At 38.7% G+C, this 431,879-nt stretch overlaps 20 protein-coding genes and 4 long non-coding RNA genes across 39 annotated transcripts in view; 15 read left to right on the top strand and 9 right to left on the bottom strand.

The window, feature by feature from the left end:
• Positions 1-4,472: 4,472 nt before the first annotated feature.
• tubgcp3 (tubulin, gamma complex associated protein 3) lies at positions 4,473-16,725 on the bottom strand. Its single transcript, XM_042405228.1, has 23 exons — positions 16,531-16,725; positions 15,342-15,449; positions 14,498-14,565; positions 14,192-14,269; positions 13,824-14,032; positions 12,620-12,798; positions 12,282-12,394; positions 10,881-11,006; positions 10,698-10,766; positions 10,373-10,505; positions 10,056-10,222; positions 8,523-8,633; positions 8,242-8,350; positions 7,352-7,541; positions 7,125-7,260; positions 6,907-6,975; positions 6,657-6,792; positions 6,377-6,465; positions 5,700-5,831; positions 5,470-5,610; positions 5,248-5,364; positions 5,030-5,124; positions 4,473-4,625 (listed from the first exon to the last, which is right to left on the bottom strand). The coding sequence occupies exons 1-23, from the start codon at positions 16,604-16,606 to the stop codon at positions 4,559-4,561; spliced, it is 2,718 nt and encodes a 905-aa protein (XP_042261162.1). The 5' UTR covers positions 16,607-16,725; the 3' UTR covers positions 4,473-4,558.
• A 2,100-nt stretch (positions 16,726-18,825) lies between these two features.
• atp11a (ATPase phospholipid transporting 11A) lies at positions 18,826-73,050 on the top strand. 3 transcript variants are annotated; one of them, XM_042405075.1, is made up of 31 exons: positions 18,826-19,253; positions 46,051-46,173; positions 47,029-47,118; positions 47,887-47,967; positions 48,118-48,225; positions 48,898-49,026; positions 49,192-49,295; positions 49,392-49,439; positions 49,738-49,802; positions 49,937-50,018; positions 51,396-51,546; positions 51,638-51,835; positions 52,082-52,195; positions 52,897-52,956; positions 53,077-53,243; positions 53,364-53,435; positions 54,000-54,073; positions 54,196-54,299; positions 55,216-55,397; positions 56,050-56,301; positions 56,596-56,773; positions 56,901-57,003; positions 57,441-57,586; positions 57,993-58,052; positions 58,174-58,301; positions 59,410-59,545; positions 63,347-63,412; positions 63,562-63,665; positions 63,762-63,927; positions 65,719-65,815; positions 67,455-67,538. In XM_042405075.1, the coding sequence occupies exons 1-30, from the start codon at positions 19,209-19,211 to the stop codon at positions 65,794-65,796; spliced, it is 3,414 nt and encodes a 1,137-aa protein (XP_042261009.1). In that variant the 5' UTR covers positions 18,826-19,208; the 3' UTR covers positions 65,797-65,815; positions 67,455-67,538. The 3 variants fall into 3 exon arrangements, with proteins under 3 accessions (XP_042261009.1, XP_042261008.1, XP_042261007.1); XM_042405074.1 differs by having other exon boundaries at positions 65,716-65,815; XM_042405073.1 differs by lacking the exon at positions 65,719-65,815 and having other exon boundaries at positions 67,455-73,050.
• Positions 73,051-76,796: 3,746 nt separating this feature from the next.
• On the top strand, positions 76,797-248,889 carry LOC121892084 (arachidonate 12-lipoxygenase, 12R-type-like). Its single transcript, XM_042404890.1, has 16 exons — positions 76,797-76,975; positions 77,050-77,194; positions 241,029-241,096; positions 241,408-241,612; positions 242,383-242,464; positions 242,617-242,739; positions 242,844-242,947; positions 243,359-243,525; positions 244,656-244,799; positions 246,020-246,223; positions 246,311-246,397; positions 246,499-246,668; positions 247,218-247,339; positions 247,437-247,537; positions 247,799-247,969; positions 248,146-248,889. The coding sequence occupies exons 2-16, from the start codon at positions 77,080-77,082 to the stop codon at positions 248,323-248,325; spliced, it is 2,043 nt and encodes a 680-aa protein (XP_042260824.1). The 5' UTR covers positions 76,797-76,975; positions 77,050-77,079; the 3' UTR covers positions 248,326-248,889.
• On the bottom strand, positions 119,435-121,310 carry sox1b (SRY-box transcription factor 1b). The gene has a single exon (XM_042404895.1). It carries the CDS (start codon positions 121,032-121,034, stop codon positions 119,982-119,984), a length of 1,053 nt encoding a protein of 350 aa, XP_042260829.1. The 5' UTR covers positions 121,035-121,310; the 3' UTR covers positions 119,435-119,981.
• LOC121892083 (myosin-7-like) lies at positions 135,326-138,409 on the bottom strand. The gene has a single exon (XM_042404889.1). It carries the CDS (start codon positions 138,202-138,204, stop codon positions 135,844-135,846), a length of 2,361 nt encoding a protein of 786 aa, XP_042260823.1. The 5' UTR covers positions 138,205-138,409; the 3' UTR covers positions 135,326-135,843.
• On the top strand, positions 152,903-155,455 carry LOC121892093. Its single transcript, XR_006094296.1, has 4 exons — positions 152,903-153,478; positions 153,976-154,015; positions 154,146-154,202; positions 154,351-155,455. It is a non-coding gene; the product is annotated as an uncharacterized LOC121892093 (long non-coding RNA).
• Positions 164,970-179,630, top strand: LOC121892091. Its single transcript, XR_006094295.1, has 4 exons — positions 164,970-165,205; positions 167,165-167,308; positions 167,419-167,774; positions 179,200-179,630. It is a non-coding gene; the product is annotated as an uncharacterized LOC121892091 (long non-coding RNA).
• A 7,815-nt stretch (positions 248,890-256,704) lies between the features above and the next one.
• Positions 256,705-264,980, top strand: LOC121892086 (hydroperoxide isomerase ALOXE3-like). The gene is made up of 15 exons (XM_042404892.1): positions 256,705-256,925; positions 257,935-258,133; positions 258,521-258,722; positions 258,862-258,943; positions 259,054-259,176; positions 259,268-259,371; positions 260,286-260,452; positions 260,683-260,826; positions 261,034-261,237; positions 261,489-261,575; positions 261,790-261,959; positions 262,097-262,218; positions 262,780-262,880; positions 263,531-263,701; positions 264,457-264,980. The coding sequence occupies exons 2-15, from the start codon at positions 257,954-257,956 to the stop codon at positions 264,634-264,636; spliced, it is 2,037 nt and encodes a 678-aa protein (XP_042260826.1). The 5' UTR covers positions 256,705-256,925; positions 257,935-257,953; the 3' UTR covers positions 264,637-264,980.
• Positions 264,981-273,183: 8,203 nt separating this feature from the next.
• LOC121892085 (hydroperoxide isomerase ALOXE3-like) lies at positions 273,184-281,553 on the top strand. The gene is made up of 15 exons (XM_042404891.1): positions 273,184-273,404; positions 274,414-274,612; positions 275,000-275,201; positions 275,341-275,422; positions 275,533-275,655; positions 275,747-275,850; positions 276,765-276,931; positions 277,162-277,305; positions 277,513-277,716; positions 277,968-278,054; positions 278,269-278,438; positions 278,576-278,697; positions 279,259-279,359; positions 280,010-280,180; positions 280,936-281,553. Exons 2-15 carry the CDS (start codon positions 274,433-274,435, stop codon positions 281,113-281,115), a joined length of 2,037 nt encoding a protein of 678 aa, XP_042260825.1. The 5' UTR covers positions 273,184-273,404; positions 274,414-274,432; the 3' UTR covers positions 281,116-281,553.
• Positions 281,554-289,034: 7,481 nt separating this feature from the next.
• Positions 289,035-289,656, top strand: LOC121892089 (hydroperoxide isomerase ALOXE3-like). The gene is made up of 3 exons (XM_042404896.1): positions 289,035-289,200; positions 289,341-289,422; positions 289,533-289,656. The coding sequence occupies exons 1-3, from the start codon at positions 289,047-289,049 to the stop codon at positions 289,654-289,656; spliced, it is 360 nt and encodes a 119-aa protein (XP_042260830.1). The 5' UTR covers positions 289,035-289,046.
• Positions 289,617-295,503, top strand: LOC121892087 (arachidonate 12-lipoxygenase, 12R-type-like). 2 transcript variants are annotated; one of them, XM_042404894.1, is made up of 10 exons: positions 289,617-289,846; positions 290,335-290,501; positions 290,746-290,889; positions 291,090-291,293; positions 291,545-291,631; positions 291,846-292,015; positions 292,897-293,018; positions 294,243-294,343; positions 294,592-294,762; positions 294,919-295,503. In XM_042404894.1, the coding sequence occupies exons 1-10, from the start codon at positions 289,798-289,800 to the stop codon at positions 295,096-295,098; spliced, it is 1,395 nt and encodes a 464-aa protein (XP_042260828.1). In that variant the 5' UTR covers positions 289,617-289,797; the 3' UTR covers positions 295,099-295,503. The 2 variants fall into 2 exon arrangements, with proteins under 2 accessions (XP_042260828.1, XP_042260827.1); XM_042404893.1 differs by lacking the exon at positions 289,617-289,846 and having other exon boundaries at positions 290,035-290,501.
• Positions 292,852-298,091, bottom strand: LOC121892090. Its single transcript, XR_006094294.1, has 3 exons — positions 297,923-298,091; positions 297,691-297,848; positions 292,852-293,024 (listed from the first exon to the last, which is right to left on the bottom strand). It is a non-coding gene; the product is annotated as an uncharacterized LOC121892090 (long non-coding RNA).
• Positions 298,092-298,831: 740 nt separating this feature from the next.
• On the bottom strand, positions 298,832-310,702 carry LOC121892171 (1-phosphatidylinositol 4,5-bisphosphate phosphodiesterase delta-1-like). The gene is made up of 16 exons (XM_042405045.1): positions 310,637-310,702; positions 306,189-306,337; positions 305,633-305,791; positions 304,747-304,975; positions 304,465-304,594; positions 303,895-304,104; positions 302,999-303,222; positions 302,414-302,558; positions 302,160-302,312; positions 301,897-302,049; positions 301,643-301,787; positions 300,865-300,981; positions 300,573-300,724; positions 300,311-300,443; positions 299,636-299,785; positions 298,832-299,444 (listed from the first exon to the last, which is right to left on the bottom strand). Exons 1-16 carry the CDS (start codon positions 310,642-310,644, stop codon positions 299,353-299,355), a joined length of 2,349 nt encoding a protein of 782 aa, XP_042260979.1. The 5' UTR covers positions 310,645-310,702; the 3' UTR covers positions 298,832-299,352.
• LOC121892170 (rho guanine nucleotide exchange factor 7-like) lies at positions 308,293-332,403 on the bottom strand. 3 transcript variants are annotated; one of them, XM_042405044.1, is made up of 22 exons: positions 331,991-332,403; positions 329,316-329,399; positions 324,777-324,861; positions 324,269-324,393; positions 323,792-323,996; positions 321,553-321,644; positions 319,103-319,197; positions 318,724-318,819; positions 317,719-317,841; positions 317,442-317,580; positions 317,161-317,220; positions 316,555-316,701; positions 316,272-316,358; positions 315,629-315,707; positions 314,964-315,100; positions 314,598-314,822; positions 314,360-314,453; positions 313,877-313,966; positions 313,190-313,348; positions 311,728-311,824; positions 311,468-311,522; positions 308,293-311,047 (listed from the first exon to the last, which is right to left on the bottom strand). In XM_042405044.1, the coding sequence occupies exons 1-22, from the start codon at positions 332,153-332,155 to the stop codon at positions 310,925-310,927; spliced, it is 2,562 nt and encodes an 853-aa protein (XP_042260978.1). In that variant the 5' UTR covers positions 332,156-332,403; the 3' UTR covers positions 308,293-310,924. The 3 variants fall into 3 exon arrangements, with proteins under 3 accessions (XP_042260978.1, XP_042260976.1, XP_042260977.1); XM_042405042.1 differs by lacking the exon at positions 313,190-313,348 and having other exon boundaries at positions 331,991-332,401; XM_042405043.1 differs by lacking the exons at positions 313,190-313,348; positions 329,316-329,399; positions 331,991-332,403 and adding an exon at positions 326,865-326,981.
• Positions 332,404-334,632: 2,229 nt separating this feature from the next.
• LOC121892329 (protein-tyrosine kinase 2-beta-like) lies at positions 334,633-352,508 on the bottom strand. 2 transcript variants are annotated; one of them, XM_042405332.1, is made up of 30 exons: positions 352,221-352,508; positions 351,773-352,124; positions 350,852-351,030; positions 350,413-350,500; positions 350,194-350,273; positions 349,993-350,055; positions 349,491-349,545; positions 349,216-349,356; positions 348,850-348,921; positions 348,605-348,706; positions 347,296-347,413; positions 347,027-347,069; positions 346,644-346,675; positions 346,430-346,477; positions 345,398-345,492; positions 345,183-345,264; positions 343,745-343,845; positions 343,411-343,526; positions 343,037-343,137; positions 342,776-342,865; positions 341,051-341,255; positions 340,385-340,484; positions 339,602-339,649; positions 338,832-338,957; positions 338,461-338,493; positions 338,037-338,061; positions 337,725-337,765; positions 337,472-337,606; positions 337,197-337,277; positions 334,633-336,568 (listed from the first exon to the last, which is right to left on the bottom strand). In XM_042405332.1, the coding sequence occupies exons 2-30, from the start codon at positions 351,974-351,976 to the stop codon at positions 336,341-336,343; spliced, it is 2,832 nt and encodes a 943-aa protein (XP_042261266.1). In that variant the 5' UTR covers positions 351,977-352,124; positions 352,221-352,508; the 3' UTR covers positions 334,633-336,340. The 2 variants fall into 2 exon arrangements, with proteins under 2 accessions (XP_042261266.1, XP_042261267.1); XM_042405333.1 differs by having other exon boundaries at positions 351,773-352,508.
• A 7,461-nt stretch (positions 352,509-359,969) lies between these two features.
• On the top strand, positions 359,970-364,133 carry LOC121892260 (inosine-uridine preferring nucleoside hydrolase-like). The gene is made up of 8 exons (XM_042405194.1): positions 359,970-360,064; positions 361,209-361,389; positions 361,637-361,816; positions 361,969-362,080; positions 362,167-362,303; positions 362,561-362,638; positions 363,123-363,239; positions 363,328-364,133. Exons 2-8 carry the CDS (start codon positions 361,210-361,212, stop codon positions 363,478-363,480), a joined length of 957 nt encoding a protein of 318 aa, XP_042261128.1. The 5' UTR covers positions 359,970-360,064; position 361,209; the 3' UTR covers positions 363,481-364,133.
• A 321-nt stretch (positions 364,134-364,454) lies between these two features.
• On the top strand, positions 364,455-368,405 carry LOC121892261 (inosine-uridine preferring nucleoside hydrolase-like). Its single transcript, XM_042405195.1, has 8 exons — positions 364,455-364,476; positions 365,657-365,837; positions 366,086-366,265; positions 366,418-366,529; positions 366,616-366,752; positions 367,010-367,087; positions 367,547-367,657; positions 367,744-368,405. Exons 2-8 carry the CDS (start codon positions 365,658-365,660, stop codon positions 367,894-367,896), a joined length of 951 nt encoding a protein of 316 aa, XP_042261129.1. The 5' UTR covers positions 364,455-364,476; position 365,657; the 3' UTR covers positions 367,897-368,405.
• On the top strand, positions 366,247-376,614 carry LOC121892259 (inosine-uridine preferring nucleoside hydrolase-like). Of its 4 annotated transcripts, none has more exons than XM_042405193.1 (8): positions 366,247-366,265; positions 372,217-372,401; positions 372,488-372,667; positions 374,546-374,657; positions 374,747-374,883; positions 375,074-375,151; positions 375,244-375,360; positions 375,587-376,614. In XM_042405193.1, the coding sequence occupies exons 2-8, from the start codon at positions 372,222-372,224 to the stop codon at positions 375,737-375,739; spliced, it is 957 nt and encodes a 318-aa protein (XP_042261127.1). In that variant the 5' UTR covers positions 366,247-366,265; positions 372,217-372,221; the 3' UTR covers positions 375,740-376,614. The 4 variants fall into 4 exon arrangements, with proteins under 4 accessions (XP_042261127.1, XP_042261126.1, XP_042261124.1 ...); XM_042405192.1 differs by lacking the exon at positions 366,247-366,265 and adding an exon at positions 370,499-370,581; XM_042405190.1 differs by lacking the exon at positions 366,247-366,265 and adding an exon at positions 370,674-371,334.
• Positions 368,528-370,383, top strand: LOC121892429 (inosine-uridine preferring nucleoside hydrolase-like). The gene is made up of 5 exons (XM_042405465.1): positions 368,528-368,543; positions 368,668-368,804; positions 369,046-369,123; positions 369,617-369,727; positions 369,814-370,383. Exons 1-5 carry the CDS (start codon positions 368,528-368,530, stop codon positions 369,964-369,966), a joined length of 495 nt encoding a protein of 164 aa, XP_042261399.1. The 3' UTR covers positions 369,967-370,383.
• Positions 376,536-380,743, bottom strand: unc50 (unc-50 homolog (C. elegans)). Of its 2 annotated transcripts, none has more exons than XM_042405197.1 (6): positions 380,625-380,743; positions 378,919-379,193; positions 378,570-378,690; positions 378,254-378,393; positions 377,560-377,667; positions 376,536-377,183 (listed from the first exon to the last, which is right to left on the bottom strand). In XM_042405197.1, exons 2-6 carry the CDS (start codon positions 379,184-379,186, stop codon positions 377,047-377,049), a joined length of 774 nt encoding a protein of 257 aa, XP_042261131.1. In that variant the 5' UTR covers positions 379,187-379,193; positions 380,625-380,743; the 3' UTR covers positions 376,536-377,046. The 2 variants fall into 2 exon arrangements, with proteins under 2 accessions (XP_042261131.1, XP_042261130.1); XM_042405196.1 differs by having other exon boundaries at positions 378,919-379,190; positions 380,621-380,742.
• Positions 380,744-381,193: 450 nt separating this feature from the next.
• On the top strand, positions 381,194-388,436 carry LOC121892063 (NADH-ubiquinone oxidoreductase 75 kDa subunit, mitochondrial-like). The gene is made up of 18 exons (XM_042404846.1): positions 381,194-381,299; positions 382,465-382,541; positions 383,057-383,148; positions 383,615-383,722; positions 383,884-383,960; positions 384,088-384,169; positions 384,407-384,537; positions 384,689-384,874; positions 385,085-385,219; positions 385,337-385,451; positions 385,565-385,710; positions 385,848-385,976; positions 386,103-386,232; positions 386,318-386,478; positions 386,590-386,920; positions 387,029-387,163; positions 387,881-387,953; positions 388,161-388,436. Exons 2-18 carry the CDS (start codon positions 382,469-382,471, stop codon positions 388,250-388,252), a joined length of 2,196 nt encoding a protein of 731 aa, XP_042260780.1. The 5' UTR covers positions 381,194-381,299; positions 382,465-382,468; the 3' UTR covers positions 388,253-388,436.
• A 1,083-nt stretch (positions 388,437-389,519) lies between these two features.
• On the top strand, positions 389,520-398,039 carry zgc:110699 (uncharacterized protein LOC325371 homolog). Of its 2 annotated transcripts, XM_042405214.1 has the most exons (9): positions 389,520-389,659; positions 389,775-389,888; positions 390,662-390,718; positions 390,861-390,934; positions 391,556-391,694; positions 392,170-392,263; positions 392,634-392,705; positions 393,210-393,340; positions 397,027-398,039. In XM_042405214.1, exons 2-8 carry the CDS (start codon positions 389,837-389,839, stop codon positions 393,316-393,318), a joined length of 597 nt encoding a protein of 198 aa, XP_042261148.1. In that variant the 5' UTR covers positions 389,520-389,659; positions 389,775-389,836; the 3' UTR covers positions 393,319-393,340; positions 397,027-398,039. The 2 variants fall into 2 exon arrangements, with proteins under 2 accessions (XP_042261148.1, XP_042261147.1); XM_042405213.1 differs by lacking the exons at positions 389,520-389,659; positions 389,775-389,888 and having other exon boundaries at positions 390,207-390,718.
• The window catches only part of creb3l1 (cAMP responsive element binding protein 3-like 1), a 43,789-nt gene continuing 8,965 nt past the window's right edge, over positions 397,056-431,879 (top strand). Inside the window, exons 1-9 of one of the 4 annotated variants that reach the window (XM_042405208.1) lie at positions 397,073-397,145; positions 399,045-403,458; positions 415,086-415,218; positions 417,107-417,193; positions 428,017-428,171; positions 428,290-428,371; positions 428,949-429,151; positions 429,716-429,862; positions 430,319-430,377. In XM_042405208.1, coding sequence (XP_042261142.1) covers positions 403,348-403,458; positions 415,086-415,218; positions 417,107-417,193; positions 428,017-428,171; positions 428,290-428,371; positions 428,949-429,151; positions 429,716-429,862; positions 430,319-430,377 — 977 coding nt within the window. In that variant the 5' untranslated portion in view covers positions 397,073-397,145; positions 399,045-403,347. Of the gene's footprint in view, positions 397,146-398,218; positions 403,459-415,085; positions 415,219-417,106; positions 417,194-428,016; positions 428,172-428,289; positions 428,372-428,948; positions 429,152-429,715; positions 429,863-430,318; positions 430,378-431,879 lie in introns of those variants that run through there. The other 3 variants (XM_042405210.1, XM_042405209.1, XM_042405207.1) reach the window with 3 other exon arrangements.
• LOC121892271 lies at positions 416,029-422,723 on the bottom strand. Of its 2 annotated transcripts, XR_006094362.1 has the most exons (5): positions 422,296-422,723; positions 422,118-422,197; positions 419,628-419,833; positions 419,287-419,499; positions 416,029-416,489 (listed from the first exon to the last, which is right to left on the bottom strand). It is a non-coding gene; the product is annotated as an uncharacterized LOC121892271 (long non-coding RNA). The 2 variants fall into 2 exon arrangements; XR_006094361.1 differs by having other exon boundaries at positions 422,118-422,723.

Below are 431,879 nucleotides of genomic sequence, written 5' to 3'. Positions count from 1 at the left end.
TACCAAACATATGACATATGACCCTGGCAGGAAGTCCTCTCCGTCACCTCTGTGACCATGAGCCCTGAGGCTGGAGAGAGTGCAGATGTGGCTGTCAGGGGCAGCTGGATCTGTTTCTCAGGTATTACTGAAGGGTCACTGCACAAGGGCACCGACACAGAGGACAGTTTAGAGTATCTGTTTAAATCATGTGCTTGTAGAGAGTCACATCAAGCAAAATTGAGATTTTTGGATTGCACTAATCACTTTTAAGTAAAATAATGAAAATGGTGTATGTGTTGAGAGCAAAAAAAAACATGAAAAGAACATGTCCGAGGCTACCAAACACTCAAGACCACTGACACACGCAGAATGAACTGATACCAGGTCAGTTTGTCAGCGAGGTATAGCTTAATATAAAGGTCAGCAGTGCAACTCTATTTCTGCTGAGGATAGAATGACATGAGGGGCGTTGGGAATACTGGGAGAAATGTCTGGAAAGATCAGAAACCATTTTGATGTCACGCTCTGTCAAACACCTCTGCACATAGAGACAGTATATCACATACAGACACGGTATAGAAAGGAAGGAAGGAAAGAAAGGGAGACAGAAAATGAAGATCCAGGCAGTGTATCTGTTCCAGCTCAGCAGTCAGGATTCTCAGCCTCTCGGCACTCTGGCTGCACAAATTGACAATTTTCTCAAAGTGTTATCCACAAAGACGAGAGGCTGTAGGTCTGAAGAGATGGCTCTCTGGACAAATAAACAGGTATTTACACATGTGCACACACATACACAATACACACATGTGCACAAACGACACTAAATCAAGCGAATGAATGAGTGAATTGTTGAAAGAATTGGTTTTCGAGACAGAAATGAAGCCAGACAGAACATATTTCTCTGGTACAAACGTGTCATGTGGTTACTGTGTGTGAGTGCGTAACAGTATTTCCACACTTTCCTCTCCTTCCTGCCTCTCTGTGTGTTAATATCTTGCTCCAACATCCAACAGCAGGCGAAGAAGAGGAACGTTTTTCATCTGCGACTGCACCTGAACTACAGAATCTCAACAGGACACTTGTAAAACAGTCGGTGCAGAAGACAAAAGAAATGATCTGGTTTTTGATTGCAAGTCGGAGGTCCTATGCATCAAAGAATCTAAAGCCAGGATGATGAAGTGTGTGTTAAGTGTGAGAGAGACAGAAAGACAGAAGGTGGAGAGAATGGAAGCTAGAAAGGAGAAGCTGTTACTCCCTCTAGTGGTTCATTTTTGTCTATAATTGAGTCTAAAGAACATACAATAAGATGAACACATGGATGTGACAGCAAAATACACTTCACTTAAGGCATGACACATCAGTAGAGAAACATGAGTATACATATAGTTATGTAAAAATACAAAAATATCACACAGACTTCATCCCATGTGCCAAATACAGCAGTACTGTGTTGCTGTCCTTGGTGCTGAACTTAACTAAAACATCAGACTCTATAGAAAATATTTGGGGATGGACATTTTTTTGAATACAACACAGTGCATAAGAATGTTGTCTTCTTAATTTGACTGATATATATATTATATATATATATATATATATATATATATATATATATATATATATAATATGACATATTTTATGAAATGAAATGGACGGAAAGAAAACAGTGTGGCAGTGGATCAGTTCTGGCTGCAGCAGCATGAAAAGCAACACTAAATGGTTAAAGTCGAGATTATTCAGCTCACTGATTTGAGAAGCAGCTCATTTTTATTTGATTAAAAGTCCGTCCTGTCTGCGTGCTGCCACCGCCGCTGCAGTTAGCTTGTGGTGTTTAGTTATTTATGAATCACTTTTTTAAATTGATCCATTTGAGGCAATTTGTCAGGGTTTTGTCTTTTAATATTTATTGCTCAATTAAAGAAGTTAAAAAGGGACACTCCACCGATTTCAAACATGAAGAGCAGATTAGTCGTCAGAAGGAGTGTGAAAACAGTTATATAATGTCTTGTGCTGAGAAAATAACCCCAATGTCGTGGTTACTTTGGAGTTTGGAGGCTACAAATTTATAACAGAAAGTCTGAATTATAAACTGGAGTCGTGGAGTTTAAAAGACTTCTGTAGCAGGCAGTGAGGGTTTAAAGAAAAGGCTTCTTTTCTTTATTTTTATTGAGGTGCATGGTGGGAAATGTAGGATCCAGCCTTCGCTGCTATTCATGATTTTTAATCTCTCACAAGTCTGCCAACTTTAAATAAATGTGATACTAAATTATAAGAGTGCCCCTTTAAATCAGTTAATTTAGAAATTAATAAAACGAAGTCTCACTATCTTTGCAGATAATCTTAAACCAATAAGAGTTAATGTTCAGCTCTGTGCAGATTATATTGTATTTATGTAAATTATGATATTGTAAAACAAAATGACGAGAATTAAAGATTCGGTAAAGATTAATGTGGAAAGTTAACCTCGAAATTATCAACCAACATTATCTTGGACTTCTTGACAGAAGGTGGCAGTAAGTCCACAAGCAGAGGCAGAGCTACTGCTGAAAGTAAAAACACATACTGGAACACATTTTAATGAAAAACATTATTTTATTAAAGATGAAGCGGGATGGTTTGTTTCCCTATAATCTATACATTATGTGCTATGCAACGCAGAGGACAGGACAGATGAGGAAAGAGGAAAGAACAGACAGAGACATACAGCAGAAACCAGACAGTGCAGGAGTGCTGATCCAGGTTCAGTTCGGTGTTTATACAGTAAGTGCGGTTTCTGATGTAACCCCATGTGTATGTGTGTGAAGGAATACGTTGTTAGAAACCTGTGAACTGGTCTAGTGACCATATGCAGCACCAATCTGTTTTATTGACCCAAAAAAGAAAAAACATCAAACCTGGAGCATCACTGCAAACACGGTCATGTGGACAGTTGGTGAATCTGTGAACAGTGAATCCAAACTTGTCAACAAACAACATGACTTTTTTTTTTTCCTTAACTAATAAAACTAAAGAGGAAAAATCCAGCAATTAAGACTTTGATGATTTGATTATCCATTTTTGAGCTGAAGCAAAGGTAAAACGTTCACTTCTGTGTTCAGATTTGGAGCATTACCGCATTAAAAAAAATACTAATTCTGTATTCGTTGCCAATTGCAAGTGTGTAAGTAAGAAATCCAATTAATTAGAAGAACAAAACAACTTTGGGAGTTGATAAAAAGACGAAGAACAGATGTTTGAGCTCTTAAAAATAATGACGATTATATGACATCCAGAAAACGCTGCTACTATTCTGAACCGAATCCATCTCGATACGCACACAGAGCAAGCCTCACTTAACAACACCACAAACAGCACTCTTGCTTTCTTTTATAACGCCGGAATATATTCCTTTCAGAAAATAAACTGTCCCGAGTTAACATTTCTAACCATTAAACTCTTAAAATGTGGATTTTCATTTAGAAATATTTACAATATTTAAAGGAACTGAAACATTTGAACATTTATAGCTCCTATTGTTTATGTCATGAGAAGAAGAAGTGAGGTTGTTGTGGTTGTTGTGAGGATTGTTTTTCTTTAACATGATCCGTAAGAGCACATACTGTGAACTAAGCAGGGAAACCACATTTAAATACTTAATAATAATAATAATAATAACATTCTTTACATCGTCGGTTCTCAGTCGAGGTGACGTCTTGAAAGTTAGAAGCCAGATTCTGTCTCCTATTTCTCAAATCTGATGACAAACCATTGCAAAACTATCAACTTATAATGATTTTAATATAACCTGTGGTGTAAACAAAGTAGGCAACAAAGCGGCTTTTTGTCTGTATGACCCAATTTGTCTTCATGTAACTCAAAATCCTCTGTATGATTGTGATTGGACAGCTAAACGGACACCTTAAAAAACCCTGAAATTTAAGGAGATTTGAGAACTAGGGTTAGACCGATATACCAGACAATATTAGAGCCTAATGTTGGTTTTTTCCCCACCTTAACAAGAACCAAATTCCAGCAGAAACACACTGAAAGTCTCTTCTGGAATAATTGTAATAAAAACAATCAGATTTAATAATTTTAATAACTGCTACAAATACAAAAATTGAAAAAATATCACTATCAGACCCATATCGGTCGAACCCTAGAGAAGATGATGCAGAGCCACAAGTGCTGACATGTAAAGATGCATATATACACATACATACATTTTTGCATAATACTCTATGTACATACATGTGTGTTGGGACTAGATTTGGCAACCGCGCAGAGAAAAAAAAAAAAAAAAAGGTTTTGTTTTCTTCTCATTAATAAGGCATGCCATGTAAGGTGGCCCTGTGTGACTCGGGGGGGGGAGCTCAGTCTGACAGCAGCTTTTCTTTTCCCTCATCGCTCGGTAACCGCCGCCGGTGCTGATTGTCCAGTGCAGCGCCGGATCGCTCCTCCAAGGCATGACATCGTCTCGACATGAAGCGCTTTAAAGCCTGCTGGTCGTCCCGTTTCTGTGATGTCACCACTTCCCGCTGTGATGTCGTACTCCACGCTCCAACGACTGGATTTGTTGTCGATTGCTGTCGACGTGTCAGATGTTTGACATCCGTCGCCCCCTCGTGGCGCCTAGTGAGGCTCGCAGCCTCGGCTCTCTGGCCCTGAGGAGTTAGAGAGGAAACGGTCGATTACATGATGATATTTTAATAAGATCTTACAAATTAAGTTATGCTCTGATAGACTGAATCATTGCTTCTTAAAGCACTGGACATGATGAAAGATACTGCTTCCATAGCAAACAACTGCTTCAAAGTGACTCAAACTGAGTCACAGTATGATTTTGCAATGTCCACATTTTCTTAAAAGTACATCTGGAGCAAACTAATAAACTTGAAGCCATCAAATAACTACAATCTAGTGCAGAATGACCTCCTCCTTGGGCTAAAGCAGATAGTTTTCAAGGTCTAACCTGGTAGGAGAGGGATTTAATGGGCTACCGTGTGCTACCGAGAGATTTTTTAGGTTGTTTTGTGTGCTGTGCTGACCTAGTTTTTAAAAGTCAAACCTGTAGTGTTCATTGAAGTCCAGTCTGAAGCTGAGGAAACGCAGACTCTCATCCGAACTGGTCATCAGCAACACCAGGAACTGCTGGACGATGCTCTGAGAGAAGAGAGGGGAGACGAAGACAGAAAAAAAGTAGAAAAATGAAAAAGTTGTTTGCGTTAAGGATACGCCAGAAGCAGATGACTGACAGCTGCTTGTGGAGGTGGCTCGAGCTGATACCTGGTAGAAGTGAGTGAGGATGCGGAGCTGGGAGCGCATCTTTGGTATGGTTTCCTGGAAGTCCTGAATCCTCTTCTTCTCCTCTGCTTCCTGTTCGGCCGTCACTCCCCACTGACCCTGAATCAGCAGACAAACATTTGCTTTTATGTTCTAATCATCCACTCCTCTACTCTTTTTGCTCTCTGTAGCTCCTCAGTAAGCTCTCTCTCCTCCCCTTCCTACCTCCTCCTCTCTCTGCTTCTTCTTCTCCTCATACTGCAGTCGGAGGGCGAGTTCTTCCAGTGCAGAGCGGTAGAGGGAGTCCTGGGCGCTCTGAAACTCGATGATCTGGTCGAATATGGCCCTCAGCTGGTTCAAAAGAGACTGGACGGACAAATAAAAACGGGGGAGTGGATAAACAGTACTTTTCACTCTGACAACCTATTGTTTTCCTGTGTGTGTGTGTGTGTTACCCTGCTGTTATTGTCCAACAGGCATCTAGAGATGATGGTATCCAGGAAGACATCATGGGCAGCGATGATGTGGTCGAGGTCTTGAGCTTGCTGCACTTTGTTCCACAGCTCATCCCAGGAGCACTCCAGCACCTACACACACACACACACTTTACCTAATGTATATGGGAATGGTATTGCCCTTTTCTTAAATATCAGATATGACGCAGTCAGTGTGGTTCACCTCTGACATGATGGTGGCGTCTCCCTGCCCACAGTCAATATGTTTATAGTATAATTCTTATAATTATTTTATCCACTGTCTGAGCAGAGAAGTCTTAACTTCACTTTTACTTGCTGACTTAACAGTAAAAGTTAGGACAGAGTTAGTGTCTCATGTTGGTCTAAATGCAGAAGCATCATTTAAATGATCTTTTTGATTACTTTTAAATTCCACCATTAAGTCCTTCAAGACATATTGATCACTGAACTGGCTTGCTGAGGAAGAAAAGAAAAGCTTGAGTTAACTTCAGTGACTTAACGCAGCTACTGTTGATCCTGTAAATCAGCTGCAACCTCATGTTATGCAGTGTTGCATTTAACAGACGCAGTAGATCGCCTCCTGGTGTAATTACTACTTTTTACTGTAATGTTTTATAGCCCGGGACTGATTTTAGCAGCCCTGCTAATGGTCTGACCTCGAAGGTGATGTAGTACTGCATCTGGTGGATGAAGTGGACCATCTCTGAGGCCAGGATGTGACACTGATGCAGTACGCCGGACAACTCTGGAGGGTAAAAAAAAAAAAAAAGCACAACAGCCTATAAGTCACAGACTTTTAAAAAGCCCTCTGAATGCCAGTCTCTGGAAAAACTAGCTTATCATGTTTTACATATTTATGTTAGGTAAGAACTCCAAAATTATATTCCTATAATGTGTATCAGTGAGTCTATTTATGTGTGTAGAGTTTTTATGTACCAGGCATAGTTTTGAGCAGCTTGGCATTACACATCTGGCCCTTCCAGATGTCAGTCAGCGTGTACTCCATCCTCTTGGCTCTCCACAGGAAGTTGAACACACGCAGGTAGTGGCCCATACATTCCCTCGTAAACACCTGAAGCACACACAGAAATTATAATACATGAACACAACAACAACGCCTGGACACAATTGTTCTGCAGCACTAATATTGGGAGACTGTGTATGTGTGTGTGCATGTGTGCGTTACCGTAGCAATGGGTCCATCTACATGGTAGTCCAGGCTAAACACATCCCAGCCTGTATCACCTGGAGACACCTAGAGGCAACAAAAGAGAAAAGTGAGGACATGCTGGAGTCAGACCTGCAGCACAGCGCCCCCTGGTGAAGCACAATAACCCTACACCTCATACAGGATCCAGTCTTCCATTAAAACGTAAGAGCGGAACATGTGGACACACACATTACCTCCAGCAGGCGTACATCCAGCCTCTTGAGGATCTCTGCGTTGTCATACTGGGCGTTGGTGGCTCTGACTGCTGTCTCTAAGATACCAGTCAAGTTGTGTTGGTACAAAGTGGTGGCAGGTCGTGCCAGCTCCGGTCTGGGATAAAGATGAAACATTACAATCAAATATCCTAATGCTATTGTATTATTATAAAAGAGAAGATGTGTTAAAAGTATGTGTTGCTAACTTGAGCAGGTCCATGAGGTGCCTGATGAAGTCTCCCTGGCCCAGCAGCAGGTATCTCCTCATGGCCTGTAGATGCTCCAGCAGCAGATAGTTACGGTTGAGAACGTCCAGCAGGTATTTGCTGGTGTCAAAGTAGGCGGCGTCGATCTTCTCCTGGAATGCTCCCTCCAGGTCCGACAGCAGCTCCGCAGCTACGAAAGAGTGGGGACGGAGCAGGTATATTAGTGGAAAAGAGGGTGTTGAAAACTAGACATTGATGTTTAAGTGTTTTTATACTAAAGCATGGATTAAGAAACCTACAAAAATGTGAAAGAAAGGCGAGAACTAACAACTAATTCTGAATAAAATCCATCGCTGCTGCTGGACAATAAGGGGAGAAAAGACTGTGATGCCCTTCAACAGTAAAAGCTACAGATCAAACTGGTGGGATGAAGTCCTGGATCAATAGAACATGGCTAAGTATACCTCTTTCCTCTTCATAGTCGAAAAGGAAAGGACAAGGCCAGTGAGCGGTAAGAGCATTGATCACTGCCAGTCCACCAGACGACTTCAATATAATAATAATTTAAAAAAAGCTTCTTATTGGTCAGTGCTGTCATTTGTACGCTTGATGCAACAATAACATTGCCAAAGAACAAAACAAAACACAATAAAGAATGCCAATAAAGCCAGAAATACCATTCCAACTTTTACATATTGCATGCACAGCATATTGTAGCATGCTTTTGCTTCTTCTTAATGTTATTCATGCTTTGGGCTGATATTTTCTAAAGATAACGCCCCTTTATGTGAACACTCTTAATCCTAATTATGCCCAGAAACAAAGTACAGATATAATTGTTTCCCTTTAAACAAGACAACAAGAGAAACAGGCGACGGATAGACTCCTACCGTCTTTGGGCGTGTCTGCAGACTTGGATGCCGATGTGATTTTGCCCGGCGGCGTTCTGTCATGACAAACCTGATGCAGGAAGTTGATGGATTTGCCGATCAGCAGGACCTGGGGGGCAGAGGATGAGAACGAGCTGATGTGACCCAAAGCAAAACAGCAGCTTGGAGATAATAGTTTGTTGTCTCGGTGGTCTATGGTGATGAATAAAAAAGATCTGTGTGTGTGTGTGTGTGTGTGTGTGTGTGTGTGTGTGTGTGTGTGTGTGTGTGTGTGTGTGCACCTTCCGGGCCTGGTCCATGGTGATGAATGAGGGGATCATTGACTTCCTGAGGGAGTACTTGTCGTGCCACAGGCGATCCGTCTTCACATTGGGATCTGACGCCACGAAGAACTGCACACACAAACATAAACATACATACAAGTTAAGGTTCAAACACTGAATAAATACTATTATTATTGGCACAGTGTACATACAGTCCATGATAGACACAGTTTCCACAGATGCTAGCCTACATCGTTTGTCACTGTCGGTTAGATTGTTCATCTACTACTTTCTAATGGGCATGCTGAAAGCTGTGTACTCTCCGCGTGCTGTCTGGTACATTTTTGAACTGATTCCAACTGTCAGATTCACATAAATCCACCTCTACAAAGCACTTTCACACAGCCTATTAGCTGAAATTAGAGTCTACAAAAAATGACACTATAAACAACACAAGGTTGCGTCATCTGTTTTGAATTTCAGTCTTGATATACTGTCGGAGACGAGAAAAGCGTTTGGCTGTGGTATAATTAAAGAATTAAATATAATTCAATCAGCTGTGTTCTACCTTTATAAAACCTAAAATCTGTAATTTGTGAGGAATTATCAAATTGGACAACAGCATTTTGCACATTTACCAACATGATATGATCATATATTATCATGATAAGATTCCTCTGAACGTCTACAAACTATAATACTGATTATTAGTGATATTCTTCAACTGTGTGTCTAGTGTGAGTAAAAGATGTGTATCTCAGATTCCTTTATGATCTGCTTGGTTAATAAAACTGATTCCTGATGGGTTTAATAGCTCATATTTCCCCCTGAGATGAAAATGGAAAAATCTTCCTTAAACACACCTTCATGTGCTTCAAAGTGTGACTGCAGAGTTGAAGAGTGCACATTGTCAAATCTGGAAAATGTCACCTCGCTTCCACTTTTCAGTTACATTTACCGCTGTGTCGTTTTACAACTGAACACATCTCATATTTATTTGGGTAGTTTTTTTTCTATAATTATGTGGCATGTGTTTTAACAGCCTGCGTGTGTGTGATCTCCTGGGTAATTGGCCTTCTGAGAGGTGTGATAACTTCCTCTGTGTTCTTAAAAATCAGCACTTAAGACCAAGAGCCTGGTGATAAGTAACGGTTACTGCTGGACACATAAATACTGTGTGTGTGGGAGAGAAACAGAGAGAGAGAGAAAGGGCAGGGGGAGGTAAAGGAGAAACATCCATCATGGGCTCTCCATTACACTCCTCTCATCAGTCCTCATTTAAGAAGCTGTCGTACCTCTCCTCTCTTTCTCTCCCTCTCTCATTGCAATAATGTGCTCTCTCATTAGGGTCAAACGTCAGAGTGGTTGAACAGAACAATGTTCCAGAAAAGACCAGTAAATGCGTGCTGGTTTCTCTATTAAAGGATTGATTATAATCACAGATTTTCTCATTTGACTGTTAAATGGTGACTGTTATGTGTGAGAAAAGTCCATTTTTGTCCAGAGATCTTCTCTGATTTGTCTACGGTTTAAAGAGAGGTGTGTGTGTACCTCGTGGTAGGTGTCTTCCAGCTCTCCGTCGTAGATCCACCTATAGAGAAAGTTAAGGATGGGGTGCGACACGAGGCTGAGGATGTGTTGAACCAGCGCTCTCATCTGTGGGTCTCCTGTTTTCCCGTAGGCGTGGACAGCTGAGGCCAGCTCGCCTCCCTTCCGACCTGATCGCACACACACACACACACACACAAAAGCACACCCATATATAAGACAAACCCTGAAGGCTCGTTCCTATTCACCTCTCGCTATAATACTCAATCACTACAAGACACAAAAGCAGCGCACACACATACACCACACATCCAGCTCACCTTGGCAGAAGTCGACGAGGGCGGCCAGTGTTTTGAGCCGGACTTTGGGGTCGTACATCCAGACCAGCAGCCTCCTGAGAGTCAAAGTGCTCTCCGTGCACACGGTCACACCCTGATCATCCTCTACCTGCAACTACAACACACACACACACACACACACAAACACAGAAATGTTAATTGAACCTTGAAATGATGTTTCCTTGTTGGTCAGGGGAGTGTTTATATATATATAGCAATTTCTTTTCCACCATGTTTTCTGTTATATAAACTTCTGAACAATCATCACTGTAAGCGTGAACGTGTCAGGCATTGTTCATTTTTGTACCTGGGAGTGGAGGACAGAGAGGAGTCTGTAGTACTCTTTCAGCTCCTGGTGGAGCGAGGAACAGAAGCTCTGAGGGGAGGAAGATAAAAGCAGAGAGAGGGACAGAAGGGTATGCATTAGTGAAGGATTAAATAAAAACAGAACAAAAGATAATTAATATATATAGCAGGCACACACACACACCTGTCCGACCAGTCCAAAGGCCCGGTCGAGGCTCCTGGCGTCGGTGTACTTCCTGACTTTGTTGTGGAGCCATCCGAGCTCAGCCAGTCTGCTGCTGGTGTCCCTCAGGGACTTGCACAACACCACCTAGTGGGGCCACAGCACACATTTATGCACATACACCCACATCCACTGCACCATCTGTTTGTGATAAACAGGAGTTGTATGATATTTATTTTTATTATATTTTAGCTTATTTTCTCCAAAATATAACAGATGCTCTCTATGTCGAGGGGCACCAGTTGAGGCAGGAAGCTTTGGACATGGGCTTGTATTCATATAACGTCAACCAAGTTACAATAACCTGTTACATTTATGATGTAATGGAATACCCTTTACCAGAACCAATTATCATAAAAAAAGGTGAACTACATGGATAAACTACATGCAAAGATTATGTAATGTGCACTTTATGGCGCAAACCCAAGTACAGGGAGTACGGAGGGCATCTCTGACAATTTATTTTTATGTTCATACAGATGGACACAAACCGCACTTTTAGCAAGCATAATCTGCCTCTAATTTCATTGTGAAAGCTCTGATGGAGTTACATCATGGAGATTACCGTAATTTACATCATGCACCCACTATAACTGGCAAGGCTTCCTCCTCGGATTGGTTTTCCGGCTGAGGGAAGAATTCACATTAAATGACGCATTAAATTTTCATTTGTTTAACAAAACCTCTTATCGGGGGGGGGGGCTTTACAGAGAGGTTAAGTGGCCAGAGGAGAGTCCAAAATATCTCCACCATTGACTAATTTATATCTGTGGCTCCTTCTCCATCTGGACGGTGACAGCGGATTGACCACAAGTCTATGTTTAGCCCCACTGAGAGACTATAGGACAGGTTACATCTGAGGCCTTCCTACTGATAATATGAGAGGGGTAAAAAACAAATTGACAGGAGAGAGAAAAGAAAAGACAGGTCGATGTGGCTCGGAGCCAAAGAGCTTCATATTGATCTGTTGAATCTTTCTTTTAAAGGTCCAATCAACAACAATTGGTTTCATATCATATCATCTACTCTGGATATATGGCGGGTGTTAAAAGGGAGATAGTGAAAAACAAGCATAATGTCTATTTTTAGAATGAAACAGATCAGGAGCTCCAAGTTTTAAAATGGTTTGATTACATAAATGTTTTTTCTTGATTTATGAAATTTGAAAACTGTAAAAAGGGGGAGAAAAAGTCAGTTTATCTTCATTTCTTATTTAGTCTGAAGACAAACAATTGTAGCGGTTATTCTGGGATGGGGACGACCTGAGACCTGCTCTGTTAGGTCGCTCTGGGTGATGTGTGCGACCTGCTGAGCTGATCGGTCTATTAAAAGCTTTACAAGGCGAGATGCGGGTTGGGATACCTTGCTGTCTATTTTGTAGCAGTTATCTTGGGCGCTCATCTTGATGAACTTGCCATCGATTCCCTGGAAGACGTAGAGGATGTCCCGCACCAGCAACGCCTCGCTCACCTCCCCTGCACCGGCAGAGGACGAGCAAATAAAAAGGACGAAGACAGAGGGTTTACATCTGGGACGCAGTTAATGCTCTCAGGTCCAAATGAACACATTACAAGGAAAGTTTATGCTGTAATACTATCTGCAATTCTCAGTAAGCAAATCAGTCTAAATAAGCTTTTTTTTGTAGCTACCTTGAATAAGATGAAACAAACGTTAACTCCAGCTTTATACGTGACACTCACCGGTTCCGTCGCCATCTCGGCGAGGACGGACAACTCTGGCGGAGGGAGCTGGAGGTCCGAGGAGTGGCCGGTTGGCGGGGGGGGCCAGGGCAGAGGAAGGGGAGGAACTTACAGGAAGAGCCCAGGCCAGACGAGAGCCCAGAGGCTGACCGCCTGCAGCTGCAGACGGAGGAGGTTGACTGAAACACACAAAAACACTTTTACTGTCGCTGTGAGGGTTTGACTAATGTGTGACACTCATACTGTCCCTCAGCTAATACTGTTGATATTGTACAACTTTTAGATGAGGGATATCATGCAGTTAGTCGCTTTTATATTTATCCTACACGAGTGGATGATGGTTGACAATGAGGAGTCCTGTTACATCTCATGATAAATGTCTAAAGTGAGAAAAAAGTGCACCTGGTGAGCGCTGGCAGTTCAGTACTTCTGAAAGGATTCTGTCTGATTCAAATAAGCTTCCTCTAGAACCAGATGTTCTCCAGATGTTAGACATGTTAACCCACATTTAGAGGTCATCTGTCTGGACTCCAGCTGATACATGAAAGGCCAATATTATCAGCTTATTTTAGCTCATCCCAGATATATCTGTATCTGTGTTTATGCCGGCAGAAAAGTAAGAAATCGCAGTACAGAAATGTTTTTATTCTGTCAAATATCAGTATCAGCCTAAAACTGCATCCTCTCATCATGAGCTGTTGCAACATGTCAGACATTACACTCAGAATAGCAATTACACACAGTCATTAAAAATTCACACCTAGACACGTCTTTGCATAATTAAAGCACCACTACAGTATAAATCACGTATCAATGCCATGAGACCTTTTTTTTTTTTTTTTTTATGTTTGGAGTGTGAATTTGCCCTTTCAGGACTAAAAGGTGAGCGCAGACAGCTCAATGTTCATTTGTAACTGAAGGACTCCTGCATTATTAATGAGGAGAAATGGAATTAAATGGTCTTCTGATGCTTCATAAAATAGACGAGAGGTCAGGCTGAGAGGCGAGTTCATTTTCTGGTGCTAATTGACGCTTCCTTTATCTGGCGCTGAGGGTTTTACTGGACACACATCAGATAAATAACTCTGTTCTCCGCACAGCCTTTCATCCAAAACTGCTTAAACACAGCTGACACATGTGAATCAGTCATCTAGATGTATGAATGATGACTTAATAATTAAAAAAAACTGTGTATGTTCCTCACCCAGCCAGCAGTGACTGTGGAGTCGGCGTGGGGCCGTTCAGTGTGTAGACTCCCAGACTGGAGATCCCGCTGGTCCCCACGCTGGCTGACAGGCCCGCGCTCCTTTCCCCGTAGCTCAGGGCCAGGCTCTGTGGCCGGGTGCAGTAGAACGGGGTGGAGTGGGCGTCCCTCTGGAGGGCCTGGGCAAACAACGCCCCGTAATTTCCAACCTGTGCAGGACAGGGACATAATATCACACATAGTGCTTGCAACAAATGGACAAGAATTAATTAATAACCAGAAAAACGTTAAAAGAAACTAAATCTAACTGCAAAAAAGTATACATTTAGGTGCTATTGACTGTGTGTGTGTGTGTGTGTGTCCCTCACCCTGCTGGATGGTTTGCGGGGGTCTTCAGAGAGGCTGAGCAGCAAGTAGAGAACAGACCAGCGATGCTTCAAAACACCCTGTCAAACAGGAAACACAACATCCCATCAACACAACATTATCATAATCTGTTGGGCACCCTACCATAGATATCTATAATGTGATATATGATTCAATACTACATCATCTATCTCTGAACTGATTTAAAGAGATATTTTGATCAGATTTCAAACAAGTGCATGGTGATTTTAGTGCTTGTTCTTCTGTGTTGGCAAGAACACAGTTACTAAAGAAACACAAATACCAACCTGTGTCTGAAGTTTTCTGTGCAGCTCGGAGAACAGAGCGGCGTCTGCTTCTCTCCGCTGCTTCAGCACTGCAACAAGATCAAGAACAAAATCCTTCAGACAGGGAAGTTTCTTTAAATCTCCAGCAGTACCAGCTCATTTCACAAAACAAGGTTAGAAATTTCCTGTCGTTCCCTGCAGGATTTATACAAGTTTTGATGATAAGATTGAATTTTTTTTGCGTCTCCTGTGAGCAATTAACAACCAATATTAAAAAAACAAAATGATGAAAGAAGGAGCGTTTCCACAAACAGCCTGTTTGGGATTTGGACACGATAAATGAAAGTGAGCTGTGACTTAAACTGCAGAGTAAGATGAAAGAAGGCAGGAAATGAAGCGCTGAGGCACATAAAGTCCATCTGTGCTTAGAAAAGCCAAAACTGCACAGCTCACTCTGTTCTGCAGCATTACACTATAACCTTAAATACTTTCACAAAGTTCCTGTAAGTCAACCTGAAGATCTGTGACAAATAAACATTTTTTTTACAGGAAGTGCTGTGCTATTTTTATTTTCTGCATCCTTGGATCAATGTTTTCCCACTAATGGTGCTACCTTGGCTACTATAAAGGTCTACTGGGATTGACTATCATGGTGCAATAAAGATTTTAAAAGGTAAAGTGCACACATGGGGGACATATACAATAAGCACATGACAGGAACAGAGACGGGCAGATTTGGCTAGTGGATGCGGGAAAATGCCACAATGACTGAACAGAGTAATGTTAGTTTCTCCCCTCTGTCCCAGCAGTCTGGTAACCTACAGTATGAGAGTATTGTCATTGGCGAATGGTATAAGTCACTTACATTCTTTCTTGATCTTCTCCGACACCAGGAACTCATCCCGTTCAATGCTGGGGGCGTAGTTACTGCCAATGACTCGCACTGCATACTGGAACTGGTGGGCGACTTCAGCTGGAGAAATAAATGAACAATAAAGACTAAAGGTTAAGACAAATAGGCAGAAGTAATATAGAAATCACCTAAGGTTGCGACCAGGATGACTTTCCTTGTTTTGCTCCTGTCACCCCACTATTTTGAAGCTTCAGAAGCACAGTAAACCATTTTAAACTTATATACTAGAGTGAGGTGGGTTATTGTTTAGAAATAGGTTATTAATTTATGAAAAAAATACATAACTGTCTAACACTCTTGCTTTAGATGGAAAAAATACAAATATTTCTGTAATAAAATAACAGGCTGCAAAGCTTTGGTGCCTTTAATTATGAAGTTAAAGCTGCAATCATATCAAAGTGACTGAAAAGTGGAGGATCAGACTATTTCATCATGCTAACCCACTATTGTGATGCCTGCATCCAGCAGGGGCCTGCAGCTAGCAAGACACAAGAGCATCCAATAACCAGACAAACAGTGTGGAGCTCAGCATGAGAGATAACTGGATGGCAAGCGTACAGATAGCTGAAGTGAACAGCTAATTACTCTACCACAGTAGTGTATTGTGTTTGTGTATGACAGCTTGAAGTATCATGAAACTATACAGCGGGATGTGCACCACTGGCTGACAGCTAACTAAGCGGACCTAGCCGGGCTACGAGCCGTCCTACACAGCTAAAATGATACCGGTCTCCATCAGTCTGATATCTAACATTTGGTGTGTGCTTTTTTACTCGTAAAGCAGTTAATAAATGAATAATTTGCTCTCTTGAGGTCGGCATTTCGCCTAAGCACCGAACAGCACGAATTTCAATCATATTTCAAACGTTTTCTACAACGTTCCGTCATAAAGACACACCGGGTTGAACCGACGCAAGCGGTATAAAAAGTTTAAATATTATTAAGATCTGTATTGCCTGGTGTGAAAATGATAAGCCGAATTTACCAAGAGACTATAGAGATTCAGTGTATGTCTTTATGTTGTGTTTAAAATGTGTATTTTTAATAATAGGTGGTGTAACAACAAAACTGCCGATTTTTTGAATGAGGTTCGGTTTAACGTCTGGACTAGCGCGGAGCATGCTAGCGTTCACTGGTGTACCTTCACTTTTCCCCGTGATTCTGCAGCAGAGGCTCTGGAGAAGCACGTTGGGTGATTTCTGATCCAGAGTCGCCATAGTGTCCGTGGCTAACGTCTCGTATGGTAGAATAACGGAATAAAATGCCACAGTGTGAATTAACTCTAGTCTCCCACTACGAGCAACGCCATTTTGACAAGATGAGTGAAGCTAACACGAAGCAGGAAGCGCCTTATTCCTTCAAAGTAAACGCATTGAAATTTTTACTCTTTTTACAACCGTCTCAATGGCTTTATAACTGTATGCATGGCTTTACAAAAGTCTGCATGTCTTTTACAACAGTCTGCATGGCTTTACAAAGTCTGCATGGCTGTACAAAAGTCTACATGGCCTTTACAAAAGTCTGCGTGACTTTTCCAAAAGTCTGCAGTCTGACAAAGTAAAATTATTCAGAAAAGTGCAATATTAAGAATATATCAATTTAAAATAATATTGATGGTTTAAAGACAAAAAACAAAATAACTGATGACTATTACTACATGATGAAGTGTGCAAAGTGAGAGTATAAATCAAAAAGCTGCAACTGTAGAGTAGAATAAAAGTATAATAAATGTGTATTGTCATTGCATATGTCCAGTGCAACAAAATGTGCTTTGCAGCCCTGGAACAGTAACAAATAAATCCATAAAAGGTAAAGTATAGGGGGAAAAATATATAAAAAAGTGTAAAAGTAATGGCACTTTTTTGAGTTTAAAATATTAGAATTTATTTAGAATTTAGATTTTTTTCCCAGTCTGCATATACAAATTCATTTTCATACATATATAAAAACACGGAAAAGAAATGAGACAGATCCTTAAATACAGCAGCTCAAAACAGCATAATGACCCAACTTAAAGTTTTTTCTGCAGTCTGAAAAAAAGGTGTTGGCTGAAGCTGCAGTTTATTATGCCTTCCCTTTGAACACACATTATATTGCACTTGTAATTTGTAAACAGCGCATATTGCACGTGGGTATGCAGGTAATTTCATCCATTTTTAATCCCTTTATGTATATTTGTGCAATACAAAGTTTAACCTCTTGAGTAAAGATTTTATTGTAAGAGTAATAACCGGATGTGATGATTGTTATTGTTGTGACTTTGACGTTGGTGTTTCAAACTGAACCCGCCGAAAAGCGTCTCCAGGAAACAGACGATGGACCGATGAATGAAAACATTTCCCTCCGGAAACTCAGCATATGGATTTTGGTTCTGACCCTTCTGACCTCATCAAACTGTGAATTTTCATACATATATGCTGCAATAATTTAAAAAAAGGTCTCTAAAATAAACAAAATAATAATTGCTGTGGTTACTGAAGAATCAGACGTCAGAGGAAAATGACTTTTTGAATTTTGAATTGAACTGAATTTTGAATTTTTACTTATCTAATAGGGATGATGCAATTTAACATAGTTCCAATACACAGCATGAAACTAATGTGCCACATAGAGACTTTATAGCTATTGATAATTCACAGCTCTTCTCCCTAGTTGGGCTTTTACACGTACAGTGTAATTAAAATATACAGCTTCCATCATCATAAAACCACAGTACACTACAGATATGGAAGTACAATAAAATACACATTCTAAAACACAATGATTGTTATTCTAATCTTTTCATTTAGTTGTAAGCCACAGGATCAGGAGGTTTAGTTTTCATAATAATTTTGTTTGCATGTTTCTAACAAATCCTGTCAAATATATATATTTACTTATATAAATATTGGAATTTAGTCATGTGGGGATAAAACTGAGTCCCATGAGATGTTTAACAGACACACACACACATTCTTGCTCAGTTTCATTAAAGTTATAGTTAATTTTGCATTTGCCACAAACAAAAATCTATATCCGATTTTTTTTAACAATAGTATAATATACAAACATTCAGGTAAACAGTAGCAGTACATATTAAAGTTCAAATAACATAAATACATATGAAGAACATAAAATGAAAATATGAAAAGACAATTACATGAAATTAAAAAAACACGTGTACACATATACACATATGTGTACATATAAATACATTCAGTTAGAGGTTTCAGGGAAAAAAGTTCCATCATGTTTCAATAGCTTATTACTTTTTTATTGTTTTAATAAACTGAGTGATTGAAGTAGAGAATTCAGTTCTAGGAGAAAATGTGAGATCTTATATAGTGATACAGAAAATGCCTCTTTGTGAATAAAAAAAACTTTTCGTATAGAAAAAAAAAAATCAATATCCTAATTAACTGAAACGTCCAATCAATTACGCACCATACACACTAGAGTGCGCATGCGTTCACTCCCAGTCGGCACTACATCACCTGGCTCCCTCGTGACGTAGACGAAGATTATTAGTAGGCAAGCAGATTATTAGTGCACGCGCACAGGAGAGGGAGCGACTGGCATGATCCCAGTCATGTGCGTGTCTGTGTGAACTGTCCTAAAACTGCACGCAGACAGCCGCTCCTCCCGGTAGGTGAGTGCAGGTTCACAACTGTCGGAACCGAGCCTTGTTTTCACATTCAGGAAGAAGAGAAGACAGAGAAAGTCATGGACAAAGGAGGAGATTTAAAAAGAAGCCGTCGCATACAGTAAAGTAACCTTTGAAGGGGGAAAAAACACGTCTGAGAGAGAAGAAGAAGTGTCCGGGGAGGGAAGAGCAACAAGATGGGGATGGATTTCAGCACTCTTCGCACCCTCATCAGCAGATATGTAAGTTTTGCTTTCTTTAACCGGCGCTTATGTCATCTATCTGTTCGCTTACTTTCGCTTATTTGTTCCCTGTAGACTGAAGCTCTTTACAATTTCAATAGATAAACAGAAAACGTGTGAGCTTTTATCACTATCGGTGTCAAATTCCGCCGAAGCAGCTACTCGTCCGGATTAAGTTTCACTCGTCAGAAAGGGAGTGGAGGGAAGAGCTCTATGGGAAATGATTGAGAAAGAACAATGAGTCTTTTATGGGAAGTTACACTGTTGTCTTTTTTTTTATTAATCACTATAATAATTATCACTATAATAACTCTGTATTTGGTTTTTAAACAATGGACAACTGTAGAAACAGAGAGAAGAATTTAAAAAATACATTAAAAAAGGGGCTTAAAGTAAATAATGACAAAAAAGAGGAATTATAATGGCAGCATGGGGGTTCAGAGACATAATCAATGTGTTAGGAAATACAAATAAATAGTAAATAGAAGGGCTGTTACGTCATTTTGAGAGGTTTCAATGGTTTTTAATGTGACTGAGATATCTGTTCCGCATCAGACTATATCTATATCAACCTCATTGTTCATTCTAAACAACAATTTCTCATAAGCTGCTATGATTAATATGTTGTTTATTGCCTCATAAAACAACTGTACTGAGTGAATAATCCCATAAATGACTCAAAAGTGCATCTGAACATAATAATTTGGATGAATTTACAACTTAAAATTGATTATATGTTCATTTTCACTTTTAACATACACCATGGTGGGTTGTAAACCTATTTAAAAACATGCTTTTATTAAAAAAAAGTGCTATTTGGTGAACTATTTATATAAAAATAAGAGTTTTAGATACTCTTGAGCGAATATTTAACAACCAAAAATGTATTAAAACGTCAGAATTTTGAATGGAATTTGGCGCACATCAGATTTTATCATCGTTATTTTAACTCTAGACATATTTCCTCTTATTATATTTGCCTCTGAGGATTATTTCAAGTTATGTAGCAAATTATAGCCCACACACACACACACACACACACACACACACACACACACACACTTTACAAATACATCAGCAGTCGCCTTCAGTCAACAAATCAGCATGTAATAAGCGAAAGGTGGAGTCGCTTATCATTATCACCTGTTGTAATGCAGCATACTGGAGAACAGGCTGCGTATCCAGTCATGACGGAACACGCCAAGAGATGCAGACTGACACCAGTTATCACTCATATTTTCATATTAACGAGCCATAGTCTCAAAATCAGTGAACAATTAAACGATTCACAAGAGGCGACTTCATACGTGTTAAAACTTTGCAGAATATTTATATCAGATAAAATGTTGTTTTTTTTGCTGTGCAGAAATGTTGAACTGGTTTATTTCCACTGGAGCCGCTTGTGTGCTATTCAATCTAATCTATTATGCTGCTTCTCCCAGTTCAGCGGCACTACAAATGGAACAGTCAGTCACATGAATTATGTAATCCAGTTGTTTCCTCCCCACCCACCCCCCCTTTTGCTAGTCAAATCGATGGGCAGCAGTGAAGCAGCCGGCCTATATGGCTGAGCGTTGCATTAGGCTCCACGCTAATGTGTCTGACAATAATCCAGACAGAGCAAACGCTGCTACACATGAGAGCCAGGGAGGTTTATACCCCGGCTTAGATCCGGCCCTCCCAACTGTTGCGAATGGCTGATTAAATAAAACCCCTGCTGTGTGGAGGGTGATATGGAGAAGCGTAGTAAGAAAACACGCAGAGGCAAGCCTGCGACTGGTGGGATGTGGGATGCTGATGAGGTCTGCTGCTGTAATTGATCTGGGTAACTGCTTCAGACAAATGGGTTATGGTTAAATTGATTTGTGTTGCTGGTGAAAAAAACCCCGGATGCAAAGAGACTGCTGAATACTTAAGATTAGGGTTAGGGACATTTATCTGTTTGTCAATACTGGGCTTTTATGAAATATCAGTCAATACTGAGAGTCAGCAATACGATGGAGGATTCTCCCTCCGACTACATCTATAAAACGGACAGGATTATAAATGCAGTCTTTATTTACAAGCATAATAAATCAGTCTTCTATGCTGTAAAGAATCTAGCATTTCAACATGTGATGAGAATGTGTTTCATGAGGCCAAGAGTGTAATAGTGTCACATCCATGGTATAATAGATTTGTAACGTAGAACTCTTTCCTAGAAAAGTCTTTTATAATGCAGCGTTAAGGAATCACACTGGAACCAGATAATATAGATCAGAGCATGCGCTAGTATCCATGATATCATTCCTTACAAATACATTTCCCTCTTCAGAGCTTTCTAACCATTCGTAGCATAATACTAATTTATTAGTGGCTTTTATCCAGGAACCAGTGCGCTTTGTGGGCTGACAACCATAAAAGCTTTGTGTTTTATCAGTAAACAGACAGCGGTTATAGATAGATAACAGATACAATTGCTGTGATTCACATGCTAACTGAACATGAAACTGAAAGTGGAGTTTGTTGAAGCATCTACTGGGACTTTTCAGCGTTTAAAGTTCATTTATGTCTAATAACCTCATTTTAAAGCACACTATGAATGAGAAAAGCTTTGTTTCCACTCATGTAGCAGTCAAATAATCATTACAGGCAGTGTGCTTTTTTGGGATGTTGCAAATATGGATCAAATACATAGATGCATACATGCAGAAATAATATTTTAGAGCTGCAATAAACAGTTATTTAATTATTAATTCATCTTTTCCAGATGAATTGATCTATCGGAGCCTATAAGACGACAAGGAAAAAGTGCAATGTACAGTGACGTTGCTGGCTATGATATGATGAGCTGATGGGAGTGGTGACGAGTGGGGGAGGCAGTAATGAGGAGCGAAGCCAGTGTTAAAGAGGAGAAGATTCAAACCAGCAGGTTGTCATGTGACATTAACAGCAGATCTCTCTAACAGGGGTGTCATTATAACCCAGCAGGGAGCCTCAACTCGTTATGTTTAAAGTTAGATTGATGTGTTGGATTTGCTAATTCTGGCCTTTACATAGAAATTGGATATCAGTGGGTTGTTGATATGCTGACATGATGTATATGATACAGTTGATCTGTTACATTTGTAATAAATTTATACTCTATTGTTTCTAGTCTCCAGTAGTGAAGAAAAATTTATGTCAAATTTTAAACTGTGGACAAGATTTTAATAAAAAAGCTCATTTTCACTGCACTGTTATAATTATAGACATATACTGTAAGTATATGATGTCATCCCTAAAGGTAACCCCTCCACCAGATATTTTTAAAGTGACTTTTTACAGAGCTGAAAAGATTTTGTGAATTTTGTGAATTTTGGACCACTCAATGAATTTACCGATCAAATAATCTATTATGAGAAATCAATGAATGAGCTGCAGCCTTAGCCTTTTACTGTTTAATATGCATGTAATAATATAAAATATTTCCTAGCTGTCCATTCAGTTAAAACACTTTAATTGAATGTGTTTTTACATCTGTGGAAGGAATGCAAAATGATTTTAATGTGATTACACACTCTGATTAAAATATGGGTGAAGTACATTTAACACATTACTCTAATTAAGTTAACACATTACAGTACTCTAATTAAGTTTAGCTGAGATCACGTTGTACCTCTTCAATACCAGTTTCCATGTTACAGTGTTATGGTCTCTCCAGTTGCTGCCATCTCTGATTAGGTAAAAGGCAGAGGATGTTATATAAGCTTATATCTATCTTTTAAAGTTGTAACATGTAGAATTGTAATCTCTGTGGCTGTCGCTCCTGTCCGGTCTGAGTGAGAACAAACTGTAATCACAGTGACATGCAGGAGCACTGAGACTAAGTGTTCTTACAGTGTTTTCACTCTGCTGCCTCGCTTCTTCTCTTTTGATACTTCTCAGCCTCTGAAAGTTTTAAAAGTACCATTTATGAATGTTCTAAATTGTAGACTCTGCAGTTTTCACACATAACACTCTTCTAAATGTTGCTTGTCCACTTCTCAGTATAGTCTGCATCCTAATTTACTCACAGTTTGCTCATTCATACCTATGTTGAATCAGAAGAGATGCTTCTTTTATCAGCTGTTTAGCTTTTGTACCCTTTGCCAGTTTCTTATTACAAAATCTATTTGACTGTAGTCAGATAGTTAGAAGTCGTTACTGTAGTTACCTATTAACCCCAAGAAGTAACACATTCATAAGTTCACCACATTGATGCACATACGGGCTATTTTAGAAGAAATGGAGCAGAAAGTAGGTGTCACGGGTTTCCTGATGGTTACACATGTATGTGTGTAAACGCATGTACATCACAATGCAGAATCTATGGTATATCCTTGTATCAAGAAGTCAATGGTCTTCAAGGCACAATGAACTCGGTGTTAACTATTCTGAATATAACCTTTGTGCATTGATTGGAAAAGTGATGTTTTGATCTCCTTTAAAAATTGTTATATTAAAATGGTCTTCTGTCTTAATCTGAATAGACTATTTGATACATAATCAATAGTTGCAGTTGTAGTTTGCAGCTGTGAATGAAACTAGTGATATCATGTTTGTGTGCAGAGGTGTGTTAAAGCAGCCGGGCAGCATTCCTCTGCCGCTGACTAATCTCTGGATTCCTGGACAGGAAGTGCCTCCTCTCTCTCTCTCTCTCTCTCTCTCTCTGCCTCTGTCTGGCTTCCTGCCTTCACATAGTGGATTAAAGGGTTACTGGTGTTCACTACCTTCACCCACTTAATCCAGTTTACAGCTATACTTTCAAGTCAATCACTGATCCCCTAAATGCCACCTGGTGTATTTTCTAAACAGTGCAAAGGTTTTCCTGCACTTTCAATACAATAGCAGGCTGTGCATGAAGCATGTGACTGATCTGTACATACTGCATGAGGGAGGAATAAATGTTTAGAGTGAGTGAATAGTGGCTTGTGAGCATATTGTTGTCTTTGTAGTGTTACTGCTACTCCATGCAGGATAGTAAGCGGGGAGGTGGAATAGAGTAGTAGCCAGGTGACGCAGAGGGCAGCGGATCACATGAACGCCTTGGCTCTGTCTAGTTGTCAATAATTCATAAAGCAGACTGGTTGACAATGTGTGGGTGACGTTTGTGTAGCTTGTTATGGAGTCTTCTTCAGCAGAGATGCTCGCCGTGGGGTCCAGGGACACCCAGAGTCGCCAGGGTGTCCCCAACCAAATGAGGAACAGATAAATGTTGACACTTACTTGAAATTATTTCACCTATAGAAAGCATGTGTGTATAATATCAGGTTTCAGTTTAGACACAGCCAAATACAATGTAGAGCAGTTTTACTATCAGTGATGCAATGGTGAGGTTTATCTGTGTGTATTTAAATGTCTTAGATCAGGTTTAGTTGAAAAGGTTGTCTTAGATTTTGAAGGACGGGCATGTTGTCGTGAAGTTGTATAATGGGTTTTGAGGCGTGCTCATGTGTATGCCAGCAACAGCAGGTTTCCTCTCAGCCTCATGCTAATCATTTAACACCGGCCCGTCCATACTGTCCACAATCCACAAAGTGCACCAGGGTTAACCTCTTTACCTACAGGATTTACAGGCTCTCACTAAGCCATTTGGTCTTTGGATTGTTTCACCGCTTGACTGGCTGCTACTTCACTTTTCAGTCACATTTAGCAGTCCCTTGTATTTGTTGACATTAAGATGCAAATATAAGTTTCTGCACTGACAAAAAAAACAAAAAAACTGTCCTCAAAGGGTTCTATCTAAGAAGAAAACAACTTACAGAGACAAAAATGCAAATGAGGCAGTGCAAAAATAAAACAGTAGCAACACTAAAATGTGGAAAAAGCAGAATCCTTGAATAAAACTTTTAACTCCTTACAACAATTCTCCCTTTGCACCAGAAACTGAAGACATCAGATAGCATTTGCAATGAGTGTTGTGATTTAGTGGTTGTGGGTGGTGAGAAGTAAATAATAATAAAGTACTGATTTAATAAATTAAATTTGATAGGTAAACCAGTATTTAGAATGTGATGAGAGTGTAGTTTGGCAAAAATCACATCTTCAAAAAGAACTGACACTGTTCTGTACATCTATAAATGCATATTAAGGTCACAGAGTATATTCTGAATCTATAAATCCACATTTGGCATAATTATATGATATGAAGGTTCCACGACTGGAGATAGAGGTGTGGCTGTACGGGGCATTTCCCTCTTACTACGAATGTTTTTCTTGTTAGGGTTGCAATTAATGATTATTTAATTAATTCTCACTTTGATTGATTGATTAATTGTTAGTCTTTGAAATGTGGAAAAAAATGTGCAAAAAACTCAGAGGACACTGTAATGTCTTCAGTTTGCTTGTCATTAAAGACAAAATTTCGGTGTCGTTGCTTTTCAAAACAGTTCAGCTCCACGTCACACATCCCGAACAGTACCTGCTGGAGAGTGTGAGCTCCATTAAAGGCCTGTACCAGTGTCGTTGCAGTAACATTAACAGTATATTACAGCCCATTGAACAAGGAGACAGATGATGGATAGCCCTGAGTTAATGGTGCATAGAGGCCTCTATCCAAAGAGAGAGAGAGCGAGAGAGAGAGAGAGAGAGTTGTTTGAACTCGGGTCATCATAATAACATTGTTCCGGGTTGCCAGTGAAAGTGCTGAGGGGGGCAGGTACACCTTAATGTTCTCCCTGTCTGCGGGAATGATTGCTGGCCCTAACTGTATATTCACACAGGAAGTGAAGCAAAATTTGCCTACTCGCAAGAAATGGATCGCTTTTGGTGGGTCTTCCTATAAGTCACATTAGTGGTTTAGCAGACATCTATCCATAATCATTTTAGATGTCAGTGGCAGGTAAGAAAGGACATTTTTCTGGTGTAAATACACCCATTGAGAATTTTCTTGGTAATCTTTGGAGTTAATGGGTACTTGCTTCACTGCATCAGGCAAACTTCTGGCTCAGGTTGAACAATATTAAGAGAGAATGCCTTTATGCCTCAGTTGGTGCTACCTAGAGTGAAGTTGTATCGATCTTGTGCCGTTTGCCTCCTTTTTCCTGACTCTGCATGCATTTGTACTGCCTGCGCTTTCTCTCTCTATGCATGTGTTCTTTCCTAATGTACAGAGATGTGATGAAATTACTTTATATCTATCAGCTCCTGTTAAATGCAGGACATAGAAACCTCTTACTCACTCAGTTGTGTTTTGGAACCACTTTTAGTTTGACTTGAGTGTCATGATTCTGCCCACAAGGCAAAGTTCAAACATTGCTTCCCTGCTTTTTCGCTGTTACAGGTTCTGCTTTCAACTGCAGCAAAGGAGATAAATCAATTCAGACATTTCTGTTTAACATGCCTGTTCAGACTTCTGTCAGGCCACAGATCAGTGTGCATGAAGAGAAGAGAAAGGCTTTCCACTTTGATTGTTTTCCATTGATAAGGGCATATTTCAGCATCTGCAAAGCACCACTTTCGTTTTTTACATGTAACAACAGTTTTGTACTGTGACATAATAGAAAACACTGAGCAGTTGTAGTTAAAACATAGACTTATTCTTATTCTTACTCTTATGTTTGTTTTTTGAGGATAATACTGATATTTGAGATGTGTTATTTACTACAACTAGATGATTTATAACAGAATATACTGTGGAGCTCCTGTAGTTTCTGCTGAGGCTGAGTTAAAAGCTTTTCATCCAAAGGGAGCCCTTGTGAAGCCACTTTTTGCAGCTCAAAGCCTTATAGGAAACTGTAGCACAACATCTTTCAAAAGTTCCAGTTGCTTTTTTCCTGAAGGTCATTTCTCGCCAAGCGATAAAATATATATTTATTGCCTGGAAGATCAGATGATACATGGCAGAGAATAGCATGCAAGCGTTCAGTATGCAGTTGAAACTACTGAGCACTCAAGTGATTTCCATATTTGAACAACAGTTGCACACGAAACATTGATTATTCTGTAACATTATCAATGCACTTTGGCAGCCACCATGAAGTAGACGACTGTGATCCACTCTAACCGCTCTGATTGTCAGGCTGTTAGTCTGCCAGAGCACCCAGAGATATTACTGAGCATACACATCACTGCACATGGAAATGTCTCTGATAGAACTGAGATGGCATGTTGTCACATTGAAGCTAAAATTGGCTTTTATGGATGTATGACTAGATGATGACAAGACTGCATTTATTCAAAGTTTGTGTCAAAGTTGTTTCATCTGGAAAATATCATTCTTTATGAGTACTAAACCTGAGAAGAGAAGCTCCTTTGTATTCCAGTAAGCAGCTGTTAAGTTGTGTCGGAATAGGTTCTCAAAACGACGCCTGAGAATCTGGTGGCAGAAACAGAGAAGAAGATGCAGCACAGGACTATACACAGACTGGGAGACATAACACAGGAGAACAATATAAATAATGGAACTAAGTGCAGCATTACTAAGAGTGAACCCAAATGGCAACACTAAATCGTTTAAAGGTGCTATGTGTAGCATTTTAACATGAATAAATGATCACTGCATTAATTTTTCATTGTAATTGCCACAAACAATAGAGGCTACCACTAAATTTGCAACGCAGCAGTACTTTTTACATCGTGTGCCACCAGCATGGATGAGGCACTAACTCTGCAGGATTGATTTACAGCATGAAGGGAGACAAAAATGTTTGGAACTCAGGTGATGGAGAGATGTTTTTGCATCAGAGAATAACTTCCATCTGATCTTCAGTATAGATAAGACATTTAAAGGAAAAAGCTAAAAGGCAAAAGGCAGCACTAGGTGTTTTTGGGAATTGTGAAGTTTTAAACACTGAAGCATCAAAAACAGCACTGGTATGAGATGGTGGCTACCAGTTGTCTCATTTGTTTCTGGCAGTTATTAGTTCATTTACTGTAATTATATATAGATAAGCTTCTGCTTGTAAATGTCTGTTCTTTACAGCATCATTTGCTGTGATAAAGCACACAGCAGTGCTGTAAAAGCCACCATACTTGGACTTTTTTTTCTATGTATTTATCTATTTAAGGAGGAGGACAGCATATCAGAACTTTTCTTGCAGTACACTAGATTTCCTGATGAGCTTTGAAGTGGTCTAGATTCATGTACAGTAGTCAACCACTCAGCTACAGCAGCATCTTGGAGATAGCACTGGTGGGAGGAGATGAGGGTATGCAGGGCTCGGTAGGCTGGCTCCTTTCCAGGATTTATGCATCAAACCAGCATGGTGTTCTGCCAACGCCGGGGGCAAAGTCCATTTGTGTATTTTTTTTAACTGTGTTCTGCTCAGTGAGTCATTTCACTTTGTTTCATGATCGATTATTTTGTCCTGTAGCTGCAGCTTTGTGAAACGCTAAGTGCATTTAGAAGCAGTGTAAATAAAATCTTGCAGTCAACGATATCATCGCATTACTGCAGCTGTAATTGTGACTATGCATGACAGCACCGCCACACTCGTACTTCTTTTAACTTTAAACAGCTGGAAAGGAAAGTGCAAGGATCTCATAACTTCTAGAAATCCATTTCCACTATGGTCCTCAGTCCCAGTCAGGTGACTGGTCCCATGAGGGCCACATGATGCCATTAGGTTCCCCTCACCCTCTGAATTGTCCTGTGATTTTTTTTTTTTACTCTCCTGTTGAGACGAGATTATTCCACTTGTTGGATGCAGTTTCAGGAATTCCCACGTAAAATGTTTTTTTTTTTTGTATCTCTTTTTGCAATAAGTGTGTCGTCCCACTTATTGACCGTGAAATTGCATAGCTCTCAATCATCCACTTTGACAGTGTTACACTGTGACACAAATAGAGTTGGTGGATAAAGAAGACATGGAGTATGATGAACAGTCACAGCTAGAAAAAGAGAATCAATGATAGATGAAAGAAAATGAAAAAAAGAAAGAAGGACAGATAGAAAGGACAATTTAGACATAATAGTGAGATAACAGAGTCAGTGGTAGAGAGAGAGACAGGGAGATTGTTAATCTCATGGTTGTCAAGGAGATAATGAGGAACAAACTGACCATATAGTAATTTTCTCCTTTCCTGCACCCTCTCTCACTCGCATTGAGTGTGTGTCTTCTTTGGTGACATGGAAGGGCAGCAGGATTCATGGGGACATGTGACAATGCAACACCATGAATAGGACAGAGCAGAACAGAGAGCAGTGAAGCTCGACTTGACAGAGAAGAGAAAATTAAACTGAACAGAACTCAGCTGAAAGGAAATGAAATGAAAAAACAGCACACAGCGAAAAACACATTAGTACAATAAAATAATATAAGAACAGAACACAGAGATGCACGTATTTCTCTAAGGGAGCTTTTAAACTGTTTTACGACTTTCTGTTGTAAAATAAGTAACGAGTCTGCGTTGTTGTTGGCATGTCTGTGGCTGAAACAAAAGTATCATGTAGCATGACGTATTGTCTGAGCAGAACCCACCAGAGAAAAGTAGAAAAGACCAGACTAGAGCAAAAGATAACAGGAAAGAACCACATACAGCAGGATATTGCATGAAATGTATAGATTCAATTAACATAGATTAAATACATAGATTTAACATACATTTAATAGATTTAATAACGTATCACAATGAGTGTGTTTACACGCACACAAGTAGCCTGGTTTTGATCGTTTTCAGGATATGACGTTTACATGGAACATGAGAAACCTGGTTATTAGTCTTCCTGTTTACATGATTCTTACAGTATCTTCCAGGTTTCTCAAAACCGGGATGTGATGTTTACATGCGCAACTCATAACTCCAAAAACCTGATTGTAAAGGATACTAATATGTATGTAAACACTCAATGTATCATACTGTCATCGTGTAACAACATTGATGCAACATACAGTAACATAACAGGTCAGACTACCAGAGGACAGGACAGTATTGACTCTACAGACACATGAATATTGTTAAAATAAGCCCAACATTTCAATATATTGTTTAGTTTTGATATTAATATGGAAGTAAAATCAATACGTAATCTTGAAAATGAACAACTAACTACTTATCATAACTAACTTGAGAACAATAAATTACAAAGACATTTTTCAGTTAGAAGAATAAAAAATAGCAGTTAAAGTAAAATATAAGGTTTATAGCTGATTGTCCAATGGTGCAACTAACTGGAAAGTGGTTTTAGACTTTATGCAATGTTCTACCTTATCTTCAGAATAAATTTCCACTAAAAGATACCCATTAGTTAGTGCTTTTTAAGTGAAGTTTTGGTCTCCAAGTTGAAGCAGGAAAGGAGAGTAAGATTAGCTGAAACATTGTCATTGTCTCGTGGACGTTACAGCCTGTTAGGAAACAGTAATAATTGAGTATCATCGTGTCGAAAGTTGCTTCAAACTTGAGTCTGAATGGAAACAGTGAGAGGGAGGCTCTAGAGGGAGACTCGAATTCGGATTTGACTGCAGTTCTTTATCAGTTGATCATCATGTGATCGATTCAGAGTCCTTGGAGCCTGGACCAGCTAGACCAACCAGGGAGAGCAGATCAGCTATTGAGGAGCCACCAGTCAGTACAACTGGCAAACGGACACAAAAGGATTGGAGCTGTAGAGACAGGGAAAGGTCAGATAGACAGAGTGAGGCCTCATTAATGCCTTTTCAGCTCCTGGTAGCATAACCCTAGACTACAACATGGCTACAGTTTCTATCTGACTGACAGAGAATGAATGGACTGTAAAGGCCAGTAAGAATGAAGAGACTGATTCAGGTAAAGCTTTAAATTCCCCAAATATTTCACTTCCTGTTTCTCACTTTTTCTGTTTCATTCAATCCCTCTTGGTGTTGTTGCATTCTTTATTTCACTTTGCACCACTGGTATATGTTTACAAGGATAGCAGTAGCCTAGGTGACGTCACTAAACTGCTCACAGCATGCTCGTGTTGATGTGTTGCTTCACATATTGTGGGAACAAAGTGAGGCTAATGATGTTCCTTTATGAGTCAGTTTGTCTTTAAATAGACAAGAAAAGGGCGTCATTTTTAAGTTTGGTCCTAATTCTTATTGGTTATGATAACATTTGACTCATTTGTCGCTATGTTGGAGACACAGCAGCACTAGCATACACAACTTTTACATATATTTTTTATATTTATTATATTTATAGTTTTTGTGTGTGTGTGTGTGTCTGTTTGTGATGTCTGGGAATGATTACCGGGAACACAAACCGTGTAATGAACACCATTAAGCAGCAGCGTCCCTGCAGGACAAACATTTGGGAACTCCACTAATGTGCAGGAGACTGACCGAGAGAATGAAAAGTTGGGAAATAAACACATTGGAGGAAGATAAAAAGGATTAAAAGCATTTTGGTACTTTTCTCTGAACTCCTGGGAGACAAGCAGATGGCCTTACATCACAGCAGGAAGTGAAAGCAATAAAACAGAGATACAACATGTGTAGACCAACAGCTAATGGTACTGCCACCCTAAGGAAAATAAAAATGCCTGATGAACAGAACAGACTTACATAAGGAAAGCTCTCAAACTGCAGGTTATACAAATGCATTAGGGCTTATACTGCAGATTCTCTCCAGGTGGATCAGGGAAGTTAAATTCATAAAAACAAGATAATCTAAATAGAACAGAAATATCTCCTGCTTCACATGTTAACACCTTAGTTCTGTGCAGGCATAGTATTGTAACAAATAAGGTAATTGCTATCTATTTGGCCATTACAGTTAAAAAATCGCTGTTACTTCCAGGTATGTGGCTGTACAGAGCTCAAGGCTCCAGTTGGTTGATGCATTTTCATTTTTGGCTGTGATTTGTGGTTCAGCTTGTACTGTATCTCCCTCATGCTGAGATCTGATGTTATCCATCATCTGAAAGTACACACTTCAACCTGTTATCTGTTTAGCTATTGTCTCCTCACTGTTAACCTGAGCGTTACACATATCCACATGACTGAACACACACAGAGCAAAAAGCTCAGCTACTCGGCACCTGATGATGACAGCAGAAGCCAGTTTTGCCAACTCTCAGGACAGAGCCACTTAACCTTTTAGAGCTACAACGATTGCTCGGTTAATCAATTAAAGTTGAACTATTTTGACAATCGAATAATCATTTTGAGTCATTTTATATATGATTTTCTCTCAAATTAGTTTGATTTGAGGCTCTTTTATTCCATGCAAACATTTGAAATAATGTTTTGACCTACAATGCAATTTAGAATGGTGTGGGCTTGACATGTTCGTGACTCTGTTGCACCAATCTGTTGCATCAATTTCTGTAACCTCAGCAAGTTCAACACTGCTCCACCCAACTTCAACCTGTACCGAGGTCTAATCAGTCAGAATAACTGGAAAAAATGATCGTCCATACCACATCCTGCACAAAAAGGATCACATTTTGTTTCATCCTCTCAATATTTGATGCCTCTTCAGCATACTTAATCAAAATGTTCCAGCAGGGTGCTACCCCTGCAAAAGCTGAGTGATGTTACCCACTCATAAGAGCCCGCCACCCTTCAACGGCAGCGCTTGAGTTATTTAAAGCCATCTGAGTGTCCACAGATCAATGCAGGCACTTAGTGTAACTTGTGTACTCACATACACACAAACACCAATAGACATATGTTTAACTGTAGAGTTTGCTGAGCCAAGGGGAACAGTCATGATGTTACAGATGCCATTAAATCTCTCTTCACCACTTCCTGAAGTGATTATTTGATAGTTTTTTTTACTGGAATTGGTTGGATTCAGTGAGAGCGTGTGTATATGTCTCCATTTTACTGTGTATGAAGATTTGTTATTTGGGAGTTTTAAACATGGAATCTGAAAATAGTATATGTTTATGTTAGGTGAGTTGTTTTTATACCAGAGATATAGAGAAAACCATGTTAAAGAATTGGTTATTTAGTGAGAATTACTCAACATTTGGCAGAAATATTTGCTGCTATTCTTGCAGAATTCTGTCTGATTGGTCATTTTGGACATTTTGTCCCTAATCTCAGACTCATGACACATCTTTGGATGTCTGACTAGTCATGTTTTCTGCGTGGTGTTTTGCGAGCAGAGGTGCATTCAGGGGCATTTAGTAATCTACTAACTGCTGAACAGTGAGAGACGGAGAACCAGGGTGAGAACAACTTCCTATGCATACAAACCTCCTACTTAAAAATACCGTTCAGCTGTATAAGAGACTGCTACTCGAGATGACACGACTGTCATCAGGTGATCAATAGCTGTTACAGTCCTGAAAGCTTCCAAGTTGTCAACGTTTACTCCCATGTGACTTGAACGCAGCATTAGGTCAAGTCATGGGGGATCATGTGACCATCAGCAGCACTCCCATCCAGCCCTTCTCTCTCACATACACTCACAGAGCAGACACAATGAAGCAAGTAGGAGCAGTGTGTACGTTTATTCCCTCCACATCCGAAGAATGACTGATTATCCACAGGAAATCCACAACAATGGTCTTCTATCCAGCTCTGAGGAGTAGTAGCACAGTGGTTGGCCTATTAGCTTGTCTGCCTCCTGCCTCGTATCTATCTTGCATTATCCTGCATCTACTTCATTGAATGTAATCACTGCTTAAAGCAGCTTATAGTCCACCTAAAGCAATACAGCTTGCAATGGAGGGATTAATGCTGCTATAGAGACTCTCTCACTCTGATGCAGATGGATATTTGTAATTATTTGGGTCATCAAAGTTGTGAAATTTGAATCTACAGTTAGAAGTCTTGCATGCACTGGGGTAAAACAGGCTTGTTATCCCAGTTTCCTACTGAGATTTGCTGTGTGGAAACCAGGCTAATGAATTTCTCTGTATAGCTGACAGAAGCACCGAGGTTACACCTCTCCTCTCCTCTTTATATCTCCTCCTCTCCTCGCTATATATCCTCTCCTCTCCTCTTTGTCATCTCTCTCTCACTGTTTCTATAGTTTATCAAAGAAGGGAAACTGATTCAGCAGGAAGGGTCGGCCTTGTTTGAGTGGTGTGAAATACAACTACCTCTCTGAAATAGTATAATAATGTATTCATGTATTCATATATGTATTTGTGTGAAATAAGATTAAGCCGGATTCATCCTTTTTAAAGAGATTATGTCATCACACCTAATTGTTAGGCCTACAATAGAGGCGACTGCAACCTCGTGTTACATAATCATACACAACAAGTGATTTCAGCTCGTTAATAGTGGATAATATCATTTATATAACTCCTTTCACAAAAACAAACTTACGCAGCGCTTCGAATCTTAAAACCACAAAACAAATCCGCACGCAGCCTGGCAGTGGTCTGCTGACCCACATAGGTAATAGAAGCAGGTGAACGTCTATTTCAGGTCATTTTATCTCAGTGATGGCTGATCTCCAGAGTGTTAGCAGCCCTGCAGTAAAACCCTTAGATACTTTTACCTGAGGCTTCAAATCTTTATAATATAAACCCTGTTTGGACTGGATTAGAATTCATTATTATCATTATTATGTCAGTGTAATTATTACTCATGTTATTACCAACAGCATCTGTGTTTTAGTCTTAAGTTTAAATCATTTTCACAAAACTTAGAACCCTTTCATCATTATCATTTTAATTCTGTGTGAAGATGACTTTAATGTAAATTTTCAAGTAAAAATCCCAGTGCAGCAGATCCATCACATTTTGATGAAGACTGCAATTTTATCCAAATATTTTCTGACTTCCTATTCTATACTTGTCCTGCATCTTCATGTCTTATCTGTCTTCCTACCTACTGCATGTTTTGCTGAAGGTGCCAGGTGATTGTAAGACCCTAATTTCATGCAAATGCAACTTAAATGCACAGTGGATGAATTCAGTGAATCTTGTTCTTAGCTTCAGGAATCCAGAGCAAATGATCTATTGTGCTTAATTGACTGTAAAGACTGAGGCCAGTAATGTAATATGACTCAGCCTTTTTCATTAAGACTTCATGTAACAAGTTATTAGTTCATATAATCTTGTGCTTTTCCCACTATTAATTGGTATTACCAAGCAAGTGCAAAACAAGTGACTGACATTAATGCCCTGTATCACTTCAGTCCACCAGCACCTGTAGTCATGTCACTTTGATTTATTTATCCAATAAAATCACACAAGCAATCAGACTGTACCAATCTGTACCACCATCACACTGGGTAGTGATTTTGTAGTGGTATGATCCAGGTGTGTGTGTGTGTGTGTGGTGTGTGTTTAACATTCCACAGTGAGGGTTGGATCATCCGCCCTTAGTCATAAATCAAAGAAGAAAGTGAATGGAAGCTCAGGAGGTTCACATCATTACTTGGGCAGTACATACAGGAAAACAAACATGCTAGTCATAACAGGAGGAGCAGTAGTTGCAGTATTGTTATGTTTATAGTGGTGGTAGCAGGAGGAGGAGTTATAAGCTGTAATAGCAAACGTATTACTAATAGTAGTAATCATAGCAGTCATTGTAGTAATGTGTCAAGTAGTAGTAGCCTAATACTACAGTAGTAATAGTGCAATAACAGCAGTAGTTGCAGTATTGGTAATAGAAGCTCAAATGACAGTAGAAGCTGAAATGCTATTTTGCAGTTAATTAGGTTTGTATTTTCATTCAGTGTTGTCAGTTCAAAGGTAGAGTACTTATTTAAATCTTTCATCAAACAAGCTGCTAGATTTTCTCCCTATATCATCCTTCCTTTGTTCTCTCTCTACTCTACTTTTCCTTTTTTTAACTATCTTCAGGTTCGAGGGCTTGTAAGGACATGCAGGTGTAGCGTTATCATGATGTCAGTTGGTGTTTCACACACACACACACACACACACACACACACACACACACACACACACACACACACAAACACACACGTTGCAGTACAAATGCTGAATCATAAAGTCCACTGACTCTGATTAATACCAGCAGTGCTCTCATGTGATCTTCAGTGTGTGTGTGTGTGTGTGTGTGTGTGGTTACAAAGCAGTAAGGACTAGAGGGGTCAGATCACTAAATCCCCCAGAGACAGACAGACACACACATACACACACACACGCACACACACACACAGACAGTTTGCTTTATAGACTGGCTTGGTTTTAACTGATTAGTATTCTGTCCTCTCATCTCTGGTAATGCCACAGTGGTTGTTGCTGTTTCACCTCCGCACACACAAAAGCAGCACAGTCACACTTTTTTTTTTAAAAAACATGAGTCAGTGATTTCTCTTTTTGTGGAATTGCATTGGCTTTTTGAAGCTCTTTTACTCTATTTGTTTTTCTCTCCGATATGGTCTGCGTGTGGAGATAAGATCACCAGTTCTTTGCACCTGCTAATGAGGAGCATCATTATAAAGGTGTAACATGCATGGAGGTTAATCTTATCCCTCCCAGATGTCAACCCCATTTGCTGGGATATATAACCAAGCCAGAGGTATCACTGCAGGGGATTTGTGTTGTTTTTCTTTCCCTTCCCCTCCCTGTTCTGATTACAAAATGATCACAGATTGCACATGATTGCATGTCTGTCTGTCCAGGGAGAGGACTCTTCCTGAAGTTTATTTTTTTCCTTATTTGAATCAAAGGTCTAAGGATAGAGGATGTGGTATTGCTGTAATGAGACAAATTTGTTATATTGGGTGATGCAGATAAAACTGACTTGACTTGTAATGCTTGAAAATTATAGAGGTGGACTTCAGAAAGTGGAAACAAAACTGTTCATCTGTTTAGAAAAGCAGTATTAACTACTCTTAAAGTGCTATGACATCAGTATGGATATTCGTTTCAGTCTGTGTTATAATGCTGTTTGGCTCTTTAAGCTACAAATTTAGAGTTTGCTCAGTTGTCATGTTGATATGTAATTATTAGCTGTTGTGATTTATTTCACAGCACTTTTAAGACTTCCTGTCCCTGTTGGCTCAAAGGTTAAGTATGAAAGTTCAGTCAAACATCCCAATTCAAGGTTCACTTTTTAGCTTTTTCCATAGCTTTTAATCATATCAGACGGTCTTCATCAGCTGAAAGAAGAACTTCAGCGAACAGGTGAACATTTCCATGTCACTACTTTAACCTGTAAACCATAGTAGTACAATCATAGTAACTGGATATCAAACACTTTTTACCTTTTTTCATGTTTCGCTCATAACCAGAACTAAAAATCTCAACTATTTGGAATCACAGAAATCTTATTGGCTGCCGATGGCTTTTATCTTTTGACATTTCCTGGAAGCTCACAGCTCTAAACACACAGACACATGCTGAGGGTTTTGTTCTGAGTGTGGACACGCAGTCACGGTTAAAGGTTAAAGGGTGGCGTTTGGGAGGATAGCGAGGATTTGTCATTATCTTATTTGGTCTGGCGGGTTGGCCCTGGTGAGGCAGAACAACACAGTGACAGATGGGGAGCACAGCTGGTATTTAATCTGTGACTCAGGTACAGTAACGTACACACCCAGGCTGTTACATGCAGATATCAGGACGTGTATCAGAGTATCACATACACACATAAAGATAAAAATAAACACACCAAATCTTTAATCCTCCACAATATTTGCATTGAGTATTTATTTTTTTTATCTCTTTATGCAATGTGGACTTTCTATACTGCAGCAGTTAATCACTTTATTGCCTCCCAGGCCTACCAGCTGACATACAGCACAAGGTCTCCACATGCATTGAAAACACAAGACAAGTTCATGTTCACTGCTATTTTTTAACTCGCTCCAGTGCCTTTTTTTAACTTCAAGTCCATCGGGAGCAGCCGTAAAGAAAGCTGTGACCTAGGAAAATGCTCAAACTCTCTCAGTTGTTGGGATTCACCCGATTTTCACATCTTTTAAATTTAAAAGTTGCTCTAAATACCTGAAATAAACCAGAGGACTGCTACGGTAGTTAGCATGAACATCTCTACAGTCCTGTACTTATTTATCCTTTTCACCCTATTAGCCAAAACATTTTCTACCTTATCTCAAGAGCAGTAGTCAACAGGCACACACTCACACACAATGTATGTCTGTATTTAATGTGATTTAGGGAAGGCTACAGGGTTTCTCTTATCTCCATAGCTCAGTGACAGAAGAGAGATAACCTGCATGTGTTCGATGATGTTTGCACATGCAACCTTGATATATGACACAGATGTGAAAGCGAGTGTGAAGGGTATGAGTGTGTGTGTGTCCGTCAGCCGTATCGCAGAGAGCAGGTTGTCGTCCGTAGCTTTTGTCGAGACTCATTTTCGGCGCTGCCTGTTGGAGCGGGAGATAAAATACTTTGGGATTGGTCATCAGTCGAAAACAACGGCTCAGCCTTTAAAGCCGCAAACAAACAGCAGTCATTTGTGTGCGTTGCAGTGATTCCTCTTTCCTGCTCGGAGCGTCCTGTAAATGTTATCTTTACTTTCCAGGCATCACACAGCACTAACTATAATATTACCTCGGAGACTGAATGCTCTGTTGATACTGTAGTTGTTTTCTAGAGTTTGTAAAGTAAACTTCTAACAATAGATCTGACGTTCACATTAAGCCAGATAAATTTTGTTAAGTCTTTTCACTGCCTTATGTGTAAAATACACAAAGCTGTCATTTTTTTCTCACATCAAAACGTAGCTTTTTTAGAAAACCGTGTCTACAGCGAATACATCTTAAAATGCCAACTGTTCCTTACGGTTGTCGACAAGTAAAAACAGAGCTTTTGGAAAACAATGATGTGAGCCTGATCAGGAGCTTTGTGGCGGTACAGTTCAAGATGTCTCAACCCTCTCTGTGATCACTCGTTTTAATACAGCCAATCTCACAGTACAGGTGTTGTCATTAAGCTATATTCATGTTGAGTTTGTCAGACTTCTCTCAGCCCAGCAACTGCTCATCTGGTTAATTCACAAATGACTATTTAATGCTTGTTCAGTAAATGTTAAGTACTAAATTTGTGAGTTTGGTTCTATTAAAACTCAGTCAGTGATGAAGGAGCACAAGGAGAACGACCAGTGTCTGTCACATTTTTTTTGTTGCAATAGGATGGAAAGGTACGACTTCTGCTACTGTTTATGTGTTTTTATGTGGTCTAAGATCTTTAGGACAATGACCTGAAAACATCAGTGTGGATGCATGTAGTTTTGAGATGTAATCAGCATTTTACATTTGATCATTTGAACTAAAAATGCATTGCAGTGAGACATTTGCTCTGGTATTGAGCTATACATTTCATTTTTCTGAATTTCTTAAACTAAGTGTCATTTCTTGGGCTCAAGTTTAGTGATTCCCTTTATTCTTTTTTTAACAGATGATTTATTTTTACATCTTTTTTGATGTATAAGTATACCAAAAAACTAAAAAACAGATCAAATAATCTTTTCAGCTTGTTATTTAGTGGTGATAATTATCTTCAACGTTTGGTCTATATTGCTTTGCTTACCCTCTGTGATGGTGTGTTGACATATCTAAATCATGTCAATCTGTAAGTCATGTTTAAGTCATGTGTTGGATTATTAATGGATTTTTTATGGATGTATCTGTGTTTTCCAGGCTGTGGAATTGAATTTACTCCTTGAGCACAAACATATAAGTATGTCTAATCTAATCCAAATGGCAAATTTTACAAGATATCTTCAAAAGTTTCTGTGCTTCTTTGATCAAAACGGCATCTCTGTTAGAAGGAATAATGTCAGCGAGATGAGATATCTGCTGCTTTTGGCTCCGCTATGTAACAAACAAACACAACAATACTCATCTTTTCTCTCTGAATCCATCTTTCAACTGCGGCTCTGGTGGTCCGGGTGCTATTGGGGGGGATGTAGGGACGGCGGCTGCTTGTTTAAGGAAGTGTGTGTCATCTGTGTGAGTGGGTGGGTTCAACTCTTCCTGTTTACAATATGGTCCTCTGTTCCTGATCACAGTGGGACTTCAGTTGCTGGGCTGTAATGTTGTGTTCAGGTTGTGTGGGAATTATATGTTGTCTGATTTTCAAAGCGCCGACTTGTTCGCACATTTCAGTGAGATTCAAGTCATTTTAACAGAGAAACTGAAGACATGAGAACTAGAATGAGGTTAAGAATTAAATACATGGGTGCAGTTCATTACATTAGAGTTAAGCACCATTACCTATATGTACTATTGAAGATGCTAGAAATAATAAAGCATTAACCAGCGTCTGTTTCCTAAGAGTAACAATCCTATTGCATCTAGTATTTTTCACATTTGTCTCAAAGGATGTAAGTCGTCTTTTCCATGAAGTATATATAGTTGACCATGTCTATGAAAAGGTCCGTAGTAGGGGGATTTCTCTGAAGTGAGCATGTGATAACTGCAGCCTTACTTACTTTACTTGCAGCCGTAAAGATCCTCAGAAGGTAGATGTCACAAATGTTTAAGCATATCTGCAAAACCAGACCAGGATTTTCTTTCTCCCACACTTTCTCCCAAAAAGGCTGAATAATGTCTGTGCACTTGCAACATTTAATGCAATTTCACGGAATGTTTTCCACACCATTTACTGATTAGACAAGAAAGAGTTATATGTTATGTTTTTACGAGGCATTTTTGACGAGCTGTTGTCAGTTTTTAGATCACATTCGAAGTGTTAGTTTCACTTCTTTTAAAATATACAAACACATGACTGCTCCATGTGTGTATCTTCAGGCTCCAGCACTTCCTTTAAACCGAACTAACATAAAATTCTAGCTCAAAAATAAATAAAACTATCCACAACTTAATGTTCTCACTCCGGAGACTTCCTCATCTTTCTGTGGTAGCAGTGAGAAAAACACACACACAAGTGACAGGAAGAATAGGAGAAGTGGAGCTTGTCTGCTCAGCTAAATATATCCTTCGGACCAGTGACTACAGAGGTAACACTGCCATTGTGTTATTGTGTGCCTGCACTCATACATGGTAGCAGTGATGTGTTTGCCTGCGTGTGTGTGTGTGTGTGTGTTCCCTAATAGGCTCCCGACACTTTCCTGTAACATGGCTTTAAGGAAAGTGGATGTGGGCGCTGAGTGAGGCAGACAGAAACAAAGCCTGCGAGCTCTCTCCATCCCTCTCGCCTGACCACAAATGTTTCCCTTCTGACTATAAATACACCCCTGAAACCTGCCGCGTCCTGAAACATGAAACGCCGCTAAAAGTGATTATCAAGGTCCAGAATAGCGTAAAGTCTCCAGTTACATTCATAGGCTAAAGGCCCGAGCTCATACTGAGCAGTTTTATTTTATAAGCCGAGATTTTATTTTATAAAGATTCTGTTTTATATGATTAGACACAGGCAGGCTTTCATGTAAAAAGCCTGAATGTGTATGAAAGCTAAGCATAATCGATAGGACAGAGATTGTCAGCTTAGAGGTCATCCGGGTTGCGGTGAGAGATGGAGAGGAAAGAAGTGAGAAAACCAGTAAAGCGGCATTTTGGACGAAATGGAAGAGATGACAGTAAGAGAGGAGACGTTTAAAAAATTACGATACCAGTACCAACACCAGTACCCTTTAAGTGATACCGATACCAATAGAGTACTTCGTTCAATACCCGTCATGTGAATGGAAGCGTTCAGTTGCATAAAATGCCACCAGTCCTCCCCATCCAAATGACTTTTATACAAATACATTTTGAAAGTGTTCAAATTATTGAAATACTTATTAAATAACTGTACATCACCACAGACTGTATGGGTTGTAGCTGCTGCAATAGTGGGCCAATCACACGTCACTTTAAATCAAAGAACTTGCGGTGATTGGCTGCGAGCAAAACCATGCAAATAGTTATTTTTTTCTAGAGTACTGGGTTATTTCGGTTGATATCTTAAAGGTATTGAGTACTGATACCCAGCCCTACTCACAGTCGAATACAGTGAATGGAGACAATACAGATCAACATGGATTCATGTAATAATCATCATTTTCATACACATTTATTTTGCAGCTCTTTACGTAACACAGTAGTGATTCAAGCTGCACACAGCGTACAGTAGTTTGAGGATTAGTGTCGTCCATCAAACAAGTGCAGGTTTTGTCATTTGATGAGCCTTCAGACAAACTCCTGTAACAGGATTTATTACTTACACTTGACTTCCTCAATTGTATTTCATCTTCTCACCGCCGCCTGAAACAACACGCCGCCACCAATGTCACTTTTTTTTTTTTTAACACAAGGTTGTTTTTAGTCTGGACACACAGTAAAGCAGACAGCCGGACCCTCAGCGGGTAGTATGATTAATATGTGCCACTTAAATACAAGAACAGCGGAAATAAAAAGGGCCTTTTGTCTTATTCTCTAACATTTACAGTAGATCAGGCCTTGTTGAGGTGCCCTGAGTCAAAATGTAGTTCACTGCAGATGCTGTTGAAGTTACTGCCTGGAGACCAATAATGAAACTTTGCAATCGTACGTTTTATTTATTCTTGTTTGCCTTTGCTGCATTCAGTTCACAGCACTGATGTAAGGTCAAGCTTACCAAATTATAAATAGCGGCTTTTTTCTGTACAACAATAAGCATTGTGCAACTCTCTACTGGTGATTGATTTAATACAGTAGTGACTGAGCATGAAGGCTTTTCTGTTTTGTGCTCTAAAAGCCAGGCGGTAGGTTTGCAGCAACAGACATTCATAAAAGTGAAATAAGAGTCCAGCTTTAATACTACTGTATCTACACAACTCCAATCAAAGACAACAAGCTATTAGTCTAGTTTCTAGTTTCATTTCTGCAGTGATTGAAATACAAAGAAGTGAAACAAAATGCCAATTCAGGCTATTTATGAGACTATGACGAGCTACCACCAGTTAGCAGCATCTCCATTATGAGCAGTATGTTTATATAACATGTTTGTAATGTGACACTTTATGATAGGCAGTGCTGTAGAACATCTCTTGATAACACAGTAAACCACATTAATTGCTCACTTTCTCATGTAGCAGCAGACAGAAACCAGCCACTACTTTTAATAAAAAATAGTGAAATTCAATTAGATATATATCTATATTTTCTAATCAATTTATGCTAGCATTAAGACCTCAGCCATTGTCCTGTGGCTCTTTTCCATATGCAGACAACAAACAGGAAGCGTGTAAGAAATGTGTTAGGTGAAGCAGACGGAGCAGGCAGGTGGGCGAGAAGAGGAGGAACAGTAACACTGTGTGGGCGACGGCGCTGGCAAGCTGTCCATGCTATCTGGTTTTCATCTCCTCATCAGATGTCAGCCTGTTAGTGAGGTCCTTCACTGATATGATGGATATGATGTTGATTTGGTGGCGTATTTATTTTAAAACTGGTTGTTTATTGGAAACGCGTAGCTCAAACTGATTGTAATAACGCTGAATGTCAGCTGTTTTAGCAGCTTCACTCTCAATGCAGCGTCAATACTCGTCTTCAGAAAGCTAAAGAAGAGAGGAAGCGTGATGAGAAATGGATATAATATACTGTGTATGTCTAGAAGACGTCCATTTTTATTTGTACGTCAATTTTCCTTCGCTTTCAGTTCTGCCTTCCTTTCCATTTCCATTCTTTTGCTCTCTCATTGATGACTGGAGGTCACAGGATATAAATAGCCCTCCATCTTTAACAAGGTAATCTTAGAGCACTGAGTTAACCAGTTACAGCATGTGTGTGTATGTGTGTGTACACAAGAGAGAGACAGAGAGTAATGGAAACTGGGCCATGCAGCTTCTTCACACTCGATCTCATTGACCGGCCACAGATTACTGTCACCTCTTGTTAGCCTGTGCGAACGTGTGTGTATGTTTGTAGACGGACTATTTAGCAACAAATTAAACGACTTAGACCGGGTTTATTCGCTGTGACTGACAGCTGCCATTGGAAATGTATATAGAGAGTGTTTCATGAGTGAGAGCGACACCAGAAAAAGTGAAGAGGATTAGGTGTGTTCAGAGCTCGGATGTCTCGTCCAGGCCTGCCCCTCATGCTGGTTGCCACCGTTCAAAATGAAAAGGTGCTTAATGATGGCTGTGACCTGCTATGACATGAACGCCCCCTGGACACAATTCAAACTAAAGAAAACCACGGTGGAAATGCCAAGAAAAAAAAGATGCTACCAACTATTACATGTCTGAGAGGTGTTGGAGGTGTATGTAACCCTGATGTCTCATGTTTCAGACCAGATGGATCAGAAAAGACAAATCAATTCCTAAAAAAAACAAGAGAAAGCACAGATGACATGTTAGGTGATGCATCAGTGTTATATAATCTTGCCATGTTCTCATGGTAGATTCACATATCATTTTGACAACATTTCATAAATTTGCTTAAAACTTGTGCAGCATATTTTTTGTAAATATAGCTGGTATTGCCACCAGAGCTTGGTTTTTACACTTAAAGTCTGAATTTGTGACATCCTCTTCTCGTGTGAGTTGGAAAAGTGAAATGGATGCCATGAACACTTTGCATAACAAATATGTAGTTGTGCAAACAATTTGCATTTTTTTGTTGAGGTTTTTTGTTTGGTAAATCTCTGGGATGTGGTGTTGTCATAGGATGAATGGAGTTTGAGCTGTAGGATGTGTTCCCCAAATCCAGCTGGTCATAAAGTGTGTTTCCCCATGCAAGCCCAGTCCTGCCTGAAATGCTTTAAAGCCCAAAGATCTGACTTGCATGTTTCAGGCTAGTCAGGAGTATTAGAATACCAACCACCAGTAGCCTTTCCAGTCTAATATTTGTTAGCTCTTGTTTATATAACTGTAGGACTTTAAGAGCTATTTTTGGATTAGTAGTTTTAAGTTATGTAATTTAAGTTTGTATGAGAAAAAAACAAACATGTCTGGATCCTTAATATTTTGAAGATACTTAAACAGGAGCAGAAAATGGATAAATGCAAGAAACTGCAAATAGGAGCTGAAAACTGGGTAAATACAGTAAGTCTTTCATTGGTATCATCATCACCTCTGCTGTTATATTGAATGTCAAGCTGATGCAAAGCATTAAATGCAGTTTCAGCCAGTAAAATAAAATGTGTCAATGGGTTTACTTTTGCAAAATGTCTTGATCAGACTTGTTCAGAAAAAAAATTGAGTTTTTAGTGCAAAAAGTTGAGAAGTCACTTAATATTTTATATGAAGTCTTAGCATGTTATTCTGTTATACTTTTATTTGACACACTGGATTTACAATAAACCAATCAGACATCACCATGAAGCAATTAAAGTCTTTACAGGCTTGTTGTTTATCACTGGTTGTACTTGGTGGCAAATGTGCTGGATGGCTTTATGGGGCAAAAAGGTAGTCGTTGTTTCAGAGCAGCGGAGCTAAACTTAGAGTTTCTGGCAAGTAGAGAAAGAATGAGTGACAGACTGAATGACTTCCAACGCGCTTATCCTCCTAAATCTATCTGGATTTATTTTATATCCTGAGGACAAGAAAAAAAAAACAACAAAGAACATCAAAAAAACAAAAGAGAAGCAACAACACAGGAAGACGTCTGCTTTCAGGTGTCTTATTAGTCTTGTGTATGTGTGTGTGTGGGAGTGGGAGTGGGCGTGGGAGTGTGTGTGTGCGCGCATGTATTCTGCATTCCAGTCTGAGTCACATGCAGGTCCGTGTATCCGTGGTAACAAAAGCTCTCATTCATTGAAGAGAAATTACTCATTCATTCTATCCATGTGTAAATGTCTGAGAATCTCTGTGTGTATCACGCAGTATTTTGTTTTTAGTGTGCAGGAGTGTGTTGATAGTGCATGTGTGACAGTATAAGATCGTCATACGTTTGTTTAGCTGTTAAAACCTTATCAAATATGAGAGTCTAATAAAAATGACATCAAGTTACAAATATTGGATGATTTATTCAGAAAATCTATTCAGATCTTGCCAGAACAAAGCTTCACCCACATGACATTACATGAAATATACAAACATGTGTCTTTTGTGTCTTATTTTCCCTGCAGTGTGCTGGTGAGGAGAACTGGGTGGACAGCAGGACGATTTACATCGGACACAAGGAGCCTCCTCCAGGAACCGAGGCCTTTATACAACAAAGATTCCCCGACAACAGAATAGTTTCCTCAAAGGTCAGTGAAAAAAACACACACACACACACGCAGATTTAAAATGCACTTTCAGATCTTTTTAAAAATACAGCAACAGTAATGAACTTCTGAACTGAGTTAGATAAGACGGTTTATTTTTTCCTGTTCAGAATCAATTATACATGGAGTAAGTAGGGTAAGAGAGCAGGGCGTAGATAATAGAACAAAAGGACATGACAGGGAAGAACAGCCAGCGCTGCTGCTGCACTATTCAAGCTTGTCTTTTGTTGTGTGGGTGACTTAGTTTCAGTAATAGGACACAGTGTTGAAAAGAGGCGTTTTGGGAAAGAAGAGCAGGTGATTATTAGGAGGAAGTGATATTTAACGATTTCAGTGATCTGTGCAGCTACTTGAGCTGGTGCTTTATTGATAATTTTGTTTCTCCATGTGCAGTTTTGTAAAATGTTTTTTTTTTATGGTTGTGGTTAATCACAGGTTTATATTTGTACTGTGATGATACTGTGTTATTAAACCTGAAAGTTCTTATGGAATTATTCAATCCCACTGATGGTGATGTGGATTAAAAAGCATCTATTCATTGATTTTTGTGTTTGCTGTAAAAACACAAACATTGAGGAGCATTGTGCTTCTTAAATAAATGTGATGTTATGTTTTCTTATGCTCTCCAAGGATAAATATTAGGCTGGAAACTATCTGCACTTGATTTTTGTCTCTTTTCCTGTATGTGTTTATGTCAGCCATTTATTTTCAGTTGTCTCCAAGTTGTGTCACCCTGAACCTGTGTGGATGTTTCCTCTGGATGTCTGACAGGAATATCTGTTGATAACACTTAAAGTGACTCTTCTGTGTGACTGAACTTATGTCTCATGTTTCCAGTACACATTTTGGAACTTCATCCCAAAGAATATGTTTGAGCAGTTCAGGAGAGTCGCCAACTTCTACTTTCTCATCATATTTCTGGTTCAGGTAAGAGCTGTTTCCCTTACGTTGATTTTTTTTTCTTCAGTTTTATAAGATCTTATTTGCCACTGCTTTTGTTCACTTCTATGCTGTAATTAAAACAATTCAATTGAGTTATTTTTATGTTGTTGTTTTTTTTATATAATTGACCTGTCAGACAATGTGGCAATAAACCATTATTTTGGAGAACAAAAGCAAGCACTGTTGCTACAGTTGAACTTCCTGTAGTCCCATATTAAAGGAGCATAATAGGATTGGTGAATGCAGCTATAAAGTTTCATCCAATGTAAACAAAGGAACTAATCTGTCTGGGTGTAGGAGGAGATAAGGTCCATCAATGTTTTTGTAATTGCTACTACATCCCTGTAGAGGCATGTAAAGGTCAGATCCTGTTTCTCTTTTTAAAGTCCTGATGAAACAGCATTTCAAGAGTATCTAACTTCCGTATCGTGACGTATTTCTGAGTGAAACAGGATAAACAGGCGGGATGTAACGTTCGGAGGAATTTAATTTGGACGCTAAAAGCTGAAGATTGATTGATGCGTGGACGTCATGCTATTATTGATTGAAATTGGTTGGTTCAAGCCTGCATAAGAACATGTCATATTTTGTTTTATAGGAGGAAAACATGATTGGATTTTGATATAATAATGTAAAGAAATAGATTTTTTTTGGCATATATTGTTAAATAGGTGGATGTGATCTAAAAAGGCTAAAAATGCATTTTTCATTTCAACTTTATTTCTTTATCTGTCTGTGTTTGTGTCACTTCAGTTGATCATTGACACTCCCACCAGTCCGATCACCAGTGGACTGCCGCTCTTCTTTGTCATCACAGTCACCGCCATTAAACAGGTGAGACCCGAAGCTTTTCATGAGCGATTAAGTTCTTAAGTTACTTTTTCTCTGTTGGTGTTCACAATAAATCCACCACTGACAAAACACACACACACACACACACTTCATCTCTTCACTTATACATGCCACTCTCTCTCTTTCTCTCAGGGTTATGAGGACTGGTTGAGACACAAAGCAGACAACGCCGTCAACCAGTGTCCTGTCCACGTGGTGCAGCATGGGAAAGTTGTCCGCAAACAAAGTCGCAAGCTCAGGGTGTGTTTATGTGTGTGTGTGTGTGTGACCAGATAAATCACTCTCACCCCATATAACATGAACAGAGCTTTGGTGCATTTGTTTTATAGGCTCATGTTGAGGGATTTTCATGTGATTAAGCTGTGAGTGTGCGTGTGTGTGTGTGTAAGCTTACATTTGAGAGCAATTCTTCTTTTAAAATCTGTTACATTATTGTTTTTTACCATTGGTTGAGTAAGAGAGAGTGAAATTGCAGCTAAAAAACAAATATAAAGGTTCTCTTACAGGATCAACAGTCTTGAGAACAGATGTAAGTGACTGTTGGCTGAACTTGAGAGGTCTACAGGTGGTAAAGCAGAAGGTTAGCTTGTTAGACAAACTGCATTAGCAATATTAACTAATAGGGATCAATGCCATGCCATCTTTAAAGATGCCACATGTAGGAGTTTGTTTCTTTCAGGCCTCATTGGAAAGTCAATAGATATGGTATATTTCATTTCAGCTTTTCACCAAAGCAAACAAAGGCAAGAGACAAATTTGACCATGTAGTCTAAGTGCAAATAAAGTTGATTGTGCAAATACTTGCAAATTATTGGTTTGAATCATCAAGTTGAATTGTATTGAAATTAGAAATTTAACAAGGAAAAAGGGTTCACTCCAGCTCTCTGTGCTCTATTTCTGTGTCCGTCTCAGGTCGGAGATGTCGTCTATGTGAAAGAAGATGAGACTTTTCCCTGCGATCTCATCCTCCTTTCCTCCTCTCGAGATGATGGGACCTGCTTTGTTACTACAGCTAGTCTGGACGGAGAGAGCAGCCATAAGGTGTGTGTGTGTTTAATGTGCGCTTAATTTCATTTAATTAAGCACTTAATTCACTTCCAATCTTATCTTTGTCTCACTTCTCTCCTCTGATGTTCCTCCTACCTCTGTCTTTCCCTTTATCCCTCATTGTCTGTCATGATTTACTATATTTTTCTCCCGTGTTAGACATACTATGCAGTTCAAGACACCAAAGCTTACAACACAGAGAAGGAGGTGGAATCTATCCACGCTACGATAGAATGTGAACAACCACAGCCAGACCTGTACAAGTCAGTACAACACACACACACACAGTTGAACAATGTTTTCTTATATATCTCTTAAATAAATGTTTGAAACATGTCTGTCACCTCTGTTTTACACAGATTTGTGGGGCGTATCAACGTCTACATGGACAGTGAGCCAGTTGCCAGGTAATCTAAAATCAATGCAGGAAACTCCTAACATATCAGAAATATTATCACTTTTCCCAGTAATTATTAATGTAATCACCACCAATTGGTTTCTTTCATATTCAGTCATTATGATATGATATGGTTAATTTATAGATTACAGACACAAAAACAAAATCCAAGGTATGATGTAATGTTACTGTCAGAAACACAAATTTTTTCTTGTTCAAACATGGCGTTTTGATATTAAGGGGTAGAGGTGTTCTGGGATAAATTTCTCACGATGAGTCAGTCTAATTGAGTAGTTTTCTGTTTTCAGGCCATTAGGATCAGAGAATCTGCTTCTCCGAGGAGCCACACTCAAGAACACTGAGTACATCTATGGTAATATCACATGAAATACACTAAAACGTTTAAAAATACAGTTCACCTCTGCTTTCACATATTAAAAACACATTTGTAGTGTTATCACCATTAAAAAAAACAATTAAAACACCTTTATCTCTTTCTTCCTTTAGCGGTTGCCATCTACACTGGTATGGAAACCAAGATGGCTCTCAACTACCAGTCCAAGTCACAGAAGCGGTCTGCAGTGGAAAAGTGAGCTCTCTGTCTCTCTCATTTCCATGTACTGTATGTGTAATAAATTGTGGAGGAGAACTTGTTAGCATTGATTGACATCCACACGCACGCTGTACAGTCTTTGGCAGAATAATTTTCTTCAATTAACACTGGCTTAGATAATCATTTTCATTTTTCTACCCATCCCTCCATCCATCTGTTCACTTTTCATTTCCTCATTTATTCATTGACTGAAGATCCTTGTGTTCTCTCACTCAGCACTCACTGGATCGTTTCTCTCCATCTGGCATTGACATGCATCTTGTATCTAGATTGGCTGTACTGTAGATATGACTGACTGTAGGTGGATTACATTTACACTTGGATACAGTGTGTCTGATTAACTCATTAGAATTTTATTTGTCTTTCTTTTGCCAAAATGGACTTGGCTTCGAGTCATCGACTTGTGTCAGCTGTTCTCTTTTTATTCAAGTATCTATTCTGATAAATACAGTGTGTTATTGTGCTTTTACATGTGGAACTGATCTACACTGTCTTCCTGAATCTATGCGCTTTACTTAGTTTCTATATGTGGATTGGATATATTTTTGTTAATGATGAATCTTCTGTTTATTTGCACCTGTTTGCATTTTTCTTTTTGTCCCTTTTTATTGTGTCCAGTGTGAGAATTAATACCAGGAAGTTTGAGTGTTACGTTGCTTTGCTACATACCTGATCCAGACCTCTAAACGTAAAGAAACTTTGCAGGTTTTTTTTTAAGTCTCAGGCACCTTTTAGGCCATAAAGGGATACAGGATGCTATCAGGTTGTGCTGGTATTGAGAGAAAGTAGAGTTAAATAAACGTATGCTTCATTTTCCTTCTAAACTATTTAGTTGTAGGCTACAAGAAAATACAGAGTGTTATACTTTCTTTACTGTGATAACTTGCTGCTTCTACTTTTGTGAATTTGTACCACTGTTGAAGGTCGTAATGGTTCTATCTCGATAGCGGCTACTTAAGCCACGTTTGCACTATGTCAGATGAAAGGGAAGGATCGGAAAGATTCCCATGTTAAGGACTTGCGAGCGTTCATGTCATCTGATAACTCAGAAAGGTTGTATGAAAACTGAGCTGGTCGTATGAGGGTTTAATATACTGTGCATTGACAAAATTACATTATGTCCATTAAACTTGGGTTTAATTACATTGAAGGACAGACTTGGGCTGACATGAGGCGTCCATGTTTGCTTGTTTTTTTTAAAGTGCCAACTCGGTCATATCAGAACCTTTTCTCTGTCAGGGAAAATTTACGTATCAAGTAGAATAATCATGCTCCACATACTGTCTGAAACAGGAGTATATAATATGATTGTGAACAAATGTTTCACTAGCTGCTTGTTGTCTCTCTCTGCAGGTCGATGAATGCCTACCTGGTGGTCTACTTGTGCATCCTTATCAGCAAAGCCCTCATCAACACGGTGATGAAATACGTGTGGCAGGCAGACCCCAACAGAGACGAGCCCTGGTACAACGAGAGAACTGAGACAGAGAGACAGAGACACATCGTAAGTCTTTTAATTGCATTCCTTCAAGCTGGGAAAAGAGGATTTCTTCATCCCCTGTTTACCGTCTCACACTCTTCGTCCTCCTCCTCAGGTCATCAGGGCGTTCACAGACTTCTTGGCCTTCATGGTTCTCTTCAACTACATCATTCCTGTCTCGATGTACGTCACCGTGGAGATGCAGAAGTTCCTGGGATCCTACTTCATCATGTGGGACGACGAGATGTTTGACGAACAGCTGGGGGAGAGAGCTGTGGTCAACACCTCAGACCTGAATGAGGAGCTGGGACAGGTGGATACACATGCAAACACATTTTATAGTCAAAACATGTGTTTCCCCACGATTTCTGTTGTCTTCAGTGATGTCATTCTGTAAACTTCATCTCTAGCTCGCATTTTCTGATACAGTGCATATGGATAACATACAAACAACTGCACTAGAGTAGTATGACACACTTGCATTACAAGTTTTTAAGAAACTAGATGTGGATTAAAAAAGCACACACATACACTAACACTTATCCTGCTCTCTTTCCAGGTGGAGTATGTGTTTACTGACAAGACGGGGACCCTGACAGAGAACAACATGGAGTTCATAGAGTGCTGTGTGGATGGACACGTTTATGTACCTCACGCTATCTGTAACGGACAGGTAAAGACCTGATAGATGGATGGATGCTCATGATTATTTGCTCTCATATCTTTATTTCTGGGGTTAAGCAGGGAACACACTTTAAGATTATTAAAAACCTAGAAAGCCACTCCACGCATAGCAACTGTTTCCACCAACAAACACTGTTTCTTTCTAGCTTTCAACCAAATCTCATAGTCTTCAGCAAATGTAACTTGTTGGTGAAGATTGTGTGACCACTTGTGATGTCAGTGGTCCAGATTCCAGTAGTAATTCTCAAATTCTGTTTATAAAAATTGTAACGAGAACAATCAGCAATGACTAGATCAGAAGACGAACAATTGGAAACCTTTAACAGCACACATTGTAAGATTTTATCTCCTGAGTGTCAGTGCCAGCTAACACACACAGGAACAGACTGGGTCCAACAGTCATCACGCCTAAATCATAATTATAATTAGCTCAACCATCATTATAAATGGACTGAATAAGACAAATGAAGACTTTCACTTACTTCCATTCGCATTCTTTGATTCACTGTTTTCTATTTGCACACCCTGAATATACATACTGTATATGTTTAGCTTTCTTTTATTCATATATCTTTACTAAATTAATTAGTAGTTGTAATTGTGGCTGTATCATATTTTAAAAAACCCATATTCACTCTATTCATGTTAATATCATCATATTTATATTTAATTTGTGTTTTGTATTTCTAGGTGATGCCCGGTGCAGCTAGCATGGACATGATAGACACGTCACCAGGTCCCGGGGCCAGGGTGAGCATAGCATCAGTTTGAATTTAATTATGTGTGTGTGTGTGTGTGTGTGTGTGTGTCTGTGTGTGTGTGTGTGTGTGTGTGCATGAGGGTAACACAGTGTTTCGTCGTCCTCCACAGGAGCACGAAGAGCTGTTTTTCCGGGCGCTGTGTTTGTGCCACACGGTGCAGGTGAAGGAGGAGGAGACAGTGGATGGGATCAAGCACGGCATCCACCAAGGCAAATCCACCTCCTTCTACATTTCCTCATCTCCGGACGAGGTGGCTCTGGTGGAGGGCATGAAGAGGTGAAGCACACACACACACACACACACACACACACATAAAATGCCAGTGATAGATTCAGATCCAGTTCATCCAGTTAACTCACTCAATTTCCAATAATGGTGCGTTGCTCTGTGCTTCAGGCTTGGCTTCACCTATTTGAGACTAAAGGACAGTCACATGGAGATCTTGAATAGGGAGGATGAGATTGAGAGGTGAGTGTGTCCCTTTGAAACCACGTTGTTTATCTCTTTAACCTGCGGCAACAATTCTCTTTAGAGAAAATAGTTTCATATCTACCAGCTTTTCATTCATTTTAGATGTTATTTATATCTTATATAATATATGATGATGTTTAATTTTGTCACCTCTGATTAGATTATCAATTTTGGTAATTTATCACTTGTTTATTGAATAAAAGATTATATGTATTCTTGTTTACAATTTCAGCATGTTACCATAGTTACATAATTTGGTTAGCAACCGATGTATGTCACTACCGCAGCAAGTATGAGCAGCTTAGTAACTGCCGAAACCAGCAACCCTGCGAGCTATAAATTTAGAACAGAGACGAACAGACATGATCTCAGATATTCTCCATCATATATAGGCATGTAAATTAGTGTTGGCTGAAAACAGAACTTTTCAGCATTTTCAAAACTAATATAAACCATCCGTTAAAATAGATTTTTAAATGTTTATATGAGGCTGAAATGCAGCTACAGTATAGGATGTTTTCACTGTTGTTTGTGTGATTTATATATTTTTTTTTTTTTCAGGTTTGAGCTGCTGGAAGTTTTGACATTTGACTCAGTCAGACGGAGGATGAGCGTCATTGTCAGAGCCAGCACTGGTAATACAAACCAAACTGTTAATATGGATGTATATGGTTAGGTTTACCGTATGTGTGTGGTTTCTCTCTTACACACATCCCCCTCTTCTTCTTTGCCTTTCTGTGTGTGTGTGTGTGAACAGGTGAGCTCTATCTGTTCTGTAAAGGTGCAGACTCCTCCATCTTCCCAAAGGTTATATCAGGCAAGGTGGATCAGGTCAAAGCTCGGGTGGAGCACAACGCAGTGGTGAGAACATACACACACACACACAAACTCTCTCATTCCCTTATACTATAGATCCATAAAATAACGGTATTTCTCACTTGGAACAGTTTTGACACTGTAGATTCACCTTGTGGGTGTATTTTAAAGGTTGTGTGACTTCGGTGGTTTCCACAGTTACATGACCACAGCAAGTTTCCATGGTTACAACAGGAAGTCGATCAGTGGAGCATGGCCCACTTCCATCAAACAGTCGTTCTGTATTTTTCCATAGAGAGCTCAGGGAGGTTTCTAGCTTGTAGTTTCATTGACATTGGAATTTATTAACAGCCACAAAATTCATTCATTCATTAACATATTATCATCTTTATTTACACTCATTTGATGTCCAAAGTTCTCCTGGGAATGTAGGAAATAACCAACTGAGGTAGTAGACAGGTTGAGTGGATGGACACATAATAAAACGGTTAACTGTGAAACCTCATCACAAAATAACTCTCAAAATGCAGAACTGAATATCACTGGATGGTTGTAGCAGTATAGGAGTATCTAAGATGTAGGAGTTTTTAGTTCAGTTTACCCATAAAGATGAACTAAAGGCAGTGAATTTAAGCGGTAGCAGAAACCAGGTCAGTAAAGCTTTGCTAGTTGCAGTTGCAGATAAAACATAGCTTTCCGTGGAAGCAAACAATTCTGTGGTGGGTGTTCTGGTGAGGTTCAAATAGAAAGTGCTGTTGCCGCCTAAAACCCACACACTCACATTCAGAACCCAAACGGAGCCAATATCTATATTTTGCTGTTTGTTTAGAATCTTGCAAACAAAATAAAGCACATTTCAGACACAAAATCTAAAAGGTTGATCAGAATAAGTTCTCTGTGAATAATTTCTCTATTGTTTCTTCCTTAATATATCAGTCTGACCCTGTTTGATTCTCTTTAGGAGGGTCTGAGGACACTTTGTGTTGCCTATCGACCTCTGAGTCCTGAACAGTACCAGGAAGTGTGCCACCTGCTGAACGGGGCCAAATTGGCACTACAGGACCGGGACAAACGTCTGGCCGAGGCCTACGACCTCATTGAGAAAGATCTGATACTGCTGGGAGCCACTGCTGTGGAGGACAGGTAGAGGATCTCTTTCAATGCATCCAGTCTTTCCTTTTGGTTTGTTCTTGCCACTTTCAGCCATAACCGACCTTCATTGTCATCGACACAAGTACAAATTTGTTATGTTGCTTATATCAATAAATGCAGTACAGCTTGTAATTCTGTACTGCAAAATAAGTACTGAAAATAAGTCACATTGCATTCTGGGATTTTAGTTTTATATTTTAGTATCTTTTAGCACTTTAAAGATTAAGGGATCTCCACCTCCCAGAATACACTTATGCACTCTTTGGATCTAAATGTCCAAATGTCCGCACCCCTAATAGCCCAAAGCGCTAACCTTTGATTCTGTGCGTGCTGCCATCCAGACAAGTGCTGCCCTAGTTCAGAGAGAACCAGACTGAGTGAGGGCATGTGGCAATTCAACCCTCTGATCACACACTCACTACTAAGGCAATTATAGTGCAAGCTGAAAAAGGATTGTTAACCCAGAGGGTTTTGCAAGTCAACTTGTCCTGTGCAGAGAGAGGCAGAGAGAAAATGATCCGAGTATTGTTAAACTGTATGAATCTGTTATTGTTGTTATTGATCAATAAATAATTTAGTGTGCCAACCACTGAAATTTCTCTCTTTTCTTTGTCTGTGTTTTTTCTACTTATCTCCATGACAGGCTCCAGGAAAAAGCAGCAGACACTATTGAGTCTCTCCACAAGGCAGGCATGAAGGTGTGGGTCCTGACTGGTGATAAGATGGAGACAGCGGCCGCTACCTGCTACGCCAGCAAGCTGTTTCGCCGCAACACCCAGATTCTGGAGCTTACCACCAAACGCACCGAGGAGCAGAGCCTTCACGATGTCCTGTTTGACCTGAGTAGGACCGTCCTGAGGCAGCATGGAGGCATGACCAGGGACACCTTCTCTGGGTATGTCTTTGTGTGTTTGTGAGAGACACTGTCAGATCTCCAACTTGCCAACCTTTTAGCAAATGTCTAGTAACATGAGCTGAACTAAAATAAAGTACTTGTCTTTAATCTGTTGCAATAAATCAACAACGGGGAGAAAATGTGTTGTAACTGACTATTTCCCACAATATTAATGTGGTTACAGTTAGAATGAATTAATACTGAGCATAAAATAGGATGACGGTAGTTGACTGAGTGCCATCATGCAGTTACTGTACAGAGTGTTATTTGACAAGTGTTCCTGTGTGCGTACAGTTTATCAAGTGACTGCACCGACTATGGTTTGATCATCGATGGAGCCACCCTCTCTGCAGTGATGAGGCCCGGCCAGGAGGACTCAAACTCAGGGAACTACAAAGAGATCTTCCTAGAAATCTGCCGCAACTGCAGCGCTGTGCTCTGCTGTCGAATGGCGCCTCTCCAGAAAGCGCAGGTACAAAAACATCAATATGGAGCTAAATTAAAAATCAAAGACCACATGCTTTAGTAATACTTTGTGCTGATGCATTAAGCTACAGTAAGAGTTCAAAGATGTCACTTTTTCTCTGTCGCCTTACTAGATCGTGAAGCTGATCAAAGCCTCCGAGGAGCACCCGATCACGCTGGCCATTGGAGATGGAGCTAATGATGTCAGCATGATCCTGGAGGCTCATGTTGGCATTGGTTAGTATTCTGGCAGTTTCACCCATCCTGCATTAAATTTAATAAAAGGCTACAGTCCTGTAAAGTGATCTTTGCACTCTACAACTGTCTGAAGTCTTGGACCCACAGACATCAGTGCCCAATCTTACTTGTTTTATGGGATTTTTGCCTTTTTATTCTGGTTTTCTTTCAAGTGAATGACCAGATGTGACTGACACAACCAGTCAAGTGCATCCACTTTGGTTATAAAAGACTAATTTGTTTCCTTGTCTGTTTAGGATTGTTTTTTGTACATTGTCCTTGGGGCCATGAGTCCTACACTATTCATCCAAACATTATTATAGCTGAAAGTCAGCACTTTCAAATCCAATGTGCTGTATCACTGTCATCACTGCCATAATACTCTTCACTATAAATGACTGTGTCAGTTTAATGACAAACATTGTGCGTCTCTACAGGTATCATGGGTAAGGAGGGTCGTCAGGCAGTGAGGAACAGTGACTACGCCATCCCGAAATTCAAACACCTCAAGAAGATGCTGCTTGTCCATGGACACTATTACTACATACGCATCTCTGAACTTGTGCAATACTTCTTCTACAAGGTAGTCCATTTGCCCATTGCATGTACAGTGGGTTATTGTGAGTTTTGTGGCTTTCTGAATATTTACTTTTAGTTTAGTATTTATTTTGTTTCTCATAGTGGTATTTGTGGAAGAGTTAGTATGTTTAAATGAATTTTAAGAAATGTTCAAGAGATTTTGAACTATACATGTAAGTTTTTTACTTTTGTTAATACTTACAATAGGCTTTAATCAAAAATCAGAAACCTTTTATATGTTGTCTCCAATAATTATAGTAAAATGAGTAAAAACACAGAACGTTTGTCACAGTTTAATCTCTTTTTAGCTTGTACAGAAAGAAAATTGATTCTTTCTATCAGACACTAATCACCAGTACAGTACAACTACTGACCCGCTGCCTGCTTTTCCTCTTCTTTTTTCTTCCCAGAATGTATGTTTCATCTTCCCCCAGTTCCTCTACCAGTTCTTCTGTGGCTTCTCACAACAGGTAGACAGACACATACACACACACACACACCTACCTAATTATACAAGTACACAAAATAAGCAACTTATCAAAGAATAAAATAAAAAATGACTTATTCTTTGCTCTCTGTCCTCATCCCTAGCCACTGTATGATACAGCCTACTTGACTCTGTACAACATCAGCTTCACCTCGCTGCCCATTCTGCTCTACAGTCTCATAGAGCAGCACATTAACATGGACATCCTGAAGAAGGACCCCTCTCTGTATAGGTCAGTGTTGATATCTGCCAGTCTACAAATACAAAATCCGCCTTGTCTGTATGTATATGATGTACGACGACGAGTACATGTGAGTATATTTTGCTTTGAGTGTCACTGACGAGTTGCCAGCAGCCCAGCAGGAGCAGGTAAGTGTGGTTCATGTCTCGCTCCTTCCAGATTAAATACTTGAGCAAATAAAATGCTTGTCATCTGGTAACAGCCAGATCCGCTGTCCTTCTTTCAGAATTTTTTAACTGTTCGTCACCAGGAAAACAAGCTCTCATGACACCAATTTTCAGGGTGTTTAAGTGATCCAATCCACTCGTAAACAACAGCACAGAATGAACTGCCTGTTTGCTGCTGAAGTCAGCTGATTCTTCCAGAGACGTTCTCCAACATGCACAGAGTTCATTTCAGCTTCATAAACAAGAAAAAAACACATGAATGTTTAACTTTTAGGTTATTTTATAGATATCAGTCATTTTCAGTCATAATACCCTCCATTCTGACTCTTTACTTACAATGCAATGGTGCAGAATCACTGATATAAAAATGCAGGCAAACAAGAAAAACAATATTTCCAAATGCAAAAACAGCACTTTAAAAAAAAATATCTGACTCTAATAAACTACCGGCACAAACATTATAGTATCTATTGATCTTACATTCATGCAAAGGAGACGTCTGCTTAATGCAGATCAGGCCTTATGGGGCAGAAACATTGTACTTAAACTTTGCTTGGGTTTAGTTTGTTCAAAGCTCAAACAAAGTGAAAATTCAAGGCGTCGCATGACTAGACGGAGCATTTTTCCTCTCAGACTGAAAAGTCAGAGAGGGAATGATAATTTGCGTGTTGAATAACATGGACAAAGGTTTTGATGCTGCAGAAGATGCATAAATTATACCAGGTCATATTGATGTTTTTATGATGCCTAGTTGAGTTATTCATGAATTAATGCATATAAATAATATACTAAATTAAATCAAAATATCCCATTACAGTCATTTCTGGTTAAGGTCCTCCCAAAGGCCGCTAGTATAGTATTGATCAATATATGTGTAGTAACTCATATTAGGGACGGGAACTCATACTGTTATCTTTTGTTTACCTCCACAGAGATATCGCTAAGAACTCTTTGCTGCGGTGGCCCATCTTCATATATTGGACTGTGCTGGGAGTATATGACGCAATTGTGATGTTCTTCGGTGCTTACTTCCTGTTTGACAACACCACCTTCACCAGCAACGGACAGGTAACACCTACGTGTCTATGGCAGCCGATTGTAATTCAGTCAATGAGATATTTTTAAAATGTTTTAACAAGATTTACATTATCCAAAGTAAAAATATCCACAGGCTGTTTATGAAGAAACATCTGCTGGCCATACATCCAGGTTTACATTTTTAAAATGTTTCTGCACCTCTGTGGTTTTTTTTTTCAAGTAGCACATTTTGTCATTGAAACTCATGGATGTTGGACGTTTATATTTATTTAAACTGAAGACTGCATACTTGAAGACAACACATTTGGCTTTTAATTTCCTCTTTCAGTTTGTCTGTGTGCATATTTTCAATATTTGTTGCTTGTCATTTCTGTCTGGGAGGTTTTATGTTTATTAATTAACACAGACCAGAAACTTTTTTTCTTTGTCACCTTTTCATCATCTTCTTTTTTTAACTCAATGTGTATTAACTGTAGCCTTTAGTGAATGATGCAGAGTTGCTTTGGTAGTGGATTTCCCAAAATGTAACATCTGATAGATTTATTTTTGGCTTTCAGCTATTTATTTTTTACTTTGATTGTAACTCAGTATTCAGCACAGTCTCACTTGTAGTTTGGCATATTCATTTAACAGTGAAAACTCTTTTATTCCTGTCTATAAATTGATTTCTCTAGACCACAATGTCTTGATGCTAACTATAAACTACTGTATAACACATCATATTATATATAGCTGAAGATTAGCAAGCATAAGTATTTTCTTGCAGTTAATTTGTCAAGTTGTAGCATGAAGTAACATAAAGGTGTGTTGTGTTAAGTAATGTAGCAGGAACCATATCCAAATACCAGCTAATCCTCAGCGTTCTTTAAATTATCTGGCAGCTTTTCTCATCTTAATTACCTTTTATATTTAATTAAACTTCACTAGTAATTACTTCTTACTACATGAATATACAGCATATGACATACCAGATACAGTATTTACCCTACTGTATGTTCTCCCATTCACATCCAAGACACGACAGCATGGCGGGTTTTCCACCATCTTCCTCTGTGTTCTCTATTCGTTCTCTTTCATTCTCAAACAGCGTTACTTTCCCAGAAACCTTTTGGACTGCTCTGAGTTGCTTGATTTAAGTTGTTTATGCATCTAATTTTTTTTTTTTTTTATTCTTCTCCAGCCACAAAACTGTTGTTCATTTTATTATGATTTTCTTCTTCTGGCCCTCTTCTTCTTCTTCTTCTTCTTCTTCTTCCTCTCCTCTTACCTTTGTGTTGCTTTTTCTTTTTGCTTCTCTTTCCTCCTCCCAGCTAATGACAACCAACACACAGATGGTAAGCCTGTCCCTGTCTCTCTTTCTGTCATCTCTCTAATTTCCCGTTTTGTCCCGTCACACAGTCTGATACCAAACCACCCAACATCCGCTCACCGTTCATCTCACATCTCTTAGTGCTTGCTGTAGACACATCAACTGTAGGCTTTTGTGTAGTGACCCGCCTTTTTCCCTACAACCATGTGTCCAGTAATGTAGTGATCACCTTAGCTTACATTGAGTGTGTGTGTGTGTGTGTGGCAGATAGCCGTGTGTTACAGCTTCAGTTAAAAGCAGGGAATGAATGAATATAGAAATGTAATTGCTCTACTGCTTCCATTACATGACATTTGAGACATTTAGCCATCTTTCTAATCTAATTCCTCTTCAGTTGATGGTGCCCCTTTTTAGAGTAGAAGAAGATTGTCACATTTGTGGTTCCTCTCTGGACCATCAGGACTATTTATAGGCTTATTTGTAAAGAAATGACAAAGGTGGAGGGCAAAGAGTGATGTTTTCATGCAACAGGAAGCAAATCTGATGCTTTTTAAGTGTTACAAAAAGTAAAAGAACAATAAAAAAAACAGTACATCAAGTAAAAATTAGTATTGTTAAAATTGTTCTGTGGTGCCAGGTGCTTTTGTCAGTGTTAATGGGCTCAGAACACTGAAATGTAGTTGGTCATATGCGAATCCATCAACTACAATATACATTATACATTAGAGAAAGTCTGTACAACAGTTTGGAGGGTCCTAGTTGATGATCTCATTTTCTAGTGTCACTCTTCATGTATTTACATATAAAATATTTGTTTGCATTCATCCTCTAGAAACATCTAAAGTAACCTTGTTTAAGAAAATCATTTCTTGCCTCACACAGTTGCTTTTTATCATATTGAGGATTTTTAAATGACTCTTTTCTCTCTCTGTTAGTCTTTATAATGCATAAAACCTAATTTGACAGAAAGTAATTGAGGAAGGATTTTATCAGGAGCCAACAAGTCAAAGTAACAGCCTGCTGGAATATGTTACCAGAGTAACCAAAATGATAAAGGGACACAATCAACACTTTGTTACAGTGCTGTCTTATTTCTCTCTTAATTTAACATTAAACACCTTTAGCAAAATCAGGCATTGCTCTGATTTGCACATAGACTCACATGGTTCGCTTTTGCTGTGTCAGCAAACTAGCTAACAAACAAGGTCACATTTAAATTGTCTCAGCCAATAGCTGCCTAGTGTTATTGATTTTTACTTAAGTTTATAGTCATAGAAAATAAGTATTTCAAACAAGCATCTCAAATCTTATTAAGCCTGCTTTAATAATAGCAGCTACCAAACACTTTGAAGCCACCAGGCCGGCCAGTCTTGGCATTTGTAATAGCTTTTATTGTAAATCCACAAGATCATCGTGTGTTAAAACTCATCGCTGTCATCATTTTATTTTTCATTACAACCACCACATATTCAGGTGGCCTTTGAAAGCATAAGTTGTATCTTTTCATGCTCCTCTGTATGTTCTTTTTAATTTTATTTATTCATATATCACATCTCTTACTCTTTCTCTTATATTCAACATGTAAGAAAGCGACAGCGTAAATAAAAATGACAAAGTTTTAATTTTTGGCAAAAAAATCTTGCTCTTGTCATCTTAATATTAAAAGACTATTATGGAAACCTTTTTTTATATACTGTAGTCTTTTCTACTAAGTAGAATCAACATGTGAAATGTGTTTAAGACATTAAATATTCTCCATATAGCTGTTAATATGACACCTTTGTAAAATTACTATCAATTGAGACCAGGATGAGTGGCAGCAATAGGATCTGTCTTTCAGTGGTATTGTGAGTTAGTGTTGTTCAAAATTAAAACTGCTCTGCTTCATGTTGGCAGCCTTTGTAATATGTTTACTTCATTGTTTGTTTCAAAACTACACAGCTAATAATAATTTATGAATGGTTCATGTAGCACATTTAAACATGCTTTCCCAGCAGGTTAGTTATATTTAAGTCACTTAAAAACGCTTCATATCACCTGTTTCCCATCCATCTGTCATCTGATGAACTATTTCTCACCTGAATGTTGCTATCCGAGCACCCTGCCATCTGTTTGATTGATTGATTCCTTATTGATTATGTGCACTTGCGTTTATCTCTGTATACCATATTAACAGCAGACCTGTTAATGTGGTCAGACTTTTCTAGAATGATCAGAGCATCAGCGAGTGCTCAGTGCATTTACATGTGAAGTTCTGCTGATTACAGTCATGTCAGCCATCATGCATGTTAATGCCAGGTGTACAGACGGTATTTTAGCAATCAGTACACTATATTTTCTATATTTACACAAACCAAAGAAGATTTAAATAAATTCTTGCTCAGAACTTGTTCTGTTTCCACATGGTTATTTCACTAATTTGACAGCACGTACGGCATTCAAAGACAACTTTTTTTGACATTAAACATCCTTACATTTGAAATGTGTCACTAACAGCTGCTGTTGTCATTTTGCCTCTGCAGATGTTTGGAAACTGGACGTTTGGGACACTGGTCTTCACTGTGCTAGTCTTCACTGTTACATTCAAGGTACACAACTCTCACACTCACCCAGACTATAAACAGCATCTGCACTCACAGACGCACTCAAGCGAGGCTGGATTAAGGCTTGCTGGTATCATGAAAGTGAGCTACAGTATGAAATTCAACATTTGACTGGTCTCATCTCTCTCTTGCAGCTGGCTCTAGATACACATTACTGGACCTGGATTAACCATTTTGTCATCTGGGGCTCGCTGATTTTCTTTGTGGTCTTCTCTCTGCTGTGGGGCGGAATCATCTGGTAGGCTTTTATGGTTTTATGAATTGCTTAAAGTTGCTGTAAAAAAGTTGTATTGAATTAATGAGAGAAACATTTTTGCTGTCTCCTCTCCTCCAGGCCCTTCCTCAACTACCAGAGGATGTACTATGTGTTCATGCAGATGTTGTCCAGCGGTCCGGCCTGGCTGAGCATAATCCTTCTGATTACAGCCAGTCTGTTGCCAGATGTTGTGAAGAAGGTCATCTGGAGGGCGCTGTGGCCCACCACTACTGAACGCATTCAGGTGGGTACAAACACATACATAGTTATGTATACATGTTGTACGTACGATATTTACATGAAAATTAAAGTCTTAATTGTCAATAAAGTTATCACCACCTTACACCTCTATTAGTGTTCCAGCATTAACGTAAAAAGTAATAAAAAATGCATCCCAAATTGTAGCATTTTCAGACCTAACTCCATTCTTTTCTAGTTATTAAAGGTATTTTTTTAAATAATTGCCATAATAAAAAGAAGCACTCTTTCTATATACTGAATATTAATAAAAATGCTAACAACTCTGAAGACGTAAGCTCAGTTTACACAGGCAGAGCAGCACTTCCTGCTTGTTTTGTCTATTTCACAGATTTACCTCTAACTACTGCTGTTTATCAAGAACAAGACATCTTTGAGTAACATTTGCCACTCTGAAAAGTGGTTTAAAGCATTTTGAATATCTGGTTTAAAGAAAAAACACAACATAATACTCTTTATTAATTATGATGATGCAGTGTATAAAATGTCTAACTGGTGACTGTGGGTCAGCAGATGTACGCTGGCTTTGGCTACGTCCCTGCTCTGTTCAATGTAAGTCAGTGTTTGTTTGTGTGCAGTGCTCTTTTACTTCTAATCCAGACCAGCTACATTAACAGTTAAAATATTTTATAAAAGGAGAATTAAATTGGAATACTGTAGAGATCTAAGTGTGCGGAAATCTCCTTTATCATTGATGCTGCCAGCACCTTGCAAAGATTTAGCCAGGTGGAGCGCTGGTCATCCTGCATGAAAGGAGAGTTATAAATACAACCAACCTCTATAACTGCTAAACAGAACCTGGGAGTGTCTGTTGTGCTATGAAAGAATTTATTTATACAGCGCTTTTCAAAACAGACGTTGGAAGAAAAATCAAAAGACAACATTTTTTCAAGATGTGAACTGATTTATTCCAGAGTTCCTGAGTTGAGTACACTAAAGACATCGATCATAAAACTAAATGATGATTTAGAGTAATGTTATTGAAGGATAAATCCGATCAGGAATCAACAAGACTTCTCGGCCACAGATGTTCAAACAGTGACATGTTGCTCAGAAATAATGAAGTCACAAGGCAGTCAGTATCTAGTACAAATACTGTACGCAAACAGCAAAAAACTGTAACACCAGCTGTCCCAGGCTATGAAATCCAGTCAGTTAATGAGACGATTAGTGCAGCACTGATGTTATTTTAGGATCTAATGTAATGTCACAGGGTGGGGGGACTAATATCCGGCACAGTATAGCTGATGACTTTCGAGCAGGCCTGGAGGATTATATTTGATAGCAGAGTGTGGTGATATCAGCCTTTCTTGGTTGCACTGAGAAAATCAAGAAAGTAGATGTATAACTTGCTGAATGTGTTTGTTTTCTAACTGTTTGCAGTGAGGTTTGAACATTTTTTACCTTTTACCTGAACGTTCATATATTTTCCATGTCCTAAACTTCTCCTTCCCCTTAACTGTCCTAAAAACTGTGGTTGTGGGGAGCTGATAACTAACCTACTTATCTGATCCTTTAAGACAAACTTGATGTTGTCATTTCTGTAAATGTCAGGACTTCCTTTATGAAAGCAGCCTCTCATAGGAAGCCTAACAAGAACTTCTGCTTTCAGCCTTAACAGCTGTATAATTTGATCATAAGGCATTTTGAAAGATCAGACAGATCTTCAGAGCCTTTGACTTCTTACCCTTCTTGTTTACTCCTCCCTCTAACCTCCTGACTCCTTCACTCCTCCTCCTCCTCCTCCTCTCCTCCCTGTGGCTCTCCTCTTCAGCAGACTAAGCGCCGGTGCCTTGCCTCAGAGCCCTCCACCATCTTTATGCTGTCTCAGACCTCCAGCAGAATCAGTTTCTAACCCAGCCCTCCTCCCTAAGGTGACCCCCATGCCTTTCCTCCTGTCTTTTAACTGTAGAATCCCTCCTTCTCTCTCCTTTCTCTATATCCTGTTACCTGCTTCCCTCCGCTGTTTTGCATGCAGTGTCTCTCTCTTGTCAACCAGTCTGATTGCATGCTACTGCATCTACATCTGGATTTAGACATGCAGAGCAACAAAACTCATATTGTTTTCCTCTGCCTGTAGTGTAAATGCAGCACATGATGTGTGATGTCTTACTGTGGTATGACCTTTGTTTTAGAAATCAATCTTCTTTTAACACTGAGTGTAGACTATGTGTATTTTTGGGTGTGCGTTGTACACACTAAATGTGTTCGTCTCTGTATGTATGTGTGTGTGTGTGTGTGTGTGTGTTCACAGTGTGTGAGGGATAATAGAGGTTTTGAGAGGGCCATGGCCTACCAGAGTTCTGACTCCTTACTAGATGGAGTAGCTGTCACAGAAGCCTAGAGGGCTTCAGCATGGTAAAATACACAACCTGCCGCTGCATGTGTGTGCGTGTGTGTGTGTGTGTGAGTGTGTGTGTGATGGCTTGTCTGGGTAATGGAGGGTAATGTTAACATCCTGCAGTGATGGGTTTACTTTGCCGTGGTGTGTGGTTTCACAGATTTGACCTTTGGGAGTTGTACCTGACTAACATGTGGGTTATAGTGTGTGTGTGTGTGTGTGTGAGTGTGTGTGTGTGAAGATTGTAAAGGTTTGAGGAGCCATGATTTCTCCAGGTATGGTAAAAGGTACTTGCACTTGGGTGTTTTGTCACATGGAGGTCTGGCGCCCTCTAGTGACAAACTGCAGCTTTACTGCAGAAACTATTTACTCACAGTGGGACTTAAGGTTCGTGCATGTTTATTTGTCATGTTTCCATCTGCATGTTTTGCTTCCATAAAAGTAAGCTCATGGTGTTGTATGATGTTAAATATTTATTTATTCACTCATGTTTTATGTACTTTATATGCTTGGGTTGTATTGCTTGTGTCTGAACAGAGGGGACAGGATATTATCATCACAGCTGGCTAATTAGATTAAAGACAATGAAATACTGTATTAATTAAATTATATATAAACAATTGAATTGTCTGGAAGGCAGAGTCACTCCTACTGCAGGTTCAGGTTACTGACAGAGGAAATTATCTTGACTGTAGCAGAAGCTCATTTGGTCTTTGTCCCTTTAGCTAAAGTGACAGCTATCGCCTCAACTCCAAAACATCTGAACTTCAGCTTAAGAAGCGTTGAAGTAGCCAGAAAATTAACTTGGTTTAGGAAATGCCAATGTTGTTAACTTGCAGCTGCTAGAAGCTAATAGCTAAATATTGAGTAAATAAAGAAGCATCTAAAAACATAAAGTGAGTCAGATTAATCAGCAACATCACCAACAAACAAATTCACCACCTCTGGCCATATAGTTTAACATCTTACAGTTTAAATGCTGGCCAGCTGGGATGACAATGTCTCCACCATGTATCTCTTCCACCTGCTCTCCCGAGAGCCTCCACAACATGTTTACATCTGTATTTTTTACTTGGCTTCTCCTTCTTCCTCCCTCTCCCTCTCTCTCTTTCTTTCTTAATATCTCTCCCTCTTTCCCCATATTTCTCTTTTCTTCTCTTACACTCATACAGAACGCTGATAAACTCTACAAGGGCCAGCTCTCTGAGTTCACTCCCTTGGCGTCTCTCCACGCTCCATCCAAGGCTGGCAGCCACCGCCGAGGCTCGGGCAACCAACGTAACGTCCCGAACCCTCGAAGGTCTGAACCTTTTACCAAGAAACTCATGTTCACACGCTGGCAAAGAAAGCCAGACTACTGCACCTTCACCCCCCTCCTCCGATTCGCCGATGGTGCCCGCCACACAAGGCAGGGACACACCTATGGCATGGCGGGGCCAGAGACCTCAGTCTAATTTATTTCTCTCTGGTGTTTCTCCGTTCTTATATTCTGATATCAAACACAATGGCATCCAGAAGCTGACCAGGTCGCTGCTCGCAGAGCTGGAAAGTAAAGTTACCCAAAAGTAACTGAAGCTAATTTATTTATATTACTGAGCTGGAGTCAAATAGCGGACTATGTTGCTAACAGCAGGTATCTGTAATCCATCTGTAAGAGATTACAATGAAAGTGACCTTCACAACTGTTCCCAAGTCAGCAGCTGAGTATGGCACAAAGCACTATGGGACGGCTCTGGAACAGACTCCATCCGCAGGGCCTCGTTCGCCGCCGCGACGTGCAAAGGGCTCAGTGTATTGATGTCACAACAAACCAACAAACTAACTAACAACCCGACTCAAGAGCTCCGATTTCTGAAACCTTGTTCTGTCACATTGAATATGTGAGCACTGGCCCTTTAAGTCTGCCTGTGTTTGACAGCAAGGCAGCTGAAGTGTACTTTACTCTAATTATTAAGATTTAGATGATTTTTTAAATGATGATAATCATAATGTATTGTGACTGGAATTGTGCTGCTGATGATGATGAAGACAGTGGTGATAAGCATGGGCTTTCTCTGACCAAACATTTTTCTTTTCTTCAATTCCTACCATCTCTCTCTTCCTCTCGTTCTCTTTGTCTGTCTGTCTGTCTGTCTGTTCTGCCTCCTTATAGGACTAACTGGTGTTGCCTGTGTGCAAACATATTATTCCGAAATACTCCGTAGGATCCTACAACACTGTAAGGAGGGCTATAGCACAAGGAGTAAAGCCTAAGTGTTGGAAAAGTTTCCCTTTTTTTCCTGTTTCATTAGTTCTTGTATATCATGATGTCTTAAACTTTAGCTTCACATCCAACACTTAAGCTTTTAAACTCACGTGTAGGTAGTCTAGAGTGTTTGCTGGGATAGATGTCAGAATAGAAACTAGAGTCGTCTTGCATGTATATGTGTTATATGTGCATCTGTGTGCTGATAACTAGAGGCTGTGTTAGTGTGTGTGTGTGTGTGTGTGTGTGTGTGTGTGTGTGTGTGTGTGTGTGTGTGTGCTATATTCATCTCTGCAGGATCTCCATCTCTCTTATCATCTTTAAAGCACTTTAACTGTCGACCTTCTTCTTATATTAATGCTGAGAGACTTATCTAAATGTCCTATAGCTTATTGTTACAGTGATAGAGTTCAGTAGAAATAGCTACAATATGTGACTGCTTCCTAGCTGTTTCTTATTGCCTTAATGTCACCTTGTAAATACTGCATCATTTTCCACAGAGATTATTTACCAAAGAAGCGACAATACGCCTCCTTTAGGCAACAACTGATAGATACACTGTAGGTTTATCTCATTAGATAAAGCATGTGGTCTGTACTGTGGGTCAATGTACTGTACACTCTATTCTCATGGTACTGTAAAACACTTTAATTGAAAGTGGCCAGCAGAGAGAATATAGAGGACATCTGTAGAGAAATATATAATGATAACGATATAATGAAAGATATAATGGGAGAAGAATGCAGCTCCTCCCTTGTCCTTATGTGTAAAACATGGGGTGCATGTCAATTCTGCTCTCCATGTAGCAAACTGTTTTTAGAGGTTTGATTTTTACTTTTTTTTCCCCAACTGTTTCCTCAAAGCATCTTTTTAAAAATGACCATACAAAACATCTTTGTCCTTGTTGAGATAATCATAGTGCAACAAAAGTATTCTGTCAAGTGCCCCAAAGAACTTGTTGCCTTAAATATTTACACCAATTTTCTGAGATCTGCTCATTGGTCATATATCCATTTATTGATGAAAACAGAGACATCTTTATTTATAATACAATAACACTATGTTGTGTGACAATAATGTCACAGCTCAATCTTCTCAATCTTTACAATGCATCGAGTTTCTTATTTGGAAACAAGGAAAACAGTTCCTTTTAAATGAATTATCATTTAGCTTTAAACTCAGTTTTGGCCTACTGTCACCCACCAGTCAGTCTAATTTCATCATGATTCATCGAATTTACAGTATTATTCTATCATATTGAAGCTCACACAAGGCTACACCTTCCTGTGGGTGCGTTCTCAAAGTTAGAAACTGTTTCATCACTTTACAAAAAAAAAAAAAAACTACAGTGAAGGACAGCCCAAGGTCTTTTTCATGAGTGGAGTTAGTTAATGTCAGTTCACATAGCTTGTGAAAATCATATTTCTGTCTTTGAATATAGGACTGATCCATGTCTTTATTGAAGCTTTTAATTTATGTGCTATATAATGATAAAGTTGGAGTTTTATACATTCAAATGCAGTTCAGGTGTCAGACCTTCATGCTGATTTCATGCCACAGATGTTTTTCCATCTGATGTCAACAGAATATACATTTGTGAGGAATTCTGGTTTGCAGGTCAGATTAATTATAGCATCTAATAGTCCAGTGCTCTTTAAAGCCTTATGATGGTGTAACAAGAGTCTCTACCTTGAAAATGGCCTTCGCAGCACAGTCTTTGAATTCTGTCTCACAGTTTCCTCTTCCAACATGTATCCTTTGTCTTTCTTTCTAGCTGTCTCTGTCTGTCTTTCTCTCATTCTCGCTCTGATGAAGTGATGTGGAAGTTTTCCTACCTCTCTGTGACAGCCACCTCCACCCCGTCTGATCATCGTCATCCTCTCTCGCCTGTCTCAGCCATTCTTCCATCCGTCCAGCCATCTATCCATCTATCCATCCATTGCGAGACAGAGTAGAGTAAAGAGCAGAAAAGATGATTTTTTTTGTACTCTGATTTTAATAGTACTTCTATGAACCAAAGCCTTGTTGCTGCTAGAGATACTTTTAGCTGCTTTACATTAGGTGCCTTGTGGTAGTTGAAATCTGTCTTTGCTTGCTATATGTTAAATTTACTGCTAATAATAGGCATTTGGATGGTACAAAAGCACTGCAGATGATGGATGTATGGATGCATGACTGAGGAGTGACTGGGAAAATGGATACGTGAATGAAAAGGTGAATGTAAAAACTGGTTATATGCAGATTTTTCACCCCAAGACTCATTCAAAACAACACAGCACTGAAATATCACAACTGATACAATTGATGAACAAATGAATCACTTATTGCACCAAAACATTCAATGACTTGTGTTTAATATCTGTTTTTTTATTGTTTTTATTTCAAATGTTTTATACATGTCCAGGAAGACTGTTATTTTTACTGTTTTCATTGATGTAAAATGTCGAGAATTACCCCCCACTACCATATTAAGAATGAGTGAAGTGGTCAGAGAACACTGGAGATATATCAGTCTGATGGTGTCTTTAATCTTTATTTAAAAAAAAAGAAAACTTGAAGTGAGTACCAGCTCTGCTCGATCGATCAACTGCAGTCGATCAATGTTACAAACTGGGAATTTTTCAAAAAAAAAAAATAAAAATAAATGTATGTTTCCTTCTAGACAACTGAAGACACTCACAGCTGTATTAATATTTATAACAGTAAAGTTAGGGGTTCTTATACTGTTCCTTTCAATTTATCTCCAAACTTAATTTTCTCTGGTTTTCTTATTAAAGGGTCACTTCACCCAAATTCCAAAAGAAGAAAAAGGCTTCTCACATACCTCTAGTGGTATCTGGCCATGCAGATCGGAACTACTGTCTATCAAATAAATAGTCCCCTTGGAAAACTTTTCACAATGAAGTCTGTGGATTATTCAGAGTCATAGGGACATTTTTTGAGCAATAGCAATCTGAGACACCGATGTCTCCAAACTTGGACAAATGAAGTTATCTGATTGGTTTGATACTACTAGAGCGAGAAAGTACTTTTATGTTCCATTTGTAATTTGGGTGAACTGGCCCTTTAATGTTCTCAGGACTCTGAATGTACACATGTAATCAAGGATCCTGTTCCACCTTCTGTATGTCTGAATTCACATTAGTTTCAGACAGATACCTGTTCTTCAAGGCAGACACAGATTAACTAAAATGACCAAAAGATGACACTTGCGCCCATCTTTTTTTTTTTAGCTTGTTTTGCCCCAGAATGAATGAGGAATAATTCATTTATTCAAGATATTGCTGACGAAAAACCTCCCCGACAAAAAAGAAACATAACTGAGGACAGAGACGAACCTCTGTCATGTCGGAAACTGTACAGAAACCAGTTTTTCTTAGCTAGTATGCATTTATTGATATAATCACTCAACAGATTTACTCAGAAAAGGTAACACAAGGATTACCCTACCTCAGCTTACATACTATTGCCTTGTATGTTAATAATCCATCTCAACAAATGTGGCCTCTAAGCTCTAATCATGTGGCGAGGGAAAAATTACTACAATCATCTCTCAATCTTAACGTCCTAGTCTTACAATCAAATGTCGTCCATCACAATCAAGAGTCAGTTATTTGAAATCTAATCTATTAGATGAAAATGAATTCTCCCCACAAATTAAAACTCAAAGAGACTCTTTTATTGTGTGTTAAAACAGAAGTATTTTGAATTGTCTGAGCATTTATTAGTTTTCCAATCAAACTTGACCCCCCCCACCCCCCCCACCCCCCGTCCTGTGTCATGTAATCCATCGTCAGAAAACTGTGGAATCCAAATGAATGAATTAAAAAAACTACAAAAAGTACCCAGAATACTATAGAGATTTTTGTATGTGCAGTATGTTAAAGATCATGTGAGGCTTTGTTACTTTTTTTTTTTTACTTTCTGGAGACAGTATTTGATGCGTGTCTTATTTTTGTAGAGGAGAATCCGAACAACCAAACAGAGTTGTGACAAAACAACACTGGACATGTTTGTTTGTATGTGTGTATGCATAGCTTTAAAGAGACAAAAAAAAGAGATTTCTGTGGTGTTAGCTGACGCTCAGACACACCCTTGCACTGAACCGTCTTGTCTGATGATTGACACTTTGCTGTAGAAACTTTCCAAGCCATTAAGGTGGATTTAAGGTCTTACTGTACCAATAACTCTTGTCCTAACTGTCCTGATCTTTCAAGACCACCTAAACTGACAGCCTTCGAACAGAATGTTATCTTTCTCTTTTACGATGTATTAATGTACAGTGTTCTATATTTCTCGTAACCTACAGTATCTATAAATAACTGTATACTCAGATACAGTATATATATATAAATATATATATACAATATAAATGTAGTTATGTTAATTGATGTACAGTTTTGGGGTCTTTTGTATACAGTTTTTAACAGAGTCATATCAAGATTTACTTGTGGATTTTTGCCAACCTTTCTGTAGCTATTGACGGCAAACAACTGTACATTTGCTTGAAAATAAAAGCCAGAAGTGGAAATATAAAAATAAGTATCATGTGTTTTTCCCTGAGTGATAGTCAAATCTGTTCAGATTTTAGTTGTTGCTGCACTTCATTCATCAGCCACAGGGATGCAGTAGAGTATTTCTGATGTGTCGGACCTTTCTGAGGCCATAAATCAAACACACCTGAAGAGTTTCTAAACATCTAAAGCTGATGAAATATAATCAAAAGGATGCTTCATGAGTAGAACATCTAACCAAGCTGTGTTCACATACTTCTGTGTTGAAAATGACACTTAGGAATTGGTAAAAATGACAATTTAAAGATTTGATGTGTTCCCCAAAGTTGCTTCAGGGCTGCTGTCTGCACCATCCGAAGACGTCAACAAGATTAGGATGGAGGTTTTGGATCGATTGGATTCCCTTCATCCTTTTCACTTCTCATCTGTGCTGATCTCCCCGTCCTCTCCTCCACAGCTGGCAGCCGATGAGACCTGCTAGTGTGTCTGACAAGGATGGAGAAATATCTAGGGCAAGGCTGTCAGAGGTGAAATGTTGGGAATAAGAAAAAAAAATTGCACATGTGAAAAGTAGATGGAGAAATGCACCATGTGCGTTTTTGTTGTTTAGTCTGCCTTCTCCAGGATTTTCAGAAGTTAAATTGTAATGACTCATTCAATCATTTTAAAAATGAGAGCAGAACGACCAAAGTCTTGATGTTTTACCACCTATTTCATCAACTTGAACACCACTAAACACTTGGACTATAAATATGTTGTATGTCTTCTACCTTTTAATTACATTTTATGGTGTGTTACTCAGTATAGATTCTAAAATATATAGAGAGGTGGGAGGTGATATTTAAGGTGTAACCAAGTCCTTTACAACCTCTTCACGCCCAGTTTAGGCTTCCTTCATCTTGAACTGCTTCAGGTTGGATTGCTTGAGGCACATTTAAGAGTTTGTGAGGGTTGTGACAAAGAATGTTGAATGTGTAATGAAATGCTAGAGACAGAAATGGGACTGGCAGAGAAATGTCTGGATGTAGCTTAGAGGCTAAATGCAACACCCCCAGTTAGACCCCCGCCAGGATTCAACATAGGCCACTCAGCTGAGATGAAGCTCTCCACTCTAGAAGAGTTGGGAGTCTCTCACTTTCATCCTACCTGACTGGTTGCTACCAGGTGACATTGAGACAGATCAGCTGTCTGAACCATGCTGCCAGTTTACAGGGGTTCCACAGGGCTCCGTCCTGGGCCCCCTCTTCTTCCTCTACACAAGGACCCTCGGTGCCGTCATGCTACTACTGTAGCTCCCTTTAGCAGCTCTCATCCAGTTCAAGACTCCCCATTACTGAATGTAATGTAGCCATTCTCCTCTTTTTTGTTATCAGAAGCCGACACAGTGTGAAGCTTTTTTCATCTTTTTGTCCTGAAAGTTTTCTGTCATGCAGCAATTTTCAGCCTGTACTGAAGTCAAATCTTGCTCACTTACATGTAGACCCTCAAGTACTTCCCCTCTATTCACAAAATGCTGTTTGGAGGAAAGAGCCGAAGTGTTTGTTCACAGCATCCGGGGCACAGATACATCCTACTGTGGGGGAGGGAAAGGAACATCTATATAGTATCAATAAAGATTATTTAATTTAGCCAAAAGCCTAATTTAGCCTTTTAATGCTCCTTCTAAGAGTCTTGGGTGATAAATGTAGCCACAAAAACATAGAACATAGAAACTTGAAAGAGACATTTCACATATCTTCAGCGTTTTCTAAAGGTTAAAAGTTTTTAGGGTTTTTTTTTGTAAATGTATACAATTAGCACTCTGGCTAAGTCGACAAGCTAAAGAATTGAAAGGAATCGATTTGTTTAGATTTTATTTAATATTTAATTAACAATCAGCTCTCATCTGCAGTTATTCCGACGCTTGTGTGTGTGTGTGTGTACATTTCTGTGCCCAGCAGCAGGTCTGACACTCAAACTAGCCTTAAACCATTAAACCTACGACCTCCACCCACCACACACACACACACACACACACACACACACACACACACACACACACAGTTTCGTGGTTGTAATGTCAGTGCGTGTCTCTATTCACAGCATTAAATGGAGGGAGGTGATGGAGGCATCCACACGTGAAATCTACGAATTAGCTGTGAAATTGCTGTTATTTGCCACCGATTGTTTATGACTCAGTACACATTGTTTTTTTTTTTTCTTCTTCTTCTTTTTGGACTCCTCTTTTGTCCATTCAAAGTGCTTTCTCATTGTTATGGCCTGGCTTTTAAAGGGAGATGTTTTGAGGATGAATGCAGACACACACACACCAACAGAAAAGCTCACAAACTGAGCTTGTGGGCACACATTGAAATATTTAAGCAAAATTTTAACATTTTTAATATCTATCCTGCCATTCGCCTCCTTCTCTCTCAGGCTCCTCTTTTAATTTTCTAGCAGTTCAGCCTCAGTCTCTTCTCTCAATGAGGGAAATGGTGCAGAAACTTTATTCCATCTGTCCTCCGATCTTGTCACGTCTTTGTCACTCTTGTCAATGTCCTGACACACAATACAATCAAATACAATACAATACCAGACAATCCGAGCCTTAAAGACATCTAGTTAGCTGAAAGCTGAGGGGGCTGTAGACGTCATCTGGAGTACACATGAACAATATACTGTACGCACACACAGTTTTCTCCCAAGGCCGCCACTGAATTCCTCGTCTCACACAGGCACTGCAATTTAATAAGCTTTACATTATGAGAAATAGGAACATACTACAGTATACAACAAAAATATCTCATTTAAACTAACACCATCGGATGGTTGCATGTCTAGGAACAAAAAAACCACACTTTTATTAAAAATTATTATTGTAGATTTGACACATGATAACTGCTATGCAATTAAAATACTCTTTCAGTTTTTTTCTGCTGTTTACTATACAATCATATGTTAATATATGTAAATACAGGGAAATAATGTATGTAAAAAGAGTGGATAAACATATGTAAATACTGTAAATTACCATTCAATTTCCAGCTGTGTTTCTTGAGCAAGAATAAAACTATGCGAGATGGTGCCGTATTGTCATGTATGTGGCTATTATGCTGGCACTAATGCCATCTCTGTTAATTTTCTTTATGTTAATAAGGTGTGTTTGAATATGACAGTATCTGGTACATTAATTGTTATCATGAGTGTTTTGTGGAGTTTTCCCTCATCTGAATCAAGCATCTTATTATAGAGGGTGTCATATGTTGTTCACATAGTTAAAAAAAAAAAAAAAAAGTGAAATAAATATGTGATTCTGCACTGTGTAAAATAAAATTGACTTGACTTGAGGGATCAAAGGCTGGTGTGAAACACATAATTTTCATATTGGACAATTCTTTACTAAATTTATGTCCAGTGACACTGCTCTGAGCCCATGTAAGAAGTAGTCAGGCATACATATAGCACAACGTTTAGAGATTGGAGAATTGTCCAATATCTGTTTGGTGAGTATCAGACAATTGGGATAAAACCAGTGTGACCCAAATTGAAAACGACCACTACCTGGACTCCCTTGTGGCCCCTTAAAATGCAGTAATTTTTTTTCAAGCATCAAGCAAGACAAGACTAATTCACTGTCCATGTCTTTGCAACACAAGAGACACTGAACAGTGAATAGTATATTCCCCCTTTTCATTGAGTTTTCCCAAATGAGTGAAACAGCGCCCCTCTGGGTTGTAACGGCTGTTGCATGTCAGCCAGTGTAAGCGGTCAAAAAGAGTATTGCATCCTTACCGACGCTTACAGAAAGGTAAACCAGGTGAAAGTTAACAACCTTTGATTAAAAATGAGCCAAGTATCAAACATTTCGATGCGGGCATTGTCATGGCACGACGACAACTGTGAATGGACACGTCTCTGGAAGAAGAAACGGAACTGTGAAACTTGAAACACTCTGGTAAGACGACAAACAATAGAAATTTAACTTAATTTAAACAGAAAACAAAGTTAAGCTAGCTTGTTTTCCACCAGCTCACCTGCCGTTTGACTGAAAGAGAGGACATGAAGGACGTCTGTCAACAAGCAAACAAAAAGACTGTCAACGCAACAAGTGCAGTGGGACATTCATTCATGAAACTTCATTTCTGTGAAAGACGAGAACATGGACTTCAAAAACGTGAGTCAAATACACCCTCTCTATCTTTGTGTCTGTATCTTTGTCTCTTCGCTCGCTTCGGTTTCTTTCCTGCTGGTTAAATGTCCCGCCGTGGCTCTCTGCGTGTATTTAACTCTTTGCTGTGTTGTTGTTGATGGTTTGGAGCTTGTTGTTTATTGTTTGTCTGGACGCTGAAGCTGTTGTGTTGTTGTTTATGGTTTGGAGCTTGTTGTTTATTGTTTGTCTGGACGCTGAAGCTGTTGTGTTGTTGTTGCTGCTGTCTGTGGAGCCCGCCGAGGCTTTGAATAAGTTGTGTTTGCTGGTTCTTAAATCACATGTTGCTGCTGCTGCTTGTCTGTGATTTGTGTTTGTTTGGGGCCTGTGCAGAAGCTCTGCTGGTTGGTCCTGAAAATGTCTTCATTCATGACTTGTTTTCAAGCTGTGTTGTATACATTTTAATAACTTTAGTAACTAACTATAGTATTGCAGGCCTTGAGGGATATTTTTTGCATGTCAAGCATAAATGAGGGTGTGTAAGTCATGTGTTTGATACATGCATTGATACTGTACTTTATGATGTCAGCGTAAGGTATCCGAGTATAAGCTTTGTTGGTCTGTATATATTTTGTATGCTACAAGTAAATAAGAGAATTGTGCAATAGCTTACATATGATATGTCGATTGTGTCTTTTTAATGTGAACATAAATCTGTAGTCTGGATGTTTTCTCAACCGCTCCACTACTAAAATGAGCACTTCTAGTTTCAAGGTTCATTTATCAGACCCCTTTTAAAAAGAACAGCTGGCCCTAGACTGGCCCCTGTGGTTCAAATGGGGCCACTGAAAAGAAGAGAAGTATGGCTTGTTTCATGTTGTGCAGAGGCGAAATAGGCTGTGGGACACAGGCTGAATCACACCGCTGACTGTCTCCTTTTTATAAGTGGAGAAACAAACTAATCTGATTAGCGTGCATCCCCCCTTTTTCAGTACTGAATGGAGTCCAAGTGCCAGTGGCAGGAAGCCAATGTTTTTCTACTGTTCTTCCAAACAGCTATGAACTTATTTCTTTTTTTCTCAACAATAACTAATATACGATTAGTGATTTTCAAGTGTTTGTAAACTACCACAGAGAAACGGTGTGTTCGTACTCTCTCGTACAGTCAGCACTTTCTCCTATCAAGCTCCCATCTCCTCCTTTTTTTTTCTTTTTTATATTTAGCTGCCTTTTTCTGCTCTATGACATCCACTCCAGCCCTCTGTACTCTCTTCCTCCTCCACTCTCAACCAATCAGGTTGATTGATTTTATGCCTCTTCTTATCAAGCAGAGCAGCCGTTGTCAATAAATGTCGCCTGCCCTCTCCCCCTGCTTTCACACAAACACACTCACACGTACGGCAGGGTGAACAGCAGAATTCAGTCATCTTGCTTTTCAGACTTCTCTAGTCGTCCATAATTTCCTTCGGATCATATTGCCTTTATCACCAATCGAACACAACTGAGCAGTGGTGAGGTGTAGTGATTAGAGACTATATATCTGTCAATCAGTTGATCAATAACATGTAACAAGTGTTCATGGAAAGACACTGAATGTAGCATCTCATAAGAAATTCCTTGAGTTTGCTTAATCATGTGGAACAATTTTTAAATCAATAATTTGGAGAAATTGTCAGATTTGAAGAAAGTCTATCAAAAACATTGATCTATACGTTTAGCAAAGTGGCTTTATGTTGTCCAGAATCATCTTCAAATTAATCACACACTGTGCAGTAGGTGTAGTTCTTCTTCTTCTTTTTTTTTTTAGCATAAACAGCATTTGCTTTAAATAATAATGTGAATAATAAATGATAATGTTTAAGTAAGTGTTGCTTAAGAAGTCTTGTCCTTAAATCTCGTGAGAGTTGAGTTGTCATGGCTGACTATTTAGCTAATTTCAACAACAACTCTCGTGAGATTTCAGAACGAGACTTCTCCTACAGCCAATCCAAACAGACTGGATCAAGCAGAAAAGTAAATTTAAAATGTTTTATTTCTCTGTATGGTCCTTCCCATAATGTTGTCAGACACTTATAATAACAATCTGAGCCTGTCAGTGGCAAAAACAAGCACTTTTAGTGGACGTACATTGACGGGGCGCTATTGCCCCGTTGGATTACGTTGCAGCCCATTTAGCAGCTGCCAGCTGTAGCACTCTCGTTCAATACTGGACTGTTTTGAAGAATTGTAGTCCCCATTAGCACACTGATGATGTCAGAGGGCTGTGATTGGTTCATCACAATGTTGATCCAGGACCGCAATGTGGATGTTGATCCAGGAACACGTTCTACTTGGCTAAATCACGTTGTGCTTAGTCACTTAGACACAAAAAGATTGGAAAACAGTGTCCAGGTTGAAAAAAAACAGAAGTTTCCCTTTTAAATTATAATTGTTAAGATTTTCATGAACTCAAACCCCATTTTTACATTATTTGTGGTAAACATTTTTGCTGCAATAGCCATTTAATATATTCACATTTAGCACTTATCTCCCTATATAGTAGTTTTTATTGTTTGTGGTGGAGTTCATGCTGGATTTAGATCGCCTACCTAAGCATGAGGGATTCACAGGAAAACACATGCCTGTATGTGTCCAGTGCAACTTTCTCATTGATAACAGCCTCACTATTCACTGTTTCTTCTCTTTACACCATATCAGAGGTGTATTGATTTTATTGCTAATGCAAACAGAACATCCCTCTGCCGCAGCTTCACATTAAAAGTGTTCTACTGGTGGAACATGGGGCGACTTTATTGTGAAGCAGCCACAGGAAATGCACTATGTTCGTCACTGTGGTTAGTGCTGACTGTGACCGTGTGCAGCATGAAATCAGATTGTGGTTGTATTTATTATTATTGACTGACTTCTTTATTGACATGTTGTGAGTTTGCTTGGTTGCGGTGTAAACAGATAAACCACCATACTGCTCTTCTGTTTTATTTCTGACAAAGTAGCTGCTCAAGGAGAATTGGCTTTAGTCTTAAACTGCACTCACGGTTACCATGGCAACACTGTCATAGCTAAATCAACCAGGACTGAAATCTAAAGGATTACAACTTTCTCCATTGTTGACCGTTAAATATATTAATCAATCTATGTTGCATTTGTCTCAGATGATATCAGTGTTAGTCATGACTTCTATTTGGTTCCATTAGCATTTTGCTAATCTACACACCCACCACCAGTGGCATCTTGTCTCACAAACTGTAGTTTATAAAACAGATGAATGTGCCTGTAAACATGTGAAGGGAGTAAACACTCATTAACCATCTTATAGTAACTGTAACCAAGCCAGAAACTGGGAATGATTGACGTAACATTTGGAAAACCCTACGTCTGTTCATTGTGTTCTGCAGCTTCTGTTGTCATGTGGTTCAAGGATGTTTCCACTCCAGTTTCTTTTAAAATGATTATGCTGCTACCAAACTGTCTGCTACCAAGACCCCTTTAGTTTGTCGGTAAAAAAATATAAACAACAAGATGTGGCCACACGCTGAGATAATGTTTTAAATCACCAAATAAATCCAGTTGCTGAATTTCACCTGAAGCTCTGCACACTGTCATTCAAATGAGTTCAGATATTTTACTATTTGAAAATGTGCCAATTGTTTCCCCTGCCAGGGTCTTTTCCTCAATTTCACACAACCACAGACAGAAAGAAAACATCATTTAGGTTTTTTTGTGGATTGCATTCCTGGTGGTAGCTTTTCAAAAGGTAAAACTACATTTTCAAAAAAAAAAATTGACAAAGAAGAGTAGCATGCTGAGAGTAAACCACCAAGCTGCAGAAAAACAAACAAAAGAACGCACTTGTTTGTGAGTGTGTTGGTTTATAAATTTCAAATGATTTCAGTAGAAAACCAAGTCAACACATTGTTACACACCCTCATCAGGGATCACAAAGGTTTTTAGCTGTAATGTGACATCGGCTTTTAAGCACAACTGCTCAACAAACCTCATGCTAACCTTAGCTACAGTGTCACCACACAGTTGCTGTCAAACATACCAATGATAAATAGACCAAGACACATGAGACACACTGTATCTCTATCCATGAGTACTCTGTCAGTCTCACTCTGTGTGTTTAAGTGTAGCTGCTATCGATCTCATATAATTGCTCTAACCCGCCTCACTGTTCAAAGGCCAGAGCTGTCACAAGGCCTGCTGATGGATGTTTGTGTGTGTGTTCTGGATTAAAATAGCTTGTACTTTAGCTACTAATATAACACAATGTACTCTGTTTTTATTTTTATTTAAGCCAAGTAATTATTTTATGAGTCAAATGTATTAAACATTTGCATAGGCAACAATACAATTTAATATTTTTATTGTGTCATTATCAGTATTAAAGGAAAGTCCTTTTGTTCGACATACCAAAATTAAGTGCCTTCATGCCTATGAAGTGCATACTTTAAATTCCAGTTTAGCTTAAAAAAACGTGATTCATTTCATTATCAATGAATCTGGACATTATTATTTTTTGATTAATCTATTAATTCTTTTATCTATGAAATGTCACAAGAGTCCCAGCTGATGTCCTCTAATGTAGAGCTGCAACAATTAGTTGATTATTTGCCAACTAGTAAATTAATTACCCACTATTTTGATAATCGATTCATTGTTTTGAGTCATTTTGTGACATAAAAAGTCAAAATGCTCTGATTCCAGCTTCTCAAATGTGAACATTTTCTGGTTTAATTAGCCTTCTATGACAGTAAACTGAATATCTTTGGGAAACGGTGATCAACATTCTTTCACTAGTTTCTTACATTTTATAGACCAAACAAGTAATCCATTAATCGAGAAAATCAATAATGAAAATAATCGTTAGTTGCAGCCCTACTATAATGTCTTGTTTTGTCTGACCAACAGTCCAAGACCCGAATATGTTAACCTCACAGTGACATAAAACAGAGGAAATGAATGAAAGTTACGCCATTTTTCACAATTTTTGCTTAAAATATGGCTTAAAAGATTATTCAGTTATCAAAACAGTTGCAAAATATTATGTCAATCAACTAATTGATTAATTTAGTTGGTGTTTCAGCTTTAAGCGAAAGTCTAAAGCCCTGATAACAGACCATAGAGGCTGCAAAGTTCAGTTTTCAGCTGACAATACAAAAAGTGGAAAGAACAAAATTTTTACTCTTTGTAGAGCTTCACTAAAAATATAACTGTGCAGTAGTGTACACGACAGGAAAAGACTCATATGTTCATTAGTATCGAAAGGGTTCATTAGATCATTGTTTGATCTACTGATTACATTATGAGTTGTATTGTTCAACATTTTGGCCTACAGGTGGAGCAACAGGAAAGGTCTTGAGGTCATGAAATGATTAACAATCATACTCGGGTGACCATGCATATTCACAATTTTCACAGAAGTTGTCAAGATATCTTGCTCTGGACCAAAGTCTGTGATGCATGAAACAAGTTGGAAAATACAGAACATTCTCATATATCTATCTACTAAAGGAAGGAATCTCTGTCTGTATGTTTGTATGTATGTCCTTTGCGTATCTCTTGAACTGTTCATCTGATTGACTCCACACTTGGCGGGTGCATTGCTGGGGACCCATGGGAGTGCAGTGTTGAATTTGGTGCAATTTGTGCACGTGATACATTTAATATGTATAAACTTTGAATAAACCAATGATCAGTGAGCCGCTCCACTCTGTGCAGGGGCAGGATGGAGCTTCAGGGCTCTGCCTACTGACTTCAGTACGTCAGGGAGACACCAGACACGAAGCGCGACACGAGTCAGAGAAAAGTGCTCTAAGAGCTTTTAGTCAAGAATGGACACTCTGACCCTGTGTCTTGACGGAAAATGCAGCGTTAGCAGCATGTTTAGCAGATCAGCAAGTGACTACACAGGTGGCGTTCAGGTACATTGTTGAGCGTAGGTCACCCGCGTTTTGGAAGCACTCAGAGCCCAATACACAATGACATGCCTAAAATGGAACAAATACTTCCAAAGGCAGTTCAAAACCAGTTTGTCTCATATGCTGCGAGACTTTGGCAATTGTGAAGCACCACTACAGACAAAACACAAATCTTTGGAGCAAACATACATAAATGAGAAAATGACATGTATTTACTAGTAGAGTACTATTAGAGCGTATTATTTCTATAATCTGTGTATAATAGAGGTAAGTTTCTTTCATGTGGTTGGTGTATAGACTTATTCACACCTCACATTGACTGTATTCATTTTTCTATGAGTTGAAGTAGCGGCCAGAGGCCAAACAGTCGGCATGTTTTGAACAGGCACTGCACTAGTTTACGTAGAGTGGGTTCTTTAGTAAAAGGTATTTCTGGTATTTCTTGACAAGAGAATTAGCGAAATTTCCCAACTCCTGAATACAGAAACAAGCAAGAGGCTCCTGAACCCAGACCTCATTCTTCAGTTTGGTTTATTGACAACATATCAGATTTGTTAAGGGATTGAACAATAAGTCCTGGGCTAACTTCTTGTCCTTGGTGTTTACAGTCAAGCAGCCTTCATCATGACGGTGACAAACATTCAGTGTCTCACATAAAGAAATATTAGAGAGTAGTATCTTAAAGAAATGAGAATTCTTTTTACAACAAGTGTACATTTTTTCAGGCAGCAGACATGGAGATAAAGTATCAAAGGAGCCAAAGTACCGAAGGTCTTGGCAGGAACAGCACATTTGTCTGTCGTATCACACTGCAGCTGTGACGCCGTTTCAAGGTATCAGGCCATTTATCTGGTCGTTCTCCATTTACTGAAGCATCATTGTCTGTTTTGGAAATGGTTTGTGGCATATGAAAGGACTTATGCACACATTAACTTTTTTTGGACAGACCGTACCGTTTCTATTCTATGATATTCTGTTCTAAAGGCCGCGTTGTTTCCACGTTGTGAATACAAGGCTGGGTCAAGTCTAATTAGTGGGTGAAATTCATTCCCTGCCGTCGCTTCTTTCAGCAGGAGGCTTTCTGGTCTTCTGTGGGAATGGGGAGGCCCAGTTTATTTGTGCGTGTGTGTGTGAGAGAGACAGAGGGAGATCCCCTTTCCCCCCAGGGTTATATCATTACATGGATAATTAGGCCAGGTCGACCAGAGAAAGAAGAAAGCAAGAGAGCAATTCAGTGAATTCAAGAGGACCTCTGTCTGAATCATACTGGTTTTGAAAAACGTCTATTGCACACACACACCAGTCATCAGTTCATGCCTCTAAACTCACTGATACCAAAACTATCGATCTGTTTAGTCACTCTTGGTCAACTTGTACAGTCGGACATTTTAAGTTGACCAGTTTTGGCAAGTTACATGATACTCGATGTTATGAGTCATGATGTCTTATGTCAACACATGATAGTAACTAAGGTAACTGCAAATCTACATTATTCATATACTTTCCATCTCTCAGTCATGTTCGTACGCAGATTTTATCTTAAACCTGCATTCACTGATTGTTTTGCCACTTGGGAGCAGTGGAAACAAGTTGTAAACACTGACAAATCATCACCTTATATCAAGTTGATATATTGAACAAACAGTTGCTTATTTCCACATCAGCAGTTACGGAGAAACATTATCATTCATTTGGAGTCATGTCTCTGTCCACCTGGTGAATATAAGTCCAATATTTACTATCTTCTAGCTCTGTTTTTGTTCTCTATCAACTCCTGAGGGAAATATCTGGCTTTTTAGGTGCTAAATGTTCCACTATTTTCACCAGCTAGTTTACAGCTAACTGTGTCTGTTCGCCGTTTGGTGCTGAGCAGGTAGTGCACAGTGGGTGTTTAGAGCTTTGTCTCTGAAAACAGCTGCCTGCTGTGGCTAAAAGTGATGCTATGAGAGCGCTGAGAGTGAACTGAAAGAGTAAAGTTGCAACCAGACAGCTAAACAATGAACTGAAACTCACCATAAAGCTCTGTAAAGAGAGGAGCTGCAGAGTTGCTTATAATTCTCTATAGATTAATCACTACGAGCCACATCTCTGACATTACACATTGTCATTTCATACATTCTTATTATTAAAAATATTGATTGTAGCCACTTAAACTTGCATGCACAAACAAATTAAGAGCTTTTTGATGTTTTTGGCAAAATGTGTTCAAGTACTTAGAGTATAAACTTCGCAGTTTGTTGGTAACTTAATTCTTGACGTGAAACTGGTATGTGCAGATTCTTATTGTGATTTGTGGTGGATCTTTTTCCAAAAATAAACTAGACTGGTTTCTTATTGAGCGTTAGATGAGAAGATCGATACCAATCTGGTTATGTTAGCATAAAGACTGGAAACAAGGGGAAACAGCTAGCCTGGCTCTGTCCAAAGGTAACACGAGTCATCTAAAGCTCAGTAATTAACACACTATATCTCATTGGTTACCTGTTGTTTACGAACTGTTTCCTGAAGTCCTGTTGTTACCAGGTGCAAAATGTAAAAATTGTAACAGCCTATGTAGTGATTAAGAGCAAAGAGTGACTTGTGGCTTTTTTACTAGATAAGATATGTTCATGTGACTGAACCTAAAGAATTGTTTGTCTCCTCCAAATCTGAAAAGATGATGACCACATTTCTTGGATGAGCCTTTAGAATGAGACAGCCTGTTGTGGTGTGTGTCGTCTTGACATTTGGACTTTGAAGACCTCGAGCTACAAAGTCACAAGTCGAACTCATAGGAGAAGAGCTTGAAGTAGGCTGTTTTCTGACATCAGAACATTAAGATTTAGATTTGAGAAGTAACTGTACTGCAGAGGACAGTTTTGTACTGCAAAAGCACCTAATTGATTGATAAATAACTTTTTTTTAATTGCTTTTTAAAGGACTTCAAAGGGGAAGAAATGAATATCAGCAGAATCTTTATTCACAATAATCCAAGACAGAAACATAGAAATGTGTGAAGGAGCAAGGACGCACAACCAGAGAACAGAGGATCTTGATATCATTGTTTTTCCTGTCTGTTTACCAGTCTGGCTATCTTAGATAATATGTCACTAACCTTGCATGTAATCAATTGGTTTGGACTTATATTGTTCATCCTCCCTCCATTTAACCGGGTTCACTTGAAGACAAAGACCACACTGACTGAATTCAAACTCCTACACTCTCTCTCTCACACTCACACACACACACATATACCATCTAACATGTTTACCTCTCTTCACAGTTCCTCGCTCACTGTTGAATTGATCCAATCTGAGCAGCCTTGGAAAACTGTATTCACTTTTGTTAGCATTCGTTCTCGTTTTCCTCCACTCTCTACCTCTCCAGCTCTGTTTTTTTTTTTTTTCTCTTCCAACCTTGGATGCTTCTCAAAGCCGCTTTTCTCAAGTGGAGCTGTTGACAATAGGACACGTCTGGGAACCTGTGGTACTTGGTAAAGTTTTCTAGCCTTCAGGGAGTTTTCAAGGATTGCAGAGTTGAATAGTGTGAACACAGGCTGAACTGATAATTAGAACCAATTGGTGTCATCCGCTTCTTTATCGCAGAGCTTCCTCTTTGACCACAGCACATAGTATGTTTACTTTTACCAAATGTATAGACATATAATGTAAGTTTAAAGTGACTACAATACAGGTGTGGGAAGTAATAAAGGCCTTAAATCATTTCATACAAGTTCTACGTCTTCCACCTTTTCCACTGTTGCACTGTAAGACTAAAGTTCAAATCAAGTTGATCACTAAATGTGTCATTTTATTATAATAATAATAATAATAATAATAATAATGTTTGAAGTAGGATTTTCTTACTTGCAAAGATATACTGTGTATGACATTTTGATAAAATTTTGATATTTAGGGCTACAACTAGCAATTATTTTCAATTTCATTTAATCGCACAATTATTTTCTCAATTAATCCGTTAATCATTTGGTTTATAAAATGTCAGAAAATGGTAAATGATGCCGGTTACAGTTTCCTAAAGCCTATGTTGATGTCTTCAAGTAGCTTGTTTTGTCTGAACAGCAGCCCATTACCACAAAATAATCGATTGTCAATCATGTAAGGTAAGAAAAAAAGAAGAAATCCTCGCTATTGAAAATGTTTGATGTTTTTGCTTGAAAAATGACTTAAACTACTGTATCAATTAACAATAGTTGCTGATTCATTTTCTGTCAAGTAGCTAATTACCCAATAGATTAATTGTTTCAGCTCTAATGGTATTTATGATGTATCTCTACATATATATCGAGGCAGACTTTACTCTGCGTTAGTGGTGGAAAGTGGCTGAGTACTGTACTTGAATAAGTTTTAGTTTTAAACTCTCCACTTGTTTTTCTTCCGCCTCTTCCCTTCCTGTCCTCGTCATTCATCCAATCATTGATTGTTTCCAAACATAGACTCCTCTCTATCCTTGAGCAGAAGTGAGCATTTGTATTTTTTTTTTTTTTATTGCACTTCTCGCCTGCAAGGACAACTCAATGCGCTTAAACGGTAGAAAACAAAATAATCTCCCTCGTTCCTTTCCCTCCGCCACAACTCCCTCCTCTCCTCTCAGCAGTCATCTGATAGGGGATGAAAGTTGCCTCTTTGATTTGGCATTCAGTCAGGCTCACTGGCAAAGACACACACACACACACACGGGTTCTGATGGATAGGGCAGTATTATGAGGACAATAAAGGTGAATAATTACAGCTTTAAACTCAGGACATTAATACGGCCCCACGCCCTGCCCTACATATACAGGTTGTAAGATGAGTTTAAGAGCCATCCTTGAACCATTCTTCAACCAATGTGCATTGTCTTGCTTTTGGCATAACTCCAGTGAAAATGAAACATGAAAATCTTTAAGTTTCTGAAGGTAAACCAAATTTGTGTCTGGGTTTTCTGTATTTTTGAACATTTGAATGTGGTCAAATGTCTCTGTGGTCTTGGTGTATTTGATTACATTTTCCAGGAACAAAATTACAATATCCACAATATTGCATGCAGCATGTAACACAGATGTTGTTCATTCATTATTTTTCATTTTATATGGACATAGAAGCAACTGAAAACTTTTGGATAGTGTTGACAAAAAGAGGATTTAACAGATGAGAGAAAAGGTAGTTGTTGTAGTCACTATGTGTTTGTACAGATCTATTGAATTGTGCTGCAACATTTTAGACTCATGAAAGATGAGAATATTTTATATCTGTTTAAATTCCAGTCTTGTCCAAAAAAGTAGTCTTGGTGGCAGATGATAGTTGGACAGTTGACTAACTCTCCATTTACCAGAAAAGATCCCCCAACATAGTGGGACATAGTGGAATAAAAGTCCCACTCTTGTTCTTCTGGATTTTCTTTTCATTTTGATAAACATTGCATTGGTGTCTTGTATTTGGATAACACATTTACATGCACTGTAATCATCTGGTTACCGTAAAATTTGCATAATTGCATTATGTTGGACTCACAGTATAGAGGCCTCTTAGAGTCTGTTTCTCTTCTAGTTGGATTATGAATTGAATTATTTTGAATAAGAGGATGCATTGCTACGTGTAATGATCCTCCTTTCCATTCCACCACGCTTTTGTCACAGCAGTAGCCCATTTCTGCCTGTAGTGCATGCACATGTGCAGCAATTCTTTCTTACACTGTTGTTGCCTATTTTCACTTCCTAAGTCCTCAAACTGAATACATAAGTCATTTATTGGTGTCGTTCCTTCCAAAAAGACCCATCTGACTCTTTCAAAAGTAACTTATTTGAGCTCTTAGTTAGGGGTGTGTGATATGACAATATTAGATCATGAACGTTTAAATGTCTCCACAATCTGCCTTTACAGAGAGATTGTTAGTATTGTGCTACAGTGCACATTGTATCAGTTCAGCTCAGTGACAGAGTGCAGTCTGCTAGCAGGAGGCTAACGGGTAACAGTACCGACATGGCGAGCACCTCACACCACATCTCCAATCTGCTGGAGAAAATGACCTCCAGCAACAAGGATTTCAGGTAAAAACAAACTCACAGCAGAGCAAACTATCTGCACGGTTCACATCAGGAGCCCAAACTATTTGTTTTTAATGGTAAATGCTGAGCATCTTCACGTCACCAGCTCACCAGTTAGATGCTTGGTTGTGTGTTTGTGAAATCTAGAGCAGTTTTAATGTCTTGCTAGGAAGCTCACTTGTTGCACATCATGTTAAACTGACAGCTGGGCTGCAGGTAAACACCACCGTTTAGCGGTTAGCTCGCCTGCTAACTGGCAGCACTAACTTCTGTCATGTGGCAAGCCAGTGTGATGTCAGCTCAGGTGTACTGTGTTGGTGTCTTTTTTTTAATGGTGCACATCCTGCTATCCGAACCGACACGCTAATGCCTCTACACAACATCAACTGTTTGCTTTTCAGCTGTGAAATTAGTTTGGTTGTACTGTTAGTTTGGTTTCTCACTGCAATATCCGTTTAAAACAGGGCCAAACAGACTGTCACTACTTTGAAATGCAGCTTTTTTAACGTCATTTTACGAGAGTCTTTCATGGGTGTATGTTTTTATGTTGTTTGTGAGCCCCTAACCCTAGACAAATTTCTATCATTATGGGATAGACAATAAAGTTTTTTTGAATCTTGAATGTTGAGTACTTTCAGTAACTTGCAAAATAGTCTTAAAAACCAACATGAAAAAGAATTGTGATAAGATTGTGGATCGTGATCCTGCCTGAAAAAAATTGTGATATATTTTTGCCATATTGCCCACCCCTACTTTTAGTGATCTGCCAGCCCCAGTGGTTACATTTTGGGAACTAAAGTTACTTGTTTAAGCTTTGGGAAAGATTGCCTTCATGGTTAGAATAAACATTGGACTGTTTGTAGGGGACAAGTTGGTAGGATGGAAACTACAGTTTCATACATACTTTTTGTGACATGAAAATTTCATTTTATTTCGGCCGTTGCAAGGTGAAAATCAGCAAATGTTTCAATGACTAATGCTATCATTTTTCGGCGGTTTTATCATCCCATCGACTTCTAGTCAACCTGAGCTCCTTGAAGTCAGAGCTTAGTAGTGTCGGTGGTTGATTCCACACACACACACACACATTGACTCACACACATACACACTCAGATCCCCAAGAGACTGAACTTGATCCCTGGCTCTACTGGCTCGTCAATCGCTTGTGGGATTGGCTTACGGATAATTGACAGTTGTTGGAGCCGGTCCCAGTGGCAGGTAAAGAACGCTGGAGGAGCTCGACAGGTGAGAGCTTGAGTGGGTGTGTTTGTGTGGACAAGTGAGTCCTGGGTACAGTGCAGGGCTGTGTTATCTGATAACAGTCAAACCTAGAGGTTAAGAGTGTTTCTATGAATGAGTAGGAAACACTTTAATCTACGGTACAGTAATTTTGTTTTAAGAGCACCTGAAGTGTTTACAAAAAGCACCTTTTCTGAAACGACATTCTGGGGAATATGCTCATTGGTTTTCTTGCTGTGAGTTAGATGGGAGGGCGGATAGCACTCCAATGTCAATACACTAAATATGAAGCTAGAGCTGGGAGACGTTTAGCTCTGTCAATCAGTTATTTTCATGCCAGTCATGAGTGCAAGAAGTCAGATGAATAAACCAGAGAGAGTTGAACTTTGATGCTGTACTGGCCCGAAAAACATGAAAGCCTAAAAAACTTTTTTTGGCAAATGTGCCTAATGAGCAGCTTTCATTGAAATAAATCTTGGAACAAAATATCCAAATCCATACGTCTGTGTCACCACGCTACATACATTGTTTCCTGTATTTTCCAAAAAAAGCCAAATATTATCTTGTTCCAGCTTCCTAAATAGAAATATTTATTGCTTTTCTTTGTAACAACAGCAACACCTTTATTTTCATTAATGATTAATCTGATGATTATTTTCTTGATAAGTTGATTAGTTGTTTGGTCTTTAAAACGTCAGAAAATGGTGAAAATTGTTAAAGCCCAAGGTGACGTCCTCAGATGTCTTCTTTTGTCTTGACTCCTGTCCAACTACAACCCAAAGATATTCAGTTTTCTGTCATAGAAGACCAAAGAAACAAGAAAATATTCACGTTTGAGAAGATGAAAACAGAGAACTTTGGCATTATTAAAAAAAGAAACCCTCAAAACTATTAACCAGTTATAAAAATAGTTGCGAATTAATTTTCTGTCAATTAACTAATCCACTAATCGTTGCAGCTCTAATGTCATTGTAGATAGAATATTTTTGTCAGACAATAATAAGACGTTGGAAGGTGACACCTTGAGCTTTTTTTTTTTTTTAACATTTCATAGACCAGATGATTAATCAATTAGTGGGGAAAATAATCAGATTAACCGATAATGAAAATAATCTTTCGTTGCAGCTTTATTGTGAATTTTCTCTTTTAAGATGCTTTTGGGAGACAGTCGTCAGAGCAGTAGGTGAAGTATTTATTTCTACTGATAGACTTAAAGTTGTGGAGGCTTTCTTTGTCACGCCAGCTTTCAGTGGCAGTACGGAGCGTTGCAGGTGTGACAGATAAATAGCTCTGCAGAAAACCATTTTGAGAGTGACAGAACAAGAAATGAGTGCAGTTCATAAACTTCTGATTTCTTTGCAAGAAACTACCTATTTAATGTGTGAGTGCTCCTTCTGCCACAACTTTGTATACAGTAAATCAGGGTCCAGACAAACCTGTGAGGGAAATATAAAACGGCTTATTTTTTGGAAATAAACCGTTCAGACATCTCAAAATCAAAGTATTCACACTACAAATAGTTCAAACTTCTAACATTGACAGAGGAAACAGCATCACATTGACGGGTGGAGAAGCAACATTAATCAGAAACACACAAAGATCTTTTCATTTACAGTTTACGACTAAATGTTTGGAAAAGTACATCAAGCACTTACCAGTCCCTCCAGAAATTTCCTGCAATTTCTCAGCATTAAATGTGCTACTAGGAAGGTTTTGACATCAATATATCATCGGAAATGTAATGTCCATACCTTGCGATGTGAATGAAAGACAATTGCAAGTCCAATATTGGCAGGCATTATGGCACAAATTAAGCCTTTCCAAACAAAACTTGCTTCATCAACAAAAATAACTCCTCATATACAGTTAGCAAGACTCTTCAACCTTTTCTCTCATCATCAAACAAACGCCACGACGGTGGACTGGAAAAAACAAAAATGGCAAAACAGGATGTGACAGGGTTTATGGGAATTGTGGTCTTATCATGGTTCTTTAAGTTCAGAAAATAAAAAAGATGAGAACTAAAATACTTCCAGCTATTTATGTGATATACAGTATGCTTATTATCATAGCAAGTGATTACATATGATGCTTTCTTCATTAGGTATTAGTTTAAAAAAAAGTCGTAATTTTTTTCCTCGACTTGCAATTTTTCCCATAAAACTGGAGAAAAGCCACTGCAAAATCAAGCATTTTTTGATTGCCACACTCATAAAAAAAACTCTGCGTAATTCTGACTTTCTGAGGGACTGACTTTCAAGGCAATCTATTCCTTTTCAAAGTCTTATATTATTTTCTCAAAGCCCACAAACCAGCAAGGTTGTTCAAACCCAGCAGGTCTTTACTGACCAACTCTTCATTATAACGGTTAATAACAAGGTTATGTAGAGTCTTTTATGCTCTATAGATTTGGAGGTCAGTGGAAATCTTGCAGATGTTTACCTCTTTACCTCTTGAACGCACAACTTTCTATAGTCTTCCTTTTCTTTTCTGGTAAATTCCCTTAAACCACAGTGCTCATCATTGCTCATGTTTGACCTACAGTGGATGAAGACAGTTAATGGCCTCCTATGAAACACATGAAGTCAGCAGCAGCTTTCTCTCACCGGTCAGTTAGGAATTTTACAGACGAGGAATGTAGCAACAGGAACATCATCACACTTGCAAACATTACCAGTTATGTTTAGATAGGGTGGAAGTGGGAATTGAACTGTCCCCTGTGCCCAATGTTAAGGGTTGATGTGGCTTATTCATGGTCTAAATATAGTTTAAATTGATTTCTTTTTATTTATTGTATTGTATGTAGTATTTCTGTCCTCCTTGAAATAAATGTTACTTTACTACCTCAAAAAGCTACAATTAGTAATTTAGAGGAGATAAGTTGCATCAGAGCTCTATGGTTATCTGAAAATAATGCATACCCTGCAGCCAAAAAAATCAGCTTGTATCCCCATCCTCAAGACCAGACCTGACTGAACCTGACTGGTAGTGTAGTAGGTTAAAATGTCAAACCCTGTAGTAAACTCTGGGGAGAGCTGGGGAATTTAAATGAGCAACGTTAGCCTGAATGGGTGAACTGATAAAAACTGTAGAAACATGTAGATGCAGGGCCAAAAATACACCATGTGCCATCACTACGTGTGTGCCAAAATTGAGAAAACCAAAAATCTGAACAACAGTCACCTCTGATATTGGAATACAAATGTACTATAGGTAACACTCCAACGTTGAATAAGGTCTTCAGCAAGGTATTTTAACTGAGAAGCTACAACTAAACATGTCAGTGCGGACTCTTGTTACTCTTCGGAGACTTTTTTTTTTTCTTTTTATTGATTGTTAGAAAGCACAGTGAGACTCTCACCCATTTCTCTTTCTTTTTCTCAGTCTCTCCCTCCTCCCTCCTACTCTATTGCTCAGCTATCTTCAAAGCAGCAGCATACATTAGTGTCAGTGTGTGAATGTTCCCAACAGCGTCTTGAAGAAACACTCAATGTGTGTATGTGTGTATGTGTGTGTGTGAGATGCAGCATGGAGAAATTTTCTTAAGAGCTTCGGTACACATATTATCTCACCCCAAATACACAACTGGAAATGTGTTCATCAACAAAATCAGTGCTAAGTGTTGTTGTTTTTGCTTTTCCTTGTGGGAATAACATTTGATTTTTCACCTCAGTAAACAATTAACAAGTAGGCTACATGTGTACTTATTTTAGGCTACAGCTACTCACTAATTAAATGGTTTAATCATAGAATATGATAAACTTGGTGGAGGAAACATCTCTCTGCTTCACAGTGTGCCTCCACTTCATCATTTATCTGCTTCTATTGGATCATTTTCTTGTGTTTTATCATATTTTTCAGATGTTTTGTGGTGGGCAAAAAGGCGCAGGTGACAGGTGTTTATTGCAGTCTGGACAAACCAGAAATCCTCAAAATGTGATTACAGTAAGCAATGTTTTATGCCATTCCTATCATGCCTAACAAACTGGCGCCAAGCCCACATCAGGGCTTCTGGCCATGTCAGCTCAGTGTAGAATACATGTGTGTATCTCAAAGTAATGGAAATTTGACGGTATAGCCTATATGGAGCTGTGGTTCTCAAAGCAAAACATTGGTACTGAATATTCTGGTTAAATGGTTTTGATTTTGGTTGGTCATGGCTCCTCACAGAGCCCTCAAAGATACCTCTGGTGCGAGTCACGAACAGCTAAAAAAGCAGCTTTTTGGCTATCGGTTGTAAACCAACTGGTTTCAGATGAGGAACCAGTGATGTCAGGGGCAGACAGAGCATCAAAGGTGTTGGTATGAGAGGACATGGACAAAACCTGAAGCTAAAATAATTAAGCAGATCATCAGCCAGAAAAGATATCCATAAATATGGAAATCTGAAAAGAATCTTTTCATCATTTTGGGACACTATCCGGTTTGCATTTTTTCAAGTCTGTCAATACTCTCACATGCCTGTATGTACATTGAAATAGTTTTTGGTGGCTGTCATCATTCCTCTTGTTCATACTGGCCTCTCTTTATGCAATTTTCTTGTAATTAAAAGGGGCTACAAAATCCACAGACCTTGTTCAGTGTAAAAAAAGCATTCTGAAGTTTGGCTGAAGCTAATATAAGGCTTCAGTAGTCTGAGTTACACAAAAAACGTGGGAATCTTTTTAAATTTGCAGTCTTTTTTAGTATCACATTCCCTCTCTTTTTTGTTCTGTCCCCCCTACTGCAGCTCACATAAACAGGAAATATGGTACTAAAAAGACTGTGAAAGATGTCCACTTGATTTATCTAACACAGACTTTGTGTCACTCTGGATGGCAGGGACCAAATTTTATGTCAACTGTGGATTTCGTCCCCCATCTCTTACATGAGAGTCATGTCAAGAATGGATCTCTTGATAGTCATTATGGAGAGGAGAAATGATGAGACATAAATCTCAAAATAACTGCAATAAACATAAATGCATGTGAGAATTGTATTTAGATAGACTTGAAAAATGTGAACCTAAAATTCATCAGTTACAACTAATCCTAGAATGTATTAAAACTTAAACAAAAGCACAGTCCATACAATGCCAAGGTTATTGTTTTACAATGCAGTTGTTTGTTGTGTTACATTTGGTTACATGTAAGAGTAAGCTCCACAGTACTTGCAGCAGAGCTGGTGCCAAATCAAGTTTGTTTAAAACTCCTAATATTGATTAAAATAGAGAACTTCCAACTCAAACTATTGTGTAAGTGTTTTCTTTAAGTATAAAGTTTCTGTGTACAGCCATCACTGTACAGCGGCTGCTACATGTAGAGGTTCTTTGTAGAAGTGTATGATTGTATAAACCTAAAGAAATATTTTTAGGCATTGTATAGAACTTGTGCTGCCCGTCGTTCACTTAAAGGTTGCCCTCCTCTATTCATCTTCCTCTAATCTTCCCTTTTTCCCTGTAGTTGTCCATCTCCCTCCGTCTCACCCCCCCCCCCCCTCATCTCTCTCTTCTCCTCCTTCAGTGACAGTAAACTGCCCTCCCGCTGCGTGGCTCCTATTACAGCCTCCATCCTGATTCCCGTCTTTCTTCCGTCCTTTCCCTCCTTTTTATCCCCTTTTCTCTCTAACCATCAGTTGCTCAGCCTAAAAGCTAAAGGCCCTCTCCAGACGCTGGCTAAAAAGATACAAGAGGTCCAGAACAATCAGCGGCCAAAAAGAGGAAAGTGACGACGAGGTCAGGATGATCAAGGGGACGACAACAGCAGTGATGATGATGATGATGATGATGATGAGGATGATAGTAAAGGTGCAGGTGATCATGACGATGGCAGTGGTGATAACGGCAGAAAGAAACCGCTGATGATGATGATGTTTATCATGATAAATGCAGCAATAATATAAAGATGAGTGATTTAAGTAGCACTAAAGCAGATCTTTTTATAAGCCACATGTTCCTAATGAAAAAACATGGATTTGGAATTTAAAAAACTGGTGATTGAAACTGATTTTGTTGCCATTTGTGTAACAAGTCCTCCTAAAATTTGGTCCTTGCCCTCCTGAACAACACATATAAGCATTTTCTGATGTGACACGACATCACCGTTTCAAATATAAAATCATTTTCTGATCTTAGACCACTGTGGTTAAGATTCAGGCACAAAAACAAACTGGTTAGAGTTAAGGCAAGGTATGGTTTGGGCTGAAATAACCACTTTGTTAGGGGACCTTTGTTGTCATGGTTACAATAATAAACACTTGGTGTAACAGCTATGAATGTCCACGGACCTGGTTAAAAGAAACCAACGTTTTCCATTGGTTTGAAATGGGAAAGGAACAGCAGTCCTTCTTTTTAGCTCGACAAACGCGTCCACATGTGATTTTGTGGAGAAATGAGAAATGTAAAAATCTGTCGTACAGTTAAATATACCAATAATTTAAAGATTATATTTCCATATGGACTATTTTAGGCAGCATGTGGACGTATTTGTCTCTCTGGCAAATATCAAAACAGATACCCATCTAGTCCACTGTGTTTGGTTCTGTAGCTATATGCGAACCTCACCTGGCTGTAACATTTAGATTAGGTGGCTGTAAATGGTCCTGCCTAGAAATTTATTACGACAAAGCCATTCCTGTACAGACTTAGTTCATCATTCTTCTTGACATCTGAATTGGTCCTCTGTATAACTGCTCACCTTGGATTACGCCACCATGATTTCCACATCAAATTCTGTGTATTAGGAAATGATTGATGGTTAACACTCCCTGTTCATTTTGCGCTGACTGGAATTGGAAACTGGAATTTTGGCAAAGGAAGAAAAGCTTTCCACAGAGCTGCAGTCTGCCTGAACCAACACAAAGATAATGTGTCCTGGATGCCTTTGCTACTGTATCGGTGTGCTGAACTAAACCATATTATAACAGCACAGGATGCTTCCATCCTTTTTTTTTTTAACCATGACTCTCTAATACAGCATCCTTGTATGTCTTATAGCGTCTCTTTCTAGGGATATTAATATTATCAAGGCAGCATTGAGAAGTTAGTAGCTAGTTTCTTCCAGCGTCTGCTGTCAGTTTGGATTCACAACAGTTGCAATAGATTTCAATGGAGACGTATCAAAACATATCAGTGTTCATAGAAACTTCTCAAACCACTCTTGCAACATTATCTTCTTCTCTTGTATAGGTCTATAACCTTCGCTTTGCTAATTAATCACTTATTCGGCCACTTTGGTTATTATTTTCAATATTAATTCATCAGTCTATAATATGTCAGATAGTATGAAAAATTCCCCTTGTAATTTTTCCACGGCCCAAGCTGATGTCTTCAAATGTCTTGTTTTTTTCTGACCAACAGCCCAAATCCCAACATTCAATAACAAATACTCAATTTACAATTATATTAAACACAGAAAAGCAGCAAATATTCACATTTAAGAAGCTGAAACCAGCAAATGTGTGGCATTTTTTCTTAAAGAATGACTGAATCAATTAAATGACTATTAGAATAGTAATTTTCTGTCAATTAAATGCCTAATGGTTGCAGCTTGACTTACTGTAGGTGAAGCTTTGGAGCTTTGAAGAGCGATAATGAGACATTAAAGTGTTTTAAGAAAAACCAACATTAAGTGTGTCAGTAAGGTGTTTCCAGGAGGGTTGAGGGTTAGAGCAACTGGACTTGTAGATTCTTGAGGATGTTTTAACTTCTTCAGACTGACTGGTGGGGAGTCCCAGGTTGAGGTGAAATGTTTTCAAGAATCTACAAGAAGTCCAGTTGCTCTTGACTCAACTGAGAATCTTTAGACACTTAGTAAGATGTCGTTCCTGTTTTGGAGCATCTACTTTTGTTATGTTTTTCCACTCATTTGTTCGGGTTTTTTCCTTGTAATTTGTTATCTGTCTGTTTTTACTGTGGAGAAACTCTTGAGTGTTTGGAACAAACTGAACAAACAAACAGCGGAGAAGCAGATCATACTGCAGGAGTTGTTCAAGAAGTCTTAATGAATGACACAGGAGCAAGCTACAAACTTTACAAACACCACTCAAGCCCAAAGGAGGGGGATTTCATACTTGTAAGACTGAAAACACTGAAACTGCAGGAAACAGTAATGAGCATCACATTATGGTGCTGATGAACAATGAAAATTCTGCCTTTTCTCCACCTCTGTCGTTTCCTGTTTTCCTCCTCCAAAGACTTACCAGTATGATGTTGATTAACTATTGATTGTGATCTCGAGCAATATTTGATGTTTATAGTAACACACAGATTCGGTTCTCATTTTTAAGTGTATTAGTTGTTCGATCTCACCTACTTTGACAAATTTACCACATACCAGGCGTGTGCATGTGTGTGTTTGTATGCATGTGCATATCAAAGCGTATGCAGTAGAAATGTAAAATGTGAGGCATTGCTCTTCAGAGGGGGAAAAAGTCAGAACTCTGTGAGGGAAAATTACTCTTAATTCTCCTCATCTCACACTCTGTGGGACTGGAAGACATCCTGCAGGGCTCATGTACACGCACGCACACACACACACACACACAGCACAACACAACACACGACCAGGTCAAAGCCCCGAAGCTTCTGTGGCAACTTGGAGGGCCAGAATAATGACTTCCATAATGTCTTCCTACAGCGAAGGAGAGAGAGAGAGATAGAGAGAGAGTTACTGAGGAAGAAGGTGAGGGAGAGAAGAGAGAGGGAGCACTTTCCTTTCCTTGGCTGTAGGAGTTCTATTGTCGCTCGCCCTGCGGGAGCTTTTAGTCCTCGGCTCCAACTTATCGGCTGTCCAACCATGTGGGGTGGGTGGCTGAGAGGGTCGCAGGAGCTGGGGGGCGATTGATACAGTAAAACGCCCTAGACTCGGAGGGCTCAGAGGCTTTTTTTTTTTTGAAGGGAGGGGGGTGTTGGCTTTGTGTGTGCCGAGAGGTCAAAGCTACAGTCGATCGCCTCCCTTCCTCTTTCTGCCTTTCTTTTCATCTCTTTTTTCTCTCTCTCCCATCGGCATGATTGATCTATTTTTCAGCTCTCTCACTGTCGCGTGTTGACTGAGGTTCAATATGTGATTTTTAATATCATAGGCACCTGTCAATTGAGCACTATGTTGACAAGACACAAACACATACCTCTTTAAGGTGCCAAAAATATATAAATAATTTGCTGTTTTTATGGCATGCATATAATGAAGAGGGAGATGAAGGATGATTTCACATAAGGCCTTTCAGTGCGAGACCACCAGAGAGCTGAAATACGTTCACCAATGTGTCTTTCTGTGTGTGTATGTGTATGTGTGTGTGTGTGTGTTAACTTTATTAATCATTTTGTGGGGATATAAGTCTGTTCACACAATCACATGATGCTTTTGGCACCATAAATCTTTAAAAATAAGTCACAAATGTATAGTTTCACTTTTAAATTGATTTCCTGAAACAGCTGGGCACTGTAGTGTTTAGCAAATGTTACTCAAACAGAAGTTAATAGTGCATATGTTGGGGACTATTTTTTCCGCTGTGGATCAATAATAGTGCTCAAGTGACTATTTACAACAGCAGGAAAGTTTATGTGGGATTGATTCATGCTGGCAAAAAAAAATGAACCAACAAACGTTTTCTGTTAATACTTTTGTTTGGTGTATATAGGGTCTGAATTGGTCCACACTGCTTCCTGAAAAATAGCTACAGCCACGCACTCTGAGTCTGACAATGAAAAAGCTCAAAATGGAAGCATAACCACCTTAAATGCTGTTACGAAGTCACTGAAGTACCGTGTGATAATGAGCAGCTGTATGCGCTCGCTGCTGAGATCATTCAGCAAACCTGTATATTTAACGCAACATGACTTAGCTGCTGGTGGTTCCAGCCCCCGTATTTACTGACCACTCACGACACTTCCTGTACGTGCAGAACTGTTACCTGTATGACGAAGGCTTCAGGGTTTGCCATATTTGTTTGAGTACTTGAGTCAGAAAGTAGACTCACTGCTTGTTTGCCTGTGGATATTATTTCTGGCTGCCAAGGAGTTTTGCAAGACTCAATGCGGCAGTTTGATCGATCGATTACCTGTAGTGTGTGTGTGTGTGTGTGTGTGATCGTGTTAATATTTGTTTTGTGTATTGATTCAACACATTCATTGCTACTGATACTGACATGATTCAACATACAAATTTGTTTTGTAGAGTTTTGTTGATTTACACAAGTAGAATCAACACAATATCAATTAAAATAAAATTAAAATACTCTATGATTTCTCTATGAAGTGGTCAGCCTGATGTAGCCGACAACTTAATGTTATGGAAGGAAAATGAGGCATAAGTTGTACTTGATACCTACACAACCTGTTTGCATTCCCTGCGCTCTTGTGGCCTAAAAGGTGCACCACGCATAATTCTTGAAAATGCCCAAAACTCTAAAGTTGAATATATTTAAAAGTCTGGACCCGGTTTATAATGAAGCAACATAACACTTGAACTTTGTGGCACTACTAGGATTGATTCAAAATAAACTACGGTGGCTGTTTTCATGGTAATGAAGAAACTTGTCATTCAACAGGTTTCATATCAAAGAAAAGACAAAAAACATTGCTGTTTTTTGTCTTTTCATGGGATTTCATAATAAAAAATTAAATGTATGTGTGTGTTGTGCTCTTTGCATACATTACATATAGAGAAGTTGTGTGTTGCGTGTGTGTGTTGCATTTTAATGTGTGCGTGTGTTTGTGTGCGTGCGTGTGTGTGTGTGTGTGTGTGTGTGCGCACGCCTGATTAGATGATTATTTCTAGACGAGATAAGTGGGTGAAACAGAGACTCTGTTGACTGTTGTTCAGGTAATCAACACACACACACACACACGCACACACACACAAGTCATGCCATGCCATGCCAGATTGCATTACCTGTCCCTTTTCATAGGCACATAATGAGATCATGGAAACCCTAAACGGATGGATGGATGGAAGGAGAAAGAAAGACAGAGCGCCATAGACATAGTGTGTGTGAGAGAGAGAGAGAGCAGAAATGACGAACAATTATGAAAGTTTTATATTACATTTATATTCTTGAATCCAGAAAAATAAAAGAGAAACAGGCACAATACCTATCAAACTGTAGAGCTAAACAAATATTTAAAATGTCTAAAAAATATGTTTCCATCATTAATTTTGTCCTCATCTCTTCACTGATAGAATATTTTTTTCCTCTTTTTATATGTACCTTTTCTGTTTTATAATCATCATAATAACATAGAGAGAAAGTGAGTGATGGGTAAACAGAAAAGGAGAGAGATGGAGATAAACAGAGAGGGAAATCTGGCTGCCTGTCAGCTCGGTTCACTGTGTCAATTTGTCCAAACAGAGGAGGCTCAGGTTGCAGCGGAGGGTCAGGTAACAGGAGATCTAACAGACCACACCTATGCAACAGGTATTAGCCTTATCCCCTTGCTTCACATGCACACACTTGCATATATACTGACTGTATAGACACCGGCTGGTTTATCTGTTTCATGAAGCTCAATAGACTTTAAAGAAATCAATGAAAAGTGAGTTTTATCTCCATTAACCTCGTCTGTGTGCGTCAGAAAAATAAAAACAGTTTCCCTTTATTTTGTACATTCCAGACAGTTCAAGATGTCAGATTGATAGTTGTTTGGTTTTTCTCAAGTGCATTTATGCGACTCTTGATATATTGAATTAGACAAGCTGAATGGGTGATGACATACATTAGATTTAGTTTGAGATGGGAAAAGCCCAAAAAAAAAACAGTTCTAAATGGAGATAGAAATGCATTTGCCTGATAAATAACAATGACCTCAGCTTGATTCAAGTATCTGTCTCTGCTTTTCACTTATTTCTCAGCCACTCGTCATAGTTGCACAGCCATTAGTCGGTATGTTACAGCAGGAAATATGGCCAATATTAGTTGAAATTAAAGAACAAATTTGCTGATCTACTCTTGAAAGAATTTTTAGAATTTATTGTCAATTAATTTTTTGACTCTAAAAAGCCAAACGAGTCACTAAAGCGATTCTCAGTGGACATTCAGGTACCACTTTCTGATAAGCCTTTATAGCTTTAAGTTAATAAATCATAAGTCATTAAGAAAAATAACTCCTCCAGCATCAAACTTGCTTTGTCCTTTTGACAATGTATAAAGCATCAGTCAGTTATTCATTAACCATAAAGAAAGTCTTTAATTAATGCTTATAAACTATAATATTGCAATGGTGAAATTTTCTGTGCCTTGTAACATTGTGGCCCTTGATTTTCATGTTTTACACACATATTCTACATGTTTTTGGCATTTCAAGGTTGCAAATGCACAGAAGGTCCAACCCTGAATAGTCCATAGCTTAATTTATAAAAATCTGACAGAGCAGTTAAACACCGAGTTGAAAAGAAAAATCTCCATCGCTGCCGGAGCCCCAAATCTGAGCCTCATGTCGTCAGTTTGCCGTCATTGTAAACAGAATCACACTAGATAACATCACAGCAGGCTACAAAGTTTTACAAAGGTAGTCTTGTCTCAAAGTCACCCAACTGCAAATCTAACTGTGATGTAAAGAAGGTGAAGAGTGATGGAAAAGTATTTAGTTTCTTTTAGCCGTGACCAGGATCTTTCCCAAACCTTCGCCATTGTTCCCTAACCACAAAGAGCTCTGACTGTCAGTACAGAGAGGGCTACAGACAGCAGCTTCAGTGTCAAATAAAAACAAAAGTATATCCGAAAAAAAGCATGAAAAAGCACATGAATAAAGAAGAAGCTGTTATATTTAATTTCTGCAACACCCTCATCTGGATGATTATCTGTTTTACTCCTTATTACTGATTGATCTGCTGTTTTTTTTTGTTTGTGTGCTTGGAGTTAACAAAAGAAAAATAGACGGTCCTCCCAAGAAATGCAAACTAGAGCTGCAACTAACAGTTGTTTTAATTATTTATTAATCAATCAATTCTTAGCAACCAATGTGACATCTTCAAATGTCTTGTTTTGTCCGACCAAAAGTCCAAAACCAAAAGATATTCAGTTTTATTTTCAAATATGACAAAAAGAAGTAGCAGATCTTGTCATTTGAGATGCTGGAACCTGAGATTGTGTTGCATGTTTTTTAAAAATATTTTAACTTGGGAAAATGACTGAAAAAACACATCGATTATCAAAAATAGTTGCTGATTATTTTTCTGTCAATCGACTGGTCGATTAATGGACTCATCATTGCATTAAAGAGATATGTTTATGTTCAAGTCGCTGTAGAAATGATCTCGTCTGTCTGGAGCAAACAAGGAGATAGTGTGACGTTGTTGACGGACGGGTCAACAAAAACATCTTCACGTCCCGCCAACAGTCGACGTTGGTTACTTAAACCCACACGCTGACCTTTCCTTAACCCTAACCTCGTCATCTTTGCGCATAAATCTAAAAAAAGAAAATCCAGGAGACGTCACACATCTGATTGACAGCTGATTTTCTGTCGAAGTGCAGCGCAGAAACATCACACCATAAATAAACCGGGATCTCGAAGATTAGCAGTTTCAGCCGCCTGTGCGTCTTTTTAATCTTCAGCGTCGTGTGAACCAGGATGCCAAAACCTGCCAGACTTGCTGCTCTGATAGATTTTTTTCAAACATCACACCAGAGGAGACAAGGTGGCTTCCTGGACACATTTCTACAGCTGCCTCCACGCTTCATTATACAGCTTATTCTCATCATATTGCCTTCGGTTAACAGGCTGACGCAACAGTCAGCAAGCTCACTCTTTCACTCCCTTCCTCTTCTTTCTTTCTTCTCACTCTTTCTTCCTCTGTTCCCTCCTTCTCTTTCTTTCCTCACTTCTGCTCCCTCGTTTTCCTCCTCTTTTAATAATCACCCCTTCCCCCCATCTCTCCTCTTGTTCCCACACTCATTGTTTCCCTTCTCTTGACTTTCTTGTCATTTTACCTCTCCTTCTTCCTCCCTTTTTTTTTCTTTCCTCGATCCTTCTGTCGCTTCTTTCCTCCCCTGCACTAATCAATTCCTTGCCCTTTTTTTCTAATTTTCAGGCCTCTTCCTTTTTCTTTTTTCCATCTTTCATTCCTTCTTTCCACGTTTCCTGTTGTCTTTTTTCCTCAGCCCTGCCCCATCTTTTTTTCTGCTCATTTTCTTCTTTCAGTTTTTCTTTCTTTATTCCCTCTTTCCGTCCTTCTTTTCTTCCCTTCGTCTATCCATTTTTTTTCAAGTCCTTCTTTCCTCCCTTTCATTATTTCTTTCTTTCTTCCTTCATTTTTCTGTTTTTTCGAGTCTCTCCTTCATTTTTCATCTTTCCACCTTTCTTTCATCTTTTGTTCTTTGTCTTCCTTCATTCATGTCTTTCTTGCTGTTTTTCCAGTCTTTCCTTCATTTCTTTTTCCAGTTTTCCCTTCATTTTTTTCGTGACTCTTTCCTTCCTTTTTTCATCTTTCTCGCTTTCTTCCTTTTATTTATTTCTGTCTATCTCTCTCTTTCTCCCTGTACTTTTTTTTTCTGTTATGGAATGTGTGATGAGCCTCCAGCTAATCCCATCCCTAAAGCACCTTAGCAACGCTCGCTAAGGGAATTTGGAGGGAGCTACAAAAAAAAAAGAAAAAAAAAAAAAGAAAAATTGCACACACACATACAAACAGACATGCACAAAGCCCAGTGAGCAGCCCCCTATTGGCAGCAAGTGGATTCAGGGATGCACTAATACATCTTCAAATGTGCTTTTTAAAGCATTTGGAAAGGCTCTGTCGTTGGGCGATAACTCCCCACCGGTTAAAGGATGGATGCTCCCGTTGTGTTTCAGCGCCGCTCTTTCCTCCCTCTGTTTTTTCTCATCCTTCCACATCCCTCGCCATCTCCTCTCCACCAACCAAGTTGTCTACTTTCAAAAAAACAAGAAAAAGTTTGTGTCTAAACAGCAACGGCATTGTGTAAAGTTTCCTCCCGAGGATGTTTGACATGAGTGCAGAGCCTGAAAAGTTGGGTTTGATCTGCCGCTTCTCTTCCGTGGCTTAAAATGAACACTGACATTTTACATCATGGTCTTTTAACACACAGCTGACTCATAACGGTGATCACATCCTGAAAGGGTTCAGTCGATGTTTGTTTTTAGAAGGATGTCTGTTGTGAATAATTTATGATATTCAGTATCTTTCAGTAAAATCGTTTCCAAGTTAAAAAGTTGAAGCTTGACTAATTAATATTTTTACATTAACAATGAATCAAATAACTACATGTCATGTCTCATCGCTCTTATTAATCTTGTTTCCAGCAGCAGCAGACAGCTGTTTTCATTGAAAAAGCTCTGATAAACTCGCTTTACATTACCTGCCCAGCACCAAACAGCGGACGACAGACAGACAAAGTTAGCGACTAGCAGGTGAACATTGTGGAGCATTTAGCTCCTAAAGAGCCAGATATTTCCCTCTGGAACAAAAACAGAACTAAAAGGACAGTGAATATTGGGCATTCACATCGATAGAAACACGGCTCCATGTTGCGAATAACTTTATAAGATAGATTTATAAGTATCATAACACATCAGTGTTGTGTTTTCAGCTTGTTTTGCTGCCCCCAGGTGTCCAAACAATAATACTGCATTATAGGATAATTCCATTTTATTACAACTCGTCTTGTTTTCACATTTCGTCATTTTTTCACATTATTTTTTATCAATAATAATAAGATGTTCAACTTAATGTAATAGCTGAGTTTGAATGTGGTGACATCTTCGTTAATATCTCTGCAACAATGGAGCGATCATGTAACAAAAGACAATATACTTAATTTTAAAGGTGTAGTGTGTAGAATTTAGTGGCATTTAGCAGAATGGACTTGCCAGAAATGGACTATAATATTCATGTGTTTTAATTAGTGTGTAATCACTTGAAAATAAGAATCGTTGTGTTTTCGTTAGCTTAGAATGAGCCCTTTGTATCTACAGAGGGAGCAAGTCCACAAGAGGCCGCCATATTGCACCGACATGTTTCTACAGTAGCCCAGAATGGACAAACCAAACACCGGCTCTAGACAGGGCCTTTTGCGTTTTTTTTTTTTGCAAGTTTCACAGCCATCATAGGTTCTCTTACACGCTTGGAAGGGGAGGGGGAGTCCTATACACTGCACCTTTTAAGAAGTGGCTGCGACACAAGTGACATAGTTCATACTTTATACTTGCCTGTGTACTGTGTATCCACTAGGGAACAGATCAGTGATGAATCATTCCTTGCCAACACGACTGTATTTTCCTTAAGATCTTTGGATTCTGCACATTAAAATAGCTAAACACGGTGACGTGTTGTTGTTTATATGTTGAGACGTCATATATATGTAAGAATAGAGGGCAAGCTCCATGAGATTATGATTAAAACTTTCCTCCGTTCCGTTTCCTTCCTCCTCCTCCAGTTTGTTCAGAGCCTGCTGCATACTGATATACCGTTGCCACCTTTCATGTACTTAGTTGCATCTTGCGGACCTGTAGTGATAATTTCTGAGGACGTGTACGACCAAAACTCAGAGGAAACACAGGATACGATGGGTAGCCATCTTGTGCCTGCAAATGCATAGCTAAGAGCAAGTGTATAAGCATTCGCAAGGCTCTAATATATTTCAAAACGGACACACAGTAGACATGCATGCAGTTCTGAACAGTGAAAGTATAATTTGAGTTTAAGAGTGAGATGAAAGACAAAAAAATTATATAATTGACAGAAACATTATGTATCAAATTGAGTAAGTAATTCCTATTTAATTATAAAAGCTGAAAGAAGAAGGACAAACTTATAAAAAGGTTCCTTCAGAAAGATTTGAGATGAGAGGTCAGATGAGGTGCACAAATTATGTGTTTGGAAGAAACAGGAATGTCATATGAAGTCATTTATTCATTGTTTTCTTGTTCAGGGCACTGGAGGACAGTAGAGTACAGACAGTAGACAGTAGAGTACATTGAACTTCAAGCAAAGAGACCTGGTTAAAAAAGTAAAAATATGTTACATTCAAATTCGGTCTAATCACGGTAAACAGATTAAGCTATATAGGTGATAAGATTAGTGTGTGTGTGTGTGTGTGTGTGTGTGTGTGTGTGTGCTCTCAGATTCTGAGGCTATAATGAGAATCTGTAAATACCCTCAGACTGAATCCCTCTTCATGTTTAATCTGAGTCCACAACTACTGGCTGCCAACACAGATCATCCTGCTGTACACACACACACACACACACACACACACACACACACACACACGTAGACACACACCTACACACACACACACACACCAAACACGGGGATATCAATATTCAATATGCAACATCCAAAAATGACACAGAAACAGGAAAAGCATGCATAGATGAAACCATATATCCCGACAGATCATACTCATTTACACACAAACACAAACACACACACACACACTAGCAGGCCTATATAAGTGGATCAGGGAGGTGGGTGTGTGTAGGAATCTTCAGCCAGGCTATCGCTAACAAGCATGCTCCTCTCTCTCTTCTTTATACAGCAAATCCCTCCACTCCACGCCGGAGATTAGCATATTGTTTTATCCAAACACACACACACACACACTCTCACACGCACACACACACACAATCTACTACACGAACACTTAAAGCTACATTTCCCAAATGAAAATTTGGAGTCTGTATGGTCACTGGTGGGAAATCTTCAGTCAGAAAAGGATGAATTAAAACTCCATCGAGTGAGCACTCTGTCCAGGAAAAAGCTGAACTCACCTGCATTCGATCTTTTCTTCTTCTTTCTGGGTAGCGAAGTTCTTGAACTTCAAGCAGTTTCCTCTCGCTGCCATTTGGAGGTGCTAACTTACAAAGTAAACAGCTTTAATTGAACAGTAATAGTTTTAAAAGGAAAATTTGGCCTTTGTTTTGTAGTTTTGCCCATAATTATCAGTTGCTGAGACATTCGCTTAAAAGCACGACGGGGCAAGAAACACCAGCAGAGATGCGATGAGGTTGTAAACAAACCAGGTTAGAGAAACGTACTTGAAACAGAAAATGAAGGTGAGCAGTGAAATTATTACCCAGACTACCCAAACATCCATCACAAGTTACAGACTGACTGTGACCCACTGTGCTTACCTTACTGGCACTGCGTGCAGACAGTTATCCTCGACGGGGAGGGATTTATCACTAACACTTCAGGTATACTCACTTTCAGTTTTACCTCCAAATGAAGTGAACTTTCCTGATGGTGCAGTAGCAGAGTCACTATGTTTCCAGATCTTAGCAAGTACTTTGGTGAGTACAATGTTATCATAACTGATGGAAATGACGGCCCAAACTACAATGGTTTCAGATCAGTCTGAAACAGTATATTTTCTCTTAGTTACAAGTAAAAGAATAGAAGAATTATCATCAAAAGTGACAAAAGTGAAAGTACTCAATGCAAAATATCCCCTTTATATAAATGTCATTATTGAATTATTAACAATACGGGTTAGGCAGCATTCTAAGTGTGGTTAGTTAAGTGTTGGTGAATATACTTAGTTACTTTCCACCACTGCCAAACTACCAAAGTAAGACCCAAGTCAAAATAAACTGGAATTGTCTTTTAGGGGAAAGCTAAAAGGCCATTTAGTGTTTTTTAAGTGACCAAACATGTCTAAGTTTAACAGTTGTAGCTGTAAACAGAGTAATATTTCATTGTAACATGTACAGAAAGGGAGCGATCATGTACTGTACTGCAAGATGGAAGTATTTAGGATGTTGTGATGTTTGCTGCAAAAAACAAGCTGTTTATTCATTCTGCCTCTCTCTTTCTTACTTCTCTCTTTTTCCTTCTGTGTAAAACACACACACACACACACACACACACACACACACACACACACACACACACACACACACACACATTCTTCTGCACTACACTGACAGACAGCTTAAGCAGTGTGACTAATGGCTCTCTGCCCTGTGCCTTGCTTTGGCTTCTCTTAGGATGAAAGTAGGTGACGCCATATTTGGTGCATCTATGGGGAGATACCCCAAGTATTACTGAGGAGGTATTTTCGAAAAGTGTGCCCCTTTACTTCAGCTAACTATGAAAACACACAAACAAAAACTTCTCTATATAGTAGCTTGCATTGTCATGCCATTTTTTTGCATGTGCATATGTTACATGAACCGAAAGAGTGGAACAGCTGGTTTAGGGCATTTTGAAGAGAATATTAAATAGACTAAAACATGCACAAAAAAAGTGTGGTTGTTTTAGAATCAGATATCAGTCTTGTCCACAATTCATGTGATAAATCTTCCTCCACAATCATAGCTGCAGACAATTTTCTTTATTGCCGTTACTAATTAATTTTTTGCTTGTTTCACTTGCTTGTAGAAAGTGCAACTCAAAATTCAACACTGTAGGTCCTTAGAAGCTGCTAATTTGCAGTCAATGAAACACTGAACACAGTCTATTTTTTATCATTTAAAACATCAGTTAAAGTCACTGGGTTATGGCTTTTTGAAATTTCAGCACAGAATATGTCCGCATTTCCTGTTTAAAAACTCAGATCCGTTAAATATAACAATGCACACACACACAGATCTCCCCATGTCAAACATCACTAAATAATTATTGCACCATTGCAGATGATTGGCACTAATTGACCAGTGTTTTTGGCGGCCAGACTAGTGGGAGGTTGGAAAGACGTGAACCAGATCTCACCTGCAATCTGCAAATGACAGAGTTCCCCTCCGCAGAGGTGAAAGGGAGCGAGCGGTTCGTTGGCCTCTGGGCTGGCAGGAGACCTTTTAACTCCAGTGATTACCTGAGCCTGAGCTACAGTTGTAATCATGTTAGTGTTTCCTGTTCTCTTCAGTTCCTTTCTCTTTTCTCTCCCTCTCTTTTCTTTCTTTATTTCTTCTCATAAGTGCCTTAACCCTCCTGGAAAAGTAGCATGTTGTTTGAGGTAATTGGTTTGAGGAGACCTCACTTTTGCTCCTGCATTTATAATTGGTTTAAATGCAGAAACATTGAAGCTTTTCTTGCTTTCCATTATCCAATATTATGTTTTCTCTTAGAACACTTGCTGGTACATTCATGTCCTTGAAATAGTTAATTTCCCACACTTTATGTTCAATTTGTCTACATTTCAGATTTTCATTGGGCATTAATAAATTTAAAATGAGATAAATATTCAGCTATCTCACTTTAGTGTCGGTTTTTCAGGATTGAATACTCTCTGAAACAGAATTGAGACCATCATGGCACATCGCACTGGATTTGTTATGTTATGATGGGTTCAAGAGTTTTTCATTCCTTGAAAATACTGACATTTTTTTTTAAAATTGAGGAACAGTGTCAATGAAAATGTTCATCCTTGAAACATGGTCTAAAGGTGGAGTAAATGACATTCTGTGAGATCCATGAGAACTTGTAGAAGTGGAAATATCATCTCAGCTTAACTTCTGGCATGTTGGAATTTGCTCATTTCAGCACCTGGACAGCTCCCAGTGAAAATGCCACAGGCTACATTCAGACCAAAAACAGCCCTGCGTTAAAACAGTGCTAGGGGCTGCATTGGTGGGGGCGTGTTTTGAGGTGCCGTTGAGACAATGTATTACAATCCAGGGTGTCGAGTTGGAGCTGCAGATTAATGTGTTTAAAGGTTTATCAAAAGCCAGAACACCGTTCAGCGGTTTGTAAAACTCAGACAGGATTTTACAACTCTGGAAAGTTATTGTGGTGGCGAGTATTTTATCTTTCATCGCAATGATTGCGAGGTAAGCAGTCAAAGACTCTGTTCACATTACAAAGTAATCCACCGGGAGTGTGTGCTTGCATGTATGTCACAACCCTGTGTTGCCAGATGACGTCACAACCCTGCGTTGTTTTGCTGAGCCGTCTGCGTTGGCAGCCCCGCTGCGTCAATGCACTGCCTCCATTCAAATGAATGAGAGGGCTGCGTTTTTTCACACAGAGCTGTCGATCTGAACGCTGCCTTAAGCTAGGCTCATGTTCTATGCAGTGTCCCCGGCGCGATGGTGCGTGCTCCAAAAATGATGTAATGGCGTCTTTTGCGTTGAGCATGAGGGCCCCACAAGTTGTTGTGGCACTTGGTCGTGCACCTCTCAATTTTATAACTAGGCGTGCGCTGCTAAAAAGGGACCTCCTAACGGAATAAAACAGACAGCTGCTCTTTTGTACATAGTTTTGATATTATTTTTTATTTATGTGTGTAAACACATCTGTGCGTGCTCGTAGCTTGCACGCTGTCTGCAGAGGCCCACGCCAGGGTGTCTCGTGCAAGTATAAACAAGAGTTTACACTGGCTAGAATATCTCAACTGTCAGCACTAATGCTACATTACAACGTGGATCTGGGAACATGGCAACATTGCTAAAACAACTCTGCCTGTGCAAGAAACGTGATAGATGCAAACCCAACATTGTAATTGTTTGATCGTAAGGTTTTAGAGGGTAGGGAGGACAAGAGAAGTGTGGTTGTACAAGAGCTGTTGAAATTTTGATTAATTTCTGCAGTGAAACACAACCTTGTATTGTACAATCACTGGCTGCACTGGCCACTCTTTCACACACACGCCCCTCCTAATCTCACCCATCCTCCCTGCCCTGAAGCCCTTTAGGGTTTCAGGCAGGTCTTTTTGGGTGGCTCCCCCTTTGTCCCGTGATCGGCTAAAGATGCCTTGGGTGAGATGGGCAGGCAGAGGGCTCAGCATAGAAACTTTATTCACAAAGCTGTGAAGTGGGTTAATACTGGAAGATAGTGATCATTTGTTAATCCTGGATGGAAGAACATGGAAATCTGTGGAGACAGGGTTGCTTAAAGATGGAAGTAATATCATTTATTTCAAGGAGGATTTTCCTTGGTTATGATTTGATGCTGCAAAAAGTCAAAGTTACTGCCAACCAGAATGTCCTTGTTCAAATACCTATAATAGCAAGGATGCAGCCCTCTATAGCAGTCTTCAGCAAAAATCACTACTGGACCTTGGGTGCTGTTGAATACATCTATGAGCTGTTTAACCAAAGTTTTTTTTTTCTAAACTTCATATTGTTTCACTCGAATAACTGTTAAAGCCCTGAAGAAGCTTCCAGTATTTTGCAAAGAGCAAAGATTAGAGAAGAACCTGAGATTTATCCTGCACCTTCATTAGGGCACAAGGAAAAAGATTTTTTTAAAATTTATATTAATTATTTATTTTTGAATCCGTGATAATGCTGATGTGTTACATAATGAAGTGGACTCCAGGCTCCTTGAGGTATTTCCCCATAAACCTGAGGAGGAATAGTGTTAATTAAATGCGAGACAAACCAAACCATTGGAGAACCCACATGTCTTTACAAAACCCTCATCTTCACTGGAGTAATCTAACTGTCCCTAATCAGGGAAAAAAATGAAGGAAATTGTGATTTTCTGGCACAAATCAACAGCTAACATGATGCAACAGACCTCCTCTGCTGTCATTGGAATAGATAATGAAATCCCATGTAAAATTAGAATCTGTACATTTTCCATCTTCTTTTTAGCTGCTCCTAAATTAGCCTAAATACCGGTTGCTCTTTCAGTGTAAGCTGTATGGTTTAATACAGTATGTAAATAATATTAAGCCTAGTTCTAGACTAATGTGGCCTTTTAACCCAGCTTAATTCAAATGGTCTCTCAGGGTTTTTGGCCTAGTTTTGATCATTTTCGACCATTTTTCTCATCTTTTGTGTGTTTCTCTTCCATTTAAATCTATAATTCAGCCCCAGGTTTTTACATTTTCATTTCATTCATTGAAGGAGAAGAAACCCTAATCCAAATGTGTTTCAGGAGTCCACTTTTTAAGTAGCTATTCTAGATCAAGGTATAGTTGTGGTTTAATTTATACCCTGTTTAGGGAACCGGCTCATAATCTGTGTTTCTTGTTTTGGATGAAACCTGATATGAACACTAATTATTTACTTAATATTCCTGTATGAAACAGAGTAAGACACAGTGCAAAAAGGCACTTAGTTTGCACTCTAAATACACTGATCAATGCAGTTCCAGTCAATGCTTTAACCTCTGGATGTGATTACCAGCTGGAGGAATTAACCAAAAACATTAAAAAAAGCCTCAGTGTCTTCCTGGTAAATTGTAAATATGCAGGAAAATGGTGCAGACGAGCAAAATGTAAAGGGGGGGGAAATCTACATTTAGTGCACATCCGCTACTGAAAAAAGAGCATAATTTGGAGTAAAATGCCTCGAAATAAACCACAAACTGTCTCTTCATGGCTCCCAGTTGCCCCATTACATTGCACTGAAGCGTCCTTGCTACTTGTGGGCGGGTCTCCCCAGTGCCCGTCTGAGCAGACGGTGTGTGATGATTATAGGCCCCCGGGGAGATCCAGGGGGTACTCCCTAATTGATTGTCATGAAAGGCTCTAATTGAATTGAGAAGCATGGTGGAACAACACACCATGCAGTCCGTTTGATGCCTGGTGACTTGGTTAAAAAACCTCGAGGCAATGGAAACTGTTAAGTCTACATGGAGGTTTATATATGGAAAATGATTTAAGTTTTTACATCAGCTGTAAGTGAATCAGAGCTAAGTCATCTTTGACTTTTATTAGCTGCTATCGGAAACCAAGGAAATGCAAAAAAAAAAAAACAAAAACAACCAAAAAAAACCAAAACAACAAAACTAGACTGATCAGTTTATCATTGTCTTAATCACAATAATCAATGTATATGAGAAGCCAGTATATCATTACGCTAAATAGTGCTTTGTCATCTGCTTTGCCTGGCTCTGTTTCCTGCCTTTGAGCAGTTAAAAGTGTATGAAGGTGAGGACCTATTATAGTGAGTTAATTCTATTTTTTTTTTTATGCACAGTGAAATATTACATATAACTACATAATCAACAGAGGTCATGTCTTCAGTATTTTTAGCCACTTTATTGGTGCTAGTGGCTCTAGGGAATGGCAGTGTCAGTGATGGATTGCTGTAACATTTGATACTTACAGTCATGGTCCCCAGCAGATGAATCCCATTAACTTTGGTGACTTTTCCTCTACAGTGCCACCAGCAGGTTGACATTTTAGACTTTTGGTGACATGTCACTATTGGATGGATTTTGGTACAGACATTCATGGTTCCCAGATTATGTATCTTGATGTGTTTGGTGATCCCCTAATTTTTCCTTTAGTGCCACCATGATATTTGTTTTTTTTGCCTAAACAACTATTGAATGGATAGCCAAGAAATTTACACATTCATGTCCACTTCAGGATGAATTGTAAGAACTTTGGTGATCCCTTAACTTTTCATCATTGCGCCACCATCAGGTCCAAATTTTAATTTGTCCAATAGTTTGGTTTAGAGCTAAATACCTGGTCCTTCATGTTTAGTGATAATTAGCAAATTTTTGCATGCTAACATGCTAAACTAAGACAGTGAACATGGTAAACATCAGCTTGCTCACTTCACAGAGCTGCCAGCATGGCTGTACACTCATACTCTTGTTTCTTGGTATTTGAGAGTTTTAGCATCCTGGGGGCAGTTTACGTTGTACAACTAAAAACTTAAACATGGTGAGAATTTAAGATGCAGAGTCCAGTATTTTTAGGACATATATATTTGAAATGGACTACTTTTAGACCAACAAAATAAATAGGTAAATGCATAAATGATTCAGTAATTCTCTACCAGAAATGTGAAAAAATCTTGGCTATGGCCCTGGTGCCAAAACTGACAAAAGACAGTGGAACAATGTCGATACATAAGTCCCCTTTGAAATCCACCTACAGTATTTACACGTTTGTCGTCACAAAATAGGTTTATGGGAAAATGGTCATATACACACTGTTCTATTCATTATTTTACTTAACGTTTACTTTCTACATTGCTAAAAAAAACAACCAGATGAAATTTAGACTCTGTTATCTGAGTTCAGTTAGATCCACACGACCTGAAGGCACGCATCGGTGTCTAGTTTCCCTTTTTTAATGTAGCTGTCAAAATTCATTTTTTATTCACAGCTCATATTTTAATGACCTTGTTAGACTTTGTAACTCTATGCTTGAGTAAACTTTCAACATTTATCTTCCTAATTTAAAGTTTGTAAATAGAAACAGAGAAACAGAGAGACAGATTGAGACAAACTACGAACAACTCTGGTATATTTTCCTCTTTTTAAAGGTTGTGAAATATTTACAGTCGCTGATAAAAAGAGAAAATGAGGCCGACTTTTCAGACAGCAGCAGAGTGATGGAGAGAGTCAGACAGAGAGCAGCGAGGCTCCCTCAGCACCAATAGGTCTGCTTTTGGAAAGAGAAGGGGAGGGGAGGAGAGGAGGGGGCCCTCGGATTAAGAGGCTGAAAAATGGTTAAAACGTGTCAACGTGTAATTGCACGATAAGGCCCCCTCGCGAGGAATCCGTTGGCCCCGTTGCTATTTTCTATGGCGTCCCGGCTAATCTCCTCGCGCCACATTCGGTCTTGTGCAATCGGTCCCCCGTAATCTCCCATGACAGAACCGGGTCCAACGACGGAGGTGAGGGTTTTTATAGGAGGAGAGGGAGGGAAATATGCGGAGGCGTGATAAACTGACGCCGATTAGCCACGTTTAGGACACCGGGAGCACGCGGGATGGGGGGCGTGGGGGTGCACGGGGTTATGGGAGTGGGAAGTGCCAGAGCAGCGGTGTCCAAGCATGTGCTAAGCAGAACATGAGGAGAGGATGAAAACCTGCAGACACATGGCTGTGGATGGGTCCAGCCTCTAGCCTCCCTGATGGGACTATGGGAGCATCTGGGGCTACTGGGTACACTATGTGGACCAGACTGAACTGTATTTTTGACTGATCAGTCCCCAAAATCGCAGAACAGACACTGATACGTGTAGATATTTGTCCTTTGGGTATATTTTGTCTTACCTGAGCTTCAGTGAGTCCAAATCTCCTCCTGTCATCATCAAGTCACATCAGGACTTGATAATAAACCTCATAATTTGACTCATAACACTGATCACTTGATAATATATTTTATTCACTCACTGTCTTCCCAGACACTTGATTTTTTTTGGGGGGGGGGAGAAATCTCTAATCGTACCTTGAGGCTCCATGAATTGATGTTCCTCACAGTATTTGTTATAAATATGTGTTTCTGTGACAGAATCTGTAGCTGAAGGGATCATCTTTGATCTTCCAGTTTAGTATCATCGTACTGAAGAGCAGAGATCAAGCGCAGAGATACTTGTGATCAAGAAGTCAGTAATCAGATACAATGATCCTTCGGTGGTGATAAGTTTGGTAACTACATTGAGCAAAGAACATCCTTCAGAAAATTTGTTTTTCATCTTTTGATGGTTTAAATTCCTTTTTTTCCTCACTCTGAAATGTCTAAATTTCCTTTTCCTACTCAATAACCCTTAATAGGTGAAGAGAGATGAATCTTTAAACATCTCTTCCCTCTTTCTGTTTGATATGCACTTTGGTTAATGGTAAGATTAAATTTAGCGTTTTACAAATATTACCTGACACTCTTCAGTGCCAGTTTATGAATTACTAAGTCTGAGCAACAAATCTTTTTTCCAATCTTTCCAGAAATTTCCTCACCTCCACATCCGATGAATCTATTGCATCGGTCAGTTTGCTGATTAATAAGCAGCCATAACTACTGACTGCTACCTAAGTTAGTCTTTTAAATAGTAGGAGATATGAATATAATGGAAAATCATCTAAAAACAATGAGAAAACAAGAATTCACATTTATTAATAGTGATCAGCCATGCAGTATTAAAATGCAGTGGTAAATAAAAGGTGGTTAAATATATCTTTACAACCACCACAAATCAGAAAATAACATATTTATGCATTTGAATTGAACCCTATTCATATTTATACAGGGTTATTTTTTCTGCTATGTTAATTTATAGATTATAGTTTTATATATTAAGGTAGTAAAATAATAAAAAAAGCATTAAGTAGAAGGTAACCCCCTCACACATTAATACAAATGTTATCTGTTCTTTTTTTTTTTTTTTTAATAAAAGAGCAAAGACAATCCCGAGCAACCTGACATGAAATTAAACTAAAAAAAACCAAAAAAACATCTGGGAACATTCAGGACAGGCGTCTAATAAATACCTTCAGTTTAAACACCTGACATCCCTGGAAACAGCTTTATTTAAAGCCTGTCTGATTTGCATCCAGTTGCCCTCTTGTTTTTAAGTCCAGGCCCGAGTGGGAATTAGTCTGATAAAACCAGGGGTGTTGTTTGCTGGGCTTTTTGTTGGGGGTGACCCCCGGGCTGCCCCAGCTTACACCAGGACTAATCCCCATTCTCCTCAACACAAAAACCTCCTCTCCTCGCCTTCTCCCTCCTCCTCCTCCTCCTCCTATTCCTCTGCTCTCCGCTCATTCATTCCTCCCTTTCCCACCCTGGGGGCCTCCAGTGATTCAGCCATCAAATTTAAAGAAGGAAATAATGTAACAACCAGGAGAGTTACACACAGATGAAGCCGTTTGATGCTGGGGGGTGGGGTGGGGGGTCAGGAATGGGGGAAGATTTGAGGACCTGTGCGGATGTAGAGAAGGACCCAGGTGGAGGTGGGGTTGAAGTGGGCCCAACTGAGGCCAGATGAAGAATTAGTAGTTCATTGAGCACCGGATACTCTTGTTGTCGGATTTACTTTTGCTTGAGATCTAGATTACTGAGGTCATGACCCTGATGGCAGGTAAAAAAAAAAAAAAGAAAGGAAACTTTGCATGTTTGCATATGATTAAAACAGATAGAACCATAATATTTTAGCATATTAAAGTGGATCGATTAAGGTTATAAATTTCAGATGATGCATGATCAAGTTGGCCAGAATGACAAAGCAGATGATAAATAATTGTGCCAGAATTTGAGGGGCAAAAAAAAAACATCAATGAAGATGAAAGAAAGGCCTGAAGCTCTCATATTTGCAGGTGATTTAAAAACACAGGATACATTGAGGCTAACTCTCGTGGGAAACGTGATTTTAACTTTTAAAAAATATCCTACATGCATTTTCACAATTTTACTGCAAGAAACAGAAAATAAGAAATCAGCACATAACAGAAAGTAATACCTGAACATTTAACATATCCCTCATATAACTGGCTTGTTTTTTTATTTTGCATGTACATTATTTTGTATGTTTTGGCATTAATAGTAATAATAATGAAAAAAAAATGTGATAAAATGCTTTGTTTTTAAATCATAGGAGTAATTGAGAATGTGGCCCTATTTCATATTTTAAAAAATCCAAGATGGTAAATTATTAACATTATTAGGTGATTATTTTGTGCATTACTCTGCTAGGAGAGAAGAGACCAACAAGTGTCAGAGCCACTGATAATATGTGACCATATGCTATGTTATTAGCGCCTGGAAATATTAAGACTGTATTAAACATCATGCTACAATTATAGAGATCATAAACCCTAAGGCAGGAAAACTCAAATGTGGACAAAAAAAACTGTAATTTCAGGGACAAATGACCAATATCCATGAAAAGATCCTATTTTCAAAGAACTATTATCATCTTAATATAACATATTACTCACTATGTGATGCACAACAGGCATTTATAGTGATGCAATGCATATTATCACGAGTTATTCAAGCTTAAAAGATTGATAATTAAGCTGATTTTTTTTTAAACTGAAAAATAAATAAGATTGATCAGAATGGAAAAGGAAAAAGAGGATGGAAACATGATGACAAGAGAAATAATCAATTAAGAGCCCGACTGATAAATATCCTCTTTTCAAGGGCATCATGGTGGAAAAATGAAAACATATCCGCCTGCATTTGCATTTTGAGCAGATTTTTTACTGTTTCACTGCTCTCACTAAACTCGTATTCAGCGACAATGAGCCTGTCGGCATTTATACTGTAGCCTAAATATATTTAAGAATAGATGTAAATAAACAGCAAACATTGGAGGTACAGGTCACCCAAGCCTACTTAAACCTCTTGCAAAAATAATTATCCCACAAGCATTTTCTTCAAGAAAGAAGAAATTCTGCCAAATGAATCAAACTCAGCGCAAAATTGTTTCATCTTCAACCCGAAAATGGGGCTTGGTATTTTGTAAATTATGTACAATTGCATAAAAGCGTTTTCAGTAGGCCTATTTATTCACAATTTACAAGATTTTACAACAACAAAAACAAATTCAAATTACACCGACTGACTCACATGTTTACAAGCATTAAAACTGGAAATCAATTTAAATTGCAGCCTAGAAACTTTTTTTTTTATTATTTAAAACACATCTTCCACACCGCCCTCCATTTATTATACGGCTCCCTCTTAAAACAGCTTTTTCAGGATGCCTCAAACACACAGCTGGTGCCTTTAATTCCACAGAAAAGTCGGAAAAAAAACCCTTCAAAATGCACCAGCCTTCACGGATTATAATTTAAATCGTGTCAAAACTTGGCATGCTCTGTTCCTGAGAGCAAAAGTAAATCAAATGCGCTTTTCCTTTAGCTCGGACAGACAAAAAAAATCCATCACTGAAAGAAAATAAAAATAATAATAACAATAAAAAAAGTTTGTTCAAAGTGATTGCATTTTTATGGCTATAACCGCCTATAATTTACATTTCATCAGCAGCCTGCGCCCACATCTAAGAGTTTAAATATTTGGTTGTGGTTTGTAGTGCTTATCGTACATTTAGAGATTTAAATATGAGTCAGAGGAACCGTCCCGTTTACCGGAGTGGAGCCGCTGCTCTGGTAGTGCTGCGGGTGGAGCACATGCAGTCTGCTCTGAACGGAGGAGTCCCCCGCTGCCTCTCCGGTCGGCAAATACATGCTGATCATGTCCCGCAGGTCCCCCGTAGGGCACGGCGGTGCGCGCGCCGTTGAGACCGGGGGGCTCACGCTAGGCTCAGATTTCACAAGGGACCCCAAAGTCCCTCCGATTGCTCCAGACACCGGGGAGACACCGGAGCTTTGGTGCTGGTGAGTGTAGCCGGTGATCCCGCCGTAGCCCGGCGGAGAGGCGCTCATGTAGCTCTGAGAGTTTGAGATGGGGCTGTAAGATAAGGCGCTCATGTCGTACCTGTGCACGGGCTGCGGGTTGTGCGGGTGGTGATGCGGGTGATGGTGCGGATGCGGGTGGTGCGGGTGAGCCCCGGTGCCCGGGTGTTGCGTGTATGCCAGCTGCGCCTCTTGCATCATGGCGTGAGCCGCCGCCGCCGCAGCCGCCACCTGGCCCGAGTAGGTGCCGTTTGCCCAGCCGTTCACGTGCGTGGCGTAGCCCGCGTTCGCCCCTGCGTGGCCCCCTCCGGGGCTCTCGAGCCGCTGCCCGCCGCCCATCCCTACACCCGCAGAGGAGCCGAGGAGCCCGCCGGCCAGCGAGTACTTGTCCTTCTTCAGCAGCGTCTTGGTCTTCCTCCGCGGCCGGTACTTGTAGTCCGGGTGTTCCTTCATGTGCATGGCCCGGAGCCGCTTCGCCTCGTCGATGAACGGTCTCTTCTCCGCCTCGGTCATCACCTTCCACTCTGCCCCCAGCCGCTTGCTGATCTCAGAGTTGTGCATCTTGGGGTTCTCCTGTGCCATTTTCCGCCTCTGGCCCCGGGACCAGACCATGAAGGCGTTCATGGGTCTCTTGATTCTCTCCTGGGGGATTTTGCCGCCGCCTCCTCCTCCCGCGTGTCCCCCCGGGTTGGATGGGTTGGTTTGGGGCACCACGGGGGAATGTAAGTCCGTTTCCATCATGATGCTGTACATTCACCTTGTCTTGGTAGAACAACACTTCTCAGTCAAACACACAGAAACATTCAGGCTGGCCCGCGCGCAGCTAAACCCTCCGAGGAAGCGACAGATAAAGAGTGAAAGAAACGGAGAGAGGGATGAAAAGGTGCTGTAGTCTCAGGATGAAATCCTCTCACAGGTAAACTTGCTCCTCACTTCCCCTTTTCGCCTTTTTCCTGTCATCCGCGGGCGCTGAGAAGAATAGAAACGCTTGTTTGAGCGCACTTTGGTTGAAGCTGTAGCCTACTGGGAAAAGTTACCGGAGCGTGCCCGGGCCGCGCGCTTTGACAGCAGCTAAATGAGCGAGAGACGGCCAATGGAGAGGCTCGAGCGCAGACGTGATTTGCATGCAGGGGCTCGAGGTTCTGGTGACGTCGGAGCGCGAGACCTAAAAATTACTCCCTCTGTCATCTGTTTTGTGTGTGTGTGTGTGTGTGTGTATGTGTGTGTGTGTGTAGCTGAAAAAAAAATACACACATGTAAACAGTTTATTTCCAATAATTTTACGCACGTCTTCTGTTTTAAACTGCAACATAAAATCAGTGTTTCCAATATTTTAACATTTTAGAATAGAAAAAAAATCCTATCACAGTAAATAAGTTTTTTTTAAAACTATATTTGCTCCTTGCACCTACAGAAAACAAGTAGACTACAACAAAGACACATTTTTAATGACAATCATGATGAAACGATCATTTAAAATGCGGCACGTGATTCCTAATTACCATCGTCATCATAACAATAATAAACAGGCTACAAAAAGCGCTGAACTGGGTATAAACAATAAGCTATTTTAGTTTTAAAAACATTCATTTCGCAATGAACAGACAACTTTTGGAGCATTAATGTTTGGAGTATTAATTAGGTTAGTATTAACCTAATCTAATTAGCGCGGGCTATAAAGTGATAAATACAAAATTAGACGTCATACAGGCTCTATGATTTCCAGATTGAATTATTTGGGGCGTTTTACTCCTATATATAAAAAACCTATATTTTTAATTAATCCATGTTTTTTTGGAAACCTATAGGCTACCCAGCCTCCCTATTCAGAGCCACAGGTGCTTTTCTGTTGTGCCCGTTGCTAGGAAACAGGTGACTGACGCCCGGAGCACGTGCCATTCAAAGCGCCCCTTTTGTTTGTTTCAGCAGCGCTGCAGAGCACAAGAGAGACACACAGAGAGATTTAACCCCCATGCAAAAAAACTACTGTAATCCTTTAATACACGTTAGAAATGTTTTAATAACACATTTTAATAATAAGTAAACTGGTGTAATGCGGCCGCTATAAAGCAGCTGCAGGCCTGCTGCAATAGGCCCGAGGATGCTTACAGGCTCCTGCTCTTATAAAAAAAAAAAAAAAAGGATCAAGGACAATTCTGCAAAGCAATTTTCCTGAAAGGTTTAATTTTATTGAGCCTGTCATGATCTGTAAAGGAGAGACTGCTGTTTTTCAAATGAACAATACCTGGTTGAATTTAATATTTTGTTCATTCTTTTTTGGCATATTTTATTAAATTATTATTAAATAGTTGCGACATAATAACAAAATTAATGTTAATGCATGTTAACCTTATTTTAAATAGTAGACATGTGTTAATTTCTTTGCATTTGGCTCAGTATTTGCATCATGAAGCTATAGATGGATATATTTCATTTATTTGATGAAATTTGTCATTCAGTATTCCAGTCTCCTCCCCGCTTCCCGTCATGTGGAGGATCTCTTCAGCCCTCTGGGATTATGCTCCCAAGTGGCATCTGTCAGGTGCTGCCTGCCTCTCAGCGAGCTGGTAAACTATTGGCACGCTGGCACGGGTGGATTTTCCTCTCGCTCCCTTGTACTAGTTGGCTATAGTGCTGCTAAGTGGCTTATATGATCTGTTTTTTTGCGCACGCTGTGACAGTCTCGTCTCTCTGCCTCTTTGCATCCAGCACAGAAACATACGGAGACGAGCGCGTTGCCTGTTTGACACACAGAAACCAAATCACAGAATTGACAGACATATTTTCACATTGACCAAATAATAATATCTTGTCAGTGATCGCACTTTGCTCTATTTTCTAATGCAGTTTCTGTTTATCTATTGATTTCATGGCAAACAGTACGGGGACTTACACATTCTAAGTAAATTATCTGTTGTTCAGTCTTGAGCTTTTTCATAAAGGATTCAGTTGACAGCTAATAAGGAGAATCAAGTTTTTCAGAGACATTTGTTTTCATTTACAATACTGTCCAGAACATTGACCTTTTGTGAGAGACAAGCGCTTGTGTTGGCTTTTTGTTTGATAAGTGAACAGAAAGAGGGACACCACTCCCATCCTGTCTATCCTGTTATACCACCATCATCATCATCATCATCATCATCATCATCATCATCGTCAGACCATAGCTCTTAGTGTTTTATCGTTTCCTGTGCAAGGCTTTCTGCAGGTGACTCTTTAGATATTGATGGGACCACCTCCCCCAAAAATGGCTCCATATAAGGTGAATAAATTGTAGCCATTTCTGAATTTTGACACCAGGCGGTTTACTAGAAACAATCACCCAAACCAGTGTAGTTGTGTGTTTTTAACACAGTCTTGAAGAACAACATTGTTTCAGGATGCTAATGGCTTAATTAAAGCTTGTTTACATGCATATCAAAAGTGCAATTGTAAAATGATTTAAGGCAATAATACAGATAAACAATATTCAGTAAAAACATGAGAATTACTCAGATTATAGCATCAAGTTAAGACATGTAAACCCTTTAATTTTTAAAAAGTTGATAAAATGCTCAACTTCGCAGTCAAAAACAATGACAGCCTTTTTTAAAATTTAAATTTATTGCAATTAGGTTTTTATTATTTAAAAAAAGACATTTGTCTCAGTGGCTAAAGGGGCGTGTCTGTGTTTGATTGACATGTCAGGGGAACAAGAGACAAAGTAAACAAACTTGCGCTGTAGCCTACAAGTCATGAACAGACGATGTGCTTTTAGGAGTGGCATTAATGACACACGCAGGTTCGTTTACATGTTGTTTAATGAGCTGAGCAGCTAATTAACTTTCTAACCTGCTGAGTAACTTTAGTGGTGCACTTTTCCTCACTGAAAGTTTGTTTGGTGTCTCATCCAACAAGAGAATGGTGCAGGACAAGGTGTGTGTTCATGTTTGTAAGTTATATAAGGAGGAGACTTTAGCAGGAAAGCTAACGTGGGTTGTTGTGTTGTGTAGCAGGACTGTTAGTACGGTGACATTGCTGCTTTATGGAAATATGGTGTAAAATGAAATGAGTTGAGTCTCCATCTACATAGACGGGGCATCATAATGACACCATAACATGTAAAATATAAATTTCTCAAAGGAGAACACAGGACATGTGATTTGAAGAACAGAAAAAAACATGCAGTTTGATTTCAGTTGGACTTTATGACCATATTAATCCGACGTTTGTCATCCACAAGCTGCTTCGATGATGTATGAAGGGCTTTTTCCTTTTAGCTGACAGAAGCTCAGGACACAGCGGTTTGTTCACAGTTTTTAAGTGGAGGTTTGTGTTGTGTAAGTACTCCAACTGGCTGTTGGTTGTAACCAAGGAAGGCTTTTCAGCACAGTGTCTGAGTTTGTCCGTTCAGTGCCATCGTCTTCATCAGGGACTCAGTAGATGAACGGTGACACATCAGCTCCTCCTCTAGATAGCTGAAAGTCTGCAGAGCTGATCGTTTCCAACAATTCCCCAAAACACTGTGCCGCTGGGGAGGCTTTCTTCTTTCCAAGAGGTTTTCCAAACGAGGCCGGTACAGCAGAGGTTTCTGTAACAGCAACAAATAACAGTTTTGATAAAGCAAAGCTATAGCAGTGGGACAGGAATCAGTACTATCAAAAAACAAACAAAATTTCATTTCATTGGTACAATTTATTCATTATCCAATTTAGACCATTATTTCTGGCTCAATGCTACCAACTTTGGAAGTCATTAAATTAAAGAACAATAGTTTTTTCCCTACTTTTTGAAATACATTTAGCTTTTTTCTTGAGAAATACTGAATATTTAAACATCTTCAGGCCTGAAATCACATTTAGTCGTTCCTTTTTGCAGTCAAACATAATGCCAATGTGTTTTTTAAAAATGTACTGTTAATTGTTTTTTAATATTAAAAGGAAAAGAAAAGAGGTTTTTGGGGAAATATTAGTCTCAGCCGACTGGAGCGTGGTGTTTGTGTTTGTTTGACAGTGGCTGGCAGGCTGTCAGAGAGCCGGTGTTACATAGTAGCGGGAAAAAAGTTTCACTGTAGCTACAAGTCACAGGCAGACGGTGTGTTGTTGTTACTAGTGGTATTGAAGAGTATGGACTGTACTGAAGTGACATTTGCAGATACATTTACATGCTGTTTAATGTGCTGCAGCTGAGCAGCTAATTAGTTAGACTTCAGCAGGAAAGCTAATGTGGGTTGTTATTGAGTCTATGGCTCTAGTGTTGTGTAGGAGGATGTTGTTTGGCTCAGTGTGACTGTCTGCTCTGCCTGTGATAGAGCGCTCACCTTACTGCTTTATGCAACGATTTGATTGGCTGGATTGAAAGAAGGTCTTCATCTATATAGACAGATAATTTACAGTATTCTGTCAAATAGGTTTCTGATTTATTTATTTTCTTTTCAAAAGAGAACAAGTGATATCCAGAGCAGATATGTATGTTGTAGCATATTAAAAAAAGCAATTTCATTTCATTTGGACTTTTAAATTTAGTTGAAAACTGGATACCTTCACCTCTTCAAACCTCTAGAAGTCCTTTAAAAAAAGTTCCAGGAACTATGAAACCAGAGAAACTAAATTAGCGGCTAAAAATCCTTTTCGTGCGTTCTGGATACTTTCACCTCTTCAAACCTCTACAGGTACATGTAAATGAGAAGGTTCAGGGTGTTTCCACTGCGGGAACTTTGTCTAAGAGACTAAGAACCTTTTGAAGAGCTAAACTGGCATTTCAACTGGAGGAATGAGAGGCTAAATTCAGTCCCGGTACGATAGTTTCAGGTGCTAAAAAAGTCCCTGCTGTGGGGGTGGTACTTTGAAAAGGTGGATGGAGGTTTGGTGGGACTGACTGTTGCAGATTGGTCAAACACAGACACTACAGCTTCTTCAACTTGTGTACCACTTTATTCATAAAACGAGGATTTATCCTAGTATTGATTTTGGGATGAGACATTTCTTGTTGTTGGCTGTCTGACTCCTCATGACCTGAGAGCAAAGAAGAGAAGATACATAGTTTCATAGAAAGTTTCATTTAAAGCATAAATAACCATCAAACCCTCAGCAGGTTGTCTAGTGTGGAGATAGGCACGCTGGAGTTCGCAGCCTCATTTTCCATCTCTGCATTTCTCCTTCTCATAACATCTAACTCAAGCAGCAGAGTCACACAACAGTAAATAGAAAGAGAAACAGGATGACTGTTGTTTCTAATGTGCTGTCCATTTTTAATTCACCAGTGGTCTAATTTTCCTAATATTGATGGTTGTTCAGATGCGGTGAAAATGCAAATAGGAATGCGCAAAAGAGACTTTTAGTTCCTGCAGCTTTTTGGTTGAAAAGGGCTGGTTGGTGATTTTCTTTTCCATGAGTTAAAGCTGCACAGACGACAGGGACTTCTGACTCCTGTGTAGCTAACATTTTGTAGAGTTTCAGCGGACAGCGGTGTTGAGCAAGCCTGGTCTAACTGGAAATACCTAGAGTACACTGTGACATTGTTTGGAAGAGGACGGGACGGTGCTGGAAACACTGTCTGTACCTCTGCTGGCCTCGTTTACTGAGGTTTGTACTCGGGGTAGAGATGTTTGAGATAGGATTTTAATTGGTTATTTGGCTTTTTATGCTTATGACTGAGAAAGTAGAATAATGTAACATTGCCTACTTGCTTGAGTATATTGTTATGACATACAGATTTGATGAGAAACTGTAGTATGAGATAACAGCTTTTTATTGAAATCCCAAATTCTTATCAAATCAATTCAATTTACATTATGTGCAACACCGAAATCACATAAGACAAAAGATTAGAAGACATATTGCTTTTATATAAGATTAACGGTCTGGATGCAATTTGAGAAGCTTTGGAAGGTGCTGTCCTAAAAATGATTTGTATCGCATAAAAAAATCATCTATTTGCAGCTTCAGTGCAAACATTTAAAGTACAATAATCCATTTGAGTCAAATCATTGTTTCCATACATCAATAATCGCTTTTGACCTTTAGGAATAATGTATAGTAGGGATGCGAATTTCCTTAATTGTTGTCTGCCACATTAACAATCAATAATTGATTAATCATTAGTAATTTAAGAAATACGGTGGATGTTTTTCCATAATAAAACCATTTTTTAAGAATTTAAAGAGCAGATTAGAAAAACATCAAGTTACTATATATATTAAATAACACAAAATAAGGAATTTGTTTAAATTGCAGAACTCCATCTGTCGTTATTCAACGACTGACCGACAAAATCCAAAGTATTAAACACAGCAAACAGCTGCACAACTTCCAGCATCATTAGACGACATAAATCAAACTAAACAACAAATGTGACCCATTTTTCCTTCAGAAGTGCTGCAGCCTTCAACAGTAAATAACCTGTAATGTTATTGAATAAATATGAAACAGTCACCCAAAATCTCCCCAAAATGGACTTCAGTCTGACTGTTTTTATATAGAATAAGATGCATATGCAGATCTACATGGTGGTGATGTATATTGTTAAAAGTAGCTAACGTGAGTCCAGCTGCTGGAAACAGCTGCTCAGCTGGGACAGATGTTCACAAATACTGTCGCTCCAACTTCATCCGTCCAGGAAACCTTTCAGCATTTACTGCCAAATCAGGGGAGCGTCACCTATACAGTCTAACACTTTAGTTTTAATTTGGTTGGAAACGTGTAATTAGTGTCCTGCTTGTCCTGAACATTAGCTCTCTGCTGTCTGAGGCTCGTACTGTCTCACTGCTTCTATTGATGATAGTACGAGCCTCAGATAGCTAGCTAAACCAGACAGCCGGCAGACAACAACTCAGTGGAATTTTCACAGTGTTATGCTGCTGCGTTCATCAACACGATCGCCTCACTGAGCAGAGCGAGGCACGCTGCGACTTATTTCTTCCTTGGAGGTGCGTTTGTTTTACAGTTTGTGCGTTCTTTTCACAGGCGGTCAGCAAACACACCATCTCATTAAACAGTAAGAGGCTCCACCTAGTGAAACAACCAAGTGCTGCATTTCTGACAGTTACGCCGCATGTGCTCGTCTTCTGTACTATTGGTTAATATATTTTTAATCAATTAAATTATTAACAGCGTGTAATTGATTATTGATTGATCACTGACATCCCTAATGTATGTTTAGAAAATCTAGACTCATGGTCTTCATTCAGCAAATCATTGGTAAGTGATCCTTTTAGCTTCGATGCTGTAGTAACAATATATAGTCTTACATGACAGTATCAATTAATTACTGCTCATAATGTATCTATAATCCAACAATTAATCTACTAAAAATATATTAAGCGACAATGCAGAAAACGATGGACATGCAGTGTAACGGTCAGAAAATGTACGATAGTTTTGCTGTAGTACCCAGATGAACCACTAGGTGGTGCGTCTTACTTTTTAGTGAGATGCAAATTGCACAGATGTGTTTGAGGACCGCCTGTACCAGCCACACAAATTGTAAAACAACGTCCTTGGTGTCCAATTGCAGCGTGCCTGGCTCTGCTCACTGTGGCAATCGTCTTAATGAACACTGCAGCATATAGTTGTGAAAATGCCAGAGTTGTTGTCTGGTTTAGCAGCTATCTGAGGCTCGTATTGTCATCCGGAACAGAAACAGAGAGCAGCTGCTCAGTTAACGCAGGCTGGGAGCCGAGTGTCAGACAGCAGAGAGCAGCGCTGTAGTTACAGTGCTAATGTTCAGGACAAGTAGGACTCTAATTATACATTTCCAGCAAAATCAAAACTGAAGTTTTGAACGGTATAGGTGACACTCCCCTGATTTGAGTACAAATGCATTTTAGCGGTGGCAGTAAATGTTGAAAGATTTCCTGGACTGATGAAGTTGGAGCGACAGTATTTGGGGACATCTGTCCTAGCTGAGCAGCTGTTTCCAACAGCTGGTCTCACGTTAGCTACAGTGAACAACACACATTACTTCACCATGTTGATAAAATATGCGTATTATTTTATATAAAACCACTCAGACTGAAGTGCGTTGTGGGAACATTGGGGTTTTATATTTATTCAATAACGTTACGAGTTATTTACTTTTGAAGGCTGCAGATCTGCAGAAGAAAATATGGCTCAGATTTTGATTGAAATTGTCAGATATGTCCAACACATTTAGTCTGATCTAATTTATATCCTGCGGTGAAGCTGTGTTTAACACTTTGGATTTTGTCGTCAATTGTTGAATAGCAACAGACGGGAACGCGGCGACACAGATTTAAATGAAGTTATTATTTTGTGTCATTTAATTTATAATTCAAGTAGCTTAGTGTTGACTTTCTCTGTACTTCAAATTCCTAAATTGATTTTGCTTCAAACATAGATCACATCAGAGGTTAAAAAACACTTATTATGGCAAAACATCTACTTTATTTCATAAACTGATATTGATTAACCAACAATTGATTTGTTATGTGGCTGACTAATGATTAAGAAAAACGTTTAAAAATTTGCATCCATAGACCAAACTAAATTGACAAGCACCAGAACTTAACAGGTCATAATGCATAAAATATTACAACACACACTAATAGACAGAGCAGAAGATCAAAGACACAGCAGCAAGGATGTTATTCACATCTTCACCCTGCTATTAGGCCTGAAGTCTCCAACACAACAGGCATCGAACACACACACACACACACACACACAGGCCTAATAGAATCAAAGGCATTTCTCCTGTGCAGCAGCCGACCCAGTGAGTTTGTTTAAGGCTCTCTGTCACAGCAAGCTGTCAACTCTACTGGAGTTCAGCTGCACTAACTGAGCAGACAGTGCACTCACACGCACACGTATGCATGCATACAGTACAAATATACAACAGCAAGCCATGACATATGTCACATTAAACCAGAAAAACTGTTACTACATTCCTGTCAAGCCTAGACATGATGGTAGGACACATGGTTGCTGAAAATAAAATAGTAACTTAAGACTTGCATTACTAAATTACTGTATTTTCTTACAGTGAATGAAGACTTTCTAGCATAATACAGCAGTAATACAGGTATTACCTAATCATATGAATATAGCTGTGATGACTTTTTATATAAAATGAGCTCAGTCATAAAGCCTCCTTTTCTCTCCATTTATAAAGGAAAGAAATATGCTGGACCTAATGCTGGATATTATAATGCTTTCAATACAGACACTCGAGTATTTCTGCTTTTTTCCTTCTGTAAAAGAACTGTTGAATGGTTGAAATGAATGTAAAGTGTAGATGTGACATCGGTGAACAGGAGAGGAAAGAAAAATTATAGTGAAAGAAAAGATTAGGGGACAAAAATTAGTTATGGGCATTGATCTCCCACTCTGTCTTGTGTATGTGTTGTTGTGTGAATTAGCAGTGATTTAGTTGTAACTTGATTAAAGGACGGGTTCACAATTTTTCAAGTCTGTCTCAAAACAACAGTCAGGAGCCCAAATGAACATTGAAATGTGTTTTTCTTGCTGTAATCATTCCTCATGTTCATACTGACCATTAGAAGATGCCTTCATAATACACTTACAGTGTAAGTGATGGGGGACAAAATCCACAGTCCTCCTCCTGTGCAAAAACGTATTTAAACGTTTATCTGAAGCTAATATGAAGCTTCAGCTGTCCAAATGAGTCAAATCAAGTAGATATGTTTCAATGTTGCAGTCTTTTTAGTACCAAAGTCCCTCTTTTTGTTACTATACTTCAACCGCAGCTCAACAAAACACAAAGAGGGAATTTGATGCTAAAAAGATGTAAATGTGGCAGATATTCTCTTGATATGACTGAGTTAGTCATATCAAGCCTCATATAAGCTTCACATCAACTTTTAAATGACTGTGTGGACACACTGTGGGTTTTAGCCTCCATCATTTACATTGAAAGCACATTTGAAGGGAATCTTTTAATAACCAGTATGAGCAAGAGGAATGATTACAGCGAGGAAAACCTCTTTCACTGTTCATATGAACACCTGATTGTTGTTTTAAGATAGTCAAGATAGAAAAACAAACTAACATTAGATTCTCCTCATTTTTATGTAAGGAAATGTAAATCATGCAGTGTTGTGCATATTTTTCAAAAGAAGGTTAAAGCTTTTTGAACATATTTGTGTAAATGGTGTTGGTGGGTGGGTGTTTCCCACAGCAGAGGATAACTGACATGTGAGAAGACACGTGGTCAACTTCTGTGGTGTGCTACTTATTATAGCATGTCACAGTTCTGTTATACCTATGAACGCTGATATGAGATGTTTTTGAGGGGAGGGAATCTGAAGATTCAATAAAAAGAAAAGGGGATACTACTAGTTTCAGGCTCTTACTACAATGAAGGCTGCAGATCTGCAGAAGAAAATACACCTGTGTGCCTTTGTTGACTGAAATGCAATATGAAACATAACTGGAGTTAACTGGTTGATGAAGGTCAGTGCAGCTCTTTGATAATGTGGAGGCATCTTACAGTCGTCTGCCTGTATGAAAGTGTCATTTATTGTCTAACATATTCTGAAGTACGAGGGAAAAGACAAAAAAAACAGAGAGCTCTACAGTGGTGTTGTTCTACTGCAATGTTAGTACCAGTGAAACTCAGTTATCTACAGCTCTGTATGTATGCAGGGATTTTGAAATGAAACAGACTTATAATTATTTTTTCTGCACCTGAATAGAGTTGGCAGAAAGTTTTGTAAAGTGTTACAGTGTTTCTTGGTTGGTACTGGAGTTCAGTGCTCCACGGTCTCGGTGATGACGTTAGGATAAAATATTTCACTTTCATTTATTATTAAATCCAACATGTGTGTCATCTTCTTTGACAAGATAACTCGTGTGTGTATGGCTGCTACACTGTGCTATTGAGTTCTGCCTTTGTTGTCCCGTCAACCTAATTTTTATTAACATATGAAAATATATATTTTTTAAATCTGTGAATCAATTCAGGAGCACAGAAGATAAGAATCAAGTAAGATTCTCCCACCCCCTAATGTTTGTTCCCTTTTCAATAAGCCCACAGTTATGTACCTTCAGTGATTTAAGGCAACTGTCCCTTTAACATTTGAAAGAGCTCATGGTCACATTGTGGTTCTGAAAAGGATAACGCACATAGAAAATGGATGTACAGTATTCATTGATAAAGGACAATGTTGACAGTGCATACCAGATCCAAAACTTGGTTTTGGATTTTCACTTTTTGAGTGAGCCTACTAAATGCCTACTGATACTTACTGAGCTGTGTCATAGGAACAAAGCCTGCGAATTCCTAAATTGAGTATAATTTCACTATGATTACTGAGAGCCAACGCGTGCACTCTGAATTCCCTTTGCTCCACCAGCAGTGGAGACATCATCAAGCTTTGACTTCGAGGTATTTGAAATTCACTTTCTTTAATAACTTCCATGAATAAATTAACCAGTTGCAGCCATCCAGTTCCAGCCAGTTCCAGCCATCTACATGGAGCCTAACATCATCTTTCTTCCATCCATTTTCCCCCATTTTCAAGTGTCAGAGTAAAGTGGCCTGGTGTACCGAACACTGTTAAGCATTTGCACTCATCATTTAATCATCACACCTCGTCCTTTGATTGATGCCTAATGAATGCCCGGGGTCTCAGTTTACAAGACGATCGCTAACAGAGCCTTGCTAATGGGTTTTGCCTGTCTGCCAGAAAGCCCAGGCTTCAGGCAGAGAGGGCTGTGTTCACCCTGAAGCTTCAAGGCCATTTATTCTATCATTTCTCATACAGATGTGGCATATCTACCGCGTTCCTAACAGACCGAACCACCCCAAAAATACATATTCTGAGTTGTTCTTTCCTTATATGGACAGCAGTGACACGTTCACACCTGTTCCATGAATATGAAAAATGAAAAATTCAGCATTGAGCTCATAGTGTAAACAAGTAAATAAAAAAAATCTGTAAAAAGAATGTCTTTGGGTTGTGGACTGTTGGTCGGGACAAAACAACATATGAGGATGTCACCTCGGACTTTAGGAAACAGTGATCGACATTTTTCACCTTTTACTGACATTTCATGTACTAAACAACTGATCGATTAATTGATAATGATAGTTATCATTAGTTGCAGCCCCAGTTATAAATGAAAAATAAAGATGTACGGCAGTGATTTTAGGGCTGCAACTAATGATTATTTTCTTGATTAGTTGTTTGGTCCAGAAAATGTCAGCAAGTGGTGAAATATGTTGATCACGGTTTCACAAACCTCGAGGTGATGTCATTAAATGTCCTGTTTTGTCCACAACTATTCACAACTCAAAGATATTCAGTTTACTGTCATACAAGACTAAATAAACAAGAAAATATTCACATTTGAGAAGCTGAAATCAGAGAATTCGGACATATTTTTCTTAAAAAAGAACTCAAAACAATTAGCCTAATCAATTCTAAAAATAGTTGGCGATTAATAGTTGGCAACTAATCGACTAATTGTTGCAGCTCTAATGTTTTTGCTATAACAACACATCTTCAGAACATATCTGGGGAAAAAGACAGCGGGCCCTGGCAGTTGTTCTGTAAAAACAGATAATTTAAAAAGTGAGTAATGATGATGATAATGCAGCGGTGATGATCAACGTCCTGCTTTGACCTTTAATACTTTCAGCTGAGCTCTTCGCATCAAACCTTTGTTTCCCATCATTCTTCCATCTGCTGCCGGCAGGTCAACCGGTGTTGACGCCGCAGCTACATTTTATTTGTGCCTCCCCGTCCTTCGTCACACACCCCCACCACACACACACATTTAATTTAATTAGAGCATATGCGGCCTCCCTCTCTGCCAGAATTGTCAAGGCGCTCGGGAGCAGCCAACACTATCACTGATTGCTTCTAGATAGGAAGAAATATGATTAGACCACGTGTTTGAGTTTGCCTGTTAATGTGAGTGTGTGTGTGTGTGTGTGTGTGTGTGTAGGAACTGGGGGGAAATCTGATTGTGGTTGGGTTAGTGGTGAGAGTGGAGGTAAGCTGAAGGGTTGAAAAGCATGAGGAGATGATTGGATAGAAGGAGGACATGAGGAGAGGAAAGGTGGAGGAAGGAGGAGTGAGACGATATATCTACAGTATTTTGGTGATGGATGTTGTCTTTTTTGGCTTCCTTTTTTTGGCATATATTGGTCATTTTATAGGAATACTTAAAACATTTAGACACTATGTTGCTCTCTGTTCAAGAGTGAAATTAGAGGATTGATATCAATTGCATGTTTGTGCTTTAAGTAAGGAGCTGAAGTCTGGATGTGGTTTGCCTAGTTTAGATTAAAGACTAAGGTTTTCTTAAGATTAAGTAAGGTTATGATGTTCTAAAAGTGATCAGACTGATTTTTAGAAGTGGTGCAATTTCATATAAAATCAATGCAAAGACGCAAATTTGCTTTGGGGCAAGTTAAAAACTGTTGAAATGATCCCAAATTGACAGGAACATGATGTGAAAAATAACAAACTTCCGTTCCTGGCGAATACAATTGGTTAATTGCGGCCAATAAACAAACTTCAAAACACTCAAAGCAGTCAAATTCGTGTGAATAATACTTTTGTGTTCACTCTGAACACATATTAAAAGTGACTAATTAACACGTTGCATCTTGTTTATTTATTTATTTTTTTCAGAGAGATTACATTTATGTGACAGCTTTATAAAATATGATGAATTATAGATTAAACTACCCCAAAGTATATAAAGCAATTATAATGCAACAACATTAATACTGCTTACATTTCAATGTGTCATGATCCAATAATATAATACATACAGGGGACACTCTGTCTAAAGAGTACTTTTACTTGAGTTGAATTAATTAACCAATCAGGTCAGTTTGGTCTATAAAATGTCAGAAAATGGTGAAAAATGTTGATCACTGCTTTTCAAAGCTCAAGATGCAACCTAAAATGTCTTGTTTGGTCCTGACCGAACACTCAACAACCCAAAGATATTAAGTTTATTATTAGAGGACTTAAGAAACCAGAAAATATTCATATTTGAGAAGCTGGAACCAGAGAATTTTATCATTTTTCCTTAAAAATGACTTAAAATGGTGATTACATTTCTGTCAATTGAATAATCATTGCAACTCTATTAGTGTGGTATTTGTACTTTCACTTATATAAATGATCCGAATCCAGCAGTGGAAATAGGTCTAATAAACTAAGGAATCACTGTGTCCAAGAAGTAGCATTGCTGTATTTTTATTGATTCATGACAAGACAGTTACAAGCTATTGACGTAGACATTGTTTACAATATTTGCAAAGTAAATATTGTAAACAATGTCTACTACACAATCACAAACAAACAATGTCAATGTCTACAACACAATTACAAACTAAACAATGTCTACTACACATACACACACAAAGAAAGAACTAAATGGGTGGCATGGCACTTAAAGAGTGGAGTACAGTGTGTGTAAAGCTGATTAAGTCTTGAGTGTGTGTTGAAAGTATTTGAGTTAGCTATGCATTTAAGTAAAGCTATTGAACATTCTACTGAAAACTTTTCTTATTGCTATTGATGAATTGTCTATTGCCTGCACATATATCTATCATTTTATCGCCCGGTCCTAATTTGAGATTAAACAGTGAATGATTCTACTGGGCGACTGAACATATTCCCATGGTAGCTGCTGTACTGAGGTGGGTTGAATCTCCTCTGGGGGTTGCTTTGTGTGTAGCTGAACGGAGGTGGGTTGAACTCTGGCCGAGGGTTTCCTTGTGCGTAGCTGAGTCGCTCGTATCTCACTCGGAGGTCGCTGTGACTTTTTAACAGTTCGCGATAGTTGGAATTGACGTCACTGTGCCTCCTCGCTAGATCGGCGTAGTCTTGTTGCAGCCCATTCAGAGCTGTTTTACTCTCGTCCAGGGCAGTTTTCTGCTGTTCGCACTTGAGCTCAGTGTCGTTGAGTTGTCTGAACTGGTACGTTGCCTCTGCCTGCTGTTGTTCATGAAGCCTGGCGTTGCTGTCTTGAGCTCGCTGGAGAGCCACGGACAATTTCTGCCGTTCTTCCATTAGTTCTATTTGCTTGGTCAAAGCTTCCTTGAGCTCAGCACGGTGCTTCTCAGAGGTGGTCTGTTGCTTTTGGAGAGCAGTGGCAATTTCATCAGCTCTCTGCTGCAACTTTGAGTTTCTTCCCCTCTCTCGATTCAGGGTGTCTTCAAGCTCCTTCTCTCTCATCTTGCTCTCTGACTGGCACGCTTTGAGCTCATTCACTGTGATCTCAAACTTAACAATGGCGGCTTGATTCTCAGAGATGATGGCATTTTTTTTTGACACCAGTTCTTCATATTGGTCAGTAAGAGAGTGGTTTTTAGCCCTAATTTTGTCATATTCGGTCTCCATGGCCCTGTATTTAGCCCGGATATCTGCATTTTCCATCTGCAGTGTCTGCATGTCGTACATCATGCGCTCTGAGGATGCAGGGGCTCCTCCTAGTTGGTTACTGAGGAACATTGGAGGATTTGTTGCAGCCGGCATTTGTGAAACTATCTGCTCGAAGCGCTTCTTCTCATTTTCGAGGGAGGACTTCAAATATTTTTCAGCCACCAGGCTCTTTTCTAAAGCCACATTCTTCTCCTGGAGCTCTGCTTCCAGCATCTGCAGCTTGTTAAACGCTCTCTTGAACCGGAGCTTTTCCTTGTTAATGGCCTCTTTATTGCCATTGCAACCTTCTCTGGCTTCCTGAAGCTGATTTACAGCAATCTCCTTCTCATTTAGAGCGGCCTCAAGATCACTCTGCAGCTTCTTCTTCTCAGAAACCAGTTGTTGTTCTTTTTGAGTCAGGTGCTGCAGTTCCTCTGCCCCCTTCTGCTGCTGGGAGACTGCATTGTCACACTTCCTCTGGAGTCTACAGATCTTTGACTGGTTCTCCTTGAGGTCTGATTCCAACTGGGTGACCTTCTGTTGCAGTGAGGAAACAATGTTGTCCTTGGTTTCAATATCACCTTGAAGATTCTGAATACTGAAGTGCAAGGATTGAATTTCATTGTCTTTGCACAGGCTTTCATTCTCCATCTGGATGAGATGCTCCTCAAGTTCCTTGATTTGGAGAAGAAGCCTCTCCTCACACTCATCTTTTTCTTTGTCATGCTGACTACAGGACAACTCCAAATTATGATTGAGCTCCTCAAGCTTTTCAGTCCTTTTACTGTCCTCCTCATGATCAGCCACCATTTTACTAATTTTTGCTTTCAGCTTTTTGTTGCTGTGCTGGTGGTGTTCAAGTGACTTTGAAAGATCAGCCATTTGTGTCTTCAATTGCTCCATTTCATCATGAAGACAAGCTTTTTCAGCTTTCTCCTTCTGCACAGCCTTTTTAAAAATATCATTTGCTTTTACCACCTGCTCCAGAGCTTCTTTTAATTGAGATGTAACTTGTTTTTCTTGCTTTAAGGCCTCCTCAAGAGCAGCATTTCCTTTTTGCTCCTGCTCCAGAGCTGCTTTTATTTGAGATGTAACTTGTTGTTCCTCTTCTAAGGCCTCCTCAAGAGCAGCCTTTGCTTTTTGCTCCCGCTCCAGAGCTGCTTTTATTTGAGATGTAGTTTGTTGTTCCTGCTCTAAGGCCTCCTCAACAGCAGTGTTTGCTATTTGCTCGTCTTCCTCCTCTAGATCTATACATAAATTGATACCTTTTTCCTGAAGCCAGTCATATTCCTGACTATTTTCAGCTTCCTCACCGGAGGGAGTGTAAGAGTAGTTTTCTCTGTTGGATGCAATGGACTGCTCCTGAATGCCCTCTTCAAGTATCAAAATTTCATCCAACTGTGCTCTCTCTTTTCCCGTGAGGTATTTCAAGCCCTCCTTGATCTCTTCCTCAATCTCTTCCTCGATCTCTTCCTCGATCTCTTCTTCATTGTCCTCCACAAGGTAATCCCTTGTTTCTTTTGGTTGCCACATAGAGCCCAGGGCCTGCATAGTGAAACCTCTTCCTCTGTTCATTTTCTTATCGTTAAGAAATGATGACACCTTACTGATAATTTTGCTAGACGTTCGTTTAGACGAGTCGTTTGGCTAAAACCTGGCGTTTCGTAATCTTGCACTAACCAACTAGTGTCTGTCTTAAGACCTTAGAGTACAGAATGAGAGCAAGCTATTAGCCTTTGTGACATCACAAAGTGACATGACAGTTGTCTTTGATCATTCTGATGTCATCATTCTGGAACCAGTTCAGGTTTGTTTTTATTTATTTATTTATTTTTAAATGTGTTTACATTCATCTTTCTCACAAAAACTTACTATAGCAACAAACAACTGTTAATTGTTTAACAGTCAGTGTGAATCTACAATAAGTAAAGTCAGCATAAGTCTTAATATCAAGACAAAGTGGCTTTAAATTCACACTGCAGAGAAAGAGTGAAGAACAAATAAATAGAGAAACAAATGAAATTCCCTAATCAATCACAGGCTGTTGATTATGTGTAATTAATTTATTGTTCTTCCTAAAGGACATTAATTAATATTAAAAATAAAAACATGTCTTGGTTAACTATTTGCCAGCTTATCAATAAATGTGAATATTTTGGTTTTTTTTTAGTCTTCTATAGTAATAAATTCTATCTTTGGGTTGTGGACTGTTGGTCGGAACAAAACAAGTTGCATCTTGTGCTTTGGGAAACAACGGTCAACACTTTATAGATCATATGACTAAATGAGGATGCAAATAATCATTAGTTGCAGGCCTAAAATCAACACTACATCTTTTCATCTTTCCTCATAATATTGGTTGTTTCTCCCAATATACTCAATTTAGGACAGACAGAATTAACAATATTCAGATGTTTTATAATATGCAGAAAGGACTCTTTGTTTAATTTATCTGGGGTAAAGTAAAGTCAGTTTAATATTTTAAATTGTAGCAATTTATTGCTAGTGGACCCAAAAGGCTTCCTAAAATTGTTCCAAATCACAGTCCAGTTCAAATCTCCCTCATTTAAAAGAAGATCCAGTATTCTGCACATCTTTTAATAAACTGTGGTTTTTGGAGTTGAACAGATTTGTAAAAAAATCAAGTTTCACAATACTAATTTAATGATTCGACAACAAAGCTTCATATGAACTTTATTTACCTGTGTCTCTGTTTGTGCATATTTTAAATGTTATTTTAAAGTTCATAGTTGAAACTGCATACTTATTGACTGAAGTATAAAATGGCAAAGAGTTATTATCCCTAATCACATCCTTAAGGTGGTAAATGCCTTTTGGCTTCCAGGAAGTCCAGTGTTGTGTTTTGTTATTATTTGAAAATGCAGAGATGATTTTTATTTCTCCATATTAAACAAGTTAAATAACTATGAAGTGTTGAAAACCACTTCTTAGATATTAAAGCAGGTAAAATTTTCAGTATATAGTTTATCTTAACAGTATCATCATTTTGAGTACATTTATCCAACCCACACAGATATCTGCTTGTCTTGAGCTATAAAGGAGCTGAGAACATTTTCCAAATTGTAGGAAATGTAATTTATGGCAGTCAGGTTCTCATAGATATACTTCCTGAAGAAAGCATGTCAGCTTTTAGATAAATGATATGATACCAACACATCGATAAAGATTATTGGCCATTTTCCAGTAAGAGTTTCCTCTTTGGGAAATGTTTTTTGTGCCTGTTGAGAAATGTTCAGGGTTTGTTTCTTCTCTTTAGCTTTAGCAAGATCTTTGTGTTTGTAACGTTTGAATTTAGCAACAGTTGGCCGTGGCTGAATGCTTTTGCTGTTCCTGGCTCCTAAAGTATGCGCTGCACTCGCTGGAAAGTTAAGTCTTTTCTGTTGGTATTTTTAGCTGTGACTGCATTAAGTTTTTGATGGCCTTCTCAGGGCCGTCAGATGTGTGTTCTGGGATTCTGTGAAGTATTAGGCCTAGATTGATTGAGAATTGTTACTTTAATGTCCTTGTTATCTTTTTCTAGGGTTGATATATTAGTGATGAGTGTTTTTTGGGTTCGGGTTTAATCTGTGAGTGAAGCGACCTGTTCCTAGCTGAATTCCAGGCCTTCTTGTATCGACAGCATAATCAGTAGAAAAAATAATCATTAGTTTCAGTTCCTAGTAATTCCTGCCCTGCCAACGGTAGCATTAGCGTAGCCTCATCGGCTGCTATAGGAAATGAGAATGTACTTTAACGTACAGGCCAAAAACTGCAGACTGATTGGCTGTTGTCACGTTTATTTCTGCTGTGTGATAGGCTGTTAGATCTATCCATATCAATCTTCCTCCTCACATCCTATCATCTCTTCTTTCCTCCACCTGAACTCTGATAGTTTGAACATGGATCCAAACACACTAAAAGAATGTCTATTCTGAGCATTTTGTGCTGTTGTTAACCAATAAATAGCTTCTCCTAAAACCAAATATTTTAATTTTTACTTGGATTTACTAGGAACTGCAACTAATGATATCAATAAATATCAACCCTAGAGAAAGATAACAAGGACATTAAAGTAACAATCCTCAATCAATCTAATACTTCACAGAATCCCAGAACACACATCTGACGGCCCTGAGAAGACCATCAAAAACTTAATGCAGTCACAGCTAAAAATACCAACAGAAAAGACTTAACTTTCCAGCGAGTGCAGCGCATACTTTAGGAGCCAGGAACAGCAAAAGCATTCAGCCACGGCCAACTGTTGCTAAATTCAAACGTTACAAACACAAAGATCTTGCTAAAGCTAAAGAGAAGAAACTTAAAAAGGAACAAACCCTGAACATTTCTCAACAGGTGCAAAAAACTTTTCCCAAAGAGGAAACTCTTACTGGAAAATGGGCAATAATCTTTATTGATGTGTTGGTAAGCAAGCAAAAATAAAATCCTGAAGTTAGCAGGGCTACGACTATCTGGAGTGCCCGTCGTGTCTAAAGCAACGTGACCCGAAAAAAGCTGCTCTAACTCACAGACACGTTTCTCTAGTAGAGACATCCTGTCTACAACTGCGGAACAGTCATCACACGCCATCATTTTCATGCACAAAGCTAACCGCTAAACTAGGCTAAGCTTGAAGCTAGTAACAGAGTAGCAACAAAAGGCTAGTTACCCACTAACACTAGTGCCGTTTCACAAAGAAAACTAGCAAATCTAATGAGATGTGAACTAAGCACAGAAAATAACAGTGAGTAGGATAAATGAAGAGGTTACAGCACACTATATATAATGACTACATTACAATTTTGCACTTTTTACTCAGATTTCTACCTTGAAAAAACATTTGAGATGTTTGCTGCCCTGCCAAAGGAAGTTGATGTGATAGTAATCACAGCTTTTAGTTTTATTTACATTATTTAAGTTAAAAGGCAAGCTAACTTGTTTTGTTACAGCAGATAGTTTGCACAGTTAAATGTTTACATTATGTTATTCTGTTTTTTATGCTAATAAATTACTCTAAAGTTCAAGCTTCAGTTGTTATCAGGATACTCTTCAAATAGCAGCATTATTATTATTTATATATATTGTGAAAAATTATCGTGATCACATTTTTTTGCCTTATCGCCCAGCCCTTCTCCCATTATTAGTTTGATTTTCAAATGGACGGGAGGTAAACACGAAAGCTTTGATTCTCTGTGTAATAAGATTAGTGTTATTAAAGGGAGAAGGGCAGCTAGAGAGAGAGGGAGGGAGGGGAAGGAAGGGAGGATGGAAGAATGAAAGAGTAACCTTTTACGGACGGAGGCAAGGAGAGAGCCTGCTGAGTAGTGGTGAAAAGAAAAAAAAAAGGGAGAGAGGTGAGACAGAGAGAGGAGGGAGAGGTGGGGTGGGATGGAGTGACCCCGGCGAAAACAGATTAGCAGACCATGAAGAGGATTACCAGCAATGATAGTCCCTCTGAGGGAGCAGAGTCAGTCCGAGCCAATGCAAACACACACACACACACATAATGAACACATCAAAGTGATCAGCTGTCCAACCTGTCTGGCTAATGCAAACACACACATACCTGTCAGAATACACAAAGCACATTTTCCTCAAGCACAGTACAGATTTAATGTTGGTATACTACTGGCCAGGTTTTTGACTGTATACACTCGTATTTCCCTCTCCTCTCCCTCGTACCCATAATACTGCTGCATGAGATTATATTCCTTCTCTTGAAACTGTCTGCGCTCCAGTTTCTTTAAGGTGCAGAAAGCGACATTTTGGGGTGAGGTATGCTGAGGTATAGCTTAAGTTTTTATGTTTTATTAAATTGTGTAGTTAGGTGGAGCTTGTTCAAAGTTAAATTTTTTTTATTTTTTTTTTAACTCTCTAATTTAGCAGTCTTGATAGGGATGGGGGAAAATTATAATTTGCTGGCTGGATGAAGCAATAACTTCTTGGCCTTATGAAAATGGTAACAGTAGTTTGAAACCCTCAATCTAATAATCAGATTTACTGTTCTCGGTGCTGTTTGGATCAACTACCACATTAAAATGTGGTCATTATAAACCCGAATATTGTTTGAATCTTATCACCTTGATGCTTCATGACTTTTCCTAATTTTACAATTACTGTTTAAAGGTATAAACATGATTTTGAACTGATGACATGTTTTAGAAATCTGAAAATGACACATTACCTCTCTGCTAGTCTCGCGATACCAGACAATCAGAGATCTCCGCCTACTGAAGTCTGGGGATTTCTAAATGCACGGTAGTAGCTTGAACGGCAGCGATAAACCTACGCCCCTTACATTTGTCAAGGACACGCCTTACCAGAAATGATGCTCACCGCCCCAATATGAAGGGCCGCCCTAAAGACTTTGGATTGGTTCTGCTATGCAAGGTTGTTCTTTTTTTAACTCTCACTTGTTTCTACACAGTTTTAACAACAATAATTGGGAGATTGTCCTCAGTCTCTATGAGTGAAGCGTTTGCAGACTGACCTGTGAGTCTACCTCTCGGCTGTAAAACTGCTCTACCCTTCACAAATCACAAACAAGTCTATTTAGACTATATTTCTGTTATTTAAAGCTCTCCCAAGAGAAGTAACATTACCTTCATCAAATGTTCAAGCCCAGTTTGTGGCAAACTGAAGGTTTATTACTTCAATATTTGTCTACATATTGGGTTTGAATGAGGTCAATAGAAAAGGAAAAAAGGTATTTGCAGGTAAAAACGAATAGATTTTACAATTATTATTACTACACAAACAGCAGTTGGGTCTATGATACCCCAAACAATGAGGAAGTAAAGCCAATATCAACTGAACACAAGGGTTTAAGAAATATTTATGTTTAACACATCAATAACTCTCTTAAAGGGACCATTCTTTGTAATGAGCACACAAAACCTAAAATTGCAGTGGGTTATTTTCTATTGAGGTATTATTACTTTTACTTAAAGGGTACAATCAGAAATCTAGTTGAGAGCCATTTTAGCCACACACACACACGCAGAAATTCAAAGCACAACCACCATTCTGCTGGCAAGGACGAAGTGAATTCGGATAGAGAAGGAAGGACTAAGATCCTCGCTGCACTCCAAACAAGCCAAGTCTGATAAACATCAATCTATAGAAAACAAGGAACAACACAAACTGAGTCAGACTCCCGAGGTGAAGAAGTTTAACCACAGACATGAAAACCAACTTCCTTTGCTCTCGGCCTTGTCCACTTAGACAGAAGTGTAACTTTTTTCAACTCACAAACATTGATTTGAAGTTATTACAAACACTGAACAGGGCTGATTCTTTCTGCTAATAATGACTAATCAAGGAAATTACCTGGTGAAAAGCTCAACACAGGAAACTAGTCTGCAAAAAGTGAATTATCTGCAAGTGTAAGACAACATTCAGCACAACAAAAAATACTAAACAGACAAAAAACATCATGCCATCACACAAAAATGATTTTTATAACTATTTCACATAATGTTTGCATGGCTGTGAGCATCTGTTTCTGTCTCTCAAACACACACACACACCACTCCTGCATTTTTGCCATTTTGCACAACAGCAGAGAAAACAGCTGACTGTCAACTAGAGAGGTTAAACGTGCTGGGCTGACATGTGTATGTGTGTGTGTGTGTATCTTTGTCCAAAAGCAGCTAATCCCACTTCAACCACCACGGCTGATTTCAACTGACACATCTGAAAACATCTCTGCAGGGCAAAAAGTTCTGTCAGCTGAGACAAAGATTTATCAGCTCATGAAAACACAGAAGCTAAAGTCATAAATAAAGACAACAAATGTTGACAACAAATGTTGAACTCTGATTTTTCTTTTTTGCACACAAGACAAGCAACAGTATATTAGCTTCCTTCCACTGCAGCCAGTCTAGTCAAGTGTGTTTCTTGTGCGATTCACTTCATTTCCTCCTGAGATATTTACATTTTAGGTGTCCTAATAGACAAACTGAGTTTTTGAAGTTGTAGCAATCATATGTTAACATTTACTTACACAAGCAGTGCTAATGAAACTGGAAGCAATTAACACAATTGTATCAGGATTATTTTGTAAATAAAACCCAGCTCTGTATTCTGTACAACATGTGTGTTTTAGATAATCTCATCGCTCGGGTTCAGGTCAGGGAGGGAGTTTACTGGCATTTTATCAGATCCTCTTATCAAATCTGAATCTTTGAATCCCTTATCAACTCTAACTCGGTTTAGCTTTTAACATTTATAAGTAACTAAAAACAAAACTCAAAGATTTAGTCTTCAAACTATAATTTTTAGTAACAGCCAGATTAAATACATGAACTATTGATTAGATCTGTAAGCTAGCATTATATTAGAATAACAGAAGAAGCCCCACTTACTTTTACACCTTTTATATAAAATATTGATATGATATGCATAAAGTTTAACAGGGAGATTCTCCTAAAATTGACGCTTGAAGGTCCTGATTCAGAATTATTAAACTTTAACTGAGATATTCTTAAAGTGAGGTGAGATGATCAGCTGATCATTTCTCTGGAGAAGAGTTTCCACTCTCTACAAAAACATACAGTGGACAAACTTTGGCTCAGTACAGACACCCTCCACTCCACCCTAAAGCCAAAAGTTTCATTTTAGCCGTTGTGGAATTAATGTTAAATAGCTGTTATAATCTGCTGTTTCTACCACAACAGCGATGGTCAGTACTGCGTAACAATAAGAAGTTTGCAACTTGAATATTTACTACTTTGCTAATTAAAAAAAGAGGACGGAGAAATATGAGGTTTCCCCTTGCGTCTGAGCTCAACAAATCTAGCTATTTTGCAGATTTGGAACTTGATACTAAATCTGAACCCAACCTGAGTTCAAATTGACTCTTTTTATAACTCTGTCTAGTGGTCTCACCGTGTCTCTTATCATAAACAATAGGAATGATGGCCAAAACTAGGATGACAGGACGTTAACACCGTGTAACAAGCATATACACGCACACAAGTACTGAGAAGAAAAACTGTATGCAGACAGACTCGATATTTAGGCACTAAAATGCCGTGGTGGAATAATTCAGATCCTTGTAAAAGTAAAAGTGCTGCATTCAAAATCCTACTTAAGTAAAAATAGAGTAATAAGTATTATCAGCAGAGTGTAGATAAAGTATCAATAGTTATGGAGAAAATTGTTGTTATTATTATTATTACTGATGATAAACATGTACACAGTATTTTAATATTGTAGTTGGTTGAGGTGGAGCTAATTATAACTATTTTATATATGATTGGGCAGCTTAATCTGATTTGAAAAACAAAAGTCTACAAAGTAAGTAGCTGTTAAATAACTGTAGTGGAGTAAAAAGTACAACGTTCTTCTGAAATAGTGGAGTAGAAGAGTAAAGTAGCAGAAAGTAAAGTTCAAGTACCTGAAAATTGTACTTATTTACTGTACTTAAGTCAATGTACTTTTTTTGCATCCTCACGCTGCTGAGTTCAAGTGTCAAAACCTTTAAAAAGATTTATTAGGAGGAAATGTTTCTAATATTTTACACTTTCACTGTATATATTTTGTTCTTATGACTAATCAGCACCAGCTAAACTCTGCTCAAGTTGTGGAGACGTTTTTGAGAAAATTTAACAGTACCTGTCAATTAATAACAAACAACAAGTTGCGTAATTTTAAATTCAAGCTGCAACGCCACAAAATGCCAGAAAGGTCAAATGGGTGGATTACAAGCTTTGCTCACAAAATCAATATACAAGATAAAATGATAAAAGACACTAAACCTTTCCTTGTTGCTGACATTTCTCTCTATCCCTCTGAGGGCGAGGTTTGATATCAGGACCCCCCCCCCCCCCCAAGAGGAGGATGGGGGTCCTCTCCCTCTATCTCTCTCTCTCTCTCTCTCTCTCCCCTCCACTCATCCTAAATGAGGGCTTTTTCCTGGTTTTTTGGTGCTGTTGGTGGGGGGGCGCCAGGCTCCTGGAAGAATGAGGACTTCCTGTGGAGGGCCTTTAAGTGCCCCTCTCTCTCTCTCTCTATCTCTCTCTTTTACAGTTCCTCTCCAAGTCTCTCGCTCATCCTAAATGGGGTCAAGCTCCCAGCCAGGACCTGCTGCTTTCAAAGACCCTAAAGAGCAGCTTTCCTCCACCTGCCCTTTCCTCCTCACCCTCCACAACCTTTGCTGCCGCTTCTTCCTTTTTTCTACTCCATTCCTGTCCCCCACTTCCTCTTGTCTGCCTCCCCTCTTTCTTCTTCTCTATCCTCACATCCTTCTTTTCTCTTTCTCATTTAGGTCTGAGGGAAGAGATTGTGTGATTTTATACACCAGAGCCATGCCAACATCTTTTGCAGGTGCACTTTTCCAAAGATACCTGTGCACACCTACAGTACTGTATCCATCTATCTGTCCATCAATGCAATGTTTTGGGTGAATAAAAATGTATATTTCCACGTGACGCAGGTCCAAACTGCACTCTGAAATATAGTCTTTCAACCTGTTTTGATCTAGGAATCTGGAGTGTTTAACCCTGGGGATCGGGACACCCCCCAAAAGGTTCACAAGATGATTAACAAGAAAAAAACAGGAAGAAAAAACATTTCTGATAAGCAAAATTTTACCTCTTGAGTAATAAAAAACTATTCAAATGACACAGTGTGAGAACTTTTTGATTGAACCGCTCACAGCTCATTGGCGTGCAATCTGTGATGAGGGGTCACAAGTAGGCATGGCTCGTGGTCAAGACGCATTTTTGACCTGGAAAGCCCCAAAATCAGTCCTAACAAAAATCTAGTCCTGTGAGGGTCAAAAGGCGTCTGAAAGCCCAGTACATGAGACTAAAACCATCCACTGAAACCAGAATCGAGACAACAATTGTGTTAATAAAACATATTCATGCATTCACATGAGACCAACCAGGTAAAGAGCTTCCGCAAGGAAACATGTAACCAAGTCATCCAACTAAACCTGACGAGTGTTTTTCCAGCTAACAGACAGAAAATTCTCAATCAGCCATCAAACAGCCGAACTGCCCACAACATTTCTTCAGCTGCACATTCAGGTTGCACAGTAGCTCCGTGAAGAGCCCCGCTGCTACAAGTGGATGCAATTATGTTATTATTTTTCCACCGATATTCAAATGACGTGCAATCTTTTTTTAATGGTTTCTGTGCACATGTAGTGGAAGTCAGTCTGCGTCATGGTCCGAAGAGAACTCGTCTATTTTTTTCTAAAGCAGCGACGCTAACAGTGAAGGCCGATTTTCAGAGAGACGAAAATTTTCAGCTTCAGGTTAAACGTACAGGCTGATTTCTTGCATTAACTCCTAAAGAAACAGCAAAGTTTACAGTAAATACAACTGATCAGTAGCCAGTGAACCTCAGCCACCTAACACACACAGACACACACCTTCATGCCTCAAAGGGCCCTCCCTTTTTCAGAAGTAGCAACATACCTTCCCTCCTTTTACTAGGCCTCCATCTATCCATGGGAGAGAGCAGTAGATGGGCAGGTTGAGAGCTTTTCCTCTACTTATCCATCATCCAGCATGAGATAAGCTCAGTCATTTCTACATTGCAGGAGAAAGGATGAGCAGAAGAAATGGATGCCACGCGTATAATCTCCAAGTGATCCAAGTTTCCCCTGACTCTTCATAAATTCACGCTCCTAGGTGCACATATTCTCCACTCACTGTCTCGGCCTAGCAGTGGCAGATAGTCCCATAGAATCACATCTTTAGTTTCATTCCTGCAGAACTCAATACGTCCATCACCAGCTCAAACTGAAGCCCTACCTGATGCCTGAACCCTCTCCCATCAGCATCTATGTCTTCTACTTTTTTGCCTTCCTTCCACCTTCCACCTGCGTCCCTTCCTGCCTTCCTCAAGCCTCCTCTGGCTTTCTCTTGTATCTATTCCTCTGGCTTTCCCTCCATGGCGTTCCTCCCATCCCAGACTCTCTCCAACGCCACCGTCGATGGCCAGCGTGGCTCTCTGCTCCCCTCCGACCCATACTGGGTTTTATTTAATTTGTCCGTATAATGGACGTGAATGAACCCCGGGGTTTAGGGCTACACAGGCAGAGAAAGCGACAGAGGAGGGAGGGGCAGGCCGCTCAGCAATGTGTGTCAAAAGAGAAACAATAAGTGCCATTATTTTTGATTGGCTTCCCCTTTTTGAAAATTACTTCCAAAGTGTGATGTCCCATTGTGGGGGAAGAATAACGCTGAACAATGCAGCAGGGGGCAGGGGGGGTAGTCTTATATATCCAGGCTAATATTCAAGGGGGCTTTGGCCAATGCCGGCTGGCCTGCACTGGATAACCCTGCAGCGCAGCGACTGGGCCCGGGGTTAGGCTCATAATGGGAGGCATTGGGAGGCCTTTAGTTCCCATTGTGGCGGCTGTGTCAACAGAGAGGCCGCTGGGAGTTGGCTGGCATGTGGAACGGAGAAAAGGCCCTTTATCCCTTTCTTTTTAGAGGGAAAGAGGGATAGAGAGAGACGTTATCACAGCAGCCCGTTGCACCATCTCTCTCTCTCTCTCTCATCTGCCTGTTTACCCTGTTAGAGTTTTTGGTAGATTGTATAAAGAGAACAAAATGTACCCATGGTGATTCCTTAGTTTCTTTGCTACATGCTAACACTTTCACATACCCTGTCTATAATGAGTGATAGCACCAACTATACAGTCTGGCTGTACTAAAAGAAACACAGCGACATCACTAAAAAGAAGTCACACAGAGCAAGAAACATGATCAGACAGGTTGTAAACAGACCCCGGGGTGAGCTTAACTAATCTAGAAGAGAAAATGAAGGCGAGCAGTAAAATTATTGCCCAAACTGTCCATCATAAAGTTTACAAACTGATTTCCTGCCTCAGATCTGAGCTACTGTGGTTTCCTGTGCAATGAGACATTTCAGGTCCTCTTACTTTCAGTTTTAAATATTAATTCATAAAGTGGTTCAGATAATCTTCATAAACTGTTGTGTTTAAAACCTGTGTGATCATCTGACCACTCCTGTTTCTCGACTCTTTAGACCTAGTTGGAGCAATGTTGTCATATTCCTCAACAGTCTTTATTTGCTATCTTAAAGACAAGTTCACAATTTTTCAAGTCTGTCTTAAAACAACAGTCAAACAGGTTTTACGTCCTCTAATCATTCCTCCAGTTCATACTGGACATTAAAAGATCCCTCCTAAAGCAATTTCAATGTAATGATGATGGGGGCCAAAATCTACAATCCTCATTATGTGCAAAAATCAGTGTGCAAAGTTTATGTGAAGCTGATATGAGGCTTCTGCTGTCTGTGTTAACCAAACCAAGTGGTTATCTCCCAACAGTTCAAATCCTCCTCTTTGTATCATTAAAGCCCCCCATCACAGCTCAGCATGGAAACACTGTTTGTGGAAAGACAAAGAGGACATTTTTTACTAAAATGACTATAGCTTTGGAAGACAAACATAATTTCACTAACATAGACAGCTGAAGTCTCATAGTAGCTTCAGATAAACTTTTAAATAAGTTTTACACAGAATAAAGACAGTTGAGTTTGTCCCCCACTCTCACATATTGAAAGTACATTAGGAAAGGATCTTTTAATGTCCAGTATGAACAGGAGGAATGATTACAGCAAGCAAAACCTGTTTCAATCTTCACCTGACTATTCATTTAAGACACTGTTGAAAAAGTGTGAACCTGAACCTTGCTGGTTAGTTAAAAAATTCCATGGGTATCCATAGGGTAAACTGTAGTGTAGAGCTGCAACAATTAGTCAAATAATCAATTAGCTGCCAACTATTTTGATAATCGATTTACTGGTTTCAGTCATTTTGTAACAAAAAAAAGTAAAAATTCTTCAATTCTCTGATTCTCAAATGTTAATATTTTCTGGTTTCTTTAGTCCTCCATGAAAGTAAACTGAATATCTTTGGGTTGTGGACTGTTGGTCGGGGAAAAACAAGACATTTGAGGACGTCATCTTGGGTTTTGAGAAAGAGTGATAGACATTTTTCACCATTTTCTGACATTTTATGGACCAAACAACGAATTAATCGAGAAAATAATTGATAGATTAATCGAAAATAATCATCAGTTGCAGCCCTACTGTAGCGTTGTTGAGCTTAAAACTGCAATATGGCTCGAAGGACAGAAAAAACATTTCAGTGCAAACAATGCATCACATCTTTAGTGCATCACTTGAGAGCCCAACATACTGGTGTTAAAAAGACTTCAGTTGTTTGACAATAATCCTGATCCTTTTTCTAGTTTTAGCACACTGGACAAAAAATGTAAATAAACACTTGAAAAGACTGAAAAACTACTTGTCAGAGGTAATGTCTGAAAGAACATGACATCTAAATTTGGTAACATTTTCATTTGTGTTAACCCTCTACAGTAAGTGTTTTAAGTTCAACTTATTATTTACTCACATTTAAAACAACCTTTGTGCAGCACAGTTTTTTTTAATTACAATGTTGATTTAACTTGGCTTTTGGGGAAATATAATTTCCCCTTGTGATTCATTAAGTGATTAATAGAGTAAAGCAAGTTACAGTTGTGGGATAATTATAAATGTTCAAACATAGTGTAAAAGTTGCACAGCTAGAGAAGAGTCAGTCAGTAACGTGTCAGTAATGTCAGTTTTACAGTAATATCCAAAGCTGCTGGTCACACCAGACCGAGTAAGGCTGCACAATAAGCACGTGGTTCTCTGGTCTTTTGCCCAAAATGACTACAGTGTATTACACATATTTGGAAGCTGCAAAGATTTCTTATCAATAAGACTGAATCAACAACTGCAATTTCTGTATCAGAAACCCACTTTCTGATAAACTTTGAAACATTCATTCATCACCTCTAGGAATTTAATGACACACCTAAAATGTCAGTAATTGGCAGGTTCAGTCCAGAAAAATATCAGTAATGGTCTTAATAATGCATCTGTTATTTGTTTGACTGACAACTGTTGCTGGTGAAATAAAGAGCAGAAATGTGTACAAGCTAAACTGTGTGTGTCTATTCAGATCCCTCCCTTCTCTCTTTAAGACCAACACACACACACACACACACACACATCCACATTAGCAGTGGCTCAGCTTGTCAATATCACTATCGGCCCATTCATTCATCCAACTCCACCTGGGAAAGAGATGGACACGCGTGTTTACTCTAGATTCTATTCCCCCAGGCAAACACACACACACACACACACACACAAACACACACACACCACTATTATACTTGTCTCCTGGCTGCAATGAGGCAACCTTGAGAAAGCAGGCGAAGCTGAACAAATAGTGGCATCCACACACACATGCGCGCACACATACACATGTATGTAAATACACACACGCGCAGAACACCAGCACCTAAACAAACAGGCGCAGCGATGGTAGCAGCACAAGCCAAGCAGCTCTCATTACCAGCCAGCACAATAAGCTGATGTCCAGACACACACACACACACACACACACACACACACAGAAAAGCTACACGGTCAATACCCAGCGAGAGTTTCATTCCACAATGAACTGGAGGGACAGGCGAGCAAGCTATTCAGCGCGGTGTCTGGAAATACACACTAACACACACACACATCCAGAGTCTAAAAACATCATGTACTTTAACCTTAGTTTAATTCCCTTTTTCTAAGCTAAAATTCATACAAGTTTTTAATATTTTTAAACATCGTACAGGCTCACTGAAGATAGAAATGTCCATATTTAACCAGGCAAGACGAGACATTAGGAGAGGAGGGCGGTAAGTGATAAAATGGGAGGCTGGTGGACAGCTCTGGATGCCGTTTGTTTACTACAACCAGAGCAGCATCAGCAGTTTCCTATTGGTGCCTATTGTTGGGCTGACAGATAAAGCACGAGAGAGAGAGAGAGAGACAGAGCAACTAGTCAGCATAGAAAGCAACAGAAAGAAGGAAAAGCCTGGCAGTGTAACTCCATGTGTCAGGAAAAAAAAACCCCAAACTATAAATATCTCCATTTATATGGCATTTTAAATCTATGCAAAGTTATTTTTTATGATTTCCTTCCACTTTTAGAGCTCAATGCATATTCCTGTGCTGCTCTTCCCAGAGGTCATCTGTCAATCAAATAACTTTAGTTTTAATATGATGTCTCCTGCACTGATTATCTGTAAGTGGCGCTCTGTTTAGTCTATGCTGGACAAAATAGTAGAAACACCTCTCAGTATGCGCCAATACAGTTCAACAGCACCACAAAATGACCATAAAATACACCAAAACCTCTCTAAAACAGATTAAATTAAACTGAAACACTGTTGTTTTATACTGCATTAGTTTTATCAAAGTGTACCTAATAAACTGGCAAGTGAGTGTACTCACCATATTCTCATAATAGTAAATACTTTCAGTTATTTTGCACATTATTTAATTTATATGTTTTACTTTTCCTTCTATTGTATCTTCTTAATTTGAATGATTTGTTCTCTTCCCCCTCTCTGCTACAATTTCCTCACAGTGATCATTAAAGGGCCTTGTTATCTTGTGTACACATGTACACACTTCACACGTGTGCACACATACGCGCACACTCCCAGCTAATGACAAGCCCTCCAGCTGACCCGCTGACCCTCATCAGAGCGACAAAGAGACAGATAGTACCGGCAGGACAATAAGATGGAGAGGTTGCTCAGGGTGACGAGATAAAAGCAGTGACACGGCAGCGATGGAGGGATCAAGAGCATGACAGGAGGACAACGGGAGGAGTGAAGGGGTGGGAGGGAGTGATGGCACTGAACTCAGTCTGGTGTGACTCTATCCAGGTTGAAAGTGAAACGCTAAGGAGACGTTTGTTTCCTTTTTGGACCAACCACAAATAACAAAACTTTAACAAGGACGTGAGGTCAGTGCTTGAGGTACTACCCAAACAACCCGCTGTCAGCCAGCCTTCAACTTCTTCCATTTAGTCATTTTCTTCCACACACACACTTCATGTTAGAGAGTAATCAGAACCTACAGTAGACACTAATAAAGAGCTGACAGTCTTTCCTGTAACACCAGCCATTCACTAGGTGAGAAAGTAGATGCTAAATTATGAATTATTGGTTCCAGTGGGTCATGTCCATTAAGATGCAGATTCTGTCATTTCAACAAAATGCTTTTGGCTCCATAAAAACACAATATATTGAATTTAAACAATTACAATTATCCCATTAAGTCCTTAAAGATTTAAAAACTCTCAACTTGTAACCCAAGGTCTACTAGCAAAGGTAGAGAAGTGGTCAATCATCTCAGCACAGACAGGCTGTAAATAAGTTTGGCTAACTTGAGGGTTTGTTTACAACCTGTTTTATTGTCTCACTGCTCGTGTTTGCTGCCCTTTCTTACTTTTTTTTTTAGCGATGTCACTGCTTTCCCAGATCTCTGCAATTACACCTTGGTGAGTACATTACATTTCCACTGATAGAAATGATGGCCAAAACTATGAAAATAATCATATCTGTCTTTTTCGAACAACACTACTGCACCTGAGAAGAAACTGCGTACGTATTTTTAACCTCACTCTCCAGCTGTCTTTCATCCACAAGCAAACATCTGGCCTGATGCTACTGAACCATCAAACAAAGGTGTGACAATGTGCCCTGATGTTCATTAGCCTCGAAATGTCTAATTCTGCTCTTCAAGCATGTTTTTAGCAAGTACCTTTTCTCCGAAGACCACCATTTTGAGTTACTCTAACACATAATCTCTTCCTCTCCATCCCTTCCTACTGAGGTTGACTGTGGTGCATGCAGGGTGAAGACTGCAGAGCGTCAGCGCTCAGTCAGTCTAACTGGACAGATGATCAGGATAAGAGCAAGAAACATCATTCTGTCTGTCTTCAGCATGAAGAACATACATTATCATCTCATCATTGTGCTGTCAGCAGTCTATTCCATCTGGGCCTCTCACACACACACACACACACACACACCGTTCTATGTAGTTGCTCATACTGTCACTCTGCACTGATAAAATGTCCATTACGCTTCTTTCAGTGTGACAGACAACATAAAGGTATTTTTAGGAGTCCTAGCACCGCTTTAGCATCCCTGCGTCGGCAGACAGATTACATATCTGAGCTGATCATTCATATTCTGATTAAACATGGACCCACTAAATGCTATTTCTGATCAAGTAGATGCACCACAGCAAAAAAATCTTCCCTTCCATCAAAATAACATGTTGAATATTTTGTTATGTTTAAATTTGCTACTATTTCACGTTCAGTGAAGTTGGTATTTAGGAGCCACAATCACACATCTCAACTCAACTGAATATCAAGAACACGTCTTTAGTAAGCAGCATTTTCCTCTTTCATTCTTGTGAATAACTAAAGAGTACGTTTTTTGATGATTCATTTATTTATATTATTAATTTATTTAGCTAAAATTTACTGTAAAATACCTGATAAAGACAAGATTACCACAAATGTTTGAAAACATTAAAAGCAACTGCAACAAATGTAACTGTCTGTCACATACTGTGTAGAGTTTACGATGGAAAAGAGGTCTTAACATGTTGTTGTTACAGCTGAAGTTGTCAATTAATTGATTAATTGATAAAAAGACAGAGATAGACATTAATCTGGAAGTATTTTGATAATCAGTTAATCTATTTAAAAATATTTGCTTGTTACAGCTTTTCAAAAGTCAGGATTATATACTTTACTTTACTTTATACAGTATGATTATAAATTGAATATCTTGATCAGATACAACAAGCAGTCTGAATATGTCACCTTGGGGTTTTTCTGTTTTCTGACTTTTATAGACAAAACAAGTAATCTATTAATGGAGAAAATAATCAGCAAATTCATTTTTTTGAAGATAATTGTTGATTGCAGCCCTAATTGTCTTCTATTTCAATTGATAAAATAAAAGTTTGATGTTTTATATTAAAGTTTATCATGTCTTTATGGGATTTATTGAGAAATATAGTAAGAAAAATAGAGAATATAACTAAAGCTTACGTGTTTGCGGGTGTCTAAAGTCCTCAGACAAACAAAACATGCAGAAATTTCAGCCTCAACCAAACACGACTTTCTCATTCAAAGGATCTCGAGTTATTAGCTGCTGATTTAAGGTGCAGATGGAGGTATTGACACTTCACCTCATCCATGCTGCGTGCACACATTCAGCTGCAGGGTTTGATTGGAAACTTTCCTCACTGAGGGGGAACAGAATACTCCTATTGTGGCAGAGCGTACAGAAAGAGCGAGAGAAACAATAACTCTGACCTTGGTATTAACCATTATAGATTTGCTTTAGTACAGAATCTGTAGCTCAAGTGTTTATCTCATTGAAAGCTCAAAAGACACACACATGTACACACACACACACACACATACATACTGGGGATCAGCCTTGGGAAGGTTGAAGGAGATGGAAAAAACTTTTGGTAAAGGGAGGAATCAAAGCAAAGAATGACCACAGATTCATATGAATGCTTTTATATTAATGAGTTTCAGATGGTTATGATTTAGTTTCTTCAGCCAAAACTAGACCATTTTAATGTTAAAGTGAAGTTACTACTAGAACTTTTATAATACCGAAGTCCACAATTTATGCAAGGCTAATATTTATCTTTAATGGCCTTGGGGCCTGGTTATGCCAGAAAATAACTAGTTCTTTCTAAAGCAGAGTGAAAAGCCAGTCGTCACATAAAGAAAGACGCTATAATCATTTAAATATGGAGATAACGGCGCATATTTTCAGACACTCATTGTCTTACGCTCGGATTTACACACAAAAATGCCAGAAATAGCTGCGTAAAAAATTAAAACAGAGAGCTAGAGAGTTCAAATCCCTGCGCAAAGTGGGTGTGAATGTCGGATCGTCGGTTTAGAAAAGTTTAGAAATTGTCTGAGAAATGTGTCAAAATTCGGACAAATCCTACACAGCAGCGTTGAAATCTACGCATAGATCACACAACAGTGTCGTGGATTTCTGACCTTTAGGATGCAGCAGATGTCGGAAGGTCAGCGTCAGGTCTTCTGTGCGTTCGTTGTCGTCTGCAGTGTAAGCTGTCATTTCATGTTTGTTCTGGAAAACAGGAATAGAAGCAAAAAAGATGGTTACTCACTCAGTGGTTTCTACAGCTGACCTCAGCATAAACAACAGCAAACCAGAGAAGTGGAACATATGAACTTTTTTGGGTCTAAATACAGCTTCTGAGCAGCAAAAAGACAATAAAAGAAAGAGGAAAATGATAGAGAGGAGGAAGATAAACAAGCATGGGATCATCTATGTAAATGAATCATTGACCATCTATTCTGAAGAACAAGTATAGTTGTTTCATGGAGCTTATAAACCAGCGAGGGATCAGATCACTCTGACCGGCACTGACTTCATGTTTAGTTTGATCAGCTATAGCAACTCCTTTCATCAACAAGGTAAAATGTTTAAAAATACCAGAGATGTTATGGTCTGCTTTTCACCTGCCATCATCTCTCAGCCTTCAACAGACAAAGAATTATTTGCTTAGATCCATGATTGCGGAAAAAAAAAAGGGAAAAGGTTTTAACTCTATCTCTTCTGTCTTTCCTACACAAAACTTTAGTAAAAGGTCAGACTCTTAAGGTCAGATTGTGTGTCAGTATGAGTTTTTCTGTGCGTCCATGTGAAACAAACACTCGCCACCTTTAATTTAGACCTGAGTATCTTGTAGGGCAGACACTAACGATTATTCTCATTATCGATTTATCGTTTTGTCTACAAAATATCTAAAAATAGTGAAAATGCACGTTATAACTTCCAAGGTTATGATGTTAAATGTCTTATTTTGTCCGCCAACAGTCTTAAACCCAAAGATATTCAGTTTACTATCATGTATGACAAAGAAGTGTTAAATTATCACATTTGAAAAGCAAGACATTTCTTCTCTGACCTCCAGACCTCTCAAGCTGCTGCCTGAACAGGGTAAAATATCTTTTTTAAACTGTATTTGCTGAATTGATCACATTCAATCAAAAACATACAGTAAGTGAGAGTGAAAATGTCACTGCTGAATGAGATGTACTATTTCTCTAGTGCAGTAAAGGTCCAAAATGATGGATCTGACCTGAAACAAACCTGAACAAAATCTGCACCAACGCACATCTGCCAGGTTTTCCATTAGGAGGCATAAGGACATCTTTTGTAACATTGTGTAAAGCTGCATAGTGGACATGAATTGTCCAAAATTCCTTTAGATTCTGACATAATGGGGCCACAAAAAACATCATCCAAGCTCTGGGAGTCACATTAGAAATATCATGGAAACCCAACTTTTAAACTTTTTCAAAATACCTATAATAGAGTTGGTCAAGTTGGAACTTTGACCTAACATTGGTGCTAGAAGAAAGGTCGAGTGGTCAAGGCTGTTGTTTGGTCTCTAAAATGTCAGAAAATGGTGAAAAATATCGATCACAGTTTCACAAACCCCAAGATCAACAGTCCACAACCCAAAGATATTCAGTTTACTGTCATAGAAGACCAGAAACCAGAAAATATTCACATTAGAGAACCAGAGAAGTTGGACATTTTCTTTAAAAATGACTCAAAATGATGATTAATATGACATTAAGAATGAATCAATACGCTGATCCTACTGAGGCATCTTGAGCAAGTACAGCTGTTATCACTCTGTGTCTCAGTGGAGAGTTTCAGTGCCATGAGAAGAGGCTTTTCCACCATGACAGGAATAAACTGATTCACTTTTAAACCTGTTTTGTCACTGAACACCTCCCACAACATGTCTGACCTCCTGCCTCCTCCTCACCTCCTCTCTATCATTCATTCTAATATCTCACAGATGATTTCACTCATTAAACAGAAAAGTAAATCAATAGGATGTCGATGCCTGTCTGACAGTCCTCTTGTGGTGTGAGTTGGGCAGCAGGAAAAAAACTGATGGTATTAGTCAGCCAACAATCTCCTCTCTCACTCTCTCTCTGTCTCTCTCTCTCACACACACACACATAAAATCTCACAAGCGCTGTGTGGGAGCGACAAAGAGGCCGAGAGGAGTCGATGGTTATCAGCCGCTGTAGGAAATTAAAGGGATGGTCCAGTACTAATATGCAGATTTGCAGATTGGCGATACAGGTCTCGCTCACTGTCTGTCAAACATATGCCCACACACACACACACACACACACACACCTAGAAGCAGGTACAAAGTGTGACTATAGTGTGTGTATCAGTGTGTAACAGCAGAGGGGATGAGCAGGTTGATTAATCTCTGTGACATGAATACCAAATCAGAGGCTAAAATATCTGTGTGTGTGTGTGTGTGTGTGTGTGTGTGTGTGTGTGAGAGAGACTGCAGATAGCGATGATTGAGGTTGTGATGATGATGATGGAAGGTGCATGTGAATGTATGTATAATACAAACATCACTTTGTCAGCAAAATATCAGATCAGGTTTCAGACTGAATACATCATCTGCTGTACGTTAAAAAAGCTCTAACTGCTCCTATTTTGTTTTCAGCATTAAAGTTTGGAGTGAGGAGGGTTTAGATTTCATGAGACAAACATGAGAGACCCTCTGAACATTATATGACCCTAAGAGATAAAAATGGTGAAGGAATTTGGTGAACGGTGAAGTTTTATTACTCAAAGTATATCGTAAAGTAGTAAAGTAAAACTGGTAATAATACCACTGCAGTTACACAAGGATGCTGGGCCCAGACTGTTATGTAGTGTGAAGGAACAATCAGTTGCCTGGTTACAACATTAGTATTAATTTAGAGTCGTGTTTCCAATATTCACTCTACTTTTAGCTCTGGTTTGGTCTCCACCAGCTCCTGAGAAAAACATCTGACTCTTTAGCTGCTAGATGCTCCACTAAATTTACCATCCAGTCACTGGGGGGATCTGCAAAGACCATGATAGTTATCTGTGGGTTTGACTACACCTTTCACATTACGGAGAGTCGTTTTTTAAGATTGTTAATATACAGAATTGTTGTTCTAACTCTTTAAGCTTTCAGTCCTGGTTGATTTGGGGACACCTGTGGTTACTGGTGGTAACAGCAAGTGCATTTTAAAAGGGGACATATACACATTTCCAGGTCTATATTTATATTCAGGGGCTCTACTGGAATATTTTTGCATGATTTACAGTTCAAAAAACAACTTATTTATCTTATACTGGCTCTTTATGTAGCCCCTCAGTTCAGCCTCTGTCTGAAACAGGCTGTTTTAACTCTTGTCTACTCTCTTCTGATTGGCCAGCTTCTGGAAACTGCCTCTCAACAGATTTCTGTCGGCTCAGGAGGCAACGTAAACAAACAGTAATAGTCGGATTTCACATCTTTTTCTTGTTCTTTACTCAAAATGTCAACTTCTCAAACACACTTTATACATATTCAAGCCAAAATCGGATCCAAAATATGTGAGAGGAAACATTTCAACATACATTTTGGAACTTTGAGCTTGTTTAACAGAGATATACGGCATTATAACAGCATATAAATCATCACAAAAAGCCTGTTATGTCCCATTTTATTAATACAAGCCCCAGAGTTTTGCTCCTTTTACAGCATGTTTAATTATTTAGCCCCAAAACTACCAAACTAGATGATGTGTAGCAACAAATCTAAATTATTTGGTCAGTGTGAAAAATTATTCAAATCTCTAAACGAACAAACTCCTGATAACACTGATCCTGAGTGTCTCTCTGTTGTTGGGAAACACACATTCTGGTGATTCTTTTCTTGATCTTTACTTTCATTTGTTTGTGTAGGCCAACACAAACAGAGAATACCGTGTGTGCCATCATGTGCACCACTTCTTCTAGCTAAGCCTCGCATTATACACACTCTGTGTGCAGCAAGAAAACACACTCCCACAGTGCAAGAGCTGACCAAATAAACTGAAAGAATCTCAGCTGTGAGGTTTAATGAATTTGTTGGCATTGTTAAAATGTTTGGCAATCACAGTCAAACATTTAAGTGGCATCCAGCCACCAACAACTGGAAACACTGAATCCAGGTAAACAGCTTTTAACACTTTAAAATGAAAGGTAGTAGAACTTGTTTATTTTTATTTATATAAAGTTGTCTTCTCATAATGAGGTTAATAAAGACTAAATTATTATTATTTTTGTCTTCCAAGGAATAATTTTGCAAGTTGAAAACAAATTTCATTTATTTCATTAGCTGCTAAGAGGCAAAGAGGCAGAAATAGCTTTAATACCGTGATTCTCAATCTCTGGGTCATGACTCCTCTAATTACCATGGGGCATAAAATACGAAATTATGTTAGTTTGTTGGACTCTTCTCTCATCTTTACTTTTTTCTGTGGAAATACTGTGTAGCTTTACCTCCTCAGGCTTCTACAAATGACACAAATCTATCTGATAAGAGAAAATCACTCAGAGACGTGAACTTTTTGACAAGGGGTCACAAGTAAATATTGTTTTTTTTATATTCAGGGGTCACAAGCTGAAAAACTCAACATCTCGACATTATTTACATGATCTTTGAACGCCGGTACAAAAACTTTACTGACAGGAGAGAGCGTAAAAATGACACACAGTATGCAAGCCGCACTTAACAAAGACGTTTCAAATGTCAAACATAAGGAACACGGGCACAAAAAGAAAATGAAACCCCTACTTGACACGGCTTATCTTTACCATGCGTGTCTCCATATGTTTCTTTAAAACAACTACTCCAAAAGCAGGGAGAGTAAAGTAACATGAGCGACACATTTAGACAGAGAGAGAGAGAGAGACAAAGAGCGAGTGAAAGTGATTCAGAGGAGCGGCGATAAGGAGAGTTGAAAAGAAAAAGCGAGTCCGGGCCACGATGTTGTTATTACAGATTGATATACTCTTCAGGTCCCTTTTATTCAAACAGCTCACCTCTCAAAATCAGATGCTCAGAGCTCTTTTGATGACTACTTTGAGCTGAATGCGTGTTATTGCAGGTATTACATGAAATTGCCCGTGTTAGGTGAAGGGGATTATGGTGCTTTTGGGTCAATACTTTCCTCTGAGCTGTTTGGCTGCCTGAGCTGAGGAGCGATTAGGCCTTTGTCTGTCAATCTGACTTCATAGAGGCAGTTATCACACACACACGAGTAGATACACATAACCACCACCTACTGTCACACACACACACTCACACTCGTGCAGAAAACTGCAGTGATTATGGCCTTAGGTGTATCAGGCCCATTCAGTGTGCTGTCAGAGCTGGTGGAGCTGCGGCCGTCCCACACACAGTCAATGGGGAGAATGTCTCGGTTTGTTGGCTGAAAGAAGGGCGACAGGTGAAAGAAGGAAAACGCAGAAGCTGAATCGAAATGATGACTGATCATATGTGCCTTTTTTTTTTTTCTCCCTCTTCATTTTATTTCATAGCCAAAATTTCAGCGTGAAAGGAACTAAAGGAAAAGAGAGCACATTTTCTACACAGACAGACAGAAAATTAATTAAGCAACCGTTTTGATAATTGTCTTTTTTTTTTTTTTTAAAGCAAAAATGCTAAAAATTTGCTGGTTGTAGCCTCTTGAATGTGAGGATTTGAAGCTTTTTCTGTGTCATAAATGATCATAAACTGAATATCTTTGGATTTGGGACTTAAATAAAACAAGATATTTATAAGATGTCACCAAATGATGAATTCTAAAAATGATGAGCATTTTTCATTATTTGACAACAAAAAATCTGACCTAGAATCTGTGAGATGCACCTTTTGATCTAATGGAGGTCAAAATTTAACTATTTTCTCACATTTTATAGACAAAATGATTCAAATGAATCATTGTAAATCATTGTAAAGCGCTATCTCACTCCTAATGAGCAGGTTGACACCTTGCACGGCAGCCTCTACCATCAGTGTATGAATGTGTGTGTGTGAATGGGTGAATGTCAGCATGTGTTGTAGAACGCTTTGAGTGGTCGGTAGACTAGAAAATCATGATATAAATGCAGTCCATAAATCGTGAGATTAATCAATACTAAAAACAATCGTTAGTTGTAGTCCTAGTTCTCACCAGCATGCTGGGCACCCGCTGCACCCTGATGGTAGACTCAGCCCTGGAAGCCATATTTATCCTCTTCAGAAAGGACATAAATAGACTAATTAGATAAATTAGATTATCTTTGCAGGAGGACGCAGGAGGGTTTATAGAAATAAATGATACCTGTATCTACCATGCTGTCTTTTATTTACAATCATTTTACACAATGTTATCAGAATTAATTACAAAATGAAATATTGCCCTTTTAAAATACATTTTATTAATGTACTTTTTGCAAGTCTCTCTTGTATTAATTACGCTCGAGCCAGAGCAGAGTGATGTTTCGGGGGCCTCGTCAGGCTCACAGTAGGGGCTGAGCTGACTGGGTATGGTGATTTCCACTTTACTTTTGTGTGGGTTAATGAAAAAAAAAAAAAAAACCCTGAAAAACCCCTGAGCCTAATGGGATTTGGTGATAAGAAATTACCAGCGCCGGGTCCTTCTCTTTTGTCTCTAGCTGGGAGTTCAATGGCTGAGCCAATAAGAGGGAGCTCAGGGCCTCGGTTACCGTAGAGACGGGAGAACACAGGCCACGGCGTCGCCATGGTAAACAGGGGAGCTGTTTGTCAAAGTTCTTTTGACACACACACACACACACACACTGTACGTACACAAATGTAGTATGCACATGCACATTTTTCTCAGAAAACAATTACAATTTATACTGAATAGTTTTATTTTAGGACCAACACAAGCACTGTAGATAAAGAAAAAAAAAAAAACTGTACGCTATAACAGCCAAGATTCCCACAATGCTCCAGGGCAACAGTGACGCAAATTATATGTTGTGTGTAGAGCTCACACAATTATTGATTCATTTAAAGAAATAGAGAAATTAGGTTGTACCAAACTGTTCCTTTTTTTTTTGGTAATTCTTAACATATGTAACATGTTCAACACAAAGGTCTCTCCTTTAGTAGAAATAACTATTTGAGCCTTTTTAAGACAAGTAATTACAGCAAAAGCAACTAGCTACGCTGATCACACTTAATATGATCCTTATTGGACTGATGTGTATCCATTATATATTATTACATATATATTTTAAACTAAAAACTAACCATGTTAATCTGTCCCAGGCAGGAGTTCCTCACAATGCTTCAGGCTATCAGAGAAGCAAATGATTTGATTCATTAGAAGAAAAAAGAGGCATGAGTTGGCATTTTTTGAGTATTTTTTCACATGTGAAATGTGTAGGTATTAACACATGTTCTTTCATTCGGGTGTTAAATGAGCATTTTTAAAAATAACACAGAAATGGCAGAAGAATTAAACTACATCAGCAGCTACACTGATGCTCTATTCATAGTTAGCTGCTTTACTGATCACATTTCAATCAAAGGATGATGCTAGATTTCACAAAAGATTGAGGATTAATAGTTTCAGGATTTGAAAAAAAAAGGGGTTTCATACAGCTGTATTCATTATGTAGCTTTTATAGTTTACACTCATTTTCAGAAACCTGTATTCAAAGCCGTCAGAGCACTATGTTTTCATTTACACAGCAGATTTCATCGCTGTAGGACATTAGGCTCTGATTCCTGTTGTGGTTGCTGTCTGTGTTTTTCTTTTTTGCCTCGGAGGCCACAGAGCTGAGCTGAATAACACAATGACAACAATAGGAGAGAGAGCCAACGGGCGAGTGAGTAAGGAAAAGAGGAAGACGAGAGAGAGAGAGAGAGAGAAACACTCCTTGGCTTGCTTGCTCCTGCAGTGCGTCAGCTCTATGGCGGAGTGGAAAACAAGCAAATTACAGAGCACTGCCACAAAGACAGTGGCCTTGTCATCTCAACCTGCCAGTAAGGATTTCCTAAATTACCAGTAGTGCACTGGGAGGGCTGCCCTATAGCTTATCTGCCACTCCAGCAAAGAGACAGAGACAGTGCTCTTTCTGTGAAGGTTAGATCACTGCAGGACATGAAGCCAATATCAGGTTTTATTTGAAAAGCAGATAAAATCCAGTCAGGGTGGTTCACCTCCGACAAGATGGAGTCATCAGTATCAGAGCTGATCGATCAATCAATCAACAATGGAAAGTACATTTCCTCGACTACTGTACAGTAGTTAAGTATTCTTTATATCATATCATGTCTTCATACTTTTATTCCACTACATTTTAGAGGGAAACATGCTACTTTTTACTCCATAACAACTTTAAATATTTATACTGTAAATTAAACTGTCCAATAGTACATTAAGTAGTTATAATAAGCTCCATGCAAATGCTGCTTACGTGTAAATACTTAACTGTAGTATATAATAATACTATTATTATTCATTATTCTACTCTTACCAGTAATAAAGTAAAATTTCAAGACTATTATTTATTTGATGTTTGTATATTATATGTTTTGTTTATGTGCTTTGTGTTTCTATCTTGTGTTATACTGCTACACAAGAAATTGCCCCTTAGGGACAAATAAAGTAATTGATTAATTGATTTTTATTTATCTATTTTGTAACCTTTTGGTCTTCTCCTCTGTGGCAGAGAGGTTTTGTTGTCCCACACCTCACCTAAACTGAACTGTTTTATCAGCTTCAATGTACAACAAGTATGCAGTGTGTAGCCGTACAATATAGGTAAATATAAATATCAGAAGATACTAATGAAGTAACTTAGATCAGGGTCAGAGCTGGAAGGAGACAAAATGTTATATATTGAGCTTGTTCTCTCCTTTCTCAGTTTGATCTTCTTCATGATGACCAGCAGTCTGTTATATTACACTGTTACATTATATTATCACAGCCATAAACTGTTTCAGAAACCTTTCCAGTATATAATACTATATACAAATGGGCGTGTTTGTGCACATGTATTTTCATATCCACCTTCCTTTATTAGTAATTGGCTTTTTTCTTCTATTTTCTCTTTCCTCCTCTTCCACAGACGTTCCCTTGGTTACACAACACACTTTCATACATGTACAGAAACTACTAAATACTCATACAAAATGTCAATATGTAGTTCCCCCATTAACACAACCAACTAAAAATCTCTTTAGGCTGTTTTTGTATTGTTGTATTATTATTGTATTGTAGTGTTTTTGTCTGTATGTGTCATATTTGTCACCTGTGTGCACCACATCTAATTGTACTAATAAAAAAGAGACAAGAAAAAAATAAACTTTTCCAGTATATTCAGGGAGTTTATAGCATGAAAACTGGCAGACTGTAAAATACTGAATTGTAGCAGAAGTATCAACTATTGGCTGCTTCAATCTACAGAAGGTGACACTGACTTTCTAAAGCCTGTATCCCTCATTAAATACTCTGTATTATGTGACACACTGTGAAGGAAAAACTAAATAATGGATTAAAAAAAAAAAATCACACAATGAATGTATATTACATTAGTGGAAAATGACTCCAGTTGTTCGCTGTGTCATTACGCTGTGACCTTTTGCTTAAAGAGTAAACAGCTGAGAACAGTGAGATGGACAAAAGGTTGAATTTATGTCTCTGAACAATAACTATTAAAAACTGAATATTGTTGCTTTTGCAGCATCAGAGCGTGAACGCTGGTAATTTCTCATTGTAGGAAAAATGACGAGACATGAATGGAACTTGTAAATGTAATGATCACACACACACACACACACACACACAGCCCTACAGTAATGACATTTAAATGGCTCATTTGAAGATAAAAGGCCTGCTGACATCAAATGGATCCTTGTTATCATAATAGCAAACTACTAACAAGAAATGAAGCTGCATAAAAAGACATGCCTCATATTTGTCTCCATGAACACAATAACTAAGCAAACAAATATTGTTAACAAACAGCGATCTAAACTGTCTATTCACAGGAGCACATTATGCGAATGTTTGCCAATTTACGCTTCACCAATAGCTGAAGGAAATTAGTGTGCATTACAAGCGGCTCTGCACAGATTTTCAATTAATTTCTTTAAACAAGCATGACAAAACATGCTGTTGGTATTATAAAGCTTGAATTCTGTCAGCAAACAAAATCCAGATCTGAAAAGGAGATTTACTGAGTGAAGCTTCATATTTTGTTAACAATGTGACCCAAATTCAACAAAACATCATGAATGGCTCTTTGCAACTACTTAATGAACACTTATGGGGGCCTTTATGGGAACTTCCACTCACATACTTTTCTCCACAACACTTTCAATCAATGGATCCTTTTTGGAATTAAATCACACATAATTATACAAAAGTAAAGGATGATACAGAAAGACTTATTTCCAAGATAGCAATGATGCAGGAGTCAAGGTGACATCATTTATACCAACAAACCTACACAATAAATACCTTTATTGTCATCAGTAAAATCATTCCGAGTCAAACATAACAAAAAAAATGTGTAAAATGATAACTTGGATGATAATCTATACTAAATACTCATGAACTCTGTTGTATACATACTGTATTACAGCACTGAGTTGAAGTTGTGCGGCTCTATTCTTCAAGGGTAAACAATTGAGCTGTTGGGATGCTGTTTGGGTTCAGAGACAACACAACCCTGCCTGATTAACTTTTTTGATTAACTTTTTTTGACTTTTGTTGCAGATTTGTTTCCGGCTGTCACACCGGAGGCTTCGGTCTTTCAATACAGAGCAGCCAAAGTTTGAACTCACGCTCTTGGAAGTTCAAACTCAGCAACTTAGGAGTCTTAACTTGCAAGAGAAAAAATAATGATAGTGACATCACCAGGTAATCACACTACAATGCACAACAATATGCACAACAATAATACTCTACGGATCAGAGACATGGAGGACAATGAAGACCACAATGACGAAAGTACAAACATTCATCAACAGCTGCCTGAGGCGGATCTTGAACATCCACTGGCCAGATACCATCAGCAACAATGATCTCTGGCAGAGAACGGGCCAACAACCTGTGCAAGAGGAGATCAAGAAGAAGAAGATGGGGATGGATGGGCTACACACTCCAGAAACCCAATACCAGCACCACCAGGCAGGCCCTTAGATGGAACCCCCAAGGCACAAGAAAGAGAGGCTGGCCCAAGAACACCTGACGCAGGGACCTCGAGACGGACATCAAGCAGTGCGGGCTGACATTGAAACAGATGGAGAGGAAAGCCCAGGACAGAAGACTCTGGTGGACTGTGGTCAATGTCCAATACTCCATGAAAAAAGAGCGATAGGCATACGTAAGTACATTTATTATAATGTAATGTAATGGCCTGCCATTCACCCAATGACAACTAAGATGTACATGTGGGTATAGAAAATGGATAGATGGTAATATACTCTTTGCTTCCTCTGTTTCATATTTATTATTTTTTATTGAAGTGTGGCAAGACCTGTACATATGAGGAGCCAGAAATACAAAGAGCCAACACTACTTCAGTTCAACACTTGGGGGTTTGGCTCATCAAAACTGGTTCATGTGACCCTGAGTTTCTACAAATCTGCTCCGAAAGCATCATCAATCAAATGGGCGAAGCAAGAAATCTTGTGGTGATTTTGGCTCGTTCCTGGCTAAATGTGGACGTTTCAGAAATAGAGAAGTACACAAAAGAAGATTGAGAGAGGCCTTCAAAAAAACGCCGAAGGAAGGGTGACAAAGAGGCAGTAGACATGTTTTGTATTGTCTTGTAATTTTGTTCATAAATACATGATTCATCACGACTGATAAACTGCTTCCATCAGATTTTGTCGGCATCAAAAAGTTTCCACACACACACAAAACTTTTCATTTTCTGCTCCTTCCCAGCTCCCCTTTCATCTTCCTCATCATCCTTTCCTTTTTTCCCCTCATTCCCATCTCCTCCTCCTCCTCCTCCTCCTCCACCTCATTTCTTTCTCTCCTTCCTCCTCCTCTCCTCCCCTCTCGGAGGGTCTCACTGTAATAGGCAGGTAATTTCCCCCTATTACAAGACAGTACATTAGTCTCTGCCTGCACTATTTACACAAGTTAGCAGTCCAACCAAGCCATTTACAGACGATCATTATAGCATGTGGTGTCCCAATACGCTTGGGAATTCCGAGATGAAATGATGGCTTGAATGCATTATCCCGTGTGTGTGTGTGTGTGTGTGTGTGTGTGTGTTTGAGTGAGAGAGAGAGAGAGAGATCAAGGCAAGATCTCACAAGAGATCCTTTTAAAAGCCCAGCTCGAGATATATGATACTATTAAGATTTTTTGAGTACCAATTACACCACCACTACCTTAAGTGGCATTTCAGCCATTCAATTTTGATACATTATGAAGATGGCTTCATATATTATACCGGGATCTGCTTTAAGATGCTCGGCAGCTGAAGGCGAGGCCTCAAAGTGCTACAGGCAATTTGACAAAATTATCAATCCCCCTGCATTTGGCTGCTGCCCCTTTTTCTGCGAGTGATATCATCTTAAATGAGTGCATTCCCCCTTCCCACCTGACACTATCTTAACACCATTTACTGGTAACAATATGGTATCCAGCGATCTAATATGATATGGGACGACATCTGGCTAACATCATGTCCCAAAGATGTGAAGCGCTGGTCTGGTACACATCAAGCCAAATCTGCCAATTCTCTCATTTTTCTGCTGCATATGTGCTTAAACTCTGACCCTCAAAGAAATAAAATAAAGCCTCTTGTCACCTAACTATGCTGACAAAAATCATGACTTTTGCAACCACTATAAGACGAGGAAACTTTCAACTTTTCACATTTCACCGTCTTCTCTGGCAGATGGAGTTTGCTCAGTTGTCATGGTAACAGTGTAGCTCAGTTGTGACCGATGAAAGCTGAGTGAGAATGAAAAGATTAGAACCAAAACTGTTGTTTTCATGGTCAAGAATGAACTTTTCTACTGTTTAGCTTTTAACTCACATGTTGTGTGTTTGTTTCCTACAATTTTTAGGTTACAAACAGTACAACAAATGTGCACATACTGTATATATTTTGAAGAAACGTTATTCCACATGGATTACTCAAAGTTCTTGCTGCCTGTGAACAAAGACAAACAGTCATGCTTCAGTTACTATCACTATTACTATCATCATGATAAAAAACATTGAACAATACATTTTTACGTAAATTTTGCATTGTTACGCTGCTACAAACATAACAAGGGGCTATGTACTGGTAAGAAGATGAAATATAATCTAAGAAGGCCGCTTTTATTTATAAATTCATAAATTTGAAGTCTTATCTAAAGCCAAAACAAACTTGTATTACACTCAGAAACAACGCAAGCATTGGTGGGTTCTTGAATCAGGATTGAGTGGTTGTAAGACTCATCTGTATGTGATCATAGTGGTTTAGTTTGCATGCATGTGTGATCTTCTAAGAAGGCAGCTCTCGTGCTAAATGTCCTCCTGTAATAATGACTTCACTGAGGGGTTCCCTGTCTTTAAGGGGTGGGATAGACCCAGCACACACACACACACACACACACACACACACACACACACACACACACACACACACACACACACTGCTTCGCACTCTGAATGGTCTCCCATGGCAGTATCAGTAGGACATTGTCAGGCCAAACAAAAGGCCTTATCTCCCTTTTCCCTTTCAGTCTGGGTGATTGGCCAGGAGAAATGAGGAGAAAAGGCCATGTCCTCACCCGAGGCACCACAAATGTCAGCCACCTTCCTATCTCCATATAGCCAGTGTGTGTGTCTGAGTGTGTGTGTGTGTGGGTGCATGATGGGAGATCTACAACATTTATCTGTCTGACAAGGCTGCAGAGGCCACGGAAATCTTCCTGTCACTGTGTCAGAGTCATGAACACACACATTGAGGAGCACTCGCACACACATACACACACACCAGTTTTATACACACACACATACATACATACATACATACATACATACATACATACATGGATGCACTCAAACAGCTCACAGCTTCAAATACAATGCCTCTGATGCAGCCGTAACACCTCAAAGTTGCAGTTTGGGTGTGTAACAAGACATGTAAATATTGGTATAATTGTTACAGGATTATATAAAATTCCAGCAAATACATTTTTTGCCATCTAAGCCAGGTTTTCTTTAACACTTCTTCATGTCAAAGCAAGAATACTACATATGGTCCGAAGTCTCTACTGCACCAAGTTTGGTGTTTGCTCAAAATGTTCCAGAGAAAAGTCGGAAATACAAATCCCCAGAATAACTTCTCAGCAACAACTTGAGTGGTTTACGGTGTATCGAGAGTAACAAAAACATGACTTACACAGATGGGAGCACAAATTTAAAATTACACACAATTTGTTCCTCGCTTCAGTCCTGCCATTTCTTGATAAAAAGAAAACAGATAAAACTCATTTTCTAGAACAGGTGTCCAAATGGGTCAGTCTGTCTCTTCAGCATGAACAGAAAAATCAAAAGTATATTGAATTTTGTGGTGAAAATAACTTTTATCCATTGATTTAACCAGAAAAATGTGAGCTTATCTTGAAAACTGTCCTTGAAAATGAGATGTTTGAAATTCAGACGTGTTTGTTAATACTGTATGTTGTATGGAGATGGTATGGTGGCCACTGTGAACCTTAAAGCTTTTCCCCGTGTTCACTAAATTAAAAATATCCCTCAGAACTTTCTTTTTCTTTCCCCTTATTTGGTTGAAGTAACTGCTTTAAAATCTCCTTCCTGTCTACTGTCCATCATGTGAGCTCTCATCCACCACTGCTCTCTCTTCATGAGCTTTCCATCACTAATTGAAGGATCATTTTAGCCACACGATATGGCTGAAGACATTAATCAAGACCTCGTTAAGGGTTGTTAAGGGACAATTGCCCATAATTCCTCTAATCCACTGGATATTTAATTAATTAACCAGCAATTAGAGACCAACAACTGTACAGCTGGCATGTTCAAGCCAGACAGCCAATTTCAGATTGGCTCTGCTGTGCCATTAATTAGTATTTGACGTAATTTTCAATTACAAATCTGTGAGTTATGAATCCTGCTGTGTCTGAGGCCAGGAGGACACTTCTGTAAGTTCCAGGGTTTGATCAGTAGAATCACTTTGCAGCCTTAAAACAGGACTACGTTGAGTGTAGTGCACCACCTACCCAAATATGTTAACGTTAACCCAATAAGAATATGCTGACCTAGAAGTGCAAACATGGAAGTGTCTCTGAGAGTCAAGAGATTGATCTAAATACAATGTGAATTGTTTTTTCTTAAGTATCAGTTTAACAGCCCTTGTTTTTTTTAAATTATATAAATATTTTTTGAAATAACATCTAGACACTCCGCAACCAACACTCAAACCACCTCTCATGTTAGTCTTGGCCTTAATGACGCAGGAAATTCAGTTTTTCAGTTTTAATTTCCATCTTGCAATCATTATTATCTCCATTCCTTAATGTTACATCCTCTGCCAGTGTTAAAAGTATATGAGCAATTCTAGGCTTCAACGATAATGGTTTTTTTTCTCCACAAACCTACTCGCCCCTACACATATTGTTTTATTTATTAGCAGTTATCAAATAATAAGAAAATTGTCATGTTTAATCTTTATTTAAGTAAATGAAACAGAACAAGGACATGTCATACTACATGTCATAGATGCGAAACAACAAACATTCTTGCATATCAAGAATGGTATGAGCCATCCCCGATATTTCAGTCAACACTGAATCCTTTAATCAGCCCAGTTTCTTTCAAATAATCAGAAATCATTTCTTCCACTCCAAGCTTCCTGATTTCCCTCTTTAATGTTAATGTTACCTGCTCCACTGATTCCTCTATTTGACAGATCTCACATAAACCTGAGGGATGTTTGTTTCACGCATCACACTAGGCTACTAAACTACTCAAGTTTTGATTGGCCAACAGCGCGTGCCAATATTCTACGACACATGCAAGGGGAGGGGTCTATGCTGCAAGACCATAATTTATGATACGATGATGATTAAAAAAAATGATTGAAACATTTTTTATTTGATTACTTTTTTTTTTTTTTTACCACTTGCCCGATCGGGCAGGTCAGTTGCTAGATTTACTAGCCTGATGTAGCATTGTACTTGTTGAACCATGAGTTAACCTGTCCTAGACCTAGCACTAGAAACCGAGAACAAAAACGCAGCTTGACGAGCGCCACATTACTGTCACCACTTAAGCTTTTCACATGCATATTAGATTAAAATTTGTCATGAACTAAGTTAAACTTTTAGAGCATCATTTCTTACAGTTTACACTGACCTTTTTCCAGACTGAAACTATGGAGTAAATACCTGCAAGAAACTCTCTGACCCATCACTCAGATCTTTGTATCACACTGCAACTGCACTGTAATGTCTTCCAAAGTATTGAACATACTGTACGTTATTTCATCATTTACATGTGGTGTAATGGACAAACTAGTAATACCATATTGTTCTGAATCTAAGACAGCCCTGATTATAAGACAACCCCCCTTTTCCAACTCCTGTTTTCAGAAAAAGATACAGCAGACTTTCCCAGACTTTGTGCTGTTTGGAAAGTTTCCCTTAGATACTATTAATTAAAAGAAGAAAGATCTCATCCTTGAAGCCTTTTCTCTCGTAAAAGTTCCATTAAAGCAGAACATAAAGCCCACATTTGTGTATCTTGTCTATCAGTCACTCTCTCTCCTGTCAGACTCTTAGAAGAGGTCAGAATTATTTTCTCTGTCAGTTAGCATTTTGTCTTTTTGTCTGTTTGAGCTCCTCATCATCTATGACAGCGCTAATTGTGACTGTTTGACAGACGATACAGACCCCGGTCTGTTTCTACAGTACAGACATCATGACTCGTTTCCCCTCGTCATGAATATATTTCCTCCACAGCAGAAAAGCTCTTTACATGAGCCGTCAGAAACTCCTGGAGGTTAAACTGAGCTAACCAAACACTTTTAGGGCTGATTAACTTTAAAAGACACTAATGGACTTTAAGACACTCGCTAGCCTAACAACAGTAAAGCTACAAACATACCATGATGAAACTCTCTCTGTAGAAGACAGTGTTACGAAGGTAAACTCCAGATTTAAAAAAGGTATCTGATGTTGTCAACATGTTATTGTCTAGTCCTTGAATTGAAGACGACCTTCACTTTTTCAAACGTATTTTCAAGAAAAAAAACATTGTCTTATATTCAGGCTAATATGGTCTTTAGGATGAATTTCAGTGGCCTCTATCACATGTCATGACCTTTGACTTTATATTTGGCATGAAAACTATTTTGCTGAGCTTGCTGGTTGAACATTAAAATCTTTTGTAAAATAAATGTTCATTGTTTCCCCATTATATTTATATTAATTTGGGAAAACAGCATTAAACCATCACACAAAAGCATCACTGAGATTCAGTTTCAAGCTACAACCGGCAGTAATTTTGATAAATTTAAGAAGGATGACAAATAAGTTAAAAGATAAATTTTGTGTAATTTCAACAAAATATCTCACCATACACAAAGTAGTGTTGATCATTGATTCTGTAGTAATCAAGAAATCCATCAAACTATCATTCATGACTGGACAAGAATATTGAAATCAGGAATATCAGCCCTGCTCCAATCAACCCCTAAACACACTATAACACTAACATGATCAAATAGAAATAAAACTGAGAATATGTTATTGGAAAAATATTATGGAAATATATTCATATTGAGAAGTTTGACATCCTGGTTGTATTCTTAATATGCAGCCTGGCTGAGGACCAGAGGGGGGGGATCAGTACACCTGGGTCGCTGGCTGAAAGGACGAGCAGTAAACAATGAATAGACGACAGCAGGGAGGGAGAAGGGGAGCGCGAGAGAGAGAGAGAGGCAAACAAGTCATTTGAGTGTGTTACTAATGTGTCTCTGCAGCAGGTGGGAAATCTATTACTGCTGTTTTCTAGACGCCTCTCAGCACAAACAATTAGAGGCAGAGAGGAAAAGAAAAAACAGAGTGTGTGCGAGGGGAAGACGGGGACGGATAAAGAGAGGCTACAGAATCAATTAGTCTTGTTAGGTGTAAGTTCACTTCACACACACACACCTGCCCTCCACCCTGTCCCTCCCGTGCAGAAAGGGCCACCCGCAGACCATACGCCATCACAAAAGAGCGTGCAGGGGCGGCGATTTATCTCCCCACTTTCTTTCTGCTCCCCTCTCCCTCTACCTCTCTCGCTCTGTCTGCTTCTTGAAAGTATGGGCTTCATCAGCCCCCCTGTGGAGATCATTCATCCACACGGTAACACACACACACACACACGCACTGTGGGATTTTTTTACGCTAATTAGTGCTCAGACCGCCTGCCCAATTATTACCAGCCGTGCTCTAATTAGGACTTATTTAAAGTGCTCGTCAATTAGTCTTTAACATCATTGTCTGCCTGAGGGAGCTGGACCGGTTAACACTTCCTGAACCAGAGGCAGAGCAGAGAGGTTCAGACTATCAACAGTTGGGGTCCAGGGTTTAATAGAATATACTTTATCTACTGCCGAGTATCGTGTCAAACAGACATCATGGAAATTCTCAAATTTACCTCGAGGCTTTTAGTAGAAACAGGCTTTTGTAACAAATCTTTCCTAGTCTATAAGTGCCTTCTAGCACCACTGATTTCACCAGTTGTGGTGCTTTCATTCAAATTACATGATCTTCTTCAGCACATGGAGTTTGCCCAGTTATGAAAATGTATATGTTCAAATTTCATTTGATTTGACTTCATTTGATCACACCGCATGATGAAGACTAAACTTCAACAAGGTCAACATGGATGAAACATCCTTAAAGTGGTCAGCTAAAATGTAAATTTGAACATCTACATTTCCATGACAACTGGCTGATGAAGGTCATGTGATAATTTGTAATTCTTTTATTCACTGTAAACTACTGTTAATGAAACTCACACATCCTGCGCTAAAGTTTCAGATTAAGCCTTCCTGTGCCACAAACTGCATCATTTCTCTCCCTAGTAGTCTTTAATGTGAAACATCCGCTGGAAGTCTTTAGTTTAACACCACATTCAGGTTGATATTATTTTAATATCTGCTTTTAAATTGAGAATTTACTGTGTTAAATGCAGTAATGATCCATTACACATTACTTATATGGATATGCAAGACTATGGAGAGGCTTTTCTACTTTTTTTTCTAACAAGTCGACACTTTAGAGATGCACATGTTTCATGAGACATCAATGATTCAAAATGGAGACAGAGAGGGTTGGTTTGACTTGAGTGGAGGTAGGAAATCACTCACAAACACTGACATGTTGCTGCTCTGCATGAATTCTTTCAATGCCATAACTTGTCATTATTGATGTGTCTGTTGTTTGTCTGTGAATATACGGTACAACTTACTTCTCTGTGCCTTTTGTGTTCAACGCGTCCCCTAAGGGGCTGGTGGGGAGTTGTTCTCTGGCATGTGTTCAGTTCCCAGCTGTCTCACAGATTAATCAAACACTTTTCTTCAGTTCTTTTACTAACATGCTTTAATACTGTATTAATGGCCTCCTATGATCCCATATTGTCCTCTTCTTAATGACCAACTTCTAAATACTAACTACCTAAAAGGAACAGTCATACGTAGAGTCAAATTTGAAGATTGATACCAGTTCCATCTCTCTGTGTCTCATACAGACAGGTCCAGCATGTGGTTAGCCTAGCTTAGCACAAATACTGGAGTGAAACACGTTATCTCCCAACAAATAACTGCTTCTAAGACCATAATGTCTGGTGTTATGATTATTGTTTTAAGTAAGTTGAGATGCTCATATGATTGCGTACACAACATTTAAATATGCAGTAAATATAAAGCCAAAAGAAAAAAAAAGTTGTGGCAACTAGTGTGTAAATCTTTAATTATGGCTCACTTTAGAGTGGAAATCAAACTTTTACACATATGTTCACCTTCTTCATAGAAACAAGTCCTAGTCATGACTGACATTACTAGAGATATGTGACAGAAAATTAGTCAAAAAAATGTCTGATTGTCTTTGAGTTTTGGGCTTCTGGTTGGCCAAAACAAGAAGTTTGAATATATCAACTTCGCTTGAGGAGAATGTGTCACTTTTCACTATTTTCCCACGTTTTACAGACTAGACGATTAATTGTTTAATAATAAATAATAAATAACTGTTAATTACAACTCTATCTGTATTCCACTTTACACTAATATCCAGAGTTTGGACAAAGGGAATAAAGCCACACATATGCCTAAAATATCACTTAATTACTGTAAAAAAAAATCTAAAGACTCATCCTTTTAAGGAAATCCTCATTTAGTGAAATCCGAACTTAAGTATTTGTCTGCCATCAGCTGAAAACATTTCGTACATGTCGCTGCTTACTGAGAACGCCGCTTACTCACTTGTCTGTGATCAGGACTGCTGCTCTTTAACTGATACTGCAGATAAGACTCAAAAATGGCACCAATAACGAGGCCAAGGTTGCTATAATCCATGACATGCGGGGTCGTAGCAAGTGCATCAGATAGTTGTAAACTCTCTCCTCCTCTCCCTCCCTCCTCAGAGCAGTAATCTGTCTGTCAGTGTGTTGCCAGTGACTCCCTGTGGGCGGCTGTCTGTTTGAGGCTGTTTTAATTAATTTCCAATCAGAGCAAAGTAAATTCATTAAGCACTCACAGCTCTGTTTGAAGACACACACACACACGCACACACACACATATTCACAAGCGTGTATGCAGCAGCGAGCATTAACATGAACCTATGAATGTGATATGCACTCATAGTACTGTGTCACTGTTTAATATACGTATTCAGTGGCATTTTAAATACAATAAATAAAACAAAAACTGTGTGTTTATTTAACTGGAGAAGAAAGGAATCAAAAAGAAAGAAAAAACACCTTAAAATGTGCTGTTTTAAAAGATACATGGCTTCCAACTTTGACCAGATTGTGGATGAAAATGGAAACAGAACAGCAAAAGAGGCTTAAAAACAGAGAAAAGAAGATATTTTGACAATGACAGAATACAAAAACTACTGAAATATTGTGTGAAAGTTACACACCTGCTAGACAGAAAGGAAGAAAAAGAACATTTATTAAGATGACAAGACTTACAGTCTAATTGACTTTCCTTTATATTCTGTTTTTATTCCAATAATCTCTTTAATCTGAAGCACTTTATTTGACATTGCCTCATTTGTTGTATGTAAATATATCTTTGATTCTCCTGTTTTCAATATCTATTTGAGTTAAATTGCATGAAAGCACTTCTTTGAAATCGTGAATTGTGCTATATAAACAAGCTTGACTTGCCTAAAAATAATACTGTGTGTTCACAGAGAACGCAAAGCAAATTTATAGGCGCTGTGATTGCATACAGTATAAAATCAGTGGAAAGACGTGAGTAGACTCAAATTCACCCGGGCGGAGCAAATTGATGCGAGAGTTAAAAATGTTTCAATTAGATCGAAAAATCTGTGCGTATCCCGGGGCTTTATGGATGGATCTAATTCATAAACGTACAGAGACGAGACTGAAAGGAGAGACTAGAGGGAAATAACAGAGTTTCTGGTGAGTTCTGGATTCAGGTAGAGGCTTTGCGTTCTGTCTGAACACACCATCAGGATTCATCCAATGGTGAGCATCAATATCTACATCTATCTAAAGCAGTTCATGAAAATTTGACTGTTAGTGTTTGAGTTCCAGCACTATGGCCAAAGCAACGACAGCAGTTGAAAACTTTTGTCCTGGTAGCAGCCTAAAGGCCTCTATACACTGTGTGATTCTGATCTAACCAGATGAACATGAACGACATCTAGCAAATTATGGACATCAGTCCAAAACATTGGTCCTAGATCTCACTGTGAGACACGTCCACCGGTTTAGAGCTTTGGCGACCAAAGACAACCTACGTCAAAACTATCAGGGTCACAGATTTAGGACTCTAAATTTCTCAGTATCTGCTGCTACCCTGCATGCATCCACAAAGAAACCAACTGGAGTACGGCATGAATACATCTTGAACGGTATTCATAATTTTTTAATAAAATAATGATAAAATAGTGCCTGTGTTATGGCCGCAGCTTGTTTTTGCTGTTGCTTCAAAACAGGTGCAGAGTTTATGACGTTTCTCTCTACAATTCACCAGACATTCATGGCACAGTCTGACATGCCTCAAATTCGATATCATACAGTCTGACATAGATTGTAACCAAGATGTAATTAGAGCCATCTCACACAGTGTGACATGCAAAGAACCTGTAAGAAGAATCATTAAGAATCATCCTCTGAGAATCATTAATATCCATCCCAAATGCCAGGATACCCCACTCTGTATCAAACTGTTAAACACTACAACCAAAACACCAAGAGACGTCGCCATCCTCTGGCAAAAAACAAGCCCTAAATATCAGCTAAGGCAGGATGCTTTACTCCAATAACAAGTCCAAAATTGGTTTCACCCTTCAGAGCTTAAAAGGCTTGAAATGAAACGTAAACCTGAAGGAATGCTCACATACAGACAGATCCAGAGTGTAGGTGGGAGGTGGCTGAGGAGGGAGGCTGGTTCGGTTTAAAAAGGAGGATTTATCAGGTCTAATCTGTCAGCAAACCAAGCAGATAAATCTACTCTTAACACATAGATATACACAAACACACACGCCATGTATATTTAGCTCAATGACTGTCTCTCTCTCTCTCCTTAGCCTTGTCCTTGTCAGTAAAAGTGGCAGAGGGAGAGAGCGGAAAACAATGTTGTCAAGCAAAAGAGAGGACGGAAGAGAAAGGCAGAGAAGAAGAATGATTGAGGAAGCGAGCCTGGAAGAGAAGGAGAGAAGAGGAGGAGGAGGAGGAGTCTTCTTAGAAGGCTAAAAGGATTAGTCCTCTCATCTCTCCTGGATCACAATGTTTCCTGGGCTATGTTTGATCAGCGATTGTGTGTGTGTTTCTGTGTGTGTGTGTGTGAGTGAGAGTGTGTGAGAGTGTGTGTGTGTGTGTGTGAGATGTTTGCTCTGATATTGACGCTGCCTCATCCTGATCCTATTACACGGCAATAAACATCAGCTACCAACATGGGGATTACTGAGTGTGTGTGTGTGTGTGTGTGTGTGTGTGTGTGGAGATGTGTGCTACACTCATCACTCATGGTTTTGGCTGGACCTTTTACACACACACACACACACACACACACACGTCATTTGGTTTGTATTACTATCCATGTGAGGGCTGGAGAAGCTTGATACATTTCAGGAAAAACTGACAAATTTAAAAAGAATTTAAACTGAAAGATCATGATTGAGATGTTGTTTATATCATCTATTTTAATACTATAGATATCAGCTGATAAGCATTTTTCAAGGCTGATACCAACATTTTTCAGATGCTATTTTGTGCCAGTTTTCAGTATTTTATATTTGACTTTTCATGCCAAAAGATAGCACGTTAATCGGAGCATTTTCACATCTACTGGACACAGCTGAAGAGACTTTTTTCTGGCCTTCCATCCACACTGAGTCACCTCTTTCAACCACTGAAAATTGATCATTTCAAAACATGCTCTCCAAAGTGAATGCATTTTAAAATGGAGGCCTTGTATCGCGGTGCAGACAATGGTAAGCTCTTTCAACGATTTGATGATTTGATTGTCATGTTGTCATGTGATACTTAAACCTTGAGGTAAAGTTATACTGTGCTCTTCTATCTTGCTCTGTAAATGAAAAGCTAAATATGAGCAATGGCCCGTTCAGCTGAATCCTAAACATTCAAACAGATACGTATGGGTTTATTTTAATCTGCCACCTCTATCAACAGGATGATATTATATGTCTGTCACCAAAAGGATGCTCTTCAGCTAAACATACTTCCAGCAAAGGTTGAAGACAGCAGTTAGTTTTGGGGTTTTTTTACAGGATACAGTTGTGAAACTGTGAAAACAGTAGTGGACGACATATTCATTGATAGTGATTACAAATCAGAAAAGGAAAAGATTCCACCAACATGAGTTGAATGAGTAATGAAACTGCAATCATAAGTACAACACAATATAGGGCTGCAACTAATGATTATTTTCAATTGCAACTCCATTTATGGGTCTATAAACATCCAAAAATGGTGAAAAAATGGTGAAAAACTGTTTCCTTAAGCCCAAGGTGACGTCCTCAGATGTATTCAACAGTCCATAATCCAAAGATATTTACTTTACCATTATAGAGAACTAAATAAACCCGAAAAACTAAGTGATTAATTGACTAATCACTAATGATAATAATAATAATAACAATAATAATAATGGTTAGCTTGGTTAGCAGTAAACTAACTGCAGAACAACTAAATTAAATCAACAATCGCAGAACAAGAGTAGCTACAGATAATGCTCTAACAACAGCATTCATTTTGGGGACTAGCTAGCTTTGATAAACGATACCTGCAAATATTTGCTTTTTACCAAAACTGACAAAATGGTGGATGTAACAACGATTTAACACCTCTATGGTTCAGGTTGGGTTATGTTTAGGCCACTGAAACTACTAACAGTAGCTCTTGTTTGGGAAAGATCATGGTTAAAAGGAACCGATGTGACTATTGGTAGGAGACATGACATGGACCCAACCTCCTCCCTAACAGGTTTTGTGGGGCTTTTAAGTCAAACTATTTCTGCTCTAGAGAGAGAACAATCATTACTCACATGTGACCAAAAAAACAAAACAAAACACAGGTAATTTAAGGCATTTGGACAAATAACTGATGCTGTTGTTTTTCTGGTGAGGATAGTTTCCCATTTCAGCCACCAAAAATGGATCTTTTCAAAAAAAATGCTCTCTAAAGTGAATGAAATTGAAAATGACGATTGGGCGCTGCAGCGCAGACGGGAACAATGAGCTCTTCCAACATGGTGACATTTGATTGTCATGTAATCCCCGATGTCTCATTGTGATCCATTTTTGAGAATCTTGACTTACTGTTGCACTCTGTTCTTCACATTTGCTCCGAACAACAAACAAAAATCGAGACAAAAGCACAACAGCCACTTGACAGAAGTGACATGAAGCTCTCCAGTTGAATATAGAAATTCAACCAAAATCTGGTATATTTACACCTCTGAAACAGCATTTGGACCATAAAACTCTCCATTAAAGCCAGAATAATGAACAGTTTTCACCCTCATACCACATTGGTCTGAATCCATGAGATCATATTTTTAAGAAAAAGCCAGTATTAGCTCTCGTATATTTTAAACCACTCTGTATTATACTTTTCTACCTTGATAAAAAGAGCAACGGCTCCTTAAACCAATCCGTTTGTCGTCACGCTCTTTCTCCTTTTCCCTCCCTCCTTCCTTCCTTTCTTTCTCTCCTCCTTTCTATTCCTTCACACCATCCCTCCCTCCCCCTGTCCACCCCCCATCCCTCCCATCGCCTTTCTTTCTTACAGAAAATCTAAAAGGCTGACATGCAAATGGGGCTTATTAAATCCTATTAGGCCGTCTGTCACAAGCCAGCAGAGAGAGGGAGGGGAGGAGGGGGGTAGAGAGAGTGTGAGTGAGGGAAAAACAGAGCGATATAAACTGAGAAAAGGGAGGTTTAGAGGATAGAAAGTGGTGAAAGAGGATGCTTTTTCACTACCAGCTGCAAGCCACTACGTTCTTGCAAATATCTACTGTACATGTTAATACAGAGAGTGTATACAGCATAAGTTAACCGGTTTAGTTTGGTTAAAACAAACTGGTGCATTTGCCTGTTCAAACCAGAACTAAAAGGCATCAGTGCATAATTTTTTTCTTTGGTATGGACAAAATTAACTGAACTGCAGGTGTAAAAGGCCTCATGAAATCAAGAAAAATGCATTAGAGTATGAAGAAGAGAATTTTTACTCCCAAATCATCATCAAAACCAAATTTGTGGAATATAATTGATGAAGGTCAGCGTCTACTGAATGAAAAGAAGCCGCTATCCAGGTCATTTTCAATATGTTTTGGTTCTGTAGCACATTCACAAAGCTCTCAGTGGAGAAATGAGGAAGAGCAGGTAGTACAGTACTGTTCGTCTTTGTGTCTATCACTGGAACCATCTCTGATTTTGCGAGAAAGAATTTAAGCCTTTTCATTCTAAACTCAAGCCTCTGAGCTCAGGTTTTTATACATGAAAGCAACTTCTCATGAAATAGAGACCTGCCTTCTTATAGCTGATAACAAAAAGGTTTACCATGCTTTACGATCCTCTGCAAAATGAATAAAATGTAGTTGTATTAAGAGTAAATGCAGAAGATATGTGGACTCTCTAGCCGTTTACTGTACGTTATCAAAGGAGACGAGGCACTTTCAAGGACTATGTTTTTCATGGTGTTTTTCTGCAAATCGTGTGTACTTCTATGTGTCAAAAGCGACCATTTTGGCAAACAATTCTGCTGTTTTAGAAAATTGACAGTATTTTCTTAACTTTTAAACATAAACGGTAGAAGTGCTAATTGGATCTGACTAATCAAACACAAAGCAGGTGCCCCCGATACACAGCTAGAGAGTTGGTGTGAGGGTCATAAACGTTGGTCTTGTTTTTAATTCTGTCACAATAATAAAGGCTTTTTAACTTTTTGTACTTTAACAAAGCAGTTTGCCTCGAATCTCTAAGCAAATCCATTCCCTTTCTTTGTGTCCAGTATTTTCTATACTGTTCCAGGTCACTACATTAGTTTGCCATTCTATTAGGGCTGCAACTAACAATTTTATTCATTTTCGGTTAATCTGACGGTCATTTTCTCAATTAACGGATCAACCATTTGGTCTATAAAACATCAGAAAACTGTGAAAGATGCCCATCACAATATGGTTAAGTCCACAGTGACATCGTGAAATGTCTTATTTTGTCCAAGCAACAGTTCTAAACATCAAAATATAAAATGTACGGTAATGTAAGACCAACAAAAGCAACAAATTCTCACATTTAAGAGCCTTGAACCAGCATATGTTTTTGCAGTTTTGCTTGAAAAATGACTTAAATGATTAGTCAATTATCAAAGTAGTTCGTTTTCTGATGATCGACTAATCATTGCAGCACTACATTCAATTTGGTTCATTCAATTCATCCCCAATGGGGCAAACTTTTTTTTGTCAAAGCTAATTTATTGTTGTGAGGTAATGCAGAGTGAGTTTTCAAAGCAGTCCTCAATAACTTGGATCACCACACAAAGAAAATGTTCCTTTTACATAAATGAATGCAGACTTGATGTTCATTGTGATGACTGCACAATTCAAACAAGTTTCAAGCCAATTGATTTTCATATTGTACAGAAATGAATGGAAACCAATGGCTGTCTGGAACAGGAATAAGACTACGAAACTACAGCCATGCTAGAGGCTGTACTTGGACACGGCGGTGCTTTCAGCCAACACTAGCATGGAAACTCACTTGCAATGACAATTCTAACATGCTGATGTTAAGCAGATAAACTGTTCACCTTGTTCACCAGCTTTGTTTAACCTACGGCATGTGAATATTTGACATGAACGACAACCCATCCCTAAAATACATCCATAAAACTACAGAATACACCCTGAAAGGTAAAGTATGTACATAATTTGTAGCTCGGAGCCACAACTTGCAAACACACTGGTTTTTACAGTTTACATCCCGTGCTGTAATGACTCATTAACAGCACTAACACAGTTACATGTACAGTGTGTGCTAAAAATACAGTATTAAGCCTTCAGTGGTACACGACATCAGCAAGGTAATATGAAGCATTTAACAATTTAAGTTACATTAGCCTTAATTAGATACATTTTCAGGTAATTAACATATGAGTAGACATATGACAGGTTAATGATGGAGGATGAAGATACTGAAAGTTAAAGTAAAATTAGCACCTCATTAAAATATAAGTTATGTGACTGGTTGGGCGACTTTTTGCAAACATCAAATCAAGTAAGATTACGCAACATCAGAGCGTTCTCTTTGCTCTGAATCATGGCTCTCATTTTCTTTTCTTGGCCGTACTGGTGCTACTGGGCCAAAGTCATGTATGTGAACTAAACACTTCATGTAATCTGAATTTGCTCTGGGCAACATATTACAGGTTGTTACTCCTCTCCTCCTTGTTTTCCTTCTCATCCCTCACTTCTCCTCCTCTCTGCTGCTCTTTCTCTTTAATTTTCTTTTTCAATGATGAGACAGAGAGGAAGAAGGCTGCCTTTCTCCTGCCTGTCAATTATCCCCCTGTCTGTCTCTCCGTCCGGCTTAATTGGCGTTTGGGAGACGCTAGCGTCGTCCCAGCGGGCTCGGCCAGGACAATGGAGGCCCATATAGCTGACCGGCCCTCGACTCAGCCCAAATTGAATTGGAAATCTTCCATCTTCTCTTTAGCATAACAAAGGGGGTGCAGGGTTTTTAGACAAAGGGCCCGTTTTAATGGAGAAAATCAATCTTTGGGAGGAAGCGGTGGCATTGTCTCCCATCAGCTGTACAGGTGTGTCTCGCCCACGGTGGCCTTAATCAGAGGTGGCAGGGGAGAGATCTGGAAGCTACATCTCTGTCACTGTGGGGAAGACTGGCAGTTGGAGAGGGGGGGAGGAAGAGGAGGAGGGAGGAAGAAGAGCATGTGCCTGTGTGTAACTGTAACATCCTGTGGTTCTGGCATTGACACCGCAAAGGTTACATTCCCTGTGAACTGGATGGACCCTCAGTAAGTAGAAAGAAATCTTCTTAGTGGAGTCAGTTTGGTTATAGGTCTTCCAGAGTCAACGGTCACAGTTTTACATGACATTGTTCATGAACTAGTAGAAAAGCATGTAAAGAAATATCTCAAAGACCAGGAAAAGAAACTGGAAGGCTATAAAGTACACCAAAAACCTCACCAAAGATTACAATTTGAACTGAAATATCAAGACTTGCACTGAAAGACTTGACGCAAGACTTGACCTTGGCGTAAGACTTGTGGTTTCAAATGAAGGGTTGAGACCTAACTTGAGACTTGACTTGGACATGCCCCGAAATACTTGTGACTTAACTTAGAATTGAATTAAAGGACTTATAGGCTTAAGACTTGCAGTGAAAGACTTGAGACCTGACTTGAAGGGCATGAGACTTGACTTAGACCTGTCTTGATTTGACCTAATTAGTTTTGACTTGATTTAGGACTGAAATGATGAACTTGAGACTTAACTTGGACTTGCCCTAAAAGACTTGTGACTTGATCTTGGGCTTGACAGTTGAGATTTGCATTGAAAGACTTGAATTTGCCCAAAAAGGCTGAAGTTGTTAACAAAACAACTGGTGACAACAGACTCTTTCGTGGCCTTTCTGTGTTGTAAAATACAAAAATATTGCTCGCTAAAGTCTATATCAAATAGTACATGTAGGAGAAAACTGGGAGAATCGTGTGTAGTCTATGATACGCTGTTACATTGCGATGCTCTAAGAGGCAGAGCCTGATGAAAAGGAGGATATAAAAATCCTCAGAGCTCAGTTGCTTGCCTGTCTTCTCTTGAGGGAGCCAAAAAAACAAAACCTGACGCCAAGAGAGGAGATTTGGAGAGACATGGATTTGGTGGCTGAGATTGTTGTCTGACTACAATGTTGTGAAGGTACAAGTGAACACAGTGGATCGCCTGGAGCGGAGAGGATACTGTGGATTACACTGGCAAAGAGCTTACTGTCCTCCCTGCTTTGTGTATCTTTCACATGTGCATACACGGCAGTCAATCAAAAAAGCTTTGGTCAAGTTTCTTTTTTTCCAACAATGTAAAAACCAAAAACTGACCAAAAAAGGCAATGAAATGTAATAAATGAGCACATTTTAGCAAGAGGGAGCCTGGTGCATCAGTGGTTTGTGTGGAGTTTGCCCACACCAGTTTGTGAGTGTGTCTATCAATATGCTTTACTCCTACAGACTGGCGACCAATCCAGGTGTACCCTGCCTCTTGGCCCCCTGCGACGCTGTACAGGATGTGTGGGTGTAGAAAATGGATGGATGGATAAATAAACTACAAAGCATTTGTATTTTAAATGCGTCCAACAGTCAATCATCTTGTGACCCTCAAAAAATATTTTAACAACAGTGGTCTAAATTTGAATTTTGGGGTCTTTCCTGTTGATAAATCTTATCAACTCAGGATATGCAAAAAATCACTAATTTGCTATAAAAATCTTGGCCTATATGTGCTGATGAGCACTGCTAATGCTTGCCTGATGTTGTCACTGATGCTACTGTAGCCAGTAAATAGACGGAGATGATGAAGTGCTTGTGTTTATGGCAGTATCCACCAGAGGGTCCCACTAAGACATTCATGTATCTGACTGATTATATTTTCACTTCAAGCTTTATAGAAGTCAAGCGAGGCAACAGGAAATAAATGGCTGCACTGTAATTCAGGCTTATCAGCAAAGTCTTCCGATGTTCATGTGTTCTACAAATAAATAAAACTACCAGATCAAATTTGTGCTCTAAGTGCAGTTTTGTCACACCCAACTGAGGTCCATGAGAAAGCATTTTTTTGCATTAACTTGGACAATGAAGTCATACCTTTTGCATTAAAGTGTGATATGAAGTGATGGGTGTACCCTTGAATGATTTCTTTGTCCAAACAATATTTTTTGAATGAGGCCATAATCTGTCACAGCTAACTGACATCTTTCTCTCTCGCCGTCTGTTTCCTGTTCTCTGTCAGTGTCTCTCAGCCGGTCTGTCGGTGCTGTTAAGGAGTAGTCTTTCAGGTCTGGGTGTTTTGATAAGGTGAGTGTTTGTGTTTATCTGCGCGTTCCCAGCTCCGCGCATTACCATGAGAATGGTTTAAGCCCTCTGCTAATCCTCTGTGTCTCTGTTGTAATAAATGTCTTCATTCACACACTCCGCAGCGGAGAGGGGACAGGAATACACGACAGCGGCAAACATATCGCCTTCCACGGATGATGCAGTCAAACATGTCACCTTGTACTGACCTGAAACTGCAGCTTCTACCTTGGCCCAATCAACACATTCTCCACAAAATACTACAATTTTTGAGTCACAGTCGATGAAAAGTGACGTTCTGGCTTTTCTGGCATGTCCGCAATTTGGACTCTTGCAGTTTGAGCAGTTCCACAATCTGATTTGCCACACGGGTGCTGTCAAAAGATCCATTATTAACTGTAGTTGGTCCATTTTAATATTATTTGAATAGTAATGTACATGCTGTGGCTAACTGGAGTCTTGATTGAGACTGTACTGTGATAGAAATAAAACTGAACTGCAGATCAGACAGCAGTGTTAATTTCATTAGTGAAAACTGTGACTAAATATGTTCGTCAATGACCTTTTTTCTATGACTAAGACAATACGATAAGAAATTGGCAAAGACGTCATTAAACACTAACTGTGACTATATCAACATTCAATATTGGTGACGAAAAAAGATGAGACTAAAATGTAGTTTCAAAAAATCAAAACTTAACCAAAAGCTCTCTTTATTTTCGTCAACCAATAAGTGGAGACAAAATATTATAGACTTTTTTTTTTTTTCTAAATTACAATCTAAACATCCTGTTCAGTGGATGTGCATTCAGTTCTGTTTCTTGTGCTGCGCCTGTCATATCAGGGCAGCACCACAATGAGCACAGTGAGGAGCACATCGACTATTTTACAGAAAGCAAGTTAACATTAAGTTTGTCTTGTACTTGAGGTAACCAAAAAATTGATTTCTGTACAGCTCTTGTTGTTTTATAATAGTCTTAAAGAAAGTACAGGGCCCCAGTTGTTGAATAGTGTAGGTTCAAAATAAATAATACAAATCAGAACATGTTCCATATCTGGATGTATTCTTTAAATTGATACCTTGTCCTCCATCAGACTAGACACTTTCTGCAAAGCTACATTCTTAATCTTTCAACCTGTGTTTTTCATCAGATAATAAGATAAAATCTTATGTGAAATAAGTTTGACTAAAATGAGACTAGACTAGATTGACTGAAATGTTCAATATAATCAGATGGCTAAAAAAGATTAAAGACAGTTTTCATTGACTAAAACTAAAATAGTTATGGTTTTCTTTGACTAAGATGAGACTAAAATGCCCAGACTTTAAAAACTTGACTTTAAAAAACAGGATGAGGTTTGGCTGAATATGATAAAAACTAACAAGGACATTTGACACAGGACTAAGACTAAATAAAAACATAGCTGACAAAATTAACACTAACAGACAGATCACATTGTCTGTGTCTTTCCAGTCATCTATACAGTATTCTTGCTTCAAGTTGAATTGTACAAGGTAATGCTGCCATCTTGTTTAAGCAAAACTTAACTTATTAAACTTACCGAGTGAGCATAAAGTCATACAATTAAACCTTGCATTGTGAATAAATAGCGTTAAAAACAAGTACAGTGTCTTCCCAGCTTTACACAAACCCACGTACACAAATCAGGAACAATTCGGGACTCCGTATCTTTGCTCAAGAACATGTCGACACATGGATAGAAGGAGCCACGATTGAACCATCAAGCCGATGATTAATGGACGGCCTGCTCTCCTACTTTTAACAAACATGTACGGATAATAATGTTAATCTGAATTCAGTATTAGTTACATTTGCATAGTTGTGCAGTCAACCAAAACAAAAAGTCAAAAAATCAAGTAATCAGATTCCTCCTCTTTTTCTAATATGATGTGATTGTGGCAAAAGGCCTTCAGCCATGTGCTGTGTTCACTAATTGTTAGACATATAACAGACATATGTTCATGTTCAGACCTGATATGAAGTTTGACTTGAGTGATCAATCATGGCTGGACAACTAAATATCTAAAAAAACCATTCAGAATCTGATCAGCCAAACTATATCTGGAGGTCAAGGACACATGAGACCACATCGTTTTAGTGTATGTGTGAATATGTTTAACTGTGAATCCTACTAACATCATCAAAACTCAACGGCTGAGTTTTGAGTTTCTCAAATAAAGACATTTTAAAAACACATGTTGATGTCACAAGTGTGAATACAATCAATCTAGATATGAAGGGCATGTCCTAAACCTTTTACAACAGGCACTTAAATACTAGACACAGTTAATAAATAGAGTGTAGTATAAATACAAGCCTGGATTCGCCTCATTTAATTTCATTTAACTTCATCCACCACACTCTTTCCAGAAAGGCCGTTCAGTGTGTGTGTGGGTGCCTGTTAGAAGAGCTATTTCAAACCTCTCTAAAGCCTGAATGTTGTGTAATCTCTGAGGAGGAAAAACAGAAATGAAATACAATGATGTTTGTTCTAAAAAGAAAAATTGCCAGAGCAACGGCAATCACAAAGCTGATGTCACAATGTAGTCAGTGTCCGAAAGCAGGTTATACTGTCGTGACAGCCTCTGTCACTTTCAGTGCTCCTCCTGCTGTCCTGTTTTTCCCCTTTCGCAGGTTGAGATGGGTGGAGCTATTTAGTCGATGTGTTGCACCTGTGCAGTACTGGGCCTAGGTTATTTAGGCTGGCTCCTCTATTCAGTCTCTCTATCATCATCATCATCACCTACTCTTTTGGTTTGCTTTCTTTGTTTTTCCTACCCAACACCACCCATCAAGTCAACACTTTACACACTTACAGACTACAGATTCATTTATTAGGTTACTTTTTTCTTAGTTCTTAATAAAATATTATGTGAAATTCTCTAAATCTCTTTGTCTAGCGCATTGAGCCTGGGAAAATCTCTTTGTTCAGCTATGGTTTATGTCACTGCAAAGTTTTCCTTGTAGGTAATACATGCAAACCAGCGAGCTAAACTAAAAGCATCAGGTGTGTCCCAGAAGAATTTTCCTCAAAAGAGCCACCAGACAGGTAAGCAGCAAATGGGGACGCTTTAACAGCTATCATAATTACAAGCTGTGTCTGAAATGCGAAGGATCTAACCCTAACCCTTTTTACTGACACCTACGACCCCCTGATAAAACTCAAATTTTGTGAGGGTCTCAAAAATGTAATCATTTGGTTTGTGCTTCTACTGTGCATGTAAATGTTGAAAAATGTTAAACCCTTTTCAAAATAATAGCAAAAGGAAAGCTACAGTAGGACAGTAGTAGCTATATCTCTGTAGATTTCCATATATGTCACTCATCATGGGGTGAAGAGGAGCTAACACCTATTTTTATGAATGTAATTGTATTGTATTTTTTTAAAATTCAAATAAAGCACTTAAATGTCTGCAAGGACCAGCGGCACAGCAAACACTGATTCTTCTCACTCTGTCTCCCAGCTTCCCTCTCCCTCTCTGTCCTCCCTCCCCCATGTCTCCCTTGGGACTCCCCCCTGTCACCCAGAGTTTTCCCCACACAAAGCAGTCTATTAAAAAGCCTTTAGCGAGGCCATTCACTCACAGTCTGCTTCCGCAGAGATGAGGAATGAGTTTAGGGTAAAGGTTGGAGTGTGCGTGTGTGGGGTGTGTGTGGGTTTGTTGATGTTTCACAATGTAAGGTCTAGGCCTTTGGGCTTGGGAACACCCGTACCCAAGGGGTTTAGTGTGGCATAATCCCATATAATGACACAAATACACACATAAATATACTATGAGTGCTAATGACTATAATAGAAACAGTGCAGAGTATTTAACTGTATTTTATTCCTTTTTCTTCTGGTTGTAAATCATGTGTTTCATGGGGAGACGAGTTATCACAAGTTAAAATTCGTCACTGTACCACCCACACCGTTAGCCCCTCTACCAGATCAGCTGTCAGTCAGTTTAGAAGCAGCGCAGCAACAAGCTCTTAGCACCATAGATGGAGACTAAATAGAGAAACTGAGGCTCTAAAGGATTTCCACTTTAACGTTCAGCACAATAATAAAAGTGTTTGTCCATCGCTGTGCAGACAGGTGCTCGTACAGTACAGTCAGCAAACACACAGGACTGCTGTGTCTGTCGTGTGTGTTTGTGTGTTTAAACAGCGAAGAGCAGCTGCCAGGATCACTGGCTAGTCACCCTCTTACACACACTTACAGACTGTACACAGTCACATGAAAATGATTAATTTCAGTACTGTATCCCAAACCAAAGCCAGATGATATACAGTGAAATGTCAAGAAAAACAATGACAGCGGCATTTTTGTCTGTTCCTGCTGTTCACAAGTTTACGCGACTTTGAACTGTGGCTGTGGTGTGTTTATGTATGTATGTACATATATGTCTGGTAAAGGAAAATCCTATTAAAGGGAAATTATTAGTATAGTATTATTATAAACTGTGTGTGAACAGTAAGTTTTATACAAATGCTTTTGACAGTTCTTCTAATACACAGAATGCTATTAAAGTTTCCCTGATTTTAGTGACCTCATGACCTTTCCTCTAACGCCACCTCTAGGACACATTTTAACAGTGACAACTATAACAGGAGAGCCCAAATTTCTCTCCATACTACTGACCACATATATCCTTGCAATATATATATATATATCTATATCTAGAGAGAGAGAGAGAAATGTTTATGCTGTTTTTATTTCTATACTCAAATAGTTGAGTCTGTGGTTTGTCAGTGTTGCCAGATTGGGCAGTTTTCCACCCTATTGGGTTACATTTGATTGGACAGGTAAAGATGGTTTCGGGCACAAACTATAATGAGATAAATTGGGCTGTTTTTCTTATACCATATAGGTAATTACCCCAAATTAAGAGTTACAGTATTCATTAGATTACATTCCAGTGAATCAGGCCCTTAGAATGGGTATGATTGGGCTTGACAGGGACCCTGTTGTAGTGTTGATTTCTATAAGCTTAACACAGAATGACTGCATGGCTGAACTTTTATTATGTCCCAAAGTCTTTTTTTTCTGTTTATGTGATGTTATCCAACAGAGGTGGTGGAGATGATTTTTCATTATTGCAGCTGTAGCTTTGGGTTTGCCTAGACGCAACTTTATTTCTTCTTGCATTCAAAGAGCATAATAGGGAGGCTCTGATGGGAAATTCCTTCCCAGCGCTGCACAACAACAAATTTATCAAAGCAAGTCAATTATTTCATTTAAACTTTCATAACATAACTCCTCTCACTCTAGCAAACAGAATTGAGACTCTGTAGATCTGAGGGCCAAGATCATGCAAGTCTCAATCTGAGGATCAACTGTTTGTATACCCAGAGAATGCTTCTGTCATGATACTTTACTAACAACAAAGGCTGGGGCAGAGGAGCGAGTGACAGACAGAAGATGTCTGAAACCCACGGTTAGCACCTTTGCACTTTCCCTCTGTTTGAAGAAGATGAAGGGATCTGTGGGGAGGAAGGTGAGATGGCATACCTCTTCAACACCTTTGATGCTCAAACGGCAGCAGGAGATCAGAGACGGACAGATGGAGAGAGGGAATGGAAGGAAGAGCAACAACATATTGCAAAGGGAGTGGAGAGAAAGGAACTAAGTGTTCCAGCAGTAGAAAGACAGAGATAGAGATACATAGGAGCAATAACTTCTATGTCAAAGATATTTCTCCCTTCCTGTGTTAAGTGCACTGCTATTGAGGTATGTCAAAGCAGTGCATTTAGTCTGGTGCTGCGCTGCATGCTCACACACACACATGAAAGGTCCATAACAGCAAGAATCTCTATGCTAACATGTGGATGTGTGTGTGTGTGTTTACCACAATAAGTAGATTGTCTAGCCAACATGCATCTTTCTGTCCAGCAGCCAAATGGAAAATTACACCCTGGAATTGGCTCAGCTCTGCGCTGCTCACGCACGCACACACACACACACACACACACACTATTTCTACAAGGACCCACATTAACATACATTAACAGCCCTGCTTTAAAAAAAAACAAGAATCTGTTGGTGGGAGCATTTTGCTTCAGGTAACAGCGTGTTTGCGTGATACATCCACAAGTTTTAAGAGTTATCAGATGCCAAAACACTGCACAGTGGGTTATAATACTATGAAGAAGGATTTTACAACTCTGGGAGTTTATCACAGTGACAATCATTTGAAACTCTGTCTTGATGATCGCCTGGCAAACAGCAGAATTACCCCATCCACATTACAAAGTAATCTAGCAGGAATGTGGGCTTGCATGTATTTAATTCCCATCGCCAGACAAGAATGTCACTATTGGACGATTCTGCAAAACCCTGGATTGTGTTATCAATGCCAGCGTTTTTAAAATGTTTTGCTTTCTACAGTATCTGCGCATGGCAACTATGGTGTGACTTAGGTTAGTGAAAGATTGTGGTTGTGACAAATAAACTGTGGTTATTGTTAGGGTTAGCTGACAAAAACACTCTTAAGGGAAAGGAAAAATTGTGGTAACACACTAAACAGGTGAACATTAATTCGAGGTCTGTGGTGAGAGATGAACTCAGACTTCCTGCATGAAAACCCATCCACCACCCCAACCCCCAGACTTGTAACATATGGAGCACGCCACTTCCTGCTCTGACAAGGAACATTGTTATTCAGTGTAAAACAAGAGATGAAAAATTGTGCAGTATGGACGTAAATCCTGTGCATTTGATTAACTATTAAAGTGCCTTGACAGATGATGTCACACTGTACTGCGGCAAAAGTTGGGCCGCCCTTAAATGGAGCGATGCAATGCTAACTCTAGTGCCAATTAGTTAGTCCAAACACTGTGTCTTTAAAAAGATGTTGTGTTATGCTGCTGTGAGGCTCAGTATGTTCTGGTAGACACTGGCTAGTATGGTACCAATATATTACATTTTTGATATTGTTATTTTAGTCAGATATTATCATTAGTGGTACAGTAGTAATAGAAGTATTTTACATAAGTACCCTACAGCAGTTATTCACAAATAACATTTTATTATTTTTCACCACTTATTCATAATTTTATATTTCTTCCAAACTTCTTTTGTCGAAGTGACACAAAAATAAAGTCTGAGTCACTATTGGAGCTTTGCAACACACAACCTCCTCTCTCTGAACCCTTTCTGATCTCATAAATCATAAAGATAAAGGATAAGGCAGCATATTATTATATTATTCAGTGTATTTTCAACAAATCCTATGAAAAGACAAAAACCAACAATATCGCCAGCTTTCTTCTCTGTGAGACAGTGTATTATGGGGAAGATGGTAAAGTTTTGTACAGTACATGCAAAGAAAAACCCGGGTCACAGGTGGGGAAATAAACTTAAAATCTAGAACGAAGCCTGACTTTCCCAGTTTGTACGAATTCACAATGAATTCCTTTGCAGAGAAATGTTATTTCATGTTTCATGTTATTTAAACAGGAGTGTCAAAAAGATGACACAGATTATCACAAGAGTCTTTATTCCCTATCCAATGATAAAAGTAAGCATTATTGAGATTCAGTCAGATTTTGAGGATAAGCAGAATATTCTTCAAATTATTTAGTTTTGAGTGAGACGTCAACTAAGAATGAAGATTTGACTCTTATTGCAAAAATTCTTAATTTCAAAGATTTATTTAAAACCTTTCACAGGCTTCATTTTGTCAGGATACAGTAGATGTGACCTTTCTGGTTAAAATGTCATTAATTTAATTTTGTTCAACGCAAACTCACACACACAGTTTACTACGAGCACACACGCTCATGGTTTGCAGTAGGATGAGAGATGGATGGGCAAATATTAAGCTGTGACAGAGTAAACAATGCCCTGGTAACCAGATGGCTGGACACACACACACACACACACACACACACATTTGACAATGTCTATCAAAACTCAATAGCTGGTGATTTGAAAGAAAAATCAGACACTGTAGAGGAGCCAGAGAGAGAGAGAGAGAATGAGAGGCTTGTTTTAAAGCGGCGATATCCTCAACCCATTTATCATCATCTCTTTCCAGATCTGAACAACCTTCTCTATAATCATCCAACACTTTTTCTACATTTCTTTATCTCATTGTCTCTCTCTCTCTCTTTCTGTCTGTCTTCACTGCTCCCTCTTTCCCTGCGTCCTCCGTCTTTCTGACAGCGGCTGAGGTGACACAGACTAGATGAAGTCTAAAGGATTTCTTAATAAACCATAAATAAATCCATCCATTATCTATACCCACTTATCCTGTGTGAGTCGTGGGAACTGGAGCCACACAGAGCGGCGATGAACAGATAGCTACTGGTTCAGAACTGCGGACAGCTCCTTCGCTGCTGACAGTCTCAGCTTTAGCACCACGGCCAGTGACCCTCACACTCCTGCCTTCAACCCCTCCTCTCTTTCTTTGCCATCTCTCCTCTTTTCACCCAGTTTTCCATCCCAGAACTAATTACAGATTTTTAAGTCCACACGACACATTCATGTTCTTAAACTGAAGGCACAGAAAAACCGTTTGTGTCCAAAATCCATACTACAGTCTACTTCTAAGCAGGTTTTGAGTATGTAGTGTGAACTGCAAGACATTTTTAATAAATTGCGGGTGTTGGTGAGACAAGTCCAGAAAGATTTTGGAAAAGAACAAAATATGTATTTAATCTTTCGACAGATATTTGGCTTTTTGTTGAATTGCCAGTGATTAGTTTAACTGTATCATATCCAACATTTCTGAGGTGGATTAAGACACCAGTATACTCTGATAGACATGCTTGTTGGATGGTCGAACAGCGTCTGAACCGCACCCCCCACCCCCTCACACACACTTCCCCGACGTCAGGTCCAGTGTGTGGAGGTGAGAAAGTTGGCGGGGTTTAAACTTCTCTTCCAAGCTCTATTTTTTCATTTCCTACTCAACCCTTAATTGGTCCAAAAGTACTTTTAACACCATTTCTGATACGGTGTCGGAGCACACACGTTTACAAAAAGATCCTATAATGCCCTGACTCTCGCACACACACAGACAGATCCACACAAACAACCCCACACACACATACACCTGTCAGCTGTTAAATATGCCGAACATCTATCTTCCTCCAGCCCCATCAGCCCCGTATAGAAAGCAGGCTAATAGACCCATGATTACAGAGCACATCGCCCCCCTTTCTTGCTCTCTATCAGTCTCTATTGCTCTTTTTAAACCCCTTCACCTCCCTCTCTGCCTCTCTCTCTCTCTTCACATCTTCATTAGGAGTCAGACAGATGCAGAGTTTCTATACTGATAGTTTCAACTGAAGCTACAGATGTTGAAGCCTTCAAGTCTTCTATGTCCTGTCCTTTTCCCACAAATCCCTTTTATCCTCCACACTCCACACCCAGAGATTCAAGTTGTCATAGTTATCTTCTGGAAGAGAGACATTTGGACCAATGTTGACACGAGGAGACATCTTAAGAAGTAATAGAGACGTGTTCATTTGATCAATTGATGACATGCATGTTCTTGAAACTGGTTGTTAGATCATTTAATCAGTTATTTCTTGCTGTTACCAGGCTGTGAACTATTGAATGCTAATTGAGGTTAGACTATGAACATATGTGTCAACTTTAAAAAAAAAAAAAAAAAAAAAAATCTACAATTTTCAGGATGGCATTTTTATTGTTACAGTGTATTTGTATGTGCACATATATGTGATGTAGCATGTGTAGGAAGATATTCACTGTGTGTATGTATCTATATACTTACATACACACATATACATGTAAATTTGTTTTTATTACCTTGTTTTACATCTTTAATCTACTATTATATTTGTTCTTGATTTTTTTAGTGCTGTTGTCTTAATATTGCTATTATCTTTACTTTTGTTTCATATTTTTATTGCCTTGTGAAGCACTTTGTAACATTTGTTTTGTGTGCTTTATAAATAAAATGTATTATTGTCACTATCACTGCTTTATTTTAGTTTTAATATGTGCTTTGGCATTTTGTTTAGCAGCACAGAAAGCTAATGCTAAGAAGCTCTTAACAGGGTGTGTGTGCGCTCGCTCTTAAGTGCTGCTTTGGGAAACGCTTGTTAAACCCTCATTGAAAACTCAACTTCTGTTGAGAAACCGGGCTCTGGTTGATTTGATGACACCTGGCTACTGGTTGTAAAGCCAAGTGGATGTTAAAATCAGGTGTTACATTCATGATGACACAGTTACTGACCAACTTGAGCAGCAAACGCTTCCCCGTATTCAATGTAAATACTTTTACATTGAATATGAGCGTATATGGATATGAATATAAGGTTCTCCCAGCAATACTGCACTGAGGTTAAGGCCTTCTCTTTCAATTGACAGCCACCATTAAACTCCTCATTAAGAACAAACTGCAGTACATGAGGTGAACCTCACTGACTGGCTATTTGATTTGTGATAAAAGGCTAAACATCAGCTCACAGAGCAATTTAACACTCCAACTCCAGAGCCTTTATCATTATTTCTCTGACATCTCTGGGTCACTGAAGTCTCCGTGTAGTGATGTGTACTCTGTGGCCTTGCCTTGACATGAGTCATCTGGATAAATGCTGGTGTGAAGGTTTTTTTTTTCTCTTTCTCTCTCTATAACCTGTAGTTTGTTCTTTTGACTGAGCTGATCAATGCGAGCACAGCTGCTCTTAATCACAGAAAAGAAGGTGAGAAGGTTATTATTTCAGTCATCATGTTCACACTAGATCGGCCCTCATTGTCATTTTTGTTTTGTGCTGAGATGTAGTTACTTTCTAAAAGGATTTGTATTGTATGGTAGTCTGTTGGATTTAGTCAAAAATAACATGCTAGTGCTTGCTAATGAGATGGATATTCAGCTGCAAGTCAGAATATTTTTGCAGAATCATAACTGAAAAGGTCAGACCTTTTAAAACAGCTGATTTCAAAATATTTACATAACATTAAGTCAGGTGGACATTTAATACCCAGTGGGGAAATTAAGTTATCACAGGAGCAAATGTGATACACATTAAACTTTACAACAAATATTAAAACACCTGAACAAATGACCGACAAATGCAGTGTATGAATGAAAAGTGTAGAAAATATTTTGTTTTTCTTGCTTTATGTGTCTATAGACATGAATTGTGTGATCAACAATCAGCGGATCTCGTTCTGTCTTTGTAAAAACGCTTTGTGATGCAGCAGCAAAGTCTTTAGATTCATTAAAGTATTACAAGAAGATAATTATGGAATAAAAATCCCATCAGATGTGATAATGTATTCATTGTGTGCCACTCTCTGATAAGGCATACAGTTTAAATAATGAATGTTTAATAAATCATTTACTAATTATTATGAGTAATAAGACATTCATTAAGACAACTTCTGGGTTTTCATGTTTTCAACAACTCCTTTGGTAGGTGTTTATCCACATGTGGAATGAATAGCTTTGTCTTTTTTTAATCTACCTTAGCTCTTTAATTTCTCTCTGCTGAGAATCTGAACAAAAACCCGTTAATTAATTAATTAATCTATCTGTCCATCAGCTTTGACAGCTGCAGAGAAGATGGCTTATTGACTTTGAACAAATACACAAGCCAAATGGTTTTTTCATAAATAGAAAAATGGATACCAAAAATGTTGTTCTTAGTGGCTCATAACGGGTGTATTTACATGAATAAATGTAATCTTGTTAACTGTTATCAACCCAAACTCAAACCAGTTAGTTAGTGTAGTTAGTTTAGTATAGTTAGCAGTTAGTTTAGGTCCACAATTTGGAAAACAGCTTATTACAAAGTGGTACACAATTTTTATATGTATAAACATGAATAAATTATTCACTAATGGTTAGTTAAGTATTAGTGACTGTCTGCCTTATGAGGTTTGAGTTGTAACTATCAGTACACAATGTGGAAAGTTTACTTTGTTGACTTTATTACAAAGTTGTACCCAAGTATAACATGGTATAAACATTACTAAATGATTACTAAAATGCAATTAACTATTATATAAGGCATTAGTTACAACTTAAACTCTTTGGTAGTTATGAGGTATACATCACTAATTAACATGTGTACATTGTGAAAATTTGTTATGGCACCAAGCTTACATGTTGGCTGATTCAAGTGTCATATGTACACACACTGTACTACTTTATGGCCAAAATATAAAGCTTTCTGAGTGATGTGTTACAGTGTTACCCATATTAAATACAGCACACTGTAGTTAACTAAATATAAAAAGTACTTAGTCAAAGCAGATCCTTTGATGCCAACACCGTTACCACACATATGCACGCACGTGCACACTCATAATTACCATATGCTGTTGTGGCGTCTTTGTATTCAAGGCCTAACCTGTATAATAGGTGTCACATTAGCAAGACAACAAATCAAACCGTTCTTCATTTCCCAGGCCTCTCCTCTGCTCCACAGCTGTAGGCCTCTCTTTGTTGTCAGGGGAGTTTCTAATTAATATGATAAATAAGATGGCGGGTTCGACTCCCCGATGCTTTTTAATTGGAGGAAGCCTTGAATGGCACACGGGCAGAGGCAGAGATTAGCGGGTTATTTGTGAGTGTTTTGTAAGAGGAGGGGAGAGAAAGAGAGAATTTTTAGCCTCGCAATGATTTCCTGCCTCATTGTGATACTCAACTCAATGCTCAAACGCACACACACACACACACAGCAGGATTTGATAGACAGCTGACAGTCTGGTTGCATGAGCTGCCATGTTAGCGCTTCCTGACAATCAAAACCACATTCACGTAGTTCCGTTTCCCCATCGGCTTCAATAACACACACATCATTTACTCAAATCCAACATTTTTAGACCATCTGCAAGTGCGCCAACATGCAAAAAGTGAATATTTACAAGAATGTCACAGAGAGTAAAGCATATTTACTGACTTTGACTACTTTTTGTCCACTTTTTAAAGAAAGAAGACAGAATTTGAATACAAAATTTCAGTAAAATTGGACATTTTCAACTTTTACTTTTGTTTTTCGTAATTTTTTTCTGCAGTGCATGATAAGTGTGTGTGTGTGTATATCCTTCATGGTATACTATACACCACCTACGGAACAAGAAAATCAGTCGAATATCTGACAGCTTTGCCTCAAGCGTCTACGTATCACCAGCCCACTTCTCCTCGACACACACACACACACACACACACACACACACACACACACACACACACACACTACTCTGATCTCCTCATCCTCAGCTAATCCTGCTCCATCTAAATCAGAGCAAACAGCCCGGAGGGGACTAACCGCTGTGTTTTTTTGCGCCCATCTAATCCTTCTCTCCATCATTCTCATCTCCTTCTTGTGTCTGACAAGGCTCCTCAACATCAGTGGAGATCAACAAAACCGCGTAAGTGTTTGTGTGTGTGGAGACAGAGAAAATGGTGAAACAACCACAGCGATCCAAAGGGATTTAACTCCAGTTTCTCCAGGCCTATTTTTGTGTCGCGTGTCAAGACTCAACAACTAAGAAAATCCTGTCTGGCTGGACAGTCAAAACCTCTCTATCTGTCTCTTTCTGAGAAATTAAGAGCGTGGATCTCCAGAATAAATTCCTCTTCCTGGCACCGCTGACGGTGTGAGAAAAGGAGGAAGGAGGAGAAAAGGAGGAGAAGGGGCTGAGACAAAGAAAGCAGACGAGTGGGGAGAAGAAGATAGGAAACGAGGGGAGATTATTGGATGAGAGAGGAGATGTAAGAGAGCATGTCATGAGAGGAGAGAGGAGGCCAAGAAAATGGAAGAGTGGAGAGAACAAATGAGGAGAAAAGGAGGATGAAGGAAGAAATGGAAGAGGAGGTGATGGAAAGACTGGACTGGAGAGGAGATGAGAGGAAGAGATGATAGAGAAGTGATGAATATGGAAAGAGCAACAAAGAAAAGAAGAGAAGAGATGACGAGATTACTGGACGACGGAGAAAAAAGGAGGTGATGGAAAGAGAGAGCAAGAGGGAAGAGGAGAGGAATATAAAGAAAGGAGAAAAGGGAGAGAAAATGAAAAGAAACGGAGATGAAAAAGGAGGAGAGGAGAGCTTTAATCAGTCCTTTAAACAAAATTACATTAGGAAACTTAATGATTTCATTGAACAAAAAGACAAACAAGCATTTGTCTTTTCATCAAGAACACAAAATGAGTGATTCTTGAACTACACTAAAGTACATCTCCAAGTCTCCAAATACAAACAAATTCACCCAGCTTAGACAACATTTCATTACATGCATGAGTTCAGCATCAACAGACACATTTGGATCCTTTTAGTGTGCCGGATGCTATAATTTTTACCAGGCCTATTAGGAAATTGACTCAATAAACGAGATACTTCAGAAAAGTACAAGAGGAGAAGAGAGTCAAAGAAGAACAACCTGTGAAAAACAGCTGACAGAGGGGATGTAAGAGAGGAGGTGATTGGAGGAGAAGACAGAAGAAGGAAAGGGGAGGAAAGACAAAAAAAGAAGAGACAAGGGGAAGTTAAAAGAGAAGAGGGGAGGAGGAACAAACAAAGAGAAAAGAAGAAATGAACAGAGATTATTGGATGACAGATGACGATGTGAGCAAAAAGAGATAAAAAAAAGAAGAGAGGACAAAATATATGATGAGGAGAAGAGAGGAGAGGTAATGAGTAGATAGTGAGAGAGGAGAAACAGAAAGAGGAGAGGAGAGACAAAGAAGAAGTGAGGACAGGAGAGAACTAGGTGAAAAGAAGAGATACTGGGTGAAGGAGAAGACATGAGTGAGGAGCCGATGGAAGAAAGGAGGCACCACGAGAAGAGTAGATAAAAAGCAGGGAGGAGAGGATGAGAGGAAACAGGAGGAGAGGAGACACAAAGGAAAGATGAGAAGAGAGGAGGAAACAGAAAGAGAGGAGAGGAAACAAGAGGAGGCAAGAAGCGAGGTGATGAGAAAAGAGATGAAGAAGAGAGCGGAGGACGTAAAGAGAGGAGAGGAGAAAAAAAGGAAAGGAGGGAAGAAGAGAAGAGGGGAAGGAAAGTAAGGAAAGACGGAAGAGAGGAGAGGAGGAAAGACAAGAGGACATGAGATATAAGGAGGAAAGGAAAGGAAAGGAAAGGAAGGGAGAAAGGAAAGGAGACATAAAGAGGAGAGGGAAAAGACACACACACACACACACACACACGCACACAGTTGCCACTTTGCCACAGCAGCATTTAAAGCTGTAATGACAGGCCAGAGAGTGATAAGAGACTCTGAGTGGAGAGGCCACTATAGCTGCTCTCCTCTCCCTGCTAACAACTGTAATTATCCAAACTCCACACTCACTACTATTGATCTCTCCCTCTCCCTCCACCCTCCTCCCCCGGCCCGAATGTGTGTATGTGTGTATGTGTGTGTCTCTCTCTCTCTCTCTCTCCCTGACAGGGTGACAGTAGAGTGCGTCCCTCTCAGCACAAGAGTTGTTCACACCTGCTGCCGGTAGATTTGGAGAGCAGCGACAAGGACTTGGACAAATACGTGACAGCCGCAAAACACAAATGTTGGTCCGACGTTCCCCTCGCCGTGTGTGTTAAGCACGAGTGTGTGTGTCTCTCCATCTGTCTCTCACACCTGGTTTGGAGAACGTGGCTACGGCTTAGCAACAACGGTGTCATCACATACAGCATTGTGATGTGTGTTAATGTGTGTGAGTTTTTCCAATCGAATGTCCTCACAAGGATAGAAAGACTAAGGATGTGGATAGTTCTTGTTTCTAATTTAGCTTGTGTTTAGGGTTGAGATATGAATGACAAAGTTTTATTTTACATATTGTCTCGTGAAGGTTAAAATAATAAGTTGCTGCATGAATGAAGGTCAGTTTTTTTCAACTGCAACATGATGATATTTTGTGATTTGGAGCCCTAAAATGCATGTTACACTCATACACTCCAATTTTCATCTCAGTTATGATCATTTGAGCCACAAAAAAGTATCATTCTTTTCCTGAGCTTTCAATCTTCATCATGAGATGGATTTTGCTCAGGGTTCATGGAGATCAATCTGCTGAAATACAAGATCAGTAGCTGCAATGATCCTAACCATAAAATCCCCAGGACGTGCTGGATGTGCTGGCCTACAAGTCAAGCATGCAAACTCCATTCACCGATGTGATATATTTGACAGCCACGGAAAAAAGATAGTAAGTGAACTGTGAGTTTCGTCAAACTACTGTCTCTACAGTCATGAGAGAACTTTGAAGCTTACAGAATGGCTCCATGCAGTTTTATTACACTATATATGCAAAAACAGATCAGATTGATCTCTAACATTGTAACATAATGTTCAGAGGGTGTCTTCAGCCATTAACCTGACTGCACTGTTGCACTGGGAGACATGTTCCTTCATTACTAAGAGTTTGGGCACATTAGTTTGTTTAAAAATGGCTACAAAGACTGATAAACAGTGATCACATTTTCAGTCTCAGAGAGTAGTTCTGTTTACAGAGCTTCACTGGTTTGCTGTGCTTACATATGACAACCTCTGACTTTGTACAATACATTGTAAAAAACTTTAGTAGCAGTCACTGGGACAGTTTGCAGCTGAATGTGAAGCAGTCGGGATAGAGTCAGCATCTCCAAATCTTAGGCCATGGTGCTCTGCCAGAAAAAGGTGGACTGCTCCCTCTGGGTGGGGAGTGAGTTGCTGCTAACGCTCCGCTAATGTAACAGTGGGGGTGGTGGGCAAGTAATGTAATCAGTGTATGCCCGAAGACCGTGTAACACCCGTCAACTACCACAACAAGCCTACCTGAAATTAAGAATCGCTGTGTTTTCGTTAGCTTAGAATGAGCCCTTTATATCTACATAAGGAGCGGGTCCTCTTCCATGGAGCCCTCCATGTTGCACCGCCATGTTTCTACGTTAGTCCAGAGGGGAAAAACACCAAACACTGGTTCTAGAGAGGGTCTTTTCCCCTTTTAAACTGTAGGTTCTCCTGCATGCTTGGAAAGGGAGGGGAGATGTATTCAGTTGGTTGCAATCTGCAACCTCACCGTTAGATGCCACTAAATCCTAAACACTGGTCCTTTAAGATATTGTATTTCCCCGGGTTTGAAATCAAGCCCCAGACAATGCCTGAGGATTTTTTTTTTTTTTTTAAATGACCTAGAACTTTTTTTTTGTAATCAGTTTCTTTTAGTCCATTAACATTCAAATGGTGCTTTTATTAGGTAGAGTTTCTATAATCTACAATTTCTCCTTTTTATCTTATTTGTTATAGGACACATAGCTGCTTCAGGGTCAAGGCAAACCCAAATAGAGATCTAGGACATAGAACATAACCAAATATGACATAGACAATAGGACACAAACAAACAAACAAAAAACCCGTACACATACCCTTGAAACTTCTCTTCTCTACACATGCTTCATTGAGCTGATTACTCTGCTCCCCCCCATGGTGTAAACAATGGCCATGAAGAATCACATACCAATGGTTTCCAAAGTTTAACAATCAATCTGGTACTTCATCAACAATTTCATCATAATTTGATAATAAAGTTGAAATAAATATAAAGGGAACGAGGAAAAGGGAAGAGAAAAAGAGCGAGAGAAAGAAGAGAAAGAAGTGAGAAGGAAGGGTGATAGGTTTGAAATAAATAAAGTATATACAAAGCACCTACAGTATACACATCCTCCCCCAGTATCTCATAAACAGTTGGACACATTATCCCGACATCCTCACACATCCACTCCGTTACCCATCCGTCCATACACCCACACACATACACACACATACTCACCCAACACTCTCCCACCCACATATCCCCATCGTATACATTTTCATCCATTCTGTTGCCGTCCCTCCATCACGAACCTACAACCCATTCATACTCCTCCTCCTCATCATCATCATCTACCCCAACCCCTGTTAGGATGTCTGGACTTAGAAGACGAGAAATAAAGAAGATAGAAAAGGGATATCCGTAGACCTAACAAAATTGCCTTATAATAATGGGCCAACTTATTTTATGACTTCCACAGTTTAAACATAAAAAAAGGTCCACATTTAACTTCTCAGCCTATTACTTTAATAATAATGTCCTTACTTGAATCTGATGTTTTTCTTGCATTTCTTCATCTTCAAACTCTTAAGGAGGGGACAAATGTTTCTTACGGAGCTCCAGTAGGGCCTCCTGTGGTGTTGCAAAGTCCATTCTCTCCTCATGAGAGGTTTTAGACACCCTGGTATCTAATGGTAATGCACTGTGTAGCATGCTAAAGCTCCAAAATCATTGAAATCAGGAGATAACAAACTACCTCCCTGACACTGACCAGAGATAAAGACAGTTATTTTTATTAGCACTTAAGGAGAGACATAAAGGGAAATTAATTTTTTGTCAAACCACTATAACCTTGTCAAATCCTTCACATGAGCTAAAATATAATCTGTTCGCCAGATTTGTTAAGTGGTTTGACCACCTGCTGTGCTTTTCTTTGGTTTTTCCTCTTTTAAAAAGGACACTTTCAAATTTAATGAAACATTTATTTTACCTTTTGATTTCTTCTTCTAAGCACATTGAAAATAAGTTTACTATTACTAATTAGAGAGGTACTCCCCTAACCAAAAAAAACAAACAAAACAAAAAAAAACAACATAAAAACAACAAAGCTTTCATGTTGGCTTTTAATGAGGAACGCTAAAACACTAATAAGTCATTATTAGAGGAGATAAAGGTGTACAAAATGTATTTCCCGCTGAGACAGACTGGAAGAAGAAAAATAACAGTGAAATTGAAAATGTCAGGGATTTAAGTGTTGAAACTAATCAGGCGAGCTGTCATTATAAAGGCAAGGTTAATAGCTGCTGACAGAATCACCTTCAGCAGACACCAAGATAAGAAAAGGTCTTTTTATTAGCACAACTGGGGCACACACACACACACACACACACACACACACTCACCCACCCACCCACACATATACATACAGTATATATAGTTGTGTATCCGAGCAGCACACATAAATGCTCCACACATTCACAGAGGATCGATGTGGGAGCGCCAGTGGCCGTGCATCTCCTGTTGTAGCCATATATGCACCGTCAGATAGCGCCATTCAGCCGGGGGAAGGATTTACAAGTCGCGCTGTGGCCTCGACACCCAGACAAAACCCCTCTTTTGTTCCCCCATCACCTGTTCCAGATTTATGACATCCAATTACAAGCGCGGATGCTAACAGTATTCCCCATTAGCCTATCAAATGCTTTAGTGGTTGTTCCCTCAAAGGGTTATCTGGCCTTTCAGCAGGGGCATAACCAATTTATGGCCCCCCCAAGAAGATCTGAACAAAAGACCTCCCTGGCTCTGCTTTTTGTTTGCCTGCACCGCTCCCCAAGACAGGTAATTAACAGGGAAGGAGTTTGTGGTTAATTTGTGAGATAATTATCTAAATTAAACTGCCTTTCGTCACACGGGGCTCTATCTCTCTCTCTCGCTTCTCTTACTCGCCTGTAATCTCTCTCTATCACTTGATGAGGGTGGTCAGGGTATTGTGCCGCTGTAGAAACAAAACCAGTAATGACATGTTCTTCTTTCTTTCCTTTTGTTTTCCTTGCTTTGTTTTGCTTTTTCTTTGTTTTTTAGTCAGAGAAGGAGTAAATGAAGAGGGTAAAGGAGCAGAGAGAGAGAGAGAGATATTTAGGGACACAGAAAAGAGCGAGAGATAACGCAGAGAATCAGTTTACTTACAGACTTTACCAGATGACAAAAGAGAACAGTGCCATTAACACACACTATAATCTGATCTGCGGCGGCTGTTATTTATCAGGTAGCTCTGAATAGCGGCGCTGATCTGTGAGGCACCGTTTGCCTCTCAGGAAAAGCTGGCTCAGGAGATCAGATTACTGAGGCAGGATCTGGAGTGGAAATCCAGTAACATCCAACAATTATTCAAGTTTAACATTTCGACAGCTTTGCATGACTGATGATAGTCCTGTTAAAACCCTTAAAAAACCATTGTGTGCGCCCACATTTGACATGAACTCTGCAACACATTTACTGCATATGTTTTAAGAGCTTAAAGTGTCCACTGCTCACCTGGCTGAAAGAGTCTCCACACAGTAGAATCGGACCTCTAATTAAATACAAGCTTTTTCATAGCATCATTATCTCTGAAGTATCACAACTGTGAATATTTTTAGCCATGCTAGTGTCATAAAGTGTTGCCAGGAAGCGAATGTTTTTATTTTCACAGTGTAGCCTGAATATTCTTCAGACTGTGGTGTTTTTCTTTTGGTTGTCTTTTTCTGCTTTGACAGGCAATTAAGACACTCCCCAAATACACCTGAGGCGCATCACACATATAGAGAGATGCGTACGACTGGACGGGCACTGATAAGCGTTCTGCTCGGGCGAGAGATGGGCTGGCGAACGAGACCGGGACCTGGTCATGGAGAACAGTGGACAACCACTTGGATGTCTAGCACAACAAACAACTGGGCTGGCATGGACAACACAGCCGGTGACTCAGAGGAGAACAAACTATCAGGCAATAAGGAGCATGGACCAAGGACATCTGAAAGGATGGGCATGCCAGCAAGGGGACAGTCTCCCCAACCAGGAAGAGTGTGCTGGTAAATGGACAACATCGACGACGCCCCCACAGGTTGCCCCTCTATTATTGCTTGTGCAAAAGAAATTGTTAAATTGTTGCTGCCTCTTTTAAAGACATATAAAGACACTTTTACAAACAGAACTTTGCTCTTTGTGTGTGTGTGTGTGTCAAGACTGGGGTCTTAAAAGTAATCAGGTAGTGTCTACTTTTTGACACTAGTGACATGCAATGTTGGATGTCTGTTTGTCAGTCTACCACTTTGGGCCAGACTCAAATATCTCCACAACTATCAGATGGATTGCCATTTAATTTGATACTGACTTTTCCTCTAGTGCCAGCATTAGGTTGACATTTGTGGTTTTAAGTAAAATGTCTCAATAACTATTGATAACGACTCATTTATTAATCATTTCAGTCATTTTTCAAGCAAAAATGGCAAAAACTTGATGGTTACAAGCTCTCAAATGTGAGAATTCACTGCTTTTCTTGGTCTTACATTATAAACTAAATATCTTTGGGTTTTAGACTGTTACTCGGACTAAAGAAGACATTTGAAGACCGTAACCTTGGAGTCTGGGAAACTGGGATGGACATTTTTCATAGTTTTCTCATGTTTTATAGACCATTAATCAATTAAATAATTGTTAGTTGCAGCCCTGCATATTTTTGCATGCTAACATATTAAACTAAGATGGTGAACATAGTGAAAATTACACATGCTAAACATTAGCATGTTAGCACGTTTTTTGTGAGTGTGTTAACATTAGCATTTAGTTCACAGCACTACTATACAACTCTTAGTCTTGTTTAAAGACGTTTCCTCTTTCTCATTGTCTCATAAATTACATCCCTTATCCTGCTCCATTTCTTTAGCCCATACTTCACATAAAACTACATTACCTTTGAGTGTGATCTTGTGTCAGGAGTACACTAACAGTTTCACATTGGGGCTCATAACTGGAAGACAGATATACATATAACTTTCATACTGTTTGCCTGAAGGCAGCCTCTGACTGAAAGCTGGTATCTAATTAAAGAGTGTGGAGATCCTTGTATGAAGAAGTTCTTTGTTGTATTTACACAGAACACAATATTTTGTCATGATTGTTTGATTTATCATGACCAGCTGTGTTGACTTGACCCTCCACACTCTATATATGTGAGCAACTATCATTACATGCCGACTGAGCTGGTAAAGCTGAGCGCTTGCAGTCCATCCCTCATTCAAACACACACATGAACTCTGTTGATCGCTTAACCAATTCTTGAAATACAAAAGCATAAACCTGACCAAGAGGCAATGGTATCAGATCAGAAAATGGTTTTATTTTTGTAACTTCTATGTATTACTGTTTTGGGCAAATGATGTTGTCTTGCCAATACTGGGCACCAGGTCAGGAAACACTTAGATGTGTAGTTCTGGAGGACAAATACAAACGTGTTTTGTTGATTAATTTGAATGACTTGTTGGGGAGTTAATGTGCAGAAGTCTGGACAGTTTGACCAAATTTGTCAGTATTTCAGACAGTGTTGAAGATGAAGAGAAAGAAAATAGAAGGCAAATACTGATAAAGAAGGAAACACACTGAAGTTTTCAATAATAACGATCAGTGTTAAGTGCAAGCTATTCAGTGTTAAGCACTGAATAGTCAAAATTCTCATTTAATGGACAAGATTATGTTAGTTAGTAGGCACCCATGCTAACTGCACCCAACCTCCTCATCCCGATGGGCTACTGTACATTGTTAAATCCCCAAGAGTTGCAATGTAATGTAGAGAAAGGTATGTGGAAATTTACACATGCATGCTACTAACTTTTTCCTCTGCAAACCTGTTCTAAAATACAGATTTCCTTATTTACACTGCAGCTACGACATATCTGAAACCTTGAATCTGAATCAGCAATTTACCCCTTGATGCAAATCAGAAGTAGAATCGCCTTTTTGTGAAAGCATTACGTGCGAATAGGAAAGAAAAAAGTAATGTGCTTTCATTATTTTTTATCCGTGTTTTCTTGCACAACATTTTTGATAATGCAAAAGCGTCAGACCTTTCTGAGGTAAAAGTCTACAGTTGGTAAGCTACAACAAAAAGTTTGCAACAGGCTTAGTCACGCTGCCCCTGACTTCTTCAAGTGTACTTTATGCTTTAACATGTGGCCACCAGAATCACACTGAAGCTCTAAATGGACACATATAAAGCTGCGAGCAGGGTGTTATTGCATTTTAAGTTAAGTGACCTTTTGATGTTGGAGAAATCACTTGACAGGATTTTAATGAACAAACTAATGGACACATAACTACAGCAGGAGCCCATCTGGGTGCAGCAGCAGTCCATCATTGTCGAGAAATCGGGGTGGACAGATCGCATCAGCATGTATTTGAAAAATGGATTTCAATCACAGTTTCTCAAATCAAACTTCAAGGCTGGAGTAAAAAAACTTTTTTTTTTTTTTTTTTTTTGGAAGAAATTTTCATTAGAATTGGCTATTTCCATGCTGCTTTTCAAATTCGATACATCATAATTTGCATAAAAGTGCCTGGATGGAAACCCAGCTAGTGTGTCTGTGTGTCTGTCTTACTCTCTCCGTCCTCATCCATCCCTCCTCGCTTCCCCTCTCTCTCTCTCTCTCTTTCTCTGTACTGTATGAAGGAGGGATGATCGCTCCCTGTCACATCTGTTGGCACGTTGCCATCAAGCCTTGACAGGAAAATAACACTCTTCAGGGAAAATAATACACTCGTTCTGCCGTCGGCGCTCCCAGACACATGCCTTGGCGTGTGTGTGTGTGTGCGTGCGTCTAAAAGCCCTCGTCGCTGCTGTCAACCTGAGTACAAAGGATCACTTTATATGATTAGTATGCATCTCTGAAAAACATATTGAACAAAAAGCCCTGCCCCGAATGCTGCTCCACGCCAATTAATGGATTAAGAAATTATTTTGAGGCGAGGCTTGTTGTGAGACAGCTATGATACGTGGCTGGAGAGGCATTTCTGTTATGGTTATTGCCAGCTATAAGGCCCGAATACATTTTGATCATACAACAGCAACATATACAACCAGATATTTGTCTTTACTGAGTGACAGGGCCTATGAAACACCCCTCGGCTCTATTTAAAGCAATGAAAAATGACTTTGTTCCTCTCAAAAGGTTGTCCTTTCTGACATTAAACTCCCTCTTGAAAAGCAGTATTCGCAACCCAGTATCACGGCAGTTTGTGAAATAGTCACGAAATTTTGTCCATATTTTAAATGGACATGAATTTTCCATTTTTTTGTGACACTCAGCAAGACTTTCAAACTAATGTATTTCATTTGGAAGTATCTTTCATGTCTCCACCACGTTTTTTTAGGACATCATTTGTCCGTGCTTTCCAAAACATAATTATGTTTTATCGTGTGACAACATTGTGGTTAAGATTAGGTTTAGGTACAAAAACCACTTGGTTAAGAGATGGGAAAGATCATGGTTTGGGTTAAAATTGTCACCTGAAATGTTTTTGAAAGCAGGAAGTGAACAGTGGTCTCCTGCAGCAAAGTCCACTAAATCCACTTTTTGCAAGTTACGTCTATCCATCCACCCAACCCGCCACCTCTGAATATGGAAATATGTCACCTTATATAGACTGAGTGTGAAGAAGAAGAAGAGCATGTAGCTCAAAACATCACTTGTGGATGTCCCATGAAACTGCATCTAAGGAAAAAAGGGGAGCTACAGTGTGAAGACTTTCTTTTTCACCTTATATAGACGTGATCTGAACTGCGCCACTTGACAGGCTCTTTGAAAGTTGTTACGAAAGTGTCATGAAAAAAATGGGAAATTCGTGTCCATGCACACGAATCTATAGATTACATTTCGTGACTAATTCACAAACTGCTGTGACACTAGGCTGGTACGCAAGCTACTTCTGCTCCCATTTACTATGTAGATTCAAACCGGCAACCTTCCAGATCACTTCAGGCTATGCCGCGTCCGCCACGCATCACCATCATCCCAGCACCTTTCAGAGGACAAAAGCCACTTTGACACGGCAGTTAACCCAAGCCTGACAGAGCCCCGGACCCCCTTTAACCCTCTGCTCATCCAGCTCTCAGTCCTGTGTTAAGAGCTGCATTTATAGATTTTGGAAAAAAGCTGAAAATAGAGATTGAAATCGACTTGGCCTCAAGAATGACATTTGATTTCTTACTTAGTGGCACTCCGCTTTAGGTCTGCATGTGAGTGTGTCTGTCTGTGTGTGTATCAGGTGTGGGGAGGAGGGGATAAGTGCTGGGTTTGGTGTCTATTTAAAGCTCAGAAATGTAATCAACACATTTTTCATCATTCATTTATCTGTCAATTATTTTTTCTATTAATCATTTAGTCTATACAATTTTCCCAGAGTTCAAGGTTACATCTTCCATTTGCTTTATGGTCCAAGCGACAGTCCACAACCCAAATATACTCAATGTGCAATGATATAAAAACACAGAAAAAGCAGCAAATCCTCACATTTGAGAAACTGGAACAGGAGAATATGTGGTAATTTTGCTTGATAAATGACTTAGACTATATATCTGTTGTCAAAATTGTTGATGTATTTTGTTTCACTGGACAATTTCAGCAGCAGTTTGTGCAACATCAAGAAGAAAGTTAAATGTAAAAAGTCAGAGCAAAATTCTGCATACTTAAAACACAAATCCAAAAAGGATTATTGTGTTGCTCCACTTGAATATTAAACATCAAATCCACAATCATCAGTGCAGACCAGGAGTTCCAAACTGTATAGTATGGTAATATAGATGTAAATTTACAAAGGATACTAACAGTTGGCAATGAGGAGTTTCTTAACATATTTATTTAAAAAGCTTTGAGAAAAAGTTTACAAAATTAGTGGGAAGTTAATCCCAGATTCTGGGACCTCTCCGAGAAATTCAGAATTTTAAGTTGTAGAAAATGCAGGCTGGTCCAGGTTTGGTAGTTGTGAATGGTGCTAAGAGATAAGAATTTTTTTTAGCAAATTTCAGATCAGACTGGAAAAGATATATTTTTTTAAATTCAAAACTAGTCTGTAAAATGATACTTAAGCCACACTGCTTCTCGCACTAACTCAGATCAAGCAATCGTGTGTTATATTGTGTCCTAATAAAAGAAAATAATGGATCAGGAGTACCATTATCTTCTATACTGGAATACCTAAGAGTGCATTATTGCTCTTATACCATAGCCACTTTAAAAAAAACTGTCTGTTTGAATACCAGTATTGATTCTTTAAAATTTTTGCTTAAATGTTGCATCAGCTTGTATAATGTATTTCTGTGTGTCTGTATTGTAATTACTCTGCTGCTACTTCTGTCTGCTCTGTAGAATATGAATGAATATGCATGTAAATAAGCATAAAAACCAACATCAAGACACGGTCTGTGCCTTAGTTCTGAATATTCACAAACATGCGCCTATTATTTTGCACTCTTTGCATATCCTTAAAGAAGGATCCTTCCTCTGTTGTTCATCTATGTTTAAGGTTTTTTTTAATTCATGTCAAGGGTCTGAGCACTCTGTACAGATTGTAAAGCCCTGTGACTTTTGGCAGATCTTTGGTTTAACTGTTTTAACGTTATTAACATACGCAGCATAAAAATATCAGTAACAGTACTTGTTGCCTACTGCAGATTGAGTATTGATTTAGGACCGTGGTTAAACTGTTGGCTAGAATTATCGTTTGATGTGTCTTCATAGTCTTCCAATCAGAAACTTTCCATTATAAAGCAGTTTGATCCAAATCGCACCACCAACCACACTGCCCTTTTTTCTACAGCACTAACACGCAGGACAAAAAAATACATCTGCTCATGTAATTAGAAATGTATTTGAAAAGACTTTCTAATGGTGTAAGTGCACGATGTGATACCTGGTCAAAGAGAGAGCGTGTAGAGTTACATCAGCCGGCTGATTGGTATTCTATCCATTATAGACCCTGAAGAGAGCTCAATTCTCAATTTCCACCCAACAACATGGAAAATGGCAGTCCATTTTCCTCCGCTAATGCAAACAACATAGCTCCTCTAAAATCAATGTAATTGGCTCGACCATTTAGTCTGACTGAATATCTTGTGTAATGCTTGTAGTGGTGTGATGATGGCAGGTAGTTCCTTCATAGTGAGGGGGTCTGAGTGATGGGGTGGGGGGCGAGGGGGGCACTGACGCACGGCTGGTTGGGAAATCTATTTAAGTGTATACAAAAAACAGATTTGCATTCATGATGCTTGTCAACTGGGCAGCTGGGAAGTTGACGTGTCACTTAGCAGATCAACTTGAATCAAGGTTGGAAGTTATTTGTTTTACAGTTAGAATAAATGTCAGGTTTTTGCCAGTTTACACACAATATTTACTTAACTGAAAGCTTTTACATTTACTGCTAAAGACACCAGAAGAACCACAACTAACCATTATTTTCACTATAGATTAACCTGTCAATTATTTTTGTGATTAAATGCTAAGTTTAAAAAAATCTTCAAATCTTCAACAGTTTTGTTCGACCAATAATCTAAAATCCAAAGTTATTCAATAATATAAACCAGAAAAGAAGCATTCAGGAAGCTGGAACCATCAAATATTTGGCTTTTTGTTTGATTAAATGACTACAATGATTAACTGTCAACTGTTTGTCAATTAATTTTCTGTTGAGCGACTAGTCAGTTAAAATCAACTAATTGTTTCAGCTCTAAGGTTAAGTTTCATAGTTAGCATGACAGTAATTAGCATAGTTAGCATAATTAGATAGCAACTATGAGTAAAGAGTCAAATAAAAAGAAACTTAAACTTCAATCAACAGACGCTCTTTGATCGACAGGTGACTTCTGTTCTGCTAAGATGGATGCACACAATTAATAAATCAAAATAGTGATCCTGAGTGTTAGGCCTGTACAGCACAGGGGAGCACAAACGAATAGTGCTTGTGAATGAGGCTACGTGCCCTTTCGATGTGGTCTCATGAACACTTACACCTTACTCTTGCTAATAAAGACACTGACTGTATATTTTCTTGTTATTTGGGGGTTGTGATGACCTTAGTATAAGTTTACATTGTACAAATGAGTGCTGGTGAGTTTCTCATTCTGTTATTTTTTTCGAGTCAAAATCCTTAAATTTGACTGTTATTAGAGAATATATCATTTAACAGAGAAAACAAATGGACGTAGAAAATAGACATTTTACAGACTTTTCTGACGGTTGGGGGAGATTTTCCACAGGTTTGTTTTGGATCAGGTCCAACATTTTGTTTCCCATATTTTAAAAATCCTAGCTACTCTGCTCTTGTTCATACTGAGTCTATTTTAACAACATACTGTTGCTCTTAAATACAAACAACTCATCTTCCTGCCAACCAGCAAGTTCAACCTTGATTTTTCCACACAACAGGAAAAACTGACCATGCACACCTCATATGCTCATTAGTGTTGGAATTTTCTCTCTAGTGCACTACAGGAAAAAAAATTAAATCATCCAGCTGAATAACCAATAAATACTGTAAAGTAGATGTACAATAAACTAGCTAATTATGATAATAATTATATAATCATGTGACTTCTTCACAAGCTCAGATTGCGATTAGACACTAAATATACCACAAACAAAAAAATGCAATAAAGTGACCTTTTCCACTTCATCTGAGAGCGAAGAAAATACACAGAATACCAGAAATAGAAGAGGAGTGAGTCACTTACTTTTAGGAAATTGCCAAAATTGGGTTAAGGAAAGTGTGTATGCCTCCTTGTGTGTGTTTTACATAAAATGTACTTGAACCCAGGCTATATTTGTCGATGCATTAGAGGCAGAGAGCGCCTGAGCGGCTGCTCTGTGCTGCAGGCCCTCTCACCAGGATCTGTTTGTCAGCTCCCATGTTTACTGCGTGGAGAATGAATGCAGAATGCTGGATATCCATCACATTAACGCGGTTTGATAGCAGCCTGGCACTTTGAGGCAATTCAGTCCACAGGAAGGCTCTCGCATCCCACTGGTCCCTGCTTTTTTTGAAAATGGTTTAAAATGCTGCACGCCACTTATGTTTGCAGCTTTATTTTTAAAACAGTTTCAGTGTAGTCGTGTTGGTGGTAGATTTTGCTGTTATACTGAATTCTGCAGTAAAGCTGTTTGTTTTGGCTTTGTTATTGCCCTTACCTCTTTAGTGAAATATTAACGTGGGCCTACGGAGCCGCTTTTAACATGCGTTTATCTAAACATGAACTGGAAGTTAGGGCCAATTAAAAATCACATCTCTCATCTTCTTGATTCTGAAAATCTCAAGTCTAACTGAAGATGCACAAACTGATGACTTTCTGCAGGTGAGGACATCATCAGTGATCATGAACCAATTAACACTTTCTTCATTGTACCTGATGTTGTCAACACCCAGGTTTGCATTATATTAAAAAGCAACTATAATAACGGAATGACTTTATTTGTATAGCACAAAGTGCTTTATAAGGAAAATAAAATGCAAGCAAAAACATGCAAAGAAATCATAAAGATGTTGCTACATACATGAAAAAAAAATGGCAAGAGTGCAAGGGTAAAACTAGAAGAAATATTAAATATTCACAAAGACCTTCTCACAAAAGAATGTCTTAAGAAAAGATTTCAAAGAAGTTAAAGATATGTGTCGAATCTAGAGCTGCAACGATTAGTCGATTCATCAATTAGACAGAAAATTAATCGGCAACTATTTTGACAATTGAATAATTCTTCTCAAATGTGATCTAGGGGCTTTTTAATCGCAAAAGTCCCCATTAGTCAACTGCCAAAATAATACCCAGCAGAGCCTCATCCTATGATATACGGGGATCCACAAGCACAGAAAGAGTCAACAAATCAGTGATATACAGTATTTTGGTGCAAGGCCGTTAAACAGATTGAAAGTCGGCAGTAAAATTTTACAACCATCTTCTTCCACTTGGTCATCTTAAACAGATCTGCATCAAAAATCACACCAACATTTCTTTCTCAGTTTGCTTGATGTTTTATTTCCTGTAGCCTAACCGGCTGTTTAAAAAGCTGCTGAAACTTGCTGGTTTAATGTTATTAAACTCTAGGACATTTTTGGGACATCCAGCATTTGGTATCATTGAGGAAGGCTTGAGGTTCGCAGTGAAACATCCAACAATTTTTACCTTTGAGATCTCTATATTTAACAAAGGCTCTAATCTGGATTAACCTCATTTATTAGGTTAGCCAGTTCACATAGAACAGGTTATTATGTGAATGTAGAACATGTACAGATCTAATATTTGACATCTAGGCTCTGACCTCTTCACTCCCCACCAGGAAACACCAACCTCAGCACAGCTGGAGCGAGGAGTGATGATATTACCTCTGAGGAACTTCACTACAACAACTACATCACAGGCTCACTTAGTGAAAGGACAAAGCATGCAGGATATTTTCTGCATGTTGGCTTAATTCAAGTTTAACATGATACAACTTTAAAATGTTCTACAACCAATTTTACTATTACTTGTTGATTTTTCTGGAGTATACTTGAATGCAAGAAAACCACTTTCACACCTTCACCTGTCATGCTATGTTATACACTCTTACTATGTTTTTTTCCATTATGTTAAATTGATTTCATTAGTTATTCAAGGCCTGAGCAAACTCCATCCTCTGATGAAAATCATGAGATGTGGCTGAAATCTTGTGCAATCATATATATGCGTTTATAAATTCAAAATTTATAAGCAGTGTTACCAGTTTGCAGATTTTTTCCAAATATTATACTATTCTTCAACTTACTTCCAACAGGAACTTGCTTTAAATAAGCTCATATTTCCGATCTTTTTTGCTCCTGATCTGGTAACTCAATGGACTAATATGTGAACATTAAAAAAAAAGAAAGAAATGTATCACAGGACAATAGAACACTTTTCTTAACAGATAATCTAACAGCAAAACTGTTCACATTTTTCAAGTCTTGTAGACTTTTTTCCCTGCAGCTTTTTGGGGTGACAACCATCTTATTTTTCTCCTCCTGTCTTTACACCCAGTTAACCTTAGTCTCTGCAAGGAGTGAAAAATACAGTCTAACAATCGAGTCACATTTGAGAACTGAAGCTAATGGCGCATCAACAGGTTGAGACTCTGAGCTCACATAATGGCAGTCTTTATTCCACTCAGGCTCGTTTGGCCATTATGGTACAGTTAGTCTAAATAACAGCTGAAGAAATGGCATAATGTGCGCATAGTGAGAGCAAGTGATATTTCCAACCTGCTTATTCATATTTTAATCTCTCTGCCTCTGGAAAAAAACACCCATGCAGTGTGTCGTGGAGGCTGTTTGCTTTGTTTTCAGTGTGCGACCAGAAACCAATAGTATGCATGATTAATAGTTTACAGTATTTAAGTGTAGAGTAAAGCTCAGTGGTCCTGCGGTGTGAACATGAACATTTCTCAATTAATATTCAAATCTTTTGCTCTGGGTTGATGCACATAGAGCCAATAAAAGCAGGAAGTTATTGTGTTTGTAAACTCTGTTTTATGATATTAAAAAAAAAAAAAAAGTTTATGGATGCTCTGATTTTCAGGTTTTTGACATCAAAATGAACCAAAATTACAAGATTAATCAGATCATGTCGCTAATTTTGTGTGGGTGTTACATTTTCTGCATATTTCTGCAAGAGATGTTATTGTGAAAATTAAAATATTGTCTCCTGTTTACAATTTTTACAAACATCTATTCAGAAAACTGAATCAGATATCAAATTATTGCCAATCATATCAGTCTTAAAATATGAATTATCTTTAAAAAACAAAAACAACATTCAATAAACACACATCAAATGAGAAGGAGGGTTTTTTTGTCTCAAATTAAATATTGAACTACGGTCGCTTACTGTTCGTTTAATTCATAAACTGAGCAAAGTAAACAACACACTAAAAGTACTCAAATGTTTGACTCGCCAAGTCTCACACAGTATCACAGACATCCTCCTGATGTGACATTATTATGTCCTCCAGCTGTATCCCACAGAGGCACAACAACCTGTCAACCGATACAGTGAAGTGGGACAAACGATCACATCACGGAGGAAATCAAGAGGCTTTGATTCTTCTGCACACGGTCAGTTAGTGTCGGTAAGGGGGGGACTGACAGGAAAACTGCTGTTTGCAGGAGTTTATACACACAGGGGTACAGTTGTCAAGGCTTCAGTGGCCTCACTGTGGTTTAAATGAGTGGTTTTAAGGTGGATATCAAGCTCCCTCTAGTGGAGAGTTTCTAAAGTGTCTTACTGAAAGAAGCCCTGCATTTCATTTACTGCAAGTCACTTTCTCAAGTTACAGACAGAACAATCTTGAGCACAAATATCTGTTTATCCAGCCACTGTATGATGAAACCTGTAGCACTGTGATGAAGTTTGTAGGCTTATTACAGGTGTAATATCAACTATGGAGGTCTGACCTCTTACTTATAGTAGATTTATTTAACTTAAGTTGTGTTTTCACAGCTGATAGTCTTCAAAAATGGCTAACAAGTTATATTTGGACTTCTAGTTTGTTTGTTTTTTATTTTCAGCTCGTCATGATATTGTAACTTGGCCAAATGTACAAGGTTGACAGTGATTGGTTGGTGGTCAGTTCTTCAATAAAGTTTGGTTAACATGCACCTCACATCTCTGGTGTCTTGGTTATAGTAAGAACACAACATGGCGTCAGAAGTGAGTGGACTGCAGTAATATGACAAAATGCAGAGTTAACAACCACCCACTGGACTTGACTTGAAGTTGGGTAACATTACGGAAAATTGGTGAAGATTCAGACAGAGGCTCACGGAAAAAGATGCTTAGGTACATTATTTTTGCATGTTGTCACAGAAGAAGCGCTGGAAGTGTACAACACATTCTCCTTCGCAAATCCGGATGAAAAACAAAATTTGGCGGCCGTAATGCAAAAGTCTGAAGCGCACTGCAATCTGAAGAACTTAACATATGAACGATACATGTTTTTCCACATCTGTCCAGGAAGATGTAACTATCAGTCACTATGTGCCTGAACTCAAAACATGAGGAAAGCTGTGTGAATTTGGTGTTTTGGAGGCGTCCCTAATCAGAGACAAAATATTGTGTGGGATCAACATTCAAACATCTTAGACATTGCTGAGAGAAGTGGACATCTCTCTGGAAAAAGCCATAAGCATTTGTCAAGCATCAGAAATGACCAAAGCACAACTGAGACAGATGCGTGAGGAAGACAAGCATGCACAGGAGAGCAAATATGTGGATGTAATAAAAGAAAAACACAAAACACAAAAGACAGTCAGACGGAAGGACAAAAGACATGCAAATGCAAAAGGTGTGGAGATGAACATGCACCACCAGCTGTCCAGCATTTGGCAAACAATGCAAAAGCTGTGAAAAAATGAACCACTTTGGTAGGATGTGTAATGCAAAGAATGTGCATGCAGTCACCATAAGTGTTGCTAGTGATGAGGAAAAAGAGCTCTTTACTAGTTAAGTTCATTCGGATGAAACAGACAAGAATGACACAAAAAATAGATGAGTGGACAGCAAATGTGAAAACGGAGAACAAAAGACATGAACTTCAAACTTGACATTGGTGCTTAGGCAAATGTCAAATCATTCAGCCTGTTTAAAAAAAGCTGAGGAGAACACAGACAATGAGAAAGACAAAAGTCAGACCGTCAACCTACGCCGGACAGAGAATTACAGTCAAAGGAAATGCTCACATTCATTGTGGTTAAGAGGATGGTAAAGCCAATACAAGGCCTGAACGCCTGTGAAGAAATGGAGTTGAAGCAGTCAACAAAGATGTCCACACAGATGATTCATTCTCTGAATATAAAGATGTCTCTCAGGGCCTGGGCTGCCTAGAAGGACACACAGTAAGACTGTAAGACTAAGAGTGGGGATTTCGACACATCACATCAAGCCCATACTATCCACAGTCAAATGGATCGGCAGAGAGAGCAGTTCAAACTGTCAAACTCATGCTAAAGAAAACACATGCAGATGATGGAGACTACTACTTTCCCTTACTGAACCTCAGGGACACACCATTAGATGATGTAGGAGCATCATTTCAGCAACTAAAAACACTTCCAAACACAGTAACCAAACCAGAAATACTGAAACAAAAACAGTGTTATGACGATGGTGTGAAACTGCTGGAGAAGCTCTCCACTGGATACAGTGTGAGAATGTGGCAAGAAGGAACCTGGACTCGTGGAGAAGTGAAAGGAGCTGCTGCACCAAGTCATACTTAGTGCAAACTAAAGATGGACAAGTCTACAAGAGAAACAGATCATTCCTACTGAAAACAAGGGAGCTACAGAAAGCCAACACACACACAAACACACACACACACACACACACACACACACAAACACACACACACACACGAAGAATGAGACTGAGACTGAAACTGAAAGCATGACACAGGATCAAGATCCTGACAATGTCACAAAAAAAGTCACCTGTCAAACATCAAGTGGGAGAATAATTAAGAAACCTATAAGATGGAGAGATGACTAAATGTTTGTATAAAGGTTACAAAACATAAGGAGAAAAAAGTTGTGTTCCAAGTATTTTGTTCTGCAAAACAAATAAAAAAGTCACGAAAGACAAGTGTCACTTTTTTTTGTTTTCTTTTTCTTTTTGTTTTGTTTCTTGTTTTCTCTGCAAAGTAAGTTGTTGTTTGATTGTCTTTTTTATTTTTTTTTTGAAAGAAGGGGATGTCATGATAAAGTAACGCTCTGCAGAATAATGATATCACTCTTCCAAATAAACAAGGTTGTCAGTGATTGGTTGGTGATCAGTTCTTCAGTTTGGTTAACATGCAGCTCACGTCTGTGGTGTCTTGGTTATAGTAAGAACACAACACAGCTCACTTAAATTGGAAAGAGGGGGACTTGACCTCAATATCTGTCCTTTAATCCTGCAGATTATCTATACAAGTCAGATTGATGATATTTACCATGGGTAATATGTTTCAAAATTGTATTCCAACCTTTAAAATTCTGCAAAATTCTGCACTATATATATATATACATATATATATATATATATATATATATATATATATATATATATATATATATATATACATATATATATATATATATATATATACATATATATATATATACATATATATATATATATATATATATATATATATATATATATATATATATATATACATATATATATATATATATATATATATATATATATATATATATATATATATATATACATACATATATATATATATATATATATATATATATATATATATATATATATATATAAAATTTGTACACAAACTTGTACACGAACTTGTACACAATATAAAACAATGCTGTAAAGTGTAATTTAAATGCAACAGATGAAATTCAAAGAGAAAAAATATAAATTCAAAGAGAAAAATTATAACTTGTTCAGGTCCAAATTTGCACTTACATGTAGGAGAAGTGAAGGGGAAAATTTAAAAAAAAATTTTTGACTGTCATGGCGGCACCACCATCACTGGCTTACTGTTTGCTAGACTGTGCTGCCATCTAGTGGAGAAATCAGGACTTGCATTTTTTTTTCTCATCACTGTTTTCTGCTGTAGGATGTCAATCAGGGAAGAAGTGTCAAGTCAATTTGTTGAAGCCATTTGTATTCATCTAGGATTGTATATACGTACTGTTTCTACATTTACATTGAAATTAATTTTGTCAATTTGTGTTTTGATTTGATTAGAAAGACAATGAATCTCTTCATGGAGCAACTAGATCGTTGCAGAATGAACTGAATGAAATTGCTATGTTTAGTAAATACATGAGAAGTCATGACTTTAAATGATCTAAAACATATATATGCATCAGCAAACGAAATCAAAAGTTACAAGAAGCATCCATCAGTAAACAAATGTTTGTTACATTAACATGTAGATCATAACAGCTTCAACCATGCAGCCACAAAAGACTCTTTTAGTCCTCTTACTTCTGCCTCTTATTATAGCAACAGGTTCTGTTGTTCAGAAGCATTGGACACTCATCAGTCTGATACTGATAAGTTGCGGAGATTGTCTGGAGCGATGAGGTCTGGAGCACACTGTTACAGTATTACAAAGGAAGTTAAAAAGGTGCAGCAACTAACATTTGAAACTTGCAGCAGATCTTCTGTGGCAAAGTTGCACATCAGAAGCTAATCATATATTATCCTGGAGAAATTGCTGGTCTAGCAGCTGGCAGCTGTCACTTCAACAATGTCACGGCGATAGGTTAGAGAGGATTTGATCACATGAAGGGTTTCATACAATCACTATTATTAAATCTGTGAAAATTGCTACTCTACAAACGTTTTAAGATTCTAGTGTGAAATAACAGAATAACTATCAGGTTGTTCACATGAGCAGTGACAGCCGACATGGCTGAATAGAAAAGACCTCCACCTACAGAATAATCACTACAAAATAACCACTTTTTGCACAATTGCATAGAAGAAGAAGATGAAGCCTGTTTGGAGGAGAGATTCAACAGTTACAATAACTCACCCTTGTTTGAACATCTACCATTCGTAATCTGATAACTGAGAATCAACACTAGACTAAACAATCAAGCAGTTATCAACTTCTCCAGCATTTCCACCACCAGCAGCACCACCCGTATACTTGGAACTGTTAGTTTGTCAAAAACATCAAATCAAACCTATTGGAAACAACGAACTTGTTCCCTAGCTGATCTTTTCACCATGACGCAAGTGTTCAGTAAGATGCTCGACTGTCATCAAACTTAAAAAAAATTCAGATTGTAACAACGCAACAGCAAAACATGAACTAAAAACGTTTGCACATGTACATCTGCAAAGTGGGAAATTACAGGACTCAGAAAAAGAAAAGATGGCTACAGAAAGCATTTTGTGATTCATCAGACAAAAATTTGAGAGTCGCTAAGATCAAAAACGTCAATAATGAAACTGGAATCAGAGTCATTTGACTCCTTTCACTTTGACTCACACAACAGCAACAATAACAACAACAGATTGGTTTGTTCAGTCTAATGCAGAACAGTTACTGAGCAGCTCAACATCCCATCATAAGATGCTAGAGCACAAGATGAGGTCATCAAACCTCTTTTTGTCCAACCAACAGTCCAAAATACCAAAATATTTAATTTACTATAATGTAAGACCAAGAAAAACTGCAAATTCTCACATTTGAAAACCCAGAACCATCACATGTTTGACATTACGTAAACAACTGATTATTAAAATAGTTGCCGATTAATTTTCTTTCAGTCCAATAATCGATTAATCGACTTATCGTTGAAGCTCTAAATGTTCCTTTCTTTTATAAATTGAAAAGGTCCAAAACAAACCACTTTTACTCATCCAAGCACTGAACTGTATTGGTTTTATTAACTGAATATTATACTTATAATAATCTCTCCCTCTTTGTCTTTCTCATTCAGCAGGCTGGGACTGTAGTTCTTTTAACTATAGTTCAAAGTAGCAACACATAATTATTCAAAACTCATTTATCAACTTTAATTTCATAAAAAGGACTTTCCCCTGAAAAAATGTTTTTTTTTAATTTTGTCTGAGTGGAACAAGTTTCTGAATATTGAAGGGTAAATTGTGGCTGAAATCACACATTAATGTCTCCACAGTCAGGGGCTTGTTGGGTTTTGCTACCTAAAAAGAACCTCATGTCATATTATTCTAACAGCACATTTACTGTTTTAAACATTTGAGAACAGAAATTAGAAGAAGTGGAAAACATGTGACTTTGTATTTTCTGTAAGGAGTTGGGTTGTGGGAGGGTTGCCATGGTGTTGTGGAGCCAGCAGACGAACTGTCTCTGCCAACATGTCTGCATTAAGAAGGGTCAAACTCATTCAAAGACACGCCCCCACACAACGGCATATGCTGTACGTCACATGACTGAAGAGTGCCGGAGCAAGAGAGCGCATAACTGCATATAGATGTACTCGCAGGGGTGCTGTTAGAAATTCTGGGCACCAGACAACAGCACAACAACAACAGGCTGCCACCTTCAACCTGACAGCTACCCTACAGTTTCTACTTATCTGTACTGCTTTAAATCTAAACATGAAGTCTCTCATATCTTTATGTCAGTCATACTGTGTTTTAAGAGTTTTTATAATTGTTTGTGTTTGTTTGAAGCAACCCTGTCTCAATTACATTATGTTTTTAATAAACAAAATGAGCAAAGGTGCAAAATTTTCACCGACAGCGTATTTCATTAATAATATCCAGGAAAATATAATAATTCCTGTCCAGGAGGCAGTTACATTTCCTCCTAAACATGCTTGGCAAAAACAAATTTGTAAAAATAAACTTAATTTCTTGGAGATAGGTTTGGTTTAATGTCATCTGATGACAACCTATAACCTGATATGAGGTTAACATCTGGAAAATAAACGTCATAAACCGTGTTTCGTTGCGCACGTTTACAATTTCTCTTCATCTGATTTCGAGGAATATGAAACTTCCCGTCTGTTTTTCTTAGCCACCCCTTTTCTTTTATTCCTTCTTAGCATTAGCATGAACTTGAACAGTCTAGTCTTCTATGTTGTAGGGAGTTTTAGAGCCCCATTATGGTCTTACTCTGACAAGAGTTGTTATGTTTGTTTGGTACGAACAAGGTTGAATTACAAATATCCAGAAATATCAGTGCTGGCAGTAGCCTGGAATTTTTGCCCTCAAATTAAACATACTTCTCTGCTCTCGCTCTCTCTGGTGACTAATGACTGAAAAGTAAAGTGAGGAAATACTCACGAAATATGCAAAAAGCAGCACTTACATCATGTTGGCTCATCCACATTTACTGGATGTAATTATCCGTATCAAATAGCATGTCAAATGTGCCCAGTTTTCATCCGCAAAGTTTGGTCCGGAGGGTGCACCATATGACAATACAAGCGTGTCAATGTCGACAGAAAGTGTCTTCTTAATCAAGCGCCTGAATATCAGCTTCTTAAGCCTGAAGACATTTCACCAGGCTGATTTCCAGACAGCAGTTTGGAGCTCCTACCATTATCACATCTACCTCTTTCAAGTGTATCTATGCAGTGATATTCCTATTTTATGTAATAAATGTACAATAAAATGTGTCATTGGGTGACACAGACATCCATTAAGTCCAGTGATGACAGCTGTTTCCATCCTCAGTCCATTTCTGTCCTTTCTTTTGGTTAAAGGGTTAAACTTTGCAGACAAATTCCTCCTCACATACTAAAGTGTTGCTTCATTGAAGTTAGCCAGCGCAATTTGAGCAGAAAACATTCAGGTATCCATGACTTTGATAGGAAAGAGTCCTGTTTTTGCTCAGTGATACTTTGGTGTCATCCCATCATGCTGCTGATGTTGCAGGTTTGTTGTCACCTCACAACCTGCATCACTTGTCATTCAGCGTGTATCTTCTTTTTCTTGTCATCCTCCAATGTTTAGTAGGAAATGGCATGAGGAAAAATGTCTCGATCATGTCACATAATCTTCTGAAAGAAGGAGAAAATCTTTCCCTGGTAAGGCAAGTGTGCTGAGAAAAGTGATCCATACACACCTGTTGGTCAGCCAAGAAAATCCAATTGAAGTTTGACTTTTTTGCTGAGAAAAAAAGGACTGAGAGGTGTGAGAGTTTCAGCAGAAACAGAGATGAGGAGGTTGACGGAGAGAACAGAGACAGAGAGGTGGAAGATGGAGAGTTGAGGAGCATCCTGCCGTCTCTCAGCCAGGAGGATGAATGGAAAGCCTGCCTCTCTCTGCCTCCTTTTATATTCTCTCTTTCTCTCTTCCCCTGCTGCCTCGCTTTGGCTTTTACCCTGGCTTCAATGTGTGTGTGGATGTGTGTGTGTGTGCGTGTGTGTGTGTGTGTGTGCGCAGAGAGAGACCTCTTTCAGAGCAGCAGGAATATATTATAACCCAAACAAAAGGAGCTGGCTTATTGTTTATGAATTACCAGCCTTCCAAAGCCAACAAAGGCCCCTATTTTCATAGAAAACTCCATTTTCATTTCAGCTCCATTTGATTACCAGAGCAAAGAAAATAAAAAGGCCTCTCCGGTCGCAACGTCCCAAAGGGATTCATTCCTCCTTCTCCCGCTCATTCAACGCCACTGAAAAGGTTTCTTTATTGCTTTCTTTTCAGGACCAACGTCAAATGGGCTTTTAGGAGTAAACCAATGACAAAAAATTATTGCTTGGCTATTTTGTACAATAACAGGGCCGGGGGAAGAGAGGAGTCCTGTGTTGTCTTTGTCATCTTTCTTTCCCTTTTCTTTTGCTCCTTTCTGCTATTGGAGAGGAAAATTGCAGAGGCTGGAAATTAATGGCAAGGCTTTGAAGGGAAAGAGAGAGAGAGAAAGAAGAGGGAGACACAATGCAACAATACAAGTCAAATCTAAATTATCACTAGCTATTGAACACAGTGAAGAGACAGAGAGGTACTGTATGGCTCAAGAGGACTTCGAGTGTGTGTGTGTGTGTTGTGGGAGTGATTGTACCTTTCACAAAACAGAGACACCTGTTGGTTCCATGGCCAAAAACAATTCAACCCCAGTGACTCGCTGTCATTTCATTTACAATGGGCCTGTCAATAGAGAGTGTGTGTGTGTGTGTGTCTCTCTGTGTGTGTGTGTCCCATTCACCATTTCCAGACCTTTAGGTGTGTGTAGAGATGCAGACAGACTCAATTATTGGTTCACTACACAGTTCAGATCGCAGATCCTGGCTCTGATCTTCTCACTAACATTTTATACATTAGTATAGGATGCTAGATTCTGGCTCCACAAAGTCTGACTCCCATTCAAATCATTCAAAAAGTGTCAACTTCTCTCTAGAAATACTAAGTCAATCAATTTTTTCAACGAGTCATTATGGTCTTAATCACTCAATTCAGGCCCTCTAATAAGTGTGCTGGTGGTCATTTTGGAAATTATTGCTCCGTTAATAAGATTTAAAGACTTATAGTAGCTTTGATGTCTGCCATGTGTGCGTTGACGGCTGTGCCACTTCGCTCGCCTGCTGCTCTACACAGCTCCAGGACTCACACTGAGATGGATTTTCGGAGCTTTTGTTTAAAGAATAAACTATTTTTTCTGCAGAAATGCTCTGTTAGCACAGTTTAGCTAAAGTAGCTAACGTTAGTCCGAGTGCACACCACTCTGTGTTCCAGTAAGCTATCGTTCACTTCCGATCGAAATTTGCTTTTCATTCATTTCAAATGAATTTAATGTTTACAACCCTGCCCACATCATTTCCTATTTCTTAAATGAATCTATCAAATGAGTTGAAAGGTCATTAAAATGTCTGTTCCTGCTCTTTCAATCAAGTCTTTCTTCTAAAAGAAACATAAGTAGAGCCCATAAAACCAGTAGTCCAGTCGTAAACCGGGTACAATCGAGATAACAAGAACACTTATTAATACCACATATAGTACATGCAAAGGCCTGATCAGATATAATTATCCAGATAACGTATCCAGACTTCCACAGTAGCCGCTGTTCAGCATAATTACATAGTCTCGCTTTAAATACTGGTGCTTACTCTACGCTGATTCTCTGATTGGCTACCTAGCTAGGCGGTTCATTTTGTAATATTTTACCAAAAATACATGAATCTGGGATGTAATTATCACTGCTGCTTAGATGTGTGTCAAGTTTGAACAGAAGTTTTGATATCTTTTAGATTTTTGCATTTAATTTGAAATATCCACAACTGCTTGTCCAATGGGCAGATGACAGAAAAACTGAAGCCTGTATGAGGACTGAATAAATTGTAAAATATGAGGAAAAAAAAATTTGAAAATGAAAGAAAAAAGATGAACAGTGTCGGTACAAGTTGACTGTAGAAGATGCTCTTTCATCTTTTGCTTTGCCTCCTTTTTTTTTGTCCGCCTGGATGAATATTTGGCTCGAGACAAAAGGTGAACCAATCAATTATTCCTCTTGCAGAGCCCCGGTGCTGTTGTGAAAAGCGTTGACATTTGAGCTTTCCAGACGACATCTGCAAATTTATATGCCTTCCATTGTGCGAGGCAGCCAGCCCTGTATCAAAGGCTGTAAAAGGCCTTGTCAATTTAGTAAGGACAACTCCACAAAGACTCCTTTCTCCTCTGTTGTTATGGGAATAATGCTTTTCACTGGTGTCCTGCCAAAACCTCCAGTTGGCAATTTGATCATGTGATGTTATTGATTGCATTGATAACAGACATCTACCATGGAAACCATCAAACTGTCTAATGCATTTTTGAAATGTTTCAAATGCATGTGTGGTGATCAGATTCAACAAAAACTTCTGTGGAGGCTTTGCAATTAATACGTACATCTTTCAACATACTGTAACTGCCTGAAACCATTGGTAATCATTGTCAAAATAAATTATCCACTTCCTGTGCATTGGTAAAGCAGATAAAAACAATAATATAGTTGACATAGTTGACTATTTTGTCATCCTTTTTTCCATACTGTAATTTTGCTATCTTGGTCTATTCTGTACACACTATTGCATGTCTGTCTGTTCTGGAAGAGGGGTTGCTCCTCCTCCTCCTAGTAATGTATATAATATTCCCCTTGTAATGAAGTACAAGTATTAAGTAACATAAAATGGGTAGTAATACTCAAGTACCTCAAAATTGTACTCAAGTACAATACTTGAGTAAATATACTTAGTTGCTTTCCACCACTATGTAACTGTAACCTGATCATTCCTCAGTTTGTTGGCACATTACAGTATTGTAGCAGCTGCAGCCTGAACCTTTTCCTCATTTTTTGGGCTAGACAGTAAGAATGTGTCAATAGTGTATTACTGTGTGAAAACACACACTTCACAAATGTAACACACCCATCAAATTCTTCTTCCAACTCCCAACAAAGTTGTTAATAACTCTTCTACTATACCATACCATCTAGTTGTAGACATAAAAATTAACCAGGACTAAGTAACTTTGCTCCTCTGTAGCGTTTTTCTAAAACTAATTTTACTGGTATCTGAGTTCCTTGAATTATATACACGTCTTCACCTGCAGAGAACAGACAGATCAATGGAGAGGTGCAGTCTTTGAGCAACAGCAGCTTCAAAGTTGATTTTAAAGTCTAAACATTAGTTAGCAAAACTTGCTATATCAATCTTGTCATATCGCTATTAACCATTTCCTCTTTTTTAAGATATGACCAACCACATTTACTGTAGCTGCGTGATGAGATTAGACTGGGTGAATAGCACAATATAGGTAAAAAAAACTTCTCACTGTTCCCTGTGGGGTGATACCAGATACATATCTCATTGGCTTATGATGCGTGTACCCTCCGTATGTCTGGTAACTAGCTTGAAGAGTGCTGTTTTGTTTTTTTTTCTTTCTCCAATAAACACTCCAAAACAATCTGATACATCCACATGACCTGAAACCTTTTCTGTAAATCACATGAAGTTATTGACTGATTGGGCCACAACACATCACCTCAGTTGTATGATTAAATATTACAAATGCTGTGTACCATACCAAAGGCATAGATATTGCACTATGGAAAAAAAAGAAACAAAAACCTGTCATGACCTGACAGGACAAACAAGTCAACTACCTCTCACTCCTATTTTGGAAAGCAGCATATTAGGCTCTTATGGGTCCATTTTTCCATGAAACTTGTGCAACAGTATATCACAGGAACATATTGAGTAAGTGAGGGAACTAAACTGACAGTTAACGAACAAGGAGCAAGGAAATGAATCACAAGAAAACTGAGTGGGATACAGGTGAAAGACTGCAATGTTGATTCATTTGAGAACCTGAAATCATCCACTAAAGTCAATAACCTATAAAAAGTTATTCTGTTTGTGAAAAACAGTCTTCTAAAAATTACATATAATTAATTTGCATCAGCAAATTAATTATATGATCAGATTCAACAAAAACTTCTGTGGAGGCTTTGCAATTAATACGTACATCTTTCAACATACTGTAACTGCCTGAAACCATTGGTAATCATTGTCAAAATAAATTATCCACTTCCTGTGCATTGGTAAAGCAGATAAAAACAATAATATAGTTGACATAGTTGACTATTTTGTCATCCTTTTTTCCATACTGTAATTTTGTTATCTTGGTCTATTCTGTACACACTATTGCATGTCTGTCTGTTCTGGAAGAGGGGTTGCTCCTCCTCCTCCTAGTAATGTATATAATATTCCCCTTGTAATGAAGTACAAGTATTAAGTAACATAAAATGGGTAGTAATACTCAAGTACCTCAAAATTGTGCTCAAGTACAATACTTGAGTAAATATACTTAGTTGCTTTCCACCACTATGTAACTGTAACCTGATCATTCCTCAGTTTGTTGGCACATTACAGTATTGTAGCAGCTGCAGCCTGAACCTTTTCCTCATTTTTTGGGCTAGACAGTAAGAATGTGTCAATAGTGTATTACTGTGTGAAAACACACACTTCACAAATGTAACACACCCATCAAATTCTTCTTCCAACTCCCAACAAAGTTGTTAATAACTTTTCTACTATACCATATCATCTAGTTGTAGACATAAAAATTAACCAAGACTAAGTAACTTTGCTCCTCTGTAGCGTTTTTTTTAAAACTAATTTTACTGGTATCTGAGTTCCTTGAATTATATACACGTCTTCACCTGCAGAGAACAGACAGATCAATGGAGAGGTGCAGTCTTTGAGCAACAGCAGCTTCAAAGTTTGATTTTAAAGTCTAAACATTAGTTAGCAAAACTTGCTATATCAATCTTGTCATATCGCTATTAACCATTTCCTCTTTTTTAAGATATGACCAACCACATTTACTGTAGCTGCGTGATGAGATTAGACTGGGTGAGTAGCACAATATAGGTAAAAAACTTCTCACTGTTCCCTGTGGGGTGATACCAGATACATATTTCATTGGCTTATGATGTGTGTACCCTCCGTATGTCTGGTAACTAGCTTGAAGAGTGCTGTTTTTTTTTTTATTTCTCCAATAAACACTCCAAAACAATCTGATACATCCACATGACCTGAAACCTTTTCTGTAAATCACATGAAGTTATTGACTGATTGGGCCACAACACATCACCTCAGTTGTATGATTAAATATTACAAATGCTGTGTACCATACCAAAGGCATAGATATTGCACTATGGGAAAAAAAGAAACAAAAACCTGTCATGACCTGACAGGACAAACAAGTCAACTACTTCTCACTCCTATTTTGGAAAGCAGCATATTAGGCTCTTATGGGTCCATTTTTCCATGAAACTTGTGAAACAGTATATCACAGGAACATATTGAGTAAGTGAGGGAACTAAACTGACAGTTAACGAACAAGGAGCAAGGAAATGAATCACAAGAAAACTGAGTGGGATACAGGTGAAAGACTGCAATGTTGATTCATTTGAGAACCTGAAATCATCCACTAAAGTCAATAACCTATAAAAAGTTATTCTGTTTGTGAAAAACAGTCTTCTAAAAATTACATATAATTAATTTGCATCAGCAAATTAATTATATGATCAGATTCAACAAAAACTTCTGTGGAGGCTTTGCAATTAATACGTACATCTTTCAACATACTGTAACTGCCTGAAACCATTGGTAATCATTGTCAAAATAAATTATCCACTTCCTGTGCATTGGTAAAGCAGATAAAAACAATAATATAGTTGACATAGTTGACTATTTTGTCATCCTTTTTTCCATACTGTAATTTTGTTATCTTGGTCTATTCTGTGCACACTATTGCATGTCTGTCTGTTCTGGAAGAGGGGTTGCTCCTCCTCCTCCTAGTAATGTATATAATATTCCCCTTGTAATGAAGTACAAGTATTAAGTAACATAAAATGGGTAGTAATACTCAAGTACCTCAAAATTGTACTCAAGTACAATACTTGAGTAAATATACTTAGTTGCTTTCCACCACTATGTAACTGTAACCTGATCATTCCTCAGTTTGTTGGCACATTACAGTATTGTAGCAGCTGCAGCCTGAACCTTTTCCACATTTTTTGGGCTAGACAGTAAGAATGTGTCAATAGTGTATTACTGTGTGAAAACACACACTTCACAAATGTAACACACCCATCAAATTCTTCTTCCAACTCCCAACAAAGTTGTTAATAACTTTTCTACTATACCATACCATCTAGTTGTAGACATAAAAATTAACCAGGACTACATAACTTTGCTCCTCTGTAGCGTTTTTCTAAAACTAATTTTACTGGTATCTGAGTTCCTTGAATTATATACACGTCTTCACCTGCAGAGAACAGACAGATCAATGGAGAGGTGCAGTCTTTGAGCAACAGCAGCTTCAAAGTTTGATTTTAAAGTCTAAACATTAGTTAGCAAAACTTGCTATATCAATCTTGTCATATCGCTATTAACCATTTCCTCTTTTTTAAGATATGACCAACCACATTTACTGTAGCTGCGTGATGAGATTAGACTGGGTGAATAGCACAATATAGGTAAAAAAACTTCTCACTGTTCCCTGTGGGGTGATACCAGATACATATCTCATTGGCTTATGATGCGTGTACCCTCCGTATGTCTGGTAACTAGCTTGAAGAGTGCTGTTTTTTTTTTTTCTTTCTCCAATAAACACTCCAAAACAATCTGATACATCCACATGACCTGAAACCTTTTCTGTAAATCACATGAAGTTATTGACTGATTGGGCCACAACACATCACCTCAGTTGTATGATTAAATATTACAAATGCTGTGTACCATACCAGAGGCATAGATATTGCACAATGGAAAAAAAGAAACAAAAACCTGTCATGACCTGACAGGACAAACAAGTCAACTACCTCTCACTCCTATTTTGGAAAGCAGCATATTAGGCTCTTATGGGTCCATTTTTCCATGAAACTTGTGCAACAGTATATCACAGGAACATATTGAGTAAGTGAGGGAACTAAACTGACAGTTAACGAACAAGGAGCAAGGAAATGAATCACAAGAAAACTGAGTGGGATACAGGTGAAAGACTGCAATGTTGATTCATTTGAGAACCTGAAATCATCCACTAAAGTCAATAACCTATAAAAAGTTATTCTGTTTGTGAAAAACAGTCTTCTAAAAATTACATATAATTAATTTGCATCAGCAAATTAATTATATGATCAGATTCAACAAAAACTTCTGTGGAGGCTTTGCAATTAATACGTACATCTTTCAACATACTGTAACTGCCTGAAACCATTGGTAATCATTGTCAAAATAAATTATCCACTTCCTGTGCATTGGTAAAGCAGATAAAAACAATAATATAGTTGACATAGTTGACTATTTTGTCATCCTTTTTTCCATACTGTAATTTTGTTATCTTGGTCTATTCTGTACACACTATTGCATGTCTGTCTGTTCTGGAAGAGGGGTTGCTCCTCCTCCTCCTAGTAATGTATATAATATTCCCCTTGTAATGAAGTACAAGTGTTAAGTAACATAAAATGGGTAGTAATACTCAAGTACCTCAAAATTGTGCTCAAGTACAATACTTGAGTAAATATACTTAGTTGCTTTCCACCACTATGTAACTGTAACCTGATCATTCCTCAGTTTGTTGGCACATTACAGTATTGTAGCAGCTGCAGCCTGAACCTTTTCCTCATTTTTTGGGCTAGACAGTAAGAATGTGTCAATAGTGTATTACTGTGTGAAAACACACACTTCACAAATGTAACACACCCATCAAATTCTTCTTCCAACTCCCAACAAAGTTGTTAATAACTTTTCTACTATACCATATCATCTAGTTGTAGACATAAAAATTAACCAAGACTAAGTAACTTTGCTCCTCTGTAGCGTTTTTTTTAAAACTAATTTTACTGGTATCTGAGTTCCTTGAATTATATACACGTCTTCACCTGCAGAGAACAGACAGATCAATGGAGAGGTGCAGTCTTTGAGCAACAGCAGCTTCAAAGTTTGATTTTAAAGTCTAAACATTAGTTAGCAAAACTTGCTATATCAATCTTGTCATATCACTATTAACCATTTCCTCTTTTTTAAGATATGACCAACCACATTTACTGTAGCTGCGTGATGAGATTAGACTGGGTGAGTAGCACAATATAGGTAAAAAACTTCTCACTGTTCCCTGTGGGGTGATACCAGATACATATCTCATTGGCTTATGATGCGTGTACCCTCCGTATGTCTGGTAACTAGCTTGAAGAGTGCTGTTTTTTTTTTTTCTTTCTCCAATAAACACTCCAAAACAATCTGATACATCCACATGACCTGAAACCTTTTCTGTAAATCACATGAAGTTATTGACTGATTGGGCCACAACACATCACCTCAGTTGTATGATTAAATATTACAAATGCTGTGTACCATACCAGAGGCATAGATATTGCACAATGGAAAAAAAGAAACAAAAACCTGTCATGACCTGACAGGACAAACAAGTCAACTACCTGCCACTCCTATTTTGGAAAGCAGCATATTAGGCTCTTATGGGTCCATTTTTCCATGAAACTTGTGCAACAGTATATCACAGGAACATATTGAGTAAGTGAGGGGACTAAACTGACAGTTAACGAACAAGGAACAAGGAAATGAATCACAAGAAAACTGAGTGGGGTACAGGTGAAAGACTCGAATGTTGATTCATTTGAGAACCTGAAATCATCCACTAAAGTCAATAACCTATAAAAAGTTATTCTGTTTGTGAAAAACAGTCTTCTAAAAATTACATATAATTAATTTGCATCAGCAAATAAGATTTGTAGAAAAATAATGCTGCACTGATCATGTTTTTTAATCAACATAACAAGGAAACGTTTATTCTGAACACGTAAAATGTTTAGTCAACATATTTTATTTGTTCCCTCTGTAATATCCACTTGTAGCAACTACAGCATAATTTTTATTGTTATGCTGGGGCACCTCAAGGCACTTGGCTAAGTTTAGGGAAAGCTTGAGGTGTTGGTGAAATATTGAACAAGACTAAGTCAAAACCTAGTACATGGCTGGACTGTGTACGGTCAATGTGTGAAATCCCAGTCAGTGAAAGGGAAAGTCAGTGGTAGTGTCTATAATGTGAATTCCTTTATATTAAATGTTCATCTGCAGTTTTCTGTGGTGGTCCCAGTAATATTTGCTGGTAAAGTGTCCTGATGTAGCATCACATGACATGATTAAGCAACATTTGAGTAAAAAAAAAAAGAAAAAAAAGTTAAAAACGAAGTTGGAAGAACAATACTTTCCACTCATATCTTGGGATGTTTAATTTGAAAGAGAACTTATTTTAATTCTAACTATAACTATTCTAATTATCTATTAACTCTCCCTGCTCGGTCATCTGTTTCTCTCTGCGGATGTGTCTCGTTTGTCACTCTGCATTGAGTGTTTTGTCAGAGTGATTGTTGTTTGGGGTGCTTTAACTGTGCAAGCACCTTTTTTTCTACCTCTTTCCCAGTCGATGATCATGGAGGCTGCAGTGGAAATTACAAATGAAGTTTTGACAGCATTTTGGGTGCAAATTCAGGAGGCTTATCTATGCTCGGTTACCACAGTTACAGTCAAATCAAGTGCACCTTCAGAGCAACCGCCCCACACTAAACAGCTACATGAGTCGCATGTTTTACCTGTAAGACTTGTGTTTTAATGCTGTTGTTCATTGATTGTGATGTGTGAAGTGCTTCTGACTTGACACAAGGATTATCTGTGGAAACTGGTGTTTCAGTGACTGCTCAGATAGTATGAAGGACATTGCATGAAGTCAACCTCTACGGACGACGTCCAAAAAGAGAACCATTGCTCACAAAATGGCACAAAACTGCAAGATTAAACTTGACCAAAGAACATAATAGGAAGCCTGGTGAATACTGGCAGTACATTCTTTGGTCACATGAAATCAAAATAAATTAGTTTGGATCAGATGGGGTCCAGAATGTTTGGCATGGACCTGGCCAGGACCACCAAAGTGACTGCGTAGTGCTGACCGTGAAACATGGAGGTGGAAGTGCACTGATATGGGGCCGAATGAGTGCAAAAGGCGTAGGAGAGATGACATTTATAGATGGCACTATGAATGCAAATTCGTATATTCAAATACTGAATGAAAAGATGACTCCAAGTCTCAGGGAAGATTGGCAGGAGAGGAATTTTCCAACATGAAAATGATCCCAAACACACTGCAAAAAATCACATAAGAGTTTTTAAAGGAGAAAAAAGTGAAAACTATGACCTGGCCAAGTACGTCCCCTGACCTGAATCAAATAGAACACCTTTGGAGTATTTTAAAGAGGAAGGTAGAGCAACAAAACCACTCCAGCAAAGAGCAGCTGAAAAGAATTATCTGTGAAGAATGACAGAACATCTCTCCACAGATTTGGGCAAGACTGGTATCATCCATGCCCAGGAGGATCCATTCTGTCATCAAAAATAAAGGGGGGCATACAAAATGTTAAAAAAGAAAAGAAAAAAAACAAATGCTGCATACCATACCAAATGTATATAAAACAAAAAATCCGATAAATAAATCAAGAAATAAAATTAATCTAAAGGCCTAAACGCATTGGAAGCGTCTGAAGTACACCTATTGTTTTTAATGGCCGAACACGCACTAAAAGCGTTATGAGGCACGTCAAACTGTCTTGACGCCCCAACTCCGACCTTGTTTCGATTTTGGAGCGTCAAATGAGGACACAGCGAAAAAAGCTGTTTTCTCTGCAGCCGAAAAAGAGAGAAAGAGCGCAAACCAGCTGAGCACCGGCGAGCGAGAGAGAGAGAGGGGCAGCGCGGCGGTGGTCGAGCAAGGAGAGCGAGCGGTAGTGAGAACAAAACCACTGAATGAGAGAAATACAACGTTATACTCTGATTATTTCACGGCTGTCACGTTTTAAAGCACAAATAAATAACCATCAAACAGTCAACAGATGATTTACTGTGGACACAGACGTTCTTAGTTGCAGTTTAATTTTCCTCCTCTGCATTTCTCCTTTTCATCCATTCATGACATCCAACTAAGGCAGCGGTTAATACAAAGAACAAAATGAAAAACCTGTGTTGGCATTTCAAATCTGATGTCTGAACTTTCAATTTCTTTCTACTATAAATTGTGACCTAGATATTTTGACCACAGAAAAAAAACCTACTGTTCTACTGTGTAAAATAAATAGAGTGTAGAGTATCTGGGAAATCTCTTCTGTTGCTAAGAAAAGATTTCAAGTTTCCTTTTGAGTATCAATGGTCTCAACTTCAATGTCAGTAAATCCATTTTCTGGGAAACAGCACGTCTGTGACCACTCCCATATAAATGCATGTATAAAAAGAGCAAGTAAAGCTCATTGCCATCACTGCAGAAACCTCATCTCAAAGGAATCTCACCATCACACAAAAAGAGGTAAGAAATATACTGCTGCTAATAATTTCGAATGATAATAATACTCTCATATATTTATTCAAGACACTTGAACACTATGAATAATATACATTTACTATGAGTGTTTATATTGTTCAGATCCATTGAAGGGACATGGAAGAAAATATTTTATATTGGAGGAAAAAGACACAGTAAACTTGGGTGATATAAACCATACTGATTGCAATCGAAAAGTAGAAACTTCAATATTAATCATCACCAACTTGACTGACTAAAGCCAGATGAGTGGCTGCTAATCCAGATATGGCTGTACTGTAAGCATTTTTATTTGGTATTTAATACCCACTATTTACATACTGCTCATTTAAAGCAAGGACTATTGACTTGGGTCAGAAAAATATTGGAAATATTAAATGCACCATTTTAACTAGAGGCTACAAGACGATACAGGTCGATACAGGTCAGGACCGGTATTCTGACACAGTGGAAAAGGTATTGTACATGGGACACTCTCAGTTTGAGGGCCTGTATTTTTTTCTACTCATATTAAATAGTTTTGACATATAAATTGTGCATGTAGGTTTTGTCAGTCTGTTAACATTTGTGGCACTTTTAATTTCAAATATTTGGGCCACGAGTCTTATTGTTGTTGTTGCTGCTGGTGAAACAATCAAAATACTTCTCTGGATAACTCAAAAATGTTCTCGGCAAACTGCAAAAGTTTTGCAAGACAACACACAAGTAGGTAATTTTTTCCCCTCCCACCTTTAATATTATCCTCCATGTCCCGCCTGAGGTTCTGTGATGTCGAACATTCCATTCTTACTGAAAACTGACAACAAATGTGACCACTCCCATAAAAATATATGTATAAAAAGAGAAAGTAAAGCCCATTGCCATCACTGGAGAAATCTCAAGTCAAAGGAATCTCACCATCACACAAAAAGAGGTAAGAAAGATGCTGCTGCTAATAATTTCATGTAATAATCATAATTCAATAATATTTATTTGAGGCACTTGAACACTAGGAATAATATACATCTACTATGAGTGTTGATGTTGTTCAGATCCACTGAAGGGACATGAAAGAAAATATTTTATATAGGAGGAAAAAAAGACAGACTTTTGCACTGGTTTGCAAGGTGTTTGTTGGCCTAGGCGATATAAACCAAACTGATTGCAATTGAAAAGTACACTGCTTGACAAAATAGTAATAACCCAATCCCAACACAGAAACAAAGTGGTTTTTAACCAATCTTATGGCAGTATTTTAGGAACAGAGGACTCTCCTTCCCAAAACAGGCACACACTGTTGTTTTGGTATCAAAAGTCAATGAAGCTGAAAGCTGTGTTAACAAAAGATGGGAAATACCGCTAAGTAAATCAACGGAAGCATCACCATTTAACATAGCCATGGGAACATGATTTCAGTTAGGCGTGCTGACTATTTACTATGTTATGGTAGACTCTGTCATAAATGGGCAATATGCACTTGAAATATAGGTGTGAAACCATTTTTTTTTCATTTTTAATGCCTCATAAGTCAGATTTTTTTTATTTCTTTCAGACATGCATCTAGTTGCTAAGAAAGTACGATAACATGAGCATTATATATAAAAATGTGAAAGATCTGATGCGGTTCCGTGTGAAGATATGGTGCTCCAAAGCACAAAATAATTTTTATACAATTTTCAGCAAGCCATAACTTGGCAAATATGCAACTGTGGGCCAACTATTTTACAAGTAAAAAAAATTCAAGCATCTAGCATGAATATTTCAAAACTAATGGACTTATGGAACTTTGTGATTTTTCAGCAACACTCATTTTTTGCAGGCCATGACTCCTTTTTAAAGCCTCCATATCTCAGACACAGCATGACAGGCAGTTGCTCCAAGGGTGACGGCCACGATGAAGCCACTTTTCAGCAGAGAATAGAGTAATGTTAAGTGCACCAAACTCTATTGAAAAAAACAACAATTAACATACCGATGATATTATTCTCTACTGATGGGGGCCCATTAAATGTATCAGATGCCCTTTATATTTTTCCACCCCTGCCCCTCAGACAGTCTGAGTCTGCCACTGGTCTATCACTATCTTAGCCTTGCTATTATGACTCCAATTCTATAGCACAGCCGTCTGTTTTCCTAGTAATCATTTAATTTAAGCGTCAACTGTGCAGTGTATTTAGCTGTTGCTGATTATTTTAAAGCTGCATGCTTTCACTTCTTTCATTTGCCACTGACATTACATTATGTTACGTCTGACTGTGATGGGGAGGGCCCACCATGACCATCTTGAATTGGGGCCCAGCACTGACTCGTTATGTCACTGGTCAACCAGGGCCGTGAGTTGCGTCTCACACCTGTTTTTTCCCCATTGCACTATCATTACGCAGAGGATCTATTTTTTCCCGGACCAGCTCCCACACAACAGAAAAAAATATTGCAATAACACAAATGAGCCTATAGCTTACCAGCCACCTGGATGCGGGGGTGCTGTACCTTTGGGTGGGGATGCTGCAGCATCCCTAGCATCTCTACTTCCTGCGGCTATGTAATATGACTTACAGTGCTAGCCCCATTTAGGAGTGTCTCATCTACTCTGTGGAAGACAGTCCTGAAGGCTTCCCATAGAAAAGTTTAGGGAAGCGGCTGTGCACTGATCTTTATCGGAGGTGGGATAGTTAACCAGATAGGCATTTGCCGAACCAACCAGTTCATCTTCTAAGTCATCATTCTCACAAAATATTGCATATCTGGTGAACCTCATGAACCCAAAAATAGTAACTAAAATTTTCTAACACTCCCCATCAGGATTCATCTACCCTTGAGAGTGAAAATGAATTCCATGTATGAAGTGACTGTAACCACTGGTGATATTAGTCAGGCCAACACTTACAACAAGGTCTTCATTACGCTGGTCGACACAGATGGGAAGAAGAGCGACCACACATGGCTCCGAAGCAAGAATGGGGTGGCCTCCTTCAGCATTGGAGCGGTGAGTGATGAACAGAATTGCAAAATGGGAGGAGTTGTTTGGGTGTCCAAGTTTCACCGAAGTAAGAAATAATACTTACAAAACCAGCAGCTTCTCCCATTTTACAACTCTATATCAAATGTACATTTCCTTAACTTCACAGAGTATGAGTTGCATGAGAATGAGTGCAAACAAGCTGTAGTGTTCTGTGGATGTCATTAACTGGCTAAAGCTATAGGATGTGAACAAATTCATGGTAGGAATGATGATGGGAAAATCTGAAAATACAGACTACCTGATTCAAGCCTAATTCAAACTCTCTCTTTCTCCAGGTGTCTACCTTCCCTGTGTCCTCTCCTGCTTCCCTTGGCAATCTGCTCTTGATAGAGCTAGACAAACAGCCTAACCCTCCGTTTCCCGAAGACTCCTGGTTCCTTTCTCAGGTGACAGTCAAATCTCCAGAGGGAGACACCTACAATTTTCCTGTCTATCGCTGGATCAGTGATGGCCAGGTTCACCAGTTCCGAGAAGCAAGAGGTTTGTGGAAACCTAAGTATTCTAGGGGTGTAACGGTAAAATTTCACGGTTCGATATGCATGTTTTCAGTACAGCAGGAAAAAAAAGGTAAAAAATAACATTCTGATCCTTTATTTGGAAAAATTTAAACATCCAACAATGGCTCATTGGCTGTAACTATTACTGAAATAGTTCAGTTGTGCTGCAGTGGAAAAGGAAAACAACCTTTCTGTTTCAGAGAGGAGTCAGGACACCTGCTAACAGCTGTTTTACGACTTATGGTCGCTCAGATGTGGTTCTTATGACGTGCTGTCTGACCAATTCTGTATCAAATGTGTTTATAGAATAGCTTCACTCAAAAGCAGATGGGGATGGGGGAGACGACCATTACAGAGAGCAGAGGGGGGTGGGACACCCAATATTGTTTAAATACAGGGATAATGGTGCACATTTTAAATAATAGTGTTGCACTCAGTCAATGTCATGGGAGGATTGTCCCGCTCTCGTTTATCATTCCAACGGCAGCATCACTACATGAGGTAACTGGGCTAGCATACATCCATGGCCATGCTACATGGATGCTACAGCTACAGCTTGGCTGTGCCAACAAATATTGCCATGTGGAACTCTACAACAATTGTTCCACATGTCGGAGTAAGTAGATTATTAATTTTTGACAGTAATCCACCAAACCGAGGAAAATAGAACCGAAAATCCTGTACCGAACAGTTTGGGGTGAATACACACACCGACTATTTAAAAACTGGCATGTTCTTATTTTTTCTCTTAAGCTTTGAGAGCATCCGAAGATATTACTGTTACTGGCATGGACTGGAGGAAGAATGACCTGACACAGAGAATGGACGACTACTCGTGAGAGTTTAAAATTTGCATATATTGCAGCATTATGCACTACACATTTAACATTTATTCAAATCTCCTCTACCTATGGCTGGGTATTTTAATGATTAATGATGATATGTAAACTACCATTCATCTGTCTGCTCTTTTCTACTTCTTCGCAGTTGGGATGTATATATAGATGGAATAGCCCACTGCATGAAAGCAGACAGCCCTCTTTCTCTGCCTTGTGAGGTCCGTTCCACCTTCACCAGGACTATACAGATGGGATACACTGTACTCAAAGGGTGAAGGCCTTACATTTTTTTCAGACGTTTTTGATAGTTCAAACAATCATCTATCTAAATAATAGAAATCCAAAATAATGCTCCCCTTTTTTTCTATGATCTAGATTGGTGGAACTGAAACTGAAGGGACTGGCTGACAACCAGGAAAACTGGACTCATATTGATGATATTGAACAAGTGTTCTGCTACAGATTTACACATTTATCAGGTACTGTGCTATCAGGAATGGTTGAAGTGGTTAAAGACTGAAAATTATATGGTGTTACTGCATCCATAAACTTTCAAACATTTCAGCTTTGCTTTGCTCTTCAGGTAAATTATATTTAAGTAAGTTTATGACCAAAACAATAGAAATAATGTCTATCCACTGCCATGACTCTAATTCTTTTGTCTAATAACGTCTTTCTCATTTAACCCATTCAACAGTCCACCAAATTAAAAAACAAAATAGATCATTCTTAATTGTCACAAACATTGGAAGAACAACACAACATCCATACATGTTTGAGTGGAAATCTGATTTGAAATATGCAAGTAGACATCTTGAACAATCTTAGCAACAAAGATAGACAGAGCGGCAGGTGTTTCACCTTGAGGTTCAAACTTGTTCTTTTTCCAGACCGTGTTCAAAACCTTTGGAGGAACGACGCCTTTTTTGGCTACCAGTTCCTAAACGGTGTCAACCCCATGATCATCCAGAGTTGTACAGTCCTGCCTGAGAACTTCCCTGTCACTGATGACATGGTCTTCCCCAGTGGTCAATGCAGATTAGAGGATGAAATGCGGGTGATCAATTCTTACTACTTAACCTCTTCCACTCCCCCCCCTCCTTTTTGAAGAACCAGAGAATTGTTAAAAATGGTCAAAAATCCATCCAAAATACTACATTAAGATACTAAGATCTTGAGGAACACCACATAAAAATCCATGCTGTGATTTGGTATCAAAAACATTTGACATTTGGAGATTTCTGTAAGAAGTGCATTTTTCGGCAATTCTTACAAAAATCTCAGCAGAAACCCCCTTACTGTCAATATACTTAGGGAAGCCATACATCTTCTGAATTGGTTGTAAAGTTTCATGAGATTATCCCAGAGGTCACAATAGGTCATTTTATACAGTGAGGTCAAGTTTCAAAAAATTTCTCACTTCAATGAAATGGCTACTATGGTGACTAACATCATCACAAATTGGGCTCATTGAATCCACAAGAGTCTCAGCTTTCTAGTCATACCAAATGCATGCAAATCCAAGACTGTTTAGGGGCTAAGTATGCAGAAATATTCAAATACATCATTTCTAGAATAAGTAAAAATAACACATTTAATACCACATGCAAAAAACTGCATGGTTTTAGCCCAAAACTGCATGGGATTAGCATAAAGTGGGCATGTCTTTAAAAGGGGAGACTTGTAAGTACCCACCTAACACATTTTCATTCAGATATTTTGAGGGAAGAGGTCAAGGGACCCCTTTGAAAATGCCAGTTTTTCCCTCACCAAAACTTAGCCAAACATTGGAGCATTATTTAGCCTCCCTCCAAACAAGCTATCATGACATGGTACCAATGGATGCCTTAGGTCTTCTAGTTTCATATGATACCAGAATCTTCACTGTATCTTTAAAATTGAGCCTGCTACAGCCTTTGAAAGACAGTAATGTTGGCCAAAGACACCAGCGTCCTTGGGGAGTTTAAGAGGTTAAACTGCCAAATGTATCTCTGCAGCTTCAAGGGCTTTCAAGTTGATCTCAATATTAAAGCCAAAGTTTGACCCATAACAAGTTAAACTTGGAACTCACTTACATTTTGACATTTCAGTTATTAGATTTTGGCTATCTATGCAATGTGAGTCAGTTTATCATCCTTCTTTAAAAAGTGTTGCAATGCATGACAATTATCTTGATATTTCTAACAGAAAGGCAACATTTTCCTGTGTGACTACAAGCTTTTGGATGGAGTGATGACGAACGTCATTAATGACAAGAAGCAGTACCTGGCGGCTCCCCTCATCCTGCTCCACAGAACTGCCAATGATACACTGATGCCCATTGCTATTCAGGTGAGATTAATCCACAAATGTTGTCAATAATTGCGTTCTAAATTAATGTAGTGATTATGGAGGCCATCATTGGCTGCAAGGTGTAGGTGCCATCCCAGAGACAGACCAGAAAGTTTGACAGCAATCCACACAAAATAGGTGATGCTGAAAGTTTGGTGACATAGTAACTACTTAGGCTAGTTACCAAGCTACTGGCTGTTGAGGTAACCAGTAATATGCCAGCAAGCCGGTAACTTTCCAGCACTTGTCAGCCAAAATACCTTGCCAAGCTAGCTGACTTGCTACCAGTCAGCTAACTACCAGTTAGGAAGCGAGCTGGCACAGTTGCTAACCAGTCAATAAGACAATAAGTACGGTTCATCCAAGACTGGACTGACTGCAAATCATGCCAGTCTTTCATCTGTATTCATTTAGCAGTGGTGTACCACTACAGCAAGAACATTACCACCACTGCAAGAGATGAAGACTGTAACTTAATGTTATCTAAAACTAAAATGTAGTCCAGATGCTTTAGAAGTAGTGATTATATAGCAATTAAAAACATTTTTACCACTAGAGCTTCAACTTTAAACACATCTTAGATCCGAACAGCGACAGATATGGGACAAAACTAGAATTATTGCTCAAAGCACAGCTGTTTTAAAATTACAGAGGAAACACTGCATTCTGCATTTCTTTCATGGATACTAACAATTCAACTGGGAGGTAAAATATTTGGAACAATCTTCCATATAATGCACTCCAGTACACCACCACCACCCACTACAACCTAAATAATAAACATAAAATAGAATTTTCACCTTTCTGACAATGTCAGTAAAACCTGAAAATGTATAAGCTTTGTAAAAGTAGAATTAATGGTAGAGCTGTTGAATTGGATTGCATTAGATTGCACAAGTGTTCCTAATAAAGTGCTTGGTGAGTGGCAGCCATACAGTCTAGTCCAGATTTTTAAGCTAAGAAAATAGTTCATGCTAAAAAAAAATAAAAACATAAATAAAAAGCTGTTTTTAGCAAGCAACCACTTTCTGAAAGGTAACTGAGAATCAAAATATAGAAATTTTTTTCCCAAACATTGAAAGTCATTTCATTACTATTGCCAGCATGCCTCTTCATGTTGCTTCCTCTTAATAATTTCATCAATTCCTCTTACATACTGGCCTCTTCTCTCAGATACAGTACTGTTCTCACTTTCTGTTCCTGTTCATTTTCTTCTGTAGCTGAAGCAGAAGCCAGCAGAAGACAATCCCATCTTTTTGCCTACTGACTCTGAATATGACTGGTTGACAGCCAAGATTTTTGTGAGAAGCGCAGACTTCAACATGCATCAACTCAATTTTCACCTGCTGCGCACTCACCTGCTGGCTGAAGTTTTTGCAGTGTCACTGCTGCGCAACCTGCCCATGGTACATCCACTGTACAAGGTAAACAGGATGGAAGATGTGATGTTTGTGTCTTTCCAAATGGTAAAAATATAAGAATTGTTTTTAAGATTTCCCTCTTTTCCTCAGCTCCTCATTCCTCACACACACTTCACTCTCCAGATCAACTTCTTAGCCCGACAACTACTGATATCAGATGACGGAGTTTTCACAAAGGTAGGAAAATACTAACAAACTGATTAGACCTATTTTATATGATTTTATATCACCTACAGTATTTCCTTCCAGCAATATTTACACATTTTACTGTCTCTTAGTTTGCAGCTTCTGGTGGAGAGGGTATGATCACAATCATGAAGAGAGCACAGTCCTCACTGACCTACAGCTCCCTCTGCATACCAGATGACATCACTGAGCGTGGACTGGACTCTGTACCAAACTTCTACTACAGAGATGATGGACTCAGGCTGTGGGATATCATCCACAGGTACAGCAGTACAGGCACTGTCTACTGTGCGTTATGTTGATTTATAAGATATTGTTGCAAAGTCCTGCTTGTTTTAGTGATGCGTAGTTGTCCTACTATACATTAGTATGGTGTATGTACCTAAAGAATACCACCCAGTTAAAATACAAGCAGTCTACATGTATTTAAACATTTATGAGTTCCTGACAAGAGAAAGACAATCTGTAATCTGTAAATTGTTAAGGATGACCAACACGACCGACATGAACACTCCTCTTCAACACTACCATAAACATATGATGAAACAAACAGCCACAGCCCCAAACACACAGTGCAAACACTTTTTTTTTTTTTTTTACTTTCATCAACTGCTGAAACACTCTAAATTTAATCCTCTATAACCTATCTCTCATTAATTAATTAATTATTACAACACAAGGAATGGGATTGGTACAGAGGAAGTGGGCTATTAAATTGTCCCAGGAAAGACTAACTACTACAGTGTCTGGTATTAAAATGCATAATTCAAGTAAGAATGTGATATTACAGGACTTATCCATATTCTTAAAGGTTTGTGCAGGGACTGCTTGGACACTACTACAAGAATGATGCTGAGGTCCAGAAAGACTCCGAACTGCAGAGTTGGATTCAGGAAATCTTTGAACATGGTTTCCTTTCCAAAGATAGTGCAGGTGCACTTAAACAAAACAACAATAATGAAAGTGCATTTTGGTGTTTACATTAACATTATGCATTTAATTGGGTAAATTTATTCTCTTTAATCTTCAGGATTTCCCAGAAATTTCAACACCGTGGCTGAGTTGGTCAAGTTTGTCACCATGGTGATTTTCACCGGCTCATGCCAACACTCTGCTGTCAACTCTGGACAGGTGAATTCTTGTAATTTATTGCAGAGATGCCTTGATGACATTTAGTCATTTTCTCTAAACTTGAGAGAGATGAACTGAGAGGTGAGCTGTGGTCAATAAATGACATTGGATTTTGAGGTTTGTTTGGAATCCTTGATATAAAATTACTACAATAAAAAAATAACATGATGACACAAAAGCTGACCAGCATGATCATAATGTTTCCTTTCAAATGATCATTATTAATCATCTATCAATAATGTATCAATGTATTCATTGCAGTATGACTACGGTGGTTGGATGCCCAACACTCCTACCTCCCTGCAACAGCCTCCACCCACCACAAAAGGGACAACGAGTAAGGCCACCATGCTGCAGACGTTCCCCGACATCAGCACAACAGTTCACGGCATGAGCACCTTGTGGCTCCTCAGCAGGCAGTACTCTGACTTCGTAAGTGCCCACAGTTTAATGAAAACAGGATACCTTAACAGGAATTACATTGAGGCTCTTGTGGTTTCACTACAGCCAGTTTACTTTATTTAAATGCCTGGAAAAAAAAGCTTTGCCTGTAAATCTTCCTTTTTTCACATTATGATTTAAACATTTTTGAAAAATTTTGTATTCAGATCCCTCTTGGCCATTATCCAAATAAGCACTTCACTGAGGAGATTCCCCGCAAGTGGATTCATGATTTTCAAGAAGACCTTAAACGTTTGAGTGATGATATCAAAGCCCGAAATAAGAGTCTGGACATCCCATACACATACCTGGACCCAGCAGTGGTGGAAAACAGTGTGGCCATTTGAATATCAGAGGGTGTGACCTCCTGATCAACTGTTGGTCTAATTCAACCTCACATTAACAATAAAGGAGGCATGATGAAAAAAAATCTTTCTTTAGCTTGAGCTGATATTAAGATGGAAAGCAAAAATGTAATGTAATGCAAACATCATCATTGTATGCCATTTTTATGCAGCTGTATTTCATTGTGGTGTAAAATTCTGTTTAAGCTTCTTACATGTGAAATCTTCTTACAAGAACTAAATTTGGCATTATATACTTATGAGTTTCATTTGACCATTTCTTTAATTCTTTTCAGTCTCAACACAAGAATCAATAATTCATGTATTTTTTAGACCAACCTCTATGAATATTTTGTAGCTGCATGTAACCAATACAAATAGCATGATCTGTATATGAGCCTGTCTGTTCTGAGTTGTAGAAAACTAGAAAAAAAACAAAAACAAAAAAAATAGTGGTTTGTGCATTTGGTGATTTAATGTATTTGTATTTACCTTTCTTACAAGTTGTGTTCACTGTTTAATTTCAATTTAACTTTTTCAATATCTACAACAAAAATCTTATTAAAATGTCACATACAGATTTTGGTTGAAGGGTTTCACATTTTTCAAATAAATGTTGAAGTCAAATAAACTGACTGCTCAAAAATTTATGTCAGTTTCACTTCTCTCCAGTGACGTTGTCCATGGTCCTGACACATCATCATGTAATATTTATTGCCACAAAAACACTGAGCTAAACAAGTCACAAGCTTTCTTCTGAACTTGAACTCATAAAAGAAGAACATTTCAACAAACAGCCTTCTTGAAGAAAATCCGGAATATAAAGCTGCTGGACACCAGACGTCTCCTACTTCACTGTAAAGTGTGTGACTTTCAGACGAGCTGAGATGTCACAAAATCATGCTCGTACCTACACATCTTAAACTCTGATTTACAATGAGCAAAGAGAAACTTTCCCCCATCAACAGATGGATGTGAAACAATCTTCTTGTTTCAAACTCTGCAGATTCATCATTCTGCATAGTGAAGGTCACACATCCAAGTGAAGTAACAACAAGAGTTTTGAATGGAGGGCAACTGTGAAGAGCATACAGGCTTTGTTCCATGATTCTGCCACAAGATGGCACCCTTTCCTTATAGGAGCAGTGTCCTCAATGATTATGTATGTTTGTATGTATGTATTAGTTTGTTTGACTCTATGAAAATGTGATTCACCATTTTCCAAGTTTTTTATTCTATGTAAGCATTGTTTAATGGACAGAAGTATGTCATGACATCATTTGACTCATCTCAGTTTAGAGTAAAGGTGGTGTCTTACAGTAGTTTCCAGCATGAGCAACAAGCACCAGATGACAGCGCTTTCAGTTCAGCGGCTCCTCTCTCTCTAAATGGTCAGCCAAATCAAGTCCTACTCTCTCTCTCTCTGCGGCTGTGCAGACCTTACATCACCTCTGTGAAGCTGGTTTCTCCATACCACTGAATGACAGCAAAGATTTTGTTTCAGAGATGGTTCTTAGCAACAGAAAACAGAGTTATCTGTGGACTCTCTTCACCTGCTCTTCAAGCCAAGATTCCAGTCAAACATGACACTTAAGCTGTGAGCAGAGGGTTAATTATAGGCAGCTAGAGAGCACAGCTCTCACAAGAAGTCAAATAATCACTTTTATATTGAACTGAAAATCTAATAAACTAAATTCATTTGATTGATCTCAATCAGTCACATCATCAATTCAAGAATTTACCATTTTTAATTTTACAACACATGTTGATAGTTTTGGGGACATAATGCATTTATAGGAAGTGAAATCAGTTTGGGAAGGGGCAATAGGGAGCTGAGGTGAAACTATAACTTCCAGGAAGTAGTAAAAAAAACCAAAAAACTCAAAATCACTTTGAAATATGAAATAACGCAAATTACTAAAAATCTGTCACTGGAACAAACTCAACAATATGTTTTGTGGATTCATTGATACATGTTTTTTTCCACTGTCCAATGTAATTGTTTATTTAACTTTTCCCTTTTTTGTGGTCTTTAACAAAAAATTTCCCACATGCCCAAGACCTTTGTGGCTTAATCGTTACCAACTTGACTGACTAAGGCCAGATGAGTGGCTACAAATATAAAAATGGCTGTACTGTAAGTATTTTTATTTGCTATTTAATACCCGCCATTTTCATACCACTCATTTAAAGCACAGACTATTAACTTGGGTCAGAAAACTATTGGAAATATTACATACACCATTTTAACTAGAGGCTACAAGAGGACACAGTGCAGGTCAGGACCAGTTTTCTGACACAATGGAAAAGGAATTGTACATAAGACACTAACAATTTGAGGGCCTGTATTTTTTTCCTACTCATATTAAATGGTTTTTACATATACATGTAATGAACGTAATCTGTGTTGACATGAGTTACTGTAATTTTCTTTTCAATTCATTTCTTCTCCCCAAGGCATGAATTTGCTACAGTTGACTACAACTGAGAAGCTGCCACCTACAGTATACTGTATGTTTTCTATTGTTCTTTGCTAATAAAAGAGAGTGAGAGGGAGAAAAAAAGGTCCGATAAGAGAAGATAGATTTGATAGTACAGGTGCACCTAAACAAAAACCAGACCATTATAACAATACATGTGGGTATAAAGAACTAATATGTAATGCAACATAAAGGTAATTTTACCAACAAAGTTTGATTCAATTAGTAAACTTTAAGCAGGTATTTGTTCAGAAAAAAATCCAATGAATGACTAAGACACATTTCTTATGCATTTTCTCAGCATACTAAAATATATAGCCTACTGTACTACAAAGTTCTGATACAGGTACAGTACAGATCAGTATTGAATACTGAAAAGATTGAATTCTACTAGGACTACAAATAATGATTATTTTCATTATTGTGTGTAGGAAATCATAATCAGAAGTGTACTGTTGGAGAAAAGACTGTATTATTATAATAATGTTTTGATGATTATTAATCTAGTATAGAAATGTATTTCAACTGATCAATTTATGTCCTTAAAGAACATGACTCAGTCTTGACTCTGTCTATTGGCCTTTAGCCTATATGTTGTAATCACATTATTCTCTTTTTAAGCAAGATGTCTCACCCGGACGTGTCACCAAGACGTCTCACACCTTGTTCGTGTAGGCAATGTCTAGTTTGTTAGGAAAGAAGGAACAGAAAAGGTTATCTTTAGATACACAGTGACCCTGATTCTAAGAAGTGATAGTTGTGGAAGGGGAACTAAATGCAAGAACTGGAAGTTGTACAAGACGGGCATGACGCCACATATGGAAGTATTATTAATTATCTTTGAGGAAACCGGTGTCTGTAGACAAAGTATGACTGCAAACAAGGTGTTTGTGTGATGGTTGTGTTGGGCGGAGGCTGAAAGTATAAAATGTTTGTATGAGTCTATCAATGTGCTTCTCCCTTGCTACGGAGCTTGGGAGGCCTATATGCATATACTTTATTAAATCCAGTTGGACTGCAGGAAAATACTGCATCTCTGGTATTTAATTGCCTTTGTCACCTGACTAGACAGGCTGACTTTTCAGCTGCAAAAATGTATTAATTGATTGTTGATTAATTGTTTAGCCTATAAAATGTAAGATGAAAGTGAAAGATGCCTGTTGTAATTTTCCACAGCCCAAGGTGACCTCTTCAAATGTCTTGTTTTGTCTGACCAATAGTCCAAAATCCAAAACTATTCAATTTACAAGCACATAAAAACACAGAAAAGGAGCAAATCTTTGCAGGTGGGAAACTGGAACCAGCAAATATTTGGCATTTTTGCTTTAAGAATGACTAAAAGGATTAATCAGTTATCAAATAGTTGCCGATTATTTTTCTGTCGAACGACTAATCAATTTATTGACAAATCTTTGCAGATCTAAACTCTGCAAACACACACACACACAGATCTAAAACCTTATGTTCACATCATAAAATATCAATAAATGTATCAAACACATGACTTACACACCTTCATTTATATGCTTGTGACTGAAAAAATATCCCTCAAGGCCTGCAATACCATAGTTATTAAAATTCATGCAACACAACCTGACAAGAAGTCGTGAATAAAGACATTTTCAGGACCAACCAGCAGACCTTCTGCACAGGCCCCAAACAATCACAAATCACAGACAAGCAGCAGCAACAGGTGATTTAACAACCAAAGGGGTTTTCTGCTGTGTTTAAATTTATACAGTAGAAACCGCTTGTAGTGATCACGGTTACAGTGGTCAACTGCTTATGGTGATCAAAAAGCTTGGGACAGAATCATTCCTCTACAAAATTTATGCTGTAAGCGTAAAATATATGCTTACAGTGTTCACTCTGGGTCTTTTCACATGACACGATAAGCAGCCGTGACACCATTATTGCCTCATGGTAACCGGCAGTAACCCATCTGCTTCCAGCTGGCTACCCGAGGCTGGTGCTGTGTGTACACTGAAATCATGATGGAAACAGAAAGTCATTTTCTCTCATTGACAAACGCAGTCTCCTCGAAGCTTATGACAATAAAAGGGGGGAAAGAAATCTAAGGAAAGGATCACTGCTCTCTTCACCTGTTCAGCCGCCGGGGAAAAGAAGGAACTTGTCATTGTCAATCAATGCTTCAAAAATTTGCGAACACTGCATTTGAAGCAGCTGTACTGTATTTTGAGACAGTCAATAAAATTCAGCACATCGCAAAGCTCTCCATTTCATTACTTTATATTCATGTAGGCTAATAAATATACAAATGTCAATTAGATGGTATTCTGCATGAGAAATAAAGAAAAACAAAATTGGTTATAATAATCATCCTAACTTTTTACAACAGTTGTTAATAACTTTTCTACCATACCCTACCTGGTGGTAGACATAAAAATTATTATTTTTAATGAAGACTACATAACTTCTCCTCTGTAGCATTTTTTTCAACTAATTTTACTGGCATCTGAGTTCCCTGAATTATATACACTTCTTCCCCTGCAGAGAACAGACAGATCAATTTAGAGCTGAAGTCTTGGAACAACATCAGCTTCAAAGTTTGATTATCCAGTTTAAACAACATTTACGGCATTAGTTAGCAAAACTTGCAATATTTATCTTGTCATATAACTATCCATTTCCTCACTTTTTATATGTGACCAACTCCATTTACTGTGGCTGCCTGATGAGATTAGACTGGTTGAATAGCACAATATAGGTGAAAAACTTCTCACTGTAGAAGCAGAAGAAGAAGAAGAAGAAGAAGAAGAACAAAGAAACAAATCAGCTGCTTCATTTCCTTCAACACATATTCCATGAAACCTGTGACAGGGTGATGTGCAATAAGTTAGTGAACTAAACTCACAGTTAAGGAACAAGTTACAAGGAACAGAAACCCACCTTCCAGATAAAATTGCATCTGTCACAAGAAAACTGAAGGAGATGATGAGTGAAATACAGGAATTTGAGAACCTGAAATCATCCACTGAGGCCAATAAAATGCAGAAAGTTATTCTGTCCTCTAAAAGTTACAACTAATTTGCATCAGCAAATAAGTTTTGTAGAAAATGATCATGTTCTTTAATCAACATAATGAGGAAACGTTTATTTTGCAATTATTTGTTCCCTCTGTAATATCTGCTAGTAGCAACTAAAGCTTTTGCATAGTATCCTGCTAATGCTGGCCTTTTCAAACGATTTCACTGTCGCAGACAAATTTTCAATGTCTGAATAAAATCATGAGATTTTTGCTAGAGTTGTGGCATGCTCCTGTCATCTTGATCATTTGATGCAAGGTGGTCAAAAAAACTTAGTGTGAGCTTTCTTAAGTTAGTCTTTTTCTTGTCTTGATGTTCAGATAAAATCAAACATGTATAATATTATCATATTATCACTACATATTTTTAGTCTCGGCTCATGCAAATAGTGAAGTTCAATGATGTGAATATTGGCAACCAACAAGGGAGCACTCTCTCCAGCAGCAAATGGGAAGCAGCAAACTGGGTAGTTACTGTAATGTTGTGACTTGGTGTTTAATTCGGCGTGTATCTGATCTACCAACCAGCGCGTATTTTAGTGAGAAATTTCACTTTTGTAACAGTTCACCTCTCATTCCCACAGTCTTCTCCCACTAAAACAGCGCAGCTGACCAACGGAGGCTGATAGTGAGTTGAGGCGACAAAAATCCAAAATAATGTTCGTACAGAAATACAGTTTATCTTGATAGATTATATTAATACCAAACTGACAAGAAGACTGTCGACATATGACGCCTTTTATCTTGTGTTTCTAGAGTTATGTGTTTTTGTGGACATTTAAAGAATTGTTAATATGTCATATTTCTTAAAGGGAGTTTGGTGTAATATTTTCCCCAAAGAGTGAAAGGAGCTTCAGTTTAATTCAATATTGCTAATATTTATATTTTTTAATGTTTCCTTCAGCTTCCCTTTTTACAAGTTACATGAACAGTTTTTCATCTTGTAAATTTCCACCAGAAGCAGGATGGGAAATAATCTCAAAAGGAATCTAGTTGTAGTTTTGCAAATAGTGACCCTGCAAGATCCCCAGTCTTTGCAAAATCTGAGTTTATGACTAAAAACTCAGAGACTTATGACACACTGTCTTTAGATGTGAGTGGGTGTCAAACTTTAGTCTTCTAAAAGTCTTTTCAAAGTCTTCTAGTGTATGGTTGGCATAACAGACACCCACTTGGCAAAGAGGTCAGTTTGGGGTCCAGGAGTGAGGCACTCTCCATGTACTCATTCACCTACGTAATTTGAGATTAAAGAAGGGTTGTTTTATCCAAGAAATTAAAGAAAGAGCTGCTGTGTGTCTGCAGTGTATTTACTGGTTTTTCACGTATGATTTCATGCTAGTTGGAGGAGTTAAACCTGTGACTTTCTGCCTTTGTCCAGGCTGCTGCTGTTTCTACGGTATTTCGTGCAGTTTGCGCGTTTTCAAACAGAAATACTCCAACATCCAGCAGTTGAAGGTGCTGTGTCCAGTTAATGGTTGAAGGTGGTTTCTGTAGGCAGCTGTATAAACTGTGAAGCTGTTTTAAAGGTGTAAAAATACAATTACAGGACGACACTGTCTGAAATGTGATTGTCTTAGTTGATATTATCTAAGAAACGTTAACCCAAATATATTTTTATTTGTAAAAAAAAAAAAAAAAAAACGTTAAATGAAAATGAGTTAATAACAGGAACAATCGGCATGTAGTGTCTGTTGTTTCTCTTCACAGTTGTTGTTGTTCAGTTATAACTGAATGAATTAATTGATTTACATTTTCTTTTTGGCTGTTTTTTCAGAACAAACCACTGCACACACAAAGGCAGCTGTGACCAAAAGTGGCCTCTGTTTCTGCTCCATTGATTGGTGTTTAATTCGGCGTATAATGTACTCAGTTTCTCACAGCAGTATACAGTAAATGGTTGCCCTTTGTGGGTGTGTTTTTAAAGCATTCTCGTTCTCCGTCAGCTTCCCTTTTTAGAACAACTTTTCAAACGATTCCACTCACACAGACAAATTTTCAATGTCTGAATAAAACCATGAGAGTTTTGCTAGAGTACTTTCTTAAAAAGATGTGCTTGATGGTTTTATTAATAACTCGTGATGAAAGCTTGAAAGCTCAGCATTCTCGTTTCCTTCAGCTTCCCTTTTTACAAGTTACATGAACAGTTTTTCATCTTGTAAATTTCCACCAGAAGCAGGATGGGAAATAATCTCAAAAGGAATCTAGTTGTAGTTTTGCAAATAGTGACCCTGCAAGATCCCCAGTCTTTGCAAAATCTGAGTTTATGACTAAAAACTCAGAGACTTATAACACACTCTCTTTAGATGTGAGAGGGTGTCAAACTTTAGTCTTTTAAAAGTCTTTTCAAATTCTGTTCAAAGTCTTCTAGTGTATGGTTGACTTAACAGACACCCACTTGGCAAAGAGGTCAGTTTGGGGTCCAGGAGTGAGGCACTCTCCATGTACTCATTCACCTACTCAATTTGAGATTAAAGAAAGGTTGTTTTATCCAAGAAATTAGAGAAAAGGCTGTAGTGTCCTACACAACAAACAAAATTAATCTAATTCTCAACATTTAATATAAATTGCTGCAGTTACAAACTGATAACAAACCTGACAGGACTTGGGTATTGTCTAAAAACAGATAACATGTTGGTCCACCACTTTGGTGGACTGACCAACCAACACTGTCATCCCTATAGCCATGCCGCTAACTTTTAAATATTACACAAATGTCTATGCATTCCCAGTGACTTGGGCATTAAAAATCAAGGATTAAGGTAATTTTCAATTTCTTTCTGCTGTAAATTGTGACCTAGATGTTTTGACCACAGAAAAAAAACCTACTGTTCTACTGTGTAAATTAAATAGAGTGTAGAGTATCTGGGAAATCTCTTCTGTTGCTAAGAAAAGATTTTTAAGTTCCCTTTTGAGTATCAATGGTCTCAACTTCAATGGTAGTAAATCCTTTTTCTAGGAAATGGCACATGTCTGTGACCACTCCCATATAAATGCATGTATAAAAAGAGCAAGTAAAGCTCATTGCCATCACTGAAGACACCTCATCTCAAAGGAATCTCACCATCACACAAAAAGAGGTAAGAAATATACTGCTGCTAATAATTTCGAATGATAATAATACTCTCATATATTTATTCAAGACACTTGAACACTATGAATAATATACATTTACTATGAGTGTTTATATTGTTCAGATCCATTGAAGGGACATGGAAGAAAATATTTTATATTGGAGGAAAAAGACAGACTTTGCATTGGTATGCAAGGCGTTTGTGTTTAAACACAGTAAACTTGGGTGATATAAACCATACTGATTGCAATCGAAAAGTAGAAACTTCAATATTAATCATCACCAACTTGACTGACTAAAGCCAGATGAGTGGCTGCTAATCCAGATATGGCTGTACTGTAAGCATTTTTATTTGGTATTTAATACCCACTATTTACATACTGCTCATTTAAAGCAAGAACTATTGACTTGGGTCAGAAAAATATTGGAAATATTAAATGCACCATTTTAACTAGAGGCTACAAGACGATACAGGTCGATACAGGTCAGGACCGGTATTCTGACAAGGTGGAAAAGGTGTTGTACATGGGACACTCTCAGTTTGAGGGCCTGTATTTTTTTCTACTCATATTAAATGGTTTTGACGTATAAATTGTGCATGTAGGTTTTGTCAGTCTGTTAACATTTGTGGCACTTTTAATTTCAAATATTTGGGCCAGGAGTCTTATTGTTGTTGTTGCTGCTGGTGAAACAATCAAAATACTTCTCTGGATAACTCAAAAATGTTCTCGGCAAACTGCAAAAGTTTTGCAAGACAACACACAAGTAGGTAATTTTTTCCCCTCCCACCTTTAATATTTTCCTCCATGTCCCGCCTGAGGTTCTGTGATGTTTGGTTTCACTGCACATTATACTTATCTGTCAGATTACTAAATAATAATCATAAATAATGAAGATTTAACTTGTACAGCTTTTTCCTGATTAAAATTATTCAAAACCTTTATTTGATGAGATACATGTAATGAACATAATCTATGCTGACATGGGTTACTGTAATTTTTTCCATTCCCTACCAGGTTTCCATTTCACTCCAGAATGAAAATCTATAAATATGAAGTGATTGTAATCACTGAAAACATAAACCATGACAACACTTTCAACAACATCTACATCAGGCTGATTGGAACAGGTGGACAGATAGACACACACTCCTCCCTCCGCAACAATAAAGAGTGGGCACCCTTCAACAAGAAAAACAAGAAGACAGGGTCAAAGGTAAAAACTACTTACTACTGGAACCAGCAAGTCTACAGTATATCATACTATATGTTTAAATGTTTATCACTTACCAACACTTTTGTGACCGTGCAGTTTAGTGTTTAGTCTCTGTTGATGAGGGTGTACTGGTGATACTGCTGGGTGCATGTCATGACTTTTGACTTTTCCCATAGCTACAAGGTTATACAGTCTTTGCCAATGACCCAACAATGCTGATTTACCATGCATAAGAGAGAAGTCCTCTGAAACTCAATCTTTTGTGAGGGAGCCTTTTGTAACATCAAACCGCCATAAAAAACAAAGAACACCAAGCAGTCAGTTCAGCCGAAAAAATTTCTCCAGTAAAGATCATCTCACATGTATTTAAACTCTCTCTTTCTCCAGGTGTCTATCTGCTCTGTGACCTCTTCTACTTCCCTTGGCAAGCTGCTCATGATAGAGCTACACAAACAGCATGACCCTTCATTATCTGAAGACTCCTGGTTCCTTGCCAGGGTGCAAGTCAACTCTCCAGAGGGAGACATGTACAACTTTCCTGTCTACCACTGGATTGATGACAGAAAGGTTTACCTCAGAGAGGCAACTGGTTTGTGGAAATCCACTTTGTGTTCTGTACATCCTCACTGACAACACAATTTCAATCACTTTAAACCTTGGCTTGGTTATTCTGTTGAAATGTTGCAGTCATTTCATGCCCATATTCTGTATATTCTCTTTTTCTTCAGCTCTAAAAGACTCTGATGACACTCATCATCTTAGCAGGAAGAGTAGGGAGAAGGAGCTAAACCAGAGAAAGGAGCACTATCGGTGAGAACGCTGAGTTTGCACATATTGTTGCATTATCAACCCCAGATTTGACATAAATCTAAACCTCCGTACCACCACTCACCCATGTCCTCCTCTCTACTGTCTCTCAGCTGGGATGTATATTTAGAAGGAATACCCCACTGTGTAAAAGCACATAGCCCTCTTTGTCTGCCCTGTGAGGTCCGTTTCTCCTTCACCAAGTGTATACAGATGGGATTCAATGCAGTCACAGGGTGAAGTTCTTATATTCTTTCCATTTATTTATCTGTAAAAACAATTAAAAAAAACATTAAAATAGTGACCCCCTTTGTTTATGTTATCTAGGATAATATGGCTGAAACTGGAAGGACTGTCTAACCGCAAGGACAACTGGACTAGTATGAATCAAATTGACCGAGTGTTCCACTCCAGGCGGACGGATATATCAGGTACCATACTATTAGGGATGGTTAAAGGGGATGTATCATACACATTTACAAGTCTACATTTCTATTTTGGGGCTCTGCTGGAATATCTTTGTATGACTGACAGTTCAGAAAGCTCCTTATTTATCTTATACTGGCTCTTTATGCAGTCCCTCAGCTCAGTTCAGCCTCTGTCTGAAACAGGCTGTTTTAGCTCCTGTCTCTTTAAGGCCCCCCTCCTGATCAACCCACTCTGTTCTGATCGGTTAGCTTCCAGAGGTTGCTCCTCAGGAGTAAATAAACTGTAGTAGTAGGATTTCAGTTATTTTTGTCGTCCTTTCCACAAAATGTCAGCTTCTCAAATACATCCATAAATTTTCGAATGGAAATCTGATTCGAAATATGTGAGTGGACAACATGAACAATCTTAGCAAAGAAGACAAAGACAGACCAGCAGGAGTTTCACATCTTTATAAAATGTAGCAGAGAAGATTAGCGATGTTCGATACAATTTTATCTCATCCAAATCCTTTTCAAATCTTCAATCTTCAATTCATTAAAGTGAATTGAATTAAGTTGAATTTGCAACAGTCAGCTACAAATGAGAAGCTGCCACCTACAGTAAACTGTATGTTTTCTATTGTTCGTTGATAATAAAAGAGAGTGAGGGGAGAAAAAAGGTTCAATAAGAGAAGATGGATTTGTTAGCGTCAGAGCTTAACAAATCTGGGTATTTTGCTGACCGCAATCCAAAACAGAACCGGCTATTGAACCATCCCTAGAGAAGACAATCAATGTACACTATATAAAACAGGACCTTCAGAAAACCTGGTAAACTGCCAACTGTAATATATTACATTTAAGTAACAACAAATAATATCATTCCATAGCTGTGACTTGGTGTAACACCTTGAGGTTCAAATTTGTTCTTTTTCCAGACCGTGTTCAACAGCTTTGGAGGAACGACGCCTTTTTTGGCTACCAGTTCCTAAATGGTGTCAACCCCATGATGATCCAGCGTTGTACAGTCCTGCCTGAGAACTTCCCTGTCACTGATGACATGGTTTTCCCCACTGGTCGGTGGACATTAGAGGATGAAATGCAGGTGATTACCTCTGACAACTGATTATTTTTTATTTAATTATTCATTAATAGAAACAATAGTGACATTTTTAAGAAGAGATAAGCAGTTAACAAAACATCAAATTACTGTAACCCTAATTGACCCTCACCGTTTCACTAGACCTTTATAGTTGATCTCAGTAATTCATCATCTTTACTAAAATTATTCCAAGGTGTTGTGTAGGATGAGAGTTATTCTGATATTTCCAACAGAAAGGAAACATATTCCTGTGTGACTACAAGCTTTTGGATGGAGTGAAGACAAACGTCATCCATGACAAGAAGCAGTACCTGGCAGCTCCCATCGTCTTGCTCCACAGAACTGCTGATGATGAGCTGATGCCCATTGCTATTCAGGTGAGTTGGAAGCTTAGAGCTCCTGGCTCGCTCAGTATTTATTAATTACCCACATGGGAATCATGACATCATATCCCTAAAATATAAAACATTTTTTAAAAAGCAAACATAAACTACTGTAACATGAAAAGTTCTTGAAGTATTGTTATGGATTATATAATCAATCAATTTAATGAATCAACCATGTTTCCCTTTTGTTTCCTATAGCTGAAGCAGAAGCCAGCAGAAGACAATCCCATCTTCTTGCCTACTGACTCTGAGTATGACTGGTTGACAGCCAAGATTTTTGTGAGAAGCGCAGACTTCAACATGCATCAACTCAACATGCACCTGCTGCGCACTCACCTGCTGGCTGAAGTTTTTGCAGTGTCACTGCTGCGCAATGTGCCCAAAGTACATCCACTGTACAAGGTAAATGAGATGAGAGACTGAACTTCTGGTGTTTTTCTACGAGCCAGGTGTAATCTGTTTTAGCCGCACCATGGCATGTTGTGCTATGATCTAATGCATGCTGTTGTGCTCCTGCTTCCAATTATTTCCTCTTTTTTGTGTCTTCCCAAGTTGAAGCCAGCTGTTTTTGTGTTTATTTTGCATGTGTCAAAAATTCTGTCTATGCAAAACAGACAATTTTAAATATTAAGGAATATCCATTTTTTCCTCAGCTCCTCATTCCTCACACTCGTTACACTCTCCACATCAACATCTTAGCCCGACAACAACTGATATCGCATGATGGAGCTTTCACAGAGGTAAGAAAACACCAACTGTACACATCAGTGCAGACGAGAGAGCTCATCTCGCAGCAACGTGAAAAAAGGCAAGCTAATGAAGAGAGCATCTTGACCAACTGAAAATACTGAAAACACAAGCATGTTTTAGACTATTGTTCATTGAGCTCTCTGGGGCATATATCACCTTCTGTATTTGCTCCCAACAATATTTACACATTTTGCTGTTTCCTAGTTTGCAGCTTCTGGTGGAGAGGGTATGATCACAATCATGAAGAGAGCACTGTCCTCACTGACCTACAGCTCCCTCTGCATACCAGATGACATCGCTGAGCGTGGACTGGACTCTGTACCAAACTTCTACTACAGAGATGATGGACTCAGGCTGTGGGATATCATCCACAGGTAGTGACAGGGACTTTTATTGTGGTTTCACTTCTGTCACTTATATATGATGAATTCTTATCATTGGGGAGATTGAATTGGAATCATTTATTCAAGTAAGAATGTCATATCACAAACCGTATCAATGTGTCTTATAGGTTTGTGCAGGGACTGCTCCAACACTACTACAAGAGTGATGCTGAGGTCCAGGAAGACTCTGAACTGCAGAGCTGGATTGAGAATATTTTTGAACATGGATTCCTTCTCCAAGACAGCACAGGTGCACTTAAACAAAAACCTGACAATTATAACAATACATGTAGGTGTAAAGAAAAAATATGTAATGCAATGTAATGGTCATTTTACCAACAAAGTTTGATTCAATTAGTAAACTTAAAGCAGATATTTGTTTAGAAGAAAACAATGCACATATAGATACATGACTTACACGTGTTCTTTGCATACAAAAATATATACAGTACTACAAAGTTCTGATACAGGTATAGTACAGGTCAGTATTGAATACTGAAAAGGTTGAATTCTACTAGGGCTGCAAATAACGATTATTTTCATGATCGAGTAATTGTTTAACCTATAAAATAAGTTAATAAAAGATAATAGTGAAAGATGCCTGTTGTAATTTTCCACTGCCCAAGCTAACCTCTTCAAATGTCTTGTTTTGTCTGACCAACAAAATCCAAAATGATTCATTTACAAGCATATAAAAAACACAAGCAGTAGGCTAAATCTTTGCATCTGAGAAACCAGCATGAGTGAATGGGGCACTAAAATTGTATTATGTTCTGTATAAGTAATGTTATTTATTCTCTTTAATCTTAAGGTATTCCCTCCAGTGTCCGCACTGTTTCTGAGTTGGTCAAGTTTGTCACCATGGTGATTTTCACCTGCTCATGCCAACACTCTGCTGTCAACTCTGGACAGGTGAATCCTTTCATTTATACCATGACTAATTATAATGGCTTGATTATTGTGAAATGGTACTGATCTGAGGAGAGGAGTTCGTTTTGGAAGCCTTAATATAACATAAAACATGCTGCATCTAACTTAACTAATAATATAATAACTCCATAGTTCAACAATAAGGCTTGCCTGATTGCCCGATCAGGCAAGTGTGACGCATGAAACAAACATTCCTCAGTATTCCTAAATACTCTCGAGAACGAGAAACATTAAAGAGGGAAATCAGTAAGCTTGGAGTGGAAGAAATGAGTCTAAAAAATGTATTTTCCATCAGATTAGGGAGTCTATTCCATTATTTGAAAGAAACAGTCCAATGTCCTTGTTCTGATTCATTTACTTAAATAAAGAGAAGATTAAACATGACAATTAACTTTAGTCTTTGTTATCTTTGTTATTTGATAACTACTATTAAATAAAACTATTTGTATAGGGGCAAGTAAAAATTGCCTTCAGGCAAGTAGATTTCTGACCAAGTTGCTGGACCAGGCAAGTGAAAAAAAAAAACATTAACTTTGAACCCTGCACTCTATCATTAACTGACCAGCATGATTGTAGTGTTACCTTTCAAATAATCATTATTAAATCAGCCATCAATCATGCATTCATTGCAGTATGACTACGGTGGTTGGATGCCCAACACTCCCGTCTCCCTTCAAAAGCCTCCACCTACCACAAAAGGGACAACGAGTGAGGAGACCATGCTGCAGACGTTCCCCAACATCAGCACAACAGCTCATGGCATGGCCACCATGTGGCTCCTCAGCAGGCAGTCCACTGACTTTGTAAGTGTCCACAGCTGAAAATGTATATTTAAAGTGGAAATAGACAACTTTCTTGCTATAACTTATCATTATAAAGGTAAATGTTGATTGCTCAGTGAAATGGCTATAGAATATTGACACCATCGCCGTTTAGATTGGTTCCCTATAAGCCTCACATTCACTATGCAATCCTGTCTCCCACCGGGTACGATCTCCCGAGAAAATGAAGGCTTGATTATGGCACAAAGGAAGTGCATAAACCATTGCGCAACCAAAAGAGGAAGAGGATAGTGCTTTTATTTTCCCCACTAGCTATGGGTAACTATCATCAGTAGAACATGAGCCAGGAGCTACAAGGAAGCCAGGACCAGCCAGAAACATCTATCGATATCATCAATCTATAAAATATCTAACTATGTTTGTTTTTGGCTGCTAGCTTTGTTGCTAATGCTAGCTATGCTAGCTAACACTAACATTAGCAGCCAGAAACAAACAAATGATCCATTGTCCATTTGATAAACTAAACAAAGAACATGCTGTCTTGCAGTGACCTTTCTAAAATGAGCAGTGGTGAAAGTTGCTACAGTATATTCTGTTATGATCAAGGAGTTGATAAGCAGACAGACGGTTGTCTTTGCATGCAAAGTTGTCTGTTTCCACTTTAAATCCTATGTTTTCAGTAGTTTCAATGTTTTGTCATTACAGCCAAATTTCAACCTCTTTTGCCTTTAAATGAGGCTGAAATAAATGATTGTAAACATATTGTTGATCTGCAGGTCCCTCTTGGCCATTACCCGGAGAAGTATTTCACTGAGGAGATTCCCTGCAAGTGGATTCATGCTTTTCAAGAAGACCTGGAATGTTTAAGTGTAGATATCAAAGCCAGAAACAAGAAGCTGGACATCCCATACACATTCCTGGACCCGGAAGTGGTGGAAAATAGTGTGGCCCTTTGAATATCAGAGGGTGTGACCTCTGGATTAGCTGTTGGTCAAATTCAACCTCACATTAACAATTAAGGAGGCATGATGAAAAAAAAAAAAAATCTTTTTAAGCGTCTTACAAGTAATTAAACTTAATACTTATGAGTTTCATTTTACCATTTTTCTTATTCTTTTCAGTCTCAACACAAGAATCAATAATTCATGTATTTTTTAGACCAACCTCTATGAATATTTTGTAACTGCATGTAACCAATACAAATAGCATGATCTGTATATGAGCCTGTCTGTTCTGAGTTGTAGAAAACTAGAAAAAAAACAAAAACAAAAAAAACAGTGGTTTGTGCATTTGGTGATTTCATGTATTTGTATTTATCTTTTTTGCAAGTGGTGTTCACTGTTTAATTTCAATTTAACTTTTTCAATATCTACAACAAAAATCTTATTAAAATGTCACATACAGATTTTGGTTTAAGAGTTTCACATTTTTCAAATAAATGTTGAAGTCAAATAAACCGACTGCTCAAAAATTTATGTCAGTTTCACTTCTCTCCAGTGACGTTGTCCATGGTCCTGACACATCATCATGTCATATTTATTGCCACAAAAACACTGAGCTAAACAAGTCACAAGCTTTCTTCTGAACTTGAACTCATAAAAGAAGAACATTTAAACAAACAGCCTTCTTGAAGAAAATCCGGAATATAAAGCTGCTGGACACCAGACGTCTCCTACTTCACTGTAAAGTGTGTGACTTTCAGACGAGCTGAGATGTCACAAAATCATGCTCGTACCTACACATCTTAAACTCTGATTCACAGTGAGCAAAGAGAAACTTTCCCCCATCAACAGATGTATGTGAAACAATCTTCTTGTTTCAAACTCTGCAGATTCATCATTCTGCATAGTGAAGGTCACACATCCAAGTGAATTAACAACAAGAGTTTTGAATGGAGGGCAACTGTGAAGAGCATGCAGGCTTTGTTCCATGATTCTGCCACAAGATGGCACCCTTTCCTTATAGGAGCAGTGTCCTCAATGATTATGTATGTTTGTATGTATGTATTAGTTTGTTTGACTCTATGAAAATGTGATTCACCATTTTCCAAGTTTTTTATTCTATGTAAGCATTGTTTAATGGACAGAAGTATGTCATGACATCATTTGACTCATCTCAGTTTAGAGTAAAGGTGGTGTCTTACAGTAGTTTCCAGCATGAGCAACAAGCACCAGATGACAGCGCTTTCAGTTCAGCGGCTCCTCTCTCTCTAAATGGTCAGCCAAATCAAGTCCTACTCTCTCTCTCTCTCTCTGCGGCTGTGCAGACCTTACATCACCTCTGTGAAGCTGGTTTCTCCATACCACTGAATGACAGCAAAGATTTTGTTTCAGAGATGGTTCTTAGCAACAGAAAACAGAGTTATCTGTGGACTCTCTTCACCTGCTCTTCAAGCCAAGATTCCAGTCAAACATGACACTTAAGCTGTGAGCAGAGGGTTTAATATAGGCAGCTAGAGAGCACAGCTCTCACAAGAAGTCAAATAATCACTTTTATATTGAACTGAAAATCTAATAAACTAAATTCATTTGATTGATCTCAATCAGTCACATCATCAATTCAAGAATTTACCATTTTTAATTTTACAACACATGTTGATTGTTTTGGGGACATAACGCATTTATAGGAAGTGAAATCAGTTTGGGAAGGGGCAATAGGGAGCTGAGGTGAAACTATAACTTCCAGGAAGTAGTAAAAAAAAACAAAAAACTCAAAATCACTTTGAAATATGAAATAACGCAAATTACTAAAAATCTGTCACTGGAACAAACTCAACAATATGTTTTGTGGATTCATTGATACATGTTTTTTTCCACTGTCCAATGTAATTGTTTATTTAACTTTTCCCTTTTCTGTGGTCTTTAACAAAAAAATTCCCACATGCCCAAGACCTTTGTGGCTTAATCGTTACCAACTTGACTGACTAAGGCCAGATGAGTGGCTACAAATATAAAAATGGCTGTACTGTAAGTATTTTTATTTGCTATTTAATACCCGCCATTTTCATACCACTCATTTAAAGCACAGACTATTAACTTGGGTCAGAAAACTATTGGAAATATTACATACACCATTTTAACTAGAGGCTACAAGAGGACACAGTGCAGGTCAGGACCAGTTTTCTGACACAATGGAAAAGGAATTGTACATAAGACACTAAAAATTTGAGGGCCTGTATTTTTTTCCTACTCATATTAAATGGTTTTGACATATACATGTAATGAACGTAATCTGTGTTGACATGAGTTACTGTAATTTTCTTTTCAATTCATTTCTTCTCCCCAAGGCATGAATTTGCTACAGTTGACTACAACTGAGAAGCTGCCACCTACAGTATACTGTATGTTTTCTATTGTTCTTTGCTAATAAAAGAGAGTGAGAGGGAGAAAAAAAGGTCCGATAAGAGAAGATAGATTTGATAGTACAGGTGCACCTAAACAAAAACCAGACCATTATAACAATACATGTGGGTATAAAGAACTAATATGTAATGCAACATAAAGGTAATTTTACCAACAAAGTTTGATTCAATTAGTAAACTTTAAGCAGGTATTTGTTCAGAAAAAAATCCAATGCATGACTAAGACACATTTCTTATGCATTTTCTCAGCATACTAAAATATATAGCCTACTGTACCACAAAGTTCTGATACAGGTACAGTACAGATCAGTATTGAATACTGAAAAGATTGAATTCTACTAGGACTACAAATAATGATTATTTTCATTATTGTGTGTAGGAAATCATAATCAGAAGTGTACTGTTGGAGAAAAGACTGTATTATTATAATAATGTTTTGATGATTATTAATCTAGTATAGAAATGTATTTCAACTGATCAATTTATGTCCTTAAAGAACATGACTCAGTCTTGACTCTGTCTATTGGCCTTTAGCCTATATGTTGTAATCACATTATTCTCTTTTTAAGCAAGATGTCTCACCCGGACGTGTCACCAAGACGTCTCACACCTTGTTCGTGTAGGCAATGTCTAGTTTGTTAGGAAAGAAGGAACAGAAAAGGTTATCTTTAGATACACAGTGACCCTGATTCTAAGAAGTGATAGTTGAGGAAGGGGAACTAAATGCAAGAACTGGAAGTTGTACAAGACGGGCATGACGCCACATATGGAAGTATTATTAATTATCTTTGAGGAAACCGGTGTCTGTAGACAAAGTATGACTGCAAACAAGGTGTTTGTGTGATGGTTGTGTTGGGCGGAGGCTGAAAGTATAAAATGTTTGTATGAGTCTATCAATGTGCTTCTCCCTTGCTACGGAGCTTGGGAGGCCTATATGCATATACTTTATTAAATCCAGTTGGACTGCAGGAAAATACTGCATCTCTGGTATTTAATTGCCTTTGTCACCTGACTAGACAGGCTGACTTTTCAGCTGCAAAAATGTATTAATTGATTGTTGATTAATTGTTTAGCCTATAAAATGTAAGATGAAAGTGAAAGATGCCTGTTGTAATTTTCCACAGCCCAAGGTGACCTCTTCAAATGTCTTGTTTTGTCTGACCAACAGTCCAAAATCCAAAACTATTCAATTTACAAGCACATAAAAACACAGAAAAGGAGCAAATCTTTGCAGGTGGGAAACTGGAACCAGCAAATATTTGGCATTTTTGCTTTAAGAATGACTAAAAGGATTAATCAGTTATCAAATAGTTGCCGATTATTTTTCTGTCGAACGACTAATCAATTTATTGACAAATCTTTGCAGATCTAAACTCTGCAAACACACACACACAGATCTAAAACCTTATGTTCACATCATAAAATATCAATAAATGTATCAAACACATGACTTACACACCTTCATTTATATGCTTGTGACTGAAAAAATATCCCTCAAGGCCTGCAATACCATAGTTATTAAAATTCATGCAACACAACCTGACAAGAAGTCGTGAATAAAGACATTTTCAGGACCAACCAGCAGACCTTCTGCGCAGGCCCCAAACAATCACAAATCACAGACAAGCAGCAGCAACATGTGATTTAACAACCAAAGGGGTTTTCTGCTGTGTTTAAATTTATACAGTAGAAACCGCTTATAGTGATCACGGTTACAGTGGTCAACTGCTTATGGTGATCAAAAAGCTTGGGACTCATTCCTCTACAAAATTTATGCTGTCAGCGTAAAATATATGCTTACAGTGTTCATTCTGGGTCTTTTCATATGACACGATAAGCAGCTGTGACACCATTATTGCCTCATGGTAACCGGCAGTAACCCATCTGCTTCCAGCTGGCTACCCGAGGCTGGTGCTGTGTGTACACTGAAATCATGATGGAAACAGAAAGTCATTTTCTCTCATTGACAAACGCAGTCTCCTCGAAGCTTATGACAATAAAAGGGGGGAAAGAAATCTAAGGAAAGGATCACTGCTCTCTTCACCTGTTCAGCCGCCGGGGAAAAGAAGGAACTCGTCATTGACAAAAGTCAGTCAATGCTTCAAAAATTTGCGCACACTGCATTTGAAGCAGCTGTACTGTAGTTTGAGACAGTCAATAAAATTCAGCACATCGCAAAGCTCTCCATTTCATTACTTTATATTCATGTAGGCTAATAAATATACAAATGTCAATTAGATGGTATTCTGCATGAGAAATAAAGAAAAACAAAATTGGTTATAATAATCATCCTAACTTTTTACAACAGTTGTTAATAACTTTTCTACCATACCCTACCTGGTGGTAGACATAAAAATTATTATTTTTAATGAAGACTACATAACTTCTCCTCTGTAGCGTTTTTTTCAACTAATTTTACTGGCATCTGAGTTCCCTGAATTATATACACTTCTTCCCCTGCAGAGAACAGAAAACAGAAAATATTTATCTTGTCATAACTATCCATTTCCTCACTTTTTATATGTGACCAACTCCATTTACTGTAGCTGCGTGATGAGATTAGACTGGTTGAATAGCACAATATAGGTGAAAAACTTCTCACTGTAGAAGCAGAAGAAGAAGAACAACAACAACAACAACAAAGAAACAAATCAGCTGCTTCATTTCCTTCAACACATATTCCATGAAACCTGTGACAGGGTGATGTGCAATAAGTTAGTGAACTAAACTCACAGTTAAGGAACAAGTTACAAGGAACAGAAACCCACCTTCCAGATAAAATTGCATCTGTCACAAGAAAGATCATCTGTCACAAGGAGATGATGAGTGAAATACAGGAATTTGAGAACCTGAAATCATCCACTGAGGCCAATAAAATGCAGAAAGTTATTCTGTCCTCTAAAAGTTACAACTAATTTGCATCAGCAAATAAGTTTTGTAGAAAATGATCATGTTCTTTAATCAACATAATGAGGAAACGTTTATTTTGCAATTATTTGTTCCCTCTGTAATATCTGCTAGTAGCAACTAAAGCTTTTGCATAGTATCCTGCTAATGCTGGCCTTTTCAAACGATTTCACTGTCGCAGACAAATTTTCAATGTCTGAATAAAATCATGAGATTTTTGCTAGAGTTGTGGCATGCTCCTGTCATCTTGATCATTTGGTATAAGGTGGTCAAAAAAACTTAGTGTGAGCTTTCTTAAGTTAGTCTTTTTCTTGTCTTGATGTTCAGATAAAATCAAACATGTATAATATTATCATATTATCACTACATATTTTTAGTCTCGGCTCATGCAAATAGTGAAGTTCAATGATGTGAATATTGGCAACCAACAAGGGAGCACTCTCTCCAGCAGCAAATGGGAAGCAGCAAACTGGGTAGTTACTGTAATGTTGTGACTTGGTGTTTAATTCGGCGTGTATCTGATCTACCAACCAGCGCGTATTTTAGTGAGAAATTTCACTTTTGTAACAGTTCACCTCTCATTCCCACAGTCTTCTCCCACTAAAACAGCGCTGCTGACCAACGGAGGCTGATAGTGAGTTGAGGCGACAAAAATCCAAAATAATGTTCGTACAGAAATACAGTTTATCTTGATAGATTATATTAATACCAAACTGACAAGAAGACTGTCGACATATGACGCCTTTTATCTTGTGTTTCTAGAGTTATGTGTTTTTGTGGACATTTAAAGAATTGTTAATATGTCATATTTCTTAAAGGGAGTTTGGTGTAATATTTTCCCCAAAGAGTGAAGGGACCTTCAGTTTAATTCAATATTGCTAATATTTATATTTTTTAATGTTTTGTCACCACTACAGAATCACTAGCTAACTGCTAAAGTATGATAAGGTTGTAGTTATTGTTTTGATTAATGGTTTACAGCCTAATAATGTGTGTTTGTATTGATTACTGACAGTGGCTGATTGTACTCAGTTTCTCACAGCAGTATACAGTAAATGGTTGCCCTTTGTGTGTGTTTTTTAAACTACCTTCCTAGAAAGATGTGCTTGATGGTTTAATTAATGACTCCTGGTGAAACTCGAAAGCTCAACATTCTTGTTCCCCTTCAGCTTCCCTTTTTAGAAGTCACATTAACATTTATTCACCCAGAAAAAGCGAATAAGGCGACGCCTTTTATCTTGTGTTTCCAGAGTTATGTGTTTTTGTGGACATTTAAAGAATTGTAAATATGTCATATTTCTTAAAGGGAGTTTGGTGTAATATTTTCCCCAAAGAGTGAAGGGAGCTTCAGTTTAATTCAATATTGCTAATATTTATATTTTTTTAATGTTTTGTCACCACTACAGAATCACTAGCTAACTACTAAAGTATGATAAGGTTGTAGTTATTGTTTTGATCAATGGTTTACAGCATAATAATGTGTGTTTGTATTGATTACTGACGGTGGCTGATTGTACTCACTTTCTCACAGCAGTATACAGTAAATGGTTGCCCTTTGTGGGTGTGTTTTTAAAGCATTCTCGTTCTCCGTCAGCTTCCCTTTTTAGAACAACTTTTCAAACGATTCCACTCACACAGACAAATTTTCAATGTCTGAATAAAACCATGAGAGTTTTGCTAGAGTACTTTCTTAAAAAGATGTGCTTGATGGTTTTATTAACAACTCGTGATGAAAGCTTGAAAGCTCAGCATTCTCGTTTCCTTCAGCTTCCCTTTTTACAAGTTACATGAACAGTCTTTCATCTTGTAAATTTCCACCAGAAGCAGGATGGGAAATAATCTCAAAAGGAATCTAGTTGTAGTTTTGCAAATAGTGACCCTGCAAGATCCCCAGTCTTTGCAAAATCTGAGTTTATGACTAAAAACTCAGAGACTTATGACACACTGTCTTTAGATGTGAGAGGGTGTCAAACTTTAGTCTTCTAAAAGTCTTTTCAAAGTCTGTTCAAAGTCTTCTAGTGTATGGTTGGCATAACAGACACCCACTTGGCAAAGAGGTCGGTTCGGGGTCCGAAGTAAACTTTTAGAAGTAAAATTAACATTTATTCACCCAGAAAAAGTGAATTATTCTCTGTATACTATGACGTCCTCTTCCTGTCAGCTGCTGTGTGTCTGCAGCGTATATACTGTTTTTTCACACATGATTTCAGGCCAGTCGGAGGAGTTAAACCTATGACTTTCACCTTTGTATAATTATCCAGGCTGCTGCTGTTTCTACTGTATCTTCTGTTATCAAACAGAAATATTCCAACATCCAGCAGCTGAAAGTGCTGTGTCCAGATAATTAATGGTTGAAGGTGGTTTCTGTGGGCAGCTGTATAAACTGCATAGCTGTTTTAAACTTAAAACAGCTACAAAAATACGAGTGCAGGACTACACCTTTTGAAATGTGACTGTCGTAGCTGATCTGATCTAAGACACATTAACGCAAATATATTTTTATTTGTAAAAAAAAGAAAAAAAAGTTCTTAAATGAAAATGAGTTAATAACAGGAACAATCAGCGTGTAGTGTCTGTTGTTTCTCTTCACAGTTGTTGTTCAGTTGTAACTGAATGAATTAACTGATTTACATTTTCTTAGTTCTACTAAAAACTCAGAGACTTATAACACACTCTCTTTAGATGTGAGAGGGTGTCAAACTTTAGTCTTTTAAAAGTCTTTTCAAATTCTGTTCAAAGTCTTCTAGTGTATGGTTGACTTAACAGACACCCACTTGGCAAAGAGGTCAGTTTGGGGTCCAGGAGTGAGGCACTCTCCATGTACTCATTCACCTACTCAATTTGAGATTAAAGAAAGGTTGTTTTATCCAAGAAATTAGAGAAAAGGCTGTAGTGTCCTACACAACAAACAAAATTAATCTAATTCTCAACATTTAATATAAATTGCTGCAGTTACAAACTGATAACAAACCTGACAGGACTTGGGTATTGTCTAAAAACAGATAACATGTTGGTCCACCACTTTGGTGGACTGACCAACCAACACTGTCATCCCTATAGCCATGCCGCTAACTTTTAAATATTACACAAATGTCTATGCATTCCCAGTGACTTGGGCATTAAAAATCAAGGATTAAGGTAATTTTCAATTTCTTTCTGCTGTAAATTGTGACCTAGATGTTTTGACCACAGAAAAAAAACCTACTGTTCTACTGTGTAAATTAAATAGAGTGTAGAGTATCTGGGAAATCTCTTCTGTTGCTAAGAAAAGATTTTTAAGTTCCCTTTTGAGTATCAATGGTCTCAACTTCAATGGTAGTAAATCCTTTTTCTAGGAAATGGCACATGTCTGTGACCACTCCCATATAAATGCATGTATAAAAAGAGCAAGTAAAGCTCATTGCCATCACTGAAGACACCTCATCTCAAAGGAATCTCACCATCACACAAAAAGAGGTAAGAAATATACTGCTGCTAATAATTTCGAATGATAATAATACTCTCATATATTTATTCAAGACACTTGAACACTATGAATAATATACATTTACTATGAGTGTTTATATTGTTCAGATCCATTGAAGGGACATGGAAGAAAATATTTTATATTGGAGGAAAAAGACAGACTTTGCATTGGTATGCAAGGCGTTTGTGTTTAAACACAGTAAACTTGGGTGATATAAACCATACTGATTGCAATCGAAAAGTAGAAACTTCAATATTAATCATCACCAACTTGACTGACTAAAGCCAGATGAGTGGCTGCTAATCCAGATATGGCTGTACTGTAAGCATTTTTATTTGGTATTTAATACCCACTATTTACATACTGCTCATTTAAAGCAAGAACTATTGACTTGGGTCAGAAAAATATTGGAAATATTAAATGCACCATTTTAACTAGAGGCTACAAGACGATACAGGTTGATACAGGTCAGGACCGGTATTCTGACACAGTGGAAAAGGTATTGTACATGGGACACTCTCAGTTTGAGGGCCTGTATTTTTTTCTACTCATATTAAATGGTTTTGACGTATAAATTGTGCATGTAGGTTTTGTCAGTCTGTTAACATTTGTGGCACTTTTAATTTCAAATATTTGGGCCACGAGTCTTATTGTTGTTGTTGCTGCTGGTGAAACAATCAAAATATTTCTCTGGATAACTCAAAAATGTTCTCGGCAAACTGCAAAAGTTTTGCAAGACAACACACAAGTAGGTAATTTTTTCCCCTCCCACCTTTAATATTTTCCTCCATGTCCTGCCTGAGGTTCTGTGATGTTTGGTTTCACTGCACATTATACTTATCTGTCAGATTACTAAATAATAATCATAAATAATGAAGATTTAACTTGTACAGCTTTTTCCTGATTAAATTTATTCAAAACCTTTATTTGATGAGATACATGTAATGAACATAATCTATGCTGACATGGGTTACTGTAATTTTTTCCATTCCCTACCAGGTTTCCATTTCACTCCAGAATGAAAATCTATAAATATGAAGTGATTGTAATCACTGAAAACATAAACCATGACAACACTTTCAATAACATCTACATCAGGCTGATTGGAACAGGTGGACAGATAGACACACACTCCTCCCTCCGCAACAATAAAGAGTGGGCACCCTTCAACAAGAAAAACAAGAAGACAGGGTCAAAGGTAAAAACTACTTACTACTGGAACCAGCAAGTCTACAGTATATCATACTATATGTTTAAATGTTTATCACTTACCAACACTTTTGTGACCGTGCAGTTTAGTGTTTAGTCTCTGTTGATGAGGGTGTACTGGTGATACTGCTGGGTGCATGTCATGACTTTTGACTTTTCCCATAGCTACAAGGTTATACAGTCTTTGCCAATGACCCAACAATGCTGATTTACCATGCATAAGAGAGAAGTCCTCTGAAACTCAATCTTTTGTGAGGGAGCCTTTTGTAACATCAAACCGCCATAAAAAACAAAGAACACCAAGCAGTCAGTTCAGCCGAAAAAATTTCTCCAGTAAAGATCATCTCACATGTATTTAAACTCTCTCTTTCTCCAGGTGTCTATCTGCTCTGTGACCTCTTCTACTTCCCTTGGCAAGCTGCTCATGATAGAGCTACACAAACAGCATGACCCTTCATTATCTGAAGACTCCTGGTTCCTTGCCAGGGTGCAAGTCAACTCTCCAGAGGGAGACACGTACAACTTTCCTGTCTACCACTGGATTGATGACAGAAAGGTTTACCTCAGAGAGGCAACTGGTTTGTGGAAATCCACTTTGTGTTCTGTACATCCTCACTGACAACACAATTTCAATCACTTTAAACCTTGGCTTGGTTATTCTGTTGAAATGTTGCAGTCATTTCATGCCCATATTCTGTATATTCTCTTTTTCTTCAGCTCTAAAAGACTCTGATGACACTCATCATCTTAGCAGGAAGAGTAGGGAGAAGGAGCTAAACCAGAGAAAGGAGCACTATCGGTGAGAACGCTGAGTTTGCACATATTGTTGCATTATCAACCCCAGATTTGACATAAATCTAAACCTCCGTACCACCACTCACCCATGTCCTCCTCTCTACTGTCTCTCAGCTGGGATGTATATTTAGAAGGAATACCCCACTGTGTAAAAGCACATAGCCCTCTTTGTCTGCCCTGTGAGGTCCGTTTCTCCTTCACCAAGTGTATACAGATGGGATTCAATGCAGTCACAGGGTGAAGTTCTTATATTCTTTCCATTTATTTATCTGTAAAAACAATTAAAAAAAACATTAAAATAGTGACCCCCTTTGTTTATGTTATCTAGGATAATATGGCTGAAACTGGAAGGACTGTCTAACCGCAAGGACAACTGGACTAGTATGAATCAAATTGACCGAGTGTTCCACTCCAGGCGGACGGATATATCAGGTACCATACTATTAGGGATGGTTAAAGGGGATGTATCATACACATTTACAAGTCTACATTTCTATTTTGGGGCTCTGCTGGAATATCTTTGTATGACTGACAGTTCAGAAAGCTCCTTATTTATCTTATACTGGCTCTTTATGCAGTCCCTCAGCTCAGTTCAGCCTCTGTCTGAAACAGGCTGTTTTAGCTCCTGTCTCTTTAAGGCCCCCCTCCTGATCAACCCACTCTGTTCTGATCGGTTAGCTTCCAGAGGTTGCTCCTCAGGAGTAAATAAACTGTAGTAGTAGGATTTCAGTTATTTTTGTCGTCCTTTCCACAAAATGTCAGCTTCTCAAATACATCCATAAATTTTCGAATGGAAATCTGATTCGAAATATGTGAGTGGACAACATGAACAATCTTAGCAAAGAAGACAAAGACAGACCAGCAGGAGTTTCACATCTTTATAAAATGTAGCAGAGAAGATTAGCGATGTTCGATACAATTTTATCTCATCCAAATCCTTTTCAAATCTTCAATCTTCAATTCATTAAAGTGAATTGAATTAAGTTGAATTTGCAACAGTCAGCTACAAATGAGAAGCTGCCACCTACAGTAAACTGTATGTTTTCTATTGTTCGTTGATAATAAAAGAGAGTGAGGGGAGAAAAAAGGTTCAATAAGAGAAGATGGATTTGTTAGCGTCAGAGCTTAACAAATCTGGGTATTTTGCTGACCACAATCCAAAACAGAACCGGCTATTGAACCATCCCTAGAGAAGACAATCAATGTACACTAAATAAAACAGGACCTTCAGAAAACCTGGTAAACTGCCAACTGTAATATATTACATTTAAGTAACAACAAATAATATCATTCCATAGCTGTGACTTGGTGTAACACCTTGAGGTTCAAATTTGTTCTTTTTCCAGATCGTGTTCAACAGCTTTGGAGGAACGACGCCTTTTTTGGCTACCAGTTCCTAAACGGTGTCAACCCCATGATGATCCAGCGTTGTACAGTCCTGCCTGAGAACTTCCCTGTCACTGATGACATGGTTTTCCCCACTGGTCGGTGGACATTAGAGGATGAAATGCAGGTGATTACCTCTGACAACTGATTATTTTTTATTTAATTATTCATTAATAGAAACAATAGTGACATTTTTAAGAAGAGATAAGCAGTTAACAAAACATCAAATTACTGTAACCCTAATTGACCCTCACCGTTTCACTAGACCTTTATAGTTGATCTCAGTAATTCATCATCTTTACTAAAATTATTCCAAGGTGTTGTGTAGGATGAGAGTTATTCTGATATTTCCAACAGAAAGGAAACATATTCCTGTGTGACTACAAGCTTTTGGATGGAGTGAAGACAAACGTCATCCATGACAAGAAGCAGTACCTGGCAGCTCCCCTCGTCTTGCTCCACAGAACTGCTGATGATGAGCTGATGCCCATTGCTATTCAGGTGAGTTGGAAGCTTAGAGCTCCTGGCTCGCTCAGTATTTATTAATTACCCACATGGGAATCATGACATCATATCCCTAAAATATAAAACATTTTTTAAAAAGCAAACATAAACTACTGTAACATGAAAAGTTCTTGAAGTATTGTTATGGATTATATAATCAATCAATTTAATGAATCAACCATGTTTTCCTTTTGTTTCCTATAGCTGAAGCAGAAGCCAGCAGAAGACAATCCCATCTTCTTGCCTACTGACTCTGAGTATGACTGGTTGACAGCCAAGATTTTTGTGAGAAGCGCAGACTTCAACATGCATCAACTCAACATGCACCTGCTGCGCACTCACCTGCTGGCTGAAGTTTTTGCAGTGTCACTGCTGCGCAATGTGCCCAAAGTACATCCACTGTACAAGGTAAATGAGATGAGAGACTGAACTTCTGGTGTTTTTCTACGAGCCAGGTGTAATCTGTTTTAGCCGCACCATGGCATGTTGTGCTATGATCTAATGCATGCTGTTGTGCTCCTGCTTCCAATTATTTCCTCTTTTTTGTGTCTTCCCAAGTTGAAGCCAGCTGTTTTTGTGTTTATTTTGCATGTGTCAAAAATTCTGTCTATGCAAAACAGACAATTTTAAATATTAAGGAATATCCATTTTTTCCTCAGCTCCTCATTCCTCACACTCGTTACACTCTCCACATCAACATCTTAGCCCGACAACAACTGATATCTCATGATGGAGCTTTCACAGAGGTAAGAAAACACCAACTGTACACATCAGTGCGGACGAGAGAGCTCATCTCGCAGCAACGTGAAAAAAGGCAAGCTAATGAAGAGAGCATCTTGACCAACTGAAAATACTGAAAACACAAGCATGTTTTAGACTATTGTTCATTGAGCTCTCTGGGGCATATATCACCTTCTGTATTTGCTCCCAACAATATTTACACATTTTGCTGTTTCCTAGTTTGCAGCTTCTGGTGGAGAGGGTATGATCACAATCATGAAGAGAGCACTGTCCTCACTGACCTACAGCTCCCTCTGCATACCAGATGACATCGCTGAGCGTGGACTGGACTCTGTACCAAACTTCTACTACAGAGATGATGGACTCAGGCTGTGGGATATCATCCACAGGTAGTGACAGGGACTTTTATTGTGGTTTCACTTCTGTCACTTATATATGATGAATTCTTATCATTGGGGAGATTGAATTGGAATCATTTATTCAAGTAAGAATGTCATATCACAAACCGTATCAATGTGTCTTATAGGTTTGTGCAGGGACTGCTCCAACACTACTACAAGAGTGATGCTGAGGTCCAGGAAGACTCTGAACTGCAGAGCTGGATTGAGAACATTTTTGAACATGGATTCCTTCTCCAAGACAGCACAGGTGCACTTAAACAAAAACCTGACAATTATAACAATACATGTAGGTGTAAAGAAAAAATATGTAATGCAATGTAATGGTCATTTTACCAACAAAGTTTGATTCAATTAGTAAACTTAAAGCAGATATTTGTTTAGAAGAAAACAATGCACATATAGATACATGACTTACACGTGTTCTTTGCATACAAAAATATATACAGTACTACAAAGTTCTGATACAGGTATAGTACAGGTCAGTATTGAATACTGAAAAGGTTGAATTCTACTAGGGCTGCAAATAACGATTATTTTCATGATCGAGTAATTGTTTAACCTATAAAATAAGTTAATAAAAGATAATAGTGAAAGATGCCTGTTGTAATTTTCCACTGCCCAAGCTAACCTCTTCAAATGTCTTGTTTTGTCTGACCAACAAAATCCAAAATGATTCATTTACAAGCATATAAAAAACACAAGCAGTAGGCTAAATCTTTGCATCTGAGAAACCAGCATGAGTGAATGGGGCACTAAAATTGTATTATGTTCTGTATAAGTAATGTTATTTATTCTCTTTAATCTTAAGGTATTCCCTCCAGTGTCTGCACTGTTTCTGAGTTGGTCAAGTTTGTCACCATGGTGATTTTCACCTGCTCATGCCAACACTCCGCTGTCAACTCTGGACAGGTGAATCCTTTCATTTATACCATGACTAATTATAATGGCTTGATTATTGTGAAATGGTACTGATCTGAGGAGAGGAGTTCGTTTTGGAAGCCTTAATATAACATAAAACATGCTGCATCTAACTTAACTAATAATATAATAACTCCATAGTTCAACAATAAGGCTTGCCTGATTGCCCGATCAGGCAAGTGTGACGCATGAAACAAACATTCCTCAGTATTCCTAAATACTCTCGAGAACGAGAAACATTAAAGAGGGAAATCAGTAAGCTTGGAGTGGAAGAAATGAGTCTAAAAAATGTATTTTCCATCAGATTAGGGAGTCTATTCCATTATTTGAAAGAAACAGTCCAATGTCCTTGTTCTGATTCATTTACTTAAATAAAGAGAAGATTAAACATGACAATTAACTTTAGTCTTTGTTATCTTTGTTATTTGATAACTACTATTAAATAAAACTATTTGTATAGGGGCAAGTAAAAATTGCCTTCAGGCAAGTAGATTTCTGACCAAGTTGCTGGACCAGGCAAGTGAAAAAAAAAAACATTAACTTTGAACCCTGCACTCTATCATTAACTGACCAGCATGATTGTAGTGTTACCTTTCAAATAATCATTATTAAATCAGCCATCAATCATGCATTCATTGCAGTATGACTACGGTGGTTGGATGCCCAACACTCCCGTCTCCCTTCAAAAGCCTCCACCTACCACAAAAGGGACAACGAGTGAGGAGACCATGCTGCAGACGTTCCCCAACATCAGCACAACAGCTCATGGCATGGCCACCATGTGGCTCCTCAGCAGGCAGTCCACTGACTTTGTAAGTGTCCACAGCTGAAAATGTATATTTAAAGTGGAAATAGACAACTTTCTTGCTATAACTTATCATTATAAAGGTAAATGTTGATTGCTCAGTGAAATGGCTATAGAATATTGACACCATCGCCGTTTAGATTGGTTCCCTATAAGCCTCACATTCACTATGCAATCCTGTCTCCCACCGGGTACGATCTCCCGAGAAAATGAAGGCTTGATTATGGCACAAAGGAAGTGCATAAACCATTGCGCAACCAAAAGAGGAAGAGGATAGTGCTTTTATTTTCCCCACTAGCTATGGGTAACTATCATCAGTAGAACATGAGCCAGGAGCTACAAGGAAGCCAGGACCAGCCAGAAACATCTATCGATATCATCAATCTATAAAATATCTAACTATGTTTGTTTTTGGCTGCTAGCTTTGTTGCTAATGCTAGCTATGCTAGCTAACACTAACATTAGCAGCCAGAAACAAACAAATGATCCATTGTCCATTTGATAAACTAAACAAAGAACATGCTGTCTTGCAGTGACCTTTCTAAAATGAGCAGTGGTGAAAGTTGCTACAGTATATTCTGTTATGATCAAGGAGTTGATAAGCAGACAGACGGTTGTCTTTGCATGCAAAGTTGTCTGTTTCCACTTTAAATCCTATGTTTTCAGTAGTTTCAATGTTTTGTCATTACAGCCAAATTTCAACCTCTTTTGCCTTTAAATGAGGCTGAAATAAATGATTGTAAACATATTGTTGATCTGCAGGTCCCTCTTGGCCATTACCCAGAGAAGTATTTCACTGAGGAGATTCCCTGCAAGTGGATTCATGCTTTTCAAGAAGACCTGGAACGTTTAAGTGAAGATATCAAAGCCAGAAACAAGAAGCTGGACATCCCATACACATACCTGGACCCGGAAGTGGTGGAAAATAGTGTGGCCCTTTGAATATCAGAGGGTGTGACCTCTGGATTAGCTGTTTGTCAAATTCAACCTCACATTAACAATTAAGGAGGCATGAAAAAAAATAAATCTTTTTAAGCGTCTTACAAGTAATTAAACTTAATACTATATACTTATGAGTTTCATTTTACCATTTTTCTTATTCTTTTCAATGTCAACACAAGAATCAATAATTCATGTATTTTTTAGACAAACCTCTATGAATATTTTGTAGCTGCATGTAACCAATACAAATAGCATGATCTGTATATGAGCCTGTCTGTTCTGAGTTGTAGAAAACTAGAAAAAAAACAAAAACAAAAAAAACAGTGGTTTGTGCATTTGGTGATTTAATGTTTTTGTATTTACCTTTCTTACAAGTTGTGTTCACTGTTTAATTTCAATTTAACTTTTTCAATATCTACAACAAAAATCTTATTAAAATGTCACATACAGATTTTGATTGAAGAGTTTCACATTTTTCAAATAAATGTTGAAGTCAAATAAACCAACTGCTCAAAAATTTATGTCAGTTTGACTTCTCTCCAGTGACGTTGTCCATGGTCCTGACACATCATCATGTAGCCTAATATTTATTGCCACAAAAACACTGAGCTAAACAAGGCACAAGCTTTCTTCTGAAATTGAACTCATAAAAGAAGAACATTTAAACAAACAGCCTTCTTGAAGAAAATCCGGAATATAAAGCTGCTGGACACCAGACGTCTCCTACTTCACTGTAAAGTGTGTGACTTTCAGACGAGCTGAGATGTCACAAAATCATGCTCGTACCTACACATCTTAAACTCTGATTCACAGTGAGCAAAGAGAAACTTTCTCCCATCAACAGATGGATGTGAAACAATCTTCTCGTTTCAAACTCTGCAGATTCATCATTCTGCATAGTGAAGGTCACACATCCAAGTGAAGTAACAACAAGAGTTTTGAATGGAGGGCAACTGTGAAGAGCATGCAGGCTTTGTTCCATGATTCTGCCACAAGATGGCACCCTTTCCTTATAGGAGCAGTGTCCTTAATGATTATGTATGTTTGTGTGTATGTATTAGTTTGTTTGACTCTATGAAAATGTGATTCACCATTTTCCAAGTTTTTTATTCTGTCTATGTAAGCATTGTTTAATGGACACAAGCACCAGATGACAGCGCTTTCAGTTCAGCAGCTCCTCTCTCTCTAAATGGTCAGCCAAGTCAAGTCAAATTTTCAAATTCAAATTTGCTTTATTGGCATGAATGTCACAACAACAATGTTGCCAAAGCATCAAGAGTCAATGAAACAAAATAACATTAACATTACATTAGGATTGATATATATTAATTATATATAGTAACTCTATGTATGTGTGTGTGTGTGTCTTGGTCATTTATTGTCCCTCTGGTTGTGGCATGTTGAGCAGCAAGATATGCCCTGTTTCCTTCTCTGAAGAGTATTTTTAATTTCGAGAGGTCATTAAGCTCTTTGAAATCTGAAATTGCAGAACTGAACTTGTTAAAGTAAATGTTCCTTATTTTATTGAATGTTATACATCTGTTGAATAGTGACCACATATTCTGTTTTCTTTTGGCTGCCATGATTTTTTGTCATCCTTTTTCAATTGCCACTGAGCCTGTACTTAGTTAGGATCTGTCTCTGCTTTCCGTCTCTGAAAGTAGAGAGATATTCTGCCAATTCATAATCTCTTTTTAGGGCCAGATATCATTCTAATCTACTTTTGCTTTTAGTTTGTTCTTTCCAACGTTCCAGATAGGTTTCTTTACATTATTTGGTTTACCCTGATTGCTGTATGGAAAGCAGTGTTGGTGTGAGACTGGTCAGAGTGCGTATGAGGGGGGATTTAGTCTCAGCACCATCTGACACGGGGGACTCTTTTCTGGGCTCAGTTCATGTAAAGATTCTGTTGGATATTTGTCCAAGTGGGTATAGCTATGATGAGTGAGTGGACCCCATACAGCACGGTGGGCAGGATGACACTATCAAATATTTCAAGCCAAATTTTAATCGGAATTTGGAAATTATAAAATTTTCTCTTAATTGCATTTAGAAGCAGTAGGAAAAACTCAAAATCACTTTGACATTTAAAATAACGCAAATTACTAAAAATCTGTCCCTGGAACAAAAATCAACAGTATGTTTTGTGGATTCATTGATACATGTTTGTTTCTGTTTTTTTTAACTGTCCAATATCATTGTTTATTTAACTTTTTGCCTTTTTTGTGGCAATTTCCCACAATCCCAAGACCTTTGTGGGTTAATCATTACCAACTTGCCTGACTAAGGCCAGCTGAGTGGCTACTAATATAAAAATGGCTGTACCGTAAGTATTTTTATTTGCTATTTAATACCCACCATTTACATACCTGTCATTTAAAGCACAGATAATTAATTAATTGGGGTCAGAAAAATAGTGGAAAAGGAATTGTAAACAGGATACTCAATTTGAGGGCCTGTATTTTTTTCTTCTCATAGCCTATTAAATAGTTTTGATATATAAATTGTAGGTATATGTAGGTACACGTAGGTTTTGTCGGTCCGTTAACATTTGTGGCACTTTTAATTTAAATTATTTGGGCCAGGAGTCTTATTGTTGTTGCTGCTGCTGGTGAAACAAAATCAAAATATTTCTCTGGATAACTCAAAAATGTTCTCGGGAAACTGCAAAAGTTTTGCAAGACAACTAAGACAAGTCGGTTAGTTTTTTCCTTTCCACCTTAAATATTTTCTTCCATGCCCCGCCTGGGGTTCTGTAATGTTTTGTTTAATTGCACAGTACACTTATCTGTTAGATGACTAAATAATAATAATAAATAATGCACATACTTTTATTTGATGAGATACATGTGATCTGTGCTGACATGGGTTACTGTAATTTTTTTCCATTCCCCACCAGGTTTCCACTGTGCTCTAGAATGGAAATGTATAAATATGTAGTGATTCTAATCACTGCAAACATAAACCACGCCAACATTTTCAACAAAGTTTACATCAGGCTGATGGTGATGTGTCCATTCACAGTTTTGTTGTGCTATGACAATGCCCGCATCTGAATGTTTGATACTTATTTACGTACTTATTTGCGATTCGTATTTTTAATCAAAGGATGCCAACTTTCACCTGGTTTTTGTGAAAATGTCGTGAAGTTGTGAAAATGGGGAAGAAGGCCTCAAAAAATAAATAAATAAATAAATATATAAACTGTATGTTTTCTATTGTTCTTTGCTAACAAAGGAGAGTGAGGGGAGAAAAAAAGGTCCGATAAGAGAAGATAGATTTGTTAGTGTCTTAACAAATTTGGGTATTTTGCCAACTGCAATCCAAAACAGAACTGGCTACTGAATCATAGCGAAGGCAGTCAATGTACACTATATAAAACAGGACCTTCAAAGAACCTGGTAAACTGTCAACTGTAATATATTACATTTAAGGAACAAGAAACAGACTCTGTTTGAGGTTCAAACTTGTTCTTTTTCCAGACTGTGTTCAAAAGCTTATTTGCTCCCAACAATATTTACAGATTTTTTAGAATTCTACTAGGGCTACAACAAAAGATTTTCATTATTGTGTGAAGGAAATCATGATCAGAAGTGTGCTGTTGGAGAAAACACTGTATTATTATATAATGTTTTAATGATTATTAATCGTGTATTCAACTGTTTGTCCTTAAAGAATATGATTTATGTCTAGTTTGTTAGGAAAGAAGGAATAGAAAAGGTTATCTTTAGATAAACAGTGACCCTGATTCTAAGAAGTGATAGTTGAAGAAGGGGAACTAAATACAAGAACTGAAAGTTGTGAAAGACGGACATGACTCCAGATACTATTATTAATTATCTTTGAGGAAAGAGGTGTCTGTGGACAGAATGTATGACTGCAAACAAGGTGTTTGTGTGACGGTTGTGTTGGGCGGAGGCTGAACGTATAAAATGTTTGTGTGAGTCTGTCAATGTGCTTCTCCCTTGCTTCTGAAGTAAAAGTACTGGTTTTGTAGAAAATCAGGCTGTGACTGATATATCAAATACTTTTAACAAAGTACAGTATTAATACTGATAAGTCAATGCATGAGCAGCTTTATGTTGTTGTAGCTGCTCTAGGTGGAGCCTGTTTGAACTGCTTTGTGAGGGTCATGAGATAAATCTGAGGGGTGTTGAAATGATAGATTGGGTAGGAAAGAAAAAACAACATAGTTCTGCTACATAAAATTTAATTTGATTTAATTTTTCAGAACTTTAATCTTTGTGTTTTTGTGGAAATTTTGGAGTGTTAAACTTCTTTGGACCTTGAATAGTTCTTTATTAAAAACCATGTGAGGGGAAATATCTCTTTGGTTCAAACAACTCAAAGCAATCTGAAACATGATAAAGAGACACAAATACACACTGATATTTTTGTAAGGGGCCATAAGCCAAAAAGTTAGGGAACGACTGGTTTAATCTTTAACAGTGTGTTTTAATTTATGAACTCATCATTATGTTATTTTATGTAAAAATTTTAATCTGAAAAGTAACTAATAACTAAAGCTGTCAAATAAATGTAGTGGAGTAGAAAGTACAGTATTTCCCTCTGAAGTGTAATGGAGTGGAAGTATAAAGTGGCATCAAATGGGAATACTCAAGTAAAGTACAGGTACCTTAAAATTGTACTTGAGTACAGTACTTGAGTAAATGTAGCTACTTAATTACTTTCCACCACATAAATGAAGCATAGTCATGCGTTAAATCGTGTGTTCTAAATTTTGACACCAAGATTTTCATTTTTACTGCAAATGCATATCTGTTCTTAATATCGGTTATCTGTATCCGTGATTACTAATAATTGGTATCGGTCCTGAAAAAAACATATCGGTCGACTCCTAGTTCAAATGACCCCATAGGTCATTTATGCTTTTATTTCAGGCCATGATTTAGTTACTGGTCAGAAATGGTCTCTCAAGAAGTCTGTTCAATCTCCATTTTGTCACAGTGTTTTGCTTTTGGATAGTATCCTGCTCATGCCTGCCTTATGCCAAAGGACTTTTCAAACAATTTCACTGTCACAGACAAATTTTCAATATCTGAATAAAATCATGAGAGTTTTGCTAGAGTTGATGCAGTTTGCGTCATCTCAATCGTTTGGCGTAAGGTGGTCAAAAACCTCAGTATGAGCTGTCTTAAGTCAGTCTTTTTCTTGTCTTAACATTCTGATAAAATCAAACATGTTTAATATTATCAAAAGTCTTTAGTCTTGGCTCATGCAAATAGTGAAGTTCAACGATGTGAACACCGTCAACGACCAATAGGTGTGAAGCAAACGGGAAGCAGCAAACCGGGTAGTTACTGTACTGGCTGAAAAAACTCCTCAAATTCAGAGTGCATCTGATCCACCAACCTGCACGTATTTTAGTGAGAAATTTAATTTTTGTAAGGGTTCTCTTGTTCCCACCGTCTCCTCCCTCTACTAATAGTAGAGCTTAGGAGTAGAGTTTAGGTGACAGAAATCCAAAATGTAAAGCTTGTACACAAATACAGTTTATTTTTATGGATGATATTGATGCCGAATTGACAAGAAGACTGTAGACATATGATACCTTTTATCTTGTGTTTCTAGAGTTATGCGTTTTGCGGACACATAAAGAATTGTTAATATGTCATATTTCTTAAAGGGAGTTTGGCGTAATATTTCCCCAAAGAGCGAAGGGAGCTTCAGTTTAATTCAAACTGCTAACGTTTATTTTTTTAATGTTTTATCACAACTACAGAATCACTAGGTAACTGCTAAAGTATGATAAGGTTGTCTGACGTTAACTGCTGTTAGTTATTGATTTGATTAATGGTTTACAGCCTAATAATGTGTGTTTGTATTGATTACTGACGGTGGCTGATTGTACTTTCTCACAGCAGTATACAGTATATGGTTGCCCTTTGTGTGCGTTTTTTAAACTACCTTCCTAGAAAGATGTGCTTGATGGTTTAATTAATGTTGAAACTCGAAAGCTCAGCATTCTCGTTCCTCGTCAGCTTCCCTTTTTAGAAGTCACATTAACATTTATTCACCCAGAAAAAGCGAATAATTCTCTGTATACGATGACTTCCTCTTCCTGTCAGCTACTGTTTTAAACTTGTAAAAATACAAGTACAGGATGACGCCTTTTGAAATGTGATTGTCTTAGCTGATATGATCTAAGAAACGTTATCCCAAATATATTTTTATTTGTTAAAAAAAAAGTTCTTAAATGAAAATGAGTTAATAACAGGAACAATCTGTTGTTTCTCTTCACAATTGTTGTTGTTCAGTTATAACTGATTGAATTCATTGGGAAATCTCTTCTGTTGCTAATAAAACATTTTTAAACACTTATATCAAAATTTAATCAGTACTAATTTTCTTTAAACTGACTACAAGTTTCGTTTTGAGTATCAATGGTCTCAACTTCAATGTCAGTAAATCCATTTTCTGGGAAATAGCACATGTCTGTGACCACTCCCATATAAATGCATGCATAAAAAGAGAAAGTAAAGCTCATTGCCATCACTGAAGAAACCTCATCTCAAAGGAATCTCACCATCACACAAAAAGAGGTAAGAAATATACTGCTGCTAATAATTTCGAATGATAATAATACTCTCATATATTTATTCAAGACACTTGAACACTATGAATAATATACATTTACTATGAGTGTTTATATTGTTCAGATCCATTGAAGGGACATGGAAGAAAATATTTTATATTGAAGGAAAAACACAGACTTTGCATTGGTATGCAAGGCGTTTGTGTTTAAACACAGTAAACCTGGGTGATATAAACCATACTGATTGCAATCGAAAAGTAGAAACTTCAATATACAGTCAATAACTTACACTGCTTGACAACGTACTAATAACTCAATCACAACACAGAAACAAACCTCTTTTTAACCAATCTTATGTCAGTCTTTCAGGAACACAGACAGCACCTTCACGAAATAGGCACATGCTGCTGTTTTGGTATCAAAAGTCAATACATTTTCTACTGGTGATACTGTTAGCGAAGTTGAAAGCTGTGTTGCAAAAAGTACTGCAAAAGTTTTGCAAGACAACACACAAGTAGGTAATTTTTTCCCCTCCCACCTTTAATATTTTCCTCCATGTCCTGCCTGAGGTTCTGTGATGTTTGGTTTCACTGCACATTATACTTATCTGTCAGATTACTAAATAATAATCATAAATAATGAAGATTTAACTTGTACAGCTTTTTCCTGATAAAAATAATTCAAAACCTTTATTTGATAAGATACATGTAATGAACATAATCTATGCTGACATGGGTTAGTGTAATTTTTTCCATTCCCCACCAGGTTTCCATTTCACTCCAGAATGAAAAGGTATAAATATGAAGTGATCGTAATCACTGAAAACATAAACCACGACAACACTTTCAATAACATCTACATCAGGCTGATTGGAACAGGTGGAGAAATAGACACAAACTCCTCCCTCCGCAACAAGAAAAACAAGAAGAAAGGGTCAAAGGTAAAAACTACTTACTACTGGAACCAGCAAGTCTACAGTATATCATACTATATGTTTAAATGTTCATCACTTACCAACACTTTTGTGACCGTGCAGTTTAGCGTTTAGTCTCTGTTGATGAGGGTGTACTGGTGATACTGCTGGGTGCATGTCATGACTTTTGACTTTTCCCATAGCTACAAGGTTATACAGTCTTTGCCAATGACCCAACAATGCTGATATACCATGCATAAGAGAGAAGTCCTCTGAAACTCAATCTTTTGTGAGGGAGCCTTTTGTAACATCAAACCACCATAAAAAACAAAGAACACCAAGCAGTCAGTTCAGCCGAAAAAATTTTTCCAGCAAAGATCATCTCACATGTATTTAAACTCTCTCTTTCTCCAGGTGTCTATCTGCTCTGTGACCTCTTCTACTTCCCTTGGCAAGCTGCTCATGATAGAGCTACACAAAAGGCATGACCCTTCATTCTCTGAAGAGTCCTGGTTCCTTGCCAGGGTGCAAGTCAACTCTCCAGAGGGAGACACGTACAACTTTCCTGTCTACCACTGGATTGATGACAGAAAGGTTTACCTCAGAGAGGCAACTGGTTTGTGGAAAATCCACTTTGTGTTCTGTACATCCCCACTGACGACACAATTTCAATCACTTTAAATTTGGCTTGGTTATTCTGTTGAAATATTGCAGTCATTTCATGCCCATATTCTGTATATTCTCTTTTTCTTCCAGCTCTGAAAGATTCTGATGACATTCATCATCTTAGCAGGAAGAGTAGGGAGAAGGAGCTAAACCAGAGAAAGGAGCACTATCGGTGAAAACGCTGAGTTTGCACATATTGTTGCATTATCAACCCCAGATTTGACATAAATCTAAACCTCCGTACCACCACTCACCCATGTCCTCCTCTCTACTGTCTCTCAGCTGGGATGTATATTTAGAAGGAATACCCCACTGTGTAAAAGCACATAGCCCTCTTTGTCTGCCCTGTGAGGTCCGTTTCTCCTTCACAACTATTCAGATGGGATTCACTGGAGCCACAGGGTGAAGTCTTCAAATTCTTTCCATTATTTATCCATCAAAATGATAAAAAAAAATAAAAAAATAGTACCCCCCATTGTTTATGTGATATAGGATAACATGGCTGAAACTGGAAGGACTGTCTGACCGCAAGGACAATTGGACTAGTATGAATTATATTTACCAAGTGTACCGCTCCAGGCGGACGGATATATCAGGTACTGTACCATTAGGGATGGTTAAAGGGGACGTATCATGCACATTTCCAGTTCTATATTTTTATTTTGGGACTCTACTGGAATATCTTTGCATGATTTACAGTTCAGAAAACTCCTTATTTATCTTATACTGGCTCTTTGTGCAGCCCCTCAGTTCAGCCTCTGCCTGAAATAGGCTGTTTTAGCTCCTGTCTCTTTAAGGCCCCCCTTCCGATGAACCCACTCTGTTCTGATTGGTTAGCTTCCAGAAGTTGCTCCTTGGGAGACTTCCACCAGCTCTGGAGGCTAAGTAAATAAACTATAGTAGTAGGATTCACTTATTTTTCTTGTTCTTTACTCAAATTGTCAGCTTTTCAAATACATCCATACATGTTTGAGTGAAAATCTGATTTGAAATATGCAAGTGGACACCTTGAACAATCTTAGCAACAAAGATAGACAGAACAGCAGGTGTTTCACCTTGAGGTTGAAACTTGTTCTTTTTCCAGATCGTGTTCAACAGTTTTGGAGGAACGACACCTTTTTTGGCTACCAGTTCCTAAACGGTGTCAACCCCATGATGATCCAGCGTTGTACAGTCCTGCCTGAGAACTTCCCTGTCACTGATGACATGGTTTTCCCCACTGGTCGGTGGACATTAGAGGATGAAATGCAGGTGATTACCTCTTACAACTGATAATTTTTTATTTAATTATTCATTAATAGAAACAATAGTGACATTTCTAAGAAGAGACAAGCAACAAATCTGTTCCAGTTAACAAAACATCAAATTATTGTAACCCTAAGTGACCCTCACCCTTTCACTAGACCTTTATAGTTGATCTCAGTAATTCATCATCTTTACTAAAATTATTCCAAGGTGTTGTGTATGATGAGAGTTATTCTGATATTTCCAATAGAAAGGAAACATATTCCTGTGTGACTACAAGCTTTTGGATGGAGTGAAGACAAACGTCATCCATGACAAGAAGCAGTACCTGGCAGCTCCCCTCGTCTTGCTCCACAGAACTGCTGATGATGAGCTGATGCCCATTGCTATTCAGGTGAGTTGGAAGCTTAGAGCTCCTGGCTCACTCAGTATTTATTAATTACCCACATGGGAATCATGACATCATATCCCTAAAATATAAAACATTTTTTAAAAGCAAACATAAACTACATGAAAAGTTCTTAAAGCATTGTTATGGATTATATAATCAATCAGTTTAATGAATCAACCATGTTTCCCTTTTGTTTCCTATAGCTGAAGCAGAAGCCAGCAGAAGACAATCCCATCTTCTTGCCTACTGACTCTGAGTATGACTGGTTGACAGCCAAGATTTTTGTGAGAAGCGCAGACTTCAACATGCATCAACTCAATTTTCACCTGCTGCGCACTCACCTGCTGGCTGAAGTTTTTGCAGTGTCACTGCTGCGCAATGTGCCCAAAGTACATCCACTGTACAAGGTAAATGAGATGAGAGACTGAACTTCTGGTGTTTTTCTACGAGCCAGGTGTAATCTGTTTTAGCCACACCATGGCATGTTGTGCTATGATCTAATGCATGCTGTTGTGCTCCTGCTTCCAATTATTTCCTCTTTTTTGTGTCTTCCCAAGTTGAAGCCAGCTGTTTTTGTGTTTATTTTGCATGTGTCAAAAATTCTGTAGATGCAAAAAAGATCATTCTAAATATTAAGGAATATCCATTTTTTCCTCAGCTCCTCATTCCTCACACTCGTTACACTCTACAGATCAACAGCTTAGCCCGACAACTACTGATATCGCATGACGGAGTTTTCACAAAGGTAAGAAAACACCAACTGTACACATCAGTGCAGACGAGAGAGCTCATCTCACAGCAACGTGAAAAAAGTCAAGCTAATGAAGAGAGCATCTTGACCAACTGAAAATACTGAAAACACAAGCATGTTTTAGACTATTGTTCATTGAGCTCTCTGGGGCATATATCACCTTCTGTATTTGCTCCCAACATTATTTACACATTTTATTGTTTCCTAGTTTGCAGCTTCTGGTGGAGAGGGCATGATCACAATCCTGAGGAGAGCACAGTCCTCACTGACCTACAGCTCCCTCTGCATACCAGATGACATCGCTGAGCGTGGACTGCACTCTGCACCAAACTTCTACTACAGAGATGATGGACTCAGGCTGTGGGATATCATCCACAGGTAGTGACAGGGACTTTTATTGTGGTTTCACAGGTGGGGTCTGTCACTTATCTATGATGAATTCTTATTAGGGGAACTAGTGCAGTGCCCTATCAAAATGTGCCTGTTCAGAATGGGCCGATTTCTCAATACCTAGAGAGAGTTGTGCCCCTCCCCTAAACGCCTCTTATGCAGACTATTAGCAGACGCTACAATTTACCGATGCTCCCTAAACGCCTGATGCCTGGGACACACAGCCTGCGTGAGCAGTGCATGTGCATCGCAGAACCTCTTTAATTTTGGCACCCATGTTAACAAATTAGAGCAGCCACACAGCCTGCGTGAGCGGCATGTCATCTAGAAATTCGGGGTCTCACTTATTTTTTTCCACGTGACGCATGTGGTTCTCAGCAAAAATGATCTGTTGACAGTCATATTAACATCATGCCAGCAACATTACACCTTTCTCTATGGTTTCAGTGTCTATAGCTGTAGAATATGTCACAGACATGAAGTGTCACCACTGCGGGTCAGCCTGCATGGTGCATGCCGGGGCAGGGAGCCTCTCAGGGAACTTAAGTACAGATAGTCGGTGACATGCAGAGCTTCTTTTTTGACTCCTGCCGCTTTCTGACTGAGGTCAGTGAGGAGTGTGGGACTCTCACTTATATATATGCTGTCTGCCTTTGAAACATGCAGGAATTTTACCGTACACGGGTATGAAGTAGATCGGATGAACAGTTCTCGAGATACGTGAAGGAGAAACCCACATACACATATACATACATACAGACACAGAGACAGACAGACAGAGATTCCCTGCTTTATATAGAGAGATTGAATTGGAATTATTTATTTAAGTAAGAATGTGATATTATAAACCATATCAATGTGTCTTATAGGTTTGTGCAGGGACTGCTCCAACACTGCTACAAGAGTGATGCTGAGGTCCAGGAAGATTCCGAACTGCAGAGCTGGATTGTGCACATTTTTGAGCATGGATTCCTTCTCCAAGACAGCACAGGTGCACCTAAACAAAAACCTGACCATTATAACAATACATGTGGGTGTAAAGAATAATATGAGAAATCATTTATCTCATAGGAAAGTGGAATACAATATAATGGTCCTTTTACCAACAAAGTTTGATTCAATTAGTAAACTTTAAGCAGATATTTGTTCAGAAAAAACAATGCACATATAGATACAGATACAGTGCTGCTTGAAAGTTTGTGAACCCTTTAGAATTTCCTGTATTTCTGCATAAATATGACCTAAAACGTGATCAGATATTTACACCTAAAAGTATATAAAGGGAACCAAATTAAACAAGTGAAACAATAAAAATCACTTTTTTCATCTTTTTCATTTATTTATTGAAGAAAATTATCTAATCTAACATATTTGTGGGAGGCAAAAGTATGTAAACTCTTGCTTTCAGTAACTGGTGAGACCCCCCTTTCGCGGCAATAACTTCAACCAAACGTTTCCGGTAACTATTTATCAGCCCTGCACATCAGCTTGTAGGAATTTTAGCCCATTCCTCCTTACAGAACAGTCTCAACTCAGGGATGTTGGTGGGCTTTTTTGCATGTCCTTCCACAGCATTTCTTTAGGATTAAGGTCAGGACTTTGACTCACTCATTCCAAAACATTAACTTTCTTCTGCTCTAACCATTCTTTGGTAGAATGACTTGTGTGTTTAGTGTCATTGTCTTACTGCATGACCTACTTTCTGTTGAGCTTCAGTTCACAGATGGATACTTTGACATTTTCCTATAGAATGTGCTGGTTCAACTCAGAACTCATAGCTCCATCAATGATTACAAGCTGTAGCTATAGGTCAGTAGATTTATTTTATTGTTCCAGGCTTTCTATTTCCACTCTGGTTTTAAAACAGAGCTTCTAACAAACAGAGAGATCGTTTTCACCAGGTACTTGGTATCACCGTTTCACCTCATATCATATGAATCATATCATATCATATCATATCATATCATAGAATTAAATACACACAGAGAGCCACGGCGGGACGTTTAACCAACAGGAAAGAAACCGAAGCAAGAGACGAGACAAGGATACAGACACAAAGAGAGGGTGTGTTTGACTCACATTTCTGAAGTCCATGCTCTTGTCCTTCACAGAAATTAAGTATCATGAATGAATGAATGTCCCACTGCACTTGTTGGTTACTAAGGCTGTATTATGTTCTGTATAAGTAATGTTATTTATTCTCATGAATCTTCAGGAATTCCCAACAGTTTCTGCACTGTGGCTGAGGTGGTCAAGTTTGTCACCATGGTTATTTTCACCTGCTCAGGCCAACACTCTGTTGTCAGCTCCGGACAGGTGAATCCTTTCATTTATACCATGACCATGAATGGCTTAATTCTTCTGACATGGTATACTGAACTGAGGAGAGGAGAGAAGCCTTAATATAAAATAACATAAAAACATGCTCCATTTATTGTCCTAGTTTTGACATATATCTTAACTAAACTAATAATAACTATCATTAACTTATCAGTATGCTCATAGTGTTACCTTTCAAATAATTATTACTAACCAGCCATCCATCAATCATGCATTCACTGCAGTATGACTATGGTGGTTGGATGCCCAACACTCCTATCTCCCTGCAACGGCCTCCGCCTACCAAAAAAGGGACAACGAGTGAGGCCACCATGCTGCAGATGTTCCCCGACATCAGTACAACAGTTCACGGCATGAGCACCATGTGGCTCCTCAGCAGGCATTCCACTGACTTTGTAAGTGTTCACAGCTGAAAATGTACATTTAAAATCATGTTTATGATTTCAAATTTACAGTACTTTCAATGCTTTGTCATTACAGCCAAATTCCACCCTCTATAACCTTTAAATGAGGCTGAAATAAATTATTTTAAACATATTGTTGATCTGCAGGTCCCGCTTGGCCATTACCCAGAGGACCATTTCACTGAGGAAGTTCCCCGCAAGAGGATTCATGCTTTTCAAGAAGACCTTAAACATTTAAATAAAGATATCAAAACCAGAAACAAGAGTCTGGACATCCCATACACATACCTGGACCCAGCAGTGGTGGAAAATAGTGTGGCCCTTTGAATATCAGAGGATGTGACCTCTGGATTAGCTGTTGGTCTAATTCAACCTCACATTTACATTAAAGGAGGCATGATGAAAAAAATAAATCTTTCTTTAGTTTGAGCTGATATTAAAGTGGAAAGCAAAAACTGTTATGTAATGCAAACATCATCATTGTATGCCATTTTTATGCAGCTGTATTGAGTTGTGATGCACAGTTCTTTTTAAGCTTCTAACAAACAAAATCTTCTTACAAGAACTAAACTTGGCAATTTACCATTTTTTAAATTATTTTTAGTCTCAACACAAGAATCAATAAATCATGTATTTCTTAAACCAACATCTATGAATATTTTGTAGATGCATGTAACCAATACAAATAGCATGATCTGTATGTGAGCCTGTCTGTTCTGAGTTGTAGAAAACATTTGATGATTTCATGTATTTCTATTTATCTTTCTTACAAGTTGTGTTCACTGTTTAATTTCAATTTAACTTTTTCAATATCTACAATAAAAATCCAATTAAAATTTTATATACAGATTTTGGTTGAAGGGTTTCACATTTTTCTATCAAATGTTTAAATCAAATAAACCGACTGCTCAAAAATTTATGTCACAAAGATTTATACAGGGGAGGAAAATTTTTTATAGACAATGTTTTGATTGTTATTAACAAAAATCAAAAGCCCATATGATTAGTTTGATGTTGTCCTACTCGAAAATGGGTAATCCTGCCAGTCCTCTCTTATGACCCCTGACCTCTGACCCTAAGCCTGACCCAATGCAGGACTAGAGCCAGGGCTTAGATGCTCAAGGATCAGTTCCAGGTTCTACATATGCTCAGAGGTCACCCTAAAAAGGTGAATAACCTTAACGATGACCACCTATGAAAATGCAGTATTTAAAAAAATAATAATTTTCCATCAAATATCATTATCCACCTTTAGGAGCCTACCCACCTTTAACTGATGTTACTGAGGTGAAATCTCTTGTTTTGTCTGTTATCTGCTGCCTAAAGTCATTCTCAAAAAACACTGTATTATCATATAATGTTTTAATGATTATTAATCTTGTATAGAAGTGTATTCAACTGATCAATTTTTGTCCTTAAAGAATATGATTTATGTCTAGTTTGTTAGGAAAGAAGGAACAGAAAAGGTTATCTTTAGATCACAGTGACCCTGATTCTAAGAAGTGATAGTTGAAGAGGAGGAACTAAATACCAGAGGTGAAAGTTGTGACAGACGGGCATAACAGGAAACGGGTGTCTGTACACAAAGTATGACTGTGCACAAGTTGTTTGTTTGACTGTTGTGTTTGGTGGAGGCTGAAAGTATAAAATGTTTGTATGAGTCTATCAATGTGCTTCTCCCTTGCTACGGAGCTTGGGAGGCCTATATGCATATACTTTATTAAATGCAGTTGGACTGCAGGAAAATACTGCATCTCTGGTATTTAATTGCCTTTGTCACCTGACTAGACAGGCTGACTTTTCAGCTGCAAAAATGTATTAATTGATTGTTGATTAATTGTTTAGCCTATAAAATGTAAGATGAAAGTGAAAGATGGCTGTTGTAATTTTCCACAGCCCAAGGTGACCTCTTCAAATGTCTTGTTTTGTCTGACCAACAGTCCAAAATGCAAAACTATTCAATTTACAAGCACATAAAAACACAGAAAAGGAGCAAATCTTTGCAGGTGGGAAACTGGAACCAGCAAATATTTGGCATTTTTGCTTTAAGAATTATTAAAACAATTAATCGATTATCAAAATAGTTGCTGATTATTTTTCTGTCGATTGACTAATGGATTAATTTACTAATCTTTGCAACTCTAAACTCTGAAAACACATACACACAGATCTAAAACCTTATGTTCACATCATTAAGTATCAATGCATGTATCAAACACATGACTTACACACCTTCATTTATATGCTTGTCAGGCAAAAAATATCCCTCAAGGTCTGCAATACTATAGTTAGTTACTACAGTTATTAAAATGTATACAACACAGCTTGAAAACAAGTCATGAATGAAGACATTTTCAGGACCAACCAGCAGAGCTTCTGCACAGGCCCCAAACAAACACAAATCACAGACAAGCAGCAGCAGCAACATGTGATTTAACAACCAGCAAACACAACTTATTCAAAGCCTCGGCGGGCTACACAGACAGCAGCAACAACACAACAGCTTCAGCGTCCAGACAAACAATAAACAACAAGCTCCAAACCATCAACAACAACACAACAGCTTCAGCGTCCAGACAAACAATAAACAACAAGCTCCAAACCCTAAACAACAACACAACAGCTTCAGCGTCCAGACAAACAATAAACAACAAGCTCCAAACCATAAACAACAACACAACAGCTTCAGCGTCCAGACAAACAATAAACAACAAGCTCCAAACCATAAACAGCAACACAACCGCTTCAGCGTCCAGACAAACAATAAACAACAAGCTCCAAACCATCAACAACAACACAGCAAAGAGTTAAATACACACAGAGAGCCACGGCGGGACATTTAACCAGCAGGAAAGAAACCGAAGCGAGCGAAGAGACAAAGATACAGACACAAAGATAGAGAGGGTGTATTTGACTCACGTTTTTGAAGTCCATGTTCTCGTCTTTCACAGAAATGAAGTTTCATGAATGAATGAATGAATGTCCCACTGCACTTGTTGTTTTGACAGTCTTTTTGTTTGCTTGTTGACAGACGTCCTTCATGTCCTCTCTTCTCTCCGTTTCAAACGGCAGGTGAGCTGGTGGAAAATAAGCTAGCTTAACTTTGTTTTCTGTTTAAATTAAGTTAAATTTCTATCGTTTGTCGTCTTACCAGAGTGTTTCAAGCTTCACAGTTCCGTTTCTTCTTCCAGAGATGTGTCCATTCACAGTTGTCGTCGTGCCATGACAATGCCCGCATCTAAATGTTTGATACTTGGCTCATTTTTAATCAAAGGTTGTTAACTTTCACCTGGTTTACCTTTCTGTAACCGTCGGTAAAGGTGCAATACTCTTTTTGACCGCTTACACTGGCTGACATGCAACAGCCGTTACAACCCAGAGGGGCGCTGTTTCACTCATTTGGGGAAGTTGTGAAAATGGGAAAGACCGCCTTAAAAATTAAATAAGGAACAAGTAAAGTAGTAAAAGACTGTTTCTCCTTGGGAAGGCACTAAAGCTGTATTCTGTTCTCTAGTAATGTTATTTATTCTCACGGATTTGTAAACTCTGCCCTCGGATTTGCAATCCACACGACTTTTTTCTTCAGATAACATAGATATAAATAATTTTATTTCATTAATTTGTGGAAGGTTTCTTTCCACACGCAATCCCACTTATGAACACTTAAATCAGACATTTGATGACAGGAAACAATCTCTGTACAATAACCATGTAGGCTATAAAAATATTCTGCACAGTGAAGCTAAAACAACAGAGGGAACAAGAAGGAAAACACATTTTTGTGTGGAGGAAGGACACTAGGTAATTTTATTCTGTGGAGCAGTTGAAGTGACTCAGCCTGTGTGGGTGGTTCAAAGTGGTTAAATTCCCTATTGCATGCACTGCAGACTATTAAACTTTGTTATGGCATTGTTATATATTATTGAACAGATGTAATTACTCGGTACCACTGGATTAATAGCCTAAAAATTAATCTAACAATAAAACAGATTGAGACAGGTGTTCATATTGAAAACTTTTATCTTCATCTTGATTCACGAAAAGATAAATAAGTAGTCATTATGATGTTACATGAAAAATGATTCATACTTGACTAAAAGTACTGATTAAAACAAAGCACATAGTTTATCCAGAATTCATGAACTGGTCATTTGAATAAAGAGATTTTAATACACAATATGTTAACTGACCAGAAATGAGGGACACATGTTGTCTACAAAAAAAAAAATCAATGCCATCACTAGTGCAACTCATACAAACCAATTAAAAAAGGTTGAATAATAGTTCCTGTAATGTGATTCATATGCAGCATTGTGAAGTGTGTGTATGTACAGTATTTGCATGCATGTACCCACCTACCAACACTACTAATTTCCAGTTGTAGATGGAGAGTTTTAGTTTAAACTGACACTACTGTCACACTACTGTGAGAAGAATGTAAGCCAACAAGTTAATTATGGACTACAGCTAAAGAGCATTAAAAAAAAAAAGAATACAAAATTCAATTAAAAATAGCTAAAACATAGCTATGTGATGGAAGTCCTAGTGTCCTGCAACGAGACAAAGCCAGGCAGTAACATTTTATTCAACATCGAGGACATTGATGCGCACGAAGAGTCCAGCTGAGGGGAGAGGGTCTCCGTTTTTATCAAGCAGAGGCACATGTCTGTATCCTGTATGGGAGCACAAAGTGGATGCAGTCAGAAAGGTGAATATGAAGAGCTCTTTGCGCAGCGAGTTCTTGAGCAGAGAAGAGATAGTTCCTATCTCTGATTATTTATGAAGTAAGAAAACATGGAGCTATTGATGGTTTTGTATCTCTGGGTTACAGTGTGAAGAAGGTTGCAAATGTCCATGAACTCACCCATTTTTAAGCTGTTGAATGGAAGTGTGTACTGTGCAACAAACTCATTAGCAGACATGGATTCATGGTCTTTCACAACAAAGCGCACCAGTGCCAGCTCTGGCACGTGCACATCAAACTGGAATTTTGTGTTCCACTTTGGGTTAAAACCTACAATGGAAAAAAGGAGAAATATACCGTCAGTAATCTGACGTCTCATGGACGTTCTGTGTCATTATTTTTCTCATGTTTAGCGCATTCCAGGAGTTATTTTGTGCTTCTTTAACCTGCTTCGTCTACTTCAGAGGCTTCCCATATTTCCCAGAATGCCTTTCAACTACCCCCAGAAGGCGAGCCACAGTCACCTGACTCAAAATGCAACATTTGTTTTGTGTGCGCAATTGCATTCTGGTCCATTGAGGCTACTATTGGTATATGACATGTTCAAGCATGGCTCTAGAAAGAAACCATGCTGTTAAATAATAAGTCATATGATATTTCCAGTTCATGTTTCAGAAAAATATTGAACTTCACCATAGCTGTGTTGTGGCTATGTTCAGCTAATAATCAGCTAGAATTAGGAAAATACTACAGCAAAAGTATAAAATGGATGCAGGAACACAAAACGCGTATATGACAATTATCTGATTTCATAAGCTGCATTGAAAAATAATGTTTTAAAAGTGAAGTAAGTACCATTGTTTTCAACATGACTGGTCTCTTGCACTTGTTCATCATCTGGCACTCCATAGACCTCCACTTTAACCAGCGGGTCAACAATGGAAGATTTCTTCTGGTTCACTTTGGGGAGCTGCTGGGCTGATATAACCTGGTGACAGGTGGAGATGCATCACATCAGATAATATAGATCCTTCTCGATATGAAGTTTTTACTGAATAGGACACAAATGCTTGGGAATAACACCTACAGGTGTATCTCTTCACAGTGAAAGCCTCACCGTGATATAGAGCATCTTGTGCTTGGGGTTGAATTTTGTGGATCTGTCTCTCATATAGGCTGGTTTCAGGATGTAGCCGCTTTTCCCATTGATCAGGAATCTGCCCTGGTTCAAATCCATGTTCTTGCAGGTCGTCTGGAAGTTTAAGGCCACTGGGAGGGAATAGATAAGATGATGCATGGACAGTGTAAAATACATAATTGTCTCATTTTCCAATGGTGATTGCTGGATTATCAGACAGGACTGTGTATGTGACAGGTTGTAATCTCCTCTATGTGTCAGCATTATGTACCGATTTGGCAGCCAGCGTTCCACAGGGGTACTGGGTTGTAGTTGGACGAGTTAGTCCTGGTGCCTTTTGGATAGATGCGGCTCAGCTTGTCCACATTATGATGGATGTAGGCATTAGCTGTTGAAAACAAGACCAAATAACAGAGTTTCCACTTTCTATTTGGTAACACAAGATACAGAATACTGACACTTGATCCTGAGAAAGATACCATTATAACTGGAATCACAACAGAAGGACAACAACTGTTTATGAGTGTTTCTTTCTTGAGTATATGTAGAGTTAATGGTGTATGAGTGGAAATAGGATGATTTGAAGTAACATGACTTGATATTTCTCAAAATAGCTATACAGATTTTTTTGTTTTTAAATGAAAATGAGACATTTAAAAGTGTAAATTCGCAAATTTAGAATAAACTTCCACTTATATATTATTAGAAATGTTAACACATATTTAAACAATTAGGCAGGTTTTTAAAATTTAGATTTCCCATACTGTAGATTACATTTTATTGTTGTGTAACTATATTTTAATTTACTAAGGGATTAGGCCAATATCTTGACTAAAAGGTCATTGTTGCCATGGAAGAAATTGTGTTTACACGGTTGTTTCCAGCTCAGCCATATATGTGAGCTTCATAATAAATCAAAACGAGGCTTTCAAGAGACAAATTTACAGGAATTTTACAAAGCACCAATAAGAAATCTATAAAATATCCTCACTGGTATCTTCTTAAAATAAATCATGACACTAAAACACCTGTCACAATGTTTTCCTCACCCCATTTCTCTGCCAGATCCATGGCCTTTCCTTCCTGGAAGGAAGACATCTCGTAGAAGCTCTGGTTCTTTCTGGCATGCTTAAAGCCGTGGAAGTGGACGCTCTCACAGTAGATCACCAAGTTGGACAGCTCTTTCGCTAGTTTCTACACATTAAATGGAGGATAAAGGCAATACAAAAATAAATATCTGATAGTTCTAAAAAAACATGTTAACTGAGCCAATTCATTAACTTTCCCTTGATGTCACCCCCACCTTCCTCTTTTCTTCCTCCTCCAGTTCATCCTCATCACTGAACTCTTCCTCCTCCGTCACATCGGTGTCCTCATCAGTGGCCGCCTCAGTAGCAAAGCAGGTCTCAAGTTTGTTTAACCTCTTCCCTTTAATCAGGAACTTCCGCTTTAGCTCCTGGAGGTAGGCAAGCACATGAAAACATTGCAGCTTTGTGAATAACTGGTATCATCTCAACCATCTTACAGTCTTGACAAGTACCAAAGGACAAAATAAATAAAGAAAACCTCAGGAGAAGGGAAGTTTGTGGGCATTCCTTCCCCCAAAGGAGAGGTGACGAGTGCACTGCCCAGGATGGAGGTCATATGGTGGGCCATAACTCTCTGCTGCTTCACACTGCAGTGGTTCTCCAGGGAGAGGATCACTGGGTAATCGGACGTCTGGGACAGGAAGACCAGACGCACGGAGAGAGCAGAGGAGTATTCACTGGAAATTTTATGATAATACTGGAAACTACTGGAAACTGTAAAGATAAACACACCTTAAAGGCATACTCCTTGATAACTTCGATCACGTCTTTGAAGAGGATCTTGGAGGTGAGTGTGTGGCCATGAGAGATCACTGGCTCGTCATCTGATCCATCCCAGCAGTCCAGCTCCACACAGCGGCAGCCCTTCTTCAGAGCACTGAGAGAGTCGCAGCTAGCATGAGGTGACTGAATATCTGAACCAAAAATGGTTCTATATAGTGATCAGCATTTTTACTCTACTGACTGATTTTTCTGATATTTGTTTTTTTTTTGGGGGGGGGGTGATGCAGTGGTTTGTTTCTGACAGGCATATTTTTTTTACTAATTCTGGACATTTCTGATGTGAACATGTTGAAATGCCTAATCCTAATCATTAAAAGACATGTGTTTGCATGAACTTGACAGCATCCTCAAACTGCCTAAGAACAGGTGCTCAAACTGAGACATCCTGCAGCTCTCATCCTCCTCCCACAGAGTGAAATGTTGGATAAATATCTGCAGACTGCAGTGATTTTATCAGTATATAACAGCTACAGCAGCTGAAACGACTGGGGGACTTCACGGACAGATTCTTAAAGGTGCAATGAAAGCTGTTACTTGATATAAGCCTCGGTGCTGCTGGGCCCTTTGAGCTGATCCTCCATGAGATAGGTGTTATGCGAGGAGGAGATGAAGTAGTGGTTGAGAGGCTGGCTCATGTCCTGGTACACCTTCTTGTGCTCTGGATTGAGGACCAAGGCCTCAGGATTTTGCAGGTACATGAGGAAGCCATCTTTGGACAGCAGCTTCTTCTCTTTGGCTGAATGAGGACAAGGCGGGAAAATAGTAACAAGGCATTTATCAAAGAATCAAAGTATGTCAGAGATATAATGACTCCCTTTAGAGGATGTGATTTCCTCCTGTGCTCATTTCATATTGGAGTCTAAGCTAACAGATCCTTGTTGAAGAGACAGTACGCACTAAAAAGTGAAAGAGCACAAGAGGCTCTGCAAACCCGATTTAACATGTTCTCATCATGTATGTAAAACAGAGATCTAATACATTACTTATTCCTAAGAGCACTTCTGACACTAAATACAGTGTTATCATTCTGTTTTGCATAGATTTTAAGTTTATCTTGAAGGTTCAAATTAATAGCTGCCATTCAAAAGTCTGGCTGGTTAGCTGGCTCCTCAGTGTTATATTTGACTTGGAAAATTCTTTCTTACAGTCAATTTCTAACTTGTAGTAGCACATTAGCATTTACCTACTGAAGTTACATGTTATATAAATTTTTTGTGTTATAGAAACCGGTGTTTAATGTAGAATTATTTACATTTTTTGTTTTTTAGACACCAGATTGATGCTGCACACATACACAGAAGGAGACAAAAAAAAGAAAAAAAAACCCCACCTAAACAAATGATTCTAAATTTGTAAGAATTGAAATACAAATGCAAAGAAAACACAGTCTCCATCACTTCCTTACAACCAGAAACAGAAACGTGTCATCTCTTCTTAATAATCTTGTGTGCGTCAGCCAGCGTTGTTTTCTCTCTCTGTTCTTTCATCAGGAACTCCACCAGGTTTTCAGGGCTCATGAAGCCTGTGGTTGTAGCATACCTTCTGTAGAGCACCCCGATTTCCTTCCGTTGGGTCAACAGGTCATAGAAATGTTCGATCTCTTCTGCAGACAAGTATCCAGATTTTGATTTGTTGGACTCCTGTATGATGGAGATGGAATATGAAAGTCAGTTCACACTTCATATTTAACTTGCTATAAACTTCATATTAAAAGGTGACACACACACATTTATTATTGCAGAGAACTCTTGATAATTACCACATTTCACCCAAAATATCAACTTAACAATGGTTTTCTTTTCAGTGAGAGCTCTGCCTAGCCACTTTCAAATAGATTGGATTATTTCAGTTTAGGTGAGAAGACTTAAAATGTAATTTGGTGTTAAATTACATCCACTCATTGACCCTGCTGCAATGACTTATCTGTTTTTAGAGCTCCTTGGGATATCTACAAGTGATTTTGATCATTAGAAACCATCAAAAAGCTCTGAGGGCTTCACCTTGAAGAGTGTTTCTGCATAGTTGTCGTCCACTTCGATGTTTATCAGTTGCAGGAAGTTCTTGACCTCTGACTGACTCCACTTGTCATCTTTGTTCTCATCTGACTTCATCAGGCAGCTGATGATCCAGCTGAGAAGTTTTCAATGTAAGGATTGGATATGTGCATGTACAAAAAGGTTTTCATTCACCTCACATGGGCACTTGTGGAAGCTGAGCACTGATACCAATTATGTAAATCAGTCAGATTCATAGAATAACCTCCACTGTCATGACAAGGATACTGGTCTGCCTTCTGCTGGTCGCTGAGGTTGTTTATGTTGGAGACCATTTTCTGCAGGCTGCTGACCCACTGCTTGGCCTCCTCTTCTGAGCTGGCAATGAGATCCAGTTTCTTGCGGCGCCCCTTGAAGATGATGGAGAAGCAGCGGCCCTCCATCTGCTCCTCTATGTACTTCTTCAAGCCCTCCGACTGACGGCCCTCTCGAACCTCCTCGATGTCATCAAGTGAAACTGAGGACATATAAACGAGGATGTATAAAGGCCATAAAAATAAAGGACTTTACTGCTGTTGGGTCAGGTATGAAGCATGCCATTTGCAGTTTACTGACGTCTCTTTACAAGTTTCTGGGAACTGAACTTTACCATTTTCAAACAGCTGCTGTTTAAGATAAGTCATTCATATAAAGACTTGTTGGATGTATGTTATCACACATGGCGACAGCAATAAAAGCATCATCATACTTCAGTTATCAGACTGTGACTGCATTAGAACAGTTTATGGATGTAATGTAAGCAGAAATTATAGCCAAGGCTATTTTAAACTACTCCTCCATGCACTATAATATAAAAAACTATTTCCATAAACACACCCACAAAACATATTGCCATCACAAGCAGCCCAGTTATTTATGTTATGGCCTTTCAGACAGAAATAATCTTTTATAGCTCTATGATCAGTCCTCCACTTCACCATCAAAGATGGTTTTAGTTGTATCGGTACTTAAAACGCACATATGTTGGACATTGTTAGGTAACAATTGTATGTGTAAGTCACAGGTAAAGAGGAGACGTGAGACATGTATCCACCACAACACCGGACAGATGTGTGCAAGAAGTTTATTGGCAGATCTCACAGACATGCGGCTGGGATGCTGGGACAGCACTCACAGGTCTGCTTTGTCTTGAAGGTTTTCTTCGATTTGTACCACACGGTCCTGCAGTCCTCCTTGAGTCTGTAATGGCGGGTCTTCTTCCAGAATGAGGAGCGGACCTTGAGTAGGTCTCCTCCCCGTAGAAGGAACTGGAGGTCCGGGTCGTCCTCCATACCTGACAAACAGGGAGAGAGAAACAGCAGAGAGTAACGTTCAACAGGTTATACGCTAGATTTCTGCAAAGCTGAAACCCATTTTACACGATCCATATGTCAGTTGACTCAAACATTACTCTCTTGCCTCCTCTTTAACCTGCATTTATCTCATCAGACAATTCAGAATGAATGTCAAACCATGCCATGTTTTGTCAGGAAAATACAACCATGGCAGGCTGATCAAAAGCCCCACACCATGCAAAGTTTCAAAGCATTAAACATGAAAACAAGTCGAGGTCTACGCTGTGACAACAAAGCATATAGCCTGACCCCGCACAAGCTTATGGTCACATCTGCAACAAGATATCATGCAAGTAAGTGCTGTGCAATCATGCAAGTAAGTGCTGTGCAGCCTACCCAGGAACTCTGCGCTCATGTCTATCATCGACTGGCTCCTGGCAGGGGAGCCCGGCTCCTGGAGTCCTGGCTCCTGGAGTAATTCCACAGATCTGCTGATTTTTTTCTTTCTTTGCAGACGTTTCATGGTGTCCTCAGGTGCTGAAACACTACCAGATTCAGACCAGTGCTCATAAGGTGCTGGGACTGACCAGTGTGTGGGAGGGTGAGTACTCTTCATCTGTGTCAGGCCTCCTTTTATGCAGTCAGCTGACAGACAGACACAAACTAGAGCCACTACGTTTTGTCAAGTGTGCGTAATGCTGGAAAGAGTGGTTTAAAACCTCCTTATCTTAAATGGGATATTACCAGTTGAGAATTAATCGATTAGCCTACGTCTAGGGCAAATAATCTAATAAATCAGTTATTTGGTCTATGAAATGTCAGGAAATTGTGAAAAAGTCACTCAGTTTCCTAAAGCTCCAGATGCAACCTAAAATGTTTTGTTTTGTCCCGACCAATAGTCCATAACATAATAAAGTAATAATCATAGAGGACTAAAGAAACCAGAAAATGTTCACATTTAAGAGGCTAGAACTGTAGAATTTTTGCATTTTTTCTTAATTACCAAAATAGTTGGTGATTCATTTTCTGTTGATCAACTATTCATTGCAGCTCGAATTAAATCGATTAATTATACAGTATATACAAATCACATTCAGTTTATATATCGTGCAATAAACAAAACTGTTAGTGACTGTACATACTGGACAAATTTGTGTACATATCTACATGTACTGTACATAACCAACTATTCACCTAAAGTAACTTAGTACATTACCAATAGTATTTGTGCTATATACATAGTTTACTGGGATAGTTTGACCTGTATAAAGACATCCGTGGGCATGGATTCGTAATTTGAGGGCACAGATTACAGTTCATAAACCGCACATATTGATTTCTGAAACGAGAATACAGATTTACACGTGGATCTTTTTTATCCCAGTTGAACCCAGTGGGGGTCTGTACAAATAACATAAAAACATGCTACATTTAATGTCCTAGTTTGACATGTAACATGACTAAACTAATAATACAATAACTCTATCATAAACTAACCAGCATGATTTACTGTTACCGTTCAATTTAATTATTATTAATAATTATTAATCAGGCTCCTCAGCAGGCATTACACTGACTTTGTAAGTGTTCACAACTGAAAATGTACATAAATCATATTTATGTGTTTACTGTACTTTCAATGCTTTGTCATTAGAGCCAATTTCCACCCTCTATAACCTTTAAATGAGGCTGAATAAATTATTTTAAACATATTGTTGATCTGCAGGTCCCTCTTGGCCATTACCCAGAGGAGCATTTCACTGGGGAGATTCCCCGCAAGTGGATTTGTGATTTTCAAGAAGACCTGAAACGTTTAAGTGAAGATATCAAAGCCAGAAACAAGAGTCTGGACATCCCATACACATACCTGGACCCAGCAGTGGTGGAAAATAGTGTGGCCCTTTGAATGTCAGAGGATGTGACCTCTGGATTAGCTGTTGGTCAAATTATAAAGTGGAAACAAAAATGTTTTCAATGCAGCCTCATTAAATTGTGGTGAAAAATGACAAGCTGCGTTAAATAATAATCCTCTTCAACCTGCTTAAATATAAAATGTTCAATGAATGTTCATGAACACACCATGTAACCAGCCTCCTTTGCACATCTGGTTTTCACCTTTTTATAGTTTTAAATCTTTTAAATATGCTGTGCCACTTTACTTACCACAGATCATTGTGTTTTATCATGTTCAGTGTCATGTACATATGGAGATTATGTGCCTATATTATGTGAACCTTATATTTTTCTATATGCAGCTGTATGCAAAACTTGAGCCCGAGACCAATTCCCGTCAGGGACAATAAAGTAAATCTTATCTTAACCAATAAAGGTTCAATGTTTGGTTTGTGCAACTGCTACTTGTATTTACCCTTTTTATAATATATAGAAACATTATTTACAAACAAAATATATGCCTTGAATTTTAGTGTTTTTTGGTATAAGTATGGTTTGAATGTTTGTATATTTTTATCTGAAGAGAAATATAGATCATGAGATTCACGAGATTCAACATTTTATTCACAGACAGACAAATGGGTGAAATAAATAAGAGGGGGGGATGATTCTTGTCGTTGTAACTACTGTTATCACCTTCATCACCGTAACATTGAAACACACAAAATATTTACTGTACATCAGTCACTTTCAGTTAAATACATAAGTTAGAGTCATACTTCATTCTATAGCTTACAATTGTGTGGTTTCTAATTTCAGTGACATTTAATTTGCAGGTAAAGTCATTAGGCTTAATAGCTTTAGCAAAAGAATATTTCTTCTCCCCAAGGCACGCCTCCTGACGTTCATGAGAAATACGCTGCATTTCTGTACAAATCATCTGTAGTGTGATCAACCAGGTCAAGTATAGAAAATAACAAGTGTTATAAATCAAAAGCAGTTGTTAAGAATAAAAACACAATCACAAATATAAAAATAAGAAATCATTCTGCAGTAAGTTGCATATTGACATCATAAAAATCATGTGTTGTATTGCTTGGACTTTGGTCTTGAAAAAGAAAAGAGCATCGAGCTGGCGAACTGTGAATATTTTGTTTAGCTCCTGAAAGTTACAGTAAGAGGAACTAAAAATGCACTACGATTGTATCTTTATACCATTTCAGTGACACAGTGCTCTCTTACTATATAATGCAACACCTCAGGATCAGTTCAGTAAAACCAAACTGGCCTTGTACATATTGTTTTAAAAACGTATTAGAAACTAAAAATGCTATTTGCAGATTTTATTTAATGACATATTTTTCTGATCATGTATTTTAAGTTGTAACTGACAGCAGGATGTTACATTAAGAGTTTTTATTACTTTTATAATACAGTATGCATATTAGAAACTGCTACAAGACATGACCCTACATTACTTCTGACATGTTTTCTTGTATATTTGATTGTTAAAGTTTTCCCGTTTAACTTAAAGCTACAAGAAACTCAAAATTGTTAATTGTGTTGTTTCATTACTTAAATTAACTATATCTTCATCCAACAAATTGCCGGTAAAGAAGTTCAGTTCAGGTCATTTAATGGTTCATCTGGATTAAACATACAGTTTATGGGAGGAAGATTCCTCTGTTAGTGTTATATTGTGTGCCATGTTTGCATATTAGCAACTTAAGCCATGTGGATTTGTTGTGGTTTGAGGCTTTGAGGTCATCTGCATTATTTCTGTGGTTTTCTAGTAGTAGGGTTCTCTCTTTAATCTCTCTCTATCCTGGCATCTGGACATATTACCTTTTATTTTATGTTTTCTCTAACTTCAAATGCTTTGGGAAGTATGTCACATGCATAACTATATTTGAAAATAGTGCAACTCTAAATCATGTTTCCTGCATCTTTAAATATTGCTTTGAGGGTCAATCCGCAAGAATATGAAATCTGAAAGTCAAGACTAATTCCTGAGAAAATCTCTCTCCATCTTCCTTTGACACTAACCAGATTTTCCATTTACTCCACATTTAAATCATCTACACTTTTAATTAGATCAGATCATTGCCGAAAGTCAATTTATCTTTAGCTTTAGTCTCCACACAATCATTTGTATGCAGAAGTGGGGTAACTGCCACAGTATAATCAAGAAATTAATCAACAAGGATGTTCAAATTTAGTCCAGTTCTCTGTAACAACTCACTTGTAGTTCATTTATCGGGGTTTAAAAAATTAGTCAAATAAAAATATATATATATTATTCAAAATAATTAAAGGTCAAAGAACAAAAAATCTTTGCTGCCTTCTACATATCATATGAAGTCTTGCTTTGGCATGTGAATCCATAAAGTAATATAGCAGTCTGTTTAATCGTAGCTGTTATAATGTTCAAACCAAAATGAGAACTTCTGTTTCAACCTGAAAAACACACGAGGTCGCTCACAGTAAGTGCTGGTAAATTTAGGTTTAGTTTAAGATGTAGCGACTGAGCATGCTCACTGAACTAGAAACACAATGCCCTGTTATTACATTCTGTATTTATACCAATAGATTCTGCATGTAAGCATGTATCCGAAAATATATTTTAAAAGATGCGGATTTAACATAAAGTATCACATTTCAAATTGAGACAAAATTGCTGCTATTGACTGTGAGAAGTGTGAAAAAATGTATATTTCAATTTCATTCACATAGCGCTCTGATATCTTTCTGAAATGTATAAACACACGTAGCGTTCTTATTCATGCACCAGGTCAGTAAAATAATACTGAAATATTACACTTTATGCTCATAATCACGATGAGGAATGAAAGATGACTTTACAAGTAAACAATAGAAGTGATTCTTCTTTCAGTGTTCTGAAGATTGAAAAAGAAATGGAGACAAACAGGAAGTGATGTCGTCATGCCTACCAGCTCATTTGGTTTCACAGCTTTATGGTCAGTTGGGATGGTTTTGCTGATGGCTGGCAGGCAGCTTCTCTTGGTCCACACTTTGGTACACAGGTCACTGAGAAGGTCAAAGCAAGTGGAAATGGTGAAGAGATGTTGAATAAGGGCATGAAATATTGGCAGCTTCTGTCCATAAATATCATTATTGGCCATCAGATCCCACATAGGTGGAACAACGGTTCATTAGTCATTTGGTCATTTAAAAGTCAGAAATTGGTCTTGTCCATGATGATCAGATGTGTATTGATCTCAGAGGTTAGTCTCATCCCAGGTTGGATCGTTCATGTTCTTCAGAACTCTCCTAATGATCCTCTCCAGCTCTTTCCTCGCTCGCTGCTCCTCCTCTAGCGTCCTCTTCATCCTCTTGTTGTCCTGGAGGAGGAGAGGGAGTGAGAAGTACAAAAACTGAGTATATATTTGTAAACATACAGGCTGGTGATGAAGATAGAACCACAAGTTGACTGTGGGCATACAGTATCAATTAGTGATGTAACATTTCTGCAAATGTATGTTTTACTTGTTTAAAAGGTGTTTGCTAAATTGCTCATACTGTGTCCTTTACAGCCGGATTTTGTTGCACTTATAGCAGCAAGAATTGTCATCATCAATAACGACCCGCTCACTATACATTATCCCTTACTTAATTTATAATGCCGAGATGGTTAGAGATGCATTGAAACCAATAATATCATCCCTATCAACACCTCTATGTGCTCTCGAACCTCAATTTGAACCCTGTAACGTCGGACATTTGAACAGCAAACTCAGGTTAGGAATAAATTGCAGACTCACCTGTTTGAGTTCCTGGACCTCATCTTTCAGACTGTACACCGTGTCCACCAGACTCCTGCAGGATCAGAACAGCTCTGCTTTACTTTAACACACACATACTGCAGCATGATACTGACAGAATTGTACCACTGAGTGCTGTATTATTTTATTTTTTGTTCTTTGTCCCCCCAGGGATCACTATCACAGCCTAAATTATCAGCGTTTGCACACATTAAGTATACACCACACACTGAAACACACCTTCATCTCTCGTCTCTCACCTCTCCTCCATTACAGTTTGTCCGTTGCTCCTGGTCTCCTCCACGATAATCTTCTCCTCCTCTGGGAACAACATATGAACATCCTTCCTGCTGGAGCCTGATCGGATAATGAAAACAGTGTAAGTTATTAACCCTCCGTCACACACGACACGACAAATACACAAACACATACACGAGCACACAATCATTTCATTTGATGAACACAGGAGTCAAAGAGGAATGACGTTACAGAGGGGCTTAGACACTAATGGGGTGCCTGACAAACTACAAGCAAGCCAACACCGGATGATACTCAACAATGCTGCTCAGAGACAAAGTAGAATCTTAGTCAAAAAAAATGGTCAGTATGAACACTTTTTCTGAAGCCAAGTGCAGACCAAGAAGCTGTACCAGAACAAGGAGGTCTGAGATCAGTTCTAGTTGAACTGTGGTGCAGTTTGTGTGTGTGTGTGCATGTCATGATAACATGACTAAGCAGATAAGTTGCTTTAGTGACGTATGAGCAGAGAATTTGGTGCCCTGCAATAATTTACCTCCTTGAGAAAAGTTATTGTTGTTTCAGCTGTCCATACGGTGCCTTTGAATTGTTCAGTATTTATCCTGCATTCATCAAAACGGTGCCACCACTGTTTCATGGTGATGGTGGTAAACGCCTTCATTTTTGATGGGGGAAGCATTATGCTAAATGTATAGCTGCAATGATTAGTTGATGATTAATTAGATCGTCAGAATATGAATCTGCAACAGTTTCCATTCATTGTTTAAGTGACTTTTTAAGCAAAAATTCACTGGTTCCAGTTTCTCAAATGTTAATATTTTCTGTTGTTTTTATTCTTCTATGATAGTAAATTGAATACTTTTGGCTTTTGACTTTTGTTTGGACAAAACAATAAAAAGTCACCATAAGCTCTGGGATCTTGTGATGGGCGTTTTTCATAATCAGCTGATATTTTATAGACCAAATAATTAATCAATTAATCAAGAAATTAATCTGTAGATAATGTCGATAATCATTAGTTGCGAACTTTAAGGAGAGAACCAGCAGAAAAACTGAAAGCTGATATGTGATAATACACAAAGAGGATTTTATGTATAAGAAAATGTCGCTGCATGTTTTGTTAGTGTTGGTGCTATTTTATGGTTCACTTGCTCATCACTCTGTATGTTAAATAACTGGTAATCAGACTATCCTGTTATCTTTGTCCACCTGCTTGTTTTGTTTGCATGCAGTCGAACACACAGCCATTAAATATACTGCACTATGGGGCAAATGCTTACTGAAGAGGGAATCTGCACTGGCTGAGACACAAACACAAACACTATGTATGCACATAACACACACATATACACACAGTAGGTGAAAGATGCGGACCAAAATATGGGTATAGAGTATACATCTATCCCTACTTGTGAGCTAGCTGGTTTACCAGTATGTCTGTGGTTTGTGACACCAATATCTTACGAGAAAATGAGGCAGTCCTGTAACTATGGGCGGTCCACAGACTGTCATAATCCGAGTCTTCTGATTGGTCAGAACATGGCAGGTTTCCAGGGAAACCAGCGACGGTGAGGCTGGTGTCAGCGAGCACATGGTTGTGCATGAGGTCAGTCCCTTGCCAGGCTGTACCATAAAGTAACCAGCAATAAATGGGGGTTGGAACAAATCAAATTCAATGGCGTGATGGGAGGAGTTCAATACATATTGAACGGAAGTTGGGGTGTGGGACAAACCATATTAAAATGTGGACCGAAAAATTAAAATAAAAATAATTTTGAGATTCAAACCAAATACCAAACACAGAAGGAAAAAAATGGTTGGGTGGGATAAACCATATTGGATTTGAGAAAAAAATAAAGAGATGCATGTCAAGCCACACAGGAAATCAGTGAAAGATGTAAAGATGTGAAGAGACACGTTGGATAAAAAAAGAAGAAAAAAAGAAGAGAAACAGGAATGAAGGGATGACATAAAAAGAGAGAAGAGAGAAAAACATTGTTAGAGCTGAATAAGAAACAGTGGTTAGCAACAAGACAGATAGCAGTGTGTGAGCATGTGTGTTCATGACGACGTGTTTATGATGTTTTTATATATAGTATAAATGTACTGATGTGTGTGTGTGTGTGTGTGTGTGTGTGTGTGTTCACTCACTGGAGTTGAGAGTCTGCCGTGTCTTGGCGCTGGTACAGTAGGCCTCGATCACTTTCAGTATCTGAGCGTCCTCCTCTAGAGCTGCTGTACCTGAGAGACAAGAGACAGGTGAGATGGTATAAAAAGATGGAGAAAAGAAAGCGTTCAAGTCTCCGTAAATGCAGCCAAATGAGGACTTACACACCCCTTGGCAGTCATATTAGATTAGTACAGTGTTGGATTTTTGTGGAAGTAAAGTACATATATTATCTTTTAAAGCCTGGATTTCTACTGTAGACCTATGCAATTTGGTATTTAGTCTGCTAGTGAATATTTGAGGTATTTTAATTGTTAGATTTGTTGAAAATGTGACTAGAATGGACCAGTAGCTGTCTTCAATCTGTGATATGAATTTTTGCAAACTTTACCAGTTTCATTTAAGTTTATTATGACCGATAATGAAAAATAAAATAGTGTATTTCAGTTTTTGAGTTGCCTACTTACTCTTTCTGACGGTGAAGTCTTCTTCTGAGGGTTTCCTCTCCGGCTTCCTCTTAGGGAGCAGCTTCTTCATGTTCTTAGGACTCTTACTCATATCCTACAAACAAAGACACATAAATGTGTAAAGTAATTTTAATTCCAATTTCATAGAACTCACAACACAGATAAGATTTCAGCACAACATACAGTAAACCCTAAAATATAAGTTTGATTCAGTTTTTAGTATGCAGGTGAACAGTACGTCTTTGTTGCTGAGAGCAGCAGAGGGCCGTAATGGAGGCGCTGGGCGAAGGCAGCTCAGGCTCCAGGGTTTGGGGGTACTTGGTGGCTCCAGGGGCCCCCACATGGGGCTGCTGCTGAGGGTTGTCCCAAATGATGAGGGATGGGGAAGGGTGTGGTAGGCGTTTCCACTGCTCCCTGCACGAGACTCTGAGTGTCTGGAAGGAGTGACGGGGTGGGAGGGCAACTGGGAGGAAGAGAGGAGTGATTAAAGAAAGAAAAGAGGAGTGAAAAGGGAGGAGAGAGAGATAAGGGCATAGTAAGGTGGATGAGTATCAACTGACTAACTGGTCAACTGACTTATTCTTTTGAAAAAAGGAGGACTTACTGTGTGACAGACAGATTGAGTCCTGTGCGAGTGTCTGTGCGTGCCTGAAGTGTGTGTGTGTTTGGTGAGAAGGTCCAGCCAGTCTTGTAAATCCTGCTGACTGTTGCACGCCACCTGCATCCGCTCACACTGGCCGCCTGCACAACAACACGCACACAAACAAATGTATAAATGTACACGAAAGCAGGCACAGGCCACACAGACAAACACACAGCTGTCACATGTGATCAAAAGACAAAAATGGGCAAGTTTGGCAAGACTTTGTTTGTCCAAAGACTATTTCTCACAGTAATCTAGTGATTTCCTACATTTCCTGTAATGTCTTTGCACAATACGCAGAGAAAAGACATGAACTTCTAGCTTGTGGTCTAGCTCATGATTGATGGCAATGATGTAATGTTTTTACCCCATCGAGATGTTTTCAGGTGGGGTTTCTTACTTGACTATTATGTTGCACTTTTAACAGCTACAGATTAAATTATAAAGGAGTATAAATTTAGGCCAATTGGACTCGAAAACCAGTTCAGCTAGGAACCTTGTAGGCGTTCAGTGTGAAGATACTAAAATCATAGTGATGTGATCTTGTCTTTCACAGCGAGATTCTATAAATGAGCTCAGTAGGAAATGAGAGGGGTCTACAAGCTAAATGAGAAGTGAGGGCTGACCGGATATTTCAAAAGCATTCCTCAGGTTTTCTCCGTCTTCTATTCTGGAGATGAGCATTCCTGACAGAGGCATCTTCCCCTACAGAGACACAAATGCACAAATACACAGTGTTAATTACTGGACCAAAGAGCAGAGCTAATAATGCACACACATAAAACTTTTCCATAATTACAGTGTAAACATGATTTGTACTGTATGTAACTAAAGTGAACATACAAAGGTGTCATTTCCACCAGGACATTTCTTTGAACTTTGACAGTTTTAGTTTGATTTGCTCACTAAAATCTGTCTAACATTGTCCTCTGACTGTCCAGCTGCTAAAATCCAGATGAGACAAGAGAGGAGATGATAAACATATTGATATGCATATCTGGGTCATCCTTCAAATATTACTGTGTGCTCACGGCAATAATCTTTAATGGCAGCAGCGAGAGATTGCCAAATGTTTTAGTGACTTTTTTTAGGGCTGAAAAAGCACTTTTGCATCTTCTGCATGTTTGTTGGGTAATTTAATCTGTATTTTGATTTACAGCACAGTTAAGGTTCTCCAAAAAAGATGCTGGAATTCAACATCAATCACAAAATAGGCAGTTTTTGAAGACCTTCTGGCTTGATATTAGTTTCACCTCATGAAAAACGTACCTGGTAGATGAATCCGCTCATCCTCAGGCTGGCAGAAAGCACGACCAGAGTGTGAGGGAAGAGCACGAGGTAGCGTTCATTTAACTCCTAAAAGACAAAAAAAGTATCTCTTACGTACTCTTCTATGGTCACTCAAACTCAACAGTCTTGTGTATAAACAAACACACCCTCTGATAAATGCTACTTGCTCATGTCGGGAGTGAAGCGTGTCTATTATCTCATAGACAGTATGGATTTGAGAAAGATGGTCTCAGTGTGTAATTGAAGTTGCTGTGATCAATACCTGACAGTTCTGAGTGTGGACTGTGGCCTGGGACATGTGGAGAACAGGGCCGAGGGTTTTGATGTCATCCCCCTCCCAGTTTCTGATTGGCTCTGTTAAAATCTGTAACTCCAGGTCCTTCTTCTTCCTCACCTCCTGGCACTGAGCCTGGAAACACAAACAGAAACAATCAAAGAGACATAAATGCACAGAAAGTCAATGTGATATTTCTGTTGCCTGTTAGCTGGTGTGATTACACATAAAGGTCGGGACGCAGGTGAATTTGAACATATTACTATAAGCTACTGTCAATAATGCTTCATTGAAATAATAAAGGAAGTCGTGCCTTGCTCTATGAAATACAAATGTCTTTCCACACTATTCAGGAACAATTTTCTTTTGTTTCAATACAGTTACCCTCATTTCTAAAGAGTTCCCTTTACATTGGTAGTTACCAGCAAAAGTTCTTGTTTTGGCTTTTAAAGAATACATTCTGATGTTTTATAAGAGCTAAATGTGGTACAGTAGGTGGTGGTGACTGTGAAACAAAAAAAATATTTTAAAAGCATATTTAAAACCTCATATGTGCTGTGTGTGTGTGTGTGTGTGTGTGTGTGTGTGTCTTACTGCAAGGGTTTTAAAAGAGGTCATAGAAGCGTGGAGGTCAGCTCTGTCAGGGTGTTGGTCCTGAAATGAAAAAAATATAACAATAAAACATGAAAATGAGTCCTACCCCTCACACCATCATGCTTGTTAAGAAGAAATGTAACACTCATCAGTTGATTGGTAAGTCTCTGTTAATTAATTTTTATCTGTGGTTTTCCTGGATAACATCAGTCATCAGTTTTAATAAGCAGTACTGGAGTAAACCAAAGGAGGCTCAGACAGACAGAGAGATTCTGGCTAACCTCCATGTGTCTGTCCAGTTCTTTGAGCAGGGTTGGGTATCTCTCCAATCTGGTGAAGGGTTTACTCAGACTGGTGGTCAGAGTCAGGATCCCCGGACTGGACGCCCCCTTTGACTCCATGTACTCCCCCAGCTCCTCACTATGATGCACACACACACAGACAAGCACACAAAATGCTGTATATTCAGACACGTATGTTTTTATTTTCTCTTTTGGGCAGAGAGTTTTGTTTTAGTGGTTTACACAACCTGCACACACAGTGTTTCTGTGACTATACCTGTGTTGGGTGAGTACATTGACAGCAGCTGGATGGGTGGAGCAGTAGGCCACGTAGAGGATCTTCATCTGGGGCATCAGACTCAGGAAGAACCCCCCTATCCTCTGCTGGCTCTCTGGAAGTCTGCACACACACAAGTGACATGTTACACTCGATTACAGCTGGTACATTTTATTACACATATAAAGATTTGAATACATGATAAGTATGAGGATTAATTTAGTCCTCCAGGATTCAAAATGTATAGAATGAAAAAGCAAAAAAAAAAAAAAAATCACAAAAAGGCTGCATTTAAGGTTATCTTGGTTCCTCTTCTACTACATTGATAATTTGGTGACTAAAATCAAATAATTTATTATAAATACTAAATAATATTTGTATATATTTTCTCTGTTTGTTGACCATCTTTTAAAATTTTCTTTACAAATTATCTTAAAAACTTAAACTTTGTTGCCTGATCTCTGCTGCCCTTTGATGGACTGCACTGCACTGACATATAGACTGTGTTACTTCACTCTACCACTAGATGTCTCTGTTGCTATAATAACTGACTGCATTCACACTCAAAGTATTGTTAGATAAACAGGATGTTAGCATTATTGTGTGGGTTTAAGAGGGTCAAGTTTGGGACTCTTTCAGATAAGTGAACGGAAAACCAATTTGTATTTGTAAGAATTGTAAGTGTCCTGAGACAATTAATGTGTCAGATAAAAGGACAAAATAATTGCTGGAGTACTGGAGTGAAACTGTATACATATACTATTGACTATGCTCTATACAATAATAATCTATGAGTTACACATGTAGTAGGAAACCTGTTGTTACTATATCACAGTGAAAAGCTTCTAAGAGAGCTTCTAATGTTTAATATATCTTATGAAAAAAATGTTAAGACTGTTAGACTGACTTTCAGCATGCAAATTTATAACACATTTCAAAAACGGCCTGTTTTAAGCAGGTACTGTAAGTGAATTTGTAGCAGACAAAAAAGAGGGGTGCACTGACTTTGTATGCTCCTCCAAGGACTGAACCAACATCTGCTGGAAGGTTGAGATCTCCTCCAGATTTCCCTGAATGTGACTGATGTCAACACTGCTGAGTCTGCATTGACAGAGGAGAGCAGCAGAAAGAATAGTACAAATAAATCAATATATTTGCCAAGCTGTAATATATATAGGGACAGTCATTTGTGTACAATGAATTTGCTATTATGTGTATATGTACTAGTATATAATATCCAGTATGCATCTGAGACTGTATATTTGTGTCTGACATTCTGTGCAAGTTGGACAGCTTCTATTGGTATTACAATAGATATGCTGGTGTGTGTACCTCTGAAATCCTATTCTGTTGAATAAAACAAATGGTGTAAAAATAACTCCACCTGTCTGTCGGGTGGAGTGAACGCAGGTATGATCCCAGGAGACTCTGTAGCTCCCTCGAATATTCACTCTCTGCTTCCAGGATGTTCTGTAGGACCTGTCAGAGACACACACACACACACACATACACACACACGCACGTATGCACGCACGCACACACACACACACACACACACACACACCCACACACACACCAACACACACACACAGTTCTATATTATTTATAGCGGATGATGTAATGCATGAGTAATGGAAAAGGATATAAAAGCAGTTTTACTGTGTATTTTTATCCATAAAAATCTATCTTCCCATAACAACAAAATTTATTTTACAGGTCTCATATTTCCCTTTAATTTCATAGAAAATAGCTGATATTTAAGAGTTTTGACGGTAAGAAGTAAAGCTGAAATTAGTTGATTAATCGATGATGAGTGATGGAAAATTAACCTCTTTTGATGATCGCTTTACTGTTTTACCATCTTTACTTTTAAAGCAAAAATGCCAAAAATGAAAATAAAATGAAAATTGTTTTATATCACTGTAGACTGAATATATTTGGATTTGGACTGTTATTCGTAATTTTATCATTACAGAGGAATATATTAATCTTAGAGTAACAAGTCCTACTTATAAATTAAAATGGGTTAACAGACTCTTCTACTGGAGATTTCCATAAAATGTGTTAAAAATGTGAAATATCATGAACTTGGTTATCAGCTTGACAAAAGCAACCTCATTGTCAGCCACTCACGTCACAACAATCTATGACAACCTATGTAAGATAAGACCCAAACACAACATCTGGTGAGTTGAAGTGACTCCATAAACTGTTGATTTGTCACTGGGTGGTGTATTTTGTAATAAGCTAATGGAGACAGTGATCAGATCCTGTTGGGGCTGTAACACTGGCTCAAGTAGCTTTCCATGAGTTGATTAGACAGGCTAATTGGCTAATTGGCTCTCAACAATATCAGAAAGCTCTGATGATGCGGTTTCTGATAATGAATATAATATATAAGTAAAAGCTGAACTTCAGATGAAACAACTGCAAACACTTATCTATAATTCATTTGTACATATTTATTTTTGATTAAATAAATGTGTATCTCTAAGAGGACACAGAGTGGATGTGAGTGCAGGCATGAGCAACAAGAATATTGTGAAAACATGAGTATTTTCAGACCTGAAACAAAAGCATACACAGACCACACACACACACTCACAAATAAAAAAGCCCAAAAGCCTAAAGCATGCATCTTATTTTTATACGTGCTGCTGTTGTGAAGCTTTTTGGGTAAAATCCATTGAGGGAAGGCAAAAACGCTTTTATTTATAACTTTTTCTTTGACATTTCTGTCTGGGAACAGCTCTGACTTCAGGCGGGGTCTGTCTGTATGTGAGAGAGACTCAGGTACCCCAACCAAAGATGGACTGCCTAGGGAGATTGTGGCAGCTTGTTGCATTATTAAAGCACACACACACCAACAGCAGCAACCCTGGGGCAAGGCTGCCCCAGAAACCACTGGAATGGAAGAAATAACCTACATTACATCTGCTGCACTCTCACACACACACACACAGACGGGGAGCCATGCATGATCCACAAATTATAACATGCTCACACACACACACACACACACACAGACATAGCAATCTAGTGTTCCCCGGTCATTAATTGGATGTGTGGATGAAAAATAATTGATTTTAACAGTCTAGAAAAGCAGACACACATGTGACAGTCATCCATTAACTCGGTTCACTCCATCAGTCTAATCCCTAAAACTGTGCCAGGAGACATTGAAAGCGTCTACAGTAAAATGGAGATATTCAACTTCAAAGTTCACACTGTTACCTGTGAATTTGCCCTCTGCATTTTTAACAGCTGAAATAAACCAGGCACGGACGCGAAGCATCACGTAGGCGGGGCGGAGCGGGGTTTTCTACCTGCTACACCAACTCTGTCTCCATCACCGCGTGCATATTGAATTTTGCCGAGTGATAATGCAGTTGGTTATGCAGGATTTGGAAGTGTAGAGTCTATTAACTGGTACTGCATTAATTAACTAGATTGTTTTAACTGCATGATCATGGATACACATTGATTTGATTGATTTATTTTAATGTAAACCCCGCAAGGTTCCACTGCTGCATCACATTGCCTCTTGTACAATGAGGTAAACCTCATTTAGAATGAGGTATGTAGAAAAAAAAAAAAAATAGACCAGCTGCGTAAAAATAGAGATGAGCTGCACTGAGCTGTTCCTATGTGTATGCTGACCTAAATTTATTTCATATATTGAATCCTAATTATAAGAGTAAAATTAAAGTGAGAACCTGTAGATTTTCTTCTTCTTTCCTCACTTGTTTTGGATCATTTTTGGTCATCATAAAATAATAAGCACAGTGCACACACACGCACACACACACAGTATTTTAAGAGTGTGATGCTCACCACGTTGTAGTAGGTTTTACTGATGATAGTGGTGTCAAAACCTTTAGGGGGACTTCTCAGTGTCCCAGACTTTGGCTTGTCTGATGACTTGTCTACAAAGCAAGAAAGAGGGAGAGAACAATTCAAAGACCATGAACAGATGGACACAAGATCAACATGTAAGATGTTACATCAAGTTATACTGAATGTCTTCTGGTTTGTCGTTCAGAGTGATGTTTTGATTTGGTTTGGAATAAAAAAAAAGTACTGGGAAGTCAGCTTGAGCAGAAGAGGCGAAGGTAAGTGAGCAACCTATAAACCTCAGACTTTATAAAAAGGATAGCATAATTAGCTACATTGTGTTTTTTTAAAAGGAAAAACACATCTTTGTGAAGGTTTTTTCACTGTCAGACAGAAATATAAAAACAATACTAGATTTAAAATTGAATGAAAACAGAATACAATAAAGATAAAAAAAAATACATTAATAAAATTTCCACTGTACTGTGGTGCACTGTTGTGTCTCAGAGCAGAAATCACAACTCATTACAGCAGCTGAACTGTCATCTGAATTCAATAAAAGACAAAAAAAAATCTCTCATATAAAGTCCCAACGTTTTTTAACTGCAGGACAATGTTGTGGCTGTTACATCTACTGTATGTAGGACAGCCAATGATTGAATGCTTTAATTTACAGACTCCACAATGTCACATCATTTCACTGTCCTGGTTATTGTTATTTCTGCATTGTTTGGCCAATAATGACACATTCTGTCATATCCTCCAGTTCACTATTGTCCTTTGCAAACATTACAATGTAAAGCCAGAAGACTAATAAGCATTCTCTTCATCATGGGAAGCTTAATGTACTTTTTAGATCTATCTGACTGAGTACATAAAGTAAAGAGACAATCCTTGCTTTTCTTTTGATTTTAACTCAAATTTCAGTCCTGGAAGGTAAGCAATTGGTTCTTCAAATAGGAGTGCAACTGCTATATATGCTATTGTTCTTTGCTTTCTGTCGTTGTGACAAAGGCTCAGTCTCAACAACAATGATTTGCGTCAGTAACCCAAGATAACAGACACGTGCTGCCTCCCATTCACCACTATTAACCTGACAAACAACCACCACCATCATACTGTAAGTTTGGGTTTCTCAAGTGCAAATCCGCTATCTCACACATCAAACAACTCCCACTGGCCATATGGATTTGCTGCCATTCCTCAGTGCACTGGTTGTTGTTTTCATCTCTAAACTTTAGGTCAGGAAGTTCCTTTCTATACAGCAGCTCTGTAACTTCCTGTCTTTGTGTGCTTGGGAAGCTTCCTTCCTTCTTTCCTGCGTTCTCTCCTCAGAAAGCTGCAAAACTAAGCAACACAATCAAACAAGCCACAAGGATATGGCTCGTGCAAACACAGGGGGCAGCAGCTAACACCCTCATGGACTCACAGTGGTCAGTTTGAGGTCAGACTGAGAAATAAATCTAGCTTTTCAGTACTTCCCTCATAGTTTATATGAATCATTAATAAGATCTAAAAAATAAGAGGAACAACCTTGCAGATACCAACCTTTCCATAAATATGTTACTCAAGTTATTACGTCGAGTAAAGCAATTATCTCACATTTCTGGTGATAACATGTGGTTTGTGCATAATATCTTGTTTTCTTATCTTTATTCACATTGTAAACAAACCTAATACTTGACAAAAATCCATCACAAAGGCTTAAAAATGCCTTCTCTGCATCTTCTCTCAAAGTACCCACAGACTCGTGGGTAATATAAACTCAAGGTCTTCGAATATAGTGCTTCAAATTTCCCTTCATTTGCAAGATTAGCGGACAGGCCGCTTCGAACAGCCTTTAATAAAGTTAATTAAAATCTGTAATCCTTCATTCACATTTCTGATCTAAACTTACAAGCAAAAGCTGCACACAAATTAGCTTGTGGCAAATTAGCAAATTAGCTATGTTTCAAGGATGTGTTGGCCAGTTTACTTCCTTAAGAAATCATACTACAAATAAAAGAGTTCAGTGAGTTATTATTCGTAAGAATAGACCTGCAGGAAGTCTGTTTGTTTATGTGTATCTGTGAGTGAGTTTTCTCTGTGACACTTGCACATTTTCAGAAATTCATATAGAATGATATGGAGTTTATTTTAATATATGATACAGTATCCAGTGGTATGTGCTTTATCTCCCTACTGTTTTGAACAATGACAGTGAAAATACTGATGCTGAAGGAATAAGAGCTGCACCCACCGCTTCCTTTCAGCTCCCGTACATAGTTACTGGGAAACCACCCAGTCTTGCCATTGAACGAGCCCTCCCACCAGCCCCCCTCCTCCTGCCTGCTCACACTGATGATGTCGCCCTTAGAGAAAGAGAGTTCGTCCTCATTGGTCTGCTGGAAGGCAAAGCGAGCCTTAACCAACAAATGGCCACACCCACTGCCCTCCGACATGTCCTGGGGGAAAAGGAGAACAGGGAAAACAGAGGTGACTTAATTTGTGCATAATGTACATGCAGGATATATGAAAACAGATAAATGTCAGTTTATTTACAAGTTGTGGTCAGAGAGGAGCAGCGCTGTACAAGAGCACGCTCCTCAGAGGATGATATCTGAGTTTTCATAACAGACTAATATCAGCTTTGTCTATATCTAAACCTGATCTGTGTTTGTCTACAGTGCTGTCATTACTTGTGACATGTGTTGGTGTCGTCACCATGGTAACTCACCAGGCTGCGGTACTGAGGCTGCAGCAGTTTGGAGGAGCGACTCTGAGTGTTCAGAGAATCAAATGACTTGATCCTCAACGTTGAGGAGTGTGGCACGCACACGCTGTCTCCAGGACCACCTGATTCTGCACACAATGATTCAATTGTCATCAACAGTCTAGTTCAACAATTAAAATATCTTGATGATATTTCTTGATGAAAGATACTAACAGTAAACCTAAAGAGCATTACTGTATTAAAAGAAAAAGTATTCTGTATAATATAAACTATAATATTTTCATTAGTTGTCCATATGATACTAATACATATTAATTAATATTAATATTAATCAGAATAAAACTATAAACGTAGAACAAAAACTATGTAAGGTGGACAAAAAAGGGACAAATTCCTAAAAAAGAAAAGAAAAAAAAAGACTGTAGACATGAATTTTGAAAAAAAGACAAGACACAAAAAATATAAACATAAACAAATACACACACACACACACACACACACAAAGTGTTACCTTCAGTCGCTTTGTTAAGGGCAACCAAGGAGTTTAGGACCTTGGAGAAGTTCAGTCCCTGCAGGAGGTCATTAACCTCAAAAGGCTAAAGGAAAGCAAACAGAATAAAGAATATGGAATCAATTTTGGAACAGCAATAAAGCTTTGAGGCGGGAGAGAAAAGACGAAACACCTACACACACTCATAATAAATTTATAGAGCGTGACTTCCTGACATTTCCATGCGTGCATCTCCCACAGAGATGTGCTGATGAATAGAAAAGGATGTGACACCCACCACTACACCACTGCTTTCTGTTTGGAACAATAACATTTACTGAATGCATTAAACCAAAAAAAAATCATATTTTTCAGAAATGATGGTTTTGTTTCTTCTTATTTCACATTATGTAGATGTACTTCAGCCTGAAAATGAAGAAACCCTGAGTTTAGTGGGGGTTTTACATCCTTGCTCCAACTGCAGTCTGGAGCAGGATTACTCAAAGTCTGAGCTCCCCCTTGTAATCTCTCCATCACACACACACACACACACACACACACATGCACGCACACACACATAATCAAAATACCTCTGAAGCCCCTAATCTTGTGTATACAACACATTGACAGACTTCTACATTCTCAAGGCGTGAAGTTGGAGCTATTTGGGACATAACAGTCAGTCAGGACATTTTTAATCAAAAACTATTTCACATTAAATGACGAGAGCAGATAAAAATAGTAAATCTACACTTCTGAACAGATTGGATTTCTTAAATTTAACGACAAAACTACACTGTTCTTTAATGTCGCCTTCCTTTCAAGCATCCACTTAGTTTGATTTAAATACACAGGCTGATTAGTATTCAAAGCAGTATGGACCCAACTGTGTACAGTAATACACACTTTCACCTCTCCAACTGGCACTAAACCAAAATACATGATGACTTTGCTGCAGTAGAAAAGTACCAGTGCTGATTCTTTCTTTTACATTAGCTGCTATCAAGGTACAACAACATATCAATGGTCTTGATCAATCCTGAAATCTGAAACCATATGTGGCATGTCAGAGAGGAAAATAGCTTCTTACATAACAATCTTACAGTAATAGCTCACTAATGGAGAAATAGTGCATTTGATATTGAAATTTAAGATGGAACGATATTGATTCCTGAAATAAAATTGGTAAAATTTTGTGACATATTTATCATTATGTGAGCAATGACCTCAAGAAGCCCAGTAAGACAGAGGACATCTCATCCTATACATGTCTCTACTTCAGCACATAAATTAATCACAGTCATCAGAGTCCGATATTATAATAGATTATTTATCATGAAGATTATTTCCTCGTCTTTCGGAACAAATTTAAATGAAGTGAAGATACTCTCGTCTGCAGCTGTGGGAAGCAGAGAGCACAAACTGTAATCACAGCATGCTTGAAACAAACGTCTGTGATTGGTCAGACACCTTACCTCATAATAGGGAGCGCTTGATTTAATGCTGCAGAGAAGACATCCCACCCGATTAAGTTTAATTATTGGCGGAAGCCAAATTCAATTGTTATCTGATTAATTGTGCAGCCCTCACAGAGTCAGAACTCATCTCCAGTCTTACTGGCACTTGTCGTCCACTCTGTAATCCTCCTTTATTGGACGGACAGCCTGGCTCGCCTCGGCTTGTCCGATGACTGTCTGGGAGAATTACTACGCTGATGTCGGTCAGCCTGCTGGTAATGGAGGCCTTGGCTTCTAGCTACATGGCTGACATGCCTCTAATCAACCTGATTGGAAAATCCACTGGCTGCCTGACGTGTTGCATTACATCAGCCCACACTTCTCCTGTCTCTCTCCTATACTATAAATTCAAGATTTTTGTTTTTTTGAAGAGCCATCCATCATGGAGCTTTTCGGGAGGTCCAAATAATTTTCCTAGTTTGGAGCAAAACCTCGTTAAAAGCCTGCAGCCCAGAACTGTGTTGCATAATCTGCTGTTTTCCATTATGATTTCATGGCTTTTTCCATGGCTAAGATCAATAGTGTGTGTGTGTGTGTGTGTGTGTGTTTGTGTGTGTGTATGTGTGGTGTGATTTCATACTACATTACTCACAAGTCCTCTCTTCACACCCGCTGTCGGGCAGGATATGACCTGGCTTGACACACTGTAGTGCAAACACACACACATACACACACCCTGATATGTGTTATTTTAGTCTGATAACAGTATCGGTATTTTTTAAATAAACATGCCAGCAGCTAAACATTTTGTACAGTCCTGCACTTTGATTTCAATATCCTCAAGTTGATAACAACTCTGCAAAGTGTTGTGTATTGCTTCCTGCAGTGATTTGCCGTTATTCAAGTCAAAACATTTTTGCAAGAGCATTCAAAACATAACATGATATTAAAGCTCTAGTGAAAGCAAGGATAATAACAACTACAGCCTATAATCATTACCATCATCAATAACAATATTCATGCACAATATCATCAGCCACCTCAACAATGTCCCTGCAAAACTGATCGAAATATCTCATCCAAATTCATTTTAGTCACAAGACTCCCATAGACGACCGCAAATCACAAATAAGCATGTAACAAATAAACAAACTGTATCGTATCTCTCATCACAGAAAGGCAGTGGACTATATTTATCTCAAATACAGGGACAACACCTACCAAATATATTCTTGGGAAATGAAAAAAACAGCATGTCCATGCTTATCTCTGCCTCTTGTTTCCATAACTACAAGTGAACCATAACTGATCCTCTGGCAGCTTTAATACATTTATGCCTGCAGTTTTGAAAACAGACGTACATCTTTTTTGAAAAGGCAACTAAATAGTGCAGATTGAACAAAAGCTTTGTATCATATATTCATATTAAATACAATAGTTTGTAGTTTCAAGCTTATGTAGCCTAGAGGAGACTCTTCCTTATCTTTATGGTACCACTCTCCACTAAGGTAACATTTATACAGAGATAAAATAATGGCTTTATTATGGATATTAATGCATAATAGATAATTTATGAGCCATTAATAGGAACAACTGTTGGGTTGCTACATGGGTTGCTTTAAATGCTAAATAGAGAGATAGGGCAGATCCTCACAATATGGCAACCCAAATGTTGTCATTTTATGCATTTAGCTGATCTATAAAGCATATTGTTTACTTATCATTAATAAACCCATTAGTTACAGCTTATAAACTCTTTATAAATATTAGAAAGTGATAGCACAAAAACTAACATTTTTTCTAAAGATAAAAGTAACATTGGCTTATATTAGTGTCTATTTGCCATATGAGAATCATCTGAAGCCTCATATAAGCTTCAAATCAACTTTTAATTGCATTTTTAATTGCATTAATTTGCATAAAATGACTATGTGGACACACACCATCACTTAGATTGAAAGCACATTTGAAGGGGATCTTTTCTGACCCAGCTTAAGTATTCCTTTATAATTAGTTTCTATACCAAATATTGAACCACAAATGTATTTTGCATCCATAGATATCTTGTCAGTCATTTATAAATGGGTGATTGATCCCTCATTATTGTCTCAGAGGGCAGACAGAGAATGTCAATACAATCACAATCACACTATATTATCATGTTATCTAAAACAAGAGAACATAACAGTCATAATTATTTCTATTAATTGATTGAAAGTGAAGGATGCAACAACATTTGAATGGTAGGTTTCATTAAAACCATCAATCAACATTATATATATATATATATATATATATATATATATATATATATATATATATACATACACATACATACATACATACATCAGTTGCACAAATAAATAAATAAAATAATTTTCAAATATTTTCATTGTTGTATATTCTGTACCACTGAAAAGCCATACAATTTCAGGCTTAATGGATGTATTTAAGAGTTTTTATTAGTTTTAGTCTAATTTGACCAGGGCAGTGTGTAAGGGTTAAAGCAGACTTGAAAACTTGTGAACCTATCCTTTAAATCAGTGGTTCTCAACCACGGACCCCCATCTGATAAGATTTTTGTGTTTTAGCTGTTTTATTACAGAAAGTGCATGAAACCCACCACCAAAATAGTCACACATTCTGTCATTGTGTTACTTATGGATGGAATAGTGATAATAAATGATTCTCCTTTTTTCTGGGGACTCCCCTCAAAGACTACTGGGGGTCCCCGAACCCCACTTTGAGAAACACTGCTTTAAATCGTAAAATGACTGAAACAACTAAACACATCCACGTTGTATGTATTTTAATGGCTCAGTCATAAATAAATTTCCCGCCACAGCTACATTTACTCTTAAATGTGACTTCTCCAGGTTGCTCGTGAATACAACTGTTGCTGTCTCGTGCCGGTGAATGGACTAACGGCTAAAGAGTATCAACAGGTGTAAAGACGTCACTGATAAACAGTCGGCTTCATAAGCTTTAAGTTAACCAATGCTTTAAAGGATAAAAAAACAAGTTTAGGTATTATGTCATCTGTTTTCTAGGCTTCATACCGTCTAAGTGCATTAATAAATACATTATTGATAAGTCCACTCACCTCCACACCGAAAGCCCCGCAGCCGTTTATAAACTCGGTAATGTTCCTCTGACACTCGCTGTCGCTCCTCGGTTCCTGGAAAAACTACACACAAAAAGTGACAAAAATGAGCTGCAAACACTCAGCCGACGTGTCAGCAAACTGTCGATGCAGGAGGTTTAGGATTTTCCCGCAGGAAAACAACCTGACGCCGGGCGTTGCTGACTGTTGCACTTGCTGCTGCTTAACGTCATCAAGCCTGCCAGAACAATACGTCACACTTCCGGGTTCAACTTTCAGATTAAAACTTTAATTAAGCGACGCATTAATACATTTTAATTTGAAATTGTTCTTTTTCCATAAATTTTCATTCATATATTTTTTGTAGTTAGTAGTAAAATGAATTGAGCAGTTACAAAAAACCCTCCTCTGTGTCTTCATTTGTGCCAGTTACCTCCAAGTCTCTGAGAGGGATAGTTCGTATTTTTCAAGGTGGGGTTGTATGAGGTGTTATCTATAGTCAAGAGTATTACTTGCAGTAGATGGAGATACTGTATTACAACAAAGCAGCACTTTCTGACCAAACAGCTGAACCGCAGCATAATACAGTGCTCGGCATGTGTAGGAAGATGAGAAGATGAAGTGCCAAAGGACAGGGCTGTCTGATGGCAAGGTAAAGTGGTGAAAATATTCTAAATATAGCGCACTCTTAAACTGATATTGATTTTTTTTTTTTAGGTGGGGCTTTATTTAGGGGGCTAAAATATGTTTTGCTGCTGGCCCCGTCCACAGCAGTACATTGATTAGCTTCTGTCTGCTTCTCCAAACTGGGAGCATGCAGACCCAAATCTACTGCAGGTAATACACTGACTATGTAAAAGTACCTCAAACAATCCCACTTCAAAAAAAACAAACTATCCCTTTAAGGTGGTATATTCTTCATTTAGTCTAACAGTTGACTAACTGTGAAGCTGTTACTATAGAAGTAAAATCAGAAGTATGATGTGTGAGCCATACTGTAGCAGCTGGCATGTTAATGGCCTTATTTTGAAAGCAGCATTGTGTCATTGTGTGTTGAGTCTTAGCTGACAGAAGATCTACAGTCTCCAAGGGAAGCTGGATAAGCCTTAAGAGGATATGACGTTTGCAGGTTCATGGTCCTGTGTGTGTGTGTGTGTGTGTGTGTGTGTGTGTGTGTGTGTGTGTGTGTGTGTGTGTGTGTGTGAGAGAGAGAGAGAGAGAGAGAGAGATAAAGAGGACCATCTCTTTGGAACAATCTACTTCCATCACTACAGTCAACAACAATTATCATTACTCAAAAAGCATCTGAAAAGGACTCTAATTAGCAAAGATTTATAACACTTCATTAGTTTCATTGTAATGTATCACAACTTGTTGTTTTTTTCTTTTTTAAAGTATGACTATTGATATCTATATAGGGGAGGTATCTTCATAAGCCATTTTTGGCTTCCAACCTCTCCTGCACAATGTTCAAACTTATAAAATACTCTGAATAATAATGTGTGTCTGTCATGTTTTTTCCACAAAAAAAAGTTAAAGTACCTTGTTAAAATCCTTAAAATAATGTTCTCCTTCTCCATTATTAAAAACTGTAGAATCTAGAAAAATCCATTCTCAGTGTGTGCGCACATCACACTTGTTTAAGTTAAAAATTGGACCAGGATTGGCTCCAAACGAGCTGTGATGTCACAATGTGTGATGGCCCAACACTCAAAAAGAGATTTTTTAACTTTCAGCAGATGAATGTGAAAACACCCCTCTAATATCTAACATCATTCTGCACAGTGAATTCTCACACATTCAACTGTAGGAACAAGAATAAAAACACATTTTTGAGTGGAGGGGGTTTTAAATTCAAATTTTTGGCATGCAAAAAAGCCTATACGAGCCATGGCTCTAGCTATGGACTGATACAATATGGTAGCAGGCTATTCACACTATTAATCTGGTTACCAATTAGTTTTGGTGACCAGTGGACCAAAACATATAGTCCATTCAGTCACAGAATGAATAAGACATCAAATAGAAGTAGTTATATTACAGTAGTCATTTTAGCATTATTTGTATTACAGAATTACAATTTCATTTATGCAGGAATAAGGCCACATTTACATATTACTTGTTACGTTTTCCTATCGCTTTTTTTTCATCCAAAACAAAATAATAGATACATAAATTAAAAACTGAGAAAAACAAAAACAACGGGTATCTATAACTGTGAGGATAAACTAAGTAGAAAGAAAACAATAACTAACATCATCGCCATCACCACCAGCCTGTTTCAGTTAAGAAGTATTGTTGTTATACAGTAAATAGTACGTCTATCAGCATAGACTTATAATACAATAATGTAGTATTCACCCTTTGACTTTAGATTTATTGAAATTAGAAGAAAACACGTTGTAAAAATGGGAAAAAAACAAGTCTGAATATTTGTTAATGAATGATGTTTGGAAATTGAGGTTTTAACAGCCTTCTTTGTTATTATTTGTTATTCTATTATTATTGCAAATACTATAATCTAAACCTCTGGATCCTTAAACTCCGTTGGATGAACAGGCTGATTGGATTTATATATTTCTCATGAATTTTATCTTCTCTTCAATTTTTTATATACTGAATATATTTTTGATCTTGTTTTTTTTCCCCCTTTCCACATCCCCCCATCCACTTACTTTGTCCAGCGTCCCGGGTCTGAGTCGCTCCAGCAGCCTGCACAGCACGGCTCCATCCTGTAAAGACGTTTGGAGGAAAGCTTCTGGATCAGAGATGCTTTTCTTGGGAGACTCCAGGACCCCCAGTGTTATGAGCCATGTTACCGTCTGTTCGGCCGAATTCATGCCTGGGTCTCTAATGTCATAAACAACAGCAGCAGCAGCAGCAGCAGCAGCACTCTGGATGTCTGCGCTATCCTTCTTGTGGTGCGTCCGAAATGAGACAGGAGAGTCAGCCCCGCCTTGTCTGAACGTTACAATCAGATAGAAAAAAATAGCTATGGATGTGGAAATGAGAAATAAAGGTGTTTCCTTCCTTTGACAGCTCCGTATTGTCCCGCACTGCTCTGTCTCACACTGCTCTCCCTCTCTCAGCGGATGTTGGCATCACTTTTGCACAACTGTAGCAGAGGCACTAGTGTCAAGTCAGATACTGCAGAATACAACTTCCTTTAAGAGATTTCACAACTAAAAACCTGCTTGCAGGACCATTGTTTTCTTATTCTTCGTCCACTATTTTTATTTTCAGTGGTGGAAGAAGTACTCAGATCCTTTACTTAAGTAAAAGTACAATACAGCAATGTAAAGAATACTCCATTACAAGCAAAATTCCTGCATAAAAAATCCCATTTAAGTAAAAGTACATTAAGTATTAGCAGCAAAATGTACTTAAAGGATCAAAAGTCAAAGTAGGCTTCTCATTATGCAAAATGGCCCAATTTAGAATGTCATATCTATATATCTATTTATCATACGTATAGTTTATACTGTATACATGTTAACTGATTAATTGATGTGTAGCCTACATGTAAGCCATTTATGTTTGCAAAGTAGAGCTAATTTACACACTGTCTAGTCTAATCTATAATAATGCATATATATAACAAATTGATCATATGTTTTACATATAAAATCCTCATCTGAAAAGTAACTAAAGCTGTCAAATAAATGTAGTGGAGCAGAAAGTACAATATATCCCTTTGAGTAGTGGAGTGGAAATATAAAGTAACATCAAATGGAAATACTCAAGTAAATTACAAATACCTCAAAATTGTACTGAAGTACAGTACTTGAGTAAATGTACTTGGTTACTTTCCACCACTGCTTATTTTATATGTTTTGGCAAAACAAATGTCTGTACATGGCATGCCAATAAAGCAAATTAAAACTGAAATTGAAGAGAAATAACTCAAATGTCATATACAGCATACAGCGTTCAAAAATATATATATTCTTTAATGACAAAAGACATAAAAGGGCTAAACAAAGGAAACTTATGGTTTACAACACTATTGTAAAATAAGTCATATATTATTCATGGTGCCATATAGGTTCGTAAAAAATATTTTTAGTAATATAAATCTATGTATTCATCAATTTATTTAACAGCATTTCTCCTCCATACATTACAGCAGTCTCCTGAATCAGAAAATAAAGAAAACTTGTACCCTATATGTTAAATGTTATTTTTATCATTCATTAACAATAAATGCACTTAAAATTAATTAAAGCTTTGGCCAAGAAGGTTTTGCATAAAACACTCTCAGGGAAATTTGTGAAGAATCATTTTTTAAATTTTTTATTCAGTCACAGGTATCATTATCCACGATGCTAACAGAGGATGGTCTGTTACTCAGGCCTGCAATATTAGAAATATGATTATTATAATTATAATTAGCACTTTTGTTCAAAGGCGGTCATTTCTGCCCTTTTATCTTGAAGGCAAAAGCGTCCACTTCCGTTTTAAGCCTGGCTATTTTGATGAGTTTGACGCAGTAACAGCAACACATCACAGGACTGTCCCATTGATGACTAACAAGCTAATTAAACCATACAGCAGGCTAATGACAGACGACAGGATCTTATCTGATGAAGTCATAGATTGAAATAGACCATTAAAGTCCCAAATGGCTTAAATGAAATACATCCAGCACATTTATCTCCATTTCCATTGACATGTGGGACGAGTCAGTATTGTTTTCAATGGCTGAAGACACTAATTCAAGTACAAGTACTTATTAGCATGAAGTAAAATAAAATTAAATAATGAAATTACAATTTTGATATATTTAACTGTTTTCTACTCTTCCTCTTTATACTCTTTCTTAACTATTGTCATTTTCTCATGTCTGTTCTGACCATTTCTCACATTCATGTGAGGTAACACTCAATGAGTGTAATACATATTTTGGTTAAAATAGTATGATTCATGTGTGTCCATAAGTTTCGTGTCTCAGCCCGTCACACTAATGTATTTCTGCACCAAAACACTGTACTGTTCCTTTAAATGACATCACTAATAGGAAATGACATCATTTAAGAGTTTGAAGAAGACATGCTGGTGAGTTTTGATTTTCTTTCGGAACATTGTTTGATGCATTTTTCTTTCAAAACCTATTCCGTCAAGCATAACATTTCTACCCCATCACTGAAAAACATGGGGGACAACAATTTTTAACGAAATTTTCAAAGATGTATTTGTATAAAACATGATTTCTTCATATTTTTACATATTCTTCATGCTATGAAATACAAAATTCTCCGTTTGGTTATGATCAAAAATCTTAAAATTTCAAAGTCCAATCTGAACAGTTTCCATGGAATGACCCAGACATATACGTGCAAACTCCAGGCTGAACTCCATTCAAAAATATACACAATTAAAATATGTGGCTGATTTATCCACATGGGAGGCCTGAATCTTATTACATCAGTCACTTTACAAGAATGTATTTTCCATACTATTGTACGTTATTAGGCTAGATGTTCATTTCCTTAGTGAAACAATGAACAATGACAAAGACGGAGTGTTTTACGTCTAGGAAGCACTGTGTGATTTTATGGAAAATCTGTGCATGATGAACAAGTGTTCATACTGTAGGATGAGTGATAAACAATGTTTAATCACTTTTTGCTACTTTTTGCTACTTAAGGATGTATCTTGTATTATACACTTTGCTGCAGAAAACGTGTCTAAAGAATTAAAGGGTTATTTTAAGTGTTCAGGACATGCAGCTTGATTTTCCAGTTGCAACACAAAGAAATGTCCCTGCAAAATGATAAAACAACAGGACGCAAACGATTCAATCTATTTAAATCAGTCTTGCAGTGTCACATAATGAAGTCAAGCATGAGAAACAACCGTCAAAAGATAAGTAGTTAAAAGCAGTGACACTTTGGCTGTTACGGAGGTACAGTATGTATGTATGGGATGGATTATTATTATTATTAAGAGCCATTGCATTTTTGAGGGTGTGCTTTTTAATATTACTAAAAATAGAAAAAACAAAATAACATTTCACAGTAACATAAAATTAGACAAGCAAGCACACAGTGCAGAGAAAGACACATTTATTTTCTCTGCTAAACAGTAATTTTCATGATGACATTATGGACACATTTTTAAACACCCCTTTGATCCAAACTCAAATATCTCAACAAATAGTGGTTAGATTACTATGAAATCTTGTACAAACATTCATGAATGTTTGTTTCTTTGGTGATGCCCTGACTTTTCCGCTGACCTCTGGCACCACCATGACCTCATTTTTGGCCATAATTGATCATTCTTATAGCACTCAATTGTTTTAATCATATTGTGATTTAAAAATCCAAATTTTGATATTTGGAGGCCCTATAACAGATTTGGATACAATATCAAATAACAAACTGTTACAGTTCTTTGTTTTTCCTCCTTCCTGTCTGTGCAAGAAATTATCGTCTGTTTAAAGAGTTTCTTATCACTCATAATTCAAATTTAGTTTGAAGTAATCAAAGAACCTCGTTGACCTCACTTCTCACAAAGTCATATTTAGCTGTTGCAGATAGTGCAGACTGAAATGTTTGAGTTAGTCCATCTTTGAATAAATATCATTAGACACAAACAGTGACATTAACTGAAAATGTCACTGGATACATAAATGTTGACACACTGTCTCAGAAATAACAACAGAGGTACCGAATGTTGTAGTAAAAATAATAAAAACGAAGAATTAACAGTAATAAAACAGTAGTAAAACTTTACTACGTTTATACAGTTCGATTTGTTTAGCTTGTAAGAAACGCTCAGTGTAACTTACCATGATTCATTTCTTTAAGAGAAAATTCACATATATTATGTTATCTTTTATTAGCATGAATACAGGGAAGCGCTGCAGATTTTCACAGGAACAGATCTGATGTTAAAACCACAAAACCTTCTACTTGCTTTTCTTACTTGAAGAAAAACAGATGCATCCTCCTGCTGTCCACGGTAAATTCCACATCCATTTGATCACCAGTGAACTTGTTTGCTCCTCATTCCTCTGAATTTTATGCATCTTCAGAGTCTGGTTTGGGCTTGGCCAGGTTGGCTCTGACTCGAGCCTGGTCCACTGCATCCAGCAGGTTTTTGGAGTCGAGTGCCAGAGTGTGACTGGCTGCCAACATCTGCCGCTGGCACTCCTCCTTCAGCGACGTGACGGAGTTCTGCTGGGCCAGTCGCATCTTATTGATGAGCTCTCCTAGATCCTTGTTCAGCAGTTTCTTTGTGCCCTCGATCTGAAGAGAGAAGGAGATAAGATCACATCACAATCAAACTTCAGTTTCTCTGTGGTAGGAACAGCTGGAAAAATGAAAAAGACTTCAAGTACATAAATGCTGCATTATTTTTGTTTATCCTCTGATAAAAATGCATCTTGATTTCCATGCATTTTTAAAAGTCAAGTCAGGCTGGTTTTATTTGTGTAGCCCAAAATTACAAATTTGCCTTTGAATGTAAGGAGGCTTTACATTCTGTACAGTATATAACATCCTTATCCTTAGACCATCGATTTGAATAAGGAACCTCCCCCAAAAAAACCTTTAATGGGGAAAAAGTGGAAGAAACCTCAGGAAGGATGTTGTGTGTACAGAATAAACAAAATTGAAGAAACACAACACAGAAAAACAGGATGACAAAATAATAGATGGACTGATAAGATTTGAAGAATCTGATCAGGGCGACGTCAGGTGCCGCTGAAAAGACACTAATGTAACTGTGTTAAGATACAGTATTTGAAATGCTTTTTTCTGTGTCCTAAATGAACAGACAGCAGGTACTGTTGGCTGCCTGCATGCATGTACATTATCATAAAAAAAAAGATGGACAGATAATAATTGATACAAAGAGAGATGAAGTGAGGCTTACCTCTGTTGTAACAGAGCTGTGCAGAGAAGGCAGGATCTCATCAACACTTTGAATCAGGCTACGAAGAGTGATACCCACCGCCTGAAGGTGGACGAGGGAGGGAGGCAAGGAGAAGTGGAGGGTGAGGCAGAGGGAGGGAAGACAGGATGTGAGGATGATTAGAAACTTTAAAATGGAAACACCCCTTAAAGCATTAATCTATTATTAAATATTCTCACTCTCTTCATCATAAACTCTGCACACACACACACACACACACACGGTGATAGACATACTTTGACGGCGTTGGTATACTCCGAGGCCGGGAGCCTGTTGACATCATTCTTGAGCTGGACCACCTGTTTCACTATCGCCATGACGCCAGTGTAAACCTGATCACCTGATCGGTCCAGCTCAGCTGTGGCCTGAGACTACAACCCAACACAACACGACCAAATTTAATACAGAGCTCCACTTAAGTACAAAAGATGACAGCTTTACAAAACGTTTTCTGACCAATTTACGGTAGAGAAGTCTTTTTTATTTTACCTGTGTGTCTGCAGGAGGCATGGGAGGCTTCACTGGAGGACCTGACACACACAGACAAAAAGAAATACATACTGTAAAGCATATGGTGAAAATGATGCATCGTTGCTTCTTTATAATCTAATATTTCTTTCACATTGTAAACGTTTTACAGTTTCTTATCTTGAAATTTTCCTACGTGGCACCTACATGCTGTAATTCATATTTCAAAAGGGTTTGTTGTGGCTTAAACATTACAACTACAAGAGGTTAGACATAGTAAAGCATGTTTAAAAAGGATTTAAGCTGACGTTAGGCTTCTTCAACTGGACTCACCATTATTTGGGCTTTTCTCAGGAGGCTGCAAATAACAGAGAAAGAGAGAGAGAAAGGATTTATAACTTTAGTAGGTTTCAGTCTCAAACTTCAAGTCAGGTCAGAGGTCAAGTTACTGCTGTAAATTGCCTTTTCTGTAGTGGAGATGCTGAAGACATTTAGCCATCTAACTGAGTGAATCAATTGCGTCTCAGACTGGTTAATTGTGGTATAAAATCTTGAAGCTCAGCTTTAAATGTTGAAAAATATTTAAATGATGCTGAAATGAAACCTTAAAAGAGGTTTTTCTCAAGTGTTTCTTGACTAATTTAGGACATACAGTATATTAACAGGTGTTTTCTGCCCTCTAGTGGTCAGAAATGTTTAATACAGCTTTAATATATCTCAAATTTGCACAAGAGGAAATAAAAAGACAATAATGTACCTTGGCGCATGAATCTACTCGCACCACAGGATCCTACAGAAAAACACAATGTCACTTACATGTGAAGTTTACAGTGAAAGCAGAGTTCAGCATAATGTACTGTATGTGAAGAAGTCATTTCAGTAAGATATGTGAGTATGAGTATTAATATGAGTTCTGTCATTGTAACATTATTGAATATTTCATCATATTTGGTCAAGCACATGATCTTTACACGTGTCACTTTCGCTGTTTCATCACACTCATAAGACCACAAACAACTTTCTATACTTCCTTTGCCGTGCAGAGGAAGACATGCTTTACTGCTCTGCTGTGTGTGTGTGTGTGCATGTGTGTGTGTGTGTGTGTGTGTGTGTGTGTGTGTGTCTCACCAGTTGTTTCTCCTCCTGCTCCAGCCACTGTTTATCCATCAGCATCTCTTTTCTTTGTCTCTGTAAAGTGTCCTCAACTCGCGATCTCTCTTTTTCCCACACTGGCCTAGTATCCCTGTCTGCTGCCTACACATACACACACACACACAGACACACACACACACACACACACACACACACACACACACACACACACACACACATGACTTACAAAAGGACGTTTTGAAAAGCTAAAATATGTGCTCATATTCAGTCATTTTTATAATATGTAACAGCATATCTTGGTAGTTTGTATAATCTATTTGGATTTTAAAATCCTCCTCTTTGTGTAAAACATGGAGTGGTTTGTTCAGCTTTTACTCAGTTTTTAAGAAATTGTTCCACGTCCAGTTTTTACACTCTGGCCCTGAAGGCTGTAGCTGCAGCTGACGTTGCAGAACGTGACTCAACAACAAACTTCCTCCTTATGTTGTGATGTTATCTCGAAGGTTCAGTCATTGTTCTGTATGTACAATATACTGATACTGGTATAAAGTGATTGTGTGCCAGCATTTTCACCATTTGCAGTATTATTCAGCATGATTTCTCTCTGTAAGGGTGCAGGAAGTCAAAGCAGTGGGTTCAAATAGCTCAGTTACACCCACCCAAATTTGATCAGTTTTTATGGCATATGTCCTTGTTTGTATGTGTGAGTGCACATTTATCTTTACGCATTTATTTATGTCTACTGTGTGATTTCGGGTGTGTGTATGAGAGAGTGTGAAGCGCACCGGTATGCGTGAAACCCGAGGAAGGGTGTTGCCTTGTATTCTGGATGGCTGGTGAGAGAGAGAGAGAGAGAGAGAGGATTCATTTTTTTATTGTAATTTATTAAAGGAGATATGAGGTGGAAAAAAAAACAATTAGAGGTCATCATTGCCAGTATGGTTGTAAAAAAAATCATTTTGATCTTTATTTGAAACTCTTTGGTTGAATCTTAACTTCCTCAGAGGTAGTTGCAAATGCTACTGGAGTCCACATTGAAATAAAATAAACATGTAAATGAAAAAAGAAATTGAAAATGAAAACAATCTGAGCATCAAACAAACAAAATGTTGACCATTTCAGAGTTTAATGCACATAATGTTTACTCCATCCCGATCATTTCATAATTCTTTGGTTAGATAATTTGCTTGCCTGCTAACTAATAAGGTTGTCAAATCATCGCTGTCTTTTAATACAGCTAGTGAACAAACAAACTAAACTGGAATTAGAAGTGAAATTAAATACTGAGGATCATTGTGAAACAAATATATGATGGCTTTGTATTTCTAGAGAGAAAGTAAAGTCACTTCAATACAGTCTGAGTTGTCTTGGAACCAGCAACGAGTGACCACAAGAAGAACTGCATCTAAAGTCACTTAAGCGTATTCCCACATTTAGATGTGGTGGTTGTGTGCAATGTAAAGGCTTCAGTGTATTCAGTATTTCAAACATACTGTGCAAGAACAAAAGGATATCTGGTATTTAACTGTAGAGCTTGACTGAGTTGCACCTAATGGTGTGTGTATTACCTTGGGTGGAGGCTCTGTGTGTTTGGGGCTGAGCAGAGATGGGTCAGAGCGTGATATAACATGCCTCGTGTCAACCTCCTGCTCCGTTCTGTGGATCTCACTGTCACACACACACAAACACAGACATCAGTTAGTGTGTATCCAAGTGTCAAATGCGTAAGGAAAAATAATATTTACAGTGTAAGAATATATCTTGATTTCACTTTTGTTTTCTTAAGAGGAACTTCTGTATTAACTGATGACATCTGGCTAATAAAAACACTAATTTATTGGTTGTATTTCATTGGTGCAGCACATGATTGGTTCACCCTCTATTATTATATTGAGCATGACATGAAATCCCATCATGCAAAGCTAAAAGAGCAGATTTGAGTCTCTGAAAGTGGCTATTTAAATCTCAGAAAGATGTGTTTAGAAACTATGACTTTAAACTTTCATACCATTAGAAGCATTAAACGTCATGAGAATGAAACAATTATTACAGACTGACAACTTTGAACATTCCTGTTTTTTACTTTTAAAACCACAGTTTTACCATCAAAACAACTTTAAAACTTTCAAATCTTAGTGGAAGAAGGATGAGAAAAAAAAGTGAAGATAATTGCAGGTAAGATGGGTATTTTTGCAGCAGTGATAGTGTGTGTGTGCAGGTACACGAGTGTGTACCTCAGGGAGCAGACGAGCTCGCTGAAGCTGGGCCGGGCTTCTGGCCTGTAGTTCCAGCTGTGGGTGAGCAGGGAGTAGATGGTGGGTGGGCAGAGCTGCGGTTTTGGGAGTCGGATCCCCGACTCGAGCTGATTGATCACCTGCCCGTTCTCCAGCCAGAAGAACGGCTGCTGGGCCATCGAGAAGATCTCCCACACACAGACACCTGGGTGAACACACACAGGTGATAAGCTTTACTGGCTTGCATCATAGTTAAACAAATCGTAACAGTTTTGTCTACCCTCATTTATGTACAGGGGCGGATTTAGTGATTTGGGGGCCCCAGGCAAATGCCATCTTGCTTTATTTTCACCCTTTCTCTAACTGGGAATGTTGGTATTGGCTTTGGTAGAAGAAGTACTCAAAACTTTTTTCTAAACTAAAACTATCAATAATAAAACTATTAATACCACACAATAAAAGTACTGTAAAGTCCTGAATTCAAATTTTTACTACAGTTATGTGTTTTTGGGGGCCTTTTGTAAGATATTTTGGGGCACAATGAGTTAGAATAGTAACATAATTAAATATTTTTCATATCTAAACATCATAATAAATCTACAGCTGTTTGCGGCCCTTTTAGTTGGGAGCCCCAGGCAGTTGCCTACCTTGCCTAATGGTAGAGTCCCTCGTTGTTTATGTATGGAGTCTAGAGAGTGCCAAAAAAACAAGAAACTCCTAACTGCTAATTCCCCCTTAGCTTAGTTACTGTTGCTACATATGAAAAGGGTTTCAATCTAGTTTAATACCTTTGCAGTTTACAGTGATAACAGTGGCAAATTTATTACACCGCTTGAGATTTGTAGTATTATTTTGGTACAATGAGTCTCTGATTTCACACAGAAGTAAACAAAAGCAGGCTGCTCATTTTTGTCAGCTGTAGCTAATGTTAGCTGCTGTCTGAGTTGGTGTAAAATTGGTTTCCGGCTGACTTTTTCATGTTTCCTGCTAACTTGTTTTAAAACCACAAAAACTAAAAGACATGCTAAAAATCTTGAAGCTAAAGCTACATGTCCCATGCAAGAAGTTAGCATCCTCTCCAGTTGATGAACATAACACTGTTTTGAAAAAAATATTTGAACAAGCAGAACAGAAGTTAGATTGATGCTTTGCTGTTCACATATTAACACTGTATGTTTTATAAGAGAAAAGACTTGGATGAGGATTAAAACAAAAAACTAGATAAAGATCAGGACAGAGCCATAAACTCTAAATATTACTCTAAACTCTGATATAGTGTTACCATTTTGGCTCCTACTAAGTGGATGCTCCAGTCCTGAATGGGGCTTTTGGGTTTTGGAAAAGCTAAAAAAACAACACCAACCTCCAAACTCTTCAGATACTGAAAGTCCATAATGCTTAATGTATAATCTATAGTCTATGATTATTCTGGTTGCACATACATTTTTTTTTAAAACACTTGAACTACCGTTGGATGTAATGCAGTCCACCAAAACATACAACCTCAAAGTCATGAATAGCATTATATTGTCCTCAATGAAGGATCACAGGTGTCAAAATATGTTTCTGTTTCTATCTATGTTCAGATACAGAAAAGACTGAAGAAAAAGACACGAGAAAAAAAGTTTCTATTTTTATCACAAGAATCTAGCCTCCAACATGCAGGCCACAGTAGCTTCCTACAATCACATATAAGATGTGCATTGAGACAAATGTTTTTCTCACCAAACATCCAGACATCACTGGCTGTGGTAAAGCGTCTGAAGTTGATGGATTCTGGTGCCATCCATTTGATCGGTAATCGACAAACTGAGGCTGCACAGAGAAGAGAAATAGACAAAAAAAAAAAAGAGAGAATGGAGGATGTCTTTATGGTATGCATGCTGTATGCAATTACACCCAAAATAAACTTCTACCTCTTTAACAAAGGTGCTGTCCTGAAATGTTGACCACAAACACTGTATGCAATTGTGAATGTTTTTGTACCTTTGTAATACTCTTGATCATCAACATAGCGAGACAGACCAAAGTCACCAAGCTTGACGCACTCAGGGGATGCCACCAAGATATTTCTAACGGCTATATCTCTACAGCACACAGACAGAGCAGAAACCACAAACACCAACATTAAATATCACTATATACATAATTAGGTCAAATGTTACATATTTCAATAAATATTTTACTCTCTGCAGAATAACAAGGCCATCCAAGGCCTATTTTGTAAATACACTGGGACAGTAAATACACTGGGACAGAAATGATACAATACTTTCTTTCCTGAGATGCCCTGGCTTTTTTTTACTTTTTTCTTGTAAAAAATGCATCACAAATAAAGGAGGTTGCTGGTCTTCTCATACCTGTGCACCATGTTGAGGCCCTCCAGGTAAGCCATGGCTTTGCAGATTTGTAGACAGTACAGGATTAACGTTGTAGTTGAGATGATGTACTGCTGCTGATTGAGATAGTTCCCCAACTGCCAGGATGCAAAAATATCTACTTTAACAAGATATTTGACTATTTTAAAGTGGATTTTTCCTATGCATGATATCACCATCCCCAACTATGTCCACACAACTACCTGCAAATTGAGCATCTAACATGAGCAGTTTAACTATTTTATGATGACCTTGTTTTACACATATACAAATCAGCCCTACACACACACACACACACACACACACACACACACACCTCTCCAAGTTCATAGAGCTCCATGATGATCCAGACAGGATCAACCTCAATGACTCCGATTAGACGCACAATGTAGGGATGATCCAAATTTTTCATCAAGCCTACAACAGACAGAGCAATGCACCACATTTTTATCATTCATTTATGAGACAGAAAATAAATGAAGGTTAACTGACAGGAGACAAAAAGGAAAAGCTAAAAAAAAAGCTGCTATAATCAATATTTTTATTTTAACACTCAATTAAATGACTGTCGCTCATAGTGCTAAAACAACAGAGACTTATCACCTAACTCTGTAATTCTCCTCAGCTCTACAGTGCATTGTAGCCTCTTCTAGTTCATTGCTGGCGGTGGTTTTGCGGCACATTTACTGATGGGTTCTGTTTCACAGCTCTCATCAACCTCATTTAGCAGCAGCAGGCAGCTGTTGAGCTGTGAAACTGAATCAGATACGCTATACGCTACCTGACCACAAGGCAGACAGAGCAAAGTTAGTGACTATCTAGCTTCAGTAGGTGAAGAAAGTGAAGCACTTCGTTGCTAGGGCCCAATATTTTTTGCTCAGGAGTCGATGGGGACCAAAAATAGCCAAAAAGAGAGTGAATACTGGACTTATATTCATCAGGTATAGAAACACTACTCAAAATGAAAGCTAATGTTGTTTGCTAGGTGTGCAAAATCCTTTAATGCAGCTTTAAAGTACATTTCTGTGAGAAGTGTAGCCACAACTAATGACCGTTCTTCTCCACCATCAGACCAAACTGTTCACTTTTTGCTCAAGAAATTTCAAAATAAAATGACCATAAAATTTGAATCGAGTGCATGAAGATGTTTGATTTTAACTGTTCGATGGCTGCTAAAGCTCTGAGAAAAGCAAAATCATCAATACGATGTTCATCATAAGCCACGCCTGTCTTGATTTTATTTCAAAGTTTTCAAAGTGACACATATTATTGCATGTCTTGCTCGAGGGCATCCTATAGATTACAAACTGTGTCACACAAAATTACTGGCAACTTCAACTAAAATAACTTCTTTCTAGAACTAAACTATGCCACTCACATAGGAACGATTATGTATGACTCTTGTCTAGCCCGCAGCCCCCAGTCTGACTTTTTTCACGAAGCCACAGGCAACAGGAAGTCGATTACAGCAATCTTCTGACTAATGCAACATGCAAAACCCAGAAATGTTTCAAACGGAGATATTGCACTATGCTATATATTGTACTTTGATATTGCTTGTTTCTTTTTTTGTATTTCCTGTGAATAAAACAATGGTACACTAAGTAGTTTGCTACTGCAGTGATTTAACTTGTAACCAGTTAAGGTTTCCTGTTATGATCCTCCATCAGGCTTTGCAGCTGTTTCACAAATCTTTATACAAACCCTGATGTGCACATTAGTGGAAATAATCACAGCAACAGCTACATACTCACCAGCTTCACTGAGAAACTTCTCCTTCACATCAGCTGAACAGTCCTTGCATGTTTTAATGGCCACACGGATCCTCTCCCCTGTCTGCAAACACACACACGCGTGTACATTACGTGAACCACGACTGGGCACTATTCTGTGCATTTAGTAAATGCAGAGGTGACAGATTTTATTTAGATCCCTACAGTGATGTTTGAGAGTGAACAGGTGAACTCACTGGGCTTTTATAAAATCCATCATGAACCTCCCCGAAGAATCCCTCGCCCAGGATGCGACCCACAACAACATGATCTCTGGAGATCCCGTACTTCTCTGAACATACAAACATAAAGAAACTGAGGGATGGGTTAAGTGGATACAAATATGTTCACATTTTTGATGAAACTTCTAACTATCCAAGTAAAGAAATCCTTAAAAAGCTGAAATTTAATTTGTAAAAATGTGTTTCTCACATTACAATAAAAACACCAGTTTAACACCAACCATAATCCTTTTTTTTTAATCAACAGAACTATAAATGCAACTGTACAGGTGAGTGACATATGTTAAAGCTGGTAAATTAAAGAAGAAAGAATTCAGGTTCAGTGTTTGGAAATTCAAAGTATCTTAAGTCATTGACAGGACAGGTTCACACCTTCTGTATCACACTCTGTATTTGTATATGTTGCAAATGCATTTTTTGTAAATTATTTCTGAGGAAAGGTTCATCAGTATATATACAGCTTTAGGTTTCCTGTCTGCTTCATGTAGGCAGTTCTTCAAAATGAAAGACAAATGTTGTGGTTGAAGCTGAAACCTGGTGGCAAGCATGACAGAATGAACATTATGCTCACAGACAAAAAACCAAAAGCTACATGCAAAGAAAAAAAGACACTTTCTTTTCTTTCTTTTTTTTTTTTACTGACTGTCACGGGGTTATTAGTTAAATTCCAGGGTAATTTTGAGTGCAGTTTTGAAAGTTTAAACTTTCCACTCCTGCTAATTTAGAAAATTCCAAATTTTGTATTGTTTGTCATATGTTGTAATGATTGTTCAACACATTTCTTTCTCAAAGAGGAAGAGAGCAACATGAAGATGATTTGGTCCTGTTTCATGTTTTTTTTTTTTCCATTACACCTCATCACCTCATCTGATAACCAAAATAACATAATCACTGAAATTTCTTATCTGATTGCTTGGTCAGGAGCATTAAGTAACAGCAGATATGGGTTTCTGAAGTATTTTCAGGTGTCAGTAAAACATGACTCACCAGAAGAGTCTTCTGTTTTCTCTGGAATCTCAGCATAAATATCTGAATCTGAGGTTAAAAGGGGCAAAAAACAGAAGAAGAAGTTGATTAGTCTGCTAAAATTAGCAGGATGTAGAACAGCAGAAGTAAAAATTAAACATGCATACTGAAATGGAACAAAATGACTCAAACGCCTACACCTGATGCATCTGTCAAAATCAGTCATTAGACTTACTTGTTCCTCTATCAGGAACACTGGAATCACCACTGGAAGAGAGAGAAAGACTTTTAGGGAGTGTAATCTAACAGCTTAATACTCTTAAACCAATAATATTACCAATAAACAGAGGAGTATGTGCTCTTTGAGTGCAACCTAACCAGAAAGCCAATTGCTATGTATTTGTGGCTGTTTACATTTCTCCTTTATTATAAAGCAACCAGTCCATGATCAGCATTATTTAAACATCTGTGACCTTTGGTCCAACAGAGGGAAAAAATAACTAGATCACAAAGGGTGTGAAGAGGGAGGGTGTGAAGATAAAAATATGTTTAAGAGGAATTTACTTTCCAATATGATTCATTTTTTTAAATGTGTTTTCAAAGACTGAACACACTCACTGTTGTGTTGGGATGGCAGGCAGTTTTGGTCTTGTGTCTCTCCCTGTAAAAAAAACAACCCTTTTGTTTATCTGAAGTTTTTGCACTTACATCTCCAAGGCTTACTAAATAGAGAGACTAGAAATTAAAGGAACATTACAGATTTTTATAACCAGGGTCATATTTTCATATTGTTGGGCATAAAAACTGCTGGATAGTTTAGCATCTTCTGATTGAAAAGAGCATATTTCCATCTTTGTTACCAGGAAAGCACATGATGCAAAGTGTACCTTTGCTGGGCCTGACAATGAGCGAGGTCTCAGAGCCGCTTTCTAGCCGACAGTAGCCGTCGATCAGGTCAGCCATGTTCTCTGCTACAGCTAGGGACGAGGTTTTCACCGACAGTGGCTAAGAGGTTAAACACAAAGGATATTCATATATGTGCTCAACTCGCATGTTAACCTCAGAAGTGCAACTCTGAGGCCAGAGCATATTACTGCATATGAAAAGCATCTCCTGACTGTGTCAGTCAAACACATAAAGGCTTGCACCTGTCGGGGTATGCTGATGGCTTATTTTAACCACATAATTCTTTTTTATTTATGAAGTCATGTAAATCAACATTGTGCCAAATCTCACACCTGCAGCTATCAGATCGGTCATTTCTGAAGACATTGCACTGACACCAATACGTTTTGCAAGCAAGAGCGAGAGACATAAATGAGAACATAAATTAAAACTCATAGATCCTTTGTTTTATAAATGTAAATTAATGGCTAAAGGCTGGCATCCTGTGGTGGATTTGCAGGTGTTAATGAAGGAGGCTGTTTGTATCACAACCTGATTAGCATGGTGAAATTTTTAATGAGCAAGATTAAAACCTACTCTCTTAACAAATGAGGCTCAAACCATCTGCAGATGTATATCTATGAATATTTAACATTATGGTTTTGAACTGATGATGAGACAGGATATGGCTAAAAGAGAAAGTGACTGAGAGTAATCATAGATAGGTACGTATATAAGTGTTTGACTAAAAGGTCCAACACAGCTGAGCCTTGGTAGCCCCCCAGTCCCAATGATGGTGCCCAGAGTTCCAATTTCAAGACGGCCATTTTTGGTCATTTTCTTTTTTTTTTAACACCTCCTTTTTTCTTTTGCTTACTCTTACTCTTCCTTCCTATTTCTGTATTTTCTCTTTCAGTTATAAATACGCTCATATACATACACACTGCTATTGGCAGCTATAACTGGCTTGCATTATAATATCTGTTGTTATTATTCTGTATTTCTTTCACATTTTCTTGCTTTATGTTTCCACCTCTGTCTGTGATTATGTACTGTCACTATGCACCAATAATAAAAAAAAAAAGAGTAGGCATAAGTAAAGAATTAGCACTAAGGGAGTTTGAGCTTCATTTTCCCCTACAGTGTTTTCAAAAGAACATCCTCTGTCACTCTAGCTTTTTGACAGACATCTGCATTTAGATGGGTTAAGGTTCAAGTTAAAGGAATAGAAGATTGATACCACTTTTATATCTGTATGTTAAAAAAAAGAAGCTACAACATACTGAAAACAAGGGGAAACAGCTAGTTTACCTGTTTGGATCCCTCTATTTGGACGGTGAGCAGAGCCTGACCGTCACTCTCTGCAGAGGTAGAGATACTCTGCACCTGAGAGTATTTAGCCATACAGGAGGGCTGGAAAACAGGCAGAGACAAAGATGTTAAAAGTTGAAATAAAGCAAGAGTAAATGGCAAATGGCTGTAGAGTAAATGCAGTACAAAAGTTTATAAAATCAAGAAATCTCAGAAAAGCTGAGAGAAAGAGAGAGTGAGCTCACGTTTAAGTCTTCACTTTGTTGACTGATGCCGTTAGGACCAATGACCAGTTCTATCGCTACATCCCAACCAAGCTATGGGCACAAGAAACACACACACACACACACACACACACACACACACACACACACACACACATGCCTGGGTAAGATGTCTTATTTTGACATAAGAATACTATTAGTAAAGATATCTCAGGAAATCATTCAACTTTTGTGGAGGGATTTAACTGCAAAACAGATCAAAGTCAGAGTGGTCAGAGGAATTTCCAAACTTTACTAGAAGACAATCTGGTTGGAAATGCTGACTGCTTCAATAATACTAAATTTAACAAGAAAACTAACGTGTGCACGCATCAAACTCTCACTCACCACTAGCTGGCAGGCGAAGTTCTCCTGTGTGTAGCTGCAGAATTGAGCCAGTGTGCTGAAGAACTTGGCTATGCACTCGTCCTGTTTCAGAGTGGAGTAGCCCTGGAACGTGTCCTGGATCATCCGACGCAACCGCTTAGGCTGATACACGTTGCACAAAGACAAACAGCAATCATTTAAAGTTCATTGTAAGAACTTTAACACATCTTTAGGGCAGAGAAAAGAGACACTCAAAACAGGAAAATTACTTTACAGCAGTTGTTTTGACTCTCTACCTTAATATTGTTGATCAGCTCTTTGGGAAAGAACAAGTCCAGCCCCACGTCCTTCCTAAGGGAGGAAAGTCAGACCACAGTCATGAAACAAACACCCCTTTCCAAAAGCATACAGAGCCAGGATTCAAACCCTCTTATTGCAAAGCTTCATTGCTAACCACTGAGGCACTGTGCTGGCCATCAGGTTTGAAGCTCTCTCATGCTCATTTGTATCTGCTTGAGTATCATCCAATCTATGTTGGTTGTCATTTTAACCACAGACCACTTCTGGTCAGTTCACTCTTATTTCTCAGGCCTGTGATTCCTCTCCATATAGATATCTTTGTGGTATACACACAGTGGTTAGATAGCTACTGAGATAAAGTATGTGTGCTGCAGTGGATGTCAAAGGTTTCTCTTCTGTTGTTTGATGATGCATTGTAACAGAAGTTATATATAAAAGGGAAATTGCCTAAATGGAGGGTTATGCAGGCATACAGTAGAACAATCATGCTTGACTTACTCTAATAGTTCAAAGTTGGACTTTTTCTCCAGTCCATTTGGATTCATGTCTTTGTAGAATCTCCTGTGGGCAAAATAAGTGAACACAGTGTTTATGAATGACTCAAACACTGCTCACAAAGAGACCATTTCCAGTTGTTGTTCTGTTTTCTTGGATCTGGAACACTGAGAGAACAAGGGTGAGGTGGTGGTTGCTCAGTACCTTATTTCCAGACAGCCAAGCTGTAGGGCCATCCCCTCGCTGACCTTAGAGGCGTACCGCTGCATGTATTCACTTCGCACCTGTGGATAACACAGTCACACATCTGACGCTCACTACAGCCGTTATCTAACTGACTTCACTTTGCAAATACGTTCTCACCCACAAGTTCTAAAACTTTGCAAAGGTTAATGTACACACACATACTGACGTATTACTGACCTGCTGGTAAAAGTAGAGCAAGGTGGTTCTGTCATCATCGAATTTCTTGACGAAGTCTGATGGGATGTATCTGATCCTCAGGTCATATCTGGACAAACAACCATCACTTGATCTCTGTTGCCATAAGTCTACATTTACTTAATTACATAAATGTCTTGTATACAAACACAATGTGCTATGACGATTAGTACTATATATAGCACATGAAATATTAGCATGGACATTATCAAACTAATGGCTGGATTTCTTTTCAGTTTCTCTAAGGACATTCATGGCCCACAGAGGATGAATCCTAGTGATCCCCTGCCCCTACCTCTAGTGTCACCATCAAGAAGGTCATTGTAGACAAGATATTGGACTATTCAAAGTAAAAATATGATATATTTCAAATATATGTGCTGTAAATGAAGCGCGACCAGACAAAGGCAGAAGTACTGACCTCCACTCAGCCTCAAGGTGCTGCTGCTCATAGCGCTGGGTGAGTTCAGACACAGTCAGGTCTGGGTGTAGCCAGTGTATCTCTGAGGACTTGAGGTGATTGAGGAGGAGGCCATAACAGTGGTTGTGTTTTATCTCTGGACCCACACAGCCGCTAGACAGCACCGCATTGATGATGGACTGGGACATAAGAGATTATACGGTGAATTTGAATAAAAATCATATTGATAGTTGCAGTTTTAAAGCCTCATCTACCTAATATACTGTTTTCTCTGCAATGTCTGTGTGAGTGTTAGTAAAGTGAAGTTTAGTACAGTGGAGTAAAGTGGAGCATATAGCGGTATATATAATGCAGTGAGGTACAGTAGAGTACAGTTGAAACAAGACTAGTAGGAAAATAAAATACAGTACAGTAAAGAGTGGAGTGCAGTGGTGTACAGTACAGTAAAGTACAGTGGAGAACAGTAGAGTGCAGTATAGAGTAGAGTATAGAGTACAGAGTAGAATACACTAGAGTACAGTAAATAGTACAGTATAGTACAGTAGAAAGCAGTATGGTAAAGTACAGTAAAGTACAGTGGAGAACAGTAGAGTGCAGTATAGAGTAGAGTATAGAGTACAGAGTAGAGTACACTAGAGTACAGTATAATAGAGTTGATTACAGTACAGTAGAAAGCAGTATGGTAGAGTTCAGCAGAGTACAAAGTAGAGTACACTAGAGGACAGTATAGTACAATAGCTTATAGTACAGTAGAAAGCAGCAGCACAGTAGAGTACAGTGGAGAACAGTATGGAGTAGAGTATAGAGTACAGAGTAGAGTACACTAGAAAGCAGTATGGTAGAGTAGAGTACAGAGCAGAGTATAGTACAGTAAAGTACAGTAGAGTACAGTAGAGTACAGTAGAGTATAGTAGAGTATACCCTGACAGTCCATCCCTCTTCACAGCGGACCAGTTTGAAGTTCTTGCCCAGGTTAGAGTTGTTGCTAAGGAAACACACTTTGATGATCTTCGTCGGGAAGATGTTGTCCCTGGAGAAAGTTGTCGTGGGAGACGCGTCCGAGAAGTCTGGCTGGCTGGTAGGAGACATGCTCCTCCAGGACAGGGTGCTTGTGTCCCCCGACATCACATACACTCAACACACAGTGTTGCTACGGCATATATACATACACGTCGTCACGCCCACACACACCATTTCATTCGCTGTCTGTTCCTTCTCTCTTAGTCACATCATATAAGCACATAAAACACATATATACATGGACACATCAAAGCTGGAGACAGACAGGAAATGGACACAACATGATCATGCTGTTGTATTTGAGGAATGTTCAAATCTCGATAAATGATCCGACGTCTGCTGTACTCACCAATCTTGCACAAGCTCCCCCGCTAAGCACGAGCAAAGTAATGTCAGTCTTTAAAACTGAGGACAAGTCGATGGCAGCAACACACAGCCTTCATTTAACTTTGTAAAGTGCGTATTTGATCGTTTGTTCTTTCTTTGACAGCTTAACCGACCCAAAAAAACGTATCTGAAGCTGTACTCTTGAAGAAAAGACACATCAGTAACTGAAAGAGGAAATGGTACTAAGGGAACAAATAAGGAAGTTGAAGCGCCGCTAACAGAAAAACTGATAGGACTGATGCAACTACGGTGTCAACCCCCCCGCCCCCCCGCCAGTTTCACATGCAGTGGCACAGTCCAGCGAAACCTCATTCCACCCCCACCGCTCAAAGATGGGCATGGTTTACAGAACTCTCACTTCCTCTCCCAAAAGTTTTGATGCGCAAATGCAAAATACAGGTGATTTTCTTTCTCTTTTTATATCAACTCCTTTCAGTACAACAAGCACAAAATGGAAAAACAAAACACAACCATCCTTTAAAATCTAAATTAATATGTCGATGTGGTAAATTTCACATGTTCTTTTAAATATGGCTAGCCCAGCTGTAGGGATGGAAATGTTGGTTTGGTTCAGACTGAAATATCTCATTAACTGTTGAACTGAGTTTGATTAAATTTTGTATAGACATGAATGGTGTCCACAGGATGAATTGTAGTAACTTTGGTGATCCCCTGATTTACTTAAGCGTCACCATCAGGTTGATTTATGACCAAATACCTGCAAAATTAACCACATCCCCAATGAACCTCCCTTATAACCTCATAGAGCTACTGGCATTTATGCAGTCATGGCTAGAAACTTGTAGACAAGTGAAATCATCAATTTCAGATCCATATTTTTTCCTATTCTTGAATATACTTACTTGAGCATTTTCCGTCATGTTTGTTTGACCTACTTCTGACTGTCTATGTCTGTGTCATCGTGTGGAGTGAAATAGTGAAATATGTCTATGATCATCAGTTTATTTTGGATGTAATGTAACAAAGACTTTCACTATGAGAAATACTGGCTGGGAGGTAAATCAGCTGAGCACGCTTGGCCTGCTAGTGGATCAAAAGGAGACCACATTCTTGCCTAACTCCCCCGTCAATGCTAGTCACTCGTTGACATGCAAGAGCTGTCTACATCGAACTGAGATGTGTACTTTTCTCTCTAAATGCACTTTAATGCACTGTTCTAAGTGCTCGTTCTTTTTTTTGTTTTTTTTCTCTTGGGATTTATATGTTTTAATAATTTTTTTAAAGGGAATTTTTAGATAAACAGTATATCTTTATCCTTTCTGTTGTTGTTGCACTGCTGTGGGCTGGGAGGAACAGCATTTTGTTTTTTTGTGTATACAAATACACAAGAAAATGACAAGAAACTAAATCTTGAAATCTTGAAATCTTGAAATTTTGTAGTGGTCAGACTAGCATTTGACACAACAAGTGCATAATCGTAAATTTAAACTAATTAGCTTGGAGAAATGTGATTTTAGGGTTATTTTGGGTCATACAGTCCCAGATTGCATACGGAAGTGGGCCACTTCAGGCAATGATGTGGCATCGCTGGCCTTCTTCTGGCCCAGATGAAAATGGATGTGAGCCTCAAATGACCCACATGTAAAATAGCAAATATGACCTAAATATCCCAAATCAAATGTGAGCCTTTTTTGGTAAAGATGCCGTGCTCTCAGGTATGTTTATTATGGATGTGGGCCAGCTCTGGTCTATCTGGTCTGTTCTATGTTGACATATGGCTTGCTAGTGGCCCAGATCTGGGAAACAGGAGTGGATCACCCAACTAAGTGGCATCATTCCACGCAGTATGTGGGCCAGGTGAAAATGCCAAAAGTGTCAGGTGTGGGCCGGATCTGGGCCATATCAATTTTGCTATCTGGGGTACTATCAAATTCTTGTCGTTACTCTGCACTGCGTGGTATTCCTGAATTAAAAATGACATTTCTCTGAGATGGAAAGCAGTTATGCAAAAATGTGGCCTACATTTAGTCCCCCAGACTCATGTGACATCAACTTAACCTGTTCAGAAGTAGTGAGACATAGGTGGAAGTCTGACCATGAGGCCGTTGATGGAAAATCCCCTTTGGCCGTCTGGTTTCAGATTCCACCTCAGTGGTTTTGTTTTGCTTTTGTTAAGTTCAAAGCAGAGTTAGTTTGAGCACTGTTTGAATGTGTGTGGTTTGTTTTTGGGTCATGAATGTAGAAAAAAATGAACACATGACAACAATAAGCACTCTGTCATTTTCAGAAAACAGCGTATCCTCCTCAAAGTAGTCTACTATCTATTAGAAAAATGAGAAAGGAGAAAATAGAACTACATTGTTCATCTGGTTACCCAATTAGTGACTATACATTTAATTTTTGCTAACATTAAATTGGTATAATCTTAGCAAGCACCTAACAGCCACAAGAGAGCATTCTTCACTGCTGCTTGCAAGTCAGGTTTAAAGATTATTTTTGGATGACTGTTTTCTCTTGAATTACACATCAGTAAATACTAGCGTTAGTCTGGTCTGGTCTATACCTACACCTTGTTTATCCCACTTGCATTTCATGATAAATAATGGCCTTCTATCTAAACCACATAACAACTGAAGTTTATTCAAATATGTAGACAAGTTGATTAAGATATGTTGGCTGCTGAGCCCCAAAAGACAGAGTGGTTATGTTGGTTATCTTAGCTCAACCCAAGTGTGTTTCTGAGCTGTAGGTTGCTGCAAATATACTGTATTTTGTTGCCAAGCTGTACTAAAACCTGAGACATAATAGATGATTTGTTACATGCTGTTTTCAGGTACTTTTTTGTGATAAACCCTGAGAGGAGAACAATGGCCAGTCAGAGGAAAAAATGCCCAAAGAAGACAAACAAGCTGACAGTGAATCCCCATCACCACGCAGGCTTCATAAAGGGAAGTTAGATGTCCTTCTTGTTTAAAATTTTTCTCTCTGTCATTCAATTGTTTCTCTTTATCTTTCTCTCACTCTGCTCAATTTTCATTCTTGTTTCTTTCTCACTCAGGACATTTGTGTTATCCTGCAATCTGTTTGTTTGTGCTTTTATGTTTTTTTAAACAGTAGTTTGCAAAGCAGCTGCTGTTTAGACTCATGACTAAGTTTTGCTGGCAGCTCAAGATATTATAATTAACAGATTTACATTGACTCACATTGAAAGGGCATGAACCTTCAGAATTAATTTTTCAAATACATACTTGAATATATTTGGTATATTTGAAAGCCTCTGAATAAATTTTCAGTTCCATAAAGCTGTTACTTGTCATATCCTCTTTTGTGATAGATGTTAAGGGTTACGCGTATCAGACCAGGCGTACACGTGTTTTTCTAAAGTGATCTAAGGGTGATGTGATGAGGTGGAAATTATATAAGCTGAGAGACAGAATGTTTTAGTAAAACATTGTTTGATTTGGTTGATAACTAGCAGCACTTATTGTGTGTGTTTTTATGCGTTTGGTGACGAAATGTACGGAAAGACTTATGGTGAGCAGGCTGACTTGCAATTTGCATACAGACAACATATAGGCACTGATGATGCAATCAATAGCTTAGTGCATATGGTCACTTAACACCAGGAGAAACCAAAGGCCTATGTTAGACTATTGTTTGTTGATTTCAGCTCTGCATTCAATACCTTGCAGCCACACATATTACTCAAAAAATTAAATCAGTTCAGCGTCAACCCATTCATCATTAGGTGGTATCATGCATTTCTTACCAACTGCACCCAGCATGTCAGAGTGAACATAACTGTCTCTGAGCTCACAACCATCAGTACTGGAGCGCCCCAAGGGTGTGTTAGCTCACCTGTGCTGTTCACTCTCTACACAAATGAATGTACCAGCCATACTGAAAATGTACACATTATTAAATTAAATCTGATGACAATACCATTCTGGGGCTCATGCAAACTAATTCTGATGTTCAGATGTATAAGTCTATCATCCATAACACCATCTTATCCTCAACACAAAAAAAAAAACACAGAGGAGATGGTGGTTGACCCCAAGTCTTTCAGTGATCATTCACCAGTGGTCATCCACGACCATATCATGGCGCAGGTGGACTCCTAAAGGTACCTGGGCATCAAACATGGACAACAAACCAGAGGCTGCACTTCCTGAGAAGGCTCAGAAGCTTCGGTGTGACCCAGGAAGTGCAGCTTCTCTTCTATCATGCAGTAGTAGAGAGCCTCCTGCACTATGGTATCTCTGCATGGTTTGGTAACTTGACAGTTCAGTCAAAGGCCCAAATCAACAGACTAATACAGACAGCCATGAAGATTATGGGAGTTCGTCAAAATCCCAGTCTTCAGGATATTTTTCAGCAAACCATAATCAGACAGGCACAAAAAATCATCTCAGATCCAACTCATGTTCTTCACCCTGACATCAGCTCCTCCCATCAAACAGACGGTACAGAGTTATCTTAAACAGGCACAACCGTTTCAAACACCCATTGATTAATCGTTTTTGTGTGATTCATTTTATTATTCTACATACAATTATTAATTTACATAGGAGTCAACATTGCATAATATTATTCTTATTTGATCCTTAGTTGTGTTACATCTTGTAAAGTCGGTTTACATATGAGAGATACAAACTAATAATTGATTATACATATCTGAGATATCACTGCCGACGATGGTTTACAGTCCAGTGATGAATTATTGATATGGATGCTGTAGAGAGCCGCACAGCCGCGCGTAATGACTGTTTTGGCTGTTTGAGAACCTCACCGGTGCAGCACAATCTGTGAAACTGCGGTGCAGCGAATTGATATGAAAAAGGGCTGATTAAGGGCGTGTCTTTATCCATTTATGGCTCATTGTAGGAGTGTAAATGAGGCTCGTGCACGTGCGCCTAGTTCCACAATGAAAACACAACTTTATAAACCTGACAAAAAGAGTGTGTCTGCATATTTCTGGCTTTGTGCGTGCGTGTGAGTTTTACGCATCTGGCCCCAGACGTGTAAACGCCTTAATGTTGCAAGATTAGTGAGTGTTTTAAAGTCTGTTTAAAATGAGAATGTTGACGAGTGAAAAGGAGTCCAAAGCGTCTTTAGTTACTGCCAAATACCACTGTGACAAATGATCAGGAGCTCAATAAGATAAAAAGGCAGTCTTATAAATGCTAACTGCCGGAGAAAATATTTTTTGACCGCTTCCAAGAGCCTGTTAGGAGAGTGTGTAACTGGTAAACTTAAAACAACGTGTATTAATACTTACACTGTACGGTGTTCAGCTTCTTGTGCTGCTTATCACATAGCGCTAATTGTCAGTTAATGTTAGTTAACGGGTTATCTGTTAATGTACAGATAATCTGTTATCTGTTAATACAGCCTTTATTGCTTTATTGCTATTATTGTCACACATTAACTTTATTGCGGGGGCGGGAGAAATCTTGCTGATGTCCTGCGTCATGACGGAGACACCGGGAAATGTCGTGTCTGTTTACATGCTGCGTCACATGTAGTTTTAAATGAGGAAATCTGCAACTTTCTTTTAAGGGTACAACGTCCAGTTCAAAACAGGGCATGCCAAACTGTTTGGCCGTTGTATAATCCTTGCCCTTTTTGGCTTTTTGTTACAGTTCAGAAAGTTTGCAATAACACAATAAAGGACATATGACAGTAAGCAAGGGGAGAGGAAAATATCATGGAGAACTGAGAGGTCTTAACACTTGTTTTACTGAAAAACTTCACACATCAAAGGGACACGATACTGTATATGAATGCCTAGTGTGATATCCTGTTATTCTTAACGCAGCATATCAATTTTTCTCACCTACAGCTCAACCCCTTGAGCATAGATGGCAGAGTATTGTTAAAATTTGATAGAATAAGGTTGCGTGTAAAGAAGACTAGAAACAGTGTGCAGAGGCAGTTTCCGCTCACAAAAATCCAAAGATCCTGTTTTCATGAACGAAGGCCCAGACACCTTGACGCATGACTGAATAAATACCATAGTTGCTGCATTAGTGGTTAACATTAACCCATGAAATCAGTTCAAAGAAGAGCACTGCTGCACTACTGCATATTGTTGGCTAGTAGGCTACTCCTAAATATAGCTTACAATTCCAATAATACATTGGGTTTATGTGGTGTCCATTAGTGAAAAGTGAGAATATAATGATAGTATAATACATGTCCGCTATGATATTGCTTTAATGACCTTACAGTATTCTTGTTGGGAGTTATCCTTAATAATTTTTCCAATGTTCATGCAAGGAATTTAACTTGAATAAAATTTTGCAGGCTATGCTACGTAGTTTCCAGAAACATTAACAAACTACTCTTAACTATTTCTATCAGTAAAACCTATGCAACCTGGTATCACACCAAAGCATGTAATACACCTACTGGTCCACTGTATCAGTGACTATGTTTACACGCACAAAATATTCAGGTTTTTGCCTTTATTCCAAAAAGGACAATATTCCCACTAAGCTGTTTACATGGCTATTGAAAATGAATATTCCACTAATATTCCCGTTTACATGCAGCCGTGCATACTCTGATCAAAATAGGAATAGGAATAGGTATGTACAGTATGTAAATAATATGTGATCTTAGCTGTTCTGAGCACAGTTTGTATACAAGTGAAGACACTGCACTTTGGTCTGGATGAGACAAGAGACACTTGTTGTATATGAGTTGTGCGCTGACTTTATATGTGCTGTGATTCTTAAATAGTCTACACAATTACAAATTTTGCCTTAAGTGTTTTTTTTTCATTATTTATTTAACCCTCTGGCATGTTTGAATGTCCAGTGGAAGGGGAGGGACTTTGCCTCTCTATACATGCCTGTACTTTTCATGCCTAGACAAGGCAAAGGTGACACTGACACGGTGTCCTCTAGTGGATCAACAGGTGTATTACATGTTTTGGCATGATACTGTTACCTGACATGCTAGATGTTATGTTACACAGAACCATCTGATAAGTCGTCCTTGGAAACTGTTTGGAAAAGGGCAGGCACTTTCAAAAAATACTCGGCAGGCGATTGGATGAACCATCTGTCTATCACCGTCTATCACCATCTTACACTGCAAGGCAGCTGAATTCATGAGATAACGAGATCAGCAAGAATCCTCAAAGGACACTGACAGTGGTTCGGACACATTGAAGCCTGACAAGATGGATTCTCGCATGACCTTGTAATGTCATGATCTCAAGAATCCAACTGCCTTGCAAGCTAAATGATACTGGTCTGACCTGTAAACTTGAGAGTCCAGCTGAGGGCGATACAGCCCAGTTTGACAAAGTGGACGATAAAAAGCTTTCCCAGTCAATGAATTAATAATGACATGTCCCTGCAGTCACTTGATGAAATCAATTTGAGATGGGAGTTATGGGTCATTGAATGAATAAGTGCATTAACACAATTAGGCTCACTGCAGACTATTTCTGAACAACAATGAGCCACTCTTCAAACTGTAACTTACTAAAGTAACACTACTTAAATCAATAGTATATTTACCTGATTTGCCTCTTCATATAATGAAATATTTTTTACATCACATTTTAGCAGTTATAAAACTTAAGACTTTATGTAAACTTTATTGAGACTAAACAAATTATTTTGAGTGTTACATTACGCTCTTAAATTTGTTTTCAAATGGAAACATGGATGGTTTATCAATGCTTTTTAGAAGGCAAGAAAACAACCATTGCATCAGGGTGTGCCTGTGCCTGTTGGGCAATATCTGGTCTTTAAAAGAAGGGAAGTCTGCAATAACTGCTTCACTCTCAAAGGAGACAACAGACATCTATCGCTGTCCGCTCAACAGGTGAGGATTTTACATTATTTTGTAATTTCAGACCATTTTGAAGACACAGACATTTGACATTGTGGGTTTCAAGATGAGTTCAAGTACTGAGAGGGTTCATTTAAAAGTATAATCCAAAACAATAGTAATAAACAGCTATTTCTGTCATCTGTTAGCATTATAAAAATGTTTCAAATGTCTAACTGCAACTCTTATATATGGTTTGAATTAGTTAAAAAGGTCTTTTAATTTATTTCTTCTTGGAAGGGGAGGGACTTTGCCTCTCTATACATATACTTATTAACAGCTTATTTACAGTGGCTGAGAGAGCTCAAGGCACCACAACTTAAGAAAACACAGGAAAATATATGTGTTGTGCATCATTTGACACACATTATTAATGCATTTTTAATGATAAATTGATAGTGTTATTAAATATGTCTCATTAGAAAGTCATACCTATAGACTAAAGGTAGATTTAGTAAATGTATGAAATGTAAAAATGTATGTAAAAGTATGATTCAAAACAATAGTAATAAACAGCTATTTCTGTCATCTGATAGCATTATCAAAACATTTCAAAAACATGTCAAAACATGTCTAACTGCAACTCTTATATATGCTTTGAATTGCTTAAAAATGTCTTTTAATTTAATTTTTAAAAATCAATTTAATCTTTTAAGCAATAAAAGAATTATTTATAACTCCACAACCTTGCTGCATGTCACGGCAGGTCAAACATTTATTTCATGACACACTCATTTTGTGCAAATTAACATAGTTCAAAACCACAGTGCGGTACTTTCCAATCTGATGTTATGGTGCAGAGCCTCTAAGGAATAATTAATTAACTACAAGGATGTGTTGAAACAGATTCTTATGAGGCATATTTAATAACACTATCAATTTATCATACCTGTGTTTTCTTAAGTTGTGGTGCCTTGAGCTCTCTCAGCCACTGTAAATAAGCTGTTAATAAGAACAGGTTCAGCTGGTGTTCATCCTCCTCCAGCATGTCACTTCTTTTGTCCTTTTGAGTAGCTCTTTATCAGATAGACCGCTTCAATGGACGGCAGAGGTTACTGTCGTGGAAGAAAGTGTGCGGTGTGCTTTATCAGGAACTACACCTCTACAAGTGTGACTCTTTTTGTGTGGTTGAACATAGGATGAAGAAGAAGTTGATCCTTGATGTAGACACAGGGGTGGATGATGCTCTGGGCATCATGGTGGCCCTTGCCGACCCCAATACGGAGATTTTGGGGATCACCTGCTGCCATGGCAACACAATGCTGGAGAACGTCCTCAAGAACACTCTCCGAGTCCTGAAAGAGTGCAACAGGCTGGATGTAAGTAGCCCTTGTACATGGTTGTGTCGACTGCTTGGTTGTGATTGGCTGATTTGATTTAGGGGGTTTGTCGGGGTTAATATTAGGGTTAACAACAAGGACTGGGTGACATCCCAGTACATAAGCAGTCCAGTATCTATATGCTGGTTTTCTACTTTTGGTCATTTTCCTGATTTAACTGAAGCTTTGGAGATATGACCCATACATGATGCTACTGTATATAAAGCCAACATATCATACTCTACAGATCCCTGTGTATCCTGGCTGCTCATGCCCACTGCTGGCCCGTAAACAATATGCTGGAGATTTCCACGGGAAGGACGGGCTGGGCGACGTCCCTGATCCAAATGCTCCAGGCCTGGAGCTGCTGCAGAAGAAGAAAGCTGTGCAGGCCATGATCGATATTGTCAAAGAGAACCCTGCAGAAGTGAGACAAACATGAAGACAGTCATTTATAAATGAATAAAGTGAATGAATGATATTGACTGCATTAGATACACAAGACACACACACACACACCACGCCATTAAAAGATCATAGAAGAAGAAATATGTGTTGATTTGTTGCTGCTGTCTAAAGGTGACTCTGGTGGCCACGGCCCCTCTCACTAACCTGGCTGTCGCAGTGCAACTGGACCCTTACTTCCCTCAGAGACTGAAGGCACTCTACATCATGGGAGGCAACACTGAATGTACGTTACCTGTCAATCACTTCAAAACATGCTCTCAATCTGTTCGTCTGGATGAGTCTTTTATTCTCCTTTTGTGTGATCTGCAGCCAGAGGTAACACCACAGTATGTGGAGAGTTTAACTTCGTGGCTGACCCCGAGGCTGCCTACATTGTGTTGGACCGCTACACCTGTCCCACCTACATCGCTACCTGGGAGTTCACCTGCAGAATGAGCCTGCCGTGGGTGAGGCTGAACACACAACTTGAAGATCTTTAAATATAATTATACACAATCAGCATTATCCAAAGATTAACCCAAAGTTGGTCCAGATTGATAAAACAATACAGTTTCAGCTAAATAACGGGGTAAAGACCTCCTTACTTTACTATATATATTAACACAGAATTTATGTTTAATATATCATGTGAAAATAAATCAAATAATTCCCTTTCAGAGAGCCTTTATTTGCATAGTGAACACTCTCTGTTTTTCCTCCTCAGTCTTTCTGTGATCAGTGGCTGGCCCGAGACACTGAGAAGGCAGCCTTTCTGAAAAAGATTACAGCCCTATCCTTCAAGGTAAGAGATTATAATGATATGAGGGGGGAAACATATCATTTACCTTTCTGACAATTGTCAAGAAGCATCAGAAAATGGCTGTTTTTAATACTATGTCATTAATTATAAGGTAGCAAACATGGAACCTCAATCTCAGTAGGGTTACTATGCAATGACTATTATGCAGTGTTTTTACAGCACAACTTCAAGGTACCCAAATGATCAGAACTCCCTTAAAATTTGCTTTCTATTAAATTATGAATGTACAACATCTCACATGTGTTTACAAAGGTCTTTTTGGGGCTCAAGCAGAATGCCCCCAGCAAATTACAATTTATTACAACTAAAATCGTGAAAAGTGCCAACAAACAGGACATATTGCAGCAGATTTTGTTATGGGACTCACAAATTCAAATTTCTGGGCACCGCTGTGGTGCTTTCAGTGTCATTTGATTCTGTGTCACAACATGTCTGAATGTCTCTTCATGATGTATTGTTACTGCAGAGAGCTCAGTCAAAGGACTATCAAAAGGAGATCATAGCAGGCAAAGGGTTCAACTCCTGTGACACCTACGCCATGGCTGCCGCCATCGATGACACACTCATAACAGAGAGTGAAGAGGTGAGAGACAACTGCTTTTTATCTGTTTACATTACAAAACATGTCAGTTCAGATCATTTTCCAACAAATTCTCATGTTCCTCCTCCAGGTTGCAGTGTCCGTGGAGTTGGAGGGGACCTACACCCGAGGCATGATGGTGCTGGACTACATGGAGCTGCTGAAAAAGAAACACAAGGCCTTCATCATGAAGAAAATTGACTCGGAGAAGTTCAAGCAAATGTTGATGAATTCATTGAAGTAGACAGATATTTTAACAAGCGAGAGCCATGAATTTTGTTCACTAAAAGAAAAAGCAAAGCAGCATTTTTTTCCTGTTTTCTTTCATTTTTTTCATTCATTTTTCAGCATTTGTAATGGTTTTATCATTTTGCTACAACTTGACAGGTGCATTTACAGTCAGTGAGAATTATGTGAGAAGTGAAAATGTATTTTATTTTCACGACTACATTTAGAGGTTTGGTTAAAGCAGTTTCTATATCCTCATGGGATGAGGTCTAAAAGCAAAATGAAACTTGTGGAAATAAATTGCTTCCAGACAGCCCTTTTAAGTGGTTTGGACACAAAAGGGAACTTGAAGCCTGACAAGTTGGATTCTCGCATGACCTTGTAATGTCATGATCTCAAGAATCCAGCTGCCTTGCAAGCTAAATGATACTGGTCTGACCTGTAAACTTGAGAGTCCAGGTGAGGGCAATACAGCCCAGTTTGACAAAGTGGATGATAAAAAGCTTTCCCAGTCAATGAATTAATAATGACATGTCCCTGCAGTCACTTGATGAAATCAATTTGAGATGGGAGTTATGGGTCATTGAATGAATAAGTGCATTAACACAATTTAGGCTCACTGCAGACTATTTCTGAACAACAATGAGCCACTCTTCAAACTGTAACTTACTAAAGTAACACTACTTTAATCAATAGTATATTTACCTAATTTGCTTCTTCATATAATGAAATATTTTTACATCACATTTTAGCAGTTATAAAACTTAAGACTTTATGTAAACTTTATTGAGACTAAACAAATTATTTTGAGTGTTACATTACGCTCTTAAATTTGTTTTCAAATGGAAACATGGATGGTTTATCAATGCTTTTTAGAAGGCAAGAAAACAACCTTTGCATCAGGGTGTGCCTGTTGCACTAGCAATATCTAGTCTTTAAAAGAAGGGAAGTCTGCAATAACTGCTTCACTCTCAAAGCAGACAACAGACATCTATCGCTGTCCGCTCAACAGGTGAGGATTTTACATTATTTTGTAATTTCAGACCATTTTGAAGACACAGACATTTGACATTGTGGGTATCAAGATGAGTTCAAGTACTGGGAGGGTTCATTTAAAAGTATAATCCAAAACAATAGTAATAAACAGCTATTTCTGTCATCTGTTAGCATTATAAAAATGTTTCAAATGTCTAACTGCAACTCTTATATATGGTTTGAATTACTTAAAAAGGTCTTTTAATTTATTTTTTCTTGGAAGGGGAGGGACTTTGCCTCTCTATACATATACTTATTAACAGCTTATTTACAGTGGCTGAGAGAGCTCAAGGCACCACAACTTAAGAAAACACAGGAAAATATATGTGTTGTGCATCATTTGACACACATTATTAATGAATTTTTAATGATAAATTGATAGTGTTATTAAATATGTCTCATTAGAAAGTGATACCTATAGATTAAAGGTAGATTTACTGGTAGAATTACTTATTGCGCAGTGCTCTCATTTCCTGCTCTGTATGGCAATATTTTCATACACATATACTCTGTTTCAACACGTCCTTGTACTTAATTAATTAATCCTTAGAGGCTCTGCACCTTGAACTCAAATTAATCTTTTAAGCAATAAAAGAATTATTTATAACTCCACAACCTTGCTGCATGTCACGGCAGGTCAAACATTTATTTCATGACACACTCATTTTGTGCAAATAAACATAGTTCAAAACCACAGTACGGTACTTTCCAATCTGATGTAATGGTGCAGAGCCTCTAAGGAATAATTAATTAACTACCATACTGTGTTTTGAACTATGTTTATGTTTATTTGCACAAAATGAGTATATAATAATAATAATAATGAATTCTACCAGTAATTCTACCTTTAGTCTATAAGTATCACTTTCTAATGAGGCATATTTAATAACACTATCAATTTATCATACCTGTGTTTTCTTAAGTTGTGGTGCCTTGAGCTCTCTCAGCCACTGTAAATAAGCTGTTAATAAGAACAGGTTCAGCTGGTGTTCATCCTCCTCCAGCATGTCACTTCTTGTGTCCTTTTGAGTAGCTCTTTATCAGATAGACCGCTTCAATGGACGGCAGAGGTTACTGTCGTGGAAGAAAGTGTGCGGTGTGCTTTATAAGGAACTACACCTCTACAAGTGTGACTCTTTTTGTGTGGTTGAACGTAGGATGAAGAAGAAGTTGATCCTTGATGTGGACACAGGGGTGGATGATGCTATGGCCATCATGATGGCCGTGGCAGACCCCAGTGTGGAAATTTTGGGGATCACCTGCTGCCATGGCAACACAATTCTGGAGAACGTCCTCAAGAACACTCTCCGAGTCCTGAAAGAGTGCAACAGGCTGGATGTAAGTAGCCCTTGTACATGGTTGTGTCGACTGCTTGGTTGTGATTGGCTGATTTGATTTAGGGGGTTTGTTGGGGTTAATATTAGGGTTAACAACAAGGACTGGGTGACACCTCAGTACATAAGCAGTCCAGTATCTATATGCTGGTTCTCTACTTTTAGTCATTTTCCTAATTTAACTAAAGCTTTGGAGATATGACCCGTATAAGATGCTACTGTATATAAAGCCCAACATATCATACTCTACAGATCCCTGTGTATCGTGGCTGCTCACGCCCACTGCTGGCCCGTAAAATACATGCTGGAGATTTCCACGGGAAGGACGGGCTGGGCGACGTCCCTGATCCAAATGCTCCAGGCCTGGAGCTGCTGCAGAAGAAGAAAGCTGTGCAGGCCATGATCGATATTGTCAAAGAGAACCCTGGAGAAGTGAGACAAACATGAAGACAGTCATTTATAAATGAATAAAGTGAATGAATGATATTGATTGCATTAGATACACAAGACACACACACACACACCACGCCATTAAAAGATCATAGAAGAAGAAATATGTGTTGATTTGTTGCTGCTGTCTAAAGGTGACTCTGGTGGCCATGGCCCCTCTCACTAACCTGGCTGTCGCAGTGCAACTGGACCCTTACTTCCCTCAGAGACTGAAGGCACTCTACATCATGGGAGGCAACACTGAATGTACGTTACCTGTCAATCACTTCAAAACATGCTCTCAATCTGTCCGTCTGGATGAGTCTTTTATTCTTCTTTTGTGTGATCTGCAGCCAGAGGTAACACCACAGTATGTGGAGAGTTTAACTTCGTGGCTGACCCCGAGGCTGCCTACGTTGTGTTGGACCGCTACACCTGTCCCACCTACATCGCTCCCTGGGAGTTCACCTGCAGAATGAGCCTGCCGTGGGTGAGGCTGAACACACAACTTGAAGATCTTTAAATATAATTATACACAATCAGCATTATCCAAAGATTAACCCAAAGTTGGTCCAGATTGATAAAACAATACAGTTTCAGCTAAATAACGGGGTAAAGACCTCCTTACTTTACTGTATATATTAACATAGAATTTATGTTTAATATATCATGTGAAAATAAATTAAATAATTCCCTTTCAGAGAGCCTTTATTTGCATAGTGAACACTCTCTGTTTTTCCTCCTCAGTCTTTCTTTGACCAGTGGCTGGCCCAAGACACTACGAAGGCAGCCTTTATGAAAAAGATTTCGGCCCTATCCTTCAAGGTAAGAGATTATAATGATATGAGGGGGGAAACATATCATTTACCTTTCTGACAATTGTCAAGAAGCATCAGAAAATGTCTGCTTTTAATACTGCCTCAATCTCAGTAGGGTTACTATGCAATGACTATTATGCAGTGTTTTTACAGCACAACTTCAAGGTACCCAAATGTTCAAAACTCCATTAAAATTTGCTCTTTATTAAATTATGAATATACAACATCTCACATGTGTTTACAAAGGTCTTTTTGGGGCCCCAAGCAGAATGCCCCCAGCAAATTACAATTTATTACAACTAAAATCGTGAAAAGTGCAAACAAACAGGACATATTGCAGCAGATTTTGTTATGGGACTCACAAATTCAAATTTCTGGGCACCGCTGTGGTTCAGTGCTGATATGATATGATGTTTCTATGTCACAACATGTCTGAATGTCTCTTCATGATGTATTGTTACTGCAGAAACCTCAGTCAGAGAACTATCAAAAGATCATAGCCTATGATTTCAACCCCTGCGACGCCTACGCCATGGCTGCCGCCATCGATGACACTCTCATAACAGAGAGTGAAGAGGTGGGAGACAACTGCTTTTTATCTGTTTACATTTCAACATGTCAGTTCAGATCATTTCCCAAGAAATTCTCATGTTCCTCCTCCAGGTTGCAGTGTCCGTGGAGTTGGAGGGGACCTACACCCAAGGCATGATGGTGCTGGACTACATGGGGCTGCTGAAAAAGAAACACAAGGCCTTTATCATGAAGAAAATTGACTTGGAGAAGTTCAAGCAAATGTTGATGAATTCACTGAAGTAGAAAGATATTTTAACAAACGAGAGCCATGAATTTTGTTCTCTAAAATATGATTTTCTTCGATTTTTTTCGTTCATTTTTCAGCATTTGTAATGGTTTTATCATTTTGTCTACAACTTGACAGGTGCATTTAGAAGACTTATTTCATTTACCATAAAGGGTTTGATTTATTTGGTAACATGTCCATGTGAGGAAAGGGAACTTAAAGGAAGGAGGGATAGTGCAATATAAAAATAATATACAATGTAAAAATGAGACCTTTCCAGCTCTAGCACATTTGAATGCTCAAAACATTTGGTGAATAAAGCATGTATACTAGAGAAAACTTCTGTCATGTGGACTTACAGTGAAGCTCCCACCTCGCTGTGTTTTGTCTATTTTTCTAATTTCCCATCCTCCATATCAGTTAACCACGAGCAAAACGCATAAAAAGCCTGCACAAGTAGTCTGCACAAAACAAGAATGGAATTAATATAGATTTTCAGGTGGCACTCATATGTTAAAATCTTCGATGAATGCAGTCTGAGGAGTCTAAACATTGTTATGTAACTTAAATAAATCACATTTTATCCTTTAAACTTTTTTTAAGCATGTTTGCTTTGACCAAACAACAGCTTAAAATGTTCAAGGACAGATGCTTGTGATCATTTGTGTGTTGCATAACCTTCCCACACTTCCTTCTGTATAAAAAACAGCAGCGAGAAGTTTAACTTTACACACAAAAACACACTTGGAAAAGGGATAAACCTGCATGTGGCTTTGTGTGATCTGCAGCCAGAGGTAACACCACAGTATGTGGAGAGTTTAACTTCGTGGCTGACCCTGAGGCTGCCTACGTTGTGTTGGACCGCTACACCTGTCCCACCTACATCGCTCCCTGGGAGTTCACCTGCAGAATGAGCCTGCCGTGGGTGAGGCTGAACACACAACTTGAAGATCTTTAAATATAATTATACACAATCAGCATTCTCCAAAGATTAACCCAAAGTTGGTCCGGAGTTTCAGCTAAATAACGGGGTAAAGACCTCCTTACTTTACTGTATATATTAACACAGAATTCATGTGTAATATATCATGTGAAATTAAATTAAATAATTCCCTTTCAGAGAGCCTTTATTTGCATCGTGAACACTCTCTGTTTTTCCTCCTCAGTGTTTCTTTGACCAGTGGCTGGCCCAAGACACTGAGAAGGCAGCCTTTATGAAAAAGATTTCGGCCCTATCCTTCAAGGTAAGAGATTATAATGATATGAGGGGGGAAACATATCATTTACCTTTCTGACAATTGTCAAGAAGCATCAGAAAATGTCTGCTTTTAATACTATGTCATTAATTATAAGGTAGCAAGCATGGAACCTCAATCTCAGTAGGGTTACTATGCAATGACTATTATGCAGTGTTTTTACAGCACAACTTCAAGGTACCCAAATGATCAGAACTCCCTTAAAATTTGCTTTCTATTAAATTATGAATGTACAACATCTCACATGTGTTTACAAAGGTCTTTTTGGGGCTCAAGCAGAATGCCCCCAGCAAATTACAATTTATTACAACTAAAATCGTGAAAAGTGCAAACAAACAGGACATATTGCAGCAGATTTTGTTATGGGACTCACAAATTCAAATTTCTGGGCACCGCTGTGGTGCTTTCAGTGCTGATATGATATGATGTTTCTATGTCACAACATGTCTGAATGTCTCTTCATGATGTATTGTTACTGCAGAGAGCTCAGTCAGAGAACTATCAAAAGATCATAGCCTATGATTTCAACCCCTGCGACACCTACGCCACGGCTGCCGCCATCGATGACACTCTCATAACAGAGAGTGAAGAGGTGAGAGACAACTGCTTTTTATCTGTTTACATTTCAACATGTCAGTTCAGATCATTTCCCAAGAAATTCTCATGTTCCTCCTCCAGGTTGCAGTGTCCGTGGAGTTGGAGGGGACCTACACCCAAGGCATGATGGTGCTGGACTACATGGGGCTGCTGAAAAAGAAACACAAGGCCTTTATCATGAAGAAAATTGACTTGGAGAAGTTCAAGCAAATGTTGATGAATTCACTGAAGTAGAAAGATATTTTAACAAGCGAGAGCCATGAATTTTGTTCTCTAAAATATGATTTTCTTCGATTTTTTTCGTTCATTTTTCAGCATTTGTAATGGTTTTATCATTTTGTCTACAACTTGACAGGTGCATTAAGAAGAGTTATTTCATTTACCATAAAGGGTTTGATTTATTTGGTAACATGTCCATGTGAGGAAAGGGAACTTAAAGGAAGGAGGGATAGTGCAACATAAAAATAATATACAATGTAAAAATGAGACCTTTCCAGCTCTAGCACATTTGAATGCTCAAAACATTTGGTGAATAAAGCATGTATACTAGAGAAAACTTCTGTCATGTGGACTTACAGTGAAGCTCCCACCTCGTCTGAAGAGTCAAAACACTGTTATGTAACTTAAATAAATCACATTTTATCCTTTAAACATTTTTTTAAGCATGTTTGCTTTGACCAAACAACAGCTGAAAATGCTCAAGGACAGATGCTTGTGGTCATTTGTGTGTTGCATAACCTTCCCACACTTCCTTCTGTATAAAAAGCAGCAGCGAGAAGTTTAACTTTACACGCAAAAACACACTTGGAAAAGGGATAAACCTGCATGTGGCTGAATCTTTTTTGACCGGTAAGTTCATCTCTTTGTGCTCTGCCAGATTAATTTAGAACTGATCAAACAAGTCTGCTTGTGTGTTTGTCTGTATGTAGCCTAACTGTTTTTGTGAGTTTGCCACGTATCTTAACATTTGGCAAATCCTTGTAAACTTAGTCACTGACTGGCACAAACCAGTACCTTCTCCAATCACTTCGGCAGCAGAGGGAGGAGGACAGGATGGAGGACTACCTGCACAGAGAGCAGCTGCACACACACGCTGTACAGTGCCAGAAACAAGTTGTGATGAGGACAAGGAAAAACTATGAAATCAGGAGATAAACAGGAATAATTATCAATCGGGATGACTCAGCTCTGACCATGTAGATACACATGATAGATACACGCTCAGGTTCTTAAACAAAAACCAGATATCCCTTTAAACAAAGTGATAAACTAATGCTTTCAGACCCAAGTGTATCAAAAGGGATTGTTCAGTAGGTCATCCACTAGTTTCCAGCACAGGCATCCCTCTTTCAGCATACTCACAGTTTACATGCAAAGTCTGTGACCTTGTGCACCAAGTGCACGTTATCAGAGAGTGTCAGGATTCTCTGCACACATCAAAGACCTCCCTTCAGCTCCCCTCAGCTGTCTAACAAATAGGGTGGAGTGTCTGGCCAGAGCTGATTAAGAGAAGTTTATGGATTGTACTTCACTCATTGCTGTAGTTTCTGGACTCTTGTTTCATGTTTGCTGGTTTACTCTTTCCTGTACGTCCATGAGAATGTGAGTAATCAGTTATTATTTTGTTATTACAATTAGTGTTGCAGTAGTGATATAGTATTGTACTGTCTCATGTATAGTGACGGGACTGGAGCCTCATTCACTCATCATGACTGAGGTCTCATGTTTGGTATTAAGTAAACCAACACCTCCTTTATAGGGATCTTCTTAAGTCGGAGCATGAAAGTTAATTTTTGACTTTTGATTTGTGATTTGTAACAGTTTCAGAAGGTGTCAAATGATGTTGTCCTGCTAACAGGGGCTTAAGATCAGAAAATGCTGACTGTATACACTATATGTCATTCTGGAGGGCAATTACAAGTAATATACTTATTTAGCTGTTTAATTTGGAGGACTTGTTGAGGTTGGGGGAAGAGCCAACATATCTTTCCCCCTGGAGTCCCGTGACAGGTTAATCTGACCCTGCTGCATCACTTCATTTGCCACTTAAAAATCTGAGGAGTTATTTAATGTAAGAGGAAGACATTTATAACCACACATGGACATATCAGCATCACTTCAGTGTCTTGTAGATTTTCACATCAGCTCTGGTAACAGCTAACGAGGATCCAAATAAATAAACAACTAGTCGACCCCAAGAAACAATTATGGAGCAGGTGTTGACTTAAATTAAAGCCCTTGATTAATTTATGAGCTGCAGCTGCATCTGAGTGTGCTGGAGGATGACATTTACAAATGTAAACTCACAGCCAGATGGGTGATTTGGGTCACGTTCAAAGAGGAAACTGATTTATGTTCCCGTTTGAAGACCTGGATTATTTATCATCTCTCAATTTGAAGACTATGTTGTGTGCAAAATGTGGAAATATTGAAATTTTATCATCTTCTTAATAAAAATCCTCCCTCCTCTTCCTTTTCTTTCAGATAAGATGAAGAAGAAGTTGATCCTTGATTTGGACACAGGGGTGGATGATGCTATGGCCATCATGGTGGCCCTGGCAGACCCCAATGTGGAAATTTTGGGGATCACCTGCAGCCATGGCAACACACCCCTGGAGAACGTCCTAAAGAACACACTACGAGTGCTGAAAGTCTGCAACAGGCTGGATGTAAGTATGTTCTGGCTACAGCTTGTATATGATACAGTGATGACTTCCTGTGTATCATGCATCATGAAGTGAAACCTGTAATACAGATCCCGGTATACCGCGGCTGCGCAGAGCCCCTGCTGGCCGGTAAACTCCACGCTGGAGATTTCCACGGGAAAGACGGGATGGGTGATGTCCCAGATGCAGATGCTCCTGGTCTGGAGCTGCTGCAGAAGGAAAAAGCCGTACAGGCCATGATCAAGATTATCAGTGAAAACCCTGAAGAGGTGAGTAGATAGTTGCTTGTTGTCATTTTCTGTTTTTGTCCTTTTGGATATTTGGGACAATATGGATGTCGCTACAATTTATTTAATATCTGATAATATAGGGGAGAACGGGGTAACATGAGCCACTTTTTACATTTGGTGATTTTACTGCAATAATCAGTGTTGGTACTTGCATATACAGCCACATGCATCACAATCATCCCATAGTCATCACCCTAACAGTTATTTTTAATTAATTCACCGTATCTCTAGGGAATTTCTTCTGGTCTCTGCTGAGAATTAAGAGTTCAAGGCCAAATCCTTATCTGCCTATCCTCCCTGGACATTCCCTCTAAGGTTACAGTGACTGAGTCCCACACCTCACCTTTGATAGTACCTGTTAGGAACATTTTCACACAGGAAGCAGAGATCATAAAGTCTTACAATGAGCTTTTGACTATAAGTCAGTGTAACATAATCTTAAGACAATAACATAAGCGTATATGTTTCCATTTCAATGACAACGCCCCCATGCACAAGGCACGAAGGGTCACTGAATGGTTTGATGAGTGTGAAAATGATGTGAATCATATGCTATGGCCTTCACAGTCACCAGATCTCAACCTATTTGAACACCTATGGGAGATTTTGAACCGATGTGTTAGACAGCATTCTGCACCACCATTATCAAAATGAGGGAATATCTTTTGGATGAATGGTGTTCATCCCTCTGGAGTGAGAGGGACTTGTAGAATCAATGCCAAGGTGTATTGAAGCTGTTCTGGTGGCCCAACACCTTACTAAGACACTTATTGTTGGCTTTTCCTTTAATTTGCCACCCATCTGTATATACAGCATGTTTGTGTGTGGCTTAAACTTAACATCAGTCAACAATTACGTATTTATTCATCAACATTGTAACAATTGTAACAGTGATCAAACATTAACCTGAACAGGGTCTCTAGTCTCTAGAATATCAGAAAATAATTTTTGGGGGTAAATTGAGCCATTGACTCAACTTGCCCCAATGTCACTGGCACGTTTTACCCCACAACTTCCATTTTGACAAAACTGTTTCATACAGTGGCTCAGATCCACAGTTATGCTAAGTTTATGACCTTGTTTTGTACCTTACACTGACTTACTCACTTAAATTAACATGTAATAATGTCCAAAAACGTATCTTTCTAAATTAAGATACAAGACTGATAACTTTAGTAACATGATGAATTCACTTGGCATGACAAAAATCTTTTTTTTGCTCTGTTTTGCTGACCACTCTCTCCATGTCCAAGATGGATTGAGTAATGTGAACTATACTTTCTTAATTTGTGATCACATGATTACTTTTTCTTATGGTTACCTAGATAAAGGGGGTGGCTCATTTTACCCACTGGCTCTATTTACCCTGTTCTCCCCTATTGTAAGATTTATGATTAATTGGCCTTTTTGCCCTTGTTTCATTTTCTATGTTTCTAGTCTTTGCTATATGCTCTAACCTGGATGGTGATGTATATTCTTTGGGTTAGTTAAAGGTGCTCAGGTGCGCAGAGACTTTTTTTCAACTTTTTAAGCAGAAGATTAACAGTAAATTAAAATATAGATTTCTCATTTAACAATACTGCAAGTATGGATTGTTTAGTGATTTTAGCTACTCAGTGGTTTAATAATCTGTTCTCTTTCCCCATATGAAAGTTTAGATGTTGTAAAGGGTAATTCTTTTTCATATAATGGTATCCATTATTTATATATTTAGTAAAGAGAGCATCTGATTTGGATTAATCTGATTGTTAACTGACTTTTCTCTCTTTTGCCTCTTTGCCTCTCCAACTACTACAGCAGATGGTACATGATCAATACATTTAAAAGCTGTACTATTCTTTCTTGTTCTGTGTTCAGGTGAGTCTGGTCGCCACGGCGCCCCTCACTAACCTGGCCCTCGCTGTCAAACTGGAACCCTCCCTCCCTAAGAAACTGAAGGCGCTTTATATCATGGGAGGAAACACTGAATGTATGTTACCTGTCATACATTTTAAAACAAGTATGTTTTCTTTGATTCAGAATTATGACTGTGTGTTTCTTCTCTTGTGTGATCTGCAGCCAGAGGTAACACTACAGTATGTGGAGAGTTTAACTTTTTGGCTGACCCTGAGGCTGCCCACATTGTGTTGGACTGCTACACCTGTCCCACCTACATCGCCACCTGGGAGTTCAGCTGCAGGAACAGCCTGCCATGGGTGAGGAGGTTACCACACATCTGTAATTTAATGATGATGACCAGAGACACCAAACCTGAAAAAGCATAGAGCCAACTGTTTTTGAAACTGATAAAAATAGACTTTAACAACACATAATTTCCTTATTTTAGTGTTGTGAGTATTAAAAACTGCTTCATTTATTTTCTGTCTTTGTCTTTTTCCCCCTCAGTCTTTCTGTGAAACTTGGCTGGCTCAAGACACAGACAAGGCTCGTTTCGTGGAGAAGATTTCCCGGCACACCAGGAAGGTACGAGTCTCTCCTAGGTGTGATATTTCAACAGACTGAACAAGAATTTAGAAGAAATGTGTCCTCTTCACGTTGAATTGTTGTCACTGCAGATGGTCCAAACTGAGCGGTATCAAAAGGAGCTGGTGGCAGGACCGGGGTTCAACTCCTGTGACACCTATGCTTTGGCTGCTGCCATCAACGACACACTGGTGACAGAAAGCGAGCAGGTCAGAATGCTGCTTTTATCCCTTTAACATCAGATTTCTTCCTCAGATATGTCTCGATAAAATGTGACAAAATATACAGAATCTGATCAACACACTCCAGATGTGAAAGTATGACTAAATAGTTAAAATGCAGCACAGGTTTTCTGCTTCCACCAAACTCCATGAGCAGAAAAACTAAAAAGCCAGATGTCTCAGTCAGACACAACTTCCTGTGTTCCTCCTCCAGGTTGCAGTGTCAGTGGAGTTGGCGGGAACCCACACCCGAGGCATGATGGTGCTCGACTACATGGGCCTGCTGAATAAGAAACACAAGGCCTTCATCATGAAGAAAATTGACTCGGAGAAGTTCAAGAAAATGTTGATGGATGCACTGAAATAGCTTCTCTGAGCCACAGTATTATACTTTTTGCAATATACTGTTCATGCCACTCTGAAATACCCAAAATATAGTATTATGCCATTAATATATGCAGACAACATAAACAAGTGATACTGCATTCACTCTGTAGCATAATATGTATAACACACTACAGAAATGGGAATGTCTGTCAGTCCACCACTTTTTTCCAGACTGAAAAATCTCAACAATGATCACATTGATTGCCATGAAATATTGTACAGACACTCATTCATTCATTCATCCATGTCCCCCTGAGGATGAATTGTAGTAACGTTGGTGATCCCTTAACTTTTCATCTAGCACCAATGTCTCATTTTTTCGATTGGTGGTTGTTGTCTGGAAGTCAACAACTGCTTATGAACTCTGTGCAACTATAAAACAACTATACATTCTCCAGTTTCTTTCTTAAAAACTTACATGAGTCAATACATGCTATGTGTACTGTCTCAGAACTCAAAATGTTGTGGGAAATTCATAATGGCTTCCAAAAAAGCTCTTAATTACGTCAGACCTTTTTTCAGGTATAGATGCTTCACCATGAATCTGCATCATAATGTGAAACAAACATCACTGTAATCCTGTGATAGTCTAGCACTGAGGATCAACAGTGACACTGTCTGACTTTAGCATGTTACTACAAAATCCAATAAAGAACCATCCCTACAATACAAAAAACATCCAGATCTTTTAAAGCAAGGTGTGTACTGCTGGGAGGTTGAAACAATGCAGATTGGACCAGCATTAGGAAAGCATGGATCAGATTTATTTCACAACATAAGTTAATAAAACTTTTTATTGAAAGTGCTTTGGAATGTACACTTCAAGAAAAAAAATAAAGGAAAAAAAGTCTGTATTCCATGTTCCTCCACTTTTTTAAGAAAACTTATTGAAACAAAGCATTTTTTTTCCTCTTCAGAAACAGTCCTCTGTGTATATATTACAACCTGCCAGAATACTATTTACAAATCATACAAAAAGAACTACAATAAAAGCTGTAATCCCGTCTGTCCCCTTGTTTTCTGCAACCAGTTCAAACACATCACTGTTTACTGACTTTGGAGCTCCAGCTCAACATAAGAGCCAAACAGAAAATCAACAGAGTCAACCAGCATCAATCAACCCAGTGTCCCAGTTTACTGAGAGTCAACCAGAGGCCAAGTCCTTCTCAGCCAGATGTTGACTGACAGCATTTGGAAACTGATTTGTTGTCACCTAGATGTGAGTTGAAAACAGATATTGAGTCAGCCTGGAGCCAACGAGTGTCCGACTTCAGAGACAAACCGGTTCTACTGGACTCTGTACTTGTAAAACCAGCAGAGGCCTTGAGTGAAATTCCAGCCCAGAGAGACGGAAAGGACGTAGATGAGGATGAGGAGGGCGAAGGGGTAGAGCAGCACCACTGTGTTCTGCAGGAAGGGTAGAGCTGTGTAGATAAACAAACAAAAAAGACTGTTTACACAACCCTTCTGACAGATGGCAGATTACATTACGCAACTATTCAATTTCAACATTTACTGGCAGAAAAACACAATTACACTCATCTCTGTTGATTCAAAGTTTTAATTCTGATACACTTGTGGCCACACCTGCTAGCAGTGTATTAGTTAAAGAATGGTTTTGACCACTAGAAGCAGCATTATCAGCCTGTGTCCAGCTTCTCTCAAGATATATTCCCTGAGTTTCAATTAAAGCACTGCACTAACAAGGTGACATACTAGAAATTGTCTATTCACTGGAATATTGCTATTTCTAGAAAAAACTTCAAAAGTAATGTAACTTTAAATGTGACGGGGACTTACCGTTGTACCCCAAGAAGGTGATGTAGAGATAATAACCAATGGCTATCAGCCACAAAGTGTTGCCTACAAAGTATCCCAGGAACCAGTCTGAGTTAATCACCACGACATCTGAAAGACACAAAACAACAAACTGTAAACAGAGACACCAACATCTGATAAGTTTATGATTTTGTTTAGAAATTTTGTTACATTTAGTGATTTCTCATTATTGTTAGTTTTAGTCTTCTGTTGGTTGACGAAATGTAACAAGGCACTGTCGGTGTATCATAGTGTGACGGATACATTTACGCTTTTGGTTGATTAAAATTGCAGCAAAACACACTGCAGTTGCTGTCTGGTTGGTTTCAGGTGTTATTCTCATCTATCACCAGAGGAATATGACTCCAGATACCTGTTCTGACTCCAGACCATCTGTGCATCCTTAGTAACTTTTCATCTGATTACTTAATCTCTTTAAGTATCAGTTGTGAATATTAAAAAACATCTAAAGTTGGAATGAACCATGCAAAATAAAAATATATATACACACAATAGTTGAAGTAAAACACTAGCCCAAATAACATTTTAAGAACTAAAATGTTGAATTTAACAACAAAAAATGCTACAATTATATATTTATTTATCTAAAATTTTAAGACTTTTCTATGACTTTCATACATGCTGATAAAACTCAAATGAGACAGAATGTACTCACGGTTGATGAAGAAGAGCTGCAGGAAGTGCAGGATGACTAGGAGCGGGTAGAAAGCATTGAGGTGAACATCGAATGCGTAGCCCCACTCGACATCAAAATTCCTGCTGGGATGCTTCAGCAGGTACTTGTTGCTGATTACCCTGGAAAAGACAAAAAAAAAAAATTTATCACATGCGGTGAAGAGTCATACAAGTCCATACAAGTCTGAGTCAAAGAAAAAGACTTAAGTATGCATCAAAAAAACCATCATCTCAGTTACAGTAAGTGGAGTAAATGTCATTCATTTCTTCTGCAAGCAAACAAACCTCCTACTCACCACATGAGGGTTGATATGAGCAGACCGACTCCTATGCAATCAACAAAGACCACCCAAAGTAGCAGCTTCAGTGTCTCCAGGACTCCCATGTCCAGCACCAGACCAAAGCCTATTGTCGACACTGCACAGAAACACAGGGGGGGAAATCATAACAAATCCATGCTCACACCTGAAGTTCAGTTATCATAGGATCAGGATTTGACGACATTAAGACCTTAACAAATGACACGCACTATGCTGGGAAGTAGAAAAACCCTGAAAGAGAGGAACGGAAATGAATAACAAATATCATCATGATTTGACCAAAATGTGTTTATTGACACTGTCATATTAAAAAAAAGTGACTCACCGCATAGCCAGATGCTGAGCACGACCAGGAAAGCAGGATCGTCCCTGGCCCACTGGTCCTTGGTCTGTTTCCTGTAGTGAAAGTTGCGGTAGACTCTCTGTGGTGACGTAAACAAGTAAAGCATCTGCCACAGGGCAAACTCAAAGTCCATCTGCCTGAAATGGAGCAGCCGCCGCAGATACTTGTAGCGTTTGGCGCCCGCCGTGTGGCGTGCAGCATCCCTGGAGCCGAGGGCGCCATTGCTCTGCTGCGTAGTGGTCGGCAACATGGTGCTGAAAGTCAGATTAGAAGTGTAAAAGGAAAACAGGGAGGTGAGAACTGATGAAGGTGAGAGCATGGGAGATGAAGGAGAAAAAAAGGCTGTAGATTGATTTATGCATCCTGATGAAATGTCTTGTAGCTGAGCTTGTAGGAGAGCAAACCAATCTTTACAGTGACAAATAACAAATATAAAACCACAGTGAATACTGTACACTGTCATATTTAGTTAAATCAGGACAGCAAAACAATACTTTCGTGTACTTTTTATTATATCTCTATTTTCATTCTTTTAAAGCACCTTAATTGTTATGTGTTATGTATTTGGGCCATACATTGACACAAAATGGGTTATAGGATCATGTACAGCTTTATTTCCGGTGTCCAGGTTAATGTCAAAGGGTGATTTGAGTTTTTGCTTTACTGGCACCTCACCTCTTCCAGTTAGTGTTCAGTCTGCTGACACTGTTTCTGCTTTTAAATCCTGTCTTAAAACACATTTTTATAGACTTGCCTTCTCATCTGATAACTAGTCTTAGTTGTTTACAGCTGTTGTGCAACCACACGATTCTCAGTTTATTTTAATACTTTCACTTGTTTTACCTTATTTATCTGTAAATTTCTTTTATAGAGTCTTTTAATGGTGTGTTGTACTTTGCTGTTCTTGTGTTTTTCTTTTTTATATCTGAAATTGTCTTTTATGTTGTCTATAGAAAGGACTTTGTGTTCCTAGCTTGAAAAGTGCTATACAAATACTACTATAAAATCTACTTTATGGACTGGCGAACATTATTTATAGATGTTTATGGTTCCCAGACAATGAATCTTACTGTCTCAGTCTCATGCATGGGTCGCAAGTATGTTCTTTCATTTTATAAATTAAACGTGTAAATTCTGCTTGTTATTATATGGTGCTATTGAAAGATTTTATAAAATTAGGAATAAACCCAAAATAAAGGAAACAGCGGAGATACAGACTAAACAGTGGAGCTAAATTACTATCATACAAAACCAGTCCTGCTACCTATATATATCCAAATGATGCAGTCCTGTACCTGCATTTTTATGATATCCTTTTGAATTTGTATAATAATATAATAATATCAGTAATATGAGTTATCTCCAACAGCAATGCCTAACGTTACTTAGCAATAACAAACTGACAACACAGGAACAGAAACTGTTACATGCTGTCATGTTGCCTGTGTTAGAACCTTCATATTAGGTTTATTCATAAATAAACATATTAAATAATCTCAGTTTCACGTCAGTAAACGTTGATATATTTATTTCCTTTCGCTGTGTTTTCTGCCAGCCACAGTTAGCATAAAGCTAACCAGTTTAATAATGAGAAGGCCTGGTCAGTCTAATTTGAAACGGACTTGAAAAGCTGAACAGCTGAACAGCTAAACAACAAAATGTCTTATTTCTGAAGAGTATTTACCTGTTTTTGCTGTACTCCTTCACAGGAGAAAGCACCAACTTTTCTAGCTCGTTTATGTAACTTAGCTGTTTGTAGATGCTTCCTGAACAGAACTGAACTGTCGCGAAAATGAACACGTAGAAACTTCCGGTAACGCGCGGTTCATCTTGGGAAATGTAGTTGATGTTGACAGTAAAAAAATACAACCAAAAAAGCAAAAGGAAAGAAAGAAAGAAAGAAAGAAAGAAAGAAAGAAAGAAACAAACAAACAAACAAACAAACAAACAAACAAACAAACACACACACAAACAAACACACAAACAAACATTGAAATATTAAATAATAATAATGGTAATTCCATTATTACTATCTTATTATTATAACTTCAGATATAAATGACTTTTAACTGCATTAAATTGTATTGTGGTTAATGGCATGTTGACAACACTTCAGATATAAATGACTTTTTTTTTTACTGCGGTTAATATGTCATTTATATCTGAAATGTTGTGAACCACATTAACCACAATAGACTCTTGTACAGTAGGTGGCGGTATGTATGCACCTTAAAGTTGTTTCTGATGTGCCAGCAATACGAGGGAAGAAGAAGAAGTGTTACTTCCGCTAATACGCAATAGCCATTTTACTGGTAGTAACTAAGATCACCGCTGTTCTGGTCCAGAAGGCCAAATAGCGAAAGGTAAGAACCAGAAACACATTACACACTCATAAACGTTTAAGTACCTGGTTTATTTAATAAGTAAGATAAGTGGAAAATGATTTGTTGGACGTTATAACCCGCTGCAGCGCCTGTGTCCTTGAGTAGTACTCTGAGCTAACGCTGCTAGCTTGCAAAGCAAGGAGTCCTCACTGCAAGGTCCGTGCTAACTTATATAGTATCTCCTTCTCCCATACACTGTAATGACATAACATTTATATCTTATAGATGTTTCATAAATTATGCTTTAGTTTTCTGCGCGTTATCGCCTTAAAACGCATCTTGATTGAGTGAAATTAACACTATGTTATTGTTGATTGTTGTTGTCTATCTATCTATTGCAATTTTTGGATAGAACTGTAACAAATAGTCAAATCTATTTGACATTTAACAGAAAATCGATTGCAACAACTCTGATAATTCATGTATTGTTTTTGTCATGTGTTAATGCCAATAAGTCACTTGTTCCAGCTTGTTAAATGTCAATACTTCCCTTTGTCTTTTCCTCTGTTGGTAAAAGAAATATCTTTGTGTGTGACTGTTGGTTGGACAAAACGAGACATACAGAGAGGTCATGTTGTGCAAAAAATCCAAGAGTTATACAAACCTTTGAAGAGCACTGTGTATTCTCTGCAGGACAGAGTTTATGTGAGGACAAGTTGACAACATGACTAATTATGGGGAGTGCTTAAACGAATAGTTGATTAATTAATTAGTTCATCCACAGACAATTGATTGATACAGTTTTGACAGTTGATGAATTGTTTTTGTCATTTTTTATGCCAAAAAGTCACTGGTTCTGGCTTTTAAAATGCAAATACTTGCAGGTGTCTTGGTTTTTTTTTTATGACAGTATAAGACTGTTAGTTGGACAAAACATGTTGATGTCTGAGAAATTGTTGGAAATTGCTGTTGCTCTTGTTAATCAATAATTTGGTTTAAATATTTTTAGTTTATTGTAATGAATAGTGTTTGGTTTGAATACTGTTTGGGTTCAGAAATACATTTTCTGAATTGAAGATTTGGTCTTCAAGTGTCCCAAAGCCAACTCAGATTGCAGGTTTTTGAATGGCGTTTGGTACATGGCATGTCAGAATGAGGTTAGCTCATGTATTGACTGTTTTCATTGTCTGTTTTCTTCTCACAGCATCATGTTGCGACTGCCGAATGTCGGCCGAGCTCTAGCCGGAGCCGCCAAGGGCAACCTGGCTCCCTCCAGCACTGGTAAGACCTGAGTGAGTGAGAGAGAGAGAGAGAAAGAGAAAGAAAGAAAGAAAGAGAGAGAGAGAGAGAGAGTGAGAGTGTGTGTGTGTGTGTGTGTGTGTGTGTGTGTGTGTGTGTGTGTGTGTGTACACACATCTGTGTGTATGTGTGTCAAGGTCAACAACAGTTATTCTTTTCAGTGTGACTGAGCAGGGTCTCTGTGTATTGTAGTTTCGGAGTACATTTTGAAACTCATAGTTTCACATAAGTATTATTTTTATTATTCTTTTTGTAATGTTTTGTTGCAGTATTTTAAATGCAGAGTATTTGTATTCAAAATCACTAGTTCTAGCATAGAACAGTGTTGATTAGTGAAAATTTACCCAAGGATATTCATACATGTAGTTGCAGGTCTATATCATTTCAAGAAATATCTCGGTTACACTTTTGTGGAAGTATAATATATTGTTAACAAATTCTGTTGGCGGAGGTTTAGATTATTTCAGTAAACTTGGCCTTTGTGCATTTAATTTCAGTGCGTACGTCAGTGCGTGCTGCCAGCAACATGTTGGAAGTGTTTGTGGATGGGAAACCAGTAGAGGTGGAGCCCGGAACTACTGTCCTGCAGGTAAAAACAACAGATTATTTTACTGCAGATACTGTCCACTCAGTATTGTATTAGTACTGACTCTTAATATGGTCCCATGTTATATTCTTTTATCTATGCATTCAACAATAGGAGCTGTTGTGTTGTCCTGCCAATAATTTATGCAATAATGTGGACACAGCCAAAGATGATACATCTAAACCTGTTGCGTATTTTGTGGTCTTGTCTGCCTCATTTGGTCTTTTTAGGATTTCCCACCACATCTTGACATGCTTTATAATCATTATAAACCCCAAATTTCATATCTTATGTCAGTTAATCTAATATCTTACTGTTATATCATCTGCAATCAACATTAATGTCTTTGTTAAACATAATTTATTTAGTTTTCACTCTAAGTTTGAGGACCTGGCATTACCAAGGCATAATACAAGGCGTTATTGTTGTTTTCTTGTTTTGGCTGACGTCTGTTTTGTTTCCCCATCAGGCCTGTGAGAAGGTGGGAGTCCAGATCCCCAGGTTTTGTTACCATGAGCGCCTCTCGGTGGCGGGGAACTGCCGCATGTGTCTGGTGGAGATTGAGAAAGCACCAAAGGTAATAGAGTGCACCTGATCAGTTAGGAGGCAGATAGGTTGAAAGATCATCAAACTTAGCAACAAACACTGAGATAAGAGTAGATGCTGTAGGGCAGAAATTGCTGTAAATGCTTGCAGTACTACTGTCTCATTAATGTGTGTGTTGTCATGTGCCCTCAGCCGGTGGCAGCCTGTGCCATGCCTGTCATGAAGGGTTGGAACATCCTCACCAATTCAGAGAAGACACGTAAAGCCAGGTACAAACTTCAGCGCTCACCATCTGGTTCCATCCAAATTCAAATTCAAACTTTAAGCAAGATTTCAAAATGTCACAGAAGTTATTGTAAACAGGCCTGATGAACATGTGTGTTTGTGTGTCATCAGAGAGGGAGTGATGGAGTTCCTGTTGGCCAACCATCCACTGGACTGCCCTATTTGTGATCAGGGAGGAGAATGTGACTTGCAGGTAACTGTGGACAACTGAACAGAAATAACCCTGGTTTAGGATAAGAAAATTATAATCATGACTTGTAGATTAAAGGGACAGTTCACCCAAATTACAGTCCCACATCCCCTTAGTGTTATCTAACCATGCACATAGTTTTCAAGGTACTTAAAATAGAGTTGAATGGAATTTAGTTTGTGCTAATTACAGTTTTACATGTTGTTTACCTCGTTAACACTCCTCCTGCTGTGCTCCCAGGATCAGTCCATGCAGTTTGGTTCAGACCGCAGCCGTTTCACGGAAGGAAAGAGAGCAGTGGAGGACAAGAACATCGGTCCGCTCATCAAAACCATCATGACGCGCTGCATCCAGTGCACACGCTGCGTCCGGTGAGAAAGAAACAAAACATTCTTATTAATACCCACCAGAATAATTGTGATAATCAGATAGCCTGCTGACAAATGACAAATACTGAATTTAGATTAAATATTAGACCCTCTAACAGTGTATTTGGGCATATCTGCATGTGTTGTTTTGTAGTTTTGCCAGTGAGATTGCTGGTGTTGAAGACCTGGGAACGACAGGACGAGGAAACAACCTGCAGATCGGGACGTACGTGGAGAAGATGTTCATGTCTGAGCTGTCGGGCAACGTTATTGATGTCTGTCCTGTCGGAGCACTCACCTCCAAACCCTACGCTTTCACCGCACGACCATGGGAGACCAGGTAGGGAAAAAAAAGTGAAACCACAGATAAACTAATATAATAACTGCCATCATCATACAAATATCTTTGGGTTAAACAGGGTTCCTACTAGTCATCGAATTTGTGATCCTGAGCTCTTTTCCACACCAGGAAATATGAGTTTCAACAGAAAAGGCACTTTCAGATTCTTAATTCGTTCATCTATTTCTCCATCTTCTGCTCTCTTTGTAGGAAAACCGAGTCAATCGACGTGTTGGACGCTGTGGGCAGTAACATCGTGGTGAGCACGAGAGGAGGGGAGGTGATGAGGGTGATGCCCAGGCTGAACGAAGACGTCAATGAAGAATGGATCTCTGACAAGACCAGGTAAGACACAAACAGACCCAAGTTAGAAAAAGTGGTTTTAGGAGGTGCCATGTTTCAGATTGAATTTAAAAAGTGAGAATTCTGTCTCACTAGATAAATAATATTCTGGCTTCTCAGGTTTGCATATGATGGTCTGAAGAGGCAGCGGTTGACTCAACCACTGGTGAAGGATGACTCAGGTCAGCTGACTCCGACTTCCTGGGAGGATGCTCTCACTCGTGTTGCTGGAGCAGTAAGTCTGCTTCTTTACTGGATCTTTCTGTTTAGGCCTCTTTCTATTAATGACTCTGTTCATTTGTGACATCTGAGGCATAAATCTGTGTGTGTGTGTGTGTGTGTGTGTAGCTGCAAGGTGTGCAAGGCAATGAGGTAGCAGCCATAGCAGGAGGGATGGCGGACGCTGAAGCTCTTGTCGCCCTCAAAGATCTCCTCAACAGACTCAACTCAGAAAACCTCTGCACTGAGGAGCTCTTCCCTATGGCGGGGGCAGGGTAAGACTGTGTGTGTTGTTATAGCGATTTATGAGTAAAACAAAGTATATGCTGTACAGTCACTCACACCCACAGTCTCTTTAGTCGTGCAGTGTGTCTCCAGATTTATCAGCTGACAGTTTTTTTTCTCTCTTCAGCACTGACCTGCGCTCCAACTACCTCCTGAACTCCCGCATCGCCGGCATCGAGGAATGTGACCTACTGCTGCTCGTAGGAACCAACCCGCGCTACGAAGCCCCACTTTTCAACGCCCGAGTCCGCAAGAGGTAAACTCACTTCATATTTATTATTTCATTTCCCCTCTTGGAAACCTTTTTTTCCCTAGTCTTTGAAAAAGTTGCAGAACGATTTGTAACTTGCCTTCCCTGCTCCTCCTCCTCTTCTTCTGTCAGCTGGCTCCATAATGAGCTGCGTGTTGCCATGGTGGGTCACCAAGTTGACCTGAGTTACACATACGACCATCTGGGAGAGGAGACCTCAGTACTGAAGGAGCTGGCGAACGGCACACACCCCTTCTGTCAGGTAATGGACAGACAAGTTTTAGTTTAGAGAGCCTTTTTGTGCTGATTTTCTTCTTTAATTGTTCCTGTCCTTTCCTTGTCTCTAGGTACTTTCATCTGCAAAGCGTCCAGTAGTGGTCGTGGGCAGCAGCGCTCTGCAGAGAGAAGACGGAGCTGCCATTTTGGGCGCCGTCTCCACCATCGCTCAGAATGCCAGAACCAGCAGCGGAGTGGAAGAGGGGTGGAAAGTCCTCAGTGTCCTGCACAGGTACAGTCACTGTCACAATGACTTGATTGGGAGAGGCAGCAACTTTGAAATGCTCAAAAACTTGAATTTGAGCTTAAGCTTTCACTAATGTGTGTGTATGTGTGTGAGCAGAGTGGCCAGTCAGGTGGCTGCGTTGGACCTGGGCTACAAGGCCGGTGTGGACGCCATCAGGAAAAACCCACCCAAAATCCTGTTCCTGCTGGGAGCTGACGGCGGCTGCATCAGCAGAGCCGACCTGCCTAAAGAAAGCCTCATCATCTACCAGGGTCACCATGGTGACGTAGGAGCACCAATGGCAGACATCATCCTGCCTGCCGCTGCTTACACCGAGAAAAACGCCACTTATGTCAACACTGAGGGGAGGAGTCAACACACCAGGGTGGCCGTCACTGCTCCGGGAATGGCCCGAGAGGACTGGAAGATCATCAGAGCCATATCTGAGGTGAGGAGGAAGTCACACAGCAAGAGCATGTACCAATGTTCATACGGCTCATTTAAAATTTACCAAGAGCTCAGTTATCGACAGGATCGTCTGTGTGTTTGTTCTCAGCTGGCAGGTTTGTCGCTGTCCTACGACTCCCTGGAAGAGGTGCGATCCAGACTAGCCGAGGTGTCTCCTAACCTTGTACGTTATGACGATGTGGAGGGGGCAAACTACTTCAAACAGGCCAACGAGCTTGCCAAGGTACACACACACACACACACTCAAATTTCCACACAGTCAGAATTTGGAGTTGTACAGATCACAACTCCGTCACATTTCGTTTCAGTCTGAATGGTCAGTTAAAAAGCGCACCAGTAAAGCAAGAGATAAGTCAAAAATTACAAGTTGAAATCCACATTTACACCCTGACACTTTTTCTACAATTCTGGTTCACTGTAGAGTCGTTGATGCGCGTTTTTGTGAACATTTGTATTCATCAAAAATATATCTTTTTGCATTTTATTGATGACCATGTATTTGTGTTTTTCACTCGTTTCTCCATCTCTGTGTGCTGTGCTGTTAATTTTCAGTTAGATATGATGGTGTAAATCAAACCAAGCGTGACGATATTTGTTAGTTTTTAATATTAGAATGTAAATATGATTTCTTGTCTGCTTTGGTGTGGCCTTTTTTGCTGCAGTTCGATCTTTAAAACCCAAGTAGCAGACACAAAAAATACATCTTCCATTACATCCAATAAAAAGGGTGAAATCTGCACCTGCCCTGCCTGTTCAACTTTAGATGAATAGGAGGTTACTTAGTATTCAGAGGGTTCAGTTCTTTTTTTGAAACAATATTATTCATATAGTAGTCATAGCTGCAAAATCCTGACTGTTTTTGAGGCGGAGAGTTGCATGAGTCGAAGTTAATAAGAAGAAAGTCATCATTGTCTGTTTCTCCTCACTCTGTTCTTCTCAGGCTGTGAACCAGGACCTCATAGCAGCTCCCCTGATCCCTCCTCAAATTACAGCAAAGGACTTCTACATGACAGGTATTATTTACATTAGAGATACACTGACATCTTGTTAATAAATAAACATGTTAAGCTTGCTCAGCTGACTGTATTCAAGCCAAGACACATTAAATCTAAGCTTCAGTTCTCCTTTTAACTCAAGGTTGCATTTTAAAGGTCTTAAAATGTTGAATTTGTAGGTTTTTTTTTCTGGTAAAATATTCTTGTTTCCCTCTTTGTGTTTAGACTCTATCAGCAGGGCTTCCCAGACGATGGCCAAATGTGTCAAAGCCATCACAGAAGGAGCCGCCGCCATCGAAGAGCCTTCAGTTTGCTGAACAACCAATAACACCCACATACATTTCAACGATTAACTCCTCGTTGTTCACTTCTCTCTAATTTAAAGTTGTCCTTGATGCTTGTTGTATACACTTAAATCGTTTTCACTCCTGAGAACGTGCTTTGTTGAATAAAGCTGAAAAACGTATGAAATATGAATAAAATCTTACTGTCTTTACTCCAGTTTGAGTCATTTTCGTTCATTGTGTTAAATATTTATAGTTTGTGCTTATAGTAAAAGCTCACAAGTCATCTCTGTTGTTCTCTCTGAGTAATAGGTTTTGAAATTTCTGATGTTAAATGTCATGTTTTTTGTTAAATTGTTCCTTTCATCCCTTTAGAGTGTTTAGCTTCAACACAAACATCATTTTCAGATTAGATGTGATAAATTAACAAGTTAACTTTGCAAAAATGCGATGTGTGTGTATATAAATGGGGACAGACTATTTTTAGTAAGACTATTACTGCTAGTTATGTTGGCTCTGTACTATCATCACCTGATATCTTTATAAGTAGAAGCAAGGAACACAAACAGTCACGCTCACTTAGCTGATTCACTATTTCTATTCTTTAAGGCTAAAGCTAAGCTGGCTGGCCGAAAGCAGTATCAATTTCATGCAACTAAATAAGTGTATTCCCTTAAATGTGGAACTATTCCTTTAAACTTAAACTCACTTAAACTGCTGGTGAGACTCTGGTGTCCTAAACTCGACCCAAATACTTTCAAAAACACCTCAAAGAAAGAGTTCAGCTCCAGATAAACACAACTCAAATTCACAGGCTTTCTGTTGAGTCTCAACCCAAATTTTTTAATATTTGGAGGCGATATTGGGTCCAGGGTTAAACATAAGCCTTCCATGAATGGTTATAAGTCATAAAAGATACTTTTATTGAGCTCTATGGCTCATATACAGACGTTGAGTCAGATTAACCGTTATAAAGCCAAATCAAATAGTCTAACAAATGTGAAAAAATGTCTAAAGAAAAAGTGGAACATTAATAACAAAATAAACTGAAAAGGAAATAAGGGGGGATATAAAGATAAAAGGCAACAAAGAGTCTAGGATAATACCACGCTGTCACCTTAACCCATCAATTTCCTGGTATCGAATGATTGTAAGTCATCGAAAGTCCCCAAAAGACTATATATCTGTGTCCAGACTGGATCCAGAGTGTGATACTGGTGTCTGGAGTTGGACACACTTCCTCCAGACAAATGGCTCTTGTCATGGGGAGAGAGAGAGCGCTTTTAAGCAAACAGACGCAGAGAGGTGCACACACTTATACACACACAAAAAGAAGACAGTCCCATCTCTTCCTTCCTTGTGTGCTCGGTGTCTGAGACTGAACACAGTGGGTTCATTATTTTACTCCTCTCCATTTCTGGAAATTATTTCCACTTAAAGGTCAGTATAATTGCAACCGACAGTGTAGTAGTGCAACCTAGTTTGTGCATAGTTTTATATTTCTGTTTTGAGTTGTTTTGCAACTTAACTCTACCTCCTCTGCTCTTCTCTGTAGGGTTTTCATGCGGGTACGGACAGCAGGACAGACCGTGGACTGATAGTGAACCCAGCAGGAAAATGGTTCCAATTAAACTCCTCATTCTGGGAGCTCAAAACACTGGAAAAACAGGTAGACTACAGACTGCATGCAGATGCAGAAAATGCACAGAGATCCAGGCAGAACAACACAGGTGGAGAAACAGGATGGGAATGTGTGTGAAAAGCTTGGATTATGCAAGAGTATCAAAAATTCAACATATTCTCACATCTGTTCAAAGAGTAAACAGGATGTCAGGTTTGGGGTTGAAATATGGTCATGGTTTATAACTTTTCGCTAAATAAGGAAACCTTCCACAAGTCTGGAGTTGACCCCTTGACATGAGCATTGAAGTGTATCCAGCCACCGCTTGTGACCTCCACTGCTAAGCTTTAATGTCAAACTACAGCCATGTCTCCATACGCGTCTCATCAGATCTACTCGAGAACAGCTTTTTCATAGATGTGGCGTGTTTTTATTTTAACATCATTTCAAAATATTTGACAAGAACAGCCTGATGTGTTTAAATGCTCGAGCAAGCTGAAATAAACCATCAGTTTGTCCAGCATAAAGGAAATACAGTTAGCCCTCGTACACCAGACACAAAGTCAAACAAACACATCCAGACTCTTTGCACCCAAACACAGAGAAAGCAGCTGTGGCATTTTGTTTGAACAAGGCAGGAAACATTACTATGAGGATAATTTTCAAAGTGGCGATGACTGTGAAGGAAACATGCTGCAGATCAGATGCAGATTACGGTGTAACTCAAACTTCATGTGTGTGTGAACCAGCAGTGAGGTGGCTGAGAGAAAGTTTGCTGTGTTTCTGGCAGTTCACTCTCCATGTCTGTTTTCTGTCTCCAGCACTGTGTGTTCGTTTCATTACCAAGCGCTTCATTGGTGAATACGACCATAAAAAGGGTAAGACTGCAGTAAGTATTTATTGCAATAAACATTTCTGACACGGAAAAAAATAATTAGAACAATCATTACTGATATTACTGCATCATTCTGCCTCTCACTGACATGATAAAATGTGTAAAATGTGGCTGTTTTACCACAGAGGTGACATACAGATGCAGTCGGGTGGTGGACCAGGAAACTGTTGATCTGGAAATTTTGGATATAACTTGTAAGGTAAACTTTTAGCTTCTATTTGTAGCTTTGTAAGGTCACAGTACACAAAAGATAGCTTTCAATAACAGTGTGAGCATTAAAGGTGCAGTGTGTAAGATTTAGTGGCATCTAGCAGAACGGACATGGCAGAAATGGAATATAGTATCTATAAGTATGTTTTAATTAGGGTATAATCACCTGAAAATAAGAATTGTTGTGTTTTTGTTAGCTTAGAATTATCCCTTTATATCTACTAGCCTAAAACAGACAAACCAAACAACATTTTAATATAAACATATAAATGAACATATAAACATGGATTACAATGTGTTAATTAGTAACATTTAAAGGTGCTGATATAAATATTTTTTAACTCTTAAGAGAGCCAGGCTAGCTGTGTCCCCTTGTCTTCTGTCGTTATGCTAAGCTAAGCTAATTGCCTGCTCGCTCTGGCTTCACATTTAGCCTACAAGCACAAGACTGGTGTCGATTCTCTCATCTTGGCAAGAAAGAAAATAAATGTGCTTCCCAAAATGTCATACTTGTATTTTGTTCATGCTACAAAATCTGGTGAGTGATCTGACATGAGTCAACGTTTTCCACATCGTCACTGTATGATACATCAATGAGGTTTCTTGACAGGAGAGCTGTGTGGCTTCTCTGGAGTCGTCTATCCGCTGGGCTGATGGTTTCCTGCTGCTGTACTCCATCACACAACGTCTCACCTTCCAGGAGGTCCCACGCCTCAAGAAACTCATTGAACAAACCAAACAGAGTCTGGGTAAGGAACTAACTTACTAACTTAGTACTCACCAGACAGTTACGCAGAAAATATAATGTCTGCATCTAATTATACTGTATATTTGTGTAATACTCTGTGTAAAGATGACTTGGAGACAACAAAAACAGGACTACAAATAACTACCATACCAGAATGACTGAACCAGCATGATATTATCTCCACAGGGACAGTGTGTTCACTATGTTTGCTCTTAAAGTCTAGTGAGTCTCTGTTCTAACTCTAAGTCTGACATCTGTCTATTGTCACCTTTACACACACGCACACACATACATACACACACATACACACACACACGCACAAATGGCTGCAGACATGTATTCCATGTTTGGTAGGCCATCCTATGTTCTGTAGGTAGCATGTTAACAGCAAAATCCCTGCACACCATAACATCATCGTTTAGGTTTATTGTCACTTCATTTAACTGCGTGTGTGTGTGTGTGTGTATGTGCGTCAGTTGTTCCTACAGTGCTTGTAGCCAATAAAGCAGACTTGGAAATCGGCAGGGAGGTGACAACAGAGGAAGGACAGAGACTGGCCAAGGATTTAAGGTTTGTTTGTGTCATCGGTTGTGATTATTAGCTTAGACAAATACAAATGTGTAATTCTTTCATTTCTTTTTTGTATTTAATGTACTGTGCATATTGAATATTGAATATGAAATTTGAGATAGATGTCTATATTACTACCAAATGTCTTCACAGTATATATGTTGATGAATGAATTACATATTGTATGTTTTGTTACTGTTATTTAGATGAAGATGCCAATGTTACGGACGACATGTACAGCTAATTACCTTCTGCTCAGTTTGGAGTTTCAGTTATACTATATATGGTTTAATATGTGAAATACTGTAAATTAAACTAAAGTGAATGTGTGTGTGTGTGTGTGTGTGTGTGTGTGTGTGTGTGTGTGTAGGTGTGGTTTCAGGGAGCTGTCAGTGGCCGAAGCTGTTTTAGCTGTGGAGGCAGCAGTGTTTCAGCTCATTAGGTTTGATTCTGCAGTGTTATAACTTACTTCACACAGTTTGCAATATGTATAAGAAAAGAATCCACACACTCCAGTCTGTATAATACTCATTTATTGACACTGGATATCAGGTTTCGCTCCTGGTCTAATTATTTTTAAGCAACCAGAACAGAAATGCGATAAGGCTGCATGCTAACACTTAAAGATACCCTGTGAAGTTTTCTTCTAAACAGTTTCTCACCAAAACACATTGTCTGCATCCTTGACGTCCAACAAACGCACTAAATGTATTTTATTCCTCAACAATTATTTGAAAAGCCACTTCTTTGCTGCAACCACCTGTAGATCAGCAAAATAGCATGACAATAGCTCCAGAGCACTACAAGTGGTCAAAAACTCTCCAGGGTACCTTTAAGCCCACATGTGCTCCTCCAAATTCCATACCACCCTAATTCAAAGCAAATTTTTAGTGTTCACATTGAAAAAATGTGATATTTGTGATGTTTTGCTTCTTGTGTCTGATAGGCTGGTGTTGGATCAGCAGCGCCCTCTGCCTGACCGTCGCTCCTACATGCTGACTGTTCGCCACGCTCTGACAAGGAAGCTGACCCGCTCTAAAACCATGCAGTGGTGACCACAGCAATCAGACAATTAATGTTGGTGTTGTCTTTTCTGCTGTTTCATTTCTGTTTCATGATGATATAGCCATTGAAACCTAAAAAAGTAGATTTTTATACCTCTTATCATCATGGATACAGAGGAAAACTATCAGTGCTAAACAGTACCAATTTAAACTAAATTCTGACAAGGTTCAAGCCATTTTCTGTATATATGGACCAGTTGTGGTGTTTTCATGCAAGGCTGGCCTTCTGGTTACATGGTGTTTTGCCCTTTTTGGTCTCCAAAATCTGAGGCCTAAGTTTCACAAAGGATTGTGCAAGAAAAGTGCACATCATCACAAAAAAAAACCTGCCAAAATGAGTGCACTGTTGATCAAAAATAAAAGGGGCTTTAGGGTGCAAGGTGCCTGCACTGAGGATTTATTTTTGTTAAATCTACTGTAAGCACAAACGCTGGGAACAAGAGCATATCGGTAGCCCCTGAGGTGCAAGTAACACCCTGTCTAATCCAGAAGTAGTCTGGAAAAGAGGGTGAAGCAGGATGAATAAATTAGTTATTAGTCTGAGTAGTCAGAGTTGGGAGAGCTTCAGTAATGGCCCGTCACATCAGATCGTCTCATCCAGATGGTTTTATGGACCCAGAGAGTCCAGGCCGGCTTTTTCTTAGGAGGCAGCTGTTGTTTTCTGGGAGGTGCAGAGTCCCAAAGTGCAAATTTACAGCAGCTCAAATATACTTTTAAGACCAGATGATGTTCCTTTGAGTTCAGCAGACCCTAAAATCCCTGTCACCTAATGATGCACACTAATCTATTTTAGAAGAAAATGATATCTGTGCAGCTGGGCTACAAATAAAATACCTGTATTTACAATAAAAGTATGTTTGTTATTTTATCTGTATTAAGAAGAACAAATAACACCCAAGCGGCAACCTACGGGGCTGAAAAATGAAGGCAATGCGGAAGTGCTAAAAACCTGCATTCTCTATAATGACCAGCAGGGGGCGACTCCACTGGCTGCAAAAAGAAGTCCGATTGTATGGAAGTCTATGAGAAAATGACCCTACTTCTCTCTTGATTTATTACCTCAGTAAACTGTTTCCTTATGAGTTTATGGTCTCAATCGCTAGTTTCAAGTCTTCTTCAATACAGCATGATGTTCATTTTGTAAATTATGGTCCCATTTAATTTAAATTTGACGATAAAACAGGGTATGCTTTAGGGCGTGGCTACGTTGTGATTGACAAGTCGCTACCATGGCGACAACGTTGCTTACATAACGTAACCATTGCATATAGGCGAAGCTGCTGCTATTTCACAGTGTGTTTTCAGTTCACTGAAGTTAATTGTAATATTGTGGTCGATTAAAACAGTCTTGTTCAGCGTTTGGTTGTAATAAAAGGCCCATCAATGAGTCGGATGATCATTTTTTCGGTGAGTACATTTTGTTTTAACGGTTTTAGGCCTGTTTTTCGCTAGCGAAAATTAGCATTAGCATTAGCATTAGCATTATCACTGTTAACCATGGACTGTAAATGCACCGTGCTAACCAAGCTAGAACTATGGTCAGCTCCACCCTCTTGTCCATATATGGTCACTTCTGGCTCCAAAAATCAAACATGGCGACGGCCAAATCCAAGATGGCGATGGTCAAATCGCTACACTCGAGGCTTCAAAACAGAACGGCAGTCCGCAAACCAATGGGTGACGTCACGGTGAATACGTCCATATTTTTTACAGTCTATGATAACACCCCGCCACATTTGTTGCAACTCGAACCACTTGCAGAAAATATAGATACGGTGCTGTATTTAACATTTTATGGAGTCTCTAAGGAGACAAGAGCCAAAACCACAGGTTGCCGGTGCACGCAGGATACAATCGGATTAGTTTCAGTTGCTCATGTTGGAATAATATCTCGTGCCCTAGTTTGTTATGTGCTTCGCCCTCCAGTAGATGGAGGCACTCACTATCATTTCATCAGGTGCAGGCTCAACACAGACTCACAGTATATCAAGTCATACAAAAGCTGTGAGCTACCTTATCATTGCAAGTTTGTTTGTATAATTTGACTGTTTAAACTATGATTTATACAGAGATAAAAGAAGAAATACTAAGGTGGTCCGTCTGTTGTCCAGTAGGTCATCCAGCCACTCAGTCGTTAAGTAAACCAGTTAAATTTGCCCTTGTTGTTGTGTGTAGATGATGTAACAGAGTGTAAAGAAAGAGGCTGGCTTTGATTACAGTCTTGGCTTTCCTCAACTCGGTCTCTGTGTTTCTCCCCATGTATCTCCTTTTTCTCTGAACTTCTGAACCTTATGATCAACGAGAGGCATTTTGAAAAACAGAGACAGAAAAGGCAACAGAGTGAGAGACAGAAAATATGACAGGCTATAACAGGGAAGAAAAACACTGGGATACTTTGGCAAAATACATCTTATGTGTATTATGTGGGGAACAGAGAAAGAAAAAGAAGAATAAGTGCTGCTTCATTTCAGCCACACTGAGCCTTGACTACACTACAACCCAGTGCTCTATCTCCAGCCACTTGTAAAGGCATAATGGAAAAATTGACTGTGTATTTACTGTCCACCGCCCCCCGCACTCTCCACTCCCCACTGACTCTTATTATACATCACATACTCCACCCAGCTACCACCAACCAACCACAGACACCCCATTGGGCTTTATGTAGAAACACAGGGGAAGATTTACGATCCATCAAACCCCATTTTTGATTATATATTTCACCACTAGCCATTTCATGTATTTGGATTCTGTAATTGCCTTCCAATATAGTGGTTTTCATTGTTACTGGTATAGTCCACCTGCTCCACATGGGATTCAAATTGCATAACCACACACACTTCTTTAGTCTTCTTTGCTGCAATTTATCCTCTTAGTCTCCCAGCTGGTCAATACACGCATTTTGAACAGAACTCAGGTACCTGTAGTTTTAAAATGCACTTGCTGTTATGCACCAGTGTCACTTAATCAAGCAGGATTGAAAGCTTAAAGGATTTGTCTGGTGATCTTATATATTTTTCTAATTGTCAAAAGCCTGATATATCTTATCCCCCTGTGCCGCAGACCTCCGTTGTTGTCCAAAAACACATCAGTGTGAGACACACTGCTGCACTGTGACATGTCAAAACTCTTCATGGCAAAGGAACATGTCACCCAGCGCAGCGGTGTGGCTCATTGATGTGTTTTTAATAGCTTTTGGACAACAACGGGAGGTCTACAGCACAGAGGAATAAAATATATTAGGCTGTGGATACACAGGATGGTTTGGCACTGCATATGAGATTTCTTGACAGTATGAAAAATATAGAAAATTTGCTAGTCATATCCGTTAAGCATGATAATTATTAGTAAAGTCATACCTTTTTACCACAAAAAAAGGAACATGTTGCTTACATTGGGGGGGTTCCTGCTTTGGGCTGCAAAAAGTCTGGTGTTGTCCTTTAATGTTAACAGAGTGCTTGGAGGTAGGAGTCATTAGGATCAAAGTATGAATTTATATTCAACATCATGAATGGCTGCTACAGTGAATATGCTCAAGCCTCTTAAGCAGGGAGTGAGAAAGACAGATGACGTGAGGACTTAATTGTCTGGTGTGTAATTGTGTGATGGAGAGTGAACCCATCACTGGCTCACACAGACACACATAAACCGTCTGCGTTCTCCACCTCAATGCTTTGATGTTGCCGCTCTTCTTAACAGTCGTGCCAGCAAACCTGAGTGGATGATCTGTGAGCGACAGACGGACAGAGACAGAAGAGGATGATGACAACAACGACGAGAGGCGATGACATCACAATCGGTCACCAAGGAGATGAAAGGTCAAAACCCCAACTCAACCCTGAGAATAGAAGATGAGTCATACCTGCATCACTACACCAACAGCCAATCAGAGAGCCCCCCTGTCACAACCTGCATCAACAGATGAACAACCAATCAGAGAGCTATTGCATTCATACCAACAAAACTCTTCTAAGTTTCAAGTTTATGAAATAACACATTAATCTCAAATCCTGGTCTTATGCAGAATTATCACTTCATATACAGAGGATGAAGAAATAAGATTAACATCTGTTTACTATGTAACAATAATCCTGGACTGTGTGTTGTGTCCAAGAGGAGGTGGACATTCAACTTTCCATAAAAGCTGGCTGATGTTTAGATTTGCTGGTCAATGCCAGTTTCTAATTAAGTTCATGCTACCTTGCAGGCAGCTGTTTGTTTCCATTTAGTACACAACAGTTTGAAACTCAAGTTGATTTCATGCTTAAGTGACCAAAATATAAACTGATGCTGGCCTTCAACACTATTCAACAATCTAAAACTCATTAAATACGTCATTTAAAAAAAAAGGTTCAGCAGTAATTTAAAGTGCATGTGATCTGTAGTAGATCATCGGAACAGATATGCTCTTTAAAACTGCAATAATCAGTACTTTGCTGTTGTTGTTTGATTACTATGTGTAATATGAAACCCACAGTGAATTATCACCACCTCTGTAGTCCCGTCAGCTCTTTATGGCATTTTAGTATCTTTTACATCATTGATCAGAACAACTTAACTGTTTTTGCTTACTCGCACTGCTCTCATCAGCCCTGTTTCCAGCTGCAGCATGCAGCTGCTTCCAGTGAAAAAGTTCTCATAAACCAACTGTTCACTATCTACCCTGCAACAAACTGTAGACAGACAAATAAAACAACATGCTGGTGGACATAGGGAAGCTGTTAGCAGCTAAAGAGCCATATTTTTGTCAGGTGTTGATGGAGAACAAATGAAAGAGTGAATATACATTTTACTGTCAGGTGGGCAGACACGCAACTCCAAATGAATGCTAATGTTGCTCTGTGTCTGCTGATCAGGCAACTTAAAACATTCACCATAACAACTTTATATGGCAATGATATGTCAGTGTGTTTACAGCTTACTCTACTGCCCCCAAATGGCCAAAAAAACAAATCAATTAATGCAGCGTTAAGATTTAATTCCAGTGGATTTGGCGACACCTGTGGTGACTGGTAGTAACTGCAAGTGTGCTTTAATAGTACAGGCTACCACAGCTCTGCTGTCCATAAATAATATCCAAAATGGGGTTTGATATGATAAAAAATCTAAAGGATTATAACTTTAACATTATATTAGTTTTGGGTTTCATTTTAAAGGTACAATGTGGTGTTTTCAGCAGAAAACGTTACGGTTTCGTTTACATTCAACATTTCCTTCTTGTGCAATTATTGATGCATTTCTCACCTTATGTAAAACCTTTACAAAGCCTTTTTGAATGTTCTGAAATCGGCATCGTTTACATCAGCTCATTACATCAGCTTACAAACAATGTTCAGTGGTTAAAAATTCCTCAGGGTACCTTTAAATTTGAAATATTGTAGTCAATGGAAGGTCACCACAGTTATACAACATGTGTGTGAGAGAAAAACAGAGACACCCTGTCCCCTGGCGTGGGACACCTCTGTAAACTGATATCTGGAGGGAGAAAGGAGACAGAGAAGAGGAGGAATGTATGATAAGAAAAACCAGGAAGGGACTGAGAAGAGGTCAGGTGGAAAGAGGTTGTAAAGTAACAGGAGAACATTACATAACAGTCAGTGACTATTGTAAGATTAGGAACATAAAACATAAAACACACAAATACCTGATGTTAATCACTGTTGTCCAGTATGACAAAGGAGTACTGTCTCTTAACCTCCACCACACCCTCTCCGCAGTGACCCTGATTTGAACAATACAGCCAGAAGTAAATCCATGACAAGATCCAGCAGGCCTACAGCCTGGACACTGTCCTGAACGTCTGCCCTGTTTCCAAACAACATTCTTGTCTTTGGGTTTGTGAAGGGGATCAATTCAAAAGGCTCAAGTCCAAATGAAGTCACCGATGTTAAACTGTCAGGTTAAAGTTGGAGGTGTTTTCTGATTTTATCAAGTCAAATCTGAAGTCATCAACTTTGTGAGTCCAGCAGCAGTCCACTTGCAATCTTTGTCTCGTCTTAAATTCTGGGTTGAAATAATAAAATCCTGGTCTGAATTCAGTCATTGTAGCAGCTCTGTGAGGCTGCACTTAGGCACAGCAGTTTAGCAGGTATACTATGTTTACTATCTAGACTATCTTGGTGGTAAATGAAAAGTCATTGGGATGCATTGTCAGGGAACCTCGACTGTCTGTACAACATTTTGTCTTGATCCATTTCATGTTGAGATATTTCACTGAATCAGTGAAAACTTTGACCTGCTGTTGCTAGAGGAAAAGCAGGTAAAAGAAGACGGCACCAAGTTTTTATTGATGCAACATTTTGACCCGCAAGCTCTTAGGAACTTGCAAACATCAGTGGGTGGACAGCCTCTCCTTTTCCTTTGTTGCTCTTTGTCTAGCATCTGCACCGTACTAGTGTTGGATGTGCACACTATCCATCTTTTTTGAAAGTCAGAACGTCACCAAAGTCATTAGGAGCCAAACTCTGGACACTATGAATATCTTCCAAATTTCATGCCAATCCAGACATTTCACTAAAACACAAAAATATCAACCTCAAGGTGGTGCCAGAGGAAAAGTCAGGGGATCACCAATGTCAGTTAGGCTTCATCTTCTGGGGAACATGAATGTCTTTACAACATTTTATACAGTTCAACAGTTGTAATATTTCAGTGAAAGTGAACCAAAGTGGCGGACTCATCGACCGACACTGCAATCTGTTGAACCTCTAGAGTAGCTAAAAGGAAATGAATCACTAAAAATACTTGGAAATTCTCTTCTTACATGTCTTTTTCACTGAAATCTACCCAGATTATATAACAGGTCAGGCACGCACACACACACAAACGCACGCACACACACACACACACACACACACCTCTGGTACCTACGACACAATGGACAGGGTTGCTCTCTTTCAAGATTGTCCTCTTTCTCTTCTCTCTGTCTCTTGTCTCTCAGAAGAGAAACAATCTGGTGCAGGATGAGAGGGTCGAGCAATCAGCAGAGAAAGACATATCCATTTCATTCCCACTTTCCTGTGAGTGTGTGTGTGTGTGTGAGAGTGTGTGTGTTGTAGCTGCAGGCTATCTCAGGGTGTCAAAACAGTCTCTACTGTGTCTTGTCTTTTCTTTTCACAAACAAAAACACATTCTTCAGCATGGACACCTATCACAATACGTCTTTCCCAAAGCTCAAAGGTGGATCATAGACTCAACCTCATGTTTTGTCATTAATAACAAGCTAAATGTGTTCAGTCTCTCTTAAGCTACATTCAAAGTATTTTACAATCTAATCCCATAGATTGTCTTCTTTCCATATTATGATAAAATAATTCAAACGGCAGTGATTCCCTCTGGCCTGCAGGGGGTAACATTACACCCCCGGCACCATCTGCACACTTGTAAAAACTCCAGTGCCTGTCGGACAGCTGACTACTGGACTTGTCTTAGCAAGAAAAGCCCAGGTGGAACTAATAACATTAACGAGGGCTCAGTTCCATTTTAGTGTCCCAGGAAGCCGAACTGCTGAGCAAATGAACCAAACATGGCAGGTGATTTCACTCACAAGTTGGGCTAGGAATTACATGAAGCCACTCAACTCTTATAAAAATAATAGCAGGAGAGTGACGGAGATGTACACACCCACACAGTCCTGAGAGGACATCTAATTAGACAAAATAATTCAAGTCACCTGTGTGGGTTCACCTACAGGGCTTTTAATGCAACAATAATCCAACAAATTTCCACTTAACAAACTACTGTAATGAAATTTAAATGTAAACCAGACAACAGTGTGAATGAAGATGTCATATTACATAATAATAAGTTGAATTTTCATTATTTATTGTTTATATTTTTCTGTATTTTGATAGATACTTTGTTACATAGTTATATACAGAGGTGAAAAAAAAGGAACCAGATATTTTACTTATAACATTGTGCAAATAAACTGTTACAAGTAATATTCCTGCATTCAAAACTAAATAAACGTATTAGTATTATCAGCAAAATGTTCTTTAAGTATCAAACGTAAAAGTGATAATTATGAAAAATGGCTCCACTCTACTTTATATCATATTACTGAATTACTATTACAGATGCATTAATGTGTAAACAGCATTTTATTGTTGTAGGTAATAGAGGTGAAGCTAATTTGTCTGAACTTGTTGGACACCCTCACAAATCATCTTGTTTTTAGAGCCTGATCATATGTTCTGTATATAAAATGTGAATCTGCAAAGTAACTGTAGCTGTCAGATAAGTGTAGTGGAGCATAAAGTACAATATTTCCCCCAGAAATGTAGTGGAGTTGAGGTAAAAAGGTGCATAAAATTGAATTTTTTTAGTAGAAGTACCTTAAAATTATACTTGAATCTACTTGTGTAAATGTACTTTCAACCATAGATAATATATTAAGATAGGATCTGACAAAAAATTATATCTGCATATTTTATTTTATTTACTAAGCTTTATTTAACAAACTAAAGTAACTAAAATACAAAAAAACTAAATACAAAAACTCAGACATATATAATATACAATAAATACAATAAGGGGAAATTGCTGAAAAAAGAATTAGATGCTAGAGACTTTGTGATGCTTGGCGATGCTTTTTCAATGTGCTTCAAACATTCTTGACCTCTTTATCAGGTCTTTGATTTCAATGTATATTTTTAATAAGATAATTCAAACAAAAAAACTTGAAATGTGGGGTAGATTTGCAAAATTGCCTAATAATATAACTAAATTAATCATATTTTTTGGGAGAAAGGAATACTGCCTCTAAATATTTCTCCACATCTTTCCAAACTTCAGCAAAAATTCACCACAAGTGTATTAACTCTTCTTCTTTCTTTCAATAAATGTTATCTAAGTCAGTAAATCTTCCAGTCATACTGTTAAAGGGATATATTTTGGATTTTTAAATGAATTTCTTATTTTTATGTATATATTCAGCCAGTCTGCATTCTCTGTTAAAGCTGCACTAGAATGAAACTCCATCCCAGCGACTATTAGAGAACTGGACACATCTGGTTTATTTAGAGCTCATTTAAAGAAATGGTTAATTAGTACTCAGCTCTGTCAGCACTAAAACTCAATTGCACCTTACTGTCCTCAGTCTGCCTGTGCTGAACTTCCCTTGCTGTCTGCTGTCACCTGTTGCTATCATACTATTGCCAGCCTGCCCTCATGTAGCTGCATGTATGTCTTATGTCTGTTATTCTGCTTTGCATGTTTCTGTTAGTGTCTAATAATGCGGCATAATGTGGCCTTATTAACATTAATATTAATGTTTATTTCATGTTTGTTTGTTTTTTAAATGGTCAAATCTATTTAACAGTTAAGTCATTTTTTTATTAACTATTCATTAAAGTAAAGATTGTAGATTCCTTACCGGCCTTATTAGCTTACAACCATGAGTGACTGTCCCATTTTACCTTACCAGCTGTCCCATTTTACATGACGATGTTATCAGAGTGAGGTCCTGGTTCTTGATGTGTTTGAAGGTCCAGAGTTTCTAAAGTATTTTATTTGACAACATATTTTCTTTACAGAAATATAGCAGAGATACATAACAAATCCTAAAAGTAACACTTAAGCTAGCTTTCAGAATTCTAGGGTTTCTTGGTAATCTACCAAAAAGTGTCCCACATTACTTAACTTCATCCATTATATTTTATGTTTGGGGCGTGCTCGTTATTTGACGCCACGGGGGCGGGGCTTCACTGAATATTCATTGGCGTGCGGGAGAGACACCGCACGCCAGGAGAGAGGCTGCTGCTGCTGCACGCACACAGCTGGATGGATAGCTGCGTCTCCGCCGAGAAGGATGTGAATTTTCCGCATTTTCAAGTTTGTCACTATAAGAAAGCAGCGGCTGGACTCGGCTCGACTCACGGGTGGTGTAAATAACGACTGGACCCTAAACACAGCACGTCTGAAAACAAACTGCTTCGTTTTAATGAGCTGATTTTAAGAGATTTGACCAGAGAGCGACTGTCCATCCGTCCGGTGAGCTGCAGACAGACACAGACAGCAATGATGGAGTCTATCTTAGACAGTTTAACCGCAGAGAAACTCTATCCGTCCGGAGGGACCAACCTGTTGGACCTGGAGGAACTCAGCGACGGAGATTTCCTCACTAATGTGGTGAGTCCCTGCGCTAATTGCATTCATTTACCCAGCTTGTCTTTTGCTTTTCATTCATTGATAATTGATAAGTATAAACTGTCCAGCCGTGCTGTCTCTCTGCTGGAAGTCAGCTGTTTGGATTTAAAGTCAAAAATCAAACGCACCTCTCCTGCCTGTTCCGCCCGGAGCCGGACCTTAGGAGGGCGGTGTGTAAGAGATCCTGACTGACATCCGGGGCTCGTGCCCTTTGTGCGTATGTGTGTGTTTAATTACGTTATGGGTGAGACTGGGAACACTGACTGGCGAGTTACTGGTTAACTTGTGTGTGTGTGTGAGCTGACAGGTGTTGCAGTCCTCACCTGTGTGTGTGTGTGTGTGTGTGTGTGTGTGTGTGTGTGTCCTGAGCAGAATCTGGCTTGTGCACAGCTGGTGTGTGTGCATACACTAGACCATTAATTGACCAGTGTGCAGTAAATACAGTGGCTATTAGTCTTTCTTACTTTTCAATTAACTCTTCAAGTGTTTGCTGTACTTAATTGTTTAATACAGTTAAGGCACATTTCTTAATTTTGCTTCCAATTACCTCCTATAATAATGAATGTTTTAATCAACTCAACCTGTAACTAAAGCCTTAATTAATACTAGAATCTGCTGGATAATTGAATATTTTAATTGACTTAAGCTACCTCACAGGTCTAGTAGGAAAAGCACAGGTGTTGCTAATAACATTAACAATGTTTCAACCGTCCCAGTGAGCCAGTATAGACCATAAAATTGAAGCAGCTAGATGGAATTCAGCCATCATTAATTGTATTATTGACACATGTGCTTTTCCGACTATGACATATCAAAATGTCTTCGGTGAAAAAGGCCTATTCTTGGAATTACATAACTAACTTTTAGTTAACTCTTATCAAACTCTATCTATATAAAATGTGTCCTGGCAATGCGCTGTCAAATCGCAATTATGCATGCCATACTTACTGCTGTTACCTTAATTAAATCTTGTTCAACTAGCTGAATGCTGCTGCAAAAATAATCTCTCTCTCACACACACACACACAGCTTGTTCACTTATAACTCGGTTTTGCAGTTTAAAAAAAAAAAAATCTCCCAGAGTGCAAAGATGCAGGAGACACATACAAACTGAAGAAAATGTTAAGATAATTAAATCCTCTCTCTTTCTCTCTTTTCGACATCACTAAATCCCCCTGAAAAAACCACCTGTTTCCACCAATCCTCTGTCCATACCCTCATCCAAAAACAACAGGTTACCGGGGGCAACAGCTGCATGCATCATCCCCCTGTTGTAGCACCTTGCGTCTTTTAATTTCAGCAGAGGAAGACCCTGTGGCTGTAATGACACAGGATGTGGTTGACAAGAATCATGCTTGTTCATCAGTGTTAGACAGGAAATAAGTATTTGTTAAAGAAGAAAAGAATCATCATGGAGAATTGACAGTTTATTGCCAATACAGTGACTATACTGCATGTAAACACAGTCAAATCTAATTGCAACGAGAGGATTGGTACCAGCCCTTAATTTATGCATTCCTCTTCATCCCACCCTATTTCCAAGTGTGCTGTGGGTGTGTCATGCCCCTCCAGCCACAAAATGCCAAAAAGTACAACGACTGTGCCCTCTGTTGCACGGCATGCTTGACCGAGCTTTGCACTCTTAATTTACGGAAACAGGGAAGACAGACTAAGAATCATTTCGTTGCAGCACACCGAGAGGTTAATGATAAAAATCACAAAGTCAATGGCTGTTAGCAGGAAGTATACTCTTGTCTTACTGTTCTATCACTCGCTGTCTCTTTTTCCACTCTGTGTCACTCCCTCTTTTCTTTTCTTTTTTTTTTTTTAAACAGTGCAGGTTTTTAAGCAGACCTCTATTTTAGTCAGTGAGTCAGTCGAGCAGTCTGCTTGTGGTTTGTACCCCCACCGTCTCTGTTCTAAATAAAGTTGTCCACTCTGCTGTGAAGCCACTAGGCTGGGCTGTACCACTGAGGACATGGGAAAGTATGGCTGATTGGCCATACTGCTGGATGGCATGCTTATACATACTTTCATGCCGTGACTGGACCAAATTTAAATGTCTCCTTCGTTTTAAATGTGTTGTATGGACAGATGCCGATCATGAACAGCATCACAGACCTCCCTCTGTCACTAAAGTCTATGTTACTGTGATAATCTGTGAATTTCTCTTTCTCCATCTTCAGTTTTGTGTCCAACTCGGGTGTGAAGCTTTCATTGCAGTGGTATGGAGGAGGATTGGGTGTTCATGGGAGCGCAGTAGTGGCTCTCAGCCTCAGCAGTGGACACTAGCTTGTGATCTACTTTGGCTTTTTGACTGCAGACGATGTCCTAAAATTAAATTACTCGCTATATGGCTGGCAATATAATATACACACTTTCTCATTCAAGTAAACTGGAAGGTGTGGTACTGTACATGCATGACATTAGCCCTAATACAAGGAGGTAAACATTTATTTGAAGTCTTGTTTCTTGATTATCACTCTTCTTTTAGCTCACATTGAGTTTATCAGAGCTTTTTTTAGTGCAAACTGTCACTGCATCTAGAAATGATGCTAATAAAAGCAGTGACAGTGACTCAAACCATAAAGAACCAAAACAATGAGCTGAAAAACACCATAAAGTAGAGTCTGGTGATCATTTTCTGTTGGTTTGTCACTATGATTGACCCCTTTAATGTTCACATAGTCATTTCATCCAATGTTGATATACAATTGTTGATTAAAGCAGCTTTAATGTAAGGAGAAAGAGGAAAAATGGAAAAAGTAAATTAGAGTGGAATAGAGAGAATGTCGATATGAATCTGGCAGATGCACAGATGAGTCGAAAGTACTAAAGTTGGCGGAGACCACTGCCACACTGGACATCAGTTTTTTATCATGTCTTTGATCCACAGACAGTTAAAAACTGGTGGACACAGTGACATTAGCTCAGTGGCACAGTGCAGCAGGGATTTACACACTTCCTGCTCTGTGTTTTGTTTACATCATGTGCACCAGATGGTTTGAACAAAATATCAAGGATCACGCATGGATAACATCATTCACCACATGCTGGGAACTTCTAACAGGTTGGAGCAACTCTGCAGCTCTCTCCTTCATCCTGGAGTAACTTCCCACATTGAGAAAGTTTGAAAAAGTCTAAAAAGTAAGAAGAAATATGGGTCAGTCAGGACTGGTTTCCTGCTCCAAGATGTTTGATAAATACAAACCCAGAGTGTGTAATCATCCTGAACAAATGCAGAGGCAAATGCCACGGTAACCACGGTAACCACGACTCATTGCATTGACATTTCATTAACTGGAATGAGAATTACTTTGAAACGCATCTGAGGGCCAATTTCAAAACATGTTGAGTATGAATGGAACAAAAAGATCCACATGAATATTGGAAAGCTTATTAAAACATGTGTAATGAATGTTAGCACATTCATTACAGGGCTGCAACTAGCAATTATGTTCGATCAATTAATCTGCCAGTTATTTTCTCGATTTTATTGTTTTGTCTATAAAATGTCAGAAAATAGTGAGTTCGGAGTTATCCAATCAACAGTTCCAAGCCACGTTATTAAAAACACATTTGACTTAGAAATTCTGCAAATTCTCACACATATCTCACTGAAATCAGAGAATGCTTGGCTTTTTTGCTAGAAAAATAACTTCATTATTAACTTTCTACCAAAATATTTGCCAGTTAATTGATTAAACATGTAATTGTTACAGCTCTAATTCATTATATATTGAATATATTAGGGATCAGTAGGTGCATACAGACACACATTTAAACACACATGCACAAAGTGAGGTCAAGTAAGGACGATGCAGTGAGTTCAAGTTGTGAGGTAGTCAGCATGTATTCTATTTTATTCTATTCTACTCTACTCTAGCTTACATGTGTATAAAAAGCTATGGGGGGGAAGTTAGATAGATATTTCGGCTCTGCAGCTTTCCGCTGATGCACACAAACACACACTTTCTTGTTCTCCATCTATTTTTTTTTTATACACTTCCTACTCTGCTCCTTCTTCTTCTTTTCTTCAATCTACTGTATTCTTCGTCCATATTCTATTCTGTTCTATTTTATTCTATTCTACTCTCCGTTCAGACCCTGTACTCCAGCTTTAAAGTGACACACCCATCTCATTTGCATGCTGCTTGCAGATTGGCCGCTGAGCTGCCTGAAGGAATGTGAGCAGGCATGCAGCAGCGAGTGTGTGTGTGTGTTTGACTGTGTGAGGAGGAAAAATACTTCTTCTTCTGTTTTACTGGGAACTGTAGCTCAGTTCACTTCTGTCTCAAGACACACACACACACACACACACACACACACACACACGAACCACCTCCCTCCTCTCTCACTTAAAATGTAGCTCAAGTGAAGCCAAATACATCCAACCCACAGCAGCCACTATTATAGCGGCTTGTCCTACCTTTTTTTTCTCAAGTCGCCAGCCAGTGCGGAGACGGAAGGGGAGTTCAGACGCACGTTCCAGTTCAAAACACACAAACAAATTCCTTCCAGTATTTATAATCCACAAAAACAAGAAATAGGAACTAATGTCCTTCTGAATATAACTGAAAAAAATAGATGTGAGTTCAAAGCATCAATGCAATCCTACAAAATAATGTTCCTAATAATATTCTCTTTCATGTCTTTCTTTATTCTTTCTTTCCTCCTATGTGACCAACGGGTTCTTGATCTAAAAAAGCTTTACTTGGCTCAAGAATCAATCGTGGTTTAGAAACCGTCCTCATTCAGGCTTCCAGTTATAAATCCCTCCTTCATGTAGGCCTCACTTCCTTTTATTAGGGGTCCAGTATCATGTGGGCCTCTGCCAAGTAGCTTAACCTGAGTGGAGGGGGGGGCATATATCAAACTGAATAAATATAGTAAATTGGCTCTAACAGCTACACATCACCACATTGCCATTTAAAAAAATCTGTGGCAGTCAGAATTGTAGGATAATGATATTTTCAGGTCTCTCACAATTGTACTTTCACTTTTCACTGCAAAAAAAATCTTCATCTTAACCAGTCATGTCGTTTTTTATTGACTTTGAATGTCTTATTGAAAACCAGTTGAAATGTCTGCCAGTGGAGCCTTAAGATCACATCAGTGTTGCATTTTGCATATTTTAGCCTAATTTACTATTGAATGTGAACTGTTGAATGTGTGTCTGCCTTTCAGGAAACAGTTGATTTAAGGTCATTGAGCCCATGATATGAAAGTGAACTTGGTGCATGGAACGAAGCATTGCCAAAAACAATCATTGTGATGGAGAGAGTTCAAGTCTGTATTGACTGATTGACTTCTAAAGAGTGAAATTCATGGATGGTTAATATAAAAACATGTAAAACACTTGTACAGTCTTTTAAGTGTAACCGATATTGACACTCATTTATAGAAAAGTCCTGAAACAAGGGAGAGAAAGTCAGGAACAAACTTATTTCTCCACTGGCAGAACATTTACTTCATCAAAAAAAAACAACCTGTTCTAGCTAACTATTCAATTCAATTCAGTTTTATTCATAAAGCGTCAAATCACAGAAGTCAGGGCACTTTTCACATAGAGCAGGTCTAGACCGTACTCTTTATTTTACAGAGACCCAACATTCCCCTGTGAGCAAGCACTTGGCGACAGCGGCAAGGAAAAACTCCTCTTTAACGGGAAGAAACCTCAAGCAGAACCGGGCTCTAGGTGGGCGGCCATCTGCCTTAACTGGTAGGGTAGAGAGAGAAAGGGAGAGGGGGACAGAGACACAGAGAATCACAATAATAACAATTAACAAAAATAATAATAATAGAAATATGAGTAATAAATGATGTCGGTCCCAGCAGCCATGGTCCATGGAAGTCTGCGATCCATAACTAGGGGTCCACAACCCTTATATTCATTAGTGTAGTGTTTATGATATGGCAGAACGAAGCTATTGCTTAAGATTGTGGCTAACCTTTACAAAAGACAGCAGTGATGCAGCAAATATGTGAAAATCATTTCATGTAGAGAGGAAGTCTGTCTAACATAATGGAGCGTTTCCTTCAGTCTGATGTAAGAATGCAGCATTTTGATTTCTCCAGTTGTATTCATTGTGCCTCAGAATCACCACATCTTCAGTAACTCAAGTTAAAGTCTAGTCCAAACAGTTCACATTTAACATTTGCATGGAAAGTAAGCTCATATTTTTCTTTATTTTACCTTTTTAGAGTCATAAAACACCTCCATAATTAATGACAATCACAGCTTATGGCAGCAGAAATCTTACTTGAATAAAATGTACCCTGAATAGGAAACCAGCATTTAATAGCAACCAGAATCGCAAGAGATTAAATCCAAATGTTGCATGATGCTCTTAAGACTGAAGACACTGTGCTATTGATGCAGTGATGCTCTCTTTCCAGTTGACTCCTGTTCATTGCTGTATCAGTAAATGTTCTCCCCATGCATGTGAGCACATGATCCATCAGCTGTATGATTGTTAAGGAGCAGGAGGTGGTTCCTCTCACCAACAGATTATTACTCCACTGGTATGAAGGGAATGACTGCTGCAGCTCATTGGCAAACCTGCAGGTGTCTCTTAATTCTTATGATCCTCCAAACTTCACATACAGACCAGTGTTGGTGATTTGGTCTTTTTCTACATATTTCACCTGAACTAGAGCAGCAGCCAGATGAGTAGAGAAGAGAGAGATGTGTTTAGACTCAACACTGTTAATTACAGGCATAACTTAGTCACTCCCTGCATTTATAATTACTCCTCACGTCTGTCTTTCCCAGCTCTTTCTCTATGTGGTTTACACCTCAGCCCCATCCCCCCCCTAACAACACAACAGCACTGAAATACTCTATAAAAACCGTCAACTGTTTTCCTTCCCAATACGACTCTTTTCCCAGCATAGAGGGAAGTGTTAAGGTAATGAAAGGTCTGGACCTCCGTTCCTCTGTTCACACTGACAGCAGCTGTTCCAGCATCTAACACTGAACCACCCTGAGCTCATTAACTCTCTGTCCTAATAATAACAGCTCCTATTTCTATCTCTCTGTTTGTCTCTCTGTTTCAAAGCTGTGCTGTAGAGGGGCAAACATGATGCAAATATAGGTGTGATGTGGATTAGTATCACAATGTTCTCAAACAAGAAGAAAGTCGGCTGGATGCTGACCTTCTCTCCGAACAATAGACTGGTCAGAAAATCATTTTATCTGCCTACATAATTAGACTGAGCATTCATAGTCTGTCTGATTATTCAACACTGCAGCTACCACAGCAACAGTTTCATGTGGTCAAGTCATCCAGTGCTTTTCCATGAATGACTTTTCTTATAATATTATGTCATTGTTAAACCCTTAAAGGAGACATATCAAGCACATTTCCAGGTCTATATTTATGTTCTGGGGCTCTACTGGAATATCTTAGCATGATTTAAAGTCCATAAAACTCCTTATTTATCTTATACTGGCTTTTATGCAGTCCCTCAGTTCAGCTTCTGTCTGCAACAGGCAGTTTTAGCTCCCGTGTCTTTAAGGCCCAACTCTTGATGAGCCCACTCTGTTCTGATTGGTTAACTCCCGGAAGCTTCTGACGGCTCAAGAGGCTACGTAAACAAACAGTAATAGTAGCATTTCACTTCTTTTTCTCTTTCTTTACTCAAAATGTCAACATGTTAGAGCCCAAATCCAATCCGAAATATGTGAGTGGACAATGCAAACAACCTTAGCGACAAAGATTACGTAACAGACAGCCATTTTTGGGCATGCGTGAACGATCTGACGTCAGTTCAATGGGGAAGTAGAGGTAACATTGCAAATGGAGCGTTCAGAGCAGGCTCAACTCCTGGCTTTTGACTTGAAGGCAGCATTTTTACATATAATTACCTCAGGTTTTGGGGCTTTCAAAATATTTAATATAGACATCTGACATTATAACTGTATAAAAATTACAGAAAATCACAAAAACCATGTTATGTTCCCTTTTAATAGCTTTTTATAGACTGAATCAGCCCTTGAGGGGCTCCTCATGGCTTAGGGGTTAAAATGCAGACCATAAACTGCAATGTCAAAGTTTTGTGTTGCATATCATTTCCCTTCTCTTTCCCCTCATTTTCCTGTCATCTCTCTACTGTCAGAATTGCAAAAATTCAACCAGACCGTGATCGTTTGTGTATTAAATACTTGAATTGAATTGCCAGGTGCAGTCATTTTTTAAAATTTCTGTTGCATAAAGAAAACGATTTATTTTCGAGGCCTTATCAAGGAAAAGGTTGTACATAGTCGAGTGACAGACAAATGACTGCGGAGGGGGAGGTGTTAATTATAAGGTAGCAGGAATGTTGGGAACATCTGATCATTTTAATGATTTCTTTTGGCTGTTATGGTAACAGACACAGAGCAGTCCTCCTCCAACTGATGGCCACAGTGCATGGTTTGATTTCCAGAGAGATACAAGAGATGCCAAAACTGTAAAATAATAAAAAAAAAAACATGTCTCAAATCCATCAATCAATGCCTTATATCTCATATTTAGTGCCTTTAGGGTTTGTCTGCATGAATCAGTCGACAAATTAGCAGAATTTCTAACTGACAGATTTCTCTCTGAGTTAATGAACTGAAACAGGAGAGTCTGGGAGATGTCAGTGAAACTGTTTCTACATGTCTAGTCCTGAGACTAGATATTCAGCCAGAATAACTGAACATGCCTGCATAGGTTTAGAAAAATATAAACAGCGCTATGGGTACACGCCAGGTGATGGGGGGGGGAAAGAAAAAGATTAGCCACAAACTTGGCTCTGCGAGATGTAGGTGAGAGCTATATCACAGGATCCAGGTGTGTTAGGAGGTGTGTAAGTGAATAGCTAACCAGAACTAACATGACACAACAGGATAACTAATAGTACAACTTGAGCTAGAGTTATATAAGTCTATGCAGTAAAATGATAATAATACAGTAAGCAGAAAGCAGCATAAAAGCTAATACTATGCGGCTACTTTGAGCTTATTTCAGAGCATTCATAATTGTTTCAATTATGGACCTTTCTCTTCTTCTTCTCTTCCCGTATGTCTCCCATCATTATCCCAATTTCACCCACATTTCTCCACGTAGGAAACTTTTCGCTGTTTATTTTTGGGTAGCTCAGTTTAAATGTGACCTATATTCCTTAATGGAGCCGAGTTAAAGGGGTAGTGTCAAGGTTATTTAAAGAGCTATTGTTCCAGCATTTAGTGAAAACAAAGCTGCTTTGTCAGTATTATTTCTGTGCGTGTGGGTGTGTTTGTTTATAATTGAGTGAGTATTCACTTATGTGTGAAAGAGCAAGTGAATGCCGGAGCGCTGAGTGTATGTGCAGAGCACACACCTTTTTGGAGCATTGTGAGACTTTGTTCAAATACAAATATAGATATGGCTCCTTTCCATCTCTGTTTGTGGTGAAACACCTCATAGTTGTGGAGTTGGATAGATAGTTTTTTCTATATGGTAAATATAAGATTGCATAAAAGATGGATGCATGCATGAAAAGGATACGAATACAGAGAGTGAACAAAATGACAAGAATAGTCTGGCACACTGTGCAACTTAATGGATTAATAAAGCCATAAACTGTTTCCTTAGCTAAACTAGCGTAAAGCTGCCATTTTTAAACACTACATTTCATTTTATTAGTATTATTATTGTTGTTTAATTGCTAAATAACTATTAATCTTCTATTAGTTTTCCTAATTAATTTGTTGCAAAGCTTTTTGTGGTTAAGCCCTAGATCTCAAACTTTCCTCTCATCTCACTGTTGATATTTTCAAAACTCACCACAGTTCACAGCTGAGTTTCATAACATCATCAGTTCCTTATGTCATGTGCTTCTGTTATTTTAACCCCCATCTGTATGTCTTCCATATGTGTCTGTATGTGTGTGTGTGTGTGTGTGTGTGTGTGTGTGTGTGCGCTTTCTCCATGTGCTTTCGTTAGACAGCTGCGTGTGTCCCAGTGTGTCACCGCAGACACAGTTGACCTCCTAAAGATAGTCACAGAGGCGCACACACACTCAAAAACACACACGCACCAAAGAGCAGGCACACGCTCTAAGATAATGCATGTGTGATGGTGTGAATGTTATTTAAAGTCGCCTTGTTCGAACGCTATTTCAAGAATATACACACCAGCAGTGATCCAGTGACTCACACCTACAGAACGTATAGTCCTGTACGGTTGAGCCAATACAGTTTGTGATTTTTTTTTTTTAGGGAATCTCCTTTTTCCACAGATAGATTTTATGTATTATAGTGATTTATAAGCGCTGTGGTGCTGGGTAGGTAGCGTGCAGTGGGCTTATCAGAGCGTTGTCACTGAAAACAGCTGTTTTCTGCTTGATAAGAGAGGAGTTTATGTGATAGAAAACCAAAACAGAGTTGACTTCTTTGGTTGATTCGTCACTACGAGCAACGCCTTTTACATTACTTCCACATTTGATCCATAGTTGATATAAAAAATCTTGTCGTTAGCTCTTTATTTATTGTCGCAGTGGTGCCTTTACTGTTGCTACTGGACTGATTTAATCCTCTGTGACATTTCATGCAGTTTTTAGAGAAGAGCTTAAGCTAATTTCCTGGAATAAAACATATAAATCATTTTTTTGTATTTGTTGTTAATTAAATCAAGTTATTTCTGTCATAGTGTCTGTCTGAGAAGCCTCCAGTGGTTGGAACTCATTACTACTTGTGCAGTAATGGGTTCCAACCAACCCATCTGTGTGTGTGTGTCTGCTTTTGTACTGCATTGTGCATGTTTGCTTAAGACCAGGGTGACTCATATTGTGTGTGTATGTGTGTTTTTTGTGTGTTTAAACCAGTGAAATCAAAGCACCATGCTGTCCCAGGCTTCCAGAGCACTGTCTCTCAGCTCAGTGACTCATTCATCCAGACTGAGGATGAATCTATCGAAAGACCAGCTCATCAGACATGTCGACCCATTTTCCCTCTTATCTTTTCATGTCGCCACGCCATGCAAAACCGTGTATCTCCAAAACGTTCACTTTTCGTGAGCTAAGGAAAACAGCTTTTTTTTCCAGCTTTGTGGCGAAGCATTTGTTGATAATCCAATGGGTTTTAAGGGCGGAGGTGCTTCCTGTGTTATCTTTACTCCCAGTAACAGTCCAATGCACCTGCAGAGCAGCAGATCCACACTAAGGTCCTTGCATGTCAAGTCAACTCGTGTACCTTAAAGACTCGTTTTAATGTCTCTTGTCCAGCATCTGTGATATTAAAAACATCAGATTTTCACGCAGTCCAAGAAATACAAGGTGTGCGTCAGTTAGTTCCGTTATATAATCCTCTCCTGCGTGGCTGCGGAGGCAATCACAGTGGACAGCAGAACAGGAGGATCCACCAGGGTCTGGTTCAAAAGTAGTTCATTAGCTGACTTTGCTAGCACTAAACAATAGAGATGAGAGTGTCCCGCTGTCCCACGTTTCCATCACCCCTCTATATTTCCATTTCTGTTAGTTTTGTAGTCAGGTCATTTTGAGACAAGTTTGGAAAAGTTTTCTAGCTGAATGTGCTGTTACCCCGTGTTTCTGTGCATACAATGACGCAATGATTTCTCCATGTTTCTCCTCATGTGTTCCAGCCTTTCTCAGGTGACCAGATGGACGACTTCAGCAGCGAATTATTCAGCAGTTTCTTCGAGGACCATCTATTAGAGCGACCCCTGCTGGCAGACAGATCTTCACTTTTACACATGGACATAGACAGCAGCCCAGGTCACTTCTTCTTTCTTTCTTCTTCCTTTTTATATAGGAAAAATGATCATAAAAAGAATATACAGTATGTGCCACTTTCAACACAGTTCCCCCACAGTATTAAAAAAAGGAAAAAGTGTTAAAAAAACAAAGAATAAGTCTGAGATGTTACTGTTCCTTCCAATAACATCTCATCTGCCATTTGTTGCCAACCACTGTCTTGAAGATGTTTGCTTTGAAATGGATTTAGACCCAAGAAACTCTGAGTTTTCCTCTCCACCACTCATAGTCACATCCAGATGACCCTCCCGTTTCCTTGGATAACCTCCAACAGTGCAGCAGCCAGTCTGGGTAGAAAAGACCCCAATCCCATTATTTGGTTTTATCCGAAAGCCAACTCTACATAGAGACCAACTGTATCAATTTGTTCCTTGGTTTGTACCCGACTCAGGATTCTGTCAGTCGAATCAGATTTGGCTGTTCAATATGAAGATTCAACTATTTGTTCCTTTTTTTTTTCATAAAGACTATCTGGCTATCTAATATCCATTGGCATGAGTTAAAGTGATAATTTCGACCACATTAACATAGTCAAATGCAACAGAGTCATGGGAACATATATTTGAGTATTTAAAAATCAATAAAAGACAGCTGCATATGATACAAGATTTGACTTGCGGCCTATTTGAATTGCTGACATATAATGTGAGGTTACCATATGGATCTGTTGGAATAATGAGACAAGCACTACACATGTATTTCTGTTTAAATCAAGCTCTTTAGGCTATATTTTAATTTCTCTTTAAACATAAAAATGAATAAACAGGGGTACATTTTTGCATTTTTTAAGCTTCTATCTGTTTCATCTTGTTATTGTAACGCACACTGACTGCTGGACTCGAAGAATCTCAGTCAACTAAGGGGTCTCCGACAGATGATTCGTCTCATTGAGTTTTAGGGGGAGCAGCCTTAGTCATCTCCTCAACTCACTGACTTCCAAAAATCCTGTCTTTTAACCAGCAGGAAACACACTGGGCTTCTTCTACCTCTCACATAGCAGGTGCTGAGTCCGAGAAGAGTAAGACTGGCAAGTGGCAGGTTCAGGCTACACCTGACTGAGCTACCACTAGGCACTCACTTTCAAACAGAAGCCAGAGCTGCAGGAGTGGGAACTATTATCCCGGCTCAGAGTTACTGTTGCTTCTCTCGACTGTTGAGGCTGTCGTAAAGGTCTCGTCAGGCTCCTCGCTTCCTGTCAGGTGTTGCCATGGTCACTAGTGCAGCAAAGACCCCTGCAGTGAGATAGTTATGATTGTAGGAAGCTGTAAAAAGAATATTTACATTCATAAATGTTTATGTTTGCACTGTGAATGAGCCAGTTGAGATTCTTCTCAGTTCTGCCTCCCTATTGGCCGTTTTCAACTTTTATCCAGGTCAACTGCATGGATGCAATTATAAATATTCAGGAAACCGTTTCACATAAAGTTAATGTCTTGTCATGTTATGCTTGTGCACCGCTGGGCATCATAAAATAGCCAGCAGATTTTTGCTATCTAATAACAACAAATGATCTAATTGGGGAGAAATGTTTTAGGGAAATTCGATATGAGGAGCAGAGTTTTCCTTGCACTCATGGCGGTCATTAATTCAGGCTTTTATGGCAAAATATGTCATAAAATGAATCATTGATGCATCCTGTGAGAGAACAGACTTTTCTTCCTTCATATCATTAAACTTTTCAACTCTTGTGGCTTTTTCCACAACTGTCCTGTCATGTCTAAATAAAGCTGGAAGCAACGTTTACATCCGAATGACAAAAAAGCCGTTATTTTAAAAGTTAGATAAGAAATAGATAAGAAAGAGCGACGTTTCCTATTCCATGTCTGAAAATGGCTTTTTAATCTTACAGATATTCAAGCAGAGCACAGCTACTCTTTGAGTGAAGACTCCGCCCCCCAGAGCCCAGCCCTGTCAATCAAAATGGACCAAGAGTCCGGTAGGTCACTAAGTTTCATATTTACATAATTCCGTCCTAGCTATTGTAGTTTATGCTCAGTTGAAAAATGCTCAGTCAGCCAAAACTCTGCTGCGGGTGTTTTGTCTGGCTCCTTATCATGATGGCTGGCCTCAACATTTAACATGCAGTTTGACCTCTCTGTCTGTCAAATAGTATACAATCTGATTGGCTGACTCCTCTGTCTGCTATGCAAAATGTGCGATAATAGGCCTAATTTGTTATATATTATATTGCATGTAAGACGGGCCTGTTGGAGCAAGTCGCTACTGCAGTGCAATATGAAAATAGAGAATATTTCAGCTCCTGCTTTGCTTGTCTGTCTTTCTCTTCCTCTCTGACTCATTATCTCCTCCTGTCTTCCTCCTCTCCGTCTGTGTCTCTACCAGGCTTCCTCTCTCTCTCCCTCTACCTGTCTCACTCGCTGTCTGTCTGTCTGTCTGTCTGTCTGCATGCTCCTCTGTTCTCCGTTTGTCCCGGGGATCCTGCTGTCTGAGCAGCAGGATCACAGTCTGAGCAGTTTTCCTCCAGCTAAGCCCTGCCCACCTAACACACACACACACACGCAGACACACACACAGAGACTCACACTACGCTATGACAAGCATATGGTTTTGAGTGTGCAGCTTTAGCCGAAGCCAACGGAAACTCTCTTTCTCTCTTCTGTCAGGTTATCTCTCTCTCTCTCTGTCTCTCTCTCTAACTGTCTAACTGTCCTTCCTATTTTCTATCTTTCACTCCGTCTCCCTTAATCCAATTAAATCCTCTTTATTGGCATGAATATCAGATTACCTGCATTGCCAAAACACCACACCGAGCAGAAAAAAAAAGCCTAGTTCACATCAAAAAACAACAGTTTGGCTTGTGTACTGGCAATGTGTTGTATGTTTGCAGTTCAAAACTGTGAACTGGAATGATTCTTCTTAAAATATTTTGTTTCTTTAGAGATAATAAAATGAATGTCAGACTGTGTTTAGAAAGAAAAAAACCAGTGTAAGATAGAATCACTCCAATGAATGTAAATATACAACTTAGTTTTGATTTCATGTAATTTTTGTCTGTCTGTATTTACATAGCTGTCATCTCAAGCTCTCATATGGAGCATGTATATCATACCAATTGTACCCCATTCTCTTTCTCTCTCACACACACACACACACACACACACTAGAAAACACACAACTCATGTATTTGAATCTATTCCAGCGTATTTGATATTGAACTTAATCCAAAATTCTTGACTATAAACTTTGTGATAGTTTTTGATAGTCCGCTAGATTCTCTTCTCTACTGTCGTGTATCTATTGCGCAAACGGACCATTATGTATTTATATATTTGCACTGACATGTAGTTTTATGAGCTATATTTATGTTTGATTTACGTTTGGTGGTGGTTTGAGGAGCATTCATGCATGAATCATGTGTACGCACAGGTTTGATCTTAAATTGTGCATGCAATTTAACAATTATAGAACTTTTTGTGGCATTCATCAATACTTGCATACTTCCGCCTTGTTCTTAGGTAAGATCAAAAAGTTTTAGAGCAACTTAGATCACATGTAAGCCAATACGCACAAAAGCAAACCTGCGTTTTGTGCTGTGAAATATTAATAACGATGATGAAAAAGCAATTTACTTTATGAAAACACAGAAGAAAAATGTTCTACAAGTATTTATTCATTTAATAATTTTAAATGTTTACACTTATTATAGATAATTAGGTCTAGCCTAACAAAATTAGCACACACACACACACACCTGTCCAATCATTAATTATGATAGCACATGCCATTAATTATGATCGGTCATAATATATAAAGTAGTATACAGCTGTGGTCAACCGACTCCGCAATTGCTTATTTGCTACTGCATGATGCGTTGGCCAACCAAGCCTCGAGAAGAGAGCGAACATTTAAAGATCGAGCAGCTTTGTTTACTGACAGTGATGAGTGGCTCATGAGGCGTTTTCGATTACCGAGGCAGATTCTTCAAAACCTGTGTGCCGTTCTGGAGCCTCAATTTAGATCAGAGATAAAACGATCTAATCCCACTCCACCTCATCTGCAAGTACTCACCATTATCGGTTTCCTGGCTACTGGGACCTTCCAGACAGAGATCGGTGATAGGTCTGGCATACCACCGTCAGTCGTGTGCTCCCCAAAGTTCTCCAGGGTATCGTCCAGTTAACACCAGTACATTCAGTTTCCATATACCGCTGCTCAGCACACCCAGATAAAAAGGGATTTTTATGTCGTTCCTGGACTGTCCAGTACTATTGGAGCAATCGACTGTAGAAAACAATTCAACTCAATCAAAGGTAAAATTCAAGTGTTTTTTTTTAAATGTTGAACTAAATGAAGCAATCAACTTAATTAAATTCTGCAATTAAATTTAATTAAAATGGATTGATGCTTACCATTGTCTTCAGATCTTGCTAGTTGATTCTGGGGTATGCTGTCTGGTGCTGACGGGATGTTTCCTGGCTGTGGTAGGTCACTGTCCAGCAGACTATCAGACTGCACCCCCGAGAAACAAACCTCTCCAATGATGGCTCCAATGCGCTCATCCATGACTGTTGTTTTGACAGATTCCTGGCCATCTCCTGTGGCTGTAATAGTACGCCTGGAAGCAGACAGTCGTTTTTTGGTGTCTATTTTCAGATCAAACCATTTTCTGTTTTTTTTTTCGCTAAGAGTTCTTTCTTCTGCACATACATCATTAATTGCACATGTGATCTGTTGCCATGCGTTGCGCTTTTCTGGACCTGTGACCTCACTGCTCACACTTGGACATAAGATTTTTTTCTCAACGAAACTTCATTTAGTAAAGCTTCTGTCTCTGCAGAAGAAAAGTTTTTCCTTCTGCTGCCCTTAGATGGCATTTTCCTTTCTTCTTTTGTCTGAGTTTAACGTTACCTGTCAAATTGCAGTGGTTTGTTGTTGGTTTGTGGTTTGCACACCGCACTTAAGTCTGCTGCCTTTACATAGGTTTATTGGGGCGTTTCCTTATGCTAATTGCAAATTGCCTGGCATGCGCATTTAAGATCAAATGCAATTCATGATTCATTTACTCAGGTGGGTAAGAACAGACTTGGCTGTCAGCACCAGTTCATGGATCCCATGTGGGATTTTCTTATTTTCCTCTCATTGCTTGGTGCTAGAACAAATATAAGCGAAAAATAAGAAAACATTCATGCATGAGGCCCATTGTTCCTGGACTTAAGTCCAGTCTCGACCACTTGAATGCTGCAGCGCTCTCTGATTTGAGGATGGAGGACTGTATGTCTGATTCCTTACTGCATAGTTTCATTTTCAAAATTTCAGATCCACTTCACTCACACTTCTTCTGATGGATTTTTAGCGACCATTCTGGCATGGGAAGTATTTATGCAGCTGTAACTGAGAATCTGATGGCACTTGATTGTTGTATGGGACCCTTAATAGGGTTTGGAGAAAGCAGCTTTGTCTCAGTATATGTACCGAAAACACAGGTATTCAAGTGTAATCTCCAGAGGAGCATAATGCAGACTTGAGAAGAGACGAACGCTCTGGCTGAGGCCTTTTCAGCATCCACTGAGAGCACCACAGTAAGAACAGCTGCTTGTTTGTCATGATGAGTCAGGTTAATTAACCACCTGGGGATATTGGAAGTTGTTGACCTTTCATAAACACACTCTGCTCAGAATGGAGGAATTTGTGGATGATGGTGTGTTTTGTTGGACACGCACATAGACAGCATATTAAAATGTATCCCAAGTAGAATTGGCACTAATCACTGAATGGTTCCTAGTCTGTTTACAGGAAGCTGCAGATAAAGACCCTGCAAAAGCTGCCACTTTGTCCAATAATGAATCATTTATTTGATGATAACATTTTTATACTCCTACAATAGTTGATAAAACATGAAAATTAAACCCTACCCATGGCCAGATTAACTTGCCTGGGGGCCCCTGGGGCAAAAATCTGTTGTTGGGCCCCTGTTGCTGCCAAGTTTCCATTGAATACAGAACACACAGAGACCCAGAAACCAATCAGTACCCATACTCAAATACTACCTGACCCCATTATTCAGGAAAAGGCACCATGTAAGCACTATATAAATCCAAGTAATAACAGTGAAATGAAAATAATAACGTATGTAATGCCAATTCCCAAACAAACTTGTTATCAGAGCACCAGAAAGCATCTGCCGCACAGTGCACCAAGTGTTTCTGGGACCCCTGGAAGTCTCAGTCCAGCCTTGTGTCCACCAGGGCAGAGGAGCTGGAACAAGGATAAACATGCGTGCAGCCAGAAATACTCCAGTAATCGTGTATGTTTGTGCAAAGTTGATACTACTGGGCTTGTTCTTGATGTTAGCGATGGAGAATATAAACATAGTGCTGACACTAACAAACCGGACAGCAGCACAACAAACCAGTCGACATTTCACAATAGCAGAGTACGGAGGTCTTCTCCAGCCATTTTAAAAATGCTGATTTGTGTGTTTTGTAGCACAGATTTACATATTATTGAAGTTTTGAGTCATGTCTCCTTTTCTTTTTCTGTCTCAGACTGTCTCCTTCTCCCTCATGGCCTGTGGTCTTTACACACAAGTCACAGAGATGCTGTTTTTTTTTTTTACTACAGCTCCTACTGCGCTGCTCCCAACTATTGTTTTAATACAGCTGCTGTCCCACTGAGATCAAACACAGCCGCCACCTCTCCTCCATTAACCCCCTGTGACGACTTCCAGGAGCCTTCAGTCATTAACCATCACTTTTTACACCATCGCCAGGACTTTTTTTTTTTTACCTGAGTTTACATCATTTTACCTACACAGGCACACTTTCTTTTATTAACAGCATCCAAAAAGATAGCAATATGTACCATGAGATTGTCAACATCCAAGGTGAAAGAACGTGTACCTTTTAAATTTGAATGGTTTGGTATGTGACTGCATCTTCCTTCACTTCATTGTCTCTCATATCATTGTAGAAAATGTCTCCTGGTTGGCCAAGGAAAGGAAAAAGGAAAATGATCAAAAACTTGTATTCTTTTTAATCAAACTTCTCCCCAACTCTGTCAAAAGTTGTGTCATTCTACCTTTTGATGAAACCACTAGATGTACGGGAGAATCTCCCTGTCCATTAGCCAACAGCTTCTGGTACTCATTAAAGAATAGTGGTAGAGGGCTTCCAATCAAGCCCTGGCTTAACGAGGGCAGGAGGCTTAACGAGACTCAGCCTTAGCAGCAGGACAGACCTCATTATGGGAGGCCTCTGAGGGTCTTACTTTTAGAGAGGATGAAGGGAAATAGGTAAGTGGTGGATCTACCCCAAAACTGAATCTACCTGTTACTTCCCTTTTTGAACTTTTTTTGATCTTAAGTCCGTGATTTTCTTCTTAGTAATAGATTTCAGAGTCACCATGTTAATCAGCGATGTATCAGAGTGATCTGAGTCATTGCAGAGAATTGGAGGATGAAATGAGTGTAACTTACTTCATTCTGTGGTCTGGGATAAGTGTTGTGTATGGAAAAATTTGGATTAAAGCAAAATTGTAGCCATTACAAATCTGGTATCGATGAGCTGTTTGTTGTTAATACCCCACTGAGAGTAGGTCCCCTGGAAGCTGATGTGGTTTTTCTCCCTTTGTTTATTCAACGTTTTCATCCAAAGCAAGATATCTTGAAAGTTACTAACTAGGTTGCCATGATCATATTTGACTCATCATCGCTGACTCATTAGCTTGTTTGAATCAAAAGAGCACATGATTATTTTATCAGCTGCAGCTGTGATTCTCATGCTATGACACTGCTGTATTAGATCACAAAACAATGAAATGATTAAGAGGATAATCGTCAGTTTATTAGCCAGGTAGATGCTAGGTAGTTGTTGCAACTTCCTGCAATTCAGTTGACTATATAGTCATTTACTACCCGCTGGTCTAGGAACTGAGCTGAAACGAACACCATAAATAGTAATAATTTTGCTAACACTCACTTTGGATTTTAGCAGGATATCACCTGTCATACATGTGGCCTTTGTGCTCTGGCTATTGAGTTAAAATAAACAATACAGCTGATACTAATAGATTAAAAACAGCTCCACTGATCTTGCAAATCGGCTCGGGACTTCTCAAGTAACCACCACAACAGTTACAATCTTGAGATCAGTGTTTATTTCTCTTGCCGGCGGCACAGATTTGTTTTAGGATGTTTTTTGGATGGATTCTCTCTGTGCTGATCCCCGCCGTAGTGATGGACAGGATAACGAGAAGAGCTACCGACTCTGACGGGCACGCACCTCCATCCCCCTCTGCTTCCACCCAACACACACACACACAGCTTGTAAACTTCAGAGCATTTTACCAGTGCAATGTTGCTAGGAAACCAGGAGGTGATAAAAATGACGTTAACTCCTAACATACACGCGCACACACACACACACACACACACACACACACACACACAAACAGCAACACAGCAATCCTTGTCTTGTTAAACTGCTACTGCTCTCTTTCCATACACCATGGGAGCCTTTTGTATATTTATATATGTGTGTGTGTGTGTGTGTCACAAACATCAAAGTGTCTGGTCTGGTGTTCGTGTGTTATTCCACAAAAAAAAAAAATGCTGACTTGATGAAAAATCACACAGTCCTCCTTCTCCACCTGCACACTTTAGTTGTAATTTACCTCTAAAAAGTTACGACTTAGATCACGGCTTCACTTTTGAATTTAAGGTTAAAGATGAAGTTAAAAAACTCTCATATAGACTGTTTGGTGGACTAATGAGGTTCCCTTGGAGCAGTAGCTAATCAGCTCACCTTTTAAAATGGCCTTAATTCAAAGCACACATAGTTAACCTTTAACTCTGGCAGACCAAAGACTATAAACTCCTACTATGAAAAACTTTATTTTGAGGAACAATGTGTAAAAAAAAATGTAAACAAGGTACAATTTACACTAAATAATGTGCAAGATATCTAGATAATTTCCATTTGATGTAATGGTGCAGCCATAAAACATGTTGCCTGATGAATATGTACATATATATATATATATACAGGGCTTTATCCATTTAGTATTGTTGTTCGACGAATGTTCAAAATTGATCCTGAATTTTAGAACAGAGTATGAGACAAACTGCAAAAAAATCTGGACCCTACAATTCCCAAAAGGCAACTCGATATCTTTGCTCATTTGACCCTGTCCTCCGTGAAAACACCCACATTTTTCATAACTCTACACGTCCAATTTCTGATGAAAAATGTCTCAAGTCTCAAGTCACCGCTCTGAGATTTTCTCGCGAAAATGAATCTGTAAGGAGGAAGGCCACCTGGTAAGTTTTGAAATGCTGTTGATTGCAGGATTCTGTCTCATCAATGGGAATTAAGTTAGCTGGATAGTGTGCCGAGTAAAACATGAAGTTAATCTAATCTGAAGCATGGATGGGAAAAACAGGTGTTCTAGCTGACTAACCGCGGTTAATCAGCTAATTCGTAATCCTGTTTAGTGAGACATGTTGTAGGAGACATGACCCTCAGACCTTTTGATAATATCCTGTAACGCTCGTTGAGAAGTCATCCAGTGGCGGCTGCGAGAGGTTTTCACACAGTTTACTCATCCTATGTTCGAAGTTTTGGAAAAAAACGGCAGGACAGTGATTAAATGGATTTATTTTGTTCGAGCATTACTTTTCTGTTCTTCTCATTAATGTGTCACTGGAGAATAGTGAGGATGTGTCACTGAAGAATGGTGAGGATGTTAGCTCCACAGTAAAAACAGTCCCTGTGTTTTATTAGTCAGAGGTCATTTTAGGAGGTTGGCTAGTGTTGGCAGGGAGGACCGGAGCCTCTTCATCATCATGTCCACTACAACACCAAATACACCAGGACTGTCAGTGACTAGCTTTTCTGCAGACCTGTAGTGGCACTTAAGTTCCTAAAAATACTTTATTCAGTTACCAGTAGACTAAACAATGGAGTAACTGTTAGATGCTCTTAGAAATATATCCACATTGTGTTTGGTGAACCTTCGTTGAAATTGTACTCTGACCTCATTGTAGGGTCACTCAATAATGCATATTTTCTACAGTGTTTAAAGTCGGCAACTGTTGTTTCTCAGGAGGGATACTGAGGACGAGTTGCTGGTTCAGCCCATCTTTTATTTCAGGGTAGATACACACTCACTGGAGACAAATTATGCACCACAGTTGCCAGAGCGACGTCGTCCAGCAGTCTGTAATAACCAGGCTTGTCAGGAAGTGCTCAAATGTTTTGGGGAAACTCTTTGAAAGTGGGATTTATAAGCTACCAGTTACTTCCCATTGGAAGACCTACAGCAAAGCCTCCCAGAGGAGAAGTAAAGTTGTTTACTAAAGTTGCTCAGAAACTTGGAAACTTCATTCTGCTTTTTAAAAATGGCAAGGAGCATTTTTAGAGAAGAATTAGGGTTTTTTATTATTAAAATTAAAAAAAACAACAAAAAAACCAATATAGTACATAAAATGTTGCACATACAGTATGTATACTTATACATAGTACTCCAAATACAGGTACAAATATAATTTAGAATATACACATGTGCTTTTTCATGGCCATATAATAAATATAATAATTATTCTAGTGATTTATGACCAAGGACACCAATAATCAATAAATAAAAAATCACATATTATCTTGTACCAGGAGGTCCCTTGATATTCAAAACATGTAAGTGCTTGTTATAGCAAGTTAACTCCTTTATGGTGAATATGAAGGAGAATTCAGTTTCAATTCAGTTTTATTTATATAACGCCAAATCACAACAGAAGTTATCTCTGGGCACTTTTCACATGGAGCAGGTCTAGACCGTTCTCTTTAAGACCCCACGTTCCCTCATGAGCAAACACTTGGCGACAGCGGCAAGGAAAAACTCCTCTTTATCGGGAAGAAACCTCAAGCAGAACCAGGCTCTAGGTGGGCGGCCATCTGTCTTGACCGGTTGGGTTGAGAGAGAAAGAAGGAGAGAGAGAGGGGGGAGAGAGACACAGAGAAGCATAATAACAACAACGATAATAATAATAGAAATATGAGTAATAATAGCAAGTGTGGGTGTCATGCAGGACCATGGGGGTCCCCAAAGTCATGGTCCATAGAAGCCCACAATCCATAACTAGGGGTTCATGACCCTGATCCACAGCATCCTGTGAGATGTGAAAGCACAAAAACTCCGGGGAAGAAGCCAAGTTAGTGACATGCATTCATGATAAATGAATGCATATAGATGGAGAAGGGGAGTCCCCTGGCAGTCTAGGCCTGTAGCAGCATAACTAAGGTCTAAGGCAAGCTTGGCCGGCTCTAACTATAAGCTTTATCAAAAAGGAAAGTTTTAAGCCTACTCTTAAATGTAGAAAGGATGTCTGCCTCCTGGACCTAAACTGGGAGATAGCTTCACAGGAGAGGAGCCTGATAGCTGAAGGCTCTGCCTCCCATTCTAGTTTTGGAGACTGTAGGAACCACAAGTAAGCCTGCATTCTGGGAGCGCAGTGTTCTAGTGGGGTAATAGGGTACTATGAGCTCTTTAAGATATGACGGTGCCTGACCATTAAGAGCTTTATAGGTGAGGAGAAGGGTTTTAAATTCTATTCTGGATTTTACAGGAAGCCGGTGCAGAGGAGCTAAAATGGGAGAAATATGATCTCTTTTCCTAGTTTTTGTCAGTACATGTGCAGCTGCATTCTGGACCAGTGGTCTTTAGAGACTTGTCAGGGCCAACTGATAATAAGGAATTGCAACAATCCAGCCGAGAAGTAGCAAAATGCATGGACTAGTTTTTGTGCGTCTTTTTGAGAAAGGATGTGCCTGATTTTTTGCAATATTGCGTAAGTAAAAAAAAAAGGCAGTCCTTGAAATTAGTTTTATGTGGGAGTTAAAGGACATATCCTGATCAAAGATGACTCCCAGATTCCTTACGCTGGAGGAGCTGGAGGTCAGGGTAATGCCATCTAGAGTAGCTATATCTATTAGATAATGTGTTTCTAAGGTGTTTAGGGCCAAACACAATAACTTCAGTTTTGTCTGAGTTCAGTAGCAGAAAATTGCAGGTTATCCAGGTCTTTATGTCCTTAATAATAAATGAAGCTGCAGCATATTTGCCTCCTGACACACCAGTATGGCCTCTATGCAAGTATTAAAGTCTTCCAAGGTCCACTCAGTTCCTAGTATCTGAGACCTGGCTTCATCCAGGTCCAAGGTATTCGGTCATTCACGATGCCTCAGAGATCTGCATGGATCTGCAACCAGCTCTAATCATGTGGCACATCATAATCACCACAGAACATTTCAGTGTAGATGAACACTGGGGAAAGTGTGTTATTTGAGGAAAGACGGAAAGTGTGAACTGAGAAGTGCCTCGGCTGCTCATGCCGCTGCCAATGTTCTTTCTCTGTTTGGATCTATTCAGGGCGATTGCATTTTGGATTGGGTCTAATAATCTTGTCCAATTTAAGCTGTCTATCTGTAGCTCTGTCTTTACTATTCTAATTAGATCTGACTGTCCCAGAGTCCTATTTGATTTAGCTCTCTTTTTTCATTTAATTTATGCTTGTCAGGTAAAGGTAGGTTTAGTCGATTTCATTAAAAATTGGACTCTGGACTGTTAACAGGGTGATTAACTAATTTTATAAGTCCTGTGTTCCAGAGTGATTCAGCAAGGACCTACAAAATACTGCCGTCACCCATCACCACATGGACACATTTAGCTTCTGTGTATCACAAAATGTCTTTTTGATCTACTTTATATGTGGAATTTACTGATCTGCTCTTCTGTCTTTCTCCATAGAGTTTGAATGGAGCTTCAGTCAGGACCTGTCGGCCATCTTGGTGAAACAGGAGGAGCCAGATGTGGGTCAAAGGTTAGATCCGCAGCCTCTGGAGGGCCCGCCTCTCATATTAAGCCCTGCCCCTCCGCACAGAGGATCGCCATGGAAACACACGGTTAGCATCCATCGGGTGGGGGCTGTCCCACAACAACGAAACACTACAAATGATCATGTCGCTGATTTTGTCAGTTTATGAGCATTTATTGTTTACGCGTTTGTGTGTGTTTCCGTAGGAGCGCAGTCAAGACGATGTGAAGCCAGTAGCGATAAAAGATGAGCCCAGAGAGATTGGACAGTACCTCAGCCTGCCCAGCGGTACACACAGCACAGACAGACGCACAAACATATACACATGTTTCACTGGTATCACAATTCAGCAACAGTTAGTACCTGAAGAAACAAATGGGTTAAGTTCTCACAAGGCAAACCTGTCAAATCATAAGGATGCTTGCAAGTTTAACCAATTACTGCCTAAAATAATACAGTTGTTGCAAATAGAATCAAGCCTCAGCCTCAAAAAAAGCAGTCTGAGTTGTCTTCTCAGGCAGAGCTTACTCTCAGGCTGTGAAGCGCTCCTAACCATTTGATTAATTAGAGCTTATTTGGAGCCATTGCAACCTGACAGACCAAACTCAGGGCAGGAATGTCCTGTCTGTAGCTCTATCTTTATGCCACAGTAATCACAACAAAGCAGTGTGAGATTTTAGAATAAATCAGTACATTTTTAGTGGACATATTTTCTGTGGTTTCACTTACAAAACAACACAAAATGAAATCTTTACAACAAAATCAACCAGAGATACCAAAACAGACATTTCACGTATAGCAAATGTTTCAAACACGCTATTAGTTTCAAGCAGAAGCACTAATCCAACACCCTGCTCCTCTTCAGACGACGCTCTCCAGCTCCCGCCCACTCCTCCCAGCAGTAACCATGGCGACAGTGACGGCTCCCTCCCCCCTTCCTCCCCACACCTCCCTCTGCCACCGTCTTCCCCTCAACCACAACAGAGGCCAGGAGGTCGTGCCTCCTCTTCCTCCTCCTCCTCCTCTTCCACAGCCATCTCCTCCTCACCTCTCCTCACTGCTCCACATGTGAGTCAAATAACATATCCGCTCTTAATTTTAGGCTTGGTAAATAATGAGAAATGAAGCTGAACTGTGCTGCGGTCAAGAAATGGTTCTAATGCAGTGTTTTAGGCTCTATTTACTTTGCACTCACTTGTTATTATACTGTAAACTGTAAAATATAATAGGTAGGGACTTTATGAAATTATAAAATGTATTACCTTTTGTTTACTTGATTGTAGAGAATTAGCTTTATCCTAACTGCAAATACTTTGTAATAGAAACTTTGGCATGTGAACCAGCTGTCATCCTGGGGTTAAATCAGCCCTATAATTTGCTGACAAAATAGGGTCTATTATTTATTGTAATTGAGAGAATTCAGTGTCCAACTATTGTCTGTCTCATTCAGCAGCTTTTCACTGAACAACTGATTACATTTGCACTAATGCTATAATGTCATGCTTTATGACTAAAGGTTTATTAGACTCAAGTACTACTCAAAGAAACGACCGACGGGTCAGTCCTCTGCAGGATTTATTTCCACATAAATTGCTGATAATGGTTGTAAACGTTAATTGTTTCATTGTGCAGAAGCTGCAGGGTTCAGGACCCCTCATGCTCACAGAAGAAGAGAAGAGGACCCTGGTTGCGGAGGGTTACCCAGTCCCTAACAAACTTCCTCTCACCAAGAGTGAAGAGAAGGCACTGAAGAGAGTCCGACGAAAGATTAAAAATAAGGTAAACTGGTATGCAAGAGAGTAACTGGGCGGGCACCTTCTCTATATAGATAATTGAGGTATTTAGAGTGATTCATAGGTAGAGGACAGATGGACAGATAGACTCACAGCTGAACTGAACATCTGATTTACCAAAAAAAACTCCCATCTATTTACAGAGTCAGTGACTGGCTTCGCCTTCTATTCTGAGAGTGAAGCAGAGCTTTAAGGTTTCAGCTCAGTTCAATTTCTCAGTCGGCTGAGCCAAAAAATTAAATTATGCCGGTGATGCTGAAACAGAAATAGTAACAAGATTTTACAGCGTTTAATGAAACAGGAACTGAGCTCCACCTGAGAAGATAATATTTGATGTAAAGGTTGTTTTTTTTTTCAATGAATGTAATTAACAACCTTCTTTATGAATTAACAAGGAAAAAAAAAAGTATTAATAATGATGTTTGCCTGTTTTTCTGCCCAGATCTCAGCTCAGGAGAGTCGGAGGAAGAAGAAAGAGTATGTGGAATGTCTGGAGAAAAAGTAAGGCTTGGAAAAAAAATCTTTGTCCCTGTTTTTTTCATTCCTTTTCCAAACCTTTTGGTTTACCTTTGTATCTGTCTGTCACTTTGTGATTTCTACACCCTTTTTTCTCATTATAGTCCCCTCAGATGGTATTAAAGTATGCATACTACAATATATCAGTGGCCATTACTATTTAGAGTCCAACTAGAGCTGTGAAATTAATCTAAAATGAAAAAAAAAAAAGAATCCATTCAAATTCTTGAATTTATAGAAAGTATCTTTATACCTGGTCTGAATGGCCACACTTGAAGATGGAGCGGAAAGCCTGCTGTCGTATCTTTCTCTTGGCTGCATCGCTCACGCCAGCCCCGAGCTCCTCTCAAGAGTTCAGTGTCCTCAGCACGTCTTTGTAGCTTCGACGCAATGAATCGTAACAAACGGGGATAGCGGACAGTCTGTTCTCGAACGCGTTCACGGCGTCGTGCTCAGCTGAACGCACGAAAAGTGACAGAAGGTAGTGAAGAATGTTAAAAAAAAAAAAAAAGAGAGAGCTCGAGAGTGAAGATTACACCCCTGCCTCTGCACACCTGGCCAGTGGATTAATAGGCATTTGGTGCTCCAGTGAGTGTTTACAGCAGCAGGATGGTGTGCGGTCATGATAATGGTGCGGATCAGTGATGTGTTTTTTAATTGTTTTTGAACAACAAAGGAGGGCTAGCTTATATCAGGAAATACTTGTATGTAGGATGAATTCTTTGTAGATTTGTTGACTATCATGAAAGTATAGAAAATCACCATATTTATCATTTAAAGCTTGGTGACTGGATGTTTCTTTGGGACTTAGACTTTCATTGAATCAGGACCGAATCACTCAATAAGTGTACTTGGTTCTTCCTTGTGTCGAGCAACAAGGTCAGAGCCAAGACACCAAACATTAATACTGTGCATATTCCACATTCATGCACAATCTATTCCATGTGAACTGGCGACCTTAACTGTTATTCCGACCAGTTTCATGTCCGTCCAACTGTTGGAAATACTCAAACAGCTGGTTACATACGTCTACGCAAAGAATCGACGTTTTTCTTCCCACCTCTCTCCGCTAATTGCTAAATTTTGGTCAGAAGGCAGCCATGGTCAGCGAGGTTCTCCCAGATTTGACCTTAACCATAGGCCTTTTTATACGTAATTGTGTGCATCACTACCACATAAAAAAATGCCACTGACCAAAGAGAAAAAAAGACAGAGTTGTGTAACGCTGAAGTGAACTTTGCAGTTGAAGTTTAGTTAAGAGCTAAAGTCCGTCTCTTAAGAGCACGTTTTGTTTGTATTTAAAGATGTTCCCAACTGGCTTGAAGCTGAGTGTGGTAAGAGATGAGAGGTCTGCAGGGGATTAAACTAAAGGCAGCAACCAATCAGATTCGTTTGAGGTTGGATTCAGATAATCGCATGGTGTGAACACGTCCAGATGAGCACATAATACTAACAGGAAGTATTTCATCAGTCCTCCCTCTTCTGAT

The sequence above is a fragment of the Thunnus maccoyii genome, chromosome 24 (assembly GCF_910596095.1).
Source record: "Thunnus maccoyii chromosome 24, fThuMac1.1, whole genome shotgun sequence".
Classification (NCBI taxonomy): Eukaryota; Metazoa; Chordata; class Actinopteri; order Scombriformes; family Scombridae; genus Thunnus; species Thunnus maccoyii.
The sequence above is the reverse complement of the archived record's forward strand: the minus strand, read 5'-3'. Positions and strand labels throughout refer to the sequence as shown.

Excerpts from the sequence above, each read along its gene's own strand:
- tubgcp3 (XM_042405228.1), bottom strand. The coding sequence starts at position 16,606 with ATGGCGACTCTGGATCAGAAATCACCCAACGTGCTTCTCCAGAGCCTC. Across the intron at positions 12,799-13,823 it reads CCACAGTCACTGCTGGCTGG|TCAACCTCCTCCGTCTGCAG; the intron begins GTGAGGAACATA and ends TGTGTGTTTCAG. Across the intron at positions 5,832-6,376 it reads AGTACTACATCACCTTCGAG|GTGCTGGAGTGCTCCTGGGA; the intron begins GTCAGACCATTA and ends GTGTGTGTGTAG.
- atp11a (XM_042405073.1), top strand. The coding sequence starts at position 19,209 with ATGGGGATGGATTTCAGCACTCTTCGCACCCTCATCAGCAGATAT. Across the intron at positions 19,254-46,050 it reads GCACCCTCATCAGCAGATAT|TGTGCTGGTGAGGAGAACTG; the intron begins GTAAGTTTTGCT and ends TTTTCCCTGCAG. Across the intron at positions 59,546-63,346 it reads CCTTCACCAGCAACGGACAG|ATGTTTGGAAACTGGACGTT; the intron begins GTAACACCTACG and ends TTGCCTCTGCAG.
- LOC121892084 (XM_042404890.1), top strand. The coding sequence starts at position 77,080 with ATGAAGGACGTCTGTCAACAAGCAAACAAAAAGACTGTCAACGCAACA. Across the intron at positions 241,613-242,382 it reads CCAGTTCCGAGAAGCAAGAG|CTTTGAGAGCATCCGAAGAT; the intron begins GTTTGTGGAAAC and ends TTTTCTCTTAAG. Across the intron at positions 243,526-244,655 it reads GATTAGAGGATGAAATGCGG|AAAGGCAACATTTTCCTGTG; the intron begins GTGATCAATTCT and ends TATTTCTAACAG.
- sox1b (XM_042404895.1), bottom strand. The coding sequence starts at position 121,034 with ATGTACAGCATCATGATGGAAACGGACTTACATTCCCCCGTGGTGCCC.
- LOC121892083 (XM_042404889.1), bottom strand. The coding sequence starts at position 138,204 with ATGAACAGAGGAAGAGGTTTCACTATGCAGGCCCTGGGCTCTATGTGG.
- LOC121892086 (XM_042404892.1), top strand. The coding sequence starts at position 257,954 with ATGAAAATCTATAAATATGAAGTGATTGTAATCACTGAAAACATAAAC. Across the intron at positions 261,960-262,096 it reads CTGTGGGATATCATCCACAG|GTTTGTGCAGGGACTGCTCC; the intron begins GTAGTGACAGGG and ends TGTGTCTTATAG. Across the intron at positions 262,881-263,530 it reads CTGCTGTCAACTCTGGACAG|TATGACTACGGTGGTTGGAT; the intron begins GTGAATCCTTTC and ends CATTCATTGCAG.
- LOC121892085 (XM_042404891.1), top strand. The coding sequence starts at position 274,433 with ATGAAAATCTATAAATATGAAGTGATTGTAATCACTGAAAACATAAAC. Across the intron at positions 278,055-278,268 it reads ATGATGGAGCTTTCACAGAG|TTTGCAGCTTCTGGTGGAGA; the intron begins GTAAGAAAACAC and ends GCTGTTTCCTAG. Across the intron at positions 280,181-280,935 it reads GCAGGCAGTCCACTGACTTT|GTCCCTCTTGGCCATTACCC; the intron begins GTAAGTGTCCAC and ends GTTGATCTGCAG.
- LOC121892089 (XM_042404896.1), top strand. The coding sequence starts at position 289,047 with ATGATAGAGCTACACAAAAGGCATGACCCTTCATTCTCTGAAGAGTCC. Across the intron at positions 289,201-289,340 it reads TTACCTCAGAGAGGCAACTG|CTCTGAAAGATTCTGATGAC; the intron begins GTTTGTGGAAAA and ends TTTTTCTTCCAG. Across the intron at positions 289,423-289,532 it reads CAGAGAAAGGAGCACTATCG|CTGGGATGTATATTTAGAAG; the intron begins GTGAAAACGCTG and ends ACTGTCTCTCAG.
- LOC121892087 (XM_042404893.1), top strand. The coding sequence starts at position 290,244 with ATGCAAGTGGACACCTTGAACAATCTTAGCAACAAAGATAGACAGAAC. Across the intron at positions 290,890-291,089 it reads TGATGCCCATTGCTATTCAG|CTGAAGCAGAAGCCAGCAGA; the intron begins GTGAGTTGGAAG and ends TGTTTCCTATAG. Across the intron at positions 292,016-292,896 it reads CTGTGGGATATCATCCACAG|GTTTGTGCAGGGACTGCTCC; the intron begins GTAGTGACAGGG and ends TGTGTCTTATAG.
- LOC121892171 (XM_042405045.1), bottom strand. Across the intron at positions 304,105-304,464 it reads ATGCAGAAACACTCTTCAAG|GAGTCCAACAAATCAAAATC; the intron begins GTGAAGCCCTCA and ends TCCATCATACAG. Across the intron at positions 301,788-301,896 it reads AGGAGGAAGAAAAGAGGAAG|AAACTAGCGAAAGAGCTGTC; the intron begins GTGGGGGTGACA and ends TTTAATGTGTAG.
- LOC121892170 (XM_042405044.1), bottom strand. The coding sequence starts at position 332,155 with ATGAATTCGGCCGAACAGACGGTAACATGGCTCATAACACTGGGGGTC. Across the intron at positions 317,221-317,441 it reads AACTGGACAGACACATGGAG|GACCAACACCCTGACAGAGC; the intron begins GTTAGCCAGAAT and ends TTTTCATTTCAG. Across the intron at positions 316,359-316,554 it reads TCCACACTCAGAACTGTCAG|GAGTTAAATGAACGCTACCT; the intron begins GTATTGATCACA and ends TTTGTCTTTTAG.
- LOC121892329 (XM_042405333.1), bottom strand. The coding sequence starts at position 351,976 with ATGTCGGGGGACACAAGCACCCTGTCCTGGAGGAGCATGTCTCCTACC. Across the intron at positions 350,274-350,412 it reads TGCTCTACTTTTACCAGCAG|GTGCGAAGTGAATACATGCA; the intron begins GTCAGTAATACG and ends TGTTATCCACAG. Across the intron at positions 347,414-348,604 it reads AAATAGAGGGATCCAAACAG|CCACTGTCGGTGAAAACCTC; the intron begins GTAAACTAGCTG and ends TTAACCTCTTAG.
- LOC121892260 (XM_042405194.1), top strand. The coding sequence starts at position 361,210 with ATGAAGAAGAAGTTGATCCTTGATGTAGACACAGGGGTGGATGATGCT. Across the intron at positions 361,390-361,636 it reads AAGAGTGCAACAGGCTGGAT|ATCCCTGTGTATCCTGGCTG; the intron begins GTAAGTAGCCCT and ends CATACTCTACAG. Across the intron at positions 361,817-361,968 it reads TCAAAGAGAACCCTGCAGAA|GTGACTCTGGTGGCCACGGC; the intron begins GTGAGACAAACA and ends TGCTGTCTAAAG.
- LOC121892261 (XM_042405195.1), top strand. The coding sequence starts at position 365,658 with ATGAAGAAGAAGTTGATCCTTGATGTGGACACAGGGGTGGATGATGCT. Across the intron at positions 365,838-366,085 it reads AAGAGTGCAACAGGCTGGAT|ATCCCTGTGTATCGTGGCTG; the intron begins GTAAGTAGCCCT and ends CATACTCTACAG. Across the intron at positions 367,088-367,546 it reads TTTCGGCCCTATCCTTCAAG|AAACCTCAGTCAGAGAACTA; the intron begins GTAAGAGATTAT and ends TTGTTACTGCAG.
- LOC121892429 (XM_042405465.1), top strand. Across the intron at positions 368,805-369,045 it reads GCAGAATGAGCCTGCCGTGG|TGTTTCTTTGACCAGTGGCT; the intron begins GTGAGGCTGAAC and ends TTTCCTCCTCAG. Across the intron at positions 369,124-369,616 it reads TTTCGGCCCTATCCTTCAAG|AGAGCTCAGTCAGAGAACTA; the intron begins GTAAGAGATTAT and ends TTGTTACTGCAG.
- LOC121892259 (XM_042405193.1), top strand. The coding sequence starts at position 372,222 with ATGAAGAAGAAGTTGATCCTTGATTTGGACACAGGGGTGGATGATGCT. Across the intron at positions 374,884-375,073 it reads GCAGGAACAGCCTGCCATGG|TCTTTCTGTGAAACTTGGCT; the intron begins GTGAGGAGGTTA and ends TTTCCCCCTCAG. Across the intron at positions 375,152-375,243 it reads TTTCCCGGCACACCAGGAAG|ATGGTCCAAACTGAGCGGTA; the intron begins GTACGAGTCTCT and ends TTGTCACTGCAG.
- unc50 (XM_042405197.1), bottom strand. The coding sequence starts at position 379,186 with ATGTTGCCGACCACTACGCAGCAGAGCAATGGCGCCCTCGGCTCCAGG. Across the intron at positions 378,394-378,569 it reads CTCATATCAACCCTCATGTG|GGTAATCAGCAACAAGTACC; the intron begins GTGAGTAGGAGG and ends TGTCTTTTCCAG. Across the intron at positions 377,668-378,253 it reads GCAGCTCTTCTTCATCAACC|ATGTCGTGGTGATTAACTCA; the intron begins GTGAGTACATTC and ends TGTGTCTTTCAG.
- LOC121892063 (XM_042404846.1), top strand. The coding sequence starts at position 382,469 with ATGTTGCGACTGCCGAATGTCGGCCGAGCTCTAGCCGGAGCCGCCAAG. Across the intron at positions 385,977-386,102 it reads AACGCCCGAGTCCGCAAGAG|CTGGCTCCATAATGAGCTGC; the intron begins GTAAACTCACTT and ends TTCTTCTGTCAG. Across the intron at positions 386,479-386,589 it reads GTCCTCAGTGTCCTGCACAG|AGTGGCCAGTCAGGTGGCTG; the intron begins GTACAGTCACTG and ends GTGTGTGAGCAG.
- zgc:110699 (XM_042405213.1), top strand. The coding sequence starts at position 390,490 with ATGAGGATAATTTTCAAAGTGGCGATGACTGTGAAGGAAACATGCTGC. Across the intron at positions 390,719-390,860 it reads TGAATACGACCATAAAAAGG|AGGTGACATACAGATGCAGT; the intron begins GTAAGACTGCAG and ends GTTTTACCACAG. Across the intron at positions 390,935-391,555 it reads TTTTGGATATAACTTGTAAG|GAGAGCTGTGTGGCTTCTCT; the intron begins GTAAACTTTTAG and ends GTTTCTTGACAG.